This window comes from Ammospiza caudacuta, chromosome 5 (genome assembly GCF_027887145.1).
Source record: "Ammospiza caudacuta isolate bAmmCau1 chromosome 5, bAmmCau1.pri, whole genome shotgun sequence".
In the NCBI taxonomy this organism is placed as follows: domain Eukaryota; kingdom Metazoa; phylum Chordata; class Aves; order Passeriformes; family Passerellidae; genus Ammospiza; species Ammospiza caudacuta.
Genome location: NC_080597.1, coordinates 12,990,452 through 13,519,519, shown reverse-complemented (window position 1 = coordinate 13,519,519; position 529,068 = coordinate 12,990,452). Strand labels below are relative to the sequence as shown.

The 529,068-nt window shown below is 42.1% G+C and overlaps 6 protein-coding genes across 13 annotated transcripts; 5 read left to right on the top strand and 1 right to left on the bottom strand.

Annotated features, from left to right (window-relative positions):
• The first annotated feature begins 19,034 nt into the window (after positions 1–19,034).
• AGK (acylglycerol kinase) lies at positions 19,035–55,435 on the top strand. Its single transcript, XM_058805007.1, has 15 exons — positions 19,035–19,193; positions 27,590–27,629; positions 31,681–31,760; positions 33,008–33,083; positions 34,419–34,511; positions 35,427–35,459; positions 37,408–37,502; positions 39,542–39,611; positions 40,393–40,472; positions 42,479–42,536; positions 44,830–44,974; positions 45,995–46,092; positions 48,317–48,387; positions 52,589–52,673; positions 54,549–55,435. Exons 1-15 carry the CDS (start codon positions 19,093–19,095, stop codon positions 54,684–54,686), a joined length of 1,263 nt encoding a protein of 420 aa, XP_058660990.1. The 5' UTR covers positions 19,035–19,092; the 3' UTR covers positions 54,687–55,435.
• A 1,045-nt stretch (positions 55,436–56,480) lies between these two features.
• Positions 56,481–71,428, bottom strand: DENND11 (DENN domain containing 11). The gene is made up of 9 exons (XM_058805000.1): positions 71,179–71,428; positions 65,986–66,085; positions 64,777–64,935; positions 63,954–64,107; positions 63,576–63,714; positions 62,984–63,115; positions 62,644–62,794; positions 62,374–62,442; positions 56,481–61,400 (listed from the first exon to the last, which is right to left on the bottom strand). Exons 1-9 carry the CDS (start codon positions 71,426–71,428, stop codon positions 61,205–61,207), a joined length of 1,350 nt encoding a protein of 449 aa, XP_058660983.1. The 3' UTR covers positions 56,481–61,204.
• A 3,442-nt stretch (positions 71,429–74,870) lies between these two features.
• Positions 74,871–92,177, top strand: WEE2 (WEE2 oocyte meiosis inhibiting kinase). 3 transcript variants are annotated; one of them, XM_058805210.1, is made up of 17 exons: positions 74,871–74,909; positions 75,330–75,701; positions 78,378–78,577; positions 79,112–79,160; positions 80,690–80,862; positions 81,461–81,582; positions 82,798–82,944; positions 83,717–83,818; positions 84,135–84,220; positions 85,108–85,278; positions 85,364–85,506; positions 87,906–87,948; positions 88,789–88,849; positions 89,757–89,897; positions 90,273–90,360; positions 90,880–90,968; positions 92,013–92,177. In XM_058805210.1, the coding sequence occupies exons 2-17, from the start codon at positions 75,369–75,371 to the stop codon at positions 92,057–92,059; spliced, it is 1,995 nt and encodes a 664-aa protein (XP_058661193.1). In that variant the 5' UTR covers positions 74,871–74,909; positions 75,330–75,368; the 3' UTR covers positions 92,060–92,177. The 3 variants fall into 3 exon arrangements, with proteins under 3 accessions (XP_058661193.1, XP_058661195.1, XP_058661194.1); XM_058805211.1 differs by having other exon boundaries at positions 74,880–75,060; XM_058805212.1 differs by lacking the exons at positions 87,906–87,948; positions 88,789–88,849; positions 89,757–89,897; ... (1 more) ...; positions 90,880–90,968; positions 92,013–92,177 and adding an exon at positions 86,449–87,671.
• A 6,501-nt stretch (positions 92,178–98,678) lies between these two features.
• Positions 98,679–173,769, top strand: CREB3L2 (cAMP responsive element binding protein 3 like 2). 2 transcript variants are annotated; one of them, XM_058804957.1, is made up of 12 exons: positions 98,679–98,860; positions 137,286–137,502; positions 149,954–150,120; positions 151,680–151,767; positions 153,498–153,676; positions 154,333–154,479; positions 156,173–156,231; positions 157,341–157,409; positions 164,271–164,370; positions 165,258–165,384; positions 166,066–166,291; positions 167,099–173,769. In XM_058804957.1, the coding sequence occupies exons 1-12, from the start codon at positions 98,753–98,755 to the stop codon at positions 167,172–167,174; spliced, it is 1,563 nt and encodes a 520-aa protein (XP_058660940.1). In that variant the 5' UTR covers positions 98,679–98,752; the 3' UTR covers positions 167,175–173,769. The 2 variants fall into 2 exon arrangements, with proteins under 2 accessions (XP_058660940.1, XP_058660939.1); XM_058804956.1 differs by having other exon boundaries at positions 153,495–153,676.
• Positions 173,770–179,484: 5,715 nt separating this feature from the next.
• DGKI (diacylglycerol kinase iota) lies at positions 179,485–378,936 on the top strand. Of its 5 annotated transcripts, none has more exons than XM_058804466.1 (34): positions 179,485–179,674; positions 255,213–255,321; positions 264,816–264,911; positions 267,435–267,509; positions 269,883–269,939; positions 270,574–270,639; positions 276,397–276,468; positions 276,785–276,886; positions 282,395–282,490; positions 282,792–282,866; positions 284,063–284,158; positions 285,923–286,005; positions 287,772–287,832; positions 290,848–290,961; positions 291,486–291,623; positions 292,754–292,832; positions 296,020–296,075; positions 296,946–297,008; positions 297,238–297,311; positions 298,565–298,676; positions 301,649–301,848; positions 312,808–312,908; positions 322,203–322,282; positions 324,131–324,175; positions 327,185–327,254; positions 329,707–329,747; positions 331,347–331,474; positions 332,015–332,140; positions 349,891–349,916; positions 364,358–364,395; positions 365,953–366,073; positions 373,483–373,519; positions 375,407–375,506; positions 376,843–378,936. In XM_058804466.1, exons 1-34 carry the CDS (start codon positions 179,490–179,492, stop codon positions 376,957–376,959), a joined length of 3,039 nt encoding a protein of 1,012 aa, XP_058660449.1. In that variant the 5' UTR covers positions 179,485–179,489; the 3' UTR covers positions 376,960–378,936. The 5 variants fall into 5 exon arrangements, with proteins under 5 accessions (XP_058660449.1, XP_058660448.1, XP_058660451.1 ...); XM_058804465.1 differs by having other exon boundaries at positions 276,785–276,901; XM_058804469.1 differs by lacking the exon at positions 179,485–179,674 and adding an exon at positions 205,873–205,947 and having other exon boundaries at positions 276,785–276,901.
• A 25,079-nt stretch (positions 378,937–404,015) lies between these two features.
• On the top strand, positions 404,016–484,373 carry PTN (pleiotrophin). Its single transcript, XM_058804839.1, has 5 exons — positions 404,016–404,240; positions 459,542–459,651; positions 461,085–461,258; positions 462,278–462,439; positions 477,675–484,373. The coding sequence occupies exons 2-5, from the start codon at positions 459,543–459,545 to the stop codon at positions 477,725–477,727; spliced, it is 498 nt and encodes a 165-aa protein (XP_058660822.1). The 5' UTR covers positions 404,016–404,240; position 459,542; the 3' UTR covers positions 477,728–484,373.
• The last annotated feature ends 44,695 nt before the right edge of the window (positions 484,374–529,068 follow it).

The window sequence follows — 529,068 nt, the reverse complement described above, 5'->3', positions numbered from 1 at the left end:
ACAAACCCCTATAACTTTGAAAGACAGGAGTTGCAGAAAGCGTCACAGGACTTTGCTGAAAACCTGGTTACATCTTACAATTTCCCTTTTGATTTGTTTTGGTTTTAGTTTTATTCAGATTGGCACAGAATACTGTATTTCCATCGATTAAAATCTTGTCTGGTAACTAACTAAACAACTTGTTCATGGAAAATTAAAAAAATAAATAAGTAAACTGTCAGTTGTGGAATGTAAACTGATTAAACAAATAAAAAAAATCATGTTGTGTGTTTTAAGAGGTTGTGTCTGCTTGTGTCAGGAATGGGACTGGACACCTCTCACCATCCCCATCCTCACAGAAGGATGGAGGACAAAGAGCAAAACTGGGAGGTGGGTGGTCTCTGAGTTATGGGGTACTGGAAATGCTCTTTGAAAACTAACAATAATGAAGATTAGATGGCTTCTGATCAGAATCACTGTACAAGACATTACAAACACAAGCAGGATCTCAACGTGACTGTTTATGAGGAGGTTTTCTGTCTGTCATAGAAGGGACGGATTCCTGCTGGAACCTTGATATTAGAGTACTGCATGCACTCTAACACCATTAATCTCTTTTTGGAGCCACCTAATGTGTTGAAGTCTGTGATTTGATTGAAATGTATAGAGACATCAGAGTAGTTTAGCTCCCACCTTCCCCCAGCAAATAAACAACTAAAACTGAATATGGATTGGAGCCTGTTGGGTTTCCAGTGCTCAGCTGTGAGGGCTTCAGGAAACCTGGCTGACACAACAGCGCTCTGGTATTAGTACTTCCTCACTGCACTTGTATCCTCAGGCTGACAACAATGCAGCAGACAATCATGCAGAAAACAACAATGCAGCAGTCATAATCATGCATCAGACAAACATTTTCTGTAGGGCCTGGAGTGTGCAGCCACAGTCAGGCTGCAGGTGTCCCAGGCTGAACACCCAATGTTCAGGGTATTCATAAAAGGTATCAAAACTACCTCAGATGTATAAAAAAGAAATGACAAGAAATAGACAAAAGTGCTTGCAACTGTCCGAGCAGAAGAAGAGCAAAAGAGTGGATCAAACAGAAAAGCACAAATAGTATTTTTTTAATTATTGAGTTTAAAATTAACTTATCTAGAATTAAATATTTAAAAAATAATGGCAAGGTATTTTTAAACATTATTATTTTGTTAGTTATGGAGTTAAATATAAAAATTTTCTATGTTGACTCTTTTTACCTGATTGAGGCATTGTACCTTTTGACCTGACAGTCAAAAATAAGAAGGCACCTGATGGTTCTTCCCAAGCTGACTGTTTTTTCCATGACAGACTATGGGTTGTAGCAAAACAAAGAGTCTCCTGCAGTTTTCAGGATGGAGTCCCTCCTGCCCCCAAAGAGGTCCTGTCTAAAACACCAGTGTTAGTAAGGAACAAAATGAAGAATCAGAGTGGAGAAGTGTTAAAGACAATTCTCTGTCAAAACCCCCATCAGTACTGATGTAAATTCCTTGACCTCTTCCCTGGCACTAATGGCTGAGGAACGGAGACATCTTGGTGATAAACTACACACAGAACTCCAAGAATGTGCCTATTTTTGCCACATTTCAAGAGAACCCACTTGTATTGCCAGTGCTCATGACCTGCCCGCTGCTCTAAGTAAAATCCGTGGGGTGAAGCAGAGAGCAGGAGCAGGGAAGAGCTGGCTGGGGGTGCAGGAGCTGGCAACCCCCCCAGGGCAAATGAAGGGAACAGAGGTGTTACAGCAGCATATCCAGCACCACGAGGAGTCAAAACCTTTTGGATGAAGCTTCTCCTCTCCTTGTGCACTGCTGTCCCCAGGCTCAGCCTGCCCAGCCATCCTCATCTGCTCGGGGACAGCGCTCACGTTCAGCGGCGGTGCCAGTGCTCTGCTGGGGCTCTGCTCTCTGCCATCAGCAGGGGAAACGTGATTCATCAGTGCTAAAAAAAGGAAGTTTAAAAAAAAGGAGCCTGCTTTGTGGCGAGGGAGAAAGCAGGTGCCCTCTCCTGTGGCAGGGATGGCATGGATGGCTCCCATGGAAGCCTCAGGAGCGTGGCCGCAGGGGCAGAGGGCTCAGCTGCTCAGTGCTCCTACAGGGAAGGGCAAGAAGAACATGAACTTGAAAAGCCAGCTGGTCCTTGAAGGCTGGGCTAGAGATGCTGTCATGGAAGAGCTTGCATTTTGGGAAAAAAAGTAGCCTGACTTCAAGAAAGATTTATGCACAAAAGTCCAGGTTTTCATTAAGCACATGAGGGCTGAAATTTAAGCCACATTGCGTTGTTGCTCCATGCAGTGCCCAGGCTGCCCAGCCCTGCTGCTGCCAGCTCTGTGCTGCTTTCCAGGCTGATGCTCATGTCTTGGGCTCTGGCCCTCGGGCATGAGGGTCTACATGAGAGCCACAGGGTCACACAGAAGCCTGCAATGCAGCTAGATAAAGCAGACAGCAAAAGAAGGGAAAACTCATTAACTGTGGTTCACCACAGAGGAAATGAACAGAGGGATTTCAATAACCCAGTATCACGCAAGCCACCCATGGAAGAGCAGGGGTTTGTTGTGCCCTTGTCTCAGGAAGGCAGGGACTGAGGCTGTCATACACAGACACTGCCCCCCACAATTCTGGGTACCTGGACTTGGCAGCTCAGTTTGGCAAGTGTAGCAGGAGTGCTCATCTCTCAAGGTCCAACTCCTGGTTTGAATTAGCTCCATCTATTCAAGATTCCAGCTGGTCGTGAAGGGAAAAAACTACTGAATTAGGGAGGAAAATAATGCAAATTTTAGGAGAAAGACATCTACTTTTCAGCTTCATCTGCAACACAGTGGGGCCTCAGCAGATTGAACAGAGGGACAGGCAGCAACAACTCCAGTTCCTCATAGCAGAGAAATCACCTGCTGTGTCCCTGAGGAGCCCCCCAAAGTTCAGCTTTTCCTTTGCTTTGAGTATCTGCTAATGTTTTGTGCCCACCCAGGGGTGAGGATGCCCTCAGTGGAATGCAAGCTCTGTGTTTCAGAGGCAGGATAATCCCACGGTGACCTTTCCTGTCAGACACACATGATAACTGCAGCAGGCTGGGGCTGCATGGGGTGAGGATGCTGGTAATGAAATGCTTTTATAGCTCGACACTCATTATTCTGTTACATTATCGGGCTCTTCCCCAGGGGCCCTCTAAAGAGTCATGCCTGAGCTCCTTTCCTGCAGAGACCTAAACCAGACCACCTAACAAGCTACATTTACTAAAATTTTTGCTCCCTCCCTGCTCAGAGGGAGCATGGTCTTGTTCATTTGCATGAGACAGAAGTGGAAGAGCTCCACCAGCTCAGCTCTGATTTTATCAGCCTAACCCACATCAAACAAAGCAGTGAGCCTGTGGCCAGGCAGGAGTGACAGAGGCTGCTGCCATCCCAGAGCTCACCATGCAGGCCCATGACTTGCCCCAACATGCCTCAAACACAGTGTCCCTGCTACCCTGCATCTGCTGCTGACTTGCAAAGACTGACCACTGAGCGCTTCTTTTTCAGAAACTGCACTTTTCCTTTGACTGTTTAATTCCCTGCTATTGCTTCCCATCCTGAGATAAACCCTTGGCCTTCTCAGCTCTGAAATTCAAAGCAGAGCTCACGGGGAGCAGGCTGCTCAGAGTGGAGCTGGCACTGCCTGTGATAGCAAAACCCTCTCTCAGAGCTCAGCTCTGTAGCAGGAAATGAGCTGGTGGCCCAAGGGCACGGCCACAAGCAGGAGAGCTCTATTGCCAGCAGATATGGCTGGAGAGAGGTCACAGTCCAAGCTCTGGGCCATCATCTCTGCTCTGCTCAGTTCCCCAGAGACACCCAGAGACACTCAGAGGGGGTGGTGGCTATTTCAGGAGGTATTTTACAGGAGAACTGAAGGCATTAGGTATCCTGCTTTGGCTTTTGCTTACTGTTCACAGCAATACTCAAAATGAATGCCAGGAGCATAAAGGGAGAAATAATAAACCCTGCCATAAAGAGTGTGTGATTTGGAAAAGCAGAGGCAGACAGAGGGGGAGAGAAGGGAATAAAACACAAAGGCAAAGTCTTCATAGCAGCAGTTGGCACTTGGAGCTGGCCATATATATTTGAAACCATTATGCACAGAAAGCCACTTGGTACTTCAGTGCCTTCTAATGACCAAATAAAGTGAGTACACATATGCAGGTACACAAGGTCCTCAGCAGGTAAAATATGAAACATGAAACAGCCCCAAATATCCACCTTCACAGTGATGCAGATTTCCTTCTTTTCTGTTATGTTTTCTTACAAGCTTCCTTCAAACCTGTCAGAGCAAAGGAGGCTGAGTGAAACGTGTTGCCCTGTGCATTGAACAAAACTTCAAGTTCTCAGTTTCACATTTGGGGTGTTTCTGACAGGCTGCAGTTTCTGCTTCATTTAACCTAGCTCATTCCCTTTGGGAATTCTCTACCCACTGAATTTGCAGCAAGAAATGCCATGTGCTGAGGTTTGTAAAGAGCTTTCAGACAGAACAGGTGACTGCTGAGTCCCTCCTTCCCCTCTGTCAGATAGAGATTCATGCATTACCTTGCACTCCTTGTCTCTTCCCAGCTACCGATTTTCACAAATAGAAATCTCAATATTTTTGAAACTTCTAATGCTCCATCAAACTCGTTTGCAAATAACCAGTGGATCCAGAGTTTGATGGGGACAGATGGGCAGACATGAAGTGACAGAACCTTCATTTCCTTAGGAAATCAGTCTAAAAATATTCTGTCCAGCGCTCAGCTTTTTCCATAAGGATGCGCAGCTTCCCGGGAGGCCCAGCCAAATCTGGGGACGCAGGTGGCAGCAGCAGCTCTGTGTCCTGGGTGACACCTTTGCCCATGGCAGCTGTCATTGCTGTTACTGCCATCAGGGCTTCCTTTCATCTGGGGGGCTCTGTTGGTGTTGAGATCTCTGCTCTGGGATTGAGTCCCAAAGAGGAGCCCACTAGGGAGGATGGCAGGGGAACACTCACGGCTGGAACAGAGATCCGCCTTGTCTGAGTCAGGAGCTGAATGCTCCCAAGGTACACCTGGCAAGCTGAAGCACATCTGCAGAGATGGGAAGATGCCCTGAGGGAAGCTGTATCTCAGGACAGGCAGTCAGCCAGGCTTTCCTCCCTCCTCCAGCTGTAGCACCATCCAGAACAGCCTTGCAGAAAACCTTACAACCCACCTGCCAGCCCTGCTTTGCCCACGAGTAAGAAGGGATGGAGGCTAACATCTGCAAGAGCTTATAGTGAAATCTACTGAGGTAGTGCTACTCAAATGTTGCCAGGTGGCACAGTCCCAGTCTGTATAAAACAGCCCCTTTTTGCTGTTTTGCCAGCAACAAATTAATTTTCACCAGCCCCACAACTTCTCTGCAGAGCTGGATTCAGGCTGCACATTTATTAGAAGGATGTTCATCTATTCCTGAACACAGAATGTGCTCCTGCAGCCCAGGGGCTCCCAGGACTTGCCAATGGGAATGCAGGAGGTTGTGCCCCAGGTTCACTGCCTGCTCGGGAGGGGACAGGGGAGGAGGAGGAGGAGGGAAGCTCTCCCTTCAGGCAGTGCCGAGGTACCTACCAGCACCTGGCCCCTGGAAGTGTTCCCAGCTGGCACAGTGGATGGCTCTTGATTGTCCTGTCACACCTTTGCTGACAAGTACTTAAATTGAGCAAGTTCATCCCATAAAATTTAAGGAAGTGAAAGGACAGAAGAATGAAAAGCAATGTATTTTTCTTTTAGCACCTCTCTTTTTCTCATTTTCTCCTGAGGTGTCAGCACCTTAAATAAAAGGCCTTTTACTGCCTCACTGTTTTCTGCATCCAGCCACAAATAGCAACACTGGTGCAAACAGACCAAGGTCTCAGCTTGCCAGCTCTGCCCTCAAGGTTGTCACCTCTGTGCAGAGCCCTTCATTCTCCTTCCTCTCTCATTTGTCCTTTGCTGTCACATTCACTCCTGCCAGCTCAGAAAACGCCCTCTGCTTGCAGAGATCCAAGGAGGCTGAGGGCAAACTCAATTCCCAAAGTCTGCAGCTCAGCTTCCACCCATCAAGAGAATGTCCAGGAGGAGCCATGTTACTGATTTCCAGTTCCTCGTGAGTCATTTCCAAATTTGCAAACCACAGTGAGAGCTGACAGAGTGTTGCTCTGTCTTGGCTCCCTTCTGCAGCTCCAGAAGGGATCTCCTACAAATTCTGCATCCTGGGGAGCCCACATCAGGCTGTGCAAGGGCATTGGAGATCAGAAGCCACTCCCTCAGCAGCTCTGGATGGAACAGGGCAGAGGAGATGGAGAGGATGGAACAGGGTGCTGAGTGGAACCTCCAGCCAGGCAGAGCACTGGGCCGGCAGATGGCTCCCAACACGTAGCAAACACTAAACCAGGGCCACATGTCACTTTTTTCCTTAGAGGTGACTGCATTTTTGCATTTCCTGCCTGAGCCCAGATAAGATTGCAGCAGAAGAAACACTGGCAGTGTGTGATGCAGAATGTGAGTTACAGGAGAGCTGGCCAGAGAGCTGATTCCCTTTGACCTCTTGTTCCTCTTTACACACCACAAAAATTGTGTCTCTTTGATCAGCGTGGTAGGAGCCCCTGGGACCTGCCTCATTCCTCCTAAAACTGGCTGCATACATCATCTGGGATGCATTTCTCTACAGGAGCACAGTCATAGGCAGGTACAGCCCAGACAGGAGGGTCACACAACATGAATGGGAAAAGGACAAGATATTTACAGGCTGTCATGCCATCAGGGGTAGGATATTGTGCTCCAACTTCCCATTTTATTCTTTCTTTATGGATCCAGGAAAGTTTTATGTTTTTTAAAACTCCTATTTATTATCTCTTTTCCCATTTTGCTAAAATTGTACTTGGGTGTAGCTGTATTTCTATTATATCTGCAGTAGTGGTACTGAATTATTGAGGTAAATGCAAACTTGCACATTAAAACAAAAAAGGATTTTAATTATTTGGAGGAATACAAACTAGGAAGGCACTGGGCCAGCACAAAAAGGCAGTGACCAGTAGCCTCTCCTAAGTCCAAACCAAATGCAGGCACCTCTCTGTGCCTTGGCCCTGTCCCACACAGCAATTTGCACATGCACATAAGCATGTATCACACCATCCCCTCATTGATTTAATGGCACATACTGTACTTCAGAGGCTGGATTTCTTCTACTACCATTTGGCAGAGCATACCAAAGTGGCCAAAAATTCATCTGTGATGCTCAGAAAAAAAAAAAAAAAATCCAGGCCAGAATGAACATAAAATAAAAGAGTAGAGTTGATAAAAACAGTGAGGTTGGCTGAGGATATTTTTGATGTACCCCGAGAAGAAGCAGTCATGTTTCCATCAGGTGTGCAATGTACCCATAAAACGTTCCAACTATATTTTTGTGCATTTGCAGATGGAAAAAATCACTTCTATTCCTCAGCAGTTATTTTACCAGTGAGACAAATGATGATCTGTTGTTGGACTAGAGAGTACAGATCACAGCTAGGGACAGGAATTGTTTTGATCCATGTTCAAGTGACTCCATGCAGGTGTAACAGACCTAAATATAAACTGGCACAGCTGATAGGCAAGAACAGCTTGAAAATCAACCCACCTGCACTTCATGAATGCATTTCCATTTACTCCCCTGAGCTGAGGATCAAGCCCCAAATCTCTTAAATACAGATGGCTCAGAACAAATCTGTGGTTTTGCTTTGCTCAGCGCAACATCAGGAGCCACTCACTACACATTGAGAAGAAAGTGATGGCTTCCCAGTCCTATGCAAGCCCACTCAGGATGTCACCTGGAAGCATCTGACATACCCAAGGTGTTGGATCACTGTCACAGAGCTCACCTGGCCTGTGCAGGGACTGGTGTTTGCCACAGGAGCCCAGCAATGCTGTCTCTGCTGAGAGGTCTCCCTGCCCACAAGGGGAAGCTTCTGCAACAATTCTGGTCCTGACTGTGCCATTTTGTGGTAACCAGGTCACATAAAATGGCCACACTCTAGAAGAGAACCTTGTAATTGAAATTTTTTGAGCTATTTAAACCTTTTTAGAAAATAATGGGGAAAAATCTGTGAGAACAATCTGATCCAGAATTATCCATCACTCACTGTGAGATTCAAATCTAATTTGATTGCTCTTACTTATGTATTTTTATTGTTCTCCATTTGCTTAATGAATGTTGCAGTTGTAGTAATAAGATTATTGGTAATATGAAACAGATTTGCAGAATGATGAGAAGATAATAAGATGATACCTTGAGGGTGATTTCTGTTTAAGACACAGTAACTATGTCATGGAGTAAATAAACTTGGTGAGGGAAGATACCAATGGCTATTAACCTAAGATACAATTATTCCCAAATTACCAGGATACACATTTCATTAATGTGAGATTACCTGTGACTGATGCTTGGTCCAGGCTCTCCCATCCACTCATGAGGCTGTAGGACAAAGCCTTGCCCAGGGAGTGGATGGACAAGCAGCCATGGTTCCCCAGAGCCCAGGATGTGGTGGCTGAGGTGGTGTCGGGGTCTCTAGCTGGTCAGAGTGACTCTGAGATGCGTTAGAAAGTCTCTTTTCCCAGCCTGGCGCTTGAAGAAGGAGTCAGAGCTCTTAATTTCTCAGTCTCAAGGTTGTTCATTGTATCTTATCTATAAAAAGTTTTCTCCTGTCCTGCTGAGGTACATCCAGCAGGACAGTTCCCAGGCACTCTGCCTGCCCTCAAGGTGGTGTTATGTCTTTATACTAAAAACTACATGTACAATGTTTACAATCACTTTCCAATACCTATCACCTATGTTAGACAGTGAGCTTCTACTCTAAACCAATCTAAAAGTGCCACCATCACAGCAGAAGATGGAGGCCAAGAAGAAGAAGGAGAAAGGCTGGACACGCCCAGTTCCCTCCATCTTGCCCCTTGAACCCCCATACCAAAAACCCTAAAATCTACTTTTCCACCCCATGATAACTTCACTAATATTCTACTTAAACTGTTGTGGCTTGCTGATCTTCATATAAGGTTGGTAACTTGCTCCACAGGTCATAATCAAAACCACAGGCATTTTGGGCTCTGTGCCAGGGTTTCTGAGCCCCCTGGCAGGGGTCCTGGCCATCCTGGACAGCCAGAGGGATGTTCTGGATTCCCACAAGGTGGGACCCAGCAGACCCTTCATGAACACACTGGGTTGGGAATGGTGAGGTCCAAACTGTGCCTGGCTCTTGAGAGCTGGGCCTTACATCTTGCCTAGCTCCCATTACTCCTGTGTGATGGCCACAAAAGCCTGACAGGGATGCTTGGCCATCAAAGTTGTAACCTTAAAGCCTCACATTCCTTTCTAAATGGATGCTCAGTGACATTTCAGGATCAGTATTAGTGCAGGGAATCTGCTGCTTCTTGGATCTGCAAGGCTGGCTGGGGACAAAGCATTCACATATCCGTGCACCTGCAGATCCTGAGGCTGCCCAGCTGTCCTGGCTGAAACAACAGGCTCACCATCCCCTTCCTCCCTCCCTCCCTTCTTGGATCTGGGCATGTTCACACAACTAACTGTGTGCTCCAGGTGCCAAACTCCACTGAGTACACAGCTGCTTGTGTGCCACTCTTTTGGGAAAGTGATGGGAACAACAGTGCACACACACACAAGCAGATGCAGAGCTCTCTCAGTCCTTCATAGAGAACCATCTAAATCTCTTGCTCTTTTTGGTACATTTAGTGAATTCTGCCAGCTTCCTTAGTGCCTTTAAAGGTTTGTGTAGTATTTTCTTGGCTCTTCATTTAAATTTTTCAGTCTCTTAAGGGCTATCACGGATCCATTTTGGTCCTAACTAATGAGAGTTCCTACCAAATTTTAATAGCAATTCTGCTAATAACATTCATTTTCTCTATAGTCTCTCTCTGTCATATCTCTGGCAATCTCAGTCTGTCATCTGTTCAAGGTTGGGCAAAACTTTGGATAGTGGGTTGGTTGTTTTTCAAAGTCAGATCATTACACACAATGTAATTCTAAGCTGTACCTACTGCATTTTCACAGAGGTAGCTGGGAGTAGCTCTAGGCCCCCAAAATGCCTGCCAGCTGTGTATTTAACTGCAAGCAGAAATTCCCAGGATGAACTGGCTTGGCAAACTCAGTAGTGTGACATGGCCAATTTCAGCAGACACAGTTTTCTGTGAAAACCCCAAAATCTCTTTATTTACTAGAACACACCAATATCACATTTCGTTGGCATCTGTGGCACAGAAGTCATTGTTTTGCAGCTTTGAGCAAAGCTTTGCAGGACCACTAATAGTGTCCTTGGAGAAATGAATGCATAGCTTAACTCCTGTGCTGTGAACCATTGGAACAGAGTGCCCTAATAAACTCCTTCAGTTTCTCAGAGTCTGGATTAATATTGACACTGCACATCCATTAAACATCAGCGAGCAGCAGTGCTCCAGGTGGTAGCTGCAAGCAGCCAGATTAGGGGCAAATGTTAGCAGCCTTCCCAATGAATCTTTACATATTTCCCTCATCTATGTGGACAGGCTCTCCCTCATCATCTCACCCGTGACAGTCTCATTGCAGTTTTTATCTTATGTTATTTATTCCAGCATTATTTGCATTATCTAGAATTTTCTGTTTTGTTTGCTTAGCTTTGTCCCAGTACTAGAAGAAACTGTGCTTTGTTCCTACAAAAATTATTGTGATGGTTCTAACATTGTCCATTCAGTAATCCCACCAACATCCCCTCTTTGCCTCTGATTTAAGAGTACCTTTCCCAAAGATAAGATCTGCAGGGAGCTCATAGCACAATTCTAAGGGAGTTGAGATATTTTCTGGGTCAATATTACAAATTATGCCTTTTCCAGTATATTGCCCATTTATTTTCCAGTTTTTCACATACTTCTTTGTGCTTAATAAGCTTATCACTGTCCATTCTGTTTCCGTATTTACTTCCTGCTATGTGTGACTCTCCTACAAGTATCTTCCAAAAGTATTTCTGGCAACACATATGCTTCTGTATAACAGTTAAAAAATAAATGTCTTATTTATTTCCAGTTAAGATAATTTCATCTTTGGCTGCTATGCTGTACATTTCCACTATGTATAATTTTCATCTAAGCATGTGGTGCTGTCCTTGTTTTCATTACCCATCCTATATATTCCTTCTGTTGGTATTCACATGTTTTTGTGAAGCAAAGTCAAGTCTGGTGTTCCTTGCCTCTTTCATCATGGAATGGACATTATCCCAATTTATGTTGCTTGCTACAGTGTGCATAAATCCATACACTGTTTGTCATCTTGAGTCTTCTGTTTCTTATGACCTGGGACCCTCCATATATTTGTAATGGCAGAGCCCTGCCCATCCTCTGCAAGATTCACTCTGTGAAGTGATTGCTGTTTCTTGGCAAAGCTTATCATCTCTGTTAATTCTTAATTGTAAATCTCCTGTTAGAGGTTTAACACTTCATTGTCTCACTTACGGTATTTCCTTAATTTACTTTACTCCAGGTACCTTATGGTATTCGGTATTTAAATTACTCTTCCCATCTGTTCTTAGCAGGAGAAAGCAAGAAAACAAAGCAAGCAAAGATGTCATATAAATGGAGTCAGTAATGCCTGTGCATTTGGAGAGTCTGCATAACAAGTATTGGCTCGTTACTGTGGTTCAGACCACTTTCATTTAATGTAAAATACACGGCTGTTCTAATCGAGCCTAGTCAAGTCCCACAGCCTCACACTGTCCTCAGCAACATCTTATCAGAGATCCTTAAAGCAGCATATTAAGTGAAAAAAATGTCTAAACAGCTTGAGAAGCAAAGCTCAAGTCTTTGAACTGATACCAGATCACAATGTGATAGGAATTCAAAGAATATGCACTGTATACAGGGAAAGAAACAACATGGGATTTAAAAGCAGTGCCTGTGTCAGTCATAATTAGCATGTCAATTAACAACACAAAAACAACAAAACCAATTCATAAAACCAAATCACTTAGTAACTTTCTGGAAGATAAATACAATGTGAAACTGTTCAAAACCAAGCTAGCCACAGAGATTGTTGAAGTACATTTGATGAAAATGCAATAGCGTTTGTAAAGAAAGTGTTTGGAAGAACTCTCTAATGTCTTCTGTAATGCTAAGGAACCAGTATATATGACAGGATCTGCAACTCCAACAACTTTTTTCTCACAGAAAAAGTGATTACCTTTAAATAGTTGAAAGCTATGAGAAAGTAGAATATCAGATTTTATTCTGATTTAACTGATTTACTGAGAGAAAAGAAAAACAAAATACAATTATGTGTTCATCAACACTTGAAGACATATTAAGACTTCTGCTTCACAGACTGATGAAATGGCCAGTTACAATCTGTGAGCACAGGTCCTTGTCAGTATAAGATGCAGAATGTATCTTTTGGCAGGGACTGAACTAGACCAATTTATAGTAACTCAGTGGGATTATACTTTTTCTGAGTGGTCCTATTTTGCACTCCAGCATCCAAGACAAATTAATCTTCTACCTCCTGCAGCAGCAAAGGTATTTGGTTGGTGAAAAGGAATGGGCGTGGTTCATCATTACAGTGATGGATTTTCTCAGCCTGCCTTTGCCTGCAACTGCTTCTGTTGATCCCCAAACTCCACCTAAGGACAAGGATAAAACAAGTCCCTGTCACAGAGCATTGCCACTGACTTTGGAAGGAGTGAAACTTTGAGCAAACACAGTAATGTGCCAAGTATTTGATCTAAGATGTCAGCCAGATGTGTTCAGTGGGCCATGGTGATGCACACAATTGAGTCAAAAGAAAATGAAAATAGAAGCATTTAATAGAAAACCAACAGGGAATCTCTTTCCTTCAAACTATGGCTGTTGCTCTTTGATTACAATTGCCCAAGGCCCCACTCCATCTGGTCCATAGATTAGGATGTCACTGCCCCAGTGAAAAATGAACCATTGCTGCAGATATATTAGTAGTTTTCAGATGCTCTTCTGAATACGAGATCATCTGGCCATGAGATATAACCAGGATGGTATATAGCAGCATCTGGATTTTTGGGTAGGCAGTATCTCAGTGTGAATATAGGGAAGTGCATGTAATATTTGTGGATGCACTGAAATCAAGGAACAGTGTAAAAGCCCTAATTTCCTACTCTCTCTCATCCAGCTGTACAACGGGGATAAAAGGAGAGAATATGACTTATTTCTTTTGTGAAACAATGAGCATTAATCTCTGCCAAAAGCAAAATGCCTGAGTGAGGAGTCTCATGGGTTACATCCCTCACTCAGATTCAGTGCAGAGTGACAATACCTGCCTGCAGATGTAAGGCAGGAGAGGTTTGGTGCTGCCAGCCTGCTGGTGGAAGCTACATCCCTTCTAAGCATCCCTGCTTAGACAGGAATGCACATCCTGCAGGCAGGTCAGGCTCTCTCCTTCTCTCTCCCTCCTGCTATCCCACTATTTTTTCTATGCTGAGTCCTCTAATATGTAGCAGCACCACAGTGACAGCATGAGTTCAGAGAGGAGTGACCTTAGCCTCAGTCAGCAGGACTTTTTGAGGGTAGGAACCTGTACCAGCAACAAAATGGATGGAGAGATCCCAGTCCCAGGGCACTGGCCTTGCTCCTCCACTTGCAGCAGACCCAGAGGAGATCTAACTACACTCACAGCTTAGGGTCCAGGCCTGCTCACGCTGATGCCTCAGTGGCACCTGCATTTACTGAATCCAAATGGTTTGGGAGTGAGTGTAGAGCCTTCTGAAACGTGTCCCTGCTAAAGGAACAAGTTCCTGACAAGATTGCCACAGAGCAACTTAATGGGTTTCTGCTGCTGTTCAAAAGCTGTGAATATCTCTATTCATTCCCTTGGAAAAGAGGTTAATAAACTCAGAGAATTAGGGAATATTTCTGTGTAATAGCTTGGAGGTGGGAAGAGGGGGCAGGGTGTAAAGGTCGTGGGTTTTGCCGTTTAAATATGCTAGGCACGCTCCTGAATTTCCTTCTGGGGAGGGTGAAGCTCAGGTCACGTTCTGCTTAAGGAAGAGCCAAGGAAGAGCAAGGAGGGGGAAGAAGGGAGGGATTATTCCTGTGCAGAGTTTCTCTGAGTTACCCAACCAAAAACCCTGCCAATGTGATTCAGTTCTTTCTCCAAACCAGTGGAGCAGGCACTGACTGCGGACATGACTGCCCCAGGGAATCACACCTCCAGGCAGAGCTGGAAATAAGGGCAAGAGAATCCATCATGAACTTTCTCTGCTCTCACAGGCAGCAACTTTCTCTGATTAGCTTCAGTGGCTGCAGTGCTCCTCTCTCTTACATAAATCATTGGCCGGGGTAGAATGGAGTGGGACCTGGGACGCACTGTGGAGGAGGAGCTTCAGGCCCTGGACACAAAACCAGAAGAACAGAAGCAGAGAGACACAGACTGGGAAGAGATGTCAGCTAGCCCAAGGACCCTCCTGGGCAGGAAAGGAAAGAGCTCTGCCTGCAGCCAAGCCTAATGCCTGTGCCTGTGGCTTGTGGTTAAGAAAAAGCAGAGGTGGATGTGTCCGAAAGGCAGGAGCTCCCATCCCACGGCCTGATCTGGAGAAGTATCCTGTTAGTGCTGCTCACATCCACCAAGGAAAAGGGCTCACCCTCAGCTTAAACCATGCTTGGTGTTCAGGTGTTGCAGAATTAAAACACAGCAAACTATAATCTCTCTTGCTGGGTCAGAGACGTGGAAATATTTAGATTCCGTTTCTCTCCTCATCAGCTGCACAAAAGCCTGAAGGCTGTGTGAGGATTCTCTTCCCTGTCACTCTGGCCACAGGGACATTAATCATGTGAAAAACAGGGATGTGGGCAGACTCGAACAGGCAACGCTGCCTCGCTCTGGCAGGAACACGGACCTGCAGCGCTGCAGTGAACACGCAGCTCCTGCAGAGCACTAAATGTGGTCTCCTTGCAACACAAGCAGCTATTTGCATTCCACTTGTAAGAAAGCACCGAATAGACAGTATTACCGTGACGGCACGGGATGTGCTGACAGCACTGCTGTTCCATACCCCCAGAGCATTGACAAACGAGTCTCAAATGCCAGAGTAAGCAGCAGGCTGAGGGGTCCCAATTCTCCATTGCTGCAAGGATGACAGAAGGACTACACTGGACTGGGGAGGTCCCTTTTTTATGCAAACATAGGCACATATTGTGCTGAACAGAAATGGAAACGAAATGATTTTCTGTCTTTATCTATTGTAGGGCAGTGCCAAGCAGTAGACAAAACCTCTCTACTGCCTCTTTTACATTGTGTGGCTGAGCACTGAGATGGCTTAGGATGTGACTTTTCCAAAGTAACAAATAAGTATGTGCCTGAGGCATGATCACTTATCTGACGCTTCCCCTCCTAACAGGCTTGGAACTGATGGTAGAGACAGAATGATAAAAAATTACTCCTCATACAAGGGTCAGACATGAGTAACTGGGATGAGGTGTTCACCTGTCTTCATACACAACTTGTGAGATAATTTTAGGTGACACTTCCCCAGTCAAGCTTTAAGAGTTACAGAGCAGCTTTTTGAATTAGTCTGTTTTTTACAAAAAGCACCTAGCAATCATAAGAAAACAAAATCACACATTCCAGCCTCTTCTGAACAGTGTTATGAAAAAGAGAGCAGGAATTTTACATGGCCTAAAAAATAACTACAGCCCATAATCTAGAGGATGCTCAAAATCAATCCTTTATCCTCTCATTTTCTATTGCACACACTCTAATACCTGCTTCTATTGATCTGACACGCAGAAAACTGGGACAGCTAAAAGAGAATTACCTGGTACATGCAGCAGCATGGCAGGTGTGATCTACCTTGAGGGTGGATCAGACAGCCACAGCCAAAAACTAGGACATACGTGTTTGCCAGGAGGGATTTCAGAATGGCCACTGCATTCTAAGTAAAGCCAAGTAAAAAGAGAAGTGCACAATCTGTCGTTGCTGACTGCACTGTCTCTTTCTTGTAAGGGCAACTCTCTTCAAAAAGCCCCGCATCAAAAATCAGCAACCCAGAATCTCAGAGATTGTCACACAGTCCCAGTAGGGGATGGGACCTCTGGACCTCACCCTGTCCAACCACCCTGCCCAAAGCAGGCTCAAGAAGACAGCTAGCAACTGAGGTAAAATTTCTCATTTATACTAACTCTGATGTGTTTTCGTGCTTATGAATACAGGAAAATTGCCATTCAGCCATCTTAGAGATGCTTAAGTCTTTCATACATTTAAGCATTTTTTCTGACTGCTCTGAACATGCATTTGAATACTAAAGAGGGTTTATTTTAAAAATTCAAGCTTGTTTTGGAAACATCATTAATGAACGTAACTGTACTCGGTAGACTTGGTTGCAAAATAGAAAGTTATAGATGTTTGTAAATTATTTGTGGCACCACATGAGAATTATGAATTTGAAAAGCATTTATCAGCACACAATCTTTTCATAAGTGAAGAAAAGGATGAGAGTACTAATATCTGAGGCTATCATTGCTGTTAGCAGTTGGCCATACCACCTGAATCCTCTAAAAAAGTAGGACAAACACCAAAAGAAAGAAAAGTAGGACATTTAATCACTCCACACCACCTGGAACATTCAGCACTGCATCAAGTGCACATACTCAGCACACTGAGATGCAGTGGACAGATGAACCTGGAATATTTAAGTGGGAAGCAATGGCTATTGTATGAGGTTATGCCTGAAATATTCATCAGGAGAGGATAATTTAACGTTTTCTTACTTAAAAAAAAAAAATCCCAGATCTTCTGCTCTGCAAAATAAAGGGAAAAGAAAACCCAAAACATAGTAGGGATACTAATCCATAGGGTTTAATCAGCTTTTCTTATCACTAACAGCAGAGTGTCTTCTGGACCATCTTCTGCATCAATTTGATTTTTGCAAAACAGACTTTTGCACACCTAGAATCCCAAATTTAGCCTCAAGCAGCCCCCTTATGTTACAACTCATATCCCATCCTGACATTCTTAAGAGAAGGATTTGGAGAAGCTTCAAAAACCATTTTATCGACTGTGATGTTTTTGAATTGCTAAAATGGCATTTTGTAAGAGGGAAAAAACAGTCAGAAAAAAAAAAGTGTCAAGTATTACATTCATTACCCTACCCACCAGTCCCTGCCAGACTGCATCCCTATTGTCCTGAGTTTGCAAACTGAGAGTGGTAAAAGGAGGCTGCACCCTCCAAAACCCAGAGAGAGAAAACCCCACGGGTGTGCCCCGGTGGACTCTCTCCCTTTATTCTAATAAAGTTAGAATAATAATAATAAAGCTCCTCTGTCTTCTTTTAGACATAAATTTCTGGCATTAGTGGCTTTTCCTGACAAAAGTTTCACTGAAATCCAACAAGATTACATGTACTGGCTTCCCTTGATCAATTGGGTGGTTTACCTTGTGAAAAATTGTTATAGACAATACTAGTTACAACCTCATGCTGGGAGAGGCTACCACCACTAGCTTGTCCCAAAGCTTTTTTCCATGATGAGGTCAGATCTTGTTCCTTGTTTATGTTTCCACCTTCCCCTGGCAGGATGTTCATGCTGTTCATGGCTGCATGGCATCCTTGTGATATTGGTGTTTTCTATGTGTGACTGGAGACATTTCTACAGGTTCTTATGGCCATCCTGATGGTTAGGCCTTAACAGCAAATCCCCCCCTACTTCCTGGACAACATTTCTTCTAACTGCATTTTATGGAATATTTGGAATTGAATATTTTCAGTTTGTTGTTTATTTGTGATTCTGTTTTACTTTTGAGTTTTGTTTTGATTTTCTTTGGGTTTGTTGTTGTTGTGTTTTGTTTGGTTGGTTTGGGTTTGGTGTTTTTGGCAGGTTTGGGGTTTTCTTAGGGTTTTTTATGTTGGTTTTTTGTTTTTTTTTCCTGTGGGCAGGGGGCAACACCACGGATATTTTTATTGATGTTGTGAAATACAAAGCTGTGTTTTGTGTCACGTACATACAGGAAACGTGTGTATTTGTGATTGCAATATGTGTGGACACCGACAATAGGACAGTTGCTAATTCTAATAATAACTGAGGAAAGTAAAGCATGGAAGAAGGCCTTTGAACCTATCTTTTGTTTGCAATTAACCTTAGTTGATTTATGAGCATTGGAATTAAAGTATTAAGGATGTTGCTCTTTGCTTGTAGTTAAGCCTTAAAGAGTTCTGCAATAATAACCTTTTGAAGTATAATTTTAGAATATTGCTTGTAATCTTGAAACGATAGTTTTGGAATATATATAAAGGAAATATGCTTATCTCACGCTTTAATAAAGCAGAGAAAAGCAGCTTGAGAAAGGAAAATGAACATCAACTCAAGGATTTATAGTTTCGACCAAGAGAAGCTGGGCATCACTGTTATGAGTTTTATAGTCCTTGCAATTAAAAGGTGGACCCACATCTGGGGAGCTGGACCTCACCAGATGGGATTCATCTTTCTTCTTTCAGAAACCGGAGCACCACCACCTGGGATACATCCTGAGAAAAACTAAATCACAATAGTGTATAGAATTGTGACATAAAAACTGGGAATAGAAACTGCTGATGAGTAAAAATTGGGAATAGAAACTGCTGAGAAAGCTGATGAGTACCCCTGTAAATACCTGTAAGCCTCATCTATCAGTGTGCAGTTGGAGGGAAAACTTCCCCCACTGTACCCAGCGCTGTATTGCTCATACTTTACCATATTAACTAATAAATTGACTGCTGTTTGAATATTGGTCAAGCTTCTTATTTGTAACAATGTGGAAAAAAGACCCGTTCACTTCTGTCCCCCGCCACGCTCCATCTCCATCTGCCCGCGCTCCCGGCAGCGACAGCGCCAGCAGCCAAGAACCTATGGCAACAGGTCCTCTGGGGGGCTAGAGCGGGGCAGCGAGCGCCAGGACTCTGGGAAGAGTAAAAACTCTTTTCCTTGGGATTCGCGGGTTTTTTTAAAATTCGTTTTTTCGTTTGTTTGTTTCGGTGACGCGCGGCCGGCTGCGTGCGCGGAACGCCGGGGCCGCGGGAGCCGTTTCCAGCCGAGCCGGGCCGGGCACGGCAGCGGCCCCCGGCGCGGCGGGGCACCATGGCGAAAGTGCTGGCGGCCCTCAGGAACCACTGGAAGAAATCCACGTTCGGAGCCTGCCTGCTGGGCTGGGGCGGACACTGGCTCTATGGAAAACACTGGTAATGCCGGCTGGGCTGGAGGCGGGAGGGAGAGATGGAGGGAGGAAGGGAGAGATGGAGGGAGGGGGAGCGGCTAAAATGGGGGTCGGCTCTCGGAGGGCCGCGGCAGGCGGAGGGGATGGATCTCCCTCTGGATGGATGGAGGAGCAGGAGGGGATGGATCTCCGTCCTGCATGGACGAACAGGAGGGGATGGATCTCCCTGGCAGGGCTCGGTGCCTTTCCTGCCTGCCCACGCCGGCCGCGTTGCAGGACTGGGGCGGGTTCAGGCGGGAGCTTTAAACTGAGGGGATGTGGGGATGTCTGGTTGGTATGAGCGGTGTTGGGGTCTCTTGGAGAGGAGAAGGTTTTCTGTCGTCTAACCTAAAAAAGATTGTCGTGAGCCACACGTGTGCCTTCAGCTGGCTTTGAGTCTGTGCTGTAGGGATGACTGGAGCCAGGCCTGCAGGGTGTGCTGAGCGTGGCCCATCCCAGCGAGCTGTCCTGTGCCTCTGGGCTTTCCCTGCTCCTGTTTGCTGCAGTCCCTGGCTACAGGGTACAAAAAGAGTCCCTACAGGATACAAAAAGAGTTCTTCCTGAGCCCTGGCACCGGCAGCCTTGTGCTGTCCCCACCCCCGGTGCGGTCCTTGCTGCTGTCGCCCACCCGGCTTGGGAGAAGCCTGGCAGCTGCTTCTCCCCATAAGTTATACCTGGTGGGGCCATTGCCACTGCTTACCTGGGGAGTAAATGTCCCTGATGTGAAAAACGCCAATCACTTGTTTTTAAAATTGTAAAAGTTCAATAGTAATAAAATGGTTATAAAAATAGTAATACAATTAGAGTAATAATAATTTGGACAAATTGAATTAGGACAATATGAGACAATAGAAACAAAGAGTTATGGACGTCCGGATACCTTTTTCTGGGCAGCACAAGCCCGAAAAACGACACACGTTAACAGAGGATTAACCCTTAAAAACAACAGCCTGTTGCATATTCATACACCTCATACATGATGCATAAATTCCATTCAAACACAGGATTCTGTCTGGTCATCGTCAACTTCTTCCTCTGAATCCTAACAGCACCTTTGAGGCAGGAAGAAGTTAATTTCTTCTGATAAGAGAACAATAAATTCTTTTTCTCTGAAAGATTCAGGTGTCCTGTGGCTGCTACCTTGCTGCAAGTCCTTTCTTTAAAAAAAGTATCCTACATAGCATAGTTTCTATTTTAACTTTTTTAATAATCCAAAACTATTAAACTAACTTAACACACTACTTAAGAGAATTAATACAGTGTTACTTTCTAACACAACCCATATAATATTCATTTTAATATTTGCAAAAAAGCCAATCATAAAATACATGCATTTTTCACACCTGATATTTATCTTTTAATCCTTGTCCTTCAAGATTATGGGTAATGCGTTTGATTGAAAAGGAGGTGTAGCCAAATTATTTTTAAAAGCTGTTACTTTTGGTTTTGCTGCTTATTGTCACTGTCTTAATGATTTTTAATTGTTTACTCAGGTTTTTAACAATGCTCTTTTCTGCTTGCATTGCAATGCTGCCAAAGCCTCTGTGGAAAAGTTAGGAAAATAAATCTGTTTATGTTGTTTTTATACTCTCTTCACATCCTTTTACTTAGCGACTTTAGCATTAAATCAGCCTTTGTTTTGCCTGGTACATCTGCTTTAATTGCCTGCTTCCTACCTGAAGCACTGAGGCTCCGTGTCCTCCTTGTATCTGTTGTGTCTGGGAGTTCCTGTGCCTGTGTGCTGTGGTTTCAGATGTACTCTGATTTCTTGTGTGGTAGCAGTGAAATTGTGTTTGGGTCACAGAGAATGTGGAGTGTGCCACAGGTGACGTGGTGGGGAATAAGGAGGAAAATATGAAAGGCAAACAAAAAAAAAGGGAATCTTTGGTATCTAAATTTCAGTGTGAGCAGGTTGTTTGTCCCAAGTGTAGGCATGGTGCTTTAACCCAGAAATTTTACTGGGGGCAGAAAAATTTTACATATCCCATTCTCCAATCTCCGTGTTGTCTGTAAAGGAAAATACAGCATTTCCTTAGGAGGCACTGGAAATGCAAGGTAGGAAATCCTGTGATGACAGACAGCTCAGTGAGACTTTGATGCAGGCCATAGCTACTGCTTTCACAGTTTTAAACACTGTTTGGGAACACTGACAACTGCTTAGCAGTTTCTGGGTCATTCCCTGCAGAGAGCTGTTTAATCCAGGTTAGAGAAAAACAAGGAATGACAAGAGCTGATGGCAAGAGTGTAAAGAAGAGTTCATAGGTGGTCTCAAGAGCCCTTTGTGATGCTCTCTGAGGTGAGGACCTTACCCTGTGGCAGGTGGGCAGCAGGGAGTAGGCCAGGATGCCTCTCTGCAGCTTGTGGGGATGGCTTTGGTGTGTTTTGGTACACTCCCTGTTCCCAGTTTCTGTGTCCCAGTTGTGCTGGGGAGCGGGGAGGTGCCTTTTGTCCCATGCCCAGATGGCCACAGACAGCACTGGGAGAGGGAGAGGTTAATGAGGGATCTGTAGGGGCTGGGCTGGCCCTGAGGCTTCTTGTTATCCACATCAGAGCCTCAGTTGCTGTGCATGAGCCATTCCTGACTAGACTCATATTTGCCCTTTGAGAACACATTTAAAGTGTAGGGAGGTCTTGTGCTTTGGTTTCTGGCATCACAAGTTCCTGATGAAGGGCCTTGCTTTAGCACAGCATTGGCTCAGATTGGCCTCTGACTTCTGGAAATAGCTGATGTTGGTCATTTATTTACAGCCAAAGAAATTTTTTGTTTGCCATCCTGCATCCCTCTTTCTGTCCTTGCGGGTTTTCCAAAATATTTCTCTTGCAAGGAGAAGGTGATTTGGTGTTTTGACTTCTCAAGGTTCCTCCTCCTTTTGGGTGCAGCAGCCATGATGCCTGCAGTAAGTGGAGCTATTGCAAATATCAATCTGTCCTGCAGATAAATAGCAGCTCTTCTCTAGTCAGTCTCTCCCAGCTCACAGGGACAGAAGAGCTCTGAAATCCTTCCTTAAGACTTTGGAGGATGCTGTATGGACAAGAACAGTGTTACCTTTTCCAGCCTTGTTCCCAGTGCCTCTTCCCTGCCTAGAAATGGATGTGGGAGCTCCCCTTGCACACCCTGAAGTCTGTGCTGTGGAGCCTGGTGTGGGTGCCCTGTGCTCCCTGGGGTGTGAAGGGAAGGGAGGCACTGGAATGTGATGGATCATCACTGAGCTGGTCTGAAGGTTGTGGATGGCAATAACCGTAAAGGCTGAGGAGCTGCTTTGTCCTGGCACTTTCTTCCTGCAGTGTTTAGTTTCTGGATCAGTGTGTTAGCCTTTCACTTTGAGGGGTGCTGGTTCAAATACTGACTGATTTCAAGTAAGGAGTTTTGGATGAGCAGGAAGAATTAAAGTAGGAAACCTTGTGCTTTCCCCCCCTCTGCCATGAGTTATTCAGCCCTTCTGAGCCTGTGATAGTGCAGAAGGTACCTCTTCACAGAGGTGTCAGTCAGGAGGTGGCAAAGGTTTTTCATGTGTCAAATGATAGGAGTTATGTCTGGTTGAACTACTGTTAACTAGAAGCCCATTGCCGTTCTTGCAAAACCATAATGCATCTTAAAATTCCTTTGTTCTCATAAAAGAATATGCTTTAAAGATCCATTGTCTTGCATTTGGGATAGCAAACACTTGTGCTATCTGACAAGTAGGAGGATAACTCAGTGTTGCTACATATGAGGTTGTCTGGATTGCATAAATTTTTATATTAAGTTCATTTTAATCTGTAGCATATGATACAGGTACAAGGGACACTTAATTTACTATCCTAGATCAAAGCTTGCAGGGTGCACAGATTATCAGATGTCTGCTCGTAAACAGTAACATACTTCTGCTTAACATAGACAGGTGAGGGTGATTACAAATAAAGATTGTACCATTTGATTGTTCTAAATCTTTAATATTTTATTGTTTTAAAGTTTTCACTAAGTTTGGAATCCCTTCTCAACTTTATGTCCTGGGTCACCTTTCCTGAACTGAGCTGCAGCTGTTCTTTGTATCCCCAGGGGATGCAGAGAGTTACCAGCTCTGGCAAATCAGCAGAAATGAAATCTCTGCATGATGGACATCAGCTGAACTGATTGTCAGGTTTGACCAGACTGTTACAGTGATGTCACTGCAGAAGTGATCATCACCATGGCAGGATGGAGACCCTGGATATTCTGCTGAGGCAGTGCACTCATCACATACTTAGTTTTACTCTGTATATATTAAAGTATTGACATTCTCAGTAGAAAATGCTGGCAAAGCACCTGAGCCTTTGACTGCCTGCCAGTAATTCTGAGTGGTGCTGTTATCTACAATTTGAATGTTAGTCTCTGTGTGTTTGCCAGCTGATAACTCACTTTGTCACCTTTCTGCATATACTTCCTGAGTAGCTGACTTTATTTCATCCAAATTTTGTCAAAAAAACAGTATAAATTCTGAGTCTTAGGTAAAGTTGATGAAACCTAAGATTTGTCTTTCATGCCCTTCCAAGGCCAAGATGGAAGTAAACTCTAATACCCAGTAAAGAGGATTCTGTGCTCTTGCTGTATTAGAAGCAGCCAAAAAAGCTCTCTGCTAAGATAAAATCTTTTTCAGGAGTTCTGATATAGCTCCTGAGGACTGATCCTGTGTGCACAGCTTTGGTCAAGTTTCCCGTCACAAAACTGGTGCAGACACTAAACTTTTAGATTTTAGACTTGTTCATATTTGAGGATATTTAATAGTCTTAGATTTAATGCTGATAACCCATTTTGGAATGAGATCCTGAGTTTCTTTTTACATTTTTAGTGTGATCACTTTTAGGAGAGTTGCTTTGGTTGGATGCAAGACAGACCCTTGCTGCAGCTGAGAGCCTCACACAGCTTCAATTCAACTTTGTTGTCCTCTCCTTGTTGCATCCATTGCTGCCCTGAGTGACTTTCACCATGGGAGCTGTCCTTCCACCCTGGCTTCTGCTGGCTCTTGGGCACAGAACTCAGCCTCATCTTGAGCAGCATCCACACTAAATTGTGTGCATCTTGTGCTCATGTGTAAGAGTTTCAATGCCCTATTCCAGCTGAAAATGTTCAGCACAGGAGCAGTGGGCAGCTGTCCTGCCCTAGGGATGTTGCAGGGAAATCAGAGCAGGTCCTACAGATGTTGTGTTCTCAGAGCTTTGTGTGCTCTGCACAGTCACTCTGTGTCCCTTCTGTGTTGGTGCCATCCTTTGGTGGGGTGCTCTGGTCTGCACAGTCTGTGCTGCTGTGGCTCTGGCCTTGAGGCTGTGCTGGGAATGTTCTGGCTCTGGGTTCAGCCTAGGACAGTCTCTTTCTTCCATGCCCTGCCACCACTGTTTGTTCCTCTCCGTTTCCCAATTTTTTACTGCTTAAGCAAGTTGGCCCAGCTGTAAGCTGTGTGATGCTTAATTCTCACAGCAGGAAGACAGCCCTGAGTTTGCCAGCAGATGCAACACTGCTTGTCTGTTTGGCTTTAAGGCCAAATGCTGTAGATAAGGCCTTGGGGGAAACGTGAAGTAAAAATTGATTTTTAGTTTGCTGTGGATATGTTGCAAGTCAGAAGAAATCTCTTTGTATTCTTTAAGGCAGTGGAGCAATTTCTCTCTGCCTCCACCTGCTCATGTTTGAGAATTCTTGAAAAAGCTTTGTTACTCCCTGATAGTAGACAATGAAGTACAAAAAAATCAACAAAATTTTATGTTTGTTATTAAAGTCTCACGTTTTCTGGGAGCTGGTGAGCAGTCATATTTTGAGAATGAATACATACTAAGGCAGAGGGTTTTAAGAAGTTTTCTTTTAGCTGATTTTCACATTTTTTCTGGCTCTAGTGATTGTTATGACCTGCAGAGGACTTGCAGGGCCAATTGGGGTACTTTATGTGAGCCATGTGAGGTGAGTAAATGCAGCAGCTGTGATGAAGGAGGACTGATGTTCTTAAATATGCATCCCTGTGAGTGCATCTGTACTGTTTTTTCTGGAGTTTGAATCTAGTTAAGTGTTGACATAATATTTTAAGGAAATGAAAAAAATCCTATTACCTGGCATCTTTAAACCAAACTTGGGACATCCTTGACAGGTTTGAAATATCAGAGGACTTTGAAATATCCCAGTTGAATTATGGGATTCAACACTGTGAGCATGACTGGGATGGTGTGGGATTCTGGGTGCTGTGCTGCTGGAGAAGTGAGACAAATCACCTGGAAATTGCTGGGTGGTAAATGATTCCTCTAGTCTCAGAATCTAAACTTTTCCTTTGACACCAAAATGGTAAGTGTCAAAGTAGGCTTCTTCTGTCTCTTTAAGTGCTTCAGTGCAGGAGAAAATCAGCATAAATGTTGACATCTAAACTGTCAGGCTTAATTTCTATGGGTAAAACTCACTGAGGAGAATCCTTGACAGTTGTTTTGAGGATCTTTGAGGTTGAGAAAGAGAACACAGTATTTTCAGCTTGTATTTGGGAAGTGTTTCTGGACTTCATTTTCAAGACAATTAACACTGCAGCATAAATCTGGGGGCACAGGAAAACAGCCTGGCTGACAGTGTGACAGAGCTTGACTTGTGAACAAAATAGCATCAATGTGAATTAAACAGATAACGTGGGCTTGGCTGGGGATTGTTCAGAAGGTTAGGACAGTAATTCTGAAAGACATCAACTGTGCAGCCATCATTTGATAATGGGGGCTCCTTGATATCCCATAATATTTCAATTTTTTGTATTGAAATCGCAATTATTTTCTCTTTGCTTTGGCCACACGTAGTCACAGAGGGAGGTGGCAATGTCCCTGTGTGAGGGCTTGTGCCCTCAGTGACACAGTGTGGACTCAGCCTGTCAGGCTGTGTTGATTGTCTGGAATTAGCTGTGACACTGCTGGCCACAGCCTGGAATTTGCAGAGTTATTATTTTAACTGGTGCATTTCCATCATATTACTGCAATCAAACCCAAGGCTGTTGCTCCTCTAAGTGATATTGCAGGTGCTTAATACAAATTATCTACTCCTTTGGTTTTAAGGAGCAAATATGACAGCATGCCTCTGAGGAATTCTTTTGCAGACATTCCAGTTACTTGTTATCCTGATGAGGTATTATTCACATATTTTCTTTTTCCATGCTTGAACTCTTCCTTTGTCTTTTCATTATTACCAGGAATAAATCTGTGGCTTTTATGGCGTAGTTATTTTTACAGAACCCAATTTTATATCTCACCTGATGTCACCCTACTTCTCATTTCATGGCACTGCAGCATCTCTTGGTGATGCCAAAAAGAGCAGCTTGTATAGTTCCAGTGACAGATAAATACTGTAAACCAGTGGAATCCAAGAGATGGCACTTGGGTTTGGCCTTGCCTTGCCTTCTCCTTTGCCATTTCCATGGCAGGGCTTGGCCTGATGAGCCACACTTTGGGGCAGAAGTGTGCTGTTCTCCCAGCCACCTGCTTTTGTCTGGTTGGCCTTTAATCCTTTTGGTTGGTACAGTGTTTGTTTTGGTATGCTGACTGTAAGTGGGGTTTTTTGTATGTGATATTTTGAGACAAAAATATATGGTCTGGCCAGGTACTAGGCAAGGACAAGTGGAGGATGGAGAGTGGTATCTGGAGGACAGGCAAGACTGGGCACAGCAGAACAGTACTTGGCATTTTGTCTGCAAGGGGAAATAGGACATTTTTGGGGCTGGGGAAGGAATAGACTTTCATTCCTCACCCTTGCCAGTGACAAATCAGGAACATATTTCTGAACAGACCATCTGGGACATATCTAACACTGAGCATCTCTCTTTTGTTTTTACCCTTCTCTTAATGCAATGAATGTTTTTCACCTCTCTGAGTTACTGCTTTGGGCCATGCTCAGACCCATGAGCATGTGAGTGAGTGGGTGAGTGGGAGGTGCTGCATTAATGTGTTTTTGGCTTGCAAACTGGTGGAAAGGGCAGTTCACAGTTGTAATGCACAAAGACCTATGTCCTCTCTAGAACCCTTCTACACTGCCAGAATGGTAAGTACCTTTAGTGTAAACACCAGGCAGCAAAAACCCACACCTGAGCTCTGGAGTACAGTTATGTAGCAATTTAATAAATAAATCACAGTTACACAGTGTGCCAGAGCCTACATAATCTCAGCACACTTGGCATCCTGGTCTTTGTTTTCTGCCTTTGTTTTTTGTAGAAATAATGCTTGTGTGCACATGCAGAAAAAAAAATGCATATGTGCATCAATGGGGATGTTTTATCCTTAAAATATTTTGGGGTTTTTTCTGTTCCAGTGTTGTCAAACTGTGTGTAAAAAGGGTATGTACCTACATTTTAAAAATGAGCAAATTGTTCTAAACTTACACAACATAATGTCCCCTCTCTTTTCTGTCTTACCTGATAGTGATAACCTGCTACGAAGAGCTGCATGCCAAGAAGCCCAGGTAATACTGTTTAAAGTAATAAAATTAGATTCAAATCTGCCTCTTATCTTGGTTGTGCAGGGCTCCTGAGATGTTCCCAGTGGGCCTTTCCTACGTGACAAGCCTTCTGATGCTGCCATCATCTGTGTTCTTTCCCTGGATGCCCAGGGGTGCTGCCCCTTGTGTGTCCTGGCTGCTGCTGCAGGGGAGGGCAGCATTATCCTTGGGGTGATCTTAATTGCTGCTGGAGCTACCCAGACCTCCATTGCTGCATGTGCAATTGCTCTGTGCCTGTAAACCTCTGGCAGGGAGATGATTTGTTGATGAGTGAAATCCCAGCCCCACCAGGAGGGGTGGATGCTGGGCAGAAGCAGCACAAACCACTTTGTGTCAGTGCCCTTGTCTGTTTGACCCTGGGTGACTTTATCAGGGGTGCCAGCTGTGATGTCTGACTGACCCAGCTCTTTTGGGACCCATCTCCTGGGAACTGCATGGGGACAGCCTGGTTGCTGATCAGTGACAAGAAAGCCACTGTTTGGGGGGGAGAGTTACTCTCTCAGGGTACTGACTGTTGTATTTCTTAGCTTGTGGCCTGCATGGGCAAACTGCAGTCCACAAACTCCCATACTGCAATATTCCCACAAAGAAATCTTGTCCTTAATAAGCAGTCTCTTGGAGGTGTAAGTGCTGCTGCCCATGGATGACATCACTTCTGAAGGATTTAAAGAGTTTTTACCTCCCACAAATAAAGTTTATTCTAAACCTGCCTCTTCATGACAGGTCTTTGACATTTTGGAAAGTATAACACTGCTCCCATCATTGCTGTGTACTGGGGCCTGAGTAGAATGGTGAAAATTATTTTTCTCAGTAAAGAAGTGTTGTGCACCTGAATTATCCCAATTTTAGCCTGTCTGCTGTTGAAAGATTTTCACAGCAACTTGTCTTGTGCAATGGATCTTCATGCCAGAATTTATATAAGGGAACTCACTGCTCATGAAAAAACAAGGAAAATCTTTCCTTGAAAATACTGCTTTCATAAACCATACTTGTAATTTCAGAGTCTTTATGTTTTCACTATTCATTTTTACTACATAATAACAAAGTGATAGAAGTTTTTTTAATATGACAAAAAATGACCGTTAGTACCTCAGTATTGGAAGCATGCTGACCAAATTAAACCAATTTTTCTCAAAGGAGTTGATTAAGTGGTTTGTGTGTGTTGTCAAAAAGGTGTAAGTGCTAAGGAGAAGACAGGTACCAGCAGATAGTTCAGTTGTGGAAATCCTGAATTTCCCATTTCTTAAATCCAGTTATTAAGTGACAGCTTCTATTCCATTATGGCTTATTCTTAGAAATGAAAATACAAAAGCACTGTCAGTAGAGCTTCCTGCAATTTTAGTGGTTAAAGCCTGAGAAAATGTCCTGCAGAAGACTCCTGCATTAGAAAGGAATGAACCAGAAAGCCTAGTAATCAATTCTTGCTGCAATTTCCATTCTCACTGACGTGTCATTGCCAAATAGTGCTTGAAAACACACAGCAGTACTGCATTAAGGCATTAAGTGTCTGGTATTCTTCAGAATAACAACAATCTAAACTTGTTTGTAAAATGCTACTTGCTTTTATAGTGCTATATTATAAGTATTGGGAAAAAAATAGAGACAAACTCACCAAAGAAAAGGTTTCGTTTGAATGAAGTGTGTGTGAAGTTCTTACTATTTTTACACTGGATTTTTAGGTTTTTAAGCCTGTTACATTATCAAATTGATGAGGTAGCTGCCTTCCTGAGAGAGAATCCATGACAGCAGTATTTCATGCAAAGGTTCTGCCACGTGTGTCTGAATTTAAATACCAGTTTATGATGCAGCCTTGGTGTAGCAAATGATTATGGAAAGATTCTGTGATGAAGAACCCATTTATGATATTTTTAACATTTTACACCTCTGTCTCTGGGATAAGTCAGTGTTAGCTGACTTGGTCTTCCTTGGCAGATCAGTCTTGCTGGTTGACCTTGCTGTTGCTGAACTCTGGGCGTGTGTAAAGAGGTGCTGTTTAGCTGGCAAACAATTCACTCAAGGATAGTTTTCTGTAAAAGAATGTAGTTCCTTTGCTGGTGTTCATAAAGCACTATAAAAGCTTTGTATAAAGGAATTTTCCAAGTTGTAGAATAGTGGTTGACATTTTAAAAGTCCAGAAATGTAATACCTGGAAGTGTGCTTGTGACCAGAAAGTGAAAAAGGCACTGACTTACCTAAATTATACCTTCATATATATATATTTAATAACCATTTTTATAGTATGACTATAAGTTGTCTTTACTTATGTTCTGCTCTGAAAGACTTCTAGAATATTGCATTATTTTTTTATTTCCTGTCTTAGAAATCAGCATTTGCTTTAGAAATGCCCCTGTATGTAGCATAAATGTCTGAGTATATTACATAACGAAGCAATTATGTCATTACTAATAAAATCTTTATGAGCCTTGTTGGGTTGTTTAGAGCCTTGCTAGATTGTTTGGAGCATGCAAATACATTATTTTGTGCCCCCTAAGCAAATAATTAGTTGTTTCTAACAGCTGTAGCACACTAGAGGGCCCCTATTCCCCAATTCCCACCCAACAACTGCAATATAAGTTGGTCTGTTTTCCAGCTGATCTTTGAGTAAAGCTTAAGAGCTATTGATTTGTTTCACTTTCTTTGAAGATTTCTTTACTCTCAGCAACTTCTCTTATGCTTTTTCTCTCCTGAAGAAGACATTTGGATGTTTAAGCGGCACAGCCAGCTGTACCCTTCTTTAAATTGAGGTTTCCTGGAGGGGGATAGAATGTAAGAAAATAAAGATAGTGTAGAAAGTAATCTTACCCCTAAGGAGTTGCAGCTGGGCCAATTATCAAAGATTAGGAGCAGGCCACAGCTGTAAGCAATGAGAAGAAGAGTGCTATAAAAGAGTGGGGTGGCTGGGGGAGAAGGAAGAGTCAGAGCTCTGAGGAGCTGCCCACGAGAAACACCAAGAAGGTATGGAACTTTTGCTGTGAGGAGACAATGGTATGGAACCCCTGTAGTAAGGTGCCAACAGTTTCCTGAGCAAAGTTTGCAAGTGGAATTAATAATGAGTTTAAATAGCTAACAGCCACTAAAATGTACTGGGTTTTGTGTACAGTATCACCTCCTTCAATATAAAAATTCCTGCTAGGGGTTAACTTCCTAGGGAAAGGGAAAAAAAGCCAGGAGCAGTTCTCTGGGCCATGTTCAGCATGGTAATCTTTGATTCCTGCTCTTTGTGGGGCTTCTGGATGGTATTGCTGGATACCTTGTATTCCTTGTGTTCAAGTCTAGTTGGATTTGGTGTGAGGATGCCTCTAAGTGACCTTCTAGAAGTTTATAGAGCAGGATAGAACGTGTGGAAGTCTTGCATTTCCTTGCCTGTGCTAAACAGCTTTGGAAATAGGTCCAAAGTGCAAGAGGCTTTGTGGAGAAACTCTCAAAGAATTTAAAATTGAGATGCCTCTTCAGAATTGGATTAAAAGTTGAGGAGGAATTTAATGGTTTTTATAGAGAGAGATTAGCTTAAAAAAGTTTAAGAAACAGTGGACTTGCTTATAGGTCAAGGCAGATTCTCTTGTAATTATCTTTCCTGTCTTCAAAAACTGAAGCATAGAAAATACTGAAATGAGTAGAAGAGATAGAGGATGTAAAGTTCAGAAGCTGGAAAGAATGCAGAAAGAAGGTGGCAGGGAGGTGTATGAGAATTACATAAGGAGAGAAAATCCAGTAACCTTGGAGTCAAGGAGAGCTCCCTGGATTTCTGCCCATTGCAGAAAACCAGAGGTTGACAAGAACGAAATGGTGGTGGAATTGTAAAAATGAGCTAAAGAGTACTTATGACAGTGATGTGAGCTGCTGCTGAGAGTGTGGGTCTTTGAATAAGAGACCTGTACAATGGCTGAAGGTGGAAGTCATTTGAATGTCATGAGGCTTGAAAGCCCATTGACATTTGTAGAGATGCATTATTTTGAGCTGTTTTAGCAGTGTGCTTAAAAGATAAACTGAGCCCTGCTCTTTTTCTCTTCCTTAGGCTTTTGGCAACCAGCTGATGCCTGCCACTATGCCATTGAAGAAAGCAACAGTCTTGCTCAACCCAGCAGCTTGCAAAGGGTAAAATTCCCCCTTCCCAGCACTCTCATTTGAAGCACTCTCTCTGCATTTTTACTCTGCTATCCACTATAAAAGCCAGCCAGATTTTTGAGCTCATTTTTGCCTCCCTCTGATGCCAAGCTGGTGCTATGTAACTATGCCAAACTTTATTTCACCAGAAATACTGGGATGAGAAATAGAATTAATTGCTTGAGATGGAAGAATGATTTCTAAACATATATATATATATATTTAATTTTTTTCTTTAATTCTGTCTTTCGGCCTTTGTCATTCCCTCGTATGTAGAATTCCTTTGTATTCCTTCCAAACTTTTGCATTTGATATATTTCCATCCTCAAAAACTATAGAAGTAAGAGATGACCTTGATTGCTTCAAGTCTTGAAGCTGGCAAGAAGTGATCTTACTTCTGTGGGAACCTGCCCTTGAAAGGGATGTGCCCACAAACTGAGAGGCTAAATATGAGCTTGGAGCAGGACTCCTGGAAGAGCTGGGCTGCTATTTTTATGTGCTCATTAGCAAAAAAAAAAACATCATCTTGGGTCTGATGGGTGTCTGTTTCTGCTGATCAAATAAACTTTGGAATAGTTGCATTTTGTGGAGGGGCAGAGAGTTGTTACTACCAATATAAGGGGAATATTATAGCTGATGTGAAAGTCCTCAGACACATGCTTTTGAGTCTGGAAAATGCATAGTATTAACCAAGTCTCATGTTTCTACTTGCAAACAATTTATAGTTAGTGATATAATTATTTTGTGTTGCAACGACAGGCATAAAATTATCAGTCCTGCCACAAAAAAGGACAGAATTTTGCTTCTAACCTTGTTTAATAATATGTAGTAATAAATAATCAGGATTTTAAAATACTTTTTAAAGCCTATATGGGCTTCTTTGTGGTCCTAAAGGCTAGTGCTTTGTAAGTCATTAATTTTCTAATAAATTTCTTTCTGGTGATATTAATGTGTTTTAATGGGTTTTTAAAATTATTTTTGGCAAAAGTTAGATAGCATCTTGTGCACTTATTAACACTGCAACAAAACCCTGACATCTGAGATATGAGACTAGAAATGTAATGCATTTGAACCACATGAAATCTCATCTTTCCTCACTGTCAGGTTGAGTGACTGATTGTGGAGATTGAATGCTTGGTTTTAAGTAGATTTCTTCTTGCTATTCATTTGTTTCTTTCCTTTTTAATTTTTTTTCAGCCACAGGCATCATTAAACAGTTTTTACTCTGTTATTTCTAGCAAAGCTGGGACCCTTTTTGAAAAGAATGCTGCACCAATCTTGCACTTATCTGGCTTGGATGTAACTATTGTTAAGGTAAGAACTGATAGGTCCTGCTGCTGTGGAAATATTGACTCTTCTTTCTCCTCTTGAAGTATTGAAATTCAAACCTGTATGCATTTGAAATTCTCAGTTGTCCTGTAGACATCTTATAGGAAGAAGTAAACACTGAGATATTAGACAGATACCTAATCTTTTTAATTCACAGTTGATTTTCAAACAGTGTAGTGAGATTTTAATTTTCAGCTAAAGCAGTACATATGCTTGTTTGTCTGTCTCAAGCAGCCTTTCTATAATTCATGTTTGAGAAAAAACTCTTTAAATATTTGAGTGCTGGCTAGTGGTGCATGCCCATTGCTGTTGAATTTGTCATTTCTGCCTGAACTTGAAGAATTGAAAAGTGAGGAATTTTGACATCCAGTTGAACTGTTCAGATTAATTAAAAATAACCTTTTATCTTTACACTCAAATTATTTCTGTGTCTCTCCAAATAATTCAACATTCCCACCACGAAAGCAGAGCACTGAGCTCTAAATGGTGTGAGTTAACAAACAGGTTTCCTTTGGAAAGAGAAGAGCAAGGAAACATTGAAGGGATTCTGCTCTTTCTGCAGTTTTTTTGAGGCTGTGATTATGTGGATTGCTTAATAGTCAGTGTGTCCTAACAGCAGGGTACTCTGATATGAATCTTTTCCAAAAGGTTTAGTATTAAAATGCTCTTTTTATTAATCCCTTTCTCTGATCATTAAATGTACCTAGTCCCACCCTAAGAGAAGAAATCATTTTGCAAGACTTAAAACTGATGCTTGGTAGTGTTAGACTCAACAAGTTGGCAGAACAGGGCTGGGCAAGGAAGTGAGGCTGAGATGACTCTGTAAAAGACATGAATTTTTCAGAAAACAGTTTTAATGGTTTAAAAAGTCAGTACTCTTCACTGCTAAATCCATTGTCAGTGGCTGTCAGGCAGTGGCCTTTTGTGTAGTTGATGCTGTGTTTCAGGAGATGCACTTGAGCACTTTGGCTGTAAAAGATAGTGGGAGTTTTTCTGCAAGTGATTGAAACAAATCCAGGAGCCAATGTAATATTACCTGGAAATAAGATGGTTACTGTGGTATTCTAGATCTATTGAGTAAGATTTGCTCTGATATGTCATTTAACCTCTGTCTGTGTGTGTGTTTACTTGCACATATTGTATTATGCATCAATCTGGTTTTATAAGTTGAAAAAAACCCTGAATATAAGTAATATACAGTACTGTGTGCCTATATAAAAATAACTATTAACCAAATGGATAGATTATTCTTATTTCTATGAAAGAGATAGACTAAAAATAGTCATTTGAGTGCTCATGTTTGGATCTCTGTTTCTTCAGACTGATTACGAGGGACAAGCAAAACAGCTTCTGGAAATAATGGAAAACACAGATCTGATCATTGTTGCAGGAGGAGATGGCACAGTCCAAGAGGTACTGCAGGAGCCTGGTTTGTTGAGAATCATGGTTGGGCTGAGGGCAAGAAGATTCAGTCTGTGCAATGTAGCAGCATCATAATAACTGTTCCTAGAGATCTGTCCAGTTTAGAATCTGTGTTTTTAGTAAATGTTCTAATATTCTGGGGACAGAATACTCTGCTTGGTATTAGTCTTAAGAGATGATGGGAGGGGGGACAAAAAGAGTGTTTGACGTAGCTATCTTCCAGAGCTTTATTCTGGAATAAGCAAACTCTTTGGAGGGACATTATTCTAACTTTTTCTTTCTGTGTGATGTAGTTGTAGTGGTTTGATTTTCAAAGTTCCTTCCTCTCTATAAACTCCCCAGGAGGAATGCATATTTTCCTAAGTGGGAATCAGATAATTTAAAAGTTATGTGGGAATGATAACAAAGCTTGGAATGTATTTAATAAATGCCTATTGTCAAGATGATTAATGACTGGAGCAGAACTGGGGGATACTGTCTTTTTCAAGACTGTATTTTATTCAAGCAGTTCCTGATTTCTAACTAATTATTTCATAAGACAATGTCTTAATAAATACAGTGACCTTAAGAGAAAGAGATCAGAATACATCTGTAGGTCATTCTGGCCTTGTGTTAATTGCACTGATCAGTGCTGGTTTTGCATTATGCAGAGCATTATTCAGTGTTAAAACATTTACACTGGCATTGGTTGTGGTACCAGCATGTACTCAGGCACACTCATAAACCTGCTGTTTCCAACATGTTTGCAGGCTGAACATTCCTCCTTTCCCATGTAAACAACTGTAGCAACTTCCATAAAAGGGTAGCTGCTCCTTAAATGTCAAAGATTAAATGTGGTTAAGAATTTAATCTATTCTTACAGTAACTGAAAAATAAAATTCTTAGAGCATTTCCCATGTTTTTCAGGTCATAACTGGACTTCTCCGTAGAGCAGATGAGGTGAGAAGGTGTCATGTTAAAAACTGTGTTTATTTCTTGGAGTGTCTTGTGCATCCACTGTGGTCTCTTGGCCTCAGCTGCCTCCAGCAAATACTTTGCTTACTACTCTGGAGCCAGCTTTCTGTGCAGCCATCCAGCTGGGCTGCTGTCCTGCAATGCTGCCTGCTGTTCTTTGTTCCCTTTCTGAAGGAGTGCAGTGACTCCCAAGCCATGGCTTTGGGAAGTTTCCAGCGTCAGAGCAGGGATTGTGGAGAAGCCAAATGCTCAATTTTCAAAGACCCATGGACCAGCTGTGCATGCCACTTTGTTTGGCAGAAGCATTGGGCAGAAATACATGTTTTTCTTGTGTTTGTACAGGTTTGAAACTGAATTCAGTTATGGTCACACTCCTACTGCTTTGGGATTGCTTTGCTGTTTCTTCAAGCAGTGCATACCTTCCTATGCAGATGGCTGTACTAAGCAAATTTTAACCTCTCAAGGTGGATCACTCTGAATGGAAATGAGAGAGATTTTTCTTTTTCAAGTGGGAGGACAGTGTTATTGAAGAAAGGAGGGAATCATTGTTCCCAAAACCTTCTGGCAGGAGCTGGCTAAAACTCAATTAAACAATCCAGACAAGATTATGATGATACCCTTGGCAGCTAGAATTATATCTGTTTAGACATTTGCTTTGTCTGAATGTGACAAGGGGGACTCTGCAACCAAGTCAATATTTTTAAAGGAAGGCTAGTTATATCAATTCTGGTGCATCATTGTTTTAAATCTAATATTATTATAGTTGGATCCTGAGACTTTTATAATCTGACAATAGTGGAAGCAAAGTTTAGAGGTTTTACTGGCTACTTTCTCTTTATTTTTTGGCTTCTTATCTTGATGCAGCTTGGATCATTTTGCAGTAGTGTAGGGAATTCTGCATCCAGCACAATTAGGGGTGGAATACTGCATTGTAGCATTGCCACTGTGTCACTTCATGTTTTTGGCCAAGGAATTCTTGTCCTTTGTGTCACTGTGTCCTAGGAGCAGAGATCTGCTCTCGAGCTCCCTCTCTCTGTGCCCTGCTTCCCTTTTCCCTTGGGAGTGTCACACCACTGTTGCCTGCATGAGAGCCTGTGCAGGGGATTCCAGAAGCTGTTCCTGGCAGCCAGGGGAGCAGAGCTTCACTGCAGGAGCTGCAGACAGCCTTTCATCTGCACACTGCAGAGCAGTGCTGAAGAAAATGAGAGCAGGGTGTTTGAGAGTGTTAGACCCTGCAGGTGACACAGACACAGCAGGGCAGAGGGCTTGGGTGTGCAGTGAGAGGGAAATTCCCAGGTGGCTGCAGATTGGCTGTGTCCTGGTGTGGCTGGCAGCATCCCCCAGGACAGGCATGGTGCACTGGGCTATGGGGTAGTTTACACTGCTTTGCTGATATGCTTCAAAAAGCAAGATTTGAGATGAGGTACAGGGTAATAACCTGCTCCTTCAACAAGCCCTTTTCCTGAACAGCTGTAGAAAAAAATAATATGGTCAGTGACTTCCAAAAATTAGACCTTCTGCTGCTTCATGATTTGGATGGCAGAGGAATCAATTAATTTCCTTTCCTTAAGTGTGAAAATCTCTTTGCTGTGCAAGGTTACTCTGTCAGAGGGGGATTTCTGCTGTGGTAAATGGGATTCAGAGCCTGTGATGGCTCCATCAGTATTAAGGAAGATAGCAGATTGCTGACAGAATCCGTGCATTAGTTGGGATGTGGCTGCCAAAATGCATGTAACAATGCTCTTAATGATTACAGAGAGCTCCTTTGTACCCAGTTGGCAGTGGTGGCTTCACAGATTTGGGTGCCATGTTCTGAGTCATTGTGTGAGGAAGTGCCTGGTGCTCACTGCCAAAGGGGTGATGCCAGACACAGCTGTGATCTCCACACAGGAAGCTTCATGCAAATGTTAATTTATTCTCCTTATGTGTCCAGGCTGCCTTCAGTAAGATTCCTATAGGATTCATACCCCTTGGAAAAACTTGCACTTTGAGCCACACACTGTACCCTGAGTGCACAAATCAAGTCCAGTAAGTATCACATATTTCTGAAACATGATTTGTTGTTTTCAAGAAGCAGTGCTTCTTGGTAGCTTGATGCTTTTCTTTTTCTTCTGTGTTACATAGAAGTTGGCAGTCTCTGGGCAGAGCCTGATGATTCTCTGGACTTACCTGAGTTAATGACTTCCAAAAACTGACTAATAATTAAAAGAAGGAAATGTATGTATTATTAGAAATCATTTGCTGTGGCTAATTTCTGTGATCGTGTGATGCTCAGAGTTTAAGAAGAAAAAGAGATTAAAAGGATCATCCTCTTAGGAATAGCAGAAAGGGTATGACAAGGATATAGCAAGGATTTGACAAAATAAGCCAAAAATAAGTCCTCTTTCTGACCCTTCTCCAGTCTAAGAATTCTAGAAACCAGTCCACATATAGCCTCGTTAGAACCTGCAAAGTAAGGCATACAGCAATATGGGAAAGGTTGGATCCCGTTACTGACTTTTGCGGGGCAGAACTGACTTTCCCTGTGGTGGGACTGATGCTGGCAGTAATCCAACAACTCAATTCTTCTACTGCATCCTCAATATGATCCGGTCCGGTGATATCTGTTGTTTGCAGTTCAGTTTGCTGCAGGATTGTTTTGTCCACTTCTATAGAGAAAAGAGAGTCAATCTTTGTTTTTCCCCACACTTCATCTCTTTTCAATTTTTCCCTTCCTCTCCTCTCATAATAATGAATATATTTCTTCTTGGTCCTGAAATCTTTTCACTCTCACTCTCCCAGTAACTCATTAACATTGTTCTCTTTGTGGAGCCCTTGCTAATATCCATCATACATAAAACCCACGAGTCAGCTGGCATAACATCCTTCCTTAAAACTACCAGAGGGCTTTGAAGCCCAGAAAGGTGGACAAGGCTGTAATCAGGAGCTAAGATTAAAATAATAATTTATGTTTGGGTTCTAAAGAAGCTGTTTGAAATGGATGATCTTCTTGTGCCAAGGTAATGAACCATGCAGGTGGGACTGCAGCACACTGGAGAAGTTGAAGGTAATTTGGTCAATATGCCGCTCAACAACCCGCACCAGTGGCAGAACCTGAGTTAAGAAGTGCAGAAGTAATATTTTTGGAAGAAATATTTGGACTTCGGATCCTTCAGCACTGTCTTGGGAGTGTAGGAACTGTAAAGGTCTTAGAGAAAGATAAGAGCTGGGAGAGAAGATGGGCTGTGGGAAGAACAGCTTCCTTATCTGTCTCACTGTTGTAATCCTGATGAAACCAAAGGCAGTTTCTCCCACTGATTCATATGACTATTGGGCTGGATCTGAAAACTGCATTTTTTTCCTTGTCCAGCTGAGACACTGGAAACATATGCAGTATGGAAACTAAATATTACCCAACTTTGAAAACAAAGAAGGGGTTTCAATCAAGTACATGCTTCAAGGTTTGAACATAGACTATTTAGTGGACTTAAAAGATTTTGTAACCAAAGTCTCTACAGCTTGAAATAACAAAGTGCCCTGGCTACTGTCCACAACTTAATGGAGACCTAAACAATATGGGCACTGCTGATAGGTAGATTTACATTGATTAAAAACTTCAAAATAAATTAGCACATGCTAATGCAGTTCAATCTCAGACATATGAGTTGAGACCAGTCATGCTGTCCTATGCTCTCCCAGGCTGTAATACTTGCTACCACTAAAATAAAACCACGATTTATGTCCTTAATGTGTTAAATATCTGAAATAAGAGGTAACACAGTTGGCCTCTGACCTCCCAGGTTAGCTCAGAAAGGAGGACTATCTCAAAAGCTTAGACTGATAATTTCATTTTGCTGTTTTCTATATTTTGCTGTTTGTTAGGTTTTTGCATGTGTGTCAACCACCCATTTTGCTTTCTGATTTCAGTTGAGTGTAGCACTTTCCCTGGGGTTTTTACTTTTGCTGAAAAAAAGCCCTACTTGGACTCATAGTGGAATTTGCTAGGAAAAAAAAAGTAATTGTAAAGTGTACTCATTTCTTTTATTCCTGTTTGTTTTCCTTTGCTTTTTTTCCTGTTTGTTTTGCAGACATATTACTAATGCTACATTGGCCATTTTGAAGGGAGAGACAGTTCCACTTGATGTCTTACAGATCAAGGTGAAAGCATCTACTTACTTGGAAACCAACATTTCTAAAGCTTTCCCATTCTGATGTTTTTGTGTTTACATGGACTGGTTTTCCTCTGTGTCTTGCTGTTATGAATTTTAGTTTCTGATATCAGCAGTTCTGCTGGCAGTCATTTCTCCACCATGTGCTATGGCATCAGACAATCTAAACAGAAGAAAACACTAAAATGCCTCAACATTGCCTTTCTTTGAGACTCAGAGAATATTGATGAATACAAAACTTACTACAGTGGTGTTTCTGTAGCAATGGTGAGAGATAGCAATAGCTCTCTGCTGATTTGATGCTTTCATGTGGATTGTGAAGTTAATAGCTTTCTTGACAAATTGAAAAATACAAAATTGGAAAACCTTTGACTATGCCTCGTGTGGTTTCTGAATATTATTTTTCTGTTCAGTTGTAGAATGGACATTTCTGCAGCAAGAGTGTTGTGTTGCTGTGTAGAGCTCCTTGCTTTTGGCTAACAGTCAAATCCACAAAATGAAATGGCCATTGCTGGGTGTGCAGTCAAACTCAGGCTACCTACTCAAAACTTCTCCTCTTATATTCCTCCCTGGAGCAGATGGAATGTACAGTGCTTAAATTCTGCTAAGCTTTATTGCTGTTAGCTCTTTGTCATACTTCTTCTGTTAAATTTCTGTGTAGAAATTTAACAGAAGTTTTTATGTAGCAACGCTGTTTTTCAAACTTGAGAAAATAAAGTTGGAAAAAAGGTAAGAGAAAGCAATTTTGCAATGTTTATTTTTCTTTACAGGGAAAAAAGGAGCAGCCTGTGTTTGCAGTCTCTGGTTTAAGATGGGGATCTTATAGAGATGCAGGAGTTAAAGCTAGCAAGTAAGAAAATACTATTTTTTGAAACTGTACCCTTTTTAGTATCTGTTGCCTAAAAAGATACACTCCCTTCTCTCAAGGAAGTCTTTTTCTGAATGTAGGCATCTGACAGGCAGAGGCACCCACTCTTGCTGGATCTTTTATTACACACATGAGAGTGTAAGATGTATCAGAATTCTTGTAATTTGACATAAATATTTGGTGCTGGCCTGTTCTTTTAAGTATTTACTTTCTTCTTGCCTTGTGGTATCTGCTTCTGGAACTTCATTGTTCAGAGGGAAAATCTCTCCCTTGAGTAAAGTCTAAGTAAAGTAATTGGCCATTGTTTTTCATCACCTGCCAATGAAAAGCTGTGTGTGTACTCTGAAACTCAATTCCAGCAAGGGACATCAGATGCAGTAGAAATGCCTTCAGGTTCCTGCCAGAAGTGGCATGGACTGTGCTATCTGATGACTGTTCTCTGAATGCTAAACTCATAATTATTGGGCTTTCTCCAAATGGACGCTTAACATGTCAGTGTCTGTGTATCAAATGACATTATCTGCTGAAGGAGCAGCAGAGCCAAAGCAGCTCACTCCCCAAACTCTTATGGAGGAAATGTAGTAAAAGCTGTAAGGAAATACCATGTGCTTTGTGAATGAGCTGTCTTTGTCAGGAAGAGGTAGCAGACCTCTGGAGTTTGTCTGGCAAATGTTTGAGTAGGTTTAAGAGGGGATGGGGGAGATGCAGTACTCAGGTTGTTGGTCCCTGGGAGGCCAGGGACATTCTTAGTGGGCTGTGTAGGTGCTGACTTGGCTGTGCTGCAGGCTCTCCTGCTGATTGCAGCCCCCAGTCCAAGGAAATGCTCTTCTCTCTGCTCTGCACTCCTGCTGGCCTTCCTGCCCATGCCCTGCTTTTCTCCTGGTGTCAGCCTTCGCATCTTTCCCTGCAGCACTTCCCTTTTGCAAGAGTCCTTTGGGCTCAGTGCTGGAGGCATGACAGCACCTTTGGTACATGTGGCACACGAACATCCTCCAGCCCTGCTTCCTTCCATAAATGTTTTTGAATGCAGAGAAATGTGTCCAGCTTGGAAAGCACTTCAGCAACAAATGAACAAGTGCTCAGAGTCTGCTTGGAACAAAATCCTCGTATGCTTGTCCTGTTTTTATACTTTCCCACTTCATCCACTTTTGCTCCCTGTGAGAGATGGGTTATTGGACTGAAAGCATTTGGTGTGTTCCAGTGCAGCTGATCATAAACTGAAAAGAACTCAAAGGGAGTTAAGCCATAAGACTCAGTTCCAGAAGTGTGTCTGACAGTCCCTCTGCGATGACTGTGCTGCTGGAGATGTAGCGCTGTCTTATGTTACTATTTTACAGACAGTTTCATGGCTTGAGGGGAGTGGTGGCACATTTGCATGCCTTAATGGTTGATGAGACCCTTAAATCTGCAGAATTCTTGAGCTGGTGGTGTTCAATGTGCTTTGTTGACCCTCTTTGGTGAATGACACTGATCAAGCCTGCCTAAATACAGTCACATCTTTAGATTCTGTACAGTGCTGTATGGATGGCAGGATTTTTATTTTGTAAAACCCTGATTTTGATGTGAGAATCTTTTGGGACTTATGAACGTTGGCTGGTTCTTTTGTCACTGAAGCCTTTGGCTTTTGTTTCCTCCAATCTTTGAAATTTGCTGTATTGCATGTTGGGGATGCACACCATCAGCTGTTAGACCGCAGACCTTTGAATCATCCCCAGTTGTCTCCCATAACAAAGTAAAATTCTGATAGTGAGATGTCCTGCTGCCTGTAGTGAAGATTATACACTGCATTTTGGTGATGTGTAACTCAGGATAGGGATGTCACTGCTGGGCTGCTGTGATGTGTAGAAACTATTTTACTGTATCAAAAAGCTAAAGGTTGTCAGGGAGCACTAACTCAGTCTGTATGCTCTGACTATATGCAGAGTTTCTCCCTTTCCCAGTATTGATCCCTGGATATCTTAGAAATTGTGTTTCTGTTCTTTTTCCAGGTACTGGTACCTTGGGCCTCTGAAAACCAAAGCAGCTCATTTGTTCAGTATATTTAAGGTAAACATTAATTGTGAGGAACATGTTTGGGAAATGAACAGGCTGACTTTGCTTTGTAAAATATGACTGCAAGCTTTCCTGAAGAATTCTGATAACAATATAAAATGGGGCTAAAACTTGTTAAAAAAAGCCTACCAATTGATAGATTACTGCTGAAGAGAGGAAGGAGAAGAAAAATACTTCTAATTTTTTTTTTAGTTTTTGCTACAAGATCACCAGGGGAAGCCAGTAACCCCCTGTGAAACTGGTGAGCAGCAGTGGTGGAGTGCTAAAGTGCTCAGCCACATTTTCTCAACAGTCTTTGTAATAACATTTCACTCTGATTTATTCATCTGGCAGAAGGGTCTATAATTAGACTGCTCATGCACATTGATAATCAGGCTTCCTTGTGTAGTAAAATGAACATCAAGATGAATAGCTTTTATCTCACCTTAAACTTTCCTGTTGCTTAAAATTGATCCTGGAAAGATTTAAATTTGACCTGCATTAAAGGTGAGGCATTTTCATTCACATGGTTTTCCTTTACTCTCAACATACAAGGAGCCTCCTGAAAGGCAGTGAAAATGCCCAGGAGCTGGTACAGCAGATCAAATAGTGCAGTCTAGCCATGCTGTCTGTGACAATGCCAGTGCTTCCTTTAGAGGCAGCTCCTGTAAAGGGGATTAATGGTAATGTATCCAGAAAAGTTGGGAAGGCTTTTCCCCCCCTCTCATCCACAGAAAATTTGAGGTTATGCTTCTGTGTTCTGGCATTCTAGGTAGAAACCTATTCGTCTTTTCTGTCCACCTCCTTTCTCACTTTTTTTGAGTCCTTAGGTTCAGCTGGGGCTGGTGATAGTGGATTTCTCTGGTGAGCTATTAATTGTACATTAAAAAGATCTGTTTAACCTGCTGAAGGTTAAAGAGAAGTGCCCACTTCTTCAGCCATTTAGATAGAAAACTTTCTACCTGATCTCACCGAATTGTGATATTCACATGTGCCTCTTGTGTTACGATTTTGTTAATTTCTACAAGAGGTGTCTCCAGCCTGTTGAGTTTAATCTCTTCCTGGCTTGTGTTTGCTGCTCCACACTTCATATTTTCTGGTTTTACTGGGGGTGTCTCTTGAAACAGGATGACCTCTAGCTGAAAAAGAGTGTAATTGGAAATATCACCTCTGATATTGGTAGGGGCATTGTTATGAGTGTTATCATCTTTTCTAAAATACACAAGCTTAAATGATCACAGCATTTCTGCTTTTCCATTTAATCATTAATATTTATTGTTTGTGTACTGCCCTACTGATACAACCTCTGTTTGTCCTGCTTATTATGTAGGTATGAGAGTGGAGTCTTTCCTTGCTCTCAGAGGTGTGAGGTGAATTAGTTTACCAATCTGTGCTGCATGATCAAAAACTACTTCTGAAATTTTGTACGTAGAAAAATAATTGTGCTGAGTTCATGTGGGCTCTTGGCTGTGTTGTTTTAGTATATAAATTTAAAAACCAATTAAATGTCCTATGTTTGGAGCATTTCTGAAATTATTTTCAAAACAATGACAGGAAATAAATTTTGTCAGTGTTATTTTGAAAGCTAAGGTTCTTCTGTAGCCCTGATGCTGGAATCTGAAATATCACCAAGAAGGTGTTAGTACTTTTCTCTTTTTTTTTTTTTTTTTTTTTTTTTTAAGATGCCTTATGAAGCTCACATGACTTGCCTTAAGAGCTGTTGTGTTGCTGTTCAGAAGCACCTGGCTATCAGGTCAGGTCTGGATTATTTGAGTTGTGGAGAACAAAGGCCTGTCAGGTTTTAGTGCCCCTTGGCTGCACACAGCACTGCAGGCTTTGTCTGTTTGCACTGGATCCTGCTGAGCAGTTGCTCTTTGAGGTTGCGTTGTTGCCATGCAGAAACCAGCTGTGCCTTCAGACATTGCTGGTGACCTGGCTGGTTTGGGTTGTTCCCTCCAGCCAGAAGCAGCTGTGTCACCCTACCACACCTCAGCAGCAAAGGAAACATCCCTTCACCCTCTGTTCACAGAGGGGAAAATGCCCTCACTCCTGTGCAGGGAAGGATTAGATTAGTGGATTTGGGAACTGGGGGTAATCTTTTTGAAACTGCAGAGTTGTCATCTCACCAATGAACCTGGAGACTGGAGAGCCATTAAAGTAGGCTGAAGCAGTGGGGTGGCCTGAGTAGCTCTGCAGGACTATGTGTGAGTACACAGTAAATAGGCTACAGGACTAAACAGAATACACAGGACATGCCCTCAACAAAATGCCCTTTATCTTCTGTCTTTTCTTTCCATGTAAATCCAAGGAGTGGCCTCAGAAACATCAAGCTTGTCTCATGTACATGGGTCCAACTGAGAGACCTCCAGAGGAGCCAGAGGAGAAATCATCCAGACCTCCTTTGTATGTGAGGCTTTACCGACGGCTGCGATCATACTGGTCATCTCCAAAAGGTGGGCTGGCTGTGCTCTGCCATCAGCTCACAGGCAGGCTCTGCTCCTCTGACACATCCAGGGCTGTGTTGTGTGGAGGGCATGTCTGCTTCACTGCTCTCTTTCTTTGTTACTGTTATTTATTTGTTTCCTTTTTTTATTTATTTAAACTATGATTTTTGTTCAAGATGGTTATAGAGGCATCTCTCAGAAATGGAACAGATGTTTGTGGTCTCATAAGCAAATACTCACTTAGAGAACCCAGGGCATTCCCTGGACTCACAGTTGCCTTTGCAGTGGAGGCATCCATTGAGGATACTTGGCACTTCTGGGTGAGCTTCTTAATCTTCTTCCAGCAGAATGGCTTCTTAGTGAGCTGGGCAGAGAGGAGCAGCCCTTGTTTTTCCAGGGTGGGGAGAGTTGCTGACACAAAGCAACAATTGTTGCTGTAAATAGAACAGTAACATTTGGGCCAGGCCTAAATTTCTCTTAGTATGTTAAATTCTTTCTGTACCATAAATCTTGTGTTCTCTGAGTCTCACTTGGGTTGAGTTGTGGAAGGAGAGTCTGTTGCTAAGACCTCATTCCTCCTTGGCTAGCAGAGGTGATTCATGCAGGAGCATGAGCCAGGTGACCTGGGTGCAAGAACTGAACTGTGGAGCTCCTCCTGTAGAAAATGTGTTACCACAGCCTCCTGACCATTGGTTTCCTGTTTTTTTGGTGCTAACATTTCATGGGTTTTCTAAATGTTTCTGTCACCAGCCCAGGAGATCTGTCAATCCCTGGACATGAGGATTCACAGGGCTGTGATGTACTGTGTTTGACAGTCTTTTCTGATACTATGCAAATGCTGATGGTGTTATTTCTTTTCTTCAGTACTTCTAAGCTCCCTTTTAATTTTTTAAGATTTTGACATTTTAGAGAAACAAAACCAGTGGCCGGAGTGGCTCAGACTGATTTTTGTGTCTGTCATCTGCTTCATAGTGATCTGTGTCATTAAATTCCACTGAATGACTGATTCCTTCTCTTCCTGCTGCACAGAGTTCCCCCAGGAGGTAGCCCCAGAGGACTGGGAGAAGCTGAAGCTGTCCACCATTGAGCTTTCCATTGCAACTCGGAACAAACAGCTTGATCTAGCAGTAAGACCATAAGATAATGGGATTCCAAATGCTGCCTGCCCACAGGGTTTTCCTGTCTTGCTGAACTCCCATTCTTGCGTGTATATAAATAACATTTACTGCTTCATGGAAGAAGAGATCCATGATCGAGGAATGGGCAAGTTTCAGATCCAGTGTGAAAGTACAGGAGACCAAAGTAAAACTGGGATGCAGTGGGATCAGAAAGAATGTGCACAAGATTTCAGTAGCTAAACAGAAGTTTTAGGATTTCCCATGAGTGAAAAAAGCACCAAGAAACATTCCTTTCCCTCTTCACTTATGTGAGAGTGATTCTCTTTTATCAACTGCTGCTAGAAGGAAGCTGAGCCTGAGTGTCTGGCTGGAATTTTTTATTTTTCTCTCTTTTTTAGACTTGCAGAGTGGAGTTAAAAATAATTGGTACTAGGGAAAGGACATGGGCTACACTGATTTGAAGGAAAGGAAGTGCAGGTGGTTGAAAGAATAGAAGCAAGGCATCAAAGGAACTGTTCCTGTCATAACTTTCTCAGCACGTTCATGCTGTTCATACACTGTTTTAGAACATCTCTTTGGCTCATGCCTGTGTTTTGGTGCAATTTTACTGCTGTGAAAGCTATTTGGATGGATGTCAGTCTTTTAATTTTACAGGAAAATGCTTACACAGTGATCCTATACTGGTGAGCTGCCCTTCATTTCTTCCTCGAGGGTGCAGGAAACCCTTGCCACTATACCCAGGTTAACAGGAGGTGTTGAGCTTTCTGCAACATATTTCTTCCTTAGAAGTCAGGGTTTTTAAGAACATAAAAATGTGAGTTGTATTGATATGTTATCTTGTAGGATCAGTCCAAAAGAACCCAAACAGGCAAATATAGTTTTTTAATGTTCTCCTAGTTTCTCTTTAGAATATACCACCATGAACTTTAGTTTCTTCTTTGTTGTGGTTTATGATTTGGATTGTCACTGTCCTAGTAATGGTAGAAGCTAGACAGAGACTAGTATTTGGATTTTTTTTAGTGGTTTCTAGGTGACACTTGAACTGAAGAGTTTTGGTTGTTGAACTGGATTGGAGCCAGTGATGTAAAGTAAAAACAGACCTACCAAAAACAGAGAGCATGAGGGAGTTTGTGGCAATCAGATACTTTCTGTGGTTTTGTCTGTTTTGCCTCCCTTAGGCCTTCAAGATGCACTTTAATATTGGTTTTGAAAAGAAGGAAGTGATGTAGGGTTCTCAGGTCTCTTGTATAACCTAGAGAAATGGAGAAGTTCATGTTAGACCAGTTGTACTTTCTTGTTTCTAGAGAAGGAAGTATCTTGATAGTGCATACTTGATACTAATACTCTTTTTCTACAAGTGTAGATCCCTTATTACTGCATTCAAGTCCCCCTCTTGAAACCATTGTCCCTGTAGTTCTCAAAGCTGCCCAGCACCTCTCTGAAATCCATACCAGCCATACCTGCTGGCTGCTGCCAGCCAGTCTGTGTCTCACCTCAGATTCATGCAGAGGCTGCCCCACTGGAGGGAAGCTGATAAAGCCATACAGGTGTAGCTCAGGCAGTGCCTCTGCAGAACAGCACAGGAATAAACCAAGGAGTAAACCAAGTTACACTAATAGATGCATTTATTTTTACTTCTGTCATTTTGATTGCATCTGCTCACTATGACTTTTGCCAGGACAAAAATATTAAAATGCATGAAAAAAAAAGTTGTGTCTTAATTAAAATTGCTTTCCTGAAAAAAGCTGTACTGTATACTCAGTGTAAGGGCAGGCTGTAAATGGGAAAGCTAAGTAAGGAGTTTAGAGGATTGTTACCAAGGACACTTTGATTTCCAATTTGTATTGTTTAAAATCCTCTTACTGTGGTGTTTGGTGGCCAAATGTTTTATCATTGTACTATTGCTTAAATTCATGAAAGACCCATTGAATAGAAATTAAGTAAGAGCCTAAGAGATCTGCTATTGTCTTTAAATGTAACAAGAAGCCAAACGTGTGACTCATTATTTTGCTTCTTGTGGTATTTATTGAATATTCATTAATGGGAAAATACAGTCTGTAATTTCTAATTCAAATCTCAAGTTGAGATTTGAATAAAGCATGAAATGCAGAAATGCATCTTCTGCCTCCTTTTGGGGGACAAAGGAGTGGCCATTGTGTGAACATATTGCAGTGTCATGGGTGTGGCACTTTGAGATGTTAACTGCTTGATTCCTGAATCCTTTTTTGCACAGCGCACTAAGGACTTCATGGACATTTGCATCGAGGCAGAGTGTGTCAGCAAAGGGGAGTTTGTTCACAGAGGGTGAGTATGGCAAGGCTGCAAAAAGGACCAGGGTCTCTGAAAAGTGTGCTAGTTTTCTCTCATGCTGTGCTGCAAGATTCAGAAGCAGAGGACTGCAAAGCACATCAGCCAGTACTGTTCTCAGGGACTAGTACTTTTATTCTTTAAAATTCTCACTCATCTTCTGTTTCTGTAAACAAGGCAGAAGTCCAGAACCTGGCGTTCTTCCTAGCTTCTGAGTTTGCTATACCTTTCATCTTTTCCCCTGTTGCTGTAAGTCAGCACAGCTTTATTACTGTCCTTACTGAGTTTTATAGGCAGCTGTGCAGACTTAGCCCAGAATCTCTCAGCCCTAGCTGCTCAGTGGATTGAGAGGTGGGTCACAGAGCTGATTTGTTTGTGCTAGTGGTGCCTGGGAATTCTTGAACTGTGATTAGACAGGGCCTCCTCCAATAAAAGCTTCCTTGCCTCAATAGCTCTGGGAGGAAATGAGGTCTAGGCTGGAAGAACTTTGGAAGGTGTGAATTTAAACAAGGACTTTAAGCAAATGTATTGACTTGCTCCACATACTGCTTCTTTATACCTGCAACCTTATTTATTCCACATACAAGCAGGTATAAAGAAGCAGTATGTGGAGCAAGTCAATGTTACTGCTGCCTTTGTACTTGTGATGATGTCTTGTGTGCTTGTTCCTCCTGCTCTTACAAAAAGCAAATCAGAGCTGCCTTTTCCAGCTCCTTCTTACAGTCCCACTCACAAATACATTGCATCTTCAGTGCAGGTTTTACCAGCAACAGATTTTCCTGCTGAATCCAGGAGAGCTCCTCTCCATATTACCTTTTCATTTGCTGTTTTCTTAATCTTCGAGCTCCCTCTAGTGAAATCAGTGGGGGCATTTGGGTGCAGTTTTACCTGCTTGTCATCACTCTAATAATTCCTGCAAGAATATTGTTTATGATACTGATGCAAACTCAGGCCTCTTATTTGAGCCTCCCAGGAACCTCAGTAGGAATAGAATCTTCTGACCTATGCATACACTGTAAGTCAGGTTACCACCTGCAGCTGCTTTCAAATTGCATGAGCATGTGGACTGTGGTTGCCTGGGACTGATTTGTTTGCTTTGAAGGCTACAGAGGGAAAGAAGGAGGCAGTTTTCCTGTTAGAAGCAAGAGGAATCTGGTCTCATAAAGAAGATGATATTCTGGGTTCTCAAACACTTTGCTGGCAGAAAAAAGTAGATGAGCTTGTGTGACTTGAGGGAGGCATATTCAAGTGTATTCCCAGTGTAAATAATACCTCCTGTGTTGGCTGGACGTGCTCCCTGCAGGAGTGTGGCTCATTTCTGACTGCAGTTAGTGTCATGCAGAAAAAGCCTCTGAGGGGCTTTACCACAGCCCTGCTGTTGAGAGCTAATTAGAGGCAGTACTGAAAGCTTTGAGCTGTTCAAGCAAAGTTCAGAGGAACAAGCTCTTTTGATTAAATAGTGCCCAAAAGCCTGTAGGTAACAAAGAAAGACAAAGAGGTGTGTGGGAGCAGTGGAAGAGGATGGTTAGTTGTACAGAGAGGAGTCAGAGCAGAGAAAAGGTGCCCTGTTTTTTCAAGGCAGAATCAGGGTGTTCAGAGGTCCCACTGTGATTTGCCAGCTGGAGTTGAGTTAAGCCCATTATCAGAGGCCCCCCATTGCCTAGCAGCAACAGGGTTTGTCTTTGGAAATGTGTGAAACAGCTCTTTCTTTTTTCTTCTTTTTTACTGCATAGTTTAAATACCAGAATTTGTGGGGTTGAAAAAGGTTTTTAGGGGAAATACCTTATCAGTGCAGGTAACAAGGGGTTTTTATATTGGAGAGGGCACTGACATGAGCTGATGGGTCACCACACATCCAGCAGGAGAGTGCCATGGAGGCTCAGGCAGTGTGTGTGTCTGGGGAGGTGTGGGGATGCATCAGTGTGCTGGAGGGCAGCTGCTGTTCCATTTCCAAGAAAGGAGGAAGTCATCCCAGGTGTATAAAGGTGCCCTCTGGCTGTGTGAACAAGAGCATCCCCAGCAGCCATAGATGTTTAAATAAGGTGGGAGAAGAAGAGTTGTTTACAGTGGAGTGCTTACTAAGGAGTGCTGCAGGGAAGGAGAGCAGGCATGGAAAGTGTGGCATCAGTAATCCACATCCTGGTAGCCGGTTTAGATTCTGTATATGTAAGTATGGAGATCTGTCACTCCAGGGCATGATTGCAGTTATCATCCACAGTGCATAAAACTGGGATGCACTGTTAGAGGTCTCACTCTGACTCATTTAACATTGGCAGCTTCTGGATATGAAAATGACATTCTAGTTGTGTGTTATGTGCAGTAGGTGTTGTGGTTCTCTCTCTGCCTGTGTTTTTGTGGTCCCGCATAGAGTGGGATGCAACAATCAATGGAAACTTGCTGTTAGACTTCTGATCTTGTATCTATTTCACATTGCTGTCTGGTCTTGAGTGAGGAGCCGAGTCTAAAGGAAATGGATTATGATTTTTTTTCTGCTGGACCACTAGAGGGGCAATCACTGCAGGTGGAGTTGTCTTATTTGCTTCTACCAGTGTTTTACTTTGATTGATCTTTAATTCCATGTCTTGGCTCTTTTGAGTTTACCTTGACCCCATAATTACATCTCTATAGAAGCTTCATGTGCCTTCACTGGCCAAAAAAATCTGTTTACTCACCAGAGTATGCCTTGTATCTATCTAGTATCTAGGACCTTGTATGATAAACTCCAAGCAGGTTAAACTTTAAGTGAGAAATCTTGCTGCTTGTTTGTACAGCCCTGTATAAACTGACAGTATTGCATGCCATCAATGATTTATAATTTATATTGCTGGAAGATGTTTAATTCCCTCACAGTCACTCATCAATCTTTCAGTGTATACATATTTGATTAAAACCAAGCTTTCCACAGTTAATATTGCTTCTGTCCTTCCCTGCCCTTTCCTTAGCTTTTCTTCCTTTGTCTTTCATTTTCATCTCCTGTTTCAGCCCTTTCTTCTCATGATCCTTCTCTGGGATTTTCTGTGACTTTAGAGGCACTGCCTTCCTCAGGGCATAGAAGACTTGGTGTACAGGGAAATTCTGACATGCTCTTGTGAGTTCTTTTCCTAGGCTATATTAAAATACACCCTTCTTTCATATCAGCCTAGAGATGGAAAACTGGGGACAGCAGGCATTGCCTGTCTGAGAAATATCTGTGATAATTCCATCATGCTTGAGAGTTGTGGTGTATTAACACTGTAATTCTGTGCTGTTATCTCTGCTATTTATATGTTGCTGTCTGTCTGGAGAGGGGCCCAGACTCAGAGGTTGCTGTCTGGGGTGCAGTGTGTCCTTTGCCTGTGGTCAGTCAAAAGGTTCCTGTGTGGTCAGTCAGGAGGCCAGAGGAAGGTCAGCACAGCCCAGAGCTGGTGCTCACTCTGCAGCAGCACTTGTGGGGAAAAGGAATCACAGCTCAGTGTCTCTAACAGCTGAGACAGTGACAGGACAGCAGCCTAAGCCTTGGAATAGACCATGGCACTTGCAACACCAGCTTTCCAAGGCAGGAAACTGCATTCCATGTGGTCCCTTTTGACATCAACCGGCATGGGAAAGGAAGCAGCACTTACCTAAGTACAGTACATAAATAAGAATCTCACAGGTACTAGAAGAGAGAAACTGTCAAAACTGGATATGTTGTTTGGAATGGATAAAATGATGAGGGTTTCTTCATGAGTGATAACAGAAGCAGCTGATAGGAAATGTCATGCTGTTTGGTTTTGATATGAAAAATGGGGGTGTTTTGTTTGTTTTTTAGATAGAATTATAGTTACATTGAACCATTAAATTACTATCTTTTTTTGGCTTAGGTTTTTTAGGTTGCTGGTAAGTTTAGTTGCATGAGCTATGAGGAGATGGTAGTCACTGCAGGAAGTGCATAGTTCAGCATGGAAGTGAAGAGCACAAAACTGTGCTCAGTGTTCAAATATAATTAGTGAGCCTCAGAGCAGAAGCTGGTTGGAGGCTGTTGGTGCACTAGCATTGACTGCAGCAGAAGAGGGAAGGACTCTTCTACTTTTTCACAGTTAAACCCACAAATATATGTGTATATAACCTCTAAGTTTACCAAATGCATAGTGATTTACCACAACAAAATGCCATCCCTGAAGAAGGCTGTTTGTGAGAGAAGCATGTCCTTACCTTACCTCTCTTTTGGTTTGGACAGAAGTCAAAAGATGCGTGACCCACACATGTGCCCTGAAGGGAGTCAGTGCATCCAAGCCAGCAGATGCATCTTGCAACTTCCAGAGGTGAGAAGCTGGGAGAGCTGAAAAACTCTTTCACTTTGTTTCCTCTACCTGTTGATGCTGCACTTTAAGAAATCTCTACTCTAAATCTGGGAGATTGATTACACTGCAGGTGAGACACTGAGTTCCACAGTGCAGCCATGAGTCCCTTGCCAGGACAGGCATACTGAAGTTCCCCAAGTAGTCTGTAAACCTGATGGGGGAGCTTTGTTCTGCCAGGAAATAGTGGCAGATCCTTTATGGAGACAGTCATGATGGTTAAAGGGTCTCTTACTTGAGTGTATTGCGTACAAGTGGGAAGTTCCACCTGAACATTAGGAAGAGCTTCTTTACTGTGCAGATAACCAGGCACTGGAACAGACTGCACAGAGAGGTTGTGGAGTCTCCCTCCCTGGAGATACTTAAGAATCATCTGGACACAATCCTGTGTAATGTGCTCTGGGATGACCCTGCTTGAACAGGGAGGTTGGACCAGATGATCCACTGTTGATTCAAGCATTCTGTAATGCTGTGATATGCAGATCTTCTTCTCCTTAGCACTAAAGATGTGTACATCTTACCCCAGAAGGCATTGTGCTGTAGAGAAGAAGATAAATATTAGAGACAAAGGAGGGTGAGACAGGGCAGGGGAGCTGAGATCAGTATAAGGAAGTGCCTCAAAACTTTGAAATGATGAAGCTGAGAAAGAAGACAAAGTTGTGCCTGCCTGTGTAATTTAGATTTGTCTTTTCCTACCTCTGAGCTGTTATTGCAGCCCTGGGAGTTCAGTTTCTTGTTTTCACAAGGACATTGATTTAATCTCATAGATAATTTCTGTTTTCAAGTGATCTATCATTTGGCAAAATAATTCCATATTAAGGGATAAAGAATTTGTTGAAAGGCAAAAAAATCTGTTGCTACCAAATAAAAATCATTAATTATGATGTCATGATTAACCAGCATCTTAATGCTTGCCTTGAATTCAGATAATGGCAAATTTGTGATTCTGAAAGAATACTCTGCAGTGCTGGGCTAAGTACAGCTGGGCCATAAGTAAGGGTTGTGGTATAAAATGAGCTGTTCGTACTGCAGCTGCTGCTAAGGTCTTCAGAACATGGGTGCATGGTACAGAGCAGTGTTTGACTTCATGGCCCAGCTCCAGTGGAGGAACTGGAGGCAGCCCAGATGAGTCTCACCAGTTCATGTTGATGGAGGTTGGACTTGACTGCCAGAACTTGTACTGTTCCCCATGTCTGTGCTGCTCTGGTGTCCCAGTTCCCTTGGAGTTGGTTTGAGTACCCACAGCCCTCCCGTGAGTCAAGGGCACACAAAGCAGTCACTGAAGTTGTTTTTAGGTAGTCAGCCTGCCATTTTGATGAATGGTTTTAATCACGTGGTGACTTTATCAGCATTAAACACTTGAGAAAATTCTACTGCTGACTAATTCCTGGCCAGTAAATTACTTTGCATCTCATGTTTCAGATCAATACAGTAAAACAAAGCTGAAAGGGGTTTGTAACATGGATTTAATAAAAGTTACTTAACAGGCATTTGTGCAGATTAGTTTATGTCACCGCTGGCAGACCCAAGATCTAAGTGCACATAATTGTAGTTCCAATAGAAAAGAATCCTTCAGTATAAACAATGCGGGTCATTAGAGCTTCCTAGCGTTTAATTATCACCAATTAGTAACTAAGTGAGGTAACATCTCATGTACCAGACTCTTAATTCATTCTGTGTGGTGAATGATAGGTCTCCCTGTGTTGTGGAGAGAAAATGGGCTGGAAGGCAGAGGCAGGGGGTGATCTTGGTTGAGACTGAGCTAAGTATGCAGCTGTGTTTTATTAGTAAAATCAGCCTTGCTGAAATAACACTTGATGTTTAACTCACTGCACACAGGGCACTGAGGGATCCTTTGGCATTGATAATGAGGAGTATGAAGCGATGCCTGTGGAGGTGAAGCTCCTGCCCCGCAAACTCCGCTTCTTCTGTGACCCCAAAATCAGAGAGCAGCTGCTGCAGGCAGTGGTGCACTGACAGCTCATGGCAGAGGGGCCAGTGTTCCCCAGGGTCTGTCTCTTCAAGGCATGTGAGACCTAACCAACCTGATTAACCCCACTAGACTAATAAGCCTTTTGGCTATTTTTATGTGCAAGGTACTTCCATTGGAAGTGTATGACTTGACTGGTCTCAAAGGGGTTAAAAATGCAAATGAAAATTCTGAAAAATGCATGTTAACTTGATGACATCTTTTCTTCCCCTTCCTCTAAGAAGTCATCATTTACATAATTTACAGCACTACAGGCTGAGTGCTGTGTGCCAGATGCTACTGCTGTAATGCAATTGTATATTAAAGTAAAATTTAAGTAGACTTGTCCTTGTGTTCTAAGAGTTTGGGTTTACTTTACCCATGTAAAAATCTTGCAAAACCTGGGGTCCTGGGAAAAAAAATATTTGGGGGGAATAATGCTAAGGAATTCTACGAAGTATTGGAACTGGCACATTAAAATAGATGGTTGGTTATTGACTCTGTCACAAAATAAACTGGAGGTTGGTGATAAAAAGCTTTGGAGCAAGTTTAAAAATTCCCCATATGTATCTTGATAATGTATTTGTTAATTTTTTTCATCTTGCCAGATTCAACAGCACAGAGTTCCAGTAATTACATAGTAGAAATGTATTCCTTTGGCCAATTTAGGTATATTGTACAGAAGCAAATTCAAAAACATCATTGACCCAAAGCTGTATGAAGTACTTTTGGACAGACTCTTTAACAAGCTGAGTGAGTCTTTTTTTTTTTTTTTTTTGTGAATATTCCTTTTATTCCTGCAGTAGTAAATGCCAGTAAGGATATCCAAATAAAGTTTATTATTTATTGTGGCTGATTGCTCTTCTGTAATGTAAACAGTGCTCACCACTCCATATGCAACCTCCATCCACTTGAGCCTCAGTACCATAATTAGTTTTGTTGCTTTTATGAGCTTTTGTTTATAGCTTTGCTTTAATTGCTGAAAGGAAGTATTACTGACTTAGGCAAGCTTATCTGTTGCCCTTATTCTAACTGAGAAATTGCACATGATTCTGCCTTGAAGAAAATTGTCCTTATTTTTCTGATGTGATTGAGTGTGGTCAATGTGTTATGCTGTGATCTAGTCTAAGTTCTGTTGTTGACTCTCTGCTGTTATCAAAATACAGACCTAAGTGAGTTGGCTTCCAGCAGCTCTGTCAAGGACTGAATCCTGGCAGCTGTGCTCCAACAGCATCCTCTGCTGGAGACACCTTAAAGGAAAAATGCCTTGAAGGAGGAAGCAGGGTTGGGTTTCTGCAGGATGCTGAAACCAAGCTGAATGTTCTTCCCTGGACTACACTGCAGAGACACAAATTAGGTAAACTGGGTGATCTTTCAAGTCCCTTCCAGCCCTAGCTGTTCTGTAACTCTTGACTGAGACTGAAGGGAATAGAAGCCTGCTAGTTCCTTTTCATAGTTATGCTGGTGATAGGACTTGGTTTGTGCTGTCTTTTGGTTTGCAGTAATGAAGGTGCTCAGTAAAGCCCTGGGTCGCTCTCCAAGCAACATGGTGGTTGTGCTTTGCTCTTCTTGCTTGCCACAGAGACACCTGGGACATGGCTCTGCAGCCCCTGGCTCACTCAGAGTCAAGGGCAGTTCTCACCATTGGAGTTTTCCCTCAAGTTGAAGTTTCTGTAATAAAATCAGCAATGTGTTTTTTTCTCCAGTGGCAGCAAAGACAAGGCAACAGCCATTTCAAAAAGGTAAGCTTTAATTGTATTAAAAAATACCCATGTTTTTAGTAAGCAGTTTCTCTACAGAGCCACAGGCCTATGGGAGCAACCACACATCTGCAAGATGCAAACAACATGAGAGCTGTTAGAATCACACCCAGCCTGCTGCAAGGGGTGAGATGGTGACAACTGGCTCCTTGTTCATCTGTACCATTTTACAGGGAAATCACTAGTTCTCTTCCATAGCTCCCACTGCAGTGTGATTCCTTGCTTGAGGGTAACCAAGAGATCCCTTCAGAATTGGTATTGCTGATGCTGTTCTGATGTTGAAGTACCAAGGATCATCTGAGACAGAGGCTGATATTTAAATATTCATATCAGCATAAGTTGAGTAGCTTGTACAAATACCATTCAAGTAGTTTTTCTCCTTCTGCAGTTCAGAGTTCTTCCAGTATAGGGTAATTCTAGACCTCTGAATTGCATTGTTCAGAAGGGAGGTGTGAGACAGACATGACATAAAATAGGCAGGGGCTGAACCCACTATCTAAAGTGTTGAGGAAAGGACTCAGTTCTCATGTTTCTGTCTGACAGCAACACAAAAATCTTCCTTTGTACAAACTCCAAGACAGGAAGGAGGAGTAGAATCCTAGGTCCCACACAAAAACACTTGTCTTGGCTTCCATTTACAATCCATTCTAGAAGGGCTTAAAATACTGTAACATAAAGAAAAGGAGGGATAACAATCTAATGATAGACCAGCTCAAGGCACCTGTTTATTTTGACCACATTTAAACATTCCCATTTGAATGACACATTGCATTAACCAAAATCTAAAATTCTGGTTCATAGGCATTTAGTACCCGCAATTTTATAGATCACACTGTTAGGTCAATACATTCCAGTCCCTTGTAAAAGACGTTTTTGTTGTCCTTTCTCATAATCACTACACCACTGGTATTGGGAAGGTGGGAAGAAAACAGCAACTAACTTAGAAGTAATGACTAAGATGAGAGTTTGGGTTAGTGTGAATGCTTTTTACCTAGAATTCTGCTTTAGGATAGAGTCCTCTTGCCCTGCTATTCCAGGAGCCACTGTCTTTCCACCTCCCTGAGCAAAGCTTGCCTGTCTTTTGCAGTCTGTGGCCAGGAGGGCCACAGCTACTCCCAGCCTTTTGCTCATTAACTTGGACAGGTGTTAAAATGGGCCATCACCATATAACCTGATGGGCTTCACTCAATAACCTGTACAGGGAGCTACTTCCTCTTGAAAAGGTGATGGAACTTTCTTCTGCCCAAAAGGATGGTGAACAGGCAAGCTCAGCTCCTGTGACAGTGGTGACCATTGGCTGTAAGATCACTGCAGTAAGTACCTCATGCATGCTAGAAAAAAAAGGTAGTGGCATGTCTGTAAGACAAATCTGAATTCTGACTCCATAAAGTGCCTTTGTCCTAGTGTCCATTATAGTTCCTTATTGGCTCTATGCAGCTTGGAATAACCTTGCAGTGAGAAGACTTCTGGATGATTTAAATGTCTGGCATGGTGTTGCTTGTTCAGCTTGAAAACTGAGATTTGTCTCTCAAAAGCTTTACCCTTCAATGCAGTACAAGTAGTAATAATTCATTGCTTGATTATGCATTTCTAGTGCAGCTTGAGTTAAGATGTAGTTAGGAAGCTCTTGTTCTCCTGGCTTAAGTACAAGCTGAGAACCTGCACTGGGGTCCAACAATTTGAGTTTTGGAGAATACACGGGGCACAGCACAGCCCTGGTTACTGTACCCACCATTCAAACCTGGGCTGTGATCACAGCACCTGACCAGAGGCTTTACACCCAAGAAACTGAAGGCACTGCTGTAAAGGCAAAGGGAAAAAACAAATCGGTAATATCCTGTCTTATGCCACATTTTCCTCCCTCTTTTGATTTAAAACATACCCAGCAGATGTCTCCCAGCTGCTACTATGAAACAAAGCACCGAGTGCCCAGGAGGGGATTTTGAATATCTGCACATAACTGTTACCTTGAATTATGGGATCTTCTGGAAAGATAAGACTCAGTTAAACTGGTTCCACATAACAGTCCTTCATGTCTCAAGCTATAACAGTTTGTTTCTATTATGTACCCATTACCCATTTCTTGAGAACTTTCCACATGTGACAAAAATAAAAGCACTACTTTTTAGAAAAGGAGTGCAGGTGAAAGCACTTTTGCAGCTAATCAAATAAGGAAGGCTTAGGAGAGAAAAGTCTTCTTGTTCTGTCTTCTGTTGGACAACTTCCTGACTTTTGTAGCAGTTGCCTGCCAAGAGAGCCTTGATAGAGAAGCACAATTACAAGGAAGAACAAGATAGGCTGCAGCCATCTAACTGGATGTAGCACATGGATGCTGCTGCAGCAAATCTGCTCTGATGCTTCTGCACCCATACTGTGGCTAACAACTGAGGACCTGATTTCTGGAAAGCAGAGGTTTAGTAAAAGTCAAATAGGAATTTCAGGAGCTTCTGCTCAGTGGGCTATGTCAGTGCAATCTACTAACAACACTGCTCTAATGCAGGGCGTTAGAAAACCTCTGACTGCAGTGACTGTAACATTTCAACATTAAATCAAAGGTTTGTTTCTGTTTAGTTTAGCAAAAAGAACTACTGACAAAGAAAATAGAAAGTCATTAACAGCTGATTACAGCTAAACTATGTAGCAAACCTTCAGGAAAGTGAGAGGAGAAATTGCTTGTGACTAGTTTCAGTTCTGGTTTTCTTTTGATGTCCGGAGAAGTGACAGCAATACAAGGGCAGCTCAGCTGTACTTCCTCAGGGCTCATCACTACAGGCAGCATGTTAAAACTGAAGTGGAAGGTAGAGAAAAAAAGTGTGGAGGTTGTGGGCCACTTTTATACTTCAGGTGTCAATTTAAAAACAAAGCCATTTCTTAAGGAAAAGAGACTGGTCTTTCCATTAAATGATACTCAGCTGTCTTTACCTCTTTCTACATTTTTTTTCCCCAACCTTCTAAGGATGATGTTCCAGTTGTTGTGAGCAATTGATAGTATGAACAATAGCATATTTTCTTCTGTACAAAAAACACCCCAAAGCCTTGAAAAAGCAGCTAGGGGAGTGACTGCTCAGAGACAGGCAAATTGCAGGAACAATTGCCTCCTCCTTTCCAGAGGAAGACAATCCACAGAGGGTGTGCTTGGAGAACATTTGCTTCACCTGTTTCAAAAAGGTGCTTGCCTGCTTTAGAGTCGTTCAGGCTCTGTCTCATCCTATAAAATGCTGGGACAAATGGATACATCAGCTACAGTTTGCATTCCTACAGTGCACAGAAAGCCCTCCAAGGGTGCTGAAATCTGTAATGATAGAAGCAGCAACTAATCAGCTATAGCCACAGCTCAGGAAGAACAGTCAGCTTAAAGCTGATATTGCTACTGGCTGAAGGATTTGGAGCAAAGCTGTATGTCACACATGAAACCCACAGCAGCATTCTTGGATTTTGTATAGCCAAGGGGTTACTCTTTACTGGGATAGCTTTCTTGGAGGTAATGACTAGTCCTTCAGGAACTGAATCCTGTTGTTTCAACAGCATGAGAAAACATCTGTTTCATCTGGTTCTACAGCTCTGCCCAGAAAAAGAGACAGACTTGGTTTTAAACATTGCTCCTAGCAGCTGTGCCAGATAAGAATACCAAACTCCAAGGGAACCTCCTGCAAACTTCAGTTGTTCCAGCTGAAAGGTCTGTTCTCTGTCTCACACAGAAAGCCAGGGATAGCAGCAGGCAGTGCTGAAGGCTCAACAAAAGGAGGATTAGCAGACAGTGTTAAAGCAAAGGAGCAACACGTCCCATCAGCTACAAAGGAAGGGCTAGTGACAGTGGTTAAAGCATTCTTATTCTACCCCCTCCAGCCCAGCACTGTCAGAGCTGAGGCTGGACAACAAAGTGACTGCAAAGTGGCTCAGTGGTGTTGGTCCCTGTTAAATGGAGACCATCTTGCTGGTTTGAAGATTTTAAACCAAAGCAGCAGGTGGGATGCAACTAAAGCCAAAGGTGGTGGTGGGATGGATTGAGGAGAGAGGTGCTCTTCTCCATCTGTGAGAAGGTAGGTGCAGTCTCTACCAGTTTAGAGCACCTCAGGTGCTGGAAGTGAAACTGCTGCTCCAGTAAGCAAAGTCAGAAGATCCTGTAGCATCCCCAGTCCCAAACTTGCTTCTGACATTTACAAGGAAAGGTGGCTTGGCTCCAATTCACCTTAAAGTTGGGTGAGGAATGTTTAAAGGAGTCCTGGTTCTGTTCTTATCATTGGTTTAACTGTCCCCACCAATAAACTTGGTAGGAGCTGTTTATGAGACTGGGCCATTAACAGCTTGTGCTAAAGCCCTCTTCAGTCCCCAAGTGGAAGGGGCAGTTGATAGGAGGATTTTCCAGCCAAGTCTGAAAGCTCAGCTGAAGCATTTCACATTGGTCGTCATCAAACAAAGTGCTTTCCTGAAGTCTTCAGCCCTCAGGTATCCAGGCTAGGCCAAAACCTAGCTATCACTGGCAACAGTGAGGTTTGGTGCAAAGGCGCCACTGGTCCTAGCTAGACAAAACAAAAAAACACAAATGAAAGGGAAAGGGAGACAAAATCAAAAGGAACCTTAGAGCAGGTACTCACTGGGAAGTTGAGTGTGAGAAAATAAAATCACATTTTGTTTTAAAATTATAAATACTCTCCATATAAAGTTATTAAATAACTGTGGCTGTGGTGAGTTCCAGTGATCCTCCTAAGCAATGTCCAGTAGTCTTTAAAAAGTGATCTTTGCTCCCCATGTCTCTTGCCCTTGGTTTAAGTGCAGCAGGGGTTGTCAATGACTAGCATGACATCGATGCCATACACTTCCAGGAGGTCCATGAGGAAGCTGCGATCCCCCTGGGGGTCCAGGCCCATGCCCCGTGCGTGCTCAGCTGTCAGGGTCTTGTCCTGGCTGGCTGACACCTCCAGCAGCGTCTGGAATATGCGGTTGTTCTGCTCCATGAAAAACCTGCAGGGGAAAGTCAGAGAAAGGGATTGCACACACTCTCCAAAAAGACAGGGCATTCACCAAACAGGCAGCAGAGCCCCAGAACTGCATTGAACCCCTTCTAGCCAGAGATCCCACCTTGGTAGGGCGTGCTGTAGTGCTTTTCCATTGTCTCTATGGCGACCCAGAATAAACAAAGATAAAGCAGGAACTGTTAATTGACAGTGGTGCTCCTGTCTGTGGGTGGCATTTCCCTCAGAAGGAGCCACGTTATCAGCTAGAGTGTGATCTGTGGTCACCAAGCAGGTACATCACACCTACAGCTGCCCTAATGTAAAGGAGGAAGCAGTGTTGTCAGCCATCTGATAAGCCAGTGGGTAAATAAATTCTCTATTACTGGTGCAGAACATACCAGTGAGAGGTACTTCTTACCTGATGCTTTCCTAGGAACATGCAAAGCTATTCAGAAAGAGCTCTGGCCCCACAGCCCGTCACACAGTTTCATCCCTTTACATCTCACCTGCTGCAGAGTGTGAGTAGCAACAGGCACAGCAGGGCTTCAGAGGTGGTAGGCATGTGGTTTTTATCTAATTCTGTACCTCCCACTCTACACCCAGTTCTGGTTCCTCTGCTTGCCAGGTATGAAGTCAGCCACATCAGTGGGCCAATCCTTCACATGCAGGTCTGATCACACTGTACCAACCCCCAGTATGGTCCAGTGCCTGCTTTCCATGAACACTGTCTTTTCCAGAGCCAAATGTTCTGGCAGTAGTGTTTATGTTTGTGAGGGCATTCTTACATCTCTGTGTTTTTAAAATGCACTTCTCCCTTCTGGCACATAAGCAACCCCAGTGAATACTACATTTTGGCTTCTCAAAATGAAAGGAAGGTGATCTGAAGAAGAAAAGCCAGTCTGGATTTTTTGCACAAAATCAGTGCAAGAGGCTCCCTAAAACTAGCAGTGTCCAACTAAGTATCAGAGGTAGCCACTCACAAGATAAAAAGGTCCTCTTCACAAGAGCTGCAATCTTCACCCACTTCTTGAGAATACATTAACATCTGCCTGAGAGAAGGGAGACAAGTTAATTGCACATACCTACTGTGAGCCTCAAAGCTTTATGAGACAACCAGGATCTTCAAGAGATGAGCTGAACCAGTACTTATTGATATTGATATTTTCAAAATACTACAAGGAGGAAAGTAAGGAGCAGTGTCCTCTTTATTCCACATCTCCTGTCAGGAGCACCCAGACCTCTGTAATTACCTTTGGTCATTGAGCCGTCGGTACTTCTCCTTGTCAGCATTGTTAATTTTCAGGAGTGGCTGCAGATGTTCGTGATGCGTCTTCACATTCTGGTTGTCCACGTAGACATCGTAGAGATCTCGCTTCTGCTCAAAGATCTTTTCTGTTGTACCTGCCAAAACCAGAGAAGATTTTCAGAGCAGCATGTTGCTTTCCCAGCAGACCAACTGTTCTCTCCTGCTTGCATAGTTAGTCATTCCATGCACAACCTATTTCTCATCAGTTCTATTCCACAGTCTGGTGTCTCAAGACATTTTGCAGCCTGAAGCTAAAAACATCACGCCTAATCCATCGTACTTACAGGCCACGTATGATACTTCTGTCTCCAGCATTTCTATGTCTGCCACATTCACATAGAAGAATGGTTTGGACTCTGGGACAGTTCCTCCAAGACCAGGCAGAGAAACATTTGCAAGGCAGCAGCAGCAATACACTGTGGACAAGAGAAGTACATCCTGACATGGTTTTGGTTTCCCTCAAGGCACTCTGAACCCCAATTGCCCAGCTCTCCCACAGGCCTCTAGGGAAACAATGGTCAGAGCTCTGAAATCCCCTGGAACACCAGAACTTCTCAAGTGATGACATCTTGTTTTGCATAGGAAATAATCAGTTCTCCCATAGGAATCCCACATTCTGGAATCAGTCAGTGCTCTTATTGTCCTGTGCTGACAGGAACTGAGTTTGACAGTGCCAGATGTGTCCTTACTCACAAGGCCTGAAGAAAAGCATTTGGTAGGAAACGTGTAAATGCAGCCTGAGCGGTGTCTTCATGAGGCATGGTCACAATGGATTCTGAAGACCTGCATGACGTCTGTCCCCTCAGTACTCACAGGCAATTTCTGCAATGCTTCAGCCTACTAGATCAGAGCTCTGCAGTGTCCCTGGAAACATACCTCTGTAGCAGACAACTCCAACTGGGGGTGGTGAAAATATCAGTATGCGCTTGCGCAGCAGGGCAAACTTCCAGAGGACGAGGATCTGCTCACCGAAGAATTTGATGAACTGAGACATACAGCCAGCAGGGTGTGTGATCTGCAGGTGGAGCGAGAGGGAAGAAAACAGCTTAGAGGTGAAGCAGGGACACATGCACAGATGCTAAGTCTAAATGTGGGAGCAAGACCAGCACACAGCTTGCAACGGTCCAAGTAACAAAATCTTATCTAAGCAGCCTACAAAGCGCGGGAGTGACTGCTTACATAAAGGAGTATGAGGCACCAGCAAGGAGCAGCAGCCCTCTGCCCGTTCCTGCAGGCCTCAGGCACCTGCCTCACCTTCATCTCTGGGTACATGTATCTGTGGATGGAAGGCAGCCAGTGGACAGGTTGCTGAGAGCTGGTGGTGCCCTTGCTATCAGGGAGAACTCCTTTCTTGTCATCATAGAATGCCTCTAGATGGGAGTAGTGCCCTGGCATTTCCAGCTGGTGTCTGGAAAAGAAAGGAAAAAAGCGGAGATCTGTAGTATCTCCAGACTATTTGTTTAGTGCCTTGCTCCCAGCAAACATCTGCTCTCCCGGCTAAAAGGGATCCTGGGTGCCTCAGCTGCACAGATTTATCCAGGAGGAATGAAGAAACATCAGGACTACCAGCTCTCAGTGCAGCCAGAGAACACACACACACACACTGACACAGGCATAGCACTGGTCCTGTTTTACAGACACTCAGGTAGGAACAGTTTTCTACCATCACCATTTTTGCTGCTAGATCCACTCAACACAACTGAAGCACACAGCTAGCCAGGAGCATCATTACACAATTAGAAGCCTTTTGTAAACCTCTAGTAAAATTGTTTTCAGAAGGAGAAAAGGGGAACTTCTTGTTCTCTCAACTCTCCCTGTGACACTTAGGTCTGCCTACAATAACCAGGGTTAGGGTATCATTTGACTAGCCTGTTAAGGAAGGAACAGACCGCTGCTAATCAGTTCCTTGTCTCCTTCACACTGTGAACCTGTAATACTTTCTGGAGAAACAGCCAGTCAAGGAAACCACAGCAGAGCATTGCCACTGAATTCTCACTTGCCTAAAACTGCTCTCCATAGAAGGAACATTGCCTCTCCCAGGTGGGGAAGGGCCAGGCTCATTCCCAAGGGAACTTACCTGACCTGGTTCTCCAGGAAGTGCATGTACCTATAGAGCAGTGTGTAGGAAGGGGAGAGGATGCCCACGGACTTCATGCGGGCACCACGCTCCAACTCACTCTCCACAGGCATGTTGGCAAAGCAGGCCAGGCCAAAACAGAGCCCCTTCCTGAAATAACTGCAGACAAAGGTTTGATAGAAGGGTTAGTGTTACAAAGAGGGAAGAAGAAGAAGAAAGGTAACTGAAGGATAAAATTGCTGATTTAGGAATATTTCTTGTGTAAGGAGCTCCCTGAAATCCCATCCTGCTAACTGAAGGGCTGTGGACAGGCCTTGGATGCCCCAGTCTTCTGAGTAGCAAGACAAAATATTTAAGGCAAGAGTTCCCAGGAGCTCCCACTAAAGCCCCTACCAGCCACGTCACAGGCCAGTAAATATAAAATAAATCAGTAACTTGGAAGGAAGACCAACAGAATGCATGATTCAGTCAGTGCAGAGCCCTTCCTCCAAGGAAGAAGCCTGCAGTGAATGCAGGTCTGAGTATTACAGCTACTTGGTCATATTTGGGGTGCCAGCACGTTGAAGCACACTGTGATTATCAGACTGCAAGAGTTCAGTTCACATGCCTTTAAGAAAGTAACTGTTATTCCTGACCAAAAGGAATTGTGACACTGCAGTTCATTGCAAAACATTGCTGCATTGCAACATTGGGTTAGCAGAATGCAGAAAATTCCTCTCCTATGTGTTTCCACTGAAGGAACTAGCAAAGAAGAAAGTGAGACCTGTTTATAACAACATTTAAAGGAACCAAAAGCCCTGTCAAAGTTAAGAACATTTTTCTAAGTCCTCTTCCTGCAAAATCCTTCCCATTTCAGTTCTGCCATTCCTTGCCCTTCACCCTAGGCCTCTGCTGTCAGTCTCAATAGTGGCAGTGCAGATAATTTGCCCAGAACACATTAAAATTTGCATACCAGTGAGAAGCTGGCCTGCCCCAGTTGGTCTGCACAGCCAAAGCAGACATACAGCAGATCCCTGCAGCTAGCTGGTACTTAACATGATACTGGAAGTATCTGAAAAGTATCTTTGGCAAGGTAGGAACAGCTTAGCAAGCCAGTTTCTGCAGGACCGTAGCTTCCTAGAAGGTATTTTTCTTGCATGTTCTGAATTAAGAGCTGGTGGTGTAGATGCACAGCTAAGAAAGTAAGTAACATAGCTCACATGTACTCACATGAAATCTGACTGGATTTTGTGGGACCCACTTGCCATGGATTTGAATTCCACACCTTCCAAATCTATATCTTGGGGTAAACACCATTCCACCATGTTGCCTGCAGAGAAGCAAATGAATTTGGGTAAGCTTGAATACAGTACCCCTTTCTAAAATGCACACATCATCAACAGCAAGTCGTTGGTTTTCTAACCCTGGGACACCTGAAACAGTGCCCTAACACAACTCCTGAACTCCTGAATTGTCACAGGCAGTACATGACACACAATTCTTCACACATCTCTTGCAAATGTTACTTGTTGTAGCACAACATACAGACACTGCAGGACATTTGGGGCCACTTCTGAAGCTAGTGCTTTTTTGTGGATTTATCCATGATAAGCTTAATTACAGAGCAGCTATGATTTTACCTGATGGTGGATAAGCTTTGGTCTACACAAGCATCCATCCCATAAGAACCAAAGGACAGACTGTTGCTCTTTAGGATTAGTTTCTGGGATAACTCACATCACCACCAATATTGTTCTTTGCTATGCTGGCAGGCCTGGTCAAACAGAAACCCCTAAGCCATCATCCAAGTCATCACTTCTTACCCCTGAAGTCTCTCCTATTTTCTTTAGGATAGGAGTTACCTGAAGCTTTATATAGGGGCCAGGGTGATCCAAGTACTGCAATGTGTTTGTGCATGCTAGAATAACCAACAAAAAAATGCATAAATTACAAGCTAGATCAAGATCAGCAAACATCTGTCACCTGCCAACCCAGCCAGAAAGCACGCAGTTGTTCAGGGGAAAAGGCCACCTGAGGAGCCTGATCCTGGAACAGATGATATCAGAGAAGTTATAAAACGTCCCTAAAGCAAATGAAGTCCAACAAGTTTACCACGGACCTAAAAAGGGGTGACTTCTCACACTTTCTCATGACAGCACTTCAGAGCCCAACCTGCTCACCTGGACATTGCCACTGCACTGAGATGTGCTCCAGATTTCCCCACCGAGTTTCTGTTCTCTGTCAGTCTGCCCACAGCATTTGAAGTCATGTGGCTTAGTTTTAAAAGCAAGGCAAACAAACCAAACTCCTTGAGGATAATGCAATGGCAGGTGCAGCACAAAGGTGCTTCCTACTGGTTCACTCCCTTCCCTGCCCTTTGGGGTTGAGCATTCCAGCAGTGCTTGCACAGACAGCATACATTTGGAGGGGCCTTACACTCAGCCAAGACTTGGAGATATTTAAATCTGAGGCCTTATTTCTGAAGCCTGTCTTTTGTCTCATTACTCATCCTGCACAAGTATATGCCTGCACAGGAATAGGGCTTAGCTACTGACATTTAAATAGGCTATTTTTCTTCTCACATAGATGCGTATTCAGTAGACCTCCCCCAGCCCTGCCTGGCAAGGACTTCAAAAAACCCAGCAGCATTAGGCATGGCAACAGGAGGAGCTGTGCATCCAGGAGCCCACTGGCAGTGCCCAAGCAGAGCTCTCCTGCAGAGCTGGAGCAGCAGCAGCCTCGTGACCCCGAGCGCAGCCCTGAGCAGTGACAGGCGGGAGCACAGAGCTCTGCTGTGCCCAGCCCCGGCCTCTGAGGCGTGTGAAAGGCTGGCAGAGAGAGCCACTGACATCATAGCAGCCTGCACGCTCCCCTGGAGGGCTGCAGATTATATATAGATGGTGGCTTTTGTTGTTTGGGGCTTGTGTGAGCCTGTTTGCTTCGCTTTTTAAAGGCGCAAGAACCTTCCTTGAAAGCGCGAGGAAGTCAGCTCTTGAGACTGTTGCCTCATAACCATGAAATTGTGGTTAAGGCCAGATGTGCTTTTAAGCATCCCTTATTGGTCATGACCTGTAGATTCATAGATCAGTAGGTGAGAGTGCCAGCAAGAGCAAAGGAAGATGGGCTTTCCTCAGCTCAGTCACAAACACCATCAGGTGTCACATCCGCTGCAGAGGTGTTAAAGCAGACATTGCTCAAACAATGCCTGTTCTGTAGCAGCAATAAGGAAAGGATGCCCTTGAAACAGATCTTTACCCTGCATGTGACCTCAAAACCAGCTCACCTATCACACAGCTATTTTTTTTCCTGGTATCTGGGAGCAACCTGCAGCTGTGCTCCTGGCTGTTCCTCACGCCACCCTGCCCTATGAGCACATGAGCGACGTGGCAGTCGGAGAACAAACGCCGAGATTAAAAAGTAGGAAAGTCAGTCTGGCCAAACAGGAGAGCAAACAAAGGAGAGACTTCACCCAGATGCAACAGGACTGCCAGTCTGCCCGAGAAACCAGAGCAGGGAGGAGGGAACAATGTTGTAGAAAAACAGGAAGCGCTGCCCTTCCCCATGGAGAAAGCAGCTCTCGTGCACTCAGGAAACTTTCCAAGTGAGAGTCACCCAGCATTAGAGAGCAGACTAGTGACTCTGCTGAGAGTCAGACCTGCAGATCTGATCTCCTGGAAGCTATCTCCCACCTTCAGGTCAGGTCTGAGCCAGCACTCATTTTCTAGTGTGCAAAGTTAAGGATGTTCTTCCTCTTTCCCTTGTATTTCCTTCCCACTGGATTTTCACATCCTCACAAAGATATTGGCACCAGCATTTGGGGTCACTCCTCACTATTAGATGTTGGCTGAGGGCTTTAGGGTCCCCTGCTGTGCAGTGCTACCATGTTGTGCCAGGACAGGAGAAGCAAAAAGTGTAACCTAAACACACTGGCTCAGTTTCCTGCATGGAAGAAATGTGGGACAGAAAAACAGAATATTTGCATGTTTACTGGTGCAAAACACATTACTTCCCTCTTTTCCCTCCTTGTCTCTATTACTCACCGACCCTTTAAGCTCCTTCTCAAGTGCCACAGGGTTCACCAAGCTGCAGGTGAGGACAGCACTGATTCAGAAGCTGCCTCTGGCTCTTGTGTCAGTCACTCACATGAGCACTGACAGTCACAGGGACACTGGAACTGTAACAGTGACCTGGCAACCCCATAACCTACCTTTGGAAACTCATCACATGCAACTGCTGTGCACTAAGCTCCTCTGCTTCAAGCCCTTCTAAATTTTGGAGGGAAGTTGCTGCATTCTTTATTAGCATGGTCACCACTTCATGCTTCTACAGTAAAACCTCTCTCGCCCACCTACTTGCCTGTAGTTGGGCAGACACTATCTGGCATAACCACCAGAAATTCAGCTGTTCCTGTGCCTCAGCAAGCTGCCAAAGGAGGTCCATGCTTTTCCTGGGCAGGATCAAGCAGCTCAGACACTAACTGGATGATTTCCTTTAAGTCATACACAAGGACCAGCCCCCCTTACAGACATACAAAAGTCCCTCACACTATCTGATGTGGCTTACCAGTAATTCCTGTATTCTCTTTTTGACCTGAGCAAGTTCACACCACTGCACCTTCATGATGTCTTTCCAAGTCCACACCCTCCACAGGGCACTTTGCTCCCCAGCTGTAAAGCTGACATTTGCTGGTGTATTGCTCACAGTCCCATCATCCCTGCTGGGTAGCAGCAGGAGGCTGAATCTTCCTGGACTTGCCAGACTACTCCAAGGCTGATGACACCCAGCATTAACTGCACATCACATGTGAGAAGAGCTGTTGCCCAACTTTCCCTGGACTTCATTCAAAGCAACAGCTGGTTCAGAAAAACTCCTGAGAAAGCTCAGCTTTCTGCCAACTCTCAAGAAAATCTCACCATTTCATAGAAGGCATATGCTGTCAGATTGAAAGGCAACCTGCTGTTGCAGTCACCCAGACTCTTTCATGTTTTGGATACTTAGGAAAAACAACACCTCCATTTTCCATCTCCTGGTGGAAAGATGACATCCAATCTTATTTCAGATTTTTATGAGTGAATGACCTCTAGGCTGAAGACACTTCCCTCTGGTGCAGTATGAAAGGGTAACTTCTCAAAATCCTTGGGTGTTTTGGGATACAGCAGCCATGCTGTCTGACAGTGGGCACTGCTGACACCACATCACTCCAGCAGTTAAGTCCTGTTCTCTACTTCCTTAGGACTTTCAGTTCAAGACTGGCATTCAGTCTTCACTACCAAGGCCCTCTTGTGAGCAGGATGTCAGGTACTTTCCCCTCCCACTGAAGAACTAACCTCACTGTGCTTTACAGACTCCTGTCCCTTGTGTTTTTGCTGTGGACCAGCTAAGGCAGTGCTGGTCTAGAGAAGAAAGAGTTCAGTCTCACTCCTGGGCTCCTGAATCTCTCTCTTGCCTTTGAAACCCAGGTTGGTGCCTGGCAGCCAAAAGACTCAACAATGTGTCTCAGGACATCAGACCCCTCTGCACAGTGGTACCTGTGTTCACAGGGGCAAAGCAGGTGCTAACTTCCTGTCTGTGTCCTAACATCCTGTTTGGTGCATGCTGTTGGCGCACTGGGACTAGGAAAACAAAGTTAAGACATTTCTGAAATGCTGACTTACAGGTTTGAAATTAATAACCTCTGTCAGTAGTGATACAACAGCACAGTCCAACAACACTGAGAGTGATGGATATGGCCGCGAGAAGTAGAAAATAAATTCCCATGCCCCTCTCCTCTGCCCTCCTGGATCGCAGCACTCCTTCAAAGCACTGAGTCCCAGAGATCCCACCAGAGGCCAGCCTCTAAACACACTGGTCACCAAGAAATAGGCAGCTGAGCTGCTGCTGCTGCTGGTGATCATGCCCTGCGAGCCTGCCGGATTTACGCCTGCCACAAACGCCATCCATCACCGATAGCTGCGGGCAGGCCTGCACCGCTCCACGGAGACAGAAGGATGCTCTCCAGATGCTGCTAACAGGTTGGTGCCCTCCAGGCAGCGCTGGGCAGAGGCTCGGCCTAAATCTGTGCGGGGCACAGGGGATGCCCCAGCGCCGTGCACGAACTCCCTGCGCCGTGCAGAAACACCCATCCCTCTCCTCCGAGCGGCACCAGACGCGGCGCCTTCCTCCCGCCAGAACTTCTCGGCGGGATGGAGACCACAAGCAATCCCCTTGTGCTCCGTTTTCGGCAATGCCCACGGCCCCCGCTCCCGGGGTCCGGCCACGCCGCCCAGCGCGGCGGGAGGAGCGGTCCCTGGGGTGCGGGATGCGGGGAGCGCTCCCCAAGGGAATCCCGGTCCCCGCCGCATCCATCTTGGTCCAGCGGCACCGGGAGCCCCAGGCCCGGCCCCGCGCCCCGGCCCCGGCCCGCCCGCTCCCGGCGCCGCTCACCCGTGCGGGGGTCGAAGGTGACCACGAAGACGGCCACGATCTGGTCCTCCTCCGCCTCGGCCCGCTGCGGCCCCGCCGCCTCCGCCGGCCCCTCGCCGTCCCACGGAGCCGCGCTCCAGCCGCCGCCGAGCCGCCGCCCGCCGCTCCCGCCGCTGCTGCTGCTGCCCGGCTCGGCCGCGGGCGGCGGCGCCGACACGGCGGGGCCCTCGGCCCAGAACAGCAGCGGCGCCTCGTCCGAGCGCTCCACCATGGCCGGGCCGGGCCGGCGAGCCGAGATGAACCGAGCCGAGATGAACCGAGCCGAGATGTACTGAGCTGAGCTGAGCTGAGCTGAGCCGAGCCGAGCCGAGCCGAGCCGAGCCGAGCCGAGCCGAGCCGAGCCGCACCCCCCGCGCCGCACCGGCGGGGGGCGGGAAGCGAGGGGCGGGAGCACGGGGGTGTCACCGGCGGGGCGGGGCCGGAGCAGCCGGGGCAGCCGGAGGAGATCCCGGCTCGGAGCTCTCCGGTGCCGGCTCCGGGAGGAGCTCGGGGGCTGCGGGCAGCCCGCCTGCCCGTGCCTCACCTCCTCGCTCCGGGCAGAGCCAGCCGCCCGCCTCCTGTCCCCTCCCAGCTGTGACAGCAACGCCGAGCAGCCGCCTCCCCCAGCCCCGTTAGAGCCGTCCTGCTGGGAAAGCCGCGGGAACTGGGCAGAGCAACGGGGACAGGCTCGCACCCCCTCAAATGGCTGTGGTGGAAGCTGTGAACCACAAATGTGAAGGAGTGAGGGATACTGATCCAGTATCAGTACACTGGTATGTGTACACACACACACACACACACACATATACATACACATATATGTATGTATGTGCTACAGAAGGATGTGAAACAGTTCTGGGCGGAAGAAGCAGATTGAAAGATGGGGGCAGAAGCATGACCAAGGCATCACCAGTCAGCCAGATTCTTGTAATTACCGTCCTCCTTATGCCACCGCCAATGTCATTAAGTGTCACTAGGATTAACTTGGTTCCCTAGGTCTTTCTGATTAATTGACTTGCCCAATTAAGCAGGCCACAATTAAAAGGAAGATACTGTCATAAAAGCCTTAATTGTCTAACTTTTTTCCTGTTGAGCAGTTCTGAGTGCTCAATACCCCATTAAGAAACCCATCATCCAGTTTCCTCAGCAGTGGGGTTTGGGTTTTTCTCTTATTTTTGGTAACATTAGCATCCATTTGCTGTGAGCTTCATTTCAGACAGCTCCAACACTGAGTGGGCATTTTGTTTCACAAAGCCCATGCACAACTTTACTTTGCAGAGCTATAGACCAGAGTAGGTGGTTTTTAGCAGATGGAGTTTTTCATAGAAGGTGATTGGTAAAGAAAAAAAGAAACAAACCTTGCACAATATTTTGTTACTGTGTAAAGAAAAGCCAGATTCTGCAAATACTTGGCCACATGCTTTGCTTTAACTGTATAGACAGTGCCAATCTTCATTTGGATGAATATATTTTTGCATATTGGTGATGCTGAAGTGACAGCTCGTTTCTATCTTCATCTCCACAGTAGTGCTGCTACAAATGTCAAGTGTCTGTCCCCCAGCAATCCAGGCAGGAAATAAATCCCAAATAAGAATTCCTTCGGGACCCACACAAGCTATTTGTGGTGCAGAGCTGTTCCTGGTCCCCTCAGCAGTGCAGTCACACCAGCATTGCCCCAGCATGATGGACAGGATGCAGTGGGAAGAGCAAGCAGTGACAGGGAGCAGGGGCTGCCAGTGCTGGCTCTGAGATGTGAGAAACATCATCATGCTCTGAGCTCTGAGTTTTGCTGAAAACACCCATGGAACAAGGGACCTGGGGGTACCAGAGCAATTGATACGGCTTTGGCCAGCAATCTGGGCCTGCTGAGGGCACACTCTTTGTGGGATACATGCATAAAACAAAGACCACATTTTCTACTCTTTTATTATTTCACCAAAATTGAAATTATTTAGGCTAGAAGATAATATTACCCTTTTGGAAATAAAAACTGTACTTCAAAAGAAAATGAACACCTTTTCCCTCCAGCTGAGGGCTCAGGAAATTGTCATCAGGTCTTTGAACAGTTAGGAAAAATATAAATGAAAATGTGGCAGCTTTTATTTTTAAAATGCAAGATTAACAAGCTGGGCCCTCTTTACACAGCAGGTCCAAGTTTTCTCCTTTACATATCACATCCCTCCTTAGAACAATGGATAGTTCCTTTAAATCCTGAGAGGGGGGGAAAAGTTTTAAAATTGTTTAAGGCGGGATTGAAAACTGGTCCGAAGGAATTTTCTTTCTGGGTATTAAAAACACGTAGTCATGGGGACTAAAGGCATTATTTCTTCAGAATGAATATATTTCAACTTACTGCTTCAGGTACTGAAATTCTGATGAATGCAGTCAGATCCCAGCAGTGCTAAAGTGGTCCTGGATCTCAGCTGGCCAGATGCTGCAGACACAGCTGGTCAGGGCTGGCACTGCCAGGCCTTTGGATCAGGCACAGGGAGATGCAGCAGCTGCATGTCAGGCTGAGAGAGGCTGCATGGCAGCAACAGCCTGTGCCTGCAAGATACTGCAACTCTGGGCCAGATGCAAGAAATACTGCAACTCTGAGCCAGATGCAACCAGCACTGGGCTCCTGCCATGTCCTCCTGATGCTGTTTTGGTGAATGGATACAAATAATTCCTGTATCAAATGAATTGTTCATCACAGTCTTAACAAGCAGTTTCAGAGTCCATAAGGCCATACTTTCCATTGAAGGAATGGGCTAGGAGAGCACAGAGAGCTGAGCCCAGTGTGGCCCTGTGTGTTCTGGTGGCAATTTCCTTTGAGTGCAAAGGAAAGCAGGTGCTGCTTCTGCCAAGGACCCATCTCCTATTGGCTGCAGTCACTTCCAATCTCTGCACATCCTTCTGGCAGCTCTCCTCAAGGCTAAGGAAAAAAGGCTGCTGTAACCTTGTCCCCAGTTAGTTAAAACTTGCTCTAGTCCCACTGTGAATCACAGGTTGCCAAGGCTCAGAAGATTCCTGGTTTTTTTTTTTACAAAGAGCTGCAGTGAGGGGAGAATTGACCTGAACAGAGCAACCCCACCTCTGGGGCTGCCATCCCAGCATTGCTCCTCCCTCCTCTCCTTTGAAACCCCAAGTGGGAAGCTGTACCCAGACCTGTGTATGGCTCCTGACTCTCTCCTTCTCCTGAAGTTTTATAAATGACACATTCATAAATCTGTACATGATAAATTAGGCTAATGACCTCTCCATGCAGGCTGCAATGCTTGCCCAAACTAACACATATCTAAATGCAGGAAGTGAAATTCAAATTTAAGGGGGAAGCACAGGGCCCCATCATCACAGGGCTGCACAGGTAAAAGGTAAAGCCCACAAAGGCTGGATCTCTGATGGGATTATGGAGCAGACAGGCTGTCAGCAAACATCACCCCCCTTCCAGGCCCCAGGAAGCTGGAGAAGGGATGAGCATGCAGGAGCAGGGAGATGACTCAGACTGAGGGGAGTCAGGCTCCCTGCAGAGCTGCTTGTTGGCACTGCAAATCCACATCCAGAGAGAATTCCTCATCCACCAGGAAACTATGGACAGGTGCTGCCAAGCTCCAGCTGTTTCCCATTAGCATTGGCTCAGGGGTGGGGTGGCTATAAATGGCCCAGGGCAGGGGGGAGTCTGTCTGTGGGGTATCTGGTGACTCCCTGGGGCACCCTCTGCTTTTACAGCTGTATGTAGCATGGAATTTTTTTTTCTCCCTATTGGTTGAGAAATTTAATGTAGAAGAGAGTGAGTGGAGGCTGTGTTATTCTTTAGTATGTGTTTCCCTGTGTGATGGGAATAAGGGATGGTGGAGCTCTCTTGGAAGCTTACTGGCAAAGGTAGTGGCTTCTGATTTGTACCTGATTTATGCCAATAAGGCAAAAAGCAAAAATCTGTTTTTACTGGAGCAGTAGTGGAATGGCTTTGAACCTGGTAATTCTGGGGTGTTCTTCACTAACCAATGCTGTCTGGTTACACTGATGAATGACCAAGGTTTCTGTGTGTGTGAGATTGCAGAGTGTGATCAGCAGAGCTCATGCCTTGATGAAGAAGGCAAGAAGATAGTTTATGTGTAAATAATGCTGTCTTTGTGTCTTTAACAAAACAGGCCAGTATCAGCTCTACCTGCTCTGTTTCATGTGCTAACATGGATGACTGGGACAACAACAATGAGTTCATCCAGCGGCTGGACTTTTCCAGCTGTGGTGAGGAGAGTGAAGAAAGAAGTGTAAATGAGGAGGACTCCCTGAGCCTGAGCCCCCCCAGAAGCTCAGAGTTCCAGAAATGGCAAGAGAGCAGTCCTCTGCCAAAAACCCCTCAGAGAAAGCTTAGTGAGATTTTCCTAAGCAGAACAAAAGCCTGGATGAGTCCCACCCTGAAGTCTTCCCCATCTGTGAGCAAGAGCTGGAGTAAACCTGAGACACCACTGCACATCACCTGGAAAAAGCTGCAGCTCTGTGACACCCCACACACTCCTAAGGTAATGGCAGGTCTGGGGTGCCTCTGTGGGAGAGAAATGCATCTCCCTTCAAGAGGCTCATAGTTTGGGGGCAGCTTGGAGGTGGGCAGCTGCACTTGCTGCTCTGTTCAGCACATTTCTGGATGCTAATGGGTTTTGTGTTGGAAACTGGAAATGGTGTTATTGGCTGGGATGTGTACTTCACCTGGCAGGAGTGGTCAGCTCCAGCCAGCTTGTTGTCCAGTGTCACAGTGTTCCTTCTTGTGTGAAAGAGTTGCTCAGTGGATCTGAAGAAAGCAGGGCTTTGTTCTCAGGGCAGCAAATCTCCTATGGAAAAGGTAGCAAACCAATATGAGCTGCCCCTCTTCACCTGTGTCACTGTCCTGAAATACAACTTAGCTACTGAGCCAGTTTCTTGTGAGAATGATCTCAGCCCCTGTTTTATACCTAAATTTTTGGAGAGAGTAGAATACAACTGCTTTTTGTCTTGAGTAAGCACAGGTGGAGACTTGGCACCAGCTTCTCTGTTCCCAGATGATTTCTGGTGTGTGCATGGCTCCGAGCAGTCCAGGCCCGCAGTGAAGCGTGGCTGTTGCTCTTCTCTCGATGTTCCTGCTCTGCTGATAGATTGTTTGCTCCTTTGCTTAAGTGGCACACAGAAGATCTGTGCTTTAATGCTTCTGAGCTAGGCTTTGACTTCTGTCCTCCTCCAAAAACCTGATTGTGTGGAGAGAAGGATGAACCTCTGGCCTCATATGATTGACTGTGTGGCAATATTTCCTGAAGAATGGCATGCCACACTCTAGGGGAAAGCATCTAAAGGGCATTCCTCAAAAAATTTCCTGCAGTGACCCCCTATAAGAAATCTCCCTAAATCTCAGCTTAACATAGGTGAGAAGTTGTCCTTGCTTTGGATGGAGTTAATTTTGTCCTAGTAACTGGTACTGCATTGTGATTTTGGGCCTAAGGACAGAGTTGCTGAAACATGGTTGTTGCTGAGTGGTGTTTACCCAAAGTCAAGGACTTTTCAGCTTCCCATGTTTTGCCAGTGAGCAGAAGCACCTGCAGCTGTGTGGCTCCAAAGCCAGGACAGCTGCCAGGAACAATCCAGAGGAAAGTTCATGGCATAGGATGTCATGCTCAACATATAAACAGAAGGAAATTAGCCAGGAGGGGCTGATTAGGGCCCAGGGATGGGCTGGACATCAGTCAGCAGGTGGTGAGCAATTGTGAATCACCTGTCTGTCTTGGGTTTTATTTCTCTTTTCATAGCAATAATAATGATTATATTTTATTTTAATAATTAAATTATTTTCCCAACCCACAAGCTTTACTTGTGTTTCACTATTTCTGCTCCCCATCCCACTGAGGGAAGCATTGTAGTTGTGAGCAAAGGGTTCAAAAGCAGAGGGCTTAGTGGCTGGCTGGTGTTAAACCACAATAGAGGTGTATAAAAATCTTTCCCAGAGCAGATGGGCTGCAGGTAGTGAAGGCTGCTTTCAGGGTGTGCATTGTGTACATGTTGGCTGGATGATTCAAAACATGCTGCTTGTAGTTTGTGATCTTGTAGCCCATAAGCAATCACATTAAATCAACCGTTTATTTTCCTTTCTCTCCTGGGATAAAGGTCTTGTTTTCCAAGCATGCTGCAAAAGATGGGCTCCAAAGGGCCTAAATCTGCCTGTAGACAAATCTGGGAGCTTTGGCCTTAGAACATTTGAAAGTGATAGAAAGGATGGGAGAGCAGAGCCCTGTCTAAAACTGCAGGCAGAGCCACCAGATGTGAGTGGAGATGTGGCTCCAGGATTGTTATAGTGAGACCACTGTGGGATTGAAAATATATGAGTGCCTTGATCTTCAGCAGGGAGACTTCTGTGTTCTTAAAGGGCTTTTAACTAGAAGAAAACATGATGTTAAATAATCCTTTAGACTGTAAACCACTCTCTTGAAGCTGAAACAAATCAAAACCAAACATACATTTTTAAAAAGCTGATGTTTACTGAAGGAGTCAAATCAGAGTGAGGAGATTTTTGTCTTCAGCTCAAGACTGCTGAATATACTTTGTATGGACCAGTGAGTAAAACACAATAGCCTGTGCTCTGTGGCAAGGGGAACTATAGAAGATCCAGAGCTTCTTTCTGAATTTATATTTCTGAAACTCTGATTTTTACTCATGAGGAGAAATGGGTTCATTTTGCTTTGCTATTAAAAAATATTTCTAGCAACTTCCCCTATCCTAATGCTGCTAAGTGCTGGGAAATCTGGCTGGTGTTCTAGCTCATCTCCTGACAAACCTGTCCTGGCTGAACTGATGCAATGGTCCATGCCTGGCAGAACTAGGTCTTCCATGTTAATGGAACATATGATGCAGTTTCTACCTCTCTGTAGGAGGGAAAGGGGAGCAGCTGGCTCCTCTTGAGGGCTGTGATTGCCAAAATGGCTCTGCAGGCATCGCCCAAGTGAGCAGGGAATAGACTATGAAAGGGCTTAACAAAGGGCATTAACAAATGGAATGCTTTGTGGAAAATGAAAACTGTGGGGACTAAACTACGGACACAGGGATTTCATGGTTCAGCTCTGCCAAGGAAGGGAGCTGAGTTCTCCTTGAGTTACAGGAGAACAAGAATTTTATTCTGAAATAGCAACAAAAACATGTCCTGGTTTATTTGCCACTTATTTTTCCCTCTCTCAACACAGAGCCTGTTATCGAAGACAGCTTTTCCTTCATCTGCCACAAAGGTCCCGGCCAAAGGCCTCCGGCACCTGAGGCTCACTCCCCGCGCTGACCTTGAGGACTCCTCCCACGCTTCCCTTGTCAACATTAACCCCTTCACACCCGAGTCCTACCGACAAACGCTCTTCCATCCCAACGGCAAGAGGAAGGCTGCAGGAGAGCTGTGAGTGAGCTCCTCTTGGGCAGCAGGCTGAAATCAGGCTGCTGGAAGGGGATAAGCAATGGAGATGTTCAGTATCTGGAATTATTTGCTAACAATGAATCACCTGCTTCTGTAGTGTTCATTGGTGTAGAGTAAATGTTAGCAGAGGTATAAAGGTAACAGAAGTATAAATAAAAATCAGTCATTGCCTCTGTTCACAAAGGTAAGTGGGGAATCAACAGCTCTCTTTGGTGCTGTGGCTGCAGCTTCAGCAGGAATAAGGAGGAGAATGATGCCTCTGGACTGTGCCACTCTGTCCTGTGGGCAGTGCTGAAATTCCTTTGTGGAGGCCTCCCAAATGGGAACAAAGAATTCCCAACCTGGGACTGCAGTCTTTAAGAGCTCAACTAAAAACTTGTCTATCAACTCTATAAAATACATGATTGGACTGTGAAGCAAGGTTTGGAGGCTCATTTAAAATATATTTTAATTTCAAACCCAGCTGGATTGCTGCACTGAAATGATACAGTAGACTTTCCTAATCTTCTTTTATAGGAATGATCCTCATCCAGGAAGCCAGATTAAAAAGGAGCTCCCTACCAAGGTGAGTGTCTGTGCATTTTCCTCCCACAGAGTGGATAAGGTGTTTGTGAAAGCTTGGTGTTTGATGGAATTTATTCTGTTATTGGAGTAGAAACCATGGCACCATGCCAGATGATAAATACCTATGACAGAAAAGGTCTAAGCCGAATGTTTTGTTAACATTTGTTTGATATGACGAACTTGGAGAAGGTGGAATTGTTTGTAACTGCAATAGCCAGGTTTATGGAAGGACAACGGTACCCTCTAGCCGAGGAGACTGGGACTGCAGGCAGATGGTCTCCCTGGAAAAACTGCACCTGCAGACCAAATCTGCTACCAGGCAACATCCGGGCTGCCACAGTTATTGTTTTACCTAGAAGAAAGCCTCAAGTAACCTGTGAATTACTGGAATATCATTCTGCTTGATTTCTAATGAGATGTATGTATGTAATATAGGTATAAAATTGTGTACTAGGAGGTATTTGTGCTGCCAAGCTTTTAACCTAGTGTAAAATACAGCTGCCTGATGAAATGCAATCTGTTGGGAAGGGCTGCTGCTTCATGTGAGACACATTTTACTGGCTGTGAGGACCAACTCTTACCTCCTCCTCTGTACCATAAACTGCAGCAATCACAGCAGTTTCTGTGGGAACCACTGAGCAACATGAGCTGCTGTCCCTGTAAGGGATGGAGAAAAATCACTTAGACCACTCTTGTTCACTTCATGCTCCAGTGCTTTTCTTTACTTACTTTCCCTGCCAGTAGGCATCACTCTCCCAGCAGTACCAGCAGTTCCTAGATACCTAGTGGCCATTATTGTAGCAATAATTATGTTCCAGCAGTTCTGCCAGCTTTCAACTCTTTGTGGAAAAGTGTCTCTGGGTGAGATATCAGTGGGAATGCAAACAAATGCACTGAGAGCAGCTAATCTGCCATTAGCCAACAGCTGGTGCTTCAAACCTGCAGAGCCTGAGCTGGTACAGAATGGCCTTGGCTGCAGGCAACCTCAGCTGCCAGGGCAGAGCTGCTCTTGCATAGCTGGGCTCACACAGAGCCAGCACACCAAGCTTCTCTCCTGAGCTCAAAATAGGCTCTCAAGTCCTGTCTTTAGGCCAACACCTTGTTATTGCCTACTGTTCATCCCTGAGTGACTCCATCAGCTGTAAGAACTGATCTGGGTTGTCAGGAGAAGGGATTTCATGGCAGTGACCCAAGGAGGTTTAGGCATATACACCCAAGTAGACTAAATTTCTCCTTAACAATTTCTACCTCTATGGCTAACAACTCCTGATTATATAAAACCAACCAGCCTTGCAACTTGGCCAACCCAGGGAAGGTGGCCTTAAAGTGGTCACAAAAAACACAAGTCAAAGGTGATTTCAAGAACTGAAATTTCTGTTTCAAGAACTGGCCACACACCTGCACCTAAGCCTGGATGAGCACCCAGAATGGGAGAGGGAGCAATGTGGGTGCTCAGTGACAGTGAGTGTTGCACACCTCTATTGAGGCTTTCAGCTCCTGCTTGTCTCTGCTGTTTTTGCCATTTTGCAGAGGTACACTCTGAAGGCGAGCAATATGGTTTCCCGCTACAAGAAGGAGTTCCTGGAACTAGAAAAAATCGGTGTGGGGGAATTTGGCTCTGTCTACAAGTGCATCAAACGCCTTGATGGATGTGTTTATGCCATCAAACGCTCCAAAAGGCCTCTGGCAGGATCCTCAGATGAGTGAGTGTGCTTGCTGGAATCTGCCAGTTGAAATGATGGGCATGTTCTTGAGAGGTGTGATGGGAAGGAGGGAGTGTGGATCTAAAAGTATCTGATGGGTGCCATGAGCAAGAATTGGCTACTGCTGCACACAATAACAGCTGGGAGCGTGGGGGAAGATAGCACTACACAACTATTGGATGTAAATGTCTGGGGAAGGAAGAAGTTGCATGCACTGCAAAGTGAGGATACCTGAACACCTTGGTCCATCCAGACAGTTTCTTTACAATAACTGTTAAGAGGTTTATTTGACAGACATATTGCTGTCCCTGCCTTGTGTATGGCCAGCACTACTCTCATCTGTATTGACCAGCTTGTGGTGTCCTGTAGCTAAAGCAGAGTCTTTGAAGCTGCTCTGCCTTTGCCTCTAACAAAAGACTTGCTCAGCAATTCTTTCCTTTAACAGCTGCTCAGGGCATTTGGGCAAGGGCAGGTTTTGCCAGTCTGTCTGTCAAAACCTGAGAGAAAGGGGGAACAGAGGGGTTCAGGAGTTTGACAGGGCTCCTCTCCTGGAGCCAGGCATCCTCTGTCACCTCAGCTGTTTCCCTGTGTCCCCCAGGCAGCTGGCCCTGCGGGAGGTGTATGCCCACGCCGTGCTGGGGCACCACCCCCACGTCGTGCGCTACTACTCGGCCTGGGCGGAGGACGACCACATGATAATCCAGAATGAGCACTGCAATGGTAAGGGTGCACTGAGCTCAAGGCTGAGATCCCAGCATGGGCAAAGCTCCCTTCTTCTGTACCTTAATGTGGGTGTTGTGGCTTCCAACAAAGCAAACTGCCCTGGGGCTTCATTTCTGTGGAGAGTCCAGTAAGGGCACGTAGCATTTAGGTGAAGCTCTGAGTGGTGCTAATGTTTAAGAAGCAGTGAAATGTTGTATTTCTGGGGTTTGGAAACTGTTTCTCTGTTTTAACTGGCCTGGAAAAGCCAGACTGATGCTTAGGGTTGTGCTGGGACTGTCCAGGTAACACCTGATATGAGTGACCCAAGAGCTGCTCACTTAAGGGCCATGTATCTTGGCAAAACTTCCTCTTAATGAAGGTGGGTGGTGACTGGATGAAGGCACCTTGAATCCTGACTAGAAAAAAGGGGCTTATAGCTGCAGAGGAATGGAGTAAATGATGAGGCGCAGTACAAATGGGGTGCTGCAGGCAGGGCGGTAAACTCCTACTGAAGTTTGCCCTTGGCAATACCACTGCTTGAGAGAAATGGGGAAAGATGCCTTTAGCTACCAGAGTTGCTGAAAGCAAATATGTAATGCTCATCTTTTGACTGCAGCTGTAGTCTTGGGGCTTAATGAACAGTGGTGCCAGCTGTTTGGAGTATTGCTCTAAAATCTGGTGGAGGCAAACACAAAATGTGCTCGTTGCTGCAGCATCGGTGTATTGCTTGTGTTCTGGTGGCTGAACATCTGAGGCTGATGGAGACAGAGGCTATGATACTTCTACCTCTGAAATATCCATAGTGTCTCAATGGAGACCCACAAAACTGTGTTGAATGTTAATGATTTTCAGTCAAAAATTTGCTAGTGGGAACTTAATTTCCTTGTTCCACCTCTCCTACACCTGCTTTCTGCATCCAAGCACAGGAGAAGCAATTAATTTTTTTGTTGTTCACTTGCAGCAGCACCAGCATCACTAACAGGTCAGCCTTCCTGGTAGGATGTAGAGCTGTAGGATGGGGCAGAACTGCAGTTGGCATCCTTGCTGGGCATTCCAGGGCAGTGGGGAGGCTGAAGCCAAGTGGTGATGGCCAAGTTTGCTCATTAGAGCACACAGAGCTGCTGGGGTTGGGGTTTGTCACTAGCCAGCCTCTTGTTCTGGACAGCTGAGCTGTTTCCAACATGCTGTTCCATAAACAGTCTGTCAGGTCTCAGACTGACTGCTTTCCCCTAGGTGGGAGTCTCCAGGATGCACTGCTGGAAAATGCAAAGCTTGGGCAGTATTTCCCAGAAGCAGAGCTGAAGGAAATATTGCTGCAAGTCTCCATGGGACTAAAATACATCCACAACTCTGGCCTTGTGCACCTGGATATCAAACCTAGTAAGTGTAGTGCTCTCCTCCTTTGTGGAGGGTTTTCCTAGTGATCCCTCAGGGGCAGGAGATGTAATAAATCCGAGTGGACTGACTGTAGTGCTCCAAAGAAAAGAGGACCTTGCCCTTGTCTTGTGTATGGTGTTCTGGTTTTTTATTTTGATTTATGCCACTACTGCTGCTCTAGAATTGAGCTTTTTCTGATAGTTGGCAGCATTTTACTCGTGTCTCATGACCTATGTAATCCTAGCTCATGGGAATCACCTTCATACTGATGGAGCAAGCAGGGCTGCCAGGCAAGATGGGCACTTCCTCATTTACTGTCTTGTTGCACAACACTTGCCTTTTGTGTGTTTAACAACCTTGGGGGGATTAAGGTCCTGCAAAAATAGTAATAAGGTTTAACAAAATAATAAAAAGTAAAATAATATAAAAAAATAACAAGTAACAAGGTTTCCTCTCTGCAGGATGGTCACCTCCAGGGCAATGCTTCCCCTTGTCACAGAGTTAATATTTTTAGAGGGAACTCTTTTTTTCCTGCTGAAATTATGCTTCTCCCATGGAGGGCAGGGGGAGGGGAAACCTGATTTCACTGGAATATTTTATGCACATGATAAAATTGTCTCATGCCAGCTGTGTGGCTGGATGTAAGCTGGGCAGAAAGCTGACTGCTGGGTGGGAAGTGCATGATTGCTCTGGCTGCAAAGCTTAACTACTCTGACAGGTGGGATTTTGACCAAGTTGTCAGGTTGCTGCATTGCTAAACTTCTCTGTCTTGCAGGTAATATCTTCATCTGTCACAAGCTGGCAGTTTCAGGCCCTGCTGGGCAGGAGGAGAGTGACAGTGAAGATGAGTTCTCTCCTGGTGTGGTGTATAAGATTGGTAGGTTTCAGCCTACTTTACAGCTGGCCTAAGATTAGGGCTGCCTGAGACTGCTGTGTCCTGTGGCTGAAGGGACTTGCACACAGAACTGATAGCATGGTCATGAATGCCCCAATTACTCACCAGGATTAATTCCTCTAAGAAGACAAGTCACAGAAAATTCATGTGCTTGTTTCCAAGTGCAGATTCCTGAGTTAGGAGCAGGCTTGCTCTCTTACTCTGTATTTCTCTGTTGGTGCCTATAAATTGCAGGCTTTTATTGGAGAATCATCTCAGTTTGCTTCATTGCATTTCAGCTGCTTGCTCTTTGTCTCAGGTGACCTTGGACATGTGACATCAATAACAAACCCTCAGGTGGAGGAAGGAGACAGACGCTTTTTGGCCAATGAAATTTTGCAAGAGGTAAAACTGCTAGAGCTGGGTAGTGGGGAGAGATCAACTGTAAAGCAGTCATTAGTCTAGCTTGTTCCTCACCTTATCTCCTCTGACTTGTTCCTCACCTTATCTCCTCTTTCTTCTGTCTGGTCTGGCTGTGAAATCTGTGAAATTAGCACTTTATCATGAACAATAGTGGTGTGAGTCTTATCATGCAAATACTTAACATGTAAATACTTCATAAGTAGCTATCTTTGGATTCTTGCAACTATTCCCCTTGAGGGATCAGTGAGACAAAACCTTTATCAGTTTAAAGATTTGCCTATCCAGCGGAGATGAAACTACTGGATGTGATTATTGAGGAATATATTTACCCAGACAGATGCCTTGTAAAACAAACATTAAACAAATAGTGGTGGGAGGCACAACAGACCTCTTAAACTGACTGTGGCTTTGACACTCTGGCCAACAAACGAAAAGGGAATTGGAGTTGAACAACCCGCTTGGATGTGTTATTCAGTTCAGGTATTTATTTAACACTGTCTGTGCTGCAAGTGGGTTTAGGAACTGTTGGGCCAATGTATGAGATGCAGCTTTCAGTCCGAGTTGGGCTCGGGTGGCTTACTGGTGGAGGCTGGAGGCACACACGTGTTAGGCCATCCTCTGGAGTCACTGCAGTGATCCCAATGTGGCCTGCAAGGTCCTTATGGCTGGCTGAGATCCAACGTGCTGGTGGTTAGTGGCACTGCCTGCTGCCAGTGTTTTCATCCTGAAGAGCAGCAAACAGCTCACTGAAGGCAGTGCTACATACACACACACTTGCTTGGCTGTTTCTTTTTGGGCTCATTGCCCAACTCACCTTTGCTTAGTGCAGCAAGGTGTTCCTTTCTAATGCCCTTCCCTTCTCTGTGCAGCAATACTGCTACCTGCCCAAGGCAGACATCTTTGCCCTGGCCCTCACGGTGGCTCTGGCAGCTGGGACAGCACCACTGCCCCACAACGGGGCCCTGTGGCACCACATCCGCAAGGGAAACGTCCCACCCATCCCCCAGAAGCTTCCCCACCGTTTTCTGGAGCTCCTCAAGGTGAGGCAGTACTCCTGACAGGATGGTGGCTTTTGCAGCTGGCATGTGACAGGAATGTTAGACTCTGAACTCCTTTGTCTTCCAGCTCATGATCCACCCTGACCCAGCACAGAGACCTTCTGCCACGGCTCTCACCAAGCACCCTGTTCTCCGTCCTTCCTCTGGAAAAGCTGTGCAGCTCCAGGAGCAGCTCAATATGGAGAAATGCAAGACTGCCATGCTGGAGAGGTAGGGCTGGCTTGGGCATGAAGGGGAGAAGGTGTGGGCACAACCATGCTGGTCACCAGCTTTGAGTGGAAGGTGGTAGTGCTGGGAGAATGCATGTGCAGAAATCCCCAGCCTGTTCCTGTGCCTGGAGCTGGGGGGATGATGGGGATGTAAAACAGGGACTTGCAGTGCCCAGGCAGCAGCTGTGCTTCAGCTCTGGCTTGCAGGAGCTGGCTGAGTTGTAACAGTGAACGCTGCACTTCCTGCAACCACTGGTGGTGCAAAATGCTGATACAACCTGCAGCAGTGGGTAGATGAGGAATTGATAATGCACTGAGATAGTGGGCTAAGCACAGAAGGAAGTGAAGCATCAGGTGGTGGCAGTTTTCCCTTGTTCCCTCTCACTGCTGTTGGCAGCAGTGTTTTGGGGGGCTGGGATCTATCTAAAAACTGCCCCACAACCCCTCTAAGTGCAGTGCTCAGCTGGGGAGGAGGTTTTCTGCATAGACAGAAGAAGAGTGAATGCTCTGGAAGAACAGCAAGTACCAGAAAGGGAAGAAAGGCAATGGAAAAGAAGCATTTGCCATTATTTAGGTATTATATATTTATGAGATGACATTGATCTAAGTTTCAGCACTCACAACTATCTGAAACAATGGGAGAAAAATTGAGCCAGGTGTTCCCCGTACTGGTGCCAGTGTGTTGCTGACCTGATACATGGTCTTCTTCAGGAAAATCTTAAGAGCTCCTACCTTTTCAAACAGAGAAACTCTAGAGACAGCTACAGTAATCTTCATGTTACCCTCTGGGCTGAGAAACTGCCCCTTTCCAGCAGTGCTGGAGTACTACAGTAACCCTCTTGTGCAAGATTGTTCATAGCTTGCTTCTGTAGCTGCTGGGGGTTCATGCCCATGACATGACATGGTTTTCTTCCTTTCCTCTTCCCTCATCTCCCCCCTGCAGGGAACTTAAAGCAGCTCGCCTTGCCCAGAGCCTCATGAAGGACCAAGCCTTAGGAAGTGCCAAGTTACAAGAGTCTGAAACCTCTTCTAAGCAGAAGAGCAAGCGTCTGGTGGGAGGGAAGAGCTGTCGCTCCTTTAGCTTTACTCTGGGTTTCTGAATTTCTGTGGTGTCCAAAGACTGCTAAATGGCCCTGTGAAAGCAGAGGGTCTGCACAGACCAATGCCCCATATTCTCTCCCTGTTTCTTTTTTTCTTTTGTTCCCCTATTAGTTATGATGAGATGTCTGAGAAAATGACTGACTTACAAGTGTTGGATAATGGGATTTAAGGTTGTCCTCAGTCTTTTAGTTGTTTAATTTCTTGTGTAATGGGCCTTGCTAATAGACTCAGTGTAACTGCCATGACAAAAGAATGATACTTTCTCTACTCACTTCCCTCTTTCTTGAGTGGAGCCCTGTTATTGGTGATTTTGTTGTCTTAACACTTGGGCTGATTGTATTTTTAGAGGGATGGTGATGGCTGTGCAGAGAGACAGCAGCTACAGCTGGCCCCTTCTAGGAGCAAGCAGGCAGAGACTATGGCAGCCAGTTTTAGCTACACATCAGGAGCCAGGCTGGTTACACACAGCTGTCCTGGGGGCTCAGGATGCAGCTGAGTGGTGTTTCACTGAGGGGGGACACAGAGTCATAGGAAATACTTTGAATTAAGGATTGGGAGTTGAAGAAAAACATTCATTGATATTTTTGTAACTGAGTGTGCTCTAACAGACTAGTCCCTGATACGCGACTCTTTTTCTGTCAATCGGGGAGGATTCCTTGCTCGCCTGGGGGAGACAGCTGCAGAGTGTTGGTAGCTGGGTCTGTCTTTCCCCAATTCCCCTGCAGTACCTCGCAGGTGCTGCAGCTGCTTGCCTGTGAACTGCAGCCTTTCAGCAAAGATGGGGGCAATTAGAAAGAGCTTTTCCCGCTTTTTGGAGTTGCCCTTGTTGATGGCTCTATGTATTTTGTATTTGAGGTCTCATACACCCTTCCTCCTCTCCCCGCCAAATGTAACTGTGGGGGTCCTTGTCGCTTGTTTGTGTTGGACAGAGCGCTGCACTGCTATGAAGGGAGCGCTTGGTAACTCGCTCATTTCCAGCTTTTACTGGTTTGTTTGACGATGTTGCACACGCTGGCTTTTAACTGTTCGATCCTATCGTTTCGTGCGAATAAAGCTTTTATCATTTTTTAACCGATGACGGAGTGATGCAATTTTGTTGGTTATTTTTTTTTTTCCCCCTCTGCGACCTCGGGGTCCCCCGAGGGCCGGGGCTGCAGGCGCTGCCCGGCTCTGAGGCGTTTCCGCCCGGAACCCGCGGCCCGACCCCTTCCTGTTCCGGCGGCCGGGGCGCAGCGCGGCGGGAGCGGCGCGGGGTCGGGGCTCTGTGGGGCGCTGCTTCAGCCCTGCTTTTCCCTCCAGGTGCGAGCCCGGCGGCAGCATGTGGCGGCGACCGGCGTGGCAGGTAGGGCCGTGCGGGGCCGTGGGGCTCGGGGCGGCGGGGGAGCGGCGGCCGCGGCCCCTGGAGCGGCTCTCCGGACACGGAACAGCGCTCGGGGAAGGGGGAAGGGGAGGGGCGGACAGAGCCCGGAGCCCTCGGCCGGCCGTGCCCGCTGGGCCGGGGCCCCGGCGCTGGGTCTGCCCTTGGGGAGAAAGTGTGAGCTCTGGAACCACCTGCTCGGGGAAATGAGCCCTTTTCCCAGTTTCTGCACGTGGGTCTCTAGCAGAAGTGCTTCTAGGCTTTTTTCCCCCTCCTTTCTTCTAGGATGGAATATTTGTAGTTCCAGTACAGCTTTCCCACTTACGGTACTGAGAATTTTGTCCTCGACTTGCCTTGGGAACAAGGGTGTCAGTGCATCCGCTGCTCATTCCAGTGGATGGATGTACTTTTGGGGCACACCTGGTTAATCTCTGAAATGGAGCAGAACTCAGACCTGTTTGTTTCCAAAGGCTAAAGCTCAAACAACTAAACCCTCACTCTCGTACAAACCTCCTCCGCTCTTATTTACATGTTACAGAAAAGCAGTAGTTACCACATGTACCAAAAATAACTGCTGGAGGTGTACTTTTGGGCCATGCTTTTTTTTCTAGGCACTCTTTAACTTTGATTTAACCAGATGTTCTTTAAGTAATCTTACTCGCTTCATTTGGCTGAACAGATTTCTTTCCTCAGGTCCCCCATTAGTTACCTGGCAAAGAACTTACTTGTAGAGCCTTTGCAAGTGCTCAGAAGATGAGATGTAAAGGCTTGTGAATGCTGTTCCTGGTTTGTGTCTTGGAAACTCACATTTCTCTGTTCCTTCAGGTGCTACGCCAGTTTGTAAGACATGACTCTGACACGGTTAACTCACTGGTACTTGAGAGATGTAAGTACCCCTGAGATGCAATTTAGTTGTTAGTCATGGTGTTTATGTCGGTTTTAGGACATCTGAAATAGGGCAGGAGAGAAGCAGTAGGAATGGTGGCCCCTCAGTGTGGCACCTAAGATTGTGTTGTTTCAAGCACAGAGACTCTTGAGTGGCTTCCTGCCTGGTCTCTGTCAGCTGAAGCAGCACTTTAGGGGGAGAAAGAAGAAAGCCCTGACCAAGACTGCCACTCTATAGGGCAGGTAGTTGTGCTTTATCTGTGGCAGTGGTTTGGCTCTGCTGTTGGCATGGTTTCTAGACCTGCCTTCAGGTGTCTTGTGTGCTTATTTCTCGGACTCCTGAGTCCCTGGGGCCCTTGTGTGTGTGCTGCTGCCCCAGCAGGGTTTGCTGCAGGTGTACTTCAGCCTTCACTATTCACTCCACATGCTCATTGTGCACAAGGGGTACTTCCCTGACCTCTTCCAGTTGTCCTTGAATGTGGAGAAGGGATAGACTCTGTCTGCCTAGGCCTGGTAATGGTGTAAAAACTGACTCTCATTCAAAGGATGGAGTGCAGCAATGCAACTTTGTTTCAAAGGTACTGCTGTGCACTGTGTTTTGTTGGTATGAAACAAAAGTCACATCAATGCAGTTTAGTCTCAAGTGATACATGGACGTGAAAGAGATGGAACAGAAAGAATAAGGAACCTTTGGCTTTTTAAATCAGTTAGTTCACAGTGATAATGACAGTACAGACACAGTAAACTATCTGCTGGGGTATGAAAAAGCCAAATGTCACAAGAGCTTAAAAAGTGCTCAGGAGGTGCACAAGTTGTGATCCTGGCCCTTGAGAAAAGCTGCTGTCTGAGGGCTTGCCATGTTTAGAATCATCATAATTCACCTGTGTGTTTGCTCTCTCTTGTTTCAGCCATGAATCGTGTTCAGCTCCTTGGTCGGGTTGGACAGGACCCTATCATGAGGCAAGTGGAAGGAAAAAATCCTGTTACCATATTTTCCCTTGCAACCAATGAGATGTGGCGGACAGGAGATAGTGAAGTGGGCCAGGGAGGTGAGTCTGCACAGCAACGTGTCCCAGGTCATTTGCACTGGCAAATCTGGGGTGCAGGAAGGCTCCTTTGAGCTCAGCAGAGATGCTGGGGCATTTGTGTGTGTCTCACTGATGGGGAAAAATAAATGGCATGAGCACTGTCTTACAGAAAAAGCAATGTCTTGGTTTGAACTGTGCTTCTGCACAAGAATTTGTTTGGATATGGATGACTGGAACATTTAGTTCTGGAGTGAAGTGGGAGATGGTGTGCTAGTAAACTTCTGTTTTCAAATCACTTCTCATAATTTGAGAATACTGATGTGTTGAAACTAATTTCTGAGTCTTGTGTCACAAAGAGGATTTGGCATCCAGCTCTGTTACTTCTGTGTACCGTAGGTGATGTCAGTCAGAAGACGACATGGCACAGGATCTCTGTCTTCAGACCTGGCCTCAGGGATGTCACCTATCAGTATGTGAGGAAGGGGTAAGTGAGTAACAAATGTGGGTGAGGATTTAATGCCTTAATAATGTGTTACTGTAATAATTATGGTGACCAGGAACTGTAATAAGATACAGCTGGCATAAAACAAGTTAGCAGAGTAGCTGCAAACAACTGATAGAAAACTCTCTGTACTTTGAATCAGATTCTGAATTCAGCCTTTTCATCAGGAAGTGTAGTGCTAAGACAATGAGTCATGGGCTCCAAGTGAAAGAGGGGAAATTTAGGTTGGATATATGGATGTAAACCTTACTGTCAAGGTAGTGAGGCCCTGGCACAGGTTGCCCAGAGAAGCTGTGGATGCCCCATCCCTGGAGGTGTTCAGAGTCAGGCTGGATGGGGCTTTGAGCAGCCTGATCTAGTGGATGGTATTCCTGCCCATGGCCAGGGGTTTGGAACATGTGGTCCTTAGGATCCCATTTTAAATTCAATCCCAAATGGATTACAGAGTGGAAAACAGCAGCACAGTTCTCTCACCAAAATCAAATTCTTGTCTTTTTTCAGCTCTCGGATCTTTGTTGAAGGAAAGATAGATTATGGTGAATACACAGATAAGAACAATGTGAGGCGACAGGCCACAACAATTATAGCAGGTAAGGAGTGAAGCACCAAGGTGCCTTTTGCTCTTTTAAAATGAAAAGAGAGTGGAGAACCTCTGAAATGAAGCTTGGTTTGTCTTCATTCTCAGTATCCACACTCAGGGATTTAGAGAGAATGGATAGTGTGTACCAGCAGATTTCCTCTGGCAGTGCTTGTGAACACACAGAAAATGAGAGTATCCAGTTGCAAACTGTTGGTGTCATTGGCTTACCCCACAGAATGGTTAAGGAGTGGACTTGTGCCTTGACACACAACAAAGAAAACTAGGAAACTCAACTTCTTCCTTGAGCCTTTAAATAGCCAGAGCATCCTGCAGCTTTATTGTGGATAGAGCTGCTCCTGTGTTGCTTTTGAATGAGGGATAAATTAATTGGGTAGTAGAGCAAACATTTCTGTTACACAAGTATGTCTTAAAAAATAGGACAGGGGAAAAGGAAGGGAAAAAAAAGGAAAAACAACAGTCATGTAACAGTCATATTCCTGGATGTTTTTCTGCAGCCTCTTTAAAAGCTAGCAGTGCGATAAATTACTGGAAGGGAGAAGCAATTCTCTTTTTTAATTAGTATTCTTCTAATGGTTTCTTGTTCAAGAGGCCCAGTCTCAAGGCACTTTAGAAATTCCTTAGGTTTGATGAAGTAGGAGCTTCCCATAGTCCTGCAGGCTGTTGACATGGTATATTGTATAGTATGTAGTGCAGAGTGAATATGACAAAGGAAAAGGGAAATAAGCTGTAACCGATGGAGATTGTAGTCAAAGAATTAAACCATTATTTAAAAATGTTTTTAGTGTCTTTCACTGTTCAGCAGCTTTTCATCAGCTTTAGCACACTTGTTTCATGGTACATATGGCACCTTGAATTGTCTGCTTTCAGGGGAGATAGAGAAGGAACCTCGTATTTGACACTGTTTTATTAACTATTATTCTGTTCCAAAATCCACATCTTAGCAATTTATTTTAACACAAATACCTGTGCTTTGTGAAGGCTTGCAACAAGGCAAAACAATGCTCAAGATTAATTTTTTTAAATTTCTTTTCAGATAATGTGATTTTTCTAAATGATGGCTCGGTGAGAGAAAAGGTGTGATGTCCTTAGTGCTTGGATCCAGGCCATTTCATTCCTTTGGTTTTTCTGTGCTTCATAATTCTGTAGTCACATATATTACTGTAGTATTAAGAAATAAATAAAATGTTTGTTACCTAGAGCTTATTTCTGTGTGTTTTGTTCTCCTGTGTGCTTTCTCTCTGTTATCATCTTTTGGATTACTTTCTTTTTTTCTTCTTAAAAGAAGTACCCCAGGCATCTATATCAGTTCTTGAGCTGATGAATATATAAATAGGGAGTCACTCTTTGCATCCAGCCAATTTCAAACCTTCTGTCCTTGTCTGCCCTAATCTCCCTCCTGTCTTGTGGGGCCTGCCAGCCTGATCCCCTCTCACTTTTCACATCCCTCTGTTCTGTAAGTGTCATTCCCTGTTTTTCCTTCTCTAAGCCAGCTGGACAGTGAGTTGAAAGCAGAGCCATTGGCTTTGATTAGTGCTCAGCTGATTTCTGTCACAGACCCGGAGAAGGCTTCCTGTGCATTTGCATCTGCCCCTCTGCTGATCATAGGCATTGTCTGTCTCCAAACCCTGCTTAGGTCTTGTTTGTTGTGGTGTTTGCTGTAGGATGACATCAGCATTCCCATCCCGTCCCTCGACGGGGTGCTGTGCCCGTGCTTTGCCGTCAGGAGGAGCTGGAGGAGCGGCTGCCTTGGCTGTGCCTTCGGGAGTTGCGTGGAAAACACAAAAACATTCCGGGTCCGGGATTCGTAGGGTGGGAGTGGCCCTTGTGTCACTGTGTTTTGTTGTCACAGTGAGAGTTACTGTGTTATTGGCAAGAAGTTGCTCAACTAAAAGGTGTTTAATTCTACTACACAAAAAAGAGAAGGGGAAATTCCCACTGTAATACAACATGATGGAGCAGGGAAAGAAAAATACTAGAAGTGACAAATTCCTGCCTTCAGAGCTGGTGGGATTTTGTACCTCATCTCTCTCTGATCCCAGTGCAGAGCACATTAATGTCTGCAGCTCTTTCCCCTACAAAATGCTGGGGCGTTTTTAACGCCCTGGGCACATTTTCTAACAAAAACTTCAATTCAGCATCTATTTCTGGTTGATGTTAAAGCTCTGACAAATATCTGAGCCCATGTCACTGGCATACTGGGGTGTCAGATGTATTGCAAAGTCTTAGCTACTTCAGTGGGTTGTTATCCACAGGAGAATGTCTTTTTAAATATAAATCCTGACTTTAATTCCTTTAACTACTTGTTTAATCTGAGCCTGTTGTACTGCTGTGAGAATTGTGATGGTGCTTTTGCACAGTAGTGATCCAAGTAGTTTGTGCACAAATTTTTCCTGTTTGTCTTGAGCTTTGTGCTAGGAGGCCTAGAGCAGATGTGCTGAGCTTCTGTTCACTCAGTGGTCACTCCATTTGCACTCTGCTGTGGTGGTGGAGCTCAGGGCAGTGCCTGTTTTGGGTCTGGGAGCTGCATTTCTCCTCCAGGCTCAGAGCAGAAGGGGCAGCAAGGAGTCCCTTCACCACCACAATGGAGTGGCCAGAACTGCCAGAACTCTGCAGCTGCTGAATGGCTCCTGCTATCTCTGCCCCTGGCTCAAGCTGGAGACAGCAGAGCTAGCACAAGGTATTAGGATTAGGTGCCAGCAAGGAAAAATATTTACTCAAGAACTCAGAGTTTTCTTGCCCTTCCAGTTCTATTTAAAGTAGCTAGTACACTTTAAAGATTGCCCTGCTACAAAGAACACACACTGGCTTTGAGCACACACTGGAGGCAGTGTGCTGAATGTTTGGCACAGCTTGGCAGCAGGGCAGGCCTTCCCAAATGATTCTGCACTGTCCTAGTTACAGCAAAAATAACCGGTGGCAAAGGCTTGCTGTTCATCTTGTGTCTGCTCTGCCACTCTGGGGCCAAGTTAATCTGTAACTAAGTCATTTCACTTGTGAGAAAATCCTGTGTGAAATCAGCATTCCTATAGCATCTGCTTGGTTTCAGGGTTTTTTTTATGGATAGGTATTTGTTCTGTGAGGAAATGGAATGGGAATGGCATCACCTGAGTGAAATACAGTGATTCCTGGTTTGTAACTAGGCAATGAGTGTTTTCCCACCGTGTGCCCTAGAAAATGGCATTCTGCTTTTGCTTGTCAGTGTTAGCATCTTGTGTAAACCTGATGAGGCAAACCCTGGCTGCTTGCATCAACCAGGATATTTAGAAGCGTTTGACCTTAACAAGGAATTTATTTTATGTACTTACGGAGATAATTACAAAAGATAAATATGGGTGACTTTTTTTTTAAATGTCAGCATGTTCACCAAGTATTTAGAGCTTTTCTGAGCAGCTCTGAGGCAGAGCTATTCTGGTCTGCAAGGCAGCTCCATGGCACTCAGTTATTTCTGTCAGCCTGCTGTAAGGTGTAGGAACACTCTCTGCTTGTTTTTGTGGCTGGTTGGAGGAACACACCACATTATTGTGCCTGTGTCACACAGCAAAGAACCCTTTCAACTTTTTTTCTCATTACTCTGCAGTAATTGTTCTGCCCACAGAAATTAGGAGGCATGAAGAAGTAGGAGAAGATGCTTCAGCCAAAGAAATCAAGTCCCACTTCACCAAAACAGCCATCTTGTTCTCCTCCTGTGTGTTCTGTGGGTTGGAGGCACTGTGTCTGTTCCCAAACACAGCTCACACTTTAGTTCAAGGCCAGCAGTGCCTGTGGGGGCCTGGTGAAAGCCTTGCAGAGGGACAGGGATTGCAAAGGCAGGAAAGCTGAATTGGAGCTTAGAGAAACCCCTGGACACAACAGCAAGGAAGATTCTGGTAAAGGGAGCCTGTATTTCTGTCAGTGTACCGATTATGTGGGTTTAGTAACAGGCTGTCTGCAGGGCTGGCTATCCCACTTTTTCATGTGTCAGAAAAGGAATGAAATGCCAGGATTGTGGGAAGAAAACTTTACTATTCTCAAACTCACCTTCTATTTTTAACTCTGAAATTTCTGTGGTGGAAGCCTTTTTGCCAAGTAGTTGAGCGTGTCTAAATGTACAAACTAAGGCTTGGTGTCTGTTTATCTTGGCAGTGGTGAGCTTCTCAGCACAGCAGTATGATTTAAATCTCATTTACACAAGAAATTTGCTTTGTTAGTGCGAGTAAAGTCTTTGCACAACACACAAAGAAATAACTTTCACAGGGCTTCTCCTGAGACATCCTCTTGTGGGGAATGTGTGTCAGTGTGTGTGAGATTTTTCTTCTGCTTGTTGCTTGGTCCCATGTAAAAAATTCAGCTCATTACCATGTCACAAAAATCTCCAGTAACTTCTGTGATTAGAAATTGGCTGCTGGTTTATTCTTTGTATTCTTAGACCTGAAATTTGTGTCCTGCACTCTTTAAGAGGTGCTGAGTCTGTTGAAGAAATCTCTTAGCTGTAGCTGTTTTCTGTTGCTTTAAAGGGGTAAGATTTTTAAGGGTAGCTGGTCACAAACCTGGCAGTTTTCATCCTGTGGGCTCTGTTGCTGTTTGCTCTTTTCTTGCTGGTTGGTTTCTCAAACTGATTTGAACAGAGAGGCTGTAGAAAATGGATGGTTATCTTGATCCTGGTTGTCACAAGTCAGAAAAATGTCACCTGTAAATATTTAATGAACCTTTGTGCAGCTGATCTGATCAAGAACTGAGTAATGATGTGGTTGCAGGAGTTGTGGCTTCTGTGACCCGGATCTGCAAGGAGAGCACCTTTCCTTTGCCAGCTTTGTATTTTTCCTTGCTTTGTTCTTTGATGCTTTAAGTGATGTTTGCTTGGAGCTCTGCCTTAGCAGCCTCCTCTTTCTTAGCTGGTTTGGTTTTCTATGTTTTCTGTGTGGAAAGGGAACAGAATTCTCAGTAAACAAAAGCTGAGCTCTTCTCTTTCCTATATGTGCAGACAATAACTCCCCACCCTTTTATGTTCTTGTAGATTTTTGGTCGATTTTTGCACTCTCCTCCTGTACTGCAGGGTGAGTTCAAACCCACTTCAAAAGAGTGGGGTGAGGAAAGGGTCTTAGACAAAAAAAGAAATCAAAAACGCTCTCAGAATTACATGACCTGGAACCTAATAGTATATTATAGCTGTTCTAAGAGAAAAGTAATGAAGCATGGAGAAACAGCCTTGTTTTTCAGCAGGCTGTTGGAGTCTAATGGAGTCCACCATTCAAGTCCTCCAGGGAGCATGGGATAAAGTTAGGATAGCTGTGTCTGTATCATGTTCTTGTAGGTTTGAAGGTGCTTTCCCCAGTGCCTGACTGCTGGTGTAGTGTCAGTCTGTGGGCAGCAGCATGTGACACACTGTGTTGTATCAGCACACTGAATAATTAATATTCTCTGGAAAGGATTAGTTTCCTCCACTTTTGTCTCTTCCTTCTTGGTGCCCTGTGTGTGCTGCCAGCAGAACCTTGCTATTTCAGATGTCCTTTCCCAAGAAGATCTGGTGCTGCAGCACAATCACATCAGTGTGGTCTCTGTGCTGTTGGCAGCCACCATGCACAGCAAATTGGTCACATTTCCTTACACAGTCTTGGGTCATTGTTTCAGAGATGTTGAAGCTCAAAACTTACATGTAGCCTTGAAGACTAATTTTAATAATGTGTCAGTGATTGGGCAGGATGCCCAGTTAGCAATATCATGTTTTATATTACAGCCCCAGAAATGGATAGTTTTGTGTGTCAAAATATTTCAGTGGCCAAAGAAGTCTTGCAGCGCACTTATGAATTCTCAGCAGCTCTGTGTCTCACAGCAGCAGCTGTGCCTCAGTACCAATGATAGAGAGAGAGCTCCTGGGGAAGAGCAGAGGGGAGAGGGAGAAGCTTTACATGGTGCAGGAAGAGTGGAAACCCCTGGGGAAAGCAGCGTGCTGTTTACCCAGGGTGCCTCAGTTTGTGTGAGGGATTTACCCAAGGGGGAAGGACAGAAGTGTGTGCCTGTGCAACTTCTTCCTTAAATAAATATTTCTGCCTGAGAAATGTGTTAGGGTGAGAAAGTTCAGCCCAGTACTCAAACACCAGCCCTTGGGAGCCCCTTGTTCTCATCATGCTCAGCAAAGGAAGCTGCACTCACCCAGTCAGGACCACCCTCTTCTAAGGGGACCTTCATTCTTTTAGTTTACAAGGCAAACATGGGTCTCCCTTTAGACTTCTCATATGGGAAAAACATTCATTAATGCCCCAGCCCCGAGAAATTATCTAGTCCCAGCAGTGATTTTAGAAGGTGCTAATGTCAGCCAGCAGGGTGATGGACAGCCTTTTGTTAAAGGGATTATCACAAGGCCTCAAAAGCTTTGAAAGGAAGAACACATCCAATGAAAACACGGAGGCTCCTGGACCAGGAACTGACCTTTACAGATTTCACAATCTGCATCTCTGGACTGGCACAATGGAATTGCTTTGATAACAGTGCCTGGCAGTACAAACAAGAAGTTTGTACCTCTGGTTGGGCTTGCCGAAGTGGAAGGTAGCAATTCAGGTAATTTGGTTTTTCTTTGCTGCTGAAGGCAAATATCAGACTGACTTCTTTCACAATAACTAACTTAAAATAATTAATTTTTGCAGGTGATCTTAGATAGTGTAACTTCTGTTATACTTTTTTCCCCTCTAATCAAACTCCAGCAGCTTAATAAACTCTAAAGCTACAAACCTGGTGAAATCACCATAATTTTTCCTATTTTTGTTGCTGTTGTGCCTATTAAGTGCTGGGCAATCCTTCTGGCCTTGTATTCCTCAGAGGGTTATTCTGGGCTCTGCAGAGCGAGGGCTGGATGAGGTGCTGCCTCTGTGAGTGGGTAGAAGTGGCTGCCACAGAGGAGATGTCTCAGGGGAGCTCTAGGAGAGCAGGAACACGCCAGGAATTCCAGTTCTGCTCTAGCACAGAGGTGATGTCTCACGGGAGCTCTAGGAGAGCAGGAACACGCCAGGAATTCCAGTTCTGTTCCTCAGAATTCTGTTTCAGTTCTTGTCCTTCGCAGACAAGCCCTGAGCAATGCCCAGCTTTTTAAACCCTAAACATTTGGCAACTTGCCACTTTTTAAGAACAATGGACTGTCAGTCTTTCCCCGGCTTGGCAGCAACACAAGTCTCAAAATACCACAATTTCCCCTTGCCTGGGATTATTTTTGCCGCCGGTTGATGAGCGCTCTGGGACCGGTCTGAGGCAGGCACCAGCGGCCTCGGTGCGGCTGCCCAGAGCTGTGCAGTTGTGGCTATCGGAAGGTGCGTTCAGACCTGTCCACACCGAACGGGCACCCCGGGCAGCCCAGCCCTGTCCCGTCCCGTCCCCTCTGTCCGGGCCCCGCTGTCCCGGTGCCCCCGCGGGTCCCTCCCTGAGGGCGGCCCGGGGCGGGGCGCGGGGCGGGGCGGCGCGCGCCGGCCGCAGTCTTGTCGCTGTCCCATTGGCCGCCGCTCCCGCCGCTCCGCCGCGCCATTGGTCGGACGCGCCACGCCCACGTTCGCGGCCGCGGCCGCTCGGAGACCCGCGCACCCATTGGCCGGCGCCCGGCGCTGCTCGCCCCCGATTGGAGGGCGGGGCGGCGGGGGCGTGGCGCGGGTGACCCGCCCGGCCACGCCCGCGCGCGGCCGCCGGCGGAGGGGACGCGCCGGGGCGGGGGCGAGCGCGCGGCTCCGCGGCCCGGGGCAGCGGCGGGGGCAGCGTCCGGACCGACAGACAGACAGACCGACCGACGGGCCAGCGCAGGTGCCTGCGGCCGCCATGGAGGTGTGCGAGAGCGGCGGGGAGCAGCCGCCGCTGCTGCACTGGGACCGCAAGCTGAGCGAGCTGTGCGAGTCCGCGGACCCCGAGACGCTGCTGAGCCGCACGGTGAGGAGCGGCGGGGGCGGGCGGCGGCGGCGGGAGGCCGGGGGTGGGGTGGCTGGGACGCGTCCCGGGGGCCGTGGCGGGGTTCCTCGGGCTCCCCGTGCGTGCCCGGCGGGCGCCAGGGTCGGCACCGGGCGGGTCTGGCCAACAGGTGCTCCCCGCGCCCCTCGCCGCGACTGCACCCCCGGGCAGGCCTCGGGGTCCCCTGTGCGCCGGGGGGGGTCTCAGCTCCCTCCCCTGCGGGCCTGGCTCCCGGTAACCGGGGTCCCGCAGCCCCCGCTCCGTCCGGACGGGGCTCTCTCGGCTCCCTCGGCGTTGCCGCTGCTTCTCCCGGGCGGCCGCTCGGGAACCGCCGGCCGTGTCTTCTCCTCCAGGACCAGACTGTCCCGGCTCCATCCCGCTTCCCGAGCGCAGGAAGGAAGTGACACAAGTTTCGATGTTTTTGTTGTTTGTTTTTTTGGCTGGAATCCCCATATTTTGGCTTGCGTAAAACGCATAGTTAGGACAGTGGAAATGTGTCTCTTGGCTCGCTGTTCCTCAGGAGGCTTCTCGCAAGCACAGCGATTTAAAACCTCTGTCGGTGTAAATCCCGAGTGGAAGTGTGCCGGAGCACCTCGGGACAGCGGCACGGAATTCTCCCCCGCACGCTCGGTGTGGCTGTCGGGCATGTGCTGGGATGGGGATCCAGAGTGCCCCGGGGATGGCGCCTGGCAGGGGCTGACACGGGCTCCGCGTCCCTTCCATCATCCCAAGAGGGTGATGTGCAAACGCAGCCCCGAGCGAGGCACCCGGAGCAGCGGGGATCCCGCAGCACTGCCCCGTGCTGATCTTGGCGTTGGTCGTGTAAGGCAAACAAGGAAAACCTTATTTGTGGTGTGTGGCAGTGTGGCTGATCCGGGATCGTGTCCGTCTCAAGCTCCAAGCCTCGTCCCAGCAGGAAGCGAGCCTGCTGCACGCCTGACGGGTCTTAAAACAGTGTTTGGCTTCTTTGTCTTTGAAAGTCTTGGGCTTTCTTGCGCAATGTGTGTCTTCTGGTAGATCCGGGGAAAGGCAGTCCTGTTATGGTGGCTTGGGCTTTTAAAAGAGCCAGCAGGAGCACTTAGAAATAGAAAGCTCTTCCTTCAAACAGCTGTTTTCTTGTGGCTTTTTCTTCTTTATCAGCAAGAATGTTGTGAATGACATGAGAGGCTCTTTGGAGAGTGTTTCCCTTCAGATTTTAAAGTTGTGCTGGCATACTTCCTCTTGCTCTGTTTGGATCCTTGTGATGAGAATGGAGTTGCCACTAACTTTTGTTTTCTTACTCAGTGTTCTCATGTCTTCTTTAATTGGTGCTTTGAAGGAGATCTTACACTTGTGGCTGCAGTGGCATGGATATGTCTTTCCTGCCCTATTGCAAGGAGCCTGAGAATTAAGTGTGTCTTGATAAAGAAAACATCCTGTTTGTCTGGTAGTTGGAAATGGGATGCTTTTCCCTTTTCTGTTTTCAAGTTTTATTGGGGATTTTCAACTTTGAATGCTCTGATGATGAGCATTTTGTAAGGGGCAGTGTGTAGCTGGATCTGCAAAATATTGGGCTGTGATGACTTTTGTTGGGAGTAACACTGACACTGATTTGTTTGTGTTTGCTGTCTTGCTGATTGGGTCTTGTTAGAAGTTCAAGATTTCTTCAGAGACCCTCTTGAAACCAGATAAAAAGCATTAAATCAATTTCTCTTTTTGGTTCTTGGAATTCTTCTGAAAGAAATTTCAGGAAAAAAAAAGCCCAACTAAATGCTAAAAGGTAGGTGTAGTGAGGTATTGCAATCTTTAAAGAAGAAAAGAATGTTTATGAAATTGACATTCTTTAGAGTGAAAAATTTCTTTTGTGAATGTGCCCTGCCATGTGGACGAGAATACCGTGAAACACAAGGTCTCTATTTACCTCTGGCCAAAACTTCACAGAATCATTTGAAAAACCCAAAACAAACAAACAAGCTCATTGGATGAAACATCTGTTCTTCTCCTTGGCTGTGTGCTTTCTGGGAGGACTGGTTTGACCTCGTTATTCTGCTGTTTGCAAACTTGCTGCAGGGTTTTTCTGGAAAGATTGGGATGATGATGAGACCCTTCCCGTGCCCCCTGTGCAGGAGTGCCCATGCCCTGTGCTGGCTGTCACCCTCATAGCCAAGGAACATGGGTTCTGCAGCATCTTTTGCTCCTCTCACACTTCTCAGGTGCCCCTTAGCTGGATGTGTAGGTCTGCATCCAAGAAAACGTGGGAAAAGTCTCTGGGACAGTCAGGGCAGCCCTGGGAGCTAGAGTGGCAGGGATGATGGTGATTGAGGGGAGAGCTTACCAGCAGGAAGAAGGGTCAGTGTCATTCCACCAGTGTGTACAGTCTGGTGAGGGTGAGAATTTTGTGCCAGCTGCCTTTTGTGTATTTGGAGTTGAAATTTAACCTTTCTATGACCAAAAAGGCTGCCCCTGGCTCTTGTTGATTTGACACTAGCAGACAAGTGTGAAAGTATGCATACACTTAAAAACTTGACCTCTATTTTAAACTGTTCCAGCCTGCCTTAATTACCAGGGCTGAAATCCAACCTCCTGGGGATTTACATTTCTCTTTAACAGCTGATGATTTCACCAGTGCCTGGAGCTGTGTGAGGAGCCCTTCCCTCACCCAACTGGTGCTGTCAGTGACACCATCAGCTGTACCTGGAGAAAGTGGGGGCCTCCAGGAGCTCAGCTCTGCTATTGGCAGGCAGCAATCCTGGAGGTTAAAGTCTCATTAAAGTCCTCACCTGGATGCCAGATAGCTTTATAGCAGTTATTTTTCCAGAGTGGTTTCCCATGGAAGCAAAGGCTGAAAGGCTTCCCAGAGGCGTGTTCATGGTATGTGTCACATGTCTGCATTATATAATCTTCAGCTGTGCTCCACCTTGTTGTGACTGTGTTGGTAGTACCATGTGCTGGCACTGTGCAAGGCAGTGTTGTTATTATTATTATTATTAGTGTTATTATTGTTATTTTGTGCTTTTTTGTGGTGGTTGAACAGAAGGGAAACACAACAGCTGCCACTGCCCAAGGGGAGCAGCAGTGTGGCCAGGTGGCAAAACCTCCAGCTTCTTGCTGCTGCTGTTACTTTCCATAGCACACAGGTGGGCCTGGAGTGGGAGAGCTCTGCTGGGGCTCCCCTAGATTTGATTGTCCATGTGGTTGGACATGGCCCAGCTGGGACCCCGTCTTCTGTGACAAGTGCCACATCTGATGCAGATGGATAAGTCTGACAAACACGCCATGAAATGCCAGCTACCTGTCCCATGGCTGGATGGGGGCTGAAAGGCAGGTGGTTCTTGGACATTTAAAACCTCCTTATGTAATATTGAGGAGGCAGTTTTATTTCCCCCCTCCCCCCTTTTCATGGCTATTTTAACCCATGGGCTGCTGCTTCCAGATGGTAGCAAAATGCAGCAGAATGCAAGCATGGATGTGATCATGGCATGGCACATGTAGAACTGCAGCTGCCCTACAGGTATGGGGGCACAGCAGCTGGCTCAGATGTTTAGGACTAAATTCCTAGATGTCATGTCCTGGGTGTTTGGATGAGTGGTTAACTGGAAGGTGACTTCAAGTGCCAAGTGGCCCAAATGGGTTATTTGGTAAAGAGCCTGCCTGTTGAACTTGGAACTCATGAAAGCATTGAAATTAGTGAGATGTCACATTGCATTGAAATTAGTGAGATGTCACATTGCTGCTGCTGTTGCCTGGGAGGTGTCTGAGCCCTGTGATCCTGTTTCCATGTCGCTGGTGCCCTGTGATCCTGTTTCCATGTCACTGGGGATGCTGTGGGCAGCTCAGCCCTGGAGTGCTCAGGGGTGCAGTGTCGGCTGGAATGAGAGGAGGAGGCTTCCCAGGCTGCAGCTAGCAAGTTTCTGTCTCCCTGTGAAAGCAAAGCCAGAGGTGAAGGTTAATGGTCAGGGTTGTGATTGCCATCTAAGATGATCTGGGGAAACTCTGAGCTGGCCTTTCCTCCCATCTCAAACCCCTGAACCTCAGCGGAGCTGGCCTGGTGACTCATTTCCTCTGCCACACAAACGATGGCTGCTGCTGCTTCGTGTGTCTAATGACTTCTGCAGGAAAGCTGCTTCTGGATCAGCTGCCAGGGAGTGCCTCGAGCTTTTGGAGCAGGGCAGTTGTTATTTTAATGGATGGCAGGGCTTGGTTTTTGCAGTCTGTGTGTATTTAATTGAAAGCTGTGGTTGCTGCAGCCAGTGTGGATGTGGAGCTGGCTGTATCTTATTGTGTGGTGGCTGCATGTAGCTCTCTGGTGTCAGTATAATTGGATCCAATTTCTGTTTCATTTTGGTAGGGGGAGAACGACTTCATTTATTTGCACGTGGGGTTTGGTCTGTTGCCCACAAACCATAAAGCTGAAATCCCTCATTCTTTCTTCTCTATACACCTGCAGCTGGCTTCATGTAAAATATTTATACAGCCAGTACTTGTAAAGATTTTTCCAAAATTGCAGTGAGGAGGGGAAATGAGAAAGTGAGATTTTTAAACAGTTGTATACAGAGCTCATACAAAGCAGTAGTGTTAAAATTTTGTCAACGACTTTCCATATCAATAAAAAAGTCAACATCACAACTGCTGAACAGCAAAATTAATTGTACATGGTGCCTTGCACTGAAAACCATTTGTCCTCCTAGTTTTCTTCCCAAATTTAAATAAGAAAGCCGTTCCAGTTTGCCAAGAGACATGTCACTTACTTGTAATGGGTCTAACTGATCTACAGTTCCCCTAAAAGCTGATGTAAACACAAGTAGGAGACCCTGAAACTTTACCCTGCTGTTTTCTGACAGTTAAAATTAGAAAAATGGGGGTATTGAGTTGCTGGCTGTAACTGTATAGTGAAGTGCTTGATCTGCAGTGAAGACAGGAGCTGGAAAAAATGTCAGTCTGTCCTGGGACCAACTTTGAAGCGTGGTAGATAGGAATGAGCCAGCATAATGTACAAACCCACTATTTATTCTTTTTCCTAATGGACGTGACTGCTGTGCTCTGTGCTCTGTAAATGTTTCCTTTGGAAAGGCAGTCCTTACACATGGAGCAGGTTGTGCACGATAGCAGGGCTGAAGGAATTTCACTTATGGTGTTACCAGACAGGGCTTTCCTGTGTCTGGAGCTGTTCAGCTTATCTGCAGGGCTGGTGGGAACTTGTGCTCTTTGCAGGTCTTTGTTTGCCATGTGAAGAGCCCCTTCTTAGCTAGGGCTGAGTGAATTTCCCCTTTCGTGGGATGGGGACTATTTTTTTATTGAAGCTGTCTCGCTTTTTTGGGATTATCTGTGTCTGTAGAGCAGGCCAGTGTGTGCTGTGCCTTGCTGGCTACTCCTCCCTCCACAGAGCTGGCAGCTCTGTGTCACTCTGGGCTCGTTTTCTCTTGGTCACTGTGGGCTCATTTTCTCACTGTGTCACTGTGGGCTCATTTTCTCACTGTGTCACTGTGGGCTCGTTTTCTCTTGGTCACTGTGGGCTCATTTTCTCACTGTGTCACTGTGGGCTCGTTTTCTCTTGGTCACTGTGGGCTCATTTTCTCACTGTGTCACTGTGGGCTCGTTTTCTCTTGGTCACTGTGGGCTCATTTTCTCACTGTGTCACTGTGGGCTCGTTTTCTCTTGGTCCCTCAGCTCACAAGGTCCCTCTGAGATACCTGGTTGTTGCTTTGAGGACACTTTGAAAGTAGCCCCTGTCTCTGACCAGGCAAGTTTTACTGCTGGCTTTGCACTTGCAGACAGGTGCTGCATTTTTGTGCTTTTTTGTATCCAAATATTGGTTATTAGACTTGCTGTCCCTGCTGCTGTCTGCCCACCTTCCTCCCTGCATTCCCAAAAGCTGTTTTCCAGTCTCTTCATAATACTTGGTTTAAACATCCATCATCTCTGTATCCTCTGTCTTTGGCTGCTTCTCTCACTTCTGGAGAAGGATCATTTTGTGGGTGAGATTAGCAGTTACTGATAGGTGAAACTGCTGTCAGACACAGAGTGTCTGACCTGGCCTGGTGGCATTTGTCACAGGCTGTCTTGGCTGCCAACCTGAGCTTACAAGGTATCCCCTTTAACTCCTCTGATTCCCTAGAGCATCTTGCCCTTTTTCCAAGAGAAACAGGTTCCTGGTGGATCCCTGAAGGGTGCTCTAACAGCAGAACTCTTATTCTGTGTTTTCGGGAGGGCACATTCTTTTGTGCTGTTGCTCCCTATTCATCTCTCTGAATCATGGAAATGCCTTCTGGCTGTGTTTTTTTTTGTGGGTGACAAGACCTGACAGTGCAGTTCTGCACCTGGATGTAACCACAGGCTGTTGTGGCAGCTGTCTGTGAGCTCATCCTGTTTTGAAATGACGTTTTTTGCCAGAAATGAGCTTTCAGGTTGATTAGTTCCCTGACACAGCTTGCCCTGTAGCAGCCCAGGTACTGATGCTGATGTGAAAGGGCAGCTAGGAATATTTGGCTGGGGAAGGGGTAGTGGAACTGCATTTTGAGCTAAAGGAATGTGCAGTGGGAATAGTCAGAGTAGATTTATGAGTTGTGTTCAGATGCAAGCCTGATGTGCATGTGTGTATTTATGTGAACCAGCAGACTCTGATTTGGATGTCACTGGAAGGAACAGGGTTTGCCTGGAAGAGATATTTGTTCAAGGGTCAGTAGGAAAAAGGGTTGTTTGAGAAGGATGTGGGTATGTAGCAGAAAAACAGACAGACCTGATTTTCAAGGAAGTTGGTCCATGGCCCCACCACCCCTCCATGATGTCAAGTCCTGGTGAAAAGTGGAGACTGCCTTGGATGCTAAATTATTTTTATTTCATAAAAGCAAAAGGAATGGCATGCAAAGAATAAACTTGACTTAGGGCCACAATTTTGCTGGCAAATATGTTGCCCTTTCACCTCTCTGAAGTGAGTAATAGGCAGTAGAGAAGACAGGTGAAAAATTAAAATGGTGGGGTTTAACAAGGCATAGCTGAGGTGTACATTCAGTCTGAGATGCTGAGCTTTTCAGAGCAGGGACTCTCTCCTCATCCTCTGTCTGCAGGCTGTCAGACCCAGATCCCAACTGCAGGAAAGAAAGTCACTGGATTGAGTGGAGTGCTGAATGTGTGCAGGAAGGATACACATATTCTACCAAATAATGAGCATTCCCTCTCCTGAGGGTGAGTAGGGAAGCAGAGAAGGCAATGTGGGAAGATAAAGTGTGGTTAAATGGGATAGTCTTTAATTGCTAGAACTGTCCCCATAGGTGCCATCCATCCAAATGTGGAGCTGAATATTGCCAGTGACCTCTCTGTATCTTGGAAACTACTACCTTCTATTTTTTTGCCATCTGCTGCTAACTGGCTTTCAATCTTCTGTATGTGATCTGGCTCTGCTGTGGCGACAGGCAAAAATTTAATGGAAAAACGTGACACCCACTTCATCTCTCTCCTCTGTGCCAAAGAAAAACATTCCTCTGCAGCTGTGCTGGGGCTGGCTTTGTCCTTTCATGCAATCTGTCAGTCATATGGGATGAGAAATAGAGACCAGGCTGCTCTAATAACCCCTCAGGGAGCTTTGGGTGTCTTAGGGAGCTCCAGGCCTCCTTCCTTGCCAGACTGGATGTGTCCTGAGCAGCAATGCAGGGCACAAATTGGTGGAAGCTCCTCTCCTGTAGTGCAGGGGCAAGGAGCAATGTTCCTGATGGGCTTTAGTGGCTCAGTTGGAGCTGGGCTCACTGCACTCCTGCAGGTCTGCTGGGGTCAGCCCAGGCTGTTTGGTGACTTGCAGCACTTGCTGCAGCTCAAGTTGCCTGCAGAGGTAGGGAGTGTGCATTTGTGGGTGAGATGGGCTGATCCCCAGAAGACAGGAGGAAAGCCATTTGCTCTTTTTTCTGCACTAAGGATGTTGAGTGCTGCCCCTGATTTTGGATGGGAGCAGAGTCCGCAGCTGTGGCAAAATTCTTTGAAGTTCATGGTGACTTGAGAAGCAAGAGAAGCATCTTTCAGTTGCTATGCTTAGGAGTACCTGGTTTAATTTCTCTTCTCCAAAGTTTGGATGCTATGATGTAAATGTCTGTAGAAAAGAGTGGAAAAAGAGTCACCACAGCATGGCAGGAGGGCGAGAGGGAATGGACACCAGCAGAAGTGAGAGAGGTTCAGACTGGAAAGGAAAAAGGGCTTCACAGTGAGGATGACTGAGCACAGGAGTGAGAGCCGCCCAGGGAGACTGCACCACCTCCTTCCTTGGAAGTTTTAAGACCTGACTGACTGAGTAAGCTGGTCTTAGCTTAGTGCTGTCCCTGTTTGGGCAGAAGGGTAGCTGGAGATGACCTGAGCCCCATTCCAGCTGGACCTGTGCTGTGGTTCCTTTTACAGCATCTGCACTCAAGGCACTGACCTGCTCAGATGGAGACAGGGCGCTGCTGGGCAGTAGACTGGTTTGTTTCAAGGCTCTTTGTCTATGCTGCCTCATACCTGTGTTATTTCCTTTCTGTGCATAACCCTGAAACTGTGGGTGTGGGAGAAGACCACATGGATGGTCTACATGGATTAGCTCATGTGAGTAGCATGGAGGAGGTTTTGTAGACCTAAAACTTGAAAAATACCCAACCAAAAAAAACCCAAACTCCAGTCCTTGAATGCCAAGCAGATCTCTGTTCCTTCTTCCCCAGCAAATTCTGTGCACAAGAGAATGCTTATTCCAAGGCGGTTTTTTTCTCCAGTCTTAGGAAAAAAATAGGTTCTTTTGTTGGTTTCTGTAATCCACCTGCAATGTTTTGGTTTTGTGGGGTTATCTGAAGACGTGTGTTCTCATTTATGGAGCCTCTGGTACCCACAGGAGAGATTTGTGTAAGTGTAGAACCAAAACTCAGGAGCAGCAGAGAACTGATCCTGTCCTGGATTTTCTCACCACTGCTGGAGCAGTGATGGCAGGGTTCCTTAGAAAGCCTGGGGTGTTACAGACACGGTGATGCCTTCAGGAGGGGCCAAGACTGAGAGCTTAGAACTAAGGTTGCAGTATTTCCTGCAGCCAGACACCTGGCTTTCTGGGATCTGTCCTGGCTAGCAGAGGATGAAGACTGAAGGAAAATATGATGTCTGAACTCTCCACTTTCATAACTGCTAATATGAGGCAGCGGCTGACTTTGTGCAAAACATCTGTGTTTCTCATCATGGGTGTGATTGGCCTCGTCACCAGCACGGATGGTGTGTCTTGTTGGAGCTCCTTGGTGCTGCAGCTCCCTTCCCTCCTCCTCTGTGCCTCCCCCTGCTCTGCTGGCTGTGTGACTCAGGCCTGGCAGTGCTGGGGCTTTCAGACAGGCTGGGAAGATGTATTTTTTTAGAAAAAGGGCATAAAGCAGAAGGGTTCTTTTTAGAAAAAGAAAAGCAAAGCAGACTGGCCCTGCCTACATACGGCTCTAATGCCTTGTGTGCTCCCTGGTGGAATGCCACAGGGACTGAGGGCTCTCTGGGGATGCCCATTATGGCTGGCTGAGAGCCATCTGCCCTTCCTCTCACTGGGAAGCATCTCCCCTTTGCCTCTCCAGATGGAGAGAGTGCCATCCACACGATCCAGTGCCTGCTTGCCTGGCTGACCCCTTCCCTCATGGCACTCCTGCAGGGAGGCTCACTGGGAGAGGGCAGGGGCTGGCAGCTGCAGGGGGCTCCAGATGTGCGTGGGTGCTGCGGCAGGGGGCTCCAGATGTGCGTGGGTGCTGCGGCAGGGGGGCTCCAGATGTGCATGGGTGCTGCTGCAGGGGGGCTCCAGATGTGCGTGGGTGCTGCTGCAGGGGGGCTCCAGATGTGCGTGGGTGCTGCTGCAGGGGGGCTCCAAATGTGCATGGGTGCTGCTCCCTCGGGATCTGCAGCTCTCTCTGCTGGAAGGCACCGCTCTGGCACGACTGCCTGCAGGAGCAGGCATGGCAGGAATGAGCTTTGGCACTCACTGCTTTTAAGGCATGAGCTTTCTGGATGCAGAATTTGTCTCCTCCTTGAGCCTTAGTGCTTTTGCAGCTCTTTTTCAATTCAGCTCGTTCGCTTCTCATGGCTTTCAGTGGATGGTGTTGCTTGCCAGAAGGATTAAAAGAGAAAAAGTAGTATTTCTTAAAGGAGAAGAAATAGTATTTTTTTAAAGAGAAGTAGTATTTTTTAAAAGAGAAGAAGTAGTATTTTGTACTTGCCCAGGGTGACTTGTGACTTCTCACTTGGCTGGACTAATTCAGAGCAAAATTTCAGCTAAATGTCCATCAGAAAAGTGCTTTGGGGAGTCTGCTCTGTGACTTGGGAATGTTTCCCTATTGCCATTGCTTGTTTGTTGGGTTGTTAGAAATATGTTAGAAAAACCACAGGGAGAAGATGAACTTAATTTATGTTGCTGTTTTTTTTCTCAACTACAAACACTGCCAGATCAAAATGAACACAAAAAGTGTCACTGGCTTTCAAAAATGTGCAGTAGTTAAAATCTTGATTACTTTTCTAAAAAGTTTAAAGCCATTTTGTGTCCAGAACAAGCTTCTTAGCTTTAATTTAGCTTTGTTTTTTAGCTTTAATGAAAAAGAATCTTGCTTGGGAGAGCTTGCTGGCAGGATTAGTTGGGGATGGGAGAAAACCCTACTATGTTTTAAGATGTGGTTTCAGTGCTCAAGGGGGACATGGTGTGGTGGCTGGGATGGAGCCACTGGAGCTATGAGGAAATTGTTTCAAATTCACAGGCATTTGAGGGGGAAAAGGGAGCTTGGAAATGTAAGCAAGAAACAAGAGTCTGCAGAACCTTGCATTGCTGAAGAGGCTTCTGAAGCAGTTATTGAGTGCAGAAAGCTGTGAAGTCTGGGTGTAAAGGAGACTGGACTGTGGCTGGGGATGGCAAATTAACAGTGCTGCTGCTATTGTGGTGATGAAAGTGTTGAAAAGTATGGTTTGGGGAGATTGTTAAAAACCTGGCTCTTGCAGGTGTCGGTATGTCACAGTTTGGCTGAGGAGTTTTCAGTTCTTGACACCTGGATGTCTGAAAGAGGCTAATTTGGGAGAATTCCAAGAACAGCTGCAAAAGTAAGTGGTTGAAGTAGCAGGTTTGTGAGAAATTATTGCAAACATTAAATATGTATTGCTTTAAAGGTGGACAGGTGTTTGGAGGAGTTTGAGGAAATGATGTGATCAGAACAGTTTATATTAAGCTAACATTACTATTCTTGAGTCATCTTTCTCAGTTTCATGTGATGTATGTAATGTCATTTTCAGTAATTGTACCAGAATAGAGTGTCTGAAAACTTTTATTTCAGCTGTGGTTCTCATAACACACAGATAATGAATATTTCTGTACTTGCAGCAGGATCCCTTCAGAGCTTTGTGCTTAGATTAAAATTCTCATAAAAGGGATTATGAATCTTAAGCTATATTATGCTGTGCCTTTTTTAAACTGCTAATGTCCTCTGGTAGTACCTTTTCTCTTTTTGTCTAATCTAATGCTTATAGGCTAGAGAAGGGTAAAAATGAATTGTTCTGAGGTAGAGAAGCTGATAATGATCAACAAAGAATATCCAAGGGGAAAACACAATGTTGGCAAGTGTAAGGGTAGAAAGGTGTCTACCTTTCTAAATGAAGTCATGTGAAAATTAGCCACTGTCAGTTATCAGGTTACAAAATGCCTTGGAACCAATAAATGTAGATAACTGGAAATCCAGATAGGCTGGAAGGTCCCAGAGGGGAAGTTTGGCTTGTTGACATTGATTTTTGTTGGGTCATGACATTATGAGGAAATACCTGAAAATATTCAATTAATAGAGTAAAGGGGAGGAGATTAAAACTATGGACTGGAGATCCTGGTACCAAAGATATGTAAAAATACTTGGAATCTTTTATTATTCCACTATTACAGAGTGCAATAATACAGATAGGATTTAACCCTAGTAGAATTTAAGGGAAAGCAGATATAGTTGGACAAACCTGGTTACATTCTTTGAGATGCAAAAAAATGATAGTAAATGGAGAAATTTTGCAAGCAATTGGCTATTTATTTCATTGTATTGGCTGAAAGATTGTACCACAAAGTGTGTGGAATTAAAGGACTGACTCAAAGTATTGCTAACGGAGAATTGGTGTCAGAGGTTAGATTTATTGGGTTCTGCAAAAAGGTGCCAGAGAGGAGGCTTCTCAAGGTTTTCATCCATGGTCTGGAAGCAAAGTTATGTGAGTAGGAACAAAAATATGTGTATGCCTATGGGACAGGTGAATACATATTGGAAATCAAGACTTAACAAAAGAAGTGCTAAAATATGCTTGAGTTAAGGAAAATGCTCATTCCTCAGTCTTTGAGGCACACCCATGTTCTCTTCTGGAAGTTATATTTCAACAAATTATCAGATCCTATATAAGGATACCTCATGGAAACAGTGGAAGGGAAGATGGAACATGGAACAGGGAAGATTAGGAAGGTTTCATAGTCCTTTCTAGCTTGGAATGCTGTAAAACTTTATTGCTGGGTCTGTTGATTCTGGATACTTCAAGGCAGAACATACATCACATGCATCACAGCATTTGGCCATTTTCCTGAACTGTTGATTTCAGGGAAGTTTAAATAAGTGCTTTAATTGCTTCAAACTGGTTTTGAACTGCTTGTGTTTATCACGACACCTCTTGGCACATATAAAGGAGGAAAATATGCAAGGCAGATGGAGAAGGATGAGATTTCTGCTAGAAAAAAGATGTTAGTCCCAAAATACAGGGCCACTTTTATGTATGTTCCCTCTTGAAGCTGAGTACCAAAGGTGGCCTTGTATAGAGTGGGTAAAACAGACATGATTGGTGTCAGTGTGCCAAGGGGCTTCAACCCTGACAAGGCAAGGGCAGAGGAGAGGCAGAAAGTAAAGCAGGGTGAGGTATGGAGGAAGGAGGGAATGTGTGAGAAGATGGGATGAATATACAGATAAAAAAAAGCAGTTTGTAGCTTTCATTTTAAAGGTATAAGTAATGGAAAGTGGTGGTTGATGTGGTACCCAGTTTTTCACCAGTGTTTAACAGTGGAAGATTGTTCTTGTCTCTCTGCCTCTGTGCATCACTCTACATGCCTGTACTTTTCTACACCATTGTGGGGGGGATAGAATGTGAGAAAATAAAGATAGTGCAGAAGGGATTCTCACCCCTGAGGAGTTACAGCTGTACTAATCACCAAAGATTCTGGACAGACCTGCCCTTAACAGGCCACAGCTGTGTCCAATAAGAAGCGTGCTACAAAAGATTGGGTTAGCTGGTTGAGAAGGGAGCTGCAGTTTGTTGGCTGGTGCTGTGAAGAGAGTTGAAATTTGTTGGTTGTGCTGTGAGATGAGATGGAGTTTGTTGGTTGTGCTGTGAAGAGAGCTGGAGTTTGTTGGCTGGGCTGTGAAGAAAGAGTCAATACTATGCGGAGCTGCATATGAGAAATCACCAAGAAGGTATGGAACTTTTACAATAAGATCACAACACACCATCAGCTGGAACAAGCTTAAAATCCCTTGGCTGTGGCAGCCTTACCTCATTAGTGCCTGTCCAGAACTCTGCAGCATTTTAACCAGCCTGGAGGTCTCTGTGTGATCCAGGGTCAGTCTCCTCATAGTTTATAGGGAAATAGTCTTTAATTTTGACATGCAAGTTGAAACAGGAGGAGAAGGGGGCCTGGGACATTTGGGAAGGGTGAGTAATTTGTCTCCCTTGGCATCTCTGTATTTAGGCAGCTGGCAGACAGAAGTTACTGCCTTAAACTGCTTCCATGGCATGGCATAACCTTTTGTAGTGGTAATGCTGTTTTGGTTTTTCTCTGGAATATGCTAGAAGCAAAAATATTTTGTTCCAGTGTAGTGTGGACAGCAGGTGTGGTTTGAAAGTGTCCAAAAGCTGTATTAGAAATACAACAATGACCAGGAGAGTGCCCATCTTCTCTAAAGCAGTGTTGCTTCTCCTTGTGGCACAAAGTCCAGTGTGCCTGTGGTGGTGGTGGTGTGTGGGGGAATGCTGCTGCACTCGTGGAGTGGCCCCTTCTTGACCTGCTCAGCATGGAGTGCCTGCTGGAGAATGTCTGGCAAGGAATGAGGCTCCTCAGCCTGATGATCCTGTCAGGCTGGTCAGGCTCCAGCAGGAGAGGCTGAAGCTACGTGCTGCTGGGAATCACCTCCAGAGCCTGTCTGGGGATGGGATAAATGAGCAATGCTGATTGTTCAGCACCACTTAATTTGTGGGGCAGGTTCTCCTCCTGTGACCACCTTCATCATTCTGCTGTGCAAAGGTAACCCGTGGCAGTTACACAGGACAGGACATGCCTGGCTTTTCAGATACTGCCAGAGGGCTTTGCAGGGGTCTCTCTTGGCTTACATGTCCTCTCTTGATTGAGCCCTTTCCAGCAGGTGTCCCAAAAATCCTCAGTTCTGCCGAGATCTCCAACAAGAGGTGTGGTGTTTGAGGCAGGTAGGCTGCATTCCATCAGTTCAGTCAAGCAACAGGGAAAAAGGGGAGCCAGGATTCTGTGGAGATGGTAGGAAGTGAGTGAGCAAATGCCTGAGAAAACCTGGGCCAGGCAGGGGTGTGAAGAAGTGTGGAGGCAGATGGGGTGAGGAAATGTGATGAGTTGTGTGCAGCCCAGGCTGTGACATCCGAGGTCTGCACTGCGTGCCAAGGAGAGGTGGCTGTGCTGGTGCTGGGAAACAGCTCTGACCAACTCAGTCACTGGCAGATGCTGCACTGTGTGTGAGCTTTGAGGCAGCACTGTGACAACCTGAAATGTGTCTGGGTGAGGCTTTGCTTGAGAGCTCTTGCATTAAGCAGAGATATTTGACACATCTCAGACTGGAGCTGTACTCACACAGGAGCTGATCTTCCCTCTGGAGTTTGGAGGGGAGGGGGTAGAAGCAGCCCTGAGGTTACACATGGCCTGGTGCTGTCTCATAGCAGCAGGAAGGAGGTTGAGATTTTTTGTCTCTAAACACAATATCAAGAATTTCTCTGAAGTACAAGGGCACAATTAATATAACCAGCACTTTCACGTTCCTCACTGTGATTATTTGCCACACAGAGACACTTAAACCCTCTTTTGTTAGCTTAGCCAGGGACTAAGCAAAGACCAGGCTCCTTCAGCCTCCTGTATTTTCCCCTGATTTGGTGTGAGGAGTGGTGCCTGTGGTTGCATTGCTCCTTTGGGCTTGTTCTTGGAATCTCCCTGCCAGCCCGGCTGTTTCCAGTCAGTGACGCAGCGCTTCAGGGAGCGGAGCCAAGGCAAACAGGGATGTTCCCACTCAGGGAGGGAGCAGGGAGCCTTAGGACCTTATGGGCACTGTAACTGCAGACAGTGCATTCAAATGCTTCAGGTCACTGGTAACTTCTCAGAGTCTCCTTTTTAGCAAATTGTCTTTGTGACCTGGTTCCCTTATATCCTTGTGTTCCTTTGAAAACCAAACAGGAAAATAAGGTTGGGAAGGAGAGGGTTTTTCCATCTCTCTCTGGCAGGAAGGAAAAAAAAAGGTTATAAAATGTCAATATTTACAATAGTTTTATGTGAGAAACATCTTTGCCTCGTTTAGGTCTTTTTGCTATAGCCCAGTGCACAGTTTCTCGCACCTCCCTGAGGTGGGCAGGCTCATATGAAAGGGCACAAGTGTAACCACAACAGGGAGTAAAAAGGATTTCCATTATCTCACTGGAAAAGGGTATGGCCAGAGGATCTGTTGAGGGGATCCAGGGAAGGGGCAGAGAGATGTAGAAGAGCTGAGAAATGTGTGCTTTTTCAGCCAACTCCTGCCCTAGAAACCATACAGTGTAGGAAGGTGTCTCTTCTGCTCCTTGCCTTGCTGGTAGGTGCTGGTGGTCTTGTGGAGCTTTTATTGTTAGGTTTTTGTGTATCTAACTCAGACCTGCTAGCTCCTGCTGAGTATGTTCAAGAGAAGAACCTCTTCCCTTTCCAGATTAAGCTTTGGAGAGCTCTTCAGGAGGTTCAGACTGAGGGACAGGGCACAGACTGACCAACAGTCAGTTTGACAGAATTTGGGAGGAAAAATTAGCAAGAAGCTCTCTTAGCTTAAATCTTTAATAAAGACTGGGTGGACCAGGAAGAGATTTAAGAAAGCAGAAACTGTCTGTAATTTCACTTAAAACAAGAGTTATCACTAGAAAAGACAGGTTCTTCTTATTCCATATTTTAGTATATGCATGATGAACCTGTGACTTAGCAGCAGAATGTTTATCTGCAGGCTGTGCTTTGTTATCTTTGCCTGGCAGACATGATGCAGTTGTGGGTATTGATGCCCCTGTGAGGAGCTGGGCCTGCTGGTCAGGGGCACCTCTGGGAAGTCTGGGGTGCTTGCTTTGGTCAAAGGCTGACTGATAAAGTGAAGTACAAGCTAGCTCAGCCACTTTGGTTTGGATTCTGGCTGGGCTTGGAGGGGTTTAAAGACAGGGAAAGAAAAAGAAGACAAAATGTGCCCTTACCAGGAAGTGATGCAAACCTCAGAAGATCCAAATTTGATTCCCTCTTCAGCAGAGGAAGGCGTGTACTCAGCCTTAGCAAGAAACTGTCATCTGTCCACTGGTGTGTTGTTTTTCTTGGAGGTGTGCAGTATTTTGGAGACAATTTCTGTATTTTGGGAAAAGAGTGGGAGTGCACCATCCAAAGCAGAATATATCAGAATGTGGCACTGGCACATTAGCTAAATAATGTTTAGCTAATGTAGCTTAAGTAACTTAAAGAAATTTAAGTGTGGATGTTTTGCTTGGTTAGGATTATGCATGACCACAAGGAAGGTAAAGATCTTGCTCGTTAATGCAGTGGGAATTTACTAGATGGGAGCATATGTGAAGGAGAAAACATGAAAGTGTGAAACATTTTGAAATATATTCTTGTATGTGTAGTGCTTAAAATGTGACTTGATAACTCTGTAAGAATGAAATAATTTCTGTTATGAGTTTCTGATAGTTTTTGGTCCCACAGTGGTCTTGGGCAGCAGGGGAAGTGCTCTCCTCTGGAACCTGAGATGTGCAGGGCTCCTCCTGCTCCTTACACTTGGCACAGGTGCTGCTTTGCACCCCAGACACAGATTTGGGATCTTGTGGGAGGGCTGGAGCACCAAGAGCACTGCAGCAAGTGGCATCCCAGGCTTGTCAGGCTGTGTAAATAGGGAGGGAGGGAGGGGGTTTGTACCTCTGAGTACATCTGTGCTGTGGGTGGGTACAGGCTCAGCTGCAGGAGGGCGGCTCAGAGAATGTTTTACTGCTGCTGTCACAACTATATATGGAAAACCAGAAAAAAAACAAAACCAAACCCACTGTAGTGGTCAGGCCAAAAGAACTTCAGCTGAATTTTATTTTCCAATTGCTAAAGCATGGCTGGATTGTTTCTGTAGTAAGAAACAAAGTCAGGTACTTTGTGTCTGGTGGATGGCAGATGGCCCAGAGATGAGTGGATTGCTCAGTTTGGGGCTGATCTGTTGCCTTCATGAAGTACGTGGCTACCTAGAGTAATCATTTTTTGGTGGGATTTGGGAACATTACCTGCCAGAAGCAGATGCTCCCTTCAGTAGGAAGGGTTGAATAGTCCTGTGTGTGTGCTGTGACAAAACTGTGCGCAGGTTTTGGACGAAGCAGCGTTGCTAGTGCCCTCCCAGAGCTTGCAGTGGCAGTCCTGTCAGTACTGCCTGCAGGATTTTGTGATTTATGGGAACTCTGACACCTCCAGCCGTTTGGTGACTCAGAGCTGGGGAGAGTAGCCTGTGAAATCTACTCGGCACTGAAATTGTGTTGTTGCAACATTATAAGAGACAGTGTGTCCTGGTCAGGATGCCCCGTAGCCTGAGGCATTTCAAGCTAATCCATGAGATCATAAACATAGAGAACCACACAAACCACACATTCTTGTCTAGGAAAGAGCTGTTCACCCTGGAGATAGTACAGCTACTCAGTGCAAACTTGGACAAGATGTCCAGATCAATCTGCGTTTTTTTTCTCCTGTCCTATGACCATGGCATGACAATTTAGTGAAATTGGACTTCAAAGTGCATCTTCACACAAAGAAATTTTGTGAAGCTTTTGATAGCGCTCAAATTGCTCATTCCATGAATTTAAGAAGAATTCTTAAAGATGTCTGTTGTTTCTACCAGTTTTGGTTCTTCTTCAGGCTGAAGATAGAGAATCTGTTTTCCAGACTTATACGTATAGGGATAGGTAGGTTTGCAGATCCCTTACAGGAATACTCAAGTTTTTGTTGCGTTTTCGATGCCAAATGCTGCTGTAGTTTGAGGAGGTCACTTCTTGCACTACCTTATCTGGAAAATAGATGCTAACATGCGTCACTCAGTTTTATGGAATAATTCTAGAAAATGAAGAGTTGCTTGTATTGTTGATCTGCTGCAAGAATATGTGGTTGGGGTTTTTGTGGTTGTTTTTTTTTTTTTGTTGTTTGTTTGTTTGGGGTTTTTTTTGTTTCATTTTTTGGTTTTTGTTTTGTTTTTAATGGAAGTGCATTTCTCACTTCAGTGAAGTTCTGTGCACCTGACCTCAGCCAGAACGGTCTAATTTTTGCAATTAAATCACCAAATTCTGTCATTTGTAATACCTGTAAAGGGAGCAGTGCTCTGTGCAACCTACATCATAATGTCTCATTTTATAAAGAATTACACACACCAGATGATGCAGGAAGAATGTATGATTTTTTTATCATGGCACTGTAAGGTTCTGCATGAAAACACTGAATGATTTACATACTTCTACATTCTCTTATGTTTCCAAGAAGAAATAGGCTGTGAGGTGAGCTGCTGCTGTAAACAATGCAGTTCTGAGAGGTGGAGAGAAAAAAGAAATCCAAGTTTTGCTTGAGTTGTACAGGGCTTAGTGCTTGGGCTGCTGCTGATCTGAAGTTGTGGAATCTCACTGATCTCTTACATGAGGTAAATCCTGATTGACCAAACAGGTAGAAATAAAGTGGAAATCACCCATGGGAGGGAAAGTAAGAAATGAACCACTGGTTAGGTGTTCTGGCTGTCCATTTCAGAGCTGCTGGCATAACTAAACCTGGAGTAGCTCCCTCATGCTGCTCTGCCAAGGTGGTCTCTATTAGCTTGAATAACCCATGAATCCATCTTGGTGGAACTGGGTTGGAGCAGCAGGTGTGGAGTGAAGCTGAGAGGGCAGTGGCCTCTGGGAAGGATGGTGTCTTCTGTTGAATATGAGGAATAAACCAAAAAGTTTCTGGCAGAAGGGCACGTATCTCTGCATGTTATGGCTGCTAAACATTTTTATCTCAGAATTCCAGTGACACAGCAACACTAGGATTTTCTTGGTGGTGGCCTTTTGCATGGTCTGCTGATGCTGTGGGAGGCTGACAAGAGGCTGAACTGCACCTTTTGGTGAAACAGAATGAAAAGTCAGGCTATAAGAAATTGCATATTTATGAACTCCTTCTGCATTTGCAGTCTGGTGTGATGGCTTCAGATTGAGTTTTGCAGTTGAAATGTGCCTCTTTGTTGTGCTCAGCCTGAGTTTTAATGACAGAGCTGGCGTAGCAGAGTAGTTTGCATGTGACTTTGCCAGGACTTGCACAGTTTTCAAGATGTGCTCTCATCCATTGGATATGAGCAGCATTTAGACTCTTGAGCTGTTAAAGATAGGTTGCCAAAGTATGTTTCATGGCTTGATATTGTTATAACACTCCTTCTTGCATGTGGGTTTTCAGGCACGTCGAGGTTTTCTGAAATGTGTTCTTTCAGCTTTGTTCACACTGGTTTGTGTCGTCTGAGATCCCTGCTTTCTTCAGTGCTATCAACAGAGCAAAATGGTTTCTCAGAGTTTGGAAAAACCCAAGTGTTATCCAAAATTGAGGATAAGATAAAGTTGTGGTCATTTATGCTGAAGAGCATCCCTTGAAAGTCTAGGAACAGTCAGAGGAGCATTCCATCACAATAGACTGCCTTATAATTGCTCCCCTTGCCTCTCCACTTAAAAGCCGAACTTGGGAAAGAAATAAGGAAGACCAAAAAGAAGCCGACCCCAAAACGCACCCAGCCAGGGCAGTCTGAGACGGTGGAAGCAGAGGCATGCAATTAAAAAAAGCTGCGTGCGCCGGCCCCAGACATTCCTGCAGCTGCAGGCTCCTGGCGCGGTGTCCGGGTGGGCTGGATCGCTGCCAGCCCTGCCTCGGCAGGGACTCGGGATGGGGGACAGGCGGGGGTTACTGCTTTCTCCACAGGGCCATGGGCTGCTCCTGCCTCTGCTCAGAAATGTCTCACTGGCCGTGTTTATGTGCCTTGCGCTGGAGGAAGAAAGAGCCTCAGAAATGCGTGTGGAAGCAGATGGAGCACAGCTCCCCTCCAGCACAGCCCACCTCGGCTCTTCCCGCACAGTCCCCGTTCTGTGGGGCCGGGTTCCCAACAAATGGCTCTGTGTTCCCTTGGAGCAGGAGGGACAGGACAGGCCTTTGAGACCCTGCGACCACCGAGCGTGTGTGTGTGCATAACTTGTAACCAAACCCCGCTGGATCCATGTGGTTTCACTCTGCCCGAGGGATGATGTAAATCCAGGGAGGGGTTAGCACATCGGTTACTGGTAGAGTTAAATATAAAGGCTGAGAGCATGGCTGGGATGCTGGTGGGGTGAATTGTGGGGATGCTCTCGCCTCTTTCCAAAGACAACAGCTCTGTGTTTGTGCTTTGGGCTGAGGCAGGCCTGGAGCTGCTCTGGGCACACACTTGGCCTGTCTTTGCACAGGGCTGCTTTTCCATGCTGCTGCCCCAGTTGTCCCTTTGGTGTCTCTGCTGGGGAGTGTCATGGGAAGAGGTGCCTTATGCCCCAGTGTTTCAGCTTAGCCCTACCCAGGAAGGCGAGTTAGGCTCCTTGTCCCCTCCTGAGAACATGAGGGCAGGGGTGAAGGCCTGCTCCTGCCCTCAGGAGAGTGATAGTCCTGCAGGTGTGTGGCACGATGTTACCTTAAACCAGGGCTGTTCTTCTGGACATTATTCTAGAACTTGTTTATCTGAGTTTTTGGGCAGTGACTACAGGGTTCAGGTATCCTGGGGCTAGATAGGTATCTGATACAAAAAACACCTGGAGTGTTCTGGGTGGCTGTTGGTGAAATATTGTCCCTTTCCCCACCATCCCCAGGACTCTTCCCCATCACAGGCTCACAAATGTGCTCTTGTGCCACCACTGGCAGAGGCTGAATGACCACAGGACCTTTTTGCTGCTAGAGGTTATCTTGCCAAGGATGAAGCTTGTGTGTGTCAGTAGAGGTGGCTGGCTGCTGGTCTTCCTGCACCAGTTTCACAAGTGTGCTCTTGTTTTTGGAAAGAAAAGACTCATTGCCATGGGAATTTGAGTGTTGAAGGACAAGATGGGGAGCTGTGCACATTCCTCTTCTGTTCTCCAGTTGTGTGTGTGGTTCTTGTGTATTCTTGTCTTATCACTGAAGGCTTCAGAAGGTTGGTGTTGTGGTTCTTCTAAGTTCTAGTAGGGACCCTCTTTGTAGTCCTCCTTAGATGCTGGATTTTCTTCCTAAACAAAACACCAACTTCAGAGGGTTCCAGAAGAACACCTGAGTATGTGCATGGACATCTTTTGGCAGTGAGAGATTTCACTGCCCTTGGCTGGGTCTGTAGCTCATGTGCTTGTTGGCCCAGTTGCCCCTCTTGGAGGTGCAGAGTTGTGGTGTTGTCTGGTAATACAGTGCATTGCCTGACAACACTGTGATATGGTGTGAAAATCCTGTCCAGCTTTTATTCCTCTAGGTACAGCACTGTGTGTAGATCCTCTATCTTATCAACAGAAAAGCCAGGAATACAAATTTCTGCACATCCAAAAAGGCTGTATCCTTGTTTACTGCTTGAACTTTTAAGAATGGGTTTACACCAGGATCAGACAAATCATCTGCTGGAATAAGAATGGCTAGAGCACTAAACCTTTAAAAGCATATCAGATTGTTGCTGCTTTTATTTAATATTTTCATTTTAGTTAGGGAATATGCAGTTTGAATTGCTCTTAGCATGGGAATCTGGTTTAAATCTCTTTCCATGTTCTGTCCTGACCTTTTCTGGCTGGTTTAACAAATCCTGTGAATAGGAGTGTAGGTCTAACTGCAGCTACATGCACCAGAGATTGAAGCACTGTAGGCAGGATGGGGAGATTGATGATGTCTTCTACTCCTTCCTCCCCATCCCACCCACCTGATAGCTTGTAGAATTGCACATATGGGAATTATGCTAAAAGCTGGATGGTCCATTTAAATTTGTATTATCTCCATCTGTTTGCAGGCTTTTCTGGGTGTGCCTGGCTGTCCCCATAAACCTCAAACTGGAGGCTTGTGTAACAGAACCCTTTGATGGAACAAAACTATTAGATCTTTCTGTAAAATGGTCTACTGTGTTCCTTTTACAAAAATTATACCCTACTGGACCTTTTTAAATGTTACTAGATATTTTTATTGCATTATTGGAAAAATAAAGATAGCTTAGTGGGGAAAAGAGGGGCAGCTGCTCTTTCCAAAAGAGTTATTTCTCTCTACTGTCCTGTGCTTGGGTTCCCAGCGTGTGCATGCTTGTTACAACGCAGGAGCAATTCAGCTTCCAGGAACCCCAGAAATACTGAGTTCTTCTCCTTTGGCATTAGTGCCAGCCATGCTCATTTTGACTTGCCAAAGACCAGATCTTCCAAAGCCCTCTGAAGCCACAACTTGTTGGTAGAACAGAGCAGTGCTTTTAATTCCCTTGCTGTTTTTGCACACCCAACGCTTTTCTGGGGATGTTTGCGGACTCTGCAAACTCAAACATATTTCACGTTCTTTAGTTTCCTTTGTTAGACTTTGCAGCTCTTGCAACAAGAAAAAAAAATTAAAAATAGAGGTATAGAGAGGAGGATGCTCAGCAATTCTGAAAATCTGATAGTTTTAGTTTTGGCATGTCTGAGTCTTTGTATTGTTATTGCATAAGATGTGATTTTTGTGAGCCTTGATTTATTAAATCTTCTAGTTTGTAAAACTTCAGTCTCTGGAGAAGAACGGAAGCTGCTTTCAGAAAAAGGGTCTGGAGTACAGATCTGAGGAGTGGCTGAGGTTGCTGGGTCGTTTAGCCTAGAGAAAAGGAGGCTCAGGGGAGACCTTAGTGATCTCTACAGCTACCTGAAAGGAGGTTGGGTCAGTGTGTTCTTCCAGGTAACAAGCAATAGGAAATGGTCTGAAGGTGTACCAGAGTAGGTTTAGATTGGATAATATGATAAAAAAATTGTGGAAGGGGCTGTCTAGTATTGCAACAGTCTGTTCAGGGAAGTGGTTGAGATTCTGTCTACACATAAACATTATGAATGTGAAGCTGTCTTGGTTAGAAGGATGTTGGAATGCTTTACACAGGAACCATTTGTTCTTGTATGTTAGTTTAATGAATTAAAACTTGCGTGGCTTTGATGTGCTTTTTTTTTGACAGAAGCAGAAGACACTCTGTGCTGACCTGTTGAACGCCAGGTACCACTTTCAGTTCACTGGGGCAACATCAGTTCAGTGCTTGATCTCCTGGCACACTGATGCCTGTCCTGGCAACTTGGCTTAGTTTCATTTCATGATGCTGAATAGAAGTGGTGTGAAGTCAGTCCTGTCATCTGCAGCCAGCTCCAACCCCCACAGGAAGCAGCAGTTTTAGGATCACTTCTGTTTCTTCTTTTTTCCTTCTTTTAGTTAAAGAACCTTCCTGATACCACACATTTGTCAGTGTCCCTTATGCAACAGCTTTCTGTGTAAAATCCGCTGCAAGTTTCAAATTCCTCAAGAGTCCCATGGTGTTCTGGTCTCCCTCCCTCCCAGCCCAGATGGTCTGTGGCAGATGCTCATCTGAAATGTTAGAAAAATGATCTATATTTAATGCATACAGACACACAAGCCCACACACACGTACACATGTATATAAATCTATGTATATATCGTCCTAGCTGGCTCTGGAGTTACACATTGCTGATAAGCAGTACAAGGTTCCCCTGATTATTTTTCTGGCTCTGTACCTGTGTTTCCCTAGAGCCAAACAGACTCATTTAGCTCTGGGAGAGTTTTCCTCCCTCTGGGTCTCTCTGCTTGAGCCGTGTAATGCCAGGGGCTGTGCTGGGTTGGTCCCTGGCAGTGGGGTCTCATGGGCCATGTGCCACAGGTGCCTTACAGGGTTCATGGAAGAAATCACAACACCTGAAATTCCTGAAGGCACATTTTCATTTCTGAGCTCCTGAGCTTGCACTTTACTTCTGGGTAGCCTCAGAACCTAAAGTACTGTATGTGGCATTGGTGAGGTGACATCTTGAATCTGGTATTTGCCCTTACTACAGGAAAGACTGTGAGGTGCTGGAGCAAGTCTAGAGAAGGGCAACAGAGGTGGTGAAGGATCTGGAGCACAAATCTTATGAGGAGCAGCTGAGGAAGCTGGGGTTGTTTAGTCTAGAGAAAAGGAGGTGCAGGGTGACCTTCTTGCTCTCTGTACTGTACTTCAGCTATCTGAAAGGAAGTCACAGCAATGTGGGTTGGGTTTCTTCTCCCAAGGGCAAGTGGAAATGGCCTCAAGTATCCCTAATGGAGGTTTTATATTGGGTAATAGGAAAATTTTCTTTACTGACAGGGTTGTCAAGCACTAGAACAGGCTGTCTAGGGATGGGATTGGGTCACCATCCCCAGGGATTTTTAAAAGATGTGCAGATATGGCTCTTAAAGACCAGGTTCAGTGTTGGACTTGTCAGTGCTGGGTTGGACTTGATGATCTCAAAGGTATTTAATAACCTAAGCAATTGCAAGTGCTTGTGTGTGTGTGTGTCGCTCCTGGCCTTTGGGCAGTGTCCAGTGCTGTGCCCTGCAACAAGGGGCTTTCTCTATCTCCCAGCTGGCTTTGGTTTTCTTATGATTCTGATAATTTTGGCATTGAATGTGATGCAATCTTCCATGCCACTACCCTTGAGATCCATCCCTTGTGACTGGAGAGTCTCTTCCTTACTGCCCTGGGGTGTGTGGAATGAAGAGGCAAAGGGCACCTTTGCCTCAGGGGAGGAGAGGCCCAGGCTGGCCCAGGTGCTGTGTGATGGCAGCTCCTGCCCAGCCCTCCAACCACCAGGCCATACTTCTTTCCTTAGAAGAAGGAAAATCTGTTGGTCAAGTCTGGAAAAACCACATTTTCCACCCTGCTCCCCCTGCTTCTAAACTGTGGGGTAATGGTTGCACAAGCAGGGGCTGAGGGGCCCCTGGAGGCACTGCCTGGGTGCTGGGACAGGCCCCATGTCCATCCCCAGGCACACCCCCAGGCTGGGCCTCCCCTCCCGCTCCCCCATTTGGGCACTCAGCCGCCTCTGAATAGCTGGAATGGATCCTGGCTGTGGCTGGCAGGGGTCTGAGCTGGCCGGGACAGCGGGAATGAGCCGTGGAATGAGCGGAGGGACAGCGGGAATGAGCCGTGACGTGTGCCTGTGCTTATGCAATGTCTGATACTGCCCTGCGCCGTCTCTGTCCCCAGCACGCTGGCAGGCTCCTTCTGCAGCCTCAGGAGAGGCATCTTCCACGCTGCACAGCTCACTCACTCGCTCAATATATCCAATTAATTAAATTTCAGTGCCACAAGTGAAAGCGGCTTTGTTTGTGCATTAGGGTTTGGGGAGGATGCTATGCAGGGCTCTGTGTGTATGTGCTGGCTGGAGCACCTTCTGCTGGCATTAATCTTGTAATTAATCTTTAAAACTGGATCACACTCCTCCTTTCCTTAAATGCTCCCTCACCTTTCATTCTGTCAGCTGGTTGCTTTTAAAGCTTTTCTGTATCAAACTAAAACAGCTTTAAAACCTTTTTTAAAAAAAAGCTTATGTCTAATGTAAAATAAGAGCATAAGTAACCTTGTTCTAGCTGTGTTTGAACAGGGTTGCACATTACACACTTGTGTTTGTGCTCTCTGTCAGATTTAAAGCAAGAATAAAGTTACTTGCCTTGGATTTCTCTGCTATAGGCAGGCTTCTGCTGCTGCAAACTTGGCACTTGGAAAGGATGATAGGCCCTGAAAGAGATGCCCAGACACATGCAGCTTTACTAACTAGAAGACTTAAAGATTTTGAAGTGAGCAGCTGCTAAGTGACTTGTTTTGAAAGAGATCCCTTCACGTGGACACTCCCTTTTAATTTCCCCATGCGCTTCAGCATTCCTCTCCCTTAGGCTCCTGGTGAATCTGCTGTCAGCACTGAAAGTGGCCATCTATTGGATGTGGAAATCAAATGTGGACTCTGAAAATTGTAACAGTGCTCTGTGCTTGTGACTCCTTGCAGTTTGTCACAACCACTTGCGTGTGGTGTGGTGTGGCCACAGCTGCCCCTTCGATCCTGAGGAACACATTAGTTTCAGAAGGATAGGGGAGAGTTTGCATGTGTGTGTTTGCATTTCAGTCTTTTTGATAGAGAAACCCCGAAGTCCAGTGCAAGCTTGCCAAGTTTTTACTCCTCTGAGACCCTCTCCCAGCTCACTATTGAGGTGGGGCTCTTGCAGTGATGACAAGTAGCAGGGGCTCCCCCTCCCAGCTAGCAGCCCTCTGGTGTGGGGAGGAAAGCTGACTCACTTGTGCAGCAGAGCTGGAGAACCCAGCCTTAAAAATAAACAGGGGAAAAGGCTTTCAGTGGGCTGGTGCTGTGGGATGTGCTGGCCACCTGGAGTTTGCTGAGCGCCGTGTTTGGAGCGGGATTGTGAGTGGGGAGTTGTGTGTGACATGAGCAACCTTTGGTCTCAAACCTGCCTTCCTGAACTGTGTTCCCCAGCTGCCTTCCTGATAAGCATATCAGGTTATCTGGAATACAGGAATGCAGAGCTGCCATCAGCAGGTTTCCCAGCTCTGGCTTTGCATCAGATTCTCCAGAACACATTCTAGTAAACAGCCTTGTTTGGCTGCCAGAGGGCCAAAGGAAACAATTATGATGAATTATTTTAACCTTATGTAAATCAAGGGCTATAAAACTTCCCCAGATTGTTTGAATTCCTGCATATCTTTTTAGGGCAACCTCTAGTCTTCAATTAAGAATGGCTTGGGTCAAAGAATTCACACTGTTCCTTCATGATTGATTGTTCTCCCTTTTTTAATATTGTGAGCCACAATGAATGGATCTGTCTTCAGATGGTAAACTGAGCTGCGAGCTGGTAGAGCCATCCTATGAAGTCTTATTCCCTGTTTTATTACTTAGGAACATTCATGTTCTACATTTGTTTCCTCTTTGATAAGCTGAATACGTTGGTTTCTTCTTTTCTTATTTGCTTTTATTGAGGCAAGATTTCCCTTCCTATAGTGATTCTTACGATTCTCTGAACTTTCTCCAGTTGTTCAACTTCCTTTTTTTATGAAATTTAGTGGCATAGGAGTGGAGCCTGGCTGTGGCCAGTAGCAGCTGCATGCAGCATGAGCACAGAGCAATTTGTGCATCCCACCTCTTTGTCTCCTGAAGTCTTCAAACTCTGGTTTTTCAGGGAGCACAGACTTGTGCAGCAGGTTGTGTGATTGGGGTGAGGCTGCAGTACAGAGCTGTAGCTGGGGTGTTGGGCTTTACAGGCACACTACTTTTAAATATGAAAGAAATTTCTCATTTAAGAAACAAGTACAAACAAAAGAAGTCCTGAATAAATAAAAAGGGCAAAAATTTCTGCAGTACCTCTCTGCTGTTGTTTGGGTGCTGGCCCCACAGCATGGGATGGCCATGCAGGATGTTCCTCAGCCATGTCCTTGAGTCCTGGGGCCTTGGCTTCTGGTTGTCATCCCCCAAGTGTGACTTGGAGCCTTTGGTTTGCACCATTAGACACTCTTATTTTTATTTTTTCAATTTACCTTCAGCTTTACTTAAGACATGTCTCTTGTTTATGGCTGCTTACCAAGTTCTCTGTGTTTTGGTTTGGTGACCTGACCTTTTTGTTGCTTGCTGCCCCTGCTGATACTGCATTATCTGCAACCTTCAGTGGTGGTGGCTTTTCCTCTCAGGTTACAGTATTAGAGTCTGGGGCCAAGAACTGATCCCTGTGGGAACCCACTGAAAACGTGTGGCACAATCAGCTCATTTGTGTTTCACATCTGGGCATTTCTGATTTCCCTTTCCCCACCGAATGGGGCCTGCTGACTTCATTTCACTCTGGCTTTGTTTGTATAGCACCAAGTCAATTGCCTTACAAGGAGTATTAAGCTTATAATATTATTTCAGAATGGGAGAAAATTTAAGAAGCTTATCAGTTATTGTGGAATTGTAAGCATAAATTAGATTTCTCTTCCTTTTGAAAGTTCTTGGGCTATTCACTACTCTCTTCCCTTTTCCATCTCTTCCCTTCCTCAGAAATGAACAGTAGGTAGGTTAACTTGCTGTTGCTTTAGTTGCCTTGTTTACATTTAAATATTTTTGTATTATTTCTTACAGTCTATTAATATTGTCTCTTACTGAAAATAGTTTCAAGAACTCCTTAGAAGCTCTATTTAGAATTTTCAGATGTAAGTTTTCTAGATCTACTAATTAAAATGGCCAACTTTGAGTAGCTGTTTTTATATTCTCTTCCATTGTTGTTGGAATAAAAGTCGTTTCATTACCATCCTGTGGGATGGCTGTATCATCTGGTCTTATATAAAAAGCAGTAATTCAGAACCGCCCCCTCCCAGGAATATTCAATTAAACATTTTGATCTTCTTTTTTCTCCCCTCAATAACTGCAGCCAAGCAGTGGCCTGATCTATAATTAACATTCTTCTGGATCCTGACAAACTCAGAAGCAATCTTTCTCCCTCTGAATTGCATTTTCTATTAACTCTTTCTTGTTTTCTAGATTCTGATTTTACGTTAATTCTCGGTAATTTTTCCTTTCTCTCAGTAGCTCAAATATATAATATTTATGTTCCCATGGTAAGCAGGTTTGTTTTCCCTGTGTGGTTTTCTCTTCCCCTGCCATGGTGAGGTAGCAGTGGTTTTGCCTTTCAGGTGGGGAGGAACAAATGAGAGAAAGCCCAGAGCAGTCACGAGAGTAAACACTGTAATACACTCAGATTTAAATGGCAGTGCACAAAAGTCAATGACACTTGGCAAAAATACACAGCTGGGGATGGAGGAAGTTCTGACACAATCTTAATATGCTGCTTATCTGTCACTGGTTTATTTTATCCCTTTCCAGGAGCTGTGACTTTGACTTTTCCTGTTGTTTTCCTTCTGCTCCCTTGCTTTTCTGGCTCTGCTCCTCCACAGTCTTTGCCTGCAGTTTGCAGCTTCATTTCCAGTTCTGCTGCTCCTCTTTATGTCCTGCAAGGGGATGGATGAGTAGCTTGGCCTCAGTTTCACCTGCTTGGGAGCAAAGGCCTGGAAATGGAAGTTACAGAGAGGAGCTGGAGATGAAGGAGAGGGGTGCTCTGAGTGGGAGAGAGTTAAAAAAAAGAAGTGAAGTCTCAGGTCACAGACAAATAAATAATGGCAAAACTGGTTTAAAAGTCTTGTTTGTATTCCCAGGACTCCTGAGGAGAAAGAGCCACCATACCTCTTGCTAGATAACCTGTTCCACAAGTCCCTGCATCTCTGGAAGGAAGCAGAGAGGAAAAACAAGCACAGAAATTTATTTTTATTTAAGACCTGGCCTTAGGATACAGATGTTTCCATCTACTGCTATCTTGGGTCCTGAACCCTGGTCCAGTACCACTCATGGTTTATTCATTTATTTTTTATCGAACTGAGTGAAGTAATGTTTACTGGCTCTGGGACAAAAGGCTTGTCATAGGAAATTGGAATACCAGCTCTCAAATGTGGGGTATCTTAAAATGATTTTTCCAGACATATGCTTGTAAGTGTATATTTATGTGATCTTTTTCATATCCTGTCTTCTTTTTTTTTTTCTTTCTGCAGATTTCAGCAGGGCTTCAAAACAAACTCTGTCTGCCTTTGACATGAGTAAAAAAAAAAGAGACCCACCCACACTCTTGTTGTGACATAAGATGAAATGTGTCTTCCCTCAGAGGAAGGGTCCCAAAGTACCAGTGCTGATGGAAGCACTGGTCCATACAAAATGAGGTGTCAAAACCATTTCTGTGGGTTCCTGTGTGGATTTCTGCAGAGTTAAAGCTCTACAGGTGCAATGTGGGTGTCCTGAAGTATCCATCTCATGGTGCAGAGGACCACTGGGGGTGGCTTTAAAAGGCAGGGATTTTTGCTGTGGGATGCATTTGGTGGGGCTGGCTCATCTGAAGCAGCTCCAGTGTCACGGCTTCAAAACCCATGTTCTCTTTCAGGTGCAGCGTAGGGATGTTCTTGGTGTTGTCATCACCAACTACTGTCACACTGCTCTTTATGAGCTTGCTGGGGCAGCAGCAGGTTTGACATTAGACCTGCTGCAAACTGGGAATGTTTTGTCAGTCAGGGATGGGATGATAGCAGCTGTTGATGAAGTCCTAGTTCTGGTGCATCCACGGTGTCTGGGCTTAGTGCAGCTCAGGGGAAGGGTGAGAGGTAAGTCACATCAAACCCCAAGATGTTTCTGCTGAAAGCAAGGTAGAGAACTTGTTTGGAAAGGTGTTCTTCAACGTGGTTGTTTGTTTGACTGTCTAGTGAGATCACTGGAAGAGTATTAGACACACAACCAACTTTTTTAGTGCGCAGTACCTAATGTGTAAGCCTCAGTGACAGCAGCGCTGAACACAAAGTCCTGCCAGTGTGTTCCTCCCTCTGCCCTGATAGCAGCTATCTGTGTGATAGACACAGGTCCTGCTGGGCAGGGTCTGAACCCTCTGGCAGCTCAGGTCATTGCTAGCCAAAGGCTGCTGATCCTTGAGCTCTGCAAGGGTTGGACAGCTCATCCCCCTGGGTAGGGCAATATGACCTGTTGATTTCTTTACATTTGTTTCACAGAAGCACTGCATTTTTTATTCTCTCTCCACTGTGCTCAGGCACCTGTTTCTTGAGTTCAAGAAAGGGTTATATGTTTGTGTTTTATTTTTCTTTTTTTTTTTTACTATAAACACATCTGCAATCTCAACCATTATGTGTATGAATTTTTGGTAGTTTTATAAAAAGCTAATTAATATTTTCCATAATCAACTTAGGGTGTCTGCATTTAGGCACTTGATAGTCTCACTCTTTAAAGCTGAAGAGTGCCTAAATAAACATTGAGGAGCTTAAATTTGTGTCTTTTCAAGCCTCAGCTTCTGTTCTTGAAAACAAACAAACAAACAATGCAGCAGAACATCCTCCAACCAGTACTGTAAATCTGTAAAACAACTCTTTTGAAATAACATGCCCAATCTCTCCTTAAGCTGCCAATACTGATCATAAAGCCTTACTTATTTTATAATAACAGACAGCTTTAATTAAAGGGCAAGATTTTGATGGGTGGTGTGTAGGTTTGCAGCCAGCATTAGGAAGAAGAAGGAATGATGGCTCCTGCAGGCTGGAACCCTGCCATTTAAACTTTGCAACCATTAAAGAAGAAACACTTTTGAAGGAAAGCATCAGGATTTTTATTTTAAATGTCAAGTGTCTTGTCAGTCAGGACTAGCAAGCACTGCTGATAGAGCAGAAGTTTTTTCTACCTACACCAGTCAGACTAGTGAAAGATCCTCCTTTGGAAGATACTAATTTGGTCCTCAGGGAGGAGGCTGCTGAGAACACTTGAAACATGAAACACCTGAACTGGAAAGCATCTGCGTTCTGCAGGAGGTCCCCTGCACTAATGGGAACCTAAATGTGAAATTATGATTTTTCTGAGGTTTCCTAGCAGTATTAGTGGTTATCTTTTCCTCCTTCCTGTTACAATTCTGAAGTCTGCTGGGAGTTGGACTTGATGATCTTTATGGGTTCTTTCCAACTTGAGATATTCTGTGATCTCTAAGATGCATGCAGGACTAGTGGATTCTGTTTAAAATACAGGAACTGTGCTGGCTGTGCCCTTTACAAAGGGCTCATCTGTACCCATCAACAAGGGATGCTGTTGCAGGGGGCCTGAGATGTATTTTCTTTGCTTTCATCCCCTCCCATTTCCATGTTGAGGAAAGATGTTAAGTGAAGCCAAGTGCAGTGTGCCCAAGTGATGTAAAACTCTCCTATGTTGTTGAGATGTGTCTCCTGTCAAGAAGGAACTGGAGCAACCATGTTCTTTAAAAATGGCTCTAAGTTGAACCAGCTGTGCAGAGCAAAATGTGTTATCCCTGATGCTGAGCTCTTGGGCAGCAAAGAGGGCCATAAATGTCCACCAATGAATTGTAAAATTTGTATGCAATCTGAAAACTTTCTTCACTGTTTATTTTTTGGCTTAACCCTGTGAGTTCCACAGAAGACACTAGTTTGATGTGAAACTTGCAGTCAATCCAGGTTCCTTCCATAGAGCCTGGAGGTGTAGCTGGGGTGTAACCAAGCAAATTAATATTATCTCACAGCGAATAGTATTTGACTGATGCAGTATGGCTGGAGCATGGGGGAAAAAAACCCAAACAAACCAACCAAACATACCTTTCTTCACCACACAGCTTTTAATACATAACTGGTCCCTTTAGGTATCTTGTGTGGGTGCTAAAAATCATTGGAGACCCCAGTGGGTAAGTTTTGTAAGCTGAGCTCCCCTCCCTGTGTGGTGTGGCTGGAGGTGGCAAGGAGAGGCTTGTCCCTACTCTTGGTGGCTTGTGAGATGCAGATGGGTCAGTCAGGCCTGTCCTGCAGCTCTGCAGTCACTGGGGTAAGGAACTGTGACACTGCTGCTCACTGGGTCGGGGAAGGGCATGGAGACAAATAATGGCGAGGTTCAGTGTTCTGTGCTTCTGCTGCTCAAGCTGGTAAAAATTATAAGGCATTGGGGGGGTGGGGAAAGAGCTGAGAGGAAAAACAGCTGCATCTGACCTGAGAGCCTAATCCAAATGCTTACTTGCAACACAGAATTACTAATATACTGTGAGGTCTCAGTCAGGGACTCACATGGGGGAGCCTTCTTGAAGGGATTCCAGCTCACTGACTCACTGCTCTTGCCCCAGTGACTCACTCCTCTGGCTTTGGCTTCTTGGGAAGGGGGTGGGAAACAGCAAAACATGCACCCAGACTGGTGAAAAAACCCAAGAGCTGTGCACTGGGAGAAGGGCAAGGGAGTGTGAGAAGGATTTTCCTATTTTGCATGACTCCCAAGAGGCTTGGGCTGGGAAGGAGCATCCTTTTCTCTTCTTGCAGACAGTGGACTTAAAGGGCTGAACTTGAAGGTTGTTTCTCACCCTTGCCTCTGATGCACAAGGGCTTTCTTTCTTTCTTTGATTTTTCTCTTTCTTTCTTTTAACCCGTATTTAGTCCTCTCTAAGAGTTTCATTTAGGTTTTAGTTATCTTTTTAAATACAAGATTTTTTTTTATGGGAGTTGTTAAAGAAAAAAGTGAAAGAATATTTTGGAAGACAGGCAAAGGAGTAAGCATGGTTCTTGGAAAATCCCCCTGATAAGTTAAAAAAAATGCATGTCTGCTTTGCTGGTTGTGCGGTGGAAATATTTGAGTGTTTGCAATGGAAATGTGTGCATACATGTGTACATAATGGGGTGGATTATAAGATTTGCTCAGCATGAACTTCAGCATTTCCAACTGTGTAACCTGAGCAAGTTGGGAAGATGTGCAGATTTAATTACCATGTAAATCTATTAGCTCTGAATTTCCTGGCATTTGTTTTGCTTATGACACAAGCTGTATGTTTTTCACTTAGTGGATTTTTAAAAGTCTGTCCACGTTTTTTTTTTTTTTAGTGTTTAAAGTGAGTAAATGCTGGTGTGAGAGTCCAAACAATTGTGTCTGCTCTTACAGTGGAACTCATTGCTGGTTTCAAATACCAGTTTTGTGTTACTCTTCATATTCTCCCCCAAATGAGGGAATTTCAGTATAGTTACTGAGTAGGCATTACATGATTTTACAGTATAATAAAGACATAAAACCCAGGCTTTTTGTACCTACAGGTGAATGGTGAGATTTTTTTTTTTTTTATGAGTGGCTGTTGTGTACCTGGAGGGTGACAGATCCCTTCAGGGTGTGGAGATTTTGGGGTGAGCCAGGAGGGAGCCACTAACTCCCAGAAGGGTGATATCTTGAATTTATGGGTGTTTATAACCCTGGCATGTTGCATGGTTGCCTTGCCCTGGTCTGCTGGGAGAGCTGGGCTTGTTTTGCAGTGTGCAAAAGGTGCTGTCACTGCAGCTCCCCTCTGGCATGGCTCTGCTGGAAAAGGTGGGATTGTGCTCCTACAGCTGGTGTGTGACACTTGCAGCTGGTGCAGTGCATTTTCCAGGCTCAGCAAAGCCTGCTACTTGCTTAAAAATTTAAATATAATTGGGAAACGTCATTTTGGGCTCTTGACTTCTCTGCATTCCTCTTTTAATGAGTTCTTAGAAAGTCAGTTTTCTGAAGATGACTTCAATTTTAGGCATGGTAACATCATCTTCAAACAACCAACTGGGCTAGTGCTGCTGTCATCTGGCTTCAGGTCAGCTGGTGGAGAAGCCAGCACCGCCATGCACCTTGCAAAACCTGAGTGCTTTGCTTCACAGACCTTCATTTGATCAGACAAGAAGTAAAAAAGCCCCTGGTGCCTGAGGCAGCTGGAGAAAAGGGCCTTTGTGTGGCAGGAAGGGGCAGATGCTGTGCAGAGCTGCCGCCCGCGGCACAGCTGGTGCACAGCCAAATGCTCCTTTCCAAGAGCTGCCCAAAAATCCCCTGTGCACCCAGATGTGGGAGCTTTCCTGTGTTTGCTCACTGCAGCAGCATGGCTGGAGGTGTTTGTGTTCCCAAAAACACCCAGGATGTAGCCATGAGCCAGTGTCCAGGCAGATGAGTGATGAAACTCCTCAGGGCTGCCTTTCCTTCCTGTGTGTAAACAGGAGTGCTGCTGTTTTGTTTTTCTTTTCAGGGTTCTGGGGGAAAGGGAGGTGGAAGATAAGGTTACATCTGTCCTAAATCCCTGACTTTTTACTGAGGTTAAAATCCTGGCTGAACACATCTCTTTGCTATGTGGTGAGAACAGTTTAATAATTCAAACAGACTCCTTGTACTAACACATGTCTGCAGTTAGTGCTGGGGCTGCCAGTGGGGTGTGAGGATAGCAGGAATCTGGCAGCTGTCTACAGAGGTATTAACAACAAAAAGGGAAAAGAAGAAAAACAAAAGGCAGATTCTCAGTGCAAGTGCTCTTTCCTCTGTTTTTTAAATTTTTGTAAAGGTGAACTCTCTGGGTCAAAGATGCACAGCTGAAAGCTGTAGACAAATAATTTCTTTCTTTTGCAAGCAAATTTATATACAAGTTCTAAGGGTCAAAGTCTCAGTTTCCCTCCCAAATTGCCCTTTTGTGTTCCTGAGCACAGGAGAGGTTGCTACTGTGTCAAAATTGAGGGTTGGTTATTCTGGGGCTTTCCAGCTATGGAAGTGGTTGATGACTGCTGAGGTGCATGTAGAAACAGAGGGAGGAGGAGGAGAAGGGGTGGCAGTGGGAGAATGTGCTTTGAAAAGAGAAGGAGCAGCTTAGGTGGAGGTGGAAGTTTTGGGGAGCAGGAGGTCTGGCTGCCCCTGGGTGGTTTCTGCTTTAGCTGCTGCTCAGATGCCTTTTCTTCTTTAGTTCTCTAAGCAAACATTCAATGAGACAATTGTTTTATTTGGGACAAAAAGTGATCTAGCTTTAAGCATTCACTGTAGTAGAGAAGTGTTTAACATGTGAAAAATTCCTGTAAATCAAGGAGCCTGTGATTTTTTTAAATCAGGGAAGTCCACATCCCTAAAATTGTCTGTTTGATGAGTTCCATAGCTGCACAGTCTGACCTGTGGCAGTCTCTATTGGCCAGTGTACAATGTTACATCACAGACCATTAAAAATAAACTTGATACTTATAATGAAACTAAAAAATCATTTTAGAAACCAGCCATTTATTTGCTCTCAGATAATTCTATTATAAATGCATATTCTTTTCTTGCTCACAGCTTGCTGCTTTGCAGCTGCATGTGAAAAGGAGAAAGCACAAATATTGACAAATGTGTTTAACATCCTTCCTCACCCTGAGGTCCTCTTTCTCTCTGGTTTTCTGAAGTTGAATGTTTGTTTCCTCCTTTGCTTTTCCTGAAGTGGTTTGAGTAAAATTCCCCATTCAGAAAGGAGAAAAAAAAAAAAAAAATCTGATGGGCCTAACTTCAGTCAAATGGAAAAGTAAAATAACATTTGATAAGATTTTATTCCATATCAAAGTAGTAATAGGCAGAAGGCTAATAAAAATCACTATTTGTCAATTTGCCAAAAATAGCTGAGTAGCCTGTGACCATGTTTCTTTAATCTGAGTCTGTTAAATTATAACATCTAAATAGTCAGACTAAGTCAACACATAGGTATGGTATTTTCAAGGATGACATCCTGAAATTGGATGATGCTGGTGGTGAAGCAGCTGCATGTGGAACCATGGTACAAATACTGCAGCAGCCATATTCCAGCATCTGCTACTTATCAGTCAGAGTAATGCATGCAAGAATTAGAAAGAAGGAAATGCTCCAGCTTTAGGAAAATATGTAAACAAATATAATTGACTCTTGCATTGCTCCAAATGAAATGTGTAGACTGGGGGGAAAAGCATTGTCCCTAAGAAAGGTACTGCTTTTTTATAGGTTCATCATTGACTTCTTTTATCGATGGGGAGTGTTTCTGTGCCTTTTTTACACATTAATGGCTGCCTGCCCTGTTTTATTCAGTGTCTTTATTGATGTACCAGGATGTTCAGCTACTCTTGTGCATCCTTTTTCTTTTCTGTTTGCATAGTGGGGTGTTGTAGTTTATATCCTTATGGGGAAGCACCTGGTTGTGAAGTGCTAGTGAGTCCTTGGGTATGAAAATTAAAATAAATGAGGCTTTCTAAGGTAGTCATGACCCTCTTGCAGAGTCCTCTAAGAGTTTATTAGTGTTATGACTTACAGTAAGTAAATATGAGCTACAAATCTGTTTTGCCATTTGTAAAGGCTTTTCTTGATCTGGTTTGTTATTCCAGCATAGCAGCTGTGGTCCTCTGTTTATTACCTTGTATTCAGTCAATATTTTCTTTTCCTCATTGTCAGTCAGAATTGACTCAAGACTTAGTGATTTTGAGAAAAGGCACAGTTAGCATTTGGAGGAGGTGCTTGAACATCCAGGAGCTCTGTGAGAGCCAGCTGTGCTCAGGGTTTTCAGCATGAGGCTTCAAGGCCACAGGTGCTGCTGGAGCTGTGAAATGTGAGTGTGTGAGCACACTGCTTCCCTTGTGGGTTTGCACAATATTGACTTGTTTAATTCTCAATTTAGCCTACAGGAAGCTGAATCTTGAATTTCATTGTTTGTTTCTGCAGGAGAGAGCACGATGAAGAGCCAAGATCAATACTGCTTGCAAAAACTAAACAGATCAAACAAACTTGGACTTTTATAGTATCATGCCTGAGCTGACAAAGATTCCTATATAAGATGGTAGATAATGGCTCATTGTTCAGAAAATCTCATTACAATTCACTGTGCAAGTATTTTTATCTAAAAATAGAATTCTTTGTTGTCAATGAGATGAACAGGAATGATTTGTTGCTGTGCAGATTTTTCATCTGTCAAAGATATAGTTTTCTGACATTGGAAAGAAGATTAAGAGACAAAGTTTTTGGCTATTGATGGGAACTGCATTGGAGTTTGGAGGAAATAGATTGAAAGGTTTGGTTTGTATTCATTTTGAATAATAAACAAACATGAAATTACTCTGCTGCATACAGATCTAACGTGCTGCTGGTGTAAGGAATTCAGTGTAATAGACAAAGTGGTAATTAGTACTGGCTGTCAGGAGCTTTAGCTCTGGGGCCTAGAAGCTGGATATGGGCTCTAGGTGGAATGCTACTTCTAAAATAGATACATAAATCAACCAGGAAACTCATTTTGTAGCAAATGTGTTAATTGCTTGGCTGTGGATGTGCATGGACCCGTTTTCCTGGAGCACACGGAGTGTTCTGCACAGCTAAACCAGTCATATGTGGTGTCAGTCTGTGCTGGAATGTGTTTCATTTTTCTTCTGTGCTTCAGTGAACATTAACCCCCTATATTCTATTCCATAGACAATATGTTCTGGTGATAGATCCTGCAGGATCTTTCACTCTGAGGGAGATGTGCTTTCCCATTTTTTCCAGTGTGGTGCACTGTAGTGAGTACCTTTGTGGTGGCAGGAGGAGACTGCTTCAGGACATGAGTACCATGCTTCCATTTTTGTTGCACTTCAATGAGAGCCTCTTCTGTTGCAATGCATGCCTCTGAGAGGACTTTTGTTCTAGCTGTAGCTCTTGAGCCTGAAGCAGTGGTTGGAGGAGGAGGTTGTTAGACAGGGCTGGTAGATCCTGCTGCTGACTGGCACGGATGACCAGGGCATATACAGAATTGTTCTCATCTGTTCCCCCATGGGGTTGGCATGACAGGCAAGGAGATAAACTTTCCCCTGCTTTTTTGTCTCCACAGCACTTCACAGAGTTCCTGGATGAATTTTCACCTGATGTCCTAGGCCAGCTGTTGAATGATCCCTTCTTGTCTGAGAAGAATGAAATCATGGAGGTGGAACTGTCTCCAGCATCGCCAGCACCCCTCATCCAGGCTGAGCACAGCTATTCCCTCTGTGGGGACTCCCGACCCCAGTCTCCCCTGACCCACATCTCCACTGATGACAACTTCAATGAAGGTACAGCACACTGAGTCGCTGTTCTTTTGTTGAGATGATGCAGTAATGAAATGCTCCTGGTGGAACTGTGGCTGTGGAAAATGGTGATGCATAGAAATTGATGAAAACCCATAGCATTTTTAACAGCTACCTGTAGTTCAGCAGTTATGAACATCTGGAGGAGAAAAAGGGGAAAGGCAAGAATGGTGGGAGGAGGAGATCCAACCTTGTTCTGGTGTGAATTGGTTGGTGGAGGAGCAAGACCATGAGTATCTGGTAACTACAAGGAATAATTACCATGCCAGACTTTGACTCCTAAAAATTGGTTTATCTTCACAATTAGCTTTACAGTACAAATCAGTGGAGTATTAAGCTGCATTAGAATAAAAGGGAGAGAGATTAGTGTTTTTGGCTAAGCATTGACCAGCTAAACTGTTTGTGAAGATCCACCAGACAGGTCTTCAAAGGCTGACAGTTTTATAGTCCAAAATGTTCGGTTGGAGCAAGATGAAATCTTGTAGAGATTTGACAAGAGGACAACTAATAAAACCTGTGAGAAGGATTTTTCAATGTGAGACAGGATTTTTGGAAATAATTGGGAAATACAATCTACAGAAAGTTTTTAATTTTTCTATTTCCTAGCTGTTTTATAGCTGTTTTAAATTAACACACACAGGAGATATTAATTGTGGAAGGGAAAGCAAGAACAAGGAACATCAGAAACCAAGCTTTTCTGGAAGTTAAGTTAGGGAGAGGTTTCAAATTAGGCTAAAAGTGAGGGGAGTTTCCTTTGGGGAAAATTCCTGAAGAAATTCATACTGCTGAGACCACTGTAATAGAGCTGTAGTCAAATGATGTTTTAAAAAGCCAAGAAACATTAACAAGTGGGTTTAAAAATAGAAAATGAATGGAAAACATTTCATCTTATGTTCACTCTGCAGAGTGTTTCATAAGAGAGGAGGAGGAGTTGTTCTTGGTGTTTGGGATTTTATTTAATCCTAACCCCAGAATCATGCTCATGAGTTTTCTGCACCTGTTGACTTCAAAAGAGTGAAGCTCTGAGAATTACTTAAGGAAATTGCAGTATTAGAGTGAACCTGGCTGTCTGATAGATATTCAAAGGCATCACCCTGATGATTTTCCATTCCTTGAATCTGTGAGAGAAGGAAAAGAGGATTTTGTGGATGGCAGTACTGCAGGGCTTGACACTGGGGTTTAAAAGCATCTCTGTTGTTACCCCATCCCCTGGGTGGGGTAAGGGCACAGATACTGGGGGCAGCAGTGACCTTTTGGGGACCAGAAATTCAGAGTGTGGAGGGGGAGGTCTGAATGCTCCAATCCTCTGCTGCTGGGGAGCTGGGAGGGCTTTTGTGGAGTGGCAGGAGCTGAGACATGGGATATGGAATATCCCAAAAATTTGCGTTTTCCAAATACCCATCCCAATGGGCAAGTTGGTGAGGTCTTGCAGTGTTTTCATGATTTTTCCCTGGTGAGGGATGGTTTTTGAGCTTCAGCATGAAGGTAGGCTGAGAAAAAGGCCAGCCTTGTTCAGTACATGGGTTTAAGCCTTATGGTGTCTGTTTCCATCTTTTGTTTCCCCCCCTGTTGCAATAGGACATGAAATGAGCGACACTCACATGCTGAGATGTTTAAGGCAAAAAAGGCACGTTCATTTCTGGAGTTCAATATTTTTAGAATTCTAAAAGTAACCAAGGATTAGAGGATGAAATTGCTACCTCTCCAGCCACACTGGTCAAAACAACAGTCCATCAATTCTCTCCTCCAGAAAGGAATGCAAAACAATCATTATCTACATGAAAAGTGCATGAGAACTTCCATTAAAAATGTAAACATCAAAAAGCTTAGAAAAACTTTAAAAGAACAGAGCAACACCCCCCCCCCCCCGCCCCAAGTCTTCCACCACCTTGTTTAAAATGTTATTTAGTGTTTCCTCTCAGCCAATGTTATTTAATGTTTCATTTCAGCCATTATGGTGGAGTGGCCTCTGCTCGGCCATTACCGTAATTTCTGCAGCTGCTGAATTGACCTATTCCTGTAATTGTAAATTTTATGTAAAGTTTTTCTAAAAAGAGCTAGAACTGTAAAACTTAGGAAACTCATAAGTTTGGGTTTAACTTTTCCAAGAAGTCCTGTAAAGTTCAAGGTGAGCACACATTTAAGTGTCCATAAAGTCAAGGTCCAAACACTGGCTTTCCCCACTTTCTCTTCTGACCTCACTGTATTGAGGCCATTTCCCCAGCTTTGTACAGAATGACTTTTTTGAATACTTTTAGCCTGTTGCTAGTGTGGGCTCTCTGAAGGTATCAATTTTAAAGCACATGTGTACAAGACATCTGGCATTTAATACATTATTTGGTTTCTTCCCATGATGAGAATCTATTCTTAGATTCAGTTTTGCATAAAAGATACTAAAATTACTACTTTAAAACCTTTGCATAAAAAGTTTTAAAGATACTGGAGGGAGAGAGATTTCCAGGCTTGACCTGACTGCTTGCAGCTGGCTGATCACTTTTGTTTGCCTGAAGTGATGAATAAGGCATATGGGGAGGGCTTCAGGCTGCAGCATGAAAAAGGAGGCTGTGTCCTGTGTACAAACTGTCCACACCAGCTGCATTGCCACCTCTCTCCCACCAGGTTTCTGCTTTCTAAGTTTGGGCCCTGGGATTTCTGAAATAACTGCAGAGTGTCTGTGGAGAAGGACAGTGGGTAGCTGTGGAGTGGAAAATGCTCTTGAAAGGACATGAAGAAGCTGGGAGGGCAGACTGGGAATAGGGCTGATGGGTAAGGGAGATCTCATTGCAGCCTTTTGAGGCACAGAGTAATTTCTGACTACTGTAAAGAAGCAAGGAAAGAAGCCTGATTTTCTATTGTGGTTGGGGCAGGTTTGTCTTGAGTTTTGCAGTCTCTGTAGCCTTTTAGAAAGGGAGGGCTGTGGGTCAGACAGCCAGGAGCAAGGCAAGACCCAAGTTTCAGCAGGCACTATGGTTATTCTTGTGACTAACAGGCTCAAGAGTGTAGGCTCTTTCCCTGCCCTCCTGTGCTTGATCTTGTTAGCTGTGGGCACAGACTTTGGGGCTGTGGCTGTCCCTTGTTTTGGGTGTGTGAGATGCATGCGTGACAGAGCCTGCAGCATCTCTTTGGGGCTCCTCATCCTCTGAGACCAGTTCAAGTGCTGGGGCTGTGTTGTGGTGGGTGTGTGTTTGATTTTCCTGGTGTTTTTCACTTTGTGAGCCTGGCAGGGCAGAGCCAATGGGCAGCTGGCTATTCACTTGGATGCTGTGTCTCAGATTGTGCCCAAGTTGCTGGGTGCATTCCTTCCCCAGTCCCTGCAGGGCTCTGCTTTTGGGGCTGGTCTGGGTCCCCACCTGCCCCTCCTGTTGGTGCTTTCCTGCTCAGGAATGCTTTGAAGTTACTTTTGGATTTGAAGAGGCTTGTCTTGGCTGAAGGTTTGACAGACTGATTGCTGAAATGGTGTGTTTGTGTTTTACTCCTAGCTGTGCCAAAACTGGGGCTGGCCCCAGACTGTAACCTGTATTGTTACTGGGTTTTTTACTGCTGAGGTTATGATTTTCTGTAATGTGCTTTTAAAACTCAAATTTTCTTTTTCAACTTTTAAACTTCAAGTCCATCTCCATACATGGTTTGAAAAAGAAAAACGCAAACAAATAAGAAACCCAAACGAACCAAACAAAATCCCCAACACCACGGCTCCCACTTTTCTCCCTTCAACAATAAATCCATCCCTCATCTCAGGCAGGGCTATGAAAAACCCTTGCTTAGGTATGGAGGTCACAAGCAGTAATCAGTGTCATGTGCTGTTTCTGCATAGAGGCACCTCTGGGCTTGAGGCCCAGGTTGGTGTTCATGTGGTTTTTTGTGTCCATGTATATGCACACATTTAATACATATGTGTATATGTGAGTCATAAGAGTTTTATTATTTGTATTAGGTTGTATTACATATCATAATTTATTTTCTATATATAGAGAGGTAAAATGCCCTGCTACTGCCTGTTTTTGTCCAAATACTGAATTGATGTAATGTGAACAATGAAAATGGGAATCGCTGCTGCCCTGACTTTAAAGAAAACAGAAATGAAAGAAGAAATTCATTTATGCTTTCAAAAGTTATTGTCAAAACCATACTGGTAATTTTTTAGAGCATATTCCTGCAACTTGTTTTCTGTGTCATTTTTTTTTTCTTTTGTGTGTTTATTTAGGAAATGAGAAAGCCATTTAGTGGGAGTGGTCTGTGTTTGTATTGATTTTTATGTGGAAAGGTAGCAGTCAATCCTTGTCACCATCTGCAGTGTTAAAGTCATAGAAACATAGAATACTCTGTGTTGGAAGGGACCCATCAGGACCATCAAGTCCAGTTCCTGGCCCTGCACAGGACACCCCAAGAATCACACCATGTGCCTGAAAGCATTACTCTGCATGAGTACAACTAAATTCATACCAGAGTATGAGAAGATTTTTGAATTTCTGTATATCCAGGGTCCACAGTCTCGACAGATCACTCTGCATCAACCCTGTAACTCCTACTTGAGCAGCAGCATGTCTGAAAAATGCTAGTTTTGATTTTAGAGGTGGGCGTTTACTTATGGTTACTGTTAATTGTCAGCTTTATTTGCAGTCTGGCCTCCAGTTCCACACAGATGAGATGTCATTATAGCCTTTGTTTCTTTTACAGAACCATCTGCTTTCTGAAACTTCTTTTCCTAGGTGTTTGTAGGCTGTGATTAAGTTCTCTCTTGACTGCTGCTTGGATACAGTCTAAATGAACTGCACTTCCTTGGTGTTTCCCCCTGGGTGGAATCTTCTGGACCTTCACCTATTGCTGTGCCTTTCTCAATACAGGGACCTTGGCAATTTCTTTTTCAAACTCTTTGTCAAGTGACGACAGGAACTGATTTCCCAGGAATTGTTTCCCTGATGATGCATGTTATAGGAATACTCCTCCCACTTCCAGTCTTGCTGTTTGTCAAACCAGTGATCTCATTTTTTCTGTAGTGTTGCACTGACAGCTTGTGCTCACTTAGTTATGTACTGTGGACATCCTGTCCATTTTCATGTGTGTTGGGGCCATAATACAGATCTGCCTTCACAGCATCTATGTGGGGTGTGAGGAGAAAAACTGGTTTAACTTGACCACAGTGCTTCTGTGGATAACTTTCTCATACCTGACAAGAAAAAAATCATAATCTTATATAGGACATTTAATGTTATCCAACTTTAAGGCTGTAAATCCAGCTACCACCTCAGTCTGTGCCTGGCTCCCATGTATATAAGGGTGATATGTTTTTGTTTCTATCTTAGTAACTTAAATAGTGTTGCACATTATCTGTGGGTTTTACATGGGCTCCGTGCTGGTCAAAGAGGGGGTGCTGGTATGAACGCTGATCATTTGTTGCAAAAGAAGCTATTTCTGCTATGCATTGTAATTACTGTGTATTACTGCTGCTTATCTTTGCCCCTTTATTGAATTTTCCCTTCCTGGCACTTTAGAAAGGACCCCAATGTTTGGTAGTCAAACAGTGTCCCTTTTGTCACAGCCCTTCTGAGGGCTCCGGTTTCGTTATTTGCGGTGGGAGCGTGTGCGCGCCGGGAGGGGGAAATGCCATCTGAAAAATCTGTAAGAGGAGCTGTTTGTGGATGAATGTGGGCTCTCACCTCCCAAAGGGGAGAGGGGGAGAGGTAGAGGCGTTGGAGTTCAGCATTTCAGGCAGAATAAACAGGGCTTGTGTCTGACAGGGAGTGTTGTGTGAGCCCAGAGCTGGGCACTGAGAACCATCCAAACCCAGGGCAGTGAGAAGGAAGCAGTTATTTCTCCAATGCATATTTCTCTAAAGCTGGGGACACTGAACTTCCCTTCCCTGCAATTGGCACGTCCAGCAGCATGCCCAAAATGTATGCATCAGAAGCCCTTTTGGGCTCATGGTGCAGAAGTGCTTCTCTGACAGATCAAGCAGACATTTTCCCTAAAAACAACTTGTGAGCCTCTTCCAAGAGGTGCTTTCCCTTGGCAGTTAGCTGGCTGGCAGCTGTTCTGTGGTGGTGACACCCCTAGGTCTCACTGTATAGAGGTACTCCCCTCAGAGGGAGGATTCAGGTGAAGAATTGTGCAAAGGCCAGATTTGCACACCAAGGTACCCTTGGTGCAGTTTAAGCACCCTCTGCACCAAGGTGTGTCATTAACATGTGGTGAGTTGAGCCTGAGACTGCATATGGTTATTTCAGAAGCCAGGTAGGCTGTGCATGCAGCCCTGTGGTGCATGGTGACAGTGTAAGGCCTGCCAAAAGGAATTAGTTGAAACCCTATTGTTCAAATCTGTAACACAGCTGAAAAGGGAGGTTATTTAAGTGCACTTGGCTGGAGAACACTTTGACTCATTAGGCAACTTCCTGCATTACCTTGTTCAGAGATGACTTTTCTGATACCTGTGCAGAGAACTTTGATAGTCTGTGGTCACCTTAAATTTTCAGTTTTGTTTTTCTCCAAGTTACTTTATCCATTGCTTGAACTTTAATATTTATCATTGCTTGAACTTTACCAAGGAGGCAAAAGCTGCCTCTTCATTCTGGTGATACAGATAAGGATATATCCCTTAATGATTCTAGAGGCCTTTTTTGCACACTGGTTTGAAATGTTATTCAGTGCATGCATCTGTTCTCTGTGATGGAGATCTGTAATGCTGGTATGGGCTTTTATCCCCCTCAAAGATTGGGTTCAGTGATACACCCTTCATGTGGGTTGTTTACATAGTGGTGCTATCTTACTTTTTACTGCAGGGGAAAAAAAGGTGAAAGTCAGGTTGATTTTCTGGGTACTTGGATTCTCTGTAATTGAGAGATGCAGAGTGCATCTCTCATTTGTTTAAAAATGAACAATAAATGCACATGCATGCAATTTGCTTATCCAGCAATAAGTGTTTCTGTAAACGCTAATGAAAAATGCTGAAAAGAATGTGGGGAGCAAGGGACACCATTTTATTTATTTTTGTAAGTTTTTCTGTACATCTATCAGAAAGGGTGGAATTTAGTCAGTGTTGGAGAAGATCTACTTTTTCACAGGAAAGGAAGTGGTATGTTGGGCAAGATTGAATAATTAGTTGGATAGAAATAAAAAAAGAAAGCAAAACCTTCTGGGAACTCTAATATTAGAAAAACTGTACTGTTGAGGTAAGCATTTTTCACCTTGTTTTCCACTTTGCTTACCCTGCCTTTCTATAACGTCCATGGAACAAGAAGAGAAACAAAAATTTTGCAGTTTTTCTGAAAGATATGAATATCCTAGAAAGCTGTACATGGTCTTATTAAGAGACTATGAAGAATTTTTAAAATATGTGTATAAATACAGATATATAAAAAAAGGTTTTTTATAAACACAGAAATGGTATCTATTAATTCTGACATGTAAAACCACAGCTGTTGTTGGTTGTGTGTTTTTCACGTGTGCCTAAATCACACACAGTGATTACAGCTGCAGCTGTGGTGCTTGGGGGAGCACATTTCTGTTGACAGTCATCATCACAGTGTGTGAGGTGTGCAGTGGAACATGTGTGCTAAACAAGTCTGCAGGAGAAGAGGCACAAGCTTGATGACAGAAGAAGCACACAAAAGCTTTCTGAAGAAATGTAGTTTTAATCTTGGACACAGGAGATCTTAGGTGCATGTGTCACAAACCCTGGGTGGCTGTGATGAATGGGTTTTTTGGATGGCTGAGTTGAAACTCTGGTGTTTAACTTGCAGCAGTGGTAGGTGCTCACAGCCCAACCTGAAAGCATGCTGGATTTTGATCAAATGTAGTAACAGGGCTAAATCATCTGAAAAATCCAATTCCAGTTGTCTCCAGCTGGCCATTTGAAATTACTATTTACTTTTTGGTCTTAGTCTCCCCATGTCTCACTTGAATTTTCAGCTCCACTGTGAAAATTAATTCAGATTGTGCAGTGTTTCCCTAGGAGAAAATTAAATAGCCATGTGGCAACAAAATTTGGATTGTATTTGGTAAAGGAGAGGTGAGGCTGTGCAGGAGCCAGTGCAAAGAACAAAACATAGAATATCTTCTCAATTAGTGAAGCACCATGCATTCTGCTTGTTGGATAAAACATGGGTTCTGTAGAGAAACTGGTCATGTAATTAAATCATTCCTATTTTTAGGTGTATTGGATGTGCAAAAGGACACTGAGCTAAACATTCACAGGTATTTCTTAATACTTGGGTGCTTTGCAGCCTGAATGTTCAGTTCACCTGTGCAATTTACCAGCAGTAGGGCATTACAGGTAGGAGTGTTAGCTGGGATTTTGCCAAGTACTGTGTGGACTCCCTAAATTATATGTGCCAAAATGCCTAGCATTCATGGAGTTGGGAAAATGTAGGTAAAGGGGAATGCTACTCATCTAAACAGTCATTGCATGATGGAGTTCTGAGGTTTGTAGAAAATTTCAGCTGGGGAGGGAACTGACAGCCAGGATCACTTACTCAACAGTGAACTGTTTTGAAGCCTGAGAAGAGATTTTTCAAGAGGGCCAAAGTGACAATACTTAGGATGTGTATTTTCTTAGCCATTTGGAAAGCCAAATCTCATGTTTAGGCTGTCTTGTCTCAATATCTGGATGAGTTGCAGCATATTTTGTTTCACCTTTGAGGGTGCAGTGTTGCCCTATTCGTGTTTGTCTAGAATTCATACCATCATGAAGATCATCCTCTCAGCTTCTTGTTTTGGACTGTGGCTCAAGAGTTCACAAGTACCTCATGGATCATGTCAAATATACACATAAACACCTCTAACTCCTTTACACTAGTTATTTACTTTTACCACAGCACATCTTGTTTGATTTGGTTTGGAGAAGACACCTTTTACTCCAGTGGGTCTCTTGAGCCAGCTCCTGTTGTCCTTTTCATTCCAGTATTTCACATGCACCTTCTTTCTTGTTCTCATTATTCTGTGAAAACTCTCTCGTGATTCTCTGAAATACTCTTATCTTGGAGGGTGTGCCATACCTCTCTGCATGACCACTGATCTATTAGCCTGCTCCATTTCCCCTCTTCGCCTAAGTTTTTCTCATTTTGTGTTACATTCTCAAGGGCTTTGGGAGAAGGGTTGCCCCTTTGCTCTGCTAGTGCAGTGCTTGGCAGAGTAAACTAAGATGCTAGGGAACTATTATAAGAGTAAACTAAGAACGATTTTCAGATAATTTCAACCTGTTATTCTCAGGAAGAGGAGAAAGGAGAGTGGGAAATAAATCCCTTGAAGCAGAGAAGGGTTGTTGGTGACTTCAGAAGCTAGAATGTGTCAAAACAAAGTTACTTGTAGCACAACACTCCCTGATCCAGGTAGGGAATGTGTAACTTCGAAACTTGGAAGAGAGGATGGGGGGGGGGGAGGAGAGTATCAAGGTGAGATTTAGGAGAGTATCAAGGTGAGATTTGAGCAGTCCCCCATCCCTTCCTTTCACATGATTGTTCATCTGGAATGACAGCTGTCACCATGCATTGTCAGAGAAGTGCCAGATGCAGTTGTTGAGAATGATCTCAGTGCAAAGTGCAGCGTGTTGCTGTCCTGGAAACCTCTGTAACCCTGCAGACTGATTAGACTGGCTTAAAGCCTGCAATAACTCTGAGCAGTTTATGCAGATCTAAGTGGTGATGGCAGGGATGTCAGGTTAATCAGCAGAGTTGGCTTCCAGAGGAGTAAAATGAGGGATTCCAGAGGAGTGAAGTGACCAGCCAAAGGCCAGCATATCTTGCTGTCTTAGAGCAGCTGAATATTTGTGATGAGTCTGGGGATTAGAGATGATAAACATCATAAAGTGCAGCCTTAGAGGACGTGCCCTGTTGTGCTGGTCACCCATGGCTGGATTTCCCTTCTACTTTCATGATGATACAAATTTAAGAAAAATAAGGGCTAATTACTGGCTTCATTAATAGCTCTAATTTCTCCATAGCCTTCACAATGGTGCTGCCCCAGGGGTAGTTTGACCCAAAGGGGCAAGAGGCAGCGGAGAGAGGCTCTGCCCAAGGTGATGTGGGGCCAGTTTTGACTCAAGTTATCCAAACAGGCATTTGGAAGTTGCATTTGCCAAGGGATTCTGGATTTCCAGGCAGGTACCACTTTAAAGGTTTTACCTGAACAGTGCATACACAGCAAGCTGGGAGGGAGCTGCTGCTTTTGTGTTGTGACTGGGAGGGTTGAAAAAGAGCAATGTCCTCTCTCCTGAGTTAATATTTAGGCAAGCCTACCTATTTTTTTCCCATAAATACTTCTATTTTTGCATTTCCAAGGAAGCTTTGGGAGCATGCTCTCCAGAAGTTTAAATATGGTGTTTAGTCCTTGCAGTTAACCTGGTAGAGTGCTGGCCTTGCTGTTCTTGAGCTTCTGATTACAGGATACATATTTTTCATTTTTAATTCCTTGGTGTGTCTTTACTCAAATTACCTCCTTCCTTGCCAGTGGTGGAGGTTAGGTCCCACCACAAAGTAATTACCAGCTCTGGAGATGCACATTTTCCTCCCTTCCTCCAGGCACCCAGCTTCTGTCCAGTGCCTGTGTGCTCTGCGTGTGTGTGTGTGGTCCTAATAGCAAGGACACACAGGCTGTAAGCCCACTCTTGTTTTTGTTACCTGTTTGCAGCTGAGCTCTGTTGAGATCTCACCAGCTCCATACACTCAGCTGTGAATGAAGGGTTTTGTGCAGCCTTGCAGAGTGCTGGTGGCACAGCCACAGCCCCGTGGCTGCCTCCCAGGATGCTGGTGCAGCACACAGTTAATTCAGAGCTCTGTTGCTTTTACCAGCCCTACAGTGTGTGTTTTTGCTCTCTCTTTTAATTTCATATGTGCAGTAAAGAATCTGCTTGAAGGCAGTAGAAAGCTTTGAAAGAAAGATCATCACTCTTCTTCCTTTTGTGTATATTTGCTTTCAGATTCCAGCTGCTCTGTTTAATGGATATGCCTTTCACAACCACTGCTCAGTCATGGCAGAGGGCTGTGCCACATGCAGCTGGGATGCAGTGCCCCTGGTATAGGATATTCTCCTGCAAGAGAAAAGACTAAACTCTTTCAGTTGGGAAAAGGAAGTTTTCTAAGGCAGAATTGCAATTTTCAAAAATGCATTTGATTATTTTGTATTTTTAAAGGGGGTTGTTAACAGCCTTGTGGAATTGTTTCAAAGGTCGAGTCTTTCTAAGTAGTGTTCTATTGTACTTCAGACCTGTGACGGTGTTCACAGGGGTCTCAGGATGAGGGAAGAGATGAGGATCTGACTCCATGTTTCAGAAGGCTTGATTTATTATTTTATGATATATATATTACATTGAAACTATACTAAAAGAATAGAAGAAAAGGTTTCATCAGAAGGCTAGCTAAGCTAAGAATAGAAAAAAATGATAATAAAGGTTTGTGGCTCGGACAGAGAGCTTGAGCCAGCTGGGCTGTGATTGGCCATTAATTACAAACAACTCTGAGACCAATCACGGATGCACCTGTTGCATTCCACAGCAGCAGATAATCATTGTTTACATTTTGTTCCTGAGGCCTCTCAGCTTCTCATGAGGAAAAATCCTAAGGAAAGGATTTTTATGAAAAGATGCCTGCGACACAGATCTGGGAAAATAAGTCCTTTTTCAGCAAGTGAAACAGTGAATGGAAATGGGGAGCTAAACTTACCATGCCAGGCTTCTTCCAGTTCTTGACAATGCTGGGCAAACCCTTCAGCTTTGTCTAGAAAAGAGTTGCATGTCTTTCTCTTGACTAGGGAGCTTTCAGTAAGTGGAGTTAGGAGATAATTCTGCTGACATGTGATGCACGTTTCATTGCTGCCAGATAAAAAATGCATCCTGAACTGTCACTTCCCAGAGGCTCTGTGGAGGCAATCAGCCTGATCACCATGGCACTGGTGCTCCTGTGAAATCATCAAAGCCTGTATCCTCTTTTGCACATACTAAAGGAATCCTTGGGGGAAAAAAATGAAGTTAAGGGTGTGACAAATACTTTGTTTTAAAGAGTATAATCCCACCATTTGAGCTATTGGCTGCCTGCAAGCAGTAGAAGAAGCAGAAGTCTGGCTAAAGGCTATCTCTGGAATGAGGAATAGAACTGAGTCAGCAGGCATTTGGCTGTTTAGGACAGGGCTCTCTGGCTGCTTTACCCAGAGCTTGTTTAGTCTTGTTCTGCTACGCATTAGCAGCTTTCAGCAATGCACAGTGATTAGTGCCCTGTGTCTTTCCTCGCTGCTCCTCTGTGTATCCTGGGGCTAGGATTAGGTTACAGCCTGAAATGGCATGGTTGTCTGCATTGACTGAAAGCTGAATAGTAAGGGCAGAGTTTTGTTGATAGACTAAAATGTCTTCTGTGTTTGTTTCCCTTCTCTGGAAGAGGAATGACATTATTTTCATTTGTAGTCTTTCTGTTTCTGGTCTAAACATGTGGTGTCCAATTTCCTTCCCTGGCAGGTGACCTGGAAAATGAGGAATGGTGTCTGGCTACAGAGTTTACTCCAGCTGCAATAAAGACAGAGCCAGGGCTGTGTGAGACATCAGGCCTTGCTCCCTCAGTCAGTCTCACCGTCACGGCCACATCGCTGGAGGGGGAACAGCCTGAGCTCCACACAGATGCCCTGGTACTGCACACTCTGCTCTCTCTGCACTCTTAGCTTCTCCTAAGGCTGTTATTACCAGTGGGGGCTCCTTGGTGCCAGAGCTTGGCAGTTCAGGGTGCACACTGCAGTCTGTTCTAAGGGTTTTTAATGTTTGCTGGCATCCCACTATTGCTGGAAGAGCTTGTTGTCTGCATCTTTAACTCTTAATGTTTGAATGTACAACTATGCTAGCCCCAAAGCCTGGGGCTCCTGGGTTTCTACAAATATTTGAATAGTTTCTAATGAACCAGTTGTGCCTGAACTGCCTAATCCACTTGCTCTATGAAGCCTGTGACAAGCTAAGTGTCTTTAATAAGACCTTGTTTTAATGCTGCCGTGCCTTCCCCTGAGCAGAACAAGACTCCTTGTTTGGATGGAGAGTTTCCCTGTTTGCCTGCAAAGTTACTTTTGTGAAGCTTTGACATTTCAGGGTGCTGCTACTTCCGGACCAGCAGCCTCACAAGGAGCTTTGTGATGCTTTTCTCACCACAGCTGGAGCAGCCAGTGGACATTCTTAAGAGCTCAGTTTGGCTGTGGTTGGGTTAAGGAGAGTGAACTGCAGCAGCTGGTGGCTCACCAGGCTCCCCAGCCAGCAGAGGAAGAAGCATGGCTGTTGTCAGCCCCCAGCATGCAATGTCAGTCCAGGCTGGAGGCAGTTGATACATGCTGAAAATGAATTTTTCCACTTGGATGTGGATCAGAAATAGGAACAACAGAAATTATTTTATGAGAAACTGAAAAAAGCTAAGCACAAGTTTCCCATAATTTTCTCCTGGCTTGAATGTGCTGTTCCCAGGACACAGTCCTGCTGTAGCTTGGGATGCTGTGATTTGCAGAGTATGGGGGCCTGCTGGTGGCTCAATGCTGTTGCATGGATTGGTTACACTGGTTACTGAGAGATTTTGGCTGCAGTTAGCCTGCTGGTGTGCCAGCCTGGTCTCCTCAGGCCTGGCACTGCAGCACACAGGCTCTGGGCAGAGCTTGGCAGCCTGGTGCCCAGCCTGGTGAGTGGGGCAGGCCAGGTGTGTTCCCAACTTCAGTCAGCAGTGACTGCCTCTTTTCCTGCTCCTCAGCACTGTGAAAGGAGCTTGGGTCCCAAAACATGGTGCTCAGTGACTGGCTCCTTGCTCTTGCTTCCAGATGACAATGGCCTTTAGGAGGCTGTCCCTGACTCCCAGGGGTGTTCCTGTCCTTGCTCAAACAGAGCCTGCAGTCCAGCAAATCCTAGCAGCAGCTCTGTTGCTAAGAGAAGTAATTGGAGTGGGTTACATGTTAGCTTTCAGTCTGAAATGTCATCTCTGAGGCGTAATCTTTTATTTTAGCTAAATATAGCAGTAAGAAAAGCCATAGTGGGAGTAGTCAGGGCAATATTCTCTGTAGCCTGGTTTAGCAAACTGTGTTGAAGCAGTTAAAGCTTTGCCTGTGGCAGAGCAGGAGGAGAGGAAACCTCTCCATTTATGGAGAAGTAATCCCTGTGCCCTTCTATCAAGACTTTAAGATGTGTGCTCCAGGTTTTCATGCTGTTAATTTCTCTTTTCTAGATGAAACCACTGACCCAAAAAGTTCTTCCAGAGATTAAATTGGAGCCCCATGAAGTGGATCAGTTCCTGAACCTCTCTTCTAAGGAAGGTCTGTTAAATACAAAATGAAAATGTAGGGCTAGATGTCCAGCAAGTACAATAAATGTACTTTACCCTGATTAAATATTTGGATTTCTTGTTCACCATGTCAGATTTTAGGCTGAAGCTACATTTTATAGGGAATCAACTCAGGCTATTGAAGAGCCAGAGTCTCTCTGATCCTTTATGTGAAGTTTTTTTCTTTCTTTCTTCCCCCCCCCCCCCCCCCCTTTTTCATCACAAAGAAAATTATCCCTTTTTCTCTGTAGGATATCAATAGTTGTACTGAAGGAAGCTTGAATTATTCAAATAAGGATTATTTAGGATAGAAAAGAAATCAATTTGAGGAGACTTAGTTAAGATATAAGAAACTTCACTGTTAACCTCTGATGCAAAAGCTGGACGTGAGTTTATATGAAAACAAAAGTTAGGTGAATCTGTTTGTAGCATATTAGTTTTAGGAACAATCATTATCTCTTTGTACTTGCACTCTAATGTGAAAGGAGGAGCAAAGATCCCTACCCTGAAAGCTAAACACAATTAAAGCCATGAAAATTTGGAAGAGCCAAATATTTGGTGTGAGATCTGAGCAGATAACTGCATTTCAGTTAGAAACACTTGATATTCTGTTAGTGAATTAATTTCTGTGAGTAAGTAGCACTGCTCCAGGGAGAGAAGCAAATGATGCAGCAGGTGGATAAAAGGATATCTCAACCCAGGTGTAATTTGTTTGCTCACTTTGTGGGATTAAGGGCCTTTCTGTTTTTTAAATATGTTTCTTCTTCTGGCAACTGCAAGAGCAGTGAGATAAAGAGTACTGTAGAATTTTTTTTGACTGTTTTTCTTCCATCCTCCCTTACCACCCATTTGATCTTTTCAACTCAAATTTACAAAGCATAACAGAAATGGAAGGTGTCGGATCAGCCCTGTATCTTCCTACTTCAAAATTAAATTGCTGTAAATTTAGCTTGGAGAAAGAGTGACTTCGTTATGGCTGTTTTGAGCATCTGCTAAATTGTCCATTTAGTAAGAGTGGGTGAGACATGCCCTGTTTCTCTTGGTCCAGCCCCATTTGATCATAAGCAGCACTTTGGCTGACAATCCTAGAGCAGGTTCTTTTGGCTGCAGCTGAGGTTATTTTATGGCCCTGGATAGGCACTGTGAGAGAGGTTCCTGTGGTGGCTGCCTGTGCTGCTCCTGCTCCATCAGTGCACTGAAGCCTTTGCTGTCACTGGGTTGTCAGTCACTCCCCAGCTGTGCCAGATCATGTCCTTAGGAGGCCTTGCTTTCCTTCCTGATCATGTAACTCCTTGGATGGAATCCCTTCCCTTGCAAATACTGGCAGATTGTTTAATCCATGGCAAAGTTAGAAAATACTATTGTTTTTGGAGAGATAGTATGCTGGCTCAGAGCCCCTCTGTTAATGTGGTTTCCCAGGAAAGGGAACTTGTACTTTACATTATACATGAACCTCAAAGCATTTGAAGGAGCTGAAGTGTAGGTAGAAGTGACTGGAGCATATGCACAGAGCCCTGTTTTGTCTGTCAAACCTAAAGATAGCTGCTGCATTTCATTCCTTCTTTGGAGACCTGCATGCTCCAAACCTCTTCCAAGTTTGCCACTTCTGCCTGATCCATTTTTCAGCAGACATTCCTAGTCCTGGGAGCAGCGTGGTGGTGGCAGTCTGAATGGACACCTTTAACCCTTGTGTTGCTTTGTGTCTGTGTTGCCCTGTAGCAGTGGATCCCCTGCATTTGCCTCCCACCCCTCCGAGCAGCCACGGCAGTGACTCTGAGGGAGGGCAGAGCCCGGCGCGGTCGCTCCCTCCCTCCAGCCCCGTGCAGCTCCAGGCCACGGCCAAGGTCGCGTCGCGCGCAGCCTCGATGCTCTCCAACTCCCCTCTCCTGACTGCACCACACGTGAGTTGAGCTGCTCTCTCCTCCACCATTTATCTCTGTGTCTTTTTTATTTTTTTCACTTTTTAAATTACTGGATTTGACAGAGATTTCCTCACTTTCTGTTGTTGTTTCGATGAATTAATCTCTGGTCAAAACTGCAGATCCGGTAATTCTTGCTCACTGGTCTGTTCTGTTCCCACAGGGAACAGCGTGTGCCTCTCCTCCAGGTTGAGACAAGGTTCACCAGTGTTATTAGGTTGATCCCATCATGGACTGTGTTTTGCCTTAGGGCCCAGCCCTGCTGGGTTGACCTGTCTCTAGTAGATGTGCATCTGTCCTCTTGTCATGTCATTAGCAGGTGGTGATCTTCAGGGTGGGAATTTCAGTAGTGTTTCTCATGTGTATCTATCCCTGTTTGAGCCAAAGGCAGTTATACTGTTGCCCTCAGAGCTGGGCCAAGAACAACTGTTTTGAGGAAATCCTGTCCGAAAGGTTTGAACTCAGAATGGAAGTTACCTGAAAGGTCTTCCACACATTCCCAATTGCAGGAGGCTGTTCTAGTAGGCTTAGTCCTGTCTGGAGTGGGAGACCTGCTGCCTCGCCTCTCTAACGACCCTTTCTTCTAAGATTGTGTGCACTTACTGTTTTATTTTATTTCATTTCTATGACCCTTGAAGAAATTACAGGGGACTGGCCCCCTCATCCTGACAGAGGAGGAGAAGAGGACACTGATAGCAGAGGGCTACCCAATCCCTACCAAACTGCCCCTGACAAAAGCAGAGGAGAAAGTCCTAAAGAAAATCCGCAGGAAAATCAAAAACAAGGTAAATGTTAGTTAGCTTTGCTGGGTGGGTCCTGCTTGTCCTTCATTTTAGAAAATGCTGCAGAATTCTGCAGTAATGGTCCGTGGTACTGTTGAATGCTGCAAGTTGTCTTTTAACAAAGTGCTGTTCTTTGTTCCTGAACACATCCATCAAATTGTCTGTCAGTGTGAGTGTGCCTCAGTGTAGGTATTTACCCGACCCAGTTAACAATAGAGTATTTAGCAGGCAGGGTATCAAGTTGCTGTGGCTTGGCTCCATTTAAAAATCAGAACAATCCTACCCTTATGGTGGGCAAAGAGCTCTGTATTCTTTGCATGATGAGGAAGGTGTTCTTTTCTGTTTCCTGTTTTAAAATATGACACTGTATTTCAGTGCACTGGTCTTCTGATCACTGAATTCATGACTTGTAAAGTTGATACCAAGGATGCCAAATGCCCTGCAAGTTTGGTTTTTTTTTTCCTTCTGCCATTGAGAAGATCATAGTGATAGGGAAGAATGCAATTTTTTTCAGACCTGGCCAGCTCACTTATTCTAGAGGATTTTAGCACATATTTCATGGTTACTATATTCTGCTACTGGTTTTAGCAGATAGAGGTGTAAATTTGGGCACACTAAATTGAAATTTGATCTTGTACTGTGTTTTCTCAAAATTTTCCTGAAGTGATGTTGTGCATTTCATGCACCACTTACATAGAATCAGTCATTTATATTAAGAAGAAATCTGGAGGTTCTTTGGTCAAAGCCTGGCTTGGAAAGCAGGGTCAGCTTAGAGTAGGTTGCTCAGGGTCTTGTCCAGTCACATTTTACTGCTGCAAAGGATGATGAGTCCCCTGTGTCTGTGGGCACCATGTTCCCATATTAGGACACTCCTGTGGTAAAAACAAATAAATAGAATCCCTAATGTGTGATGATTGGAATTTCCTTTGCTGGAGCTTGTATTTGGTGCCTCTTGCTGTGTGCCTCTGAGAGCTCTGACATCATCTTTGCTGCACCAGATAGTTGAAGACAGCAATAAATCAGATTCCCTCCTTGGCCTTCTCTTCTTCAATCTGAACAAGCCCATCTTTTTCTTCCTTTTCTGAAATGTCATGTGCTCTGGCATGCTTATTATAGCAGAGCCCTGCCTCTGGGCCTGCTTCTGTACATCCAGAGGATTTGTTTCTGAGCCATGGGCTGCACTGCTGTAGTTGCTGGGGTTTTGCAGCCCCTGAGCAGAGGGGGAAGAACCCATCCTCTGGACCTGCTAACTGCAATCTCCTTGATCCACATTTGTCTGGCTGCCTTTGCAGCAGGGGAGCACTGCTGGCAGTTGTTTGACTTGTTCATCAGGAACCCATGCCCTTGTCTGCAAAGCTGCTTTCTAGTACATTCATGGGCTTTTTCTCTCCTGGATGCAGGACATCATGCTGGGGTCATCTTTTGGTATTTGTCCTGGGATATTCTCTCCAGATGAATCTGATTTCTTTTTTAAGGTTAGCAGGGGATGATCTTTTTTTGTGTGATTGAAAGGAGGAGCCTTGCTTCAGAATGTGGAAATAGATCGAGTCAGTGCTTTGCTTGCCAGGAATAGAAATGAGAACAAGACAGATGCTGGAATCCAATAACACTGGGGCTTTTTACCAGTTTATTAATTCATCTCTGATGCTTTTGTTTTCTGTGCAAATATTTGGTGTTTTTCATCCTTTTTCCTTAGATCTCTGCCCAGGAAAGTAGAAGAAAAAAGAAAGAATACATGGACAGTCTGGAAAAAAAGTAAGCCAGTCTCCTTCCTGTTTGAAGCAGGCCAGTAGCACTAGCTGTGGGACTGGGGAGGGATCCAGCTGTGGCTGCTGGGACAGTTCCATGCACAGAGTGCCAGCTGCCATCTCGTGGCAGTGACTGAGAAAAGGCCCTGCTCCTGGCAGCTGCTTCTCGGGGTCAGGACCGTGCTAATGTGCCAGCAAACACTTCACACCTTAAATTAGGCAAGACCCAGCTGCATTGGCCTTCACCTCAGGAGACTGTGTTGGCCAGTGGACAGGCAGTGTTCAGGGAAAGATGGATCCAGAGTGAGTGAGCTCTGTCTTCCAGTGCAGATGAAAACAGAAATAGGAAATGGGTGAGTCAGGACTGCCTGGGAAAATAAGCAGGACTCAGGAAAATAGCATGTGACCCATGGACTTCCCTTAGCAAGCAGGAGCCAAACCCCCAGTTAGTGATTTATATCCCAAATTTATCTTTCTTCCAAGAGATGAATATTCTAGTATTACTCTTATGCAATTCACCAGATGGTTCTGTTAAAACTCTTGTACCATCTTTGGTGATATCCTTGATGTAATTTCCATTTTTTTCTTGTCTCTTTATAGCTCTGTCTTGCTTCCTCAGAGTTACTCTTCTGAAATTCCACCTCATGCATACCACATATCAAGGATATTTTCTTTTCCCTTTTTTCTTCTTGAAGCTATTCAGGATGGTTCTGTTTGTTTTCTCAGGAGTCACATATTTTACTTGAACCTCTTACATGTTATATGACAATGTCCTTTAGTTTGGTGATTTCAGGGGTGGTTTGGAAATGGGTAGTGTCTTGGGACAGTCTTGAGCACTGTCCTTAATCTCATGGCTTATTAGCCTTTATAAACTTGAAATTTGAGGCTCTGATTTCAGAAGCATGGCATTTGCCAGACAGCTAATGCAACTTTTGCTTTGTGTTTCATGCAATGAAGTGTGATTAAATATTGCAACTAAGGTTCATTGGTGTAATTGTTTCTTTAAATGCAGGCAAGATCATAGAGCTCTCAGTGAAAGCAAGTTTGGCTTGTTTTACAATCACTTGAACAAATAACTGATGTTTTAATATTTCTCTTTCATTGTGCTGTCTCCAGAGTTGAGACCTGCTCAAATGAAAACAGTGAGCTGCGTAAGAAGGTTGAAGTCCTGGAGAACACTAACAGGTAAGGTATGGATATCATCAAACAAAGCTTGGTAGCAGGATATCACCATGAAAAGTGAAAATCTGGAGGTTAAGAGATCAACTGAAATGGGAACAATAGCTGTGTCTGATAGGGTTCATGTCAGAGAAAGATGTGGAATGCCAGTTACTGTGACTGCAGGGATATAAAGCATGGAGGTTTTGATGTCATGTCTTAAACTGCCTCCCCAGCCTGTGATGTGCTTGAGAAACCTTTTAGCACTCTTCTCTGAGTTCCTCCACTGCCCAAGGGAATGTAATTAGCAGAACAAAACAAAAAAACCCCTACAGTCCAGCTCTCCCAATTGTCTTTATTTAGTGAAATTTTGCCAGGAAGCCTTAATTTGAGACATGACACTTCCAGAATTAACAGTGCTGAAACTCAAGAGTCATTATTACTTCCTTATGCACTACTAGATGTCATTGCAATTACTGTGTACCCTTCTAACTATCTCACACCCCAGAATTTCCTTCATTTGGAGGGGGAAATAATCTTCTTGCTTCTTCATTTCTGAAAAAAGGGGTGACTCCATGGTGGCTTTTTCAAAGGACACATGGCAGAAGATGTTGAATAGCTAAGCTTTTAATTTGATGTTAGCTGAGAGAGTGCAGTGTCAATCCTGGCTTATGCTCTGTGGCAAATTCCAGTGAGTTGGTACCAGATGAGCCCACCCTCAGCACTTCCCAGTTAGAGGCATTTGCAGTGGTGCCTGAATATTACCAAGGAGCATGATGGTGACACTGATGTGTGGGGGGAAGCTGGATTTTGAAGATAAGACCCAGGATCATGGAAAATGGCCCTAGAGCTGATCTGGCAGCCAGTGCATTGCTAATTGAGTGGCATGTGTTGTTTCTAATCTCTGGATCCAATCTCTAATTTCATGAAGCCAGACCCTGTAGCACTGTGGCTTGTTGCAGTGTCTCCCACACACTGCTCATGCAGAAAGACATCTGCTGCTTGCTTGAGGAGAGCCAAGCCATTCCTGTGCCTCTTATATCATCCTCCAGGGTTTGACATAAAAGAACCAGCAGCTATTCTGTAGGTGTGGAGTAGGGATGTCTCACCCAGAATCTGTCCCAGAAGGTACTGAAGCCAACTTCTCTTAAGAAAAGGTGCAGCTGTAGATTATCCCCTTGGGGATAACGTGTTATCAACCTGCTGTTGTTCTCCCCAGTTAAAATAAATTTGGCCAGCTGTTTTCATCTCTAAGCTACTGAGGATTCACTCAAGCTTTGTTGTCCATCCTTTCAGAAAGGACCTTTGGCATCTTACCTATTATTTGATTATCTTAATTCTTTCATGCTAAATGCTCTAAGAAGTTTTAGGCAAGTGGTATGATCTCTAAATCCTTCATGCTTTCCCCATGTGGGATGAGTTGCATTTCCTTCCCTCTGCAGTAGCATTGATATTGATCTGTAATCTCATGCAGAGAAGCAGATGTTCATCCTTCTGCACTGAAATTCTTGTAACTCATGGCAATGCTGTTTTGGCTATTTAGATATCAACTGTGTCTAAAATCTGCTAAGGCTTATGTGTGAAGTGCTGAGAAATTTGTTAAAGTGCCTGCTTTCATCAAACCTCAGTTTTATAACATATCATATTATAAAGTTTTTCACCTTAACTCCAAAAAGCCACTTTTCTTCTTTACTGTATAATTGTGCAACTGTGTCATGCAGAGAATGGTTCCAGGCCCTGGTTTAATGTGCATTATCCACATCCTACAGTGAATTCAAAATGTCTCATTTTCTCATTGGTACACAGAGCTTTGGCATGACATCCAGAAACTGTTCACATGTTTCAGAACTTGTCTTCACAGCATCCTATAGCTGGAACTTTCATCTCCTACATACAGTCAGGAATCTAAGGAATCTATTTGGAGCAGTGGTGGTCAAAATTATTTAGTGTCAGTTTGGTTTGTCAGATATCCAACTTTATATGTTTAGGGCTTTTTTTCTCAAAGTACCTAGCTCAGTTATGCACACATGTATCTTATTTAATATGCCCAAAGCAGAGCCCTAGTTGACTTTAGCTGTAACTTTGAGTATTCATTTCAGTAAAAAATGAAGACATTATTGAACATATTATCTAAAATTAGATCAAAGCTCTTCTCCCATTGTGAAAGACTGTAAGAGCGGAAGAAAGATAACGGGGAAAAAAGGATTATGTGTTAAAATGATGCTTTCAACTGTAGATGTAGACAAAGTTGGATTTTTACCTTGTTGAAAAGTTGGGCTACAGTTGCTTACCTAGAAGTTAATGAACATGTATTACTGTCAGTCACTATCATGTTTGTGTAGTCTAGCTGGATTGAGAGGAACTGAAGAGCAATTTCAAAAACATACAACTATTGAACAGCAGTTTCCTTTCAGTATGTGCAATCAGATTTTAAGAGTATGTTAATCTATATATAGAAAACATTTGCATAGATACATACCTAAGACTTAAGGGAAACCCTGCTTGCATTTCAAAATCTGGCTCCAAACCATGGAAACACGAGGATTTTTTTCTGATAAAAGTTTTCCTTCGTTACTCTCGGTAACATGAAAAAAATTAGAAAATTCTTCCTTGAAAGCCAGCCTTAGCCTGAAAATCTGGGTTTGAAGAGATGTAATGTCAAAGGTGCAGGTGTGGTCAAAAAAAATGTATCCAGGAGCATCTCTTGGCATTCACATATCTTAAAAGACAAGGCAGGAGGCTGGCAATCAAGATGCCAGAGTTTTTAATTCTCATTACTCTGAGTGGGTGAGTGCAGCATTTTTGTCAGCTTTAGTATTAGAACAGTAGCATATGTTACCTCTCCTCATTTGTGTGACTCAATCCCTTAAAAGAAACCCATCCAAGTTCCTTCCTAGGCAGTTTTCTCAAAACTAAGGAGGCACGTTATTCCATTCTTACCTGTTTTGTCTTATAGCCACAAGTGAGCCATTGGTTTGAGTAGCATCTAAGCTCTCTCAGAAAGCAAAGGGTGTGAGAAGAAGCTGGTGTTGGGTATTGAACTAAGTTGTCCCAGCCACCAGGAAGGCTTGACCCACTCACATTTTGGCCCTGAGACCAAAGGCAGAACCTGCCAGTGATCCAGAGGATTGCAAACATTCTCTGACCACCAGTGTTGTCTAGGTGGGAGCCTGTGTGGGCTTAAAGACAATTTTGAAACATCTGGTTCTGGGTATCATGTGTTGAGAATTGCTTTTGCTTCTCACTTTTGTTGATTCTGTATTTGTAAGTATCTTGATGATCTCTTTTCCTGGAGAAATGATAGACATAGGATCCAGTGCATGTGTGGATGAGAGTGTCACACATGGACAGTGAATGCAGGTGGATGCCAGCGTTGCTCCCATGGAGTAACAGCAGCCAGCTGTGCTGGTCTGCACTAACAAGCACCTTAAAGGCAATGCCTTGTAAATAAAAATAGGATATTCTTCCATTTTTTCAATTCCCAGTCACCTAAAGATCAAGTTGCACATCAGCCTGATCCACCAAAGGCTTATCAGCACCAAAGCTGCCAGACTTCACTGATTTGATCAGTTGTTTATTCATTTGAGACTGATAAAGTCATTTTAGCAAATTGTTTTCAAGGAGTAGAGGATGTAGGTTGAAGTTGCAATGAGATATCTTGCATCTAACTTCAGGCCATCCTTACAATAGCTTGGCAGCCCTGCAGTAACTCCTTACTTACTTACTTACTAGGTTTTTATGTTGAAACAGCTTTTATGAAAAAATTAGTGGAGATTTTCTTTGTAATTCAAATGAAGGAAGATTGTGGATTTAAGTGGTCTTTTAACTAAAACTTTACTTTGGAATTTGTCCCCTTTGCTACAAATGGGACAGGCAGAGAAGGAATCTCTGTAGAATTAAAAGACAGAATATTTTTTCTCTCTCCTTATCAGAGTTGGATAAAGTGTTTGATGTCCCCTAGAAGATGTAATTTGTTGGTTTTTTGTTTGTTTGCATCAATGTTGGATTTTAAAGAGAAATGCTGACTTGAGGAAGTCTCCCAGGTGGTTCTGTAGTGACAAGTTTTCTCTCCTTAATTAAAGTATCACTGGAAGCAGAAGGGAAGGCTTGATTTGCTCCATACTTTGGTAGTGAAAAGGCCTTTTCTGAAGATGAATATTTGTGAATATGAACCAAAACTAAGACATCACTGGCAGACTGAGTTTGCTGGCAGCATGTGGAAGGAAGTGCAGGAGTCTTCAGGCACTTTACAGCTTTCCTCTGAGGTGCTTCCATTGGCAGGGAAAAGTGTGAAAGCTCACTCACACCTCCTACAGAATTGACCCTCTAATTGAATATCCCTGGGAAACGTGTCAGACACAGTGAAAATAATCCCTGTGGGTGCAAACCCCCTTAGCATGCTGTCTTGGCATTGCATTTTCTCCTGTTAGGACTTAGCCATAGGCAGTGTATTCCACTAAAAGCATTTGTGGCCTTTCTGCTGGTATTTAGAGGGAGCATCAGAGATCTGCTCCTTTTGCCTCTCCTGGTCCAGATCACCCTTGCAGCTGTCCAGTCACAAGCTTTTGCATCAAAATCTCCTTTTGACCTCAGAATCCAGTTTTCCACCATTCCAGGTTCAAACAGAGAATAAATGCACCAAGGAGTGTCTCATTTTGGCAGTGGCAGCATAAAATGATGTCATCTCTGATCAAACTTGTTTCTTGTTCTTGCCTCGGTTCTTGCTCACAGTTTGCAAGTGCACCTGTATCCTGTCAGCTCCAAACACTGAGTCCTTGTCTGTAAAGAAGGAAACAGTAGCTCTGCTCAAACAGATAAGTGACTGGGGGAAGAAAGACATTTTATGTAGAGGAATTTGGTAAATAAGGTGGAGGATGAATCTTCCTCTGTCTCTCGAAGACCTCAGAATACCTGCCTAATTACACTTTCCAAAGAGGCTGTTTTGTAATCAGCTCTCTGGGCCCACTCTGCCCAACAGGTTTTTTAAATTGAGCATGAAAAGGCAGAGATGAACAAACTGAGGAGAATTGCCTCTTCTCTGTTGATTTCCTCACCAGCCATTAGCTGTTTTCTCACTGACGCCTCCACAAAAAGTGGCAGGAACGATCAGCATTTCAAGGCTGCTGCTGCCAGCCCCCAAGCTGAGGAGGAGGAGAGCTCCTTCCTCCAGTGAGTCAGGCCTGAAATTGGGGAAAGATTTAGTCTTCCAAAATAGCACAGAAAGTTGAGGGTTGGAAGGGCGTTGCTGTCTAACCCAGCTGGTGGCACGAGGTGGGAATACTGCAGGAAAGGTGTTCTGTGCCAGGAAATGATGTGCACAGGTCTGTGCCATGCAGTGGATGGCAGGAAGAACTGGGGAGAGATGCCAGAGGGAGCAGGGAATTAGGGATGGTCTCATTTAGGTGGTGGACACTGTTTGTATCTCTTAATTTGCCTGTGGTCTCTGTATTACTGAATAAAGGGTTGCATTGGGCATATTGCTCTCTTTTTTAAATACTGAGTTGCAGAGTAAGCCATGCTCTCAAGAGCATTCAAGATATCCTTTCTTAACAAGGGGAGAAAGATCTGCTGGCCCAGATAAATCTGTGCTGTGAGAATGCTTTGTGCTCGTTTCAGAATGTATTCCTGAAGTCCTTGAATTCATTAAACCCTAATTAGCAGTGAGCATTGATGATTAAAAAAATCTATGAAAATAGGCAGACCAGTGTATATTGAGCTGTGAAGGCACCTCTGGGTCTGTCCTACAATTAGCTTTTAGCCAGTTTGGTCTTAAAATACTCCTTCTATTCTCTCTGACATCCTGACCTTGCCTCTTGCTTTAGCTTTTGACGTAACAGCCTCCAAAACTGTCTGGAGTTTCTGTGGGGTATCCTCCACATTAGATTGTGAAACTTACAGGAGAAGTGAAAAGTAAACTTGGGAGCAAATAGAAAATGTAGCATCTTGATACAAAATTGTGTTTATTTGTGTTGAGGACAGGCATTTGGGTTGCTGATAGATTGTTAAAGAGACTTATGGGAAAATCCTGTATCGATCATACTTTGAGATCATTTCCCATTTAAATTACTGTGTTCTGACTGTAGAAATTGATGCTTCAGCAGAAAAAGTGAAAAAACCCCAAAAAATAGTGAGAAAGGCCTTTCTGGTCTGGGACTGTTGAATCCAGCCCCAAGAGGATTGTCATTGTCGCTGGGACCTCTGAAAGACACAATCAGAGGAGCCACCTGAAGCATCTGCAATTTTTGTCAACTCTGCAGGATTTAACAAATAGCATTAAAGTGTTTTATTTAATAAATGAATATGATAAGTCTGTGCCTATGTCTGGTTTTAAGTTCTTCTCTTTAAAAGTCAGCCAGCATGTGTTCTAAACAACTAAATAGCAAGATTTTGGGAAAAGGAGGTTTTGATAACCAACTGGATTATCAACTAGAGCAGTTGAAGGTTTTGAAAATTGACTGAGCAGTTATAAACTCGATTTTGCACCTTTAAAAATAATGGCAAAACTCCAGCTGAATTCATGACATTATATGTGCAACTGGTCACTTGCATGCAGAGCAGTTTCAGTTGTTAATGTGCCATTTTGTATAGAAACACTGAAAATACAATTTTTATTTATAAAAACTTACTGAAAGTACTAAAGAAGTAATTGATCAGGGACATAAGCTGAGGGAAAAGCAAAAAATCTTGAACTTTTCAGTGCTAATACATGTAAAAACTTTGTAAAATTAAAAACATTCCTTGCTAGTAATTTTAAGGAGAAGACTTTAACCATCTCTACCTTATCTTAAATGCTGTGTTATTTCCATGTGTGGAATTTGGAACAAAAATCTGTTTAACCAGCAAGCAGGTCAGTGTGTGTGATGCTTGTTTGTTGTCTTTGCCCTCCAGAACTCTTCTGCAGCAGCTGCAGAGACTCCAAGCCGTGGTTGCTGGCAAAGTGTCCCGCTCGTGTAAGGCAGCTAGCACACAAACAGGGACCTGTCTTATGGTGAGTATTCCTAAGGCTGGGGATTCTGAGGGAAGGAGCATCTCTTTCAAGGCACATCTCTTGTTCTGCAAAGCCTCTCCATGGCAAATTTGCAGCTTAGGGAACTCCTTTTCATGATTTAACAATTTTGAGGGAGGTGAGACTTGTGATTGATGAAGATTAATGGTTGTGGGAAGGTACCGAGTTCTGGAGGAGACTGGGCCTCTGCTTTTGGTTGGGTGCTGCAGTGATGAAAGAAGGAGCAATGCTCTTCCAAGGGACCCACTTTATTATTTCCTGCAGTATTATAAGGTGTAAATAGTGTCTAGGGTTGTAAAATGAAAACGAGGGTGACCTTTGAGGCTCGTACTTTTGATACTAATAAAAATAAACTTGCTCAACCAAATCAAAATATGACTGAGGCTGTAAATCTAACTCTGTCCTATTTCAGTAGTAGTAGTCAAGATAAGAAAATGAGTAGAATGAAACATTTGCTCTCCCCTCCTTACATTCAGCTATCAAGTTCCCTTTATACCAAAAGTGCTGTAAATTGATGGAAATAATTTACAAGGCATGAGCTGTTCTCCCAATCTAGCCTCACTGTCACTTGGAAGCAAAACTGGGGCCAGCAGCAGAAGTAACTTTGGAAATCCTCAGCAGTGCCTGTAAGACACACATGGCAGCTTTATCTGCATTTCAGCTTAGTGAGTAAAAAAGGCAGCTGGTCAGAATGGTGCAGACATTGAAAACCAACCCCAGCATTGAGATATGCCATTTGAAGCACTGAATTGTCATTGTGTAGGTGCCTTTGCTAGGTGTGCAGAGGTGAGGATGGCCCCACATGGTTTGTTTTGATAAAGTGTCAGATCTCAGGTGCACTCACCTCTCCTGCCTCCTCCCTTTGCCAGATGGTGGTGCTGTGCTTTGCAGTAGTTTTTGGCAGCTTCTCTCAGAGCTATGGGCCATACCCTTCTGCTACAAAGATGGTGTTGCCCAGGCAGCATTCCTCGCCAGAGTCCTACACAGATTCCATTGGTAAGTGACAGCTATTCCAGTCTTGCTCTTTCCTTGGTTGTACTTAAGCACTTTTTTTCCACACCCATTCCCAACCCCCTTCTCAAGCACCTCTTGCATTTCTGCTCCTTAAATGGCCATTTTTTAATGTATACCTCTGTTTTTCTAAGAAGAATAGCTTGTCTGATGCTGATGGCAGCAGACTTCATAAAAATGAGCAAAACTTTTTCCCCACTAGCCTGCTTGGTACTTCTGTTTAAAGACTTTTTTGTCTCTGTTTGCAGAACTAAAGTTAGTGGTCTGTGAAGGGTAGCAGGGTTTCTCCTTGGTAGCAGATGTTCATAATGTTAAAATGCACAAATTATTTCAGTGGCTGTTTTCTTTGCCAGTGTCACCAAAGAGTCCAAGGACTGAATGGGGAACTGTTAGTATTACATAACCATAATGAAACAATATATTATCAAAGTTATTATTTAATTTTATCCTTGTTTTTTGAGTAATTTAGGGCTTTTTGATCCCTACCTAGACCATTCCTGTGGTTTCTTTCTTCAGCTCTCAAATTGCCCCAGTTAATCACTATGAAAAGAAAAGGCCTTTGCAGCTTTGGTTCTGCCCTAACAGTTTCTATTTCCTGAAATGGCCAGGGTTGTTCTCTGAGCTGTGTGTTGCTCATCTCATTTTGCCTTCTCTCTTTGTATGCAGTGAGGTCAAGGAGCCTCCTAATTTATGAAGAGCCTCAACAGCTGGAGGAGCCATCCAGCGCGATCTCCTTCGCAGATCGCAGTGACCGACAAACAGACACCTCCAAGTTCACAGCACTGTCCCTGGAGGCTGTGCCAGGGACACAGCAGGATGAAATCATGCAGTTCACAATAGCCAACGAGACCAGGCTAGAGAAATCAGTGCTGCTGGGCCTGCAGCAGCACAGGTGAGTGCAGGGTAGGCTGCTTGTCACACGGGTGTTCTGTGTCACTCTTGTTCATGCCTGAAGGACAGAGGTTAGGCTAGCACTAACACTTCATATGCTGGGCACCATGAAGCATGTAGGAGGAATTTGGCTTTTATCTGGAGAGCCTATAGGCAAAGTCACTGTTGCTCTGGAGAAGTGGTTGCAAGAGAATTGTAGTAATACATCAACCAAATTCAGTACTTCTGCCAGAAACCTAACCCCTGTAAGCCTGTTAGTTGGGCCTACCCCCTTCTTTAAAGCACTTACTTGTGTGCTTCCCAAAGGAATAAGCTTTTGGCAGTTGTACGGAAGTGTGAGGTTGTGATTCACTGGAATTTCAATGAGGTTAGGGCATGAAGAGCTGGAGTTTCTCACAGCAGTGATTTTACTGAAGCATTACTGCTGCAAGTTTGCAGGACTCAGTCTCCTGAGACAGACATGTACAATTATCTGACTACTTAAGTTCTCACACTGAATTCCCTCACTTTCAGCATAAATGTAAGGGATTTTTTTTTTGTTTGCTTTTTATTTTTAGCATAAATGTAAGTTTTTCAGGCCTCTGAAAAGAGAGTCACTGGTTTAAATATATGTGCTTTCATCTGCTGCACCTTTGCTTGCCAAAGAGATGACTACTTTAGGATAATTCAGTATGTTACCAGACCCAGCTAACTGACCAATACCTTGCTGGTAAATACTGAATGGATCTTTAGCATTAGCAAAATCAAGCAGGGTATGTACTTAAAAACTTACTGTTAGCATTAACCTTTGGTTTTTTGTTCCCTACAGAGTCAACTCGGAACTAGAAGGAAATGAAACACTGAAGATAATTGAAATAGACAGAAGAGTCAATGCCACCTCTTAAAAATAAAAAAAGGCCTTTTTTCTTGACTTCCCTCCTTCCCACATATTTTCAACCAAAGTTCCCCTGACTTGTCATCCTCAGTGAACCAAAGTACAAAAGAGAGGGAGTTCAACTTCTGCATTGACTGATGGGGCTGTGACTACAGATGGGATCTCTTGTCTCTGTAACTCCCTTCCTCACGTGGCACACAGTCCCTGTCTCTGCTTTTGTCCCTTTCCTGTCTAACACTGCAAGGGCAGCACTGAATTATGATGGCAGATGATGCCAGCAGTGTGCCAGTGACTGTGTGTGCCTGTACATGCACACAGCCTGATCTGAGCACAAAGACATTCTGGAGAAGGGTGAATTGTGCAAAACCAATGGGAGCATGTGGGTGATGGTTTTCTTGGGAGAAGGTAATGGAGAGAGAAAGGAGATGCAGCATGATGGTGCTTAGAGTCTCACCACAGCTCTGTGCCTGCTGGTCTGCAGCCCTGGAGCCTTTTGGGGGATAGAGAAGCATATGTGTAGCCTGCTGCTGAGGGACAAGAAAGGGTCCTGACACTGCTGAGCTCACAGCACAGGCAGGAGAGGGCTGGTCCATGATGCTGCTGGATTGCCTTCTCCCCTCCAGTCTCTTCATCACTTAGCAGGATAGGCTTCTCTGTGCATTGAATGCAGTCCTGGTGGGCTTCCCTGCTTCCACCCTTGAGAAATTAAGCAAAGATTAGTCACTGTCTTACCACACACTGTGTGGGAGAAGTATGCTAGTTTAACTAAATCTGTTTAGAAAGCAGGTTTTGTTACATTTATGCAATAGTTTAGATGGATGCCCTTTAGTCTGCTGAAGTCTAATCTATTTAGCTTAAGTCAGTTCCTTCCCAACAAACTAAATCAATGTAAGGCTTAAACCAGAAGTGCCTCCTGAGAGTCGTGTATGGATTTAATTTATTGGCTTCTAGCTGGATGATGAAAATTCTTGTGTAGACCCCGTTCAGATTGTCTTGTGTTTTCCTTTCCTTGCTATCTTCCTGTTACTGTTGTAAATAGTATTTATTAGCTTTGAAACATTCTGTTCAGGTAGTTGCAATGAAGAGAACTGAGCTTTGCTAACCCTTCAAGTGATCTGGGCAGACCCTGAAATTGGACAAACATCACTGAATGCCCATTTCCTCCCCTTAAGCTTGAATTGCCCTAAAATAAAGCCAGGTGTCTTGTTTTCCTCTTACCTGCTTTTCCAGAGGTGTGGTCTGAGACCAGCTGCCTTGGGTACAGATAGGCCAGTTCACACCTAGAGGTGGTGGATCCTGTATTAAGTGTTGTTTGCCAAGGCAGCCTCTGATCTGAGGAGCTGATTACATGGGCAGGAGACCTGTCAAAAGAGGAATGAGATGAGCACATGAAGTGACTGGCCCAAGCTCAGGAGGAAGCCAAGAGCAGCATTCAGGTCTGATCCTGGTCCAGCCCTCTTCTCTGTGCTTTGATCCTTCTTGCCCTATGGTGTACTCCATGTGCCCTCTCTGTCTCTCTCTCAGTACCCTGGTCATGCCTTTGCCTGAGCTGTGCTTCTTGCAGTTTGTCCTTGCAGGGACATCGTTGAACTCAGTCCAGAATTTGTGCAGGGTTTTATCTGGTTCCTGCAGAAGGGCACTCATGCTCCATTGAGGATGGATCTAATGTGAAAATCCCTAATTCAGCAGGCTAGCAGAGCTACTTAACAGTTTACCAGAAGAAGTCAATTTAAAAAAAAAAAGTAATTTGAAGCTCTTTATTCTTTTATTTTTTTTTTCCTAATGATAAATAAGGGAAAAACTAACCTAGCCTTACAAATAATTTTTTACTATGTACAGTAGATATTTCTTGCAACTATTCTATTTTGTAAAATATTGAATTTGTATTTTATTACAGCAGCTGTCACACCAGCTCCTTCCTTGTTCTTCATTCTCCTTAGACTTTCTTCCTTCTCCTTAGACTTTCTTCCTTCAGCATCCTATTTGCCACCCTCAGGCCTGACTCAAAATCCAGTGAAATGAATGGAAGGGATTTGGTGGATTGGAGGGGACTATGGATCAATCCTCCCTGTGCCATTTTAAGAGGGTGTTTCACATCAGTGACAGTGAAACAAGTGCCTGACTCCATGAGCTCGTTCTGGTGTGCAGATTTGCCCTTCTAGCTAATTCTCTATTCTTCTACCCAAGTGCCTTATTGTTTTACCTGAGGTGACAATGAGAGGAGGAATGCTGTTGTAGTCTGTTTTGCAAGTGTTCCCATCTTGGCATGGGTCAGCCTCCACCATAAAGTCTGTTTCCCTTCACAGTGATCCTGCTGCATTCTCTGCATCATTCCAGTATCCATTAACAACTTTTGTATGTGTGGGTTGTTTTTTTTTTTTTTTTTTTTATGGTTTTAAGACAGTGGTCACTTGTGAGTGCCACAAGGGGTGGCCGCATTGCTCAGCCACTTGAGGTCAGCAAAGTGACAGGAGAACGTTGGGATTGACCCCAGCTGGTCAGCGTAAGTGGCCAAGGTCATAGTTTAGAAAATTCCTTAATTTTTTTTTCCCAGAGCACCCTTGGTTTGCTGCCTTTGAGGGCAGCCAAGTGGTTGAATGTTTTGCACAAGAGGCCCCAGGGTGTGAAGCCAACACCACTTTCCAGCCTTGCAGTTTGCAGTGTCAGCCTGAGCTCCTGCCCATTGCCAGCTAAATGGATCACCTCCCATTCCAGATACAGCTGGTGACTCCTCTGTGTGAAAACCTAAGTGGAATTATTTCTCAGCTCTTAAAGGATAGATGGTTTTGCACAACCAAAATAGCTCCTCCTCTCTGAAGCCTACTGCACTGGCCACCATTAAAACTTTGCCCTTTTTTAGTTTAATTTGGGCATACTGGTTCAAATCTGGTTGGAAGATAGTCAATTGTGTTTTCATCCTGAGCATTTGAAACTGGCCATGGTCTAGGTCAGGCCTCTGTACTAATCCATCCAAGCCAGTTTGGCCATTCTGATGTCTTGTAAGTATTTGATAATCTATTACTATAATCTTAATTTGTGTACTCCTTTAAGTTATTTTTAGGTACTCTTTTTTAGGGAATCTCTTGACCTAGCACACACATTGCTTGGGGATTTATTGTATTACATGTTAGTTTAGAATAAGGAAAAGCTTTGCTTCACTGTGCTATCTTTGTGATCATTTTTCTTCAGGGGCCTTAACGGAGCAGGTTTCTCTGCCAGAGGCCCAGGAATCCCCTGCCATCACCTACTCAGAGGCTGTGGTGTGGCAAGGACTCATGAGCTCCAGAGGGGGTTTGTGTCCCTGTTCTGTGCCTAGCAGGGGACAGGAGAGGCAGGACAAGGTGCCATTGCCCTGCCAGCCTCAGCATGCAGGGATGGGAATGCTGATGCACTGCAGCCCACGTGGAGAGGCAGCTTCTGTGCTCTGAGTTAGGGGCACAGGAGTAGTGAGGCATATCAGGGAGGATGCCAGTAAGTGCTTTTAGTCAGTCCAGCTCTATTACTTGAGGCCTTAGCCTTCAGCCAGTGTGGTTTTTCTGCTGATCAGTTACCTGGTGCTGTGGAATCAAAGGTCTGTGTTTGGACAGGGCAAGCAAGGCCTTGTGTACTACATAATTTTCATTTCCAGCAGAGGACTTAAATGATAAAGAGTCCTCAGCTGTAAGGTTAAGTTGCTCACCAGCACAATTTTATACACAGTAGTTAACTTACCTTTAGGCCTGTAGCTTTAGAGCATGTTTAGATCTGCTGGGTCTTTGCTTCTAGGGAGATAAGCTATGAAGGAATATAGGGCATTATTTTATATATATGTATATTTTAAAAGTCTGAATCACACGGCATGTGACGTTTCTAACCTTGTTACTAGGGTGTAGATAGTGTTCAGTTCTTTTCTCCCCAGGCTATTTATATTTCTTTGCTGCACTTCTTTAATTTCATTTGCACCACTCAATATTTTTCAGCAGCACAGACTGATGGATTAGGCTGAGGTTCTTAGGCCAGATCCCAGCTGATACAACCAGCATGGTGTTCACACACTGCTCTTGGAGGCTGCAGGTCTGATTTATACTGACAGGGGACCTCTTCCTGTCACAGTGTATCTTAATGTGTTCTTGATTCTTCTAACATAGACCAAAAATTAATCTAAAAACTTTTTTTATTCCTGCTAAAGAAACCAACCCACCTCTCCACTCCCATCCCTCCAAGCTATCAGTGGTGAATTCTGTCTAGACACTTTTAGAATGTAGGTCAAGTGAGTGAATGATGCTAATTGCTACATTGGGAGGGATTTCCACTGAGTATTTGGGCTCTAGATTCTAGCTAATGCCAAGAGGCCATTGTTCAAAACCCACGCAGCTCAGAACAGAGGAATACAGAGTATTTTTATACTCCTGGTGACTAAAATATTTCTTTCTCCAGTCACTAATTAAAAAGGGAACATTTTGTGTTCTGAAGGTGAAATGATAGGTCAGTACTTTGTAGCTACTAAAGTTGTCCCAGCCTATATAACACTGTAGTGCTATGATGTGTTGCTGCTTTGCACTCTCTAGCATTAAGGTTTGGCGACTTTGGGGGTTGCAAAGGGGAATGAACTGATGCATGTGTTAAGTAAGGTCTTTACAAAGAAAATGTAAGGATTCAGTTCATCTTGTAGCTTTCACATGGCCAATAAAGTGGCATTGAGCATTCAGAGAATTTGTTGAAGGTTAATCCTGATTAATACTGCATTGCTTAGGTGATCAGCATCCATTGGAGACTCCACGATTGACAGGCAAATTGCAATTTGGTTTTCTCATTTTTATGTCAAGTCTTTTTCTGCTTTACCAAGGTGTGTGTATATATATATATATATGAATCAAATTTCTGTATAGAAAAAAGTTCATCATGCAGGAAACTCATTTGTGATGCTGTTTGGATCTGATGCTGAATGGAGTTTGGATATTCTTTATTAGCAGTAGTCTCTTATCTGCCTTACAACCAATCTCCAGATTCTTCCTCCAAGAGCTGCAGCTAAAGAGGTGAGAACAGAACATGGGAAAGCTGGATTCGTAGACCTGTTTTACAGAAAGGGTGAAAGAAAAGGCAGGTGAAGGAACTCCTTGCATCACAGGGAAGCCTTCTAGCTCTTGATTCCATAAATCAGCAGTAATAGCCTAAATCAGCAGTGATCGTCTCTTTCATTAGTTCCTTGCTAGGTTTAGGTTCACTCCTGTTCCCCTTGCTCTTTAATGCTATGCAGTCCTGTTTATACATACCTGACCTTTATGTTATATCCCACTTTACCCTCTAAACAGCAGGTGAAAATCTTTCTGAGCCTTAGCAGTCCATAATGCAGGGAGTGGAAGAGAGAGAGGGAGAAGCAGAGGCAGGTACTGAATTTTGTTAAACAGAACTCTGCTCATATCTGACTTTACCATAGCAGACTTCAATCAGTGGTGCTGATGTAGTGGCATCTTGCTTTCTTCATTTGTACAGTTAGAATGAGTGTGTGTGTGTGCATTTGTGCACATGTACGTGGTGAATATCAAAAGGTATCAAAACCACAGAGTTTTGAGTTTTCTTCTTGTAGTAAGTGTTGCTAAATAAAGGCATCTGCCTGATCACACAGGGCACTTTGGGCTTGGTGCAGCAGAAAGTCCAGGCGTTTCTCTCTGAGAGCTGTTCACATTCCACATCACTGAGCACTTGTAAAACTGTTGTGTGAATTGCTCTGAAGACTGTCCTGTGATTAATTGTTAACTGAGTGTTGTTGCACTGTGTCATTTTGTGTGTGTGTCTAGATTGTCTGGCCTTTCCAGACACCAGTTCTGGCTTGGTACAAAAAACTAATTATTTTGTATTCTGGTATCATTTCTGGTCTGCAGAATTATGGCTTTGAATGCTTTTTTTTAATTATTATTTTCTTTTTAAGTGGTGTAAATTGCCTTAAAAGGTGGCCCCTGGGAGCACTGGTGCCCTAACCACCCTCAGCACAGTGAGATGCAATCCAGGGGAAGCAGTTTCCTCTCAGAGGGTGCTGCAAGTACATCTCAGTTTCCCTGAGATTCACTGGGCCTTCCAAGGGTAAATTACCTGCTGGTGCTCTCTTGAGGAGAAGTATCCATGGCCAATTCCATTGCCTTGGGCTGTGCAGAGCAGTCACTGCTGTGACACCCCTAGGGCACTTCAGCTGGTGTTTGCCTTTCCCTCTGTGCATGTGGGTGCAGAATAGGTTTGTGCAAACATGTAAAACTGTCTAAGATGACAGGGACAGTGATACCAGTGCAAAAGCACACCACTCCCCCCTCAGAACTCCTCAGTAAACTTCACTGGGGCCTCTTCTGACTGCAGATATCTCTATTCTCTTGCCTTGTCTATTTAACTCTGTGTCTGTGTTCAGTGACCTTGCTATTTTTGTACAAGTGCTGTCATCTGGATACAGTCCCACCTGATTGTTCACACTGCAAACATGTCCATTGGGTGGAAAGAAATTGCTGTTTTTCCTTTTTTAAATCATCTGCCTGATTCTGTGAGAGAACAGACTACCTGCTTTTTTAGCCTAAACATGTATGTAGTGAAGTATGTTATGCTTTTCATTTCTTGCAAATAAATATTTTCTGTAGAAAAAAGCAATTGCTACTTGTTTGATTTCCTGATGACTGGAAAAAATGTGGGCCCTCGACTTTCCCAGGTGTGCCAGTGTGTGCAATGTGTCCATTTAGTAACTGGTAATTTAGTGATGGAAAAGGAAGGATATGGGGTTTTACTGAAGTTTTACCCTTCCCTTTTTGAGGTTGGCAGAGAATTATATCTCAGTAATGAGTGGCAATCAGGGCCAGCAGCATTTAACAGTGATAATGACACTCAGCGCAGCACTGTGCTACAGCCCCATTAGGGCTGATGCCAAGGGGGCATTGCTTCAGCCAGGGACACTGAGGAGCTGTCACCTGGAGTGGCAGGGCTGGCTGGGGCTCATCTGGGTGGGCAAACAGCCCAGACAGGGAAGGTGAGGCCTTTCCCTGCTCTGGGCTTGTTCAAACTGGAGTGAACTCTTAAATAGCACTTTTTGCTTTGGCTTTTTGGGATGTGTTCTTCTGCTGGCCTCAGCTCCTTTCCTTAGCCTGCCTCCCCCCTGAGATAATTTGGGAGCTTTCTGCAGCAATTTGGAATTTGTTCTGCCTGTGTGAGCAACCAGCATGACACCCTGCAGCCAAACCCAGCATCCAACCAGGGCACAGAGCTGACCTCTGCTCCTTTGATGGACATGGAAAAGGAAATGCCTGATTCTTTCAGTCTGGGGACTCTGTGGCTTTGCTGGTTGCCACCATGATATTTTATGGAAAATCCCTTCGCCAGGATTTTTCTCCTGAGAAGCCTCAGAAAAGAAATGTAAACAATAATTATCTGATTGCTTGGAATGTAGTTTGGAGGTTGCTTACCAACAGGTGCATCTTGGATTGGTTCCATGTGAATTGTTTTTACTTAATGACCAGTCTCAGTCCAGCTGTGTCAGGACTCTGGTCGCTCACAGGTTTTTATTTTCATTGTTGTCTAGCCTTCTGATGAATTATTTTCTCTATAGCTTAGTATAGTTTTAGTATATGATTTCCTTTAATATAATAGAATATAATATCATAAAATAATAAATCAGCCTTCTGAGAGCTTGGAGTCAGATTCTCATCTCTCACCTCACCCTGGGGACCCACAACATCACAACAGCTGGTCACCCAGGGAACTGGACTGTGGATGACCTAGTGCCAATGTGAAAATTACCTGTGCATATCTGGCACCCCAAATGTACATTAATTTGTTTTATGCCAGTTTTCTACTGGGAAGGAGACCTCAGAGATGAGTACCATGTATCCCTAGAACAGCAACCAAGAATTTATCTTCCACAGGAGCTACTAGCAATGGAGGAATAGTTCCAGTTTAACTGAAAATGGGAGTGAGAGATGGCTTTGGTGCGTCCTTCCCAAGGCCTCTTAGAGAAGGCTGCTCTAGAGTTTGGGGAAGGCAGCATGCCATGGAAGTTGGAACACTGTGGCCTGCACTAAATTTCTGGCTGATGTGGGTTTTCAGAAATGCTTTGATTTGGTGCTAAAGAGGTTAAAGGAGCAAAAGAAATTGGCAGTGATGGAAGAAAAAAAAAAGGAAGCTCTTCTCCAAGGATCTACCCCGTGTGCCTCTTGCTTTCCAAAGAGGCAGTTTCCCTTGCCAGGACTATTGATCCAGGGCACTTGTTTGCAGCATCAAGACATATATAGCATTTTTAGAGGAAAATCGTTAGACTGTGACTGATTGGGAAAGTTACCCTCAGCTTAGCTTTAGCTGAGCTCAGTTCCTCCAAGCAAACAAAGCACAGGCCTGTGATTAGCCACTGGTTAAGAATCTCCTCAATCTCCTTGTGACCCTTGAAGCATCACACAGCAGGTGATGCTGCAGGGAGCCTGTGACTGAAAAAGAACCCCCCACACAATGGGGAAATGCTGTGTGATGAGCTGTCAGCCTCCCTACCTACCAGCCTCCAGGACATGCTGTTGTTGGAAAAGCATCTTGCTGTTTGACTCCAAGGCTGGATTTTGATGCTCCTTTTTTTTTTTGCAGGACAGGAGGGAGGATGTCCAAATGCAGCTCAGGATGCCTCTCATGGCATGCTTGGGTAGAAATTGTTCTCCTTGTGCTGTTAGCTATTGTTTGTACCTGCGTTACAGCAGCACAGACTTCACCCCCCTTGAAGGTATTTCATGGAAGATTCATTCCTGATGCTCCCTTTCCTGATTTGTTTGCTTTAGGATTTTTTTAGTACCATGAGCCTCATGGTCATGGCATGCTGGTGAATTTGGCTTGCCCTGTTTATTCCATGCTTCAGATTCCTGGTCTGCAAAGCCGCTGGTAGCTTCCTCCTCTCTGCAAATCACACTGAGATTAAGCAAAGCAAGGTGATTCAAAGGAGATAGCAATTGGAAACAAAAGCATATTTCCTTTCTAATGGATAATAATGCTTGCATGTCTTGTCTCACTCCAGTTTGTTCCTCAAAAAGTCAAAGTGATTTATTTGGTTTCTTATTTTCTTGGTGTTGTCTCCCTGTGGGCTTCAAATGGTTATGCTTTCATTATTGAATTGGTCTTACACTCTATTTGCACGAGTTCTATACATTGCTATAAAATTACTATTTTTTATCTCTCCAGTAAGAAGGAAATTAAAAGTTCTGGCCCCTGTCTTTACTGTGGCACAGCTGAGGGAAGATAAGAATAAGTTCATGACTGTTGGATTGTCTCATTTTCTCTGTCTAAAGCAATGCTTAGGGTCTGGTTAGCCCTTTTTTTAAAACCTTTTTGATAAAAATCTGCATTTGATCTGCTCAGCTGTGGTGGGTCCCTCCTTGCTGAGCCTCAGCATCCCTCAGTTTCCCAGCGGATGAGCAGTGCTCCACTAGACCTTCAGATGTTGTCCAAAAGGGAATGATGCTGTGGGTGGATCCAATCTATCAGCATTGGATCTGGAAAGCGAAGCTGGCCTTTTATGCCACATTAAAAAAAATATTTACAATTCGAGGAGATGCAGATACATGCATACACATGTCTATGTGTATAAATATATTTTTATATGTTTTATATTTTTTCATTGAATGTTGGGGGCTAACCTGGGATTGAATTTTGTGTGAATTTAAGGAATATGGAGCATTTAAGTAGACTGACTTCTCACTAGCTAGCCTGGCTTCTCACTAGCTAGCCTGGCACACTGAACAAGTAAGGTTGCCTCATCCTTTTCCTCCCCAATCTCCTTTTTCATATATCCATCTCTTTTCTATTAGAAAAAGAATTTTCAGTCCCTCCCACTGCAATAAAACTTACCACAGTGCACACAGTCTGTGCACACTGGAGTGTTCAAAATGGGATTTTACAGGCATGTGAGTAGTGGAATAAACCTTCCCTTGGCTTTACTCCAAAAGGCTGAAATCCCTCCTTTCGCTGCAGCTCCTCCATCATTCCCACCATCCACCCTGCTGTTCATGGCATGCAGTGTGGTGAGAAGTTCCCACCCAGGAAAAAGAGCTCCCCACCTGCTGAACCTTGTCAGCTCTCCCAGACAATCAGGGCAGGCACCACGGAGTGGGGTGAGGTGCTCCATTTAACCTGACAGCACTTAACCCAGACCTTGGAGTTAGGATTTTTTGTTTGCATGATAATCCCAGATACTGGCAAAACCTGCTAAAAATCTATTTTCGTGCTCATGCTTTCCCTCCTGGCCCGGTGGTGTTTCTGCAGCCACACCTTGGAGCAAATGTGATACTCCCACAAAGTTTCCACTGTTGCTGCCTTCCTGTACCCACAGGGATTGGCAGCCCCACCACAGGTGTAATAGCTAAGCAGGGCTTTCCTTCACGAGCCTCAGACTCTCTCATAATTGCTCATATTCAGAAAAAAAAAAGGCAAAGGAAGTCAATTTAGCTCTCCATGTTGCAAATGAGTCATGCAAATTGCAGCAGTCAGAGGAAAAATAGGTGATCCCGGAGCAGGGTGTAAATTTGGTCATGTGGATAAAAGAAGGGTTATTGACAAGCAGGAGCTGCAGGAGAGCTTGTGCTGGAGGAGGAGGTGGCTCAGTGGCATGGATCTTCACTGGAGAGGGGGTAGGAAACCCTGATGGGCTGTTAGGCTGTGCTCCAGATGCTCTGGGGGAGGTGGAGCTGGGGCACAGAGCTGGTGACAGAGCTGTTCTCATGTGGGCCAGAGGCTGAGAGAATAAAGCTGTGAGATGATGCACAGTGTTCTGCTCTCCCAGTGCAAAATTAATTTGCAGTTACAGGTTTTTTAGCGCATGTCATTGGCATCTTCTCATGGCAACAGGCCACAAAACTTTCACCAATGACAAAACCTCAAAACAGCACTAATAAGAGAGGGATCACTCCCCATCCTCGAAGCTGACTTTTGGGCTGGCTCTGAACTGCTCTTTGACAGCTCCAACTCAAAATGGTTTAGTTTGGTTCTGCAAAAAACATTTGTTACATAGTCTTAAATTTAATGCTTTCACAAGGAATATTCACTGCTGATTTCCCTGGAAGTTCAACCAGAGACTTCCCAGCTCTCAATGGAAAAGGACCAATGGTTCCAGTGGAGCTCCATGCTGGTTTGGAGATCTCTGCACACAGCTCAGAGGAGGATCCAGACCTTCCTTTTACAGTCCTGCATAAGAACCTTAGTTTTACTTCTAATAAGCAAGGGTTTCACATTGCTTAATTATACTTTACATGCTTCACTAGTAATTAAATGTAATCTGGGGATGGAATTGGAAAGCAGCGAGGATCAGGTGTAAGGAATCTCTTGACTGCCACGAACCTGATTGGCACAGGGCTCACACAGAAGAGGCAAGGCTGCTTAGGGGAGCCATCTGTGGAGCACAGGAGTTACTGAAATCTCTTCCTGCAGGCTTTGCCTTCTCTGTAGAGCATAATTGTTCATGCTTCTTCTTTTTTTTTTTTTTTATTTTTTAATGTCTTTCTATTTTGGATTGCATTACCACAGGGAACTTTTGCATACTGAAAACAAAGCACTGTCTGTGCATAATTCCTACAGTAATTTCTGTATAACTGCAGACCTGCAATAATTCCTGCAATAATTTCTGTATAGCCGCAGACCTCAACCTTTTCTGTACTTTTCAATCTTATTGTCACTGTCACCTCTTGTGCTGAAACACGCTGACACTTCCCTCTGAAGTTTTCCTTAGTGTCCCCTAATGAAGAAAGGGATAAGGTGGGAGTACAACTAACTTTATGGAAGGGCACCGTGATGCTCGTCAGGTGTCTCTGCCCCTGGGCGCTTTGAGACTCAGCGCACCAAACAGAGATCACAGGGGGGCAAATTGGAAGCGATTGGAAGACGAGGGCAGCGCTGAGTGCCCCGGGGCTCCTGTGCTCGCTCGGGAAGATGCTCACTCGGGAAGGTGTTCACTGGGAAGGTGTTCTCTCGGGATGTGTTCTCGGTGTGATGGGAAGTTGTTCTCTCGGAAGATGCTCTCGGTGCGTGTGGCGGGGCGCGGCCGCGGGGCGTGGCGCGGTGGGGCGCGGCCGCGGGGGCGCGGCGGGGGCGCGGCGCTGCCATTGGCCGGCGGCGGGCGTGGCGTGGCGGGGGCGTGGCCGGGCAGGAGTTTCCCACAATGCCCCGCTGCAGTGCGGCCGCCGATGGATGCTGCGCGGTCGCGCTGCCATTTGCAGCCGCCGCGGCTCGCAGCGCGCCCCGCGGCCCCGGGAGCTGCGGCGCCCCGGCCGCCCCCCAGCGCCTGCAGCCGCCGGCCGGGCCTCCCCTGCCCCCGCCTCCTGCCGCTGCTCGGCCCCGCTGCCCCGGCGCAATGAACCCCCCCGCGGCCGGCGGGGAGGAGACGGGGGCGGCGGGCGGCGGCTGCCGGGGCGCCGAGGGCGGCGGGGAGGCGGCGGGCGCCGCCGGGATCCCGGAGGAGCAGGGGCTGTCGGCGGCGGACGAGTCGCTGGAGGAGAAGCTGCGCAGCCTCACCTTCAGGAAGCAGGTGTCCTACAGGTGGGTGCCGGCCGGCCGGGCGCCTCTCGCTGCCTGGGGAGGCGGCCCGAGGGTCCGGCGGTGCTGCCCTCACGCCGCTGCCCGGCCGCGGCACCGCCGGACCCGCCTGACGCCTACGGGGCTCCTTCTTCATCCCGAAGTCCGAAAGAGCTCTCCCAGATCTTAAGGCAGAGAGCGAGCTGCTCCCAGCCCTGCTGCTGCCGCCAGGTTCGGGGTAGCGGCAGCGCCAGGGGAGATGGGGAGCGAGACGGGGAACGCGGGTGAAGTTCGGAGTTACTCCGAGCCAGAGCGGGGCTCCTGCCCGGCTGGCTGGGGATTAGAGCTTGCCCTTTTCAGTGGGAACACAGCCGCCCGTGATCCCGGCGCCTCCAAACGCTCCTCAAGGGGATGGGAAAAGCCCTTCTGGCGGCAGCGCTGCTCCCCGCGGGGGTTTGGCTGTGGGGATTCTCCCGGAGTGCGGTGTCCCCTCCCTGCCCGCTCCCACCCGCGCCCGCCGCCGTTGCGTAAGCCCCGGCGGCTGATAAGATAAGATGGGGGGCTGATAAAATAAGACAAGATAGGGGGGTGCTGTGCCCAGGCGTGGCTGCGGGCTGGGGGCCGCCAGTGACAGCCCCCGGGTGCCACATGCCCCGCTGGGGCCTGAGCGGGACGGTACTTCCATAATCACGGTCTTCTCTTGTCATGGCTGTGCGTTTGCCTCACGTGTCTGATGGCAAATAAGTGTTTTTTGTTCCTCCTGTAAATACACCTGCGTCGGTGGGGTTGGTCTGCTCCTCTGTTCCCAGCTAGGAGCTGCTAATTGGCAGCATCTGCCCAAAAGGATTGCTGGCTGAGAAGGTCCGTGCCAAAAAGTTTTTGAGTGTTACCTAATTCTGGTTGCAGAGCCCCTGTGGAGGCAGCACGCCATCAGTAACTAATGTTCTAGTGTGCTCAGGGATGAGCCCCCTCAGCTGGGAGGGCAGAAAACACAGAGCTGTTACTGGTCTCTGCAAGGAAAGAGTCTCTAGCCCCAGGTAAATTAGCTGAAGGCTCTCCCCAGCCATGGGGATGCTCAATGTGCTGCCAGTTTACAGCTGGGATAACTTAGGAGCTGGTCTAAGCTCTGCATGTGGCAGGGCTTACAGATGATGTAATTAAACACTCTTCCTAGCTGAGTTTTATATAATACCTGATGTGTGCAGAGAGGCTTTCCCCAGCAGGGCAGATGGTCCCAGCAGTGAGAGTGAAGTTTGGGATGATTCATCCTGGACTCAGTCAGGTGAGCGATGTGAGAATGAAAACTTAGTGGATACCTCTGAAACAAACATTGCATCAGCCAGCTCTGGGTGCTTTTGCATCTCTACCCTGACAGTTTTCTTAGCTTGTGCCATTTAGGGGCAAATCCCTTGCAGGTAAAGGCAAAGTCTGAGGTGCTGAAATAAGGTGGCTGCTAACAAAACAGGTTTGGTCTTGTGTTTGCTCTTGGGACAGAAAGGAAGGAGTTTGCAATAAGTCTTCTTAGTGGCTTTTTTGGGGGGTGGCATGGGTAGGGAAGAGAAGATAGTGAAATCTGTTTCTAATGTTCTGCTGTTTGTTGAGAAGTGTGTTAAAGTTGTGGGTATTCTTTAAGTTTGCTGCATGGTCAGTATTTGTAAGGGTTTAATGTTAGATGCTTTTAAGGGAAATGTAGGGTTTTTTTCGTCCTTCTCCTCTCCTTCATCTATGCAAGCATATAACAAGTCCTGAACTTTCAGATATCAAAGCCTTTTCTTAAGCACCTCTTGATGCCTATCACTCATTCTACTTGACTTAAGATACGTGCAAGAAAGTAAATTTTCTTTCCACCCGTGGATTTCCACACCTTTTCCTCGTTTATGGCTGGTTTCCTACAGATAATATTCACTTTATCATTTATCCATAATGAGAACAATCTGGATAGATAGAAGAGTATAAAACTTCCACAGAGGACCTCCACTGAGTTCTCCACACCCTGTAACCCCAGTCTCTTTAAATTGCTACCATTTCCCTCAGTAATTTATGGTGCTGAAATACATTTGTGAATGTAAATGGCTATGTTAGGTCCAGGAAAACCTATTTACATTGGCGCTTGGACTCCCTTACCCACTGGCACAATAGAAATTATTCAAGGCTTCACAGAGCCTTTCAAACAGCTCATTGAGGGCTCTATGCAGGTGCATTACATTGCCATACACACCTGTAGAGCTGTTTTTATACATTCAGGAATAAAAAAACCCCAACAGTTGCAACTTGCTTAAAATAATAAAGGTGCATGAAAATGCACGTAAAAGAATAAAACTGGTGGTAGCAGTTGAAGGAGTGAAATGGGAGGTCAGGGAATTGTTACAGGGGAAAAAAAGAAGAAAACCTTCTGCTGTGACAATGTTATTGAACTGCAGTTTGCCTGAGTCTGGGCTTAAAGTATTATCTTCACTTTTAATTTGTTGTTGAACAGCAAATATCCTCAATGTAACACATCTCTAATTAGCTGATATTGCTGTTGCTTGCAGAGAACTTGTTAGTTTCTCTCGAATGGCACCAAAACTATGAGTAACATGTCCAGAAATCAATGTTTTGTACCGATGTGCCCTGTAGCCTGAAACGCAGAAACCGCTGTATTAAACACGTCACGATTTTGTGTAGCAAACACCAACGTGGGCGTGTTTGTCCCCCCACTCAAGCCAGCAGGAGGAAAAACTTGCTGTAAATAGCACAGGTATGCTAGGTGGGGAGCCTGACAACGCCCATGGCCTTGCTCCCATGCTCCCAGACGTACCCACCTTGCAGCTGGCACTCGGCAGGGCTCGCTGTCCTGTCCGATCCGCTGGGAGCTGATCCGCGCTTGCTGTGCTCTGTCCCCAGCACTGTGCTGGAACTGGGGACACACACACACACGGTGGGGGATGTGCCACTGTCCCTGCCTGAGTGGGACCTGATGGATTTAGAGCACTTTGGAGTGTGGCTGCTCCCGTGTCCATGGCTGGAAGATCCCTCGAGTGCATCTTCCTTCTCCTGGGATCAGCCGGGGCAGCCGCCGGGACAGAGGGAAGGGATGGGACAGGACGGGATGGGGACTGCAAACAGAACCTTGGGTCCCTTGCAGCCCCTGTCGCCTTCCAAAGAGAGTGACAGCCACACAAATCTCCTTTTTCAGGTAGCAATCTCCCTTTTCATCTCTCAAATCTCCCTTTTCATCTCTTAAGCCATCCACTCCATGGCTGGATGCTGACATCAGGATGCCAGCAGCTAAGCAGCAATTCTTAGCCCTGATTTATGTTTTACCCTGCACATAAGGAGTTAAATATCTTAACGATGTTTTGGCTCTTCTGCTGAAAATCTGACACGTTGGCTTACAGAATGAAAAACTTTTTTTCTTTATTTTTTTTAATAAACTGATAAAACCAAAAGTTCAGTTTCCCGCCCCGCTGTTAAAAGATTGGCAAATGAAAACTGAAAAGTGAATTAAATGTGCACATCTGCCTGAGAGAAATGCTTTTTACAGTTTGGTTCTCAGAATAGTATTTACCCCATACATTTCTATACCCAGCAGATTATTTACAAGACATTGGAACAGAAAGCTGTGAGGTAATATTTTTTCCCTTTAGTTTTTGTTATTTTGTCATTGCAAAGTTTGTGAGGGACATTCTGATGTCTTTTAGATTAAGTAGGAGTTAAAGTTGCTTTCCTGAAGTAAGTTGTGATATAAAGAGAAATTCAGATTGTACCAAGGATAGGTGCTTAGTAAGAATATAAAATAAAAAGCTAAGGTAGGAGGAAACCTGGAAAATAAAGCATTATCTGGCAGTCTCCTGCAGGTATTTGCACCTCCAAAATCTAATCTGAAATGCAGTCTTGTCATTTAATTAAGCTTAGAGAAATAGTAAAAGTAATAAATAAATGAATAAAAACCCCAACCAAACAAAAGATCATCCCTAAAAATCAAAACAAGGCAAGCCAACTGAAACAATCAATAGTGCAAATGGTTTTTAATTTCTTAATTAATTATTATCTAGAATTTCAGGGAATCTTGATTAGTGGCATTGTAAATAAAACTGAAGTTGTAATTTTTAATGTCCGTCTTGTGAGAGCTCAGGTGATGCTTGGCAAACACCTGTCACCAGAGAACAGTTTTCCTAGAGAAATGCAGTTTCATGTTGACCAGGCTGAGAACTCCTGACTGAGGCAGTGGGTGGCAGGCTTTAGAGGTTTTGCTCCTCCCTGAGCCAGGAGTTTCCAAGTGTGGGGCTGTAATTAATGAACACCTCAGAGTCCTGTGCTGCTACCTGGCATTGTCCTGGCAGCTCCGTGCTCCTGCCGTGCCCTTGGCCAGACAGGGGATTCCGGCAGGGAGCCGTGCGTGGCCCTTTTGGTGATGGAGAGGTTGGAGGTGCTCTTTCCTTGGCTGCCCGAGTCCCCCGGGCACCCAGCTGCACTCCTGGAGCAGAGAGTCACTGTGAGAGCACCGCAAGGAGGGGGTTTGGGCTCTCCTGGCTGGAGTTTCTGCCCCTCGTGCCAAATGGATCTGTTTGGGATGTGCCTTGCGTGCTTTCCCGACCCTTCCTCTGCCAGCAGAAGGCAAGAATGGAGCTGGCCTCTCCCCCTGCACCATCAGCAGGAGCTGCTTGCCTGCCCTGGCACAGCAGTTATAATTAGAGCAGGTTTTATCACTGCTTTTGAAGGGGGAAAAGTTATGGCAAGGAAATTCTGGGAAATCCTTATTACACAAACCCTGTCACTGTTGATGAGCATTTAAGTACCTGAGACTACAGATGGGGACCAAAGTAGAAATGTAAATTTGAATACATCCTCATTATTTGTGTTCTTTTGTTTTCAGACATGATAACAGTCATAAGACACGCATCACTCCTCAGTAAATATTAAATATAGACAGGAAAATAGATGTGTTTCCTATTACTAAGGCTTAATTGTTTTATGAAATGTGACAGCATTCACTAGTGTACTGTGAAGTATTATTTATAACTTAAGCTGAATGACATTTGTAAAAATGAAAACACCCAACACAAGCCTTTGATCTTTTGATTGTTTTATTTTACCTAAGTTTCTTTGAATATTAATGCATTCTAATGCTATAAATGAGTGCAGCTACTCTGCATGAAAATGATGGATGGGTTTTTATTTTTTACCAAATGTCAAGGAAATAATTATCACTCTCTGGCCTAATCTCAGAGGATCTGCATGCAACTGTCTTTGTTAGGAGTTGTGGGCAGGGACTGTGCAGTCTTCTTACCACCCACTCGTGCAACAGTAACTCGATTTACTTTGTCACCCAAGACTTTCATCACCATTTTGCCATTTCCACCCAAAGCAGATGACTGGATGTTTTTGGTACATGAGGGGGCCTTCATGAAGCCATTTGATTTATAAAGCTTTGAGGTGGAAGCTCTGTGCTGCAGCAAAATGCAGAAAAATGCTAGGATAGTCAGAAAGAAGAATGCTACCATGGGAAAATCAAGTTGACATTTAAGGCTCCCTCCTGACATTGAGATGAGGCTGCCAGTCTGGCCATCAATGTCTCTCTATGCAGCACAAAGTGAAGGGACTCTCTTTGAATTTAAAGCGTGTCTGACCTTCTCCCTTCTGTATCTGGGCTTAGCAGCACCTCACAAAAGAGGTGCTGTGAGTGGTGACTCTGACTGAAATGACACACGAGCTGCAATGGAATTATGTACATAGTCAAAATGAGATAAGTGCACCAGTGATCCGAAAGGGTGAGCCTCTGTGGGCACATAATGAAGCTGTTGTGTAGCACAGGCACGGACCTGTACACTCAGATTGCCCTGCAGGTGGAAAATTTCATCGTGTGAAAAGTGCTGAATCAGGTGCCACATAACTTTGATGAAGTGGAAAACCGATTTTGTTCTCTCTAGTCCTTTGGAATAAACGAGCAGGTAGTCACTTCTTCTCTCCTGGGTCAGCCATGGGGCTGAAATGATCTTCTTGAAGCCTCACCAGACTTTTGATAGCTCTGTTTGGTTATTTTTTTGATTGTTTGGGTGTTTGTTTTTTTAAATTTTTTTTAAAAAAATTAATTGGCAGCTTGGCTGAGGTTTTGTGAAGGAGATGTGGATAGGCAACAATCTCCTGTGCTCTTTCTGTTGCTTTGTGGTACATGCAGCATGAGATACACACGTCACAGTCAGACAAAAGATTTCACAAATGTTAAAGAAAGGAAGAATGGGGGAAAGAATAACAATAATAAAAAGTCAGGAGTGGCAGCCTCACATCTTTGTATCCACTTCCAGTTACAGAACTGTCAGTGAAAAACTTTGCCTTGGAATACAATGTATGTAGAAATTTGGAACTCTTCTATTGTCTCGCTTTACAAAGTTCTTGTTTTGGTTCTTTAAAAGCTCTTTGTGAGTGGAAGTAATGCATGAACTCAAGTATATGAGTACATGTTCACCCACGTGTCCAGTGTTGGTCTGGGGGCATTTTTAGGTTCTTTTAGGTTTTGAATGATTCTATGACTTGCTGCCCTTAGCAAAGGAAAGTGGCGTGGGATGGGGTATATCTGAAAAAAAAGGGTTGAGAGCATCTCTAGGGAAGCCCATGTGTGTGTAGGGAGACTGCAGGGGTCTCTGTGTGGGTTAGTGCTGGGTATTTGGGGGCTGTGTGTGGCTAAAGTGATGTCCCTTCAGGGTGAAGAAGGTTTTATGGTAGGACATGAACATGAAAGATTTTGCTGTGTGTTTTAGAAGTTGCAATCATGTGGGAAAACCATCTGTGCTTTCACCAAAACCTGCTGGGCCCTCTGTGGGCTGAGAAATACACACCACAGTGTGCTGTGTGCTTGTGGGCCTTGGTGCATGCTCTGTATAAATATCCAGGGACAAAGATGAAGGATAAATGACAACATAACAGCAACAACCTTATGTTGTCATTATGTTGCTAATTCCAATGTATGGTGTGTGAGTTTTCAGCCTTTTTCTGTCCCTTTCTCTAAGGTAATGCATGTTTATGCATGCAAAACGTTAATGTGCTTGCTCATGGCAAGGCCATAGGTCTGATGGAAAGGGCAGTGCCAAGAGCTGTGTCCCAGGTTTTCATTTCTCTCCCTTTAAAAGGCCCCACATCTCTCTGGTTTCACTTCTCATTTCTGTCTATACAGTGCTTGTCCTTTCTGTTTCCCTGTGTCTGCTGGTGTGGATGTGCAATTCCTTCCCTGGTGCCATGTTGTGCCAGCCCCTGGATTCTCCCTTTACCCTCTCTCTGGGGATGCTGAGCTCCTGGTGAGGCTCTTGCTGAGGCACATGCAGCCCACTTTGTGAGCAGGAAAGCTGATTGCCTCTCAGCCAGCTCCTAAAGGCTTTTATTTTTCTACCTGGAAACTTGTCTTTTGTGTTTTGCCTAGAAAGGAATTCAGGGAGGATTTTGTCCATGGAGATAAAGATGTGTGCAGTCCTCACACCAGCACCACCTTGTCTAATGTGTGCCACATACTGGCACAGGCTACTCCAGTCAGCGCTTGAATTGGTCTCTGAGGAAAACACTGGGCTTGGGATGACTCTGGTTAGGAAAAAAAGAGGTTTTTCTACCTTAAATTTCACCAGAATTTTTTCTCTTACAAAAGATCACAGTCCCCCATCTGAGTCTGCAGAAGAGATCCACAAACAAAGTAGGAGACAAAGTAGTGTCAAGGAAGAGGCTGCTTGGTTTTTGACTCCAAAAAAAATCTAGTGTGCTGGTCAGAGCCTTACCTCAAATTAAAAGTGTAATTCTTGTCCATTGGATGTTGTCTCAGCTTTTTCCACCTGTTGGGCTGTAATCTGTGACAATCAATGACAAAGGCAGCCTGAATTTTTGTAGGTGCACTTTGAGAAACAGAGGGAAAGGAACACAGAGAGACTTATTTTAGAGTGCAGATGGATTCTGTGGGACAAAGTGGGAACAGATCTTCAACCCTAGCACTTAGAGCAAGACCTCTCATCCCGGCCAAAAAGAGACTGGAAGAGAAAAGGATTGAAACTGCAACTTACAGAGAAAACCTGAAGGCTGGGGGAGAGGCAGAGGACAGCTGTGCATGAATATTATAATTTGATCTTGCTTGGAGTATAATATACCCAAATATATCTAAAAGGGGCCTACAGAAAAGCTGGAGAGGAACTTTTTACAAAGGCATGTAGTGACAGGACAAGGGATAATGGCTTTAAGCAGAAAAAGGATGGGTTTAGATTAGATATTAGGAAGAAACTCTTTCCCAAGAGGGTGGTGGGGCACTGGCACAGGGTGCCCAGAGAAGCTGTGCATGCCCCATCTCTGGAAGTGCCCAAGGCCAGGTTGGAAGGAGCTCTGAGCAACCTGGGACAGTGGAAATTGTCTCAGCCTATGGATGGGGTGTTGTATCAGGATGATTTGTAAGATCCTTTTCAAACCAAAGCATTCTTTGATTCTATGAAGTTTTGCTTCTGACTTAATTCATTGAGCGAGTGGGAGGGTTCCTTTTTAAACATCTTCTGTAGCCTGAGGCTGCCACAGGGCACTAATTCTCCTTCTGAATGTCTCAACACCTTCAGTTAATTTAGTGAAATGGCTCAGCATAAAGTTGGGGAAGAGGCTGAGGGGAAAGGGAAGGATTTGCTAGATGTTCCTGAGGAATGAATGATCAATAAATAATGTTTCCATGACAAAGAAAGCTGGTGTAGGGCTGACCTTACCTGTGCTCTGGAATTGAGCCTGATAGGTATTTCCCAATACCTATCTATACTGCATTTTTGAGGAACTTTGGTAGTTTGAAACACTTGTGCTAGGAAAACCTTGGTAATGAGGTCCTGAACCTTTCCGTTCTGGATTTCCATTCCAACGCAGCTCTGAATGGCACTGCCAGCATCCCTTTCCATTTAACAGCTGTTTGAAAGCTTAGATAGGTTCAAAACTTACAGTTCCTAATGGGAAAGTGCTGTTTCATGATTTGGTTTCATGCCTTTTTTTTTTTTTTGGGTGGGGTGGGGAATGGAGTTATAACATTAAAGTCTACATATAAAGATTTGCAGCTCACCAGCCCTACGGCTACCTGACACTAATTCCATTGCTGTAGCCAAATGGCCAGGCAGTCAGAGAGAAGGGAGGTGTCTAATTGTACTCAAGATTGAGGTATAATTGAACACTTCATTTCTCCCCCTGTGGCTAAACAAGAGGGATGAGAAGATGAGGATGCCCTTCCCTTGGGCTGCCAATGAGGTGTGCAGCATCAGCAAGGAGGTCACTGATGGGCAGTGGTGCAGCTGGCAGCCCTGTAACCCCAGCTGGGCCACAGATGCACTGCACAGATAAATGATTTTGGTGCTTTTGGTGGTCTGACTCCGTGCAAGAGCTCTTGGAGGAGAGATGTGGGCTCTTCTTCAATGCCCAGGGACTTGGGGGAAGGTGTTTAGTGGTCAGAGGTGTGGGTAGTGGAAATGTGGTGGGCAAATACTTTGTCTTGCTTTCTAATATCCTTTTCAGATTTATTCAAAATTATCCATTCCTCCCTCGCTGTTACTAAGGAGTTTGTGTTTAATATGTACATCTAAAATATGTGCATATTAAGGCTATATGATACAGAAGTGTTTGGGGGTATGAGCTGATGCTTTTTAGAGAAGGAGTAAAAAATTATAATGTTTAATAGAGACATAATTATTAGAAGCACTACGCTTATGTAGAACTTGCTTCAATATTTGTAATTTCGCCAACTTCAAAGGATTTCAAAATTGTAAAATTTGTTTCAATATTTCTCATTTCTTTCAAAGGTTCATGAGTTTTGCCTGTCATAAAACCAAACAGGAAAGTCCTCAGTTGTGAGGTTATATTTCTTCTAAATTGTATGACTCATCAGGAAGCTTGACCCACTGGGGAGCATTTTCCAAGTGGAGCAGGGATTAGGCTTCAATTGCACAGATTCATCAAAGATGGTGAGTCGAACACCCTAGAATCCCTCTGTGCTCTGAAACTGCTCCCTGATGTTGTGTACTATGCAGGAGAGGGGACTGCCTGTGATGCTCTGAGAGGTGCCATGGGGTTTCTGGGCACCATAGGAGGGGATGAGGAAGCAAAATAGCTTTAAAGCCCGTTGGCATTAAAAGATGATGAGAAAATACCTTCCTGTCATCACTTTATTTCATTAGGTTGCTAATGAGTTTCCTCTAGGGATGGCAATGGGGTAGTTCTGATGCTTTTATCCAATTAGTGAGTGATCCCAGGAGTGTATCCTTTTGTGGTGAAAACACAGCGAGGTTCATTCCTCCTGGAGCACTGCATCCTGCAGGTGCTCTGAAGGCAGTGAAATGCCATGGGAAGGTGCATGCCAGGCCAGGTCCCTCATTACTAATTGCTGATGTTAGCCTGATCTGTGGGTTTGAGATGGAGCCCCAGAGGGCAATGGACTCTGTCGTGAAAGTAAGTGAAATGCCAAAGATGTGAATAAAGTTTCATTATGAGTTTTGAGGTTACTTGTAAGTTGAGACACTGAGAGAATTCGCATTTTAAAAACCCTGGTGCAGATAGGAAACAACAGATAAGTGCCTTTGATGCTACTGCCTCAAGGGATATCCACCACCAGCGCCTTGCCAGCTGCTTGTGCTTGTAGGAACCTTTGCTTCTGGCACTGTAGTCACCTCCAGCTTTTAGCTTGATTTAAAATGACATTGAAGAAGGAGTTAGCAACAGTACTGATGCAGCTGACATGGTTGGTTGTGGGTGGCCTTCTCTAAGTGAAAAGAACTTAAACTATTCCTTGTTCTCCATTTCTGTCTCTGCAGGTAGCCAAGAGCTGCAAGTGTCATTTCTCCTGCAGGGCACTGCATTTGGCTTTGCAGCAGGTAGTTTTGTCCCTGGCCAGTGTCTACCATGAGAGAATTCATGTCTTTCTATATTTTTTAGTTGCTCTCTGTCCTTTTAATTCTATAATTTCCCTTTGTTGCCCTGCCTTCACCCAGACCCCTGTGCTCTGTGTTATTTATATACCTGGGGCTGTGCAGCCCATGGTACAATGAACAAAGAACACAGAGCTACATGAACACTGGGTTTCACATTCCACAAGGTTAGATTTAAGTTATTGAGGTTGCTCAAACAGTTTTTTCCTGCCTCCAAGGTTAGTGTGAGCTCTATAGCACAGTGCTTTATCACTGATTCTTTACCATCAAGTTTCTCATGAGCTGCCTCCTTCTCCCCATTAGAGTTGCAGTGTGGGGAGTTTCCAAGCCCTGCAGTGCTAGGCTGTGTTGCAGAGGAGTTGCATGCTTTTTTATAGTGTAATTGGAATAGAGGCTGGTTTTTGACTTCTTTCTGTCAGTGCAACACAAACCTATGGCAAAAATGAAGAGGCACTAGTCATCCCCCTCCAGCTTTTCAGATTTTATTTTTCCCAGCTTTTTCAGGTACTGAAGGAATGCTGAGAGGTGTCTGACAAGCCCCAGTGATGCACAACAAACAGTGCTGGAGCAGGCTCCCAATGGGTTGGGTACAGGCTAGGGCTGTGATGCTTGCCTGGGCTCTCTTTTGGCTTTGTGATTCTTGATTCGTCCTGGACAGCAAACAGCAGAGCAGTGTTTTTCATTTCCTTGAGTGTGATATGGACCATATCACGGTTTGATAAATGTGCCGTGCTCCAGCGCAAACAGCAGAATTACCGAGTGTTGGGTTATTTGGCCTCTGTCTTGGCAGCACTTTGTTCCTCCTTTTTCAGCAGAGAGAAGGATGAGTAATGCTGGCTGTGATGCTGGGGCAGCTAGGAGCTGGATTGAGGCCAATGAAGCAGTTAAGATGCCCCCTCACAGATTTTACATCTGGTGTTTAGAAACGGCTGCCCCTTCAGTCTAGTGGCATAGGAGTGGCAGCTCTGTCCCCAAAAATCCCCTTAGCAATCAAACTTTAATCCATTTGAGAGGGACAAAACCCATAACCTTCGGCAGGGATGGCTGCAGGCAGTCTGGCCTGGCAGGCTCTGGTACCCCCAAAGGGAGGGCTGGCAGAAGCACACCTTTCCTGCTTTCCAGAGGAGACCCTGCTTGTCTTTCCCTCTGGGAACAGCCTGGGCTCTCCAGACCCCAGACTCCATCAACAACATAAGCCAAGCATTATGCGTGTTTATCCAAGCCTCTGGGCAGTCTCAAGCCAGAAGCACTCTAAGAAATGCTGTCTGGGACAGGGCAAACCCAGAGAGAGTGTTGTGTGAGCTTCTCTTTTAAAGAATGTGTTTAGAAAAATCTCACATGTGATTAAAAACAAAAAAGAGACTGAGTGGAGTAAATTCTGCTAATTTTTCCTATTTTATTTTTAAATGAAGGACATAAGCCTGAGCTATCTCTGGCTGCAACTGGGTGAGATGTTCAATATGACACACAAGTAATTTTATTTTCTCATATGTAATCTTCTAGTCACCTATTCAAGAGGAAGGAATACATTCTTTCCAATTTTCACCTCATGTCTGGTGAAAATGTGAGAGATCAGATACTAGGGAATTTTAAAGGAAAACCTAATCTGATCCCTTGGATGGGCAATATGGCATTTTTTCCCTAATCCCTGGATTGCTCAGTTCCCTCTCCTCCCCTTACCCCCACCTCCTCAGTGCAGAAAGGAAAGCACTGAAATGTGATTTTGCCATCAGCAGAGGATGGGTTGAAGCTGTCATTTTCCTGCCCATACAACAGCTTCTTCCAATTCCAATTTCCCTTCTTTCTGAAGAAAGGCTTTGAGTTCGGTGTTTGTGTTAGTACCTGGTCCAGTAAGGCACGGCTGCTGAGCTGGGGGCTCCTCTCCTTTCACAGCTCGTGCTATTCTTCTGTGGGAAGAGATCAGATGAGTAATTTGGGGAGAGAGATGGAGGGAAAAAAGGAGCTGACCTATGGCTTTGAAAGTGCTGGGTTCATTCCTCCTCATTTCCTAATTGGCAGGGAGTGCCTTCTGCTCAGGGAGAGACAGAGGCAGGGAGAACTTCCAGCACACTCTGATTATACCCCTCCTCTGACCTAGCAGAAAAAGAAGGTAATTCACTTTTTTTTCGCTCTTTGGCCTTTGTCCTAAGATTACTCAAGTCTTTTGCTTCATGAAAATTGGAGATCATCCCATTTTACACATGAAGTGCCAAGATACCAAATGGCCTTTCCTTTCTGCCACCAGTGATGTTATTTTGCTATCCTCTGTGGCTGTGCATCTTATCAGTCATAAAGCTGAGCCTGACTGCCTGCTGAAGGATATGGATGTGGGCCTGCTCCATGTGTCTGCTTCTCCCATCTGTTTGTGCTGGGAGCTGCAGGTGATAAAAAAACGATTTGATTATTTCAACCCACTCAGAGTTTTGGATCCTCCATATGACCAAAGATAGGCTTTTCAGTGGGTCACCAGCAATTATAAAATGAGAGACGGAGGGGAAGGAAGGGTGGGAAGTTGTGCTTAGAGTAATACTTTATAACAAATTTTTCCAAGCTTGAAAGAAGTCAATAAGGATGTGAAATACAGAGAGAAAGAAAAGAGGGAAGAAATAAGCTGGGGTACCAAAATCAACTCCACCCACTTTGATCTGATGGGTGAAAAAGAGAAAGATGTGGATTCCTCTCCTGCAGGAGACGCAGCTTGCTGTCTCAGGAGGCAGCTCCCTGGCAGGTCAGCTCTCCTGCCCACTCCTGCCTGCATCATGCCCAGAAATCACAGGGGTCTCCTGGGTTCTGCTGTGTCCCAGCTGTGCCTGGACAGCAGCCCCTGTTTCCTGCATGGGATCCCCTTTTCCAGCCCCATTCCCAGCCACCCCTACCCAAACACACCGTGGGAGCTTTTTGTTCCTGATTCAGTCACTTTGCAAACAGTGTCACAATTTGTCAGGTGCTGAGCATGATATTTGCTTGATGGAAATGTTGGCCCTATTGTGAATCAATCCTAACAGCTTCTCACAGCGAGGTTGTGAGACAATGAGACAAATTTACTACACAGGCAGACAAAGCAGCTCCTATTATGTGTGCAACCACAAATAATAGGAGGATAAATGGGAACCAGTGAAAATATCTTCATGATGGGTGGCTGCAGGCACAACAGTGTGTGTCAGTGGCTGAGTGAGTGAGTGAGTGAGTGAGTGAGTGAGTGAGTGAGTGAGGGAGGTGCTGGGGACAGCCAGGTGAGCCTGCAGGGCTCCTGCCTGATGTGCCTGAGCTGGGGGTGTGTGCTGAAACCCAGGAAAGGTTTCAAAGCCATTCTGTGAAGAGTCTGCTCAAACAGAGTAGGAAAAAACATTTGTTTTTTAAATGATGACCTTTTGCTCATTCTAAGGAAGTTTGGCATCAGGTAATACTTGTGAAGGTACCACAATATATGCATTTTCTTGTAGTTCCAGTCTGCTGTGGTGGAGAAGGGTAGCTTAAAAGTTCCCAGGGGAACATTCTCGTTGTAAAAATATTTTTGACATAATATTTTCCAACTAAATTATTCTGGGAAAGATGCTGTTTTAAAAAAAAAAAAAAACAAACTCACAATATGACCAATGTATTTATCTATTAATCTTGTAAGTAAAATATAGAATGGTTGAAATTATAATTCATATTTTATATATATATATATATAACATATATAATATAATATATAATGTATAAATATATATTATATATAAATATATAATGTATATTTATATATAACATATATAATATATATTGCATTATATGTATAATATATTTTATATTATATATATATAAAATATATATAATCCTGAGTTCTTCTTTTCACTCTGATTCAAAAGAGAAAAGTGATTTTGTTTTGATCTGAAATATGAGAATTTTCCAATGAATGGGATTGCAGGCCAAAGTTATTTGGTAGCATTTGTGAAACTATCTTGGCCATGATTCATTTTTTATGATAGGAATGTGTTGTAATGACCACATCTAGAGCTGGTCAGCCCTATGGCACTCAGCCTCTTTTGAGCTACCAGAGACTGAAGGAACATGGAAGATAAATTGTCCTCTGACTGCTAGCAGGAACTTCTTGATGTCATGATTAAAATATGTCATCAGAGTAATATTGGGTGGCCATCCAAATTTTTCCAGCTAAAGAGCGAGGTCATTCTCCAGGGATGTCTGAAAGCTGAATGTACATCAGGTGTATGGTTAATGGTTGGTTTTTTCCTTTTCTTTCTGAGAATGTTCTGAATCTGGGAGTCTTCCTCTGCAGCTACTGGTGGAAGTAACTGGTCGGTAGAAAGCTGAGCAGTCACTTACTGGCAGCAACTCTTGTCCTACAGAGAGTAAGAAAGTGATGTCTGGTGTTAGAGCTGGAAAGGCTCCTGCCCTGGAGAGGTCTTCAGGCATTTCTGCTGCTCCTTTCTCAGCATGGAGCAGCTGGATCAGGATCTTGGCAGGATGGGGATCTCTCTCTCCCACCATGCTCTGCTTGCTGAGCACCACGGTGTGCTGGGCTCAACAGAATTTTGTACTAGTCAAATTTCTGTGAGATTTGGCTCTCTGGCCTGAGCAGCTCCCATCCAGCTGGTCTGGGTGGCAGAAAAGGAAGGAGGGTAAGGCTGAAGGGTATTGGAAACTGCAGCCTGGAAACAAATGTAAGAGAGAGGTGAAATAGCAAGGCAGTGTTATAGTAAATTGTGTCTGGACAAGGGATTGCTGAATTGTCAGTCACAGAACAGTGTCTGCTTGTACTGGTTTTGCTGTTCCAGACATATGCCTCCCACAGGATTTAAGAACTTTCTTGGGAAGAGACCATGTGAATGTGCAGTTCTTGCCATTAAGGCTAATGCATTTCCTTCCAATGGCTCTGCTGTGATGAATCAGTCCCCACATGCACATCTTAATGGTTGGTGTCACGCCCTGCTGGCTCTGGAAAAATTGTGAGTGCTGGTATGTGTGAAAAAGTCAGTATGAGGAGAGGAGGAATTATTTCTGCAGGATAATTTCAGGCTGGGGACACTACCCCTACTCAATGGTTGTTAGCATGTGAGGGAGTCTTCTCCAGAGGACCATTTTGCCAACATAATTCTGCCTCCAAACTGTTCTCTGGAAGAGTCCATCTCTACTGACTGCAGGCAGTCCATGGAAAGCTGTCTTAATATTAGTTTTTATGTGGACCCTTCCTACAAACAGGGTGAATATATGTATATTCTTCTTAGTGTTTGACAAATGCTTCCAAATTGAAAAAAGGCAAAACAGAGTTTTTCTTGCAAAAAAATGGTGGGTTTTCTTTTTGTTTCTTGGGATTTTTTTGGTTGCTTGGTGTTATTTTTTTTTTTTTTTTTAGTTTTGTTGTTGCTGTTTGGGGTGGTTTTTTTTTGGCAAGATATAAATCTGCTTTGAAGTGGAAGTGGTGGCTTCTTTTAGTGGATGCTGGCAAGTGTGTCAGTTTTATAAAGTGCTGCAATATCTCTCCAGCCAAATAGAGATGTTGCCATTTTGCCTGCTGTGAGCTGCATCTCGAAAATGAACTGCTTTGCCAGCTGCAGGGGCAGCTGGGAGCCCCTTGTTCTGTGACTCTGCCCTGGTGCAGGACATGAGAGCACATCTCTTGCCTCTCTAGGGTGTGCACATCTAGGGGGGCACGTTTGTCATGTTTTCCATGAGCTACAATAGATTGTCAGAGAAGTGAAATGCGCGGATTGCCCATGACTGCTGGTCTCAGGATTGCTCTCGAATGGTTCAAAGCCAGCCCTGGCTGCTGAAAGGAGCATGTGTTAGAGGAGGGTGCCTCTGTGCAGGTCCTGATGTTATTCCCTGGGACAGTCCCTTTTTTGGTGAGCTTTGCTCTTAGCTTAACATTTGCTGTTGCTCTAATTCATTTACCTCGCCAGAATGGCACAAACAAAACCTGCAGGGGGGAAGGAATGGGGACAAATCATCTTTATTGTGAATATGTGACACCTCCAGCTGTTGATGGTGTGCTGAATGGCACCTGGGTGGCTGGCATCTGACCTCTTTATTAGTTTTACTCTTTTCTTCCTTTGATTTGTTGGGAGCCTGAAAAGCTATAGATGAAATGAAAAAGGACTAAAGAAGGGTAAATCACTTCAGGCATTCAAGCGTGTTTGTGATTATTCTGCAGGAAGAAAGATGACAGGCTGTGGTTATTTGGTTTATAAGTAGAAGAAAATATGATGGAATAAGTGAGCTCAGGGGCTTTTTCTTTGCTTGCCATACATGATTGTTTTGTGTGTATTTAACAGGGACTTCACTGCTGCAGCAAATCATTGAAGGGGAATATTCAGTGGAATCCAAAGAAGGATTAGGCTTTAATAGGAAAATGAATTGCATTTGTAACAAGCCTGACTGCTGAGTACTGACAATGTCACTGGAGCTGCCAATGATTTCTTGCTTCAGGAGCTGAGAATGTGATCTGGAGGGGCTGGAAGGGAGTGTCTGTGCACTGCACCTCTCCATCCTTCACTGGGCACATGCCTGTGCTTCTGTCTGCCTTGCCCTGAGTTGGTGGGACATTGAGCAGAGTTTTGAACTCATTGGGCAGTGATTTGATCAGGCATGACAGCCACTAAGAACCTAAACAAATAGCAGAGAAGCTAATTCTGTTCCCCTATCTAAAATTCTAATCTTGTTTGTGACATCATAATTGGTTGCCATAGGGACAATTATGGTGTCATAAAAAAAGGATTAATGATGAGTTTAAGTGAGGATTAAGCAGCTGGAACAGATGAACTTTTTAATAACTCCTGCCTCCTCTGAAAGCTACTGTTTTGTGCATAAAAATATAGCTCCAAATAAAGAATGATGGGCTGCATGAAAGTGAATATGCACTGAAGGAACTATTATGCATGCAAAAGGATATTGCTCTAAGTTTCTGAGGTCTATCAGGATGCTGCACTGTAAAGGAAATCTCATCCATGTAGAGAAATGCTGGAATGAGCAACAGATCTCCTGTGTTTTTTTCCAGGTGTGAAGCTCCACAGTTTATTTCTGTGCATCTTTCTTTTGTGTATTTAAAGATGAAAAAGTATGCATACTTGGGGTGAATGTTCCACTGTACTTAGTTTAGAAAATAAGTATGAGGGAAGTGATATGTAGAAGATAAATGAATATTGATGCAACTTAATATATTCACTTGTGAGGGTGCTTCAAATTTTAGTGGCTTGTCTGTTTGGAATAGGTTTTGTCAAGAAAATCAGGATTCCTGGAGCTAGCATATTTCAGGATAGATGATCTTAGCTTTTGCCTGTGCTATAAAGCTGGGAGGGCTGCTCAACAGAGAGCAAATCAAGCAGCCAGGATCCTTGTGCCCAAGCTGACAGGATCTGAACTGCTGCATTAAATGGTCAGTTCACACATGTTGTCCATGCTCCTGATTGTATGTGATTTGTAAATCAAAGCTTTGAAAGCAAATCTCTATTGCTGATTTGAAAAGCAAAGTTTTGAAAAGAGCTGAATAGTTTCTGCAGCAGGAGTGTCTGTGCTGGCTGCTTTGTCCTGCAGGTTCCCTCAGAGCTGGGCAGGCTCCGTGTGGCTCTTGCTGCCCTGACCCCTCTGCAGTCAGGTATTGGCAGAAGGGCCCTGGACAGCAATTATTAACACGTGACAGGGGATGGAAAAGTCCTGTGAATGGCTCTTGGGATGGACTCAGTGGCAAGAAACTACCTGAGGGCCTGTGTGTGGGTGTCAGTGCTTTGTTGTCTCTCTTGCTCTTGTTACCTTTGCTTAACTCTTTCTGTCTCTCTCCTCCCGGCTCTTCTTGGTGCCTGTTACGAGCTGGAGAGGAAGGACTGTTTCTGGGAGGGGAAACACAGGGCTCCTGAGCTTTTCTGGGCACCCAGCTCTCTTGCTTATTGCCATGATGTTGGTCTTTGTTGGGACTTTTGGAGTGGAGTAAGAACAGCACCAACTCTTTGGTTGTGGTTGCTGAGCCCTGGAGCAGAGCTGCTCTTGCATCCATTATTGAAGTGCACGGCAATCCTTACCAGAGTGCACAGGCTTGCAGACAGGGGCTTGTATGCCAGATCTCCTGGCATTTCTGCTGGGATTGCATGGATTTGTATACCAGGTGCTCCTGGCATTCCTGCTGGGATTGCATGGATTTGCATGGCAGGTGTTCCTGGTATTCCTGCTGGCATTGCCTCCTGCCTTGGGTGCTGCTGGCAGAGGAGGTTGGGTGTCCTTGGCCCTGGCCCTGCTCTTGGCTGCTGCATGCTGAGCACAAGCCTCTCTCTGAAGCGTTTTTGGGGAATAATGACAAACTCTTGGGTCTTCAAAATCCTGTACAGGTGTACATTAATCTCTGCAACATCACTGGGGTGGCAGAGGACAGGCTGTTCTCTTACCACAGGAGAAGAAATTCAAGAGAAAAGGTTAAGCAGTGAATTTTTCAGGTGTTAGTAGAGGTCCTTTCAGAGTACCTGCTCAGGGCCACATGAGCTTGGGGCACCCAAGAGGCTTTCTCTGATTTTTAGCCAGGCTGAAGGTTTCACCACAATTATAGGGGATTTCTGTGGGTATAGTGCCAGTAGGTTTGGATGCTCTGACTGCTGCCTTCTCCTTTCATTTATCTCTTCTCTCCCAAAGTCTTTGACCTTCATTCCTCCTGGATGAATGCAGCAGCCCAGTGTACAGCATTTCACCTCCCTCTGCCCCCAGGCAAAAGATTTGCTGGCCAAGGATCCAACCCTGCTGTTTTGCAATGCTTTGGGAAGAGCAGTTTATAACTGCCATGAGCTGTACTCTGGCTAGTCCTGCCCTCCAAGATACTGAAATCAGCTTGGGAACAAAAATTTTAACAAAATTGGAAGTATTAGAAAGCAAGCATTTTTATTACAGTGCTGGACACATCTGGGGGACTTTTCCCCTAACTGGATGTGTGTTGTGAAATTTTACAACAGGGTGTTTATTCCACCATGATTGATCATATTCATTATAGCATATTTCCTAGCTAATGCATGAACATCACTTTTCCTAGAATTAATTTAGAGGCCTTTGCCTCTTACTGGAAGTCTTCTTATGGTTCTGAAGGGTCATCTTAAGGTGTTTCTGGTGGTCATATTCACCGAGAGCCCCTAGTATTGTGATGACTTTGCCTTGAACTTCTCTTAGGGCACGTGCTGTTATTTCTTGTTGCGTAACTTTGCCACAGAAGCCCCTATGTTCCCCATTACCTGTTTATCCACTGGTCCTAGCTATGTTTTTCATCCTGTGTGCCCACTTTTACCTTCTTTTATCTAATTTGCTAGTTAGTCTTTAAGGTCTATTTTGCATCTTCAAGGCAACTGGTAATTGTTGTTCTCTGTGTTGTCAGTAGGAATATTACAGAGTAGGAGGGTGGCTGCTCTGAGCTTTGTGCAGGATGGGGAGTTCTGTGCTCCCATGTCCTGGAGCAGCAAGTGCAGGACAGAGTGGCTTGATGAGCCCAGAGCAGGGCAATGGCTTGTGCCAACACAGACCCCTATAATCTGTGCTTTCAGGGGGAGCTAAACCCCTCTGCTGTGTGGACCTTGGTGGTTCTCTTCTGAAATAGATTATCTAGTTGAGTCTCTTTCTAGATCACAGCAGTAATTCCTTGAGGAATGGCTAAGAGGGCACAAACAATTTTATCATCTCCTCCAGACTGAGAAGGTTTGCCCACCACCAGGTGTGGAGATTCAGGCAATTTGAGAATGCAATACCCAAGGAACTACTTGGTTATTTTTTCCATCTGAGCTTCTCCAGCAGTCTGCAAGCTCCTCCCTTCCCACCCAGAGATGTGGGGCTCTGGCTGCCCTGGGCACACCTCAGCTCAGTGCCAGCTTCCTCAGGGTTTGTCCAGGGACCTGGTGCCACCAGTATAGTGATGGGGACCTGCTGGTACATCAGAGGGGTGAATCTGGGAGAAAGCACTGCCCTGGCTCGCTCTCAGATGTGGTCCCTCCCTTAAATCCCAAGTTTTCCTTTGTAAAATCAGAGGCATCCTGTTTGTTTACAACAGGCTGCACCAGGTTCCTTCCTCCTTGCTTACAGCAAAGGCAAGGTGTAGAGCTGGAAGGAGAAGTGTTCTGTTCTAACTCCTGTGCTCTCAGGCACTGAGATAAGCTTATCTCAGCTGTGTCTTGGACTGTCTGTGTATGGCACGTGCTCAGTGAGAGGGCACAACTGTGTGCCTCTGAGCTGGGCAGGAGAACATTATTCATGAGTGGTCACATGCAGCTGACAAATGTGGAATTGGACCAGTGGTACCCCACAGTGCAGCACAAACAGCCTGGCTGTGCCCTGAGTGCCTGCTGTGCTGCTGGGGCTGGTGGTGGAGGTGCCCCTTGTGACAGCAGAGCTCATGATCTGCCTCTCTGTGGGTGAGGAACAGGACAGGGCTGTCCCTCCTTTCAAACAGGGTGTGAGTACATCTCTAGGCTAGCACAGCTGTTCTCAGAGTCACCTTGCCCTTGCAGAGTTCAGATGGACACCAGCAGCACTTTCTGCCCCAGGCTGAGGGTTTCAGGGACTGGTCCTGCCTGCCCGGGCTGCAGAAGTGTTCCCTGGAAGTGCAGTCCTTGTGGTCTCAGGAGGCATTAAATACAGGTTAAACTGAAAAGCAAGTGGGAGCAGTGGGTCTGGATGTTAACATCTGCCAGAGCACAGAGGAAGTACGTGAAGCAAGGGGAATTTCTCTGTCTTGTTGAACCCTAGGCAAGAATTGTGAGCCAGAATGCGTCAATAATGTGTTTATATAGATGCCTTGAGCTCCCTGCTGCTTTCCAAAACACAGCCATAAGCTAAGCCTGTTTCACCTTGTGACATTTGAAACCTGTTTCCATTTGCTACATCAAAATCCCTCCCCTCCCCCAGTATTTTATCTTTGTCCTAATTAATCAGAAGATTATTAAAAGTCCTTACCCAAACCTCGTGAACAACTTCTTAAATTCTAGACTGAGTTTATTTCACTTTAGCTGGGACTGAAGTCCTCTACCTCTTGTAAGTTACTGAAAAGCCTTTGATATTGGTTTGCTCACACATGGGTGAAGACACTGTTCTGGTTTTATTAGTGATCTCCATATCAGAGAGAAGACCAGGCTCTGAGGCTAACCTGGAGGTCTTTGAAAGAAAGCTAGAGGCAACCAACACCCCAGATCCCAATCCCATTAATTTCCATCAGATCTGCTCTCCAGCTTCTTTGATTCCTCTGGAAAATTGCTGCAAGTGGATCCACCTCAGAGGAGCCTTCTGTGGATCAGGGTTTGGTGGCTCTAGAGAGGATGTTGATGCTGTCCTTGTTTGAAATGGGGACTTCCCATGGGTGAAGCAGTAACAGTTTATATCTCACCTAAATCTGGGCCTCACTCTTTAGGGCTCCCCTTTTTAGATATTTTAGAAATATTAAGTAATAAATTTCACTGCAAGATATGTGCAAATGGGAAATTATTTCTGGCTTAGTATTTCTTTTCTGAAGAGCTGTTCAGTCTTATGAGGGTTTTGATGATGGTAAATGAAGAAAAGAAAACCCTCCAGCCAAATATCTCTTGAACAGAACCCCCTTTTCATCTGAATCTGGGAACATGAAAGTACAAATCTGTCTCTTGCTGGAAAATTTCATTTCTGTTCTAATTTGTAATAGGTCTCTAGGTGCTGCAACAATTTCCTTTCTCTGCAGATTTATCCTGAGCCTTTGTCAACAGTTTGGAACTGAATGGATGTTTAAAGTACATTTTTCTCTATTCTTTCCCCTTACATGAAGTAAAAAAGAAAAGTCTAAGCAAGTTGGTGACCAAAATGAGCCATGGAGACAAAAGTGTTAAATATGAGTCAGACTATCTTGTTTTAGCGTGTGAGTCAGCTTTGGTTTTAAGAAAAACATTTAAAAGATGATTGGAAAAAATGCTGAATGGAAATATTTCAGAAGAGTCTCTGTGTCCCTGAGTGAGAAGATGGGAGATTTACTTATCTCCGTGCAGAAATGATCACAAAGTGTTAAAAGTAGTACAAGTGATGAGCTCATAGAAATTGAAGGGTCTTCTTTGGGAGGATCATGCCCAGTGTCCCCATTTATGGCAGAGGAAGTGTTATTGAAAGGGAATATCAGGGTGCAAGGCCAGGGCAGTGAGTCCCTTGGTTTACCAGGCACAGGTGCCAGGAACATGTGGGTGCTGGGACTCCAGGGAAGGAGAGACTGAACTGCTCTGCCTGAGCTGCCTTGGAGGCCTTTGGAGCTGGACTGAGGCACTGGAGGCTGCTCCTGCCCTTGGCTGGTGAGCCAGGGGTGCTGTGACCACTTTTTGGGGAGGAGACTTTGTGCGTGCACTGAAGTTCAGCCACCTCGGTAAGAGGGTAGCAGGTGTGAAGGGGAAGGGAGCATTTAGAGAATGGAAAGACTGAGGAGCTGGCAGAAATCTATGGAAGGTTTTTCCTCTCTGGATTTGTTATACCTGCTTCCTGTATTTCACAGCATTACCTTTTTGAAAAAAGGATGATCAGCCCAAAGGGATAATCTTCGTCTGTAAAGCTGGAAAACACCAGCAGAGAAGAGCAGGTGATGTGTGGCACAAAATAGCAAATGAACCAGCTAAAAAGCTATCCAAATTCCCTGTAAAAAGAACATTTTGAGAAAAAGCAAAGAGTTGCCATTAGCATGGAATGGACTATTGCTGTGCACTGTAAATGAAGTAAATTTATTCCTGAATCCACTCTGCCTTTAAGAGCTTTGCTTGTAGCCAGACAAAATGTTTATTTGAAGAACACAGTAGCTTCTTCTTACTCATGGATAAAGATGAACCAGCAAACGGTGGAAATGCATTATTATTATACTTCATCACAGGGTAAGGGTTATTATGTGCTCTGCCTGGCTTTACTTGTTGTAAAAGGCTACAGCACTCAGAGCTTTTAGAAAGCCACAGTGGTTATCTGCTTGAAGCAAAAGCAAGGGATTTTTTATTTACTGCTCTAGCTCTCAGTGCTCATCCTTGGGTTTGAAGTAAAATTTCAGCAGGAACTGGGAATGGCAGGGGTTTTGCTTACTCTGCTTTTACTTGCTGTCCTGATGTTCAAACATTGTCAGGTCCTCCATGGAAAAATAAGCCAAAGAGGTGGGGCTTCCCCCCACCAGTTTTATAAGTAGATACTCAAGTTTTCACCTAAATATAAAAAATGGGAAGGGAACTGAAACCTACTCATATGACAGTTGTTCCAGTGACCTCTCAGGAACCACCTCTTCCCTCTGTCTCCCCCTCATCTTTTTTTCACTTGGCTACTCTGGGGCAGTCACAGGGTACTCCTCAAGCCTCCCTGGATGTACTGGTTTCTTGTCTTCATGCTGGGCACCTCCTGAAGCTGACAAGAAAGTCAAACACTGGGTGCTGGGGGCAGGAGCCAGCAGAACTTCTCAGGAATGTGGGATCGGTGGAAAGACAAGCACCCTTGGAACACACGAAGGTTGGAAGATTCCATGTGTGCTGGTGCACATTTATCTGCGTGCTCCAGGTTGTCATGTGTGTATTTATATCTCTGTGGGCCACCTGTGTGATCCACATTAGCTGCAGAGTGTGTGTCAGCATGTTTGTGTACAATAGTGAGCTCATGTAGTAAAGGAGCAAAGGGACTCTTTAAAGGGCTCACCCTGTTGGTTTCTGTCATGGCAATTGGAGTGGAGAGCTAAAGAGGAATTTTCTCCTTAAATGTCACCAAGTGGCTTTAAATGTGTGGTGTGGAACACTTGAAGTAGTGGGGTGTGACAGAGGACTTTTCAGACTTTAAATGATGTTGTGCTTTTAATAACTTCTTGTGAATTCATGCCTTGAAGTGCGAGAATTTTAGAGGGGTTTATGTGAAGGGTAAGAGGACTGAGATTTGACCTGCCCTCAGAACAAAGTTAGCTTGGTGCTCCTGATCTGTGCAGTGCTTATTCTTCCTGAAGCTGGGGTGTGATGTTCTGGATGATGTTGGCTCTGCTGCAGCAGGCACAGAAAGCTGGGCCACCTTCAGGATGCCAGGCCACTCAGGAGACCTTTCCTCAGTGCCTGCCCTTTGGTTCCCTGAGTGGATAGACTGAGCACCCATCCCTGCTGGTTATCCCCCTTCCAGTGAGTGGAATTCTGATGGGATCCCCAAGAGCTGGCTTTCTTGTTCTCCTCCTCCTTTTGTCGAAATTACCCTGGCTTTGAGAGCTGTAAAATTAGTGGTTTCAGAACCTCTCAATTGTATTTGTAACTCTTCATGGTCGAGGTGTTTCTTGGTGTGAATGCACACAAATCACAGTGATTTGGAAGACAGGATGATATGTTTGCAACAGCCTCTGTACAGACTGGATTAAATACTGAATAATTTGGGACAAGGGAACCCCAATTATTAGTTCCTAGCTTTCCCTAATGAATCATAATGTTGTGTGTAGATCTTCATAAATCTTACTTGGTTTATAACTTCACTTGCTCCTTAGAAAGAGGCAGCCCTGCAGAAATCACTGAACATTGCAAACCCCTCTGCACTGGTTTCTCAGCTGTTGAGCCCTCATGCTGTGCAGATGTTTTCTAACCCATCAGCTCTCTAGTTTCTACTCCTCTTATTCTAAATCTTAGACTTCATTTACAGGCCTTTATCCAAGTATTTTCCTGTCTCTGTCTCAACAGCATCCATCATTGAAAACAAAGATGGACTCAGTATGAAAGGCTGTAGGATTGATTTGTTCAGTTTTCTGCTCATCTCATGTATAATTTGGTATCTGTTGGAACAGACAGAGTGACTCCCTGTGATTTCCTCTGACTACCCTGGGCTCCACTGTCCAAATGTGATTTTGAGGCATATTTTATTGATTATTGAACAGGTGTAGATGACTCTGTGAGCTGCTGTAGCTGTGGTCCAGGACCCTGCACCTTAATTTTGTGTGTATTGTATTTATTTCTCAAGTTTTATTGATTTTTTTTTTTTGGTCTTTTTTGTAATTTTTGACAAGAGATGGCATTGTGGAACATAAAGTGTTGCTACATTTTGTTTCAATTTAGTTGAATGTAATACAATTTTCTTAGTCAGTCATTTGCCCAGATAAGTATGTAAGCACTCAGTGTTTATATTTTGCAAGCTGGGGAGGGTCTAATGCTATCTAGCAGGAAATCAGATTTTATATAGCTGAATATAGTACAGCAAAAGTAATTTGGTGTGGGGGGATAGAATGCAAGAAAATAAAGATCGTGCAGAAGGCAATCTCATCCCTGAGGAGTTGCAGCTGTACTAATTACCAAAGATTAGGAACAGGGCTGCCCTTAACAGGCCGCAGCTGTGTCCAATGAGGATGGGTGCTATAAAAGAGTGGGTTAGCTGATTAAGAAGAAAGCTGGGGTTTGTTTGCTGTGCTGTGAAGAAGAGGGAGGAGTCAGTGCTGTGAGGAGATGGCCGTGAGAAATCACCAAGAAGGTATGGAACTTTTGCAATAAGATGACAACAATTTGGGTTTTTTTTATATTAACAACAAAATCTTATTTCATGGTTATGAATTTTGAGCCCTAAACTTTAGCCTTCTGATGGTATTGGCTGTGAATATATTTTTAAAATTTAATAGCTAGCTAACAGTGAAATTTTTAGTAAATCCCTCCTGTTTATGGCTTCTTTTCCCCAGTTGCTTACAGTGCCATAAAGTGAGTGCATCTACTTTTCAGATTACTTGTTGTAGTACAAGATGAGGAAAATTTTGGTGGCTAGGTCTAAATGCTTTTCTTAAAGTGAGCTGGGAATAAAAAGTCTGTTTTCCTTCACCCCTGCAAGGCTGTACATCATAAATGTTAGTTTGCCCTCTCCCTGTGAGCTGGGTTGTGGCAGGGCTGCTGCTGGAAGTTCTGGGTGGTTCAGATGCAGTGTGAGCCAGAGCAAGATCTGAGGAGGTTTTGTTTTGTTTTCTCCTTTGGCATCCATTCACGTTACCCCAGCTCTCTGAGGAGCTGCAGTAGCTGGGGACTGATGGAATGACAGAGCCCCAGGGAGGGAAAACTGATGGTTTCTGTTTGGAAGGAGGGGAAGAGGAAAGGTGTGTTCTGTGGCACCCTGTATTAATTGTTTCAGGAGAGGATGTTTGTGTCTTTAGGCTTGCTGTGTCTCAGACTCTGCTCTACAGCTGACCCTGAAGGCAGAGCTGAGGCAGGGAAATGGATGTGTCACCTATTCTGACTCTAAATAGTGGTGATGGTGATAACAGCTTTCTTGGAAATTATGTATATGGGGATGAGAGGTGGAAATGCTGCTGGAGACATCAACCAGCTGATTTTGAAACTGTGGTGTACTTAACCCTCCTGCCCCCAAACACAGAACTCCTCCCCCTTCCCTGAATCCCAGATCTCCATCTCTATTTCAGGACTTGATTGATCACAAACTTCCTGAAATAAGGGAGAAGGCTCAAGGAGGATGTTAAATTTGGATATTCAAAGATGTTAATTGCAATAGAACCAATTTCCTGATGAGAGCTCTTCTCCACAGAGAAGTCATCTCATCATTGTAGAAACACCACCATAATTAACAGGAGCTGAAGCATTTATTGGCAGCTCATCACAGAGGCCTAGGTTAGTGTGTGTCCAGATAATCTCCTTTTTCACAGGAGCGATATCTTCATGCTCAAAGATGAGGTGTCTTGGTTTATGCTTGCCTCTCTGTTACTGATGTCTCAGTTATTCTCAGAACAGCAAATGTGTGGTTCTTTTGTCCACTTATCCAGACACAGAATTAGAATGATTGGACATCTTTTTGGGTAAAGTAGTATAGCAACTTTTCAGAGTGTTTAAAATTCAACCCAATAAAAATCCTGGAAAAATGAAGAGGGCAACCTTTCTCTTATGTCTCTTCTCCTTAGCTCTGTTTCCCTTTGGTGTTTCATGTGTGAGGCTTATGCTGCAAATTTGGACGCTGAGATGATAAATGCTGTATGCCTGGCCTCTGAGTGAGGAATAAAATTAATCCAATTCCTGTTATCCAGAAAGCAAAGCAGTGCAGGGCAAATCAGAAACCTGTTCTGTGGGAGAAGGTGTCTGGGAGGGTTGCACTGAAATAGAGAAGAATCTTTTAGCTGAGATGAGCCACAGTTTAATTTTCCTTGTAGGTCTCCAGCAGGGTCACTTGGTTATGCACATCCCCAATGGGTTAGACTTGGAAGTCTTTGGTCAGGTAAGATTCTAATGTTGGTGTAGAAGTGATGCACATGAACTACAGTTGCCTGGATCAGGGAAAAGCAAAATACTGTTGCACAGAAAGCAAAGCCATTTGCCTAGCTCCAGGTGCTTCCAGCATTTTGCCAGTGGGTATGGAATGAAGACACACAGAATTATGCTTCAGAAATGGACACTGTTTCTTAATCAGTACACAAGTGTGACAGAAGACTATTTTAAGAGCATCTACATTTGGTACAAAGGATGCAGAATCCCTCATTTAGTCTGATCTGTGCACTCCTTCTGCTTCAGCCTTCTCCTCAGCCACTTTCCCAACTCCCACCTGATGCTGCCAGAATTAGAACTCTGTCCCTACCAAAGCGACCCACAGCTCAGCAGCCCCTTGCCTTTCCCAGCCCCTCTCTGCTCCAGGCAGACAGCTTTCCCTACATATATCCCTGAATGTCAGGAACACGTTCTCTGCTCCCACTGCATCCTCCTTCTGCATGTACAGCCCACTCCTCCCCACCTGTTGCTGGTTATGGAAAAGGAACAAAAGCGAGCACGAGCAAATGTGCAGAGCTCTGTACAGCAGCAGAGGTGTCAATCTGAGCAAATCCCCAGCTTTAGCAAAAGCCTTCTTTCCCCTGCAGTGCCAGCGTTGCTTTGCAGCTTGTGGTCCTTCCTGTGCTGAGCCAGGGGCTGGAAGGGTTTTTTTTGTGTCTTGTCTCAACCTCCTGCTTCATGCCCAGTGACCAACCAAGCACCACTGCCTACAGAGCATCCATAGCCTGGGACATTAGGGTACCTGCTGGTCCTAAAACATGATGAGAAGATTTTGTTGCCCTAAACATCTTATAGCAGGGGTAAACAGTGATATACAAATCCCTCTTCTTCCATGGGACAGAATGTCACTATTCAGAGGAACCAGTAGGTTCTTAAGCCAGTCCATGGCTGTGGTCTGCACACAGCATGTGGGTCAGAGCCAGACCCCTGTGCAGCTGCACTGAGGCCTCTCCCCACCTGGGAGCTCAAAATAATCTTGAGAGAAGCCAGAAGTGTAAGTAAAAGTCTGGTCATGAATGATTTTCTCTGCATGACAAACCTCACCTTTGCCAAAGGCTGTGCTGGTGGGAGAGGAGAGTTACCTTAGACCTTCTTGTCCTGGTGTCTTCAAGTACCAGCTCAAAATAATCTTGAGAGAAGCCAGAAGTGCAAGTAAAAGTTGAACTAACTAATTTGGGTGGGTTTTGACTGTGTCTGTCATCCCAGAATGGGGGAGTGCAAGAACTGTAGGAGGAAAGTTGGATGAGAGAGGGTGGTTGGGTGAGGATTTCAAATATGTGCAGGAGTATGTGCCTTAATGCATTGAGTGTGTTGGAGGTGAGGAACTAGAAAAAGAGAAGTTCTCTTAATAAGTCTGAGTCACTGTGTGAGTGGGGGGTGGTGGCAGAGAAGTCTCAGTGAGGCAGGGATTCATAAACTGAGGAGGCCACTGGAAATTTTGCATGGGCTGAACTGGAAAACATGGAGGGGAAAGGAATGAAAACTGCTGTGCCAAGCTCTTCTAAAAAACCCTTTGAACTCTTTGCAGAGCCCACCTAGTGTTTACCTTGTGGAGCTTGTGAAAATAGACCATGCAAACCTTCTGAGGGACTGGAAGCATAATCTCAAGTAAATGGCAAATGGTTAACTTAATGAATAAATCTTGGACAATCTTCCCCTTGGTCCCTACACCACCTCTTCCTGGTTCAGGTACAAACCCAAAGGAGGCTTCAGTTGAAATAGTTTCAGCTGAATTTGTTTCTAAGGTTGTTCAGCTATGAATCTCTGAGCAAAACTGGAGGTAGGAGACTCATGGGGATTGAAGAAGAAGAAATAGCCCCCACAGTGCTTTCCTGCTGATCTGTGCACTCTGAGAGCCCAGAATATACTTTACACAAGGGGGGTAGCAAAGCCACCTGGGATTCCCATGTACACCTCTTCAAAAAAAGCAGCCCCCACAGAGAAATGAAAAAAGCAAAGTAGAGGGAGAGAGTAAACTTAGGTTGAATTTTAAAATGGCTTTGCTGAAGAATTAGGACCATGTTTATGAAAGAAAAGAGACTTCTAACAGGGGGCAGATTATTTAAAGTAGGTTTTGCAACACCTTCATCCAGAATGAATGAACCTTAGCTCAACTTAGTGTTGTTTTATTAACTTGTCTCTTCTTTCTACCTGTGGGCCTGAGCACACATACATAAATATTTCCAGAGATGGCTCCTTGAGTGCTGTTTCCCACATCTTTGTAAGGAGTAACAAGTAGTGGGCATGTCAGAAGGATCCAGATCATAAGAGTTTATAGTTTAGCAGAATACAGACCAGTGGGGGTGAAGTTAGCCAAGTTGCATATATGAAGCTCCATCTGAATTATGCCTGAACTTTGCACTTAAAATTTAGGGCTGCTAATTTAAGAAAGTATATTTCTGAAAGAGTTTGGGAGGAAGCCTAGCTGCGTTCCAGATAAAGAGGCACACGAGCACCCATGTGTGCTGGGCAAGCAGGGGACCTGTGCAAAGCACAGCAAAAGGACAACCCGTTGTAAACCACAGTGAAACAGAGACTGCTTCTCTGGCAGTTATTTGCCATAGCTGCTGGGTCTTTCAGCTAAACTCAGACCAGCCCAAGCCTTGAATTAGCTAGAAATCAGTAGTCCAACTGCTTTCAGAATTGTGCTTTTATCCACTGGAGGCAGGCTGAGCAATGCCAAGTCTTCCATGGGGACCATGATTCATATGCCAGTGAACAGCTGCTGCAGATCCCTGGGTATGCCCAAATGATGCTGAAACTGATGCTTCTGCTATGGTGTGAGGCTATTTTGTTGTGGTGTGGGTGAATGATTAACTAGTTGTTAATTTCAGGTAAATTCAGGTAAATAGGGTCCTCATTAGCTTTGGTGTTGCATGCAGTGGGAATTCAGCCTCTTGAAATATTCTGCCTGTTGTTTTCCATCTTGAAATCACTAATTTTCTAGGTATTTACTTCGATGCAAATGAGTGAGATAGCGTTGCTCTTTCTCTGAATGATATTTGTTGTACTAAAAATTAGGAGGGGAAGAACAACTTAGGAATCTCTGCATCTAGCATATATATATACACACACATATATATTTATATATGTATTCCTCCTGAGATGGAAAGCATGGTTAGACAACTAGACATGCACACAGCAACTCTTGCCCCTAGTTTTTTCTCTGTTACAAGAAAATACGTGAAGAAAAATATGGTGTCTCTGAGTGGGAGTTATCACCTTGTAAGTATTGGCTTAAGACCAGAAGAAACAAGGTTTGTTTGAGACCTACATAATTCTGGCCTAGATCTCTGGTCCATAGTACGGAAAAAAACTTCATTTAGAAAGCTCTAGGCCACTGCAAACATCTTGTCTTTTTGGTGTTTCTCATATGTTTAGCCTCCTTTGCTTTCTGTTTTCAGTTTTCATCTCTGAAACACCTTCTCAGGGCTGCCCCCTCACTAATGGCATTAAAATTGCATTGCTGATGTATAGTGAGGTAGGATAAGGCTGATAGTGTGGATTTTAGGAGAAGGGAGTTGTCATGGGAAATGCTGGAAAGTTTCATCTAAAATAGCTGGGATTAGGGGTCTCTGTTTTCATAGCATGGTTCTCAAGCTGCATTATCCTACCCCGTGCTCTCTGCCTTGCTTCTGATTTCTGTTTGGAAAAATCCAGAGAGCAGTCAGGCCTAATGCATCCCTCTGCACCACAGTGGTTATTTCTGCCAAATTCTGGATATTGGACTTGGAAAGCTCATAGGACCTGTGGAGAAAGGAAGAGAGGAGGAAAGGGTGATTATCAAACACATTATCTTTTTGATCTCTTTTTTGAGGGAGGGGTAAAGGGAGGAGAAGGACAGAGGAGCCGAAAAGGAGAGTTCTGATGCTAGTTTATTTAATGAGCAAAACACATAAAGATTAGGGTTCCTATGGCAACTAGCTACCAGCAGAAGCACCTCAAGGATTTGGGGAGGAGTGGGGGGAATGATGGAATGGTTAAGCACAAGGTTCCAGCATTTTGGATTAAAAACACCTTTACCCAGCTGCAGCAATATCCTCAAGTTATTTGCTGCAGAACAACATTTGTGTATGAAAATGTCCTCAGCTCTAGAGGACACGTTCTCCATGTTAGTTGGAGTCAACAGGAGCAGTTTTATTGACAGTCCTGTCATGTTCCCTCTCTGAAGAGTCTGAGGAGAGGGAGATGGCAGATGATGGAGGGACATTAGAAGCTGAGTGGCAAGTGCACGAGGGACACAAGTTAAGGTTTGTGGCTATGATATCTTACTCTGTCTCCTATTCTGCAAGGCCACAGGAGCCACATCCCTTCTCCTAGATGTAAAAAAGGTTGCAGAGCAACTTTCTTCTCTGGTCTTCAGACAATGCCATTTCAATAAAATTAGGATAAATGTATGCAGAGGATAAAAGCAGCAGAAATCTTTAAAATGTCAATTTTGTTTAGCTTTTTAAAAAATTATTTTCTCCAGTGCTGTAGTAGCTCCCAGAGCCTGGGTGCTTGTATTTGTTCTCTGCTTGATGCCAGACCTCTTGCTGAGAAGAACATCTCTCACCAGGTATTGTGTTTTTTTCATTTGGATTTCAAATGCCAAATCATGCAGTCATTTGAATCTGGGCGTAAGGGGAGGATGCAGGAGGTTAAGGATAGCTTCTGTTTACATCACCACAGTACAGAGCAGAACCATCTGTATGCAATTTCAGTTGTTGGTATTGAAGATCCTACTGAACAGTCCCCTGAGCTAACCCAACCCTGGGAGGTTGATTGAGTGATTTTCTTAATTGGGTTTTGTCTGTTGATCTCACTCGCTTGTTGTTTTTTTTTTTTCCCTTTTTAATAACTTATTATAATCATGCCCCTCTGTCTACTAAAAAATCCCCTACACCTCACATTGAGAAAGAATTCTATTTGTCCTTTGGCATCTGGTGGTTGGCATAGCTTTAGTTAGAGCTCATGTTGCTGCTGATCAGTGGACACAGGGAAGTGTTCCCTGCTCATCCTGGGCTGTGCACACACAGACATGGACCAGCCTGTGCTGGCAAGGCTGACAGAGAGAGGGTTTGTCAGTCAGTCTGCAGGTGAAATCTGAAATCAGGCTAATTTCAGTGTTCATGGAGTAAATAGCAAGTTGTGAGCTTGTCCCACCAGAAAGAGCTGCTGTGTGAGTTGTGTGACCCAGTTCCATGAATGTGGGCTATCCTAGGATGAAATCATTCCATATGAGGAGAGCATTTGCACTGCTTGTGACAGAAGAGTGCATATGGCAGGAATGAGATGTGTGTGGGGCTTACAGAAAGACAAATAGCACAGGAGGATGAAGGGGCTTTACCTCTGATCAGAAAAAGATACGTCCAAAATTTTAATAGGTCATAGCTGTTAATAAGAGCAACAATCCCACAACTGTCATAAATGGAGATGGTGGATGGGGAAGGAAAAATTTAGGAGATGGGAAATATGCAGTAACATGATGAAGGGAGATAGGCTGATATGAGAACCTGAATAGAATTCAGGAAAATGAAATATGATGAGGAGGTTTGGAACTGGGGCAGGAGGAGAAAGGCACAATGGGTGCTGTGTGGGTAGGAGTGAAGTGGGGGAGTAGGAACTGAGCCAGATAAAAGGGGAAGGGAGGAATGGTTAGTGGAGAAAATGATCAGGGCAAGGAAGGTAGAGATTTGTAAGGCAATAGGAGGGGAGGAGATTAAATGTTGAAGGTGGAAGAAGGAGGGCAAGCAGAGAGCAGAAGTGTAACAGGGATATTGAATTAGAGAGGTGTGGGGGATGGATCTAAAAGGTGAGAGCAGGGAAAGGAGGAGAAAATGTTCTATTACCTAGGGAAAGCAAAAGGTTTGAGAGAGAGCATTAATTTTAAAGGGGAGGAGTGCAGGGGATGGAGAGAGCAGTAAACAACAAAAACCTCAGGAAAAAAAAATAGAGCTATAAAACAAGCAACAAAACAACAAAAAGGTGAGAAAATAAAAGGAGAGGGGTGAAAAAGAAAGAGCCCCCAAGGGTGACAATGTGTTACTTTGCAGACACAGCACCTTGAGAAACTCCTCAGATACACATGTTCCTGTGAGCTCCCATGCAAGCTTATCTTTGTGCTTCCCCTGATCTCCCTGATGGAAGTGGGCAGCCTTTGCCAAAGGAAATGAAATCTTCACAGCTACAGGGTATGACTGTCTAGATGACCTAACAAAAATGCCCTCCACGCTGCCTCTGCCTGTACATTTGCTACATAAATTTAGGGTGAGGACACAGTTTAATTCCAGTTTCTAATACCTTCCTGCTGTTCAGAGAATACCCTCAGTGTATGCAGCACTGGGTAGTGTGCATATTTTTGAGTAACTTGTGTAATAAAGATTTTATTTTAGTGGTAGGAGCAAATGCTGTCCTCAAGAAGCAGATGTGGTCTGTGTATCCTGAGTGGCTGACAGATGAAAGTGTACAGTGCAAATAATGCTCAAAACTGTGATCAATGCCTGAAATGTCTTTTTAAAGAGAGCTTGCTGTCATTCTCCTGCATATCTGCTCTGCCCTGGAACAGCCATGACAAGCTGTGACATGCAGAGTTTTAGGGAAATTCCTGTTAGCTTGGGGTGCCCAGCCAGGAATGGCAAAAACCCAGGAGGATGCATGGGATTCTCCTGCAAATCTGCAAGATTTGTTCTTGCAGCAAGAGATGTGGCTACAAATGCTACTACTTTTAAGCCAGACTTCCAAGTATGTTGTGCTCTGAATGAATTGATGAGCATAGCCTGAGGCACACTGTTTCTCACTTGTTCTGGTCTGCCTGCAAAACAGCATTTTCAGGGAGGCTGGGATGCCTACCCCAGGCACTCATTTGTGGCTGAACTCTGTCAGAGAGAGGCAAGTGCCAAACACATGCTCTGATTTGTAAGCACCATGAAGGAATTGTTCTGGAGGGGGTTGCAACCATTCACGCACTCTCCCTACCAGGCCTTTTATAAATTTTTCATTTACAGTCAAAGATTGAGTCAACAGACTAAGTGGTGGATGGGGTGAGGCCTCAGGCATCCTCAGCAAGACAGAATCTGTCAGGCTGAGCTCTCTGTGTGCAGTGAAATAATAGCATGATGATGTTTCTAAGCCAGGCTTCACTTTCCTAGGCTTAGCTTCAGCTCACCTGGCCTCTCTTGATCTCCAATTAGATTTCCATCTGCAATTGTCACCATTATGAGCATCGCTCCTTTGACTTATGTTTTCATTGGGAAATAACTTTTTCCTTTCATCTGGAAACTTTCCACTTCTGTTTCCTCTGTATGCTCTACACTAGACTTCTCCATTAGTAACTTCTGGGTGTTCAGCCCACTTGGAAGTAAAATAGGTTGCTATATTAAAGTTGCATTTGAAATGCAGAATTTTGGTGGTGGGCTGAACATAGGTGGAAATCAATCACATTTTTGGCTAATGCACAGAAAAATGCTTTTCTGCCTATGTGAGGGGTGGAAAGGTGCAGGCTTGTCAAAGAAAATCTCAACTCTTCTGTGATTTTTGAAAGTGTTGGGAGAAAAGCATTTGACAAGTAAAACCAAAAATAAGTGGGGAATTGGATGGGGCTATGCTGATCATTGATTACTGTTTCTGTAATTGCATAATTGACAAGTCTGAATATATATGGGGGGGGGAATGCTGAATTTTCTTGTGCCTAAATTTTTAAGGAACTTGCATATTACTGTAATAAAATCAAGCCCTCTAGCACAGTATTTGAAAAATTCTCCTGTGCTGCAAGGAGCCATCAATGAGATGTCAGACATTGCCAGCTTCCTGGGTCCCCGCTGGAGTGGGAATTTGGAAGTGAAAATACCCAGGTGATCTTGGGGAAGCACACAGGGCCATCTGTTGTAAGGAAAGGTGGGAAAATCTCCAAGGTTTCTGCTAACCTGAGCATGTGGGAAAGGCATTGCTGGTCTCAGGGTGGGGATTGTTTTAGTCACAAGTGTGTGAGCAAGACACCAGTCAAGCAGCTGAGGGTTTGACCACGTGGTTGATGGTGCCAGTGCTCAAATGGTGGATATTTGTTGTAAGGAGGTCAATCAGTACAGAAATTAAAGGAATACAAGATGTTATTTCTAGTCCAATATCCAGTACATCTATTAAAGTAAGCCAAGATTTATAAAGAAGGTTAATTTGTTCTCTTACACAATCTCAAAATAGCAGCATCATCTATTGAGACTCCAAGCACTGATCCCTGCTAAATTGTCTCCCACACTTTTGGTGATGTTCAAGTGCTTTTTGCAAGTGTAACAAAGGTGGGAAAGGTCACTTGTTCTCCATCTGATCCCTGTCTTTCTGCTACTGTTTCACCTTTTCTTCTGTGAGTGGGTTTCATCTGTCCCCAACTGGTAATAGTGCAGCTAATGTAAAACCTCTATCAACTTTATTGTGAGTGCTGATGGTTTGTGTTGAACCAGCAGTCTTGTTGTGGGTAAATTGGCTTGTTTAGGACATTAAGTATTTAAAGCTTCCATTTTAGTGGGTACTTATTTGGCTGGTGAGAGGACAAACTGTTTGAATGCTTTTATTCTTTGTTTCATCCATAGAGTGATTGCCCTCCTGCACTGACTAGGTAAGCAATTTTATAAAAGGATTTTTTTTTCTTTTGCTCCTGATGCAGTTTTCTTGGCAGCTTCAAGCTACAAGTTTAAGATGAAGCCTCCACCTTATGCAGATTTCTGGAGCTTTTTTAAGCAAAAGTCCTCCTCCCACTCCTCAAAGTTGTGTGGCTTTGTACCACTGTTCTTGCTGTGTGCAGGCTGCCTGTCAGAGCTGCATGGAGGCTTGGCTTAGGTTCTCTTCTTTTTCCCCTTCCCTGAGGTCTGAGATGCTGCTCTTGTGTCGTGACTGGACACTGTGTTTGAGAACACACAGAGCCACATTTTCTTTGTTTTGGTATTTGATTGAAGATTAGGACAAACAGTTGTTTGTTTTCATGCTGCTGTACTCCTGCAGTCTAAAATGGCTTTCAGAAAGAAAATGAGAGCGTTCTGAGGGCATCTATGAGTTCATCAGCTCTGAAATGGGAGGTGGCTACTGCAAGGACAAAAGCAGTGCCAATACCTTGGCATGTGCTGGGGCAAACACTTTCCTGCAGCTGCTTTTCTCAGTAGGAAAAATTTTAAATTTCTCCTTGCTTTATTTGTACTGGTGAAGCTTGGTGAGTGAGAACTGAGCCTATATTAGTGTTTGTAGATGGAAGGCACTAAGAATGTCCCAAAATAAAAATTTTATGTTAAGGGGAAAAAGATCATCTTGATCTGCAAAGTCCACCTGGATACAATGAATAAGGCAAAAATAGATAAACATCTGTTCCAATTTGGGAGCAGGTGATTTTGGAGCCTACATCATGTTGGGGTAGCTTTTTGTCAAAGGAGGAGAAAATGCAATGAGAGGCAGGTTTGGGAAGTGGGGTAAACTGGGCGGGGGGGTGAACCTGCCAAAAGTCTGGGTGAATCCTGCAAAGGGAATTTCTGTGCTGCAGCACTGGAAAGGGCTTTGGGGACACTCAACAGCAAGCAGGAGTTCACCAAGGGGGAGCTGCATGGAGCATCATAGCTCCTTTGGTTGATGGGCTAAGCTAGACTCAAGTTTATCCAGTTGGAACCTACCTCTGGCATGTCTGGTGAAGGACAGGTCAGCAGGCTGCCCCAGAAGTGCCCAGAACCAACCAGAGCTGAGGTTTGAGGCTTTGCTGCTGAGTCAGTGCCTGAGGCAGGCTGAGCCTCCTGGCAGCCGTGCAGAGGCAGCTGAGATTGCCCTGCTCTCAGGACTGAGAGCCTTCAGCCTCAGAGCTGGGAGCATGAGCACTTTGGCTTTGCAGAGCTACTGGGGCTCAGTGCTGCTGAGAGCTTGTGTCATCTCTGTCCTGCTCCCACGTGCTGTACTCAGCAGAGATCTGCTCATGACCCTTTTCAGCCCTATTGACCAAGACTCCATCACCAGATAAATATTTGGAGCTTCACACTTGCTGCAAAAAAAAAAAAAAAAAAAGAAAAAAAGCAAGCTTTTAAACTCTGTTTTGCAAACTGCACTAAAGGTTTAATAAAGTGAGTATTTTTAGCATGTCATAAAAATATAGAGCCCCACTCTTATTTTTATCCCTTCAATCTCTGCAAAATTAATTGAAGGCATTTTACCTTGCTTTCCTTTTCTTCCCTGACTTTGAGAAACCAGCTAACTTTAGTACCCAGGAGGGAAGGCATCATCAGATGTTGGCAAAGGCTGGCCATGTTGTGAGTCTATTTATAGCAAGTGTGTATGGAACCACCTTGTCTTTCTTTTCTTAGCATCAGCTGCAGGAGCACAGCTATCAATTATCCATGAGGCTAATGATAATACAGGGTAAGCTATGTAAAGCAGGTGCTCAGAGGCCAAAGAAAAGGGGGAGGTAGGTGACAGGACACAGAAAATGAGGTTTTAGGAATTGAAAAAAATCCCTTTGCTCAGCCTGAAAACCCTTATTATCTGCAATAATTAGTAATAACAGGGGTGCCTGCACAAAGTCATTGTGACTGCTTTCAGCTGGTGTGCCCCTCCCAAGCATGATTTCTCTCATTTATTTTCATTGTGTTGGCAATCAAGGGCAGTGGGTTTTTTCTTCCTTTCTCTTTGTTGTTATTTTTTTTTCTTTTTCTCCTGCTCACTTTGCTTTTAATAGATCTTAAGCTGAGTGCTCTGCTTCCCCCCACTCTGTCCTGGGTTCTGATATTTGGGTTGGTAATAGCAGGTTCTAGTTTCTCTGTGAAAAACTGAGCCTCTGCTATTTCTCACGCTGGGAGATTGTACACGCACGTTTGTTTCCTCTTTTGTCTCCATTTCAGAGAGGATTTTGCCTGTAAGGGCTCTGGAGGGAGAAGGGAGCAAGCGGAGGGATGTCGGAGGGATGTCGTTCCACTCGCTGCCAGTGACAAAGCTGATTGTCAGCTATATATCAGCCTTTTTTAATGGCTTGTCTGTGCTGCTTTCATCTCTAAGCACAGGAGAGCAGGACAGTGTGAACTCTGCTCTTGACAGCAGCTCAGGTTCTGACACCATCTGCCACCTAATCCACTTCCAAGGAAGGGGCTGACGTTTGTGTGCATGTGTGTGCACACATGCCCTCCCCACCCCGCCATACATCATTTCAGCAGACTCACACTGATCAGCTCACCAGCAAGCTTTCTCTTCCAGGAATTAGCCTTTGATTGTATTACCTCTTTTCTTCCTCCTGCTTTAGATTTCCCAGTTTCAGTTTGGCACACTGGTGGGAGGCACTTCTCTGTTTTCAACCTAGCCTGGCTGTCTGAGGTGTTGGACTTGGAGATTATTTTTTAAATTTTCCTGGAAGTATGAGTGTGAGCTACATGGATTTCTTTTGCAAAAGCAGCAGGAAACAGAACAGGTGTAAAATGTCTGTGTCAGGCTCCTTGGATAGCTGGTAAGTGGGTTCTTGCAGGAACTGTTGAATTTTAGGCTTGACAAGCTTCATGACATAATGCTTAGTGACATAATGGCCAATCTTGTCCACAAGCACTGAAGGTGTTTCAAGATTGCTGGACTCCTTTCTCTAATCCGTGAGGAAAGGCAGCTCTCATCACACACGATGCTGTGGTGTATGTGCTGGTGGTTTGAGATGAGCAGCATCCAGCACAGCTCTCTGAGTGTACCTGATCCTGTTTGCTCCTGGTGCTCAGTACTGTGCACATTCAGTGCTGTGGAAAGTGGCTTGAGAATTGAGAAGGAAAGGCAAGAGGGGCTTTGGGAATGACAGTGAGGGAGGGAAAAGCCAGTTGTTTTACTTGCAATGATCTATTGTGCCATTTTTCTAGGCTAGGGTAATGAATGTCTGGCAAACTGTAACTCTCTCTGCTGTTGGGTGGTTATTGCACCTGAGTGTTGGGACTTCTTCCTCCTGAGTGCTCATACATAACCTTTTCTTCCTCCTTTGAAGGAGTCTCCATTGTACAAAAATTGGTCTTTTTCCCTGGCTGGGGAGGAAGGAATAATGCTTCCTTCAAAAGTTAACCCAGTCTTGGGAAAGAGATCTCTACCTCTGCTAAGCAAGGGACCAGGAATTCAACTTTCCTGCAAAGCTGAGCAGAGCTCGGCTGTGTAATGCTGAGGGTTTGATTCAGGGCTGCCATCATCTGCAGGGGACTTTAGATCAGGCTCCAAGCTCTCACTGATTCCTGTGAACATCTGCTTTACTTTGTGGTTGTATTTTTTTTTATTTTTTTGCCCCTCCATTTGCCTTTGTAGACCCTCTCCCTCATTGTCTAGGCACATACTAATGGCAGGATGTTATTTGCCCATGTGAGCATCACACTGAGCTTGGAACAGAGGAATGCTGCCATTCAGTTGTCCTTTATTTCATCAAACACACCTAAAGCAAATTACAAAAAAAAAAAAAAAAGCCAGTTTTATACTGAATAATGCTCACTAATTAAGAGAGCAAAAGAAGTTTATTCAATTAATTGCAGGTAGATTTCTGTACAAAAACCTAGTTTATCAGCAATCTTTGCTAAGTGCATTTTATTTTTCTTGTAACAGAAAAAATTACTTTTTTGTTTCTGTAAGATTACTTATGGAGGTGGTTGAAGAGGGGTTTATAGTGAGACTGTATTGATGAATTGATGAAGTCTATTGATGAAGCCTGAAAACTTCTCTCCCTTTCCCATTGACAAATTAAAGCAATTTTCTGCACCTCTAAAAGAGGTAATGGAATAATTCTCTACCTCCAACTAGCAATTTAATATTGATCTGACTAAGACAAAATATTTCAAACAATTGATTAAAGAAATTATCTTCTAACCCAACTTTCAGATATTGTTTGGGATAATTTCCTGTTCGGAAGACAGTTGCAAGCTTCAGGATAATTTTGAAAGTGGGTTCTCCAGAACAAATTAATAGTGGAACTGGCAGAGGTGTGTGATGCTCTGGTTTCATTTAGAGGGTGTTATCCTTCACATTTTGCACTTGTCTGTGTAGTGAAAATAGCACTGTGCCTGTGGAGGAACCTGGCTTCTGAAGTCACACTCTTTTGTTAGAAAATTGTAATTTTTCAGTGAAATATGTTTCCCCAAGGCAATGGAAAACATTGTAATGAGAGCTGTGTGTGTGAGAATTGTGCTTCATTTTGAATTCAAAGTATTCAGAAGGTCCTCTTGTTTCCTAGTTCATTTATTTTTTCATTGGAAAATATCTTCTAATGACTACTAATTAATCCTGATGTGTATTGGCCATCTCCGATAAAAACAAAAGCTCCTTTCCCTGCTGAGACATCTCTAAGGAATTAGAAAACTCTCACTCCCTTCCCTGCTAGGAAGTTTAGTGATTTGTTGTTTTTCAGCTCCATCTCTCTGCTTCTGTGCCTCTAGCATTCTGTCTCAGTATGGGAACTGTGTCTCACAGGCACAGACCTTTTCCAGCCTTCCCTTGAGGTTTGGCCAGGCTGGGGAATTCCCTTAGGCATAGGCAGTCCCCTTGTGCCTCCAGCCAAGCTGCAAGGAGCCCAGCTGCTCCTCATGGGAGGTGCAGGCTGAACTTGCAGTTGAAAGCTTGGAAAATTCCAAATAAATCCCTGGGAAAACGTGTTTGAATGAAATCCAGGAGTTTTGGAGTTCAGTTTCCAGAAAATTTTAATGCATGGAAGAGGAGCAGTTGTGTTCAGAAGACTCTTTAGTCAGCTCGTTGCAGTCAAGCTTATCCAGCACTATTGATAAATTGAAACCCTAAGAAAAAAAAGCCCAAACAAATAAAGAAAAGAGCCAAGATTCTGTCTCCTCTTACAACATTGGGAGTAAGTGTTGACTAAAAGGGACAAAGGGGGATGCTGAACGTGCTCCTGGATTTGGCAGTTTGGAATATTTTTGTCTAGGTTACCTATATCACATGTGTGGAAGACTCTAGCTGGGTGTGTTATTCTTTAGAGAAAGAAATGCTTTTCTGCATTTATTAACTTTGTTATTGGAAAAATAATGTAATTTCTGAATGTATATGCAATTTAAAACATGGTGTATTTCCTTTATTTTTTTAGTTAAATTAAAAGGGATTATGTTGGATGCCCATGCTGAGACCAATAATCTAATCAGCTAAGCATAGATGCACGGTCATTTTTGAAAATGTCCCTTTCCAATTTGTTTACTTTTCCAACTGTTTACCTCAAATTAATTTTGAAAATGTCAGTAATAGGGAGTTGCATGTTCATTCTCCTTATTTTGGAAATGGCAGATAAAACATACACTTGCAGGTTTCCTGATCTGTAATATGAATATACATGTTAAATCTAGCCAACATTTCATAAACTTTTTTTAGGCTGAGTAGTTTTAACATGTTTAATCTCCTCTGATGAAAGGTAAGATCACAGGTCAAATTATTAACTGCAACTATAAAGGCAATTCAAAGGCATTTCTCCCCACCTGGTCCATAATTGGATGTCTAATGTGCCACAGCTCCTTGAATGTGAGAGCAGCAATTGCTCTACACTGGAGACTCATGAGTCAGTACTTGTTCACCTAAAATGTAGATTTGTGCCACTGCTTGTAGGAATCAACAATACCAGTGAAGAGGCTGAAAGATTGATGTGAATCTTTAATCGATGAAAATTAGTTTGTGTTTCAGAATTTTCATACAGCAGTAGGTTATGGTCAGATTCAAAGTGGCAAGCTCCCATTTGTGTGTTTGTGGTGATCTCAAGACAAACATCTGTTTAGCAATGAGATTAAATTTAAAATCAAGTTAACCTCATATAGGAGTATTTGTTGCAAGCAAATTTGAGATTTTTACATCAGGAGCAAAACATTACTCCATACTGCTTACTCTGAGTACTCTGGATTTCTGATCTGCAAGAGCCTATTTTATATAAAGCAACAAAGGGATGTGAGGTTAGAACACCCAGACCGGATGATGCTTGTCTTGGGTTACTGCAGGGAATAAAGTGTGAAATAACACTGGTACTGATGAGGACATGGGATATGTCCTGAAAAGTCAACAGCTGTTGGTGACAATTGACAAAGCACCAGTGTGGGATTTACCTCCAAATTGGAGCAGCAAGGTGCCAGAAATGAGGGAACAGGAAAGCTGCCTGGTCACTGCAGGGGAACTGATTGAGAGTCTTGGCATAGCAAAAGGCAGCACGTAAGTCTGGGGTCAAATTGCCATTTCACTCAAATGGTGGAATCTTGCATCTGTTAGACTTTGCAGCTATGAAGTGGCACAGGTGGGACTACCTCTGGACACAGAATGATAGCAGTCCAGCATAGCTGACCTGAGTTACTTGGTTTTTCAGGAGACCTTTTCACTGAGTAAGTTATCTAACAGAATTTGGAGTATGTACCATGAAATGCTGACAATAATAATTAAGATGTGAGTTTAACTTCTGCCAGCTCTCATCTCTGTCCTATCATTTTAGTCAGTAGGTTCTTAAATTCCTGTTTGTTTTGGTCTGAAGCAGTTCATACATTTTATATCTCACCCTGGAGGTGGATAAGCACAGCTCATCAGTGTATCTTTGTTCTCTCATTTCTGGGAAATCTGTATGCAGTAGGCTGCTTCATCAAATATTCCTAATACTTGAATAGCCTCAAAAAACCCCCAATGCAACCAAATCCTCTAAGACAAACACAGCTAGGACATGTTCTCTTAAAACTGCAGATGAGTACTTGTGCCCATTCCAAATGCTGTAAACACTCACAAGGGCACGTGTGTGTGTCTGGAAGCCTCTGTGCAGTTCAGAGCTGCAACCTCCTGCTCTCAGCACTGATGTTAAATGCCCATCCAAGGGGCATCTGAGCAAGGGAGATGAACAACCCTGTGGACCTTAGACCCTCAACCTCCACTACCCTTCGCATGCTGGTATCGATTCACTGAGATAAAGCAGAATGTCTAAATTTCCATCTGTTTCTGAACCTGTATGCTCTTTGGAGAGGCAAAGTATTTCACATGGCTGTCAACAGGGTACTTTTTCATTTGCAGAGAATTCTTGTTTGGAAAAAAAGGACAGGAGAAAACATTTGGTAGAGAGTGTAAAGGAGGACAAAAATCTCCAAGTAGATTTTGGTGTGCCAGGAGCTTTGTATCAATGGTGACACTTTAAATGTCAAGTGATGCGTGCTGGCAAAAATGGCCTAAATTCACACAGAGAGATGTGCTCTGGAGCTGTGGAGCTCTCTAAGGAATAAAAGTCACTGTGGATATTTCAGTGAGGATATCTAAACAGAACATTACTGCAGCTGGAAAAGCAAAGGGGAAAAAAGACATAAGAGGGGTCTTCTGAGGAACACAGTGGAAGCGAAGTAGAAATTTAAAGTGGGTAACTGGGTTCATCCATGTCTTCTGTATTTGCTCAAGGATCAGCCTCTCCTGTAATAATCTTATTCTGCTTACAGTAGTGGATAAAAGACTGAAATTTCACTGTAATTAATCAAAAGCAGCATTGAGGTGAGAAATCTTTGCCTAACTCCTACTCTTTCTTTGCCTGCACAGATCTTGAATGAAAATCACCAGGTGTTTCCATATTTACTGAAATTCCCTTAACTCAAGGTTTTGCCTCAGCTTCAAGATAGAAAATATTGGTCTAATCATTGTGAATTGTGAAGGAATCACTGGAGTCCTTTGGCTGGAGGGGAGCTCCTGCAAGGAGCAAAGCGCTGTACTGCTGAAGGTCTTTATTTTTTATGTTGTTTTAAAGAAAGCATTTGAATTGCTGTACATTGTTACTTCTCTCTTTCCTGGTGAATATGTAGGCAATTGTGAGGAACAGAGAGCAGCTCACATAGCTCTGTGTTCAAGTAGGAAAGTGCTATTTTAGATTAGGTTTGAAAAGATTATATTGAAACTGAAGATTGTGCTGTTAGAAAAAGCATCAGAGGTGTGGGGACTTGGGAAGAGTATAGAGATTGGTACATTTAACCCTTTAAGGAGTTTTAGGTTGGGAGTTATGCCCCTCCATGGGGGAGGAAATAGCCAGTCACCTGGATATTTTGGAAAGATTGTGATGCAGGGGTAGAGCTGTTACTCTCCATCAAGGTCTGAGATTTTGCTTTCAGCAGATTTCGCATCTCACGTCATGTATTCACCAAGTGGTGCTGGAATGAGTGTGGCTAATGCCAATTAGCACTAAAAGCACTCAGCAGCTCCTGATGGCAAAAATCTCTGCCCAAAGGGAAAATGGTTATGGAACTGTGGTATCTCTCTTGCTTTCCCCAAAATGAGGCTGGGAATCCGCTCCCATGGGCTGAGCTGGAATGAGTTGAGGCAGGGAGGTGAGTGACATGAGAAGCTGTGGAAGCTCTTGTTATTCAAAAGGATGGGTTTGGTGTCTCACTGGCAATTCACTGCTCTGTCTCAGGAAGGCTGTTGGATCCAGGCATGTAACTGCAGCCCTCTGAGGTTTCCCTTCACTTGACGGACAAGGAGGCTGACTCAGTCCAGTATTTAAAGGCTGCCTGACAGTTCACTTTACTGTACACTCCTGTGTATGCTTTCAGGTGAATCTTGTTTCTTCAAAGCAAAATAAGGAGATGACCTTTTTTCATAGCTCCTTTAGCTAATAAGGACATCTCTGCAGGATGTTCTAGGTGAGAAAATTGCTTTGCAAAATGTTTAGCATAGTAGTATTATTCAAGAGTTCCTTTCTTTTTCTCCTCAGGTCTTCATTTATATTACCCTGTACCCAATGGACTTTGTGCTGGGATGTTACTTCCATGAAAGATGTCTAATATTGGTTAGAAACAAATGGATACTTTTCTAGTTCCTGTTTAAGTGGTCATTGATGTTAGGGGTCCTTTCCTATCTTAGTGAACCTGTAAAAATCTGTCTCTATCCTGTATAGCATAGGAAGAGCATTACACAAACAGTGGAACTTTGAGCAGTTTAGGATTACATCCTGTGGGAAAAGACAAAACTGCTGTCATTATAAGGTCAACAAACCCCTGAGCTGATCTATACTGGCATTTTTCTGGGTTGCATCCTCTTCTGCCATTCCTTACGTGGGAAGGAAATGGTTTTCTGAAAATGTTTCTGCTGATGTCAGCGTTGGTGTTCCTAAACACAAAACAAATTTAAATGGCCTGGGCTTTAGTGACAACTCAGCACTTCTTGGTCCTGGTCAATATGAGGCTTAGTTATCTTATAATTTATTTGGCATGCATTTGGACCTCTTTCTGAATTTACTTGTTTCATGTCTGTGTTGCTTGCACTAGAAAAAGATGTGCTAGCAAAGATTTTTGCCTTTCATTCATAGGAGAGGCACCTCTTGCTTTGTTTCCTAGCTATTTGGCATTGCTGTTCAAGTATTTTTCTATGAAAAACAAATTTCAGTCTACATTGTCCTTTCTATGAAGAAAATTACTGACAAACAACCATAATTGTGCTCTTCCTCTTAGGTCAGGGCTGTTGATGCTTTTAAGGGTGAAAGACTAAGAAATGCTTCAGAAGTGCACTTTAATTTAGAGATGCATGTGAATTTGAAGAGATTTACAGTGCTCCTCTTAAAACTATGCAGAGCTGAAGTCTACAGGGCTTGAAATTGGAAGAAGTCTGAGAAAACAAATGGAGCTATTGGACTGTATTGAAAATTATTGTCTGCACAGCCCAGTGAACTGAAGGGAATTGCAGGAATAAAAAAATACATGCAGCTGAATTCCCAGATTTTTTTTTCCTCCATTGTGAGTGCTTCTCATGAAAGATCACTAATAGGCTAAAATAATTTACGTCTCTACAGTGTTTCTATCCTCCTTAGCAACCCAGACTTATGCTGTAGAGGCTCTGAGAACTTTCACTTCTCATTTGTGATGCCATTCACAGTTTGCTGCAGACACCCGGGACATGTTGGCCTTACTGGGGAAGTGGTGTGGAGTAGTTATTGTGCAGAGTTATCTGGCAGCTGAAAGACAGCCAAAGTGTTTTAGCAGCCTTGTGGAAGCAGCTATTGAGGCACACTTTGATTGCATTTAATCTAAAAATACTTCAATCTATTTAATCTAAAAATACACAGCAAAAGAATTGGGCAATGCCTCCTACCTCCATGTTTTATACAGTACTTGAGTTCTATCAGTAAGAAAGGAAGATATTTATTTTTTATATGGCGAAGGCATGTCATTCCCACCCACCTCGACCTCCAGAAATGCTTCAGGAATAATCAAACTGCTGCCTTTTTACAGCTGCTTTCTTAGCACCATCAATAACTGCCCCACGAGCAAGAGCTGTGTTATGTTACAGCTTTAGGGATGAGTGGCTAGTGCTTTATTTCCCATACATGTGAGCTTTGAGATAACTGTGAATCCTCCAGGGATTTGGATTTACTATTGATATGCAGACAAATCCCTAAGCCTGACTGGGATTTGCTTGCATTGAGTTTGGATTGCTCAAGGCTGGAGATGGGCTGGAGTGGCAGTATTTAGTCACACTGCTTCTGTTCCCTCTGCCAAAGCTGTTTGTTTGCTTGATGATGTAATTGACATAACATATCTGTATTTATTTTTACTACTGTTTTATTTTTCTGAATGGCATTCTTCTTGGTCTAGAAGAAACAAAATTGAATTCTGTGGGGTGAAGATTCTTGGTCTAAAAACTGATTAAAAAAAAAAAACTAGACAGGACTGGTTTTTGGTCTGGAAGGGTGTTATCAGAGATTTATGTGGAGCTAGAACAGTTGGTGCTAAATGCACTCTTGGAAATTGTTTGGAAAGAGGAAATAAACTATGGGGTGCTGAAACTTGTCTCTAAGCTATTTAAAATGAGAATTAACTGTGGAATGGAGGGAAGATCAATTGTAGTGACTGAATGGACTATAAAATGGGGGTTGCAATCCTGTGTTGATAAGGCTACTTTTCTCCACTTGCACTACATTGCAGTTAACTCAGGCAAGGATGGACTATGCATTAGTTATTACCCATTTGGTGAGAGATTTAGTAGTCACTGTAGATAAGTCCCTGAATATTTCTGCTTATTGCTCAAATAGAGCAATAGTAATTTGATCAGTGAAATGGAACAATTTATGGCTGGGAAAAGACTGAATAGAAAAAGTTTTACCAGCTTGAATAGCTTGGAGAGCAAACAGAAGGCAGGTAGGGAAGGCTATGTTAGTGTGAGAGCCAAATAAATTTGTCAAGCAGCTTTAAAATAAGAGGAATAATGTTTGCTTACAATTGAATATTATGTGATGGTTTTCATTGCCACACAGTGTCATGGAGACAAATGTACCTGTGTTAAAATCCAGATAAATGAACTGGTGAACAGGGAATGGGAGGATTGGATGCTTTTTAGGGGAAGGAGATCAAAACTATGCTTTGCTAAAGGCAAGATGGATATGTGGAAGGCAACATAACTCTGGACTCGCTGGGTTCTCATGTTTTCTTTATTAATGCCCATCACTAATTTGCTGTGAGCAAGAGCTGCTGGCTTTGGTCTGTCTCAGTAAGATTGTTCTCTTGGTCTTAGTGTGTCTATACTAGACAGAGGTTTTTGTTTGGGGTTTGGGATTTTGTTTTGATTGGTTGTTTTTTACATGAGCAAAACAAAGCATTTTTCTTTTCTAATTTTCAAGACAGTAAGGTCTTTGAAATCAAAGGTAGACTAAGCTACCTGAAAAATGCCCTTTGCATGGTACAGGCTGGGAGCTTGAGTCTGAAGAACAGCTCATCTTGCTGACAGGTTACTGAGACTGATCCAAACCCCCTGCTAGCAGGATTGCTGGATCCTGCTGCCCTTGAGTGCTTCCATGTGAGATCCATTCTTGTGAGGTGGTACAGACAAGGAGGCACTTGCTGTCACAGAGGTGTCAGGACTGCATGTGAATTTTAAGCAGATACAGAGACCACTCTTGCTGCACTCTCCTAGCACCTCCCTACTAGCCAACTTAGTAGCTATGTTACTTGAGAGAACCTGATTCCTTTCCTCTCAATAAAATATTATGCAGGGAGCCTGTATTTTATTGTGGGGCCAGTTATCTCAAAATGTATCTACAAGACTCCACATTAAAATACATGAATCTGCTTCTGCCTCGAGCTGTTGTTCTGGAGCCTATTTTATTACAGATGGTTCCTGTTATGTTTCGTTGTTTTTATATTTGTGCTGAAAGCTGAAAATGTAGCTGTCCTCTTGCATGTTTTAATGGTCTAAAACCAGTTAGGAACTGCTGAGAAAGTTCACCATGCTTGAAATAATCCATGTTACTCACATGCTTCTAATTTTGCTGTTGAAGGCTTAGAAAATCCTTCAAACATCATATAACTCAGTCTGAAACAAGCAATTTTGCTGAGCTGCCAGACAGGGAAATTGTTGCATTTGTCAGATTTCTGATGTATATGCAAGGGTAAAAGAATAGGAATGGAGCTGGATTTGCTGTCTTTTTTTTTTTCCACTTTCCTGTTGCTCTAGTCCTGGTTGCAGAGCTGCACAGAATGTTGCTGTCCTCTGCACATTGATGTGGCTCTGTTGTGCCATTGCAGTTTTATGCTAGCTAAAAGCTGATTTATGAGATATTCAGCACTTGCTTTTTATTTTGGCTAAAACTGCTGTGAAATTTTTTGCAAGGCAGTATCATTGATTTTAGCAAGCTCAGTATATATCCACTTGTCCTTCAGCATGTGGCATCCTGGAGATCCATGCCAAAAAATGAGTCTGTGCAGAAGCTGGTGCATAATTTCCAGGAAAAACAATGAAAAATACTTTCTAGTTCTTGTATGTGTGTACACAGTGCCCTCCATGAGTCCTCTGAGGTTTGCTTTTGACATTAAGGAAGAGTAATGTGGTTTAAAGAAAAAGATTTATTTTAAAACCTTACTTCTTTGCTACAGTTCCCAGTTCAAAAGTATATTTTTTCCCTTCCTTTAAAAAGTATTTTTCTCTTTGAGAATCTTCTCTGGCTGGAGCTAAAGTAGAAGTCAAGCTGGTGCCCTCAGTCCTAGCACAAGATGTACACAGCTTCCATGAAGAAAATAAAAATGTTGAGTCAAATGTTTTTTTTTTTTTTTTTTCAGGTAGCTTAGTCTGCCTTTGATCTCAAAAACCTCGCTGTCTTAAAAATTAGGAAAGAATAATGCTTTGTTTTGCTCATGTAAAAAACAACCAATCAAAACAAAAACCCCAAACCCCTCCAAAAAACAATCCTCAAATCCAAAAACATGGGCAAAACATACCTTACAAGAAGAAACAAGAAAACAAGATGTTGAAGAATAGAATTAATTCATAGCTGTGTATTAAGCACCAAAATTAAGGTGCATGGGATCAGACTATATTGTCTCTGATTTTTTGCTGATTTCAATAAGGTCTTCTGCACCCTTGGGCTTATCTTTTGAGAATTATCTTTGGCCATGGAAAGCATAATTTTCTGGCACTGGTGCGTTGGGGGAAAACTGCTGTCTCCACTCCCTGTGAGGTCCAAGGCTGACCTTTCTGCCCTGGAACAAGTGGTTTCCCACCATCTGTGCAGACCAGGATTGTTGGGCTTGGAACATCCCCCTTCACTTGGTGTCTCCTGCCTCACACAGACCTCAAGGAGTATGAGTAACATGGGGTGTGAAATCAGGAGCATTGGGTCAGTGGAGGCTGGTGCTACACGAGCTGTCTCCATCCTCTTCTGTGAGCAGCTGAGGAATGGTGGGGGTGGCACCCACTCAGGAGAACATGTTTGACACTTTTGTGCATTCAAATATCAGCCAAAGGAGAATCCAGTGTCCTTTGTCATCTCTGCTTATCTTGTCCATCTGTTTGGCACCTCTCACCTTTCTGCTCCAGCAGCAAGGGCTTGGAGAATGAAGGTCTTGTTGTTTTACCTGTATGGAGAGATGTTTTCCTGCCAGCTACCTTAGCCTAGAAAAATAAAAAGCTGTAGATCTTGTTACATATCTCTTCTAAGCCACAGAAAAATAAAGTTGGGGGATTTTACTGCTTTTCATCACACTGGGAGTGCCAGATGAGTGGGTTATGTTAATCATTAGCACAAGTAACAAGGATATTCTGATTTGCCTGAAATGAACAACCTGGGGAAATCACATGACAGATTGATTACATGGGGTGCCCTGTTTTCTTTGTTTAAAGTCTGTAAGTTCACACAAGGACCTGCCCTTCTGCCTGCTCATTTTGAGAACACCTCTGAGGTGTAGCCAGTGCATAGAGCTGCCTCCAAGAACATTATGTATCATAAGGTAATGCGTCAAACTGAGAGAAAATAGATGCTTTGACAGAGAGTTCTGCACTTAAAAAAAGCAACATTCCTTCTAGCTTCCAATCTTTTGGTTAGTTTTTTTTTTTAAAGTATTTTCCCACAAAGGTAATTTATTGCCAAGTCTATGCCAGCAAAAGTGGAAAGTGCAATCACTGTTTCGAATTTGAAAGGTCTGGGGGAGAATGATAGGTGGTACAATCACTGTGGCTTGTTAGCAATGACTGCCAGCAACTGTATTGTTTGATTTATTTTTGTTAAAGTGCTCAGTTCTGCTTCTTCAAACACTTCTTCAGCTCCCTCTTTTCCCTGTTTTGACTCTTGTAAATTAGGGAAAGAGAAAAAAAGCTATGCTTACCTACCTTTTTTTTTTTTTTTGTAAGCAATGGAGAAGAAATAGGCCTTTGGAGGGGATTTGAAAGGGAGGAAGATAATGGTTTTAACTGGTGCAGGAAGTAAACTTAAGAATCTAATCTGTCGTGGGCAACACAGAGAGTAAAGTAATAAAAGTGAGAATAATATTCAAGTTGCTCATGGTTTTGGAGGGAGTAATGGTCAAGAGGCCTATGAGGAAACTAACTCATGCTTTATAATGCCTTCTTGACATGGAACAATGCATCTCATGCTAGAAAGACTCCATTGTCAATAAAGCATTTAGTTTTAGTTTGAAGGTACTCGAAAGACTATATTTTCCTCTATATGTCTCTATTAAAAAATGAGAAACCTATTTTGGGGGGAGGAAAAGACTCTTTTTACCTTTTATGTGATATCTGTATTCAGCTTTGTGTGCTTAAAAAAATCCTTAGAGCCCCAAGTGGAAAATTAAGACTTTCTTTGCATCCCAGACCTCTCCAATGCGAATATCCTTCTCTGGCCAAACCTGTATGGAATTAATTCGTTTGTCTGAAATGGACCAAGGGAACCATTTAGGACCCCAACAGATCTTACATATTTTAAAGCCATTAGGCATTTTAAAAAACTGTAGTAGTGTACACCTCTTTTCAAATAGTGCCTTTTATTTTGAAATGTACCAAATAGTTCATGAGGGCTCTGCTTTGGCAGAACCAGAGTTTCCTCACCAAAACCAACTGATAACAGATTCTGTACTGCTGGAAGGGATTTTGTAGCAGTGACTGCCAGGGTTACTTGTGTGTTGAGTCCAACTCTTAGCATGAACTCTTAGTGGCAGGCAGTGGCTGGAATAATGAATACAACTGAGGACACTGCCCAAAAGCACTCAAATACAGCAGATTGAATAAATGCTGAGGGAATGGAAATCTCAGCAGTGAGGACATGTATTAGCTAGTGAATGGAGCTTGGATGGGAATTTTCTAGTTGTGCTGGGATTTTTCCAGCTGTAACAGAGCTGTCTTAGAGAATCAGATCCACTATCACTTCTCATTTATGTTTGCTCTGAAGCAATCTGTGTGGACCAACAACAGAGGCACGTTCCTAGGGAGACCCAGCCAAACTGCAGCATTGGAACTGAAGTCCCAAAGTGAATTGATAGCTCTTGTAGCAAAGGAGCTTTATATTCCTTAGGGTGATCTCAGACAAAATTGTCTTTCAGCATGGAGATGTTCTTGCTGAAAGTATTTTGTAATTTCTTAATCTGTTGCTCATTGTATTTACTGTTATTCTGTGGAGGCTTGATTAGCTTTAGCAACAAGAGAGGGGGTCAGACAATGGGGCTCAGACATGCTACCTGAGGAAGATGGGAGTGGGAACAGAAATACAGCTGTTTCTAAGGATGGTGTTCCTTTCATTAATATTTCTTTTCTTTCCTTCTCTACTCCTCTTGCCTGAATTTGGTTCATAGATGAAGGAGGAGGAAACAATGAAACTTGCTATATAGTAAGACTACTGTTCACTTGCTGTTAAATAATGCTTGATATCAAATTACTGGAAGAATTGGTATTTTTTTATATAGATAATCCAAATGTAAAATATGACCTTTCTCCTTTCTTTCTTCTGGAAGTGAATACAGTAGAGTCAGCCCCTGGAATTTTTGAGTTGTTGGCTTTGAGGTGGAATAATTTAAACCAAAAGCTTATCTCTGCAAGAGAAGGAAAGAACACATAGCAGCAGCTTCTGAACTACTCATGTAAGTCATCAAATGGCAAAACCCCAGATTATTGGAGTCCAATTATTCACTGTCACACATTTCATTGGCAGGCAGGACTTATGAGGAGATGGGGAACTCTCCTGCAATGGAGGGATTGTGTCTTGTTAACAGAGTTGATGCAGCTAGCTGAAGTTTTTAAAAGAGCTTATTAAAGTCCTTATAAAAGAGGTACTGTTCAAATTTTTCCTTTATTCTTCCTCCACACCTGAACTGATGCTACAACAATGCTTGGCAGCCTGCTGTTGAAATCTATTCCCATAGTGATGGACTTCTCCTCTGGATTCCCTTCTTCTGAGCTGCCACAAGTTGCTCATGAGTGCTGGTCTTAGTGTTAGCTGCACTTTTCTTTCAAAGGGTGCTTTTGGTCCATCTACAGTTCTGATGGGTTCATGACCTGTCTTGTCAATCCTTCACTGGTAGAACTGGACCTGAATTCCATTTCAGGATATTTGTATAGAATAAGGCTAACACTGGTTTGAGTTTGAGCCCCCTCCCCAGCTGCAGGGCTGCAAGGTGAGTCCCATCCTTGCTGTGATGTGGAGGCACCAGGTGTGGCTGTGGCTTCAAGGAAGTGGTTAAGTAAAGTGCAGGCCTTCAGTTTGGGGAGAACAATGCTGAATTACAGCCTGGAGTGTTTGTTTACATGCTGGACAAGTGTTCGTGACATATGGAAAAAGAGCGCTCATGTGACTGCAAAATCAAACATGCAGAAGTTAGGAAAAGCCAAGATGTGGATTTTCCCACCCTCTTGCACATTTGCCTTGTGACTCAGTCTTTAATTACACAGTTGCACGCTGCTTTTCCCACAGAATTCCTGCATCCCTTTGTCCTTGGGATGCCCACTGTTGTTTCAAGAAAAGCTAGTCAATATTTTATTTTCTTCTTGTTGCTCCTCATGACATTATTCAGGCTGCACAATGAGGGAGGAATTATGGATGCCCTCATGGTTTTGTTTTGTTTTCTGCTCATCTTCATGACAGCATAAGTGTTTCATGGGCACTTCATCTTTGCAGAGGTTCTGTCTGATCCTGGGTGCTGTCCTGACCCCGTTCACGAACCATGGGAATTCAAGAACATTGAGGATGTGCTCTTGACCAACAGCCTTACCAAGCTTTTCTGATTGCATCATCTCCATTATTCTCTTCATTCCCAGTGTCCCATTTCAAATCCCAGTCCAAGTTTTTTCTGCCTCTTACCTGGCTTTAAAAAATAAATTGCTATGGTATTTTTTTTTTTTTTTGTTACCTATACGTGATTTTACAATTCTTTTTGGAGATATCCTGTACCAGATTAAAGCACCAAGCCTCTTGTAAATATAATGTTTAGAGAACCACAGGGGAGAGAAAAACTAAAGAATAGGGAAGGTAAAGTTGTTTTTACACCCACGCTCCGTCTCTTTTCATATTATTCTTGGTCTTGTCTGTTTCAGTGAAATTTCTTTATTTTTTTTTTCCCTTGAAGTAGTGCTTTGAGAAGATGCAAATACCACCCATCAACTTTCTTTTAGTTGGTAGGTTAGCACAGCATTCTGTTACCAATAAACAGCAATAGATGTAGAAATGAATGTGTGGGACTGCTGGCTTCAGGTAAGAGTCTGAAAGCCCAGCTCAGATTTCCTTCAGTGCTCTCGAGTTTTTGTAGGAAGCTGAAGAAGCCACCAGTGTAATCTTGTTTCCATTTGAATTTCTAATAGCCAAACTATTGTTTCTCTACCTTGGTGGTACCATTAGAAAAATCAATGAGTGTCAGAGGATGCAGGAATACTTGTTGTGGCAAAAGCCAAATAAGTTGATTGTTTTTATACTCAGCTGGTTACATTTGAATTGATTTACCAGTATATTAGCTTCAAAGGCAATCCCAGTATAAAGTATATTGACATGTAGCTGCATCACCATGATTCATACATTTGCTGTAGTCAATACCACAGATTGTGTTTAGTGTTTACATTTTGTACGTTCACTGAGTTTACACAAAACATGGAGTTATTTCTAGTCCTGGTCTTTACATAAAGCTGAGTTTTGGAGTCCGAGCTGGCAAAGCACTGCTGTGTTTGATTAGTAAAACCTAAACCAAAACAAAGCAACTGACTGCTCTTTTCATCTGCATCAGGCACTCCAGTTCATCAGAGTTCCTTGAGAGTCTTAATTCAATGGCACATTATTAATTTACTGTCATTATTTCTGGACTTCAGGCTGACCCACTTACATGGTGGTCAATCCACAATCAGAGGGGTGACTAAGACCTCTGTGAAGGTGTTTGACTTGACCATATTTGAAATAAAAAGAAGGGAAACACCAAAGCTGTAATATGAGTCACCTGAATTTCAGTTTTTCACTGGAACCTCTGTTTCAGGTAGTACTATATGCATATGTAATGTATATAACTCTGAAAGTTATTCTTGTTCTTTGAATTCCATCTCTTTATATAAGAGATTTATATACTGTAAATATGTGGTTTTGAAAAATGATAATTGTTTCCAGAATAATGTGAAGCATCACTATAACATTTGGGAAATTCTGGTCTTTTTTGTGGTGTTTTTTTTTTTTATTATATTTTCATATGTTTTCTCTGGTTTTGATTCACATTTAAATCTACCAAGAATTTAATGCTTAAACAAACCTAAAAACTCTTGATTGTTTGCTAATCTTTTATTTTAATCTGCACAAAAGCATGACCTTTGTCATTCTTTCTAGCTTCTGGTGCTTTGAGGGCTTCTAGCTTCAAGGTGTGAGGTAGGGGATACACCCTGTACAGAATATATGGGGAAAAAGTATTCCATGCAGATCTGTTGCTCAGACCTTCAGCATTTGGTGTTGTGGTTGTCATGGTGCCAAGGATCACAGGCTGCTCTGCTTTCTAGACTAAGAGCCCCTTTCTTTTATGGATCTAAATTTGGGATAAAGAAGAGAATATATATTTTTTCCTCTATGCAGTCTCTCTAAGGTTTTGCATGCCTAGAATAGCATATTAATAAATCAGGCCTGTTTTTCATTTCCACAATGTGACTTCTGTTTGGCAAGCCTTCTTACAGATCCAAAGTTAATTTTTCTTTAGTATTATTAATTCTGTGTTAAAAATCAAAGTTCAGCAGCAGCTCCCAATGGGTTGGTCTTAGTGACACTTCAGGAGATTCATGTTCTGAGTACCAATGAACAGCAGAATCCAAAGTAGAAAAAGTTATATAGAAGTAGTCAAAAATACTGGATTTTGGTATCCTTTTTTGATGTCACAAAAAATAATAATTTAGCTGATCTTTCCGCTGCCAAGTATACTTATCTGTATGTGATCTGTCCTTTATTTGCTCTGTGTATGGATCTCAAGGTGGACTGGAGTTTCTCTGGTCAGAGTTTGGGGATTTTCCTTGACACTTCAGCCCCTGTGTAGGGTGTGATGTCTCTTTGGCCTTTGGGTGGGCACTGTGCAAACTGATAAGGCACATTCTTCACTGAATCCTTTTCAAGGCTCCAGCTCTGCTCAGTGAAAAAGGGAGGGTATTGCAGTTAGGACAAATGGAGAGCCAGGACACTTTGGCACAAAAGATTGCAGAAACAGATATGGCTGAAGTCATCTGTGGTTCAGATCTGCCAGGCTGGAAGTCTCAGCACAGCACAGAGTCAGTGCTATCCACTGGTGAGGGATGCAAGGAATATCTTGAGGAAACCTGACTACTCTTGTCTTGGCCATGAAAAAGATGGAACCTGGATGAGTCATGTCACATCTCTGCTTCCTTTCCACTGCCATTAGACCAACACCAGCAGGGTCTGTTCATGGCACACAGTCCTAGCTCAGCAAAGCTTTGGTGTTTGCTGTCAGCTTGTGCTGTAATGGTGATAGCATCCAACACAGCAATCCAGAGTGATCCTTTCCAGTCTTCAGCAAACAGCCATGGGTGGCAGAGCTAGATAAAACAGCTACAGACACATTGCAAGGGGGCTGGAGCACAGGGACACATTTAGAGCGTTACTTTTATTAAAGCTGCCCTTTCTTTCTCCTACTCCTCCTCTTCCTCCCTCAGATGATGATGGCATTGATTTATTTGTTTTACTTCTATAGTTAGCAAACATGGTTACTGAGCCAAATTAAAAATAAAGCAGCAAGCCTTCTCTGTTCTAACACTGTGAGAGCTGCTTCTGCAGAAGCTTTGCACTGCAGAAGGATATCAAGTGCTACCCCTGACTGGGGAGGTTGTGCCCCAGAGCGACACACTCTGGGGAAGCTGGCAATTTCTGTCCTCTTTCTCTCTTTTGTGTGACTTCAGGCATATGATCATTAATGTCATCTTGGTGAAAGAGTGAAGCCCCATTTCCATGGAAACATGGGGAAATGCCTTTGGAGTTTCAAAGGACCTTTATTTCTCGGGTAGCATTTTCACCTCCTGTTTAAGCATTTAAACAAAGAAGTCTGCAGTGCTGGAGTCTTCTAAGAGAGATTGAGTTAAATGAGGGGGGACAATTATAAAAATGACATTTAAATTTGCTCTGCTCTCTACTGCTGTAAAAATACATCAGCTGGTGAAAAAAATCAACCTAGTTAGCCTGAAGCTAATGGAACTAGACTAATTCACTACAGCCAGGACTTTGTCCCAGAGGTCTGGTAGCCTGTGGATTAGATTCCAAAGAGAAGTTATGGGACTTTGATCACCTGAAAGCCATATCTAGAAAATATAAACTACTTAACAGATATGGGGAATTTTAGTTCTTCCTCAGCTCTAGATGAACAAGGGAATCTAAGATTTGTTTAGGATTTGTTATTATGTTCATGGATTTCCTGATGCAAGGTTTATTTATATCTAAATGACTTAATTTTTTGCATTGTTTAGTGTCAAAGGAAACCAGTAACTGTGCAGATATTTTGTGCTTTAATGTGGGTCCATATTTTTTCCTATTTAGTATGAGATGAATGACATTGCAATGACTATGTAAATAGAGTTCAAATCCTGTGAATTCTCCACCTTGATCTTTGTTATAATATAAGTTATTTGCAGCATTTTACTGTAAAGACTAATAAAATACTTCAGAAGGTACTTGGTGCCATGAACAGTCCATGGAAAGATAGAATGCACAAAAGGCAAAGAATATATTTTAAAAGGCTTAACCAATGGCATGGGAAACTACAGTCTTTGACACAGCTACTGAAGCTCAGGGATAAAATACCAGTCCAGTCAATGCTGATGTTAGAGTTATTGTATTGGATGAAACCTGGTTCAACCAAAGATTTTTAACATTATACATCCCATGGCTTCTCCTTACAAATCACCAATTTTTTCCACATATGAACCAAATCCCTGTTCTGATTTTAAAAAAAAATTCTTGAATAGAATTTGTTCCAGTTTGGTCTGCATCTGAACTTTGATCTTTAATGATAACCTTCAGAAAACTCTGCAATTGCAAATGTTAAAACCTGCTTGGAATAATGACAACTACATATGTGTGTCTTTTGACAGAGTGCCAAAGGAACAGTGCAAGATAATCAAACTTAAAATATGACAAGATACCTGGATGATATATTTACCTATAAGTGGTAAAATGAGAACACAGAGGGGCTTTGGATTCAGCAATGGCCTTAATTTTAGTTGCCATCTGATTCCTCCTCTTTTATTGCAACCCTGGAAGAGTTATGTTTTGCCTTTCTGAACCTTGCTGGTGAAGGGAGACAACATAATTTCACTTTGAGCTCCTTGAATGTAGGACATCACATATGGAGCTAAACCAGAGGTGTCAAGTGTATTTGCATTTACTTCAGTGTCAGGCAGCTCTTAAAAATCATGAGAAGATGTAGGGGTGTGTAGGTGTCTGGGGGGAATATTCCATCTGGGGGGTGTAGCACCAGACTTGTCACTTGGTCTTCAGTGCAACAGGGGAAATTCCTAAAAGTGGGGATTGCAGGGAAAGGCTCAGGGCACCTGAAATCAAATTCTTACTTTTGGGCAACCTACTTTTCCTGCAAGTTTCTAGTTAGTCTGGTTCCTTCTGTATAGGCTCTGGCCTCATGTTCTTTAGAGTGTCTCCCTGTCAGATGAAATTAAGGGGAAGGATGAGTTTGGTGAGTTGTACAATCAGGTGTGACAAATTCAACATTAAGTTAATTTTCAGGGGGCTTTTTGAAGACTAGAATGTTAGTGAGACAGATGATGTGCATGAGTGTTAAATAAGCCTCCTCCCTTCTCCAAAGCAATATTTCTCAGTAAACAATTGTTAGTTCTTTCCCTTCTCATCTGAATTTCAAGCCAGTGACGATGGACACACTAAAGTGAACATGATCTCAGAGCAAGGTCTTGTACAGATTAGAAGATTAAAATACTGCTCTAAATTTAGGATGAAGTCATTCGGATGAGATATGATGGCAAATGCCTCTTATTTGTTTTAAAAGAAGAAAATCCAATCCTCAGCATCTGTTGAAAATATTAGCTGCTCTGATCAAAACTGAGATCCAGAGCTCTGTGGGAAAAATTCTATCTGAGGAAAATGTATCTTTTGGTTTCTATCTACAAAATGCTGGCTTTCTCCCTGTTTTATAATGCATTTCAAAATCTGCAATACGAACCACTCTATAGAAATGGAATGTCACAGTTTATAGTGCTTTTTCTCTTATGAGCTTAAAATGAAGTTATAAATAAACTGTTATTTTAGTTAATGGTATATTTTGGCATTACAAATTAACTCATAAGATAGAACAAATAGCTTCTCTTGAGTTCAAATTGCTCTTTGTTTTTCTGCTGCTGCTTCTGTAACAGCTCCTGAAACATTTTATTGATGAGGTAATGCACTCTTGTCTGCATGTAGTACTTCTGTAACTCCAGCAAAGGTTTCTGGTGACATGCTAGACCACAAGAACAAAGCTCAAATTTATTGTGTTCCCCCAGATGGAATTACAGTCTTCATCAGTTAATGCAGCATTTCTCAAGTTTAGAAAGCTGAATCCTGACTTGTCAAGAAAATTAGGCTTGCAGTATTGCTGCTAGCAGTAATGTTGTTTTAAAAGCCTACTCCAAATGAGCAGTCACTGAAATCGGCTGTGTAGGTATTCATCCTCATCTCTTGTACACTTTAATTAGCAGTGCATTTTCAATAGTGTTGAAGTAATGCCATTGCCATTTGAATCATGACCTTTTTATAAAAAAAATACTGGATCAGTTTCTCTGCAAATTCAGACAGGCTTTTCTGCATTATGGATGGGCTGTGGTTTCAGTATTGCCTTTTGCAATCAAATGTCTTAAAAACAAAGCAATCACAATAACAAAATAAGGGGACATTCTGGAGGACCTTGAAGAATCTGAGTTTGGTATTCACTGCACTGTAGATTTTTCAATTTTTATTGTTGTACACTATTTACTGTGACTTAGTTTTTTCCTAGAGTGCTGCTAATTGGGAAATTTGCACTTGATTTACATGTGAGTGTGAAGGAGAGGCTTCAGAGGACTGTCTCTCCTGTAGGCACTTTTAGCAATTTCTTCAGGTTGTTGTAGTCTGAGGGGCACAGACTTGGCCTCAATTGCAGTAAGATGTTATCAAGTGAAAGTAATTTTCATGCTCTTATTTGGACTAGTAAGAATTAAATAGTTTAAAAATATAAGCTGAAACCTTTGGTGTGGGTTATAATGTTGTATTAGTCCTCACCATACAGAGTTATCTGCTTCTGTGCCTCCCAACAGCAATGGGAATTGGAGTGTTTTTCTTGCTCTTTTACATTTTCCTGACAATGCCTAATTTATTTTTTTTCACTCAGTTCTTGCTTGGTGTTACTTATAAATAATTGATTTAATAGAATACTGCTAGTCTGTTAAGAGCTAATTTGTGGATAATGTCTCAAGTGATCCAAAGTGGCGTTACTTCACTGGAGTTGGAGTTACACCATATTTGCCAGCTGGAGATGAGGGCTCTTGATCCCAGCAAGGCAGCTACTGGTTTCTACATGTTCAGAAGTGGCCATCCCTGCTCAGCTCCAGAAACAGACAATATACAGGAGAAAATCTGGGGCAAAAAATAGCAAGAGTACTTCACCTATTTTTATATCTATATCTCTCTGTTTTGCTTTTCCACAGAAGAGATTTATTTTTCTTTCCTTTTTTTTGTTGCCCAGAACTTTATCTGTGCAAGAGCTTTAGTGCAGTATTTGTTTTAAGAGAAGTTGCTTGCCTGTATCTGGAAGGATCTTACTGAGTAGTTGCAATTGCCTCCCTGGTGGATTTTTCTCAGTAGGAACTTTTCATAACCTTTCAGTATCATTTCATGGCTTGAAAGCCTGAATGTGCTTGTAGGGAAGAAGCATCACCTGTGGAGTTGTCAAGATAATCTGCTGTGGGGGCAGCCAGCAAGGGTGGGTTTTTTGGTCATTATAACTTCGCGAGTTAGGTACTTTTTTGTGTGACTTGGGAGCAGACCATTGCCCCTCTCCTCCCTGTTGCTCATGTAGATGTGCCAGGATGTGAAATCTGTCCTACCATCAGTATGGGATGATTATGTTCACTTTTAGAGCAGCAAAAATCAGTCCTGAAAATTACATTTAAATCCTAGGTTGAGCAGAAATTGGTCATGCTCCCCTTAAAATTTCAGGATTTCTCTGTCTTTTGCTATGGGCCTGTTATGCATGTTCTCTCTTCTTAATTATGTTCATTCTGTCCTTCTGCTCTGGTAAAGGCAGCTGGAAGAATGAAGCTGGAGCAGGTTGCTGCAGTAGCACACAAAGGTGGGATGTCCTCCTCCTCAGTGACTCATATGCTGTGGGCCAGGTCCCCAAGCAAGCTGTGCTGTCCCTGCAGCTAAGGAATGTCACTAGAAAGAGGGAAATGATAGTATTTCTGTAGCACCCTACTCAAAATATTTATTCTCTCACTTCACTGCCCATTAGTATTTTGTTGAAGGCTTTATTGAAGGGATATACAGAATGGAGTTTAAGGGGAGAATTTATTCCTCCCTCTAAAGTGGATGTAGTACCAAAATCAGAACTACACCCAGTGACTGAGTCCTTTTGTGAGTGCTGGGAAAGTGGCATAGTGAATAACTATAAGTAACCTGGTCCTGCACTTGGGTGTTTTTTACATCTATATTGTGATCCCATCAGATCAGATGATCTAAGGTACTTTGGATTTCCATGCTAAGAAAAGGTCAGGTTTCATTTCATATGTGAGTTTCCAAAGCGTGTCCTGGCCTGGCTGCTTCTGTATCTGCCAGGAGCAAAAGGCAGCTGGGATATTTTTGCTCCTGTTTCATAGGACAATGGTCATTTTTTGGTCAAGATGTGATTTCATCCAACAGATGGTTGCTATCTAAAGAAATGGTTTCTCTGTGTGTGTCTTTTTGAATAGGCGATACAGCAGTAAAGTATGTAGGGAGAAAAGTAAATTACTGCATTTCTGTACCTTGCTGTGCTTGGTGGGGCTGATGTAATGAAACAAGGAAAGTGCTACTTGGTTTTAATTCACCAAAGTCAGATTTTCATTCTTTTAATAGTGCTGTATCTGGAGACAGTGCCAGTTCAAGGCATGATGAGCAGTTCCCTCTAGCTGATTTTTAATCCAGATTTAATTCTACCTGAAACCAACATGATTTAATGACTATTTAGTTGTGTGCCAAAGTAAAATGATTCAGCATTCCCACACAAGTCACATCTTAGGGGACATGTAGTTAGTCCTGGGCAAGAGGATTAAGACACTTGGATTCATGCCTCCCATCTTAAAAAATCCCAAGAAAATATGAGGTGGAAGTTGGATTGAATCTGGTGATTGACCTGCCTTCTCTGTGCTGCAAGTGCTATTCCAGGGTAAAAGTGGGTGGAATGGTCGTTAAGCTGATAGCTTTTGCTCTGGTAACTTTGTGGTAAAGGATCTTATTCTCCTGTGCTGTCAGTTATCTTCACATCTTAATGCTCAATATAAAAAAGAGCCTCAGATACTGGTCTTATTCTTTTATAATGAAACCAGTGCATAAACAGGTAATATTTTCTTTTTATTCAAATCAGTATTTTGACCCCAGCGACTAAACAATACACCAACACAAGAGTTAAGAGTGTGGCATTACAAATCTCTTGTTTACACTCAAAATATCTTTCAAATTAAAAAAATGTCCAAGTAATATGGCATGTCCTCTCATAAGCTTTATGTCCAGATCTCATCCAGGTCAAGGTCGGCTTTCAGGTCATTCTGTCTGAGGATTTAGCCAACCCTGAAAGAGCACCAGCAATTTACTCTGTCCTTTTCTGAAGCTCTATAGGCACAAGAGAAGCATCACCCAGTATTACTGTAGCCAAAAGGAAATTAGAAGAAAAATAAGTCTCCTTCCTCCCTGCTGTTTACTTCTTATATGGATTTGACAGTGCTTTGTATTGTGGAGGTTATTTTAGCTTGCTTGTATACAACTGATGAGTCAACAGGGAGGAAGCAGAACCACATATGTATAATTTAACAGAATTTAGATGAAAAAAGAAAAGGGCATATTATGAGAAAAATGAACATTTAAATTTAAATTGGTTCCAAAAGAAAAGAAACACAACCCAAACTCCAGCTATACCATTTGTTTAACTAGATCAGCAGAGCTAAAAACCTCCACTTTGATCTCAGCCATGGAGATCACTGCCCTAGTTCATGTACTGCCTGCACTTTTCTGCCTCAATGTCTCCCTGAAAGTTTCCCTATTCCAAGAGTGAGACCTAGGCTGACCCCTGTGACAGCTGTCCCTTGGGGTTGGGAGGGAATGCAATAATCTCTCTCCTGAGTGAGAGTGCCTCGGCCTCTCCCTGCAGCACAATTCAGTGTCTGCTGCACGGTGAAGGGAGAAGGGCCTCACTGTGATTATGGTGAGATCTGTAACAATGCATGACACAGGCAATGTTGTTGTCTTAATCTGATGTGAAACCTGGTGTGATTTCTCCTCCAGGCAGAAATGTTAAGGTTTGCTACAGAAAGTCTGATTAAATAAAAAAAGAAGTTATGTGTAACTGCAAAGTTGATTACCAAGAACAAGCTTCAATCATAAGTATTTTTGGTCGATAATTCATGTTCTATTCAGAGCTAAACAGCTGGATAAACACACCATGCAATGGGTGAGCACAGGCTCATGGGCTGGGCACCAAGGGTTACTGTGAAGGGGTGACATCAGATGGAGACCTGTCGCCAGTGGGGTTCCACAAGGCTCTGTCCTAGGCCCTTCAGCATCTTCATAAATGACTTGGATGCAGGACTGGAAGGGATAGTGAGCAAGTTTGCAGATGATACAAACTGAGAGGAGCTCAGTTTGACCCCTTTGAAGGCAGGAAGCCCCTAGAAGAGAGACCTTGACAAATTAGGGGACTGGGCAATCATCCAGAGGGCCAAATTCACTTCTCCCAGTTCACTTCATGTAAAGTTCAACAAGGGCAAGTGCTGGATTCTGCAACTGGGACAGGATAACCCTGGATGTATGGACAGACTGGGGGTCCTGGTCATGGCAAGCTGAACACAAGCCAGCAGTGCCCTGGCAGCCAGGAGGGCCAGCCCTGCTCTGGGGGCACAGGGACAGCATGGCCAGCCAGGCAAGGGAGGGATTGTCCTGCTCTGCTCTGGGCTGGGGCAGCCTCACCTCCAGTGCTGGGGCAGTTTTGGGTGCCACAATATAAACAAGACATGAAACTATTGGAGAGAGAGTCCAAAGGAGGGCACAGAGATGGTGAAGGGCCCTGAGGGGAGGCCGTGTGAGGAGCGGCTGAGGGCGCTTGGTCTGTTCAGCCTGGAGGAGACTGAGGGGAGGCCTCACTGCAGTCACAGCTCCCTCAGGAGGGACAGGCACTGATCTCTGCTCTGGGACAGCGACAGGAGCCAAGGCAATGGCCTGAAGTTGCATCAGGGGAGATGTAGGTTGAATATTTGTGAAAAGTTCTTCACCCAGAGGCTTCTGGTCATTGGAAGAGGCTCCTCAGGGCAGTGGTCACAGCACCTGGCAGAGTCCAAGAAGCATTTGAACAATGCTCTTGGGTACATGGGGTCATTGTCAGGGTGTCCTGTGCAGGGCCAGGAGCTGGACTTTGTCCTGATGAGTCCCTTCCAACTCAGCATATTCTGTGAGTGGGAATTCATTTTTATAAACACACTGGGTATTCTAAGTTTAACACCTCACATCAGGGCTTGAGTCAGATTCTCTTCCAGTTTTGGAAGTTATTTTTAAGCCGCTTCTTAAGTTTTTTGCTTTCTGTGGACAAAAGAATCTTATCAGGAGATGAGACTTTTTCCTCATTTGTGTTGCCATACAGTTGTTGCTGATGAGGTGAGGGGAAGCTGGTAATTTATTGCATTTTCTACACACATCCTTCATTCCTGGTTTAAGGTTTCTTTTTGGATGAAATTTTATCCCTAAGCTTCTATTCTTTGATCTTAAATCTTGTTAAAAGTAATCAAAACCTTTTGATTTGCATCTGAGCTTTGGATGGGGTCCTTCAGGGATAGGTTTCTACACAGGCTTGCTGTGGGGAGCTGATGTTTTCTGTTTTCATCTGCCATTCACTTACTGCAGTAAGTTTTCTTTCTTCGCCTTCTGCTGAGCTCTTTCAGTTTGCCACAAACAGAGGGAATTGAAAGTGGTGACACACATGTCTTTCCTTGGGATGGTTGCATAAAAATCACACCAGAGGGAAAGGAAGAAAGTTGGGAATGGTGGAGAAGATGAAGGTGCAGGTGCTTGTCTCACCTGGCAGCTGCCAAATCCCAAGGCATTAAGGGCCTCTTGTCCCAGGTGCTATAAACAATATTTTTTAAGCACAGCAGTAGATGCCATCAAACTGTGTAGTCTTTGTGGTGAGGAATGAAAAGAAAAAGACTCTTATTGAATTTTTTTGCATCATTTTCTGAATCACATAGGATGCTGGGGAGGGGAAGTAGGGGAGAAAACTTTTGTCTTATCTCAGTTGCTGGACTTCCTTCCTTAGGGAGAAAATAGAAAATTTACTTGGTTAGTGAATGGTAGTGTTATATTTTTATCTGTCTTTCTCGAGTGTCACACTAATGAAAAGTAAATGTAGGCTTTTTTCTTTCCCTTCTTTTTTTCTCTTTTCTTTTCCCATGAATTATGCAGGCAAAGCCTGAACTCCCTTCCCTGATCTGCTCTCTAGACTCTGTGTTTGTAGTGTCAAAGTCTTACTTTTAAGAAGAGAGGGTATTTCTCCATCCTGTGTGCTTGCAAAATCTTTTGTAATGAAAAAATGGTTGTTTTGGATTGTTTTAAAGCTTGCTTTTATTCTGGGTTTTTCCTTGAGTCTTAGGTATTTATATATCTGGAAGGAAGAAGATTAGATTCTTATATCAATACTTGGTAATAAATTTGTTCTGGCATCTCCTATAATATTTCTTTTTTTCGTAAATCCACTGTCTACAAACTGTGAAATTATTTTTCTTTTGTCTAGTGAGTATGAATCTCCATTAACTTGTCAATTTTTGTTTGCATACTCAGAAATGAAATACTTTCATTTTTAACCCCTATGAGACACTTGCATGCTAAATGAAAGCTTATACTGGGAAAAATGTGGAAATGGACAATCACAATTTTTGGTCTTTCCATTTTCAAGGAAAAGATCCTACACAAGGAAAGAAAAGAACACTTAATGATTCATTGGCATGGAAAGGTTCCAAAAAATCCATATTTGAAACAACTATCTGAAGCTTACAGTGCAAAACTGTAAGGCACACATTGGATTTGTAGAAAAGAAGACAAACATAGTAGTTTCTTATATAGTTTGTGAGGCTATATAGTCCTTGACTCATAATGACATTTCAGCTTGTGTAAATAGCTTATGCCAACAAAGGATCCTGGTCTGATATAGAAATTACCTTAAATTAAGTTATTTTAGAAAGCATGTGCTAGCATCTGAATGGCAAAAAACATTTCCAAGGCTAATGCTTAAATGCTGCTCTAAATTCCTCCCTTCCTCCCTGTCTTGTTTTGTTTTCCTTCTCTTTATCTTCCAGATCAAATGAATATTGATTGATGCCACCAAGAAGTACCCTGAAAAAAAGAGCTTGATTTTTTTTTAAATCTGGTTGGCAGAGTGATAACATAGAATATCTGCATTCTTTTCTTTTATTTTGGAATATTATTTAAAAAAAATCACAATTATAACATAGTCATGTCTATCCAATTTGCTATCACCATGGTTTGTCTATACTTGAACTGCAGATTGCAGGTCCTGCATATCCCATGATTTTTGTCTGGATGAAATGTATGAAAATGATTCCCATTCAGACTTCTTTTGCTTTCTGAAATAGTAAAAAAATGTATCCATCTTCTCTAATGCTGCTGTCCAGTCTGTGATGCAGCTGGAAATCATTTATGCTCACAGTTCCCTAGAGCATTTCTTGTTGTTTGCTTGGAAAGACAGTGATTAAATTTTATCATCTTGGTTACTCGATTGATTCCAGAATCTTTGAAATGTGAGCTTCTAACTCCCTCTGCACATCTCTGCCCTACATAAACTCACTCAAAGGATTTTGGTCCAAAGGTTTAAAGATTTCTGGATCAAAACTTTCAGCTGCCTTTTATTCTGTAGAAGCATCATAAAAAATCATTGGTTGTCAGTTCAACTTTAACTCTTTGGATGAAATGTGAAAATCCTAATTATATGAATTTAAGGAAGATTGTGCAGGGGCATGAATATTGGATGGAAATTACAAAAATAAAAAAGGATTTTGATGATGAAAGAGTGGAGATCTAGCATGGCTTGTCAGAAGGAATAATAAAGAAGCTACAACCAGGCTAGATTTGAAATGGGTCTTTAACTTTGTGAATTCACACATATGATAAGTTTGCCTGAAATAGAGTTGACTGGATATTGTGACCTAAAAGGTCTTTTCCAGATCTAATATATTCACAGCTTTAAAAGCTAAAGGCTAGAAAAAATTTAAACTCTTTTCTGAAACAAATTGATTTTGACTGAAGCAAATATAAATCAAAATAAATCAGTTCAAGAAAGCTCTTGTGTCTTTTTTATCTCCAGCTTTCCTAGGCCCCTCTTTTAGTCTCTTTCTCAGTAAATTAGAGGAATAGAGAATACTCTTCATCTTTATTGCATCACCAACTGTATCACTTTTTACCCTTTCCTCCTCAGGAAACTTAATGCTGGCATTTCTGTTACTATGAGGAGTCCTCCAAGGCCTGTCACTTTTTGTGGCAAGAGGAAGCACCCTATTTGTACATATCTTTTCAGAAATTTTAAACAAAATATTGGGAGAAATCCTCTTGCTCCTAAAATTTCATTGCCTTGTACCGTAAGTCTCCTTCATGTTTTATCCTATTTGCTAAGAAGCCTAGAGAATAAATTAGGAGTAAAGGTAAAAAAACCCTGAAGTGAGCAGGTGAGAAGGAAGAAATGGGTGCTAACCATTGCTCTGATAGGAGCTCAGAGAGAATTTTTCATGACTTTGACTTTTTCTTATAATTATCTTATCAATTATCCACTTCCTGAATCTGAGCCATATTCAGTTTTTACATTGCAGATGAGGATTGTTACAATTTCCAGGGAAATGAGCTTGATCCAGGGCCTGGCCAATGAAGGCATGCAGGAACAAAGTCACCCTGATTTTAGTGCAATAGAGACTCTGAAGTGACTTATAGATCTGAGACAAGATATATTGGTCACCTTGATAGGAGCTGACACAAAACTGTGTGCTTTCTCTGTCTTCTGAGAAGATGAACTCCTGATGGAAGATAAGATTTAAGGGGTTGAATAATTTAGCACAGTTCAGGATTAAATTGAAACCATAAATTGCTTTCCAAAAGGTAAAATTTGGTGCTTAATATATGCCTACTGGTCAAGTGAAGCAGAGAAGAGAAAAAATATATAGTAGAGATCTTTGGCATTTGGACTTGCACTGTTTTGACACTAAATCAAGCTCCAAGAATAACTGCAGGGCAGTGATGATTTGCATGTCTACACTGAAGAAACTGCAGACATATTCATGTCACAACTTGTGAATGCCTCTTGTAACACACAACCTGTTTCATAAATCCATTTTATTCTTTTGGGATAGGAAAAGTAACCTGCCATTCTTGTACCCAGAATTTGAGGGGCAAGAATACCAAAAGGCTTCCTTTTGAAGAATGGGCATGATACAGAAATGCCTGTGAACTGCAGTGTTGATGCAGAAAAGACATAATTGTGTAATAGAGGCATTTCCTCTGTTACCCTGATCCAACTTTCTGCAGTTCTTTTCTGCTCCCTTTGCTTTGCCTCATAATTCCTTTTGTTGGAAGGCTTGTTGGCTCTGTTTGGTCTTGCACCTGCTCAGTACAAGCTGAATAAAGTGTTTATTGATGTGGTAGATCCAAATGTTCCTAGCAGAACTTACCAGGGAGTTGATGCACTGTTACAGCTCTGTGGTTGCTGTTGGAGGCCCTTGGGAAGATTGTGCTAGTGGGAATTATTTTCACTTTCTTCAGGTCAGTCTCTAGTGGACCATGAGCTGCTCCAGCTATAGCAAGGCTGGGCTTGAGGCTGAGAGCAAAACTGCCTAGAGCTGCAGTGTTTCATGGATATGTGCCAGCTTCCATGCACCTTTTTTCAGACAGCTCTGTGTGATGAGGGGTGGAGAGAGATGCAGGAAAGCTTTGTTTGGGGTGTTGATGATGTGGATGTTGACTGGCTGGGAAATTACCCAAATCTTGGCTTTTCTATACACTGGTTCCCTGGGCAGCAGGGAGTGGCAGATGCATAGGAAAGCATTTCATGAGGACTTTTGAAAGGTCTGTTTCTTTTTGTGCTAATTGAATTTTTTGCATCAATGTTGATTGCTGTGAGTGCTTGAGAGTGTCCTAGGCTGAGCTGCTACTTGTGCAGATAAACCTGGGGAAAATGGAAAGGTTAATGTAAGAGACTTAGGACCACAAAAGGGGCAATAACTAATCACTAAGGTTTGATTTTTGCTATGTATTCTGGTGGAATTCAAATAAGAAACTGCTGAGAGAGCTTTATAAATCCTCTGTTAAGTGAGCTCTGCTCCTAAAGGAGTGGGCACAGGGAAACTGATGGGGCGACCCAGCGGCAAGTTTTAATCAGAGAAACTCTAAAGCTGCTGCTAAGATGCAGAATTAGTAAATGCACTGCTGAATGTGATGTGCTGGAGGAGAGCCAGCACAGCTTTCTCCATACTAGCACCTGTGAATCTTGTAGAGGTTGCTGTGACAGAGGCATGAGGCCTGTGGCCTGGGGTGGTCTGACCAAGGGGAGCCCTTGTGGGCTTCCAGAAAGCTTTGATGGGGTAAAAGAAACAGCTTTTGGTACAGAACCAGGGGTGGAAGGCCTCATGTAAACAACCGTTTAAGTGTATCAAGCAATAAGGTGATGCTCAGGGTTTACCTAGGTGTTTACTGGTGAGGACCACTGGCAACCTGTGATGGGAGCAGTGCTGCTCACTGGAAGCAAAATGAAAGGGAGTAAAGATTGGTTTGCACAATTAGAGTGGGCATGGGCTGATTGCAGAAATTTTCAGAAGGCTCTCATGATGCTGAATGACTCTGAGGCAGATTGCAGTCGAAATGTGAGATTGGTGAAGGCAAAATAATGCACACGCAGGATTAAAAAGCTATCAAGTTTGGACCTCCTATTATCAATTAACACTCAGGAAAGAGACCTTTGGATAATTAAAGAGAACAATGCAGAAAGTGTGATGACTCCACCACTTGGGTGCAGCCAGATGTTGAATTCTTTTTCTAGTTCTGGCAATTGTACATCAAAAACTCCCATAACTGAGCTACAGATTGATAAAGATAGAACAGATTCAGGATCAGCAGAAGTCTAAGTAGTCTAGGGTGCTTCCACTTGGGGTTGTGGTGATTTAAGGGGTATATCAACAGATTCATAAAATCACAGAAGGTGTAGAGAGGCAAGTGATTACTTGCTGTTACTTACAATAGGATACAGAAATTGAATTATCAGACAGGATTTTAAAAACAGACAGAAGGAAGTACTTTACATTGCCCATAATTAAATTGCAGAGCTTATTACATAGACTGCTGTGGAGACCAAGACTATAAATGAATTCAGGGAAGGACCAACACATTCCTAGAGTAAAAAGCCATTACAGGCTATTAAGTGCAAAGGTCTGGAAGCAGCCTCCAGCTCAGGAAGTCCTTAAACTACTGATTACTGGAAACTATGACTGGAGTATATCAGGGGAAGGATCACCCAATTTGTGCCAGTGCTTCTCTGAACACCTGCTACTGGCTGCTGTCAGGAATGGGTTGGTGCACCAGACAGATTATTTAATTTGGCTGAAGTTGGCTCCTTTCACAGCAAAAGCAAAAAATCTGGGAATCAATGTTGCAGTGAAATAATCACTGCCCAGTAGTCAGCTAAAAATGAGGAAAATACGTGCCCAGAAGGCAAGCTGGGAACAATGGGTTTCAGGATCCTGGTGCAGTCAGCAGAGATGCATGGGGAAAACTTAAATAATGCCACAGATTAGCCAGTACATTTTGTTTATAACATTTATAAGCACCAATTTCAGGAGTGAAAGCCACCTCCAAATAAACACAGGAACATATAATTTGTTCATACAGCATACAGGTGCTGTCTGGCCTTGTACAGGGCTTTTAAAGCTATAGTTGGCAAAGCTGAAGGCTGGCAGGTGTACAGTTTACCCACATTGAATATTCAAAGAAATTCAGAGCTATTGTAACTTAAACATCGTTATAGAAATGATTGTCCCTCTCTCTGTAAATATCTAGGTAAAAACATCTTTCCTGGCAGGTGTCCTAGCCATAGGATCTGTGGGAACCAGTCTCTCTGCATTGTTATGTTCTTTCAACTTTGCAGCTGAGAGACTACCCCAATGGTAATGCTCATGTACAAAGAAGGATGATAACCCCAGCCTTGGAGGGGCAGCAACTCCAACACCAATGACAACTAAATTGACAGTCAAAGCTGTCAATTAATCACATGCAACAGTAACTTACTCTTTCTATTCCAAATAGTTTTTTTGCTAGCACTTAAGTAAGTTGCATACTATTGACTAATTGTTGTGCTCTCTGAAGGTTCAGGTAAAATTGTTCAGCCTGAGGAACTCATTGGAGGATATTTATATGCCTTCAGTGGGAGAAAACGCTCAATAAAGCCAGAGGCTGGGGTATAAGCTCAAATCTCCCCTGATCAAATATGTATCCTTTGATCTAATAAGTAGGTTGAGTCTCGCTTGACTTTCCAGCAAAATGCAAATGTAATGCTTTCAAAAAATAAAAAAAAGTCAGTGTACTTGAATGTCTGATTGCTTTTGGTTTTCAAGACAGTTAAAGAATTTCCTCAGTGGTATCAACTATGGAATTAGTATCAGATGTTTTTGTTAGTTGTGTATTTAGTGACATAGGCATTTATGTGTACCCATGCCTGCTCTCAATGGTGGTGTATTAGCTAAGTCAATAATAAGATCTACTTCAAATAACTGATTTCTGGATGTGAAAATGTAGTTATCCAAGTACAGCTCATTATTTATTATGAAATATTTCCTAGCTGTTGGTTACTACATCAGCAACTGGTTTGCCCATTTTAGCAAAGTTGTGCTCTTCATAGTCTGAAGAATGCAATATATGAGGAGGCCACAGATTCACTTTTTCTGTCTGTCTCTTATCAGGGAAGAGTGATTACTTCTATGGGAAAGGCTGACTGTCAAGCCTGTGTTTTCATTCATGCACTCAGCCCAGTGGAGATGAAATTTCTGGGAAAGATAACTAAAAGCCAATTGTGTTACCTTGGCTTTGGAAAAGTGCCAGGTGGTGTAATTTGTCAGAGTAATATGAGATATGTTCACCTGGATACTCAGCATCTGCTCTGCTATCAGATTCATGCTACCTTCCCTTTCCCCCTTTTTCCTGTCTCTTGTCTGTCTACATTTATTAGAAGGCCATGTGTTTGCTCTTTAGCTTGCCCTCCTTTTTTCATGGAAAGGCTTCTGCAGTGCATACAGTGTGCTTTGACACTTTGTCTCTCTTCGCTCTGAGAGAAAATTCTGACAAAATACTGCAAAAGTAGACATTTTTTAGCTTGTTCCTGTGCTTAAGGGTCACTTCTAGCTGGCTCATGCAAGTGTGCAGTCCCTGAGATCATTTTAAGACTTACGTTAAAACAGATCGGGAAAAAAAAAGGTGTTATTGTCATGCCTGTGTTTTGTGTATGTATACTTTCCAGACAAACCATAAATCCAGCTTGGCACACAGAGGAAGGGCAGGCTGTTGGCACAAAACTGTGCCAGGTCTCCCCCAAAAAGGCTCATCAGCCTCAACTTCCTCTTCAAGAAATGTGGGCCAAGTGTCAGGTTCTTCTGTGGGAGGCTTGCACATCTCTAATTCTGACTTGAAATAGTATCTGAGGCTCGGTGCTGAGATGTCTGCAAGCACTCATTACGCATATTTACCTTCCCCTGTTGTGAGGACAGGCCTAAGTAGGTTTGCTTTACCCCTGTCAGTGATGCAGAGTGGAAGAAGTGATACTGCCCTGTTTCCACCCAAATAAACGAAGATGTTATGAACCACAAATAGACACAAGAATGTTCTCCTGTGTTTAGGAAGCCTGAATAACTACATTGATACTGAAAACAGCATTGAAAGAAGCTACCAAATATTGGGAAGTTTTCTTGAAAAATATATTTTAAAAATATTTCTTTAGTTTCTTGTAGCTTATTTCTCTAAGGCTTTAATCCAGTTATTGAGATGTGTAGCTTATGTTGTGCTTATATATATTTGCCATAAAATCTTTCTTGCTAAATTGTTCCCTCCTGATATATTGCCAGATGGTAAAAGTATTCTTCTTGGGCTCCTTCCCCTTTTTATCAAATGCAAAATATCTTGGAAAAAAAAGAACTTTAATGTCAAAGTCTTGCCCACATTTAGTAGAAAGAGGATATTGGATGATCAGAGACTGATGTTAGTGTTCTGAGTTGTTCATGCAGCTCACAAGAGAAGGGGTTTAAGAGATTCTGCTTTGGTTTCCTTGATTTTTCCAGCCATGCACTGTGAACAGCGAGGCTTCCAAGCTTCTTTACTGCAGATATATATTGCACTGTATATTTTCAGGACAATGAAAAGATTTATTTAGCATATGGCTGACCTGGATTGTCTCCACTGGCTCAATTGACCTTTATTGCCTTGGGACAGTGGTAAGATTAGGAGATGCTATAAACAGCTGCAGCGCTGTGGGAGCGGTATCACAAAAATGCACTTTACACAAACAGCCTGTCATCTCACTTTGTGGGGGATGTGTGTGTTTGGCTTACAAAGGGAGATCTCTCTCTGAGATGATATTTTTCCTCTTCTGAATCACTGCAGCTGAAGCTGTGAGATTATTTTGGCCACTACCATCAGGTTCTAATACCTACAATGCAATAGTGTTGGGGAGCTGTAGGAAATTGACTGTTCAGGTGCAGCTGAGCTTTGTATTGGCAGCATTCTGTGCTTCCACCTGATGAAGGCTCACTGGTGGAGGCAGCTCTGTCAGGGCTGGGTGTCTGAAGGGAGACAGGCAGGGGGGATGTCCCCTCAGCACTGTGGAGCCAGCTTCAGGAGTGTTTCTGGCCACCACCTGTCCCTTCTGAGGAAGGTTACATCTATGCCTCAAGAGCTGTAAAAATCACTTTGGACCAGAAAGAAAGGACTGAAATAGAAATATAAGTGGGTAGAAGCTGTAATTCCTTGAGGGGTTGTGATATGATCGAAGAAGGTAGCAGTTTATAACTTCCTTTCTGGTGGTGTTCCCATGTCTTGTTTTCTGTAGTTGGATGCTGAATGGATGACTTTTTCCAGCCTATAAGCTGAGTAAAAGCAAAAAGGGTTTGATTCTTTGTATGAACTCATATTTTGTCTCTCCTATGAATGATATTTGGAATTATGCATAAATTGATTTGACAGATCTAGTTGGTGTGTAAGGAATAGGTGAAACACATGAGGACTCCACTAATGCTGGCAAACATAACCACAGATAGTCCACTGGATTTGATATTTCAGCTTAGTGCCAGCTGAGTAATTGATCTCCATTAAACAGTAATTTCCAGTGATCAGGTTGCTTTATTCTTTTTCTAAACTGCTTTAGCAGGAGATGGCATTCAAGCACCATTTCACTGAAGCTGAAATGAAATGCGTTGCTGCCTCTTCTGATTTCTGGAGGAGGCTGGGGAGGATGTTGGGTAGTTATGTTGGATAGATATATTTGTTATAGATACACTCAATTTATTTGTCTTTTTCTTTTCAATTTGCAGGAAAGCAATCTCCAGGTCAGGCCTCCAGCACTTGGCTCCTGTGCATACCCTCAACATTCCAGTCACCAATGGACCTGTGAAGGAACCAAGAGCAGCCTTAGAGTGGACTGTAGGTGTTTGGTTTGTTGGCAGTTAATTTGAGCAGAGTCTCTAGTTGTTGCTCTCTCCATCCTTAAATCAAAATAAGACATCCTGTTGCTATCAGAATTAGTGCTAGTTATTAGGAATATGCTTTTATTATGAGCTGAAGCATGAGGCAGAGACAGGAAAACTTGTGGGGACTTGAGCAAAAAAGGACAGATTTTCCAGCTTGGAAGCCGGTTACATTCTCCCACCCTCTTCTTGACAAAAGTTGATCTAATTTTTGCACAGCAGGGTTTTGTGCCTCTGTTTGATGGGCCAAAATTTAAGGCTGAAGACACACATCAGGTTGTCTGCATCTGCAGAGTAGGTAATTGGAATCTTTGGTTACAGCTCTTTGTAGGTATGATGAGATTTCTTCTGGGGCCAAGCTAGTGTGTAGACATGGAGACAATGTTTCCACCCCTCTTCTGTTTCTGGGCTGAGTCACTCTAGGGCTGGCCAAAAGTTAAAGAAGATTGTTAAAGGCATCGTCCAAATCTCTTTTAAACTGGCAAGCATGGGGTATCAACCCCCTCTCTAGGGAGACTGTTCCAGGGTTTGGCCACCCTCTCTGTGTTTGCTAGTGCAAGTCTGTACCTCCCCTGACCCATCCCCACACACCTTCCATGTGGTTATGCACTGGTAAGAGCTAAAAAGATGAGCATAAGCCAGCAGGTCACAAAATGTCTCAATTAAAGCAAAACATAGTGAAGACTTTAAACTGTTGGTAAAGAGGTTGATACATTGCATTATCAAGGCACCAGCCACCCAAGCAGCTTTTAGTTGAAGATAACTTCTGTTCTGATGAATATGGCTTATGTTTATCTTTGTTCCCTATATCAAAACAGAATTGATTTCTAGATTGCCTGCTGTTCTTGAACTCCAGGAATTGCACTCAGAGTTTAAAGGGATGAAATTTTGCAGGCTGAGTTGCAGGAAGCTGGATTATATTCACTATGAGGGTCTGCAGTTTGAAAGCTTACATAGAATCCTCTTGGAAGTGCTTTGGAGAATACCTTGTTCCTTCATTCCAGCAAACCCAGGTGCTGATTCAGCAAGGCAGTAAAAATGCCTGTTGTGAATCATCACTGCTGTTCAGTAGAAATCTGAAAGATCACTCGCATAAGTGAAGGGTTAAGCACATCATCTAAATTAAACACCTTTGAAAACTGTACTTAGAAAAAAAAAAACAATCCCTGCCAAAAATCCCTCTCTGAACCCCAAGTCCAACAAGCACAGCTTGCCCTTCCTCAGCCAATTGTCTGCTACTCCTTTACCACGGTGATCCATGATTCCATGGTAATTACTCCTTTTACCTCATGTGATCCCTATACATAAATACAACAGGAGCTGCTATAAGTTGGTGAACATTGATTAAATATTTTGGGTTTTAATTGTGTGTGGTTTTTTTGTAGTTTACTTCCATGGTTATGGTTTAGATTTTTGGTCAGTTCAATTTCTTAGCTGTTTGCAGCCTCCCAGCTGTTATTGCTGCTTTACTTCACACTTTGATTGGAGAAGGGAGGCTACTCTGTGTCATGTGGGGAGAGGGACATGATAGCGAGTGGGAGACATCTGTGGTTGGGAGGAGACTGAACTAACCACCTGTAGTAACTGGTAAAAGGGAAAAAGATATTTCTCAAATCTGAGGTATGATGGAAGTAAGGTTGGGACATGTGGGGAGGTTGAAGTGGACCAAAGGTTTTGAATATATAGTGAATTTCAACAAGAAAAAACCCTAAGTTTTAAATTAAGTTCAGAGGTATATTTGGTAGAGTAAAAAGATATTTCAGTTGATGTGTCAGAGCCAGACAAGAAGTTTTTGTATTTAATCACTGGAAGGCAGCGTTGATCAGTGTGTGTTGTATCCTCATATAGGTCATCCTCCTTTTCAGTATTTCTGTGGATGATCCTCCAAGGACACATGATGGGTGATCTTTCCAAAGTCTCAGTGACATGAGCATAAATTGTCTCTTGACTTAAAAGGGAGGAAATATTTTCTACTACAGTCTTCACAGTAATAACTGGAAAGAATTCCCTGACCATTGTCTCCATTTTTGAGAACTCCTTTCAGGTGATTTGCCATTATCAGCTGGACCTGTGAACAGGGCACTGAGTCAAATAGTGGGTTTCCATTCTCTGCTCTGTCACTCTACCTCGTGAGCGAGCTCAGAGGATTTGTTTTTCCTCTCAGTACATCAGCCTCTCTAGGTGTAAAACAGAGGTGATGATTCTTATGTCCCCTAAGACTTTTTGCACTAAACTCCTCAGAATTCTTTACTATTGTTGTTGCCACTGTCTCTGTTCCCTGAGGTTTCTTTTCCCTAAAATACTTTAAAATGTCCAGTTTCATCACATTTCTTACACTTAGTTCAAGTTAACTTGTAGCTTTGCTGTATAATTTAAGGTTCTCTTTTCACACCAGGGCCATACAGAATACAGTGTGTGGAGTAGGTGTTATAATCAGAAGGGAGTGCCTGGGAATGTCTTACCAACAAGGAATTGACCTAAATGGCTGCCCCTGGGATATGTTTATGCCTATCCCTTTCTCCCACACACCTTCATTTCAGACATCACTCCCAAGTGTTAAATAATAAAGCAGGTAATTCTAGCCCAGATTCTCAAGTGAGTACACACTGAGCCACCTCATACAATGCCTGTGTACCTTTGAGGATCCAGGTCTTTGTGTATTTTTCTGTTGCCCTTTTCTACCAAGGATTATAACCATAAGCTTGTATACAAAGTCTTCCTGTAATTTTCTTTTAACTACTGCCTTCTAGCTCTTGCTTTCTATGGGGCCAACAAAACTATTGACAGCCACTAGAATAGTGGAGCATTGAACATTCCCAAATCTTTCTTTTTTCATAGTGCATTTTTTCTTGACTGATCTATGCTTTGTGCTCTGTGAATGCACAATTGGAGTCCTCTAGGTAGAAGTTGAATGTTTTCAGAGGAGAAATATTACCATTTATACCATAAATTATGTGCATAAAAGACAAAGCCAGAGATCTTTTAGGTCTTAACAAGAACAGAATACTGTGTGTCATAGTAGAAGTTGAAAAAATGGCATTTGGCAATATGTGGAAGAAGGCTTAGGTCAGGAAGATTGTACAAGGCACTACCTGATTCCTCATGGATGGAGTAAGGAAAGCCAGATCTCATCTAGTGTAAAATCTTAGAGGAACATGAAAGGTAGCAGGAATGGTTTCTGTAGGCAAATCAACAGTGATAGGGAGAGCAGGAAAAATGTTAGGCTGCTGCTGAATAGGGCAGAGAACATGGTGACAAAGGACATGGAAAACCTGAATTGCTCAGTCCCTTTTTTATTTTCACCTCCATTTTTGCTGGTAAGAGCTGCCTTCAGCAGTCCCAGGTCACTGATAGCAGGATCTGAAAAAAGGAAAACCTAATTTTTTGGTGGGTGATCAGGTTAGGGAATACTTAGACTGAACACACAGAAGTCAGTGGGACCTGATGGGTTGCACATAAAGGTGCTGAGGGAGCTGGCTGACATCACTGCTAGGACAGTCTGGTGTCTTTGAATGGTCATGATGGTCAGAGAATGTTCCTGAGGACTGCAACGAAGCAAATGTCCATTCTGCCTTCAAGAGGGATTAGGAGTATCCAGGGAATGCCTGGCTAATCAGTCTTACCCTGATTTCTGTGAAGGTTATGGAGCAAATCCTTCTGGAAGTAATTTCCAAAAATATTAAGAATAAGAAATGACTGAGAGTATTCAGCATTGATTTATGGAGGGGAGATTGTGCCTGACCAGCCTAACAGGTTAAATGACTGGCTTGGTAGATGAGGGGAGACTATTGTGTTGACTTTCGCAAGGCTTTTGACACCACCTTCCATAACATCCTTGTAGATAAACTGATTGGGGTATTGACAAGACAAATAGACATGAAGTGACCTATATCAGTGAGGTATTTAAAATTAGTGAATGTGACTTTCAAAGGAGTCTGTTGCATTATATTCTGTGCCTTTTTGGCACTAATCAGTAGTTCTGTCTGTTTACTTTGATGGACAGTAAGTGTTAGGAACTGCCTAATGATGTTAATGATATACTAAAGCTTGGATAATTTGTGTATGTGTTAATACAGTAGCACATGTTTTACATATGATGAAACATTTCCCTCATTCTAGATAAATTTATTTCTTTTCCCCATTAATGGTTTGGCTTCTGCATCATAACTTCCTAAAAGCTATGCTAACTTTTACACTGAAGGGTATGGACTTCTCTTCCATTAGAGGGTCTTCAAGGCTAAGTTTTGTAATTGGGAATTAAGCATTCAGTTGAAAAGAGATGTTTATATTTATATGCTCTCATGACAGAAGGAGAATCCCAGGGTAATCCATTAGTCACATAAAAAGATGAAGAGGTGATAGGAATTCTAGTTCAAATTAGGCAGTGATGAGTGGAAGCCCCATGCATATTTAAAAATTGCTGAATTTTTGTGTGCAGTTGACACTTGAAGTGCTGTGTTCTGGATCAGTAGTTCCACTTTGCTGCTTCTTTTTCATGAAGGTTTGAGATTTTTATATTCTTTCCAGAGAGCTCTAAAGAGAAAAGAGGTCTCAGGATCGTAGCCATATCTTTGTATTTTTCCAGTGGTGTAGAGGCTGCAGTGATTTTTGCAGAAGGTGCCCATCTAGAAAACATGTATTCTTTTTCTTTTTGCTGCAGTGCAACTGCTATCAGCCAAAGCAGTGGTTCATGAGGACATAGGGAATCATCATCTCTGTTGATAGCATCTGAACATTGCTGCTCTATAAAAACAAATGTTTTCATTTTATTTCTGTATACAGGTGATCTCTTAGCTGGAGCTTAGGGGAATCTCAAAAGGCAATTGATGCATAGATGTTGGAAAGCATGGTGGGGGAAAGGAGAAACATATCCCTATGCTGTTTTATTTTGCTCTATGTCCACTTGCAATAATTAAGGAATAGGTGACCTCTATGTGAAAAATATTCCTAAATTAAAATGTGCTAATATAGAGTTAAAATTGAGAATATATATCAACAGAAAAATAATTGAGGTACTGTTCCTGTTTGCAACACGAGTATTGCAAACTCTGAAATTTCAGAGTTAAGGGTGAAACATAATCCAAACATAACAGTAAGATCTTTGGGAAAGAGACATCCAAACAAATTTTTTCCTACTCAGTAGTAATTTCATAAAGAAAAGGGCCAAAATTAATAATTTTTGGTTACAAATATATTTAATTAAGTTTGGATTGATGACCACTGATTTTACACTAATCATAAGTATCGCCCAAATGCATATTTGCTAGGATATTCTTCTCTCTTGCTGGAGTGTTAACAAAGGGAAATTTTTCTTACTGATTTATTTTAGAGATTTTTCTCAAATAATTTTTTGCAGAATGTCAGTCATAGCAGGAGTGGAGGAGAGTTCCAATCCTCCTGTTACAATTGGAGTTACAGCCCTTTTGAGCTAGAAGATTGGGCTGACTGGTTTATTTGTTTGGCTGAATAAGTACAGCTGCTTGATGTGGCAAATTAAAACAGCCAGGTTTATCTTCATTGCTTTTGAAACCATGCTGACTGCAGTCTGAAGAACAGTGAGGTGTGGAGATAGTGGTGGGTGTTAGTAAAATGGTAGCTCTTGCTCTGTCATTTACTATGCTGGAAAGCTTGAAGAAATCCAGTTCAATCAGTGAAATGTGCACAAGTCACGAACACATGCATGCAATTACATGGCTCCCAAACTCCTGATCCTTGAATTCTTATTTCTCTTCCACTTCAGGGGGGATTGTGTGTGGTATTTGTTTTGTATGCAAGGAATGTTCGCTATACTGAAATTATTTTTGTTTGCTATTGAGGTGGTAATGGATATGGAGCAATCAGGTGGGAGGTCTCCACCTGTGAGATGGAGAGATATTGAGATGGTGTGTTCCCTGTGAGCCAGGCTGCCAGGAAAGCACTGCTGCCTCCACTTCACTGAGCAGGGGCTCTTTTTCTTCCCAGGACACTTGTGAAGGCTGGGAAGCTAGAGAGGAGAGAGAGTTCAGAGTTTTCTTTATTAGGCCACAGTCATTGCTGTTTTATTCACAATGATGGACAGTATCCATTTTCCACATAGCAAGTCAGAGCAAAACCTGTCAGCCCAAAAATATGATTTGACGGGTCAGCTGAGATGGCACCAAAATCATCAGTTCCACTGAAGCCATCTTTAACCCACCACTCTTTGTGTCAGATCCAAAGTTATGTGGTCACAGGGTGAGTCATTTTGTCTAGCTGATTTGGTTAATAAGATATTGTATTTGCTGGGTCCCCCATGGCAGGAAGGAATGATGGATCTGACTCCATGTTCTCAGAAGGCTAATTTATTATTTTATAATACTATATTATATTAAAGAATACTAAACTAAACTATACTAAAGAATACATAAAGGATACTTTCAGAAGGCTAAAGAGATAATGAAAACTCATGACTCTCTCCAGAGTCCTGACGCAGCTTGGTCCCAGTTGGCCAATGAGTGAAAACAACTCACACCAGAAACCAATGAAAAAATCACCTGTGGGTAAACAATGTCCAAACCCATTCCAAAGGAGCAAAACACAGGAGAAGCAAATCAGATAATTACTTTTTTCCTTTTTCTCTGAGGCTTGTCAGTTTCCCAGGAGAAAAATCCTGGGCAAAGGGATTTTTCCAGAAAATGTGAATGCCACAATAACATATCTATTTATTTTCCAGTAGCTGAACTGATTTTATGTGTAGCTTTACAGCCACAGAGTCAACATGAGGAAAATGACAAGAGCATGAGACTGGTGTCTGTGTCTTCAGGGACAGAAAGAGAGCAGCTGCTTCTTTAAAAGCCATTAAATACTAAAGCCAACATAAAGACATCAAGTACAAAATAAACCAAACTAGCGAACTTTTTATGGAAAAAGAAAAGGCTGTGTCAAAATATACAGGTGGTAGAACGTTTACTGTGGTTAATCTTTGCATTAAACAGGATATCATCCTAGAGGTGATAGGAGCTTGTTCCAGGGACCTCTGTCAGCTTTTGTGTTGGTAGGTGGGCGTGAGTGCCCTTTTGTCCAGCATGCTGTGGAATATTGCCTGTAAATTTTAGAGTAGAAAATACTGTCTTGTTGGAGTCAAAATTCTTAAAACAAATGTATTGATTTTTTTTTTCAAAGTTTTCTGTCAGAAGTGAATAAAAAATTGGCTTACAAAAGGTCACAGCACTTCCTTTGACTATATCATGATTTTCATAAGTGGCAAGAGAATATCTTACACAAATTTACAGAGCCTTGTAAAATTTAAAACAGTGAAGTTAAAATAATTCCCTTTGATCTTATTGAGAAGAATTAACTGAGAAGGAAAGATTTTTGAGGGAGGGCATTTCATCTTGCTCAGTCTCAGCTTTTTGCTCTGATTCAGGATGAAAGATTTTCCAAAAGTCCATTTGCTGGAATTGAGATGGAGAGTTTTCACACGCAGTGCTGTGAAATTTTCTGTGGCTGCAGGTGTCTGGAGGTGTGCCACTCATACCAGATCAGGTTATTTACATTTTTATTGCCTAGTCGTATTAGAGCTCTATAATAACATGAACTTGAAGGTCGTCCTTGTAGACTACTAACTAATTTTATTTACATGGTGATGTAAAGTTAGACAAGTAAATCTCTGATATAATCTGGAACAATAGAGAACAAACAGTCTAAATCAGGTTATGGAAATAGGCCACTTTATCTTTAGAAATCCTGATGGCAAATTATGTGGACCTGGTCCAAATTAAGGGGCAGTTAATCTATTTTTTAATATGATTTTTTTATTCCTTGTTAAAAATTCTGTCCCAGAGCTGTGTGCTTTCCTATTTAGCTTTCAGAGTTGGTCTTTGCTAAGAAATTTTTTATATCCTCTGTGATTTACCTCTGGGTTATAATGTTGAGTTGACACTGTTTTGTCAGCAGAGAATCTGTTCAGGTCAAGCACTTTTTGGTGAGCTTGTATTCTGCTACTGAAGACAAAACAACTGCAATATAAGGACACACATGGGGGATGGAGTTTACAATCTGAATAATGTACCCCTTAAGAAAGGCTTGAAAAATTTCTTAAGCTAGTGCAAGTTCTTAGAAATTATTTTGCATTATAAAAATGTTGAAAATCCTTACCCAAACTATTGTGCTCTGGGAATTAGAGCATTTCTGATAAAGACCTGCAGACAGTTAAATCTGTCACCAAAAACAACCAGTGTTGGTCTTGTCCTCTAGTTTTATTGGAAGTGAACACCATGGTTGGGGTAGCCCCACCATGTGCACTCCTGCCTAGTCCTGGCTGTTGTGGATGCGCTCCAGAAGGAAAAGGATTTTGTTACTTCTGCTTTCCTGCATTACCTAAGAAATCAACATATCAAGAGAAGCTATCTCATTTTATCACTTTGAAACTGACAGTGGTATTTTAAATAAATTATTTTCTCCAAGATGGCTATTTCGGAGCATCCTGCTGTCGGACGCCATCTGTTTGGTGAGCATCATCATTTCTGACTTCTGCAGTGTGGGAAGCAAATGTCAGACTGTCAAAGCATTTTCTATCATGCTCTAATTCTGGCTGAACAGGATTCCTATTTATTCACTTTGCTTAAGTAGCGTACAGTTGACTTTCAGGCTTTTTAGTCACATCAGGATTACAAGCAAGTGGAACCCACAGTCTGCCTACAATCAAATCTCTCCAGAACAAGAATTTGCATAGAAACAAGGTACAAATTTGGTCAAATGAGACTGTCAAGACAAAGTTAGATGTTAGCCTATGATATTAGATGTTGATCAGTCCTAGCTGTCAGTGTGCCAGGTAGATTCTTTCTTTCAGAGCATTCTCAGATTAATGTGTTATTCTTTCAGGTATAATGTTCAAATCTAGTCTCTCTTGGTAGTGTAATGATTTATTGAGATATTCACAAATAGAGTGTTGACCCAGCTATTTAAAAAAAAAAGCATTTTCCCTAGTCTAATTTGTCCTATCATCCTAAAGGTATAGTCAGTATGTTGTTTTTTACTCCTGTGCCTAGTTCTCAAATTTTTTTGTTTCTCCCATTGAATGTTCATTAGTGGTGTTTTTTTTAAAATCTCTCTCGATTTTCTGTTTCTTTAAAATTCTGTGCACATTACATGATTATGAAACCTGAATTCCCAGTTAAGCTATGCAGCATGTGGGAAGAACATCAGCAAAGTTTAACTGAAGTGTGTTCAGATTGGTGACACATCATTGTATTGTCAGCATCTTTTAAGCTGGGATGGTCAGCCAGTGTAATGCTATTGTATGCTATGGCTTTGTGTTGTAGGAAACCAAAGAAATACCTGGTGGTGTGGTAGTTGGGTTTTGTTTGGCCTCTTTTCTTAGTTTATTTTAGTTTTCTAAATTTGTTGAACATCAAATCATCAAATTTTTTCCCTGTATGCTCATATAGCTGAATTTAACAAAATAGATTAATAACTATTTCTTTTTCCCAGGAAAATGCTGTGAATGGAGAGCATCTGTGGCTAGAGACAAATGTTTCTGGGGACCTCTGCTACCTGGGGGAGGAGAGCTGCCAAGTCAAATTCTCAGTGAGTTATTTTTGGATTTCTTTTCCTTTTTCTGAGGTAACAAGCCTGGCTTCAGACTGATGCAGTGCTCAGTCGCTTGAGAGCTTGAATTGTTTGCCCGAGTTCCAAAAGGAGAGCAAAAAGGGCAAAAGGCTTCTGGTCAAGACTTTATTGCTTCAGGAAAAAAGCCCAAACCAGTTTTGATTGACCCAGATTATTTACACAGTGAGAATGTATGTAATGAACAGCTTCACTAACATGGTAAGGGAAAAAAAGAGTAGAATACTGAGGTGTTTCAGGAATATTAAAAGACACTAGTCTATTTTACATGAAAATATACACAAATATATCACTTGTTGCAGCCTGTGAGCAGAGGGTCTCATCAAATTTCTGCAATTTTAATCACTGCAAGGGTTTGAACTGAATTTTCCAAACTCTTGAATTCACTCCCCAGCAATGAGTGCACTCATATATTTGAGTGTTTACCTTCTCCTGTTTGGGAATATTCAAGGTTAGCTTTTTCCTATTGTAGCTTTTCTGCTGTCTGTGGAAGCATTTCATTGGAGTGATCTCAGATCCATGAGTATCTGTTGACTGTGGCACTTTCAGGCTATTTCAGGAGCTCTTTTTGCCTAGTGTTTCAGCTAGATTGCTTCATCAAAAGAGAATAAAATACCCAAACCCCGTTCACTTTGTTATTTAGGAAGCTTGATAAGAGTGGAGATCCTGTGCTCATATCCTGGATCTGAAACAACGCTCTAAGGGAGTATCCTAGCCCTTGGACTGTAAAGGTTAAAGGGAATTCCTCTTCTCTGGGATGTTTGTGGTTACCATCTGTGGCTCTTCATGATACTGCCTTTCTGCTTTTACTACCACCCTGCCCAGTGCCCCCTCCACCTTCAGAGCATTTAATTGAAATAAAAACATTTTGATTCACTAATCATCCCCAGTTTTCAGGGCAATGTCATCCAAAATACTTTCCATAGTACACTTTTGTGCTTTCCATAGCACAAATTTAATATCCATCTCCTAAAACTTCTCAAGCAAATTGGGTGCATTATGGTATATAGCATTAAGGCCAAGCCTGAGGAGCTTTTGCCTCCTTCAGGGTACTGAAACAAAGTCCCAGCAACTGCTGGTTGTGTGGTAATAATCAAGGGAAGTGTCACTGTGTGTTTGCTGTGCACTTACGCTGGTCCTGAGACACTGAGTTCTGGCAAAAGCTGGACACAGCATTTCTTTGAGTGGACCTTTGGTCTGACGCAGTGTAGTGGTTCTTGTGTTCTCAGCAGATTTTTTTACCTTCCTAAAACTGAGCAAATTCTTCCTTGTGATTTAGCACATTGAAAGTAACATGGAAATTTAATAATATATCGTATATTATTAAATATAAAAGAGATAAAAACTAAACTTGGCAAACAGAGAGATAAAAACCATGAATTTACCAACTCATGAAACATGTGAAAGCCTGGTCTGCTACATAATGCCATGATTCTTCAGGTGAAACATTAGAACACCATATACATGTGAACATGTGCTGTTAGGGTGTATCCAGATAATTATGACCATTAATAAAATTATCATAACTATTCTATAATGTGAGCTGAAGCTGTGTTCCCTTTTTTAAATGAGCATATTTAAAATATGCTGAAAATTATAAAGAAATAATTTATTTGAGATTTAAATGGACATGAATAAATTAAATGTAAGAGATCTGAAGCAAAGAAATCTCAACTTAATGCGTATTTATAAATCTTCTGTCCCTCAAGCACAAGCCTGTAAGTTAAATTTGCATGAAAATTAATTCCATCTGGTTAATTAAATTGAGTTTATGGAAGTAAAGTAAGTAAATACATTCTCTCTTCTGGATGTATTCTCCTGCCTTTGATATGCTTTGCCCCAGGGGATTCAATGGAAATTATTTCAAAAGCCCTATTGAAATTAATAAAACTAACCAGCATAATTGAGAATTTTGTCCCTGCTGTAACATTTCATAAGCATGTAACAGCATTCTATGAGAATTTTATCATTCTCGGCTAAAATAACCCAAGTACCCAAGTATTTTTCTGCAAGGCAATAGTCAGGCCCATCAAATTAAATATTTTATGATAAGCATGAAATGACCTCTTGCAAACTGATACAAGTTCTCTGGTTTGCATATGCAATTTTTCTCCTTTTTGCTCATCATCCTCATAGGATGCCCACTTTTAGAATGATGCTCTGCACTGTTAACCTGATCTCCTACCTAAAGGGAGGTATTTGCTTGTAGATCAAAAGTTGGAGTGCTGTGGCTGTTTGTTTTTTTTTCACAAAAGTTCAGATTTTAACCAGAAGAGCTTCAGATTTTATTTACTTATCTATCTATTTATTCATCTATCTATTTATTTCTTAATTTTTCCCCCACAACTGAGAGCACCAAAGGAGGGGAAAAAAAATTAAAGCGCATTGCATGGGGAGCGAAACATCTCCTGTTTTTCAGCTGCCTTTGTTTTCCCCCTGGGCTTAGCTCAGCTCCACACACACTCTGTCCCTTTGCTGTTGCAGAAGTCTGCTCTGAGGAGGAAGTGTGCTGCCTGCAAGATCGTGGTCCACAACGCCTGCATGGAGCAGCTAGAGAAGGTGAGACATTGCCATCTTCTGGAGCCTGACGTAGCCAACACGCTTTTAATTCTTTCAGTGAGGTTTCAGCCTGGAAAACACTCTGTGACAAAGTTTTCACAACTGTTTTAACAATGTACTTTTGAACAAAACTTGGCTTAAAATTCCACCTTTTTTTTTTTTTTTTAAAGGCTATTTCTTTGAACTCTGTGAACCACAAAAAACCCCAAAACCAAACAAAGAAAAAACTAGAGAATGCTTTCACAATTTTAATGCTTAAAAAATGAATTGCCTCTGCTTCTTAACTAAAAAGGGAAGCTTGAAGATGGAGTATCCTGTCATGTAAAAAATTGACCTTTTACAATTCCTCAGCTAAAGCCAGCATAATTCACTGTATGACAGCTATACTTATTATGAGCAGTGCAGCATAAGATGTTAGTGTGAACTTTCCCCCCTGTATTTACTAGACTATATTGTTTTCTCTTCAAAACTTCAGAATTCAAGTTTTTGTGTGTAAAATGGAAAACATCAAACCTTACCTTCATGTTACCATTATTTCTGTGAGCATCTGTTCTGCTTCTCATTTCCTTCTAGGATCCTTGATCACACCCAAGCACCTACAGCATATCTATCACTGACTTCAGTCTTCCCCTCAGAGATTTGTCTTCATTATGCCTAACTGGAAATGTGCTAGAGAAATCTCCTCCCCACCCTTTTCAGTCCTGGTGGGATTTGTGCGAAAAATGTGTGGGAATTTCCCCATTGCTTTCATTAGAGCTTCATTTTCGCTCTTAAATGTTTAGCAATGTTGTTCTTCATAAAACAAGCTGATGCATAACAAATTTATAGCAGCAAGCCTATAAGGAAAGGGCTTTTTCCTTTCCAAGTATTTGGACTCATGTTGACAAATCCCACAGTGATTGCCATAATACGAAGTTGGAGAGGTACCATTTCCACCCCCGATGCTTTTATCCATAGTGAAATTAACATTAGCACATGCTTTCAGCACAAAATGTTACCAGTGAATTTTTCCTGATTTCCCTCATCACCAGCAGTGCTGACTTTCCATAGCCTAGTGAGTTGGTGGCATTGCCAGCCAGAGAAAATGAGCACTTAGATAAAACCCAGCTTCTCTCTGCTGTTTTGGAGACCATGAAATCCCCCTCTTGGTAGAGGGCTGTTACAAAGTCTTTAAAGTTGAAAACTAGTACATAAGTCTTCTGTTTGACCCTCTCTGCCAAGGTGATAATTTTAAGAAAAATAAATATAAGCTGGGTCTTGCCTGCCATGACAACAACAAATTGCAATTCCAGGTGAAGAGCAATGGAAGACTGATATTACAATGCCTTTCATTTCTTTATATATGCTAGGTATTTTGCTTACTTTTTTTGTGTGTGCCTTTAAAAAATTATTATTTTTATTTTTCTCCCTAGAACTATGATTTTGAAGGCAACTATTAAGTGAGGCAAGAACTTATTTATATGGGGAGGATTGTATTTAATTTGGAGAAGCTTGGTCATTCCATGTTTGTAACAAATGCATAGCTGTGTATTGTCTTCAAATGTTTAATTCTTTGAAGGATAGTCAACTCAAACTTGAATTTTTTAAATTTAGTGCATCCTTACTTCACATATCCTTTAGGCTTTATGCAGGCCTCTCTCTTCTTCAGGGCAATTTTAGTGTCTACATCCCTCTATTCTTATTTCTATTGTTTTTCTTTTCTCAAAACTTTTTTCTCATAGGACTACCTTATTATTTATTAAGTACTTTTTTCTCTTCACCTTCCTCAAAATGTTTTCCATTTATGAGATCTCCTGTTGTTCTCTTTGGAGTGGCAACACCACTGAATGACGCAATACAATGCCCCCCAAATGACTTGTGGCTGGGGAAGGGGGTGCAAACATCCTTCTCTAAAGAAAAGGTAGAAATCTATGAGAATTTGCATGGTTCTTTATGCAAGTTGCAACTTCTCTACAGATTTTGTTTATGAAGACATAAGTACAGGATGTTCAAAAAGGTCTTGAGTGAAGAGTGAAATTTCCAGCACCTTTTGAGACCTAAGCTGGAGTCTGCACTTGTTTGCAAATGATTTTCAGAAAAACAAAACAGATAAAGCACTTTCCTTCTAGAAGGAGGAAGCAGTTGAAATATTTGAACTGAGTAGGCAGCAATAGGATTAGTGAAGGTGGGGGCTGTGTAGAGGTCCAGCAAGGAGAATTAATATGCCATATGAGAAGAGATTTTACTGACATCAAGGTAAGTATCTTTTTTCACCCAGAGAAGCTAATATTTTAATAGATAATAAATACTTTGCAAGTCTAGCATAGATCAAGATATTGGGATAACTTTTCTTTCAGCTCACTTTAAGTTCTAACAGTTTTATTTCAATGCCAGATTAACTTTCGCTGCAAACCAACTTTCCGAGAAGGAGGCTCCAGATCTCCAAGAGAAGTAAGTAGTGGACAAATTTATTTTCATTTGACATGTGTGCTGGTCCCCCTGGTGTGCAGTTGCAAAAGTGCTTTGAGATTGAGAGGAGTCTCAGACAGAGAATTGGTTCCCAGTGGAGTATGTTCCCCTCTACAGAATAAATGTAAAACAAATTCTAGCTGAAACACTCTGTTACTTACACTGACAGAAACCATTTCACTGCTCTGTTGTCTTTTGCCCACTCATTCAGTTATTCTTTTTCCCCTTTTTTTGGTACATTTTTTTCTTCTTGGCCTTTGAGCTAGTATTTTTGTTTTTTGAAAAACTATTTTCCTCTCCTTTCGCTTCTTCTCTGTTAATTTTTTTTCCCCTCTAGAACTATCTCAAACATAAAATCAAAGATTAAAAAACCTAAATATTTAGGATGTAGTTCTGGCCGTATTTCAACGAGATAAAAAAAACACACCACCTTGTCCTTATTCCTCCTACAGTTTTGGTGGTTTTTGAGGTTTCCTGCAGTGCCTGCTGCACATGTTCGTTCCAGGAATTACTCTGTTGGCTGAAGGGACTTTTTCCTTGGTGTCTGTGAATAAATTTAAAAGAGATGTAAGGTGCCCATGCTCCTCTAACACGTCTTTTTTGTCCTTGTTTGCAGAACTTTGTGCGGCACCACTGGGTGCACCGGAGGCGGCAGGAGGGCAAATGTAAGCAGTGTGGAAAGGTGAGATTTCCTGCACAGCACAAGCACAACACAGGGCACTCAGGAGTTCAGGGTAGCCACTAGGTCCTTCTAGTCACTGCATTTTTTTTCTATCACAAACACTTGGCCTCTTTTAATAGCTAATGCAAGCCTGAGATGTTCAGCATTACAGCTCTGATTCCCACATGGGAAGCGAAAGGCAGCTGCATCTGCAGGAATGAGAACATCATTTGTCCTGGGAGGTTGTGGTGTACTGGCTGCTGAAAGTGAGGAGGAGGAAAGCTGTGACTCCTTGAGCTTTTTAATTGCTAGGCTAGGCCTGTACTAATATGATGTTCTTGCAGTGCTGTCCTCTGTGCCAAAATTGTGATGGCTATTTTTTAGGCTCCTGGAAGAGAAAGGCTGTTGCTTTCTTTCTGCCCCAGCAGCCACTAAAATCTGTGAGACTGCTTTAAGTTTCTTCTACTTTGTAGACTGTAAAAATTTATTTCTAAAAAACTATAAAAAGGGGGAAGAAGTACTTTAACTACTGAAGGTCTTTCTTCTGAAATATTATGAACCCCTGAAATATATTGGGAGATATTTAAAATTAAATTAACAAGGATTCAATTTCCTTTATTTAGCACTATATTATACTTCTGCCTTCCTCTTTACTAATAGTAAGAAAGTCCATGTCTCATCTCCACAGCACAATGCTTCAGTCAGAGGAAAATGAGATTTGTATCTGGATACTCATGCAGATTGCCAGCTACCAATAGGATATGCAATAAAAATGTGATATCCTTTTATAGCAAGTACCTTGGGAATGGTGCAGCAAGGCAGTTTGCACACAGCATTCTTAGAGTATGGCTTTGCCATCCTTCTCTGCCTTCTTGGTCTGGATCTCCCCTACAGGCATTTGGAGTTGATTTTGCAATGAGAGAACTCACCAGATATCATATCCAAACTTGTGCTGGGTATGTACCCATGGGCAGCCTTGGTTGATGTAAGTCTTCAAATCCAGCCATCAAACAGACAGTATAGAAAACTTCAGAGAAAAATCTCAGTTTTCCCTATAAATAAGAAATATTCAGTTAAGAATAACATAAGTATGTTTTAGTAGAGTTGTTCTTTGCCAGGAACAAAAAATTAGAGAAAATTATAATGAAAATAATCAGTTATATTTATCGGCCAAGCAGTCTCCTATGACAGCAAAATGCATGTGCTCTACTACAACATTTCAAAAACCTCCAAGTAAGAGCCACCTTTATTATTCTCTTGTCTTGCAAGAAAAAGGAAACTATCATTGAAACAGATTGACAGTATATTTAAAGCAATAAAAAATATTAATCATAGAATACTTAAGGATTCTGGTAGATCTCATTGTTGAATAACAGTCCTATCTCATGCCTGGAATGGGATGGTTAAGTATTTTAGTGATCATTAATTACAGTTGAAATAAAGAAAGTTTTCAGGATATACCCATCTCGTGCTTCAAACCATAAGCAAGTGAATAGGAATTAATGCACTCCATATCCTCAGCACAGTCTTGTGGCTTTATATTCTCTGTGCCATTATGTGCCATGGCTAACACTTCCTGAAAAACTGAGTACACAGGGGTCTGCCACTGTTCAACCTTAGATCAGAAGTGCAGTTTGAAAGCAATTTTCCATGTTATCATCACTTGCAATGGTTCACATGGGGGACAGTCTTGTAACAAATGAACTGAATTCCTTTTAGGTTAAACTTAATTGGAAGTTCACTCTGCAGTTACTGGTGGGAATTCAGTTCACAGGACCAGACCTACAGCTATTCAAAGTGAAATTATCTGAAAATGCTTGTGTGTAATCTCTTGAGTACTAACAGAGCCAGTGCTACCCTGTTACACATGATTGCTAGTGCAAATATGGACTATAGAAACTCATCTAGGCTTTAGGTTTTTACTCTTCCTGAGGGTGATTTCACTGATTTATTGCTGAAGTATTATATAGAGAAATTGGTACCAGGGAAGTGGTCCTGGAATGTGCAGTGTAACCAAGAAAACTATTTCTGTCTCATGAATTTCCAGAAATCATGTCTTTATAGTTAACAATCGATGATAATCTTTCCTGTGATCTTGCCTTGTTGAACCTTGAGTTCATGTAAAGTTGTAGCATTTACAACACCCTTCAGCAAGAAATTCCTGAACTTAACTACATGTTATGAGAAAAACTACTTTTGCTTGTTTCAAACCTGTCACACATTAGATCTTTTTCCTAATCCTTCATAGCTATTGTGTTTGAAGGGATGGTAATTAAGAGTTCCCAACCCATGCCATCCACACAATTCATGATGTTTAAGAAATCTTTTCTTTCTCTTGAAGACATGGAAAAAAAAGGCAGTTTTGTAGCTGTTAGCTATTTGTTAGCTGAGATCATTAGAGTAATCAGGATTATTTTCTTTCTATAATATGACATAAAAATGCTCAGACCATGTGGTCCAGCATCCATTTCATAACTATGTGCAGTAATAGAAGCTTAAGGATGAATGAAAAGGAGTCTTTTTCAAATATGCTTCCAGTTATGAGTGGCTGAGGGGTTTTCTGAGACTGAGAACACATTTTGGACCATAATGTTAAGCAAACACTATTTCTTTAACCTTCTGTGGTGTCCAGAGTGGGATGTCTTCCACACAGATGCAGTGTGTGTGCCTACAATGTCTCTGTCACTGGTGACACTTTAAAGACCTGTGGATTGATGCAGGGCTGAATGTAAAGTTAAGACTGAAATTTCTAGTGCTTGAAAGGCCATTCTAGTTCTTTGTTATTTTAGCAGAGATCACCATCCAAGTGCTTCTGTTGCAGTCTGTATTCAAGTTGTAACAATACCTCTCTCCTATAGTTATGCTGCATTAGGCTATCTCTAAGAGCACTAAAAAGAGAAAATCTTTTGTAGGAAAACACTTGCAAAAAATTATTAGCAGCCATAACACCGGTGTGAAAATAGTCTTTAATAATCTATACTTCTGTGAATATAAAATAAACATATCAGAACTAGTAATCCCTATATTCTGTCTTTGGTGCACAGGTGTCTATGTTAGTATGTTAGTTTGTACTTTAATCCAGACTATTCAGACAGGTTGGATTACCAACACAGGTTGGTTTTGTGGCCATTCAAGCACTCTTTTCCTACAAGTGCATTTTTTTCTGGTGTGCACACTGTTTACTTCTACAGGAGCAGCTCCACAACGTGGGGTTTCATGTGTTGTGGAGGGATTGGTTGCTGGAAGTCAGTGCTAATCATATGCTGTTAGCCTGATGTTCTCAGAAAGGTGAAATTCATTTTCTGTCCCAAATTAGAAATTTTGAGTTAGAAGACCTCCTTGCATGATTGAAGACATCTGCAATTCAGTGCTTCTCATTCAGAGGAGGCAGAAAATATGATTTCTAGTGAAATATGGAGGGTTCCTTTGTTTCAATAGTCCCTGCCAAATCTCCCTGTGACTTTCAGTGCACGGTTTATTTTATCAATTTTATCAATTACTTTATTTGTGAAGCTAGCTTTCAAATAAATCCCATTTTACCTGAAACTTCTATCCTTAGAAAGAATTAGCTCACATTTGTAAAGCAACTTGAGGAAGGAAAGTGATGGTTTATTGCTACTTATCATTAATATGTTTTTATTGCTGTATAATTTTCTCTAATGACTCCCTAAAAGCCAAATGACTTACTAAATAAATGAAAAATGATCCATCCAGAACCAGACAAGCTGCTCAGTCCATGTGTTTAAAATGCACAGCTGATGGGCTGTGGAATTAATGTACTGAATTTAGACTTTTATTTTTGGAGATTTTGGGAGAGAAGAGTTTTCCCATTTATGTTACAAGGCAGAAAAAACCAAAACGTTTTGTGCCCGTGAGGGTCTGAAATAATTATTTTTTATTTTAGTGCACTTTAGAACAAGGAGGAGTGAGATTTGTTAGAAACATTGTGGAGCACTAGAGTCAGTAAATGAGGAAAAAGAGTATTTTGTCCAGTGTCAGACCTTTGCTCCAGCACTTGTATCACAGTTACTGCTCTTATGCTCATACTGAATGGCAGACAAGATGTGTCCAGCCAGAAATGTCTGGCCAGCTTGTGTTTGTTAAGCCACGTCACTACGCTCCATTGCTAAACCTGAATATGCCAAATCATCATCATTATGAAAATTCTACTATTTGAATTTCTCTGAATGTAAACCGTGAGGCATGAGGGGAAGGATTGAAACAAAGCCCCAAAAATCTAGTCAGAGGTGACACAAGCCTTTTCAGGAGTTGGTCTTGGTGATGAGGTTCATGTGCAAACTGCTTTGAGTACATGCTGGGGATACCTGTAGATGAAGCTGCAAGATGTAATTCTGCATTCTGGGCAGGCAGGTAGAGCCTCCTCCTTATCTGAGTATCAATAGAACTGTCCTCAGCCACCCTGTACAGACAGATTGTAGCTCAACCCCTCACTTCAGAAGACCAAGGCATCTCTGCATGGCTTGTTTGTTTTGGGGGTTTTTTTTGTTTGTTTGTGGGTTTTTTTTGTTTGTTTGTCTTTGTTTATTTAATTCTCCTTCTTGGTGTGCTTGACCTTTTTATTTCACTGAGCACTAGTAGGCTCATTTGTCCTGCAGGGGGAAGAAGGACTTTAATAACAGAAGCAGTGAGGCAATGACCTGTTTGATGTTACTAAATCAGTTTATAACTTTTTTTTGCATTGGGTCTTGGGCATTTTCCAGCATGTAGGAGATTTAGGTATTACTCAGATTGTTGAAAAGAAAATTGGTTTACAGATTCATCACTTGGTAGACAGATGGAATTAGAAAATTCTGGGTAGTGATGGGCTACTTACAGAGATAGAGAGGGGATTGATGGAAGGCCTTGAATAAAGGATCCAACCAACTGCAAATCTAAAATCTAAGCAGTAAAGACAACTGACAAGCTCTTCACTGAAATTGTGGACTTTCCATCTCTCCAGACATCAACCCAAATCAATTTTTTTCTTGACTAAAATAACCTAACTCAGCTCAAAATTACAGACTGTATCTGATTGTTTGTTGCCTGCGTTGCCTGCAGAAGGATATATATGACCCAACCTTAGAATTTACAGCAAAGTCATATTGCATTCTGTAGAAAGAAGCTCCTCTCTAGGAGAATAAAATTGCAGTTTCTGGTTGGGGTGGGCTTTTCTTGCTTTAAAAATGCAAAGAAATAATTTATTTTAATTGTGAGATCTGAATCAAGCCGTAATGATTTTTTTTTTTTTTTGGAACTTACTGGAAAGACTTTAATCTGAGTCAGTTCAATAAAATTATAAACTTAATTACTTCATTTCCCTGTCAGAACACTCCCAGAGGGACGTTGAAGTTAATTTTGTTCTGTTGTAAAAAAAAAAAAAGGTAATTCTACTCTGTAATAAAAAAGGAAAATTCAAATTCTTGTTTATATTTAGAACAAACAAGGCTGCAATGACAGGACACTTTGTTCAACAGAAAATCGGAAACTTGCGAGTCTGTAGAAATCCATTAAAAATTAAAACAGAAAATTCTTCTCTATTTCTTCCATTGTTTTTAACTGCAAAAAAAGTTTAAGTAAAAATGAAAAGTTTTGCAGAAATCCTTTTAGAATTATTTTGTGAATATTCCCCAGTGGAAGAGCCTTCTCTGTTACCTCCTGTAATTGTTTTATCCCCCAAAAATCTGCTTGCCTAGCACAGTCACCTGGCTAGAGTTAGAGATGTATATTTTCTTATAGTCAAGAGGAATTTAATGTTTTTTTCCCCCCTGGTTATTCTAGGGCTTTCAGCAGAAATTCTCCTTCCATAGTAAAGAGATTGTGGCCATCAGTTGTTCCTGGTGCAAGCTGGCGGTAAGTGGAAAATACTTCAGGAGACTGGGTTTGACTAGGAGTGATTGTGGGGGGTTTTTGTTTGTTGGTTTAGTGCATTTGTTTGTCTTAGTTTGTTTTTGTATTTGTTTTTGTCTTTTTTTTTTTTTTTTTGTTTTCTAAGAAGACATGGCTTAGGAAGATAATCTTTAGTTACATGTCCTAAATCTCCATATATTGAAGGACTTGAAGATGATGGAGTTGGGAATATTGCTCCAGTTTTTGTACCAACACCCTCTTCTTCTTCTCCATGCTTCCCCTTTGTCTTTCTTGACTCTACTCTTTCCCTCTCTTCCAGTTTCATAACAAAGTCACCTGTTTCATGCTACATCACATTGAGGAGCCATGTTCCCTGGGGGCTCATGCTGCTGTCATTGTGCCTCCCACCTGGATCATTAAGGTGAAGAAACCTCAGGTAACTGCATGCTGATGTCTGTTTCTGAAGCTGTCTGGCTGTGCAGGGCCTGTCTGGCTGTGCAGGGCCAGCCTGGCTTCTCTGCTTGGTCCTCCTTCACCAAGGCATGCTTGTTCAACCCTGCCTCTCTCCCTGAAACCCAGCATACATCCATGGTGGTTATGAACCTGTATCCTCCTTCCCCTCCATCAAGTCCTTCAGTGAATTTCCCTGTTTGGGATGATTAGCAACAAACATGAGTTGCTCTGAGCTGATTCAGCTCAGAGTTGTTCCTGTAACTGTGAGTTCAGCAAGCATACTGCAAGACATCCCCTGTGTGGTAGGCAGTCAAGCATGTTTCATTAAATAGAGCTGAGCAAATACAGGGAAAAACTTCACAAACATCCACTTGAACTGCAGTAGGAATTGGCTGTGTCTGGACTTGCACCTTTCTGAATTTGCCTTTAATGGACATGTAAAGAATCAGGTCTTACTTGCACCAGGGCTTGCACATTCAGCTGTAAACAAACCCACACACTTATTGTTGCACATAACAGGCATTGGATTTCAAAGCTTTTGTGATGGATGTGGTAGGTCTTGGAGAGGGTAATTCACTGAACACAACAGGGAAAAAACATATCCAAAAGAGAGCTGGCCAGAAATTAAAAGGGGTTCACATCATGCAAGAATAATTTTTTCTTTGAAAGTTTGTTTTTACTCCAAGTTGAGCTGAAAGAAACAAGCACTGAACATATGAGGGAGTCAAAAATACTGGTTAAAATTTTTATTTCAGGATAATATTCTTTATTTCAGTCCATCCTTGGGAAGTGACCTGGGCTTTTTGATTCTGCCTCCTGGCTGTCAAGAAGAAGCTAAGAAGTTCAGGCTGTAGCCAAGGCATTAAGACAAAAGTAGTCCATGAAACCAGAAAAAGGCCTAAATTGTGACACTGCCTTTAGTTCCAGTTTAGGGATGTGACAGATTTGAGCATGGGTAGGAAGCCTGGTTGTTAAAGGCAAGGAGCAGAGGAAATACATGGATAGAGTTACCAAAAAGTCAACCAAAGAGGCCTCTGTTTCTCCTTTAGATCAAGAGAGAGCATAGCAATATTCCTAGCCACCTCCACTCTGGGAAGAAAAGGCTTTTTTGCCATTTGTAGATTTTCCCCACACCCTTCTTTCTCAGTCTCCTCTGGAGAAATACTTTTTTCTCTTTTGTTGGGGAATGTTTGAGTCCTTGGCAGAGACTTAATATCCATGGCTAATTTTCAACAACTGTGTGGTATTTGACAGATGTATCTGTCTTTGACCTTAGAAAATGAAGTGTTTCTTCAATTCTTTTTATTTTACTTAATTTTTAGTAAAAAAGGGGTAAAAAAAAACCGAAACAAAAAACCCCAACAAACCTTGGCATGTAATTTTCTTTTGATTTGCCTTTTGCCCAAAGCAGGGTATATCTTCCTTACAATATTTGTAGAGAATTTGCTTGCTTGTCCATTTTTTATTTCAAATTAAAAAATGGATCTAATTTAGGCAATTATAATTTATGGAAAAAATATCTTTTAAATAAATAAGGGCTTAAAATGTTAAGCCAAAAGAAAGTAACTCTTAGCTTTGTGTGCCTGAGTCATGAGCACAGAGAAAGTACTTGATTATTAACTTGCAATCACATCTCTAGTCCTTGAAATTCATGGTCAGTGGCATGCAAATGTTATCTTGAGTAGCTGGAGCATTAAATAGATCAGAATTTTATTTAACACAGACAACGGGTGCATTTCCATTAAGCTTCCTAATAGCACCCATTGGAGTTATGGGAAATGAATCCTTATTACTTTAGAAAATAGTGATGCATCTTTTGGATGTGTTTTCAGATTTTTTGGCAGAAGCCTTGCTTTCTTATTTATTGTTTTCTTAGGAAATATTTTTTCTCTCCTGCTGTTTCTGGCCAGCTCTACTTCTATGTATTATGACTCTCTTCACCTTATAGAAATGTTTGGTAAACACTTTGAAATATTCACATCACTTCATCCGGAGAGTGCAGACAAAATATTTACAAATTGTTGTAATTTCACATTAAAAAAAAAAAGAATGTGTAATCAACCATGTGTTTTTCACATATTTAACAGTCAGAATAAATATGGCTAGAAGCTTTTTGGGTATAAAATATTTCCTCAGCTCTAATTAATTACTTACATTGGTCACAGACACTCCTGAACTGAACTCCCCGCTCATATAAAATTGATTTTTAGTGGTGCCTGCATCCTGTTTGTTTGTGCTTTCCTTGAAGTAAAGAAAATGGCATTTTGTAGCAAAACCTTGCCCTGTTTTACAATTTTTTATTTTTTGACTGCCAGAAAAATGGTTTTCCATGCTTATTTTGTACAACATGGGTCACCACCTTTCAAATATTAGGCTTGCACAAAGGCCACACTGTGTCTCATTACCAACAATGAGCTAGTTGGGCTAGTGAAGCATCATGGTGTAATTGATTAAAAACAAATTTATACTGACATTTATGGTCTAAATGGGGAGCTTTTGCTTCTTATAAGCAACTGATTTAAAGATGAAGAATATTCAGAATGGTTCAAACAGTTTTGGAATTGGTGGTAGCCCTGTGTGTAGTGACCCCCTTACATGAATGGAAAACTCCAATATACCTCTTCCATGTTATCTGTAATGTGAGCCACTTCTGTAACTTTTCTACTGATTTCCAGTATTTCTGTATTGTTAGCAGTGCTTTGTTACCAGCTCTGCTTTCCTGGGTTTCCAAACAATTCCATCTCCTAGTTTGTGAAGCAGGTCACCCTTGTTGACTGGTGGTATTTTATTATAGGTGATGTTTGGTAGCAAAAGTGGTGTTAGCTCTGGCACTGGACTTGCTATATGCCTGTGTTGTGGGAGAAAAGTAGATGATAAGGAGGATCTGACTGGTGGATTTACTTATTTAGTCTGTCTTCTGTTTGGGAAGACAAAGGCAGTAACTGTAAAATTCCAAGGATTTTCTGTTCAAGGTGAGTCAATTGGTGTTTTCTTCTCCTCCTTTGAGGACTGTGAACTAGTTCTGGTGAACAATTACCTTCCTGGGCTTATTTCTAGAGTTCCTCAATTGCTGAGTGCAGCTGGCTTGTCTGACAGTGGTTTGTGAACAACCAGAAGATGGTCAAGATTGACCTTCCCAGAGACTGTTCATCATTAAAGTAATTTGAAAATCAGTGTGCTAAAAGCCTTTGAAAACTGAGGATGAAATGTTGTAAGGAAAAAGGTTGAAAGGTTTCATTGGGTTTATCTGAGGTAGGCTGTGGCCTTCACACCATCCAAAACCTTACAAGAAGGACTCCAATTACTCTGTTCATCTACCTCAGCTTTCTGAGAGCTATACTGACCATTCAATAACATGAGAAATCTCTTTTTGAAGATGGACAAACTGACATCCACAAAGGAGAGGTTTCCTCTCTAGAGGGAAGTTAGGATTTACTTATTGTGCCCATTTAAAGGTATGCTTTGCTATCAGGTACCTTGCTAAATAACATTGTTTGTTTACAAAACACTCATTACCTTGTTCTGTGAACAAGATCTTATGTATCCATTTCTTCACTTTAGTGTGCAAAAACTGCTGATTCTCTTTGGCTGTTACTCTGCTGCATGTTTGCAAAAAACTCCTGTGTATGTCTAAGCAGCTTTTTGCAGTTCATCTGCTACGGACATGAGGTTGCAATTTCTGCAGCAAAGCTTTAGGTTCTGTTGACACTATAGGTGTAGGCATATTTAAAAAAAATTAAAAAAATAGGTGAAATAACATTGTAGAGATGCAGCATTTAGTGCCTTTTTAGTATGGAAATTAAAATGGTTATAACCATGAATGGAGACTTAGCCTTAAACTGTTTCTTTAATATAGTTGAATGCCTTTTCCCACTCCACTGTGGGAATATAATCCTTATTATAGTGAGATTTAATGACAACTACATTTATTCATTCTTTAAATTATTCTTTTATAATTATTGGGGTTTTACTGAGCCATCTTTACCCTTGACATGCGTGTGAGCTTTCAGAACATTGGTAACAAGAGTGTGGATAGACTAGATCTCCTCTCTGACCTGTGTTTTGCCCAAATCCAGGGAGAATCCTTCAGAGAATGTCTGAGGAACTGGGCTAAGGCCCCCATGGGAGGCAGCTGTGAATGTAATGTCCCCAAACTTTCTGTTGACATCAAGGCTTTTGTCTGCAGTCAGTGTGACTACTGAGGCAGGGCAGCACAAGACCATGCAGATGGGATTGCTGATGCACTTGGTGCATGATAAACCATCAGTCTGTATGGTTTATCATGCTTTCAAGATCACTTTGTATCAGCACGGGGAAGATTATGAACTTATGAATGCTTCTTTAGGTGGTTTCTCAAAATATGGTCTAAAAGGGCAGATTCCTGGTATTGCTCTACAGAGCTGTCTTGTCTTCAGTATTTTCAGTAAGCAATAAGCATGACTATTTCCTTCTTCAGAAATGCTGAGAAGTTGGGACCTTTTGCTCTGTGGCAGGCTTCTCTTGGTCCATGTGATAGAAGGCAATGCCTTTAGGTATTTCAGTTAGATAGCTGTTAGTTTTTCTTCTCAGGGATGTGGAAACATTAACTTGTGCATCTGGTGTGTCATACCCAAGTCTTGAAATTTTGGAAGTGGTTGATGAGTATTAAGAAAAACTTAGCTATTCTTGTTGATGTTAGATAGCAAGCAGGATTAAGAATAAACATCACTTTTTACAGATTTCATGATCTCTGCTTGTTTAGTGGAACACATCTGATCAAGGTCAGGACAGAAAAGAACTTTCAGATGAGATGAGTGAATCTTGCTTTCCTTCTTATAACCAGGAAAAAAAAAATCAATGCACTTTCTTCTAATTCCTCATGCTACTTTGTTTCCTGGTGATGGTTAGACTAGAAGTTGAAATACTGTAAAAGTATTTGGAGTATTTCCCATAAGACAAAATTTCAATTATGGAAATAGCTAGGATTTCCTGCAGGTATAACTTCAATTAGTGAATTAAAATAAACAAAAAAGTATTATGAAATTCCCCTTTTTACTCTTCTTATCACACCAGAACACCTTTTTGCTCTGTGTCACTGAGCAGACTGTCATCTGCCTGGAGAAGAGCCTTAACATAAGTTCTATTTTCATAGGTTCTGCACAAATACAAGCACTTCTACATTTTTTTCCTATGTAGTTAAGTGGTATTAATTTTTAAAAACACAACAAAAAATCAGCTGACAAACACCTTCTCTACTTAAATCCTTAAAAATCAGCAATTCAGTTTGTTCCTTAGCAGATGATTGCACAAGTTTCTTGATAGGCTGGAACTGACTCTGCAGTGCCAGCATCATATGCCATGGTGGCCTACGTTATGTTGAGTCATAATGGTTGCCAGAGCTAAAACTTGTTTTCTTTCCTTAAAAAAAAAAAAAAGCAAACAAAAAAACATGAAAAATACCTTATTTATCATGTTTTTTTATTACATCTTTATGCAGGTGGTCTCCATACCAGGAGACGAGCCTGATTGGGCAGGAGACTGGAGCCCCGAAGGGGAAACGGGCGTCTCCTACCCCTTTTGGGAGGGTTGGCAGGTACAACATGTGGTGTTATGTGAGTCTATGGGAGCATCTGATCTTTTTTCCCCCCTCACAGCGTGGGAAAGTTTCCAGTTCCACAGCACCAGTCTGGTCTCCGTGTGTGGCTTTCTCCATAAACGGTGGTGTGGAAGTGTAACGCATGCAGCGCATGTAATTTAAATCTCGAGCATGTGCCAGATACTCTTATCATTCTCCAAGTGGACATGCATGGAAGAGCTTCGTAAAGGGGCTCTGTCTGGGCCTGTCTTCTAAATTTTGTTTTGCTTTTCATGTATTCTTTTTCCTTTTGGTGTAGAACTCCTTAAAGACTTCAACAAGGCGAAAGAAGAGAACGTCCTTTAAAAGAAAAGCCAGCAAAAGAGGAAATGATGTAGGTATTCAAGTGCTTTGGATATCATGCTCCTTTTGTTTAAGTGTCTAAACACAGACTTAAAAGTTTTTAGGCTTTTTTTTTTCCTTTTTTTCCCACTGGAATGTTTAATGTATTTTTCCCCTGGGAAATTCCATGATATTGAATTTGTTGTTAGAAGAGGTAAAACTCATATGAAAAATTTTATTTTCTGAGTTGATTTTTTCGGGGAAACAAATGTACCATACTCCAGAAGGACTAGCACCCTAGAGAAAGAGTGTTCCCTTGGGATGTAAGAGACTCAGCTCACACCCTTTTTTTCCACAAAGCAGAACAGGGGAGTGAAACTGGGGTTGTGAGACCCATGGTGAGTGCACCGGTGCAAGGCTGTGCCCCGGATGTGATCTGTTTTAGGATGTCTTCTTCAGGGGATCTTGTATTAAAATTGGACCGCAGAGAGAAAGCAGTTTATTGATCTATTGGTTTATTTACCACCTGTCTATAGAAAACCTTGCTTCCATATCCTTCCTAGTGGATTAATTATATAAGACAAGCAGCCACGAGAGAGGTGGAGGGAGACTCACCCCTGCATAGCGAGGGCACTTTTGTTCAAGTCCTTTTATGCATGGTGGGAGAATTGCAGACCAGAAACTGGATTCTGTGTCTGTGAAAGCCCTGGACAGTGCCCTCATTACTGGGCTCTGGGGTGTCCTGCAGGGGCTAGGGAGGCAAATATTTTTCCCAAGGATATGTCATGTTGAATCTGTGACATATGTTCAAAGGTGGGAAGGCAACAAGGCCAAGAATTTGAGAGCAGTTTGTCTGCAAATAAGTGCTTATGCAACTTGTCTGTTATATGGAATTAATGGAAAAAGTAACTTATTCTATTTTCTTTTGGAAAAACTGTATTAGAAATAACACTGTCTCTGACACATTACTAGTGTTGTGTGAATAATTGTGGGGAATAGGGTCAGAAATAATCTCAAAAGGATTTTGAAATAGTTGTAAGCTACCCTGAAATTATATTTTCCCCCTCTTATTTTATTCTGTTGTCTCAGCTGGATAAATTGCTCTAACTGGGCACTACATTGACATGGCTGTACTATTACCAGTACCTGAGGTAGTTTGGCCAGAGCTAGGTTGGGTCTTCTGTGTGTGCTTTGCCAAAGAATGTTACATCCCTTGTACTGAAGCTGTTTCTTGCTTTTGTTTCTCAGGATAACAAAGGCCGGCCTTTTGTGATAAAACCTATCTCCTCTCCGCTCATGAAGCCACTGCTGGTTTTTGTCAATCCAAAAAGTGGAGGGAATCAGGTAAGATTAAGCTGTGTCTGAAGTTTAAGTTTAACAGCAGGGTTTTTGCAAATGACACTATTTCTTGGCCAGTCAGATAGAAAGGACTCTCTGCCTGAAGAAGCCTGAAGACCTTCCTCAGAAGAGGTCCTTGCTGTGGAATGGCCTTTCTGCTTCAGTAGAGTTGGATGACTGGAATGGATTTGAGTTTTTGAGTGGCTGTACTCCTGTCTCCAGTTCTTGAAAGGAATCTAAAATGATACTTTGGAGTTTTTTCAGGAGATTTCATCTTTTCACAGAGAATTTAGGTTTCCAGTGAAGCTTTTAGACTTTATCCAAAAAGTGGTTTAGCTTTGCTAGGAAAGGCTTGTTAAAATTACTGAATGTGAAATGACATATTCCTACAACATCTAAGAAAAATCATTAGTGGTCTTGGACTGTATCACAGAGACCATGTTGCAGTGACTTCAATGCAGCAGACTTCTTCCTTAGGATTCTTGGAATGAATACTTACCAAAGTGAATATTGCCCTGGTTCTGCCACTTTTTGAATATCTTAAGAATTGGAGTGCCTTTCAATAAACAGGGCCTTGTAATAGGAAATAATGGTGTAAGATACAACAGAGGCCTATAGAGCATGGAGTATAGGCACTGCTCATTTTCTCCTCTGTTAGAATTAGAGAGGATATCAAATTCAAAACAAAAGAAAAAAGCTGGTTCTTTTCACAGTCTGTAGTTCAGTGAAAAATTCCTTGCATCAGGATGTTGTGGATGCTAAACATAGGCTGAAGGAGATATTTGGAAGTCAAAAACCGTGAAGTCCTGTACCTCCCTCTGGTTCAAGAGTGCTATGAACTGCACACAGCTGAGACTGGAAGAATATCTATGGCAAACATCCCATTATTTTCTCTGTTCTTATACCTTTTCCTAGGTATTATGACTGCTATTCTTGGTTCTTCACTTCAGGGAAGGTGTCAGGCAGAAGAACCATCCCTAGGAAGGGAGAGCTATGGAAAATTCCTGATGTGTACCCTCAGGCCATGTCTGAAAGGCATTCTTGAATTAGAGCACAAGCTCAGCCCATAGAGTTCTTAGCTCCCTGCTACTAGTTAGAAATCCTGTCACTTTGTGTCTGGGCAGAACGTGAAGGAAGGGATTTGAGCGGGAATATAAACCTCAGAGTTTGAGAAAACAGAAATTATACCATTAGGTTGTCGGCTGGCCACACTGCATAGAGTGAGGGACCATTTGGGCAGCTGTACCCCTCAAAGTCCTTGACTCCTGCTTCATTAGATGGAAGAGGTTACAATGATGACTGATCATCATGGTGATGGTGGAGGCCACTGTCATTGCTTGGACATTGGGCAGCACACTGTTCGATGTGATGGAGATTTTGGCTACAATCTTGTTCAACTTCTTGCTGTCATGGATAGCTGAGGGTGAGGTGGGATAACAGAGGTTTCTTCTTGTTGCAGGTGGTGAGAAGCAGGAGAACAGGTTGCTGTGGGAGATGAACCTTTGGTCTGACCCCAACTGCCTGTTCTTATGGACCATTAGTCATCTGTGTTGTTGGAATTGGTCTATATGCCTGCATGTGCACCTTGTCCTGGATTGCTATCCTACAGAGCAGTCATTTGCTATGCCACTTTTTAGTTTGTCTTCTTGTTTTATGTTGGTTTTATAAAGCACAGAAAAAAAGAAAAGCAGTTAATAATGCACACTATTTTTTCCAATAATCATTAAACTGCTCATAACTTCCTGTCCTTTGATTTTTCTCTCTTGCCAGGGCACCAAGGTTCTCCAAATGTTTATGTGGTATTTGAATCCTCGCCAGGTCTTTGATCTCTCTCAGGAAGGGCCGAGAGATGCGTAAGTACTGGAGCCTTCATTGCTGTGCACCCTATTTCTGATCTGGTCAGGAAAACAGGAAAAGACCCAGCTTGGCTGGATTAGTGACTATGTGAGGTTTACACATCCAGGTTTTGGTAGCAAGGAGAATATTCTATTTGTGGGGTGCCCCAATGAAGGAAGGAATGCTCCAAGTTCTCAGAAGGCTAATTTATTGTTTTGATACTATATTATTTTAAAGAATATGATACTAAACTATACTAAAGAATACAGAAAGGATACTTACAGAAGGCTAACAAGATAACAACGAACACTTGTGACTCTCTCCAGAGTCCCACCACAGCTTGACACTGATTGGCCAATGAGTGAAAACAACCCACAGATGAAACCAATGAAACAATCACCTGTTGGATAAACAATCTCCAAACACATGCCACATGAGCAAAACATAGGAGAAGCAAATTAGATAAGAATTGTTTTCCTTTTCTCTGAGGCTTCTCAGCTTCCCAGGAGAAAAATTCTGGGTGAAGGAATTTTTCCAGAAAATGTGAATGCCACAGGGTAAAGGCTGCAGTGGGGAGTTTTGTGAGAATAGGTCAGGAGCTGCCTCCATCTCCAGACAGGGGCAGGTCCAGATGGCTCCAAGGCTCACTGAGGATCCCAATGCCTGACTGTTCCCTAGAGAATGAGCATTCCAGTGGGGTGAGGCTGCCTCCAGTTCAGTACTTTTCTTCTGCCACAGCACTGTGCAACTGTCCCTGCTCACTGAGTAACTAACTCAGCTTAGCCAGACAATAATTCAAGTGCAAGAGAGAATAATTCACTCAAGAGAGAGTACTTCTCTTTAAAGGGCTGATTTTTGCTGCCAAGGGATGAGAAACCATCCTTCTGTGGTACTTGACATGGGGATACTGACTTTTCTTAACCATCTATTCAGAACTACTTTCACATTTTGTAAATATGTTTTATATGTTTTTGTAAATATTTTTACTATAAATATTTTACAATAATAATGTAAAATCAAATATTTAGAAGAGTAGTCCAAATGTTTCCTATTCAAGGCACCCAAGCTTTTTATTTTCCTGCAGAAGTACCTGCACTGCTGTTCTCTTGTAATGTTTAGAAGCTTTAAGTTAGACATACATTTTTCAGAGCTGTATAATAGGGAAAAGGAGGGTTGGTCCTTTGGTCACTCAGCTCTCTACATGTGAATGTCCCCACCTTCATTAGAAAATATTTCATTATGGCTTTCTGAAGGGTGCAACTGAAGGAGCAGGACTTCACCAGGTGCTTTTTTTGGTCTCTCCTGTTGATATTTAGATCACATATCCAGAGAAAGAACTCTATTACATATTCTTGCCTTCTGTGGTGTTAAAATACAGTCACTAGTTGAAGAAGCTGTCACATTATACAAGACTCAGAAACGGTAGCTAAACAAGTCATGATGAAGAACATTAAATGTTGTTTTAAAACCTCAATGTTTAAATTTGTTTACTTTAGGGTAAGAGAAAAATTAAAGATTTTGACCTCCCTAGAGGGAATATAAAAATCTGGGAAGATGCTAAACTGATCAAACACTTGTCAGGAGGTGCTGCCTGACATGGAGGAAGGCCTCATTTCACATCCTGGTGGTTTCACATTTCCACCTCTACTCATATTCTTAGTAGAGAATATTTGAAAATGCAGTAAGTGGTGGTTACACTGTCACTCAGCAAAATGCATTAAAAATGTCTGCATTGCTGTTCTTACATTTTTCTCCTTTTTCCCCCCTTTTTCTCCCTGGGCAGGCTGGAGCTGTACAGAAAAGTGCCGAACCTGCGGATCCTGGCGTGTGGCGGGGATGGGACGGTAGGTGGCAGGGGCCTGGCAGTGCCATGCTCTTTGGCCAAGTGATTAAACTCCTCACAGTGGTGGGATTTCCACCTCACCCTGCCTGCAGAGGCACCGAGAGACAGCATATCTTACGCTTGTGAAATCTAATATTTGTTTTGCAATTTTCTGTGTGCTCTGGCCTGTGAAGATATGAGGCCAGGTTCTCATGTCCAAAGCTCTCTCTCCTTTATGCATAAAGATTTTGTACAGCTTAAAAGGAATAAAAACTAACTCTGCTGGCCTCCTCTCATTTTATACACTAGATCTGAGGGTTAACTTAGTGTCTGGGAGTCATTATATCTTAATTTCTGCTCCTTCCTGCTAGACCCTGGCAGATCCAGGTTCAGTACTTTTCTTAACAACACAGTTTCTGTGTTCCTGGATAAGTGAATGGGGTCAGGTCTTGAAAGGATTTGTGCACCTTCATTTGGAGAAAAACTCTGCAGCTCATGGTCTGAAGGTCATGAGTGGTAATGGAGTTATTATAACTGCATTCTCTTTCCTATACTTCAAAATATTTTAAATCTCAGTCTGTGACATTGAATGCTAATGCAGTTGAAAAACTGACCTTTAATCTCTAGGGGCTCAGTTCCTCAACATGCATTTGATGGCAATTTTAGCAGTAAGAATGATAAGGAAAATACATTACTACTTACAAGATCAGTGATTGGACAGAACATTTCTATGTAGACGTTTAGGGCACGGAGAGCTGGTTGGTTTATTTTGTAGAGAGCTGAATCCCCTCTTTTAGTTCACCTTGGCTTGAACTTCTGGGGGATTTTTTCCAGCTTTTGTGGGTTCTTTTAAAACCCCAGGGGTAGGGATCTTAATATCAATGTTTCCCCTGCAAGAATGAAGAAAAAAAATCCGTGATAAGACCACTGCCTTGCTGGTACATGGGAAAGCAAGACATGACTGTTATGGAATGATGAACTTTTCCTTTAAACATGAAAGGCAGTCCTTTAGCCGGAGGCATCAGCTAAGAATACCTATTTCCATCTGTTTTCTTTCCCATCTGAGGAAAGGGGAAAAAAGATTATCATTAAGATATTAAAAGAGAAAAGAATACAGCTACATTAAATCAGACCAACCTATTTTGCTTTGCTGAACTGTGCGAGAGGTGGCAGCACCTTCTCATTAGTATGAGCAGTGCTCCACTGTTACCTCTGCTGCTGCTGAGTTTGAAATAAATTAATATCCAGTTATTCCCAAAGCCATTACATCTAGAAATGAAAAATCTGGCTCAAATGGACTTAATGAATATGCAATGAGACCAGATGTTACCTCTCATTATTGAGGTGAATCAGAACTTTATAGTAACTTTTCCATTGTCACTTCAGGGCAGAAGTGGAAAGCTTTGCTTTCAAAGCAGTCAGGAGCTTTCTGTTTACAGGGAAATGATAGTATGTGTCATCCTGTAGTGTGCAACTAATGTACAAGGTTTAGAAGTGACCTCAAGTTAAATAGCAATGTTGTCCTTATAAATGGAAATATGTTCATCAGTTAAAAGCATTTACCAAAGTGGTGGGTATTTTGATCTTACCTGTAGCAGTGGGAGGCTGAAGCACAGATGTGTGGATTAAGTCAGTGGCAATGACAACGAGCAACTTCTTAAAGAAGTCCTGGCCCTACTGATGTTATCTTGACTTGTTATTCTGTCTCCTGTTATCAGTGCAGAAGTATAGGTATTTTGAAAGAGAGAGGATTACTTACCTCTGAAAAGCCCTATAAAGACCTCAGTATTTTTGGTGACATCCAAGGTCATGAGAGCTGTAAGTACTTGAGATGGCTGTTGTCAGACAATGAACTCAAGTAGGGGATCACATCCCAGATGAATGCTTTAATAATTGGATGATTGGTTATGATAAATAGCTGTCTGATAAATGCCATTTGTGCAAAATTAAATTTATTTTGAAGAGACTTGGAGAAAGAAACATCCTAGAATACTAAATAGCATGCTGGTTTCTGTATTTATCAGGCCACCTCCTCTGCAGTCCTTCAAAAACTCCAGCTATTTTTCCTGATGGCTATGTTATGCTGGATGCCTTTTGTGAAGCTACCCTGGTTTGGGTTGAGAATATCTTTGAAATCACAGTAACATTATTTGGGGCGAGAAAATTCAATCCAGCTATAGTAAGGATTTAGGTTTTCTGTCATATTTAAAAGTTCACATTTGCAGTAGAAACTGAATCTTTGAAAATTGGCAACAGGAAAAAAAATCTTATGTTATTTTTTATTAATTCTTTATCTAAAAATACAGCACAGGTTCTTCACTTTTTTTTTAAAGTGACAAGTAGTTTAAGGAAGAGTCCTTTGTTTTTGCAACAAGAATTTCAGTCATCAAATTTTGATAACATCTTTAGCAAAAATTCTTTGTCCCTTTTGAAAATTACCATTTAATGAGAGCAAAATAATTTACAGTAATTTGTTCCTTCTGGCTAGATTTCTATTTGAAAGCTTTATGTAGTCCAGAAGAAAGATAGAAGAAATAGCTCTCTGAAATAACTAATAGCTTAGGATACAAAAGAAACAGATTCACTGTTCCAATTCAAAGCCTCCAACCCTGAGCTGTAGCCTGCCTTTTAGTCTAGTCTTTTATTCTCTTATTAGATATATGTGTGTGTGTATATCTGTATATATTATATATAGATAGATATAATGCCTTGTACTGATTGAAATAATTCAGGACTAAGGTCTCTTGTATGGGAGAGGGAGACTTGTGAGCAAGTTCATGCTCGGCAGGACAAGTTCTGAGATGCCATGCTGTTTTAATGCGTCTCTCATTTTCTTTCATAGCTGTTTGTCAAAAGTTGAGTTTCTTTTGACACAATGGTAATTTAAAAAAATTACCTTGAATTGTCCATATTATTCTTCATTCATTTTTAGATTTCCTTTACTTGATCTTCTCTGCAAAAAAGAATATTATATGATCAAAATATGTCTTTTTTCCTATACAATTCCTAAAGGTTCTCCTGATTTTCCTTTTTATAGGTGGGCTGGATCCTGTCCATCCTCGATGAGCTGCAACTCAGCCCCCCACCTCCTGTGGCTGTCCTCCCACTTGGCACTGGGAACGACCTTGCCCGCACCCTCAACTGGGGTGGGGTAAGGACTGGCTGGGGTACCTTTATGTGGGGTTCTCAACTCACTGCTCTGATTTAGTTCTGTGGGGTGGAATTTCCTTTTGGCTAAAATAGCAGACAGGGCTGTGTCCAAGGTGTGTTTCACTCTGGCAGAATGGTTTGCTTCAATTTGCAGTCTGGGACTTTGAATTACTAATGCTGTTGTTGCAATAAAAGTGTACATAGATCTATCTGGTGTTTCAGGCCAAGTAACAAGAACAGTAAACAGGCTTCTAATTGAAGCATAATTTAAACTTTCCCTTTGTTTATCCTTTACTACAGCACTGGGCTTATTCCAGGAAAGGCAGATATTCTTTGAATTCCTCTCCTTATGGTCTTACTTTGCCTGCCCTAGATTCTGCACCTCAATAGTCGCTTATTAAAATGCTTGATCAAAAATTTATCGAGGGTTTCAGGCATGTGTGAAAGGAGGGAAGTCTGTAGGTAATTGGTAACTTGATTTGTTTTCATCATCTGTGGCTGATACTCTGGTCTCTCTGCTGTCAGGGTTACACAGATGAGCCAGTGTCCAAGATCCTGTGCCACGTAGAAGATGGAACCATTGTCCAGCTGGACCGTTGGAATCTCCAGGTTGAGCGCAACCCTGATTTGCCCCAGGATGAGCTGGAGGATGGGGCACGTAAGGTTAGAGCCTGCTGTTTCCCATGGGACCCACAGAATGCTTATGGACCTCTTTGGGTTACACTTTAAGCAGCATGGGTGGGGAGTTCTGCAACTTTTAAATTTTCTATTTGCATCTCTCCCTTTGATTCTTTTCATGTGTCAGCGATTCCAGAGTTGTGTGAGGCATTTATTTGTTGTTTCAACAACATTGGCATTGAACATTTATGTCAAAGATTAAATTAATGAAAAAAAATCCCTAGCATTTTATCAGAAAGGTCATTGTTGCTTTTCTCTAGTTGCAGGATAACTGCCATCCATTCTCCAATTAGAGAAAACTAAAAAGAGGATGTAAAATTTAATTCCTTAGAATATTGCTTATGGGTACCAGCTGTTTCCTACTTCACAGCAAGGTGTAGTGTGTTTTTGTATTTAACTTCTTTCTGTGTGGGTCTCCATATAATCTCCACTAGTGTATCTTGGTAGTTGAAGAATGGGAAAATTTTTGCAAGGAGAACACATTGGACTGGAGATGTTGAAAACACCACAAAAATAAAAAACCTCCTGATTCTGTGAACTATTTTCTTCTTCTTAGTTAAAATTTCCAGCTTATCTATTGGATGCTACAGTTGCCCCTCTACAGCCCTGCTGGGTGTGTGAAACAATGAAGAGGCCAGATGTGTGCCTGCCTGCCTCATGCATCCTCAATAGGATTAGGACTTCTTCTCTGGGACTTGACTTGCTCCTGGTTACATATGGAGCGAGAAGAACAGAGCTGGAGCTTCATTTGCCATGCTGAGCTTGAAGAGCCAGCAAAACCTTTGAAAACCTTTGTGTTGGTGATATTTTAAGTGGTGCAGCCTTATGGGAAATCTAAATGACAACATAAGGAACCCTTTGATGTGCTAACAAAGACACACATATGATCATAAAGCACTGTAGGTCTATTTGTGTTCTTCAGGCTCTTGTATCCGATTATTTTCCACAAGCCATTCCTAACCTTCAAAGCAACCTTCTGCTTACATTTCCCTGATATGTTCCACTTTATTCTTAGTAGGTTTCCATGATGAGCCAAATTTAAATAGTTAAACCCTGGTGTGTTGAGAAATGTTCCATTCACGCTGTTTTAATGTCTCTTTATTATCTAATTACAGCTTCCCCTCAATGTCTTCAATAATTACTTCAGTCTTGGATTTGATGCACATGTTACACTGGAGTTCCATGAATCCAGAGGTAATATGAACTTTTTATTTCCTTAGCCTTGTGGATGGGCAGTTATTTTATGAATAAGAAATAGAGTTGGATTTAACGTCCTGTTCTTATAATTCAGAAGTAAAGCTGGAACATAAAACATTAAGATACATACAAGAAGAAAAAGTGATTTTGTCATGAGTTTCCAAGGGACTTATGATTAAGAAATGAAAAAAGTATAAAGAAGACTGTAATGTACTGGCAAAAAAAAAGGCTTAAAGGGATGCTTCACAGAGTGTTAGATCTTGTAAAGGAGATAATATAGAAGTCAGGTGTGAATGTGGAAGTGGAGGGAAGAGAAGAGCCACAAGACTGGAAGTGGCAGGAATATAATTTTTTTCTCAAACTGAACAGCTGTTACCTATGGATCAGTATACCATGCTCTGGACTTGGTACAGACCCAGAGTTCTCTGTGCAAGTTAAATTCCTGACAATTCTGTGCACATTTAACCCTTTGAGCAGCTGTAGCACCTTGCCTGTCCCCTTGCCAGCAGCAGTTATGCCACCCTGTAAGACTGACAGGCTTAAGGACTGATATGAGCAGCTTTGCACTGATATGAACAGCTCTATTTATATGGTTTAGGCAGGTGTGCTTGTAGAAACAAGCCTTGCTCACGTGTCTGCCTTCAGCTTTTGGTTATTCCAGCTTCATATGCAGGTATTTTTTCTGAAACATAGCCTTCCTCATAGTCGCTGTCATACTATCAGAGTGTCATTTCAAGATGAAAAGATAGCACTCTAATGCCAGGCTAAATAAAGAGAAGGATACATGATGGAATGAGCTAATGCATATTTTATGATGTTTAAGACTGCTTCAAGCTTTAGGAATAATAATGAGGGGCCACAAAAGGGCACAGGAATGAAATTATGACAGCTGTATGCATTTTTTTATGAGTGCATGTCACTCTGCATTGCTAATGTGACTGTGAATATACTGTATAGATTAAATGCATGGCTACTTTCTCATTTAATGGAGGCATTATTTAATAATGAAGTTATGGAGCCCTATAAAGGATGAATGTTATTTCAGACCCTGTAAAGGATGAATGTTATTTCAGACATGCCAGGGTTTTAAAAATTTACATGGGTGAAAAAGCACTTGGCAGAGCAAGCTGAATGTCTGGGTTTGTATGGCCAGGAGAGCTTCTGTAGCACAAGTCCTCACTGCTGGTGTCATCCTTGTCTTCTCAAATGCTAAAATATATTAATTCTATGCATTTTAGAAGAGGATAGCTTATAGGAAAGCCTTGAAGGTGTTGTTGGTGTGTGGGTTGGTTGTATTGTTTTTCATGTGGAGTTGGGGTTCTTCTGCCTGGAGAAGAAAAGGTTCCTGGGAGCACTTACTATAGCTTTTCAGTACTTGCAAGGGTTTTAGAAGAAAAATGGGTCCTGTTTCAATAGGACATGCTGTTTGATCCCTCAGCTGTGCAGGACTGTTCATTTGCAGGAAACTTCCCCACAGACACAGACAGAGTCTAACACATTCAATTTTTCTATTTTGTTGATGGTTTAGGAACAGTGAGGATGGAATGAGCCTTGGATATGCACTCAATAATTTACTTCTTCTAACAAACCTAAAGCTCTATTTTCCATCGCACAGTCCTTCCACCCTACCCGTGCTCATCTGTGTTGGCAGAAGTAGGACCAGTAGGTTGAGGGACTGCTGAGTCCCTGACATCAGAAAGGTTCCTTTTCCTGTTCTAAACTGGGGCTTTAATTAGGGAGAGTGTTTGTCATAAGGTCCAGTGCTTTGGTGTCTGCTGTCTGGAACCATTAGGGAGACTCGCATGAGGGTATGTGCAGCACAGGCACTAAGTCTTCAGAAGCCTTCTGCTGCTTAGCATGGGGTGTTGAGACTCTCTGCAAAGAGCTGTGAGCTCAGTAAGTGAGATGAGATTGAATTATGCAATTAAATTAGTTGTTTGAAGTAGAAGTGGCCCTGACTGAGTTTGAGTCACCTGTGACACAGCAACAGATATAGTAACTGAGCCAACAAGCAAATCAGAAACCTCAAGCAGCTCATTCTTACAAAATGGAGCTGTATTTTGTGAGATGTAGTGGCTTGCAAGAGAACTGGAAGTATTGTTTTAAGTGGTCATTTGAGAGGTAATTTGGATGTGTCCATGCTAATGTGATGCTTTAGCCAGAAGGACTGCCTTGGTAGTTTGATGTTTTCACTAGAGAATCAATGAGCCAGGGTGAGACACTGGCACTAACACCGAGTACAGGGTCAGAAGGGCTGCTTCTGGAATCTCTAGATGCCATAAACAAGGAAAGCAGTTTCGAAGGAGGCTCAAGAATGAACTATATTCTGGGAAATGTGTCTCATATAGGGAGATTAAAGGAACTCCATTTAGCTTATTGGAAAGAAGGTTAAGAGGCGATTTAATCGCTGCCTATAAGTATTTACTTGAGGACAAGGTATCTGATAGTTGAAGGCTCTTTAATCTGACAGGGAAGTATAAAAAGATTTAGCAGTTGGCAGTTAAAGACTGAAAATTTCAAGATTGGAAACCACCACATTTACTTTAACAGTGAGAATAATTAACCATTAGAGGTACATTACTACTAGACTTAAATTTCTCCATCTCTTGGAGTCTAATCAAAATGAAATGGGTTTCTAAATAGGTTTTAGAGTAACCAATTCTCTTTTTCCTTTTTTTTTTTTATTTTTCTGCAGAAATCTTTGGGTAGAAATATCTATTCCTTAGTAACTCTTAACAAATCAGAATTTAGGGGCTGTTTAATCTTGTAATTTACTAATGTTTTACTCATGGTTCAAAGCATGGGTTATTGTTCCATAAATTTCTAATAATTCTTACAGATTTGTTATCCACTCTTAGAAACAGAAGTCTAAAAATTCTATTCTATCATAAAATGAATAGCCTGAGAGGTGCTAAATTAACTGATTGAATTGAATTCTTGTTACCTCTTTGCTCTATTTCCACACTCTACAAGAAAAGGGAAGAATTCAATATCAGTGTTTGAAATCTGATAGCAGAGAAAGGCACAGATGGGGGACTCACACATGGAAAACATATTTATGGTAATATTTTCTATGAGTGATACACTGAAAGCACTGTAGTGTTGGCAGAGAATGTGAAGGTATGATGAAATATGTTTGTTTTATTTAGGGTGTTCATACTTTTTTTTCCTCATCCTTTCACAGAAGCAAATCCAGAGAAATTCAACAGCCGATTTAGAAATAAAATGTTTTATGCCGGGGTAAGTAAAGATTTGTCTTACAGAATGGTGTTAACTTAGTTGCTTGAATGTCTTCTTAATTACCTTCCCCCTCATTTTCTCACACCAGGAGCTCATGCCAGTTTATTCTGCCTGTTACAATTTCAAATGCAGTCATGCTGTTTCTGGCAGTGCCACACACAGGTGTCTGTAGGAAAGAACCTGTGGTACTGTTATTATACAGAGGTGGACAGGTGAGAAAACTGCCACTCCTTTGGACACTGTCCTGGTCATATCTTGGTCCCTCTGCTTCTGGCTTATAAGATTCTCAAGGCATTGCTCTGCTTCTTTCAGGGCTTGGGCACTGCATTGGTACTGACTTTGCTAGAGGAATTCTCAAAATTTTGGCCAGTATCTTTGTAGCTTTGAGGAGCAGCCTTGGATGTAGGATGGTGGGGAGTGCAGGGCACAAATCAGACATTTGGAGTGGTTAATGATGGGTGAATATGCTCATATAATTACCCACTTGTGCATTCAGGAGGCAAATGGACAACACTTCATTCTAAAGCCATTAAGAGTACACACTAGTTTGATAATGAATGGCATATAATGTATTTCTGGGTGATAACACCCATGTGCCTTAAATATGGAAACAAGTATGTGAGCAAGAATTTGTGCTTAATGGTTCAGGATACCATTGAACTTTGGTGTTCAAGGACTTTTTTTCAGTTAAGCTTTCAAAAGCAGAAGTATCACAATTTAAAACAATAAAATCAAATTGCGTCTTCTGAGAGAGTAAGTTTGGCCAAAGGAGGGCATATTGGCAATTAGCTCTGTGGAGGGATAAGAACTGAGGGGAAAAAAAAAGAAGAGAGGAGGTGTTGACAATTCCTGCACTGATTTCTGTTGCAGGCAGCCTTTACAGACTTTCTGCAAAGAAGCTCAAGAGATTTATCCAAGCATGTTAAAGTTGTGGTGAGTATAAGAAATTGTGTCATAGTGTTGTGGGGAGGGGGTGGAGGTGGAGGTTTGGAGGGAGAGTGAGGTGAGAGTTTAATGGCTCTGTTACTTTTCAGTTTTGAGCATGACATTTGCAACACATTCCAAGGAAAGTCTTGGGAAAGTTGTTACAAAGCAGCAACACTTCTCTTGTCTCTGGCTCCATTCAGCAATTTCTCTGTGCTCTGTCACTTTGGCTTTGTAGTGTGATGGTACAGACCTGACTCCAAAGATCCAGGAGCTGAAGTTCCAGTGTATAGTGTTTTTAAACATACCCAGGTAAGCTCAAGACAGATTCTTGAAGTTATGCAACAAAAATAACAGTAGTTTTCAAGACAACAGATTTCCTAGGCTGAGTGAATGTGCAAGAAGCATTTTCTCACCTCATTGAGAGCTGGCTCCTTATAATGCTGTTAATGAGATATGCAGAATGTCTTCGGAGTTCAGAGTGCAGCAAAACCATTCCTTAAAAAGTTGAGTATCCTGATACAGTAGAAATGCTTAACAAGCACACTTTGGAAAGCTGTGCATCTTACCTGCAAACAAGTTATTAAAGAGATAGATACCTGTTTTTTTGCTTAATTAGAGTCCAAGTGTGGAAAAAAAGGACAGGGAGAGGAGGGGACAGAAATGGAGAGAGGGGAAGGATGAATATTTTAGCAGTTAAGGAATACCAAGCTGCTGAAAGAAGTCACAGTTTTAAACATGTTATAAGATGTCCTTAATAAAAATAAGGCTGGATTATCAAAAGTTGTTGGTCTCTTGTTCTCTAGAACAGTAGTCTCCAAACTTAATTTGATTGTGCATTTCTGTCAGTAAAAAGCTTTTGAGAACCACCTCAATAAATGTATATTTATCAATTATATACATGTTCCTCTATTCTAGTATTACAAAAAATATGTATGTTTTTAATGTTTGTTTTCTTATTGAAAGTAAAAGTAATAGTTGTCTTCAAACACTCTAATTGTCTTGTCAGTTGTGAATTTTTCTTGCATGTACCCCACTTTGGAGACCATTGCTTTAGACAACCTCCTACTCTGCTCCACATGCAGTCCCAAGCACTTAATCTTTTGAGTCCTGTACTGCAAGCTTCTGCTTGGTGTCACCTCTCCAAAGTTCCCCCTTCTACCTCTTTCAGATCACTTTTACATTTATTCTCTGATGGTAGAAAAGAGACATGCCTCAGCTGTATCTGTTCCTCCTTATTTCTCCCTGCCCACTCAAACTATGCAACGTTTTGCATTCCTTGTACTGAGCTAGCAGGGAGAGGGGAAAGAGGGGCAAAACAGCTTTATGGCTCAACAGCTTACCAGCAGGAATCAAAGCAAATAGGGAGTGCTGCTGCTCTCTGACCTATTTCCTGGTGTTTCCCCATTTTCCTCTCAGAGAGGAACCTGATAAAGTTTATGGCGGGTACACCTGAGGGCGTTGTATCAGCTTGGGAACAAAAAGAACAGCCTGAAAGGCTAAAAGTCAGGACCTCTCAGGGCAAGCTGCTCTCTCCAGCTGGCTCTCCAAACCTGTCCCTGTAGGTATTGTGCTGGCACGATGCCCTGGGGGAACCCTGGTGACCACAGAGACTTTGAGCCGCAGCGTCACGACGATGGCTACATCGAAGTCATCGGCTTCACCATGGCCTCGCTGGTGAGTGCGGGGGGTGCTGCCAGGCTGGGAGGGCTCCCTGGGCAACTCTGCAAAATACTCCTGGTTACTGAAAATCAGATGTGCTTCCCCATAGTCAGATGCTCTGCTGTTAACTGGCAGAGTCAAATACTTCTTTTCTAATAAGAGAAGTGTTATTTAATAATCAAAAGTATTACTTGCAAAATGTGGCTGATTTGCATGCGCAGTGCTCTGAAGTTAAATGGCAAGTTTAACATACAGTAAGAACAGTATGATAAGAGCATGAGGTCATGATTTTACTGTGGCAATGTTCTATGGTCAAATAAACAGTCCCTTTTCTCTTTAACTTTTGTATATTTAATTCTATTGCTGTAAAGTCTATTTTTAAGTATTGCTGGTATATAAATATGAAATATTATATAAATTCATGTCCATTCATTATACGGACATACAGTTTCTATATGTTCACCAAAAGTCTTGTGAAACTTTAGCAATAGATGCGGAAGACTTTATTAGTATTTCTTGCGTGAATTTTATCTCTCCTTTTTATTCTGCTAGAAAAAGGAAATTCAGCCAACAATTTTAATTTGTTAATTTGTCAGTGCACTTTCTTCCAATGCCATCTTTAAAATGAGCTAAAATTGGGATACCATAAAAGCAATCTTGCTGTAAATATCCTGGTGTCCTGCTATGGCAGTGGCCAAACACTGTGACAGTGCCTTCAGGGGCTGGTTAAATGCAGACAGAGTTGGCAATTTTCCCCATGCTTGCACCAGCCTGCCTTAAGGCACTGCAGCTTGGGCTTAGTGTGGCCAGCAGAAGGCCCACAGCTGGACTTGCTGGCAAGTTTTTATAGCTGACACAGCTCCACACCTGGAGGCCTTTGTTGCTTCTGTCTCATGTAAGCTAGTTTAAAACAAAGATGGATAAGCCTCTTTTAGCTAAACTCCCTTGTTGTGTGACCTGCCCTCAGTCCATGTCACTTTCAGTAAATACCCACAATAATGGTGTTTGTTTCCTCAAAGAGGAAGTTAGGCAAATCTAATCTTCAAAGTAAGCAAAAGGCAGTTTTGGTCAATCTTTTCTTTAAAAGTTTGAGTTAAGGATACCTTCCTGGACTTTTTTTTTTTTTAATGGATCTAGTGGATTAGGGAAATAACCGGCAAGAAAAAATTTGTTTATTAGCCATCTTGTGGAATAAAAGTGAGGAGAAGTTTAGGACATGTTTTTGAAAATGCTGTCAAAACTTTAGCATGTACAAACAGACAGTTTTCAATCAGAGGACTTGTTTATTTTTCCCTCTAACACAGCTCTAGTCAATGGAAGTGACTAGACAGGTCTCAGAAGCTACCAACAATTTCAGTTAGGGCTGAATTTAAGAAGTAGGGCCCTTTGAGCTTCTGTTTCTCTTTAAAGGAAGCCTGGTTGAGAACTGTGGGCCTACAGGTGTGCTTTGGTTGTGATGCTGAAGAATGATTATAACCCTAGACAGCTTTGATATAATCCTAACTTGCCTTGTATGTCTCACATGTGCTTGTTGTACCTAAGTGAGTCTGTGAAACCAAGGGAAAGAACTACTTTTTAAAAGGCATTTTTAATTATTGGTCATATTGTCAATTGATCCATAATATTAAGTGCACAGGCCTTGACTTGTGTTTACACTGTTCTCTGTTAGCATTGCATTAATATGAGATTATTTTTCTGCATCTGAGACATGAGAATGAATTGCCAAATAATAGTCATATTCATTAGAAAAAAGCACTTCTGCCCAAACATGTCTGCCTCGAACTTGAAGGATCTGCTCATTGTCTTCCTTGCTTAATTTCTTTGAAATGAATTCTTTAACATGATATTTAATTGTTTTAACAAGGCCCTTCTGCTTGCTCTTTTCAGCCTGTCTAATGTTGAGGTTGACTTGATGTAATAAAAAAAAAGCTTTCATAATAAAAAATTTAAATTTACTAATTCACATTAAGGACCATTCTGTTCAGGAAGGGGAAATAGTTTTTCTGTCTCGCAGATGTATCTAATTAGGGATGTTGTTTTAAAGAGCAAATAACTATTAGCATGACTGTTATTGTAAAAACAAACCAACCAAAACAAATTGAAAGCTTTAGGAATGAGCACAGTTATTAATTTGTGTGTGCACATGTGTGTATATATAGATGATTAGTCCTATAATCCATGTGAGTAGATATCTGCTTGTTGCTTTGCAGTTTTGGGGTGAAAATGCTTTCATTGTGCTCTTTCAGAGTAACTCAGGTATGGAGTACTGCATAAAGGACACTGCCAGCAAAGTGGCATTTTGGATTTTTTAACTGCCTCAGCTGCCTCTGTTCTGAGCTGTCTTTTCCCTGCTTGTCGGAACCCAGGACATCTCTCTGGCTGTCCTGGATGGCTCGAGCCCCTGCCAGGGGGCTCAGAGGCCTTGGCACAGAGCCCAAGACACCTGTGACTTTGAATTTGACCCATGGAGCAAATTATCGCCTTTATATGAAGAATTACAAGTCAAGAGAGTATAAGTAGAATAATAGTTAGCTTGTTATAGAGTGAAAAGTAGAATTTTGAGGTTTCTAGAATGGGGGCTTGGAGTCCCAAGATGGAGGAATTTGGATGTGCTTTGTCCTTCTTTCTCCTTCTTCCTAGCCCCCATATTCTGGGTGATGGTGGCACTTTTGGATTGGTTTAAGGTAGGGACGCACTGAATAACATAGGTGGTAGGTATTGGGAAATTATTGTAAATAAAGTACACGTACTTTTTAGTATAAAAGACAGCACTGACCTGCTGAACAGACCTGGCAGGCCAGAGAAAGAATGTTATAGATAAGAAATAATAAACAACCTTGAAAACCACAGCTGAGGAATCCTGACTCCTTCTTTGACTGCTGGGCTGGGAAAAGACTTGTCTGTATCTCGGGGTCCCTCTGACCAGCAGAGACTCCAAGACCTGCTTGGTGTTTTGTTTGTTTGTGTGTTTTGTTTGGTGCTTGCAGGCTGCTCTGCAGGTGGGCGGCCACGGGGAGCGGCTGCACCAGTGCCGGGAGGTGACGCTTCTGACGTACAAGTCCATCCCCATGCAAGTGGACGGCGAGCCCTGCCGGCTGGCCCCCTCCCTCATCCGCATCTCCCTGAGGAACCAGGCCAACATGGTGCAGAAGAGCAAGAGGAGAACATCCATGCCTTTGCTGAATGAGTGAGTTGCACACGTGCATGTCCTAGAGGCAGGAGGCCCGTGTGGGGCAGTGTATTCTGTCGTGGATTTTGCATGTACTGGACTTGCAGCGCATTTGAAAAATAAATTAAAAAAAAAAAAATCACATCTTCTGAAGTCCCTTTTCACTCTATTGTAAATACTTACCTGACTTTCTTTTACTCTTTATCTTCTGAGTTACTCTTGTCTTGCTTTCAGACTGGTGTTCTATCTTTCTGTTATGTATTTATTTATTTAGAGAGGTTTCTGCAGGCTTGGCAGTGTGCCCCTTGGCTTTCGATGGTTCTGCATATGTATGCCATTTGCCCTTGAAGTTTTTTTGATTTAGTTTCTCAGCTTTATTGATCTGCTTTTTAAGCTGCATTGAAGACCCCGTAAGAAATTGCCACAATCAAGAGCTAATCAGAACATATTTCAGTCTTTGCTGTGAGCACATGCTGCCTGGCAGAGTCTATGGAGAAAAATTTGAATGTCCTGAAAGAACTGTTTGTACTTTGTAAGAAATCCTTCTCCAGTATAGAAACTCAAATGAGAAATGAGTATTGTAAATGTGACTAGAGAAAAGCTGAGATTGGAAACTAGTAGCTTGTGAAGAGGAATACGCAGAACTAACATTCCTTTTCATGATTACACTTTCTTTACCAGTACTGCAATTATAATTTAATCAGAAGGAACCTAAATAGTAAAATTTTAACCCATGAAAGTGGCCACCCAATAAAATAATTTAGATTATTTTGTAGAGGGTATTATTGTAATCCTTGTAGAGGTCTTTATTGCTGGTAAAATGACTGTGCAAGGGACTTTGCTGTTTTTCATAAAATATTCCAAATATGAAGCAAAACAATTGATTCCTTATCCAAAGATACTGAACTAATGCCCTGAAGTTATTAAGGATCCACATTTAATTCAAACACTCATCCACTGAGGCTTTAATATTTCTGGGGAAATGGGTGGGGGAATTTTGCTGTTGCAATTGTAATGGTGAGGCAAATTCTGTGAAGAGATGTAATACCTTCCAAAAGACTAACTCCTATAACTGGGAAAAAAAAGGACAAGGTCTTAGGTACACCTTTTCTCTTCAGCTATCTTAAAAGTTGTGTCCCTTACAGCTGTATATCTAGAGAAAGATCCTGCTTTACTTCAAACTTTGACTCCAGCCCTTAAGAATTTTTTTCATTCCCTGGCTGTCAATCTATTAATATAATCAAAGCCACCCTGGTTACTTTCAACAGGTTCCTGTTCAATTTAGCACTTTGTTCTCTTACTGAGACTAATTCTTTAAGTTGCAGTAGAAACCCATTTCTCTAATGTGCAATTTCTCTTTGCCTGGAAAATATATAAGATACAAAATACTCATCTTTCTTGAGCAGAGAATAGCAGACTCTTAACCATGGGCAGCAGGGCCCAGTTTCACCCAACCACAACTCCTCACTCTTCAGTGAAAGCAAAGGGCAGCCCTGGGACATCTTTTTCTGCACTGAAGGAGGCTAATGCAAATGTAAAAAGAGAATTCATGGTATTTCAAACTGATAATTAGAATGGGTTAGGTTTGGGTTTTTAGATCTGAATTTAAACTGTGGTAGGGAAATCGAGATTTCTAGTATATGCCAATTGTCAAGGGGATATTCTTTGTGGTTTAGCTTGATTTAAATGTGCCATGGTACACTAAATTGCTGTCAGAGTCCTTTGATTTGGCTGACGTATTTTTCTGCAGATCTGTGTCTTGGGAAAATGCAAATGATCTGTCAGGAACTGTAGTCTCAGCTTCACATATCAGAAACTGTGTGTGTAGATATTTACATCTATTTCTATATATATCTGTATATGTACTTCACTCTGAGGTGTTAAAAAGGAAGGAGAGAGCACTTGAATCTTCTCTTACTGTGATAAAAAGTAAACGACTTGTTAAAAGCTAAAATCTAGGAAGAATATTATTATTGTAAGAATTTCATTCAATATAATTCTGATTGGTAGTATTGCACAAGTGAAGAAATTTGTAATATGTTTATCTATTTTTCTTAACTTGATCTCTAGGATATAACTCCTTGTTCTGTTGGAATCCCCCAGTGAGCCTTGTATGGGATGGACGTGATAGATGAAGGGTTTTTTAATGACTATCATTTAAATGTTAGATGTGTGAGATAAGTCAGTGGGTCTGGAGCTATCCTTAATTACTAGACAGCTCTTCTTGAGCTCCTTGCCAGGAAAGCAATTAGAAAATTATCTTGGTCACAGAAATGCAGATTTATTATTATTGTCAGCTTTGATATTATTGCCATATAAAAAGTGGGAGTGAGTAGAACAAGACTTGACTTGAAGAAGTTTTATACTGCTCCTGTATTTTTTGTCCTGATAATCTTTTTTCTGTGTTTTTTTTTTCTCTTTGAAACACTTGTTGGCTAAATTCTCATTCCTGTTCTCCACTATCGATCACAGTAGAATGTGCAAGAGACAACACAGCTTGTTTTCTGTGACTGAGCCAAGAATGTGGCTGTTGAGAGCTATACCAAAAATTAGGGAGAATAAGAAGAGAAACTGTGGTTCAGTTTTTCCAGAAATAATTTTCTGAGTAATAACTCCTGCATAGTATATTCCCCAGTAAGTTTCAGTTAATGAACACTTGCTGAATTGAAAAATTTTGCTCTCACTGACTTTGGCTTGAGGGAGAGCACCCTGCATAATGGAAGAGAAAGAAGAGGAAAGATCTTCTAGATAAGACATATTTGATGCATTCAAGAAAAAGAAAGGGACCATTTGAATATAAATACTAAGGGTGAATATAAACACTAAAGATGAATATTAATAAAATGCAAGTTTCCCTAAGGTATGAGCAAGAGGAATGGAAACAGCAACTTGTCATTGTAGATACAAAATCTCCAGTAAGGGTATTTTTTCCTTAAACAGTAATTAGTTGGTCAACCCTTGGAGACAATTCCATCCATCTGGATCTCAGCTTTGATGTTTGTTTGCGTTTCTGGACCTGCTTCCAAAGTCTTGTTGCTTTGAAATTTTTCAGTGCCTGTGGAAGAAGTTCTGGGATCCCTTGTCTTGTATAGTTATGTTCTGGGCTTTTCACTGCTCCTCACTTGTGTCTTTAGAAAGCTCCTGTGTGCCACATAGCAGTGATTTTGTCCATTTGCATGTCTTCAGTTGCTCTTGGCTTCCTAGTGTGGGCTCAGAGCTCTGCATGGCCCTTCATTCAACGTTTACGTGACACATTCCTTTTGTTTCTGTTTAAATGTTGTGTGTGTCTTTCTCTTTCTTTCTTCTCTTCCACTCCTCTCTCTGTCTCACCTTTTTTTCTTGTCTGTCCTCACTGTGTGCTGTTTTTCTCCTGGCCACTCATTTCCTGCTGCCTTATAGTATCCATAAAGTGCAGTCTGCTGACCTGAGGAGAGTCTCGGCTCCCCCTGATTCCTTCACTGTGTGAGTATCTGGCTTTTTTCTATTCTAAAAGTTCCACAGACTTTTGTTATTACCCTGTGTCATTCAGCTTAGAGATGGGGCAGTAAAATCCAGAGACAAATGGGAAGAGGGAGCTCAGATGACCGCATGACTGATGGGGCACAGTTCCACAGTAGCCAAGTAAGGTGAGCAGGACATGTCTGGTGATGGGTGACCAGGTTCAGCCATCAGCCAGCTCCCCAAACATCCATGGCAACAGGCACATCTGAGGTTTAATGCCAGGCATCATTCCTGGAAAGAATTGAGATGAGATATTTTCAATCCAGCACAGGAGGTTTCCTCTGAACATGAGGAGAAAATGCTTTTTATCATAAGGTTGACAGAGCGCTGGCACAGGTTGCCAAGAAAGGTTGTAGAATCTTTATTTTTAGTCATAATCAAACCCTGCCTGGACATGGTCCTGGACAGCCTGCTCTAGGTGGTCCTGCTTGAGCAGGGGCTTGCACCAGATGAACTCTAGAGATCTCTTTCAGCTTCAACCATTCCGTGATTCTATGAAATTTCAGAAAGCTCCAAGTGCTTCATTACTATTTTGGAGAAAGGAAAGATTTTCAGTCTGGTGTGCCTTTTCTGTGGGTCCAGTTTGCTGTATTCTGCTGACAAGCATAAAGTAATGAAACCAACTTGCCTCACCAATTCAGCATCTGAATCAGCCTCTAGAAAAAATTGAGGTAACCCTTATTTCTTACACAGAACTTTGAGCCATGTGTCTAAGAGAACGAGTACTACTTCCAAGCTCAGGGATATCCCTTGGAAAATGACCTCCAAGTTTTGATGCAGTTCATTTTAATGTCCCATTTGATATCAGCTGTCAGAGTAAAGCAGGGAGAGAAAGACATGCAAGCCCCAAACTAATTTGAAAGTCAAAGTTGTTCTCTATCTTAAAATCTATAAAAATAGATTAAGCATGCTGCTGCACTGGGGCTGCCAATTAATGTGTCTGGCAAATTAAAATAGGAACCCATGAGGTAACACAGAAATATGATTTGGATTATGATGGCTTTGAGATTCAAATATTGCTTTGTGGTTTTTTGTTGAACAACATAGAAGACGACTGAGTTCCAGTTAGTACTGAACAGCAGGGCAGATCCTACTGAGACCTGGTGATGGATTATAGCCTGTCTTAGATAAATGTCAGGATTTCTGCAGCAGGAGATGCATGGGAGTTTAGGGCAGCCAATTTATTAGGCTCGTGTGGTCTTTTTTTGCAGAGACAGTAGAACTGTAGTGTGATCCATTGCAAATGCTTATACAAGGTGTGTAAGTAAATACAAGCATTGTATTTTTGAAGGTCTTTTAAAAGGAAGGTGAAAACTTGCATTTTCCTGCTGGGTGTTCAGAGATGAGAAGATGCATATGTGAGAGTACATTTGTCTTGTGTGGTTGATGCTGAAAATTACCATTGAAAAATGAGATATTTACTTGTGTAGCCCCTGCATTTCTTCTACAAGTGGAATAAACACTGTGGGTAGGGTAATATTTTTTCAGTTACAAAATCTGCATAAATAAAAATACAAATACCACTGTATTGGTAAATACTACTCCTTTATGGAGTTTGTGGTAATGACTGCAGCAGAGTATGTGTATAAAACCTGTGTGAATAAAAAAAGAGTAATAGAAAATAGTATTTTTGCTTTTAGAGGTTCAAATGCCAAACAAAATCAACCTTCTCAGGCTGAATATGGTTACTGTTTATAAGAGGAGAGTCTAATAAAGAACAGTAGGAGACAAAGTGTAAGGGAGAAAGTAATAGAAAGTGAACTGCTCTCCAAATGCAGAGTTAAGGATGAAAATGCTTAGAGATATCTTCTCCTTTTTTTTCTGAAACATGATTTATAGGGAATTGAGTCTCCTCATTTCTTATCAGTTTTTCCTGTTTAGCATGTGGATTTCTGAATGTGAAGCTGTCCTGTGTTCCCTGGCAGCCCAGAAAGCCAGCCATAAACTGTGCTGCAGCTGAAGCAGCATGGCCAGCAGGTCCAGGGAGATGATTCTGCCCCTCTGTTCTGCTCGTGTGAGACCTCACCTCTAGTGCTGCATCCAGCTTCAGGGTCCCCACCATGGCAAGGATGTTCACCTGTTGGAGTGAGCTCAGCAGAGGGTCCCCAAGGTGATTAGAAGGATTGGGCACCTCTCCTATGAGGAAAGGCTGAAAGAATTGGGATTGTTCAACCTGGAGAACAGGAGCTTTGGGGTAACCTAATTGTGGCCTTCCAGTACCTGAAGGGAGCCTACAAGAAACGTGGAGAAGGGACCATTTACAAGAGCATGTGATGACAAATGGAATAATTTCACCTGAAAGAGAGTAGGTTTGGATTAGGTATTGGGAAGGAATTCTTGACGGTGAGGTGCTGGGACAGGTTGCCCAGAGAGGTTGTGGGTGCCCCATCCCTGGAGGTACTCAAGGCCAGGTTGGATGAGGCTTTGAACAACCTGGTCTTGTGAAAGGTGTCCCTGCCCATGGCAGGGGAGTTGGAACTAAGTGATCTTTAAAGTACCTTTCAACCCCAAAAAATTCTATAATTCTCTTTAGAGGGATTATTACTTATGGGAGAACATGCTGTGCCTGGAAGGGTAATGTGTGAGAGAAGCACAGTTAGCATGCAGGAGAAGAAAAGCAAGTTTCAGATTCTACTGGGAACTTCAGAATGTGTCTGTACTTTAAGTGTCTTTGTGGGTGTAGCTCTACAAAGCCAAATGTGTTTGCTGAAGAAATTGTGAGATAAGAAAGTACCAAAGAACTCACTAGGGTTAGCCAAGGTTAACCTGGCTTATCTGGGATAACACTTATGTCCTGGTTTTGGCTGCGTCATGGCCAATTTTCTCCCTAATAGCTGTACAGAACTGTTTTTTTGATTCATGGCAAGAGTAATGTTTTGGTTATTGCTAAGTGGTGTTTATCCCAAGTAAACACTATTTTCAGTGTCTCACACTCTGCTGCTGAGGAGCTGCACTCAATGCTGGGAGAGAGTGAGGCCAGGTAAGCTGACACAAACTGGCCAAGGGGATGTTTCAAACCAGAGAAGGTCACGCCCAGTGTGTAAACTGGAGGAGTTACCTGGGAGGGGTCTGACTGCTCTTTGGGGATATGCTGAGTGCTGAGCAGTTGTGCATCTCTTTTTTCTCTCATGTTTGTTACTCTCTCTACCCCCCTATTATTATTATTATTATTATTATTATTATTATTATTATTATTATTATTATTATTATTATCATATTTATTATTACTATTATACTATTTTGTTCTGTCATGAAATTCTTACCCCATCTGTGAGGTTTATCTTTTCTTTCCAATGCTTCTTCTAACCTAGGGGGCTGTCCTTTGGCCCAACACCCTATGACATGGCTGCTCATCTAGCTCAGATTCCCAAATGAAAGAAAAAAATATATGGTAGAGTTTATAATTGCAAGGGTTTGTGTTTTTTTTTTTTTTTTTTTAGGTAAAGAGTTTAGCAAGATCTTCACCTTAAAATAGTCAGGAACTTTTGTGAAGCATTGAAGTTCCCCCATAGAAGGGGCTGAATGAGTTTGCTCTGTTGTGGCAGTTCTTATGTTTCAAGTAGATAGATGCTGTCAGAAACTTATTTTTAATGTACCATTTCCAAGCTTTGTCAATGTAGTCTTGAAAGTAAGGTGAATTTCCTTTTTCTCTTTTGGCTACAGCTTTCCTCTTTCCAATTGCTCTAAATGGCTGAATACTGAATTAATTTTTCATGTTTATTTCTTCTCTAGGAGACAGGTAATTCATTAATCATTCATTGTCACTGCAAACATCCCCTAAAAGACTGATTTTTTTTTTTTTTTACTCAAGTATTTTTTGTATGGGGGGAAGTAGATTTCCTTTTCTGTTTACTGAATCATGTTAAAATTTGTGTGTAAGGTGGTATGGGCTGTGTTCTTGGAGATCTATCAGAAATTTGTCACTGGATGCTGTAGACTTGTTGGACTGTTTATTCTTATCATTCCTTTCTCTGTGGAGACATGAAGTGTAAGAAATGGTTGACTGGGTTCATAAATAATTGAAATAGGGATTGGGGTATTTATAATTTACAAGTCTGTCTCCCCAGCTGAATCAAGCTGGTTTGTGGCAGAAGTGTAGCTGTGTGCTGTGCAGGAGTGCCAGGCTTGGGCAGGACCCAAGCTTGCTCTGCCTGTGCTCTTCCCTGGGTGACTGGAAGCAGGAGCACGTGTCCTAGGAAAACCAGCTGTGCTCCAAGTGAGCTGTCTGGCATCCTCTCACTTGTTGCTGGATGATTAATAGGGGTGAGGAACTCACAGTTTCATCAAAAGCCAAGTGTGTTTCCTAGATGAAAGATCTTGGGGAAGATTCATATTTAGGTTTGTGTTTAAATGAAATCATTATAAATAATAAACATGAACAAACGGAATGTTTTATTTGACCTCAATCTTTATTTACATCCTCATGAGGCAAATGACATTTAGGATTTAGTTCTGTAGATTGATGTGTTTGTGCAATGAGTTCCTAATTAGATTCTTTAGGAAGTAATAGACTTCATTAATCTGTACTTTCAAGTACTTTTTGTTGGCTATGTAATACACCATGTAAAAAAATAATTAAGAGGTAAGTAATTTAAGTAATTTAGGTTGAATTAAAGTGCAGCAATCTCTCCAAATTTATTTATAAATTGCTGCTTTATGTGGAAAGCTTTTCTTCCTCTTGTTGCAGTTAAGCAAGTTGTTTTACACAGTGTTTAGAGACATCTATTTCTATTAATACTGTACAAATGTTTCTGTTCAGTGACATCTATCACCCTGTTATTTGCTTTTACATGGGCATGCTTATGTATTTAATCATTCTGGTTTCTGGATATACTGAGTATGTCTGAACAAAGACAAATTGATCTATTTGTATAATAATATGGATTATGATGCAGTGTCCATGAAAACTGCAGTAGTGTTGATAGTGGAAGTATTTTGCTCAGCTCCATTAGATAGAGTTGTGTGAATGAATGAGTTAATTAGTTTGACTGATGAGGACAATATACCCTGGTGTCAATTGCTGCTAGTCTGATAGCACAAGAAATGAATATTCAAGTACTGAGTTTTAGAATCAAATTTATTTTGAATAGGTAATAAAATTTAGTGACACAATGTGTCAGCCAGTGAGTATTATAAGAGAACAAAGGGTGTTTGCAAAGAACTGATGAATAAAACCATCAAGCTTCAGTTACTGAATAAATGTCTCTTTTGTGCATGTGTCAATACACACATGTTTTTAGGTATGACTGTATATGTTTACTTGTGTTATGAATATGCTGCTTGTGACTGGACCTCGCTAAGGTATAAATCTCTACCCTGTAGAAAGGAATTCCTTGCGTTGCTATTTCTGGTAATAGCTTATTTTCTATAGAAAGCTACTGTTTCCAAGGTTACAGTTTTTTTACTAAGATAACTAAACTTTTCAAACGGACAAGAGGCCAAGTTCTGTTTCTCTCCATTTGTATGTTTTAGCACACAACCTGTTTATGTAGTGGTTTTAGCATGTCTTTAAAAAAATGGAGTGAGAGGAGGGCAGAACAGAATACCAAACTCTGGTACTTGCCAGCTGATTGCCCTCCTACACTGGACCTGCTCCTATTTCTCCTCAGAAAATACATCACACTTTAGATGGGGTGCTTGTTGCTCCTGCAGAAAGAGTCAGATATACAGTGTGTCTACATATAAAAAATGATACTTTTTATATACTTTTATACTTTTGCAAAAGCATGGGAATATTTTCTTAAATATTTTCTAATGAAAAGAGAATTTTGGAGAGTGTATGTGTGGATTTTGGAAGAAAAAAAAAAATTCTAGACTTTCTTAATTTTAGATACTTTTCTTCCTCCAGCTCCAAGCAAAGAAAAAGACCTTGCTCACTTCTTTTCAGGTGAAAGGACTAATTTGACTCAGAAGGTGATACTGCACATGCAGTAGGTTGCCATCGGCTTCAAGCTAAGAAATAACATTTGTTTTTCTTCCTTACATGGCATTAGGTAGTGAGTCAGCATATCTACAGAAGCCAGTGTTATCTTTCTCTCCCCTTGGTGTCCAAACACCATCCTGTGTGTGATGGAGTTTGGACACCAACAGGCAGGTTGGAAGGGAGGCAATTAGCCAAGGTTTGGCAGATGTTGGCATGAGATCATCCTGTTTTCCTCTCCTGCTTTCATGAGATCCAGATTATTCATTGTGATAATGAGTTTGAAATGAGGCCCATTGTGATAGAACATAAGTCTACCACTGATTAATTGATGACATTAGTAAAGAAAATTCACATTTGAACCGGTGTTTAGAAATGAGATAACACATGTAACATTTGTGAGATGTGCCTTGTCCTTCACTAGCAGTGCAAATGCTATAAATCAAATAGTTTAAAATTGAGAAAGAAGCCAAACTGTATATTTATGAGAGTACACAGCATTATGCCTTTGAAAATTCAGAGTGTATTAGTCAATATTACTGTAGGCAGAGTCCTGGTACTAACAAGATTAAAACAGAAAATATAGACAGTCTTTTACTAAAATCACAGAGTGAGTAATCTACTTTTAACTGACCTAGGGCTGAGTTCCTATAGGGCAGACATTTGCTATGTGTGTTATAAACACAAATTGTCTCTTTCTCTTTAAAAGTGGAAGATTCTAGTGTGGCTAAATGAATTTGGATAGCATCTAGCTAAACGTAAAAAAAAATCAAACAATAGGTTACATTAAGGTAGTAACTAGTATGAAATGAAAAAGAAAGCTTTTCTGGACAAATTTCTATCCATATTTATATGGACATTTCATGTTAAGTATATGAACACCTAATTTCTAGAAACTGACTTATTGAGTCTTTCAGTAGGTCAGTATCTAGAAATACCGAGGTATCTAAATCAAACTAAATTCTGTAAAAGCGAGGTTGCCATACTGCTACTTGCTTTTAAAAGTCCTCCTCGGTTCTGAGTATTAGACTCAGAACTTTCGAAATCTGGTTCTTAGCCGCATTTTTGTTGACTGTTTCTCAGACCTGAGATGCTGGATCAGGATCCTTCAGTAATGTGGTGTAGATGCTCTCCTGGGCAGAAGTTGTCCTGAGATACTTCCCAAGAACCATCTTTCTGTGTCTTGAAATTCAAGTTGGCAGATCTATCTACTGGCTGTGGTGGGGCTCTAAGAATTTACACAAAGTGAAACTGGAGAAGAGTGGGGTAGCTACAGAGGGGTATAAGAATTCAGAAGAAACCTTTGCAGTTTCAGGTCACACAAACACCAACAGGATTCTTGATCTTTGTTATTATTTAAGGTGTAATATCTATGCTGTTGTGCAGTAGAAAGTCATAATTGTAAATGCAGGCATAGGCCTGTGGGGACATGGCTCACGTCTGAAGAGGCTTGTGCATTTTCTTCTTTCAGAGAAGATTGAAATCCCTTCATATCCTGTTTTCCTTTGCTCTTTCAGGGAACACTCTGTCTAAGAAGCTTTCTTGTTTTCTTGCAGTCCTCATTCCATCCCAGATCGCCTGCGGATCAGAGTGAACAGGATTAATTTACAAGAGTACGAGGGGCTACATTACGACAAGGAAAAGCTCCGGGAAGCTTGTAAGTTGGGAGAAGCCAGATTGTGGCTGCTTTTGGTAGAACATTCTGTACAAACCTTACTTTGACCAAAACAACCCCTACCCCAAAAATAACAACAAAAACCCCCAAAAACAGAGTCAAGCACACACTTTTGGATGAGTAATATCGAGAGTATGCTCATCTATATGTGCATATGTACAAATGTGTTCTCTCTATATAAATAGCATCTATAGAGATCATGTGTAGATATTCCACTGCTTTCTTATTTAAATATGTTTCTTATTATTATATTTATTGTAAAATAAGTGTTTTGTACACAGAGATTTTTTTATTAATGTCTTTCTGTTGGTTCTGCTGGGTTTCTAGTACATGAAACTGTACCAGATTTTATGATTAGCATCAGATTTCAAGCTGAGTGGGAGAGCATGATATATTTGATATTGAGAATGTGCACTGACCTGGAACATGATTCTTGCACAGGTACATTTATCTTGGGGAGCAAATCTGGGTTCCCCACACCCTTATTCTTTACCAGCCTTCAGTTTTCCATTTCAGAGAATAATCGCTGTTTTGTTTCCTCATGTAATGGTTTAATTGCTGTGTTTAGGGGTAAGTCAAAAGCAGACAGTGGTTGCTTTGGCAACAATGATGATGACAATCTGAACTTAAAAATGGAATTCCTTTCCTTGGTGACACACAAAGTCATTAATCAATGAGGGACAGGGCTTCTTGTGATAACAATTTAATAGTCTTGTTATGCATCTGGCTCATTATTCATATTAAATTACAAGCATGAGTGTTTGTTGTGCAACAGAGCTTCAGTTCCCTCTGCAATACAGAGTGCTTTGGTAATTACAGGATGGCAATCCTTTTAATTGGTTTGCTTATCTTATTGTTAGAAGATAGTTAAACTGTATCCATTTCACTCTTCCAGTCCTACCCCTCCTCAATTTACTATCTCTCCTTACACCAAAAGAATTGAAATAGCTTAAATTTTAACATAGGTCTTGACAGCCTTAAGTGAAGTTAGTGGAATTTGGTCATATTTAAAGCAATCAAAGCCTTCACTGGACTGAGAAGAATTTTAACAGGATCAGGATTATTCCTCACTGGAGCAGAACTTACTTCATGTTTAAATTGAGAGTTTGACATTGAGTAGATTTCAGGCCACACTGTACACAACTCCCCAACACTGTCAGAAACAACTTGGCTCATTTGAGGGTTTCCCATCTGAGGAGAGGTATTCTCATCCATCCTTAGTATGGATGCAAATTTTCTGTGTCTGTAGTTAGGACACTCCTTTGTCCTTAGGAGCCATTACATGTTCTGACACAAAACATACAACTTCTTACACTATTGTCACTGCAGGAGTAGATGTGTATTTATTTGCCACCTGCCAAAATTCATAATGATAACATTATAAGAAAATGCCAGCAACTGATCTAACATCCTGGTTTTGTATTTCATATGGATTTGATCACTTAGTAGGAGTGTGCTTAAGAGGTTATCATTCAAAAAAGAGATGTTTGTTCATTAAGACTTAAAATGATTGCTTTTGGACATTGGTAGGTCATTTGTAATGAAACACTTTTGAATCTTTTAAGTCAATGCATATCCACCATGATAATGTAACATAGTTGAATTGTACTGTTCTCCCCAGATATTTTTCATTTAGTTGTTTTTCCTACTACTCCTCTTTTAACTGTCCCAGTAATGCTTGTGCATTACTGTTGTTACTTACTTTAAGAATGTGAGAGAGCAAATATCCCCATTATCCTAAAAGAGACCAGAAGAAAAGATACTTCACCTTAGTCTTTGCAGTATGAATGTCTCCCTAGATGCTTGCAGGAGACCAAGTTTATCTACTTGCTCAGGCTTTGGCAGAATACTTACAACTGAATCCAGAATGCTGTACTTAATATCCATTTTTCATCCACAAGGATTAAAACAGTTCAACCTCCCTAAATAATTTGAGAACCAAGTACAATCTCACAGCAGTCTGAACAGGAAAAGGAAGCCAGTTAATAAGGAGTTGTCCCTTAAGGAAAAATAGCAAAGAACCTATTACGGTTTTTGCCTGTTACGTGTCTCCGTGATACATTTTTGAGAGCTCTAACCTCACTGTAACAATCTGGATCATTTTAACTCACAGTGAATACATTAATCCCACTTGCTTACTTGTAATACTGATTTGAATCTATCAACTATTTCACCTAAGATTGTCTTCTGACATAGAGGAGCTCATGATACAAAATGTTCCATGAAGATTAATCTTCACTCTGCTGGAGGTAGACACTTCATTTTGAAAGCCTCCAGAACAATTCAAGAATGTCATTTTGTCCTTTGAAGGGCATGACTGTCCTCAGCTCATTCTCCTTCTGTTGTTTTCTACTTTTCTTGTCAATGCAGCTGGCATTTAACCCAGATGCTGTTTCTGAATTGTCCCTTTCTTCCCTCCCCTTGCTGCTCCTTTTCTCCTGTCAGCATCTCAGTATTGTGTGGGGGATGATTAATGATGGTACAGAGGGTGCTTATTGATCCTTCAGTGAGGAGGGATGAATGCTTTGATGCAGCATTTTAAGAAAGGGATGTATGTTGGCATTTTAGTTATGTTTTAATATTCTTCACTGCAAATGTAGTTGTCTTTTCTAACACCTCCTTATTCATGTCCTAAGCACTTGCCACCGAAGTCACAAGCTTCACCATCTCTGGCCAATGTGAGAGTTGTACATTACAATGACCACAACTAAGATTATCTCACTCAAGAAGTGAGGTGGACTGATGTCTCTAGGTGGACAGAATTTATTTCTGCCTCTGCTGCCTGCTTATCTTGTGCGCGCTATCTCTCTGGCTTCCTGTTATAGCAGTAAAGTGTGATCCAAAGCAGCACTGTGGGTGAACAATTGAGTTATTTTTAAGACAGCAAAATCTTTCTGTGTGACTCTGTATTTTCTCCTTTCCAATATAACTAAGAATTTCCTGACAATGGAGGCATATGTGGAAACCAATTTGGTTTAAAAAAAAGGCAACAAACAAACCAAACATAAGCTAGTCACCTAGTGATCTTCTGTGCTTCTTAGTTCTTCCTTGCAACACCATTTCAGATTTGCACCATAAAAATATATCAGTGAAATAACCCACCATAAGCAGTTACTGAACAGTTGTGGGGTTTTTTAATAGGGTATGTTAACCCTTACTGCCCTTAGCTTGTTGTGTGTGCCCTAGCCATGGAGAATAATTTTATCTTCCTCAGTACCACTAAGATTAAGGAGGAATCATACCCAGTTGCAGTGATGACAGTATTAGAAATAACTCTCAGCCTTGTGTCAGCTCTGGGTTTCCCATACTTTCTTTTACACAGAGCCAGCTGCTCCTTATGTCCTCTAGAATAAAATGGCACACTAGACTCAAGAGAAATGTTAAAAGAAAATTTAGTTCCATGTGTTTAACAATTGGACTGTAACCTAACATTCCTTTTCAGTGCAGCCTCCTTGCTGTGTGTGTGTGCATGATGCTGTAACATGATGGGAGCTTAACCTTGAATTCTTTTCTCTTTGATTATCTGTAGCTAAATGTCTATAATATGTGTGCCTCTAATATCTGTGGGTTACCTGAGGATTTTGGGGTCATCCTAGGAGCTCTTACCAGATACATGGGGGTACACAGAGTGACAAGCTTGTGAGTCTTTGTGATGTGTACATGTACAGTGATACTGTAGCTTCCTCATACCAGAAATGCACTTAGAAGCCTTGATCTATCAAAGGCATTCTGGCTCTTTAAAACATAGGGATATCACAGGTGAAGCTATTTGGAGACCAGCTCGTGTGATTTTTGAGCAGCTAGCTAAATAAGAAAGGGCCAACACTCAGGACTTGGTATTTATATCCTGAATATGTAATATAAAAGTCAGCAGGGAGCAGAAGACTTCCTGATGAGCCACGAAGGAAATGTGCTTATATTGGGAAGCAATTTTGAGCTGGGTGGATTTAGACAAGGTAGGTTGTGCAGATACAAACCTTCTCTTTCATCTGCTAAAGGATGCACCAATGGGCATTTATTTGTCAGTAGATCTCTCTGGGCACGTGGTAGAAGCTCCATAAAAGAAAATATTACCTTCAGTCTGCTTAGAGGTCAGTGCCTTGCTCTAACAACTTTCTTTTGTCAATACGTGTTGTGCACACATTAGCTAATTTAGGTATTTCTTCATTACAGTGATTTCATAAGATCTGAACCTGAGAGGGGTTGAATGGATTGCTTAAAGCCTCCCAGCAAAGTGAAAACAAGAGGATTAGAAGGCAGTAGTGAGTTAAATATTGGAAATTGCTGTTCTCTGAGGCTGGGGGAAGGAGTAAACCCAAGCCATTGAAATTTCATATAATGGGGTTATAGAGGCATAGAATGATTTTAGTGGGAAGGGATTTTTAAAAATCATCTAGTTCCAACCCACTGTCATGGGCAGGGACCTCTTCCACTAGAGCAGGCTGCTCAAAGACCCTGCCCTTGAACTCTCCCAGGAATGTGGACATCTTCCACTTATCTGGGCTACCCACTCCAGTGTCTTGCCACTCTCATTGTAGAGAATTTCTTCCTAATATCTAATCTAAATCTACCTTGTCTTGACACTTCACAGGGCATATTCAGTACAGTCCTCTGGCTTTCGAGCTAGTGGGAAATTGTCGTGTGTTAAGTTTGTAATTTTCTTTAAACCAGAAGAGATAGGCATTTATATTTATAAAATTTTTATCTATATAAAATTTATAAATTTATTAAAATATATATTTATATTTACATTAGAGAAGTGGAGAGAAGCAAGAATATTAAGTTTCCAGGAAATCACACTGTAGTTTGTCTTTCTCATGGAGGCTTTTCTGTGAGGTTCTTCTGTTCATAATCTACTTGCATGTTTCCTTAGTTCTTTTCTGATTTGATTTCCTCTCACTTTTTCAGTCCTGGTTGTCCCCTTTGGATAACTCATCCCACACACATCCTTCCTGCCTTAGTCTGTCTCTGCAGACCTCACAGCACAGGTTTCTGCTCTTTTTCTTTACCCTAAATACTTATTTGTTGTTTATCCAGATCTCTGCTGTCAGCTCTTACTTCCAATATCCATTCCCAGCCAGCTTCAATTCCCAGCTCTTTGGATTTTTTTTCTATAATCTGTTTCTTTTTGTGTGGTGTTTGGCACAGGTTCTCTCCTCCTTTGACTTGGGCAGCTTCTTCTCTTTTGGCGGGATATTGGAAAAATCACTGAGAGACTGGAGGGAATGACTGCCTTTTCCAACATGGACTGGTTTAATCTGATAATCTTCACTCTGTGTGTTTTACCTCCTTATATGTGAGGATTTTGCAAGTGGGCTAAAAAAACCTGGTAGCCAATGAACCTAGAGAGAATTGGGTTTTCTCAGTATAATAAGCAGAAGGGATCTGAAGAGACACATGGCTTAGATTTGTGTGGTAAGAAAGTCCTTTTGTACAAACTCAGTTTTATTAAAACCAAACTGTGAAAGCCAAACCTCTTAATATAAAAGTCTGAATACTTTATAATTCTCTATTTACTTGGTTCTTCATATTCATAATATCATATTCTTAATATCTTAATATCAGGAAGCCCTTCAGGAAAATGGCATTCTTATGACATATTCAGTAGTGAGGATCCTTTATTTGTTACATTAAACATTTACAGTCCAATGTCTAATCTCCCCAGTCCCCTGCGGTATCAGAATCAGAATGAGTTTTCCTGGCATTCACATCTACTATAATGTTCTGTCTCAAGGCTGTTTTGTTTGGGATTTGAGTGGGTTAATCATGGTATTAAGATCACAAATGGAATCCTTTCATAACAATAAACAGGTAAGTTAATTGAATTTTATAATATATATAAGTATGTTTGGGCTTCCTTCATTTGTGTCCTCAATACTATTAAGGAGTTCACTAGCTCTTGGTATTCAGCATAATGGGGACTTAATAGGTGGAAGATTTGTTTGTTGCTTACAAATTCCATAGCTAATTTCATGAGGACTTAGGAAATCACTCCTAATCTTGCAGTTAATTAGAACACCAGGCTGGCCATACTGCTGCATCTGCCCAACCCTCCTCCTGCTGATCCTTGGTTTTGGTTAGTGTTGCTAGGATCAAAAGCCTTTCTGCAGTACTGGTTCAGATCATAAAGCAGCTGCCTGCCTGTCTCATTTCCTGGGCTTCTTGCACTGCTGCTCATCACAGCTGCCTGGACAAAGTCCCTTTTCATCATTCAGGGGGCACAAAGGAACTGGGAGATGGATGCAAGTGGCCAGAAGAGCAGATGCCTCCAGAGAAAAATATCTGGCACTTGAGTGCTGTGGCTTGGCTCATGATCTGAGACTATTCCTTATTTTTGGCACAGTCACGTGGGTGGGTTTATCCACATATTCACAGGAGTGGACAGTGTGTGTGTACATGGAAAGTGGTTTTGTAGTGCCTGTCCTTTTGATGTGTTTGCCCTCCCACCTCTCTCCTGGCATATCCAGTAATCCCTGTGCCCCACAGGGATTTGTACTGTCCACATCCTCATCCACACAGCAAATGCAGAGAGGATCCTTTAGTCCTGGATGAAAGTGCCCACAGTGTTACTGTCTGCTCTGCATGTTGACTTGGCCTTTAATTGATTTATCGTAAATTAACTCCTTTTGCTTCTATTGAGTGCTATTGCACTATTTGTACAATGAGCAGCAGCCCCAGAGTTTCTATCCCATTATCAACCACTAAGCATTTGCTTTTGTTTTAGAACAGCAACCATTGTGAGGCACTTTGTAAGTCTTGGCTGTGTGGTGCATTTTGATTGCTTATTGTGGTTTATGATAAAAATCAGGGCTGTGAACATTTTCCTTGCTGAAAGCCAAATGGGTTTTGCAAAAGGAGCCAACCAAGCAACAAATGAACAACAACAACAACAAAAATTGGGAAGCAACATTTTAGCATATACTTTACTGTTATCCAGTAATAACTTTAAAGGCTTTTCAAAGGCCATGAACCACATGGAATGGAACCACTTGAGACCTACCTCGCACATTACACCTTAGCTAGCTACTGACCCCAAGTGCCATAAATCATGCTAATTCACGATTTCCAAACAGTTAAGGCAGCACTTTTCTTTTTAAGGATGAAGTCTCACAGCCCAGAGCTTCTGAACTGTTCTTTGTCCACTAAGAACCAGTATCATATAATTTAAGTAAAGCTGTGAATCCCTACTTCGTCAATCATTAGATGAGATTCACTAAGTATCACCACTAATATCTACTGCATGCTAGTTTTTTCTTTTTTAGATACTTTGGAGGATTTCTTCAGAATTACAGTTGTTTTAAGATCCTCCTCTTTTGGTCTTTCGGGAGTGGTGATAGTTAAGGATTCCAATTCTGTTATCTGTGTTGTTTTGTCAGGTCAAAGCTTTAGTCTGCATTAAGTGTAGAGGAGAGAGAAAAAAATCTGTGGTGACAGTCTGCGAGCCAGTGCTGTAACTCCCCAGTGCTCTGTAGCTGTTGGAGGTGTAGCCATGTCTGCTACAATTCAGTTTTTAGTGCTATAAATGAATTTAACAAACACTTCTCTCAGTAAGGGCTGCAAAGGGATCTGTTCAATTGAATCTAGATAGCCATTAAGAAGTCTCTGCAAAGAGCTTGAGGGGCTCCTGCCAAAACAGGTTAAGCAATAATAAACACTAAGCAAAGAGAATCAGTCTGTAGCCCAGAGCATTGGAGTGTTTGAAGCAAGCCCTGCTTCTAACCCTCCTTCCACTTGCTTGTGTCTCAGTCTCTGTTCTGCGCTGAAAGAATCTTGGAGGTCTCCATGACCACTGTTTCCACCTGGCCCGTCTGAAAATGTGCAGGGGACTGTCATCACTATTGGGTGTCAGTGTCGTTTCAGGAGATGTGTAACCTCTTCCTTCCCACCTATTCCTTCTTTATGTTCTTGTTCTCACTCCAGCATTTTTTCCCTGCCTCCCATTTTCCTGGGTCTACAGTTCTTCTGCTGTTCAATTTGCTTTCCAAACACAATTCTAGCAGCACTGCTGAGCCCTGTGCTGGCCTCTGAGGTCCACAGTGACCTTGACTGCAGCAGGAGCTCCCCAGCTCTTCTCCTTGGAAACCACTGAGCTCCTCTTTGTGCTTCAGGCTTTGGTGGACCAGAAAAATAGGAGCTCTCTTCCCCAATATCTTAGCACTGTCTTGTTCTCTTATCAGAATGAAGAATTTTTAAGTATTTAAATACTTTTCTCCCACTTAATCAACTTCTCTTCAACAGCAGGAAGGTTTGCAGCACAGTTGTGTTTTCTGTTTATCTCAGAAACCTTGGTGATTTCATGTTGCTGCTCGTTATCCACTTATCAAAATTGTTTATGAGTTGATATTCTGTTCTGCTTCTGGAATATTTCATGTGAGAATTTAAATATCTTTCCTGCTGCTCCAATAATTTTTTTGGCCATTATTTGATTAAAGACCCTTCAGGGAGAGAAAAATAACTTAATTCAGTGATTCACTTTTACAAAATCAGGTACTCAAGAGTGTTCACTTGTTTTCTTTTTATTTAATGAGATCTTAGTAGGCAGCTCTCTTTATTGTGGACTCACCTTTTTCTCTTTTATTGTATTCTTTATAATTTATTTTTCTTTTTGTGATTTTGTTTTGGACTCTTTGGTGGCAAGAACAGAATGAATGTGCAAACCTCAATCTCCTGTTAATAAAATTTGAAAAAAAAGGTTTTTCTGCATTTTCACAAGTTGTCTAAGTTGTCTTTTTTTTTTTTTTTCTGTCTGACTAAATATGGAAATGTGTCCATTCTGTGTAGATGGAATAATATCTGTTTTGGTTTAAAAGCAGCCTTAGATAAAAATAAGCTGGTATTGGATAGTTTTCCCTGATATCAGCCTGTGATTTCTATTGCTTTAAACCTGTAGACTTTGAGTTCTGAGAATGAAATATCACTCTTATTTCAAGATACAAGGGTGCCCCCCAAAACTCTTGTTCTGGGATATGTTCCTTTGTTTTACAGATAATATTTGATGTTCAGATGTGAAAATGAAGTACTCAATTTAACTGAATATGTTTTAGCTTCTTTCATGAAACCATGAAAGATGGTTGAAAATGAAATATTTGATAATTAAAAGTGGGTGAAAGTGATGATGATTAATATGCTCTTGCTTTTACATAAATGTTAATGTTTAGATAGCAGAAAACTTTCTGTGAGGGTGTGAAAAAAAACAATGTTGGAAACCATTGCAAGTCTGTTACAGTTCAAGAGACTTGAGTTAAAGAGGTTTATCTTTGTTTCTGATTCTTTCAGCCATTCCCCTAGGGATCATAGTTGTACGAGGAGATTGCGACTTGGAGACTTGTCGTATGTACATTGACCGTCTGCAAGAGGTGAGGCCTTTGTGAATTCAGGTATCACTCACAAACCTGTTTTATGCTTCTTCCCATTCTGAGTACAGGGGTCTAATAATTGCAACAACCATGTATGAAGAGTATTGCAATTTACCTATCATTGAAACCAAAAATCTAGAATTAAGATATGATAATAAAAGTACTGAAAAATATTCCCTAAACAGGAAATTAAAAATCATACTGATTCCTTTTAAATGATAACAGAATTGAAGTGGATGGGTGTGTTTACTTCTCCTTGATTTATAATGGAATACTAGGACTTTCCATATACCTTGTTGAAAATGCATAAATTATGGATTAGAAAGTGTGTTATGCAAGGATAAACACTGTGGCATTTGAGTGGGTCTAATTATGCAAATGTCGTTCTCTAATAATGGAGTAATATGAGACACCACTAAGCACAGCAAGTATCAACTAGATATTTTCAAAGACACAGAAATGGGTGTTCATGCAACTAACAATGGTTTTGCTCTTATTCTTGAGCACCTTGCCTCATGAGAGTTCATTCTACAATACACCCTGGGAAATGCAGACTCTAAATGCCTCATTACCCTAATCATTTTAAGTGTGAACCCCTTTAATGATAAAACTAATGGGTTTTCATTAATGTATTGTCTCTGACTTTTTCAATCTCTTAGTGGTAGCTTTTAAAAACATTTATGAGTCTGATGACATAACATTTATAAACAATTTATATATGAACATTTACAAGACTTTATAAATTGTTGGTCTAGTATACATAGGACTATGAAGCTCATCCCTTCCATTGAACTCCTTGGGAGCCATTAATTTCCAATAGATTTTGGAACTCCACACTTGCAATCTGAATATGAAACTTAGTATCTCACTTGAGGCTTTCACTTCTTTGTATTTCAGCCAGGATTCCCTTTATCAAATGCATTTCTGGACAGTCAGACCTGGAGTGTGACTATTATTATCAGACATAAATCCATATTGTAAGGTGGTGCATATTTGAAGTATCCAGTACAGGAAATTACAGTGAAATACTTATGATGATGATCTTATTAGATTAGATTAGAAATGTGATCTCACACTGAGTCCAGGCAGTCTTAAGTACAATCCCTGAAGGAAGCACAGTTAGAAATTTTGGTTGACTTAATTACCCATAGTGATTATGGAAGGAATTGTGTTTCTCCAACCTTTTGCAGGGTTTGTACTAATTTTTGCATGTGTGCTTGATTTGGCTCAGTCCCATTTGCTGGGAGTAGAGATGCCAAGGTTTGCTGAGCTCTGCCAGTTTCCATGCTGCTGCAGGGCAATATTCTGCAGGCCAGGCTCTTTAGTAGACTATGTCATGTGCTATAACTATTTGACAAAATCTCTGTTAAAATAAATTAGATGCCTGAACCCTGTTAAATGTCAGGACCATTCTGGTATGACCTTCTTGGAGTGAGGTTGTCTTAAAATAGAGAGAACTGTCAGTGATTTTCTGAAGTGCATTAATCACTCAGAAATATTTGCAAAAGTGTCTTAAAGATTTATGACATATTTTCATTAATTTTGGTGCTGATATTGTAAATTTAGATAGTTCTCTTGGAACAAATAGTTTTTTTTTAACATGATAAGATACATTAGTGTCATCTCTTTTTGAAACTAGTTTTTTGGGCCAAATACATACAAATCTAAACTTTGAGTGAGCTTTCCTTAGCTTTTCTGTGGCATTTGTTTCATATGCTTACAAACAGTGAAAAATATTTGCCAAATGATTTGTTTTCACCCAACCACTTCAGATAGTAGAGCTACAAACAGCTCTTGTTGTTGCTTTACTCTTTTTCATCACTGCCCTGTCTTTCATTCTCCTGCTAGGACCTACAGTCAGTAACCTCTACTACACAAAGAGTTCATTACCAGGTAAGATAAGCTTTCCTTTTAGTATCAGAGCAGAAAGAGGCTTAAATATGGGAATGATGCTCTTTGTATTTGAACCTGTATGTTAGATGAATTTCTAATTATCTGATTTACCCTTAAATATTGGAAGCAAGTTCTGCTTTCTCCTGGACAAGTTTTATGGAATCACCTTTATAATTAGCAAAGCTTGCTGATGCTTGTGATATTGCAATAGCAGTATTTTCCACATTGAAGTGAATAAGAAAATGTTTCCTCTAGAACAAATGACAAAAGCAAAATTTTTTCTCTGTCTGAGAAACTGAACAATGACATGTTGTATTTCATAGCTGTTGTAATGAAGTCAATCAAAGAGGGGAAAAAAAGGTGTTTTAGCAGGCCCAGCTTCTTAATAATTCTGTACAGGACAGCCATCTACCTTCACTTTCCATAATATTCAGGGTAATATTTTAGTCCATCGTAAGCACATGTGTGTTTTCTGCATGAGATAAATAGCTTTCAGTTTAGATGGATAGTTCTTAAAATTGGTCTCTTTGTGTTTTACAACTTTATTCTACATTTTATGCAGTACAGAACTTGTCTTTTCAGTTGGAAGTATCCTTCAAGAATGTGTATTTCTTTCAGTAGAATAATTCATTGTAGAGTGCTTAAAGTGGAAGTAAACTGAGTGAGGCTAACTCTACTGACTCCTGAACTGATCTGATATTAGCATGGACATTTGGCACAGACCATGGTCAGTTGACACAGTGCTTAGGATCACAGGACAAGTTTGCATGGTGCTGATAGCATCTTCCTACAAATAACAATGCAAGTCTTGTTGGATCAGCAGGAATGAGTTCACTGAAGCACACAGAGAGCCAAACTACAGGAACCAATTGTGGTGAAATTGCAGATAATTTTTTGGGGTTAATGATTACTTGGGGGATGCAGAAAAAAATTCCAGTTTCACAGGAATGCCTGTAGATGCTGTAGTGACTGCAGACACTATAAGAAAATGCAATTTGGCATGTTTTCCTGGACTTGCCTTCTTTATATCAGTTGATAGTTTGTTTCTTTGTTTCCCTATCCAATGCTAACTTCATATTCTTGACATTTCCATCAGTCATTGCCCTGGAACTGGGTTTTAGAACAGTGTTAGTGTCTAGCAAATTGACTAATAAACCAGCATGTATGGTTCTGTTCCACTCATTATGAATTAACCTAAGTGGCTGCTGACTGCTCCATGTGTAGGAAACTGCCTGAGGTAAAATGAAGAGCAAAATCTGTGTGTATGGGGAGATGTACAAGAGAGTATGAAATGTCAGAAATCAGCTCCATACTTGGCTCTAACCTCTGCTGTTACAGCAGTATATAAATTAGATGCCTACCCATCTTCTCTAGTGCACAGCAGTGTGAAATCCCTAACATACCATTCATTTTTTATGATGCTACATTTTAAATGCACCCTCTCTCTGTTTTGTCTTCAGTACTTGTTTGTCTAGTATTCTTTTTTTTTTCCTCAGTAGTTCATTTCTGCAAATTGTCTCATTAGGTTAATTTGAGGTTTGTTCCATATTTGTTGGTATCCCTCTACATTTTACAGAAATGGGAAGAAGAGGGGGATAACAGGTATGAATAGGGTGCTTGAGCTGATTGAGCAGTCTTTATACCTCACTAATAAAGTGCCATGGGTACTTTTAAATCTCGTAAATACAATTTTCTTGTGTAATTCCTCTGCAGTTCAAAACATAGGCAGTCAGCAGAAATATTAGCAAACCAAAGTGCAAATGAGAAAAAATATACAGGAGTGTTTTCTCATTCTGTTTTGTTTCTCTAATGAGTTTAATGCTCAAAAAATATCATTCTCATGGGCCTGAAACTTTGCAAACTAGTTCTGTAGTGGAACTGCAATGAAGTCTTAGAGGGAGTATGTCAGAATGTGCAATTTGTGACTCAAGTTGACATTTACCAGCAGTATTCCTATCTTCATTTTCTCAGCATTTTGTACTATATGAATTTTACTCGTTTCTCCTCTTTTTATAAACTGCATTTTAGTACACACTATTGGATGTTTTCTTTCTTTTCTCCTTTGTGTTGCAGTCCCCTCCATTCCTCACAGGGTGGACTAAATATAAAGCTTTGTGCATGTAGATACAATCGTGTCAGCAAGCCTAGTGGGTTTCAGAGATCCTTGATTTTGTGACAAACCCTCCAGTAGCAATACAATCAAACCTAAAATCCCAAAAGTCTGCTCACCTGTATTAGACAAAGCTGTATTTTAAATTTGTTTTTGTTGAATCCCTGAGATGCGTTATTTCCTCCTTATGTACAGTTAGAGTTCACCCAATGGGATGTTTTGCTGCCATTGTCTCCATCTCTGTGATGCACAGAGGCTGGATATCATAAGTTACACATGAGAATAAGGTTTATGGGATCAAGTAAAATCCTTCCTATTGCTTTTACTTTTTCTTTTCCTACCATGTGACTTGATATTCTGCTCTGTTGTCTGAAAGAAGAGTAAAGTTTAAATCTTGAGCCAACATGTACCTGAATTTACAGCATTTACAGATGTGCTGATTGTACTGCTTAAGATGTGAATAAGGATAGAATCTGTGTCTATACAAACTGTGTGTGCCAAAGATCTATGCTACTCTGTTTTGCCCTGTGCAGATATGTTTGCATTTAAATGTTATATGCAGCAGATTTAGGAAGCTGGCTGACTATTCACTGGCAGCATGGAGCAGAGCCATGATCATCCTCTGCTCTCTTAGATCCCTTTTGATCCCTTTTGCCTCTCCAGTATGAGCTAAAAAGACATGGGGTAGCCTGTTTGAGTCTTTGATAAGTACAGGTCAGGAAGAAGATCTTAATTCCTCCCCAATAATTTCATTTTGTTCCTGGGTTATATAGATTTTGCACATTGTGCAATGTCAGTAAAGCAAAATGAAAAAGTCGAAGTCCAGAAAATAGTCCTTTTCAGAGAAGAAACAGTTTGCTGGGTTTTCTTTAATAACATAATTTTCATGCCCTATCCAGGACCAGGAAAGCTCTTTCCCCAGAGTACTTTCTGTTCAGAGGCTCTCTCCTAGATGGTGCTTCCTAGATGGTAAGTGCATCTCCCTTCTGCTGTGCCCAGCATGCTGCCTGCTTCATGTGTGCTTATGGAGGATAGTTCTGAGTGTAACACTAGAGAGGAGTTCCTTCTTGTTACACTGAGCAGGTAAAAACGGAGCTGAGTCTCCCACTTCCCTCTAAAAAATTAAACAGGCCCTTCATCTAACAATCAAAATATCTGCTGTAGCTTTCTCTTGCCACAGAGAGGCAGGTTAGCCTTTTCCTTGTCCCTGAGGCAGGTTAGAAGCTTGGTTTATCAGTGCCTCTGCTGTGATGAGCAGACTTAACTGCATGCACTGCCAGAGCTCAGAGTGCAGCCAGTTGTGGCAATTCACTGCTTGGTGTAAGGCTGAGCTCTTCACCCTCGTTTCTCTGCAGGTGCTGTAGTCTTTAGGCACTAAAATTTTTAGGTGACAGAAGTGTACCTCCCTCTCCTTGTAACCCTGTGGTGGAGAGCTGCACTTGTATTTGACCCAGACTTTGTCAAAGCAGATGACTTATCAGGGCCTTACATCAGGCTCCAGAGCACAGGAATTAGCAGCTGAAATGGATGGCATCTGCTTTTACAAAAGCTTCAGCATGGGGAGGCTTAAATTTTTAATGCTCAAAACAAAACCAAATTCTCCTTGGCAATTTCTAATCAACATTCCTTGTCTCTCATGAGGGACATTGATAAAAGCCATAGTGAGAATCTGTTTGGTTTTTGGAGAAATCTGGATGGGTAGATGTGTTCAATTTTTGTCTTTAGTATTTGGTATTCCTGTGAGGTGCCAAAACCTACAATGCTACATTACTGTGCTCTTGTGTCAAAACTGCAGAGTGAATGAACCTGATTTCATTCACCCAAATAAATGCAAAGCAGATATGAAAAAATCACATCTGGTGAAGCACATTGTAGATGATAAATACTTTTGAGGTTAGTAATATAAATTATTTGGCAATGACAAGATTCATAATACGTGCTTTATTTAGTGAATCCCCCTATTTTTGTGTATTTTTCTGAGTAGAATAAATTTTCCTTGAGCATATTGCTAATTCAGAGTCAATATCTGTGGCCAAACATTTGATTTATAAAGAGCTCCTAAGCATATTATTGTTCTTTAGATTCAGAATTTGAATTAATCCCATTAGACCCATCAAATTGAGTATATGCTTGCTATACTCTCATCAGAACAAATCAGATTTTTCTGTCACATATTTTAATGTAATCAATTCTTCTTATAAGACTGAAATCCATTTTATACATTTTAAATTATTAAGTTAATGTTTTCAGTGACTACTGTTTCATTAAGCCTTCTCTTTAAATTCAGCATTTAATGGGATAGGAATATTGCAGAATCATAGAATGTTAATGGTTGGAAGAGACCTTAAAGATCATCTAGGCCCAACCCATCCCTGCCATGGCCAGGGACACTTCTCACTAAACCAGGCTGCTCAAGGCCTTACCCAGCCTGACCTTAAAAACTACCAGGGTTGGGGAATTCACAAGTCATTCTTGTGAATTCTATCTCACCACTCTCACAGTAATTTCTTCCTAATACCCAGCCTGAATTTCCCCTTTTTTCAGTCTGTACCCCTTACTCCTTGTCCTGCCACCAGAGTTCATGATGAAGGGTGTGTCATCAGCCTCCCTGTAGACATCTTCAGATGCTGGAAGGTTGCTTTGACGTCTCCATGCAACCTTCTGTTCTCCAGGCTGAGCAGCCCCAAATTTCTCAGCCTGTCTTTGTAAGGGAGATGCTCCAGTCCCCATAAAAACTTCACAGCCCTCCTCTGGACTTGCTCTGACAGTTCCAGGTGCTTCTTGTGCTGGGGGCAGCAGAACTGTACACAGCGCTCCAGGTGAGGTCTCAGAAGAGCAGAGGCAGACAATCCCTTCCCTTGACCTGCTGGCCACTTTCCTTTTCACAGACACCCAGGACATGCCTGGCTTTCTGGGCTAAAAGCTCACCCAGCTGGCTCATGCCGAGTTTTTCACCAGCCATCACCCCCAAGTCCTTCTCTGTAGGGCTGCTCTCAATCACTTCTCCACCTAGCCTGTAGGTGTGCAGGGACTGCCATGGTTTCTGTGCAGGACCTTGCACTTTGCTGACCTCCATGAGGTTTGCACTGTCCCACCTCTCAAACGTGCCAAGGTCCCCCTGGCTGTGTCCCTTTACTCCAGTGTAATGTGTTCACTGCTCCACCAAGGCTGCTGTGAGCAAGGAACTTGCTGTGGGCACGCTTGATTCCATTCTCCGTGCTGCTGACAAAGATGTTGGTCACAGTACTGACCCAAGACACACCACTCAAAAGGACATAAGGAATAAACTTGTGTTCTTGTGGAGCCACTGTGACTTCCCTGTCACAGGGGGTGTTTTAGGAGCCAGTGATGTTAGTGCAGCCCAGTTTGTCCATGCAGTCCTGCTCACACTATTTTCTGCTGTTGTTTCTCTGTCTTGCAGCAACTTCTGCTGATCGTTTTTACCGCATTGACAGATCTCAGGTAAATCCTTATTCATTTTTTGTTTCTATTAATTTCTTTATTTTTAAAGCTACATCAAATGCATCTTAAAATGAATTATCTGCCATTCTTCCTGTCTATTGCAAAATGTTACTCATGATGTCTCATGAGAAGTAGAGAAAAAACTCTGGGCTGCTTTTTAGTTGATCTAATTCATGTTGTTTTACTGAAGTCTTGTGTCTGCTGACCATCTGCCATTCTGTTTACTACCAATCTGATAGAGATCAGAATTTTCTGCAATTGTTTTCCTTATCAAATCTTACTTGAGACATCTGTGTAGCACCAACATATTTGTATTTATCTTTTCAATGTTGCCTTTAGGCACCAGAAGTCTTGCCTCCTGTATGTGCATGTGTGTGCCGTGAAATAGCTATGGAAATTAAGATATTGTTACAATTTGAGAATTATGAACAGAGATGCGCAAAATATTCACAAGGAACCCCAAAACAATGTGTATCTCTGCTGGGTTCAAACCTGTGGCATAGATCTGACAATCTGAATATATTTTTAAAAAGACACTGAAAATTTTACAGGGCTTTTGGTGTTTCTGATTTGTAGCCAGAATGGGCCAATTAGTTGCTTAGCATTAAGCGCAAATTGTTGATTTCACACTGTGGTTGTTTGTATCTGGTCCCCCGAGAGCTGTGTAAGCTGTTTCTGAATCACATGAAAATGTTACTGTTTCTTAGCAAAAGCAGCTGGTGCTTTAGCTCAAGCAGAAGGAGCTGTGACTTTAGTTCAGAGTTCCCCTGTACCCTGTCTGCATGTAGACACTGTGGGACTTCTTTGCACACAGTCAAATAAATGCTTTGATGTTGTAATCTAACATTGGGAAGGCAGGGGTGAAGAAGATGCTGCTACAGACTAAACTGGGCAATTTGACTCTGTTTGGCTTATTCTGCATTTCTCCAATCCTTGATACTGTACTAATGGTCATTTTTAATGCCTACTCCTTCATCCTGTGATTCTGTGGGGAAAAAATTAAATACCGTGCGTTGGTGCCAGCACACAAACTGTGGCAAATTTCCTGCCTGTTTGCCTACATAGACAGGCATACTTACACTCAGTGTTTTTTTTTGGAAGGCAATAAGCCTTCAGTGTCAATACCAAAAATAAAGGATTGAGAAAGAGAGCTTTGGTAATGGAGATGTGAAAACAGAATGTACAACTGGTGGAGATCTGGAAGAGTATCCCCAAACAGAGAAAAGTTCTATCAACCATCATCAAAGAAGAGACTTCAACTCTTGGTCCTCATTTCAAAATGTAGACCTCAGCTTTATGGGTAGACCTCCAGGTTTCATCAGAATGGCATAGTCATCAAGGAACAGCCTTTAAAATATTGCTGTGAGTGTGCAGCTTGCTCATGGAGAATCTTGTTTGACTTGAAATCAATGACATATAAATTGGTGACTTCTGTGGCATTGATGTTAATGTGTGTGTGAGTACACACTTACATGCAGAGTCCCTTGAATATTCTCCAGGAAACCTGACATGCACTCAACTCATTCTAGGGCAGCTGGGTACTCTGAGGGACCAGTGATGCTGCAGGTTCATTATTTGTTGCTTGTGTCACTCTGACAGGAACATTTGCACTTTGTGACGGAAATTTCGCAGGACGAGATTTTTATCCTGGACCCGGAGATGGTAATGTCTCAGCAGGTGGGAACGCCTCCAGGAATGCCTGACCTGGTAGTGGAGCAGGCAACTGGGTGAGTGCTGCTGGAATCTGCTTTTCAGCAGGTGTGTTAGAGATGGACTTCTCTTTCTGGCCCCCTTTTCTGGAGGATTAGGAGATGTGGGATGGCAGGTATTCTGTAGGAACAAGTCCAGCTGTGGTAATGACAGGAGAACAGCAGTGTAGCATCTACTCTTATTAGGCTTTCTGGAACACACAGCAGGACTAGTGGACTTCAGCACCTTTTAATCACCTCACACCACCTGACCCTAAATCCTGACATAAATCTCCTAACAAAGATTGAGTCACAAACTTCTCTGCGTTGTCAGAGTTCTGATCCCACTGTGTAAAGCCCTGAAGCCTTTGTGTCTAAGAATGATCATGAAGTGTCTCTGTTTCTTACCATCCTCTTGACAGACCAGAAATGCTTCTAATTGTCTTTAGGAACAGCACTCATAGTGAATTAATCTATTTTAACTTGCTATGGGCTGAAAAATGCTGGGAACCAATGAGCAAGGGAAGACAGCTTTGAAGTGGGGTGTGAATGCCTTTCTCTTGCTCCTTCTTTCCTTAGAATATCGGAGCGGTGGAACCCCACAGTTCGGAAGAGGATGCTGAGCGACAGCGGCCTTGGAAAGATTTCTCCCCACTACGAGGTACCTGACAAACCAAAGGACGCCAGCCAGACACATATGCTGCAGTAAGAGCCCTCTGCATTTCTCTGCTTGATGATGCACGGTCCCTGTCACCACAGACAACTCTTAATGTCTCCTTTAAGCTTAATTAATTGTGCCGAGATGCTGAAATTGCAAATACTTTTTGCTATTTCTCTTTTGCTTTGCCATTCTCTTCTTCCTCTTTGTCCGTTATTTTATATTCTTGCCTTTGTTTCATTCTCTGTGGCACCCTCCCCTTTTAATAAACCTAAATCCAAGTTTCTGAAAGAAAATGCCTTATTTTTGATGTCTGAAGTTACAGCTTAGAAAATCTTCTTGGCAACTGGTTTGGTGGAAGGTCAAAGCATTCACTCTCAAGGTAGTTCTGATGCAAATGTGATAAAACAGAAACCTCCAGAACTGCTGCTTGCTGTCAAAGATGTAGGCAAAGGTTTTCATGTAATCTTGAACCATGTAGGATGGTTGTACAGTCATTTTCTTTTTGATAATTTCCCCATAAAAGAAATTTTTTCCTTAGTACTATCTACTATGTTCAGATTGAGTTAAAAATACTTCTTTATTCTGCTTACCTATGTTAGAAATTGTTCTCAACTTTTTGGTTATTTCGCTTTAGATTTTCAAAACCATCAGTGGATCACTACCAAAGATTAGATGAGAAATGTCTGCCAGAAACTCTGTTGCTGGATTTGAAGTTATTTGTGACTTGGGGTTGTATTCCTCCTATCCCTCAAGTAAATAATGTATAATTGTGTTTCTAGTTCTACTGTATCAGTAGCCCCGTAGGCAGGTTTTAAGACTTAGGATAGAAAAATTAGGGTTAGTGACAATGTGGCCTTTTTTTCAGGTTTTTTTTAATGTTAGGATGTGTGTGGGGGAGGGCTGCAAGGTACAGGGCAGGCAGAGCCTACAGCTCTGGGACAGGTGCAGTGGGGATGGCAGGCTGTTTAGACATGAGGCTACCAACTGGAAACTTTCCAGCTAGCTGGAAAATGCTGTCAGGAGGAGATGTCATGGCAAGAAAGGGGGATCAAGGTAGCACTGCCAGGAGAAAATCACCTGTTTTTCTCCCTGAGGGATTCTGGACCAGTTCTTGATATTCTTTGCAAAGTGAAGAATGATGATTTCAGGTTCATTTTTTTCCATAGACTGGAATGGCAGGGTCCAAAAGCTGGCAAAGCTGTGAGAAAAATGATGCTTAGACAGCTCAAGGCAGTGTGGAGAGATGGTGAGAACAGGTGGACTAATTTCTTATTGATAAGAAGAGTGATTTTGTTTACATCAGCATGACTGGAAATGTTTGCTTAGCTGTAACAATTACATTTGGTGGATTTATTAAGTACAAAGTAAGCTAGTAGCATTGCTCAGAGTAAAGTGTCCCTGTCACTGCCTACTGTGAGGAATTGTTTACAATTTCTCTAAACTTTAATTGTTTTGGCTGAATATTTCATGCTAAGACTCAGTCTATGATTCTTTTTCTTTTAGTAAACACTTTAACAAAAAAGCCAGTTCTTTATGAAGACAAGATTTGTGGGAAATGTGCTTCTTTAAATGACCTTCCTTCAAATAAATAAATCCAGTGGTCCTTTCCTGAGTTGTGTTAGTGCTGGTAGTGGAATGAACCTCATTGGAATGAAAATTTGGAAGCTTGACATTTAGTAAAATGTCATCATAATACCAGGGAGATGCCTTTTGCTGTCTTGAAAATTACCCCTGAATTGGCCCTGCTGATGAGGCTGTTCGTGCACTGTGGATACACCTCAGATTCAAGAGCTTTGCTTTCCAAAGTTTCTGTCTGTACATGCTCACAGAGGAGTTATGCTCCTCTAGGCTTAATTCAGATTGCAGACCTGAGGGAAGTGGGACTGTGCTGCTCATTATCTGATCTCCAGCAGCAGGGAGAAATGGGATGCATCAGTCCTGGTCAGATGGAGATGGTCAGAACAAGGTGTGTGAAGAAACAAGGAAAAGAGGTTGCAAGGAGTAGAAGCACAAAGAGAGCATGTGCAGGGACTTGGGGAACAGGATTAAAGGATGGGAGCTGTTCAGAGCACAGAGGATAACCAGGTGTCTGGGGAGTCGGAATGAAAATAATGACAAGGAGGAGGGCATGGGGTACAGATAGGTAAGAGATGAGTGAGACAGGCTAGGGGCATGGGGGAAGGGTCTGTGGCTGTTTCTCTCCAGAATAGAGAATTCTGAATTTAATCATGTTATTACACAGGTGAGTAAGCTCTGAAATATATTTAAAAACTGCCTCGCCACCAAGGTGGAAGTGTATGGTAAGTGAGTCAGGGGACTGCAGTGGAGGCAGCAACCTGTTATTAAATTTAAGACAGTTGAATGATGCTCTGTGGGACTGGCTTCTCTTTTCAGCATGTGTGACAGAATTTTTGAATGGTGAGGATTTACAACAAACTTTTCACAAGTGGCCAGTTAACCATGGACTTTCTCATTCTGTGCATGTCCACTGTGAAGTAGGTTTGGTTACTGGGGGCCACTACAGGGGGATTTTTGAAAGAGTGTGGAGGGCTGGAAACTGTGAAATAGGATTTCTGTTCCCTCAGGTTGTATGACTAAAATGAATGGAAAGTTAGTGCCTGGTTTCCCAGCTGCAGAATACAGATAATATTGCAACCTCACCTTAAAGGAGCACAGGGAGGGCAAATTTCATGGTCTTGAGAAACCTGGATACTATGGGGAGACTCTGTCAGAGGTGCTTAGCAGGACATGAATCATTTTGCATTCTGTGCACAGTCTTGGCAGTGTGGAAGAAATAAATTTTGAGGCTGTGCAGTGCATATATGGGAGGATATCAAGAAGGTTTTGACTTAAACTCTGAGACAAGACTCCAGCAGAAGAAAATAGAAAGTGGCAAAGTGACTACAATTTTTCATAATATTTGAGTGAAACAGGGTTGAAGTATGATCCCAAATTTCCAAGCTTCTGGATGTTTAACTTAGCAATCTAAAAAAAAAAAAATCTAACATGGCACTTTAAAGAAAAAAATTAGTACTCTAGAAAGCATTATTATATTTTGGCAGCCGAAGTTCCTCATGGGTTTTTTTCCAGAGATTTGTCCCTTCAGAAATTATTTTTCAATTAAAACTTGAAAAAAGGATTTCAGCAAAATTCCTAAACAGGAATATGGCAGAGTACAGAGCAGTCAATTCCTCCTGTACACAGAGCTCTCATGGATCTTCTAAGAGTCATCAGCATCCAATGTTTTATTGAGTCAGAGATATTGTACAGCCAAAATACATTATCCTATAGCCTAGGGCAAATGACAGGAGACTTGGTGTGAGAGAAAGGGATCATTGTTGACTCACTGGGAGTGCTTTCTCAGTGGTCATTTTTTCTCCTAAACAGGATATGACCACAGCTGGTCATAATGTATCTTCAGGATGCTTAGAGTGTATCTGTCATCACTATATACACACATACAGATGTGTGTATATACATATTTATATATGTATATACATATATATAAAACTTCTTTAAGATAAAGTAATTCTTTCTGACAAGTGAGGAATGTAGCTAAAATTTCAAAGTTGAATGAACTCTTATATTATTTCAATAAATGAAAGCAGAGAACAGAATACATGTTCTGAAACTAATTCTAATGTTAGGTGTTTCTTTTGATCACAAGCTTGTTTGGTAAAAGCATAGTGTGAATATAATGGTTTTGAGGCAGGGGTCTTTCTGAGATAAAAATTATGCTTTTTCTTCAATTAACTGAATTCATGTTATTTTCAGGTAGGTGTTGGTTAATAGTATTTCATGTTGTGTTCCTTATTTGATAGCTCTTTGATCTGTGGTGGATTGTACAGGACATGAAACAGTGTCTTGATGCAGTAACCATGAGCTGGGGCAGATTGTAGTTTAATAGGGATATCAATTAGTGTGAACACTGTATTAAAAAAACACATTGGGACGACAATTTACTGGGACTAGAGGTGCTTGATCTTGAAAAAAAGATAAATATTCTAGTCTGACTGCACTGATGCTGGAAATTGGACCCTTCCTTTGTACATAAGTGGTTTCATCCTATGATTAAATGGTGCAGTGAGATGCAGACGACCTTACAGCTTGCTGAGCGTTTGTTGTTGGCCATATATTTCTCTTCTTGGTTGTCACCCTGTTATGTGATGAGAGCTGGAAAATTCGATAAAATAAAAACCCCAACAGCATACAGAGATGAAAAGGTGACTATATCTTGGTAGAAGTTTAATCTATGTCTTTTAACTGAAGTCATTAATTTTCCCACCATTCAGGGCAGCAACCAGCTCTTTTCTAGCCTCTGTCCAGCTGTGATGGTAATGTGTTTCCCAAGCTGCTGGCTGCATTTTCTGGATCAAGTGCATGGCTTGTGAAGGGTGGGCGAAGGTTGGCCAGGATGATGCCATCTGGTCTTGTTAGGGAGAGGAAGAAATAAATGCCTGTAGGTGCTGGAAGATGGCTGCAGCCCTTTCCACTAAATAGACATTAATTAGCTAGTAATACCATCCAGGCATTGCTTTATGAAGCTGTAATAACCTAGTTTCTCAGAGGGAAGAAGAAAAAGGCTAAATGCCAAGTGTTTCACTCAGCCTCAAGGATCTGATCATTGCCCAGGAAATCAGTGTGACAACACAGATGTTACAAGGTGGTTTAGGGTATTTTTTAAAGAGAAATTTTCATGTATTACAAGATGATAAGAGCATCAGGGATACAAATTTGCATGTTAAAGGAGAAAGAATGCTAGCTTAGTGGAAGCTTAAAAAATATAAAAACATGATTCAAAGCATGCTAGGCAGGGACTGCCTGGTGACAGTGAATCTTTAAAATTTCAAAGGTTGGTAAGGACATGAAAAATCTAAGAGTTTGCCTGAAAAAATATTGTGTTGGAAAACTCAGCATTGGCTCCTAAATAGGCAGAGTTGTCTACTCTGGTGTTTTTGATAGCAAAATCTTAATTAATTTTCAGGTTCAGATTTAGTTCAAGCTGCATTTATAAAATTACACTGCAAGAGTGAAGTGTGTATGTCTTAATCAGGTATTTGTGTACCTGTAAGAATTGCTTTCCATTTTGCAGATGAGACTCCATGAATACTGATTGCTTTCAAACAAATCTTATTTTAGTGAAGGTGTAAATCACCATTACCTTTACTGTAGACTCCTGTGTAGTCCTTATAATGGAACTCAAATATAACAGAATGCAGTGTTTTTTTGCTTAGCTCTCTTTTTTCTTTCTCTTCTGTTGTCTTGGATACTTTTACAAATAGCATCTTTCTCACTACCTAAAAGTGGAGCATGAGAGATTTGCCTAAAGCAACTCTGCCTCTTGCTAGGAAAGTGATGTAAAAAAGGTGGGGTTGGCACTGGAAAGGAAGATGTAGACCCAAAGAAGAGGGAAAGTGTTGTAAAGAGGACTTAGAATTATTCATAAGAAGGTAAACATGGATTAAATAGGGAAAAAAATTTGAAGAAAGCCATGAAGAATAAATTATAAGAATACAGCAAATGAATAAGGAATTGTTTGGAATGAAAGCAAGTTCCCTAAGAGAAACCGAGTGTGAAAAAAGTGATGCATTTTGGTGTGGGGTTTGATCCTGTATCTTTAAAGCTTTTGCTATTTGTCAGCATGTTGCAGTCACAATACTTAACATTTTATACACATCCCAGATAGGAGCTGCAATTTATCCACCATTAGGAAAACCTTTCTTCAGTTCCTCTATAAATCTTCCATTATCCCCACTGATGAAGAATTCTTTGACAAGGATGGCACCTGTTAATTTTTTTAGTCTAGTGCACAGGTGTGGTAAAAAATGTAATGTATTTTAAGCTTCTCTTGTGAATACAGTTTCTCTATGTACATTGAGTTCTTAGCAATATTCATTGTTTTGGGAGATTTTTCAGTGGGGAAAAAATGCAAGAATTGTTCAGGGACTCCTGGCCATGTCTAATTAGTAAACACACCTTGACTCAGCTGTAGAAGAAAGGCAGAGTTGGAAGAGGAAAACAATGCTGAAAAGAGAGAGTGGAGAGGAATGTTCATACTGAAATACCTTTGTAAAGACTGGCCTGCATGAGAAATGCTCTTGGTTTATTCTGAGTGGGTAAAACTTGAGAACAGATGCTCTCAACTCAGGATGTGCTACTTCAGCTGGAGTGGAAACATCTCAGAGATGGCTCTGGGTATGGAAAGATCCTGACACTTAGTTCTGGTGTCTGAGGGTACAAAAGCAGGACAAAGGCAAGTGGTGCCACACACAAGCCCTGCTAGGTCAGAAGATGAGCCACAGCTTTCTGGTGATGGCATGCACTGGACCTGAGGGACCTTTGCAAACAGTGAGGATCAGATGGTTCTGGAAGCTATTAAAAACAAACTTTCAGCAACTTCTGGTGTTACCTTTAAGTGATTGCATACAGGCAAAACCTTATTTAATAATCTCTTCCCCTGTTTTAATTAGTAGAATTTTTATGTCACTACTGTCAAGTCTGGCCTTATCTATAGAGAGCTGGGCTGTAGAAAATTCATGGGTATTACTTAAATTTTTCTGCAACATTCATTAGTAATTGGTACTTACATGTCATCCTGACAACCCCAGCCCAGTAATACTGAGCTTTAAGACACCATTTTTGGTTCTGCTCTTGTTAAGCATAATTGGGCAAAGAAGAAATCAGAAATTGGTTTAGATTTGCATGTCTATAACCTTATTTATATATGTGAATGCAATGCAGAGAGTGTGTGTTTTCTTCAAGAATGAAGTTTCAGCCTGCGCTGTTGAGGCAAAGGTGTTTTAGTAACAGCGTGCACATGTGAGTTGGGTTTGTGCATCTTCCCCTTCGATAGATGGCAGAAACAGAGCACATCCTCTACTGGATCCTGTACAGTGTTCTTTATCTCCTCAGTACTTATTACCAATACATTTTATCACTCAGCATTTAGCTCCCCAGAGTAGACTGGGTGGGATTTTGGCTTCCTCTTTTCTCACCAAGCTGCCCCCTCTTAATCACTTTTGTGGCATCTCAACACCTGATGCACAGCTGAGAAAATTCGCCCTGCTGGCAAATTATTTTGACAGACAGTGACATGCAAAGCACTCCTACACAAGATGAGACTACAAATCGGCTTCTTTAGAGAGATCTTGCTTCTTGACTGGCATCCCACTTTCCAAAAGGGAAATGCAAGCAGTCCAGCTCTCCTCCTCTCCTTGGGGCAGCTTCAAGCAACAGAATGCACACGCACTTGACAAAGGAACAATCTTACCTGAATGGTAAAAAGTCAACTACCACCTAGCTTGAAAATGCCTTCTGAATATTTCAAACAGACAAAGGGGCAAAGCCAAGTTTTCCACGTGGAATGTAAGTTTTTATTTTGGGCTGCATTTAAAAGATAAAAAAAAAAATCTTGTTGGCAAAGTAGAGATAGCTGGGTACCTTGGTTGCCTTGAAGTGGTTTACCTTAACATTTACAAATCTGCTTTCCACTCTTTGACTGATAGATAAAACTGAAGCAATAGAGTCTATTTTCTGTGACGGTGTTCAGAGGGGTCTGAGGAAGAGGGAAGAGACAAGGATCTGACTCTGTTTCAGAAGGCTGATTTATTATTTTATGATATATATTATATTAAAACTATAGTAAAAGAATAAAAGAAAAGATTTCATCAGAAGGCTAGCTAAGAATAGCAAAAGAAAGAATGACAACAAAAGCTTGTGGCTCAGACAGAGTCTGAGCTAGCTCACTGTGATTGGCCATTTATTAGAAACAACCACGTGAGACCAATCACAGATGCACCTGTTGCATTCCACAGCAGCAGATAATCATTGTTTACATTTTGTTCCTGAGGTCTTTCAGCTTCTCAAGAGGAAAAATCCTAAAGAAAAGATTTTTCATAAAAGATGTCTGTGACAATTTTCTCTCTTTTTTTTTAACAACTGTGTTCTTTCTCCCCCTTTGCCTGCATCCTTGCTTACCTACTTTGGTCCTTGATTTGCAAAGCAGAATCTTCTCTGAGAGGTAAAACAGCTTTACAGCAAAGTAGACAGCAATATGTCAAGAGAAAGACTTCTCATAATCTCATTTTCTTTTTGTCTGGGTAAAAGAAAATGACATTTGATAATTTAATTTTTAGGGCCTACTGCTTTCCCTGTATTGGACTTGTGGTAACTGTACCTGGCAGGAGCAGGGTAGCAATAGTGGATCTGACAATGCCACTGCACAATGTGAATATCCCTCTCTCCAGCTTGATGGACTGGAAACAACAGACCTACAGTCCCCAGTGACATTAAAGGTGCTGGAAAAGGGGATGGATGGGTTTACTGGGGTGATAAAGGATGATTGACAGAAAGGTATATTCTTCTGGGTATACTTTAACCACTCTTACAAATATAGGTCAAGTATTCTCTGGCATGGCAGACTTAAAAGCCAATCAAGGCTGGAAAATTTGTGTACCTTGTAGTTTTAGACATGTATGTCTGTATTTATGTGTACTTTTTACTCATTTGTAGGAGTTGAGGTAAGAAAAAAACCAAAACAACAAAATCCCAATCCCAAACCTCCCAGTCCTAGTTTTCTGGGCATTGCACAGGAATAGCAAGCCTGTGTCCATGTGCTCTGTGCCTGCCATAAGGAGCTGCCATCTGCTTGGAGAGGAGGCTGGTCCTTAATGTGTTCTCACTCAGTACCAAGCTGTCTTATCAAAGCCAAAACCAGTGAGCTTCAGAGCTTGGGTAAGAAACAGCCCTGTACATGTGTTACACACACATTGGGCTACAAACTCTGTTCAAGCTTTCACACCTGGACATCTCATTAGATGCATTCAGACTCTATTTTGGTTCCTGTTCATATCCTTAAGTTCTGGTTTAACAGACTTGCAAAGAGAATAGAAATGTAGTTTGGTAAAATAGCTGCTCTAAGATATCACACAGAAGTACTACTTCACCTGAGTTGACTGTGTTAAATTTAAAAAACCCAAACCTTTCAATAATTCTTCAAATATCTTCATGTTTGTATTTCTGCTGTGGCTGAAAACTGGGAAATATCAAAAATACCATGCAACAAAAAGGTAAAGACAAAGGAGAGTTGCGTGAAAATAGGTCACCTTTTGAGGTTTGCAATGGAGTATTTTAGACCTGCAGATATTAGTGAGGCTGGGGACGATATTCTGACATATGCCCTCACTTGACTCATGGCACAAAATGAGGTTTTTCGCTGAGGCTGCTTGGGAAGTTGATTTTTTCCCAGGCTGTGTGTCTTGGCACGGCTGCTCTGCAGGGAGCTGCCCTTTCCCTTCCATGTCTGGTGTGAGTGCCTGAGTCCCCTGGCTCTGGGCTGGTGTGGCAGGGTGTAGGAGCTACAGTGCCTCTTTAACACACCCGCCAAAGGACTTGGGAGAGCAGAGAAACTTCTGGAAGCTTCAAAACATTCACTTTGTCCCTGCTTCCTGCTGCTCCTCTGCATTAGGAAAGGCCCAGTAAAACCCACAGCTTTGTCTTGGTAGCTGAGACAGAGTGTTTAGCAGTGCTGGCACTGGGGTGTGAGCAAGGGAGGGAAATACAAGGGGAGCAGGGCCATAACAGAGAGCCTTGCTGAGCTTCTGGCAGTGCTGATGCCCATGGGCCAGCAGGGACAGATGGACATGGCTAAATTATGCCAAGAGCTGAAATCAGAGAGCCAGAGGTGGCTTGGAGCCAGTGTAACTCTGACTCCTAGATGGCTGTTTCTGTGCCAGACATCTAAAAGTGCAGCACAAAAGCCATATCTGAAACTCCCAATAGAAGTTTTTTCTCCATCAATTAGTCTATAGCAGGAGTGTAAACAGCTCAGCAGTTCTGCTCTGCCTAGGATCCCTGTGTTGTGCATATTAACTAAGGTGATTTTTTAATTTTTAGATTATTTTGTAAAGGGTGGCAGGAAAGTGAGGGTTTCTTAGTGCTTAGCACTTGTGAAAATCAGGTGACTTATTTTTTAACATAATTGCAATAATCTGTTTCTGAGGGATTCATGTGTTTCTGGAACAAAATGCTGTTTCTCAAAAGTGTCTGGTTTGCATTGTTCTACAAACACACCATTTAGGGTGGCTTCTGGATTGTTTAGAAACCCAAAGTGGCCTAAAATTATTTGGGTAGTATCTCAACACACCAAGCAGCTGATGTGCCTTCACCTCCATCTAGCCTGAGGGCCAAGAGAAGCTGTGTCTTATGAACAAGGTTATACCTGAGGTGCCCAAAATAGGGTTGTCATGGTATTGTGCTTAGCAAAATAATTTCTTTCTCAAGGTTAAATAAAGCTGAAATCCTAACAAAGTGACCTCTGTTTTAATCTTTTCCTGGAAGAAGTAAAAGTGCACTTATTTGTTGTTGAGGAAAAGCCAGATGTTTTGCTACCTAATAGATATGTTTTTATTCTTATGTAGAATGCTGAGGAAATGCATAAATGCAGCCACCTTAGCTCCTGTTCCAGGTCTTCTTAACAGTGGCCTGTGTCAAACAACATCCAGTCCCTTGGCATGCAGGTTGTTGTTTCACTAAAGCATAATGTCCTTAGATTTCACTTTCTATTGGTCAGTGAGGATTTTGAAGATTTAATTAAAGTCTGGAAATGGAAGAAGGGCATTTCAAAGAAGCTGGGATAGGACCTTCTTCAAAATAATTCTCTTGCATTCCACTGAGATGTTTTAGTGCCATGTGATGATAAGAGAAAGGCCAAGCATTTATAAAAAGACAAAACAAAAAAATGAATCCAGACAAACTGTGATTATCCTACAATGATCTTGCTGCTCATTTGGAAAGACCTTCTTTTTCAACTAAATACCAAGCCTTGCTCAGGTCATGTTTTGAGGTGGAACTATTTTATCCAAGATGAATTTTATAGAACACTTCTCTATCCTTTTTCTCCTTTTAAAAAATTAATGATAAGCAGGTTTGGGTTTATAACTGATTTAGCAATAAAATCTTCTATTCCCTTTTAAGCAGCAATTCCTAGACAAGTCCTCTGGGTGTCAGTACAGCTTCAGGTATAGCTGCATTGTGGTTTTACATGTCTTCATTAAAACATTCCTCAGTGGACAGTGGAAAGGTAAGAGATAAAAAGTTAGGCAGTAGTGCAAAAAGACATGGTTCAATATAGGGGACACTGACATGCCTGAGACCCAGCCTGGAACACATCTGAGCTGCCCTGCTTTCCCAAGAAGCACCAATTACTCTTCTGTATGTTGGACTGCGTGTGAACAGCCTGAGGCTGTGATTGCTGCGCAGGGGGAGATGGAGGCTGCTGAAGGAAGTGATGCCTTGTGAAGGCTGACCCAGAACAGAGACTAGGTGGAGCTAAAAAATAAAGTAGATATTTATTAGGAGGCCTCAATAGGTACATCTTGGGCAGCACAAGAGCCCAGCCAGGGCTGCACCCAATATGAACCCAAAATGGTCACAAAAATGGACAACTGGTCACGAGGTCTCACATTTTTATAAGTTCTGGTTCATTTACATATTGGAGTTAATTGTCCAATTACACCTTTAGGTTATTAAGTCTCATCCTTCTTGTTTTTCTCTCTTCAATCCACATTGATTATGTTCTTAGGCTTGAGATTTGGACTTGGTCCCAAGCTAGGAAAGGAATTGTTTTGTCTCCCTACTCTGTGAAGAGAGCTCACCATCTTTAATATGCAGCTCAGAAGTACACTCTGAAGCAGTACAGAATCTGAAAAATATAAAAGCTACAACTGAGGCATCAGAAGTTACAGAGATGCTAGAAAGAATATGGATCTTGTCCTTTAGTAGGATTAAGAAAGGATAAGATCTCTAGTGTTTGTCTCTAGATGGTCATTGCAGGTTACAGGACATGTCCAAACAGATTTCTGCAAACTGATAAATAACTTGAATGGAATTTCTCAGATTCAGGGGGCTTTGCTGGTCAGCATTTTCCCATGTGTGTGAGGCAGTATAGTCATTGTCTATGAGAAATATTTGAGAGGAAAGAAGAACAGGACAAATGAGGTAGTAAAACCAGAAAGCTTTGTAGAGAGAATTAAAGAGTTGCAGAACAACTTGGTTGGGAACAACTCTGAATGTCATCTAATACAAATCTTCAGGATAGATCCAGCTAGATGAAGTTCAGAGCTTTTTCCAGATGAGTTTTAAATACCTTCAAAACTGGAGATTCAACAATCTCTTTACACAGCCTGTTCTTCTCTTTAATCATCCACATGGTAGAAATTTTTTTCCTTAACGTCCAATCTGAATTTCCCATGTGCCAGCTTGTCACTGTTGTTTCTTTCTTCATGCAGACTCTGTCTTCTTTATCCTCTCCTGTTAAGTAGTTAAAGGCAGCAATTAGATTTTGCCCAAGCCTTCTCTTCTTGCTTCCATAGCTTTTCTTCTTACTTCCCAGCTTCCATAGCCTGTCCTCCTATGCCCACAGCATCTCTGCAGCCCTTCCTGGAACTCAGCCCAATTTGTCAATGTCTGTCTTGTTCTCAAGTCTCACAAGCATGGAGTAGAGGCATTGGTTTACTCCTCCTGAAGTGCAGAACATTGCATTTGCCTTTGCTGAACTTGCTAACTTGCTGTGCTTCTCCAGCCTCTGATGGTCACTCTGAGCTGGGAATGTATAGGATCACAGTGAAAGTGTAGGGAAGCTCTTAGAAATTCTTAGGCTTTTATTTTTTCATCAAGTGCCATGCCCAGACTGAGCATTATCTGCTCCAGGAAAGAAAGCAGTTCTGCCTTTCTACCAGTAAAATTATGTACTGTTTGCAGCTAGGACTGCAGGGGACTCAGAGTTACAGGGGTATTGATACAAGTTGCTGAATGAGAGGGTTTCCTCACCTATATTTTAAAAACACTTGATGTGCTAAAATTTTTCTTCATTTGCAATCAGAGGATATGTGAATAAATCCCAACAGGGATTCCACTTTTGATTCTGAAGAGATGCACTTGCAAAATGAGAAGGAATGGGTTTAATTTGACAGCTCTTGCTCTCCCCTCATCACAGGCAGCTGTTGTCAGACTGAATTAAAAAGTTTGCAGAACTACATTCCTTAAGCAGGAAGAAAGTGGAATGGTCATAAACCCCAGTAGAATTGCTGCATAGAGATTGTTATTTGGCCTTTAAATATTAAATGGCTGGTTTTAAATAGGTCTGGTGCAGATGGTTTCTGCTTCAGGTTTATTGATTAAAATAGCTGCTTTACATCAGCTCAAACTTTTTTCTCCAGAGGCTTTTGTCTTCATGAATAATGTACTCTTTTGCTAAAATTTTGTTAGAATTCATCTCCTGGAGTCTGGCTGTATATCTCTGGGTTCCTAAGTCTCAGTTGACTAGGCTCAAAATTGTGACATTCCCTGCACTTCCCTCCTTAGAAATGAATATTCCTTCTTCCACCCAGCTACTCTAACAAGCCTAGTGCTTGCACATTGGGCTGTGCACTTGGAAACAGCTCTGACTGTTTGGCTCCCGGAGAGAGGTTTATATGATACTGAAGCTTGTCTTGCCTATACTGAGGATTAGATTTCTGCAGCAATTTATCCAAATCCTGCAAGAGTGACTGGGAAAATTCCAGTGAGCTTTGGATCAGACAGTGAATTTGGAGGCCTGTTGTGGTTTCAGGTGGGCAGGTCTCATGCCTTCTATATTGTAAGTATTCCAGTTTGCTGGATGCATCCTAGTGTGTGTAAGATCTGGCTTTTTTTTTTTTTGCACCATTTTAATGGCTTTTTTATGCATTTCTAAAGATGTGTACCTTGATTTCTGGAAGATGCTTAAGGATTTTTTGTTAAGTCCAAAGGGTATTGTTTTGCTTGTATAAGAAGTGGTGGGACAGACCTTGCACAGCCTCCCCTTGCCGGCTGAGGCTTGCAAGTTCTGTTATCCCTCTGGCTGAGTTTGCCACTGCTGCAGGACCTGTAACAAAAGAGGGCAATGAACAGCATGGAAAGCAGACAGAGTAGATAAGATCTTTCTTGACAACGTGCTTTTCCTCCTCCTCCCTTCTGATCCTCTTTCCTATCACAGAAATGTCTTTACTCAAACTATCTGCTACAACAATAGATGTTTGTAAAACCAGAACAGGGAGAAAGTCAGATTAAAGCCTTTGATGAAATATGTGAAATCAGGCTCTCCAGTTTCATTTATGCATGGGAAAATAAATATCACTGTTGGTAGAAGAGATAATTGAATCTCATGACTCTGGAAATGTAGCCAGTCACAGATAATCTGGCCTGCCTTTACTCTCTTGGGGAGATGGTGACCCTTGCTTTCTACAAGTTAATTTTACACCAAGATAAAACCAGAAGAAAAACCCAGTTGATGTGTATATATACACATATAAAGAAAGAAGTTATTCCATTCTGAAATGGCCAAGAACAGGATATTGCAGTGCCTGAACCTTTTCCTGAAGATTTTTTTCTGTTTTGTTTAACCAAATGAAAATCTCTTCAAGATGTCATTTGGCAAAGTGTTTTGACCCAGGTGAGACCACAGATCTTGACAGTATATTATTTTTCCTGAAGTATCTCTGACCTGTCTCTAATTATTTTTTTTTTTTTTTTTAAGGCATGGAGGCTGTTAAGATGATAACTTGCTCCTTTATGACAGTGAAACACATAGCCAGGATCAAACTGGGAGGGGAGCTGACACGCACTGGACAGATGGTTCCTGTGTGGGTGTTAGCAGATGAGAATCCTCCCTTCCACTGGAACACCTGTCTGGTGACCAGTGCTGCCACAGTCTGTCTCTCACACCTCTCTCGGACCCGAGGGAAAGATGTGTGACCGGAAATATGAGCATCTACTGGATTGTTTTGTCCTCTCAGGAAAGCCCCTGTGGCTGTGGAGAGGGTGGATGTGGTTTAGAGCAGGTCATTAGGCTTTCTCTCTTTCCTCCCTTAGAGCCTGCCATGAGCATGGGCTGGAGGAGTCAGTGCACAAAATGCCCAATTCCATTCAGTGTGGAGGTTTCTGCAGCCTCACTTCCTCCCATCACAGCTACAAACAAGACTCCCCTTGGTGCAGTTAGGAGAGGACTTGAGCAGTTAGGAAAGCCTCCCTCCCCCTGCTAAATTGTATGGCCTGGAATTGTAGGAAGATGCTGAAAATCCTCTCTGCTCTTTGCCAAAATTCTTCATGTCAGTGGTGGAGCAAAGGAAGCCCAGTCTGTTGTGGTTGAGCCTTTGGTATCTCCAGTGGTGGAAGCTCTCATTGAGGCTTTTCCTGTGGCTGGGATATTCAAAACCTTCCTTCGTGGCTTTGCTGCTACATCAGAAAAGTTGAGCTTATGCTATTTTGTTTCCTGGTGTGTGCAAGCAGGAATTGACTCTCTGTCAGTTAACGAGGGATGAAATGAGCCAACAAGCCCAGAGTTTATCAGAGTGAGACAGAGAGGTGCATGTGTACACATCAAGATACTGATATAAACCTGATGAAAATGATATAAATAGGGTTATATAAACCTTATTTTCTCAGGATGCCAGGCTACACAGTTACTTGATGGATCCTTTCAAATAAAAGCACTGCTAGTAGCGTAAACGCTAATGTTACATTTCTTACAAACATTGTATTTGAGATATGCAACAAAGCAAAAAGGCCAGTAATATTTTGAAAAATATATAATAATTTTAGGCACACAAAATATGAATAAACATATTTTTCATCCTCCTCTTCAATCAATGCTTTAATTGAGAAGGCATTGATATTGTAACAACGTCTCTTCTGTTGTTGATGCTTTAAGGAGCTAATGACATCTGTTTAACCAAGCGTAAGGAAGAGCCAAATTATAGGATAATCTGTATTGTTTATTTTATTGCTTCAAATAAAGAACTGAAAGGTGATGAAACTGGGCAATTAAGAAACAAAACAAAGGAATATAGTTTGCTGATGCAGTGAAATACTGCTTTAGCAGTGGGTGGAGGGTCAAAATATGTGAGCCAAGGAACCTTGCATGACTCTTGCATGTAAAAATATCTTCAAGTATCTAAAAACTTTCACCTCTTGATATGACCCATTCTGATTTGTTTAACCTTGTAGAAAATGCAGTGGCTTTTGATCTTCAGAAGGGGTTCTGCTAGGAGTTAAAGACAAAATCTGTAACTAACTAGTCAAAGCAGGACAGTTCTAGTGGAGCCTGCTAAATCCTTTGGGTTACCTGCATTCCTGCTGTATTTCACACACATGGCTAAAGGGTGAGGACAGAGCTAGCCTGGCTGGCAGTAGAGCAGGATACATGCTTAGGATGTTCAGCAGCAATCAGAGCCTTTAATGGGAGTAGAGGATTAATTAATTCCGATCCATACAGACACATTGGCTTCTTGTGCAGCCAGAATCCTAATTAGGCAATCAAATCTTTTTCCTTTCACAGTGACCATTGCTCCAGCTGTGCTCTAACTCTTTCCTCTCTTTATTTGCAAATCTCTCTCTATTTTACAGCAAAAAAATTTACATACTTTGGCAGGAAAACTTCCTTCTTTTCTTTCAATTTTTCCTGTTTGCATCTACATATTTGCATATCTGCTTCTGATGTTCTATAATCCCTCAACCTTCATTTTCAAACCCTTGTTATGAAATGAGATCATGACATCTTCCTCAGCTCCTTTATTCCTCTAACCCAGGGTTGCTTCACTTCTTTTCCCCCCTCCAGCCCTCAGCCCCTGCTGGCTCAGTTAAATATACATGTGCTCTTTTCCCCTTTGTTCCTTCCTTTCCCTTCACCCCTCTGTGGCTGCTTTTCTTATGTTGGCTTTCATCTCTTTGCTGGCAACACTAACATTTTAAAATCTTTCCTAATTTGTTATTTTTGCGCATTGTTGTGAAATTAAATATCTTGGAAAGGAAACATGGGTTGCCCCACTCGCTGCAGGAACAAACTCATTGGGTGGGAAGGCTGTGTATGGAACTGAAATCTGTGCTGGGAAAGTGCTGAGGAGTGGTCCAGCCCTCTGGACTCTGCTGTCAGTCTGGTCTGAGCAATGAAAGTACATCCCAGATTCAGCCCCATGGTTAACCTCAGTTTTGCTAAGCCACGCTACTGCAGCAAAGGCTAAAATGGAGTGCCAGTACTTCCATGTCCTTTTGTTCTGGGTAGTGACCAAGACCATCAGGAGCAAGATCCTTAGTGATGGGAACTGAGACACAAATCCCTGGAATTCACTGGGATTCTTCTCTTAGTCAGCAGGGACACTGAGAGGTCACTTGTGTTTCATAACCCTTCCCTCTCTTGGGGTATTATCAGAGTCCTAATCCACTGGTTAGGGTATCCCATAACTCTTGAGTTGGGGCTGGTATGTGGCTTTTTTCTGTACTTACATCTGTCCTGACATTAATTTTTTTTTGATCTGTTGTGTTACTTTTTTGAAGATAGCATGAGATGTTATTAATTATGACTACTGTTTTATGCTAACCACTACATTGATTTATGGCAAAAAATGGGCGCTATATAACTGAGTTCCTATCAAGATGTAATTTCCTTGACTAACCCTAGTTGTGAGGTTTTCTCCTGGCAGTGGCAGTAGCAGATGAGTTTCTGCCAAGTATCTACAGACAGTCTTTGCAGCAGTCCTCACAGAGATGGCTCCATATGCTCACTCTGGCCTGCAGAATCTGCTGCTAGATGACCTGTTCAGTTCTATTTCTCTTTTTTCTTTCTTTTTTGTTTTGGTCAGGTGCCTTTCACTCCTCTCTTCTAAGGAATAAAGAATAAAAATTTCAAATTACCCTATATCTCCTTCTCAGACTGAGACTGAACTTTATTTTTGACCTTCCTTTTACCCAAGATTGACTGGATTTTGTTGTTTTATTTCAGGTCACCGGTTTCTTCAGAAGATCAAGGTAAGATCTGTTTTATAGATTCTAACAGCATATTAAAAATGAGACCAAAGACTAGTGAGTAAGCTCTGTTTTAACATAGTTGTGGTGGAGAATGATAGTTTTTTTATAAAAATGAAACTTTGATGTTGATGAAACTTTGTTTCTGTAGACATTAAGTGCTTGATCATTTGGTTAGTTTAATTGGGACTGACAGAAGTTGTTGAGTTATTTGTAAAATGAATCTTGCTTAATCAAATGGAAATATTGCTGGAGTTTACAGTTTATTCATCCAACTGTATATGGCTTCACCTGTGGAAAATGTGTGGCTTAAAGGACGATACAAGTTTTTGCAAAGATAAGCACATCTTTTATGACTGTCATAGGTCAGCATCTTTTTCACTGAGAGGGGAATGCATTGTGTTTTAAAGGCTTAAACACACATTATCTTGGCTTACCAGTAAAGTCAGTGTAGTAGGACAGTATGGAGTTTAGGGCAGTTAGGCTCTTCTACATGGAAAAATCTCACAGCGTGAGTGGCAGGTTATGGCAATATGTTTGCTGTGAGGGAGACTTGAAGGATCTGATCTTTCCCTATGACCTAAAGAGGGAATTTGTGATGACCAGCTGCTTAATAATGTGGCAAACTTAAGTCCATCTACAGTATATAAATATATGGCTACATTGGTACTGAAATCCAGAGACATGCTCTGGAGGGGTGGTAATTGCATTGCCAGAGTTGCATAAGGAATGAGGAACAAAAAAAGGGAGACTGACTGAGACAAGAAAGCTCATCATGTGTCTCTGAACTGGGAACACTCTTTTGGTCCAAAAAAGAAATATCTGTTTTCTTCTGACATCCAATTTGTATGCAGTCACACAATCAGAACATTTTCTGGCCAATACTGTAAGCATCACTCAAGAAAGATCCAGATGGGAATAGTGAGGACTGTTGCAAGTGGAGGTGTAAGGAGGTCTGAGCCTGGAAGTGTGTCACTGAACTATGCTCACTTGGAGTGTGGAGTGACTAGTTAGGTATCAACCTACATTGTCCTTGGCTCCAGCCAAGATTTTCAGCCCACTGGAACGGCTCTCAAACATATTGTCATTAATAAACTCTCTTCCATCTCCTTGGTGAGTCCTTCCTCAGTAACAAAGGTTGTAAAGAAAGCCATAAAAGTGAACAAACACGCAAGACCAAAGATATATCTGGCCCATCTAGTCCATTCCTGGTGTCTGGTAGCAGCAGATCCTGTGACAAATAAAAGTATGACACTGGCAGAAGTATACAGGTTTAATTTCCTGGTATGCCCTGTTAGATTTTTATGATTTACAGCTCATTGATTTTGTGAACCAGATGGAGTTTTCCTGTTTAATAGTTCATCTGCTTTTTACCATGACCACAGCTTCTAATATTCAGCACAGGACTGTGAGAAGTTAGCAGTATACCTCATGTCTCCATCTCTCAGAAGAGATTTGAAATCATTATGGTCTAATATACTATTTCAGGACCTGGATTCAAGCTGCATCTCAGTGCATAAACCTGTTAGTGATGGGCTGCTCTTGCTATTTCATTTCCCTTGCATTTACTCTATTGCTTCATCTTTATCTATTAATGGAGCAACAGACAGTGTGTATGCATTTCCTTGTGTGTCTTGAAAGGTTAGTATTTCATGCTGTTAGAATGCTTTTCTTCTTCCCACTATTTTTATACTATTCGAGTTTTTGACAAAACCTTCCGGTTTGCCATCTACCATCTGCTGCCATGGTTTGGCTTTTCAGGTTTGATCAACATCTCTGAATAGCCTCTTCCTTGCCTTTCTTCTCTTTCTCTCACAAGCAACCTCTTCTGAAATGCAGAGTGAAAGGCCTTGACCAATTAGTGATGTGACAGTGCCAGTTATATTACAAGTTTTGTGACCATGGAGTTTCTAACTAGGTTTGTCATCCCTATAAATATGTAGGAGCTTCTCTCAAGCACAAAAGATTTCCCATTCCCCAGTGACTTTTCAGAAAGAAGGGACCAATACTTGAATTTCCTCTATCCCACTCTGTCAGCTACAGAACATGGTAAATGGGCACAGTCCTGAAAGGAAAATGTGATAAAAAGTGCTGTAGGTGTTTTAGAGTCTAGAAGGTTCTCAGTCCACTGAGACTGCATGTGTGGAGCCATCTCAAATTAGCCTTAGATCTCAAATCTCTTATCTAAACAAAAAAGAGGGTCCATGAGAGAGCTGAAAACTTCTCTCTGAATTGCCTGTCTTTTATAGTGTTTATGCAGACGTCTCCTGGTATATTGCTCTTGGAGTATGTATCTTGAAATCAGTTTTGAGACTTAGATATTTATTAATAATCAGTACACAACTGTGTACCTATTCAATATGTTAAACATTTACTTTTCTTTATAAGGCAATAATGCTTTGGGCTGCACAGTGAGGGAATATCCAACAGTGGAATAATGTACCTTCACTGTATCTACATTCTGTCCTGTACTACAGCTGCTCTTCACTATTATGGACCATTCTAGTGCTGATTTTCCGATGATGTGATATGTTGATCATTACTGAGAAAAGGCTCTTTCCCTGTTGTGTTGGATCTTTTTTTTAACCTCCCTCTTTGTTCCTGATCTTTGTTTTGTCTGCTTTAATATTCAGTTGTCACTTTTTCTTCTACTTTTTTTCTGTGGGGTTTTTATTATCATCCACTTCTTGCTTTTTAAATGACTCTTTCCCATTGACCACAAGGTTGCATTCTGTGTGGATTTTTGCATTGTGCTCCTCACCTTGGTTTCTGAATGTCCTGCTTCTGCTCCAGTGTGGACAGACTACTACAGGCACAGTGGGAAACAGTAGCTGCAGCATCTGTAGTGTTCTAACAGACTTGTACCAGAATTAGCATCTAATGTGAGTGGCACTTCCATTAATCCCTGACAGGACAATGCATTATGCTGTCTTGACAAGGGGTGAAGATAAAGCACCATCTGTCTGGGACTGGGCATCTATTGAACAACTGTAACTGCACACAAAGCTCCTTGTTGTGGACACGTGTTAGAGGCACCTTTATCAGTTACAAAACAGGCCCATTTTAATTGGCACAGAAAGGGAAAGAGCACTGCTAGAAAATCCCAAACTTCAAAAGAAAAAATACCCAAAGCCTCTTAAGGTTTGTGTCTTTGTTCTTGGTACAGGTAGCTAGGAAATAGATAACTAAAGAGTGAAATCCATCAGCTTTTTCTTTCTTTCTTTTTTTAATAAGCAAAAGGAGTAGAAAAAACTCCTAATCCTCTAATGCTCTGATTGACAAAATGATACAAGCCAAGTAAATCTTAAAGCCTACCAGTTAAGACAGGGGATTGATGACTCTGAATAAGGACCTGTTCAGCCAGGTACACCCTGGTGCAGCTCCATGGCCTGCAGCCTTGGAAATCAGTGATTTTCTTTGGGTTTTGGAGTTAGATAAGACTCAACAATGGACAAGTGCCAGGCCCACAGAAGACCTGGAGACCTGGTAGATGTCATGATAGAGGGCCAGGCAAGTCATCTTTTAGTGAAGGATATCACCTGCTACACTTTTGCTGTATAAAAAGTCCTGGTGACATGCCCAGGAGATCTGACACTGTTGGAGATTATTGCATCTATTGTTTCTGGAACAGGAATGGTAGTGTGATGGGAATGCAGACTTCTAATACATCATCTAATACACACTCATTGTCTGGTTATCCACTGCACACTTGTTGTCTGGCTATGGTGAGGTGAATGGCTGAGTTTTACCAAACCCTTCATTCACCCAGCACCTTTCAGAGCTGCACTGCATTTTGTGTGCACACTGGATCATGCCTTCCCCATTGGTATTTACAGCCACCCTGCAGAAATCTGCATTAAATATTCACATTTGTAGTTTCATCTGGCCAAAGTTAAGTTTTCTCTACTATTCTTTGTTTACCTTGTATGTTGGGGTTGATTCTTCATCATCACATAAACAGTTGAAGGAAATGACCTTAAAAAGAGTACAATGAATTCTATTTCTAATTCAAGTATTCTGAAAAAAACCCCAGCAAACTCTTGAGTGTTTCTATTAATGGTGTAGGGGCATTGGTGTGTTATTTCTGTCATGGCAACTTGGAGCTGATGCTGCTCAAGAATTTTGTGTCTGACTTCAAACAGAGGAGCCTTGCCTTTGATGGAATTACTCAGTTTTAAGTAGCTATACTAATGCACCTCAAGTAGCAGGCAACCAGAGCTTAATCCTTACACACCTGAGTTGCATCCTGATCAGGAGACCAGAGGTTTCAAATATTTATATCACTGCTCTCCTATTTACTTCTCTATAAACCAGCAAGTTTGGGCTTTCTGCCTAGTTTGCTTCCAGCAGATGTGTGGTTTTGTTGCATCAGCATTATTTCTGTGGTTTAGGGTTTGTGGTTTTGGCCATTTTGTGTGTAATAGAATCAAAATTCATGAGGACAACTGAGAAATTAAGACAAGAGGGAAATAGATTCAGTGGAGCAATTTTGAAGACAGTTAATTATTACAAAGTGATAATATTATACAAGAGATTAAGATAAAGGATGGGTTTTCTGCTTGAAAAGACAAATAGGAACACTCAGAGGTCTTTCAGATTCTGCCAGGTGCTGGTTCCATGCCATGGAGTCACTCCATGACTTGGAATCATCCAGCTTGGATATCCTACACCTAGGAGGGATTTGTGTAGAGCCAGGAGTGCATTAGAAGTAAAGTGAGTTTATAATGGTGACTTCTAAATTATTCTCTATTAGAAAAAAATTTCCACAGGGATTGCTTGGCATGGGTTCAGACTGGAAGTTTTAGGTGGGAGGTGTAATTCTGTCTCTGGAGATCCCTCTCTGAATAGAGAGAGCTGTTATCTGAGTTATAAGGAAGGGACTGATCAAGTGTGCGCATGGAAGGCAGTGGTGGCTCCATCCCACACAGGAAAATGCTTTGCTCTGCAGTGTCTGCTCCTGCCTTGGAGGCAGAAAGCCCTGTCCATGCTGGCATTTGCTCCAGCTCCATTAAAGAGAGGAAATCTAAACACATGCAAGGAGGAAGATGGTTGCAGGAGTCCCAGAAAGTAGCACAAGAAGGAATAGCACTTCCTGGAACCTCTGATAGATGGGATTTCCTCTTGCCCATGGTGGCCTGTGGGAATGCAGATTTCACTCTCTTGGCCTCCTTTCTTCTTTCTGGAGCCACTCTCCACTAATCTTGAGAGTCACAGTCTGCAAAGGGATGTTTTCTATAATTTTGAAGCAGTCTGCCATACTGATGAAAAGGATGAGCAGGGTGCTGCAGATGAATCCAAACATCTCAGTGCTGGTAGAATTAAAAAAAAAACAAAGATAAAAAAATGAATGGCTATTTTATACACCAGAGGCCTTCAAAAGAGAGTGAGGAGGTGCTGTATTCTTCATGGTGATGCTGCAGCTGTTTACCCAGCAACAAATTGAGATGCTGTGGAATGCTTTTTCTGTGCAAATTAAAGAGAGTATGGGAGGGGTTTGAGGGAGGCTCTGGACTGCAGGTATTTATTTTGATTAATTAGCCACTTTGGGGAAAAAGCCCTCCTGGACAGTGTTTTGAAAGTGGCTGTAGCTGAACTAATAATGCCTTGGGGATCTGCTCTTGGGTTGGTTCATTTTCTTGTCAGTTCAACAGAGGCTGGTATTGATGCAGACCCAGGGTCCCCCTGGTAAGAGAAATCATTCTGTGAAGGCACAGGTCTAGGGCTGAGGGAGGTCCTTTCTGGATAAAACCTTTAAAAGGTGCCTACACCCACCCTCTCATCATATCCAAGCAGTTTGAGGGGTCAGCAGGTGTCTGAGAGGGAGATGTGGGCATCTGTTTAAGTAATAGATGAAAACAGAAAAACATTTATTTCACCATGTCCACTGCTATTATCCTTTTCCCCTCTGGAGGAAGTATGAGTGAGGAAAAAGTTGTGTGACTTGGAGTGCTTGTTTTCAAGCAGAAGCTCTGGGTAACCTTGCAAACTACTTTGCTTCTGGCTTTTTTTCTGATGGAGGTTGCTCATGGTCAGATAAGAGTGGCAATCACTTCACCCACTGAAGAATTTGGCTAGAAAAAATATTCTTGAACTGAATTTTGAATTTTCCTCCTGTGAAGCCCTAGCTTTTTGAGGAAGGGTTATTTAGATATTGCCAGGCAAAAGCACTGCAGCCAGACCTGCAGTGGCAAAAACCTGAAGGGAGAGAGCTAAGAGTGCCTGTGATGGGAATGCTCCACAAAGACAGAGAAGAGGAACAGTGTGGCCCACAATGCTTCTTTTTTGTTCTATTTATTTTCAAATTAGAAATAAACCACTGCCTAATTATTTTGCCTAGACTTATCTTTCTGCCAAAGTAGTGCCACTCTATTGATAAAATTACTGCATTAGTCAGCCAAAGTCTTCCCTGTGATCTCACTTCATCAGACATTTTCTTCCACTGCATCACTCCTGAGAATGACATAAATTGTTGTCTTGGTTTAAAAATAAATATGGTGGAAGGGAAAAGGAAGGCAAAAAAGTGATGATGTGAGCCAGATGGTGCTTAGTTTATCTGTGACTGTTCTTTGGGGTTATGAACTATTTACAAAAGAAGTCCCCTTTTTTTTTTTTACCATCTTTTCCTTTTGTAAATCTGAGTTAAATGGTCTTGCAGCAAAAGTTCAACATTAGGGTATGAATGCTTTCACTCCTAACTATCGACTGCACTCTCAGCTCTGCACTGGTGCCACATAAACAATTCAGGTTGGACTCTAATTGGCATCAAAGTAGCTTTAAACTAGTCTGAGTGAAAATGGGGCTTTAAAGGGAGCTTGAGTGTAATTTACATCTGCTTGAAAGCCTCTTTATCCTTCCAGAGTTGTATGAAGGGACTTCTGTGTAAGTGAGAACTTGGCCTTTCTTCCTCTTCAACAAGCATGTGTGGCTATTTTTGCCTTCCCCTCCCCTCCTTCTCTCTTACCAGTGTTTTGGTGCAGTTGTTTGAATTTTTAAATTCTTAAAAGGTAAATGTTCATAATGCATATTTATAGCCACCTGAGTAATGATTGATTTTTTTACATGTTACATTTTTTTCTTATTCACAAGTTATGCAAACAGGTGCAGTCAAAACTGTGTCAATTCTCCAAATCTGCATGGGACGCAGTGCTTTTGTAACTAAAGGACAGCCCTCAAACATTTTAGAAGGGTTTTCTACCTCTTTATCCAATCCTAGAAATAGATGTCATTGAGGTATGATTTATTCAGAGGGCCAGCAGACTTCAAAAGTGTCTCTCTCAAACCCCAAGAGGATGTGTGCTAATGCAGGTTTTCCTGTCCAGGTGAAATAGTTGAAGATACTGTGGGAAGACTTTCCAGGTGTGTGTGCCTGGCTGCTGCTCAGCTGATGTGCTGCTGAGCTCTTGGTTGCTGCAATGTTGGTTTTCTTGGTCTCTTTGGAGTACTTTGAGCTCTCAGGATCTTTATTTTGTTCTCTTTCATGGAAAAAGTGCCTCACAACAGAGCTCTTGTGACCTGCCTAGACTGATGGTGTTGCTTTCAGGTTCCATAAGAAGCCCAAGACTTTTTTGAATTTGAAAACCTGTGGAGAACTCTTGTTTAACACCTGTTTCTTTAGGGCAGTGGTAGCAAACAGATATATTTTGGAAAAAATTAAAATTCAATGAGTCTTTGCTTTATTCAGCACAAGGGATGAATTAGGCAGGAAACCTCTAAACTGCATCTAGTTTTTGCAGTCATATTTCCATCATGCTTCTTCTGTAGTCTATGGGGCTTCTCCAGCAAATTCAGGAACATGTTTCCATTCCCCGTGAACGCAATATAGTGAATATTTTAGTGGATATAGTGAATATATTCACTATTTTCAGGGAATTCAGTGAATATAGAATAAGTGATATATGGTGAATATATATCAGTGAATATAGAAGGGAATATATTTCAGTGAATATAGGGGATATCTTTTCAGTGAATGTGGAAGAAATGTTTTTACCATTTATTTCTGGATTTTTTTTTTGCCAGCATCTAGAAGGCCCCTTAACCTGCAAGGTTTCACTTCTGTTCCATTTTTTCATGGTTTTCAGTTGTCACTTCCACTACTTGTGGGTGCATAAAACACATGAAGAAAAATTTAATTGCTCCTTTCAGTCAGCTTATCTTCAAAGGAAATATTTAATCATCATCAGCTTTGGTGAGACTTGAGATTGTCTGTAGATCAAAGACCTGTGAGCTCACAGTCATTCCAACAAAGCACTATTAGTTTAGCAATTTAATTTCTCAGTTATGTAGACAGTTTGGCATGTGTATTTTATAGGTGGTTTGTGTTTCTTTTTGTAACTTTAAAGCAGATAAAATGTTGGAAAGAGACAAAATTTTTGTAAAAGCTCAAGTGCAGAGATTTGTAACTTCTCTTCAGGGATCCATAAAATTGTTCAATGGGATTGTTAGGCCCTTCAGAAATACCAAGTGAGTTCACTGCTCTGTGTCTTAGGTGCCTGTTTCTCACAGTCCTCTCAGAAGGGAAGTAATCCATAAAGCAATTCTCTGTGGTACTCCCCACCCTTTTCATCTGCAAGGCTGAAGATCATGGCTAGAATAGAAAAAATAACAGTTCTGTACATTTCTGGATAAGTTATATTACTGTCAGTTTGTCATAAACCCTTTATGAACAAATTGTTGTTTACAGAGAAAATAGTGTATTTCTGAATGGACTCCAGTCTTTTGAGAGCATAGCTTTTGGAGTGATTGAAATAGAAGTTATTGATTTCTTTAAAACTGGTGAGAAATAAGTCCCAAGGGCTTCTTTTGTTATCTTTTCCCTAATGCTGATCTTTAACAGCTCAGAGGACTCCAACTGTGTAAAAGTACTCTTCTAATCAGGGTCAACTTTTAACTTCTCCAGATGTAAAGCAGTAATTACTTTAAATTTCTGACTCTATGAATTACACAAAGGCTAAAACAGCAATAAAGGGTTGGAAATGTTCTAGAAGCTAATGATAGTCCAAGTTAAGTTTAATAACGCTCAAAAATCTGATGATGTCACCTTCTCCTATAGTTTCTTCTCCATTATCAGCTCTACAAGGTTTGAATGAGGCAGTATTTTATGAGGTATTCCTTAAGAGTTCCCCTGAGCACTCTAGCAGGAGAGGGTGGTGAACACTGACACTCAAATTCTGGGCACTCCACACCAAAGCTCTTGTATTTTTTATTAGCTGCCTCCAACCAGTAAGAAGCATTCAGCACTGAAATGCTGATGGCATATCAATTCCAAATGCTGAATGAGTGTATTAGATGTGTCTTAGAAAGGGCTGGACAGGTGCAGGCATTGTCTGTTAAATGAGGTTTCTGCAAGGAGCTGATCACTTCAGATTATCAACTCTCTTACTGTGTCTTTTGAAAGAGCTAAAGGTTTCATGAGCCCTGATTCTACTTGAGATCAGAGAATCACAGAATGGTTTGGATTGGAAGAAACCTTAAAGAACACCTAGTTCCAACTCCTCTGCCATAGGCAGGAATGCCACTCATCAAACCACTTTGGTCAGAGCACCCTCCTCCAACCAGGTCTGGAGTTTTTGCAGCTGAATTCTGCCATCATTTCCCATGTGCTTAAATACTGTCATGCTCTGATTAGATGCATTGGTACCCCAGTATTTTTTAACTCATGGTAAGATGCATTATTGCAAATAATATTTTGCTGTCACACTGCATTTCATTCATAGGTCTATAATTGCCTGCATTTAAATTATGAATATGACAATTCCTTGGTGTGGTACTTATATTTTATAACATAGTTTTAAATAATTCTGTTCCCTTCTTTCAAAATTTTTAGATCTTCACTAGAGAATTGCTTCTAAGTGTTGAAAACTTCCAAGTTGCTGTACATTTTTATCAGCATTCCTTGTGGCTTAGTTGGTACAGAAGTAGTGGTTTCAAATATGGCATTGAAAGAGTCGGATCAGCTGTGCAGTCTGACTAATAAAATCTGGAGGATATTTCTGGTTTATGAATAACTTTTACTCAAGTGAAAAGACATATTACCCTGTACTACTGACAGTGGCAGGCTGTAGAACCACCCTGTTCTTTGAGATTCTTTTCAGTGCAGACCATCTCCTTTTACTGTCTCACTAATGATTATTCAACTTAATATCTTCCATGTCAACCTACTTTAAGCCAAGAACCTTGTGATCTTGAGATATTACTTACAAGGTTTTGTAAGAACTTTTGTCTTCATGTTCCTTCTGAAAGTGTTTGACCACAAAGTTTCTGGTGTGCCTAGTAACCCTGTATCTGTCCTTGGTGTTAAACTGATCAGCAGCTTTGGTATTAGGAGGAAATTTTTCTGCAGGGCACACAGGAAGGGGTAGCTGTTTGAGGTTTTTCCATGCATGTGATGCTTCTGAGAATTTTCATGGCTTTTGAAGTGAGCAATGCCACTCTCCTGCTGCATTCTTCTGATGTGCTGCAGTCGTGGTCTTTGCCTGACATTGATGAGCCATTCTCATTCTGCACCTGATGGTGTATGAGGAACTGAAATGTCCAAGACCATGAGTATTGCCTGGTGCTAGGAGTATCACACCTCAGAAAACCCTAAAAGAAGACTTCTCATTTTGCTCCTGTTTGGTTGTCATTCCTGGAGGTGATCAGACATGTCCTCTGGAGTCATGTCATTCTGAAAGATGCCCTCTGCCTTAGTTTGATTCTTAATTTAGATGCTGCAGGTTGGAGGTAATTTTCTCTAGAGCTTCTTTAGTCTGTGGAGCACAACATGAACTGTTGCAGGGCAAAATAGGTTATTTTTTATGGAGAGTTATTTTGTCTTCTGACCATCCAAGCAACCCTGTGAGACCGCTCAGGCATCTTCAGCCTCTGAAGTAATGGAGTATGAATAGTTCCCTCCTCCTTTCTCTGATGCCCAGAGACTGACTTTTTTTAGTCAGTGTAATGACTGACTTTGCAGCACTCTTTTAATGGTGCTGGCTTCACATGCAGAGCCAGAGAGAGCATTTGTTATTTCAGAAGTTAATTTTGTCAGGGAAACAAAAAATATTTGTTGTAACTCAGTGACATTAACATAGATTTTTAGAATATGGAATAAAAATAGCTGTTTCCAATGGAAGCAGTGGACACTAACACAGAAATTAGATGAGTGATATATGCCCTAGGAAAAGTATTGTTTTTAGCATGAAAGTGTGCTAGTACTTGTTTATCCTGTGTCTCAATTTCTATTAGCTTGCAGCATTACCACAATTCAATTAGCAGCCTTTTCAACATGGCTTTTTTTTTCTGTTGGTGCATTATGCACCTGTATCTGCTCAATAATAATTTATGAGAGGTGGAGAGGGGCATGTGTGTGAGGGGGTTTGTTTTGGTGTGGGTGGTTTTCTGGTGTTTGTTTTGTTTGTCATTTTTTTTGTTTGTCATTTTTTTGTGTTTACTGGTAGGCCTGGGAACGGTGGGTTTTTGTTTTTGGGTTTTGTGATTTTTTTGGGGTGGTTTTTGTTTTTGTTTGTTTGGGGCTTTTTTTTTTCTTTTTTTTTTTTTTTTTTTTTTTTTTTTTTTGTGTTTTTAGGGTTTTTTTTAATGAAGATTATTTTCCAAGTTGGGTAGTTAGAGCTTTACTGAGGAGGCAGCCTGGGGACCGAGTGCTTCCTCAATACTAGAATAGAGCACCCCACTTGCCAGTTTTGCCAAGCTGTCACATCAGCAATAAAGGTACTTGCTAAATAAATACTAATACATTTTATTAGTAATGAGAAATGCTTTTCTTGGGAGAAACTGAGTAAACAATGACTTGATTTTAATATTAATTAAATCAAGTGATTTTTGACACATCTTTAAGACCTGAAAGTATATAATATATGATAAAACAGTGACATAGTCAATTTTATGTATTATAGCAGTGGTGGAGTGTTGTTTAGAAGAAATAAAACAATTCTCATTTTAATGCTTCTAATTTTAAGCTAACCTGGCTTTGCATGTTAACAGCATTTTTCTCCAACTTCTCAGTCTGCTCTCTCTTGTCAATGCCATCTGCTTGCTTGCTTCACCACCTCTTTAACAACCAGGTGATTTTTGCCACCTTCACCCTCCTCCTCAGTATGCCCAGCAGCCCCATTTGGGTTCATGGGGTTAGTGTGCTAAGCAATATTCATATATTTATGTAAACACACTCCTGATTCTAAAGAACCTTTCTCCATTTCTGGCTCAATAGCTTCTAAATCTTCCTCTGCTGGGGCATACATCTCTGAATTATTTCACTGGTGTGTAATCTCTTGTTATTCCAGCTGGTTTTGTTGATCTGTAATGCGTTCATTTATCCAGTAGGTTCTACTGTAGCAAAGCACTTAATTTTAAGAGTGCAGGTAGACTTGGCGTGAAAAGAATGTAATTAGCTCAAAGCTAAGCACTTGCCTAAATGCTTTGCTGGATTTGAGGCTTAGGAAAGAGATGAAAAGATTGGTCTAATTATGTTGAATTTGTTTTAGAGCTGCTTTGTCCTAATAGCCTTATCACCAGACCACTTCTGATTATGGATTTTTGGTGTAGAAGATTTTTCACATCTTGTCAGGCTTTTCATAGAATCTCTCTCTGGTTTTTTTGAACTGTAATCTTCAGCGTGGCTTGCATAAGAAAATGTATCACTGTCTCTCAGGAAAGTGACTTAGGGAAGCTAGGTCTTAAAAAATTGGATGTTGAAGGCAATGAAAAACTCATGTCACCAGTTCATTTGATTTTCACATATGAGTTGTGCAAAATATTTATTCTTTAGGCTACTGCAAGTTCAGACTGCCAAAGCCTAAAGAATAAAGGTGTTAGTAAGACCAGATTGACCAAAAAACCAGAGGGAAATAGATAAAGCAAATGACATGAGTTAAATTCTGCTTTGCTATTAATTTGGGCTGAGCAATTGTTAGAACTATTGGGAAAAAAGAAGTATGTCAACCACTGAAAATAAAAAGTGAAGAATTTTTAGCTCTTACCTGCTGGTGTTTGCTTTCTTCCATTCCTAAAATCTGTGTGTACTCGCTCTCATAGATGCTGAGGGTTCTTTTAGGATTTGGTTTAACTCATGGTCACTGAAAAACTGCCCTAAATCTAAAGCTGCAAGAATTGCTGCTACTGCTTCCTCCAGACAGGCTTAGCTGGACTGGGGTTTTGCTTTCCCAGTGCTGTGTGGCATGAGGCATTACTGAGACCAGAGAGCTACATAATAGCCCCAGGTGTTGTCAAAGAAAAGGACATTTGTTGAGTTGCCTTTGAACATCCTTCCTCTTCTGCAGTGTTTGGCTTGGATGCCTTGTCATTTCTTAAGGTGTAGCAAGCTCATCATGGAATTCCCACTCTACAGTTTCCTGTGTGTTATTTTTTCAGAGGCAGGGCTATACTGTGCTTCTCTTTCCACACTCGTTCCTGCTTACTCCTGTATGAGTTTTTGGCACCTTTATCAAGGATGGCACTTGGGGAAATGCTTAATTTGAGTGCACTGCCTAGACACAAAGGTAGAAATGGGTTTAGATACTGTTGAAAAAGTGTGAGTTGAGGCAGATGTTTAGTGTTTTGGAAGATGCAAACCACATAAGTGCTTTCTCAGACTATTCATCATTGTTTTTCACAATATATATCATGATAGGGAGAAGGAGGAGAAAAGGACACACATAGTCATAGGTTTGTAACAGCTTCTCTGGGCAGTAGGGGGTCCCAGGCTTTTGCCTCCCTTCTGTTTTTAACAGGCTCAGGACAGACACTAGTGGGTAGTGAGAAGCTCCCAGCTGTTTGCAGCTCTGTCCTGCCTTGTTGTGAGCCCTTGTCCACTTTGTCTCTTTTTGCTTCCATGTCTGTTTAAAATACAAAGGCTGCTGAGATGAGGACTGGCTCTTGCTCTGTCTTTGACACTGCCTGCCAAACCCAGGGGACTTGTTCCCCTCTGGCATCTCATAATGTATATGTAATACAAGTAATTGTTAGGAAATTTTGCTCTGTCCCTCAGTCATCTACAATTTGGGATTCTCAGTGTACTGGGGATTGACTCCATCATCAGTGTGACAAAGTCTGACAGGTCTGTAGATAGTTTCAGGTTCTCTGTGCAGATAACACTGATATTTTCAGTGATGGTTTAGGTGCTGGAAACTTGACCTTGTGCCCCTTGTGGACACTGTTGAAAGGTCTCAGAAGAGTCTCAAATGAAAAATTCAGACAGAAGCCTGCAGTTCCAGAAGAGCATTGGAAATGATGGCTTGATGTCCATACGGCTTTCATCACCATGGGTTGTCTTTTTCCTTTCCAATAAGTGTCAGCACAGGGTTTGCACTGGTTTTGGTAGTACATGAGAATGCAAATGGACTGAGGGATGCCAGCCTTAACTTGCAGGTGTTGTGAGCTGTGTCCTCAGCTGTGGAGCTGTATGCATAATGCTTTCTGCCTGACATCAGTTTTCTTTTTGTCTTTTGCAGCACTTTTACAGGCAGTCATATCTGGTGATCTACTGAAGGTAGGTACAGAGCACTGAGTGTGCACTCACATTTTTTTTCTTGTCAGATATACTGTACATTTATTACACTTCTGCTCAAATCACAAATAGGCTGCTGTGGGAACTTCTGGCAAGTGCCATTTTACAGCCTTTCCAGGAAACCCTGAACACTAGGGGAACACATCATTCAGGTGAGGTGTGAAATTTGTGTGAATAGGGTCTGGTGTTAGCCAGAGCCTTTTTGCCCAGGATTCAGAGCCCACTGCACAGAGCAATGTGCCAGTCACTAACAGGGAAATTGCTATATTGACAGTGTTGAACAGCAGGGTAGTTCTGACACAGCCTTACACAGGAAAGCATATTTTCCACCAGCGAGGCTGGTGGCCAAGACCCCAAGTGCTAGCTTGCTCAAAGTCTACCTAGACAACCACCAGACCAGGTAGAGCAAACCTCATCTGGTGGTTTTATCACCTAATGGATGTCTCAAAGCATGTAGTGGCTTGGTGTAGTAAGTTTGGGAGGCAAAAACACTCATGCAAAATTTTTTGTGCCAATGACTGCACTCCCACACCAGACAGCCATTCAGGCTGCCTGTCTCAGTAGCCAAGTCAGGATCTGAAAACATGCTCTTGAATTTGGATGAGGACTGTGATTAATGATTGCAATTTCATCTGTGAGAAGCCAGCTTGGAGCCATTTGTAAAAATGACAGTGCTGTTAGGCCAACTTTTTGCCTGCAGGTATTTTGCCTCCCTTCTATACCACTGCCTCAGCTCTTGTGGCTGCAGCAGCTAGGGAGCAGTCCTTCAAGCAGTCATCATAAAAATATTGTCTCCTTTACACTTCTTGAAAATGTTTTGCCTGAGCTGGCTTTGATGGGGAAACTCCTTGTCCTTCTTCAGTGTACTGCATTATAAATGAGTCCTCACTGTAGCAATTCTCTCCTTTTTCTGCAGTGATCTGCAGAATCCCACCCCCCTTCCCCAAATTTTGCAGCATTTCTGAGACCTGCCTGATTGGTGTTTTCTCTTATTCTTACCCCATCTATTGCTCCCTCTTTGGCCAGCCCTGAACAGGGGCACTGTGACAAGGGAGGTCCATGACAGTCACCTCATCTCCTTGTAGAATTTTGAATTGGAGTTTCCTGATTTAGTCAGAAAATATTTGACTCCTGTGCTGAGGAAAAATGTGAGTCTTCAGCAAAGAAGCCAGAACTTTTTATCAAGTGCATGTATTTTAATATACCCCAACAGCATTACCAGATGTGGTTTGCAAGCATTTGTAGCAAGCAATAAATCCTCACCAGTAGAGTAGCAATGTCTCATTGTTTAGGATATACAGGCTGTTCTCCTTAACACATATAATTGTCAATACTTCTGGTTTCAGATGTTTTATATCAGGGCCTAAAAGCTGGCTTTAAATTAATGTTTTATTTTATTCTATTCTATTTTATACTAACTTACAATGAGAAGCAGTAAAGAACTTACTGACATATTTGTTTTTCTCCTCCTCCCATCTTATCCTTCTCTATGCTTTTTCTCTCTCTCTCTTTTTTTTTTATTTTGTTTTTTCCTTCTAGTTCATAGAATGTTGTAAAAAAGGAGCCAATTTGTTAATCCAAGGACCTGATCACTGCTCCTTATTGCACCATGCTGCCAAGACTGGGAATGGTGAGATGGTGAAATACATCCTGGAGCATGGTGAGTCCCAGGGGGCAGACCCACAGAGCTGTACCTCAGCCAAGTGTCACTCAGGCAAAACCACACAGTGCTGCTGCAGGTGGCCTCACTCATCTGTGGTGTCCCTCAGTGCAATGTCCACCTGCAGCCTGTGTGAGCAGGAGGCTGGGAATGGGGTAGCAATGAGAGTGATGGCTCCAGGTAAAGTGTGAAAAGAAGAATTAGAATCACTTTTGAGGAGGGTGGTGTTTCCATGTTTGCATCAGCTGTGAAGAGGCAGTGTGAAGCTTTAGTTAAAACCTCTGGCACAGGGATCCTCTGAATTTCTTTTCAATAAGAGCATATGTTGTAGAAAGCATCTAATCTCTATGAAAACATTTACAGTGACAAAGAGCCCATAGAACCATTGTTATTATTTCAGCATTTAGTAACACACTGGTCAGGAATCTGCTTCCTTACATCTAGACAAATTAATCTAGTTTCCATTCCAGCCTTAGAGTATTATGTCTGTTAGATTCAAGACCACCCAACAGCAAAAACTTATGATGTCCATTTTGTATTTATGGACTGTGATCATGCTATTGCCCTTTTTTCCTTTTCTCTCTTCTTAGCTTTGTCAGTAGATTAGAGGCTATGCAGCAATTCTTTTTGTGTCTGAGGCAGTCACATTTAGGAGCTTCTGCCTGTTGAACCACTGTAACCTTGTTCCCTCACTGCTGGAGAGTGGCACAGTAAAATAGTCACTGCTCTGCACATAGAGCTGAAGTCACAGTTATCATCCTCCTTCACTGTAGGAAAAGTTTTCTAGTCTGAACTCTTCTCTGACCCCACTTCAAAATATCAATGGCTATTTTGGCTTCTGGATGTCAAAATCAGCTACATTATTTCAGCAGCAGTGCAAGTGTGAGCACAGAGACTGTCTCTGGTAATTAGAATAAGTGTTAGCTGTTGCTCCAAGGTATTGCACAAATTGTACAGAGAGAAGAAAAAAGCACAATGCCTAAGAAGGGAAGAAGCAACAATGCATCTCTTCACTCTTGACCCCTAAGATAGGTATTAACATATAGGTGTCAGGTACTCTATAGGTACAAGTTCCTGTACTGTCAGCAGCAATCTGTGACTCAGTTCATTTGCTCTGGTGTGGCAGAGGCACTTTTGGTGGCAGATGGAAGTGAGGAGGGCATCCTTAATAGCAGCAGGCTTCTGCCATGACTAACTCAAAGGACATCTTAGTCAAGGTAGTGATTGGAGAAAGTGATTCAGGAACAGTTACCTGTGCACTTTATTTATTTAGATAAACATAAATGTCTGATGTCATTGGCCCTTGGATGTCCAGGGCATTTGATTGGGTCTACAAGAACACACAAGGCTCAGAGGAGGCCTGACCTGCACTGACAACCAAAGCCCAAGCAAGCATCTCTCTCATTCCAAGTGCATCCCAAGGCTTTTGCATAGCTATATCAAACAGCACAAAATATCTGTCTGTGGACTACTGAACCATGCCCCAAAAATCTGACTGAGAGGGGCTGAATTGTTATTTTACTCCTTTATGTATAGATACCTACACATGGATAGGGCAGTGCAGCTGGCCTTGTATCCAAATAATGACTGGTTTTCTCACCAGTTCTAGCAAACCTTACCAGTGCTGACTCTACCTTCTATTTACTGCTCTGGATTGTTGCATTAGTCACAGTGCACACATGTGCCACTGAATTCTGTAGACAGGCATAATTTTGCTTTATTTTCTTACTGCCCTTGGTCTCTTCTCACACTACACATGACCTCTGCAAATTCATCAATGCCTCTTTAGGATTTTTATTAGACACATAAAGTTTAGCTTAGTGACAGTCTGGCCCAGTTACTTTGATGAATATTTAAAGTGAGATAATTTAAACTGATAAGAATGTAAGCAGGGAATCCATGGGAATTTTGGAAGTAAATAGAGAAATGTGAGGGATTACAGACTGTTAGACAAAGACAAATCAGAAGGTTGAGCAAATGTCAGCTCAGTTCCTCTCTCCCTTCTTTATCCCCAAGGATGGCAGGAGGCTTTTGCAGCTTTCCAGACATATGTCCTCTGGGCTTCTCCAAATGCATTGTTTGTTTAACATTCTCTGGGGATCAGGAGTGCATGGGACAATGCACAATCTAATAGAGGCCTCCTCTCTTCTCCCACCAAGCAATTAATGAAACTCATTTCTACTCTGGGCACTTCTCAGCCACAAACGAGCTCTCTTGCTGAATCATCATCATCATAATGCCCTTGTTTTTCTTTGCATTCTCTGGCATTTGGCATTTTCTCAGCATTAATTACTGTACATGACCTGATCCAATGCTACTAATATCTAAGGGTTTCTCTGTGTGGAGCTTCTTGTTTCTGACAATATCCACCCATAAAAATTTCATAAAAATGAGTCTTACTTCTGTTCTGGCAATTACCTCTGCCCAGTCAGACTTCCTCTGGAGTTTGTCTGCTTCCCAATACATGGGGAATAGTGAATGATAATAGGAGTTCCTCTGTAAAACATCCTCAAGCACACAGCAAAGAAAGTCTATTATTAAGCACACAGGGAAAAAAATCTTCTGAATATCTCTAAAAAGCAACTGCAACAAAAGAAGACAAAACCCACTGCTCCAGGAACTTTACTTTTCTAGTTTGAAAAACAGTGGGATGAATCCAATGCAGTACAGGAGTGGCACACATAGAACTAGAATTATAAAAGAAGGAAAATGGTGTAGTGGGGCTAAAGCTGTCCTTTATGGAGATGGCCTATTCCACAAACATGCAGGGCACATTTATATGAAAGGTTATTCTGTGCTCATGATCAGAATGATTTCAGATGTTAAGGGGAGGATAATTTCTTAAATTAGAAATAGCAGGGATGAGTCACACAGGGGGACTGCTGTGCAGTGCTGCCAGATAATTCACGGTGGCCCAGCACAAGGCTGGAATAGCAGCTGAAGCACCAGTGTAGTAGGTGTCAGGACAACAGCTGCTTGCTGCTGCAGGAAGAGCTGTGCTGGCTGCTGATCCAGCACAGCAAACAGTTTGTGTCTATCCCCTGTGCAGGAAGGGCAGATACATAGAGACGCAGACCTATCACTCACTCAAGATTTCCCACCTAAAACAGAAGTGTTTCACTTTTAGTAGAAGGGTCAGCTTTAAAAACTTGTCTGTAGCTGAGGTAAGAAATGCTTAGCTGGAAACTGAGGGCCAAACTCAGTAGGTATCACAACCACAGCTTTTGAATGCTGCAGTCAGCAACTGCATTGCATCCTAATGCCTGCACATTAGAGAAGAGTTGACTGTCTACTTGTTTAACACAAGCAGAATTAAGGAAGGCTTAAGAACCTCTGTTAGCAAAGGGGCCTCCTAAACCATCTGTATTTGGTGTCAAACTTGGATTGGAGTCTTTATCTGGCAGCTGTGAAAATTTTTTAATTTATAAATATTATACAAATAATTCCATTTGCCTTTGTCTTCTCTAGACATTCAAAAGACAAGCAAGAATTGCTTGTTCATCTATGGTATTTTTATCTATGTTCATCTATGGTATTTTGATTTTAAACAGAAGAGAGGAAGGATGTTTACAGTTGCCTAAGGAGGTTGTGGTGGGAACTTCTGCTGCAACAGACAGTATGTAGGACATCCCATCCTTAACATTTCTGTGTCCTCAAACCTCAGTGTTCTTGCTTCACTAGAAAGCATCCCCTGATTAAAAAAAAGATGATGCTTTCATTAATCTTAACACTGCAAAGTCCAGAGCTAAGAGACATAGTGAATCTGGATTTGCATCCTGGCCAGATTCAGAAGTTCCTTGGAAGGCTTTGGGAAAGGAGATTTTGCTGTGACAGAGGTGGGTGTTGGGGACAAAGTTTAAATAGTCATCAGAAAGTAGCACTGAATGAGAGTGAGTTTGCATGACACTTGTTGGTATGTCTGGATTTGCAGTATGTTTTAGGGTAGTGGTCACTGGTGAGGGGCCTGAGCAGAAAACAGTTTAGTTTTTCTGGAAGGCACAAGGTACAACATACCCTGTTTTAATTTCAAGTGTACCAGATTTTAGGGTAATGTGGCTGACAGACATGTAGGAAGGAATGCTCCCATAACCTGTCTAGCTTCTATATTACAGTGGAAATTCTGAGCTAAAAGACAGAAGCAGAAAAGACCACTGTTAATTTTCCCATCAGTAAAAAAAAAAGTGTGTGGTGTTGGGGAAAGACTAGAAATAGTTCTGAATTTCCAGTTTACTGTTATTTTAAAAATATTCCTACTTTGAAAGTAAGGATGCATATCCAGTTTTGTCCCCCAGATAATAACCTCAATCAGGTTATTAAACAAAGAAGGTTTTGACAGATAAACAGAAATGTTGATGATGTCTGACATTACTAGAGTAAATACCCTTCTTCCCTGGTTCTGTGGAGGACTGACAGGACGTGGGACTGGCAGGGGTTAACATCTGTGGGTCTCCTGTGGGTAGCTGTAACCACATCCATTGGAGAGGGCTAAGCGTGGACTCAGAGGCCTTTCAAGAATGTGTGGAGCTGTATATTTTGGAAATGCCTCTGAAATATGGTCACTTAAAGTGTTGGGGGTTTTTTTATTGCAGTGAGCTCAGTGAAGGAGCAGCTGCTTTTGAGTCTCCCTGCCTTCCCTCTCCCATACCCAGCCCAGGCTGCTTTGCCCTCTGAGAAACTGGAGAAGGGCCTTAGTGGAGAGAAAGAGGGCAAAAGGAGAGAAGGAAAAAAGTTAATAATTCTACACAGTCTATGGGCGATGTTGAGGAAAGAGAGTGATCTCAGCTGGGCTTCCCCTCGGTGTGTCATGCTTTTCAGCTCTTTTCAAGTGAATGTCTCCCCCCACCCCGTCCCCCGTCCCCATCCTGCCATTCTTCAGCCCCCCAGTCTCTTTTTCCCCTTTCTCTCTCTTTTTTTTCTTCCCTCCACCTCTCCACACATTTCTATCTTTTGTTTTTATTTCCCCCCCTGCTGTTTTCCTTGATAGAAATCTCACTCATGCATTTCCCTTCCGGATTTCTATTGGGTTATTTTGTCCTCTTTTCTCTCCGTGCCTTGGTCCCCTTTTCTTTCTGTGCCTCTTGTCCCAGAGTGAAACAGCCGCCTCCCTGCTGGGTCAGGATGACAGTGCCTTAGCTTTCCCAGTGCCAGCCCTTCCCACATCTGTGCAGCTTTTGTCCCCGGGCAGAGGGGGATTTGGAATGGTCGGTTGGCAGCGCCAGGGAGACTGATATAAAAATGAGGTCCAAAAAAGAGGGGAAAGGGAATTAGGAGGAGGGCGTGAGATGGTTTAAGAGAAGCACAAGTGAAAATAAAATAAAGAAGTAAAGGGCACCACTCAGACTGTGAGTTGGGACATTGCAGCTTCAGGGACAGGCCAGAGAGAATGAAATTAAAGAATTCTGGTACCATGTTGTGCAGCTTATTATTAACCCCAGTACGGCTCAGATGGAGTCAGGACTCTCCCATGAAATGCTGAATTTGGGACAGTATCCAGGAGAGCACCCTTTGCACTCAGGGGAGCTGTACTTGTCATCTCCTCAGGGCTGTACTCACAGACTCAGCACTGAGCTCCCCTGTCCTAGCCCTGCTATTCCTTCCTGCTTCACACCAGTTTTCCTTTACCCTTGGCTTCTCTCCAGACCCACTCTGCCCCAGTTTTCTTCTCCCTCTCTGGTCACATTCTTCTGAATACTCTCTGTTTTACTACCTTTACTTACCTTTCAGCAGCTTCTTCAGCTTACCTGGGCAAGTACCTTTATGTCCCATAAAGCCAGACCTGTCACCCTGTTCCACCTTGGCCATACAACCTTCCTTGCTCCAGCCACGAGCAGAAATAATAGATGGCAGTGTCTTCTCTAACACATTGCAAACCATTCCTGCTTACCTATCAGTGAGATGTGGCATTGCTGGAACCTATGGGGAATTACCTTTATTTTTGAAAGAACAAGATTTTCTCCTAGGAAATGTAAAGGACTCCTTTTCTTCATGTGTATTTCTTTATTTGTCTTTTTAGTTTCCCAGGCATTATCTTTTTTCCTCTCAACAAGAGGCTCTGCTTGTCCCCCTTTATCCTTCTTTGTGGTCCTGGGAGCTCAGGGCTAGTGACTGACTCTTCTTTTTGATAGTCAGGAGTGAACACACAACTGCCAAGTGTGGAGATGAGGATGTGTGGTGGTAGAGTCAGGCTTCATTAAATAATTGACAGTGGCTACTGAGTTTGGAGAGCTGTCATGGCAAGTATGCAGTGGTACACAATGCCCTGTGCACTGAGTACTAAGCACCACCCTGTCTCATGATGGCAGAAGATGAAATGAAGGAGCTGCCGGCAGCTCAGGAGCCCCAGTGATACTCCATGTGTACATTGTTCAAGCAGTGAGGTAAAGACAGGCTGCTCTGATCCATTTTGACACACCCTCAGAGTAAAAGGAACGTTGAGAGGTTGTGTGTAGGCCTTTGTAAGCAAGTAGTGTGAAATTCCTCAGTATCAGGTGAGATTTGCTGTAAGCTCTTGAGGGCTCTTGAATTTCAAAGTCTCAGTGTGCTGGAGAGAAATACTCATGCGCAGGAAGGAAAAGTCTTGTAAAGTTTTCCTGTTTCCCTTGCTAACTGCCCTATACCATCTAACACTATACTCCAGAGCAGTGGAGAGCAGAATACTATGACAGACTGCAAAGGAAATGTTGTTGTTTCCAAGTGATATCCAGATCCTAGCCTCTCCATATCACTATAATTCAGCGATGGAATTTGCCTCTATAAATATCTGCCTGTAGTGAATATCAAGGACAAAAGGACATTAACCTAAATGTATTATTTTTTCCCCACTTAACAAAAATCTCTTCTGTTTTTCTTAATCTTACTTTCCTGATCATTACTAACCAGTGGAGTACAGGATTTGCATATCAATATAAAGACTGCTGGGAATATTCCACCCTGATCTACATTTTGTATAACACTATTAAATGGAGCAGCACAGGGATGTCATTCAGGATGGAATTTGGCTAATTTCAACTTCCTAATGACATTTTCCCTCTAATACCAACAATGGATTTTAACTTGCAATATATCAGGGTTTCCAGTATATCAGCATTTTCAATGTACTGTACTTATGTGAACCACTTAATTGAGCAAGGTGAAGAGTGAGAAAATAAACTCCATGAATATTCATTCTCAGTATAATTTAGAGGCTGCTACTCCCTGTTGCTGACACTCCAGCAGCGACTGTGCATCCAGAATTTTATTAGTGCAAGGGCTTACACAAGCAAATATTACATTGAAGTTTGATATATTTGTGCAGGTTGAACTTTCACTTGGCTTCTTTTATATATTTTTACTGGGAATTTCTCCTAGTAGACATATTTTTTTAGTCATGCAGACAAATGTTTTATGACATACCTGACTATCTTTTGCAGGTCCATCTGAATTGCTGGACATGACAGACAGTGAAACGTAAGTACAGCCTACTCTTTCCTTCATGTCATGTGTGTTAAACGAGCAGACTCTTGATTTTCGATGCAAACTGTTAAAAAGGAAAAAGCTGGTAAAATGGTACAACTCTTCAAAACCAACCAAAGAAATAAGGCCTGTAAAAACCACACATTGACCATGTAATATATGGCTTTCTTGCCTAAAACAAACATTCATTGGATTTGCAGAGGATTTTCTCCCTATTGCTTCCCATGCTTCCTTAAAGTTTCTAGAGGAATAGAAGCCCTGCCTTGTGTTTTGATGTTGCTGGCCTCCAGCTACTAAGGGACAAACCTGAAGAGTAAATTCCAAAAGTCAGGAAATTACTTTTCTTGCTCTACAACTCTTTTTTTACAGTCCTTTCTTGATTCATCCAGGGTGCTCTGTCTTAGCTCTCCTAAGTGGCCAGGACTTGTGCAGCTGAAGATTTCCATCAAGCAGTTAAAACATCAATCAGCTCCCTTCTCATTAAAAAAAAACCCAACCCCAAAAGATTACTTTCCTTTCCAATTCCCATTTTTTTACACCTTGTATAATCAAAGTTTCATGAAAGTATGTGAGGAAAGCATGAATAATCCTGGAATATATGTGTAATACATGTAAAATAAACCCAGTCTTTTTCCTAGGGATCAAGCCTACCATTTCTCATCCCACAGTGCCCTCCTCTGCTAACAGAGAACACCTTTTGCACAAGGTGCATGAATGAAGCCCAGAGGTGGCAGGGACTGGATGGACTGGTCCTTTTTATCCAGGGGTGTAGCACAACCACATCAAGTGTCAGTGAGCACAGTTATGAGGGCTTCCCTTTACAGAGGTTCCTTTACCTCTAATCCTTGGAAAAGGAAGGCTCAAGCTGTAACTGGCAGTATGAATTTGTCTTTTGGTCCTCAGAGGGAAATAGGATGGTATCCTATTCTGATACTAGCTCTGATGCAGCAAGGGCATATTGATTACAAGGTTGCCTCTTAATATTTCAGCATCCCCTGTCATAGATGGGGGCTGAGATTCCTTTATGCACTCTGTGTAGGTAGGTGCAAGATTTGTCCTGCTACATGTATTTCTTGTAATTTGTTATTTCACAGGTTATGTAATGGCCCTACTTGTTGGATACTGGCATTAAGGACTCCTTTTCAACCCACTCAAAGCATACTTTCTTCTCTTCCTAGGCAAATCTAGAAAGATTTCTTTACTCTCAGTAAAGAGTAAGTTTCTGTCAGTTCTAGAATCCTGACAGACTTAGCTGTAGTCTGAGTGAAAAGATTTGCAACAAATGTGCTCCCACCACGCAGTCTTCTCTTCTGGAAAGCATGTATTTAATCTAATCTAATACTGCTAATCCAGTAGCTCAGCAGTCCAGTGGTGGAAGAACATGAGAGTTCTTGCTCTCATATATCCAAGAGAGCAGGGTAACAGAACTGGGGCATCAAGTGTACCAGTCATAGCTTTGATGGGTAGGATTTTTCTAGGATGGCTCCAAGAATGAGGTTGAGGAAAGAAATTGCAGGAAGAAACAAACCCTGTTGCTGTTTCACCTGCTGTGAAATAAGAAGGTGGCTATCTTGCCTTTGCAGCAGTTAGCAGAGCTGGTGGTTGGATGGGAACATGACATTCAGTCCTCTGAATACATGAAATCTGTCAATGTTTCTTTCCCATCCCTCAGAAGTTCTTTGCTATTTGTGCATTGCAGGCTTTCCTTCTGAGTCAAAGGATATAGATGCTAAGGGAGAGAGTGCACAAGCCTACCTCTGCCAGCAAGAGGGAACCTGACAGAAATGCAGCATCCTGCTGTGTCCATGCTCTGCTCCTCATGCTTCCTAAATGTGCATTGCTGTGCTGTGTCTCACGGCTGCTTTCTGTGCTTTGGTCTAGGGGGGAGACAGCACTACACAAGGCAGCCTGCCAGCGCCACCGCGCCGTCTGCCAGCTCCTGGTGGATGCAGGAGCCTCTCTGAGAAAGACAGACTCCAAGGTAAGGCAGCTCCATCAGCCCCCACCAGCCTCTGTGCTGAGTGAGACCCTGCAGCGTCCTCCCTGCTGCTTGCGTGGCTGAGGCTTCCTTGTGTGTGCTGAGGCTCACACAAGGAGCCCCAGCCTTGTGTGTTGCTCCTTTGAAGCAAGCTATTTTTATAGAGAAAACTGTATTGATTTAAACAAACACAAGAGACTTCAGTCCAGTCCCCAACGTGGGTCATTGTCACCACAGTGAGAGCCTGGCCTCAAACTGTTCGGTGCAGTGGGTATGAATGAGACATCCCCACGGCACAGCAGTGTCCTCCTCCTGTGTGGTCAAAAGAGAGGCCTGTGGGCAAGGAACACCTGCAGGAGCCTTGGTTTCTGATTGCACAGCATCTGTGGGGCTTGGTTATTGTGGCTGGCTTGCTTTGTGAGGATGGCTAACTGTTTTCTTTTGCCTTGGCTTGCCCCTGTGCTCACTGATGGGACACTAACCACAGCACTCTCTTGGTGTAAGCTTGACTGAGAAAGAAATATGGGAAAAATGAAATCCAAGGAGTATTCTGTCATTACAACAATCTAATTGCTCAGGAACGTGGTCCAGAAGCTGCCTCTTTGGAGTTTCTGAGCACAAGCACCCTGTGGCCAGCAGCTGAGAGTGAGTTGGTTTTCTACACTCCAGAGTCAGAAGCACCTTTGCTGCAGCTGGGCAATCAAAACCAATTTCTGCCTTCTTGGGCTCTATGAGGAAGCCTATAATCCAAAGAGAGGTCATCTATGATTCTATCATCTCTTGTTCAGATGGCAGAATTGCACATTGCAAAAAGCTTTCTGAAACAGATGAAATCCAGACAAGTGGCTTCTTGTGGAATTTGCAGACAACCCTGACAAGGGAAGAGACGAGAATCCTGACTCCATGTTTCAGAAGGCTGATTTATTATTTTATAATATATATTATATTAAAAGAAAATGATATATTAAAACTATACTAAAAGAATAGAAGAAAGGATTTCATCAGGAGGCTTGCAAGGAAAAAGAATGGAATGATAATAAAATCTTTTGACTGACCAGAGAGTCTGAGACAGCTGGACTGTGATTGGCCATTAATTAAAAACATACACATGAGAGCAAGCAAAAATGCACCTGTTGCATTCCACAGCAGCAGATAACCATTGTTTACATTTTGTTCCTGAGGCCTCTCAGCTTCTCAGGAGAAAAGCTTCTAATGAAAGGATTTTTCATAAAATATGTCTGCGACAGGCTTCTGACTCGTTAATTGTCTTCTGTCTAGAAATCATCTGTTGTTCTCAATGTGTTAGCACAAGAATTTCTCTTCATGTTTCTCATTACAGGGTAAGACCCCTCGCGACAGGGCTCAGCAAGCTGGTGATCCAGATCTGGCCTCCTACCTGGAGAGTCGACAAAACTATCAAATGGTTTCCCACGAGGACCTGGAGACAGCAGTCTGACGTCTGAAAATGTCCCAGAGGATCCCTGGAAATCTCGAGACTGCACCTGAGGCACTCAGGCCTCGTGTGAGGAAGAAACTGATGGAACCCACGTGTCTCTCACTCTCGAGGAAAATACCTGAGGACATGCCACCAGTTTCTAAGGGCTACTGATTCTTGCTGGGAACGGTTATGTTCCATAAGTTAGCCCATGATGGATAAGGTGGGACACTCAAAGGTCTGTGGAATCCATAGGCTGTGAAAATTTACCTTTATTGCTTCCAGCAAGTAGCATGAACTTCTCCCATGTTCATCTGTATAATTTATTAAAAAAAAAGAAAAAAAGGAAAGAGTAAAGAGGATGTGGGGGAACAAAATCCAAATGAACTGGTACATTAAGCCACCCAAACAGGCTGTCCTCCATCCTTACAGTTTCCTGCATTGCTTTTATTCTCCTGTTCCCCTCACTTCTCATCAGTTAAATATTACCTGTTATCTCTGTGTTGTCTTCACAAATGGTCAGGCAGTAGCAAAATGTTTGAGGAGCTCTGGATGCCCTTAAGAAATATCCAGTGTTTTTACCAGCTACATTCCCTCCCCTGCCATCCTCTCAGAAGCTGTGTTGTCAGTACTCAGCCCCCACAGAGTTTTCTTGCTTTTGGAGGGGATGTTGCTTATTGCCTTGTTTCCCAGGGTTTGGGCACAGTCATATTTACAGCAGTGACAAAACCCAAGCTCATAATTGCTGGGCATGCTGAGTTATGGTATCCTCACAGGACAGGCATTTGTATGGAAAGGAGCTCTATGGGATGTTCTATGCTGAATGGCAGAGCAGAAAGTCACCAGGAAGGTTTCTCATATCACTTTTATGCCTGTAATGGCTGACCCAGCTCTTCTCAGGTTTCAGGCCTGCCTACAAGTTGATAGGTTCTTCAGTTCTTTACTTCTGAAAAGATGGGTTTTACACTGGGGAGAGATTTGTGCAATGCTGATGGAATTCTGATGGACTCAGTGACAGACCCAGTCCCCTTTGCAGCACAGCCATGGGGAGGAAGGAGACCTGGAACATCAGCAGCCAGCCTGGGCTCGCTGCTGCCAACAAACACATGGGCACTGGCCTGGTCACATTGGGAATGGGAAAACCTTCTTTGGCTGAACCTGTAAACTATCTGATTCTTCAAGGGAGCCAAGTTTTGGGGAGTCTGTCCCTGGAGAAAGACAAGCAGCAGCTCTTTGCCTTGTTACCCACAATAGGTTTGAAATGTAAAGCTTAGCTGCTGTAAAGGCCAGCTGTGTCTTCTGTACTCATTTGTTCTCTGTCTTATAACCATAAAAGAAGAGAAAGCAAACAAATACACAGGCATAAATAAAATGTTTCATTGTTGGGTTTCTAATTGCTACAGATATCTCAGTTGATAATATAGCAGAGCTTCCACTTCTACTTTGTCAGACCAGTGCCCATGAAGATGCTCACGGCTGACTTTTGGCATAACTCTTGCAATACATTTTTGAATTTTGCTTTGTTATTCTATTTGAAAGATCCACAACTGTTTGTTTTCACATCCCTTGCTAGGGGTACCTCTCTGACAAATGATGATCATTGGGGTTACATACATTTGGAAACCATGAAAATAACTCAGGTCATTATCCAGATAGGTTTTTCTTCTTTGGTAGAAGTGGAGAAAATCAAATGAATGCAATTTTTTTTTAAGCACGAGTGATTGTTGTGGTAGGGAGGGGGGGAGCTGAATAATATATTTTAATTTTTTTTCCTGTTTTCAGAAGTTCATTTGATATGGGCAAAATATTACTTTAGTATTTCTTCCTCTGGAAGGAAACTATATATATTTGTAATCTATAGATCAATGGCAACATGAAATGTATTTTGTCTTATTTTCTGTCTTTACCTTTCTCATTTAAAAAATAAAATATGAAAGCCAAATTACTTCCCTTGATAATTATCCAGGGGCTTGTGGAGAAAATAAGTATGTGTATATATTAGAACAGAATTTGGCAACTGTTAAAATAAAAACTCAGAATATAGTTTTGGTGTATGTGATATTTCCACAAGGAAAGATCCTCACACTATGGTTTCATGGTAGGCCTTGCATCATTTCCCAGCTGTGAGAAAATACATTAATGTAATATTTCTATATATTTGATGAAAACAAGAATGATGTTATCATCACTTTAATATTTTGGTTTACCTACTGGTCTGAGAAAAGGAGGAATTTTCAATAGCACAGGAGCTTGGCTCTGTCCTGTGCTGAGGCCAAGCTGAGTATGGGCACTGAGCCCGGGAGAGCTCCCTGATCCTTTAGTCCCATGAAACAGGGGGAGCAGTAAAGGCTTGCTTTCATCACAGGTAGCCTCCAGAGGCCAGATGTGGGTAATGATAAGGGAGCTGCTTCTGGTCCCTCTGTCCTCAGTTGTCCTCCCCTTGTCAGCTCATCCCTGGTCCCCAGGAGGTGCCTGCAGCTGTGGCTGGCTCTGGAGCAGCTGGTCAGGATGGGCAGATTTCCTGAGCAATTTTGTGCCATTTGGACTGCCCAGAGGAGCTCAGAGCACGCGAGAGAGCGTGGCTTGCCTTTCTCACTGAAAGCTGGAGTACAGTGGTATGATCAGAGTGAGCCTGTCGTGTCTCTGGAGAGCTGCCTGTGCTGTGTGCTCAGCAGGAGACAGCTACTGTGTGACAAAAACAGCCCCCAGCACTGGAGGTAGGGCAGGAATGGACTGGATGTGGTGCCTGTGATGTCCAATGTGTCCTGAACCCTTGATGCACTAGGTACTGCTGATGTTTGGTATCTGCAGGTAACAGAGAAGCACATCTGTTGTTTTCCACAATGGCTCCTGTGTGGCAAGGAATATCAGAAGTTGGTTCACTGAGGGCAGTTTGGGACCAGGACTGTTCCTTACCCTTTTCAGGTGTGGTGGCATTACCAGAAGCAGCAGGCTCTGCAGTAAAGGTAACACATTTGTATTGAATCTCTGGAGCACTTGGGGTCTAGGTTAGTACAGTACAGCTGTGCCTGCACTGGGCAGGGCCCAAATTCCAGTGTGCAGCTGGGAGTCCACCAAAATTACATGTAAAACATTTCAATTTACTAAAGCATCTCTGTTCAGTGGCTGTGGCTGTTAATGTGTGTATATTACTATATATATGTATATTTATAAACATCTGTATGCATGTATATAGGTGCACACATACACATGCAAACAACTTGAAATTGTGTCATTTGAATAACAAAGTCCCTAGGGATGCTCAGCTACTGAGATTGCTAGACTGACAAAATGTCATTTTCCATTTTAATTTGTTAATAAAGGGAACCTTTTTCACTAGGACTGAGGAGCTCCCAAATCGTTCTGTTGTACTGGTTTTACCATCTCATTTTGGAGCTAAATGGAGGGCAAGAAAGTATTTATAATATTGATAAAATAAACCTAATTTTGTAATTTAATAGCATCAATTACTCTAATTATTTCATGTTTCAATGCTAGAGGTACCTTATTTGTGTTATTCAAGGCAGGATGTCATACATTTTTTACTTATTATAGCATAGAAAGGCAGGGACACCTTGCACTAGACCAGGCTGCTCAGAGCTCCATCTAAGCTGACCTTGAACACTTCCAGGGATGGGGTCAACCACAACTTCTCTGGGCATCCCTCAATACTGTGGGATGTGAGGCTGAGTTTTTGCTTATGTAAAACAGGGATTCAAGGCAAATTTTGCCTGTTACAAAACTGGTCTCAGACTCCAGTGGATCTTTCACCATTTCATGTAATGTCTTGCTTATCTGTGTTTTAGCACTTTAAGATGTCTGTAGGTGTTTTTACTGAACACCAAGGTGTTTTCACTCTTGTTTTTCCCCAGCAGCAGTAGAATTGCTCAGTCCCAACTCATGGTGCTGTAGCCTAGATTCAGTCTACATGAGATGTCCCCTGCTCCATGAGGACTGTCACATAGACGGACCAGAGACAAAGAAAATAGTACAAAATTGATGTTTTGTCGCCACTGATGACCTCAGGTGTATTTGCTGAGCTGGTACTGTTGTGTAAGAATAGATGGGGCACATGGTTTTTCTGGTGATGTGGCTGTGGGAGGTTTGTTTCACTAATATTTCATGGCTCTTTGGCTCATTTCTGTCTTTGTCTTTGCTGTGAAACATATGGTAGTGAAATTTTCTAACACAAATTCATCTAGAAGATGGCTTCTGTGGGACATGCTTGTGTGTTGACCCTTCCAGGATGACAAAAGTATGATGTGATCTGTCTCTGGGGTATGAAATGGGCAAGATACATTGGTAGCCTCAAGTTTTCTGGGAGTTGAATAGTACTCAAGAAATGTATGGGCACGCTGGAAATTTGAATGCCTTGAAAAAACTCCAAGGAAAATCTGTCCTTGTACACTGTGTACTACAAGAAAAATCCAGTTCCTTGTGCTGATCCATTTGAGGTGTCATTTTCCTTTCCCTGCTGTTTGCTTCTTTTGCACCAAACTAACGTCTATAGAGAAGTATTTTATAAGACTTGTTTTTAAGATTGCTAAAAGTAATAGTTTTGACCTCCATTTTACCTAATATTTTCCATTCATAAAATAATGTTTCCTCTTATTTTCCTCAGTGAATCTGAGTCAAAATTACGCTGGGTTATTAACTTCCTAATTAGTCTAAAGCATCAAACGTATCTTTGGACATTTCAGCTGTCCTGGAAACAGCTTATATTCCTGTGCCTTTCTGGATGCATGTGAAGCTATAGGAAACAGTATTAGAGTGCTCATTGTGATACTCATCATCTCATTTTCCTTTCTTAACAACTATTATTTTTTTAAGCAGTCTTAAATTCCATGATCTGCCTGCCAAAATCTGCTGATTGCAACAGCAACTCAGTGATGTGCTGCCACCTACTCCCGGTGGCCATGGCAAGTGACCATGGCTGCTTTTAGTGCAGGTTCTGCCATGGCTTTGGACTTCTCTGGAGGGAGATCTCCTGCAGGTACCAGAGCTCAGGGCTTTCCCCTCCCTGGCTGTTCCCAGCACTGCTGCCCGTGGTGGTGCCCACGGAGGGTGATGTTCTCCCATCCCCTATAAATGTGCACTGCAGCAACACTCCCTACCTTGGCCAAGGAATTTCCTGGAGCCATTTGTGCAAAAGGGGAAAATTCCCTCCCTGGGGCCCTGATCACACCAGTAAATTCATTACATTTGACTTCAGTGATTAGGCAGGCTTGGAGCTGAATAACCTTACTGTATTCAGCCATCAGAGTGCATCTTGTCTCCTGCCTTATTTATAAGGTGCCACATTCCAGTCTCAGCTGCAGTTTCTTGTTTCCCTGACTGACTAAAAAAAAAAAAAACAACAACAAAAAAAAAAAAAAAAACCCAAATCAAGAGACAAAAAACCAATCTATCCTTTGCAGTACATGTGTATCTAGTTACCCAGAGAGTGGGGAAGGCAGGAAGATCATTTAAAAATCTCCTCATTCTGATGTAGCACATCATGACTTCCAAAATCTGAGCAAAGAGACGCCTTGCAACAAAAGCATTTGTTTCAATATTAACACATCTATATTTCAGGAAATAATTTGATGCTAAACCCTGTTAAAACAGTCAGCTTATGCTCTTAGATCTCCTATGTGTCAGAGATTTGGGGAATCTAAGGAGGCAGTAATCCTCTTGACAGGCACATAAAGACAGGTGAATGCTCAAAAAGGTATAAAACCACCTTTCTTCAAAAATCTCTTTCTATTTTGCCACCCTCATCTACTAGAATCAGAACCCTGATTTGGGAATGCTGTTTCAGAGTTCAGCAATATTTTAACAGCCTCAGCATTCATTTGCAAAGCGTATAGAAGCTGTAGCATTTTGAAGTGCAAGAAAAAGCACTATTTCTTTGAGCAATATAATAGTACATATGTAATTGCCTCATCTCTTGCCAGCCTCCTTTTGCTGGTGAAGTGCCACACCTGGCTCTTCAATTAGTCCCTGTCTGGGAGGCTGCTTGACATGTAGCCCAGCACTCAGTGAAGTGTGCACTGTGGCAATCCAGTGCCAAAGTGCTGCTGCAATTACCTAACTACTAGCACATGAAATTCACTTCTTAGTGTTGCACTTCATTTTAATGAGAAAAATGCCCTTCTGATTCCAGCTACCTTGGTAACCTTCAATTTCCACTCTTTCCCTCAAGCTGTGGTCAAGAAGAGGTAGAAGGTAATCTCTGTTCCTACAGAACCCAAATCCTGTCAAGGAACTCTACAAATCACTTAGTTTTTTAGGTGTGGAGAAGAAGCTCAAGAAGCTCTTGAGTCTGATGCAGCAGACATGAGTGATTTCTACTTGGCTAATTAGGCTTTAATAAGCAGCCCCACTTTTCTAGGGCTGCTTTTCCTGTGTGATATTCACATAAAAAAATGAAAGATGACAAAATTAGAAAAGCAAATTAAGCTGGCCCCTGGGAATGGGGAATTCTAAAGATTGGCTTCCACATGCATCGCTCTTTTCTAGACTGGGAGTCGCAATGCTGTAATGAGTAATTATGTATCATAATTAGATATAGCTAATTGTGATAGTGAGGTGGGTGCTCACTGTGTCCAATTTTTATGTCAGCCAGTTGCAGAGGTATTCCTGCCCCTGCAGAGATCACCAGACAGCCTGGAGGGGGAACAGCCTTCTGTTTGCAAAGCTTGAGGCTTTGTGAAGTGAGACATGGGCCCCAAGGTGAGCAAGGCCACCCCTCCCTGCTCCTCAGCCATGCTGGAGGCTTGCCTTCCAAATGGATGGAGGCAATGCCACACCAAAATCAATGTTTGCTGTAGGTCACAAAATGAATGGATACCTGTCTTTCTTCTCATGTCCCCTGCTTCAGACCTTTTCCAGGGACATTTTTTTTCCTTTTATCAGAATGGGAAGTCTGTCATGTTCCTGTATTGGAACATAACAACAACCCACAGAAGCTGGGTTGTTGTGTGTCGCAGACATTTTTTCACAGAAATCCTTTCTTTCAGATTTGTTCTTCTTCTGGGAAGCAAAGGCCCCAGAAGAAGAACGTAGACAATGATTATCAGCTGCTGTGAAATGCAATAGGATGCACCTGTGAGTGGTTCATGTTCCATGTGTACAATTAAGAGCCAATCACAGAAGCAAGCTCGAAAAAAGACTCCCTGGACACAGAACTTTGTTTTAGATTCTTTTCGATTCTATTCTTAGCTTAGCAAGCCTCTGCAACTTATCTCCTTATTCCTATTAGTATAGTTATAATGTATTATATATCAAATATCAATAAATCCAGCCTTCTGATCATCAAACAAGATTCTCATCGTTCTCTCACCCCAGTGACCTCCTCAGGTTGCTGTAATAGTTGTGGTTGTTGTCTGTGGTGTCGCTACTGGTCTAATGCCTTCTCTTCATGGCATAGGGGAGAAATACATTCATGTCAAAGCTTAGGAAAAAAGTGACCTTGCTGGCAGCTAATGACAGGAAGGAAATAGAAAATAATATTATTTAAATTTAATTTTAAATATTCTTCAGTGCTCTTTGCTTTTTCTTCATTTCCCCTCCCTTTTAGAGTTTCTGTACTGAGGCCTTTAATCTTTCATCACCTCTTCTTTCCTTAGTTCATTCTACCTTCATTTTTGACTGGAAAGGTCAATATCCTGCTCATGTGCTTACCCTTGGGACACTTGTGCTTGACCAGTCACAGACGGTTGGATCTCCTCTGACCTGTATAGACATGGGCAGGGAATGTTGAAATTCTCTGTACCAGGAATGAGCTGGATGTGCAGCACTAAAGACTCCTCTGAGGGCAGTTCTAATGCCCAAGTTGTAATCTCAGGATTAAACAGATGGGAAGTATGATGGACTTGGATTTTTCATGCCTGAGGGCTCAATTTCAGCCTTTCCTGACTTAGTTTTAATATCAACAGGAAAATTCTTACGTCTATATATTTTTTTTTTTTTTAATCTATTCTCCTGCTTCTTCCCTTTGTGATTTTCCTCTTAAATAATCTTTGCCTGGGCAAACACAATTGTATTGCTCTGTGCTTGTGCTTGCAGGAAGAGGCAGCTGCTTCCAAGTGGCAAGTGAGTGTGCTGCTCTCTATGCAAAATGGCTGGCTTTGCTACTGTACAGCTTTCTGCTCAGCATGTAGCTCACAGAAATCACAGGGACATGGCAGGGGCTTATCAGGGTTTTTCGTTCCCTTTACATGTCACTGCAGAGTGATTCTCTTCCATCTGCCTCCTTTGATCATGCAACAGCTTTGGGAGGAAAGAAAAGAAGTGGCTGAGCCTTCAAAGCACTGAGCAGCTCTTGGGAGCTTTGTCTCTCCCTTGCTCGCTGCTGCACCTCACAGAGCTGGGAAAGGGGAAGCAGGGGATGCTTCATGTGCAGAAACATCCATCTCTCACCTCACTGGCAAAAGTAACAACTCTTTGAAGGTCCCCATTCTGACACCCCAGCAGTGCCAGGTAGGGTGTAAAATACACATGGACATCAGCAAGCCTCTAGGAGCTGACTTGCTTTCTTAAGGGCTCTTCCAGGCTCTTTTTGATTCTCTTCCTGGTGCCTCAGGACAGGGATTCCTGCCTGTGTCTTCCCAGAGCAATCATCCTGAGGATGCCCTTCGTAATGGGTGCCCTCACACCATGTTTTACATGTGCTCTGTGTCCTGTAACTCCATTAATCAAGAGTTAAAATCCCTTTCAAAATGGACTTAGGAGCTTGGCCACTGTCCCACCAGGGTGCAGTGCACTGGGGAGAGGAATATGGAATGGAATATGACTGCCAACATTTCTCTGTAGAAATCTCCTCAAGGTGAAATGTGCTTTCACAGTGGGAAATGGAGGTTATTTTTCTCCTGCCCACATTGCTTTGTGTTGCAAACCCTGTGCCAGTCATTTTGGATGCAGACAGCTTTTTGGAAGCAGGAGGCTTTTGAAAGATTTTTTGCAAGTCTGGCCAATGATGGAGATGAGGACTTGTGTTCTGCAGCTCCCACACAAACCTTCTGGCAGTCCGTGGAGGTTTCAGTGTCCTCTCTGAGTCAGTGAGCAGAATATTTTGCTACAAGCTACAGGCCTGTCTTTGTGGCACTGCTCTTGCTGCTTTGCTTCTGCACAGCTTTTAGAACAGCTCTGGTTTTGCAGCCTTGCACTGGGGAAAACCACAGTGGTACGGGGGAAATCATGCTTTTCCTATGGACACAAACACTCATCATCTGCAGTTTTGTGCTAATGAAAATGCAATGTATGTAAAGACTCAGATTGGTTGATGAGGCTGTCACAACTAGCTTGGTGAGGATTTATTTCCAGCAAGATCTGACTTCTTGTTTTGCTGCAAAACAAAGAAGATCATGCAAAAAATAATCACTTGGCTTAGTGGTAAACTTCTGTCTTATGAGAGTTAACAAGTTTAACTGTGTGTCACATGGTTGTGTCACAGAACAGGGAAAGCTTTTGCTTTCAGAATTTATCAGAATTCTCTCTGGAGGTACTGAGGTTGAAGAGATAGGGACAAAGGTAGCAAATCAAGGCTTTGAGTTGCATTCCTGCCACTTCCATTAAGTCCTTTTGGGTAAATAATTCAGCCTTACTGTGCCTCACTTTTCTTAGCTGTAAAATGGAGATATCATCTCCCCACACACACACAGGTAAGGTGTTTTGTGTTACAAGCCTAAAATATGCTGTATATTAACTATTTTTGAATTGTATGGTTTTGGTTTTTATGTTTGGTGATTTGGGTTTTTTGTTTGCTTTGTGTGGTTTTGGTTTTTTAAAATTTTTTTTCATTGTGCCTTGTAATGTTTTTCTATAGCATCCTGCTTCTTTTGGAGCCATTTTTTGCTCCAGACAGTGAGAACAGTCCTGTCCCATACTTTTTAGTTTAACTGGTTAAGTTGAGATAGTAAAGAGGGATGGAGAATGAGAATTTTCCAATTAGCTATTTTGCACTTTTCATGCTTGATTTCCATGTTTGAGCTATCTTGTATTAAATGCTGTAACTCAGGTAAAATTTCAAGTCAATGAAAGCATTCAGGTGGTTTATCTCTCTTCAGAGAAGAGTATTTTGCTGAATTTTAGAGCAGCTTTATTCCATCATATTGAGTTCATTAAGCACAGAATTTTCCCTTTGGGAGCGCCCATCTCAGAAATAACTCTTTCTGTCACCCCTCTGCTATTATGCTGGTATGACAGAATATTGCCTAAGAGTCCAGAAATCACCACTCTGGTTTGTTTATGTGAAAGGTTTCTGGGGAATGGAAAGAAACATTTGAGGGAACAGATTCTCTGGCCTTCATATTTACATCTCTGGCCAATGGGAGATGAAAATTGGTAAACTACAAGGACAAGGGTTAGCAAAGATTTAGGGAACAGGAAGTGCCTCGAGCAAAAAGGAAGAAGGCTAGGAAGGAGTCATCAAAGCCAGGAAAGGAGAGGGATGGTGATGAACAGACTCTTGATGGAAAGGCTGAGTTTCATCAGGCTATATATATATATTTATATATACATATATAGTGGTGTTTCCTGGAGATGGTGGAGAAAGGGCAATGGGCAGATTTTGATCTCCTCTGCACCAGCTTCACTCCTGGTGGACCAAGAAGTGACTGAGGTCAGAACCTGGACCATCCCATGATGTGTTTGGCCCCCTGAACCGAGCAGTGCATTCAAGTAACAAATGAGCATTTTAAACCTACATTTCGTGGGCATCCAGAGTTCCAGCCTTTGTATATATCCTATTATCTGCACCCACATCTGTTCCAGGAGTTGTAATAACATCTCAAAGGGCTCTTTTATGCTACCTGACCCCGTGCACAATGCACTGGAACATCTTGAGGCTGCCAGCTGGCAGAAGGAACCCCAGGCAGTCTGCAGCACCATGAACGGAGGGTATGTGTCTAACAGAGAACCAAGGCACAGGTAATTTAATCTTCAGTGAGGGGGAACACAAGAAGGAGGAGGAGCTTTTTGTAACAAAGTAAGAAAGTATTTTCTTCCATGATTTTCTTGCATTTCCTATTTATACAAAGTATCTTGATCACTGTGTTGCTAACTAAGGAGATTTTAAAGTGGGGGAAGGAAGAAATATGTATACAGTGAAAGAGCTGGTTGCTGTTCCTTTTGGACACTTTTTCTGTATTGTGACTTGTGTGGAAATATACAGAATAAAAAGTGAAGAAGCGCATGCCTTGGCTGGGCTGAGTTTCTTTGTGTTGCTTGCCAGCAGAGCTGGGTTGCTGCTTCTGGCAGAGTGGAAAGACTGGTGGGACTTGGAAGCTGTGAAGAGTTAGGGCCAGTGGAGGAAAGGGACCCAGGGGTCAAAATTCTGCATATGTGTGTATGCTGGTGTAGAGAAGTAAGTGTTGAGCCTCTGGATAAATCAACTCCAAGCTCATGGTAAAAAAAAGGGTTAATGATACCTGTTGATATTTCCAGGAACATCTTCTCAGTCCCTCAGTGAGCTCAGATTGCCAGCACGGCCCTCAGTGTGTGCAGGAGAGGTCCAGCACAGATCAGCAGGACTCTGATGTAGGCGTGTAGGTCACCTCAGGATCTTAGCTCTGCATCTCAGGAGAGTTCCTCCAGTGCATTCTCTGGTTCACCTCCATGTTACCTCATGGCTAACCCATAAGCATATAACGAAACTTTGCTTGTTTCTGCCCAGCTGCGTCTGATTGAAGAATTTCATGGTCATTGCTTGCTTTCTTGTCTTCAGCAGCTCTCCTCCCTGCCTCTCTCAGGAGTTTCTGTGCCATTTCTGACACAAAAGTTTTGTAACCTCTCCTCTGTGCAAGTCAATACTTCCTAACAGCTCCCCTGCCTCTGCTGCTCCGCCCTGAAATTGTATTTCTGAATCATTCTGTGATGTTTCCTTTGTCCTGTCTCTCTGGGACAGCGCCTGCCCCCAGAACACCTCCCTCACTCATGGCTCTGCCTCCCTGCTCCCCTCCAAGCCCTTTGATGCTCACTGCTGCTGCCAGCAGCCAGCTGTGTGCTTGTCTTCTCAAGGACGCCTTAAGCTCCCTTTTCCTGCTGTCTCTGACAGCTTGGGAATATTATCATTATTAATAAGAGCAGTGCTAACAGCACTGACTGCTCTGCCTGAGCAGGACTGGCTGGGGCTGGACAAGGACGTAGCCTAGCCATGAGCTCCCTGCACAGCAAGAACAGCTACCAAGGGCTGCTTTGGCGTCCAGGAGCCCTGTGGTACAAAGCCCTGACTCCTCTGGGGTCCTTCTCAGCCACCAGCTGCACCAAATGGCTGCCAGCTGCTCTCTGGGAATGTCTCTGGAGGAGAGGAGCTTTGGATGTGCTCGGGTTTGCCCCCACAGCAGCCTCTGGAGGTGCTCACCACCTGCAGGCTGAGCTGATCTGTGCTGCAGATAAAACATGAGAAAACAGCTTCTCATCCCACTGGGTTTGCACCCCAAAGTCTTGAATGTGTGTGGCCTTACACATGTTGTGAAGAGAGTCCAACTGCTCTTTTCTCATCCATTGTAATTTGCCCTGTAATTCCAGCTCTGTTAACTCTTTCTAACACCGGGCTGCTTCTTGCAAACATTCCCTACAAAATTCTTTAATAGAGCTGGTGAAATTCATAACTATATATGCACACACAGGCATACATATAATAAAATATCTATCTCATAGGGAATTCCTCGCTTGAGTATATTAGCCTTTCTCATGCAACCTTCCTTTACGTATGAAATGTGAAAATGTTTCTTTAAAAAGCTAAAGCTTTCATAGTAGGAATGTAACTACAACAAAAACAATAAAACCCCATTCTTGAGACAAAAAAAACCCAATCCTGACAGGAATCATTTGCTTTCAAACCTTTTTCCCCCAAAACCCCTGCAGCTTCACCGCAGCCAAATGATTTCAGCATTTCCCTGCAGTTAAAATGAGGTTCTCCCTAACAAGGGACCTTTTAAACTAGGTAGTGATGCTTGTAAGACATGTTGCCAAGGTTGTTAAGTCTAAAAATAGGTAAATATTGGAAGCAGTCCCATAATTTCAAGGTGTTTGATCTCATGTTTTCACATTCAAGGCTTGGTATTGCTACATGAGTATTGCATTTGCAGCTGTATTAGTTCACAGCAGCACAAGAAAACCTTCAGAGGTGCACCCTCTGTTTCTGCCCCACCTAGCCACAACTTTAACTGGCACCAGGGATGTGTGAGTTTGTGTTTGTCAGTGTGAGTGTGGAGTTAAAAGTATCAGTGGGTCAAGTGCATGGATTCTGCTGCTCTCATTCAGTGAGGCAGTTCTGTGGTATTAAAGGTGAGCTGGGATTTCCAAGACCCAGAAAAGAAAGGGTTTGTTTCCCATGGATAAGGAACAGGAATTGGCTGCTGGGTGTTAGTTCAGATGGACAATCTGTAAATGACAGGAATCCATGTGTGACCGTGTTAGCAGGGGTCTCAGGCTGAGGGAAGAGACGAGGATCTGACTCCATGTTTCAGAACGCTGATTTATTATTTTATGATATATTTTACATTAAAACTATACTAAAAGAATAGAAGAAAGGATTTCATAAGAAGGCTAGCTAAGAATAGAATAGGAAGGAATGATAACAAAAGCTTGTGGGTCAGATTCTCTGAGCCAGCTGGACTGTGATTGGCCATTAATTAGAAACAACCACATGAGACCAATCACAGATGCACCTGTTGCATTCCACAGCAGCAGATAATCATTGTTTAAATTTTGTTCTTGAGGCTTCTCAGCTTCTTAGGAGGAAAAATCCTAAGGATTGTTCATAAAAGATGTCTGCAACAGCCAGGAGAATGGAGCACTGCCTGGTTAGTTCCTATGAACAGTTTGCCATCAGGGAACTAACAAAAAGCAGCAGGACTGACTGTCAGAAGAACTTCTGGCTGCAGCCTCCATTGTTCTCCATTTGTCTCCAAAGCATGCAACACCTTGACAGTAAGCCACAGAGGTTTCAGCTTTTAGATTAAACCTTCTGCTAAAATCAGAGGGAGGAGGAGGCTTCTGACCAAAGGATGGCTGGAGGCCTGCTCAGGAGGAAGTTCTGTTACTCTCCACAAAGCGTGGAGGGCACAGAGTAGTTGGAATCTGTTTTGTTGTTGTTGGTTGGCTTTTTTAAGGGTGATAAAGGAATGAAGAAGTGCATTAAAAAGGAAAGAATACGATTAAAAATGTAGTTCTGAATATTTTGGATCCTGGAGCTCATCAAACCTGAGCGACCTTGAGTCAAAAATGGTGTTAGGTGATTCAAACTAGTGCTTGGTGTCTAGATTTTGGGAGTTTTCTCTTTATATAATCAGCAAACAGGCTGAGGACTGTGTTTGCTTTAAACAGGGTATGATTACCCTCTCTTTTTGTTAATGCATGTGTGTACCTCATAAATTTCTTCACTGACAGAGCTGATGATATTCTAACAAGCTCTGGTCTTTCTCAGTCCATTTATGAATACATTCTTAGCTCCAGGAGTATCTGTGTTTTGCTAATGGGTCTCACTGTCATCCCTGAGGTACATCCTAATGGGATGCAAGGCTCCACATAAATATTAGGGGTTATTATTCTGGCTGCTCACTCTTTTCCCTTGTTCCTCCCTTCTGCCTTGTATGAAATGCACAATGAAGGGGCAGATATGAACAGTGGTGTCCAGCTGAATGAGATGTTTGCACAGTAAGGGGTCACTGGATAACCAGCAGTTTCTCCATGTAACACTGCCATTAAAAGGTCTTGTTAGTCTTTCCAGTCACTTAAAAGGGTTTTTTTGTAGCTTGAAGTTTTCACTAATACAAAACCAAGTGAGCAGTATGTCTGGCTCCATGAGTCACCATGAAATTCTTAAACTGGGTTTGCAGTCAAGCTGATTTTTACTTGCAGGGCCCATTCGTAAGATGTGGCCCCCTAATGGGAGAGCTAGGTCAGTATTGCAGTGCTCTGGAGATCATCCATGGCTTTTTGTCACCTTTTAATAACGAAGGAGGTCCAGTCTGCAGCCAGAAATGAAGCACCTTTGTGCTTATGTGGGAGAAAGAGAATATGGGCTAACTAGGGTTATGAGGCACTGTTTGATTTAGAATGCCAATACTTTCTGACCGTCTCATTTAAGATTTCCTTTTTATTTAAATTTCTGTAATTTCCTGTATCCTAATTTTGAAAATCCAGCAATACAGGATCAGATTATCTTCTTTTTTTTGTTATTATTAATAACAAACACTGAGATTAATCTTTCCAGAGTATTGATTCATGGTTCCTTTTAAATGGCAGCCTTTTTCCAATGTCTCAACTCAGTCATCCAATAAAGAAGATACCTGTAAAAATGGGAATATGTATGTGTAAGGTGAAGGGTCTGGAGCAAGGGTTTTTAGAGGAGCAGCTGTGGGAGCTGAGGTTGTTCAGCCTGGAGAAAAGGAGGCCCATGGAGACTTTATTGTTCTCTACCATTGCCTGAAAACAGGTGATGGTACAAGAGGGAATGGCCTTGAGTTGTGCCTGGTGAGGTTTAGGTTGGATATTAGGAAAAGCTTCTTCATCAAAAGGGTTGACAAGCACTGGAACAGGCTGTCCTGGGAAGGGGTTGTGCTGGAGCCACTGGAGGCATTTAAAAACTGTGTAGGTGTGGCTTTTGGTGATGTGGTTTAGTGGTGGAATTGACAGTGTTTGGTTAATGGTTGGATTGATCTTAAAGGTCTTTTCTAACCAAAATAGTTCTGTGAAGGTCTTGGATCCAAGGATTGGGATTCAGGAACTTCATTGTCATTGGCCAAAGTTAGTTTCTCTGCTTTAGATTCTTTCTTACTACCTGTGCCTTGAGGAAACAAAACTTCCTGGTGTGAGAAATTATCATTCTATTTCCAGACTGTGATGTCCAGCTCTAGTTATTTCAGATCTGAACTTTGGTCCTACCCAGGCATATTGAACCTTCCTGTTGCTGCTGCCCTTTTCTCCTAACCAATATGAGATTTTTTGGAAGCTCTTTGTTACATTTCCTCACTAGATTACAGAAACAAGTTGTGTATATTATATAACCTATATATAGGTTATATAATTTCTATATATATAGTATATAGAAATTGTATAATATAAATGTAGACTAATTTATGTTTGTGGGAACATCTCACCCAGTCTTGCACTCAAACCAGGGTCAGCTTTGAGTTAAGGCAGGATTATCAGGGTTGGATCCTTGCATTTAGGACCCTTATTTAGGTCATGCCAAGGCTTTCCTTGGATTTTTATAAGAGCAGAAGGAAAGAAAAAAGTATTTGCTGTAAGGATCAGGGAATATGAATTGACAAATGGAAACACAAAATGTGTATGATTTTCAGAATCAGGTGCTGAACACATCATAGGCAGCTAAAGAGAGGCTCCTTTACTCGGAGTCACCCAGGAAATCACTGGTGGGTGTAAAGAATAGACCTGCAAGTCCTCTGACTCCCACTGTGTTAACCTCACATCTGGCAAATTCTATTGCACTGCGTCTCCCATTGAATTTTCTCATTTCTGCAGTCTCTTGTGCCAAAAGTATTTTCATGAACTTATGCACTTTTCTTTCAGTTGTTAGGGTTTGTTGTGGGTTGTTTTTTTTTTTGTTCCCTGAAGCTAAAAGTTGCATCCCTATTGTGCAGAAAATAGCAAACAGATTTGTTCTTCTCAAATGTGTTGGGTCTTTAAATGGAAACTGGGAGGAGAAGGAGGGGACAGCCTGCAGCCCTGTCACATTCTTTCCATTGATACACATGGACACCAGGAAAAAGCCTGATTCTGACCCCCTAAAACAATAGATATGGAAATCTTTTCTCTTTGTTTCGTTTTTCTTCTGTCCATCTCAATGTGAGCATGGCAGCAAAAAGCTCTACAGGGCCTGGTGTAAGACTTGTTAGTAAGTGGAAAAAGAGAGAGCTCTTTTTCAAGAGGTTCAAATACCACTGCACTGGCCAATAAAAACAACAACAAGAGGGTTTTATCTCAGTGTGAGCTGAACCCAACAGCTAAAGGATGATCTGTTCAGGGCACAGCTGTGTTCATGCTTACCCAAACACAGCCATGGAGGAGCACTGTGTTTGGCTGGAGGCAGCACACGGAATTTCCAGGTAAGCAGGTAGGAAATTCCTCATCTTCCTGCCACAAGGGTGTGAGATGGACATTCCCATGGAGGTGTGATTGTGTAGACACACCTCAGCCAACTGGCTCAGGCCTCAGTGACCACTGTCTTCCAGTCCTCTTCTTGTCACCATTTTCCTCAATAGCCATGAAGAAAGGGAATGCGATGAGATCTGGTGCAGCCAGATCCTGAATTATCCACCATTCCCAAGCCCTTGGATCCAAGCCCTTCATAGAACCACAGAACCATTTTGGTTGGAAAAGACCTTTAAGGTCAGTCCAAGGCAAAGGGCGCAACCAGTGCCAGCATGGTTTGTCCTGGAATGGGAGAGGGCAAAATGCACGGGCTGGAGCTCCAGCCAGTCACACAGACAGAGTCACACAGACAGAGGCCAGCCAGCATCCAGAGGCTTGAATTTAGCATTTATTTTCCTTATTAATTAAACAAAACCAAAAACTTTAACTTGTTTTAACCATTGGGATAAGCACCAGTACAGAGCACGCAGCAATATTGACGAAGCTTTCAGCTCTCAGATGAAATGTGCCAGAGTTTTTAATAACAAATGAAGAAAACTAATTATTCTTACGGTAGAACTAGTGTTCCAAGCCCTCTTTTTAAATTTGCCTCAATCTTTCAAATTTACCTTTTGAAACAATAATGCCCATTCTTGGCCGTTGCTCTGAAATATTAATTAAGGAAAAAAACAGGCAACACAAAAAGCTACACCAAAAAACTCCCAAACCTTTACCAAAAGTGACTAATTTAATCCCCTTTATATGTTAATTACACAAAAGCTTTTAAGAGTTCATAGTGAAAAATTTGGCACAAGAATGAGGGTCAAAACCAGCAGTTCAGTCCTGCCCTGTGTCTCAAGTATTGATGAGATGTATGAAACAAGACCTCTCCAAGCTGGAGGACATTTAGTTAATGACTTTAACAGCTACGAATGCCAGAATTTTAACAGTCAAGTTGGTCAAGTAATTCTGCACGAGGGTAACAGGAAATCACTTTCCATTTTCTTTAATTTATCTTCATTTTTCAGACAGCCTGAACTTAAAAATGGTCTGAATTCTGAAGAGGTTCCAAATCCAACACTCTTTCTCTCCTCAACCATCCTGCAATACAAAGCACCTGAATGTTAAAACAATATTGTTGGCCTCTCTCAAATTCAATGATCTTAGTGGGTGGGATTTGAATTTTTGAATGGTTGTAATCAGAGGAAAGTTTGAACCAATCATAGTTTTGAGACACCTTGGGTGATACCTTGATGTCCTAGGAATTGTGATCCTCAAGTTTTATAGATGTATTGTTATTGCAGTCTGAGAATGTGCAAATTCCAGTGAATTTACCTGCTCTGATTCGTTTTGGGGGTTTTCCTTCTTTTAATAACAGTAAGCCCAGCACAATTTCCCTTGAATCCCCTTCCTAGAACAATTCTTTTAGCAAAGCACTGGGTAATATTTCAGGCTCAGTCACACTTATTGTGCTGGTGGGGAAAAGCGCAGGTGAGGATCACCCCCACGGTGAGGAGAGCCTGCACTGGGATCTGAGCATTCCTTCAGGATCAATCTCCCTCCTAGCCAGGCTGGGGCAGCAGGGGAATCCAGCTGGGAGTCGGGGTTCATCTAGGATTTAATGGAAAGGTTATCCCTGTTAATAAACCAGGATTCCATGGAGGATGATGGAGCTTTCCTGTCCAGACCAGGTAGTGTATCAGTTTGCATGGATTTCACCCATCTTCACTTTTCAATTTCATGAGTAAACAACCCACAAAAGACACACTTGCTAAGCAAGTTCATGGATTCCCAGCACTTCTTTCATCATCAGAACAACCAGGGGAAAAACACTATATAAAAAGCATTGAATTACATTTGTGACCTTGTCCTATGCCTATGCTTCAAAATTAGGTGTTTTTCATTCTTTTTTTGACCAACACTGTAGGAATAATTTGAAACATAAAGGGAGTATCATTTTACAACATTCCAAAACAATATTTCATCTGGAAAATGAATGGTACCCATAGATGCTGGAGTAAAGACAGGCAACCCAGCAAGGAAAGTGCTCCTCATTTCCTATCCCAGACAGCTGAAACAAAACAGATGTCACACACACACAGAAAAAAAGGGGAAAAAATTAATCAAAATCTAAAACATGTCACCAAAGAAAGAATTCGGGCAACAGCAATACAGGTCACACACTCATGTGAACTCCTTGTTAGACACTCATGTTCTTCTACCTCCTGCAAAGATATGATGAAGGAAAAGGAGATAGGCAAATTGTACCAGAAGCATGGGAATTTTCTTAAATACTGGGAGAACTCCAATAAATACAGAATTGCCTTTAGGGAGTTAATTGTTGTTCCTAAGACAAATCTGGTGGTGCTGCTGCTTTCAACTCCTTGCAATTTCTAGATGTGCATTATTTATGCTGCTCTAATCAGATCTTATATTAGCATCATTTAGACAAAGAGAGGGACACAGGTTATTTAAAGAGAGAGGGATGAATGCTGAAGAGACAGAACTCAACTGTTTGGAAAGGTCTACTTTGCAATATCTTAACATTTAGGCAGGACAATTAGAAAAAGAGTAGCCTGGGGAGGTAAAAACAATTCTGAACAATCTCATGTAGCGTTGAAAAGGAAATTGAAAAAGCAAAAATATTGCTACTGAACTACATGTATTCTTTTAGGTTCTGAATATAATTCCATCAATAATATCATATATTAATTAATTAGCATTAATACTGAAATTAGGACAAAGGGAACCTTAGCTAAGATTGTGTTTCTCTGTTTTAAACATTGCATATATATTACTAAAAAACCATGGTATCTTCAAAAGGCCTAAAGTACCTGAGGGATCTTAGAAAACATGATGAAACCCTGTTCCTCTCCATTTCTTGGTAGAAATAATAAAACTAATGACCAGAAGAGCTGTGGATGGTGCAGGGCTACTCTGATTGTTCCCTCTCCTCAAAGTAGAACCAAGTATGCTAACTCCTTTTAAAACCTCCACAATTTCACTGTAGAAATAAATGGTAAAAGCAAAATTATTATAAGCAATAGCTGCAGTGGTTTTGTCGAAATAAGCCTAAAATTAGGATCTTTTAAAGTGAAGTCAGAAATTATTCTGCATGGGAAGATACCTCCCCTTGTGTTCTACCCCCTTCAAATTCCCAAGATGCAAAGTAAACTACTGAAGTGAAGGATGTACCAGAGGAAATAACCAAAAGAACAACATGTGTGGCTGTTTTATCGAGTCTTTCTCACTGTGTTGATGGTTCCAAGAATTAAAAATGTGAAAAAACTCCCACCAACTCTTGTGAGAAAGGCTCCAAGTGTTAAACATTTATATGTATTATATATTATAATATAGAAGTTTATGACATACAGTTTGACACATATTCTGAGAATTTTTCTTGACTCTGGATTATTTTAGCAATGTTTTAACATTTATACTTCGAGATTTTCCCATAAAGCATAAGTGGAAGAATCAGGACTTTCTCCTCTATGTTTGCACTTTTTACTAGTGAAAGCTGCATGTCTAAAGCAATCACATAATGCTGGCAACCAGGTCTTTGGGGAAAAAACTGACATCATTTAGCAAGAAGTGTTAACATGGCCCACATAATCCCCATAATTTGCTATGAGAATGAAATTTTTAATGTTTTTAAAAGGTTTTAATGTACACATTTTTTTTTAATACCAGCCAGTCCAGGTCTAGGTCTGTGAATGATGATGCCACATTTTGTTAAACTCCTGAGCATGAAAGCCCAGATCAAGCTGACGTTGAAGGCAACAGCATCCCACAGGAGTTTCCATCAAAGATGGATTGTGCTTTATGAGGGCCATGCAACTGGCTCAAATCTCCAGCAAGAAATTGCCAGTAAGTTAAGAACAGATGTACCTAATTTGGTTCTTATGGGCAAAAAAATCCTGGCCATTACATTAACTAATGAGGTATTGCATATGTGCAGGTTGTAGCTGTTCGTCCTACAGTTCTTATGTTTTTAGCAACAGACTTTTATGAAGGTTTCTTGTTATCTCTGGAGGTGATATCACCCAAATTTCCCATTTGCCACAGCTGTTTCTGAAAAAATGGTAGCAAGGAAAGAGTACTACATAGGCTTAACACAATTTTACTTTTTATTTTATTCTCTTGTGAAAATATCTATCTATTTAGCTAGCTCTTAAAGTGCTTTGCAACCCCATCATCCTCAGAAGCAACTATTTTAGGGCCTGCATTTTATTATGTCCTGCTTAATGGATGGGTTTCTGTCACTTCCACAACTGTCAGTCTCAGTGCAGGCTTGCCTTTACTACAGTGATTAAAGTGAAGAAAAACCCCTCTGTGTTTGTATGTGCAAGCTTGTACTGTAACCATTGAAAGCTGAACGAAGCCACCAGAATCCTGGGAAAAACAGCTATAAAGAACTCTCAGTAATGGTATTTCTGAATATGTTTGATAATTATTTGTCAATATTATTTTCTCGGTGTTCCTTCTATTGCTGTGATTTCACTCAGATTCGTAATCAAGGATTTAGCTGCCTGTTCTGAAGGAGAACTCTTATCATTTGATTGTGCATAAGAAAAACTTGTTAAAACCACTTATATTTGTCTTTAAAGGTGAAGTTTAGCATCATTATAATTACACAGGTGAACTCTTTACAAACTGACAAATCAGAAGCAAAGAGAACATTCTGGTAAGTGGAATTTCTTCTTTGTTCATGCATTAAGGCTGAACAAAAAAGTTGTGCTGGGTGCATCATATTGTGGATGCAAAGGGTGTTATGGTTGCTCCCAAAACACTACCAATTCATCCTATATGGAATATAGTAACAAATATTTTTTTTTATTATATACACACAATTGGATTGAAAGCTAGTGATTATGTATTTCAAAACATGGTTACTAGAGTTTTAACTGGAAAATGTTGTGCGTCATGATTTAGCTCACAGGGAAAGGATCAGAATACTTCTAATTTTCCAATCACTTTCCTGCTATGGAGTTAGAGCCTCTAATCTGTTATTGCTAGCTTGGCAGAGAGTAAAATTGACCATTTCAGTCCAGTGCCCAGGGCAAAGCTATTTAGTACTGTGTCTGATACTAGCTGATTGCCTTAATGAAGAATCAAGGACTGATTTGGTGGAATTATAAATCCTGTCTTCTCTACTTCTAGAGCCAGTCCTTTTACAGAATATTTAGGCACATGGCTATAGCGCCTTGTGAAAAAATAGGAACTAGCAAATCAGGTTCTTCCTGGGAGAAATTGAAAGGGACATTTGCATTCTAATTGTAGAGCAATTTTCTGCCATAAGTTTGAAATCAACTAAAAATGTTAATTTTATTGGTTCATTTTCAAAGGAAAAACATGTTGTTTCTGCATTTTGTTTTGATTTTACAATACATAGTGACAAACCCCCAGAACACAGAACAGAAGTGGTAGGTGTTGTTCATCCCTTCATAATAAAATGCCATTTTCTTTTGGTTTAAACTTCCCCCTAAACTGCAAAACTAGAATGAAATGAACATGTTTTTGGAAAAAAAAAAAAAAGTGATCACGTACTCAAAGCAATTTTTTTTTTTCATCATAACTAAGGTATTTTATTTTTAATGCAGTAGACTTCTAATCCTGGATATGTAGGACTTCCATTCCCAGGATTGCCAGCACAAACAAAAGAAGAAAGTAGTGAGAGAAGCCAACATATGAAGAGCAGCCTTTTAAATGCTGGGGATCTGCAAAGGCCTGCTGTGTTGCATTATATTTGTGTATTTCAAACTGCAGCATGCAGATGTATGCACATGAATAATTTTGAGCAGAAGAGCTTTAATCCCCTTGTAGAGAATAGAGTCAGTGAAATGTGTGAAGTTACGACATGTATTCATAGTTTGGTGACTGAAGCTCAAGATCAAGTTCTGGGCCACTGACTTCGTTTTCAAGTATCTTGAGTTTTTAGCATATGTGCATGAAAGAATAACCCTTCTGGGTTCATGCTCTTGCCGTTGTCTTCCACATGCCTCTGGGAAATCTGATTTTTTATACTCTGGATTACTTTAATATTAGAGAGTAAGGTATGAATTATTATTTCTGAACTCCATGGATTTTTCTACTCCAATTATAAGATTGATAGTCTCTGTGATGATAGTGTGCAGGCTTGAAATGAAAGATAGAGTGAGAGGGTACACAGCTCAGGAGTAGCTGATTTCAACCCTCAATGCATTCACTAAATAATTCAGTATCACTAATGGAAATCTGATCTGAGCACAGCAGTCGGGACGCAGGGCACTCCCTTGCCAGGGCTTGGCAGCTCAATAGCTGGGGAACAACAGTGGAGCAAAAGGTGAAAAAACCTTTAAACTGTTGTGTGGCTCTCCTCTCTGCTTTCCTGGAATCGTGTTACATTTTCCTGGTGCTGCTGTCGCTGATGGCTGGGGAGAGCAGGGAAAGAAATTGATATTTACAGTGGAGCTGAAGCAAACAAGGCAAGCTCAGCTCCAGCTGACCTCCTAACCTGCTCAGCAGAGGGACCAAAAACAGGGAAGCTCTTCTTGAGAGAAAATTGCATAAAGCCTTGTCCTCTGACTTGCTCTCTGAACTTCAGAGTCAGAATTATTAAGGCCATCTTTGGAAAAAATGTGCAAACTGCTGTTAGAAGTTCCAACTGTCTCCTTCAGGTGGGCTGTGAAATGATTACCGAAGAGTAATGAAAAGCCCCAGCTCCAAAGAGAAAATTTGGTGTTTATGCTTTTTTCAAAGGGAAAACCACACATAATTAAAGGGAGCTTATTATGGGGTGCTTTCTGTATTTTGGCAAAAACTGTTTCTAAAGTTAGGAGCTTCTTTCCTCAAAATTGTCATAAACTTTTACTGATTGAATTGAGATTCTAATGAGGATCTAATACTTTTGGATTGCTTATGAGACCATTTGCCTATGGCATCAATCAAAGGTCCTTTTACAGCTTGTTTTGGCCCTAACCTTCAGTTTTCCTTTTTAAGAGATATTTCAGCTCTGTCTCACTCATTAGGTTGTACATTTTTGCTTCAGGTAGCAAAGAGGATACGTGGAAACAGAAACTGGACTTATACAGCTGCCAGTCCATTCCTCACCACTGTTTTTTGAGTGGAACCAGCAGCTGTAAACCAATGTTAAGGATTTTAAAGATAAGTATCCCTGACAATCTTGGTATGCAAAGTCTCTTTTCTCAGTTACCTTTGTGTTCTGAGTAGAAAAGTAACAGTTGAAAAGTATTTTTTCAGTAGGGATTTTCCTATATGTCACAAGAAATGCTGACTAGTCTGCAATTCCAGAGATCATGCAGCAATTATATCATTGTCTGAGAAAAAAACCTCAGGATAGACAAAACAGCAGAGATTTAGAGATAAGCTTCTCCAACCTTAATATCCTTTTATTAAAGAAAACATCCCTGTGAAAGTAAATGGTCATAGCTTATTTTCCATCCATCCCTTTTCTCCATGCTGTACTGCTGTTTTCCATTGGGAACCAGTGCCACAGGCATCTTTGAGGTTGTGAATAACATAGTTGGTGACCTTTTTCTGGGCAAAAGAACTTACATTTGTCCTCTCAAGACTGCTGTATTCACTGTCTCATCATCCTCTCTGTCTTAACAGGTTCTATCTCAATGGCAAAAGTTCAGTCAAGAAATTCAAGTGTTATGCTCCATTAATATCAAATGTATCCAACGGAGTGAGCAATTTGGGGCAAAGAATATTTTTCCTGTATTTGTACAGTGCTTGTTGCAATGGAAACCTCAGTTAAGACTCAAGGTGCCATTGAAACAAATAATATGAACATTAAAAAAACCTTTTTTTTTTTGGCAATCAAAAAGTGAGATACTTCCTTTTTCAGTCATGGGTGCTTCAAACAATGATCTGTCCCCTGAGAAACTCTGGTAACTTTGCTAGCAGTTTTATTTTGGAGATTCTGAGTCAAATAACACACAAAACTAGTTTCTGTGCATGTAAACTCAGGAGCCATGGAAAACTAGGTATGGAGAAAATCTGGGGGCAAATTTGGTCGAAGATTAACGCTTGACATTGCTTCCAAATTTAGAGGCCAAATGAGGCCTCTAACATCATGCACATCTCTATGAAAAGCAGTTGCTTTCTGCAAAGTTTTCAGTGTTTTATGAAAATGCTAAGCTTGCAGTGTTTTGGCTAACACTCAGATTTCAGTGAAATCTCTTGGCCCATTCTGATGCAATCTGTTTTGGTTACAATCAAGGTGAACTTAGAGCCATTGTTCTCTTGCCTACTTTGTAACTCAGAAAGAATTGATCATCTGAAACGTGCTATGGTGGTTCTATGGAGAATTTCTTGGGTCTGCAAAGTGTCAGCCACTTCCAGGTGTTTTTTGATGGAAAGTTTCTTTCTTGAGGTGCTTGTTGTGCTTAGCACCGTGCTGCCAGGATTTCACTGAGAAGAGCTCAGGAAGGTGCAAGCTGGCTAGCAGGCATTCATTCAGCCTTGTCTGCTCTGAAACACAAATGCCATTGAGTGCTCCTTTCCACTCATCCAGCTGCTGGGAAGGATATTCTCTCCACCTCAAGCCACCACTTTACACTGCAAATCAAAATTGTTGTTTTAAATTACATCACTGTCATTAAACCTGCTGGTGGTGCAAATCCCAAACAGCCCTGCCAGGACTGAGCACATAACTGTGTGATGAAAAGAAGATGTCAAGGTGTGGATGGAAAGGGTTAGTTTACTTTACTAAGAAGGAGTCCAGGTGAGTGCAATTGCCCGCTCCGGGACTGGCTGCACAGTGCTTTTCATTGTCACAGATGGTAGGTGTTAGATGATGCAATGTGTACGGTGCCAGACAAATTACTTTTTTAGCTCATTCCTCTGGAAACAGGAGGGGAATCTGAACTGGATTTCTGTGCAAACCTGGAGCAGGAGCTGCAAGCTGCAAACCCAGCTGAGACCTCAGCAGTGAATGGGCCCAGTCTTTCAAGTGAAGGCAGACACTTGCTCTGGGGAGAGGGAATTACACAGAAATTGCCTGGAGTTTGGAACAAGTCCATGTAGTTTTAAATTAAGCTGCGAGTTGGGGAACACTCTTATTCAGTGGATGTAATGAACCTAAAAGTTGGAAAAGCCTGCTCCTAAATGAAAGCCCTGATACAACTCCAGCAACCGCTGCGACCCAAAGTGTTGAAATGGCAAAAGTTGTTCTCATTGCGCTTTTAGGCCAAGCTGAAATTAAAAGCTGGGGGGGGGGGGGCTGAGGGGGGAGAAGGGGTCGGCTGTGGGTTTTCAATAATTTATTTATTTATTTTCTTTCTTTTTTATTTATTTATTTTCTATTTACTTATTTATTTCCCGAGCAGTACTCCCAACCTATCACTCCCGTGGTCAAAATGGCGAGTTAAAAGCTGGGGGTGAGGGGGCTGGCAGAGAGAAGGGGTCGGCTGTGGGTTTTCAATTATTTATTTATTTGTTTGTTTTCCTTCTTTATATTTATTTATTTTCTATTTGTTTGTTTCCCGAGCAGTATTTCCAGCCTATCACCCCCGGGGTCAAAATGGCAAGCTGGAAGCCAGCGAGGCCGAAGTCAGAGCTCTCCAAACTCTGACAGCCAAAGGCGACAGAGGGGCTAAAAACTGCGGCGGACCTCGGTACCCTGCAAAAGCAGCCATATCCCCGCACCGGCCAGGCTGTAGGGAGGGGTGCCTCTCCCTCTCCCTGGGTGATGAAGAGGAGGGCAAGCTGCTTGGTCTAACAGGGAACCCTGGGGCGAGCCCGGTGCGCTGCTCGCGGGGGAGCTGCGGCGCAGAGGAGCGGGTCGGAACAGGGAAAAGAAGAAGAACGGAGCTGAGCGGAGAGGAGCGGTTCGGTCCCGCCCCCGCTCCCTCCCATCCCGGCCCAGCCCCGGGCGGGGCGCGGCTGCCCCGCGGCTGACCCGCCCGGCGGGCGCGGCCCCTGCGCATCACACGAGGGGGCAGCGCGGCCGCTCGCTCGCTCTGCCCCGCGCCCGCCCGCCCGCCTTCCCTCCTCTCGCCGCCTCGCCGCAGCCCGGGCTCCGCCGAGTCGAGGCGCGGATCAGGTTCCCTGCCTGCAGTATAAAAACCTCGGCAGAAAGCTCCGGCAGGAGAGAGCGAGCGGCGCCGGGCGTGAGGAGCGCAGGGACGCGCGGCGGCAGAAGCGGCCGCTGCTCACCGGGAACGGTCGCGGCTCGCCCCTTTCCGTTGCGGGAGAAGCGCTTTCTGCCGCCGCAAGTAAGTCCGAGGCGGCGGCGGGGACTCCCGGGGAATGCCCGAGGGATGGAGCCTCCAGCGCTTGTTCCCCCGGGACAGGGTGGGGAGCGCTTCCCTCGTCCCTGCCGCGGCTCCGGGACACTCCGGGTGCGCCTGAGGGGACACCTGGCCGTGGTGGTGCGTGAGGTGTGGGAGTGCCCGGGAGCAGGGACGGGATCTGTGCTGGGCAGGCAGCGCTGCCGCCGTGCTTCGGTCCCGGGGAGGGTTTAAATGCCAGCGCAGGGTGAAGGGACAGCGGTGGCCGTGGGTGACAAAGCGGGGAAGGGTGGCAGGGGTGCTCGGGCAGGTCCATTTCGAGAGCACAAAAGGGCGGCGGAGCGCAAACCCCCGGCGGGTCCCAGGTACCCTGTGCCAGGAACGTCCCGGCTGCAACTCGGGAGTTTAAATTGTACCTTCGGCTGACATTTTCCTTGGGACTTTGCCTTCTTATCCCTGATTTACTCCTCGCGATACAACTAAATCTAGCAAGTGGTCATAGATCTATCTGAAACTGCCGTCGTTAGTTTGTGTCTTCTCCTTCCTCGGGAGGGATAGGCTAGGGGAAAATCTGAGTTAACAATGGTGGAAACACAGTTTCCTCTTTGTTGAACGTATAAGTTATTCTGCAAGTGTTTCATGCTCTGCAGCCCCGGTGCCTCTAACTCCTTACCCTCTTTTCTTCTCTCCTTGTTAAAAGTACAACTTTTCATAGGGGAGAGGTAGTGGGAGCTTATCTGCTTATCTTCATTCTGTGTGAGCTTATCTGCTCCTTTTGCCTCTTCCACTTGGCTGTGGCACCTCTCCTCCAGTGGCTTTGCCTTGGTGGGGAATGGCCACTGCGCTTTAACCTGGTGGCACCCTCGGGAGCTGGCTCCTGGGATGTGCACCTGAGAGACTGCCTGGCTCTTTGGAGCTTTAGGGAAATGTTTGTGACAGGAGTTAAATCTTCCTCTGCCTCATAACCCTATGGAAAGAGGTGTTTTAAGTGGATCCTGCTTGCTTGCAGTGACTTGTATTACAGCTGGGGAATATTTTACCTGTGGCTCATCAGCTCTTGAGTTGATGTCCTTTCCTTGTTTTCCCTCTGGGCTCTGATTTTTTTTGAGCTTTTAGCGAAGCTCAACTTTCTGAACAAGAAATAAACGATGTGTGTAACTGACTGTATTAGGGAGAGGAGGGAAGGGATGGACAGAGAGAAAGAGAGAAGGAAAGTAAAAGTTGTTACAAAGAAATACCTGGGGTTTTATGTGTTCTGAGCAGTGTTCTTGAGCTGATTACAAAACAAAGTTAATGCTTCTGTGTGTTTATTTTACTTTGTTTCGGTTTCCTCCCTGAAAAAGAATAAGAATTGAAAAAAAAAATCTAAACTTTTGATAATGAGAAATAGTTTGAAGGGAAAAAGGAGCCTGTGTATTTGTGACAAAATTTGTTAATTTGCTGTAGGAAAGAAAATTTGGAAGTGCATGGAGAGGGTACCTCATCAAACTGAAAAAAAAGAAACCAAACCCCGATAACTGACCCCAAAAAGTAGCAAAGCCAATTCCTGCTGCATAATTTAGCAACTTTAGCTAAAGAGAAGGAAAGTGGAGATTTATTAAACTCCCGTCTCCAGGCTCAGCTAAACTCTTCAGTGATTTTTTTATGGATGAAGCTTTAGGTGAAACTGAAGGACAGAAACTCACCAACTTTACTCAGAGTCAGCTCTTGGGTGGGGAAAAAGAGAAGCCAGCAACAAACCTATCTTTTACAAATGGTAAATATTTGTTTATAGTGTGGAAGTGGCCTAAGAAAACCAGGTTTTTTGCAGTTATCCAGATGTCTATCCCCAGTTATTTGAGATGCACTCTGTGGCTGATGCATCCTTGCCAGCAGAAGGTTTGTCTCACTATAGGATTACAAAACATAGTGCTGCTATCCCAGTACCATATGCCTGACACTGGGGACACTTTGGAGGCTTATCTTATTCCTGACACAGCTGTACTGGTGGATGTTTTGTGTAGATTAATCTTTCTGCCACGAATGTGAATATTATTTCTTAGTGAACTTCAGCAGTTGTGGCTTTGGCAAGGTACTTCCTTGACATGTCCTCTGTTTCTTCTTGATCATTCTGGGAATGCTTGTTCCTGACTCCTTAGATAACAATTAAAAATAATTCTTTACAGGAGCTCTGAAAATGCATTCATTTAACTCATACTATTTTTTTTTTTTTTTCCTGTGTGTGTGTTTGTGTGTGTTGGGTTTTTTTGTCAAGGAAAATACAATTTATCTAGTGTTATGGTATAACAAGTGTTTTAGTGTAAGACTAGGGCATTAGGGATGGAGCTGGCATGGCTCATTGCTTCTGCTCTGTTCAGGCCCCCTCATTACCTACATTCCCAACTGTGGCGTTTTCTGTGGGAATTGCTCTTTAACAATGTACGCTTTGCCTGGATATTTACAACCTCTCGCTGGTCAGTGTATCAAAAGCATTTTCATTTAGAGGATGCATTTCAGGACTTTAATTGAGGAAATCTCTTTGTTCCAGGGCTCCATAATAAACCATACAAAATGCTGTCTTTGAACGAAGTAGGTCACCGTAACGCGTGCACACACAGAGTGATTCTCATCTGCTTAGGGCGGCCACACTCGCTTGAGCCATATCCCTGGCGAGCCTGTCCCTGATTTATCCTCCTTGGACTGCCTTGTTCACAGGGAGCTTATGCTGAAAATTCACTGCTGGAGGTCATTCTCCATTCTTGGCATCCCTGGCAGCCTTAAGCTTAAACTGCAGCCTCGTTTTCTATCCAATCAATACCACTCTTATGTCACTGAGTTTCCATGGTGCCCCCAATCTTCTGTCTACATATTGATGTCTGACAGCAGGAATAGCATTCTGTGTCGCTATATATACTTACCAAACCTGTCAAAACTATTTAGGGTCTGTCTCACTAATTTATGTCCATATCCTGATATTATTTGTATCTGTTGAGCTTTGACTGATGGAACTTGCTGCACTAAGGAATCGGCCCCAACAATGCACTCCAGGCATGGCTCAAGGGGTGGATGTTTTGAGAAAGGGGAAAAAGACTCTCTTCTAGAGTAGCTGGGGCAGTCTAGAATCCTTTGAGCACAATAGAGTCGTTTTGAAAACATCCAAGTCTCAATGGCTCCAAGTTAATGCTTTGGAAATCATTCTTCATTGTGCTGCTCTGAATGCACAGAGGGTCCTCTCCAGTGGAGCCTGGGGAGGAAAATAGAAAAGTGGGCATTGTCAAGTGCTCAATGTGTGTTTGAGGGGACTTCGGGGAAATTTGAGTTGCTTGTCTGACATCAATTTCTTCAGCAGAAGCACTGTGGAAAAATGGAATTAGAGGAGCCAGCAATGTCTTCTGTAATGTGGATGTTTTTGTTTTACTACAATAACCCACAGAGCAGAGTTGTTGCATAAGAAATGGTGTGGTGGTGTCTCTGTGGACTGACAGAGCAGCAGGGAAACCAGATGAGAAAAGGCACCTCTTCTGTACATCACTAAATTTCAGGGCACTGACTACTTGTTACTTGTGTCAGCAGTATTAGGCACTAAATAAAGACCATATCAATTTTTTTTAAAATTCAAATATGCTTTGCAAACTGTTGATTTTGGATTGAGCAGAAGTGGTCATCAGCTGACGATCTCTTTAATCCCACTGCCTTCAACATGAGTTTGATCCAGCCCATGAAATAAGAGCTGGCAGTCAGTATGGAATTTGCTTCTTAATATTTTTCTTGTTCTGAGTTGCCAGAAAAAGTGATCTTGCGATGCCAAGTTCATCAATACTTTTCAGACTCTCTTCAGGCTCCTACAGTTTTTTCCCTAGTGAAAAATAAGGACCCTGAAGATTTAAAAGGACCTGTTGCAGGTGGTGGTATTAAAGTAGCTCAGTTTGTTTTCAGCAATGGTTCACCCTACCATGGTAGAAAGGGTCAGCAGGACTTCACCTAACTCTTGGCAAATATGTCTCACCTTCTTTTATTCCAAGGACCAGAACCACTGTGCCATTTCAAAATATCTGGCTCTACCTTCTGCAGTGGCACTGTGATGTTTTTCTTATTTTTTAGCTTTTTTATTTGCTTCCTTGTCTATATGTGTGGGAGTGACTTTTGCAAAACTGCAGTCGTCTTGCAGGCTGCTTTTTCATGTCTTTCAGGCTGAAGATTGAGAGAACACAGCTGTGGGCAGTTTGGTGGGAGATGAGAAGGGGGAGTGGGAATGCAATAAAAGAGAGCTGTATTGCTGATAAAGCCTGGGGATTTTCACCCTCACCATCCCTCCACTCCAAAGAGCCTTTCCAGAATGGCACATTCTGGTTTCAATGGGGGTGACCTCTGGAGGTGAGGAGATGAGCTAACTACATCTGAGGCAACATCCAGCTCCACTGCATTGAGAAAAATGTATTAATGTGTTATTTTGGGCCTTAGGAGCACATTGCTTGGCAAGTGCCACTGATTGCATGGCAGCTGCAGCAGAGGGGTAAAGACCTTCAGAGCAGAAGAGGGTTACAGGAGTTGGGTGTTTTCAGATAAAAATAGTCTTTGGAAATAAATAGTGCTTGGGGCTCCTGCACACTGCCATTTAGTAAACTGCAAAGTTTAAAACTGGGACTTTCTCCTTTGAGGCCTGCCAGCACTATTTCAGAGCTCATTAAATGTTTCACAAGAGCATTGTAAAAATCTTCCTTCCTCATTAGTTTCTACATGGTTTCAGCATGGCTTGGACCTTGTAAACATCCTCTATTTAGTTGTGGATGAAACCATCATCAAATGGCTGTGGGGAGGGAAGAGAAAGAGGAGGAATTCTCTAATACCCCAGTCTAAATGCATTCTTTGACACGGTCTACAGGTAGGTAGCTAACCACATAAATGAAACACAATTTTTGCCATCTTCAAGCAATATTTTTGGAGGAATTCCCTATCTGTACAAAAACTCTCAAGAGTAAAACCAGACAGAGCAATTGGGAAGGAAAGCAAAACTGGATGGGCTCTGTTTTCCTTCCAAAAGCCTCATCTGCACACCTGGCTGGTGCTCGGGTGTTTTAGGGAGGCTGGTCCAGCTGAGTGGAGACAGGCGCAGCACTATGAGGGGGAGCTAGGCTGTTTCTTAGGCTGGAGTGCAAAGTCAGTCATCTTCTGAGCTCATTAAGGCACAGAGACAGCTCTGCTGTTGTCTTCGTCATCTGACTTTGCTAATTGCATCTACCTGTTGCCTTTTCTGCCCCTAAGGATTAAAAGGGAATAAAAACCCCAGATAATTTGACTCCATGGGTACGTTGGAATTGACTTCCTTGTGCATTGACACAACCACTGAATATATATTTATCTCTGGAAGCCAGAGTGTCCCTGCACAGAAATAACTGAATTAACTTCTCAGATTCAGTTCCAGTGGGCACAGAACTTGTTCTGTTCTCTTTTTTTCTTTTTTGTGGGTTTTTTTTTCCCCTCAGAGCCATGCAAACAGTGGCATTAGTTTCATAACCATTTAAAGATGATATGGCTCCTCCATTTAAGGCTTCCTTGTTTCTACTGGATCACTAGAACAACAGATTCATTTATGCATGTGTTTATTTTTTTAGCTCTACTCCTCACACATCATGTATCTCCAAGTGCAAAGGAGCCTTAGTAGTGCAATGCAAATGTATGCACCCATCTGTAGCCAACAACAGAAGGCTCACAGTCTGTAGCATCTTTTCTTCTGTGATAGAAGCATCCAAAATGTGCTTGGTACATTGTGTAAAGGTATTTGTTGTATCAAAAACTTTAGTTTTAAAGATAACTATTTTAGGTGTTCTGTCTTTTTTTTAGCAGGTTTAGAGCATGTGAGCAGCAGTGGGAAGAGTGACATTGTCTCAAAATGCCCATTTTAACATTTCTGTAATGCTCATTTTGGCACTTTGTCAGATGGTAAGGGATGGATCTCGTAAGGAAGGTTTGCTGTCTTTGAAAGTAAGATAGGAATTGATTTAGAAATAGCCTTGGTAGAAAAATGGCAGTTCTGAAGTTCTGATATAGTGGTGTCTGTGCAATGGTGCTACAAAGTCACAGCTTGCTTTCAGACAACCAAGCTTCTTCCATTTCAATATTTAGTTCTTTTTCAGCTCACCAGAAATCATATTCTTCCTGTCTAGAAGAGATTAATTTTTAACCAGGCACACATACACATCCTCCAAACATTATTCAGGCAAAGTTGATGCTTCAGCAAGAGCTTCATCAGAATAAAGAATATGTAATTCAGTCTAAGATTTAGAAAGAGTACCTCCTCCTTTGTTTTGGCAACAAATTCTTCAAAATAAGACACAAATGCACTATTATGCTTCTAAATGGTTGTGACTCTTCTTGTGCTTCTTGAAGCAAAATCTCATTATTTTCCTTGAAAGTACCTTTGGAGTGAAGCACCTTTTAGTAAATTAGAGATAATAGATGGTTCTGGTATTCTGCCTTAAATCTGGTAGAAAGACACTCTGTTCCTTTAGTTTACACAATAAAAATTGCATGTTTAAAAGTAGCCTCCCTCCACCACCCCCCCACCATCACATTGAACAGAAATATTCTGAAGTTCTTTTTCGGCCTAGGATGGTTTCACCTGGAAAACCTGTAGGGTTTTTTTTACTGTGTAGGGATTTAGCTTGCTTTTTGGTGCTGAAAGGCCCCTGAGATGCCATGGTTGCTCCCCAATAGCCCGTGCCACCTGAGTGCCTGGCTGTTTGCTTGGATTGCTGCCTTCCCAGAGGCCAGAGAGATATTTTCCTTTGTGTGTGCAGGAGTCACTTGCTTTTATTAGCAGCCTGTCTGGCTGCAGCTGATACGCAGTGGGGACGGCCGGATGGAAAAAAAAAAATCTACTGGCCAACGATAGGATTTTCAGCAGTCTTCCAAAAATGCTGCAAGCTTTGATTCAGGAACTTGATGTCATTTCACTTAGTAAATCCTCACTTTGCTAAGCTGTCCCTTCAGCCCGTGTTTCTTGTCCGATTTGCGCGTTGTCAGACGCTTTGGCTAATCTCTGTGGTTGATGTTTGCTGAAGTGATTATTTGGCAGGAGCGTGTGAGCAGGCATGTGTGTGTGTGTGTGATTGCTGCTGGCACGGCAGTTGGTATGATATGGCATTAGCATACTTGTTCTGTGCTCTGGGCCTCCTCCTCTCCTAGGCTTATTTATGCAGCAGAAGGGACAAAAAAATAAAAACCCCACAAACCAAATCAGAAACCCATGTAGGAGCTGGTTATGGTACAGTGATCCACTGGCCAGTTTGACCGGAGATCTGCAGAGTTCAGGGGAGCCTGAAGGTTGCTCTCATTTTCCTTCTAGCACTAATCCCAAATAGACCATCCACCAGCAGAGGATTTGTAAAGAGCTGGCAGGGATTATGGGCTGCCTAAGTAGGGGTGTCTGCATTGAATTTGGTCCTTGCTGTGCTTGCAAATACCATGGGAAACTATATTTGTGGGGTGGTAGAGAAGAAAAGGCAAGCTCCTCTCCCTTTATATTTGTTTAGCTCAAGGGTCTGTCATTAAATGGGACATGGGTTTTAGTTTGTATTTTGGACTCATTAATATTGAGTGGTCATTGGGATTGTAGGTGTTTTAAGAGGTGCCATTGTCTTCTTTCCATCACTTCCAGTTTGAACTATAGTCTATGTGTGTCCTGTGCATTGCTGGAGCATCTTTATGGCTCTGAGTTACCTCACTGAGAACAGTGGGATTTACTTAGATAAAGTGTAAAAGTGCTTGTGAAACTTTTGTTTGATCGTGCAAACTTCATTGAAAAGTTTAACATAATTAGTGGAAATAAAACTCTCTGATGGCACAGTATGTGCTCAGGGCCATGGCCTTTGAGAGTGGGTGGAATGAAAGCTCTTGTGAAAAGTTTTCTAGCAATACATTTACCAGGGAGCCTTTGACAGCTTCACTTGGTATATTTCTGGAGACCTGTTTAAGCATGAGCTGCTCTTCTATTAATTTTTATTTTTTTTTTTAGTAGAGTCAAGCTGATGATGATCTGGGTTTCTCCTCCACTTCCCAAGATAAACTGCTTCTATCAGTCCATGCTAATAACCATACCTTTCCAAGGTAGGGTCTGGGCCATATTGGATGCATAACCCCTGGCCAAACCTGTCCCTGAATGACAAACTACTGCTGTGAAGCTTCTCAGCTTATCCTGAAGATGGAGACTTCCATCTTCCCACTGGGATCAACCCTTGGGTTTGTCTCTGAAGGGAGAAATCTTCTGGCCCTAATGTCTGAAATGTTTTGTAAAGTTGGCTGAAATCAGAAATGCAGGAGGGAGGGGAACATTTTCTCTATTTGTAACCACCTAGAAAATTTGCCATGTTTTCATGATAGAAAAAAAAATTCAGAAGTTCAAAAGGGATAGGAAAGTGAATTTCCTGTTCTTACTCATAATATTGGTCCAGAAAAGTTATTTTGAAGCTGCTTTCAAAAATGTTTATAGGCACTTCCAGTATTTTGTAACGGAGTTAACATTTACAAACACCTCTTCTTTCATGGTGGAGCATGTGGTGTCCTACGTGTTCCTGGCCTTTCTTTGGCTGCTTCTCTGTGCCCAAATTCAGCATCTCTGTACTGGCTTTCCCGAAGGGGGTGAGAGCTTTAGAGAGCAGTGGTGGGTTAAAAAATAAAGGTGGCATCTTACAGCATGTACTTTGTTCATTTAGTTGCTATGTACTATATTTCAGTTTGAATTATTTATGACTCTGTCTGCAAGTCCCTTAAATAAGAGCCCCTCTTTCCTGTGCTAACCACAACCGTGGGATGGGTGGGTATGGCAGGAGAGTGTTTTTATAGAGGAACACAGAGAGATGTGTAGAGACTTTGCCCTGACATCATGCTTTACACACACCCCAGAAGCAAGTCTCTGCTGGGAGAAACTTTAAAAAATGTAGGGATGCTTAGCAAAAATGTGTTAGATAACTTTAGAGTTACCAATTGTGCAACATGTACTGTAAATGACAAGTTCACATCTTTATGCATTGACACTTTCAGCATGTGCAATAAGGCTCTGATTCCAGTTGGGATTTTACCAACTGAGATTTCTCAAGTAATTGTGGGTGGGAATTTCTTGTCTCATTTAAACTGCAACAAACAGAAAAACTCCGAGTAGGAGAAGTCTGTGAAGTGTAAATTATCTGTCTTGAGTCAAGAAAAATTGAGGTTGAAATATTTCATCTAAGGCTTATCGAAATGGAAATTTCTGTGTTACTGAATCTGTGATTTCAGGTCAGTGGAATTCCAGTTTGTATCTGAACAGTTCCAGCACTTAAAGGGCACTGAGAAAATGGAAACAAGAACTTAGCCTACTTTTGGGATAGACACATTGGCTGCAGTAAACTCTTCATGATGCCCTGTGATGTCCAGCTCATGCTCATCATTAGGGCATTTTTATGGTCATTGTGTCTCAGAAATAAGTGTTGTAGAATACAGCAGTGGGCAACAAGGAGCATTTTCTCACATTTATCCTTTCCTGATCCATTTAAAGTTTTCTTCAAAGCATACCTTTGAATATTAGAATCTAAGTGTAGTATTTGTAAACGTTTTAAACAGTTACAATAATTATAAGTTATAAAATTGTCTATTTATAAAATAATTTGAAACAGTTGAAATAATTAGTAATTGTTATTTGCAGTTCTTCCTACTATTTTTGTAGAATTGAACAAAAATAGAAGTTTTATTTTTTTTTTCTCGCTAAAATTTGTGCATTTCCTTTCAATTGCTTCACAGGGGTTTTTGATATATTTTTTCTTTTTTCTTTCTTTTTATTCTCCCCTTCTAATCATAACTTCTCTTGCAAAAAGCATTTCAGCCTTTGATCAGTGCCCTTAGGAGAGAATAATCTTGGTTTTCACTGCCTGATGCAAAGTGTGATTGGTGTGGAATGAAAGGGATATTTTTTTTTTAATCTCATTTGTATCTATCTGTCTTCTATTCCTTCAGCTTTAAAAGATACATTCGAGGTCTAAATACTTTCTGGAGTAGCAGAACTTCGAGGCTGCAGCTGCTGATCCCAAGTGAACTCTGGTTTCCTTGCTCAGATTCCTTTGTGGTCCCAGCTTTGCTGCCTTGCAGAGCAAAACCACTGAAGGCAGAAAATGCTTCTGTGGGAGCAGCTGGGTCAGTCTGAGAGTTAGAAAAGGTCCAGTTAGAAAAGGTGTGAAAGAGCAGGAGTTGAGGTCTGTAAAAACCAGTCTTATGTGGATTTCTTAAAAACCAGACTGTGGATTTGTTAAAACTCTTCGCAAATAGTGTTCATCTTCCTTGGCTTTGAATGTGGGCAGGCCTGGAAGGGGTTTTCCCCTAGGCAGATAAGCCCCAAGCAATCTGTTTCGGTTTTGAAGATGTATTTTCATTACTCTGAGTAGCTGAGGTTTCCTGAATCTTAATTTTGAACTCATGTGTCCATAATGTCCTTATTTTTATAACCTCAACTTGTCTCTGCTTTAATCTCTCTTCTATTTAAATAGTGCAGTGGGTCACCTTTCATAAATATTACACATTCTCTCATGTTTCTCATTTTCAGTAGCCTTTTACAGCCCCATGCCTTGTTCTAAATCAACAGAATATTTCAGTTTCTTTATTTCTAAGCTCACAATTCATGCCCTTATTTTAGCAATCACTCTTAGTTGAAATTTAACCCAGCATTCTATAATTTTAATTTCCACAGTCAAACATTTTTTTTACAGTTTTAGAAGTGCTATTCCAAAGTTTTGTCTACTCTGAAATGACTCTTTTGCTAAGCACAGGGATGTGACTCATCTGTCTTCAGAACTTTTTCTTTTTTGATGTCTAGAAGTTAGTTCAGTAGTGACTGATGTATAGTGGAAGCAGATAAATGTAAGTTTATTTATTTATTTATTTATTTGTTTATTTATTTATTTGTGGGTTTTTTTTTCCCATTAGACTTCAATATGTCTGTGGTGAATTTTATCTGGTGTTTGTGTTGTCCAGTTGCCTGGATTGTAAGAACAAGGACACCCCCATACTGTGGGTTAACACCACATTTCATGGGCTGTGTGTTTTGTGGCCTTGTTTTCCATTCTTTCTACCGGATACTTCACAAATGCCTTCTGATCGTAGGCAGGGCTTTGGGTGCTAAAACATCTCCCTTTTTTTTTTTTTTTTTTTTTTTTTTTTTTTGTATGAAAAAATTATTGTTGTTATCCTGGGAGTCTCTGTTCCTTGGCTAATACTGAAAGAGTGGCAGTTACCTCTTGTCCCAAGATGACAAAGCTCTCCTAACAAAGTCTTGGAAAATCTGAACAATTTACATCTGGTAAAAAATAGCCAGGATATGTATTGGAAACCTTTTAGTAGGTTAGTGGGTTGTCATTTGTAGGTTATGATTTATCATTGTGGAAAATGTGCTTTTTTAGACTTCTCTAGTTTGTCTCCTGTTTCTGACTGGCTGTTTACACTTGCCTTTTACTGACTTTTCTCAGCTCTGGAAATGCAGTTTAGTGCAATCAAATTTCTCAACTAGCTTCTTTTTTTCCATTTGCTTTATTTTGTTTCCCCTAACTCTGTCTGGCAGTTCTGCACTTGTGTAACCCCGGGGCGTGCATCTCCCTTCCCTGCTCTGAAACAGGGAAGGAGCCATTTGACTTCTGTGCAATCTCTCTCCCTGCCCTCACTGGCTTTGCATCAGGAGAGTCTGCAGGACCCACTGGCTCTTCTGGAGTCCCAGTCTCCTGTGTGCTTGAGGAATCCCTTATTACTTGTCACTCTGCATTTGCTTCCTTGTTCTTCAGCCCTGCTCTTGGACCCGCTAATCTCCATTTTACATCTCACCTGCCAAAGTTGTTCTCTCCTATTAGTTTCACTTGGGCTGCATTTCCATTTTCTTTCTCTTAAAGATATTCTGTGAGTGAATAAATTCTTAAACTACATTTGCGAAGTAATTTTTTTTTTTTTTCTGACTGACCAGAAATATCACCAGTGATTGCACTTTGGCATCATTTCAGAATATCTATGTCATTCTTGGCATGCTTTTTGAAAGGATGGCTCTCAAGGAACAGAAAGAAGTGACTCCCACATTCTGTGATTTTTAAAACCTGATTCTCTTAGCACTGATAATGACCTCCCAGTCATACACCAGAATCAGGCAGTGACTGTGGTGTGAAGATTTCAAATGACTGTGAGAGAATTCTGTGTTTACATCCTATGCAAATGTATCTGAACTGTTGCTGTCCTCACTTTAGAAATAAATCTAGAAACAGGCCCAATTCCTTAATCAATTCTTTTTCGTTGTTTGGGGCTTACTCATTGTAGATTTTCCTTCTGCAGTCTTCAAACTAACTGCCACCAACGTGAATTGGTTACACTGACAAGAATAGTTTATAAAAATTATCACACTTTCACCTTTGTGGAAAATGGTGATGCCCTCATTTGATCACCAACTATTTCACATTGATCAGCCCTGGTCTCAATTGGAGGCTGTGTTTATTATCATCCTCACAACTATAGCTCAACATTCCTAGCTGGAAACTCTCCCCTCCTGTACCTCCCTGCCAGGAAAGCCTGAGAAGTCCTATTTGTCCTTCTGACTTCTTCCTCCTTAGCTGGTATTTGAGCAATATTGTATGTTTTTGCCTTTTCAGAAGAATTTCCTCTAAGCATTTTGTCTAAAAGCCTGATCTGAAGTATCTGAAGGTCCACCAAAGTAGCTAAATATATATGTAAATTAAACATATATATTTATATAGGCTCATTGTGATTTAGATTGGCTGTATAATTTAACAATTTTTGTGCTCCTGCCTTGTTGGAGGGGGATGTTTTTTGTTTTTTTAAATGAACAGCTAGGCAAGCTGGGCTCCAGGAAGCTGTTTGTGATATTAGAAATGTGAGCTAATTACACCCATATACATCTAATTTGTTGCCCTGATGCTTTTCAGCTGTGGTAAATGGATGACTATTTGAAAACAAGTATGTTGTCAGAAGTGAAATGTCCTGTGCAAACTACCCATTTTCCCTTGAGTCTGTGTTCAGTTTATCTGATGCTGACTTAGTCTCCATGCATCTCACAGAAAATTATTTTAATATTAACTTCTCATAGTAACACTGATACATGTAAAATGTCTTTCATTTAACTCCTAGAATTATTATATTATTTGCAAAATTGATGTTTATTCTCTTCTCTTTCCCCCTTTCTCATTCCTATTATGGAAAATCAGGTCTTAGTAAGTTGAGGTTGTGGTCACTTTAATGTTGTTACCTTTTAAGTGTGGAATCCCAAAACAACTCTATTTTGAAAGAGAGGAAGGTTTTGTTTCAGCCTTCATTTTGGAGCTATCCTGCATGCTCAGCAGTGGTGGGAGGGCAGGGCTTGGACATCTGCCACTGTGCTTGCTCCTCAGCAGAAGGTCATGTGCAGCCCTTTCCCCAGGTTGCATTCCTGGGCACAGATGGAATGAGAGAGACGGGACAGTGGTGTCTTGTCACTAGCTGATGTCACAACAAGCAGTCTCAAAACATCTCTGTGCATTTTTTTTTTCTATTTAGATGCATGCCAGCATCTTTTTAGCAGAAGAAAATCAACTTATGCAAGCATATACCAAGGAAGAAAAAGGCTATTTGATCAGGAAATGTGCTTGTCTTTAGCAGTTGGTTTTCTTTCTTTGTGCTACTGGAATGAGATTTATAACAGTGATTAGTAATCACAAGGGTCACCCAAGTAATTTTAAATTCATATCTTTAGAGAAAAACATCTGTAAAGAAGTATATGAAGAGGAGAGAGCCAATTGTGAGCCTGAGCTGGGCAGCACCAACACGTTCTTCCTTTTTAGCAAACTGGAGTTTGCAAGTTGGGTGCACTGCCACTTGTCAGCCCTGTCTCTCAGCATTTCCATATAAGCCTGTTAACTGGATTGGGCTGGATTTAAGAAAGAGCTCCTTCCTAATCTTGATGAGCTCAAGTGGTTTTTATGGAGGGTGCTGTGCATGGGCACAAGGGCGTAGTGTTCCTTGTCATCATGTGAGGCACTAAATGCCTTGCAGGTTTTGCTGTGACACACACAGCACCAGGAGTGACAGAAGCCAGCTGAGGTTGCAGATAACCTCCTGCTTCTAGAGGTGGAGCTTTTATAACATTTGCCCACCGTGCCTCTGAGTGTGGCAAAATGAAGGAGAGACAACAAATAGCTTTTATTTAAAGTCAGTCTTTGTTTAGGTGGAACTTGAGGGAAAATGTGCCTGGTTTGGATGGTGCTCCACTGTGCAAAGACTTTGGAAATGAAATAACTTGGCCTTTCTGAATAGCACACCTGTGTTTGACATCCAGCTGCTGATAGCACTGCACTGAACTGCACTGTTAGAGAATTTGTAGGGGAGGTAAGAATTTAGTGTACTGGTCAGAGTTCAGTGGAAATGTTGTCATATGACAGGTAGAAACACGGACTGCCAGCCTCCTGGGACTGGAGTGAGCCTTCAGCTTGGTCTGTGGGATGTGGTGGCCCTGCTACCAAAGCAGTGCTGACTCTGGTGCTCACCACAGCTCATGCAGCATCCATGACGTTGTCTGATGGTGTGCTTTCCCATGTGTGTGCTTTGCAGGTTTCCAGCAGCTCTGTGAGGTCCCAGAGAAACCTACCAGTGATCCCATTCTCCTCTCTCCCTGTGTGTGTGGTGAAGCACACAGCATATGTGTATAACAGGCAAATCACAGCAGCTGAGGTCAGGAGAAGTCAAAAGGGTCTGGACAACTCAGTTTCTCTGCAACTGAGAGAGTTTTTCACTGTAAAATGGAACACTCTATTCTTTGGGGTTAATAAAATGCACACATACAAAGTTTGGAAGTGTATGGTAGCAGGAGACTGTCTGAGAGCAGTTCCTATTTGCTGCCAAGAGTGCTGAGTGTTCATCTTTTAACCCAGTCAGTCCAGGACAGCTGAGCTCTAGCTGTGGTTTGTGTGAGCTGTTTGGTGCACAGGGACTTACCTAGTTACTGTGTGCTTTCAGTTATGACACGTTTTGGTGTGAGGATTTCCAAGTGGGAGTTGGGTGTAGTGGCTAAAATGTGCTTGACCCCTTTTGGTGCAACTTCAGCATCTGCCTCCTTGGAGGCTGGGTTGGTTTGGAGCTGGGGAGGCTCCCAGAGAGGCCGAGACCTCTCAAAACATTTTGACTTTGTGATTCCTGGAACATCTACCATAGCTGCAAAGGCAGATGAAGATGATGTCCAAGAAAGGACCAGAGAGGATTGATTGCAGGGTGCTCTGAACCTGAGGAGAGCACTTTGATGTGCTATGCCAAACCTAGACAGGACATCATGGGAAGCTCCCAGGCATAACATTGATTGGAAAACAAGCTGCATTATCCTGCTCTTAGAGCCTTTTTTCCAGGGCCATTCTTGGGACAGCTGTTGGGATGGTGGAGCTGGGAAGAAGGGCTCTCACACTGTGGGGAGCAGTGGATGCTGCAGGTAGTGATTAAGAAATGGTGTGAGTGCAGGGACACCAAGGACAACAGAAGCAATGCATCTTTTTTTTTTCCTATCCTTGTGGCTAGAGCAGGACTGTGAATACAGAGGAAGTGCTGTAGGATTAGACATGTTTTGATGGAAGACCAGGGCAAGAGAAATGAAATTATGCTCTTTGAAATGCTTTGGCAGAGTTGTGTGTAGGAAGATTACATTTTGCTTGTGTGCAGCAAACTTGATGTAGCTAATAGTATTTAATGCTATTATTTGGTTTTTTGAGGTTTTCTTTTCCTCAATGTATTTACCACATAAAGGAAAACAGAATGAAAATGTTATTCATATATGTAGTACCTTCCAGGGAATTGGGAGGAGTCCAGTGCAGTTTGCAGTTGACTAAGATTTATTTATCCCTGGCTGAAAAATCAGTTCCTGGGATGCTGAGGGACAGTCCCCAAGCAGGTGTGTGATTGGGCTTTAAAAAAATTCCAGCTTCTTGTGTCATACTGTCCATTCAAAACATTTCAGGACATTTTAAAAAGCTGGTCATGATCTGGGCCCATGTATGATTGTTCTCTCCCATTCTCTTTCCTATCCTAATTACTTTTACTGAGCCTTGAGGAGAAATCCCACCACAAATTGTGTGGAGTCTCTGGATCTTTCACTGGATACAGAGTTCAGGCTTCCTCTTGCTCTTCATTGGGAAAAAGGAGAAAAAAAAATATATTGCTGAAAACATATTGGGTTAAGAAGGCAAGAGATGAAATAGTTACACCTTATGGCCCCTGGAATGTCTGGATAAGTGGGTGTAGCATCAGACTGCAGGGGAATTCGGAGGCACGGCTTCTTCAGAGACTTCCCTGGGCGTGAGCTGGCTGGTCTGGTGGCAGAGGAGGTTGATGTTCTGGTGCTCCTCATTAGCCTGGGTGTTCACTAGCACCCCTTCCCCATTTCCCAGTCCCGGGGCCGCATGAGATAAAAGCTCCGTGGAGCGCCGGGGCCTTGGATCGGCCTGGCGAAATGCAGCCAGCCATTGTGAGTGTGGTTAATTCACACCGTGGCCACAGAAGACAAAATGGATCTTTGAGACAAATGTAGTGGTGGGGGCAAACCCATCAATCATGTGAATGCTGCTTTACAGTAATTCACAAGTGCAGCTTTTCTGTGCAGCGAGGGCTGGCCGGGCCCGATCAATCCCTTGGCTCCCAAATGGGTCTCAGCAGGCAGCAGCTTGCTCCTTGTGGGTTTGTATGTACATGAAAGCCCACTTTATATTAACTCTGTGGAATAGTATTTTTCCCCCTCTCTCTAAACCCCTTAGCACTAATTCAGTGTAATTATACTCACTGAATGCAGTACTGACAGCCCCACTCCTCCCCCTTTCCTGTCAGGATATTTGTCTAAAAATCTCTAGATGAAGAAAATCCAAAACAACGATGGGATTCTTTGTTCTGGCCTTCTGCAGAGGTTTTTATTATTTTAATGTAACCCAGTGGTCATGCTTTCAAGTATTTCCTTTAAAGTAAAAGATTGAAAACACGTTTTAATTTTTTTCTTTTAAAAATTAATAAAGAATTAGACTTTAGTCTATAAGGAAAATGTTAAATATTGCAAAAGTCATTACTAACGGAGCGTTGGAGTAATTATTAACAGTCTGAGGCTGCTGAGGACCTCTTTGTACCTTTCTGGAATCAGGGAAAGATGTCAGGAAAAGGCAGGGAGCCTCTTTCCACCTGTTCCTTTTTGTGTCTAAGTCTGTGTCGTAGGGTTGGGTGACATTTTCCCTGTCGTGTTTCAGTGCTGAAAATAATGATGCAAGTGGCTTAGCACAGCATGTTTTAGTCCCTTCCATCTCTGTAGGTATGAATGAAATCTATGTAGTGGAAATTTCTGGAAAGCAGTGATTAAAAAGGATTTTAGGGGGTCACAGGAAGCAGGAATTGGCAGATGAGCTCTGAATGTAGTGCTGTGGAGAAAAGTCTAAAACCAAATCTTAGGCATATGCCTGAGAGGGTCAGACCATGGTGATGATGGGGATACCAGGATAAGGCATCCTATGTTGGTGTCAACATTTTCAAAAGATGCAAAAGAAAAATATGAAAGGAAAGAAAAAACTCTTCAGCAAACTGGTGCCTGGAGAAAGTTTGTTCTGCAGCTTAAAGAGCTTAGTCTGCCTGACAAACTCAAGAAGAACAGATAACCACATTATAAATATCTCCTAGGGAAGAAAAATTACAAGTACTGAAGGCCTCTCTTAACTTGCTGGGGAAAGCTACGATAAGAAAAATTCAATTACAAACTAATTTACTATATTACAGTGTTGATGGTGCAAGGCAGGATGATAATTTCACAAAAGCTTTCCTTAGAAGGCAGTGGATCTCTCATCTTACAGAGTGTAAATGGCAAATGTGGAGTTGTGGATACCAGAAGATTGGTACAAGGAGCTAACTTGGGCCTTTTGCATAAGGACATCCATTTTGTCTTGACAGAAGAGTTTTTCTCAGCTTCTCAGGGGTGAAATGTGGGCAGGTCAGGGAAGCAGAAGTTGTGTTTTGAAAGATAGCAAATGTGTCCTGCTTTAGCAAGTAATTGAGTTCCCTTTTTAACTGTAATATGCAAATACTGTAATTTAGGTGCCAATTTGCTTCCTACAAAGGCTGTGACATGTTGCAAGTCACACCTCTTGTGTTGCCCTTTCTCATATCAATTTGTAGCTTGGCTCCTGTAAACCTAGAGAAATAGAGTCAAACATCATGTGGAAAGCAGAGGGAACAGAGAAACATGCATCATAGAAACTAAAAGGGCCATGATGGGAGATCAGCAAAGTGGAGTTGCTTACTCTTTCCTTTCTTGACATATTTTGGTTGTTGGTAGTTTTTTTCTGTTTTCTTTCTGTTTTTTCTCCTGCTTACCTTTTCTTTTTGAAGTGCTAGGTAAGTGCATGCTTTCCTTTCCAATCAAGAGTTATTTTCTTGACAGCAGACAGGCAGGCCTCAGCCCTTATTCCTGAAACCCAGGTCCTTGGGCACAGCAGGTCTCCATCCAGGCATTATCTTCCTCTCTTCAAATCTCACCCACATGAAGCCTCTTAGAAAGGTGAATCTGAATGAGGGAAAACATGCATTTTTGAGATAGGTGGATTGTGTTTTGGTGGGGTGGAGGAGGTGTCAGCTTTATAGGCTTCCTTTGCTCATGGGAACCCCACATGCTTTTCTGGCCATGTGGATAAGCCAGTTCCATTTCCAGAATCAAGGGGAATGCTGATTTTCCTCTCATTGAGAAGAACGAAGAAGCTTAGCAGCTTTGAACTCTAGTTCAATCTGAGTGCTGGCTATAGCTGTAATAAATTGATGGCTTTATTTAAGAAGATTCTGGAACATCAAATACCAAGCAGGATTTTCCCAAATGGGAAAATTTGTTTGTTCCTCTCTCTGAGAATATGGAACTGTGCCAGTCCTTAAATTGTGTAATACAGCTTGGGTGGGGAGGACAGGGGGCAAGAGAGCAGAAATTGTCAGAAATTGTGGAAGGTGGTTATACATCAGTTCCAGAGACCTTGGAGGGGCCTCTGCTCTCTTTGTCCTGCTTTGTTTCAGAGAAGGATCATTCTCCCCAGTGAGCATTGGGAGCCATTAGGACCCTTTTGTTTTCTCTATATGATTAATTTTGCCTGTTTTGATGGTTGTGTTGATCTAGTGGAGCTATCTGGTGATTCAACTTCAAGAGGCTGAAACTTAAGGCTGAAAACTTTGGATAGAAGTGCCAGGATTGGGCCAGCCTGGCTTCTGTGGAGCAGCAGGAATGTCATTTGGATTTCTAGAGGTGGTGAGATATTTATTCTCCAGCTTTACGCAGGTAGCTCCTCCTGTTGCTACAGACAGTGTTTTCAACAAGTTATGTTGTTTAGGCCAAGGGGTCTTAATTTTGAACTTTTTTCTGTGAGCAGTTGCCTCGGTAGGGAACTTGCTAGCACAGGAGAGGACATTTGTTCAAACAACACACACAATAAGTGTTACCTGAGCCAGATAACTACAGATAAGCCAGCAGCTTGATGAGATTAGAAGGGCAGCAGTAGATACCACAAACAGAGGCATAATACACCATGAGCTATTCAGATTATCTCCTAAAATCCTTAAACAGACTTTACTGAGCTGCGCCTGTTGAATTGTTCCCTCGTGGGACACCGTGTTTTGATTTGTATTGCTGACACAGAGGAACCATCCATGCTACCTTTTGAGTGATTGTGAGCTGCCAAAGAGAGTTCAAAGCCTGGAGCACACTGAACTGGAGAGGCAGCCAGGAGCTGGTTCTCTTGATGAACAGATGGTGACCCAGAAAGCTGTCTGCTCAGCAGTAAGCACTTAATGACATGCAGGTGTCCTTCATGTTTGGCGCTCTCAAGTTCTTAAATTTACTGTAGGAAGTTTCTTTGAAGACCAAATGAGGCTTCCCACCTCTATGGAGCCATTTGTGGCACAATTTGCTGCCTCCAAAATCTGTCTGTTGATGTTAAACAGATGTGCAGTGCAGAGCTGACCTGAGCTGCCCTGCAGCAGGAATCAACCAGAGACATCTTCATTCAGGGCAATTCAGAGCCTTAGCTTGAGGCCACCAGAGAGAAGAACATTTAGAGGGTAACTCTAAAATATTACTGATATCTGTTCTTAACAGTAACACGAGTTTTTTATGCCAGAGCTGTGTGTTTGCTCTGTGTGGAATAGCATCATCAACTTTTGCCATGCCCTGAATAAACAGTGAGGTTTTTTTTTTTTTTTTTTTTAGAACTAGCAAAAACCTTTCCTAAGTGATCTCTTCCTGTTTGCAAGCCAGCTTTGAATAGGCAGGGCTCCATGGAGGTGGGGAGAGAGGAAGAGGTCTGTGGGTCAGAGGCCTGGGGAAGATGAGACAAGGATATGAGGATATGAAGAACATCACTGCTCGGTTTCTTGGTCTCTTTCCTTTCCCCCTCAGCTGTGTTGCAGGGCTCTCTCCCTTTGGTCCTTGCAGCTTTTCCACCTTTGGAGAGCTGTTTCTCATGAAGGACAAGGCACAGAGGGGTAGCAGCAATTCTGCATTGTGCCTTCCGTGCTGGCATCCCTCTGCAGTGGGATGTGCCTCACCAGCTTTAATAGGCAATACCTGTGGTCTCAGCAAGCCTTTGTGTGTTTGGAGGGATTGAATCCCCAATGACAGGGCATGAAAAAATAATAAAAACACCACCTCAACAGTAGGCATTCTGCAGGTGAAAAGGAGTGGTACCTGTGCCTACTTCTGTTTTTGATAGATGTGTTTTGATAGCTATGGAAGAGAGATTTGGAAGCAATGGAGAATGCCAGCTTTAGTTTCAGTTAATTTGTATACAAGCTGCCGATTCTGTTTTTCTTTATTCAAAAAGCTTTGTGAAGATACTGGCTGCCTCTTACTGTGCTTCCCAGGCTGTATATTGTATATTCACTGAAGGGAGTGTTTCTGCTTGTGTGCCTGGATTTCCCTGCCTGAGAAATCCTCAGGGTAGCTCAGGCTGGGGCAGGGTGTGAGCCACCATGGAGGGTCATACAGATTAACCAAAGGCTGAAGTTTGAGTGTGAGCTCTGTGGCCAGCAGAGGTGCTAACATCATTCCCAGGAAGCTTGGCTTGGCATCCAGTTCCCTGAATTAACACTGAATCAAGTTTAATGATTCCTGCCTCTCGGGTGATACCTTTTCACTCGAATGCTAAAAAAGAGGAATTAAATAGTGGCAGAAGGATTGGAGGAATGAAAGAGAATCATGCCTGATTAGCTTTAGGAAGGAGGAAAAAGAATCTCATGGTTTGGAATGGTAATCACTCTGCAAGGGGCAGCTATCTCCTGGAGTTATCACTTAATCTCTAGGTAGGCTCTCTTCTGAGTTGTGCTTAATGGGTAAGCTTTGGACTGGCCTTCACTGAAAAGGAGAACTGCATTGTTATTTCTCTGTTGGGATAAGGCTGGAAGGCAGTCTTAGGTAAGAATTTGCCTTTTACTGAGATCTGCCCTTTACAGCTTTTCTCCCATAACCATTCCCAAAGGCCCTGCTGGCTTCTGCCTGATTTTTGGTATGCTTGAGATGAATTTTGACTGGTTATTCTGGGAAGTCATCAATTATGTAAATATCCTATTATAATCTATGACACTCTTATCTAATACCTTTGCAAAAGATTCTGGGTTTAGGGAGTCACTTGTCACAGCTTGTTGCCTTCCTTCTGTCCTGCTTATCTCTTTTTCAAGTGGTGCAGGCGAATTAAGCTCTTTGGAGCTGCTGCATTTCAGACTTTCCTTTCTGTCCCCCTCCCTTTCTGTCTGTCACTGGCATCAGCAAGCTCCCTCAGCTCTGTAAAACAGCATGCAGTAGCACATTTTCCTTCATCTGATGTTGGGATATGTGGTGTCCTTTGGCTGTGTTTGTAATTATTATTGTTTGATTCAGGTGCTCTGAAAAGAAGGAGCTCTTTGCAGTAGTAGTGAGGTTGTAAGAAATGGGGAAGTTGGAGGAATGCCCTGGAAAACTGGTGCTATGTCTGAGTGAATTAAGCTATTGCCTCCAGAGTGCTTTACTCCCTAGTGCTACAAATGGCTTTGGAATTTGATTGATAGCACACATGAAGACAAATCAATGTGATATGTGATGCAGAGGTGATGGGGAGGAAAGCAGGTGTATGCATCAGGAGAATGATGACTTCTCTCTAAAGCAGAGGATTTGCTGGACCAAATTTAAACACTAAAAACACAGCTTTGTTTGTAATTATATTTTTTCCTTTCCATGAGTGGTCCATCCTTCAGACTTTCACAGAGATTTCTCTTCAGGAATTTCTCCCTTCTCCCCTCTAATTTATGTGTTTTTCTGGTAATCCTGTGTTAAGAAATTCTATCTTGGGAAGGGGCTGAGGAAACCACCCCTGCTCCCCAAACCAGCATCATTCTTGGTGGAATCTGTAGTTTTTGCAAGTGAACTATGTTCCCTCACACCTCCTGTGCTTTTCTTTTTCAAATCACATAACTTCCTGCATGAGGTAACCTTTTCTATCTCAGGCTGTCTCTCTCCCTTGCCTGCTCTGCCTCTGGCTTGCTCTCTGGGTCCCTTGCTCAGTGATGAATGAGTTTCATTCATCTTTCTTTTGGGGGCTCTGTGAAAAGCTTTAGACTTTGCCTGCTCCCATTTTTTCGCTCAGCCATTCATTTCCATGGCGATGGAGAAAGGAGGGGGGCGGCAGAGTGGGTGGCAGTGGGGCCAGAGGTCAAGAGTGGCCACTCTCTGAATTAAAGCTTTGAATTCCATTAAAGGTGACACGTTGTAACCTGGAGTAACTCTCCAAGAGCTTGGCTGTCAAAGTCATCAAAGCAAAGGGAGAGGGAGGCAGCAGAAAGAGAGAGATCAGAGGAGGAGGAGGAAACCAAGAGCTTGGAGCTGCTGTCAGGATTACATCTGGTGACTTAATATAGGGGCAGTTCATTTGTGTTGCCATACACTGTGCTCCAAAATCTGCATGTGGATGGGGTGTGTGAGCTAGGGAGGATTCCCCTCATCCTTTGATCAACAAATGTAATCTGCTGGTTAAGTAAACAGCCCTTCTCCTCTGAGAAATGGGAGGGGGAAATTGAGTGGAGATAAGAATCCCAGCTACTTTGGCATTTCACTAGGTTATTTTTTAATCTCTTTCAAAGAGGTTCCAGGAGGACTTGGCCCACAAAGATGAGGGATGTTTTCTTTGCATCACACAAACAGTCCTTGAGTGAAAATCTGTGTCCCAGAAGACAGCATGTGAAACAGCAAAGTGTATCAAGCTGTTTCCAAACTTCCCAAGTTTAGGTGTTTTAAGCAAAATTATTTTGGAAACTCATAAATCCCTCTATTAAATAAAAAACCAACATAAAACAACAAAAGCCCAAAACCAAAATAAATCCTGCTGAATTTTGACATGTGCAGGTGTTTTTTCTGTGAAGGTTGGTTATGCAGGGGAGGAATTGGAAGGAGGCACCAGCACCTCACGCGTTGTGTGTGTTACATTCTGAATTCACATCCCCTCTTTGATTGCTCTCATCATGGTGGTAATCAGGTCTGTGTTAAGATTCCCCTTTTTCACACTTCTGTCTGATGAGCCAGTGGTTCAAAGTAGAATTTTCTGTTAGCTGCCAAGTGTTGCGGGATCTTGCTTATCACAGAATTTTTCACAGAATTTTCAAGACTGGAAGAGACCTATAAGATCATCTAGTCCAGCCGATGTTCTAACTGTTCAGCTAGATCATGGCAGCAAGTGCCACATCCAGTCTTTTTTTAAATTCTTCAAGGGATGATGACTCCACCACCTCACTGGGTAAATGATTCCAGTTTCTGACCACTCTTTCTGTGAAGTATTTCCTTCTTACTTCTAACTTACATCTAGCTTGACGCAACTTGAGACTGTGTCCTCTTGTTCTATCCGTTGTCGCCCGGAGAAAGAGACCGACCCCCAGCTCACTACAGCCACCCTTCAGGAAGTTGTAGAGAGTGATGAGGTCACCCCTTAGTCTCCTTTTCTCCAGGCTGAACAACCCCAGCTCCCTCAGTCGCTCTTCATATGGCTTGTGTTCCAAGCCCCTCACCAGTTTCGTTGCTCTCCTCTGGACACGCTCAAGTAACTCAACGTCCCTCTTAAAGTGAGGGGCCCAGAACTGGATACAGTACTCCAAGTGAGGCCTCACCAGTGCCGAGTACAGGGGAAGAATGACCTCTCTGCTCCTGCTGGCCACTCCATTTCTGATACTGGCCAGGATGGCATTGGCCCTCTTGGCTACCTGGGCACACTGCTGGCTCATATTCAATCGACTGTCAACCAGCACCCCCAGGTCCCTTTCCACCTGGGCACTATCCAGCCACTCCATCCCCAGCTTGTATCGGTACAGGGGATTATTATGGCCGAAGTGCAGGACTCGGCACTTGGACTTATTGAAGTTCATCCCATTTGATTCTGTCCATTTGTCCAGCCATTCCAAGTCTCTCTGGAGAGCCCTACACCCCTCTAGTTGATCTACACTCTTTCCCAATTTGGTATCATCAGCGAAACTACTAATAAAAGACTCTAAGCCCTCATCCATATCGTCAATAAAAATATTGAACAAAACTGGTCCCAACACAGAACCCTGAGGGACACCACTTGTGACTGGTCGCCAGCTAGATGTGACACCATTCACCAGCACTCTTTGGGCCCGGCCATCCAGCCAGTTTTGAACCCAGCAAAGGGTATTCCTATCCAGACCACGGCCAGCTAGCTTGTGTAGGAGTATGCTATGGGAAACAGTGTTGAAGGCCTTTCTGAAATCCAGAAAAACAACATCTACAGCCTTCCCTGCATCCACTAGCCGGGTTACCTGATCATAAAAAGTGATCAGGTTAGTTAGACATGATCTACCCCTCCTAAATCCGTGCTGGCTAGGTCTGATACCCTGGCCATCCTGCAAGTCTTGCATGATGGCACGTAATATGAACTGTTCCATTATTTTGCCAGGTATAGATGTCAGACTGACTGGTCTATAATTGCCAGGGTCATCCTTTGCGCCCTTTTTGTGAATAGGTATCACATTGGCCAGCTTCCAGTCATCTGGAATCTCACCAGTAATCCACGACTGTTGGTAAATGATAGAGACTGGCTTTGCAATCTCACTCGCCAACTCTCTCATCACCCTGGGGTGGATCCCGTCTGGTCCCATAGATTTGTGAATGTCCAGGCATTTCAATAGTTCTATAACTGCCTCTTCCTGGATAATGTGGGGACCATTCTGTTCCCTAAAACCATCTACCAGTCCAGACGGACGGGAGTCTTGAGGGCAAGTTATCTTCTCATTAAAAACCGAGGTAAAATAGGCATTGAACACTTCTGCCTTCTCCTCGTCTGTAAATACTAAATTACCACCTGTGTCCATTAAGGAACAAAGGCTGGTCTTACCTTTTTTCCTACTATTAATATATTTATAAAAACATTTTTTGTTGTCCTTAACAGCAGTCGCTATCCTGAGTTCAAACTGGGCTTTGGCCTCCCTAATTTTTTTCCTGCAAACTCTAGCAGCCCTCTTGAATACATCCTTGGAGACCTGACCCTTTTTCCAACTCTGATACGTCCTCTTTTTATTCCTAAGCTCTTCCAAGATCTCCTTACCCAGCCAGGCTGGACGTTTGGCCCGTTGACTGATCTTTCGGGATACAGGAATGGTTTGTTCCTGCGCCTTCAAGATCTCTGCCTTGAAGTAAGCCCACCCTTCCTGAACTCCTTTATTTTTAAGGGCGGCTTCCCAAGGGACACTCTGAATTAATCTCTTAAACAGGCCAAAGTCCGCCCTCCGGAAATCCAATGTACGAGTTTTACTCGTGCTCCTCCTAATATCGCCAAGTATTGAAAACTCTATTATTTCATGATCACTCTGCCCTAAACGACCTCCAACCATCACATCCATATTGAGTTTCAGAATCTGTTATTCCTCCATCTCCAAGCTTTCCATTTCTTCCTGTATGATGACCTGAGCTAATATGAACTAGCAGGAAAACCTGCTGATTGTAGAGTGGGAAAAAAACTAACATGCTTGATTTCTTGAGTTTTCTGTAATAAATGAAAATGCAGATGTTTGGTGCTAAACTCCTTGATTGAGGAACCTGCTTGGAAACCTTGCCCCCAGCATTGTGTTTCTCAGCTTGCTAAATCTGCCTAGATCCCAGACTGAGCAATGCTGTTCTTGCCAGCTCTGAGTGTGCTGCTGTCAAAAACTGTGCTGAGTGATCAGCAACAAAAGTTTATAAAAGTCTCTCTGTACTCTGAACCATACATGATAGGAGACTTCAGCATCCAGGTCAAGTTGGGATGTCTGGAAAGACTCAGTTCCTTCTCATTTGGATACTTGACACTTTGTGGAAAGGTTTTCCTTGTAATTATGGTTTCTCTGCTTGTTTTGCTGCTCACTGAGCATCCCTGAGCTTCCCTGTGGGCCTGTAATGAACGGCTTAACCTGTTAAAGGTAGAGGAGGATGCTGAGGTTTTTATTTTGCTAGAAAGGTGGATTTATTTTGCTGGAGGCTGTTAGAGTTCTTGACTAAAAGTCAACTGTGACAGGCTCTTGCTGTTGTGTTTTTTTTATTATTATGCATCCCTTCGTATACAAAAGTGAATTCTGGAATCTTGTAAATAATAATCTTAATGATTCTTTTTTATTTTCCAAGCCTGTATTTTCATGGAGTTTTTCTACTGATGTGTGATACATAAGACAGGAGTAGCCAGTAATTGGTCTAGTAATGTAGCATATTATTTTTTAACCTTAGGCCCTTCTTCACTTGTTTAAAAAGCAATAATGAAGGACTTGTAGCAAAAGCAGCACTGGATTTTTCAGACTAATTTGCACAAACCCTGCATCTTTGCAATGGAGTAAAAGTAAGAATTGAGGCTGTATATAGTAACTACAGGAGGTAAAAAATGAGGTGCTAGGAAAGTTATTAGTAAAGTGTGACATTCATGGGCATTTTTTGCTTGTTTGTTTTGGGGGCTAGGGAAGATAGGGAAGGAGTAGCTTGATTTGCCAGAAATAGTCTAAACTGACAAGCAAAGGCAGAATGGAGGCTTACATTACAGAGTGAGTGAGAGTCCTACCAGTCAAAGGTAACTCTAGAGATGTTAAAACTCCTGTAATGAGGGAGAGAATAATCTGTAATATTCATTATTCCCTGCTAAAGGAGAGACTGCTGAGAGAAAGAGCTCTAACTTTGGAGAAATGCTGGAGCTCATAAAGGCAGCTAGAGCAGGCAGGGAAAGAAAGGATCAAAACTGCAACAGCAACCCCTGGTTCAGAGGTATGCAAACTCAGGCCAGGGGGACCCCAGAAATAGGCCAGAGACAAAGTGAATGGAGAATAAAGGCATAGGAGGACTTTTTACATGAGAAGTAGAAGGAGGCAGAGCAGGGAGTGAGAGTGTGGAGTTTCTTTGTTAATAAGGAAGATATTGGCCTAGTTTAGCGCACTCAGACTCTGTTTGGCAGCACATAAGAGGGGAGCTGCTGTTGTGTTTGTGATTGTGGCATTTGATGGGAGGTGTCCCTGCACCTGCAGGATGGGGAGTTTGGTGCAGCATCACCTCAGAGAAAGGGTGCTGTGAGCTGCCTCAGGTGCTGCAGTTGCACCAATTGTACTGGCCAGTGAAGCAGGGCTGTTCTCTTTTTCTTCTTAAGAGATTTGTGTCCTATTTTAATCTGCTTTTGTTGGTGAGATGTTTGTTTGGAGCAAATCTGCTCCAGCAGGATTTTAGGTTCTGTTATTCCTCTATTCCACTCACCTGAAACAAACAAAAACTAAGACAATCGACAGAAAGCATAGAAATTTGATTTGCTGCAGAGATTGCATTAATCTATTCTGCTATCTTTGATCCTTCTTTTCCAGGTACACTTTCCTTCATGTGACAGTCTCATAGTTTCACCCTCAAGGGCGTTGCCTTGCTCAGTCTTATTAAATTTCTTTGTATTTTCATATCTGCTTGGAAAGCATTCTTCCCCTCTGTGTAGCAAACCCACTTGTTAATGTTGGCTCTGCCTTGAAAGGCTATGCTTATAGGAAGTTGGCTTAATTGTGTTCTGTCTGAGGAGTGAGAGTACTCTGCCTTGCATAAGCTGTATTAGGACTGATTGGGTAAAGCACAAGCAGTTTTCTTTCCTGTCAAGCCATTTTGAGGATCAAAATGCAGGAATACAGCATTTTGCAAGCTGTAGCAATCATGCCTTCCTTTAAGAGCTGTGTCTTGCTGAAGAGCAGACATGGCAGAACATTAAATCACAGGACTTTTGCCTCCCTACCTGGCTGGATGCTGACTGTAAAACTTGTTAGCATGGATGAGGTGAGGAGAAGGGCATGTACTGTGTGTTATCTTAAAAGAGAAGGGGACAAGTGGTACTGAAGTAGCTTTTTGTTTGTAGGAACTAAGAGTAGCAACATTGCCACTTCAGCTGTGTCTCAGCCATGTGCAGCCTCTGACAATTCTGATAAAGTCCTGTATCTGTAGGAACAATGTTCTTGCTCCTTCAAAGAGACCTAATTGCTGTGAGGACAGCCTGGAGCCTGCAGGGAAATTGGTCCTCTGCTGGTGGTTTGTACCAAAGTAACACTTTGGACTGCAAAGATTTCTAGGCATCCTCTGTGTCTTCTTTGGTCACGGAGCCAGGAAGCCAAAGTAGCCTAATAATGGCTGAAATTGGTAGGAAGCCACCTAAATCAGAATTGTCTTTGCTTTGGAGGCAAGTCCATACCTCCAGTAAATGCAGAGAAATGGTTTGATGATTTGTGCAGTCTGGGTGGTGTGAAGAGGTCCTGATCACATGAACTGTTCAAATACAGCTTCCCTGATACCTGTGAGCATGAATTGCTGCCAGGAAAGCTGGTAAGAGTGCCTTGGAATGGTCTGCTGCCAACTGGCCCCTGAAATGGCATGAACTCCTGGGATGGTTTTGTTCCTTCCTGCCCCCAGTCTCCAGGCATTTTCACTAAAGAGTCCTGCTTTTTATTTCTAAGGTTATTTCTGGGTCAGTGAAGATGAAGATATAATCCTTGAGCCTTGTGAGGTAGTTACCTTAATCATCCAACCTTCTTCTGGCAGAAAGCTGCTTACAACAAGCCTGTGCTGTGGCAGGGAGAGAGGTGGAGGGAGAGGAAATAGGGTGGCCTGGATCACAGATCTGGAAATAGATACTGGAAATCCCACTCTTCTGACGTAGAACTCCCATGGTTAAATCCCCTGACAGCCTCTGGCTTATGTAAATGTTTATATGAGGGGAAATCAAATTACTCCAATCTTCCAGCGGTTGAAAGTCTGACATCTACGGGTAATTGCTTTTCACTTAAATTCTATAAGGTTTAGTAGTAACAGTTATTAAATTCTCTGTTTCCATGCTTTGAAATCTTACAGGGTGCTTTTTTTTAAAGTCTAAAACTTAGTAAGTTCCAGTGTAATTAAGCTGTCATCATCTTGGGATGAGAAGAGAATTTTCAGAAGGATTTCTTTTTTCTCCATTTTCTTTGTTGAGTTTCAGGGCACACAAACTAATTGCCTGCTCTCAGGTGAGCTACTACCTCAGTTCCAGTGTGCTCATCCTGGCTGGCTGGGCTGAGCTTCATGTTCAGAGACTTTCTGTATCAGCCTTCCTCCTCAATTCACAGCCTGCTTGTCCCTGTGTCTCCTGGCCCATCCCATTCCTGACTGTCATTTGCTTCCAAGTCCTTTCTTGTACCATCTGTTTTAGGCCTTGGCCATCTGTGTGACACAGTCCTCTACCCTGAAAGGGTTCAGAGTCTTTTCCTTGAGTGACAGAGTTGGGACTGATTCCTGTGCTCAGTGTATCTAACATACAGCTTTTGGGAACTGTTTCTCATAAGGTGAATATGCAATATCTGTGTGCTAGGACTTGACTCTAACTTCAGGAGTGAATAAGACTTCAGGTGACAGGTCATGTGAAAATGCAGTGATGTAGTATATTTGCTTTTTAAATATATATTTAGAAGAATTAGGGGATGAGGGATACAGACAAATGCAAATCCAAGTCCTTGTCCACCTCTCACTGGGTTCATTGTGCCTGAATCATGACTTTTCTCTTTTTCTGGAAAACTTCAAAACGGGCAAATGCTGACTCTGAAAAGATGAAGCAAATGATTGCTGCTCCTCTTTGGTTTGCGCTGTTGTAGTGGGAGGGCAGATCAATGGGGTGAATGAGGAGCTGGCTATCTGCCCTATCTGACCCATAAGGAAACATGGTCCTGGGGTAGAGCAGGGCTGGGGTAGAAGAAGCACTGGCTTTATTCCATCCTTTCCAAAGGCAGGCTGTGGTTACTGCCACTCCTGTCCGTGTGGTAGTGAGGATGTATTGCAGGCTGCTGTGCATGAGAGCATCACAGTAACCAGCAGTGCTGCTCTGGGAGTCTAGGAAGAGCATCAGACTAATTTTCTCATCACTTTTGGCTGATGTGATTAGCAGTCAAGGCTAATTACCTGCAGGAATGCTCCCGCTTGCCTCCCTGAATCCATACATGAGAAAGGTGGTGTTATGCTCCTTGGCAGTATAAGCTGTTCTTCCTCCTTTCTGTCATAGATGAAGATATAAATATTAATGAATTAAAAACAGGGTAATGCTTCATGCTCTTTCCTCAACTTGTCTTTTTTCTGTGTCGTTTTGTTTCTCCTATTGCTAGAACAAGGAATGACTGGAATGTTCTCAGATGCAATCTCATATGCATATATCCATTATGCAAACAGATACAGGTTCTCTTTTTGCAGCAAAATGTAAAAGTAGAGAAGAACCAGCAGGTCTCAGTCTCACAAAGTACCCAGAAGGGAAAACCTGAGATGGAAAGGCTGGATTTTGGTGTTTGAAGCCTTGCCTCCTGTTCTGGCACTCATCACTGAAGGTGCCTTCGGCCTTAGTGAGCTAATTGGTCAGGAGTTAGGGATTGAGAATCATTAAGATTGATGATGCCCAGGGAGAATGAAGGGTGTATGGCTGAGATCCTTAAAAGCCTGCTGACTGCGTGGTGGCTTGGCTGCTGGAGATTATGTGGCTGCAGTAATGCAAAAAGTTAATGAGGTAAGTTAGCCCCTAATGAGCCTTGTGAAGCCAGAGATTTCCAATATTCCAGCTACTCAGGGTGGAGCTGGGCTGCAGTGATTTTTAGCTGTATTTAAACTTCACTGCCATCTGGGAAGTTATCAGCACTTGCTGAGCACTGAGCAGAGGTGTAAAAGATGCACATTTTGTGAATCCAAGTATCTCACACACCAGTCCCTTAGGACTGAATAGGCAAGCACTTGCCTGATTAACCCTATCAGCAGAGGAAGTTGCCAGAAAAAATAATGGAGTTTGTGAGATCCACACATTCATTAAAGGCAGCAAGTTCTCTTAATGTGGGTTTTTACTTTCTAAAGCATGCAGCCTTACAGACATGAACATGTGATCTTGCAGTTTTAAATTTGACAAAAGATCCAATGCTGAGTCCATTTATTGTTTTGGGCTTTGCTTTGTTTTGGCTTGTTTTTTTAAAGATTATTATTATTTTTATTTTTGTAGAAACTGAGGTGGGAAGGGACAATGAATGTATGAAATTTTCCAGTACTTTAAGCTTTGTCTGTAAATGAAACAGTTTTTGGCTCTGCTTTCTTTTGGCATGTGACGAACAATAACAAAAAGCATAATTTTCAGAAAGTTTTGACAGTGGAAGGTTGTTCCTTGCCCTTCTGTCAGCATTACTCTTTAATTTTCCAAATTTCATCAGGATTTATGGTGCCACAAGGTCTGAGTTGGATGTAAGTCTTTCTGTTTCTGCTTGGACTGTGCTACCTTACTCATGCCTTATTGCAGCTGTAACTTGAACTCAATCCTCAGAGGTATTTTCTCTGATAGGGACTAAAAGTCAGTCTCAGGAAAGCTTAAATATATTGTTTCTTTCAGGCAAGATATTTTGAAAACTACACTGGACTTTTTCTACCTTCTTGTTGGCAGTAATTTCCAAATGCAATCATTTGGTATAATTAAAAAGAGAACAAAGTATTTTTTCCCCCTTTTCCTATTGGCAACATTTAACTCAAAGGGAGGCTGCATGTTGCCAGAGTCCTCCCACTCCTGTCCTGTCCTGCAGGGACTCTGCATATTGCTTTGGAGTGTGCCAGGACCTTTTGGGACACCCACACTCTGGGAGAGAAAGGAAGATCAGCCATTTGATGGTTTTCCTGCATTGATTTTCTGACATTGCTATGAAAACTATCAGGGATGTACTTTCACTATTATATTTGTGGCCATCTAAAGCCTTTAAAAATATTTTTTTTTTTCTCTCATGGTTGTTCAGGACAGGGAAGTGGTCACATGAAGAATTTTCACATTCTGGTATATCATCACCACCAAGCATTTTCCAGTATAAAGCATAAATGGCTACTGTTGAGGAAAAAAAGGTCAATTAATCAAAAATACAATCAGTCATGAAGTACAGTATGCCCAAAGATCAAGAACAGTCTTAAGTAAAGTTTGTCTTTGTAACTTATGTTTTAAGCAGCAATCTGTTTGGGTTTGTTTTTTAGTTTTTTGGTTTTTTCATTTGAATGGTTATGCTTTAGGATGTAAAGTAGGGACTAAACCCGAGTGTGACACAGAAAATTTTACATACAGTGCCTTGGACCTTGGATCGCTTTCCTGAAATATTTGCATTGTGATTTATTCCCTCAGTCTTAAACTGGAGCAATCATCTGCATCACTGGCCATAGTGACCACTGAGAGTTCCAAAACAATTGATAATAACTGGTACTGTTTTGGAGTTGTTGCATGTTTAGGTGTCTCCCATCATTACAAGAAGGATTTTATGGTTTGGCATGTTGCCCAGTCATTGGTTCAAGGTGAGTATAAAACATTAATGGATCATTTTCCTATTCATTTGAATGAGGATAGATAATTTAACAAAACACACAAAGCAGTGAAAAATTGGGCTGATGCTGTTCTTTAATGTCTTCCTGGTCCATAAAAGTCTGTTTTGGCATCTAGGTAGACTTTGTAGTTAAGAATTGATTTCTAGATAATGTGAGCCTTATCACCTTTCTTTTTTACTATGTATATAATTCTTATCTTCCATCTGTCACCCTTTCAGTACATTCTTAGCAACTTCACCTAATGCTTTGATGTGTACCAATGCAGACCTTTAATCAGTGTTAAATTTTCTACTTTGCACAGTTTGTAAACTGAAATTACTGGATTATCAAACCTTGACCTGTGTTGCTAAGTTATTTCTAGAGATCAAACAATGTAGGCTTTGTTTTTTTTCATTTCATGTGGCTGGGGTTGAGAATTTTTAAATTAGACCCCAGCCATTGCTCTTGGCATGGCAGTACAGGGAGGAAAAAAAAGAAGCAGGAAAAGGCCAAAGTGCAGTTTGATACTTTGGAAATGCAGCACAATGAAAAGGTGAAATGTTATGGTGGCAGAATTTAATTAGCTGTGAGATAAGAGAAAACAAATCATGACATTTATTTTTAGGAAGAAGCCTCCCACAGAGAACTGTGAATACCTTGCAGGGAGAAACAGGCGGAAAGGGGCTGTTCAGAGTGCAGATATTCTCATTAAGCAATGAAGCAAGAAAGTATCTTTGGAAACGGAAGTTTTTATTGTTGTTGTTGTTATCACTATTAACAATGCCACCCATGAAGAAGAGTGGGTTTCTCCCACAGCCACTAGTGACATCCTGAGAAATCCTGGGGATATTAGGGAATCCTAAAAAAACAGTCAGCTGCTTTTGCAGACTAGGTATTCCAAAGAGAATATACTGCCTTTTTGGTGAAAGAAGGAAAATAAGTCAAATGGTAAATTGAGATTGAAATGAGAGAGTAAGGTAGAGTGAAAAGGGGAAAGAATGGTGGGAAAATCAAAGTTAAAAGAAACTAAATAAAGGATCACTAAAGAAGTGCAAGGGTAGACTCTGGAAATTAGTATAAATGGAAAAGAGCTTTCTTTTTGCACTTCCTTTCTGTCTGAAACAGTATTTTGCTAACTCTCAGCTTCCTGTATATTAGTCTGAATTAGCAGATGTCCTGATTCTCTGGATGGGGTCCCATTCTGTACAGCATCAAGCTACAGGATGCAAAAGGCCCTGCTGTGTCTTTTAGATGATCAGCAAGAATAATAGCTGAGGAAATACAGAAATGGGATTTGTTGTCTTTATCTAGGTCATATGAGTATAATTAACCCATTGCAGACAGCAGTGTTCAAATAAGTATTTTCACATATAGGTGTGCTTGTATACTTGTATATGTGTGTGCATTTGGTTGATTATACCAAAAAGTCAATTAGACAGGGAATAGTCAGAAAATGATAGATGATGAAAAGCAGGAACTGACAAAACAATTTGCTTTATATCATTGTGTAGCATCCAGTTTGCTCTCTGTCATGGTTTAACCCCAGCTGGCAGTTAAGTACCATGCAGCCAGCTCACCTTTTTCTCTTGTTGGAATGGGAGGATAATTGGGAAGAAGGTAAGATCCATGGGTTTGAGATAAAAACAGTTTAAGAACTGAAAGAGAATATAATACTTATAACAATAATAATAGTTGTAATGAAAAGGGAGACAGCACAAAAGAGAGAAACAAAGAAATAAAACCCCAAGTAAAGCACATAACAATAGTTCCCCACCCACTGACTGATGCCCAGACAATCCCTGGGCAGGGACAGGCTCCTCCTGGCCAATTTCTCCCAATTTTATATACTGAGCATGATGTTCTCTATGGTATGGGATAGCTCTTCACTCAGCTGGGGTCAGCTGTCCTGTTTGTGTCCCCTCACAACCTCTTGTGCACCTCCAGCCTGCTGGCTGGCAGGGAATGAGAAGCTGAGAAGTCCTTGACTTAGTATAAACACCACTTTGCAACAAGTAAGCATCAATGTTTGATCAACATTATTTGCATATTAAACCCAAAAAGCAGCACTGTACCAGGTACTAGGAAGAAAATTATCCTACTCAAAAGCAGGAGATCCTTCCTCATTCTTGTCAAGTTGGTAGAAGTTGCATATAGCAGGGATGCTGTGTGTTGGGTAACACCCTGTTGGATGTGACAGTCATGTGTGACTGACCACTCTTGTAGGTACCAGAATTCAGCCAGAGTTCACCTACAATTCAGTTTTGGCTTGTTTAGATAGTGCAGAGTAACTTGCACACAGATACACGATATCTGGGCTCTGGGGGATGCATAATTGTGGCTGTTGCTGTGCTGGGGAAGGGCTGAATAAGTCAACACCGCCCATTATCTGAAGCACTGCTGGCCCAGTGGGGAAAAAAATACTTAGGAAGAAACATTCTTTCACTATTTCATTCCTTATTTGGTGGCAGGATATTCCCCTATGGTAATTAGTACAGTGTTGGTTTAAAAATCATCCTCTCTAGCTCAGCCAGAGGCACCTTTTGCACGAGCAGACAGCTTAAAATCCAGCAGAGGGCAATGCTGTATTGCACCTATACAGCTACTGTAAATGAATCTACCTCGAGGACCCTTGAGTTATCTTCCCTAATGAGAAATCATGCATTTAATTCGTGGCAGATTATACCGGCCTTGTGGTTGGGATTTTGCAATAAAGTCCTGAGGTGTTTCTGGAAAAATCACTCCCACTGGAGGGTAGGTGTGTTGGCAGTATAAGGATGGACTGATTACATTGCAGGTTTGAGCTGTGTAGAGATAAACTGCTAAAGACTTGTCATAACTTTTCACTAAAACTATCAAGAGTTAACATCTCTCACCTTTTCTTCTTTCCCTCCTCAGTACCTGCCCATTAACTTCAGCTACTGCAGTTTTATTAAGGCCTTTTGCCTCCACCAGTATTTCTTGCAGATTCGCAAAAATGAAAAATGACAAAACTCAGTAGTTAAAATAGACTGTGTTCTTGGGAGACTCATTGAAATGGAATTTCTTTTTTACAGATATTGTAAAAACCATGCATACTGTGACACTTTTCTGCTTATTAAACCTCTGGGAAGAAATTAAAAACAAAGGATCAATGGGAAGTGCCATTTAGAGTTACAAATACATTCAGCTCTCTAATCCCTCATGAAGCGTATAAAGAGCAGTGGAAAGCTTACAAGGTCTGGTGCATTTCTAGACTGCTTCAATTTCAGAGGTTTATATGACACTGATTTCGTTTGAGGTGGATGGCACTCCTGTTGTTTCAGGACTCTTGTGTGTGTAATTCTGCTCTAGCTGAAGAATCCATAGCCTTTAGGAGCTCTTTGCTCTGACAAGGGTCCCTGGGCCCAGAGAGGAGCCCATGAAATTGGTCTTTCAGTCACACACTAACTTGTCTTTATTGCCACTCTGGAGGCTCACAGTAGTAGCACAGTCCCTGGAAAGCTGCTTTTGCCATGCTAGTCTCCAGATTCCTCAGTCAGCAGTAGCGGTAAAGAGTTTCAGTTAAGTTTATGGGAACAGAAACAAAAAGTGTTCACAAGGGATTCTGTCTTGAGTAAAGCATCTCTTTGAGAAACCTTGTGTACTTTTCCTATCCTCCCAGGTCAGGCAGTTCTCTGGAGTAACCTGCAGAGAGGCTTGAAGCACCAATGGAGAAGGATTTCACTTTAGATGTCCAAAATGTGTTTGTGTTTTTATCACACTTTGCATTTTTTCCCTGTTTCTAACTCCAAAAGTCATCAGTGAATTCCAAATCTTGCAAGCCAGTTTGTTCTAGGGCACTAGCCATGCTTATTAGGATGCAGGGCAGAGAATCCATTTTCTGTGGTTTGCATATTTGATTATAATTGCAGAGAGCAAAGGAGAGGAGAGGGTGGAGGGGGTGAGGATTTGTTTCACTGGTGCTTACCTCTAGGGTGGTAAGGATGGTGTGATATTGAGGGAGGATATATTGGAAGGGAAGGAACACAGTAATGCCTTGCTAATTTGAACCATGGATGATGCACCTTTTTGCATTTAAATATTTTGTTTTGGAGGATCCAACTAGCACAAAGAGAACTTGCTGGGGAGGAGCAGATTCCCCCCTTGCTTTGTCTGAGAGATTCATGCTGCTTTTCATGTCCTGGGCAAGCACCACAGAGAGACATCCAGCCTGGGACCAGCAAAACTCTGTGATTGATGGTTTATACACCATTATTGTAAAGAACAGAAAATCAAGAAGAAATTAAATTTTATGTGGTTTAGGGGAGTGGATTACCTGAGGGAGGTAGTTGTGAGTTTTTCAGTGACAAACTTTGCAGTCTGGGAATTCTAACTAATCTCCAGACAAAATATTTTTCTTAATTGATCTGTGCAGAAGTGAAGATGACCTAAAATTCCAAGTCTGGAGCCAGTCCCCTCACAAATTCAGTGTGTGTGTGTGTGGTTCCCTGAGTGAGACAGACTGCCTGCTGCTCTCCAGGAGAGCTGGGTTCCTGGATCAGAGCTGTAAATCCCATGCTGTCCAGATGAGTGTCTCGAGCTACCTCCTCAGTAGGCACCGAAGCCCTGGAGCAGCCAAGCTGTGTCCCAGGAGGAGGAGCTGTCTCAGGTGCTGTCCCCAGGCTGTACCTACCCCAGTGAGGGCTTCAAGGTGCTTTTGGGTTTTGGGTCCTGTCTGTCCCCACCAAATCTAGCCCCAGGAACAGGTGTTGGAAACTGATGAGAAAAAGATATTTATTTGTGTAGTAAACAACATAGACACAAATGCTATAGATACAAAGGAGGGTGAAGGTGAAAAGACTGCCATGGCATTTCTCTTCAGCGAGAACTAAAGCCTCCAAGTGTTGTTTATAAAACAAGCCTCAATATCCAGCTTTTCTCAAGTCTTTAAGAGTGCAAATATAGCTTGCAGCCAATGAAATTTCATTGTCTCTGCTCTGTGGCCAAGTAAGGGTTTTAATTATATATTTTTTTAAGGACATTGGGACTGGGTCTTTGAATACTGAGTCCCGGCTGAGCATGAATTCAAATGACTGAGGCCTAAGCCCCTGATAATAAGGGTTTATTAAGGAAGCACTAACAGAGCTGAACTGGAGTGGACTGAATGGCTGAACCGAAATAATGGGATGTTTGTGGCAACCAGAAAATGATTGTTTATTGGCATAATCCCAGGATAAACTTCTGCCAAGAGCACAGGGTCTTTCCTTGCCAAGTTCTTCATATGGGGAAATACAGTACTGAATTTCTGCACGTATTAGCAGTGCAGAAGACTGGGAGGAGAAGTGGCAGTCTGCATGAGGAAGGGAAAAAATTGTCCATCCCAAATGGTGTAAACACTGTGATCCCTAGAGCTCCACTCAGCAGCAGGCTCTGAAGAGACCACCTGGGTTTCAGCTTTAGGAACATGGTCTGAAAAACATGGGTTTGGCTATGGAGTTTTACCACTTGAATCTCTTAAGTATCCCCGCATGCATCATGCAGAGAGCAGAAAAATTTGGAACTTTTTCCTAAAAATCCTGCCTCTATGATTGTTGAAGTGCTTACAAGCAGTTTCTTTCACTCATGACAAAGGGGACTGTTTTGCAACTCTGCTGGGAGATGCATTCTGAAGAAAAATTCTGTTGAATAACACTTGGCAAATATTTTATTCACTGAGAAATGCAGTTACACAGTGTAGCTACTCATGACTGCCGGTTAAGTTTAAAAGTTTTTGGAATATCTGCTGTTCATACAAGGAAGAAGAGAGGCTGCTCTATATCATACTGCCTTGCCCTTTTCTAGCAGTCTTTTGAATATGATATTTAGTGAGGGAGTCTTGATTCACATCACCTCTCTGTTGGGCTGGGAAATATTTTTCTTTTCAGCCCAAAACTGGCATATATGGATGCCATAAATATTGTCCTATGAGGCACTTCATAGTGGTAGTTTCCCATATCTCCTGTGCTAAACATGTGGTATAAAATACTTTAATATTCCCTAGGGCATAATAATCTCACCTTCCAGGAAAATACCTTGGAGGCCACCAGAAATATCTGTGGTATAAAACAAGTTCTCTATATGGGTGATTGAGGTTCCTGCCTGAAAAATCCCTGAGATGTAGCTGGGGCTATTTTGAGGAGAAGGAAACAGTAATCAAAACTACAGCTATTAATTACAGAAGACAGATATTCCAAGCTTTAAAATTTTATTTTTAAATTAAGCATAGCCATAAATGATTTTTCTCTTTCTTTTACTTTCTGCTGGCAAATTAGCACGAAGTTTGTGTGACTAACTGATTGTTAAAAGTGCCAAAGGGTTCTCCAAGAGCTTCATTAAGAGACTGGTTGCTGAAAACCAGTCTAGTTTGGAAACATGTGGAAAATTATATTGTCTAGGGAAAAAAAATCAATCAGTAGATCATCGAGAAATCTGAGCTTTTCTCAGCCTGTATTTTTTTTCCTCTTTTTTACTTTTAGTTATTACTGCATTTGGATATGTAGCATAGATGCAACTTTAAAAAATTACATTATTTATATGATAATAAGAACTCAATTTGAATGAAACTTGCCTTTCAGCAATATTTCAACATCCTCCAGGCTGTAGCCTCCCTTTGGAGGTTAAAAATGCCAACTTCTTCCTTCCTAAATGCAGCCCTATCTTTCTGGCATCTGCTGGCTGATTCTGTAATACTGTAATACACTATATCATTAGTATGACTTGTATCACACAAGTCTGTGCAGAATCTGGACATCATTAAAAAAAAAAAAAGGAAACAAAAATTAACTAAAATATCTCTTTAGCCATTATGGTTTGGAAAGAAAACTCTGTAGAAAGCTTTTCATGTGTCACCTGTTGAATTTTTATTTATGCGAGTCTTGAGTAAACTGGAAAGTGGTTCTGGGGTCATTTGGTTATTCTCACCTTGCTATTAACTCTCTCCACCAAAGATAGTGGTCTTAAATGTCACTGTTTAATACTTTTTTTCTTTCTTTTTCAAGTATTTAGTTCTCCTGTTTGGACTCTCAAGCTAACAATGGGTCTGGTTCTCCCCCTGTTAGCTGCCAAAGTCTCCAATTGTCTCCCTCAGATTTTCTGTCTCCTACTTGCACATTGAATACTGAGATCTGTGGCAGATGCAAAATGAAGCCAATGGGAACAGTGTGAAATGTGTATTTGCCTGTCCACATGTTAAGAAGAGTTTCACCTTTGTTGTGCTGCAAATTTTACATTAGCAAGAAATTTCAGTTTTCTGATTAGTGTTGTATGATCTTCCCATCAAAGAATTTGTTAAATACATAACAGCATAGATAACTCCTCCAGTTTTTTCCCCTTATGGTGTTGTTTTATGTTCTCCCAATGCTAGAAATTATTCTTAGTATCAGAGACATAGATGGAATAGAATGTGTGTCTGGTTTTGGAAGAACATGACTTCCCTTAGGAGCTCTCACCTTCCAGTGGTTTGGTAAATGCTACCTTCCAGTTTAGAGAGAGGACATTTTATTTTATATTTTCTCTAATATTTTGTTTAATTTAATTTAATTTTATTTGTTTAAAAAGGGTTGTGTTAGTAGTCTTGAGAGAACTCTGGAACCTAAAGCAGCCATGAGGTGCAGAAGAGCTGATAAGGACATTCTCTTTAAAAATGTGTGCACAAGGGTAAAGGAACAAAGAGGAAGGGAGCTTTTCTGTGATTGGGGAAGATGAGACTTGGAAGGGTAATTGAAAGGATAGAGTGAAATGGTTTAGAGCAGAGATGTCAGATGACAAGAATTTTTCATTTGAATGGAGTTTCCTAATTTTTCCACAACTTTTAACCAGATAAGGATGATAACAGAGAAGACAAATCAGCCATGAAGTGGCTGTGTTCCCACCCTACTTGGGTAGATGAAAATACACTTTTAAAGAATTGAATGTATTTTGACCTGTTGCATTGCTGGAGTGTAGCTGAGGCACAGTGTCCTTTCAATAATAATCCAGACTGCAGCCTTACTCTGTAGCTACCAAAATTTGGTGCAAGTATGCAGCTCTGTATTGACTTCCAAAATAGAAAGGTTTGCATAGAAAGTAACAAAAAAGCTCAACTGTTCAAAAGCCAAAAAGGCTGCACTGAAGTCTTATCTCAGGTAAGTTGCATGCTGTACAACTTCATCCTCTATCATCTGAAATGATATAGCTACAATGTCATTTGACATTTTTTAGCGTGGTTAGAAAAATGAAACTTATTCCAGTAAGGTGAGAGACTGGCCAGGGACAACTCTGTTTTCCTGGGCGTATTTGAAAGTGGGATTTTCTGTCTAGGATGTTTCCCTCATTGAGGTGAGAGACTATTTTCTCTTAAAAAAGTTCTCTCTGTCACACACATCTTTTGGATAATTACAAGCAAGTCGATTTATGTCTATAAACCTCAGTTTCTGTTCTAACAAGTGGTGTTGATTGTACTTTCCTTCCTTCCACTGGCTTGCTTGTTTCTAGGACACAAGAAATCTCCATGGATGGAGGCACTACCTTGTGGTGCTGACACCACCAGTGAACATCCTGAAGCTGCTTCACTGCAGCTGTGAGAAGGTTGTTCCTTTCTAGCCCTGATAAGGTCATGGTGAGCTTTGGCCTGTCTCCAATAACTGAAAAGGAAGTGGCAGGGCATCCCAACTCATTTTTGCTACTATTAAATTACATGACGAATGATCTTTCATGAATTTGAGGAAGGGTCCATCTTAGTTGCTAAAATTGCACTGGGATAAGTGAGATAAGTGAGGCAGTTCCTGAAGTTCTAGCCAAGTGGGAAGGGCTGTGAGGTACCTGACAGGAGGTTGTGGCGAGGTCAGGGTCAGTCTCTTTTCCCAAGTAACAGGTGATAGGATGAGCAGAAATGGCCTCAAGTTGCACCAGAGGAGGTTTAGATTGAATATTACAAAATATTTCTTCTCTGAAGGGGCTGTCAAGCCCTGGAAGAGGCTGCCCAGGGATGTGGTTGAGTCGTCATCCCTGTAACATGAAGATGTGGCACTGAGAGTCATGGATTAGTGGTGGTCTTGGCAGTCTAGATTGAGGGTTGAACTTGATGATTTTAAAGGTGTTTCCAACCTAAAATATTCAATGTTTCTGAGAATCAATTGCAGAACATAAGGTCTGGGCTTTTGGCTTTATTTGCTGACTGGTGTCACACTGGAGGGCATTTGTGCCTTGGAGGTGCTGTTTGCTGACTGGCAGAGATGAGAACATGCCACACAGCTGCTGCCTCTTCTCACTGCTTCTGGAAGAGAAGGATTTAAATACACATTCTAGCCCTGTGTCACAACAGGGACACAGGCTAGATAGACATAGATTTCATTTCATGTAGCCTTTATTTAAGTTTATTTAATTTTTTCCTAATTCATTTTTGCATGGCTGTCCCAATGCCCTGATGTTTGTCACTTGAAGCAAAGAGACAATTTCTCTGGAAAAAAAAAAGTATAAATAGAGTCCCTTGGGAAGATTAATAGAGAGCATTGGTGAGAGGCTCTGTGCTTTCAGGTTAGATAGTTTTCTGACTGTACTGCATATTTTGGAATGTCATCTGAAGGGACAAACAGCAAAGAAGGCAGAGTCATATTGAATAAATGAAATAAAATGGGTAATTTTCTTTATGGGTATGGCCTATTTCCCAGAGCCTGATATGAAGATTAAAAAAAACCCAGACAAACAAACTAGTAAAAATTCTCCAAACTGACAGGCATCTCGGGCAAATCAAAACTCAAACATTTGCCAAAATTTGTTTAATTTTGAGGAAAGGTAGTTATCAAAGATAAGGGGTTCTGCTGAGTTTGGCAGCTTTCCTTTAGCAGCCTGCTGAGCCAGTGGGAATTTCACAGAGTTCCTGCTGCTCTCCTCTGCTTGAGGGAGTCTGGCTACCCTGCTCAAAACCTGGAACCATGGAGACATGAGATGCAGGAAAGTGGAGCAAGCTGCAGCTGATGCTGGCTAATAAAATTATCCCCTCTTCACATAATCATTTTTATTATGGGTTTCTCAGTGTTCTTTTAAGGGAGGCAAGTGCTGTTATCCCTGTTCCATAGATGCAGAAGTGAGGATAGTGACAGATGCTGTGATTTGCCTGCTGCCATTGAGCTGAAAATGTCTTCATTGGGGCAGAGGGAGAAAATGAAAATAAAAATACAGTGGAGGCATCTGTTTGGCTTGTACAGTACAGCTGTTCATTATGCAAATCATGTCACAGCTTAAACAGCTCTCAAACCATGATTTATTCACAATGGTGGTGTGACCACTGGGACTGTGGTGACATCAAAGTATATCTGCACATGGTTTGTATCCTCACAGTATCAGTAATAATCTTTGGCTCTGGACCCAGTTACAAAAATTACTCCTTGATTGCTCCTTTTTTTTCCCCTTCCTGACTGTGATACCCACAGGGCGTTGTTACAACTGCAATGGACAGGAAAATGGGGCGTCATAAGCTTGCTCTGTTCCAATAAATGAATTTTTATGAGTAAAGAAAACTTTCTTTTGGATAGACAGGGAGAGTGAGAGACTCTTTTCTACATTCTGTTCAGCAAGTTAATGGGAAAATGCCCTTCCTTTTTCTAACATTTTTCAGAAGGTACCCAAATTAATCTCTGGTTGATGAAAACACATTAGGTAGTCAAGGAGGTGTCAGCAATATTATTTATATCAGAAGGCTCTCTGTAACAGTATTTATTTCCCCTTTTCTGGTCTTGTAGTGTCATGGTAGTGCAGTAGTTGGGATCTGGTCACTTACCAGAGTTTGAAAAACCATGAAAAAATTCTTTGCATTTTAACAGTCTCAGCCAACCAGAGGATCATTAGGAAGAGAAAAACCACTGGTAGTTTGAGGTGTGAAAAGAGGCAGAGAGAATAACTACTAAGAGCCTGTTTTCATTCTGCTGTCATCAAGGAAGTACATCTTTGGCACCTTGGGAGAGCAGAGGTGAAAGGGAATAGAGAGAGAGGATTTAGCAGTCGCTGTGGTACTCCTGACCACAGCATGAGGAGAGAAACATTGATGCAGAGCATGCACAGGAGAGTTCAGCCAGAAACTTGGCCTCTCTGTCACTGAAACAAAAACCTTTGGATGGAATGGAGATGCTGTGCTCTTCCTGGTGAGCAGGTCCAGGAGTGTCTAATCTTTAGTCCTGGAGAAATGAAAGTCTAAGAAACCCACTGTGATTTTGTCGATACTGAGATGGCAGCTGTGATTGTTGTGGGAAGGGCAGGGAGGGGAAAAATTGCAGTAACAAGTGGCTTAAAATGTCCTTTTCAGTTAAGATTTGGAAATATAGTAGAATGAACTGAAATATGAGTCGGTTTGGGTTTTTGTTTTGTTTCTCCAGCCTTACTGCAGTGGAGCAGTAGGAGTGGGAGGTCAATAGTTGGAGAACTGTATTAGTTATCAATTCAGGCTTGCTCAGACCCACAAAGAGCAAAAGAGAGAAAGAAAATGTGTGGGTTGTGGATGAGAACAAAATAAGAGCTCAAGGAATGAGAGGAAATTGGTTTCAACAGCAATGTCCATTTCAAAAATCTCATTTCTAAGACAATTTTTGAAGTCCAGGGCTAAGAAAATTATCTCTGTACGGTCACTGGGGACCAGCAGAAAAAATAGCAACCATCCCTTTTGCATTAAAGGCATGTAATGCTTTTTTTGAAAGCACAGCATGTTTTTTCATCTCTTTACAGACATGGCTGGTTTCTTAACATCAGTTTATGACACTGAATGGGTTTTTTTTTTGTTGTTGCTAGGTTGTTAGTTGGGTATTTTCTCTATTATTACTGTTTGGAAATATTGGATGTGTTCCCTACCCTTTCTGAAAAATAAAATCACTTTTTAAAGATCTCATGGCGGAGGTCTGGAAAAAGAGAAGCATAACATTTTTAATCCCCTTGGAAGTTTTGACCATTTCCACTCGGGTTTTTAATTCTTTGGCCTTTTAATCAAGGTGCTGCCTGTTGTGTTTGTTTAGCACTATGTTTCCACTTACTACACTTTTCCTTTGAGGAAGAAGCTATTTGCTACCATTATGTCTTGTTCACAACCATACTGCATGAATGGTAAATTTTGACCCCTGAAAATGCCACCTTTTGTAAATTATTAATTATTCTTTGATCAGATAAATGGAGTAGTAGGGTCCTCTGTATAGCTTGCATAAAATTATTTACATATTTTTTTTTTTTTAATGGAAGGGAATGTAGTTGTATAGTAGTGAGCTTATAAAAACACACATAAATTTGTTTTAATTAATAAGAATGCTTTCAAAGGCTTACTATCCTGTAGAAACCAATGCTCTCCCATGGAACATTTTGGAAAAATGAAAGAAATCGTTCACCTGTATTTGTTTGTACCATCCATTTTCTTGAGTCTTGCATCAGTCTAAATTATGCTCAGCATTTAAAGGCACAACTCATGTACCTAGGGGTGTCTATTATCAACTTGAACTATTCATTTGTGTCTGGGGAATTAGAAATATAAAATATCCACAGTATGTGTATTTGCCTTAGCCTGATGTGAGAGACAAATATGCAATCAGCTAAGCAAATATCAAAGACTAGGGGAGCTGTTATCCACAAATGAACTAATTAATTTATTTACTTGAACAAAACTAGATGAGATGTGTGAATAGATAGGTCTTGTTTTTTAGTAATTTTCTTCAGGCATGTAACTCTTGGTTCCCTGCTTCTTTTTATGGCATTGGCATAGTTCCCTCGCCTCATTGCTCATTTTTCTGGCCCTTAATAATGTCCCTGTTGAAAAGAGACTATAGAATTGGTTACATGTTGAAAAATGTTGTCCCTGAGTTGCACACTGCAATTTTTGAAATGAAGTGTTTGACTTGGGCTTATCAGAGGGGTTGTGCTATGATTTTTTTTTTCTTTTTAGCTAACTGTTTAATTCTTGCTTGTTCTTATGGCACTCTGTGCTGTGGCTGAGCATAAATGCTAGTTTAAAAAAAAATACAGAAGGTTTGCCGAATATAATTTCAGCCTTCTAGAGCTTTCTCACGTCTCCCTGGCTGTTGTGTAGCCACAAACATAGTTACACTCAATTTTATGTTTTTCAAATTTGCCGCTGTACTGCAGAATAAATTGCTGCTTACCCAACTCTTTCCAGCTCACCTTGAAGCAATTGCCTCTCCCCTGCCAGCCGCTGCTTGCCAGGTTTTCCTCTCCTGGGTGGAGGGAGAGCATTGCTGGAGCTGCTTCCATGTGTAGTGGTCCCTCTCTCTACCCCCAAGTGGAAGCAAGGTAGAGGAAGGAAAGAAGAAAAGCTGAATAGTAGCTTCTAGTTGAATTTCTCTAATTAATTCTCTTATTTTCCCAGACAGGGTGACCAGTCAGCTGCACTGGGTTGTGTGTTTTGAAATGGGGACGTGAAGGCTGTTGTTGGGGTGCTGGCTCTGCTCCAGGGCCAAAGTGCAAGGAGCTTATTTTCTGTTTCCTACATGGCATTGAACTGTCTTGTTAGCACACAGGTTCAGAGTACTGGCAACCAGTGTTTGGAGTTGGTGATGGAGCTGCTGAATTTTCATTGCTGTGGGCCAAGGGGATACCAAGCCTTCTCAGAAAAGTCAAAGAAGTATGAGAAATGAGCACACAGGTTTTGCTTTGGGCAGAAATGCAGTGGCTGAAGGTCTCTGAATTAATATGGGGGAGTGTTTATACACTGACCAACCCACTCACCCCTACCTACCCAAGTATAAAATATAATTTCATTAATTACTTTGTCAAAAGAAGAAAACTCAGTGTTTCGTCATTTTCATAGTAGATTTTCTTTAACAAAATCATTCTGAAAGATCACTACTGCTATAAATGAGATTAAGATATGTTTTTTCAGCCAGAGAGAGACCATTTGACTGAACAGTCAGTTATTATAATTAAAGATTCTTTCTTTCTTTAAATCTTGGCTCAGTCTTGGACTTGGATCACTAAGGCTGTAGTAATAGTTTTAAATGAACACAGCATTTCTTTGGTCCGTGAAGGTGTGATAAAATGATGGAGACTCAAGATTTTGAGCTCTGAGAAGAGTTTGGTGAGCTTTACCCTAAAAAAAAGTATACAGAGAAATATATGTGATGTCTATGTCTGCTTTTCAAACTCAGGAAAGGAAAAGTAAGGGAAATAAAGATTTTGCATTGGATAAAGGAATGACACTACAATGGCAGGGTAGACAAAGCGAAGAACTAAATTAGATTATAAACCACAGTAGTCAGGATGGAAAGATGGAAAGCAGTTAAGGAGAAGTTGGAACCTTAAACACATTTGGGTGAGAACAGAGAGAAATATCAGGTGTGGGTGGCCTGGGAAATTAGTTAGAGAAGCTGGAAAGAGGTGTAATAGTTGCCAATGAAAATTATTGGGCTAGCCCCCACACACTCTGTAGTGGTAGTCATGACTGGTTAACAGAACTTGAAGGTCTAGAAAAGGCTCCAAAAATAGAGAAACCACAGCAGAGGAAATATAGCTGGAAATTAATGATATGCACTAAATGAATTAATAAAAGCAAGCTATTGGTATACTTGTTTTGTTCAGCCTGGAGAAGAAACTGGGGGGAGACCTCACTGTGGTCTTCAGTGTAGGGGCAGGTACTGAGACAACATACCACATGTATGTTCCCTCTCATGATCAGGGACAGGAGTCAACAAAACAGCCTCAAGCTGGTTGGAAGAGGTTTAGTTTGGATAATCAGGAAGAAGTTTTTTCCTCAGAGGGTGGTTGGGCACTGAACAGGCTCCCCAGGGAAGCAGTATCAGCACCAAGCCTGAGACAGCTCAGGAAGAGTTTGGAGGATGTTCTTGGGCACACAGTGTCATTCTTGGGGTGTCCTGTGCAGGGCCAGGAGGATTTTGATGGTCCTGATGGGTCTTTCCCAACTCAGCACTCTGTGATTCTGTGATACATAAGGCAGAATGTCAATCTTATCTTGGTGGAGTATGGAAAAGCATCTTCTAGCTTCGTGTCTCCCAAAGTTGGATGTGGATGACTTTCATTAGAAGCCCTTGTGTGATTATGCACAGGTAAAATAGAAGGAGATCTTTCGTAACAGAAAGATTTATCTTTCACAACTTAAATTAGAAGGTAAAAAGTGCTAATACTAATAGGCGCTAAAATGCGTTGATGTGATTTCTTTACCACCTAATATAGAACTCTGAAAAGTTGAGCTATTTTAGAATTTGATTCAGTATGATCTTATATCTCATCTTAAAGTGTATCCCTAAAAATACCCATTTTTATTGAGTGTTAGCAAGCTGATTTGCTCTAAGTTGCATAGGAGCATGAATATAGATCTGATTAAAGTTTTAAATTTTAAAAGTTGGCTTTTGTGAAATTAAGTAAACTGGTGATGTGTGTTGGACTGATGCAAATTTTTTCATAAAGGACTGATTAACATTTATTTGTATCAAGCCTAGAAATAAACTTGAAATTTGTTTCAAGAAAACAAATTTCAATTTTATTCTTGCTCTGCTTATTCAATTTCAATTTTATTTCTGCTCTACAGCTTTTTATTGAAAAAAATCAGCCCACTGAAATGCTGTTATGAGCTTGCAGAAATTTAATAAAAATGGCAGTGATCACCCTATAAAGTAGTGTCTTGGAAGTCCTGACACAGAAGATTGCCGAGATTCACCAAAAACTAAGCTATCTTAAATCTTGCAAGGGCAACGAAGAGCAAATCTAAATTTTTAATTTTATTTCCCTACTAGTACAAATAAAGACAACAAAGGAAATGTGTATGAGTGTGAGGGAAGAGGGAACATGTTACAGCTGGGAGATTATGGCTCATAAAGGTCTGGCTCCAGAGGCATGCTGGCTTTTGCCTCAGTTCTCCATGTGGGAGCTCAGGTGGGACATAGGGGCATGCAATGGGTGGTGAATGAGATCAAGACCCGGAGAAACAAAAGATTCTTCAAGTGTTTCTGTGGTAAAACTCCCAAGAGCTAACTGTTCCTAATTTCCCTTTTACAGAGAAAGCTTTGTGTTTCCATCTCTGACCACTGTAAAAAATGGCATGTTACATTTCAGATTCATTAAGACCATTAAACCATGGATCAAATTTTATTTCCTGATGTTGCACAACTGCAGTTCAGCAAATAAAATATTTACATTTAAGAAGAGGGAAAGAAGCAGATCCAGGTAGCTGCAGCCATCTGCCCTCAATGGACTGCAAAGTACAGCACATTTTGAATAGGAGAATAATTAAAGAACTGGAATTAAATATTAAGTTTCATTAAACACGGCATGTGTTTACTGAAAGGAGATTGATGTCCCAAACTAGCTCATTTAAAAACTGATTTTGTAGATGTGACTTATCTGGTGCTAATCAAACTGTAATTTATTAAAGTATTTGTTGTGGGACTTGATGGGAAATTATTCATTCGAGCAGGAAAAAAGAAGGATTAATGCAAAAGTTAGTTCTGAAGTGGACAGGGAGTTTAAAGAGGACTCAAGTTGAGCAGTGCTTTGAAGAAAAATAATGGGTTGCAAGAACTTCTTAAGTTTGCACCTGGGATGCTTTTTTATTTGTGGTCATGGGATGAAAATAATAGTGTGTGAAGCTGGGAATCATAGCTCAAAATATTGTTTACTGCAAAAGAGGAACCATACCTTTTTATATAGTTATATTAAGCCAAAGATTTATTGTTAATATAATGTAAATCTTAATGGTTTAATCCAAGGATTGTTATTAGTGCGGATGTAATTATTGCAGAAAAAGATTATATATCTATGCAGGTGTTATAATAATGTTAACAACAATGCCACCACCAGTTAAATTGTTATAAATACACTTAGATTCAACTGCTTTTCCTGATGTTTTGCTGACCCTTCCCCAGCTCTTCTTAGCCCTCAGGTTGGTGATTTCATGGTGTGGGTGGTAGAGATGGTTTTAGTGACCTGTCATCCTCTGGGATCCTTGTTCAGGATGATATTCATGTTTTCCTTGCTCTAGGATGAACCTGGGGTTGTTTTTCTTAATGTTTTCTAGCATGCTTTGATACCTTTCTCTCTCTTTATTGTTCCGCAGTCTTGTTATATCCAAACTTCCCTAGAGATTACACCTTTTAGGTACATTGGAAACTATTTCTGCTTTCTCTTTCTTAGCCCTATATCTTTTATATATTTTTTAGGAAAAAAAAAATCCACCAAAAGAATAATAAAGTACTGGAATTCTCTTCCCAGGGGAGTGGTAGAATCACCATCTCTGGATGTGTTTAAAAAAAAGATTGGACATGGCACTCGGTGCTATAGTCTAGTTGAGGTGTTAGGGCATAGGTTACACTCAATGACCTTAGAGGTCTCTTCCAACCTCATTATTCTGTGATTCTGTGTGATACCCAGTTTTGCCCAGGTCCATGTCTGAATTTCTTTATCTGACCTTGGGGCAGTTGTTTATAGCAAGTGTTTGTGTCTCTGTTGATAAGCTGGTGCCCCATCTCATGTCTTCCACATATGTATTCCTCTGCACTGTATCCTGTCTCCACTTCTCAAGGCCTTTGCTAACATACCAGCCCTGCATTTCTTTATAAGATATTATCATAATAGAGTCACAAAACCTGTGTGGCTCCATACAGTGACAAAGAAAAGTAAATCAAATCAGCCACAGCTGGTTGGTCAATTAGAAGAAATGCTGTTGCAGCTAAAGCAAATGTGACAAAGCTGTGGACAGGCCAAGGAATGTTCAGAAAGGGCAAATCCCATCAAACCTTGGTCCAGAGCCCTGGCAAACTCACTCCAAAGCCCATGGACCATCATTAGCAATGGCAGTACCTTCAGTCTTGCTCTAGATGCAGCTTAGCAATATCATCAACACAGCTGGTGTTTGGCACGTTATACTGAAAAAGCTGGAGGGTATGGGCAGGTTGTTATAATAATGTGAGAAGACCTGATTGTTCAGAGTAGTAGATTGCACTCATATGGACTAATAATGAAATATTTGCTTCTATAATCTGGGACCTTGCCGGTTGCTTTGGAAAGAACAGATGAAGAGAAGGACTTGTGCATAAAAGTTGTTAACAGCAAAAAAAGCCACCTGTAAAAGGCATATGTGATCCTGGGATGTGTTGCTTTTGCCAGCTTCAGTCAGGCTAGGAAAAATAAACTCTTGCTCACCAACAGAGCTTCATCCAAAGTTGTCTGCTTTGTTTGGAATGTGTGTGTTCAGCAAAGACTTGTTCAGATTCAGGAGTACCTGGGTGTGAGTTAATTGTCTAAGTGCAGATTGAGTCACTCTGGTAAGCTTGACTTCCTCTAGCAGAGATCCAGAGGTCTAAGAAAAACAACATGGAAATGCCTGTGCTGCTTTGGGCTTCCCACTTCAGTGGGATTGTAAAATCAGGTTGGGGGTAGTGTGGGATTTAGAGTGGAAGGCTCAAGCTCTGCTCAAAAAGTCCCTTAAACTGCAGCCATGGAGTGGTTTCTGTCTGATTTCTCTTTCTGAGGCTCAACATGTAATTGAAACGATGGAGGATGGATGGATGGATGGATGGAGGGATGGATGGATGGATGGATGGATGGATGGATGGATGGATGGATGGATGGATGGATGGTTGATTAAGCCATTAATTCTTTGATTGCCTGCCATTTTAAAATTTTCCTTTCACTTTTTACTCCCAAGCAGAGATTGACTGTGAAATCAACTGTAAGCCTGAAGTAATTCCTGTGCCTTATTGTTGCTGCAAGAAGCTGCTTGCTGTGGTTTATCTCAACTGGTCTTCAATTCTCCCTTCATTTTACACTTCATGCTTTTTTAACACTCTCTGGTTTAGTGTTTAACTCTCTTTAACCACTTTTCTCTTCTCTCTTTCCTGTTTTGGTGCTCTTTGTGTGATTGCTCACTTTCTTTTCTTCATGTTGTTCCAATTTCCTATTTAAACTGTTCTAAGCTCTCTTTCTCTCTCTTTACCTTTTCTCTCTTTGGAGGTTTCCTGTAGCAGCCCACATCTCAAAAATCTCCTTTCTTTCACTTTCATCTTTGTCTTTCTTTGGTTGTAAGTACCCCTGCCATTTGTTTAAATGCTGCCTCCTTGCTCTGTTTAGGGGCTGTCATACAGGATTTTAGAGATGCTTTCCTCTCATGGCACATGATTTACTTGTTACCCGTGGTGTAGCCAGAGGGCTCATTACAAAAATCAAAATATCCAGGAGGAGTCCATTTTGTCTATGGTGTAACACTTTTTATGTCATTTAACCAGTTATAGCAGTTCTTTAAATCAGTGGTTGAACCAAAAATGTTATCAAAGAATCTAATAAAAAGGAAGAACTGTCACCTTTGAATTTTGAAAAAGTAAACCAAAAAATACAAAGTTATTGTCAGTAGAATATATTGTTTGAAGAAGCAAGTCTGGTCTGGTGAGTTTTTATCTTAATCTATCTTTTAACTGCCAACTAAAATATTTGCAAGAAAAACTGAACATTGGACTCACATACTTGCTGATAGATGGCATTTTCTAGCCTTTTGGAAAAAACCCTACTATTTTGTGAGTACTACATGTGGGCTGCTTGTAATATTGTGAGAGCACCCACCTTTGCTGTTTACCATTGCAAAACAGTTAAATGGTTACATCGTATTCAAGGTGTTGGTGTGGTGTGAGGCAGTCTCTCCATTTCTACAACATGGCTTTTCACTTGGGGGTAGAGGAAAGACACTTCAGGAAGCAACCTGGGTCTCCGCAGAGAGACAGAATATCTGTATCTCTGCAGGTTTAGTGTTTGCATTAGACATTTGGCAACTGTTTTGGCTGTAGGGGAGTCTTGAGTCTTAGGAAAACATGCTATATTAAGGCTCTGTGGGGTTTTGTTTATAGGGCTTCTGGAATGTTTCAGACTCCAAAACCTAACTATTTTCCCCATCTGTTTTTCTGAAAAGAATGTCAGCCTGATTTAAATTTGAGTCCCTTTCAATTTAATATGAGGCAGCTTCCCTAGTAACAATCATCCATGACTCCCAGTGACTGGGGAGCCTCTGGGGTGTGTGTGACCCCATCCCAGGTCCCTGGGGTGGGCAGCAGGGATGTAGGGGGCAGCCCCAAAACTGTGACCACCTCTTGTATTTGGTGGCATTCTGCAGAGTGAAACCTCTAGTGCTGCCTTTGCTTCAGCTTCTGACAGGCAGCAGTGACTTGAGATATGAGAGTGTTTGTGTCTCCTGCTAAATGTGCTTCCATGAAATTAACTCTCTCCCTCAACAAAGGACTCTGGGAAGGTGATTGGAAGAGATGAAGTGAGAAGACAAATAATAGTAAAAATGGGGTGCTAGGGGATGTGCAGTGTTACTGGTGGGGAAGCTCCCCCTAAGGAAAGGGACAAGGGACTGAGTGTGGAGTTTCATTTTTAAATACTATGTATGGCAAATGTATTTGAATCATAGAATGGTTTGGACTGCAAGGGACCTTGAGGATCATTTAATTCCAACCCCCTGCCATGGGCAGAGACATTTTTTTACTACACCACTTGCTCAGCAGTCCATCCAACTTAGCCTTGAACACTTCCAGGGATGAGGCCTCCACAACTTCCTTGGATAACCTGTTCCAGTGCCTCACCATGGTCACAGTAAAGATATTTTTCCTAATATCTAATCTAACCCTACTCTCAATTTGAATTCATTCCTCTTTGTTCTGTCACTACATGCCCCTCTCTTCATCTTTCTCAGGAGCTCCCTTCAGGTCCTGGAAGGCTGCAATTAGGTCACCCCATCCTTCTCTTTTTCAGGCTGCACAAACACAATTCTCTCAGCTTTTCCTTATTAAAGAGGTGCTCATTTGATTATGAAAAAAGCAATTTGAAGTAAGCTGAGCTAAAAGGCAGGTTGCATATTTAGTTTTTAATTGCTTATTTAATATATTTATTTCATTTGTTTTATTAATTTCCTCTGAAACATGAGAGGCCTGAGTGGAAACATGCAGCAGAAGAAAAGGAAAAACAAAGCCAAGCTCTCTGGCAACTCACGTGCTCTACTCTGGGCTCTGAGTTTGCTGGAAACAATGGTGGTGCTTTCTTCTTCTTCATGGGAAATGATACTTTCTGTTGAAGTAAATGAAACTGGTCCTAATTACAGCTCTTTCAGACATTTGAATACCAGGCCTCTTGCAGTCTTCAAATGAACTTTATTTCAACACAGCTATTAAGTTGTCTCATCTGACTTCTAGAGTGATATTAAAGCCAGATACTTTAAAGTCTCCATGTTTGGGATTCCTCTCCTGTTTTCGTTGTCAGTTATAATTATGTTGCATTTGACCAAGAGGTTGCCAGCAGAGAATACTGAGGAGTGCCGAATTAAATTTCAAATACATTTTGTTCTTTGTTCATGTTGAAAAATACTTCTCCGCGGCTGCTGTGCTCAGCAGAATGAGATCAGGCTGCCATTAAACTCTCTGTAAGTATCAGTCTAGCTGAGTTTTAAAAACTTAGTGCCACTGTTACCCCTCCTCTGAAGGCTGGTGTTACATGAACATCATGGGTCCTGGTTTGAAGAAAAACAAAACAAAACAAATTGGAAAAACCTTCCTTTCATCCAAGCAATGTCTAGTCCACTATCTTGGTTCCTGGCTGCCTACTGGACAGATGTCTCTAGGAAAGGGGGGAGGTTTCTTATTTTTAAATTATCTATTGAAGATCCTGTGTTCTGTTAAACAGTGCCAAAATGAGACAATGAAAATTATAGAAGCGGGAAAGGGAAAGCTCAGAATGACTTTTGGTGACTGATGCTTCAATCCCAAGCAAATGTATTTAATACCTTTTTGTATTTGAATATTTTCTTCCCAAATCCAGATTTCAGGTTTATTAGCATGCTGTGGATAGCCTCTAGCAGCATGTGCAAGTCCTGTCTCTGTGCCTACTTTGCATTTCAAACAATTAGCCTAATTTATATTATGAAGAGACACTAATTGGAGGAGAAGGAAGAAGTATGTAGCAACATGCCAATGACAATTAAGATAATGCATCACATATCACCTATATAAGTTTTTGTGAAAGAAGCTCTTTTCAGATGTCACCTAAGCCTAATAGGAACTTCAACCCTTGCAAGGTGGAGAGTAGAGTGTTCCCTACTTCATATGAATTGGTAAACTGAAAAATGAAGTGTACGTTTTACTTATTTTTACACAGCCAGAGGTCAGAAAAGAAGAGAGGAGTTCCAGACCTGTCAGGATCCTTGTTTCTCTAACAGGTTTCTAGAAGACAAGCAATAGTTACAGAACTTCCCATGGCAAAACTCCTCCAGTAACATCAGTGCTGTAGATCAGCGATTTGGTTACACAGGCTGGAAAATAGTTAAAAATCTCTGTATTCTCTCTGCAGTGGAGCTAATTGCCCATTCTGACAATAGCTAATTATCTGCTTGTATCCTGTGATCCTGAAGCAGAGCTTCCCAAAAATGCTTTAGTTGGAGTCCCACTTTTTACAGTCTCATTGACCATTTTTTTTCCTCTCTGTCATTGATCTGCAGAATGCAGCAGCAACAGCAGCAACGTCGAATGTTCACTGCTGCCCTCCTGGCACTCGTTTTCCTTCTGGCAGCTGTGAGTACCACTGAGGCTGGCAAGAAAGAGAAACCAGGTAAGGTCCAGTCTGATTCAGAGTTAATCCCCAAGATAGGTTGCATGCGTGTGAGAATGTCAAATGCTTCTGGTTTTGTTATGAAATCAGGTCATTTGTTAGCCTTTTGACATCAAGGTAGGATTTTTGGCCATGACATGCTGTTCTGTGTTAAATAGGGAGGCAGAAAGGAGTTTCCATGTCAAGTGGCAGCTTGACAGCCCCAGAGACTGGAGTCTGTGGTTTATCACACAGTGGATAGTGCAAAGCAGCTTAAAATGTGCTGTGTGAGTAGTTTCATGCTTGACTTAGGGGGAACCAAACAGGAGTGATGAAAGAGCAGTTATGTCACTTGCTCAGTGTTATATATGACAGTGCTACACTAATGCTGTGTGATGTGGAAATCCTCTGACAAAGAATTGTACTAACTTGCTGTTGCACAGACAGCCAGACATCCAGCAGTAGTTGCTTTCTGTCAGTGATGAACTCAGACCTCATTATAAGAGAAACTGGCCCAGGGTGGAAAATTCATATCTGTCAAACTCAGTTTGACATTTTTTAAAGAACGTATTTTTTGCTATTTTTCTTAAGGTCTTATTATTTTCAGGCAACCTATATACCACATATTATGAACTGTGAGTCCATCAAAATTAGTGTTCCCAGTAAAAAAATGAACTTTTTAACCAATTTGGCCTTGCGTAAATATGAGAAAATGGTAGCATAAACATGCAAGACCTAGAAGAAAAAAAAATTTATGTATTTACAGTTACTTGTGATGATTTAGGGACCTAAGTAATTATTTTTGTGAATCCTTGGGTTTGATAACATTGCTATCTTTTCTCATGAGACTTGTGCTTAAGGATCTAAATAAAATCCTTACTTTTTTCCTTGAGCAACAAACCCACGTGAATTAACAGCACTTCGAGTACACTTCTCCACGTAGCTCCTTTGCCTTTGAAGTATGCTATGATAAAATGCGACATGGTATAGCAAATCAAAGGTTTGCATCCCACAGCTGTTTCCTGAAGGTGCTCAAATCCTGTGATTTCAGCACATACATTTCTCATTGTTTAGTGTACAGTGCTTCAGCTGGAACTGAGGATATTTGCATGCCACCAGCTACTGGAGACAGAGCTTTCTGAGTGAGGTCCATTCTGCATGTTTTGGTCAGTGATCCCTGTGGGTTGTTAGATTTCTGAAGATGAGAATCCACTTGAGAATATCTGAATGGACTAGCAAACATGGCAGTGGGACTGAGTTTGAATGATCATCCTGACCTGTCTCTGCAGAATCGTGAAGAGGATGTCAGACCTTTAGCTTTTAAAAGCATTGTGTTACGAATGTCTTCCTTGCTCACCCTTCCAGGTGCTGTGACTTTGGTTAAGTTTAGGGAATTTCTCTGTATTCTTTGGGTACTGAGAACTTCTCTTGCTTGGTTTCTTGTCTCCATGCAGAGAAGAAGGCGAAGAAATCTGACTGTGGGGAATGGCAGTGGAGTGTGTGCGTGCCCACCAGCGGTGACTGCGGCCTGGGGACACGCGAGGGCACCCGCACTGGGGCTGAGTGCAAACAAACCACCAAGACTCAGAAGTGTAAGATTCCCTGCAACTGGAAGAAGCAATTTGGAGGTCAGTATCCCTCTCTTAAGGGATTTACATTGGTTTTTATTTTGAGTATGGAGCAGCAAGCCTGTTTTTTCTGCTTGGGGAAGGCGTTAGTCCTGCATTTCGGGTTTGTCAGAGCTAGAACATGCAGGCCATCAGAAGGCAGCTTCCTCAGAGTTCCTCTGCAGAGAGTCCCTATAACTTACTCATTACACACTCTGCCTTCCTGCATGCTGGAATCTGCCCTCTGTGCTGTTCAGCCCTGTTTAGGGCAGCAGTGCAAGTTCACAGCTGTGAACCTCTGCGATGGCTCTCACAGACTTTACAATGTGTGATGTGGAGTGTGGGGGGCTGGCTCCCCATGTGTTCAGTAAAAGGAGAGAGTGAAAACCAGTGTATTTTTATCATTCCAGACCAGTGTATTTAATTTTTACCATTCAGTTCAGAAGGTTTTTATGTACCAGTTTGGGAAGATATGTCAGATCTGTCCTGGACAAGATGTCTATCCAAAACTCAAATTTGATTTCTCTTTCAAACTTGGCTTTTCTTTCTAGTAAACAGCTTGGCACGATTTTGAAATTATTGTGACCTTACCAACACAATCAGTGCTGCAGTTTTGGACTTGAGAAGTTTATGGCTGCACATACATTCTAGAAACTGTTCAAGCTTTATTTGGTAACCTCTAGTGTCACACAAATGGAGAAACAGACATATGGACTGTAAACGACATTTCAAACGGCTGTTTCTTTCTTTTTTGTTGTTGCTGTTCATATTCATAGCTGAATGGATTTCTCTTTCTATGCCAAAAAATGCAATTTCCATGCAAAAGCAAGAGGATTAAATTTTAAAGCACTGGAGAGGAGGGGAGACTGCAATTACCACCACAAATAATCTTTAAAGTTTTCTTGGGATTCTTTTCTTCAGTTGCACATCTTTTTGTCTGTAAGCACCAGCTGCCTGTGGTAGCCTATTAGACTCACAACATTTTTGTTTTCACGCTCAGTCATTGTGTTTTAAGTTTTGCCTTTTTTCCCTTGCTGCAGCGGAGTGCAAGTACCAGTTCCAGGCCTGGGGAGAATGTGACTTGAACACGGCCCTGAAGACTCGGACCGGGAACCTAAAGAGAGCCCTCCATAACGCTGACTGCCAGAAGACTGTCACAATCTCAAAGCCCTGCGGGAAGCTCACCAAACCCAAACCTCAAGGTAAATTCCATTTGCTGAAAGCTGCATGAGAGCTCACTTAAATCACTGGGTTTGTGGTGTCCTGCTTGCTTCAGTGGGAGCTCAGTTGTACAGGATATTGCACTCCTATGGCCTTTCCTCAGCTCTGCACTGCTCCTGTCTGTCAGGGCTCAGGCAGGGAATATTCCTGAGTTGCACAGTCAAGGCTGTCTCACACTTGAGAAGTAAGCTGAGGATTAGAGCTCTCATTTTAACTTTAGACCACCTGTACTGTTAGCAGTTTGCGTACACAAGTAGACTTCCAGAGTAAAAATTCTTTTTGTAACTCACTCATTGATGGGAACAGAATAGTAATTATAACATGAAAAAATATCCCTTGAAAAAGACATCTTTTATATAGGTTTTGTTTGGTATTGAATAATGACTAGTTGAAAAAAGGACTGCTTTCCTTCTGGACAAGGAACATTGAAAGGATATTCTTCTCACTGCACACTGAAATATGAAAATATTGTGCACCCTTGGGGCTGTTTATTCTTTATTCAAACATAGCAGGAATAACAGTACAGAATGTATATATCTTATTTAAATGTGACTGACAGTATAATTCCTGGTACACAGAAAGACATATGCCCTGCATTTGTGTTTCCAGGTGGCCCTTAGAAAAACTTATTTTCTTTCTAATCATTAAAGCCTTTTAATGTACTCTTTTGTTGGAAGAGCAGGTGTTATGTGTATAGGATGATTTATAGTGGGAGCTAAAACTGTGAGATCTTGTTTGAGATACAAAAGCAATATGTTTTAAGTAGATTATAAAAGCTATGCTACCTTGACATTTGTTTACTTAAAACAAGCAGGGTTTGACACATTCCAGGCTCTGAATACTTGGATGGCAATACAAATAAATGTGATTAAGTGTGACAGGTGCACCTGGGACAAGCAATTTTCAAATTGTGGGCTGTGGTGTGCCATGGATCAGACGAGTACCTGCAGGTGGCCTGCTCTGCTTGAGCAACCAGAGAAGCTGCAGGCACTTTGTGTGTGTGTGTGTGTGTGTGTATGCATGCATCCATCTATCCATGTGACTGGTTTTCCTTGCACACCATCCATGAGTCCAGACAAGTCCAGAACCTGTGCAGACAGTGACAGGCTGTGGAGCAGCAAAGTTACAACTAGATTTTCAGAGACCACCTGAGTTGGTTGAGCTGGTGACAACAAACATCATTTAGGGGTTGAAGTGATTGGATGGGAATGCAGGAAGGGCTTTGAGATGTGTGATTTTATTGTTTAGCAGTTTGGGGGGCAGGATTTTTTTTTCATGTTTTTGCTGTTTTCTTTATTTCACTAAGTTTCCATGCCTAAGTGGCCTTTGGGAGTTTAGTGAATGAGGCTTCCTATTGTGCTGCCAGAAGGCATCTTCTGCCCCTGGAGCTTCTGCCACTGAGTCATATATCTATATCCTGTCAGTGGCTGTCAGAGCAGGGGGAGAGGGCCACAAAGCAGAGCATTGATGCAGCATTGTTTTGTGAGAGCTGCGCTCTTGGGTGGTACAGGCTCATTTTCAAGTTGCAGCTTTAAAGGAGAGCTTGAGAAATTGCTGGATTGGAGTCAACTTTAACTGATTCTGGAGTTTAGGAGTGAGTTATAGCTGAGACTGGAAATTGGATTGGGACTGACTGCAGCAACCAGTTATGGGGTTTGACTTAATTACGAAACCTGGCTTTATTTGATTTGAAGGAATGCAAAAAGAGAAATAGGTACAAATGTGGGTTTTTAATCATAATAACTGTGGGCAGTTCTGCTCTCCTGATCTGCATTAGAAATCTTCCTGCATGCCACCTGCTCACTCATCTGCTGTTGGCATTAGTAGGAGCAGCAGGCATGGGAGTCACACACACACAGCCTGCCTGGGCTCAGAGCTAAGCCCATATTGCAGATCTGTGGGTATAACTACATGGGAGCTACACTGGGCAGTGTGCTGGCACCAGGAGGAGGAACTAGAGGAAGAAATTAGGTCAAGCAGGTTAGTACTGTGTGAGGAGTTTTGCCCCACTGAACTTTATTTCTGAGTTAAAAATCAGAGTGCTGGAATGAGAGTATTTGGTTTCTTCCTGAGGTGAAGGAAATGACAGGTTGGAGGTAAGTCCAAACTCACAACTAAGAAAAAGGAAAATATTTAAACTGCATTCAGTCTGTAGCTAGAGTCCTAATGAATTTTCTTATTTGGAAATGGGAAGAACTGGATTATGGCCTGAGCACTTCAAATGGTCTGAAGTTACATGTTAGGCTTCTTTTTCACCCGGAACTTTGCATCAGTGCCTCAAGAGCGTAACAAAGGAAGCCCATGATGCTTTATTTGGAAGCAGCAGGTCCTTTTCTGGAGTGTGGTCTGTACAGATATCCAGCTAGATCTGTGGGTGCTGATCAAGGGCTGGGATTCCTACTGGGATTGCCTGGCTGAGCAGGGCAGGGGATGCTGGCATTTGGGTGCTCTGGCAGCAGAGCAGTGAGCCAGGGGCTCAGCAGTTCAGGAATCTGTTTTACTGTGAATAGTGGCCTCTCTGACTGGTCTTTGCTTCAAGAGGTTCACCAGTGAATGCCTCTCTGACAGCAACAGGCTGAGAGCACCAAAAGCAGACAGAAAATATTGCACTGAAAAATACTGGTATATTCAGAAAAAAGGTGTTGTTTTCCTGATTTTCCTGACTAACCCCTTTCCAGTGCGGTGAAATTTTTATTCCATTAGGTTGTATTTGTAACCTCTCCATTATATCCATTTTCCTTTTGGTTTCATACTGTAAATGAGGTCTGTAAAAGCCCCTGCTTAGCTTCTCCAATCAATGGTACTATTATACACCATCTTTTAATTTTTTGTCGCTTGCCATCTTTTAAAGCTTATGACTTCAGTATTTATTGGTGTAAGAATTTATCCACTATAAGAATACACATTATTTGACTTACCTAAATTCCTTCTATTATTGCAAAAGAGTTTTTATTATGGAGAGACTGGAATGTAAACAGTATTCCAAGCATGTCCTTTACAGAGGACACCCGCTTTATTGTTCATGTTGTTCACCCACTTATTGTTCATTGTGTTTATTGTTCATCACACCCACTAAATTAGCTAAATAGAATTTTAATTTTGATCACTGCTAGCATGGGGAGTATCTGAGACCTTAAAAATTCTCCCTAATTTAAAAACAAATTAATTAATGTGGTTATTTAAGAACTCTAGGAATTTTTTGGGTAAGACAGGTTATCTTGTCTAGGCATGACCAATGAAGCATTGTGCATCAAATTTCACCTGACACATTTCCTTCCTTCATGGGATGTGGTGTCTGAAGTTCCTCCTCACCTTCTCTGCTCTTTGAGGAAAATGTCACTTGATGGATTTAAGTGTAGGTGCTGCTCTGCTGTTGCTTATCCACCTTTCCAGCCCATCAACATATGGCAGCTGTGCTGACAGGATGAGTCTCCCTCCTCTCACTTAACAATTTCAAAAACTACTGCTGTTCATAGGAGTTGAATCTCTTCTTAACAGAAAGGAAAATCATACCTGCAAAAAAACCCTCAGGGTTTATAATTTTACAGATTTGTTGATAAAATATAGTTTGGTTTTCCATGGCTTTTATGATCTCTGACAAAACTTGTGCCAAGTTAAAGCAGGAGATGCTCATAAGCTTTGGGAATCAATTCTTTCTTCATAAACTACTAAGTTAAGTGTTTTTATGGATTTCTTTTATCTTTGGTAAGCACCCACAGAAAAGCTTAAAACCTTTTTAAGCATTCTCCATTATTTTGAAAACGAAAAAATTAAATATTTTCTTCTTAGCAATTGCTCTATGTCAGTACTTTCTACTTCTTAGCAGCTGTTTTATGGATTACAACTTTTTTTAAGGATGAGAGCAGATGATGAACCAGGAATTTTAACCTTACTTTGCTTCCTGACAAGCTCTTTTCTCCATAGCTTTGCTCACATGTTCTCAGAGTGGAAGACAGTAGCTTGGTTAAAGTGTAGGTAACACAGGATGAAAAACATCTTCTTGAATACTGTGCATTTAGGCAGACAGATTGTCAGCAATGTGATAGGGATGTCCCAGGCACCACGGTTTGTGGTGTATTTAGTCCACAAATGAGGTCATGAGAAAGCATGTCACGAAGTCTGGAAAGGAGGAAAGGATGATTTTCATCAAAAAATCCCAGTGGAGGCAGGCACCTCTTCTCTAGCACACACAGTTGCATATTCTAATCAGTGTCTGCAAGGCTGGGGATGTTGAAGGCGTCCCTAAACTGTCCTGACAGATGTGACAGACTCAGGCACTTGTGTCGAGTGGCTGCGCTAATGGCCAGCTTGTGCTGAGGAGCACAAAGTGCTTCCGACATCCTCCATCTGGCCAGCTCCACACCCACCCAGGCTTGATTGATGCTTGTTCAGGTTCCAGCCAGCCAGAAAGCAGAAGAATGGAGGATTGTCAGGATTCAGGAAACGTTTGGCTTGAACTGCTAAGAGAGGAGGAATTTCTTTTCATTGGGCTGGGTTGCCTGATGGGCTTTATTTCTTCCTACACTCTTTTGGTCACTCTCATTCTTTCTCTCTCCCTCCCCATAACTGTTGTACTTTCAGATATTTATTCTTCTGATTAAGATAAAATTAAATAGAATCAGCAGTTTGCCTGCCCTTTCTGCAATGTACCCTTCATGTTTTTTGAATGATGCACCTTTCTAATAACTTTTTTGCCTGGCTGTATTTAGCTCTTTTTAATAAATTTCCCTTCCCAACTCTTTATCAATTTACAGTACATCACATCTATGAGTTACTTTGTCATGGCTCAGCTCAGTCCTTGGCACACAGGAAAAATATGTGCTAAGGTTGGCAAATATTAACACTGCTCATAGCACTGTTGTCTTTAGTAATTGGGGTGCCAACCAAAGATCACATCCTTCAATATGCAGTGTTTGGAAAGATTTCCCACATAAAGGCAAGACCTAACTGAGCTGTTACTGGCTGTAATCTCTTCTGTACAATTCAGATCAGGTTTAGCATTTGAGAGCGTTGCAAGATGACAGTACAGTTCCCTGTGCTTGGCACAGTGTGCATGCTACTGCATGGAGGAAATGACTGCACTCTGTATTTTTAATAATTTCATACAATTTGAAGAGTTTTACTTCAGAGTTGAGTGAAGTATAAATAATCTGCCCTACCTTGTTTCTTTTATCTGTATATCTTTACAGGCAGCAATTAGCTAATCCTGCTATCACTCCTTGGAGCTCAGCAAGTCTAATTAGAAGAAAAGTAGTAATTGAAAGTAAGAAAGGCTAAAGGATTTCTCAGATTGACTAAGAATGATTGGCTGGTCCAGGCATGTAGCTAGTAGCTGCTGCTCCCTTTTATCATGCAAATAAAATTATCAGGAGCTGCTGATCACTTCTACCATGTAAATAAAATTATCAGAATGTGACAATTGACTTCAAGGTGAGTGTCTGAACTGCAGTCTTTAGTCGGGGTCCTTGGTTTTATGTCAGTCATCTCAGTGGACTCCCATCAATGTTAAACACCATTTTACATTGGGTCTTCTTAGGAAGCTTCTTGTCAAGCCATAGAGATGGACTTGTGTTAATGAACAGGTGTATGCCTGTCTTTACTTTGCTGGCAGGAACAGAAAACAGCCTCTGGATTTTTGAGCACTCCAGTGGCAGATTCCTACCTGTTGGGGGAACATCTTACTTGCAGTGTGCTGCCAGAGCAGACTGACCAGCTTTGGCAGGATGGCTTGGCTGCTGGTTGTTGCAAGGAGCTGACAGTGGTGTGTGAGTGACTTGCTTTCCTGAGCCATTTGTTCCTCAGACAAACTGGGTACTGCACTGATGAAACTGCACCACTTCGTTTTGCATGTTGGACAAACTGCATTTTCTGGGGTGCCCTCCCTCAGCTTTGCCTTTGTTCAGCAGCACAAAGCAGCAGGAGGGGACACAGACTTGTTGGGAGGAAATGACTTGTTAGGGCTGTGATTTTGTATTGTTTGAAAGATGCTGGTGTCTCCTGTTTTGGCTTCACAGTCATGCTGCATCTCCCTCTGTAGGTTTTAGAATTCCCCAGCTTTAATGTAACTCATTAGTCGTGCAGGCATGCAGCTAGTGTAATAATTAGTATTACAGGAGGCAGAATAATAGAATCTGCTCAAACTAATTAGTTATAAAAACGAGGGATTTTCTCATATTAGGAAACAGCTGTGATAGTTAAAGAAAAACCTGCAAGGTAAAAATTGGGAGATTTTTTGCTTGTTCTAAAGGGTGAGACAGGTTTACTGAAAAATGGCCCCTGGCACTGACCGGGAGCCTGTAGAGGAATACAGTGATCTGAGCTCTGTGGGACAGGACACTGGAGTGTGTGCCCAGTGGGAAAAGCATAGCTGGCTGGTATTATTGTTGCTATCATCATGATTATTTGTATTGCATGAGTGCCCAGAGGCCCCAGCTGAAAAAGGGTGCCATTGTGCTAAGCACTGCATAAACATTGTGAGAGGCAGTTTTACCATGAATAATTTATGCCTTATGGCGCTGGGAAATGTGAAAACCAAGAGAAGAAACAGTGGTCCAGAGGGGAGAGACTATGCACTAAATGTTTGGTTTTGCTTCCCAGTGCTAGTCTGAGGACAAGGCTCGTGTTTCAAGGTGAAGTAAAACTCACTGGGAAGTTTAGGCTCTGAGACATGACTCTGTCATTTGGCTCCTTGCTGCTGTGACAGGAGGAAATATGATGTTTCTCAATTTCAGTGGGAATGAGAATAAGCTGTATGAGAAAAAGAACACACAATGGTGCTTACACTGTGGACCAGCCTCAAGCTGCTTATAAACTGCCAGTGCAGCCCATGACTAATAAAGTTTGGATGTCTTTAAATGGTTGCTTTTCTGCTCCCATTTCCTTATGTTTCTTGGAGGCTTTGTGCTGTAGTTTCCCCTGAGATTGCTTTTGTACCTGTGAAGAATTTTACTGTTTGGATAAATAATTTGAATGCCTTGTCAGATCATAGCATAATATCAATCTGATTGACACAGCCCTAATTCCAGGGAGAAGAAAATGCATGTAGGAGAGGGAGAGAAGATATATATATTTTTTAACTAAATATTTTGCAATTTTTACTTGTTCTGCAGCTTTCATAGGTGTTTTTGGAAAGAAAAACTCTGGGGTGTTTCATGGAAACCTTAATCTCCATGTTTTTCTGACCCCCTGGTTTGCATTTCAGATCATTTTTTCTTTTTCTATGCTGCCCCAAAAGATGAAAAACTGAATTTGATAAATTCTCATTTAACACTGTTGTACCTGCAGGAGTTTCTTCTAGGTTTTAATGCAGACCTTTGTGGGTGAAAGTTTAAATAGCCTTGTGTGTCAATTCTGTTATGTGCTCATTGCCTCCCTTTTTTGGCTTGTAAGAGCAGCCCTGCCTCCTTGGCATTAGTCAGTGCCCTTGAGCCATGAAAAGGCCTGAAGCTATGGGATCTGCTGTGATAAAAGGTATGCCATCAGCAAATGCTCACCCTCATTGCTGTTCCCAGCAGTGACACAGAGAGGAAGTCCTGTTCCTTCCATTCTGTTCTTTTCCTTTTCTATTTCTTCACTTCCTTTCCTTTCATGCTCTCTTCCCCTGATTTTTTTTTTATCCCTCCATCTCATTTTCCACATTGCCATCTCTATCTTTCCTTCTGTCTGTGCTCACTGCCAGACTTTTGCAGGTGACTCTGCAGAGTGGGGAGCACTGATCAAAGCCAACCCCATGTCCTGTGCCCCAAGGGCAGAGCTCATCTGGGGCAGAGGCAGAAAGCACAGCTGAGAAGGGCAGTGTCTGGTTTTCAAGAGCTAACTGAATAAAATAAGTTCTCTATTGACATTATACCATAAATAACTTTCTCTATAGGTATATACTGAAGTCCCAATGGATTATTAAAGCTTTCTGTCTCTAGCAGTCTCCTGCAGACATGTGAATGCAGCGAGTAAACCCTTAATGTGTCAGCCTGTGCCTGCACCTGTCCTGCTGGCATTGAGAGGGATCTTGTGTGCAGCATAGACAGGGAGGGGGCTGAAGAGCCAGCTGGGACTGTGTCCCTCTCATGCTGAGCTCAGAACATGATGAAGAGCACTGAGAAAGTCCCTGCCCTACAGAAGCAGCAGTGTGGATGTTCCCAAGGCTGGTGAGGAGCCAACTGGAAGAGCAAAGTGAGCTACTTCTGAAAGCGTTAGCCAGACCCCTGTAGCAGGCTCCAGCTGCAAAACAGCCTTGGTTTGAAAAGTTATCCATTGCAATCTTCTGAATCTTAAGATCTAACATCTTAAGGGCTAACATAGATGTAAAGAAAATGAGATGGAACTTTCATGTTCTTTGCCTTCAGGCTATTAGGCCATTGAACAAAATCAGGAGTTGTGTGTGTCTTTGTGGTCTTTTGAGTGCCTCTGCATAGGCAGCTCTGAAACTTTTTTTCCCCAAATATTTGAAGGAAGAAAATCATCAAAGGGAAACCTTTCTGATGAAAATCCTTGGTTTCAGCAAATTATCTCTTAAATAAAAGCTCCCTGTAATTCCTGACTAGTTTAAGTTGGGATGTTAAAGGAAAGAGTTTAAAGGTCTTAGATCAGTATGTCAGATTCAAGAAGTGGCTTCTGACTTTCTAAGATAACTTCAGAGTTTTGTGGCTCATTTTAGAACAAATTGGATTATTTTTCCTCTACATCTATTTCTTCTTGCAATTCTAATGAGAAAGAAAAAGTATTGACACATTTTCTGTGAGTGGTGACTTGGTTCCATTCCTTTGTCAGCTATGTTAGTTTTTGTTATAAGCATAAATCTGACTATTCCCCATTCCTAACACACTTTGCACTTTCTGACTTAAATGGGGCAGTTGCAGCCTTTAGGTCTAAATCAAGTCATTCTTGTGTTCAACTGGAAACAAATGAAAGTCTATCCAAAACAAAACTTTAGCAAAGTGAGAAGCAGAACAAAACCTGATGGAGGGGAGGGAGCACAGGAGTGAACAAATTGAGGAGCACAGTTAGCTAAAGAAAGCTGGTAAGGAGCACAGGTTAAAATATAAGAGATGCAATCAATTTTAATCTGTTAATGAAGTAAAAGTTACATCAGGGTCATTGACTGGAGAGGTGCCTTCTGCTGCTGTTCAGCTGGTGGATTATTGCTTTTTTCCTCCATCCAGTAGAAGTCTGTTTCTCAAAGAGGCTTTTCAGAAGAATGCATTAGGGAGCAAGTTGCTATCATAATATAGATTTTCCTTCTTAAACCATTTGGAATACATAAATGCTGTATGTAGTACAGGAAAAAAGGAAGAAAAGGATTTAGATGGCCATGAAAAGTTCTCTTCCTCTACAAGAAAAAGAAATACTATGTTTAAAGGGTTTTCAGAAATCCAGGTACTTTTAAAGTCCTGGAAATCACAAAACATTACAATTTCTGTTCCTAGACAGGAGTGTGAATCTCTGAGATTTTTTCCCCAAAATCTTGGATTATACCAAAGCTAAGATTTTCCATTCCACAGGGACAGGCATTTCATCCCCAAAATTCCGAAGATCCCTGCACACCATGGCACCATTACCCTTTAGCACATAGAAACCTGGTGCTTTGGAAAATTTGCTCCAATTGAGAGGTAGAGAGGCCTTTCTAAAACATGCCTTCCTCTGAGCTTGGTAAGACTGAGTGAGTGCTAGGCCCTGGGAAGATTGTATCCTGAAAATCTGATGTGGAACTTCTTTACTCTAACCTTCTATCAGTACAGTTTTTGCAATTTAATATGATTTATATTACTTTTGGGGACACTGCTTGACTTTTATGCACAGAAGTTCAGCAGTGCCATGAGTGAATTGTTACCTTCTTTTCAACAAACGAAAATTAAGACCTGCAAATCTTGGCTTACAAAGCTTGACTTCCATTAAAATGTAATTACCTCTCTTTTGTGCCTTATACATTAAGAGTGGCTTCAAATGGTGTGTGGCTCCTGCTCAACTGAATTACTTTCATTTGCTGCTTGCATAGTAAGAATGAGATTCTGGAATAAAGATGACTGTTTAAAGAGGACTGCTGCAATCCCAAATTGCATAGAGAAAGTTCTGCTAATCAGATTAACTTGTTTACTCGCTAAGAACCTGACTGGAATTTTTGTTACTGATCGTCTTGGGCCCACAGAAAGTGGGTCCAGTGCTAATTCATGGCCAGTTTTTAATCCTGTGAATAATTCCAAGTCTTGTGACTATTAGTAGGGTTATTCTGGTGATGAAGGATTAGATAATCCAGTGCCTGTGTATTGACACAGTTTGTTCCTGCAGGGCTGTTTGGTTTTGATCTTGCTGGAAGTGCCCCCCTTGTTACAGGGGGCAGCAGAGTGGCTATGCAATGTTTGGGTGTTACACACTGCAGGGACTACCAGGCATTTGGAATTTTCTCTCTGCATGAGCTCTGCTCCAGAGTATTTAGCCTGAATGAGCAGGTCCCTGAACTGACCAAAATCTGCTCTTTTGAAATCCAGGATTTTCATCCTTCTTTTTGCTTTGCTTCTGCCTCTCTGGACCCTGAATTCTGCCATAAATAGCTCATAAAGATACCACCAACTGGTGTCTGGCACAAGTGGGCCACCCAACTTGAAAGCAAATAGGGCAGTGAGTAGATTTAGATTCAAGTTCTGTGTGGGCTGGTGTGAACCTGAGTTTCATCTGGTTAAGTGTTTTTACCATAGTGTCTCTCTATATTTTTGGTAGTGCTTGTCTGCAGCAAACACATTCCCTGGAGGCAAAGGACAGCTGGTGCACAGCTCTGTGACTCTGCAGTCAGTGGGGGGGGTGAGGAGAAGGAGGCTTCTGTAGGCCCAAAGCTCCTGAAAATGGCAGGGTTCAGCTCAGAATAGTCCCTGCTCACTGGGCAGCTTTTCCTGCTCCCCTCTCGTCAGGACCCAGGACATCCATCCCTCTGGCTGTCCTGAGCAGCCAATACCCCTGCCAGGGGTCTCAGAGACTCTGGCACAGAGCCCAAGATGCCTGTGGGTTTGATTGTGACCATGGAGCAAGTTACCAACCTTAGATGAAGATCTGCAAGTCATGACAAATTAAGTAGAAGGATAGCGAATTTATCACAAGGTGAAAAAGTAGATTGTGGGGTTTTTAGAATGGGGATTCAGGGGGGCAAGATGAAGGCATCTGGGAACGTCCAGCCTTTCTCCTTCTTCTTCTTGGCCTCCATCTTCTGCTGTCATGTTGGCACTTTAAGATTGGTTTAGCTCACTGTCTAACATAGGTGATAGGTATTGGAAAGTGATTGTAAACATTGTACACATAGTTTTTCGTATAAAGACATGACACCACCCCAGGGGCAGGCAGAATGCCTCTGTCTGTCCTGCTGAGCAGACCTCGGCAGGACAGGAGAAAGAATTTTACAGATAAAATACAATAAACAACCTTGAGACCGAGAAATGAAGAGCCCTGGCTCCTTCTTCAAGCACTGGGGCTGGGAAAAGAGACTTTAGAACTTTTCTCGGGGTCACTTTGACCAGCTAGAAATCTCGACACCCTCTGGCTCAGTGCTGAGTGTTGCTGGGGTCCCACTGCTTTGAAGTGCCAGTGAGATGAGGAATCAGCTTTGTGCTTCTCCATCAGACAGGCTGTCTCAGTGGGCTCTGCTTAGGCACTGTAGTTTCTGATGGGACCACAGTAAGATTCCTGGTAGGAAATGGCTGAACTGAAACTCTTAACATCCACTCTGTGCTAACCTGAATTGAATTTTGATCATTTTCATGTATGGAACAGGAAACTGAAGGGGTCTGTTGAACAGTGTGCCTAGGGGATCTTCCCCTAACTTAACTGGCAAATGCTGGAGTTTGGGACTGATGAGCTGGCGGATAACTCTCATTGTTTGAACTTGTCAGCCTTTTGAGCATGGTGATTTCAGTCATTCCTGGTTACTCTGGGGAGGGAAGCACTGGCAGGGTGATCAGGATGATGTGGTTCCCAGCGTGGCTGTGACCCAGCAGCTGTCATAGAAGTGGAAATTGTAGCATAGGGTGAACAGAGGTGAGGACAATAAAAGCCTGAATGACACAAATGCAAAGAGTATGAAGAGAAATGAAAAAACATGAGCCAAGTGCATCTTAAAGCAACTTTATACATTGTTAGCCATGGACATACCATAGCCTGATCATAATCAAAACAGGAACAGTGTGGCTGTGAACAGACTTGTGCATGAGCATATGAACATCAACATTTTAAGAGGTCAGCACATGGGTGTTGGTGTCTGTGGTGGGAATTATAAAAGAGCCTAAGGGCTGGGAAATATTTGAGCAGTTTCCTTTTTTTTTTTTTTGTTAATGTTCTCACAATTGTGTGTATGCATGTCATTTCATGGAGCAAATATGCTGTGCATCAATCCAGATTACCTGTCTGAAAGACAGAAGCTGTGGTGGTGTGAGTGCTTTTAATGAGGGAGGAATTCCATCTGGCTCATGAGTTTTACTCTGCTGAGGCCCAAAGCAGAGTCTCTTGTCTTTGGAGGTAGATGGGTTTGGCAGTTTGGATGATGTGCAAATTACCACAAGGCAGACAAGGGGGAAGAACTGAGGAAGGAAGAAATGTGGATCCACAGGCATTAAGTGCAAATGGATAAACAGTGGGTTGTCTGGTACCTCAGGTCAAGTGAGGATGGTGCATTCATGTGACTGCAGACCACTGTCTTCTCCTGGACTCGTCTGCAGAGTCCTGCTGGCAGTCTGCCTGCATTTATATGTCTCCTTTGCTCTTAGTAAATGTAGTTCAAGTCTGCATAGTGCCCTGCTGCTTCTGCTGGGTCTAAATAAACGTTGCAGATTCCAGTGCCAATCTGATTGATAAAATGCCACTGTTCTTTCAGAGAAAGTGGTGTTGTGTGGGGAATAAAAAGTATGAGGGAGAGTGCAGTCAATGCAAAATTCAGGAGAGTCAGTCTTACAGAGAGGCAAAATTAGAGGAAGTGGAGATTGTGGGTGAAAGAGATTGAGGGGGGATACAGGAAATGTGCAGGGGTGGAGGGAAAGCTGTAGCTGAAAGCGAATTAGATACTAAGTCAATGAAAGATTACTTTTTCTAATGACAGGTTATGAAATAGTGTCAGTTTCTGTGAATAACTCCAGACTACAGACATTTAGACACACGTGCAAGCGCACAAACACATGCAAAAGCAGGGGGAAAATTTAGTTTTCAAATAAAAAAAAATACTACTTCTTTTAAATTATCTCTTTGAAATTATTATCCCTTTGAAATTTAAGCAAAGTTTTTAAGGGAAAGAGATTTTAGAGCAGGTTATATGCACAAACAAGTATTTTATTTTGCTTTGGCTAAAGGATTATGGGAAGTAATTTTTGTTTTGTTATAACAGCTGAAGAAAAAAATGTTGGTTTGAAACACTAGGAAAAAGGAAAAACAACCATCAGAGAAATGTGGTAGCCTAAATTTGCCTTCTGCTGGAGGTACCTGGCCCTATCCATACCTGAAAGAAGTTGGTGTTGTTGCCTTTGATTTAAAGAAAACAAGCGGTTTTTACCACAACTTGTGATTCCTAGACTATGTTATGTAAATGAGTCAGAGGGGAAAGAATCATATTTAAAAATAACAATTTCACCTTAAGGGCTAAGTGCTTTTCTTCTCATTCAAGGTGATAGTTGTTATTTAACCAGAGGTGGTGTTCCTGGCAACAAGGTTGACAGAGTTCAAGAGGTGCTTGGACAGCCCTCTCAGGAAACATGGTGTGATTTTTTTGGGTGGTCCTGTGCAGGGCCAGGAGTTTGACTCAGTGATCCTTCTGGATCCCTTCTAACTCAGTGTATTCTATGATTCCATGATAGTTTTGCTTGGTTTGGTTAATGATATCTGGGTTTAGGCAATTCTGGGTCTGTTTGCTTGATGTTCTGGTTGCAGGAATGCTGCTTCACAGAAGCTTTGCTTGCATCCCTCTGCGGTACCTGTTGTGCTGTTTTGTGCTGGTATCAACAGGGATTTGGGCAGTTTCCTTTGTTCCTTTTTTTTCATGTTCCCAGTGAACGCTCTATTTTCCCTATTATAAGGCTACATGTGACATAAGAGTACCTAATCCTCTTAATTAGTTTTAATTTCCAAGGTCCCTCTGTGAATTTCCTTTACCTGTCGAACACCGCGCTACCCTAGAGTACAGCGAAAACTACTGCAGTTGGTAGCACAACACACAAATTTTCACTTGTGACTTCCCATCCTTCCCTTATGAATCCCAAATTAATTAGAGAAGCAGGTGCTCCTTTTTCCTTTGCTCATCCCATCAGTCTCAGCTGGCTGGACAGGCCCTGCTCCCAGGGCCTCAGGCCTATGGTAAAAGCAAGGTAATCCTGACGATGGGGAGAAAATGACAAGGAGGACTCTGTAATATCAGAAGGTTAATTAATTACTTTATTATATTATTTTATACTATATTATACTACATTTAAACTGAATCTGCACAAGCACTCAACTGCCCAGAATCTCATGACTCTCTGCTGACCGACAGTCTGGACACACACTTGGCCCTCATCGGCCAAGGAAACAAAACTCCATCACTCTGGGTAAACAATCTCCATATTGCATTCTACTTTGGCACAACACAGGAGCAGCAAATGAGATAAGAATTGTTTGGATCATTCTTTTTTCTGCTTCTTTTACTGCTTCAGAGGTTGTGAATCCCACACAGGCCGTGCTCCCGAGCGCACATAGGTGTCTGTCCCAGGGGAACGGGGAAAGGTTGGCAGTGGAGGAGCTGGAGAAACAAGAGAGCTTTTTCCTCCTGCTCTGGAGCTGCTCACACATTCAGAGAAAGCCAAAGGCTCACAATGAGACAGAAAGGAAGCAGGGGAAGGGTATATGTGTGGGTAGTGTGTGCAGTGCTTTCTTCCAGCTCTCCACTGAGCCGTGACCCGGTTTCTCCAGGAGATGCCTGCTGTTTTCTTATTTTCCAAGCAAGTTCCTGAGACAATGCTTTGCATGCCAAACAGGGTCAGCCATCAGATAGGGAGGGTTCTGAACAGAACATGCAACTCCCTCTCCATCTTGTCTACTGCCTCGACCTTTCCTGTTATTTTTCTTCTTTTCCTTCTCTTTTCCCTTTCTTTGTTCAAAGTGAGGAGACAATTCTTATGTGCATGAAGAAAAAAAAAAAGGGAAACTTCCACAGATGCTAAATGAAATTTATTGCAGTGCTTGCTAGACGCTAATTTTTTTATTGTTTTTATATCTTGACAGAATCCAAGAAGAAGAAAAAGGAAGGCAAGAAACAAGAGAAGATGCTGGATTAATGGAGTCAACTCGGGCAATGTGAGAAAGGGACATCAGCAAACATGATCAGTTAACAGTTTCATTTATACCTAGGCATCTTATCCTAAAATTATTTATAGCTTAATGGTACCATAGAAGGAAAAAAGCAAACACAGAAAAAAATCCTTTTTTTTTTTATATTACTTTAGCATTTTTAATGTATAACCCTAACAACAATTTTTAGAGGCCTGTAATAAAGGACTCCAAACTCATTTAGAAAAGTATGTCTATTGTATATTGAAAATGTAGAGGTTTTTAATTTTTTTTTTTCTAGAGTCTTGCCATAGGTCTCAGTCTGGTAATCAGTGCATGCAAACAGAACCTGAGCCTGTGTGGGGCTCTGCTGAAGCCAGTGGTACCCTGTGTGAACATAGCACTCTGGCTACATGCATTTCTATTTAAGATTAGGACTTTATATCTTAAAAATTGAGGCCTGTTTCTTAATATCTCATTACATCTGCATAACTGTATGAAACTGTTTGTTTAAGGAAAGGATGGGGGCATTTTGTTGAGTATTTACAAGTATACGATTTTCTTGGATGTGTGCTTAACGTTCATTCCAAAATGTCACCATCTACAGGTAAAAACCAGTAACACTCCTTTCCTCATCCATATTTTGAATGTTGGCAGTAAATCTAAAATCTTTCAACAACTGGACATAAAAGAGTCCTAATTTTTCATTATTTTCTAGCAATGATTTTTCAAAGTGGAATGATGACAAAACTTTTCACTTTTCAGCATATCAGTGTTGGTGGATGGTGTGGTCCATTTCACCTATCAAAGCTGAAAAATGCTGTATTTTATTTGTTAATTTTGACAGAAGGGTGAAAATAATTTTCATAAAAGATCTAGTTGAAATTGTTGTGATTCTGCCTAACCCAGCTCTGTTTTGTATCAGTGGCAATATTCCTGTTAATCTTAATTATAGCTGGTTAAAAAATAGTATGTCTGGTGGTAAATAAAAGGAGAAATCAGTTTGAAAACCACCAGAGGTAGTTCATATATTTGACCAAAAAAGGGACAAATTATGGGACTTGAAACCAATAGGAATGAAATAATTTTTCGTTTATCTTTCAGTAAAACAAAAGGGAAATACAAAAACAGTATCTTTTGCTTTCTTACATTTTTATATAAGCAAAAGACTTGGGAAAAGCTCAGTCAACATAAAATTAGTTGTGATTTTTGTAATATAGTCTGCAGGGGGAAAAAAGAGAAAAATTGCAACCAGCTGTTTTTCAGTTTGTTCAGTTTTACCTAATTAAAATGATTCTGAATCCTGTGTGAAGTCACAAAGTAGAAAAAGGATCTGACAAATGGCTGGTCTGTCTCAAAGTAAAGGGTTGTTTAATGAACTGACAACAAGCAGACCAAAATTTTTAGAGGAAAACATAAGGGATTTCATTACCCAGGTTAAGTTCAAAATTATTGCTTTGGACTTTTAAATCTTAAAATTCAGCAGCAAGAAATAAGCTTTGCCATTTGTGTGGGCTGCAGGCTGGTCAAGAGGAACAGACTCCCCTGTACTCCTGCATGGTACCCACTGACTTCAGTGAAGCTGCAGCAGGCTGTGTTCACCTGAGTAAATCACATTTCTCTCTTGGGATTAGCTTGTAGACAAGCAGAGAGTCTTTTTCTTTCCATACTAACATCACTCCCCTTTATTTTGAGAAAGAATTGTAACAATTGTAGAGCTTGCCCTCTTTTTTTCTCACGCAGAGGGTACAGCTGATCTGGACTCACGGTGAGGCAACTCCTTCCGTTCCCAAACACTCCTGAAGCCTCCTAGCCAGGGCTGCACATAGCTTAAGGTAGACTAGCCTCACAATTCTTTCCCAGACTCCTTGGGTGTGTTTTGCAGTCTGTGTTGATGTCATTGTTATTTTGACCATGCTGTTAGACATACCTGAGTCTGTGGGATAGTTAAAAATGTCCCCCACACGTGGTGGAGGTGCAGTGACCAAATCTAAAATCATAAAGGCTCATATTTAGGTGGTTCTGGGTGCTATTTGGTTTGTTCATGGTCTAATCAGGTCTACCTGTGCTTGTGCCTCAGACTTAAGCTAATGGTTTGGTAGGTCTGGTTGAAAGCAAAGGGAGAAGGAAACTTTTTTTCACTCACCAAAGGTTTGTCTGTCTACATGCTGCATCAGTTCACTTGAAGTGGCTCAACTTTGAGTGCCAACACTGTTGCACCATTGTCTCACACTGGTTAATCTAGTCCATGTTTCACAGGGAGCTGGCAGGAATTGGGAATGATGTTGAGACCAACACTTTGATTGTCGTTTAACAAAATTTAGATCTGACTTCTTATTTCCACCTCCGTGAGTATAAAGAAAATAAATTCCCCTGTGTTTCCTGTGATGCCTCATGGTCCTTTCGTTTAACTGCCCATCTGGCTTGTTAAAGGAACATTCCTAATAGATTTTGAAGCAAGCTAGTCAGGTTCCTGTGGTGGCATAGGGCCTTCATGGAGAGAGTTTACAGAAAACAAAGAAACAAAATAAAAAATATCATGTTAGGACCAGAAGAAAATTCAGCAAAGGGTGTGAAATAGGAGAACATTTCTTATGCACAATCCGCATATGTTCAGATCTATATTGGCATCCTATTGTTGACAGCAATTAGAGTAATAGTTCATAAATTTAGAATGAAGAAAATTTCCAATAAGCCAGAACAAAACATTAACTGGAAAGTCCAGCTATGCAGGAGATGATAAAGTAATTTATGGCAGAACACAGAGGAAGATTGAATGGGTCAGTCAGGTCAGCTCTGAAAGGAGGCTCCCAGTACCTGGAAGGAGCCCTTGTTTCACTAGTGACGTTATCAGGAAAGCAAAAGGCAAGATTCTGAACAAAACCTCTTCCCACTCATCCTGATAATTTTCTACTTCAGTCATTCTGAAACTTCCCCATATTTGCTTTCTAATCTTCTGCCCTCCCTGCTTTGGGAGGACAGGCTGGTCTGACAGTGCTGTGGGAGCAGCTACTTGAGATGAAAAACGTGTTTACCCTCTTGGTGCTATCCTATTACAATGAAAAATTACTTAGCATAGATGTGTTGCTTACCTAGTTTAACGGACAGAAATTTGTTTCATGAATGTCCCTCTCAAGGAGTGGTTTGCATCTTCATTTGCTACAGCTGTAATGGAGTATGGGGAGGTGATAAAAAAACCCCAAATGACAGCCTTATTCTGAGTGCTCAGATCTATTATAAAAGAGATGGGTGAGTTGCTGAACATCAGCTGTGGATGAATCTGCATCCAGATTCTGGATTCCAGTGAGTCTAAACCTGAATATATTTGGGTATATCTCCCTTCTCTTTCTCTAACTAAGCTGAGGCAATGCTGCTTTCAGCTAGGCGTGTCTATATCTTGATTTAAAACAGTATTTGAGGATTGGGACATTTTCTGACTTAGACATGTCTTCTGACAGAAATGCCCAGGTCAGCCTGGCCTATTTAACAGTCTGTTAAGTGCAGCAAAACTTCTGGACAAGGCTCCAGGAAGGGAAAATGTTTGTTGTAAATGCAGGTAGATACAAAATTGTAATTTACTGATTTTCATCTTCTAATTCCATAATGACATTCTGGGCTGAACTGCTTTTCAAAGGAGAAAAGTTAGAAGAAATGAAAGAATAACAATTATAAAATGTATAAACAGGCAGCTTTGGAGAGTTGGTTAAGAGACAGGAAATCAGGAGCATTTTATACAAATTTCTGTTGCCTGTTCCTTGCATGCAAAAGGCAGAACTACAGGTTGGCACATTTGTTTTTATGCTTTCCTTGATTTGTGCCTTAGTAAAAACAAATCAAATGTAAAGTGTTACAGAGAAGTAAAGTCCCACTTCAGCCTCAAAAGAAAGTGTTCAAGTGGAGACAAAGTCAAAAGAAGACAACAGTATACAGGCTAATGTCAATGCTGAGGGTGGGACAATAACCTAATTTTCCCTCAAGTCTAGGAACTGCAGCAACATTAACAATGTAAACTCACTACTTTTGTAAAGCAATATATTGGTGAGGTGGACACCATTTTGATATCCCACAGCAGTGGGATTTCATGTCTCCACATGAAAAATGTCTCGCAAATCATCCTGAGGAGAAACAGTACGTCAGTGGGGATGGGTGTCTTGTATTCTGTCCATTTTAATTCTCTAGGACAGCACTTCTCTGAAGTTGAGACTGAGTTCTCTCCTTTGCTGCGGCAGATTATACCTGTTGCCTGCCTTCCCACACTTAGTCATAACTTTGATAGCATTTATTCTGTCAATTCTGCTAAGACACTCCTCAGTAAAACTTCTGGGGATGTTGATGATCTCTCCTCATCCTTGAGACTATATTCTTCATTTCTTCCTGGATTGTTGCAAAACAGCCCCAGGAAGCCCATACCACAAATTTTCTCCAACTGTGTCCTTCTGAAATTAAAAGACACAAAAGTAAAAGTAGCAACTTTTTAATCACTGTATGACAATGAACAAGGAAGTATGATAATGAGCACAGAGAGTCCCTGGATTTGCTGGGAGGATGGATTGCTGGTAAAACTTTCCTCATAACTTGACCTTGTTGTGGCTTCCCAGGGGACAGAAATGATCAAATGATCATCTCAAAAATTAGAGACATTGATGCAGGAGTGTCTGTCTTCAAACAAAAAAGCACAAAATCCAGAAAACCACTTCAACTAGCTAAATAGTGGCAAGCAGCGGTATCCTTTACTACTATCCTCTTTTATCACCAAATTATTGTGGTGCATAGAGTTTCAGGGATAGTGAAAGATTTGCCTGAGCAGGTGTGGAGCAAGGAGAGAGCCTCTTCCCCCCATGGTGTTTGCATTTGGAGAAGATGTAGGTAGTCTCATTCATAGCAGCATCAAACTTTGCTTTTGGATCAAAACTAAACAATGCTGAAATCAAATAATTTTCCTAATGGCCTCTTTCTGCCACTCTTCACAAATGGCTGTCTGTTTTGTGGCCTCATCACTCTGAACTGAGCAAGAATCTGGGAAAGCATGAGAATTCAGCTACGTTCAACTATTATTTTCTCATTGGTGGGGTTTTACAATCCTTTAGCCCTTTCTGCAGTTTGCCATTTAAATTTTGATGTCATGGAGTCCCAGATGGCTAAAGAAATCTGTAAGTATCTCCTAGCCTTTAAACCACTTGGCTTTGAGTGAGTTGTATATGTAAAAGCTGTGCCTACAGATTTGAGTCCTTTCTTAAATAAACAGTGATAACAAAAAAAAAAAAAAAAAAAAACAAAAAAACAAAACCACAAACCAACAAAAAACCCACAACAAAACTGAAAACGTCCAGGGAGTGGATTTATTGATGAGTTGAAAATGGAGGTGTACAAGTATTCCCATTGTGTTGAAAGTTAAAGACTGTACAAAACCTGTAACCCTGAAGGCAGTGATGGAAAGCTAGGAAAATGAGAAGCCTCTACAGGGCTGTTTTACCCACAGCCAATTTCGTTCAATTAATTTTGCTGTTTGAACTCCCTTCTCTATTCCATCTGGCAACAAGACATTATTTAGCTTTTCTTATTAGATCATTCATTGCACTCCCCATGTTAGAATCATGTATTTCATCTAGACTTTTATAGCTGGAGGAAATGGCTGTGACAGTCCAGAGTGTGTTGTGGCTGCTGAGGTGGCCTGAAGCAGAGACAGGCTGCAGCTTGGAGCCAGAATCCACCTAACGCAGATGTCAGCATCAGACACAAAAGCTCTCTAAATACATACACACTGCACATATATATATACACACTATATGTACATTCATACATGGGAGAAAACTCTGGAAAGGTGCATGCATAACTCTAAATGTGAATCACAACTGGTGCTGCCACATTTTCGGGCTGTGGTTGAAAAGAAAGAGCTTTTTGTCCTGTGCTGTTGTTTAAGTGAGGATACACGAGTAGGATGAAGACCTAGATTTCTTCCCACTTGCCAGCACTTCAGTTTAAGGATAGCTGTGTCCAAGGGAAATGCAAAACACATGCCAGTGTAATGGCCAAAAGGACTTAATGTCACAGTGATGTTCTCTTCTGTCACACCAAGTACACACAAGGGCTTTGTTCAAAGTGGACGAACTGCTTCATTTAAGTGTGAACTTATACACACAGACAGGAAAAGTATTTTTCTCTGCCAATAAAAAGTGAGGAAAATGGGTAAAATAAGATGGAAAAATAAAAGTAAGAGAGAAATCATATTAATTCTTGTAGTTTGAGTGGTAAACTGAAAGGAGAAATGAAAGTCAAAATAACAAAGCCTGAATATCATATTCAATGGATTTCTAATTCTGTATATATCTATTAAACCAGTGCTATATGATATCTTCTTATGGGTTACTTTCTTTTCCTGTTCCTTTTCCTTTTTTTTCCAGTTTGTATATTGATTTTGTAAGCTAGCAGTGTGATACCTTTTCAATTTTTTAAAACTTGTATGAAAGCCATATATCCATATTGTAGAATGAAAGCATTAATCCTGTAACATCCCTTGATGTTTCCCTTAGCTCTGTGGGATTTTGGGGGGCTCTAGTGAATGTATATGTTTACCAATTGTATCAGCGTAATTTACTTGCTCTTAGTGGCGATAAAGAATTAAATAAACTAATACACAGACACATGGTGTTCTCATTTGGTTGTGGAAACTGTTTCTGGAGTTTCTTAAAATAATTCTAAATATTTAATGGTATCTCTTTATTAGTTTTTGTTCGCTGTAGGTGTGGCTTGTCACACAAACGATCTGTAAATTCAGAAAAAGTTTTAGTCTGTAAAAGAGGTCTGCCAGAAAGTGAATCTAGTGGGAAACATTTCTTTGGTTTGTGCCCACTAAAGCCTGTCTGTCCCAATTTCCTGGCACTTTTCAGTTCTTTTAAGCAGCTTGTTTCAGTATACAGTTATTTCAACCTGTGTGATAGTGACACAATGATGGCTTACAGATGAAGAGTTTGATTTATTTAAAAATTATGCTATCAGGTAAGCAGTGGTAAACCCTCATTCCCAGATTTGTCATGCTCAGCTGTTTTACTTTAATAGTCACTTTAATATGTGTTGGTGTGTGTTTGTTGAGAGGTGATTAAGACTCAAGAGTAGAACAAAGAAGCCACATTCCAATTTCTCTGGGTGTTTTTTTCTGTGTCCAACTATTAGTTAAAATCTTAGAATAATTAATTAATTACTCCATGAAAACTATTCCATCAGTCACTGCCAAAAGAGGGACATGCTTCCCATTTTTTACAAGACAAGGAGATTGATATAGGCTTCTAAAATTGTTTGGAAGAAAATTAAGTATTGTAAGTGTGTCAAGTCATGGTTAGCTTCCCTAAGCTCCATCATGCTGGAGACACAGTTCTGGATTTCTCATGTCCTCCCCACCTCTGTCCTCAGGTACTGACTGAGCTGTGAACATGGAACAGAGCTTTTACACCCGTTCTTTTTGGTTGGGTTGCTTTCCTGGTCTTAGCACCTTTTTGGTTTGTTATGTGTGGAGTGGATGAGTGGAGAGGACTTCATGCAGAGACCCAAGTTCTGCTCCACTTTTTGCTCCAAGCTTTTGGGAATGGTGCTTCAGTAGGTGGGTCTGGATGGAAGGAGGACCGCCAGAGGTGAGTGGGGTGAGATGTCTGCAGGCAAGTATCTGCTAGCAGCACAAAGCCTCCTTGAGGCCTTTAAGACCCCAGAGCTAATCTGGTGCACTACCACAGCCGAAGTTCAAAGCCTTTTTGCACTTCATCATCCCTCTGTCCTTGCACAGGATAGACTTGTAATTAAAACTCAAATGCCTGATAGTCGCCCTCACACAGACACAGAGACGCACTCACTTCATCCCTTGCCTTGTAGATGATGCAGCAGCACCTGATTTTCACTGAGAACAGGGAATTTGCAAAATGAACTCCTCATGTTCAGGATGAAATCTTCTCACAAAGTAGTAATCCAGGTTTTTGTCCATTATTATCTTTAATGGTGATATGGGAACTTGCCTACATGAGATTGTCTCTATTTTTCTTAGTTAGCTAGTACTAATTGTCTCCAGTGAAACCCAAATGGAAGGAAAAAAAACCCTGTAATCTTGTAGTAAAGCACAATTCTGTTGTAAAATCTTCACTGGGAGCATTTCTGAAGAAAGATTATTACATTTTTGGTCAAATGAGTTTTGACATTAAATACAAATACGCATACACACAGAGACTATCTTTTACAGAAAAATATCTCCATCTTTACTGGGTACCCCAAGTTACAGAAGGCTTTGTTGCTACACAGTCATCACTGAAATTATTGTCTCCATTGGCAAAGAATGTTTTTTGTTTGTGTTTATTTAGTCTCTGCTTTCTTAGTTAACACTTTTCGTTTGCTGCTTTACACCATTTCTACCACAGGAGCAAAAGATGAAATCTTGGATCTGAAAAGGTCAGTAAAAATTTTTTTTTTGTTCTGCTCAGTACATAAAACCTTGCAATACCAAAACACACCCAAAAAATCTGTCTTGAAAAGATTGTTTTCAATTAATCAACAACTATTTAAGAGTTTTTATTACTGGTGTTTATTACTGGAATTTCTGGAGGCAGAGTAAGAGAAAAGTGTTTAATGTTGGGAATGCAGGAAAAGTAAAGATCTTTCCGTAATGATAATTAACTTGCATCCCCTTGCATTTTGAGATACAGATTTTTTCCCCCCAGTATACAATTTTAAAACCCTACTATTCCTAATAAAAGCATTCTGCACCAGTATAATTATGTGGGGGCTTTCTGGCTGAAAGCTTTTTTTATTCCATTGATTTTTAAAATTTTTATGACTCATTACAATTCACTAGAGATGCTCATGGAATCTAGATGTTCAAGCTTGGTCAAGTGCACTGGGTGCTGCTCCAGGGTGCACAGTGGGGCTCAGCAGGGTGTAGTGGCTGCCTGGGGATGTGCTTGATGCAGTAGGAATCTCCAACTGGAAGGATGATCCAGCTTCCAATTCCTCCTCAAAGCATTTATGGTGGAGGTAGTAGCCAAAGAGATGTAACACAAGGCAATATTATCCCTATTGTTGTTTTCCCCTTCCTTTGTCTTCATTTCTTTCTTGCTTGTTTGCTTTCTTCCTTTCCTCCATTTTTTCCTTGGGCTTAGGACTCACACTGCTGACCTGGAATTCAGGGTTGAAGTGATTACCTGAGAAGAAACCTGTCCATGATGTCTGCAATCACATGGAGTCACTGTTGTAAATAGTCTTAAAACTTCTGTGGGGCTAGAAGATATGGGAAGAAATTCTGGGTTGAAATAGTTTTGAAAAGGGGGAATAGAATCCCTGGTGTAAAAATCAACGCAACAGAGAACTGGGTACATGTGTTAGAAAATGACACAAGAAAGGACACAGACTGGGGCACCGAAGAAACCTGTCCCAAAATAGGTTTGCCTGGGTGGTTGCTGCAACTGGCTGCAAGGTAAGCCAAGTATATCTGACATATAAAAATATATAGATCATATATAAATATATATATACACACATATATTTAGTATATCTGACAAGATATACTAATAAGAATTTATGTTGAATTCAGGACCTGATTTTGGATGTATTCCAAATGTGAACTGGCCCATTTTCAGCATGGGGAAATGTGTTGAGACTCATGATATAATATGCAAAGATCCTAAAATATGTAATATCTCAGTCCTGTAACAATTTACATGAGTGCAGTGCACGTAGTCCTACTGACTCAACAGGACACTTCCCAGTGGCAAAAGGGGTGGCAAGAGCAGGTCTCCATTTGTCCTTAGCTGGGAATGAAGTGCCATGTTTGTTCTCTTTGCTGCTGTTCTCCTTTGCTGACAGGGGTCCATCACACCCCCTGTATAACTGAGTGTCTCAGAGACAAAACATGCACTCCCTCTGATAAACACTGTTTGGTAAGTAGCTGAATTTGAACTGGGCCTGGGTTATCACAATTGCTGCTGGCTGCCTTATCAGGAGAGCTCCCTAAATAAGCTACTGCTCTATCTGCTCACATGCAAAGGAAAAAGACCAGTCAATTTTCTTTCAGTGCAGGGTGCCCTGCAACCTTTCACATAAGGGTCACAATAAACTGGTACAACAGAGTAAGAAAAAGGCAATGGAAAAGGCAGCTACCTTCCTACTTTGCAGCATTTATGCTACAGGTCTCTAGAGACTTCATCAAGGGAGATGAAAAACAGTCTAATCTTAAATCCAGAAAATTATTTTACTTGCTGTTGTTGTTAGCAGCAATTACAACAACGATGTAACAGCCACTATTGTGATTTATGCTGCAGTTTAGTGATACACTCTCAGTCAACACCTTTGATTCAGAGGCTTTCATGCAGTTTGGCAGTGCTCAGCACCCACCACCCCGGTGTGTGGGGGCAGAGGTTAATCTCAGAGGCTGTCCCTAAGATCCCTCTGTAGTCAATGGAGCACGACAAGTCCATTCAGAAGGGGATTCAGACTAGAGGGCTAGTTTAGCAAATCTGAAAGATGGCACAAAGGGCCTCTTTCCCTGCTAGATGCTGAGGGAGCTTAGGGAAATGAAGTGTATGAGGCTGACTGGAGTTTTGCTTGGTAGTTTCCCCTTCCAATAAGGTTGCAAGCTGCTGCACTGGAAGGCAGCACTTCAAAAGTGTTTAGGAATTTAAAAACTGAAGTGTCTTAATAGCTCTGAATACAGGGACCCAAATATGTATAAGACAAGTGGACTACAGCTGTGCATTACAGCAGTGAGTGAATTTATCTGAAGTCCCACTGCCAGATGGAAGGACTGCCCACACAGCACAGCTGAGAGTGGGACAGAGGTGACAGGAGAGCTCACTGCCTCCTCCCTGGTGTTGGTATGGAGAGGAGGGGAGACAAAGTCCCTGCTTTTGTTCCCTTTGCCCCAGCTGAGGGAGGCTGAGCAGTGCCCCTGGTGAGCTCCAGGCACTCTGTGTCACACACAGCAGGTGCCAGGGCAGCTCCTGTCCCGGGGAATGCGCGGCTGGGCCTGGATACCCCGCTCCTTTCACGGCCCTGCTGGGAACCAGGGCAAAGCCACATTTCTCAACAGCAGGCCAAGAATTCCTGGAAACAAGAGAGCACAGGAAGGGGCCATGGAGTGAGAATGGGGATGGTTTGGGAATAGCTCTGCAGGACCACTCCTAATCTGGCTTTTCCCGCTGACAGATTTAGGGCTTTGTCCCACAAGGGATCAGCATCTCCTGAGAGGCCTCAAACCAGCACCTGAACTGCTTTTCTCTGTCTAAACCTCATCTGGACACCTTTTAAATTCTTCAGTTGCAAGGGGCTACATAAACTTAACCACAATTATCCTGGCACCCACAGGCCCCTCTTGTGCACAGCCCAGTTCCTCACTTGCTCTGTGTTTGAGGCGGGTGAGCTGTCGCCAGCCCGATGCTCTTCCCCCTGCTCCCATATCAGCAGCTGCACTGACAGGAGCCCTCAGCCAAGTGCCTGGCGTGTGGGAGCCTCTGGCAGCACAAAATCACATATTTAGCTCTCTGTGCCAGTGCCAGCTGGGAGGTGTGAACGCCAGAGAGAGCAGGCCTGGGGCTGCAGCTGGCTGGCCGTGCTATTGATCCAGAGGGTCAGCCAGTGTCAGAGAGCCTTGGAAAAACAGAATCAAGCACAGAGAACCAGAGAATCATTGAGGCTAGAAAAGACCTTTTATATCATCAAATCCAACTGTTTAATCTGGAAATGCCACATCCATGAGTTGGAGCAGAAGACTTGGGGGTCTGAATTTGCCTTGTGCTTTTAATACTTAGAGTAGGTTTATGAAAAAGAGAGAGGGTGACTTTTGATACAGGCAGATAGTGATAGGTCAAGTGGGAATGATTCTAAACTAAAAGAAGCTGCCTTTAGACGTGCAAAGACACTTTGTACATATCCATGGAAAAAGAAACAACTGTATGTGTAAGAATCATATTTTTTGTATTGCCAACCAGCATGTAATTTAGGAACTACTAAACTGACATTCCTACAAGTCACAACTTTCTATTCACAAGAAAGTCTGGCATTGAACCACAGCCATGCTGTGGGAACAGAGCTGGACAGTTCATGGATGTGATGGTCATTTTCAGTCATTCCATGCCAGTGACAAAGAAGGGATAGCCACTATCTACACCAGAAAGTCAGCTTGAACTATGTGAGAAAAGGACAAAATGAGAAATTATGACTAAATAGAGGATAAGACAAAGGTAGCAGGTTCACAGTGAAGTGTGCAAAGAATACAAGCCACACGTAAACTGAACTTTTAAGCTTTGTTTACAGTTTGGAGGAGGTCTTGCCTGGCAAGTTGGAGAGATGACAGGATAAGTTTTCTTCCTACGTGTGTCTACTGCTTGCAGTGCACACCCTGGCTTCTTGCCAGGAAAAGAGAAGGCTTTTTTTCCTAGTCTGCCAGGTAGGCTTGCAAAACAGCACTCACAAAGTCAGGCAGACTGTGGCTCAAAGCAGTCAACAGCTCTGCATTGAGAGGTTCCAAAGGGCAGGAGGATGGATTGCAGGTACCTTTTGGCTTGGAATGAGAGGCTGAAATAAACTCTCTTGCTTAGTATCATTCATCACTGCAAACACCCAGCAAGATGTCAACATGTCATGCTCATATCTTGCCAAGAGCTTAGGGACTTTAGCTCACCTCTGTGGTGAGAGACCTCTGCCTGGGCCCTCTGCTCTCTGTCAAAGCACATTATGCCTTTTCAAGCTACTTGCTTCCTAATCTTCACCTCATTAGAAGGGCTGGCTCCAAAACACATATTTAACAGTCATGGGATGGAGCTAAAGGCTTTTCTCCATGCATTAGCTTTCTGTGTGTGAATTCTTTTAATTAGAACCTTCCATACTCCTTTTTAAATTGCTTGAATGTTGAAAATATTTAGAAAGAAATCTCAACTTCTTTTCTATGCAACTGAAAGCAAACAAAGTGAAGGAAGAGTTAGCACGAGCTGCTTTTTAAAAAACCTTGTCTGGAAGAGCCGTGAGCCCTGCTTTACATAGAAATCTTCCCTCTTAGCCCTCTGGGAAATGCCTGGGTTTGACCTAATCCTGAATATTCTTTACCCAGCTGCATCATCCCAGGGGCAGGATGCTCTGCAAGGAGGCATCATGTTTACAAGCAGCATTTGGAACAGCTTTTATCTCCATTTCCCCCCAAGAGTGGGCTGTAAAGAAATGAGGTGGGATGGTGAAGAGAAACACAGTTGATGTTGTCAGCCTCCACTCTTTGTGTTAATGATGCCCTGCAGAGTTCATTTTCTATCTGCCCAAGGTAGAGAATGCATTGGAGATGACTGTTTTACACTATGTTTATGCCAGTCAGACTTTTTAAAATATACATATTAAAATATTTAATTTACACATTTATATTTTTAATATTACATATTATATATGTAATATGTAATATTATAGAATATAATAATAAAGATATACATGGGTTATATAAATATGTAATATTTAAATATTAAATATTTATATAATCCATGTATATTTAATATACATTAATTTCAACATATAGCCTATATCTAAATATATTTTTACATGGCTTATATGTGACTTCTGTGGGTTCTCTGTTTAAAACCCAGTGTATGCTTAAGTTGTGGAACTGTTTCTATTCAGGTTGCCATTATGGTTTAAAATCTAAACAGGTTCAAATAATGATTGGACAAATTAATAGGAAAAATACCCCAAAACTTTCTGGACTGATAAACACAGAGCTGTGGTCTGTAATTTAAGAAACCTTGAAGAGGGAGCTGTTAAGTTGGCAGTAAAAATTAATTAGGAGTTCAGAGGTTGCCTTCTGTGCCTTGGATTTGTTCTTTCCCTTGATGCCACTGGTCCCTGTCTGCATTAAAAACTTGTAAGGCTTGCATGATGCTTGACCTCTAAAACTGCCTCACAGTACCAACCCCAACAAGGCAAAAAGTAGCAGATAAACCTAAAGTGTTGTGGAACAATAACCAGAAAAAGAGAAAGGGATGAGACCACAAAACTTTCTGGCCATGTAGAGGCAGCACACAGAGCTTGCTGCACTTCACCACCTACCTGTTTGTTTGCTCTCGTGTTTTCTGTAATGTTTCCAATGTTTAACTGTAATAATACTCATACTGCAGTGTCATACTGCAACTTCTATTAAACAGCATTTCCTTCTGTTTCCCTGCCAGCAATCTGGCGTCAGTGAGCACAGTGGAACAGAGCTCAAGGAGAGCAAAGAGAGCAGAGACCCCCAAGGGACTCAGCACTCAGAGGCACTCCAAGGAGCCTGGCAGTGTGTCCTGCTGTGCACACCATGAAGGTGAGTGTGGCATTCACATTTTCTGAAAAATTCCTTCACCCAGGATTTTTCTCCTGGGAAGCTAAGAAGCCTCAGAGAAAAAGGAAAACAATTTTATCTCATTTGCTTCTCCTGCGTTGTGCGAACATGTGGAATGTGTTTGGAGATTGTTTACCCACAGGTGATTGTTTCATTGGTGTGAGTTGTTTTGACTCATTGGCCAATTGAGGCCAAGCTGTGTCTGGACTCAGAAAGAGTCACGAGTTTTCATTATTATTTTTTTAGCCTTCTGTAAGTATCCTTTCTGTATTCTTTAGTACAGTTTAGTATAGCATTCTTTAATATAATATAGTATCATTAAATAATATATTAGACTTCTGAGAACATGGAGTCAGATTTATCATTCCTTCCTCCTGCCACGGGGGTCCCAGAAAATACAACAGGTGAGGGCTGCTGCCATCCTTTGATGTCTTCTACCCTCCTCTACTCTGGAACTCTGTCACAGAATTGAGCAAAGCCTGAAATGTCATGTACCAGTCCTATATAAATGCTTTTAAGCTGTCATATTTATCCTATACTCACTAATATATTTTAAATTAGCAAATAATTCTCACGCTTTTTTTTTTTTCCCATTTGGTCCCACTCTTCTATAAGTCTGTTGTTCCTGAACAGTTCCTACATGCTATTCTACATGGGTGCTTTCATTACTGGGAATTAATTGCAAGTATTTTCCTTCAGGGATTTGTTGTGTGACTTCTTGGTGGCTTTTCAGCTGTGCATTTGCAGTATGGCATGAACTAAGCCTCTGTCCCTAAGTGAGTCTGTGAAACTATTAGAAGTGCCTTTCTGGCAGAAATTATAACATTTTCAGATTCAAAAATTTACATAGATGAGCTATTTATTCTGACATTTTTTTGTCAGCAAACCACACTGCTGGGTTCTTTCCAGAGAGCTAACAGAAAAAGGGCATCTGTGCATTCAGAGGGAACCCACTTAAATTCTGAATTACTATTAGTGGAAGACATTTTACACTTGATTTAATGAGAGTTTTTTGTTTTATCTGAGACTCCCTGTCTTTTTGCTTTTGGCTAAATTTCCACTGAGCTACATGGAAGCCTGACAATCAGAGGAATTGAACCATCATGCCCTCATTTTCAACAGTTACAAAATTCTTTATTTGAAGCTGGGAAATTTCAGTAACAGGTGAACACCCCTGCACAGATAATTATTTTCTATATTCTGAAACATAAATGGGAAGGTTGTCTTTCTGCCAAGGGAATGTGCTTATCTATTTTTGTTGTCCTGTAGCGTAGTTGCAATTTGAACCTGTTTGTAAGGTACTGGGGTGCACTCTGAATGCAAACCAGCCATTGCTGATGGCTTGGTGTGTGAATCTTTCCAGGAAAATGAAAAAATCCAGGGGACTAGTAATAACTTGAAGCTTTTCTCTTCAGTTATGGCTAAAAATATACACAGTTGGCCTATGATGCAAGTGAACTCAACCAAAAGTCACATCATTAGCTTATAATGAAATTATCTGATCTTTACTTATTTCCTTCTTGAATACATCATTACTGACTTTTTTTTCATTGCTCCCTTTCTTTACATTTTCATGTAATTTTCAAGACAGAGTGAACTCCATGAATTGATCCCCTGTTACTGCTGTAGCTGTGAGAACACATTTCCAGCTTTTAGCTGTTTCTGCTGTTGGAGATGCCTCCTTTTGCAAACACAGGGGCACCAGGACATTCTGCTGTGATTTCCAAGGAATCCCAAGGGCTGACTGGCTCTCCCAGCACAGCCATCTTCTCCTCCACAGAAGAAAAAGACTAGAAAAGATCATTTACTAGAGAAGATATTTTGGTGCCAGACAGACTGTGCCTGTTGTGCAGGCACCAGACCTTTATTTTGATTTTCCAAAGGGTCCCTGCCACATGGTGCAGTGCTTTGCAGGGTAAACTTTTAGCTGGGACAACTTCATGGTTGCTTTTATCATTTCTGGTCCTCCCTAATCTGGCAGCACCTGTGGCTGAGCTCTTCTGTTGGCCACCCTCAGGAATTTCCTGCTGTCCTTGACATCAGGTGATGTGGTGACTTACATCTCATTTTTGCATCTGTCACAGTAATAGCCCTTGCCATCTTTACTGAAAAGTCAAGTGAAGATTGAAAGAGTGTGTTGGGGTAAAAGCAGGGCTGCAAGTCATTGTGTTGAGCTGATAAAACCTTAGGCAAGTGAGGGCAAATCTACCTTGCTATCATCCTAGGCATTTTGCTTTATTCAGTGTCCTTTTTCCATCCCAATGTCATTTGATTTGTCATTTATACCAGGGGATATAAAAAACATAAAAGCTTTCTCTGTATATATTTCTCCCCAAGCTCCATCATCTGTGAGCAGTTAGGTTGGAGACCAGACAGATTGCCCTGGGACACCAATTAATGCAGAGCATTTACGGACATTACATCACATTAAAACCAATTACACTTCCATTACACTCATCTACTTTACCCCTTCCTGTATATGTGCCTGTTGAATCCAGTCCATATTTAATTTGGGAATGGATTAGCTAATGAGGTGGTAGAATCAGTTACCAGCCTGGCAGCAAGGCATCCATAAAACACTTTGTGATTTGGAAGTTTTCTCCAAAGAGCAGCAAAGTAAAAAGAAGCTGGAGAAGGGCCTTTTCATTAATCCAGCTTCCCCTAGGAATAGTCTGACCACAGTTCCCTCATGTGGTCAGTTTTGTTCTTTTTTTTTTCCTATTTCATGATGGTGTGTGGTGACTGAAAGAATGGTTACTGAGAAAAAGCATTTGTGCAATAACTCTTCAAGGATAGAGGAAAGGTTTATATCTGCACAAAAATGACACCAGAAAAACTTGCTTTAGTTAAATAGTAAATGTTCTGGGATCTAAGTGATGCTCAAGAAATATTCTGTCAGTGGAATTATTCTGGAATAATTCTAATTCTATATCTAATGCCCTGTTCTTGTAATTTTTACATGGGGGCAGACACAGCGGCTGCAGCATCCATAGTCAAGCAAACATGCTGTGCATGAAGCAGGTCATAGCTGGGAAAGAGACCACAGTGACAACTCAAAGTCACTGGGGACTTTTAGTACAAAATCTAATCTCAGAGATCTGAACAGGGAGAGGAACTGGGCATCTCCAGGGAGGAAGGGATACTCAGGGCTAACAGGGAGGGAACAGGAATGAGCCCAGCTCCAGGTAGGACAAAGAAAAGAGGGAAGGAAAAGGGTGGTGTGGGTTACATCAGCAGTATTTTATTTGCTGCTTAGTGTTATTCTTGCACGTTTTGGCCAGGCTGTTGTTGGTGCTTGGCTTTCTGAACAGTGACAACTGTTAGGTACAGCTGTATCTAAAATGCACAGTCAAGAGCATTTCTAAAATTGACAGCTGCTTTTAATGGCTTGTAGCTTTCAATCATGAAGGGAAGAGCAAACAAAACCTTTTTGCTCATAATGTTTACACAAGTCTCAAAGCAGGCTATTCTATCCTTTCCTACAGTCAAGATAAAAGAAACCAAACCAGACTGTCCAAAGAAGGGAAGAATGAAAGAGCTTTTTTATCCAAGCTTTTCCCTCCTGTTCTCCACCCCCCATTCTCTGCAACAAAAACTGATTGAATCATGGAAGATGGGGAATCCAGCATCACAGGGACATGCAGCACATCCACTTGCTTTATCAGGCAGCAGAACTGCCTTCTAGTCCCAGCTCCAGGCAGCCCTTTCAGAGCCCGGTCAGCAGCAACCTGGCTGAGCATGGCAGCTGCACAGGGCTGGGCTGGTCCCCGCTGTGTCCCCACTGCTTCTCATCCCCACTGCTTCACTCTGCTGCTCTGGGTGGCAGCAGGCAAGGGCTGTGCTTCTAAAGAGAGGTGAAGTTGTGTGCAGCCTCCCAGGTGAGGATTTAAAGAAGTGGTAGTCATAAAATGAAAAGATTGAAATTATAATCCTCACGCCAGCCATGAATCCAGAATGCACCAGGAGATGATGCAAAGAGGGAAATGAACCACCTTAGTGCAGAGTTCAGTCTTGTGCACTTTTCAGCACATGAAACCTTTATTTTTCTTTATAGATGGATACAGCTCACCAAGGGATGAGTATCTTCTGTTTCTGATTTAGTGTTTTTAGCTTTTCAGCTCTAACATACTGAATTTTTGTTTTATTTCCAAACAAAATGGGAAGGAGGAAATACATGTGAGTGGTGCTTCCTTGTAAACTAGGATTATATTTGTTTTGTACTTTGAAAATATCATATGGATAGCTGAGATAATTTTAATCATAGTATCTTATAGACTGGCCAAAGAATCATGCAGTTCTTCAGCTACATTATTGTATTGATTATTTTACTCTGTTTATAACAGCAAGGCTGCTCCTGGTACCTGAAGTACATGGCTTAGAGGTTACCTGAGAGATGTTATAGTCCATCCAGGTGTGAGCAGGCTCTAAGCAGTAGGTCACTGAATTACAGCGCAGTATCAGCCAAAAAAAGCAGTAATAAAAGCATTTGGCAGTAGGCATAGAAAGGAAAATGTGAGTTTTGGATGCTGCAAAGATTTTCTAAGGTGCTGAGGAAACAGCAGCCACAGCCATTAGCAACAATCTAAATACAAGTCTGTGTGAGAGATAAAAGAGAAGACAGCACAGAAGCTTCTGCTCTTATTAATCATTGTAGAGGTGGAGCAGGGAGAGCAGGGAATTCAGGCTCTGGTTTGTCAGATTTGAATGCATGGAGGAACTTGGAGCTGTACCAGTTTGGGAGGGCACCCTGCCACAGTGTGCCTCACATTTTGCCCTTCCAAGGTCATATTTAAAAAACTGTGCAGTGTGAATGCACTTGCTAGGAAGCCAATGAGATTTAAAAGCAGTCCAAAAACATTCAGGCTGCCTTCAGCCGTCTCAGAATGTCCAGTGTGCCCAGCCCATCACCAGGCAACTGGGGGGTACACAGAGCTTTTAAATGTGAGGCATTTTAGCACAGTCCAAAGATGCTGTCATGACACATGCCAGCAGTGATTCACTGCCTCTCAGCTGCCATGTGATTACCTCCCCCCATACATTCTCTCTAATTATTGCCTCCTTTTTTAAAAAAAATTATTGTGTTCTTATCTTTCCCATATAAAACCATCAACTTGTCAAAAAAGAGAGTACCTGGTAAAATTTTCCCTTTTTTTAACCTCGTCTGGCTTCTTTCAAACTGAGCTATGCAGAGCTCTAGTGCAGCCTGACAAGTCCTTACTGCTGAGATTGCACAGGCACTGGGGGAATGATGGTGGGAGGGAGCAGGGGAATTGCTCCTGTAAGGGTTTTGCTGCATTCTGCAGGGGCTCTCACAGACACATTCCAACTAAAATGGAGCAGAGAGAGGCACATTCAACAGGAAAGCAGTGTAGCCATAGAAAAATATAATGGTAAGTTGCATACTTCTGTGGAAAACCAGGGCACAGGGAATATTTCTCTGTCTGCTCTGGGGTGCCCTGATCCCCAGGGGAGCACTGACTTTGACCCTCATTCATGGAGAAAGTTTCCCAGACTTCAAGATAGACTGGAATTCACAAAAGTGTGAAATAGATTATAGAGAGTACTGCAGGTGAATCACTTGGTGAGAATTTTAGGTTTTGGGATTTTCAGTATATTGTGGATGGAAAAAGATGAAGGGCACAGGGTGTCATCCCGAGTTTCTTTTTCATGCTTCTTCTTCTTCCTTCTTCATGGGTTTGGGTGGCATTTTGTAATTAGGCAGAAAAGTCCACATTGCAGCTTTTTGGGATCAGTTATTGGGTTAAAAGGGAAAATAATCTAGGTGTCAGTTCTTAATTGGATAGTTTAGTCTTAAAAGATCTTGTAACAAGAGATTGTTGGCCATTTTGTGCCTTCTCATGAAAAGCTGCCAAACTCACAGTAATGAGACTGTTTCACTGATAAGAAATAATAAACACCTGAGTCTGAACATGAAATACCACCATCTCAAGTGCCTTCAACCCAGACCCAGAGATATTCATATACTTCAATGTAAGAAAAGCTGCTGATTTAAACAGCCCCAAAAGCGAAAACTTATTTTTGTAATGAGACTTGCCCCTGGAAAGGAAGTAGGAGGTCCTTGAATCATTCTTTGGAGTGTTTTATTTCGAGACAGAGGACTTACTTTACTGACTGAAACTGGATTGGAGGATTACAGTGCTACAAGCAGGCCATCTGTCCATAACTGTATTAGACATGATCATGTTCTTTTCTCCACCACTATTAATACCATGGCTCCAGTTGGCCTGCTTCTCTGCATCGTCTGCCTGATCTGCCTGGTAAACAGGAGCTACAAGAGACTGCTCTGTTCTGAGATAAAAATATTTTAACAAGTCTAAAAACTCCCCTTGCAGGGTGAGTGAAGGAAAGGGAGCTTCTCTCCTGTGCCATGCAAGATGCAAAGCCCTGGTAGCTGGAAACTTTTGTTGGTCAGTGCTCAGCAGCAGAACCAGACCTCTCTACACCAGAGATGTCATTGAGACATTCAGTGCATCAGGACAGCTCTAGATCAGGACAGTGCCTTCTCACTTTTACCTTTTCATATAACTTAGGCATTTCTCTGAAAAGATTTGGAGAGGCATTCTGGATTTGTTACTTTCTTGTGAAGGTTTCCATTTCCCTGCCAGGTGCAAATACAACTGCTGGCATATTTAGGATGAAAGATGGTGTTTTATGGGTTATGCAACCAAGGTGGGGAGCAGAGACATGATGAAAGAAGAGATCTGCAGAAAGCAACCTGCTTTTGTAACAGCAAAATTTCAGTTTATTTGCCTCTTTGGTTGTGACACCTTTTATTTTGTCAAAGGTAGAAAGCAATAAATAGCATTTAATCATCAGGATACCTGGGAGTACAAATGGACTGTGATTAAACTGGGACTTTCCTCTGCCACTATCTGGATCAGCAATTGAGTTTACAGCTGGAAAAATGTCTCTCCTTTTATATTTTTTTCTCAGTTGATACCTTTCTACATGGCAGATAGGAGCCAAGCTTATTTTCAGTAGTTGTCAAGCTCTGTTTCTTAAACAGCTGCTGTAGGAGCTCCTCTTTCCCCTAAGTTATAGCAGATTCACTCAGGAGCAGGAAATCACTCAGGAGCCATCTTGCTCCAGAGATTTTTTTGCAATTTTCTGGCAAATATTTACCCAGCCTTCATGTCACTGGGTGAACACCACTAGGAGAATTTGTTGTGGCTCCTCATCAGCTACAGTTTCTTCTCCTCAATTGGTGTCCAGATGAGCACTGCCTTCCCTTTCTTCTACATTCCCTAAGCTTGCCCCCAGCTCCTGAGCTCTGGTTTTCTTTTGTCAGGAGCTCAGAGCTCCTGGAGCTCTGGTGGCAGGGCAGACATTGCACAAGAACCAGTTCTTCCAGCAGCTTCTCAGAGCAAGGGACATTTCTCCCTTTTGCCTGGCCATTGCATTGAGACACTCTCATCACTTTAGGTCCTAAACTGTGAGATGCCCTGCAGTGCAGGTTGTCTTCACCCAGAGGAAGTGAGGTTTCAAAATAACAGCGCATGCAGTGACATTATAGAAAAAAAAAAAGAGAAAAATATAACATTCCTTGAGCATAATGGTATCATTTTGCCAATATCCTCTAACTCAATAAACAAACAACACAGCATTGATTCATAGCTAGTTGAAAAAAGAACAACAATTCTCACTAATAACATTTCTGGTTTCTGATTTGACAATAGCTGATGGCAGCTTTTATAGACCAATCTCTGCTGAGCACACACCTGCAAGGAAATGGACCTGTGAGTTCATGCATTACTGGGACTCAGCTCAGGAATCATTTGTACAAATTGATGGCAAAGGCCAAATCAAACACACAAAGCCTGCTCTGCATGGGCCTAGAGGAGGTAGATGAATTCTCCCTGCCCTTCAGCTGGAGTCCATGAGGTGCCCTGCTCCTCCAGCTGAGCCTGGAGTGAAAACAAATGTAAACCAACCCTTTGGCACAGCTGGTTTTGGTAGTGAATTCTTGCTTGCATGTGTAATTCCCACCTGAATAAATGCTCTTCACTGCAAGGGAGGATTGCTCAGCTTAGCACCACTCTGTGGGATGAGAGGAGGAAAAATGAGTGAAGACACCATATGTGGGGACAGTAAATATCTGTGCATTCCTGGTGCCAAGGAGAACTTCTCAGGTTCTCCTAGACTCCGACTTGCAAGGAAAAACATCATCCTGAGGAGAGAAACTTCCTGCTGGGTTTGCTCTTTGTGGAAAAATGCTTCTGTAATTCTATTTCTGATGGAAGATGTGTAGGGCTCAAGGGTAGTCAAAGCTTTATATTGAAGGCCAAATTTTAACAGAGAGGCTAAATTACTGTGATCACTTCATGCTTCTTCTCCCTCCAGGTGCTCACTGAGCCTTTTAACATAGCTTGAGTGGACATGTTTCACAAAAGGTATTTCAGGTTTAGTAAGCAACTAAACAACAGGAAAGGGAAAGGGGGAAATTTTTTTCCCCTGAAATTGTCAGGTGATTTATAACACTAGCATGTGTGAACCTAAATAAGCTTGATTAACAGCAGAGCAAACTGTTTTTCTGCATGCATCAGATTATTTGAATGGAGGAGCAATCTCAAGGGCTGTAGCTATTCCAGTTCTGTGGATTAACTGTTTATTAGTGCAAGGAGGGCAGATTATGCCATTGCTCTGAGCATGCAAGTGCAGAGTGGACAGCAATGGACCAGGGAAACATCAGATATTGTCTCACCAGAGGGACAGACAGTCCTTCCTCAGTGGTCCTGCAGAGTCACAGGCTAACATATAACGTGAGAAAAAGAGATTTTAAACTCCTAGGGGTTGTTAAAGAATGCATGGGAGCCTCTTGGTGGTAAAGCTATGTAAGTGTATCTTCTGATGGACTTTGGCACAGAAGAGGCTTGCTCTATTACGATCAACATGTTCCCTGACAATAAATCCTGGTCACTCACCAAGTTCTCATTCAGGCTTGAGGGACCTTTTTTTTTTTTAAGTTTTAATACACTCTTTCAGAAGAAAAAATGTATAAGTTTGTTTCTGGAGACATGTAAGTTTTCAATTCTATCGAAAGCAACTGCCCTCTTGTGGACCTCAAATATTCCTTTCCCTTGCCATGGCCAAACTGCAACAAAGATGTGAGTGATACTGCCCACTAAAGCTTTCTTGTCCTCAGGAAAAATATGTGAAAGGTAGGGTCAAGGAAAATGGAGATATCTTCTAACGCAATGCAATCCCCTGTGCTAAGTGCAAATAGCCTGCTGGATGCCTTTTCTAGAGGAGAAAAGAAGAAATAAGGAAAACTGCTCTAAAAAAACATTATGCTGTGCACAGCACTAGAGGTGGTTTGCTTTCTTTTTGGTCTGAGTGCAGACTAAGCCAGGTCCCCAGAAATCTACAGTTCCTCCAGCAGGAGATCATCAGCTGTCACTCACCTGCATTCTCCTGGTAGTGAAAACCAATTCCTTACACGTGTGTAGAAACCTATGGCTAAAGTAGGAGATGCTGCAAACTTTTGTTTTCACTTTCTGTGTCTGAGGTACCAAAATGTATGTTATGCATTGGGGAGGATAAATAAAATTGATATAGACAAATGAAAATGGCAAATGCTGTCTATTCTGCTCGTTCTCATCCACATTTTATTAGCCAGTTTATTGTTCTGCTGTCACTGATTCTTGTAAAGCATGTCTTTTTCTCTCTTCATTTTGCACTTCTCCTGAGTACATGTGCTGCAACAAGTAAGAACTCTTCAGCAGATGTTTCTGCTTTGGGGACTCTGGCTTTCCATACTTGGATGTTTCCTGAGAACTAGAAATCCTGACTGGGACATTTCATTTTTCTCACATGAGCTATGGGAGCTCAAATCAGTACTCTAATCAGTACTAATTCCTGTAGCTTGTATTAACATTAATTCCTCAACTTTGGGGACAGAACATACCCTTAGCAAATTTGCAATGATGCTAAACTGGGGGAATGCTTACCATGCTGAACAGCAAAGTTCCATTCCAAAGAAACTTGCCTGAGACAAACTCTTCTCAGCAGTGGCAAGTGGTATAAAAAGGGACAGAAATCACATGTTGCAGCTTGGCAGGCTCAGGTTGAACATTAGGAAAAACCTTGTGTGTGGGGGTCCCAGTTGTTGGTTTTTCTGGGTCTGGATTGAAGGCACTTGAGACAGTAATTCATGTTCAGACTCAAGTGTTGATTATTTCTTATCAGTGAAACAGTCTCATTACTGTGAGTTTGGCAGCTTTTCATGAGAAGGCACAAAATGGCCAACAATCTCTTGTTACAAGATCTTTTAAGACTAAACTATCCAATTAAGAACTGACACCTAGATTATTTTCCCTTTTAACCCAATAACTGATCCCAAAAAGCTGCAATGTGGACTTTTCTGCCTAATTACAAAATGCCACCCAAACCCCTGAAGAAGGAGGAAGAAGAAGCATGAAGAAGAAACCCAGGATGACACCCTGTGCCCTCCATCTTGCTTCCATCCACAACATACTGAAAATCCCAAAATCTAAATTTCTCCCCAAGTGATACACCTACACTACTCTCTAGAATCTATTCCACGCTTTTGTGAATTCCAGTCTATCTTGAAGTCTGGGAAACTTTCTCCATGAATGAGGGTCAAAGTCAGTGCTCCCCTGGGGGTCAGGGCACCCCAGAGCAGACAGAGAAATATTCCCTGTGCCCTGGTTTTCCACAGCTGTGAGGCTGGTGCTGCACTGGAACGGGTTACCCAGAGTGGTCAGGGACTCTCTGTCCTTGTCCTTGGAAGTTCCTGGGACTCAGCCAGGCAAAGGAACAGCTGATCTGATCTAGTGCTGGACACAACCCTGCCTCCTCTGTGGGACAGGAGCAGAGGCATCCAGAGATCCCTTCCAGCCAGCACTCCAATGCTGGTGTGAATTTGAGGGATGCAGTGAGCCAATCTAAAAGAATCCTGTAGCAGTCAAGCTTTAATTGAGCAGCCTACAGTTATGAAGCGTTACTGAGAAATGAGCCCAGTCTTCATGTACAATGGGAAATGTATTTTCCCAACTCATGCTACAAGTGTTTATAAAAGCTGCACCAGAGCACGAGTCCCTGGTGAGGGCAACTTTTCTTACTGGCTTTTGGCCCAGTTCTGGGAGACTTGTAGGACATGCCAACATGTAAGTACAAATTTTGTTTTAAGCCATTGCATCTATTTGTTGCTTGGTTAAACTCCAAAAATGTGTGCATCATTCTATAATGAATAATGAAGAGGATTTGAAAGTCCTTAGCTGGCTCCTGGTGTGGTGGTTGTTCTGTTCCTGAGTATCTCAGCTGTGTCTGACACTGGAGAATTAGGTCAGACAAACTGAATGTACATTTTTACATGATGTACTGAGCACATCTGTGTACCTTATTTAGGTTACTGGTTCATAGCATAGCATATCTGCATTCCAAGTGAAACTTCCATGGAAATACAAGCTGCTCCTATCTTATCCGTCCACTTCTTCCCAGAAGGAAAATCTCCCAACATCTGCAGAAGTGATAACTATTTCAGCTGGGAGTGTTTGCTGTTCCTTGTGAAATACACCCAAAACAGCTGAGGAGCATTTTAGAAAGTAAAGAGGCCTTGCAAGTAGTCCATGACATGCTTTAGCTCTTCACCAGATTCCTGTCTTGTTCCACTAAAGCCAAGAATGTTATCACTCTGGTTCATGCATTATTCATAGGACTCATTAGTTTGCTGTCATATGGCCAAAGTTATTTTTTATATCTTGTTTCAGTATGAGTGAAAAGTGTAGAACCTAAATTCAAAGCATGTTCCAGGCCTGTGGAAACCTTTTCTAAGGATCTTTTTTGAGTAACCTTGTACAAAACTTGAGGGAATGGCGTTATATATTGAGACATTCTCATTTGACTGCAGCATTCGGATAATAATTTGTAAGACTATGTGCTGTGTGAGTTTAAACATCTTGAAACTCAGATGCCTACTGCCCAGTTCAATGTACTTTTCCAGACTTGTTTCATGTTTCTCTACTTGTTTTCATAATTTTATGCTCATGTGCTTTTATGATACTGTTATTGCACACAGAGAATCATTGTACCCAGTGTGAAACAAGCCCTTATTATATTCAAACCTCATTATGTGACCACTATTTTCTAGTAAGTTTGAAAGGGTTGCAGGATGTCATTTGCAGCTAAGAGCAGGTAAGTTAATGAGTCTTTTACTTGGCAAAGGCTTCTTATCAGTAGGGAGATAAGAACTATAGTGAACATTACATGCAAACAAAAGGGAAGTTATGAGGTGCCACTGAAAGCTTGTATATTTGTTCCCTTTCAAAAATATTGTACTTTGAAGCTTCCTGATTTGAACTTTGTGTTCTAAATATGGAACTATTTATGTGTCTTATTAACTGAAAAATGTCCTGCAAATCCTTTAGCCAGCATCTTGTTGTCCAATATTGTGTCTTTAGTTTTCAACATTGACATTTGTTTAGGGTAATTTAGTTGGCATAATTTAATACAAATTACTTCATCCAGGGAAGTAAAAATAACAGCGTTCAAGTACTGTGACTTTTTGTTTGATCTTCACTCATGCTTTAATTTCCATATCACTTATGTGTTATAGGAAGCCAGAGACAGAATTAGTGTCAAGAAAAGCCAGAAATAAAACATTGCTCAAACATGCAAGATTCTCCTAGAGTCAGCTCATTCAGCCATTATACTAAATATAATTTGTACAAGGCTCTTTTTGTCCCATCATTTTATCCTGAAGCTGTGATTTAGTCAAACCAGAGAACGGAAAAGTACAACGTGCTATAATGGACTTGTGTAGCAAACGCTTGCTTGTGCCTTTTTTGAAGCTGTTACGTTGCCCTGTGTTCAGCCCACTGGGCAATGCATGGGGCTCACATGCTGCTTTGTAGCTCTGCCAGCTGCCCTGTGTGTGGTGATAGCAATCATTCCTGCCTCCTCTGCTCCCAAAACACCAGTGGCCCATTGGCAACAGGAGTAGAGTGTCTCAGCAGCCACCCCTCTGAAGGACTCCTGGCTGGGCCTCTCAGAGAGGCTGAGAACATTTAGAGTAGATGCAGTTTCTCACTTCTTTATGGTAACCCACTTTATGAAAGCTCCACAGGTTCTGAAAACAAGCTGTGCTTTAAACAGCAAGTAAGGATTTAAAGAAAAAATGTTTGGGCAGAGTGTTCCATTGGGTATTGCTGTTAATCTTTCTGCTCCTGGTCTTTTTATACAGGCATCATTGAATTAGTATAAAGCCATATGCATATAAAATTAGGAGGCTACTGTGTGGAATACATTTTTTCTCTAAACAATTACTTATTATTGACGTGACTACTTGATGCTGGAGATACCATTTAATGTGTGGCCAAGGATAAAAGACCCATAAGGATTATGCATGGTTTAGAAAGTGAGGCTGGAAGTGTGTTGTGTTTGTGAGGTCCCCTGGATGAGGTGAGAGATGAGGAATCTGACTCTATGTTGTCAGAAGGCTGATATTATTATATTATATTATATTATATTATATTATATTATATTATATTATATTATATTATATTATATTATATTAATTTATATTAATTTATATTAATTTATATTAATTTATATTATATTAATTTATATTAATTTATTATGCTATACTAAAACTAGACTAAAAGAAAGAGAGAGGATACAGACAGAAGCCTTAACAAGAATGATAATGAAAGCTCATGACTAACTCCTCAGAGTCTGATACAGCTGATGGTGATTGGTCATTAAGTTAAAACAATTCACATTGAACCATCAACATGCACCTCTTGGTAAACAATCTCCAGACCACATTCCAAAGCTGCCAAACACAGGAGAAGCGAATCAGATAACTATTATTTACATTTTTCTCTAAGACTTCTCAACTTCCCAGGAGAAGAAATCCTGGTGAAAGGATTTTTCCAGAAAATATCAGGGTGACAGAAGTGAGGATGATATTCAGCTCCAGATTGTAGACACCTGCACTAGGAATATAAAAGATAGATCTTGTGTGAGTTGGGTGCATGAGTATCCATCCTAATCTGAGGAGAATCAGTGTTTCATTTAGCTTTTTAATAAATATCTAACCAGCAGAAATTCTTTTAAGGTACTTGAATTGCACTGGCAGGTATGACACACAACACAAAGGAGTCCTGTGCTATTCAGCATATAAACGAAAGCTGGGAAAGATACCATAAGATAACTGAAAAAGCAGTGTGTGGACAAATGGAAAAGCCCTCCAGTGACTGTGTTGGGAGTTCAGACATCTGAACTACAGGTAAATCCATGCAGGTAGTACTTCAGACCTCTGAATTTGAGTGTCATGAATAATCTGAGTGACTGAAGAATAGTCTTCACTGTAGCTGAGGAGGGTATAAAGCCATTTTATGTATATGCCTAATGATACATTAAAAAAATTGTTCCAAATAGTTGGAGTTGTTATAGGTGAGTCTTTATTGATAGTTACAGTGATCCAAAATCTGATTTCATTATCTAACAGCTGTGTAAGTGTAGCCCTTCTGGGCAATGACAGAGCTCAGAGGGTCCATTCATAAAAGTCCTTAGCTTTTGTTCAGGGATGGACACCTTGGTGACTTACTAGGCTGTCCTGGCTCCTGTAGGAATAAGCCTAAGTAGTTGTAAGGTTTCTTTGGTCTCAGTAAGTTACAGAGTTGTCTTTGTAACTTCCCTGGGTGCAGACTCCCTTCAGAGAAGCAAGCTCCAAGGATGTAATTCCATCCTCCAGGTGTGTGCCCACACAAGAGCTGTTTCCCAGAGAACAATACCTGAAGGCAGTCTGTTGAAAAGCTGGTTTTCTCAGAAACTCTGAGTACTAGAAGAATCTTTTGTACTGGCAAGGTTTTCACTTCCAACTGTGCAAGAAACTCATGGATCTAGGCAAAACAGCAAAACATCTGAGTTTTTACCCTTGCACTGTGTTCTTTGGACTTAGTCCAGGTGCTTCAAGATCTCTGTAATTCCTCTTACACATCTTATACAGCCTATTTTTCTCCTCCCTGAGTATTGCCCTGTATATAAACTAAATTTCTTGTCAGCTGAAACTGGTGAATTGACTTCTGTGAGATTTTGTTCAGATACCACTAATCTTTTTAAAGAGGCATCTGAAAGACTTCTTACCTTTTGGATCCCAAAATATATTCCTACATAATTTTTCAGGGCTCTGAGCCTCCTTGCCATCATCTCCTGAACTGTTCATCACCTTTCTCTCTTGGTGTGACGGTGACATTCTGGTATTTGCATTGCTTAGTCAAAAGTTGTGCTCAGAGAGTAGATGAAAAAGCAATCCAGCAGATTCACAATGAGAAAGCACAGAGGGGGCACCAGGTAGAATTCAGCCTTTTCCCTGGTCCTAAGCTATATCTGCCCATTGAAAAATACTCTGTTATATCTCCAGCTTAAAGAAGCTTTCAGTATTACACTCATTTCATCAAAGCAATATTGATTTGCAGTAGCTGATGGCCTAGTTATGTTCAGATTTTTAGAAACAGCCCAGCAGACAAGTGCAATTAATATAAAAGATTATCAAATAAGCCCTATTTTTGGTTTATTCTATTACATATCTCACTGGTGTCAGAAATGCTTGTGTGGCTATCTTTAAGGGAATAATTCTTCCATTTCAATTTTGGTTTCTTCATTCTACCTGCTGGGTTATTAATTTTTTTTTTCCCATAAATGTTCCTTGCAGCAGAAGACCATGGCCTCTTGGGTGAAACATTCAATGGTCAGAAACTGCAATCTGGCCATTTTCAAGGGGGAATCAAATTACGCAGTTTGCTGTATAAAGCACAAACAAATTTTAGTCTGGTTGGCGCTTATCTATCTTTGCAAGTACATCACTTTGGAAAGAGACTTGCTCAGCTAATCTGTGGCTGTCATGGAAATGTGATTTTTCCTTCCTCTGAACCAATCCTGGGCACCTGGCAAGCTTGCTTGTGCACCCATGCATTCAAGTCTAGCAGTTTCCATGGAAACCCATCAAACTGTTGCACCAATTTTCTAACATGCTGCCGCCTCACAAACACAGGACAAGTTGTTTTGCGCAAAATTCCTCTATAATGCTGTTCTGTTTTCTCTCCAGAGACAATTCAGCAAGACTAAATGTTTATACATTTAGATGGCAAGAATTGCTTCTTATTGCAGGTAAACAAGATCACCTATGTGAGAGTGTTTCAGAATGCTTTCAGAAACTCACTGAAAAATACCTTTTAGGCCATGAAACACCCCACCTTTAGGTGAGAAAAATGAAAACTTTGTTTTTAAATGTAGGTTTATTTATACTCTGATTTCATTAATACACCACCTATGTCTCTGGTTCCCTTCTGGGAGGTTATTTGAATTCCTAACTCAAGAAGCCAGTTGCTTCTTTTGTGAGACTGCCATGCTAACTTTCAAGTTAGTTTCATAAAGTTAAAGGCGTTTAAGAACATGAACTCTGTGACAACAGGAAATGGGAGTCAGAGTTCCAAGAGGTCTTGTTCACTTTATGACTTAAGGCCCATCCACTGGCTAAAAAGAATCCATGGCTTTTTGATTTTGAATAATTCAAGCTGTATCCTAACATACCCAACAAACAAGTTTTCAGAAGAGCTTCAGAATCTCAGAGATACAGACTTGTCTGGTACTCTCTCATCTCTTTCCAAACATGTAGGTTTCAGATATGGTCCAACACATATATTCCTCCTAGGTTTTCTGCTTGAGTAAAACTCATGGCATGTACCCTCCCACCATGCAAGTCAACATCTATTTATTATTCAACTGGTAGAAAGTAAATACATGTCCTAACATTTTTTGATTCATACACTGCTCATTTTAAAAAATGATTCCTGAATCTTAGATGCTGCCAACTCCTATAATGAGGATTATGTCCTGATAATTTTTTACGTATCAAGCCTTTTTCTGCATTTGTTTCTTCCTTATGCAGTACTGTTTCATTAACATCAGCAGTTGGCCTTTATCTAAGCTGGAGAATCATCAAACATGATGATTTCATTGTTCCTCATTGTGGAACAGCAAAAAGTAGTTAATGGTACGTGTGAGATGAAGCTCAAAGAGGAGGTTCAAAATGAGGACAATTAGTTGGCAGGAGCCACAGAATTAATGGCCATCAAAATTTGCAAGAATGCTTTATCCACTGAATTTATATAATAGAGATCAGATGAAGTTGGTAGCTGAAGGGGCATAAACTGGATAAATGCCTATTTAGCCAGAAACATCTTTCAGCTGAGGAAACAGAATAGTGGATACCATAAAAGATTGAATGCACTTAATATTGGCTTGCTTAATGGAAAACTTTGCCCACGCTATTAGCTTTAATTTAATGCTAATTTGCCCATTTAATAACAATTGATATTAAACAGTTTCCTATTTAATGTTAATTGAAAATCACTGGTCTCCTTTTCCAGACAATATTTAACGTCACTTATTTCCACTAGTGACAAAAAAAATGCATTTTTATTGTGGTCTAAAAACTTTGCAGGAAATATAAAGTACAGAAGAAGCATAGATCAGTCAGTATAACTATACACTTTAATTTAATTGTACTATTATTTTAAAAATGACCATCAAAGCCCTAGACACATAATTAAATGCCACAAACCACGAAGGATACGTTGAGATGAGATTGCAGTGGCTGCAAACTGAGTCATATTGTGTTTGCTTCCTCTACCTTTTTTCCCTCATTTTTTTCTTTCTGGTTGACCATGAGCATAAAATGGTTGTGGTAAGGAAAGGAATTCTGGTTTGGCTGACACCTTTTCCAGATTAAATCATGCACTCACCTTCTGACTTTCCAGAGCAGGTGCCACTGGCCTGCCAACAAAAACTGATGGAGTAATGTCTCAGTTTACATTCTCTGTTTTGCTAGCTCTATGAATATACGTTGAAAAGATGGATCATGGATTCCAGACTGTCTGTGAACTCTAAAAAGATTCTCAGCGCTGTACAGCCTCTCCCTATGGGTATCTATGAGCTTTTTTTTAGGTCCAGAATGTAACTCCTTTTGGAAATTATGTTCTATTTCTACTGCAGGGGTGCTTGTATCACATGGAGCACGTGTGTAGACTGTTTATAAATATCTGTGTCACTTCCATCATGCATGTACATGCCCAGAGTAAACAGAATATGTAACATCTGAGGCTGGCATCAAAAGGTGAAATATTTCACATGCTATGTATGGTAAGTACTTTTGCATCATTATTTATAAGTGGCCTGTCAGTCTGGCTGTCTAATCTGCTGCTGATGTCAGGGTCTTTGCACCTACCTCAGTCTTGATATATTTCTTTGCTATCATTTTGTTTCTCAGGATTTGACTAATTGGGCACAAGTTCTCACAGTTTTTTTTTCTGTGCATTATCTTACTGGTTTATTTCAAAAAGTACAATGAGTCAATTATACTATTGCCTGTTTCCTACATGCTGGGAAAAAGCTCTAATTGCTTTCTGTCAGTTGACCCAGGCATGGCTATTTCCTAAGTAATTTCTCTTCTCCAGAATAATCTCCCACTGAGAATACTCCCTCCTTATTATAGGAATATGTATTTTGGAGGGTTGTAATTAATATCAGTGATGTTATTAATCTCCACAGCATTTTCTAACCTTTCAAACTAAAAAAAAAAAAAAAAGAAAAAGGACAAAAACATCATAATTTATAATGTTAAGGAATGAAACTATGTCCCACTCCTTCCCTGAGGGAAAATAGGTTTCCTGCACAATTCTCAATTCTTTCCCACAATGAATAGAGCCTGTAAGAGTCTTTTAAAAGCAAAGATTATTGTAGAGGAGTAGGAGGCAATACAGATGGCATTACTTTCCTCTGTGCCTCATTGCTCTAGCACATGGAAAATGAAGAATGAATTCAGAGGAATGGTAATAGGCCCATTTTGGACAGGAGCTGGCATGTCTGTTGTGAGCACCACTGACAGATCACCCTCTTTTCTGATTCTGGTTTGTGCTGACATGCAAACGTCCCTTTATCTGAATCAGTGTGAGGCATTGAACACTGAGCTATTGCTCTCCCACTGCTGGCATTGGTAATTCATCCTCTGCAGTGAAATTTGACAAGCATAAAATTTTGAAAAGGTCAAGTTTGGGGTCTCCTGAGGTTATTTTTGACCTTAGTTTTGACAGCAAATGAAGAAAATGAGTAGCTGTGTGCATTTTGCAAGTCCATTAAGCAAGTGAGGCCTGGCAAGTTGCTGTTATGGGTGGGATTAGGGATAGGCACCTTTCCATAGCTGATGGAAGCCAGAGCTGACATTAGAGTCTGGCAAGTACAGAAGGGCTGCACAGTGATGCACACAGCAACTGATTGTGGACAAATAGGGGCTTTCCAAAGTGGAAAGCCTACTGCTCTGAAACCATGAGACCATATCCTGGTAGGGTCTTTGATCTCTGAAGTGTCAGCGTTTCATAAAGAGGCACTAAGGCTTTAATGAGTTTTGTTGTATCTTCTTCTTCATGGTGACCTGAAATGCCTGAACTGCTGGTCTAACAACTGTGATGTCTTATCCAGCTGGAACAGGAAAATAATCCCCACTTCAAATGCGACTTTGCAGGGTCAGATTGGAAGGTTTAAGGAACTGTCCCATACCAACCTTTGCCATCTCCAAAGGCAACAGTAGGGAAACAAATACTCCTCCAGAGAGTAAATCTGTGGGCTTACTCATTTGTACCAGCAATAAATTACAGCTGTGGTGCTCCTACTAACACTAACAGGTGTGGTCCAAGAGGAGCCAGCCTCAGGGATGAAGTTGTACAATAAATATGTCAGAATCCATTTTCTGCATGCACCAGAAGAAGAAAGTCCAGTTAATTGAAACTTAGGTAAAATGTAAGAACTCTGTGCTAGGGAAGGATCATGTCTGGGAGACTAAGCACTCCTAAATTAAATTTATAGATGCGGATCCTCTTTGCCAGTTTTACCTTGTTGATGTTAGCCTTTACAGGATAGTTACAGAAAGGAAAGGAGGAATTAATGTAGCAGGAATACTGTGGACTTGGGATTAATGAGGGAGCAAGAGGAAAGTTCAACAGAGAATTTACAAAGCGGCTTTTGACAATTTAGAAGCACTTTTGGCTCTGGACAAATCAATATAAACAATATTTATTTATGCAATTGTACAGATTTTAAGTAGTGGCTTGATTTGCTTTCATAACTTTTTTTGGTTTTACTAAATCTCACCTTCAGGGAATAGAGGAGGGGTCACTTTAAGACCATTTCTCTCTTTCAGGTTTTGATTTAGTCTATTTAGAAAGGAAGATAAATCCTTTGCAATGAAAAAGAGAATGAGACAGGAAAAAACAGAACTGGATCAAGAGCTTGTACAGGCCCATAGGTGTGTCCGCTTGGATTTTTGCCAGTCAGAGACTTTCCAGCCCTATTCCCTTGCTGTCAGTTCTGCCTTGTGTCCCACCTCCACCTGAACAGTCAGCAGTTCTGGTTCCTCCTGTCTGCATCCCTGGCTCCAGCACAGCACTCCCAGGACAGGGAAATACCACATCTGCCTCTTGGCACAAGCTCTTCAGCCCAGTTTTTTGTCATGGCTAGCTAGTAGCAATGCATCTCCATGCTGTTGCAATAATAGCAAAAACTAATGAGGAAAGACAAGAAACTTCAGCCAGAGAGAACTGATTTCAGTTCCAAAAGGAAAAATAAATGGTGTTTGTTTGAAAAAAGTAATCTCAAGTCAATTCAGAAAGTGTTGGAATTGCAGGTAATATGGTGCTGTTTTGTTCCCTACTCAATTTCTGTTTTGGCTGTACAGTATGCCAGTTTATTTTTTATTTATAATTATTTTTAAACTCACAGCCAGCTAAGCTAAATGAGTTCATCCTTAGAAACAGGCTATTATTTATTATGAATTGTGCCAAGTAAGCTGCCCCAGCCTCAGGCATTTGTGCCTTTTAGTACCTTGTGGCCCACTGAGCATAGATATAAACCCTCACAGAGATACCTTAAAGCCATGTCCTGCTCTGCATGACCACAAAAGAAAGAAAGAAAGGAAGTGGCGGAATGAAGGAAGGAAGTGGCGGAAGGAAGGGGAAGGGGAAGGGGAAGGGGAAGGGGAAGGGGAAGGGGAAGGGGAAGGGGAAGGGAGGAAGGAAGGAAGGAAGGAAGGAAGGAAGGAAGGAAGGAAGGAAGGAAGGAAGGAAGGAAGGAAGGAAGGAAGGAAGGAAGGAAGGAAGGAAGGAAGGAAGGAAGGAAGGAAGGAAGGAAGGAAGGAAGGAAGGAAGGAAGGAAGGAAGGAAGGAAGGAAGGAAGGAAGGAAGGAAGGAAGGAAGGAAACTTTCATAGTAGCAAGAGACATGATAAAAAGAAAAGGACTGATATGATGAAAAGAAAAGAATTCATTTAGGGAAGAAAAATAGAAAAGAAAACAATAAAAGAAACAGTCTTAGGAGGTGAAATAAAACTTGAGTCTTGAGTTCTACCGCGACTATTTTATCCTTTGGAGGACTTCTTTCTCTGAGGGTGATCTGGTGATATCTACCTGTGCAAGGATCTTTGACAGTACACCTAAGGACCATGGGGGTGTTCAAGAGGATGGTTCAGAAAACAAGAGATGATTTGAGCAGTACTGGGTTTCAAAACAGATAGCACCTTGAGATGTTAATTAGGTTCATTTGGAAATATTGTGAAGAATACATAATTTTTTCTGTTAGAACCATGCCTTGAATGTGATTCTTGGTGAATTCTTCTGGTGCACAAGTTTTGGACTTAGCTGGGGCTGTTTGCAGTCACCTGTAGCCGCCACTCTTCCATTTGCTGACATTTTCACTCACTCTACAAGGCAGTGGGTAAATAAGCCTGTGAGATTTCTGCCTGACTTGTGGGCATGTGGATGTGCACTGTGCCATGAAAAGCTATGGAAATGATGCCAGTGATGTTAAAATGTTGTAAGTACATGGTGTAGCACTGTAGCTCTGAGGGTTTAAAGCAATACAACATCTGCTGGATGATTTCATTGTCACCAACAACTGTCAGTGACAGTGGGAGGTGGCAGAGAAAAACCATCAGTCTGATTTACACTGAATTCCTCTTGCAAATGTTCCTATCTGTTTCCAAACAATTATTAGTTCTTTGCATTAGAGGTGACAATATTTTCTCTTCTGTGAAGAAGAACACAGTGACTGCATCTTGTCTGCATTCCTTGTTCTGACAAAGGCAAAGTTTTAGAGAAGCCTCACTTGTCATTTTCCTTAAATTAATTGAATTTCTCTGGATCCTACATGGCATTGTCCTCCTGGGCTCCCCAGGCAAAAATTTCAGCACTCAGTTTTTCTTCAGCTGGAGATACTTTCTCACAAGATCCTTTGCTGAACCAAAGCTCAGCAGTTAGTTCTCCTATGTGTTGGAAATGATGTGTTGTCAATACCCTTGGGTTGGAATCACTTTCATGGGTCAATGTTTTAATATTAGAAGGCATTGGGAGAGGTAAGCCTGTTTAATGTAACTGTTTTGCAAAAGCTATTTAGTGTTGACACAGAGAAGCTATATTTTATTTAAAATTTTTGCAAAAACTTAATTTTTCACATTTTTTTAACATTCCAAAATTCCCTTTAAAGGGGCTTTGAAAGGCAAGCATTAAACTGGAAGAAAAATAACTTGCAATGGTAAAAACATGGGATTTTTTTCCCCCTTAGTATGGAAAATAAAACATGATAAAAAAATTGTCTTTTTAAAATCTGAGATAGGTGCATCAAGTAGTTCTCGACTGCCACTTTTTCAGTCTACAAAATTACTGATATTGATTGCAATTAGTATATTTGTACAGAGTATGGGGTGTGAGATACACAAATGTACTTATGAAATGGATGGATAGGGCTGCTGCTGTGCTGTTTTATTGACTTATCATATACATAAGGACCCACAAATGTGTGTGGGTCCTTATGTATATGATAAGTGCCAGATAGCAGGATCAAGGGCCAAACTAGAAATCGAAATCTTAGTTCTTTTTTAATCATAGGTCAAAACCCAATTTATTTCATACTAATCTTACAGATATTTACAATTAAAATAAATCTTGCCTTGTATGAAGCCATGTCCTCCTTTGACTGGATCTGAGCTTCTAGTGAAGAAAAATTACACTGAGCTTGTGTCACCTTGCAAGATGTTATCTTGGCATCAATTGCAGGGTCAAACAAGGGTTTATTGCAAGAAGAAGAAGAAGAAGAAGAAGAAGAAAAGAAGAAGGAGAAGGAGAAGGAGAAGGAGAAGGAGAAGGAGAAGGAGAAGGAGAAGGAGAAGGAGAAGGAGAAGGAGAAGGAGAAGGAGAAGAAGTAGTAGCTTTTACTACTGTCTGGGAGGTAAAATATTCCCATCACTCCAGGTTCCTTCAGGGGAGTGCTAGCCAGCATACATATGTTGTTCTCAGTTCTAAGTGGTGCAAAGACTGAAGGAAAAGCAAAACTGCTATGGGCCTCTATAATACACCTCAAACACACTGAAGCTCAGACAGATCTGCCAGTTTGAGAGTTGTATTATTGAATACTGAAAACCCCAAAATAATAAATAAAAAGTATTCTAGGAAAACAACATATTCTGTTCTGCAAAAAGAATCTTTGATTTTTTTCTGAACTCGAAGCTATCTAGTAACCTGAACATTTCAAATAGTATTTCTGAAAGACAATTCTTAAAATGTAAAGCATATTTTAAACCATTAATTAATTTCTACTGAATTGTGACATATTCTTCATTCTTGGAAAACGTGGCATTAAAAGTTATTATTCTTCCACAGAGAACATGCTTTTCCATAGAGAGATAATTCAGTCCTGAAAATCATGTGATCTGCATTGTGCTTTTGGCCAGACTAGACTGTCACAGCGGCACACTGGGATTATTTATGGATGTATCTATGAGGAAATGCTCACAGAAGAATCAGTCACTCATTTTTGTTGAAGAATTTTTATTGATGACTGGGCTTTATTTTAACTCTTTTTCCTTAGTGTGCCCCGAAATCAAATTCTAATTACCAACTTGTGGGGGTGAAGTGTAGAAAAGTCTGTCTTAATTTCCTCATGCAGATGTTTAGATGCAAGCTAGAGGGGTGGATGAGAGAGATGGGAAGCTGAGGGAAGGGCTCTCCCAGTCTCTTAGGTGCGATATTTTGTCATCAATGCCTCATGATGCTATGAAAAATGCTGGAAGCCTTGGCAGCTCCATCTGCAGTCACAACCACAAACAGCAGCACACATGTCTTGTTTAAAGGATGAGAGAATGCTTTTTGCTGCTGTTTCAGCTTTGGGTAAGTGTTTGTTTCTCTGTTCTCTGGATAAAGTGACTGCTGAAGGAAGTGAGAGAGAGGCTGCAAGCAGAGCAAGGACTAGGAAAGGAATGCAGTGTTTAGCAGCTTCAAATTCTGTTCCTGACACCACCAACAAATTGAAATAGTGCAAAATCCTTAGTGTTGGTCCTGCTCTCTCACATGCTACAGTTTGAGGAGAAGGGGCATTATCCAGCTTTTCTCCACTCTGTAAGCAAAGAGGCACTACGTCCTTTTCTTAGAAACAGTCTAAATTGGAAGGCACCCACAAGGATCATTGAGTCCTGCTCTTGGCTCTGCACTGGGCAACCCTACCTCCACACTTTGGCTGATTTATAAATGTTTATGTAGGCTGTAGAGAAGTTTCTGGCTTTTTTAGTTACTGCAAAGTGCACCCAGCATGGTCTAAAATTTTGCTTTTCATGTTGGAGATGAAAAAGATCAATACAATTCCTTTTATTTTTCCTATACCTCAAAATTTTGCCTCAACTACTACTCTTGAATGCTTGTAGTATTTTTGTTTGAGAAATCCTTGCAATGAAGTCATAATTTCTTTGTTAATGTTGATTTAAAGTCTTTTACAACCAGAGCAATTAAACTGTTGCTGTTTAGGGTGAATATATATGGCAGGAATTTATTTGTGCATATTCAGCAAGAGCTTGAGGATGAACCCAATGGAAAAATAAATAATGACAGTGTTCTGAAATCTCAAGTTGAAAAATGCTATGACTAAATTCATGATGATGCTGGTTCATATAATATCTCCTTTCTCTCCTGGAAAAAAAGCATTACATATTCACATTACATTATTTTTGCCTCCCCAGATGGCCCTTCTTAGGGAAATGGAAAATTTGCTTTTTCAAGAAATTATTGCAGGATTTCTGTTTTGTTTGTTTTTTCAAATTTTCAATGTTGTGGATAAAAGCAAAAATTCATACTCAGTGTTTCCATCTTTGAAATGCTGTATGGATAAATTTAGTGGCTACACATAAACTTGCTTTTTTTCCCCCTCACTCACCTACAACACTTTCTCCCCAAAAAAGGTTAATAATTTGAATTAATATGAAATTCCAAATAATATTTTCAAGTGTCTGTTGAACAAATATCTCTTTCAATGATTTGAACTAAACTTTAACTAAGAGAGTGAAGAAATAAAACAAGAAACTGTGAGAGGAAACAAATTAGCTATCCATCATCTGTATCAGTCTAGCTTTTATTAGAACTGTTTGAATTAATCTCTGCAATGACTTCAAATTTCTGATTTCATAAATTCTCTTAATGAGTCTTGGCACAATTACTGTGCTCCCTGATTGTGATCTCTTACAAGGTGTCAGGCCATGCCATTACACTGAGAGTGCATGTGGCAGAATTAGAGGGATGTGTCACAACATCCTAAATGCTGTCTGTCCCTCTGTCCTTGGAAATCCACTCCTGAAACAACTACAGTGGTGAAGAAAGGCTCTAACAGACCAAAGATGCTTCTGAAAAATCATCCTTGTATCCTGGTGGAGTGGTACCCACTGATCCTTAGATTCTGCATTGAGAAAAAAGTCTTGTCTCAATGGATGGGGAAATGACTTAATTTAGATGTCATGCAAGGAGGCCCTGAAGGTGAAGATGGATTTCAGCCACACTGTATGTTTTAACCTGATAATATTTAAATAATTCCACCTTGTTATCTCCTATATATCTCAAGGAAGTTGAAGTCCTCTGCGGCTCAATTGCAAGGCAAGAATGAATACAGTTCATTTGTCAAAGTGTCACTGACTGATTTTATAATAACCTGTATAGTAGCCACAAGTTTCAGATTTATTTCTCTGGTGTGACAGTGAAAGCAGTTTTATTGCAGCTAAATTGACACTGGAAACAAGCTCTGCCTTTCCCTTGCAGCATTCCTGTGGGCAGCAACCACAACAGGGCCATGGGAATCTTTGCAGGAAAATTTTAGTGCATGATAATAAACATTCATAAATTATCAGGTGCCACCAGTCAACCTGCTGGAAATGTAAGCCACAAAAAGACACCCACACTCAAACCCAGGGATCAGCCTGTGTCCACATTTAGGCACAAATACACAATATATAGGCACAGATAATATATATGCACAGATACAGAATATATAGGCGCACATACACAATATATAAGCACAGATAATATATATGCACAGATACACAATATATAGGCACACATACACAATATAGAGGCACACATACACAATATATAGGGACAGATACACAATATATAGGTCCAGATAATATATATGCACAGATACACAATATGTAGGCACAGATACACAATATATAGGCACACACACAATGTATAGGCACACATACACAATATATAGGCACACATGCACAATATATACAATATATAGGCACAGATACACAATATTTAGGCACAGAAACACAATTTTTAGGCACAAATACACAATATTTAGGCACAGATACGCAATTTTTAGGCACAAATACACAATATATAGGCACACATACACAATATATAGGCACACATGCACAATATATACAATATATAGGCACAGATACACAATATGTAGGTACAGATACACAATATATAGGCACACATGCACCATATATAGGTAGACATACACAAAATATAGGCACAGATACACTATATATACAATATATAGGCTCAGATACACAATATATAAGCCCAGATACACAATATATAGGCACACATAATATATAGACACACATACACAACATATAGGCACACACACAATATATAGGCACAGATAATACATAGGCACATATACACAATATATAGGCACATATACACGTGCTCCCAAGCTGTGTAAGGGCAAGCAAAGGTTTCCCTGTTTCACAGTAACTATAAATATATGAAATCTTATTACTTACTCACCTCCAGGATTTAATATCCACACAGGGAGGAGCAATGAGGCAAGTGCTGGACTTTATCATGTCAGTGTTATTAGGGGAAACTTGTTAACATTTAGAGAGGATTTGAAAGGGGGTTATAGCATTGTATGGATTTGGCAATATCCTAAGGAGAGAGGGAAAGTAAGGAAGAGTTCAGAGAGCCCTTTCCCAGCAGGCTCTTGTAATTTATGATCTCCAGGAATATAGAAGAATGGTGTGAATGAGCTGGGACATCTCAATGTCTTTCATTTCCCCCGTGGCATGTGCCATTCCCAAGACAAGTGTACCTGTAATTATTTCACTTGCTTTCGCACCAGGGTTGTTTATCAGGAAATATGTGTTTCCCATTCTTCCTGCAGTTAGTGGAAAGAAGATACTCCTATTGACTTTGTGACATTTAGCACACTCAGTTTAAAAGAGATGTTTTATTTTCTTTTCAAGTGCCTTCTTTGTTAGCTTCATACTTTTGAGACTATCCACAGAGTAACAGCATGATGATTGTTTTCTAACATCCTCTTGAAGTTTCATTAGATTTTGTTGGATCTTGTAATAAGCTGGGAGAAGTCTTTGGGACCCATGAGTATAAGTACATTTATTTTGTTAAACTTTATTTTCCTTTCCTCTGTTGCCTAGGGCTAATATTTGTTTTGTGTGACACTTTGTAAATGTATTAAAATACTGTGGACATACATAGAGGGAGGTGACTGCATTTAATCAGTGACTGACTGCATCCAAAGAACAGTATTTGAGTTCTCCTTCATACCACCAGTAAAGGAAAAAAGAAAGCTAGGGAAGAAGGTGGTGGTGGCTTCAATCTTTCAAATAAACCTGCAAAGGAATTATTGCTTCCATCAGCCTGTGTTGACAGAGTAGATGGGTTGTAGCAGCCCAGTCTCTGTCTTGTACTGGGGCAGAAAATGGCCATGTCTGAAATGGAGGAATTGTGCAGGGCAGCCTGAGTAGCTCACACCTATGTGGTGTTTGGCTACAGAAAGTCATCTGCTCACAGTGCTTTCCTATGAAATGCCTGCATTTCCAATGGAAAATAGCTCAGGTTTATAATCTCAGTTTATCAGTTTCCCTCTCACAGGTGTGGAGAGAAAATGCAAGGCAAGGCAGAATCACGAACCATGCCTGGGATCCACAACATAAAATTAAACCATTGAATCAAAGTTTGTATGCCCCTACATTTCATTTCAGCCAGTAAGTTGAAAAAATATAGAAAAAATATTTCTTTACAGTAGCTTCTACCTTGCTGTTTGGGTTTTGTGATCAGAACAGAGCTGAGAACGCAAGGACAGGATCAAAGACCTTTTCTGCTTCTCACACTGCCTGTCGGTGAGGAGGTAGAGGAAGGTGGGTAGGATCACAGTGGGGACAGCTGACCATGGGAGAATATTCCATGCCATACGATGTTGTGTTTAGAAATTAAATCTGGGGGAAGAAATGAGGATGGGGTGTTCAGGGTGATGGTGTTACCTTCCCTAACTGCTTAGGTGTGAAGGAGCTCTGCTTTCCTGGCCATGGCTAAACACCTGCCTGCAGATGGGAAGTAGTGGATGAAGTCCTTAATTTGCTTTGTTTAGATGTGCAACTTTTGCTTTACCAAGTGAACTGTCTTTATCCCTGCCAACAAGGTTTCTCATTTTTACTCCTGGGATTTTTTCCCTATCCCACTTGGGGTGTGAGGCAGCAGCTGTGTGGGGCTGAGCTCTCCTCAAGGGTTAGCAGGCAGGAATCCTTTGTGGTGTGTGCCCATTGTAGTACCCCAGTACTTCTGCCAGTAAAATGTGAGTTTTTGGGCTTAGTGTTACTGTTTTGAAGCAGAATTTATTTACAGCAGTTCAAAAAGGACACAAAAAGTGCTTTTCAATATGTGGCAATAATAATTATATCTACCCAATATAGACTTAGGTGCATGTTCAGTCTAAAACAGAGGTAAATAACTCCTGTTTTTCCAGGGTATGAGTCCTTTTTGAGTGTGCTGGAGGAAACTGGAAGTTGAAGCATTCTCTGCCCTTACTCTGAATTACCTGGGGCTCTCAGCCCCACAATGTAAATGTATGTACCTTGCTGATTGACTGTCAGTTATTAATTGATAAAGAGCTGACTTCTTACCCAAAACTGAGCTTCTGAAATTTTCATGATTGATTAATGGAAGGGACCAAAGAAAAGCCAGCCAAGACCTGTGGGCTATTTGGAATTTGAATATGAATATTTTTTCATTCACAATTGAATTCACGCAATGCACTCTGCATGGAGAGCAAAATCACATGTTGTTCCTCCCCAAAATAGTTTTTACATGGTTTTTGTTTTTTGGTTGTGTAAACTTAGGACAATAAAAGCCCCAAGGGATCCTAGAGGGGACATGGCTTGGATACTTTGTGCTCACTAATTCCAAGTGAAATGTCATAGCTGCTGATTAGAAGCATTCACTGAGTTAGCAAGTTGTTTTAACAAGTTTGTGCTATTTCTGTCTGTGTTTTTCTCTTATTTGAAAATTCAAAGCCTCACTAAAGCAGAATATAAAGCATGATTTTAATGATTTGTAAATACATAGGAATATATGCTATTTGAGATATATCTTCCAGAGCAGAGTAGTTTTTGTTTATGTGTTGTTTTTTTCTTGCAGGATCCTGAAGATTTGCCAAGATGGCACATCAGACTGAGCAGACTTCTGGTCAAAGAGAATGTGTTCATTAGTAAAGCCATCAATCAATACTAAGCCTTTTGGTAAGTCCTTCTAAAGTGTAAGACCTTCTAAAGGGCAGTGTAGGAAATATGTGGAAATCATTATGGATGGAAGATAAAAATGGTGACAGTAATTTTACATAAATGGGACACAATAGTGGCCACTTATTGCCAGAATAACTTACTGTATTAGGAAGTTAAATAACTGGGACACTTTATGGACACAGGTCAGAAGAGTTTAATCTGTTCAAAAAGCAGCTGATCTAAATTTTATAACTTGCCTCAATTAAGATAAAAGAGTACTCTGATATTCTGCCACCTTAAATAAGATATTTATTCATATAAGTTTATGCAAATAATTAAAATAAAAGAAAGACCACCATGGAGAAAATGCTGTCCTTCCATTAATCCAATGCTCATTCAGCAGAGGAACAGATTCTCATCTTTTAATACATTAAAAATACCTTTGTGACTCCAGCTCAAGAATTTAAGTTGCTTGGGTAAGGTTTCTGCCCTAGTAAATTAAATTCTTTAGAAAGAATTTTTACATTTACATTGTATAATCTTTCATATCACATGCACTTTCCAGTGTAATTGTTGGCTGCAAACCCTTTATATCTCTGTGAGACAGGATATGGATGAGGTACTATTTACTTATTTAGTCACTGCATTGCAGTTTCAAACAAAAATTCTTTTTATCTCTTACAGTTGCTTGGGGTGGGTTACTTGAACTCTCTTGGTTCTCAGCTAATGTCAACACGTGGGAGAAACAGAACCTGTCTGGTTCATGCTTTTTTTTGCTCAGAAGTTAATTCTGCTGCGTGTGCAAGGAATGTGCAGGGCTGCCAAATGGATAACCCTGTGGAGACTGACATTACAGCTTGCTGTGGGGTGCTTGTGCCTGGGATGAAGCAAATTCCAGAGCAGCAGGGACCTGAACATCTCTGAGCACAATCTCTCTGATTTCACCGCGTGTCTCACAGAGTTCTGGCCTTTCATCCAATGCAGAATGAAAACAAGGTATTTTCTAAAAATGGAATCCCTGTTTGATATTAATCTACTCCCAACATATTCCACTGATCAGGAGAGCATTGCTGGAGGAAATGAACTACCTCAAGGCTGGATTCCACCCCCTCCTTAGCTCAGTCTGCCCAGTAATTTATGTAGTGCTTAGAAAGAGCAGCCAGACATTACTTTAAATGGAGGGAGACCTACACTTGTATTCCTACTTAAAATTCATCACATTTCTCCCTGAGCCATCACCTGCTTTCTGTGAAAGCTTGGAACAGGCTGTCTGAAGTAAACAGTGTTCATTGGCTCAGCTCAGCTGGAGTGCTGCTCTCCACAGACACCAGAACCACTGCAAGCTGCTCAGCTGCATGGCAGTGTATCCACTGCTCTGATGCCACCCCACCTTTCACAACATTGCCAGTATTTTACCCACCTTTTGTATTCAGCATGACTCACACAGTGTTCATTTTCTGCAGCTTGTCAATACCAGTTTTAGGGGTTGTTTGTAAAAGAGTCCAAAAGAAGTACCTCAGTAAAAAAAAGAAAAAAATAATCTCATTTTACATTTTAATCTGTTTTAGGAGCTGAAAATTGAGGAAAAAAGGGGATGGTAGACTTGAGTTTAACACACTTTGCTTTTTCCCAGAATATGATGCTAGCCTTTGAAGATTTTCTTCCTTTGGGGATTGTGTCTTCCCCCTTCCTCAGGAGCCTGGATCAGAGCTGTTTGCCCTTGAAGGCTGCTTCTGGTTAAGAGGAGTTGTCCTCCCACGCTCTCCAGAGCTGCTCCTGCTGAGGATGAGCGAATTAAAAAACCAAAAGCACTGTGAATGTCAGAAATATTATTTTCCTTGTGATAGTTTAATGAGGTTACAGCTTATGGTAATCAAGAAATTCCCCACTCTGCGAAAGAGAAGGGGTTTTTTGCTAATCTGCTGTGATGCTGATTGTTTTGCAGAAATGATGTTGTGCCTGTGCAGCTGCAGCCTCAGCCTGTTGCCCCTCACTGCTGGGTAGGGGGGTGCAGGGCTGGGCTTGTGAAAGGGGGGAGAGAAAGTCACCCCTGTTTGGTACAATCTGTACAGGTGTCTCTTATAGGCACTTCATCAAAGTTCTTCCCTCTGACCATCACCTCAGGGCAGGTACAGCTCTCTGTGTGTTCTCTTTGCATGTGCAGTGGGTTGTGAGACCAATAGCAAATCACCCCCCTTTGAAAGAAGCAATTCTATCTAGTGAAAATCTTCCTGTTGAAATAAAATTTTATGGGTATATTAGCTTTCTCCCTTAAATATTGCTTTCATTAAAGCAATCTGTTTTCCCTGGGAATTTTATTTGCATGTATTAAGAAACGTGTAAAGCCAAGAGACAGAGCTTTCACTACAGTTAAAAAGGAAGAGGGTTGAGAAGGCTGAATAGAAATATTTCAATTGTGAGATTTAAAAAAACAAATCCCAAATATCATCACTTTAAAATTGATCTCTAAAACTAACCAGGAACATATTTAAGAGAAAAGTTTAACAGTTTAACCAGTAGAGATTGAGATAGCCTGGATTAACCTGCAATCACAACCCTTGTGTACATTGGAAACACTGTCTTGTTTACTCACAGTGTGCTTTCCCATGCAGGGATAAACCTGCTCCTTCTGGCTGGGCTCTCTTGGCCCTGAAATTCTGTTGGCTTAGGGGAGATGAACAAAAGGCAGAGGAGAAAACACAGCTTGTTACTAGCTGGCAAAAATGAACTTTGGAGAAGGCTGCATTTCCAGGAAAAACTTTTTGGGTGTCTATAAGCAAAAAACACCCCAAACACTGAAAGTTACTGTCTTCTGAAATGGAGGGATAATTCAGGAGTCAGCAACACAATAAATGTTTCAGGGATTGCTCTCTTGAGGGATGGAGTTTGCTTTTTGGGAAAAGATGTGATGTGAGTAAGGCTCCTGTGCATTTAGAGACAAGTAGGAAAAAGGGACGCTGATGAGAGTCCTTCAAGCTGACAAATTACAAGTGTTCTACTGTGTCACAGAATCACAGAATATTCTGTGTTGAAAGGTACCCACAAGGTTCATCAAGCCCAGCTCTGCAGGGAATGGCCCACCCAGGAATCAATGCCACAACCTTGGTGCCGTTAGCACCATGCTCTGACAAAATGAGCCAGGGGGATTCTGTACTGAAAAGAGAAACTCCACAGAGACCTGCATGCACAAGGTGTAATCCTGCAATACTACTTGTGTACATCCTTGAAAAGCTGCACTGTATAGAGAGGAAATTGGGACTAGAATTTCACAAATAGAGATTTCCTTGTACACCCATGTGACCTGGGCTACAGTCACTTCACTGCTCCCTAACATTCTTCTGGGAAACTTGCTCTATATTAGGAACAAGTACTACACAAGTTGGACAATCATAAAAAAATCCACACCAAACTTCAAATGCTAATCTGTGCTTGAGACAAGTAAGAACCTGACTCTCATGTGATTTGGGGCATGCAACAGCTGAAAAATGCCTTTACCTAAAAGAATTGTTCAGAACTTAGTGTGCTATGTGCCTATAAGCACACATTCTTTCTCTGTCCCTCTTTCTATATGCCTGAGGCACAGTAATTATATCTGTGTTTTGGGAAAACATAGGCAAACCCTCCTTTCAGACATAAAAAATCTCCTGTCTGGACTGCTTTTTGTTTCTTGTCACAGAGAGAGGGAGAAGGCTGTGACTCCTTTCAAAACTGCCTGCCTGTGTGAGGAACTGAAACTGCAGGAGGAAAGAATGGTATTAATGCCAAGTTCCAGAGCAAAAGAGGACTTTAGAAGATGTGGGATGCTCCACATTTCTCAGAGGCCTGGTTTTCCTGAGTGGAAAAGATAAGAGGTAGGTGATTAAAAATAGAAATCTTCATGGCAATTTTGGGAGCTGCCTTTTGATATGCAGGTAAGGGCAAATCTCCCTGGGTCTCCCTGGGTTTCCTGGTGACATTCCTGATCCCCTTGCACAGTTCCCTCAGCCACAGCAGCTGTGGAAGCCTTGTCTCCAGCTGGAAGGATGAGGTGTGGGGGAACTTTCCAAAGCTGCACGTTGGTGATGGCACAGGGGGCTCAGCTGAACAGCTAACACATTTTTTGTTAATACTGCTAAATGCAAGGTTGTTCATCTAGGAATGAAAATTTTAGGCTTTACCTAAGATAAAAGCTGTGTTTAGAAATCATGATTGAGATAAAGGGCTGAAGGATCAGGGTGAATAATCTTTGCAACATGAGCTCTGAGCAAGACAAGAGCCTGAGCAGTCCTTGATTGTGCATATAAAGATCAGCCACAAGCAGAGCCACTGCTACCACCACATGCTCCAAGACTGGACACAGCTTTTAGAGCATGGCTGGTATTGGCTCAATCCCTTGTGTCACTGTGATATTTTATGAAAAATCCCTTTGCCAGGATCTTTTCTCCTGAGAAGCTGGGAAGCTTCAGCTTCTCCATGTTTTGCTACTTTGGAATGTGATGTGGAGAATTGTTTACCGAGCATGTGAATTGTTTTTAATTAATGGCCAATCACAGCCAGCTGTGTCAGACTCTCTGAGTCTGTCATGAGATTTTATCATTCTTTGCTAGCCTTCTGATGTTTCCTTTCTCTTTCTTTAGTATAGTTTTAGCATATAATTTTCTTTTAATATCATAATATCATATCATATCATATCATAATATATCAGCCTTCTGAAACATGGAGTCAAGATTCTCATCTCTTTCCTCGCCCTGGGGACCCTCAAACACTGCCACACCCTTGGATTACCAGAATTAAATATTTGAGATCCCTGCTTTGAACTTGGATGATTTGTACACATATCAGCCACGTTCCTAGAAAATATTTGAATTGTTGACCTAATTCTGAAGCAGTTTGGCTATCTCCTGTAAATCCATGTGTTTCCATGGAAAGCTTTGTTTTTCATTGAGAAAGGTGTTTCAAATAAAACAGGGTTCCCAGTCCGCTGTGTTTCCTATTTTTAAAAGCATATTGACAAACTGAGAAGTCTAGGAAAGAGCTACAAGGAGTACTGGAGTCCTGGAAAATCTTTTTTACAGTAAAATGTCTTTTTCGTTTATCTTTAAGGGTAAATGGTGCCTGCTCACTGTAGATAAGTGCCTATGAGAAGAGCAGATTTACTAGGAGACAACATTTTAACCTTCTGAAAGTATAAAAATCTACAAATGGCTCTCATGGCTGGGAGTTGAAGCTACTCAAATTCAGAACAGAAATCAATGGCAAATGTTTAAGCTAAGAATACTCAGTCACTGAAGCATCTTTAAGAGAAATTTATTATACCTGCCAGCAAAGCTGTCACTAAACCAGGATTATTTTTAAAATGTCTCAGGATTCAGCAGAAAGTTTTTCTATAAAACCAGTTGTAATTTAATTCAGGTGGAATTTCTGAACTTGCAGTAGGAATCTCTGGATGGTAACTCATGGTATCTCCTCTGCAGAAAGTCAGGGTAGATGACTATTGAAGTTAAGGTTTTGCAAATATTTTCTGCCTCATAAGGTAATCTAAAATTAATGATAATAAAAACTACTAGGTCAACAAAATGTTTTCTCACAAGATATTCTGTTAAAATCTACTGAAATGAAACAAGGCTTGTTTTTTTATTCCTTTCTTTAATTTTCCCACTTACTAAACTATAATGTAGGTAATTTTTCAAATATATTACTTTCTTTTTTACATTTTCCTTAAAATAGTTCATTATTGATTTAAATTTTTTACTTTCTTTTTTCGCCATGTATAATTTTTGAGAAAAAGTTGACAAATAGCTCTGCTTGACTCAAATATGTATTTTATTTATCCCACCACTAAAAGAAACTATGCCTTATCATCTGAGCTCAAATTTTTGTTAGGAATTTAAGAAAAGAATCTGAACTCACATTATGGTACATCTCCCCACACTGAAGGGCATGCAAGCCCTGGGTTGACATGTCTCTTTTTTTGCTTGAAGATTTGTTAAGTAGCAGTCTAAGTTCTAGAGAGATGACAGAAAAAAAGTTGTAGATTCTTGTTTATATGGATATTCAGTAGTTATGGTTAATAAAGAGTAGCAAATTGCCATGATAAAGGCAGATAAGTAGTTGATGAAGGCTAATTAATATCAGACCACCTCATTGCTAAATAGGGTTATAGCGGGCTAAAAGAGAACACAAATGCTGAATTTCACCAGTAGTAGTGATGATTTCAGCACAGGAAATAGATTATCCTGCACAGTTTCACTCTTTTTCTAGTGAGAAATTTATAATTTTATTAAAAGGGAGAATTTTATAATTTTATTTTAAGCTCCCCGTACTCATGAATGTTTCCACAGAGATGAAAGGCAAAGGTTATGAGAAGATTTTAACCATAAATATTGATGATTTGCTTTCAAAATATTTTTTTTCTTTGTTTCCTACTAAGCATGGCACAGATGAGGAAAGCTCCCAGGGATATGTAGAAGTTGTGCACCAAAAAACAGAGAGATGGCATTCTGGAGTGGCATCCCTCATGCTTTCTTACTGTGTGGTGAATCCAACACGCTGTTAAAAATGCAGTTCCTTGAACACTCCTTCACTTAGTGTAAAATGAGGAGCTTGCAAATGGATTAAGTTTCAAAGAAGGTTCAGTATGTGCTTTTGATTGTCTGAGTGTCTGTTTGAATCACTTAATTTCTACAAGAAATAGTGACAACTAAAAAATATCTCAGCTGGAGGACTGCAGTAATCACATTTTATTACTTTCTAAAATTTTCATGTTGGGACTTCAGAAGAGAAAAAGGGTTTATAATCCACCTTCATTTGTGTTGGCCTCTCATTACAGACAGTCCTAAAAAGGAACAGGTTTCCAATAACCCTGAAGCTTAGTTTCAAGGAAGATTCCTGCCTACAAGGAAATGGGCTCATGTTCAAATGCAGCCTCTTGCACAGTGAGAGCATCACCACTGGGATCTCCAGGATTTCAGAAGCCTGTGGCCCTGAGTACAAGGCAGAAATCTTTCCTGAAGGTGAAAGCTCAGAGGTAGAAGGAGTGGAAAGAGGAAGGGCAGGGCTGGAGAGGGTTGGGTGTGATTAAGAGCTCAATTTTTATTCAAGATATACTGCTGAGTGATTTATCATCTCAGCTCCCGGACCTATTTTTGTGTAATTCTGATTAGTCTGTGT

Excerpts from the sequence above, each read along its gene's own strand:
- AGK (XM_058805007.1), top strand. The coding sequence starts at position 19,093 with ATGGCGAAAGTGCTGGCGGCCCTCAGGAACCACTGGAAGAAATCCACG. Across the intron at positions 31,761-33,007 it reads AACCCAGCAGCTTGCAAAGG|CAAAGCTGGGACCCTTTTTG; the intron begins GTAAAATTCCCC and ends TGTTATTTCTAG. Across the intron at positions 52,674-54,548 it reads GCATCTTGCAACTTCCAGAG|GGCACTGAGGGATCCTTTGG; the intron begins GTGAGAAGCTGG and ends CACTGCACACAG.
- DENND11 (XM_058805000.1), bottom strand. The coding sequence starts at position 71,428 with ATGGTGGAGCGCTCGGACGAGGCGCCGCTGCTGTTCTGGGCCGAGGGC. Across the intron at positions 63,715-63,953 it reads ACATGTACCCAGAGATGAAG|ATCACACACCCTGCTGGCTG; the intron begins GTGAGGCAGGTG and ends CTCCACCTGCAG. Across the intron at positions 62,443-62,643 it reads CGACGGCTCAATGACCAAAG|GCAGATGTTAATGTATTCTC; the intron begins GTAATTACAGAG and ends CCCTTCTCTCAG.
- PTN (XM_058804839.1), top strand. The coding sequence starts at position 459,543 with ATGCAGCAGCAACAGCAGCAACGTCGAATGTTCACTGCTGCCCTCCTG. Across the intron at positions 461,259-462,277 it reads CTGGAAGAAGCAATTTGGAG|CGGAGTGCAAGTACCAGTTC; the intron begins GTCAGTATCCCT and ends CCCTTGCTGCAG. Across the intron at positions 462,440-477,674 it reads CACCAAACCCAAACCTCAAG|AATCCAAGAAGAAGAAAAAG; the intron begins GTAAATTCCATT and ends ATATCTTGACAG.
- WEE2 (XM_058805210.1), top strand. The coding sequence starts at position 75,369 with ATGGATGACTGGGACAACAACAATGAGTTCATCCAGCGGCTGGACTTT. Across the intron at positions 81,583-82,797 it reads CCAGAATGAGCACTGCAATG|GTGGGAGTCTCCAGGATGCA; the intron begins GTAAGGGTGCAC and ends GCTTTCCCCTAG. Across the intron at positions 90,361-90,879 it reads TATCAGTATGTGAGGAAGGG|CTCTCGGATCTTTGTTGAAG; the intron begins GTAAGTGAGTAA and ends GTCTTTTTTCAG.
- CREB3L2 (XM_058804956.1), top strand. The coding sequence starts at position 98,753 with ATGGAGGTGTGCGAGAGCGGCGGGGAGCAGCCGCCGCTGCTGCACTGG. Across the intron at positions 98,861-137,285 it reads AGACGCTGCTGAGCCGCACG|CACTTCACAGAGTTCCTGGA; the intron begins GTGAGGAGCGGC and ends TTGTCTCCACAG. Across the intron at positions 157,410-164,270 it reads GTCCTGGAGAACACTAACAG|AACTCTTCTGCAGCAGCTGC; the intron begins GTAAGGTATGGA and ends TTTGCCCTCCAG.
- DGKI (XM_058804465.1), top strand. The coding sequence starts at position 179,490 with ATGAACCCCCCCGCGGCCGGCGGGGAGGAGACGGGGGCGGCGGGCGGC. Across the intron at positions 276,469-276,784 it reads GTTCCTGGTGCAAGCTGGCG|TTTCATAACAAAGTCACCTG; the intron begins GTAAGTGGAAAA and ends CCTCTCTTCCAG. Across the intron at positions 327,255-329,706 it reads TAGATGGTGCTTCCTAGATG|CAACTTCTGCTGATCGTTTT; the intron begins GTAAGTGCATCT and ends TCTGTCTTGCAG.